Source organism: Pagrus pagrus, assembly GCF_965226575.1.
Source record: "Pagrus pagrus genome assembly, chromosome: 5".
In the NCBI taxonomy this organism is placed as follows: domain Eukaryota; kingdom Metazoa; phylum Chordata; class Actinopteri; order Spariformes; family Sparidae; genus Pagrus; species Pagrus pagrus.
In genome coordinates, this window is record NC_140189.1 from 20,280,748 (window position 1) to 20,766,522 (window position 485,775).

The window sequence follows — 485,775 nt, forward strand, 5'->3', positions numbered from 1 at the left end:
ATCAATGTCAACTGAACTTGAAAGTCAAGTGCAGGTCTCTTCAGGTGCACTCGAAGACAGCTGAAGAGATAAAGCGGAGAAAGGAGGGAAATGGAAAGAAGTGAGCTGGAATCTGATTTATTCATTGTGTCCTTGGAGAAAGAGAGAGAGAAAGAGAGAGACAGGGTGAAAGACTGCAGTACGCCGCAAAGTGAGGGAGCTAGTGAACCAGAAAGCTTTTTCTTCTCGGGCTGTAATCAAAGTATCCGACCTCCTTGTGCCTTTTGAGTTTTCTCTCTCACGCACGCTCCCTTTTCTTCTCGCATGCACGCACACATAACCATCTCCCCCCCCCCTTTAGTGACTAAGAACATGTTAGATCAGATTAAATTTCACAGCCACGGGCCCCCGAAGAGACACCGAGCACGACGGGGCCGGCCTGTAGCCGCTCGGCTCGACACATGCGAGAAGTGTGCGGGGGATGATTAGTTGTCCTGATCCTCTGACTAGATTAACAGTTCCTTTTCTGAATGAAAGGCCTCATCCTAATTGCTTGTTTGCCTCGTGTTTTTTCTCCTATCCTTGCAGGACAAAACATCGGCCCTTTGATAGGTGAGTAAACTAATTCCAGAGAATCGTCTCAGGAGCGCCGTGTACTGCAGTGCAGTGCCATCCTCGCGCACCACCACTCCCCCACGTTGTCTTGTTCCTGTTTGAAAGCAGTCCAGGCATAACAAAGACAAAAAAAAAAAAAAAAAAAAGCACAAAAAGGAGAGGCAGTGAAGCAAAGGAAGAACAAAAAAGCAATATCCTTTCATGCTTTGTCAGAAATGGGTTGTTTGGATCGTACAGTAGCGTTTTATACAGCCCGAGTCTGTTCCACAGGACTGGTGCAGTGAATAATCCTGAATCATACTGTCTGCATCCAGAAATGAAAGAGAGAGCGAGCGAGAGGGAGAGAAAATACTGGTCTTTTGCCATGTTTGTTGGATTTGTATTTGAGCTGTGGCAGGCTGGATCTCTGGAAGCAGGCATTTCATTTTCACCACACAATGCAGACCCAGAGAGCAGTGAGATGACACAGACTGTCTAGGCAATCTATTGTGCTGATTTACTGTATATTGGAGAATTTACACTGTGGGAATAAGCAGGATTTAAATGATTAACCGTCCCTTTGCTCTATTTACTCCGAGCAAATCCTGATGAAAATTTCCTCCCAGAAATATAAAGCTTAAAACTTGCTGGAATTCTTATGCGGCACATCATCCGCGTGTAGTATGTTTTGCAGGCAGTTGGTGGTTAAAATAATACATTATTGATTGTGTCACAAAGCATCTTATAAAGAGAGGGAGAGAGAGAGACAGAGGGAGAGAAAGATCGCATGCCAGATGAAGCCGTCAATGGAGCCCCTCAATCAGAGGGATGCCAGGCAGGAGAGCAAGAGCGAGGCAGATGGAGCTTACTATTGATCCAAAACATGCACACACACTTCCACAGACGAACGGCTCAATATTAGAGAGTTACAGGAAAAACTCCTCTCTGTGTGTATGTGTCTGCAGGGTGCTGGCTGCTCAGGCTGCCGACGCTGGAGTTAAAAGTATGCAGCGTGTTTAACCAGAGTTGAGATGTGCTCCTCTTATCCCCCGCAGGCCACGAATCATCCACAGCGTTTTAATTAAACAGGTTCAAACATTGTTGTGAAATGACACCAACACAGACACTCGACAACCTTTTCTGTACATTTTTATTTACAAAATGTATTAAAATTCTCTGTACAGCGCCTCACTAATGAGGTTCAGCAAATTATGCATGCATCTCTTGCTCTTTTGTACCCACTACTACGCCTGGCAACTTTTGTCTTTTAGTTGTTGTTTTTTTTTTTTTGCAGAAGGTGAGGTGTACAAAAAAAGAAGGTGAAACCGATTTACAAAAGAAAAAACCAGGGCTGGATTTCTAACGTTAACCTAAGGTCAGTTTGTGAGTAGCAGAGCTCGTCAAGCATCACTGATTTCACATGCAATTTCTTAGAAAAAAGAACCAAAAATAAAATAAAAGGGAGGCCAATCTTTCATTGTGGAATATAAATAACTCTCATTTATCTAAATGTACACATCTTTCACAACTCTTTATTTTTCTTCACATTATCAGTTTTTTATATATATATATAAAACTATTGGCCCATAGTTTCAGGTGATTAGATAATTATCGTCCTAAATCCTATGGAATCACAGTCTTTTTGAAAGAAAGGAAATTATTACAGCAATATGGAAATGTGCTAAGCTTCAGGACTCTCCCTGGTATAACCTTGTATAAATCTATTTTTCCGTTTGTATTCATATATTTTCATTTACTAAGTGAAGTCACCAAACACTGTAATGCTCATTAAAGGAAATCAAATGAAAAGCAAACCACAGCTCGTTGTAAAATGTGCAATTGTTAAAGAAAATGGTAAGGTAATCCAAAATACTACAGTTTAAAAGCCATTACTGTTATCCTTTAATTGGATTGCAGTTAATCTACAATTGAATTACCCTTTTTGTTTGGTTTTACTTTCATGTACAGAAGACTCGGGACTTCAGGGAAAGACTGTTTGGAGCGACGAACCTTAGCGAGTCAGCGCTCCTTTTGATATTTTACAAACTGTAAATCACAAACAGATTTTTTTTCTTTTTTCTTTTTAACTCGAGCATGAATACTTTGCTTTACACACTCTTTGTCATACAAAACACACTCTTGGCAGTAGTGGAAGTGCGAATTATGACCTGGTTCTGCGGTGCGTAAAAGCCAAACCAGATCATTATCTCATCTTCATGAGCCCCATCGAACGTTCAGAAGACAGTGGCAGCAGCACCAGAGTTTAGAGTACAAACAACACACTCGTAATTGTTTTTGGGCTAAATGGCATTTCGCTCCAATAAGATCAATCTGTCTTTTAAAACAAGTACAAGGTCACTATAAGTGACTTACAGCAGTATAAAAGCTATTGTCTAATAACCAGTGTCTTACAGTGCACTGAGTAGATCTAATAAAATGATTTGACCACATATAACCAGTGAAAATCTGGCAGCAGAAGGATGAAGAGTAATCTGATCATATTGATTACAAGAAACCAATTAGACATAGAAGATTCGTCCTCTTTCTGGCACTTCAAAATGTGCTTAGGGTTGCAAATGATGGCTTTAGTTCTCTCATTCATTGTAACATGTCAAATTAATTATATATATCTATATAATTATATATATAGAGATATATACATTTTATAATCACTGCACCATTCTTCTGTTTTGTATGAGTTTCAAGCAAAAAGCAATATCATTGTGAATGAGTTGCATTGATTGGACTCAGAGTTCCATAAGGCACTGAGAGGAGGGAACCGCATCGGCTCTTCCCGTGACCAGTCCAGTCCAGTCGTGTCGTCATTGCAGATTATCGTGCCGTGTCCGCCCGAGAGGATTTGGCTTCGGATGCTCAATCCCCGTGATCCCGTCCTTTCATAGATGTTTAGTCACAGTTGTAAGGGACAATGGAAATGTTTCCTAAACCTGTGTCAACATACAGAGCAAAGGCAAACATGGCAAGAGTCTGGGTTTATTTGATTGTCAGGAAAAATTTACATCCGTGCATATGACTCATGTCGGGTGGAAATATGTGAAAGTGACTAAAAAACAGAATCATATTTTTAAACTTGATTGCCCTTTTTAAAGACCCTGAAAACTTTGTTTGAAATATTGTTGTTTTTTTTCCGATTCCACCAAATATTTGTGACTGAACTGAATATAAAGGTCAAATAGTTCATCCTTTAGTATTTTAGTACACAGCCTTTTTCCAACTGAGCCCTACCCACTTCAAACCAGTGGGATGTACCCAGACAAAAAACAAATACAGGAATCCCTCGTGTAAATAATCCCAACAATGCTACTTTGGCAGAAAATACGATGTAGCGTGTTCATGTAGGATTCAATCACTCAATGTGAGAAGTTGATTGAGAAAATGTGTTTTCAGGGCCTTTAAATTGTCTTGCTCCGTTGTACAGCTGCACTTCTGTAAACAGACCTGTCACACTTTGTGTTTAACGAGCAGCAACAGAACACACATGCAATCAATCCAATCAAATACAAAACTAACACATTATTTAACAGCGTACTTATCGGGAAACGCTCCCTTTTGTTTTGGTTCCATGCTGTGGATCTGCTGCACAGAGATATTTTCACACTTATCTTTAGTGGTGTAAAGGGGAAAAGTGAGCTTTCAGTGGCTCTTTCTTACTGTCTGTCTGTCTATCTGTCTGTCTATCTGTCTGTCTGTCTGCAGAACACATGTATAGTCCATATGGAAGATGTTCACAGTGAGTTGTGTGGATCATCCCGAAAGAAGTTATTCTTTTGAAGTCTTAAAGCCACCACTAATCAATATTATTTACTTTATCAACAATGAGTAAATCTATCAATACTGCCTTAAAGGGTAACTCCATTGATTTAACACATTAAAGGTGCAGTATGTAAGAACTGGCCACCTCCTGAATTCAAATTGAAAAGAGTAGGGGGCAGCATATCACCAGAGTAACCACTAACTGCAGCTGCCGTTAGCTTGCTAGCTCAGTTAGCTGAGCTAGCAAGTGGTCCTATTAGCTGATTTGAGTATGCCAGACTGTGAAGTCGGAGCAATGGGGGAGTGTTTGTGTTAATGCCAGTAGCACAGGAGCCCAGGAATGCTAGTGGCTGTGATGCATTGTGGGTAGATAAGCCGACATATCGTGATGTAACATCACTGGAGGCAATTAATCAGATTACATGCAGCGTCCTCTGGAGCCACAAAAGGCTTTTTTCTACTTCTTTCACAAATGCACTAGTACTCTGACCTGTAAACACACTTTAATGTGGAAAATTGTTGGAGTAAACCTTTAAATGTATCTTTCAAATGCTGTGAGCACCACAAATTAACTTCTATGAGAAAATATGCAGGTTTCTTGTTGGTAATTTTGGACCTAATTCGACCCTTTAAAAATCAGTTTACAGTCACAGAATGAAACCCATTTTAACAAAATGCTAAGTGCTTAAACAGAGCAAAATAGCTCTAAACAGCGGTTCAATGATCCTTCACAAAACAAGAGTGTGTGCATCTGGCAGCTTGCTATGTGTTGTACTGTAGCCTTCCTGCAGCCTGAGGCTCTCTCCATGCAGATATACGTTACAGGGAACAAACAACATCTCAGAGTTTTGTATTTGAGTAGACTTGTGTGCTCCGCTGTGTCAAACATGACAACCACAAACTACTTCACGAGCAGCAGCTATATACAGCAACACATACAAATGAATTATTTACTTTCACTGATATGACAGGAAGCTAAATGATTCATTTCACACAGTGCTCGGGGGACTGTTCGGGCAGTGAGGAGAGGCGACGTACCTCTAGATCTTAACGCTCTCGGTTCCGTATACGTTGTAGCCTTCTCTGTATGTGGCAAAGTTCTGGGTGTTGGTCGGGGGAGCCGGCTTAAAATTCTGGGCATTCTTGGCCAATTTCAGCCGTTTGGTTTCTTGCCGTGATTTATAACAGAACTCTATCAGAGCCACCATCATGGCCAGCCCCAGCCCTCCAACCAGAATATAGAAGACACCAGCCACATTGCTTAGGCTGAGAGCACTTGTCTTGTCCTGGGGGAAAGTGAATAACATAGTTAAGAGTTTTGCAGTGGAGCAAGGACAAGCAGAACAAAATACAGCCTGCATCCTTCAAACTGAGCCTCACATTGCCTTAGACTTAAAACTGCTTCAGTAAATCATCATACTCTGTCCTACTCCTGCTAAATGTGACAGAATATGAACTAACTGCTACAAGCAACCAAAAAATTGAAGCTGTAATGAGGTGCTAAGGCTAGAATTTCGACTGAACTGATTTTCCCATGGCTGTCGCAAAGTCGTAAGGAACTTCAGACTGCCATAGTCAAACCATTCTCCGCTTAGGAGAAAGAAGCCAACTCTCAATGCTCTATCTGCTGGTGAATGTAGAGCTCTCCCTTCCCTGTGCTACATGTATGCAAAAATGGCTTCTGCTCTTGACCATGTTAGGAAGCTGGTCAGTATCGCATAGGTCAATAGCTCTGAAAACCCTGTCTTTTTGTTTTGTATCCTCTTAGCGACATGTACGTATAACTCTAGTGGCAACATTGTCATACAGTACAGTCAAATTCATAGTAGATGAATGATAGCTCCATTAAAAAAAAAAACACTAAAGATCAAACCATTTTGCTGCTGCTTACCTACCAAACATATTCCTTAAAAATTTGTTCATTAGAGTTTTACTATTTGCAGTTTTAACCCTATGAGCGTGGAGACATCATAAAGCTATCTAGCAACCCTAACCTGTAATCTGAGGCTTTAAATGTATCTCAGAGGGTTAAATAGTGGGTTTATTACATTCCTCAGCTTCTTGTAATGTGCAAACAGAGCCTCTAACCTCAACTCCGAGCAGCGGCAAGATTTAGAGGACGCCCTACGGCGCTCTCGCTGCTTAGAGGAGTTGTATTTGAGTAACTCATCACAATAAGAGGCTTTGCTTGTTCATCACACCACAGGAGGCCGAAGAATCTAATAGACACATCTCGATGCAAACTAGTAACAACACAAATAAATCAAATTTTCATTAACAGTTTGGTAAATAGAAACAGCAGCATAATGGTCAAAGTATCATGAATGTCAAGAGTGAAAATGAGCAAAAATAGCATTTATCAACAACGGTTAACTGCTGTGATTCAATTGAAGTAATGTGTCTGAAAGGCACTTTAGCAATTTTCCCCCACAGTATTATCATTACAGCTTTCACAAAAAAAGAGAGTTGTATATTTTAAATTGCATCAAAAAGTGTCTCAAAAGAAAAAAGACTCGGGGGAAGCGGTGCCTTGTGTCAAAGCCACGTCTCAACTGTGTTACAGTCTGTGGCGGAAAAACTGAGAAAAAAAAAAGAGAAAAAGAAAAATTATGTGTAGCAAATAAACAAAATGTATACTACAGATGTTAGAGAAGTCTTGTCTTGCATATGAACAGTACGTCAAAATGCAATTTGGAATCAGTACAAAAGACCTGCAGCGACTGACCTTACTTCCAGAGTCCTTGGTTCCACATTCACCCTTATCGTACCACCATTTGTTTTTCAGCTTGTCTAAGATGCCTTGTTCACTGAGTTTCAATACTGCAAGGTTTACAGGAGTTCTTCACGTGGGAAATAACATAAATAACATTATATTATGTTATTTTATGTTATTCAACTTTTAAACTACTACATACTTTACAAAGCGATAAAGCAGGGCTCCTGGCTATGTCAACATCACAGAGAGCAGGCATTCTACCTATTACCTTTATAACCCCTAGTCTAAAGCCAGGACCTGCCCATATCGCTTTGAGTAATCGGCAGACGCTGTTACCACGGCGACGAGCAGGTACTCAAAGTACGATCTGCAAGTCTTTGAGTTTTAACAAGTATCGGGGTGCATCACTTTGGGGGGGCATGTGACGGATCACAGGAGCTTTCTGACCAGCGTTTCACAAGTTCAGTCGAACAGGAGCTCTGTCTTAACAAACAGAAAACTCTAGGTGATAGACTCTACCTCTGCTTAATCCTCTGATGGCTAATACTGCTAATGCTACTGTCAGCGGCATGACAACAATCAATTCTATTACAACAAATTTCATATCCGAGCAACTATGGCCAAAAGTGAAAGCTTAATTAATTATTGCGTGCTCTGTCCCGACGTATCACTAAGAAAACCTTATCTCCCAATTATGCCAGATTACTGTCAGATGAAGTGTGTCCCAACCAAACTGCAAGGAGCTGCACGACTAGGCTCAGCAGTATCAGTGGAATAATTCCACTCATTTTTGCCTGTAGCTGCTTAATCTAATGTGTGACACAGCTGTTTCCTGCCGTCAGCGGTGAAATGAAGGACTATGCTGAAACACAAATTCAAGATACTTGTACTTTACCCGAGTATTTACATTTGAAGCATCTACTACATTTCAAAGGCAAATATTGTACTTTTTACTCCACTTGTCCAACAGCTTTAGTTACTTGCTTTACAGATTACTATTGTTTGTATCCGTCCTGTCCAGTGAAAACCATGTATCTCAAATTTGGAAGTACTTTTTTCTGAATTGAGAAAATGTTCCTTCTTCTTATGCTAAATAGTATTAATATTATGCTAATTTTCAGGTTCATAATTTTATTTTGGGTTACTACTAGAATAGGTTTACATGCATTAATGCCCACAAAACACATCCTGTCCAGTGCTGCAGCTCTGTATTCTGCCTGAAACGCACTGTTTTAGCTCCTGTCTCTTTAAGGACCCCTCCAGCTACACAAACAACAACTGTGCTAAATCAATGCTTACGTGTCAAACTAGCCGCTAGGCACACATTATTTAAATGTGTGACATGGTGATGTAGTGTGATGTCACAAAGTCACAGAATTAAAGGTGAAACTACTGACGAGGCATTCAGGAGTAGTGTTTTCTGTGGGAGTGAGGAGCTTCCTTTGGTGCAGGCTTTGACCTATTTAAACTTTCAAGACTTTTTACATGAACAAGAACATACCGATATAAAACACTGAAGAGAAGGGAAAAAAAACAAAAAGGCAAGATAGGTCTCCTTTAAAAAACCTCTTTGATTAGCTGGAACACGTCATAAAGCTGAAAACAGGCTGTTTTTGTTCTGAAAAATCGACTTTTTAGAGATGTATGGTTCTCACAGGACAGCAATGCAACAAACATGATGATCTCAGATATATATAATATGAAGCATTGCTGTGGATTAAACGAGCCAGCAGTGTGTAAAGTAGTAAAAAAAAAATAGCTCAACTGTAAATATCTACAGCAGTAAAATGCACCATGCACATTAATGCTGTAGTAACATTAAACATCATATTTCACTGCACTATGAGTACTTTTACCTTTGATACTTTGAGTAAATATTGCTACTGATCCTTACTCCACTTAAGTAAGGATTTAAATGCTGGACGTTTGAGTGTTTTCAGTGTGATATTGATGCTTTTCCTTAAAGCTCCTGTAGACAGCAGCGATAGGAGCACCACTGCCTCCTGTTGAAAAGTTCCTGACCTGACTTGCACTTGCATTTGTTTTGCAGACAATGTATTTCTAATACTATTCTTCTTTTTAAAACACAATGATTAGCAGGATGCATAGTGATGAGGTAGTGTATCTATTTGTGGCTGTGTAAGTTTAATATGACGATGGCGAAACAAAGTGAACTTTGTTTTACCACCAGACTACACAGCAGCCTCCTTCTTCAGACTGTGAGACCCCTCAATATATCCTGGATAAGTCAGAATCCATCCCGGTGACAGGCACAGAGAATAACTATAATAACTACACAGAAATAGCAAATCTTCTGGCTGATGGTCTCGTTTCCTTATGTAGGTCATATAGAGGCATCAGCATTAAATTGAGTCTGTTTCACAACCAGTTAAATGTTCCTTGTAGTACATTAAAGCAAACGATCTGAATATCACCAACGCTTTTTAATTGCCATGTACAAGTATATCTATACACTAGGAGTTATATTCTGACATCAACATACTGTATATAAATATAAATGATCATAATCTCCTATTGCACTAAAGTTCTTAAGGAAAGAAAGCAATTGGTCTAAAGATCACATTGTGTAGTCATACTATAACATTTGTGGTTCAGGTCAATCTCTTTGTGTAAAAGAGAAAAATAGTACATCGATAAATGAGTGACCTGACTACTCCCTAGGAACAATGTCCCCAGAGGGGATCCACGTAATGTGTAATGCACTGAGAGAAGATTACACCACTGTATATCCCTCATAGCCAATCTGGAGAAACGGACTGTGAAGACCAGACCATTGTCTTGGCTCGGAGAGACATTGATTAACAATGCAATTACCCTGTAACATGCTCTGTGTCTGAAACTCAATCAAGGCTGCACTGTGTTATGCCTGAGGGCAGGAAAGAGCTGTGTTAACTGTGTGTGCATGCAGCTGTGTGCATGGCTATGTGCATCTCCTGATGTCTGTTGGAACACGGAGCGGTGAGCGGGACAGGGCCAAGCGATGCGCTGTTTGGAGCGCAGCGCTCCAGGCAGCTTTATTCCAGCTAATCGGACCTTGCCACTGAGTCCTGGGCGGCCAAAACAAGCCAGGAAATAGATGTAGAGTACATACCTGTGCATGATAAAAGATCGATGACAGCACAAGAAACAAGATGCTTTGAAATGTCTCCTTGGCATGAGCTCTTTGTAGCACAGCCAGGCCTCCTGAGCTCAGTGACTACAGAACACAGCAATGTTAGCAAAGCAAACACTGAAAGAAAGGTGACTTTTGAACATAAAATCCTTTTGAGAAATGAACCCCAGGCATTTAGTCAGACATTATTTGATCTCTGCCTCATGCAGCCTCTTGTGTTGATGCTATTTTAAAAATGCCAGCAATTTAACTGCTCATTGTGGTCTTGGCCAATCCATGACAAATGACATTAGGAGTGTAATAACACAATCTGCAGTCCCTGGGACCTTGCAGCTTGTCTGTGATCTAGCCAATTACCTGACCCATATCATCACATGTGAGCTGACAGCATCATTTGTCAGTAAATTGACCTGCATTGTGAAGGATATAATATCTACTGCCTTATAGGTAATCTAGTGAAAGTAGCACAATGCTTCATGACACATAATCTGCGTAACATTAAGCTAAGATGTCATGGCTGAGTGGGGTTTCACACTTTGCACCATTAGCTTCCATAATGGATCATTCATCATTTAACCACAGAAGAAGAGGGAGAGATCTGATGGTCAAAAGGGTCACAGCTGGGTTATTAATGAGTTGGGGTGTAGGAACTGCATGTAGTGGGATCAGACCACAGGTAGTTTATCAGATGACTCATTAAAAAGTCTTTTGTTTAATTAGAATTCTCACGTTTGCCTGAAATGCTTAGTCCCCTCAAGACGCCGCTGTTCCCCTTGCTTCCCTGTCGGCCTCAGCTGGGCAGCCATTTTGAGTTTTTAGGCAGAATTTATCCGTTGGCTTTAGAGCTCATGGGTTCTGGGCCAGTGTCACGGATGCGAAGCAGCTGTGCGGCGAAGTACTGCTAAGCCATGTACTTTACAGGATTAGCAAACTTCACCTTCAGGAGGGAAGGCTGGAGGTTTTATGGCCTTTTCAATCGGAAATATTCTATCACTGGCAAACTTAAAGGCTTCCTCTCGAATCACATGCGTGTGACTTCATCGACTGCTTTTACTCAACCTGTCAGAGCTTCCTAGACAAAGTCCTAATATCTGACACTAAGTAAGTGATCTGCCCTACACATGTGTAAGAGTGAAATAAATAAAGCTCAACCTTTCACAAGTGCAGGGCAGCCACATTCACCTCATAAGACTCCCTTTTGTAGAGTTTGTCATACGGAGAGAAAACTGTCTATCTTCACTCTTATCTATCAGCCTCAATAATCACAAATCTCATTTTTCTGTTGGCTAAACAAAGGCTCCTTAGTTTGATCTGAGCTGTTAAAGCGCCTGGTCAGACTAGCAGTTAATTTGGTAATCTGCCGTGGGGCAGCAGCAGGTTGGTTGTGGCGGACAGTTGGTTTGGTTACGGTTGGGTAGTTGCAACAGCCTTGCCGATTACTCTGCACTATGGTACCCGATTGTGGTGACATCGAGGCTGACCTTGGAGTCACCTCCCCCGCTGCCGCACTCTCCCTTGTCGTACCACCATTTGTTTTTCAATTTGTCCAAGAGGCCTTGCTCATTCAGTTTTAAAACTGCCAGGTTAACAGCATTTCTTGAAACGATAAAACATAACTTGTAAGAAAATGCACAGGTCCGTGAGAAATCTAATGCAAAGTAATAATTGTACTAAGCATCATAATGATAGGTGATGGTAGAGACACTACCACTGTCAAAGCAGGGGCTTATGCACATCTGTTAATCAGAATGGTCTAGGAAAGGACAAATTGTTTAAGAATTTAAGGAGAGATAAGAAAGGCTCATATAAGGTAAAGACAGTGTTAAATCTTGGAAAAGGTGGCATGAAGGGTTACGTAGTTTAGAAACTGAAGTGTGCGGGATGGGGACACTTGTCATTGAGAAGAAAAGTAACAACAACAAACATCATGCAATTAACATTCGTCACAAGTGACAGCGCAGCTTTTAAAGGCTAAATTGAAAAACCATTGAACTGTTAAATTAAAAGTGACAACACAACAGTCAGGTAGGACAGCACATACGGGACAGAAGGAGAGATCGAAGGAGAGAGAAAAGCAACAGTAAGAGAGACATAAATATGAAATGATTGTTAGCTTTAGCCTTATCATCTGGATTGGATTCTTCTAGTAAAAATTAGCAGCTCTTATCACACACATATATATATATGTATACTGTACAAATATAAAAACATTGACTATCATTGTTTAACCGTTGTATCATTGAAAGGCATACCACCGTTACCTCTGTGTCCATTAAAAGAAACAAGAAGAGGAAAAGAAGACAATGACAACAGGGGACATCAGGGTAGGTGGAATACTATAACAACATGGAGAATATTGTTATATTATTCCACCCACCTTAATGCTGAGCCTTTGGGCGTCGCCACGCCGTAGCCTTTCGAGTCGAGGTTCCCGCCCACTTTCATGGTGTCGCACGGCTTCCGCTGCTCGATGTACTCGTTCATGGTGGACTCGAGGAGAAAGGCGAACTTGCCCTTTGACTTTCGTACCCGGGCTACGCCATCGGGCGTGGTCTTAACAAACACTGAGGGCTCAGCGGATTTCATGTATGACCACATCTTCTCATACACTGCTATTTTGGACCGCTGTGCAGAGAAGAAAGGGAGAGAAAAAAGTCGTTCAGGAACATACAAAGATCACATGCGTTCAATGGGTTTGGTGGGATTGTTGTGCTTAATGATCACTTCATTTAAACTGGCATCGTGAAGTATTTATAGACATCTCGGAAAGTGGCAGTGTGATATCTTTAAATACTTCCAGAAAATAAAGCTGGTGGACTTTTCGCAAGATCATGAAGTACAAGAATTTACAAAACCCATTTCTCTTCATCAGTACTCTCTCAACATTATGTTGCAGCTTGAGGCTCAAATCCACTGAGTGTAAGTGAGGATCACACATCACCTGTACAGTATAAAAATGTCATGCAAATTGGGTTTTCGCAGAAATACTGGCATTTGCAGGCTTTGTTATGAAGAAATATCTCCAGTAATTAAACTTTTGTAGCAGTGAACTGTGCATCATTTATATGGGAATTCGCAAAAGTTTTTGACAAATCTCTGTTAGTGAATTTTAACCTTGGTTTACAATCTTAATTCTAACTTGTAGGACTTATTACAGTCATTCATTTCAACAACATTGTCCTGAATGTAACATCTCCACTGTGACTCAGAGGTAATGCGCATGTGAAGCAAGAGAACTGAACAAGAAAGCGGGTTACACAGACACAAGGCAACCCATCACAAAGTGACACAGATGAGCATTTTCCCAGCGCCTGGGGTCAGGCTTAGCGAGCCTGTAAAATCTGTGGGAGTTGAGCGCTATCTATAATAAGCATCAATTAAATTATTCAATACCGCTGGATTTATTTTGGCATAGGCGTTTCACACTTTGAACAGATCCCGGTCCAAGCAGTGATGAGCCAGTTCCCGAGTGGCTCTGTGTGTGCTGCAGACTGGATCCCACATTAAAAAAAAAAAGACTTTCTTTTAGTAAAGGCCAGAGAGAGACGAGGGGGTTGGATGGATTTCAAGAACTGGCTCAATCCAAAGATCGACTGTCAACCAGACGGTTTGTGAATGGAATATGGACAAGCTGTTGATATACCAACATCTGCTGGAGACACTTCCCTGCAGCGTTTTTCACCTCACAAAGCCACAAGTCACACAGTGTTGTGAAAACGGAAATGATTGGCCAATTAATTTGTTAGTTGATTGACAGAAAAATAATCAGCAACAATTTTCATAGTTAGATAGTTGTTTTAAGTCATTTATCAAGAGTCTGCAGCCACATTAGAAGCTCTGTGAGGAACAGTGGTAAGTGGAGCTAAATGTTATTATCAGCATGCCGACATGCATGCTAAGACAATGCTAGCATGGTGATGTTTAACAGGTATAATGTACCACTGTCTTAATCCTGGACCCCAAGAGACTGAAAAATGTCCCATTGGACTGGAGAGCCCATTTGTCCGACAGCCCATTAAGTCTATTGTTTCAGTATGGCCGACCATTCTCAAGTCAATACTGACAGAAAATGGGGAGTTTAAAAGTTGTCTATTTCTGCCTTCTTTTCCTAAACCTAGCCAAGTAGTTTTGATGCCTAAACCTTACCAAACTGCAACTGTTTCATGTGTTCACATTGGTCACCATGATGGCAAAGGCAACCTGACTTCGTCCTTTCCTGCATGTTTGAATGCAAAAAGATATTTAGGGAAACAAAAACTCCAGGGTAGTGTATGTTTTTGGGGCAACGGCCCAGTGGGCTTTTGTTTCGGTGATAACGGGCTATCACGAGAACAGACTTTTGGTCCAATGGGACATTTTAGTACTTGTTGCTCTCAGCCTCTCAAATGTTTTCACCGGGATTTTTTGTCCATCATTTTTGTGACTGATGACTGTGTTGGTCCAAAGAAGCAACTTGAAGATGTCTTTCTTCATTTTATAGACTAAATGTACATAAAGCAACATTATGTAACTTTTTTTTAACCTTAAAATAACAGCTTCAAAATCATGTTGGTCTGACAAATTGTTGCAGAAAAAAAATAAAATACCAATTTCTAAGTAATGTTGCTTTAATTGAAAAAAGAATTGCACAAGTTAATCGATATTGTAAATAACTGTGAGTTCTAGGTCCTGTTAAGAGGTCATACAGTCAACTTAGGATACAAGTGAAAGAGTAAAGCTCCTTTAAGAAAAAGTACACTTAGATAACCACTTATGGATACTGAGCTCTGCAGCTTTGCATGTCAAAACATACTGATCAGTATAGTGACTCATCGCAGGAGCCTATCCATCTGTAATGCACTTCTATTAATAAACAAAAGCATTAACCTTGACCTAACCAAAGTACTTTACGTAATCATATACAATTTGTTTGTAGGCATCTGTCACAGAGCATCAGGCCAAGGGTGAGGATGAGATGAGACAGTAACATAACACAGATTACAAAGTCTGCATGATGAATGTTCTCTGCTTAGATGTACAAGCTTTGAAGTTTGGGTAATGGCCATTCTTTTTTAATGCAAAACACAATGAGGGCAGTCAGAGTTGTATGTGATGTTTTTGTTGACAATCTTGTTAAATGTGTTCAATTCGCATGTGTCAGACATCAGGGAAAAGGACACTAGTTTGGAGGACAATTTCCCCGAAGACCCGCGGCTCATCTGCTCTGCAGTGGGAAAGCTCCAGACGCCTCCTCAAATGAAGAGAAAAGAATGGATCTGGGCATTGATTACTGGCGACAGAGTGTGCTGCCTCAGTGCTTTATGAAGTCAATTCATCAATATCAGAGCGGAGACGGAGTGCGACCAAAACCTAAATAGGCCGATTCCACCGCAACTAAAGTCAGCAGTGAGATGCTAAAGGCAGATTCTGATAGAGAGAGAGAGAGAGAGAGAGAAAAAAACACAAGATACAGTGAGAAAGCCCAGCAAGGAAAGAGAGATATTTGATTATTGACTGCTGGCACATAAATATGCATACTCAAGGAAACACAGACACACATGAACAAAGCATTCAATGTCTTTTCCAGTGTCCTTTAAAACATAATTATTTAATTCCGGGCTAGGGTGGTCATTTAAAATTCAATTAGGCAATAATGACTGAAAAGTCCATCCTCAGTGAACAGACAATTTGTTGAGCAGTTACATACTGCCATAAATACAGCTTTGTACATGGACCTCTCCTTCTCACTGTATAATGGCCCGTTAGAACATATCGCTGTTTTCTAAATGAGCTTCCAGACAATTAACAAGGAGTGTCTACATTTCATAGCTATTGTATAAAGTAGAAAGTAACACGAGTTGATGTTGGGTAACTTGCAAACGGCATAATCCTCCTCCTCAGTGTATTCAAATTATACTAAAACAATCATACTGCTGCTGCATTCATAATGAAGTACCTAAATAGTCGATCTCAGCCAGCCCTCCTACCTAAGCGACACAGTTACATCATCTGCGTAGGTGTTCCTCCCGCAAATCTGTCTGAAGCAGTGAGTTTCCTGCTGTCTTTTAAGAGTCATAAAGACAAACTGAGGCCTGTTTTTCCAGCCTGGTGACCTAACATGAGGAAGAAAGAGAACAGGACATGCCTTCAGCAAGACAAGGTCAGAGGGACCCCAGAGGAAAACTGGTGGGAGCTTATTATTCTTCTTCTGGGGAGAAGCCTTGGAATCACCGAATCACATGCACATATGAACGCACAGCCACTCAGGCACACTTATGCATGCACATACAAATGAAGGTTTCCTCAGAGCAGAGGTCGGCAATTTGGTACAAGCTTCAGCCAATTATATCAAGTATTTTTTCAATAGGGGGCCAACAGAGTTTTAAAGGGGGGGTGGGGGGACGCAGGGAGGTTATATTTTCCTTATATTACTGTTTTATATACTGGCATTAGCTGATTTTTGACCACTTGGGGGGGGCAAAAGAAACAAGCTGTAAACAGTCCATGAGCATATTATCAACTTTTAGGTTTATATGTTAGCAAACAGTTGCATATTTACCCAGTAAGGCCCCCATTACACAGGTTTATTAAAAACCCCTTGGACAAACATGTCAGGCGAAACCGTGTAGTGCCTTCACGCCTTGTGCTGACTTCTAGAATAGAATAGAAACGACACGACATGTGGCGCAAGAGAGGACTTCACGTCAGGTGCAGCTAACCAAAGCAGAACAAATGGCATTAGCATTAGAGTTGAGGGAGTTCACGGGACACCTCCAGGACGAAAGGGATTTTTGTATGTGCACAGTAGGCAATGTATGATCGACTACAACGGAGAGTGTGTTCTCATGCTGTTATCATAGTTAGGCTATCTCTGTGTCAGTGCTAGTTACACTGATAGGCTGGCTACTCAGGTCAAGATGAGGAATGCAATCTATAAGTACGTGTTTGACAGTTCCCACTTTATTACAGTATGTGCATCTATCTATCTCATCAGTGTAGGAATGTGTGTGTGAATGGGTGAATGTGACAAGTGTTGAAAAGCTCTTTGAAAAAAGCACTATAGAAATACAAGTCCATTTACCATCCACTTACCATTACCTTAGTGGATACAAGTATCACTCTCTTACAATAAGACACCTACAAGCTACCTTGCAGTTATCTGTTAGCGGTCTAGTTAAACTGCTTATTGGCCAGCATAATTAAAACCCCTTAAAGTCTTCAGTGATGCACTGAAAAAGACAAACGGAAAGCCGACAGGAAGAAAGACGGGAGGGATTTGCTTTTGTGTATTTAAGTAAAATCATTAGTAAATCTAGAAATCGGAGATTGTGCAGTCCCAGAAGTCTCCAACAATGTCATTAAAATGTCCGGGATGGGACAAGTGATTAAAGTCCAAAGTCAAAGAAATTGCCCTCTCCGTTCTAAACAACCACTTAATCTGTATTGATTCTGAGTTATGCAGCATTTCCAGACCTCTGTCCACTGCCCTCCGAACTGCAGCCTGATTTTTATTCTTCCTTTGGCGTCGCAGGCTGCTTTCATTATGGCCTCTCCCACGTACGCTCCACAGCTTGTGTATCTAAATGCCATCTCCAAACACCCACCACTACATTTTCCTTCTACTTTACTTCCCTTCTATTTTGTTCGTGGTCATCACCACTTTCCCCCAACATCCTGTGTGCCAGGACTACCTGTATCTCAAGTATGCAGAAATGAAAGTTGAGGCTCTGGGGGTGCACTTTGTCATTGAAGTGCCACACGCTACATCCTGAATACCAATTGCTCGTCTTTGATGCTTGTTTGCTGGACTCCTCTTGTGCCTGCTGCTGCCGCCTTAAGTTTGACAAGGCCCTCTGAGGACAGCTCTTTCCCTCAGAGGTTACGCCGATCTCGCACTAGTCCATCATCACTTTTGTCAGCATTCTCTTTTATGCAAACAGGCTCTAATCTTTATAGGAGCCTCCCCTTCACTCAGCGCTGTATGAACCACATATTGACAAGAGCTTTGGGAATTGTGTTGCAATGTGCTGCATATTATTGTAGGGCAACCTAAGGATTTCTTCGACTAATGCTCCTCTTCATGCAACCCTGGCCTAATGCAGGTCTGCTCTGCACAAAAAAGCCACTTATTAAACACTGTGTTGGACCATGAAGAAGCTATAGTGTCTCTGCCACAATAGCTGAGACGTGAAATTGATTTTCATGCTCAGTAAAATGCATTGCTGACTGCACTCAAGCTGTTGCAGCCATCTCCACACACCTGCAGATCAGTAAGATGCATGATGTTTGCTGCTGAGGCTTTGAGTGATGCATAATCTTTTGAGAGGAACAGAAGACAATGCTGTGGTCTCATTTCTCTGCACAATTATCATTCTTTCATTGTTACGCTGTTAAATGAGGTGCATGATGGGACAGCAGTGTGGTTGTCTTTGATGGTCTCAACCCGGTCTTTACACGTAATTAAACAGCCACATCAGCCCATTTTATCATCTCAGCCATTATTACCATCCAGCTTCTCCTTCAATGTACATCTCAGGATGTAACCGAGCCAAGCCTTTAGATGGAATAAAACCTCATCAAGAGGATAAACATGGCCTTGCCGGTACAACTCATCATTTTCTAATCATCCAAAACACAAATATTCAACTGACTGCATGAAAAGATCCGTGACAGGAATTAAAATGATGAAACAAATCGCGGCGGTGCGGCGGCACATGACAGCTGCAGCGTAGAGGACGAGCAACACAAAGCTCGGAGCTATCCCGCATTGTCTCAAGGTAAAGCGACAGACAGGCTGGAGACGGAGGAGAAGAGGGTGCCCAAACAAGCAGGGTTGTCTGGGGAAGAGGAGCTGCGATGCCAAGCGCCTGAAGCCATTCAGGCTTCCGCTGGGCACGTCAACGGGCTTCCAGGCCAGCTGTCCTAGTTGGTTGTCAGCAGCAGAATCGAGGCTTTCGAGGGGGATCTACTCTAACACCTCTCTCTTTGAAAAATGCCTCTACAGCTTCTCCGCATTCCCACCAGAAAATAAAGACACACACGGTGATGTGAATACTGTCACTGTCAGGTAATGAGCCGTATTTCCAAACAGGGGTGGAGACGTACCAATACAATTTTTTTTTTCTTCCTGATACTGATTCCAGTACTGAAATTTGCGTATCGGCTGATACTAAGTACTAGTCCGATGACAGTGTGTTTAAAAATATACACATTATTATTATCTTAGCTTTATACTACACAAGTTGCTTGCCATTTATGGCTATTGGCTACTTGTGCAGCGAAAAATCTGGTAAGTTGCTTTCAGGTCTCCAGGACGCTGCTAGGGTCCCGTTACTAATAAATAAATTACGTGGTATTGGATTGTTGCACAAACTAGTGTTCTCGCCAATACCAATTCCAGCATTTTAGGCAGCATCTGAGGCATTCTGGAGACAGATACAACTCTATTCAGGAGCAGCCTCAGAGGAATATCTTATAAGATAATTCAATCAATGAAACACAGGAAGGTTTTGTGATGAATCAGACTCATGCGACTGTTTCTTGTTTTCTGCTTAGAATGGAAGCAGAAAAAAAGGATTTTACAAATTTGACAACAGTCCCGAGTCTGCTCTACTTGTCAGGCAGCCTTGTAACGTACCAGGTGAAATCATCAAAAATTGAAGTCGGGGGGGTGGCAGCGATGATGACATATGTCTTGTTTGAAACGTTGGACTTGATTTAACATTTCCAGCTGGCTGATGCCGTATGGGTCTAATTAAGCTCGAATGTATTTCCTGAAAAACAGACCTGAAATAGAACTTTAACTCTTATTAATCAGTGTGTTTTTTTTCCTTGTCAGCCTTCTGCAGCTTTAATTAAAAGTCCCTTGGAATGGCGGTTCACACATGTCATTTCTTATTTGAAGACTCTGGGATGTAACTAGGACACTCATTATACAGAATAGAGTGAAAAATGTAACTTCACGAGCACCTCCTGGATTCTCCTGCCAGCGGAGAAGTCCTGTGGTGGCTCCTAATCTGTAATTGGCGTTCGTCATGCTTGTGACACAGAGACATAAACTGCATATACACCTGAGGATCATCTCTGATGAGAGGAAAAGTGATGACAGGCTTTGTATTGAGAATCAAGTGCTGCTGTAGTGAATGTCATTTTCCATGTTTCCCAGGATATATTATCTTCCAGAGCCTCTTACAACCAGCTGTACCAGAGTGTTCACAGCCTTAAAACCCTTTAAAATATCAAACTCAACTATCTTGTCTCTCTTTGTTTGAAAAAACATGGATTTGATTTTGCATTTTGTTGTTCTGAGCAATCCAACCCAGGGGTAACACAAATGAATTGCTCTTTCTGCCAACAGGCTGCAGCTGTGAAACATATGAATTGTTTCTCTCCTGCTGATGAGTAATGAGGAGCGTAAGATAAAAGACTGTCAGATTGCCTTTTCGTCATCACAGGCAGAGTGCTGTTTCATTAATTCTTTTTCAACTTATTGCTCTGCGAATGCAAGGGATTGGACCGGAGATGCAGCCTCGCCACAAGCGAAGACGTCTATGAATTTCACAGCAGAAGGGTGAAAAGATATGAATGTGAAGATATGCGCCGCTGTTTAACTCCTGCACGGTGAGCATGTGGCTGCTTTTCAGAGACTAATATACTTTGGCTTCAGATTTTTAGTTAATTTATGACTTAATTGCCTGGCTACTCCCTCGCGCCGACGGACATATTGCTTATTCCATCTGAACCGTTTTTCAGACTGCTCTGTTTGACCTACAGGGCTCTTCTTCATCAGGTCCAATTTGCCAGCCATGGCCAGCTAGCTAATTATATTTCATGAGCTGACCCTTCTGAGTTTGAGCCTGATGTGGGTGCTTTGATTAGCCTCCTGTTTTTATCACCTCTGAGGCTTCCACGTTGTTATCACACTTTCTGCTGACAGCCCCTGTGCCTCAAGGTTGCACACTGCAGTACAGCCGCATAAATTTCACGTTCGTGTCATAAGAGTTCAAGAACTGCTTCTCTGTCAACATGCCTCATTTGGAGCAATCTAGTGAGGGTCAGGAGTGCTGCGCTATAGGTACAAAATGGAAAAGCTGCGAGGAAGAGTTTATCAAGGACATTACACAAAGTAGTTTTTTATGATGCAACAAGCCAGAGTGCAAAATATTTAAGCGAGCTATCGCCGGTTTTAGCTGAGCGCAGACTGATTAGTCAGGTGCTGTGTGCGTGAAACAGTTTCTTGATGCTACTCACCCTAAAAAACTCCTTTGTGGAGCCTGAGTCCAGAGTGCCGTATGCTATCTCTGTCTGCTTGGCCAGATCTTCGGCACTTTCTATAGGAGAGACCATCCTCTCCACTGTCAAGAAGGCAGCCAGGTTGGCTGTGTAGGAGGAGATGATGATGAGGGTGAAGAACCACCACACACCACCGACGATGCGGCCTGACAGAGACCTGCAAGAGGGGAGGTTGGTGACAGGGAAACAGAATGTAATTACACAGTGACATGTGGCGCCGATCAGCCTGCGTAGATCAACCAGTTGTGTTTGTACCTAATTGCATCGTCATCAGAATTTTCGTGTACATCAAATGCTGCTGTGTCGGCGCTCTAAAACAGCACATCTCCAAGGAAACTAGTACAAGTTGTTTAAAATGTACTCCAACCCTAGTCTTTAACTGGCTGTGAAATCAGGGTCAGAGTTCATTTCATAGCCTGAAGAAAGTATTGATGTAACCATTTTGGCGAGCATCTAAACTGACAAACTCAATTACACATATAATAGCAGCAATAAATGTGAAATGAGTTTAGCTTCGAATAATGAACACCTAAAGGAAGAGGACAGGAAATGAGGATGCTCGAGTGAATCTGTGTACTTATCAAGAACACATCTCATCACTTGGATTTTTTTTTTTCTCTATTGTCTCTGCTGTCCACTCCTGGGGCTGGACGATAAAACTGTGTGAAGATTCACAAATAAAACTGTGTGTACGCACAAAGACAGTAATTTGCATAGGCATCGTTTTCGTCAGATTAATAAAGATGCTGACACACCTGCTTCTGTTTTATTAATCTTAAATGAGACGCATTCTGTTTATTTTCAGGTTCATCATTTTATTTGAGGTGCTACTAGAATATGTTTACATGCTTTAATGCTCAAAACACATCAGTTTTATCAAACTGTCCAGTGCTGCAGCTCTGTACTCCCCCTCTGTCTGAAACAGTCTGTTTTAGGCCCCCCTCCCAAATATCCAGTTTGCTCTGATTGGTCAGCTCACACACGTCTGAACCAGCACCGCTCATCGCGTCTCCGGTCAGCTCTGTCGTGTTTTCAGCTTCCAGTTAGCATCGCTTCTTCCGTAAATATAAGCATGAACTATGTAAATGTGGGTCTCCTTTTGTAATCGTGGAAACGGTTGCACGTGCACATGATTTAGATCCACTCCCACAGTTAGCCATAAATGGATGTAGAAATGCCCTTAAGCATCCATTCACACACAGATACTTGTGCCTGCTCCCCTACTCATGACTGAGAAGAACAGAAACCAAGAAGCCTGAAGCAATTTAACCAACTATGTTGCATTAGCGACGTCATTACAGTAAATGCAACAGCTGTGGCTACTTATAGTGCCTGTCCATGTACCTGTAAGCCATCATCGTGGTGACATCTCAATCATTGTTAATAATGTCAGAAGGATGATCAATGGTTAATCCATAGAGTTCATATTATATATATTGACTTCACAAAGTGCGTTGCAATTCAGGATCAATGAAAAGATAATTAACAAGGAAGGAAGTGGCTCAAATGTAATAAAAATATGTTCAAATTACTCACACTAATAATAATTTATAATTAAGTTTATAAATGTGCCTCTGATTGGCTTTTAACTGAACGCTGTGTAGACTGCAGAACAATAACACAATCAGTGAAAAGGTTAAATACCAGTTTATGAGTAGGAAAAGGCACATGCATGGTTTTTGTGCAGAGACATCGCTGTCTGCTGGAGTTGACCCACCTGGGGGAGATGTCACAGCCTTGCTGCATGAAGGCGCCCAGTGAGAACCAGAGAGAGTTGAAGATGCCAAAGTCATTGGGAGGATCGGGCGGCGTCTGGGGGTCTTTGGTCTCGTCCTGTTCCTCGAGGTTCCACTCGTAAGGACTGAACCGACTGACCAGGAACAGGACCACGCTCACCCCAATATAGGCAAACACTATACACATCCAGATCTCATAGGCCAGCGGGTCCAGGAAGGAGAAAACGCCAGGCTTGGACTTTTGCGGCTTCTTTATCATAATGGAGATGCCCAAGCTCATAAAGGGCTTGGAAAAGTCTATCACCTCCTCTCGAACCAGAGTAATGGTGAGAGGTGCAACAGCTATATCTGCTCTCTGGAAACAGGGACATGCACAGCAAGCATTAGTCATGACCTGCATAAAGACACGTGTCATTTTAAATGTATGTGTGAATGACTGCAGCTGGAGAGAGGGAATAAAACAATGTTGTTATCACAAAGTTTACACATGATTATAAGAGATTTGCTTCCGGCCGGGACACTCGAAGCAAGGCTGAAGAAAACACACACATATACACACACAACATTTGCACAGTGTTACGACCTCAGATCTTAGCTATAATACATCTAAGATTAAACCTGTAAAATTCATCAGAGGGTTTTTGCTGAAATGTTGCCACATAGGGAGGGAGAAGGAGGGAAAGCTCGGCAAAACTTTCAGAGAGACAGCTTGGAATAAATCCACCTAGGCAGATGGGTGTCTGAGTCATGTTTGACCAAATGTTTCCTTCATCAGGACCAAAAAAGAGCTGAAACTTTTTAAAATTGTTTCATAAAAGCAAGCAAGCAATTTTACATGACATATTTCTATATGACTGATTTGTTAATATACATTAAAACTGTATATTAAAGGAGACATATTCTGCTCATTTCAGGTTCATCATTTTATTTTGGGTTATTACTAAAATAGGTTTAGATGTTTAAGTGCTCAAAAAACACATCAGTTTTCTCATACTGTCCAGTGCTACAGCACTGTATTCCCCCCCTGTCTGAAACAGTCTTTTTTAGGTCCCCCACCCAAATATCCAGTCTGCTCTGATTGGTCAGATCACACATGCCTGACCCAGGACCACTAACAACAACAGAGCAGCTTTGCTAAATCAATTCTTGTGTGCCAAACTAGCCACGAGGCATTAATTATGCAAATATGTGACATGGTACGACGTCACAAAGTCAAAGAATTAAAGGCGGGACTACTGACGAGGCGTTTCAGGAGCAGTGTTCTCCGTGGGAGAGAGAAGGGGAAAAAAGAAAAAGCACAACAGGCCTCCTTTAAAAGAAAGAAGTTAGTTGTCTGATATCTATCTCCAAGTGTAGCTGTTGTCTATTTATTTTATTTTTTTGATTTAAACCGCAGAACGTACAGTAAAGAGGTTGCCGTGGACAAAAGAAATCAACAAGCCACATGCCATTCAGTAAGCTGGATTTCCCAAACACAGCGTATTCTGGCACTGGCTTTATTTTTTTAATTTTCCAAGCTGTTTCTCTTTATCTCCCTCCTTTGGTCTGCTGCTTCAATCACATTATGTTATCAAAACACATCCATGGAGGTGGTGCTGCCTTTTAAGAAATCACAATGGGTTTCTTTGTAAAAGCAGAAGAAAATAATTAATCACGTTAGACAGTGTTACTGCAGCCAGTGTGCATGTGATTAATTAAATAACTGCTCCTCTTCAAAGGAGCCACTCCGTGAAGGACAATTCTTTGTATTGTGTCTGTGCATTGTCTTTTTATGTCGAAACGGAGAAAACGTTGGATTGGAGCAGCACGAGGCGGACAATGTTTTCTTACAAGGTCAGGCTGGGAGCAACACAAATAGACCCAATAAACCCGACTGTTTTCTTTACCCTGTCAACACGAGATTGTGAAGGGCTATAACCATTTAATCCTCGTGCAGGCAGTAAGCAGCACTCAATCAATGGCAAGGGAAACAAAGCAATAAAGAGCAGCCGCGGGCCTAACCTTTAAAAGACAACTAAAATCAAATTAATTTACTGGTCAAAAGGTCAAAATGTACAAAACTATTAGTCCCAATTATAGGCCTGGAAAGCCGTGACAGCGACGTGATGGGGGAATTTTTTTCACCTTCCATCTGCAGGGAGTAGACTTTTCCCATTTGAAAGATAATTTGGTGGCGATAGCACATCAAACCGAGCAATCTCTCAGGCTGATAGTTGGGAAATTGAACAGATGAGGAAGCCTAACCCTCATGCATTTTGTATTTGGCCCCTGTTCAACTATTGTGGCCTCGGAGAAAGGCGAGAAAGTGGAGAAGAGGGTGGGGGGTGGGTGGGTGGTAATTTTGGATAGCTTGAGGTGCTGCGAGAGCCCGAGAGCTCTGTCAGATGTAAAACACGGCGTGACCCTTCCCTAATGTGAGAGGTTCAACCTTTATGGAGCGCGACACATATGGATCTTGTTGTTTCAAACCGCAAGCCGCCATTTAGCTGTTGATGCTACAGCACATTTTCTCAGCTGTGAATTTACAATGTGGCGTATTCATCATACACATCAAACATGGAACATAATTACACAATCACTTCAAAGGCATACAATCTTTCATTCATCAAAGTGATTACAGTGTGTTTGCCATATGGACTCATTGTTTTCATGTACCTACCTCTGTATCGACTGTAAGAGAGAGAAGGAGACAGAGACAGAGAGCTTTCTACGCTATGCAAGGAGGATTAATTGCAGTGAACAGCACTGAGAAATGATTTCATTTTCTCCGTCTCAAGATGATCACCAACCCCCCCAATGCTTGAGGCATGCGTTTGACAAATTCACTCACAGCTGAGCTTCCTGAGACAGCATTAGACCTTGAACTGGGCAAGAGCTGATGAGTTCACAACGGGTTGGTGATAACCTTAAGACAGAAAAATGAGATCTCCTCTCATGTTGAAGTTCCTTGCAAACTGTCATGTAATCAGCGAAAAAAATTCCGAGGCTCCCAGTACTCACCCCATAGACCAGTTCACCCACCATCCCGTTCCACGTCTTGGTCTCGGGGTCTCGGGCTCCGTACTTCCCATCCATTACTATAGACAGTTTGTACTTAATTCCAACATGTTTGGCAATCTCAGATGCTAAATCGACGCAGTAGCCTTCATATCTTTCATTCCCATCCAGTTGCATATAATTTCTCTTGTACATCACATAAGGAGCTTCCTGTTGGTTCAAACACACGCTGGTTTATTCACTCTCATGCCCTGGCACACAGTTCAAATATACAGAAATATGCATACATGCACTCACACACCCCCGGCACACACAGAAAGATTCAAAACATTATAAGCTGCTATAACCACATCCATGCAGGCATGCATACACAGATGATGCCCCGCGAATGCACAAATATAAACTGATAACTGCAGCCTGATCATGTGGTCACACTGCTTTCATCAAGCTGTGACAGCCAGCAGACACCAAGCCCAATGCACCCAACCCATTTTCAGCCCAAGGGGTGCAACTCTGTGGCATAATAAAGGAAAGGGGAGGGCAAGGGTTTTCATTTCTGTAGGAGAAGACAGGAGGCCAGGATGAGATCTGAATAGGGCTGGGAATCATTGAGAGGCAAGGTGTGGGTCAGCTCAGGTGGGTGGGGATGGGAATGGGGATGGGTTTCATAAGTAAATGCCAGTGACAGGAGAGGGATCAGAGAGTGCCCATAGTATCTCAACATATTCAAGCACATTGCACCAATGCGCGGTTAAAGGCTGTTTCATTCCAAAAAAACCAACAAAAAAACAAAAAACAAACCAAAGAGCTTTTATTTGCTATCCAGAAAAATGCAAAAGAAAAAGAAAAGAAAAAAGAATAGTTCATAAATAAAATAATTACATCGGGAGAGCAGGAGCGTGCTAGTTTCCCTCTCCTTTTCAAAACGCTGGTGCAGCTTTGTCTTTTCTCTTACTGAGCACATCATCATTATCAAACAATAGGACTGCTCAGGAGAGGCATTGTCATTACAGCCACACACAATTAGAGTGCAAGTAGGAGAGCAATGGTTTGTTTGTTCTGTGCTGAACGTATCCCCTCACCTTGGATCCTCTGAGTGTTTCCTTCTAGTTAACACATGTTTACCTCCCGACTGCATTTCTCATCTGGAGATGCTCAATGTTCCCCCTCTGCTATCGAGTGACGTCGGCTTACGCCTTGGAATACAAATGAAATCTAACTGTGCATAAATGGCAGAGATTCTTATCGCGTTTCCCTTTATCGTTTCAAAATGTTTGTTTGCAGAGATTGAGGTACTGCAGCAGGTAATTATAATGCCATTATACAGTCAGTAAATACATTTGCAATGGAAGCTACGCAATAAGCCTGAAAGGTTTAGTTGAGTAAATACAGTTGAAAATAAATAGATTGAAGGTATTTTCTTTGTTTATCATACTTTGGTCTGGGAATATTCCCAGAAAATTCCTGAAAATCACTGACTGGAAGTCATACTTCAACACAGAACACACATAGGAGCAATACAAAATAGATTGGAGAGGCGATAACAAGGAAAAATACCCACACCTACTTATCCCTCCTCCAATACTGTTTATTTTGCTTTGCCCAGCTTGAGAAACCATTGCAGCATCATCCTCTAGTCATTCTTCGGCCAGTCTATCCCAAGTGTCATTGAACATTTACTTGATGAGGACAGACAGGTCTACTTACGTATGCGTTTGTATGCTTTTTTTTTTTTTTTTTTTTAATTGATGGAGTCAACCATTATCATTTATACCATTATTGTGATGTCACTGCTACGACAGGCCACTGAAGTATGGAAAATCAAAATGCTTTGACACCCACACGGATACAGTTGAAACACTCCCCCGCTCTCGGTACCGACTGTTTCAACATGTAGTGAGTGGATGGAAAGCAACACAAAAAAGATGTGGTTCTACCCGCCCAGGACAGAATGTATCACTCGTTGGAATCAACACCATGACCTTGAGTGGCAGAATACGTGAAACATTTAAAACTGCATGGAAAGTGTACCATAATAGTAGTGACCACAATCGTTCGGTTTTCCACTGAGGAGTCGTTGGAGACCTGCGGGTCCATAATATTTACAAATCGCGCGTACTCGTTCCAGTACCCAATCTGCAAAGAGAAAACAGTGGTTAGTGATGCATTCCAGCCCTCTGACCATACGTAAGAAAGCATATAGCAGGGGTACTTCTGAGTATTACTGGTGACTGCCATGATGCAGGGCTCATTAAAACAACACTGCATCTCCCAGAGGCCTGCTGCCGCTGCCCTAAAGTTCGACTGAAACAGCAGCGAATGAGCAGAATACTAAACAGTGGCTTGGCAATCTAAGCATGGGATAAACAGAGAGTTTCTACATTCAACATGCAGTTAGTGTCATGATCAAAGATATAGCCGAATGTGCAGGAGCAGGACTGCATGAGCACACGGCAGACAAATTCAATCCCCCCCCACCTTCAGCTTCCCAGGTTTTATAGTAAATAATTGATATTCGGGCCTGTGAACTGCATACATCTTAAATAATTTAGCATAATATTCCAGTGGCTGCACAGACTCTTGTGCGCAGTCCTGCCGTTGCAGTTACGCCTCACTCTGCTGTACAGATGCTTAAGTCAAACCAAAGTCAAGTGTTTGTTTGCCCGTCTGAAATAATGGCTGCTCTGGCTCGCGATGAAACGTGTTGCATATGTTGCTGCCAATAGTCTAACTGTTGCTGGCGAGGATTCCCCCCCTCCCACCCCCCCGCGTCACATCTGGTCTGCATTTCTTTTTTGGCCTCAGATCTTTAAATGTTTGGGCCAGACAGGTGTACAACAGTGCAGAGTTTTCAAACGCCAAGTGGAGGCGCTAGAAAGCAGCAAACTTTTCAAACGTCTTCAGCTGCTCCGGACTGTTTTTACAGTCGCGGGGTGCAGTTAGCGCATTTGCCAGACTGGAGAAAGCTCTAAATGTTTATTCTCTTGTCCGACAGCGGTGTTTGAGAGGACTGTGGGGAGCTGTGTCGTGGAGCGCTGCTCCGGAGGCAAAGTCCTGATCTCACCCCTGAGCAGCTGGGACAGATATCAGCCCATACATCACTCGTGACAGTCACGGCTAAGAACCTTCATCCTCTAACTGTCAGTGGGGTGACTGGGGCTCCAGGTCCTGACAAACTGCTGCCCAGCTTGTCTCATCTTCCCTCTTTCTTTCACTCCCCCCCCCTCGCCCTGACCTCCTTTCTCCAACTCTCTCTCCCTGCTCTGGTAAGCTGTGCGCGGATGGGTCTAAGGGCTGTGTGATGCTAACTGAAGTGTGGGCTTCAGAGGCCTCGGAGGCAGGCGGCATAATCACACGTCATATCAGACTGAGCCCACACTTATCCAGCTAACGAGAAATTCACAGCTGCCTCTTGGAACTGGGTGAGGTTATGAAATAAAACCAGAGGTCATCATATGGTACTGGTTATAATGTGAGTGTACCGCTGGGAATAACCATTCTGAAGAGGAGCCAGAGGAATCTGTGGATCCCCTTTATAGTAATTGGTGATTTGAATGGTAATTACTGTCAAATCCTATCTGCGCTATCCCATGGCACAGAAAAAGTCTTATATCATTCGTTTGATGAGACACTTTTAGCTATCAGATGGCAGGCTGTGTGTGATTTGTAGGGCTTGTGATGCTTGGCTCTTCAATGCTGCTACCTAACAGAGGCAGAAAGAGGCAATCAGCATTACTCTGCACTGTCCTGTCAGCCCTGCTGGTCCCACATGGCTGCAAAAGCCCCTGAGTGCTTTATGAAGGTAGAGGCTTTGAGTTTGAAAATCTTTTTCTACTTTCAGAGTCCAGGGCAGCGTTTTGGCATGCTAAAACATATGGCCCACATTCACTGGGTTTTGTTCTTTAGCGCAGATGATCGATAAATCATTTAAAATTACACGTTGGCCAAATTCCAAGTTTTTTTTTCCCCCCGACAAGTAATGAACCAAACCTTGATGTGTGCCAGCTGTGTTTTGACAAAGAGCAGGATTTCTGACCAGCTCTGGATTTGACAGTTGATGGATGAGAATTGATGGAGGTCACCTTACTGACTTACCTTCCTCGGCCCACCTGTTTTCATCTCATACACGTCTATGGTGTAGTTGGTCCTACGGCCGTAGTTGTCAAACTGGATGTTCCCAGTCATACCGTGCACTTGGACCTGCCGCGAGTGACAGACAGGCAGAGAGACAGACAGACGGACAGAGACACAAGGGAATGTGTAATAGCCATCACTTTGCATATATAGCTGGTATTAAGGCGCTCGTGTCCATGGAGCTACTGGAGTGCGTGCAGTCTGTTAATCAAATGATGAACTGGATACGCTTTAATAAAAGATGTAGTTTTATGGTAATGAGGGCCTGGATTTGAGTGAGCTCTGTGCAGAGATATCTGGGGGCAGAGGGAGGAGAACAGCTCTGCACTCTCTTCCCTTCTCTCTGTCACTTTCCATCTTTATCACACTCTCACTCACTATCTCTGCTTCTCTTCCTCTAGCCTTTTCTTTGGTTATCAGCTTGCCACTTTCTCTTCCCCTCTCCGCTCTCTCTCCCTCTCTCTGTCGCTTTTTCTCTTCACGCCCCCTACCGTTTTGAGAGCTCTCTCGATGTCGATGCCTTGGCTCCACGGTACAGCGGGATTGGCCAGACAGTCTCCGGCGCTGCCCCGGCGGGAGACGTCCACTCGTTGGCGACGCAAGTACCTGAAGGCCTCTGCTATCACCAGGATGGCATCATGGGTCAGAGCTGAAGTGTACTGTACAAAAACAACCCAAAAACATGAAACAGCAGCACACAGAAGAAGAAGAAGAGAAGTAAAAGATGGAGAAATATGGTTGTGCAGAGGTATCAAAGGGACAAGAAGATATTCAAACTCAGAAATTTAATGTTTACAATATTAATGAGGTAATAATACAAACTCATAACTGAATAAACAAGCTGTTCTCTGAGGAAAATAAGATCCCCAGAACACTGTTTGAAGCTAGAAAGGTGGCAGGGTCCGCCACATATAAACAAAGTAAAACAGAATGAAATTGTGTCCTTTAAGTTCAGTTTGTTTATTCAGTCAAGAAAACAAAGAGAGGTTGTAATTTAGTTTGTTTAGGCATAAAAGATCTTTTACGTCTGATCAAAATCTCTTCCCCAAAACTACATAGTGCACCTTTAATATTTTTAGAAACATCAAATGTTGTTCAGGTTAAAATAACTGCATACCAAGAGTCAAAAATGTTTTCAAAATGAGTTTAAAACCACTTTGTGTTGATGTGTGAGTGTTGCATCTTTCAGTTCATGTTCATGGAAAAATTGCCCCCTGGTCAGGTCAGAGTGTGTGTCGGGCGCAAAGCTTGGCCACTTCACTCATGATAAAAATAGTTTCATTAGACAGATTTAATTAGAAGAGCCAAGACTCGTCTGACGGTCAGGACCTCTTTCAAACTTTTCAGCGCAGAGTTGTGGAGAAAACTGAGCATTTCATGCGTGATTTTATCTCCCACGCACTTCCCCTCCAACTTTGCCCGACCTTTCCGCCACTGGGGGTTGAGCCACTTGTTTGTGGACCACTGCACCATGACAAAATCTAATTAAATGCCATTCAAAATCCATTTCTTTCTTGATCATTGTTTAATTAGATGTAAATTGAAGCTGCGATATAACCTTGCCTTGCACCGCCTATTGATATATTGATTGCTGAGAGGGATGCGGAGCAAAGAGGAGGAAGCGAGGGGTGGGAGGAAGAGGGGATGACAAAGGCAAACAGAGGATGAGAGAAGCAGCAGAAACCGATAGAGAGCACTTCAGAGGGGATGGTAGTTGTATTCTGCATGCACAATGAAAGGCCTTGCAAGCAAAAGTACCTTCAGAGGAGTGTTTCGGGCTTCTGGGAATTCTCTTTCATCTAGTCGCTCCCAGCGCTGCATAAACTGCTGCACAATTGGGTTCTCAGGGTTGACTATCTGAAACCCTGAAATGTTGGCTCCGCCGGCGAAGACTTTGTCCAAGCTCACGTTAGAAAATCCCTGGAGTTGAGACACAGAAGGAGAGGACTCGTGTCACTTCTTTCTGCTTCTTCGAGGTTTTTGTTTTTATATAACCGGGGGTGAGGCACCACAAAACAGCGTGCAAGGTGCATTTTATTACGAGCTCAGCGCTCTGTGAGAAAGCAACATGTGTTCGGCATTACACTGAGGCCAATGTTTCCCTTCACACATTGTGGTGTAACCTGAATTATCTTACAGACAAACAACCTGCCGGGAGATAACTTTAGAGTTTGTGTCAGATCATGTAGAAGGCTAAATATTTTTTACTTGAGCCAGCTGGCCTACTTTCATTCATATTGCTTTGCCATGTAAAAGTAACAAACAGGAAACAACATTTTCTAATGCATTTCAAAAACCTCTGCTGCTCCAGCTGCCTTTAAATTTCCTCCTTTGCCCTCGAGCCATGACATGGAGTTATTTCTTTTTATGGTCAAATTGCTGTTTTTTAAGTGCGGCATTGTGTCGTGGCGTGCAAGGACATGTGTCTGACTGCTGCATAATCACATCTTCTAAAGTCGGAGAAACAGCAGCGGGGGATCAGCGAGTGTGAGCAGGGCCGGCCTCCACTTTAAAACCCTCATGCTAATATCAAGGCTAAATGAATATTTCCCTCCCCGGACTGAAAGGGAGGGATGGCTGTCCTCCAAAGATGGTTAAAAAGGTTAAATGCTGTTTATTTATTGCTTGGGACATTAATTTATATCTAAATATGAATATATTCATCGAGGTAAATATGTCATGTAGTCTGGCTGCCAGATTGTGATTGATGAGGCACGAGCAACAAACATAACAAGCTCTATATATACAGCAGAGGGAAAAAACAAAGTCTGTGTTTTCATACAAAAGCCTATAATCCACTTATTGTGCATGCATTTGTGCTTATGGCTGAGACTCGGTCCCCTCACATGCAGCAGCAAAAAGCAGGTCCCACTGCCTCTCAGGGGACCGGCTCGGTTATTACTCACAAGATTGGCCAGAATGTAGTGGTAACCACGGCTGTTCTTCCCGAGGGTCACAACCTATGGGACAAAAACATCGATACAGTAAACCACCCATGAGATGAGAGCTAAGAGCCAAGCGGCTACAACAATCTCTGTAAATGCAGTAACGTCCTGCGAGTGCGCAGGAAGCCACTGAAGTCGGCAATTGAGCTAGAAGAGAGAGGCAGCAGTTAGAGAGGAAGTGTTCATTAAGGAGGAGCTGATAATGAGAGAGGAGCAGGAACAACGTTGAACATCCTCGAATATCCTGCTCGCTTTGAAGTCATTCGCGGCGCAGGGATACGAGTTCTCGGCAACTGTTGGACAGAAGGTAGAAAAACGGAAAAAAAAAAAAAAACATTTCAAAGGAATTTACAGTGAGACAGTAAGATGTAGATCTCGCTCTGCTTTGAAAATATCACACCTTCAGAGCATAACAGCATGTTTCAACCCACGCAGCCTGTCTGAAAATAGTAAGTGGTGTTCTGAGCCATTCCATCACGGCGCTACAAACCATATGCTGCCTTTTATTCCAGATTTTCTTCTTCCTTTTGTTCTCGGCCCACAGACAAATCCAATATTGAAACTCTAAATTGTCCTGGCTTTTTGTGCGCTTTACTTGCTGGACGGGGTTGTGGACCGGGCCCTCCGAGGTCTGTTATGTATGAGTTTGCAGTCTGCTGTGGATGGACTTCTGAGCGGCTGCCATGCAGAAACCTGTCAACCATGTCTCGGTTTTCATCTGCGTTCTACAAACACCGCAACACAAGTTTACAGCAAAATCAGCATGTTTGCACATGTTCTGGCTCTGGCTCTGTCACAAAAACAAACCGTCAGTTTATCATCTGTTTGTGTGTGTGCGTGTTAGGCCGGGAGACGTCGGATATTTGTTACCGCGGATCGTTTACGACATTCCCGCTGAGTAGGGGAGAGTGATGGAAAGCAAGCTTGTAACTTCACATCTCGGGCTGCAAAAAAATGTTTGAAGGGCGTCTTCAGTTTCACCCACTTCAACTACAATTGCAGCTTTTCAATTTAGCCACGGTGAACTTGAAACTGACCTGGATGCGCTAGTATACAGTAGCACCAAACAATACAACAATCATCCTGGATTAGACTGAGCGCTCCTTCCAAATTACATAAACTACTTGTCTCCTTCTTTTGTGGACATCTGAAGGTTGTCCACTGAGGGGAAGAGAGGATGCTGGTGTTTTTCACAAAGGGAGCACAACCACACAAAGCCTTTCACTCACGCTATCGAGCTGCTTGGATGGGTCAGCGTTCTGTGACAGCTTCCCCATCATTAAGGCTTTAAACTTCCCACACTGCAGGATGTCAGACAGAGAGGGAAAAACCAAGAAAGTGAAATGGAAACAAAGAGGAAATGAGCTGATTATAATGCAGAAATAGCAAGAGTGGGCTTTTATAATCCATCAATCTAATGAGTAAGTGACAGAACGCTCTGTGAAAAGAAAAGCCTGTACCACTGCAGTGATATCGGAGCTCGACGGATCATAGCTTCTCCCACTGTAATTGTTCACAAATCTGACTTCAGACTTTTAGCCTTGCCGCAGTTTTTTTGCACAAACTCTGCAGCCCGGCACTTCTTCACCGTGTGCTAACCTTGACTCTGGCCATAAGCCTCCTCACACCTGACCTGGAGCTGGGCAGAGAAAGGCTTCACCCCCCGCCTGCAGCCCGCAGCTCACAGCCAGCCTGGCAGCGGCTACAAGCAGCAACCTTGGGATGAAGCACAGCAAGACGCTGATGACACACAGATACACAGAACCTCCGGCCAGATCACACCAGCCTCTCTCCTCAACCTCTTTAATTAGGCAGACGGTAAGACCTGACTCCAGTTGAGACGGGCAGATTTCATTGTTGCTGGTGGTGATGCACCGCTGACTGCCCTGTCCGCAAGACCCTCAGATACAGCAGATGGCAATAATTATCTTTTTAAAGCAAAAAATTACTAACTTCCTTGTGAGGGTAAATGAGCAGCAGACCTTTACAGACCATTGAAGGCATAGTTTTGAGAACTACACTTAATTTTCTCTTTTGTTTTTCAATGTCGATGCATCGCACAACTACAAAACTGGTGTCAAGATACAGAAACACCTGGCCTGGTTCTGTTCATAGCTCAAAAATACACCTACCAACACCTAAAGCTCACTAACACCCCTTTCATACAAACAAAAAAACCTATTAACATCTGCCTTTTCTCTTCAGTGGGAAAGGGTACACTTGGTATTTATTCCAGGGTCACATAACATGGGTCTTTATCGGCTCAAGCTTTGATCGGCAGTGGTGGAAACATGAGACCTGGGTGGACATTTTCACTCCCTTTTCCAGTGCGATGAGACACAATTTCAGGATATTCATCTCTGTTCAGGCAGGGCTTGAACATCATTAAAGGTCTAATTTGTTGTAATTCCCAACACGTCATAAACTGAGACTTCGGGGTGGCAGCCGGCCCTACAGACAATCCCAAAGCAGTATTTGAGATGGGAATGAGAGACTGAGGTAAACAATGTGATAAAGTAACCACTGTAGCATTATTACTGGCCTCCCTGCTGCTTTTCTACTGTTCCCCGTTCTCTGGCGCATTTGTGACATCAAACGTGATATGCCAAAAAAAGAGAAAAAACAGAAAGGCAAACTTGCCTACTGGGAAAGGAGTTAATCACCTATTTTAAAAAACCTGCATATACGTGCAAATTTCGATCTAAAATGGTTTAATTAACAGATGGTGTCTCGTTGGTTTAATCTGCACACAAATGGAAACATTAAAATCAAGGCTAATGTTTCCCTCCAGCGGGGTGAAAGATGTCTTCCCTCCAAAGTTGGTTAAAAAGGTTAAATGTTTTTCCTTGAGTGGGACAATGATTTAGACTTAAAGACCTATGTAACAAGTTTAGAAATTTACATCTAATAATCACTTTTTTATTGGCCGTATGTGAGCGAATTGTAAAGAGTGATGAAAAATGAGACCGTCCCCGTCTCTCTCGGTTGTCTTTACAAGCCTGTGGACGATTTGTTTAAGTTGTTTAATGCTGCTGGACTGTGGATTTTTTGGGAATGGGTTGGATTTTTCACAACAGTCCAAAGTTTATGACTTGCCTCGTCTCAGTGCCTCTCTGCTACACCAAAAGAGAGCAACAGTAGCTAATTTAGTTTAGAAATGTAGTCCGCTAACATAACGACAACACAGAAGTTCCTCAGAGCCCCTTTAAATATGAAATTGTTAAGTTAAACGAATGCGATGTTGTCTGACTGACTGTTATTAGTAAGACAAAAGCAAAAACACTGCTAGTCTACATGTAGCTGAAGTCGTGACTTAATTAGCTGAGTTTAGCATCGAGACTGAAAGCAGGGGAAACGATTCAAGCTCAAAAGTATAAAAAAAAATCCATTTACAAATCCTAGAGGAGGAGAGATGCTTTTTCATTTCACTCTGTACAGCGCTAAGCTACAGCTAAGCTAATGTTAGTTGTTAATGTTTCGGTACAGCCCCCCCAGAAGGCTTTCTAATGATATAACACAGAAAAACAACCACATAATTAGAATATAAATAAATAAAAAAATAAAATTATATAATAATAAAAAGAATTTCCATATAACAAATAATAGCAAGAATAATCACAATTATAAACCGATCCATCATCGACACTCAGGAAAGACAATTAGCCTACATTTTATTTGATGGGGGCGGTAAGGGATCTGGATAAAAGACAGGGGGGCGCTGGAGAACCACTGCGTTAGAGTGACATTAATCTTGGCATCTCACTTCATTAACTATGTTTTTCATAATCATCTCCACCTTAAAATGGATTTTTGCCAAGAGCACAGACTTGGCTGATTTTGCATCGTCTTTCAAAACGTATCCAGATGCAGCAGATTTTCATCTCCCTCTATTTTTTGCCTCCGTTCTCCCTGAATTGATTTCTGCTGCTGTTGTGCACCTACATGCAAACACAAGCTACTCACCAATTACTCTGTTTCCCAGTGGCACAGTAGAGAAGAAATGTGTTTAATGTGTAACCACTTCAATAATGCCATTCCTCTTTTTCACACTGTACCCTTTTGCACATTGATCCACTAGTTGGCTCCACCACCTTTTGTTCTACTGCTGAAGAAGAGCCAGCATCCGGCAGACCAGAGTTTTCTTTAAAGCCTGATGGGGACAGACAACCAGGATGACCTTGACTTCACCCTCGTCCAGATTCGCCCTGCCAGACAGAGAGCCCTAAATGTAAAACTACAGCTAGTAGCTACACATTTTCAGCAAACGCCAGACCATTTTCCTCCAAGTTTGACCTTTCCACCGCTGAGTTCGCATCCGCACAGGGAGAAGCAGACTGAAAATGATAGTTTCCCCAGAGTTGGTAAATAACATACCATTCACTGAGGCATATAAAAGAAGAGCAAATAATGATGCAATTATTTTTTAGTCACTCCCTGAAATATAAATACTCAGACCACTGGTGGGTATGCCACTAAAATGACGACTGTGTATAACAGTTCTTTTCATATTCAAGCAACTGGATGAGTATTTTTGCAATAAAATAAAATAAATACCAAATAAGAATCAGTGACCATTACCATCCCTTGACGCCTAAGGTGTTTTGTTTCATCCAAAAAACACTCATACCCCAAAAATAAAATTCATAACGCTATAAAACATCAAATCTGCAAATGGTCAGCAAACCATTTTTGGTCAAGTGTACAGACAACAGTTTCATTGTGTAGTTTGGCTAACTTACAGAAAACTCAACTTTCCCCTTCAGGGGATTAATCTTATCTTCAGATATAGCTTTAAAAAAGTTCAAAGGCCTGCTAATAGCATTGATCCCACCCTTGACTTTTGGGGAGATAACTGGGCACAAGGTCCAGGCTGTAGTGACAGGACGTTTTATTCTGTAGATCGGTCTCTGTTGCAATGGTGCACTCTTGCTCAAACACTGAATAATGTTATAGATCTTACTTGCATTATTAATCAGAGTGTTAACAACGAGCTGCATGACCTGTTACATATAATTTAGAGGCTGCAGGATATCAATGTGATCCACTTCACACAGGATGGGACAGCGGGGTGAATTTGAGCTGAATGCTTTGATATAAAAGGACTTCCCTCTGCTTCAGTCTCCATTTCTGCTTCAGTGCTCTTGGTAGAAGTGCTCTTGGTGGAGCACTCCCTAATTAACAGCCAGTGGTGGCTGTGGCTGAGATGCTTTTCTTGGCAGATGCGATAGATGCCTCTGAAGATAGCGGGGTTGGCTAGTGATGGCCTTCTAGTGTTGGCCTTCCCCCAAATGCAGAACTTCTTCGAAACACCTGAATCACATTGAGATAATTATGTCTATGATTGCTCTGAGAACCGAGAAATGTGAGACTTGATAGTTTGGGCGGAAGGAATCACTGACACTGCAGCTGTGACACCCTCATGTTTGTGTGCCAAAACTTGGCTTCAACACGGTAGGATGTCCTTCTCTGTTTTCACTGAAAATGATCTGGGTAGTTTTGATTGATTGGTAAAGGAAACATGATCCTCTGGTACACAGACTGTATTACAAAAAGACTGTATACTTGATGAAGTTATAACTACACGTGCAAATCGTCTGAGTCACAGCGCACCGGTCTCAGCCTCTCATTCAGTCGTAACGTTCAGCAGGTCACATTCTGTTTAATGATAACGCTTTAATCCCATTTAATTCTATAATCTCAGTTAGTAAATGGCCTTCAACAGCCACGGTGGGTGTTCAAAAGGACTACGGATCCTTGGCTTTACATCGAGCAGGAATGGTTTTGCACATACTGTACCAATTTCATCCCTTGGTTGATAAAATAGCTACATTGTTCCCTTTTCTTCACTGTGTCTATAAAAACATTTAGGACTGAGGACCTTTTTTTACTGCTGACATTTTTCTATAGCTGCTGCCAATTGTTTTTCTTGTCTCTCTCTCCGATGGTCAAATTTCTTTCCCCTTCTCATATTCAATATAACACAAAGATTTCACATTCTCTAACACTTCCAACTGTGGATTCACTCCGACTTCTTCACTGAAGAGCAGAAAGAGGGATATGGAGGATCTCCAACTCTCCATGGGGAGGCAATATGGCCACCCTTCATGCCTCCACAGGCGGCAGAATGTTGTTCTAACAAATCCCCAGATGTACCTCTCGTTTTTTTCTTTTTCTTTCAGTGAATCCTTCTCACTTCTTATTGTGTTTCCCCCTTGCATGAAAATGCAGCTTTGTGGCTGGCAGAGCGCTGACTGTCTGCCTGTCTTTGAACAGCTTGCGTGCCCTGGGCCTGTCCCAGACGCCGTTCATCTTTTTTTTTTGCCTGCCTGCCTGCCTCTCTTTACACTAGTGATGAGCAGGTTGTTGCCTCTGAGCAGACTCCAGCACAGAAATCCCTGGAGGGAAGAGAGCCAGGAAGGAGCATAAAGGCAGATATGGTGCTATATGTGCACTCTCATAGATGGATAAGATTAGGACAGAGCATATGCGGGCCTACAGTCAAACACACATATGTGCATTTATACTCAAGAGACCAGAATACATATACTCACTATGCAAAAAATCATCGTAATGACAAGTGGTGGCAATACGAGATGATTATCTTAGACTCAATCATAGTTCTTGTTTATACTGCCCTTCTTTAATACCACAGATATTTCTCTCAGCATATAATATCATAAACCAAGATGGTTCAATGAAACACATTCGTTGGATGTGATTCAGAGAGCAGAGCTGGCAGAGGCTCTCTGATTTTTGTCGTAAGGGAAGGATTGCCATTGGGTTAATTTATCTGCAGTGCAGTGTATTGATGGAAAAGCCCTATGAGCGATAAATCCTGAGTGGTTGTTACAGCGTAAAATGATAATAGCCCGGGTGTAGCATTCTCCTCAGCATCCCAAAACAAATTTGTTGGGAGAGTCACTCTGCTCTCATACGAGCAAACAGAGCTATGCCTGATGCAGCAGTATGCAAATGGTTTTTCTTAGCGTGTTTCCACATCATGTGAAGTGATAAACGCATCTAATAAAAGTGACAGTGAGCAGAGTGTGCTTACAGCCGAGCAGGAAGTGCATACAGTGTTTTTGTCTGTGTATGATGGGCTGTCCCACATCAAAACTTGGCTGGGGACAATTAGTCAGTTGATTAGTCAATCCACAGATAATAGAAGTCATTTTAAAAACTGAAAAACTAGCTTCAGTATTTTCATTATGCAAAATATTATAATATCATATTATTATCTTAATGCCCCTGAAAAGCTTAAGTTTTTCTCTGTAACATTACATGCATGACTAAATAAGCAACAATCAAAAATTAATTATCTATTTTCAATCAAAATCTTATTCATCTAGGACTGCGTGTAAGCAAACAACACACAATTATCATCTGATTTTGATTCAAATGTTGCTTTACTCTGATTGGTGCACAGAAGCATGTGACCTCACCTTTTCCAGCCAAGTCCCAGCCACTTCAAGACAATGAGAAAAAAACTTCCTAATACAGAAATTTGATGAAATAAAAGTAAACTAACCAAAACTGTTTTAACATTGGCATGAAATTCTGTGATGTAATAATTATGTACGACCCCTCACTCATAATAGACAGCTGATTTAAAAATGCTTTTAGAGCCTTTAAATGTGGGGATTTGCAGTCTCTCTGTGTTTTATACCATTTTAAATGAAATAGGATTGAGTTTTGGACTGTCGGTCAGACAAGGTGACTTATGGCGCCACTTAGGGCCCTCAAAACTTGTGACAGACATTTTGTCAATTTTTCCAAAAAGGTCCATTAGGTAGGATTTAGTGGCATCTAGCAGTGTGGTCATGTGATTGTATTATTTTTATTATTTATACAGTCAGATGAAAGCCATATTTCAATGTTGTAGCTTGTTGCGTTAGAACTACATTTATCTTTTGTTTGTATGTTTTATAGTTTTTGTTTTGAACGAGAATGTGTTGATATGCTAAAGAGATGTAACTATAGTCACAGTCGAATAAATGCTGGATGGTAAAAAGTAAAGTCGACCCCTTTGAAATCACATTCAAAAAATACATGGTCTTTGTAATGATTTCAATTGAGTATATGCCAGAAAGGATTAGCAACTTATCACATCCTTTCTTCTGTTGCACAAGGTGTCCCATCGTTTCTGGAATCAGGGTAATAGACTTGAAATACCTCCAAATTACACTTGAGCGCAGTACTTACGCTACAGCTGGATGCCCCTTTAACCATTTCAGAACCTCATTCAAATACTGAAAACTTCAAACTGCTAGGTGAACTAGCAGAGCAACAGTGGCCCAGCAGAACCAAAACATTCCCAGCGACTGGATCAGAACTGGCGCATATTTAAAGCAGCATGGAGGTTTTCCTTTGTGTGCCACGATTGTGCCAAATTGTAGAAGCTCAACAGATAACTCTACAGTCCATGAACTTCATTGCCTGGTATAAAGACACTCATTCTGTGGTGGGATTACTCCGACTGAAATCATAAAACTAAGCCACTGAGCTGATTCCCATTTCCCCCAGCAATCAGCTCGCTGGATCTATCCAGCCCCATGATCCTCTCTCAACAGCAGCGACCTTGACGGATTGAGGCAACTCGTCGGCATTGCGACACACAGACATTGGCCTCGGCACGCAGGTTCTGCTCAAATTCTCAGTCCTGTCCTCCAGATATGAAACTCTATCTGTCTACAATCATTGGTTAATAGAACTACAACAGCAGGTAGAAGCAGCAGGTTCCCACATAGCTGACAGTGGGTGCCATTTTTGGTGTGATTGCCCTCATGGGAGACGGTTCATCCCTGTTTCAATTTATAATGGTACGGCCCAGTAGGGGGCAGCTGCAGAGTGAAGTCCAGCAGCTTCCCTGAATGCCTGTGACTCATTCATATTGGCAGAGCTGGCCAGATTATTTCAATTAGCTCCAACAAAAAAAAAATCCCACGCTGAGGTTGTCACTGAAACAAGGGGCAAAATTGAGCTGACTGCTGCTTTGAAGGTTAGCTGCTGTAAAAGCTTTATCCCCCCTTTTTCTGCGCTAAAACAAACAGAACAAACAAACATACAGAAAAATGTATGATGCGATAGTTGGAGGTGGAGGAAGAGAGAGAGCTCGCTCCAGAAGAAAAGGAAATATTTCATTAATGGGAACAAAGACAGAAACCGGAGAACATCAAACAGATTACTGTCCCGCATCCTTATTATTATTGTTTGCATGGGGGGAGGGAGCAATTAAAGACGCAACCATTAACATGCCTCACATGTGATTTTTAATGAATATCTAAGCTTTTCTTAAAAGCTCTTGCATATTCTTAGATTTCAGTATAGGCCCTTGATTGTAAAGGGAGGAAATTTGCAGCACAAGAATTAAATTAGACACAGCAAATTAATACTAAAATCCATTCTGCTTTAAACTATGACTCTGTGATCAAATTAGATTCATAAAAAACAAGTGAAACTAACAGTCGTTGAGGGATATTGTGAGGCAGAGAGAAGCCAATATCTAAATGAATGTTAACGAGCAGAATCCAATTCGGGAGCTGATTGCCTTATAAGCAGGCGGCGGCAAGCAGAGGAGTGCAGGGTGGAGCAGGGCAGGCGAACTGAGGAGATGCATGGCATAATAGCCACTCATCTATTCATGGTAATTGTGTTTCCCCTACTACAAGGACTGGTGGACCTTTCATTTCCTCCTCAGGCAGTGGACGTGATAGAGGAACGGAGGGGTTTGGGGGCTGTTAGAAGAGGATTAAAAAGGATGCATCATCAGTGGTCTCTCCAAATGGCTGCTCACGCTCAGACCTCTCAACCTCAGGCTCTCGGGCAGCATCGACACACAATGATTTTCGAACAAGCCGGCCTCAGACTTAGCATCCAAACAACTCCGAACCGAGCTCCTCAAACAGGCAAGATTGCTGCCTGAGCCTAACACTCAACTTAACACACTGTTAACATTTAATGAGGTTACACAAACCCAACTTGTATAGAAAAAAACAAACAACTCAGTTTGGTTCCGAAATTAGTTGTGCGCTACTTGTACTTGTACTTCCCACACAGAAAACAAGCAGCAATTAACTAATAATAATAATAACGATTAGAAACTAAATGGTAACTCCAAATTAAAGGGCTCCTCCAGCAATCTAATATTGCACTCCCATAAAGTTAGGGGACATCTGAAGAATTAAAACTTAAAGCTGCTACAAGGAACTATAGATATTTGTTGATTCTGGCGGCCCCTGTGGACAAAATAATATAGACATATACGTTATCAGTCACCTTAATGACTGATTGGTGTTATCAGCCCTGAAAAAAACAATATTGGTCAATCCCTGCTATTTGTGGCTATGTAGGATTTATAACTAACATGACAATGGTGTGGAGGTGGTGGAGTTTAACTTTGTTTTCGTACCATTGATACACCTAGGTTACCTATAATCCTCGAGTAAGCAGGTTCCTTTTCTCAATAATAGTAGTTTTGTTGAGAAACCTAAAGTAGGCAACATTCCCCAGCAATGGCATGATTTCCTGGGGAATTCCTCCAACAATAACTATTTAAAAATAGCCAATCTTCTCGCTGACCTTCTTTTTTGCTGTGATAATGGTTTGTTTCACATTAGACAGATATATTTATTTATTCAAAAATATTGAATAAAAATATATCCCGTGACTGGATGCACTTGGCTAGTCTTCCTGGAGTCCCGAAAAGCCAATTCATCATATTTACATTTAACATTAAAACATTGTGTTGCAATTTGTTCATTACATGTGTACCTCTAAGCCAACACTGGACTATGGATCAGCTGCTAAGTAATGCATCCTTAAATGGTATTGGAATGAAGATTTGCTATTAGATCGACGTGTAGAGAGAGGGCGGTTCCAATAATCCAATAATAACTGATGGCATGATAAATGACTTGTCTTTTCAGTGCGTTAGATTTTAGACAAGGTAATGTGACCACCACCTGCTGTTCAAGTGAAATGATTGTGATTTGATCGCTGACTATGTAACAATTCAGGTTTAGTGGAAAAATGCTAGTGCTGAAGATTGTGCCTGTGCTTAAGGCGAGCCTACCACATTTCCCATAATGCAACTCAAGAGTATATTTTATGAGATCCTCCTTGCATGGTAAAAGAAAACACATCTTTTATACTCCACGCATCCAGTTATTGTCAACACGTAGTCTCCGAGCCCAACTCAAGGTTACTGTAGTGATGTCATTTAAATCAAAATCCAGAGCCACAGAAGACAAAGTTTGGATCCGACATGACCAATTAATTGACTCCGGCCCTTTAATTCTTCTTCTGTAAATTGAATCTGCTCGGCACCTGTATGACTCAACCAGGAAGCAACAACAGTGCAATACGTACATTGTAGGCGTTTGGTTACATAATCTACAGACGTCACCACATGTACACTGAGTGTGAGGCTCACTTGTTCTAATATGGTGTTGATCCTGTCCACCTCGCAGTCAATCACAAAGCGCTTCTCCTGCCTCCTGTCCATCTCCTCAATGATACGCTTGAACTCGGCCGCGTCTGTTGTGCTGCTAACAGAGCGAGCGGTCACCTGCCAGTTGTTCGCTACTGCTGCCTCCATGATGGCCTGCAGTATGGAGAAACCTGGACAAAGGGAGAGAGAGAGAGAGAGAGAGCGACCCGGAGGATTAGACACAAAAAAGACTGGCACACAGTAACAGTTACACAAGAGCCGAGTGGCTGCTAATTTATTCTAGAGAGGTTTTTGCTTGGATCCAAAGGTTAAAGGCCATCTCATTACAATCTAAAATAGCATTCCGAAGTCTCCAGGCCCACTAAAATATTGTCTAGACTCTAGAGTTTGTGTGCCAGTGTATAAGTGTGTGTGAATTTACATTTGCATATTGAGAAGGCAATATCATAATGAAGTGAAAGCAGCAGAATCGTATCTCCATATTATTAAAAGATCAGCGGGTGATGTTATTGCGCTTGGCATCAATTAAATTATGGCATTTAGCTCAGCCACATGTTAACTTTGACAGTGCGGTGAAACACATCGCGGCCCGTGTCTCCTCGGAGGATTGTGCCAAGTCATTTAAAGATAAAGACAATGAAAGTTTCATCCCGGCCAGTGGTAAAAAGAGATCATTACGCTACCAGAAGAATGGAGAATGAGCCCTTCTAATGATTAATTCACACGTGAAATATTTTCATTTAACAGAGCGCTCAGAAACACTATGGTCAAAGCACATACCACAAAATGAATAATGTAGTCCTATTTCTGGAGGGATTGATTGCACATAGAAATGGCTTAGCTCTTCTCCCATGTACAACGGGTGCGAAATGAACATGAAGGTTATTAATGAAAATCAAGCACACTGCTGGTATTTCATTAAGCCATGGACAATGCAATTGCAAAGTGTATGTACAATAAGCTTCTTTCCCCGTATCTCAATTCATTTTTCATCGTCAACGTGTGGTTAACTGATACAAAAAAGGGAAAGAAAAGAACTTGCTGCGGCAGCACATTCTGGCATATACAGATTTTATATGACGATTAACATCGTGCACTTGATTGGGTATTATGTAAATTGTCTCACATAGTCTGAACAGCAGTGGGCAGAGTAAATGTTTGTCATGTATTTTTTTTTTACTGTAAGACATTTCTCCGTACAACCTTATCTCTATGAACCGGCTGCAGACAGACAACAAAGCCAGCACGGAGACCAAAGAAACACAACAACAGCTATAACAAGATAACCACTTTGTGACTCTCTTCATTTCCCTGCTTTTGCATTCCCCTTCTTTTCTATTCCATCTGAATGGTCAAGCAGCCTTTTTTCTTCACTCGTAAATGCTCCTGAGACTGCTGCGCCGTCTATGTCTGCACTCCAGCAGATGATCTTTTGGCGAGCGACGCAGCGTGTAGCGGAGTCCTACGCACACTGTGTCATCTGTCCAGAGAAGCAACGGCGTACCGCCTGGAGACATCAGACAGCTAGACCTCAAGGTTATCGGGCATCAGGGTTATCAGGTCACATCTCTGAGGAGTCGGGCCTTTGGTTTATGAATGCAAGTTGTAGCACAACACTGAGTACAGATGATAAGTCGAGGGCATGTCGAGGAACACATGTAGGTCTGTTTCTGGGTTGCAAAGGCTAGTTAAAAGTGGCAGCACTTGCGCAGCTGAAGTGAAAAAAAAACATGAAACAATCAGAAATTGAAGGTTAAGTAGTCTGAGGGAATTTTCTACCTGTACAAAAGCCTCAATTTAACTCACTTCTGAAGTATCATCACTTTTAAATGCGCAAAGCAGCAGCAGTCTCTCATGTACTATACCTCCTCACATCTCCCCTACCTAAAGCAAGAAGTTACAGAATGAAGGTTTGAATAGCACGGATGCATTATTCATCTTCCTCGGGCATATGCTCAGAACCTCACCAACCACCAGCCAGCTGGATAGCATGGCAGTCTTCCCGGCAATAAAAGCTTCTCACATTAAGAGATGTCATGCAGATTAACTGGGTCAAAGTGGTCTCGGTTGGTTTTGGAAACTGTTGAAAATGCAGCTGGTAAACGTAAAGATGCCAATGAGCCATTTAACACACGGTAATTACATTGTGTTTACAACATACAGCATATTTCTGTTGTGGGAAAATATAGATTTTTTGATACATATTGATTGTGATTATTTGAAATGGTTTGAGTACTGATTTTGTGCAGTACCGGTACCAGCTGCGCCTTTTGGCTCTCCCTTCTCTCAGAAATCAAGTTGACAAGCACAAATCATTTTTTAAGGCTTGATCCAAAGAGAAAAAAATCTAATGTTTGTTGAAAAAAATTATGATATTTAATGTTTACCACGGTCATTCTGCTGTTTCCTGCTACCATCCAAGAAAAGTCATACCTCGTTCTCATTGCCAGCTGCCTTGACAATAAAATAACACAAAATAATGACTTCATATTAATTGTGGAGCTCCCGTCTGTTGCTATTCTAATTGCCCCAACAAAATCTAACGTACATTGACGCTGCCAAATGGCTAAGATTTAATGACATCAGTTTCTGTAGAATGTATTTCTCTATTTTTTAAAATGCAAATCACTTGAATTTAATTAAATACATCTTCTCATTTCTCATTTTGATATAGTTGGTATATCCCTCTAAATATTTGTCATCTGTAACAAGATATTTTTTTACGTATATGTGCCCATCTCTGATAGTCAGTTAATACATTTTTAATCAGTTAATCAGTAACATCCTTAATTCATATATTTATCTTTCAATAAAAATCTACAATTTTACGTCCTAAATGTTGTCAATTTTGCCTGTGGTTTTGATTTTATATATATATATATATATATATATACATATATATATATATATATATATATATATATATATATATATATACACATATATATATATGGTGCAAGACACAATAGCATGCCTTAGAAGGTTGTAAAAGGAAAAAGAAAATACAAATGCTCAAAGGGAAGTGCTCTAGGGATTTGGGCTTCACATACGTAAGTATCTGTGCATTTCCATTTCCGAGGTCTGAAGTGCAAGAAAAAGACATGAATTGTTCGTACTCTTATGTGAGAGAAGGAAACAATGTCCTGTCAATCAGATTAGAATCACACAGGGCTTTTATTTTGAAATTGCTGATTTGCGCGGCGCTCATCTCCTGCTGTCTCCAGCAAACCCTGAACTCTGTTGGAACAATTGGATTCATTTAAGATTCACAGAAGATTCCATGCCTGCCTAGTTTTACATTTGTATGGAAATTAAGAGAGATGGAATCTGGTGGTGGTAAATAGTTTGTCCAGAAATGGATTACTTTTTTTCTTCAGTCAGCAGAAAAGTTTACGTTTAGTGATTTAGACTTCAAAATCGAAAATGAACAAAATCCTTTGAGCGCGACTTAATGTGACAGCAGCGATAAGACTGACTCCTTTTTCATCTCTACCAGCAGGTAAAAAATAATACATTGTTCTGTGATCCCATGCTTGTCTTCATAGATTTACATCTGCTAGTCACCTTCCCCTCCTGGACCAGAGCACATTCCAGCTTCAGCAAATCAATGGATTCAACCTCCTGAACAGCAGAGGAGAACCTCATAAACGCTCCTGCTCGTGATATTTATTTCAAACATGCAGAAAAGCCATAAATCCCATTCACCTCTCTGCCTTCAGGAGCCCCACAGCTGTGTTGCATCTAAAAACGTAATACAGTCAACTACATAAATTATTGAAGACAACAACAAGATTTCCTTATCACCACCTATAAATCCTCGCTGTACAGATGCAGCAGCAGCGGCGGCGGCTTCTGCTCATCATGCTCCTCACAGCTAATCATCGAGACAGGGAGAGTTTTAACATGCTGTAATGCTCGCTGCCGCCAGCCACATTATGCACCGCACGCATAGAAACATGCATACAGTGTAGAATGGTACAATGTGCATATTTGTACACATTTGGTAAATATATGTCAACTCAAGATACACAGAATTTGGTATTTATGTATGAAAAAAAAGAAAGAAAGAAAGAAAAAAGGGCCAGTGATTGTCTGAATTGTAGCTGACATATATTTTGTTGCTGCATGTATTTTTTATACACACTAAAAAGTGCACCATTTTAACATAATATTTCTTGGTTTTCAGGTTGTTATTTAAATTTTTATGGTAATCATTATTATTCATAGCACACTAGGCTTTCAGCTTGAAGAGTATTCCCCTCTGCGATTCCCTCCACATATCTGAATCATTTAAAGTTAATTTAGGTAATAGGTGGCATACGGTGCTAGCACTTATAGTACATGGTTAAAACAGGCAGGCGGTTAATTGTGTGTAAGTTATAAACGGTGTCTGTACCCGGCTTATAATTGCATGATTGCAGCTGCTTGCGTTGTTTTTCTACATTGGACACAGGGAACAGACGTCGGTTGCATAATGTTTATAGAATAACCCGGAATACATTTCTTTTGTTAGTAAGAGTTGAGTGAAGTAACTTGAGGTTGGAAAGACGGCTCTTACCTAAAACTGGGCTGTCTATGCAGCACTGAAGAAAGGGCTGTGGTATTCCCTTTTGCTTAAAAGGTAGAAAAACCTACAACAACCAGAATGCACTGCGCCGAACCGGACCAATAAACACTCCAGCTGATCGGTGACATACTGCGAGTGGGTGCTCGTTTTGTAACAGGAAACAGTAAGATGGACAGCTAGTAACAAGCTAGCTATTACATCTAATAGTACACAAAAGTATGTTGTTGAAACATTGTAGGTGAAAGATAGACAATGAACAGGATTGTGGTTAATATTTGATCAGCACTGCTGTGTTTGACCTGATTTTTTTCAGCCTGCCCAATTTGCTGGCCGCTTCCCGTTCATGATTTGTCTGTATTGCAGCTTAAAAGTCTGCTAAAATATGTTTCTGAAAGCATTTTAGGGGAGAAACAGGAACTGAATCTTAGTTTTTAGTTTTGGACAGTTTGACCGGAGTTTGGTGAACCGCTGGCTTGATGCGAGAGAGAACGACGACTCTCTGTCTCGAGATCCGACTGTACTCTTTGAGTCCGTGGATGCATGCATACAAAATCCAGAACAATAATCTGTATTTGACACCACAGCCCCAGAGAAAGATGCCATCTGTGGCAAAATGGAAAGACCAAAATTATAGTGATACAAAGCTGGTTGAAATTTGGCAAAGTTCCTGTTTATTTATCAGTCGATTTTTGTCGCCTGTTGTGTCGTGTTGTGTTGTGTTGTACAAAGCAACATCACGGTCACCACCAGCTTCATAGACTAAAAAAAGGTGCATGAGAGCAATATTGCAGTGTATGGTCTGGTGGTGTAATGATGCACACGACGCTTCGATTGGCCAACATTGCCAGGAAGCGGGTCAAAGTTGTTCACTTGAAAATTGCACCAAAACAGAAAACATGTTTGAATTTGTCGTGGCCAGAACATGCTTGGAATACACGGAGGTCAGTTTCTGTTATACCCGTGCAGACTAAGACGTTGTGTATTTTTATTTCCTTTAAAGCCTCGTGACCTATGGTTACCCAGAACGCCTCCTTGACTGAGGGAGGCAGTATTCTGTGGCTGTATTCCAGAGAAGCTATCTAACAGAGCCGAGAGGGGAGCAGCAGTGCCATCGTTTGTGGGGTAACATTGAGGGCAGGGCCGTAGGGGTTTGTTTCTGGCTCTTGATGCGTTTTTTTTTAATAGTGTGCTCGGGCTAAAACAGGGTTTTAAGCGTCTCTGTAATCTAAAACACACACTTGAAACAACTCTGCAGTTTGTGGAGCAGTGTATAAACGGCTGCGATGGTTGAAAACTCAATTATTTCTGCATTTTCCTTTAAGTCTATATCAGAACATTGCAGAGTGTGCTATCAAATCCCGACGGAGCCTAATGACGCCCCGTGTGCTTATAAATCAGAGCTGTTGCGAATGAGACGCTGTGGCAGTGTAGCATGCAGCGGTTGAGTGAGAGCTGCAGTCCTCTTCTTCGTCTGTGAACCGGATCTTAACAGGATGAGTTTTGAAGCGTCACCCGTGGCGGCTCAGCAGTAATTGAATTGAGTTGCATCTAATCTCATTGCCCAGCTCCTTTGGTTCCCTGCCTCTCATTAGGGTACGGTGTAGAGTGTCACAGGCCTCCGTCTCCTCTCTCTCTCTCACAGCCCTCTCTCATATCTCACAGCTGATCCGGGCTAACTGGGCAAATCAGAGGAACCATATTGAAAATTTCTCTAAGCGTACACCTCAGCATTTACCACGACTGACTGTCGGCTTTAGAGCCACAGCTATACCACTCGCTTATATCATTACACAGCGTCATTGTTGGCATTACACTAATCCATGCCAATACAAAATCTAATCTACTAATCTAATTAAATAATGAAATGTGAATAAGTCACTATCAGCTGTACTACAGTATACAATAAATAAAGGGAACTGAGTCTTCCAGCAAACAGCAAGGACTGAGAAATGAACAGCAATAAAACTCATTTCTGAAGGATCAAAATCCGAAGCGCACATGAAAAGGAGGCTGCAGTCGTTGAGCCGATAGTAAATGCGGCTGCTCTCCCCTCTAACTTGCCAATCCTCTGGTAAATGAGGGTCTGTGGTGGGCCGAAACGCCCTGCTGAGCAGTGTCCAGGGTCTCAGAGGGCATCAGGAACAACTGGATTGAAACCACAAAGATAATGGCTTTCACTCATAATTGCGGGGTGGGCTTGATGCTGAGTTTTAGGATCAGACATCTGCAGAGAAATGTGAACTTTAGAGATGTCACAGCGATTTCCTAACAGCTGTAAAACATTTCCTTGAAGGGGTAGTTCACCCAAACTCCCTTGCTTAGTTTTACTACTGTCATGCAGGTAGGGTTTATGGTGAGGTTTATACAAACATTTGAACTCCATTAACCTTCATTGCGCTGGGTTGGCGGCAAAGAAAAATTCAAAACATGAGCAAATAGTATCAAAGCTTCCATCATGGCTAGATACGACTAAAGGCAGGTGTGAAAATATGAATATAAATATGTGGCTGTTCGTTTTTTATGCTCTTGTTCAATTGGCACGGCTCCAGAGGAGCTTTTTACACTGATTGCACTTTTTCATAAAGGTGCAACAGGACATAATTTAGGTGCACCCAATAATACATTTTAATTTAATATCTTTACACATGATGAAAATGGTTATAAACAGGAACAACGGTGCAGATAACTGTTCTGGTTTATTCATTTAAATCACAGTACACTTAACACGAAATTACCATTACCTCAAAAATATATTTTTTTTTAGGCTGCACACTATTTTCCAAATTAGACCTCCATATTTAAAACAGACATCCATTCATTTATATTTTATGTATACGGCCTGAACAGTCACACCCTGGAGCCCTGGTTTGGGGTTAATTCAACCCTTTAACACTGAAGTAAAATACTACCAAACAGTGCATAATCAAAGGTCAGTTACATGTTTTCAAGATTTCATGTCTAATATTTGTTTGTACTGATATTGCAGTATACCAAATGAAGTTAAGATGAGGACTGTAAAAGCCAGTTAAGCACATATTTGTATCCAGTCATGAGATATCACTGATGTTAATAGCACAGCTTTACGTACATTTTGAATAGTTATAGTTAATAGTTTTGTACAGTACTGTATATAGTTGGTATTTTCATTCAACTTGTATATTTTCATTAGTTGTTTTGCACAAGTTTTACAAAAAACATGGTACAAGCTAAGATCCAGAGAAGCCTGCAAGCCGAACGTGACTAAAAGCAAACGTTTTACTGTGTTTTTGGCATGTTTATAGTCTGTAGCATGGAATAGGACATCAGGCTGGTGATGGTCCGGTCTTAGATTTCACATTTTCCCTGGACTTCATTGAGTAAATTCACAAGAGTTATGTACACAAGTGTGTACGCCATTAAACATTCATGTGAAACATATGAATATTTTGTGTTGCAGGAAAGTCACTTTCAGCATAAGGTCGATTGGAATAATCCATCATACATACAGATACAATTTTTGTTTTCATTAATGTTGGTCATGTCCGTGGAATACACACTTTTTCACTCGCCTCATCACTGGATATCCTATCGAGGGCAGTTATTAGCCTCCAGAAGTGGATGTAGAAAGTGCACATGGTGGACAGAATAAGTCAGAACCCTTTATATCCTGCGAGTGGCAAGCAAGGTTTTTAACATCTTGCCACCAACACAAACTAAATTAAACTTGTACTTAATACTGCAAATCCTCGAAGACCAAGTGTCCTTGGAACTGAATGTCACACAACAGAAGGAAGGTCATGCAATAACAGCTGAGAGCTTCCTCCACTCCCCCTGTGCCGTGAGCACACTAGAAGTGGCTACTTAAAATTCTCAAGCTGTCAAAACTCTCACTCTTCATTAACTGCATCTCCATGTACGTACTAATTTATAAATATTCCCAGAGATGCTTTGTCTCTATTGTCTTTTGAGGGAGCCAAAATAAATACTTAGAGTATTTAGGGCCTGGTGAGCGTTTGCCTTTGGGCTAAGTATGCTCCCAGGGCTCTGAGCATCCCTCCAGTGTTTGTGCAGTGGAGATCAAAGTATTGGGCTCAGAGAAAAAATAGGCTTTTCCTCTCATTAGTCATCCAATATAGGCCCATAATATTTATAAATTAGGCTGCAGTTTGCTGCGATTATATGACCTGTGCTCTCGACTTCTCCAGCAAACTACATACGGAAGCAACAAACAGGTGAGCTGCAATCAGTGTCGGATGGTTGATGAGAGACGCTGAGCAGCTGTAAAGAAAATGTAATTGAGATGACTTTCAGGAAAGTGTTTAACTCCTAACAATTAAACCAGGAAGAAACCAAAAAGGCACATTACAGTGCAAAGGCCCAGCAGTCCCCTTTAATTCAATCAAGCCTAATCCAACATCATGAGATACTGGAATCCGCTTGATTCAAATTTTTATTTCAATCTGCATCAAATTGTACTCACTCATAGATACCAGCCACCTCAAACTGTCTGAGTTTTTTCATTGAGATTCATGTGTTATTCCCTGAAAAATACGTTTACCAACCAACTAATGGAAGGTCTGACCAACAGACCAATCAGCCAACAGACTGACCAACCAACTGTAGCTGTAGCGGCTGTAGCTTTTGGGGCGGGTGTCGTTCAGTAGGTACAGCGGGTCGTTCAGTAATCGCAAGGTTGGTGGTTCGAATCCCCCAGCTGCATGTCGAAGTATCCTTGAGCAAGATACTGAATCAAATGAGTAGTTGGCCATCAGTGTATGAATGCGTGTGTGAATGGGTGAATGTGATAAAGTCCATCTACTAACCGACCAACCGACCATCATCCGGACATGGGGGAAAACATAACCTCCATGGCGGTGGCGGAGGTAAATACAGACTCAAAAACAGGCCTATTCAACTTATGCAATTCACAGAGGGGAAAACTCTCATAGCTGATGTGCAATCAGTCAGAGCCACAGTACAGTATGAGCTCCTCCACATTTCCCTGCCCACGGGAGGAGGAAGCTTTTGACGTTTAACTCAATGGCGGAAACGTAGCATTCCCCGTGAAGCGAATGCCAAACTAGCCCAACAGTGTGCAGCCAAGGCTTTGATGTGGTGTTTACAGTAGGCCTATAACCAAAACAGCCTCGCTGCCAAGTGTTGTACTAATCAAAAAGACAGCGCATGTCAAATCAAACAGAAGCAGCATGCTGTCCGTATCTTTAGAAGTGCATACATGCAGGAGGGAGGAGAGGAGCGCTTTGCCACTGTGAAAATCCACCCACAGACTTTTTCGAGCTTCTCCAGCTCGCCCTGTCTGTCTTTGTTCCCTGGTCTCTCTCTCAATCACACTGCATACTGTGACATATCGGCACGTATACGAGTATGGACACACACACAGACGTGTGTGTGTGTGGATTGATCAAGCGCTGCCCAAAACTCTGCAGTCGGCTTTGGCTGATCGGCTGAAGCTGGAGGGAGAGATGACAAAAAGAGAGACTCTCCTCTCATGAAGAAAAAGAAAAAAAAAGCCCAAATATTATTTCGCTCTTGTGTTTACTGTTGAGAATGACATATATATTTTATTTGTTGTTTCTACAAACAAATTGGCCCTGTGACATGGTGTAACATCAAAGCAATCAACCTCTACTCTGGCTGCTTGAAGCAAAGGCCAGGACATTTTGTTATAATGAAAAAAAAAGAAAAAAGCTCCCAGCAGTAATTTCATGGCTGCTGAAGCTACCAGTGGGTAGGTGGTAAAATGGCTTTATTCCAGGTTCAGTTAAAAGAGGACACTGAGAGAGCATAGAGGTTTATTGTGTGCTTATTGTGACAGACGATGGCACTCGTATCACTTTTTTTCGTCAGGAACAGGTGCTTGACTGTAGTTTTTCAAGGGGCTACTGAATTACAGAGGTTGCAGCTGCAGGTTGGACTATCTGTATATTGGGATGTCACTTTGGCAGTGATACCAGTTTATGTGTGCAAAATAAAAAAGAGAGCAGAACCGCCAGTGATGCATAGCTTCATCCATATTTCTTTAATATTATTTTTCTTGTGCATTTTATGGCTTCTCTGATGTGCCCTTTCTTGTCAGCGTGTCCAAGCTGATTTATTCTCCTGATGCATGCATAATTTAGTTGTTATGAAGCCGGCGTGAAGGAGAGGGCCACTAAAGCACAAGAGGCATATGTGTGTGTATAAAGTCTCAGCTGGGTGCAGCTGATGTGCCATTATATTGGCTGTGATGAGACCACAAAGCCAAGGAAAGATGCTGCGGTTGATGTAGACATGGCTGCAGTAGGGAGCTGGCATTCACACTTATTATCTCACATTGTGAGCAGAGTATAAATCAACAATTGTGGGTGACAATATTGCACTTGACAAGACATTATTCGCATGAGATGTGTCAGAATGGCATAAAAAGTACTTGCATAACGAATTAAAAGAGAAAAAGCAGCTGATGGTTTTCAGTGGCACGCTGAAAAACGCTGCTTTGGTTCATCAGCAAACTAATGGTGGTTAAAAGATGAAATGCCAAATACAGAGACACTGTCAGCACACCTTCCAAACTGGTTATGCAGAAGGGAAAAGAGGGATGGCCATTACATGCTTGTCTGCATGTGTTTAATCACTGGAGTATCGGACTATACTGAGTGCATGTGGTAGTGTATCACACCGCTTGATTTGTTATGTTGTTTACAACAGTAAGAGCATTGCCAAACGACTACAATCAAACCAAAGGACAGACCTGATTTGGTTTGCCATCAAAGGCATCCAGGAGAGCGGCGGGAGGCATTAATTATTTGACTCTTTTAGGGAACAAAGGCAACTGTCTCTGGATAGCCAATTAGAGGGATTGCCGAGGAAGAGGGAGCAAGGTTCACTTTTGTTACAGTGTATCTGACTCTGCCTGATTGGCCCCCCAGCCCCACCGCCTCATATCTGTCTTTCTATCTTTCTATCTACAGTAGCTTGGCAGGAACTAGAAGAAATGAGGCTAACTATGTGCGGTCATCCAATCCTCCCATTCACAAGCCTCTTGGCCCTGCTGGCACATCGGTCTGCCAATTGTGCCAGACTGGAGTTATCTTGTCTGCTTGTTTAACAGCTGATCAACAGTGTCTGCGGAGACTTATGAGTGTTTAATACAGAGCCAAGTGGTCTTTGATTGATGCGACCAGAATGCTATCAATCTGATAGATGATGTTTTCTATGTTTTAGCACGCTTTCAAATAACATTAGCAGCAATTATGGAGGTTATTACATGTTTAGAATGTAATGTTAAGAAAAAACCCAAATCTAGTACATGTATAAATAATATATATGACCCACATCCTTCAGGGACTTTTATGTGGCCTTCACTGTTTATTAAAAAAAAAAACCCCGCGGTGTCTGCAAGTATCAACGCTATTTAGCCTAAAAATTACATCTCTGTCTGGATAGAGAAAGGAAGCATATCATTAAGGCCGGTATTAAAAAGGTTCAACCAACAGATTGAAGAGGATTTAACACGCGAAGTAGGGCAATTTGGCCCTTCAATTTGAAAATGAAATAAAATAAAAGCTTGAACATTAAGGTGTGTTATTTTACACACCTGAGAAATAAGAGAGAGACATTTTAAATAGTTCATCTTTGAGAGGATGTGCCCTCCTGGTGTTTCATTTTGTCAGTCATAAAGGTAGCACACGCAAAAATCTTCAGGACAAAGTGGACTAAGCTCAGTTAAACTACTGTAATTTATTCTGGCCACGTCAGCCAACATGCTAACGTTTCTGCCAGTACTGGAAACATGGGCTGTGCTATAAACATTAGCATTAGTTTAACTCCGCCATCTAGACGGGGCCACGGAGAGAAATGTACAGGTTCTCAGCTCTCAACACGAGTTGATTCACGAGTTTCATGAGATTCACCATTTCATCTATTTTCAGTCATTGCAGTATTGTCAAGAAAAGATGTATTCGGGACCTCAGGATGTTAAATACCATGTGACCCTTTAGGCCAATCACATATGAAAGCGTTTGCATGCTGGTTGACATGGACACAGTCAGAAATGTAACATACTTAACATACTGGGTTAGGACTGCATTGAGTGATTCACAGTCGTTGCACATTAGCCTTTCAAAATAATAATAAAGTCCACTGTCTCCAATTATGTGAGCATGTTAAAAAGCTCGGATCAGATCTACTGTTTGAGACATTTGCTTCACTGTTAGTACATGTGACTCACATACTACACAAGCCACGTCACACAGCACGTCAGCAGTGTGTGTGTGTGTGTGTGTGTCCTCTGTCAGTGTCACACTGGTTCCACTCAGTCATTTTTGTCACGTGTAGTCAACATCTTCTGACTAAGCCAACAGCTCTAAATATGCAGTCGGCACTTGAAATGATCCTTTTTCATTTGTATTCATTTGTTGCACTAAAAATGTGTCTGCTTATGTGCACCACGTTGTTTTTAAATGTAACATTTATTTGTAGCTGAAAGGAAAAAGAGCCACAGCCATTCAATATGAAGGAAACCTGACCGCCTCTGCTATAATTGGCTACATTACCTATGTAAAAATAAGCTTCAATAATAAATAGAAAAGTCAAACTCATCGGTAACATAGCCAATTATAGCGGAGGCTACAGGTTGTTCCTTAACAAGAACAGCAGTTACTAAACCAGCACTTTTATGAACACTCTGTAGGTGCTTGGGCTGGGGATTTCCATTAAATTTGCCTTTTGATTTTACTACTTTATGATATGATTTTTTTGCGGTTGAGTTAATTTGGGGAACATTTCAAACATAAAGAACTTGCTTTGACTGCCACAACCATAAATTTGACTGTAAAAAGAATAGAACCACGTTTTTCTTTTGTCTTTATGAAGACAAAACTAGTTTTATCGATTTCTTTGTGTTTAAAAACAACAGAAGTGCGTCATCGCTTCCACAGTGAGGAACCCAAAGTGGTTTATTTGATTTAGGCTTAAATCCAGACTGTTGTCGAGGCAGCAGCTGCCTCTGTGATCTTGAAAGAGAAAGTCACTTTTTTAGAAAGTACATATATTTGTCTTAAGGGCTTATTTAGTGTTGTTCAACTTCTGTCTGTTTAAAGGCACACTATGAGAACTTTCTTTTGAGTTTCCTCTCTCTTCCTGCCATAAATAGCTACATTCTTATTCAAAATTGACATTTAAAGACCTTTAACAATAAATGTGACAAACAATTGACTTAAATAAATACTGTATAAATGCCTGCATACACTTTGGAGACAATATAGTAGGTCAGAATTTGCACACATTTGCATTTTTTAATCTTAAGCTATTCTCTTTGTGCTTACAAATACAGCATCAACCTCTAATGATCAATACTGCACATGTGCCTTATTGTTCCAGATAAGTTGGCTGAATTGACTCAGCTGCAGTTGGGGTCATTGCAAATATTGACAGAGTGAATGAAAGAAATGCCCTGGAGGTATTTTTGGACAGAATGCTAAAAAACAGCATCCACCTGACAGATTTGTGTTCAAAGAACATCTGACTTCCTGGTGCTATAATGAGGCTGTGGTATCGAACACTATTTCAACCGTAGTTTCGACTGTCAGCGGTTAAATGATAAAAGTAAATAGCTCTGTGCTTTCAGTGCAGCAGCTACGTGTTGGATCGTTTTCCTCCCAACTGTATCACATTCAGAATATTGATTGGTGGAGGAAATGATGGAAGGAGACGACAGGAGGCCCACGATTGTTCTTAATATGTCATCTACAGCTTGGTGTGGCGACGGGTATTGTGAGACAGGCTAAAATCCTGTGGCTCACAACACCATCATGGATATAAAGAGATGGAAGCTCCAGGTATTAACACAAAATATCACCGGCATCGCTCTCTGCAGATTGGTATTCACAAAATGTCAATGGAAAATAGAAGTGCTTTTACTCTGTCAGAGGATTCAATCAGTCATATTTATATCTTCATTCACATTGTTTTATTTTTTTTGGCATGCTGCTCAGCTCAAGGTGAACTGGATTTTCCCAAGACTGAAAAGATAAAAAAAAAAAGGCTCAGAGGCGGGGGAGAGATGAAAGTATGAGAGACATTACACTGACCCTCGGCTAAACCCCTCCCCCAATCACCAATCATCCAATCACTGCTTAGCAACCGTAACTAGGCACAGGAGGCTTGTCAAGCTTCAGATTTACGGCGATACTGTGCATTTAAATTGTTTGGATGGCGGTGTCCTTTTATGGCCTTTTGGGACCAAAACGAAAGCAAATGAGTGAGGAACGGATTATCTTCACTGATGTCGAATGCAACCGTTAGTGTTTCTGGCTAACTAGCTTCAAAGCTACAGAAGAAGCCTATATAAGTAGCTCAGCAGCTTAGCAGTAGGGCTAATGTCAGTTTAAACACAGCCCTAATTTGTGGGGTTGTAGGATATATTAAAAAAAAGAAAAGCCCATTCATGTGGAAGTTGGTCATCATATTTTCGCTCAGTACAGTTTTTTAGTGCAGAAATTTCTTTTGTGAGTGTATTTTGTTCAGTTATTATGCTAACACCTGCAGGGCTATCGGACTATCGCCTCTTGGCCCATGTCGTCTACATACATCAGCTGCTGACTTTTTGTATGATTGTGTTTTTTGTATATAGCCATCATATGCAACAACAAGTCAGCTGGAAAAATGTAAAAGTCAGCCAGAGACGGTGCTTGTAACCAACTCATGGAGCTCAAGTTCAGCACAATCAACCTCCTAGTTACAGCCAGTTGAAGCATGCAGAAGTGAATACATCTCTATCATCATTGTAAAGTGCCTACTGTATGTTTGGTGACAAACCACCTGTGGGTTGTTTTATAATGTATCTTTTCACCACTTTGCAGCATTTAAGGGCAGAAAGCTTTCCCTCGCAGTGACAGCTGTGCTACTACAGTCACAGCTAGCTGACACTAGACACTCATGACGAAGGGACATAAGAGAAGCTTAAAGTATATAAGGAAGAGGTATGGTATAGAGGGGTGCGTCACGTGGAAGAGAGAAAAAGAGAGAGAGCGACTCATAAATCAAGTAGAGGTGAGATTGCTGAATCAGGGTTGATTGTGCCTGGGAGAGACAATAAAGCCTGTAATCATCTGTCTCTGCTGCACAGACCCAGCAATTATCTGCCCATACCTGACCGCCAGAACAGAAAGGGCAAGATCCATCTACCTTCACCATATACAGCTCGGGCTTTTTAAGGGGAAATTCATCTGCTGATGCGGACTAAAAAAACAAAAAACAAAAAAAACACAATATTCACTCTCTGAGAGAAGAAGAATGTGGAAAACAGAAGATTTGGCTGAAGGACTGTTGGAGGGATTGTCAAGTCTTTCTCCCGGTCAGCCATATGTGACTTTTGGTGGTGATTCAAAAGAACAAGTGGTTCAAGATCCGTTTGGCTCTTTTATCTCTCTCTCTCTACCCACACGTGTATTAACATACACATTCCCTGTATATATATTACATCAGATAAAAGTAGAGTAGCCACTCATTAAGCTGGTACAACACTGCCTACGGAGGCTCCATTTGCTTCCAGAGCTGTTCCTTCATCATAACGTCTGCTTTCGAAACAGATGTGTGATATTGGCATTAAGGGTACAAATTTCCCTCCATTTCCCTCCAATCCATCCGAGACTGACGCATATAGACCATCGCTCTCTGACTGAAAGCACTGCACTAATGCCTAAAAGCATTTTTTGCCAGCACAATAACAGAGTCAAATGAATAGTGTGGTTGTAATTAATCTTTTTCTATTGACTGAATAAAACCTCTTGGTGGAACTCAGTTAGCTGTGTTTTCCCTCCCTAATAGAGGAGTTTGGAGAATAATTACAAAGTTGCTTCCAGCATTGTGGATGATCAATGCTTTTATCAAACGCAAATCAAAAAGCAAAAAGGCACTCAAGAAAATAATTAATCACAACAGGTGCTTTGTGTCATGAGCCCAGGGTCATTTGTGGGTTGGTTTTATTTGTTCATTCGCTGTTTTTGCAGCAAAATTATAAATCTGCCAGAACCGGCAGCTTACGGGGATGTATTGTGACGCGTGGGTGTTTTTTTTTTTTAAATTTAACTTCAAAAAGACATTTACGTTCAGAGATTGCTTTTCTCACCGTGTCAATTTTCTTTTTCAGACAATGCTAAGACAAGAAAAGCACAGGAGAACTGTAACACAATGGACTGCAAGACAATGATCTGTCATTGACACTCAATTGGATGACCCACAGCTGCATCACAGACTGAATAAAGAATCAAATAGATAAGTGATTTCTAAACAGCGGTACTTGTACCCCGGGGTATACTCATGCGGTTATGAGAGGGTACAAGGAAACATTGTGAATGAGCTCAATTGATTTGGAAAATCAAGTGGAAAATATGATTTGATTAATTTGTTTTTCAGAGGACAATTTAAAAAAACAAAACAAAATAATTATGAATTGGTGTGATTCTGATCTTTCACAAAAAACAAGTAGGATACCACCTACGATTAGCTAACTGCAGAGTGCACAGTTCCCACTAACAAGAGTCAGTTATAACACCTTAACCTACATGTTGAGAGCACATGAAAACGCAAGCAGAGAAGTGGAATTAGTTACTTAAAAGTAATGGATAAATTGTGTAAATGGTCGGATCAAAGTGGTTTGGAAACTGGCCAAATGTTCAGCTAAATTGACACAGTTGACATAATTTGCGAAAAAGAATGGATGAAATGCTACAAACAGTATTTCAAAATCGTTAAACAGCTTAAAGTAATGGAGTTTAAAAAAATTAGCCAAACATACTCTCTAGATTGTAGTAGACTAGTAATAGAAATACTACGCTTACAGTTGCAGTATGAAAGATTTGGTCACCTGTCAAATTCATACTCAACCTAAGCTACTTAGCTTAGTTAGCTGTGCAGCTAGCGGTTCGGACTGGGAGCTCCGGGGCCAGGGGAGTGTTGGTACACTGCTAGCGCGGGATCTTTGGACCAGCACAGGCTGATTAGCAAAAACTGCAAAACTGCTATTTATTCTTCTTTTGCATTCTCTTTATTATCATTTATTTTTTGAGGGGGTTAATTCGTGAATGTTTTCAACTAAACTAAAATTCTTTGGCGCCTTGAACGTACGTAAAAGTGTCGGATAAACAGTTGAGATTGTTGGCTAAATGTGATACATACTTGCTTGAAAGTTTCAGCTTGTGAGACTCAGTGGTAGTTATATTGAGACTATTGGAGAATACTGTAACAATATTCACTTTGATATCCCTTCACTTAAAATCCATGTGTCTAGTAGAGTCAGGGACGGGGTACCTGAGCTCCTCTGACGGGGTTATGGAGGTGTGCTTGTCATAAAAGTTTGGGAACCGCTAAAATAAAAAAAAATAACTCAAAATTACACAGGTGAAAGGAGTTGTCTGTCAATTTTCATTTTGCCTCCTGGCCAGAGGGTAAAAAAAAACATTCACCCTTGAAGACTATTTTCCCCTGTCACTCCTTCTGGTTTAGACAGCAGTCAGTGTCCATATTGCCAGGGGAGCTGCACTACCTGATAAGCGGAGGTAGAGGCTCTCTGACACATCTGTCTGCTTGATGAGCCAAGTGTCAAAGCCCCTCAAAGTGCTGGATGGAGTGCATCAATAAACGACTTTAATCCCCTCCTGGGGCCAATGTCCTCCTACTAATAAGGGATCGTCTTACACCACTGGCAGCGACGAGAGGGGTAAAAGTGGCTTGGCATGGGCCTCGGCATGGGGATGTACAGTACACAGGGAATTGTCTGTACACAGGTAACAGGGTGTAAATCACACACGCCTGCTGTTGCCTTAATTGCTGTGCTGAATTGGTGTTTTGCTTCCTCCTCCTCCTCACTTTCTCTCCCTCTTTTGCCCTCTGTCCCCATTGTCTCTCTTTTAAGTATATGTCTATTTGTCATCACTCTGTCTCTCTCCGACACCTCCTCTGTATTTGTATTTCAGGCTCTTTTCCCCACCTCCACTATGTATCCAACTGTGCCCCAGACAGTCCCACTTGCCAGACAGAAGTGGAAAAGCAGAGGGATAGGGACCGGTAGCTGGGCAGTATTGGTTGTGCTGAAGGACGTGTGGGTCGCTCGCATCCTCAGGGAAGATCCAATGAGTGTTCTAGTCGGAGTGACCCTAATTAACCACATGTTATCTGCAGGCTGTGTGGAGGATTAAGGCCCTCAGCTCTGGACCCTACAGGCCTGGAGACCCAAAGACAGAGTACTCCGTGCTAAAGCACACTTCATACTCATGCCTCAGAGCGAGAAGCAGAGAGGTGGGGGAGTGAGGCTGGACCAGAAATAAAGAGTCATTCAGGAAGCTGCAGAGAAGACCATCTGCTTGAAGCATATCTGGAGTTCAGGACCTTTCAGTAATGAGCAAATAAACATAGCCAATCCATACTGCTATGTGCAGATCGGGAGGAATGTGTCGCCGCCCTTTTGTGGCACCATCACAAAGAGGAAGACATATTGTGCCTTTGTCTGTCACATCCTGAACTCCTGCCCAGGTGCTGTTCGAACAAATTGAAGTTCCTGTAGAAGGAGGTGATCATTATTCTATTGAGAGATAATGAGCTCATTTTCTTGTTTGACATTAGAACATCCAGAAATGAACACTTCGCCTTGTTGACAGGTCGTCATACGCGCAGCGCGCGGCTACATTAAACCAGTGTCTATTGTCAACAAGGCAATGCAATCTGGGAAGTACACAAAAACCCTCATTGATGCAACACAATAAGCAGCCCCCACAGGCAGCCAGAGACTCTGTTTTGTGTAGAAAACATTTTAGCAGCAGCTGTGACATACCTCATTTCAGATGAAAGACGAGCCAATATCAACAACATGATTAAACAGAAGATTAACTGACAGCGAGCAGCCAACTGTTAGAAGAATGCAAAGGTTGTAGCTCATAGGAGATGCCGTTTCTTCAAGTGTAATGTGTTATTACAAGTGTTATGAGCTGCTGGTGAATTTATTTTACATTTACATAACACCAAACTACTGTATTAAATAGTGCAGAATTAACAGTTCAAGCATTTACAGGGCTTTCATAAAGTATTACAGGGTAAATCTATCCTCTGCTAACCCCATTGTGCAGCTGCTATTCTGAGTCGCTGTAACATTTCCTGTGGTTCCACACTGTAATTCAAGCTTAAAGTCCCACAGACTCAAGGCCTGTGCTGTCACCTACCTCGCTCGGTGTCGTAGAGATAGACAAACTTCTGCCACTTGTAGTGAGAGAGCAGGCTGAGGACAGCGCCCCGGAGGGCGGGGCGCATCTGGATGACAAACTGCACCTCGTTATCGGTGGGGTAACTGGGCGTGACGAAGGAGGTGTGCAGGGCGCCGCAGAACGAGGTCAAGGTATTCATGGACTTCTTGTCGTAGAATCCGAAGATGGCGTAGACTCCGCGGGAGAACTGGGAGCAAACTGCAGGGACAGCAGAGGGCAAGAGGACAGGAGAGTTAAGACATTATTCAGCAACAATTAAAAGTTTACGCACATTCAAAACTGAGTGCCTCATCACTTTAGGCAGTAACAGATCGATTGGGTTGTTTGACCGGACGCTAATGACCCGCTAATTAAGGGTTCAAGTGACTGTAAATGACCCCCAAAACATTAACAGTACTGCATATCCTGAAAAAATATTTGTCATAATACAAATCATTAAAAATGTTTTATTAAAATTGATTATACATGCATGCTGCTTTCCTGATCTGTTTTGCTCTATAAAGAAAAAGAAAAAGAAAGTAAAAGAAAGCAAGTAAATTAATCATTATCAATTAATCTGGCAATTAATTCAACCATAATCCTCGTCCCAATGTGACATATTCAAACTGCTGGTTTTGTTTGACAATCAGTCCAAAAACAAATTGGACAAAATAGTCACATTATTATCTTCTTTGATCAGACAGTTCCTGATTTTTAATCAAAATGTTGCCAGGTTAAGATGATCTCATCAAGAATAACAGGTGCTTGTCTTTAGACCCTGAACATTTGAGAACTTTCACATCTTTTGTTAAATGAAGGATTTTATCTAAAAAGATTGTTTCTTTTATTAAAGTATGATATCAGTGGTTTTGTTACTGCATCACAGGTTTTGTATTGGCACCTGTGTCAAAATATTTAAACTCAAACTACAGCTTAAATGATAAGATAACAATTTACTGACAAGCTGACCAACAGAAAAATCATTAGAAACCACTTTGATAACTGCAAAGCAAAAATGTTGAACAAGAATTCTTCTTTATTGGTGGGAATTGCTGTCATTCTTGGAGTGAATCACTTTGAGATTTGGACTGTTGGTCAAAGAAATCGAGCACTATGATGTTTGACGGGCATTTGTCACTATTGTGTGACATCAAGTTCAGTTCACTTGTCATCAGGGGTACCAGTCAGCCAGTATAATGCCTTCTGGGGCTCTGAAAAAGTAACCTTGATGATGTCACCTGTGTTACCAATTGGAGATTTAGAGTTTAAAAGATTAGGGCATTTACCAGCCAGAAAGGGTCTAATGAAGGACAATATCAGGTTTCATTATTGGAAGGATCCAGTGTTTTTAGAGTCTGACAGAGTAAAAGTCAGGATATCTCAGCTTCTGCTGCTTTGAAGTCTGCTGAATCACTGGAACAAATTGAGAAAATAATCAGGTGAGTAATTAATAATGAAAAAGAAAATCTGTTGCGTCCCTAAATGATACCCTATGATCCAGAGCAATACACAATACAATACAAAATCTCATTTGCGCCTGGTATTAACATTCGTTATCTGAATCTGGATAAGAGAAAAGCATTAATACACAAAAAGACAGCATGCACTGAATCAGAGAGTGAACAGATCGGGTAATGGTGGCCTGCATTACAACAGGATGTCATCAAAAATCCTGCAGGTGTACATGCAGGCGGCACAGTGTGCGCGTGTGTTGGCAGCCAAAGGATAGAAACGTCACAGCATCAACCGAAGGTCTGCAGCTCCCATCAGGAGCTCCCACCAGTTATCGCTCTGTTCCCTCATCCACAGTGAGTGAGCGACTCACTGCAGCGTTCACAGCAGCTGTGAGCGCTGCCGCTGCCTGTCGCCGTTTCTGTTGCCTCCTACGAAAGAGCTGAAAAAGACAACTCTCTCTGCCTCGAGTGAAAACTGAACCAGTTTCACTTTCAATGACCTGAAACCCACACGTTTGCTTTGGTGGATGGCACCACGTCAGTCATAGCTGCGTACTTGGTTTCTTTGCAAAGCCTGGATGACGAATGAGACCTAATAAGGGCATGATGTAAACAAAAAGGCCCTAAAGTGTGTTAAAGGAACAGTTCACCCCAAAATCAATGTGTATTTTTCCTCTTACCTGTAGTGCTTTTTATCGATCTAGGTTATTATGGTGTGTGATTTCCAAACCTTGTTGTGAGCAGTTTCATGTAGGAGCTATTTTCTTTCTATCAAACTACACCTTCCAAACTGATTACAGCACAGAGGGAAGATTGCATCTACTCATGGATGAAAGGCTCGAGTTCATAACGGCAGGATGTAATCCTACTTGGCTGATTTGCAACGTTAGCAAACTTAGCTAGCCTCTCTTGCATGAGTAGATGCACGCTTCCTTCTGCTCGGCAGATACATCAACTTAATGACCTAACACCATTGATTGAAAGTGAAAACATCAATCCATGTCATCATCTTTAGGTTAAGCCTTTATTTCTGAAATTGCCATTGCACATCTGTGTCACCTTGTCCATCTTAGCACACTTCCCTCGTAAAGATTCAAACAGTACTAGCGCCAGACAGATGATGGCAAGCAGCAAAAGAAATGAGACGACGGGGACAGTTATTCCACTTTCAGGAATAAATCAACGACGTGGAAATATTCTGGATTTTGGAGGAAAAAAACGAGACAACAGACGAGCGGAGCGTCTCACTCAGCAGTCCACTAACTTGTTGCTCTTGCTCTTGCACCAGTGGATCTTTTTCAACAATGTTAGGCTTAAAAGAGCCTTCATTCAGGCTGAAATGCAAGCAAAATGTTCTGTTGGGAGTTGCTGCTTAACTCAAGCTTATATTGGTGACGAGCAAAAAACATTTGTCTTATTTACAGTTGATATTTGTTGATTAAAACTCTTGTTTTTGTTTATGTAGTGTTATTTTCTTTATGGACAAAAGCAAAAAAGAAAGTGGTGTCAGCCTCTTCTGTAACTGATTGGGTTAAATGTGCATAAAATATTGTCATATAGATCATATTGATCGCAGGTCCCTCAATTGAATCAAATCAAAATCGTATGGTGGCAGACTTTGGGATAATGGCAAATATCGAATGTCCAAAGAATCAACGTGATAACGTATCATTATGTACAACCCAAATGGTTGGCAGGTGTAGTTCAATTGAAAGAAAATAGTTCCTACATGAAACTGCTCCCAACAAGGTGGATTATCTTGAGTAACCAGGTCATGAATGCCATCAAGTTCCATTATATTCAAGAAAAGGCAGGAAAAAACTCAGAAAGTCACTCCAAAACAATATAGACAGATAAATAACATATAAGATTAAGAATATCTATTTTTGATTTTAGGGTGAAATTTCCCTTTAAGGTTTACATAATAGAGATCACATTTATATATATATATATATACTGTATATATATATATATCGTATGTATATATAAATCGTATGGTGGCAGACTATATATATACTATATATATATATATATATATATATATATATATATATATATATATATATATATATATATATATATACATATATATATAAACAAACACTTTCAACAAGCTGCATACAATCTAGAAGCTGTTCAGTGAAATAGCTATCTGAGGCCACCAAAGGTAAAAGAAAATAAACACTACCAAAATCATTTGAATGTTTTTCACTGTTACAAATCTATAACAACCACTTTGGGGGAATGAACATCTCACTCATACAAGCATTTTTTTTTTTTTTTTTTTTATCAGCTGCTGCATCTGATGACATTTCTTGAGAAACGGTTTCTATTTGTTTGTGTATTCATCATGCACTCTAGTGGGACAGCGCAAATTGTCAGGCAGGAGCGACTTCCATTCAGTCAGAAGCCATTAATGTGTAAACTAACATTCAGAGCTACAGATGTGTTTTGCCTTCCTACCCTATCATGAATGGCTGTTCACTTATTCTGATTGACTCTCAAGGGTTCCCGCTGGGTAATCAAGCATTCTTAACATCCGTAAATACTTCGCAGTATTCCCGCACAATGGTTGGATGACAGGAGGGAAGGCTCTATCTAATCTTATGTAATGGCTGTGTTAAATATTTGTTCCTGATTGGCTGACGGGTGTTCATTCAGTTCATATATATACACCAGATGTAGCTTAGTCTCTTGTTAAAATACAGAATTTTCAGCCTCCTCTGAGGTTATTGATGCTGAACCAGAAACAATTCATCACCAACTTGACAGTTCGTATTTTTGCCTTCATCCCAATCAAGCACCAGATGCAATCACGCACACATACGCACAATAAAGCACGCTTTATTTTTTGAGCGACCCTTTCAGGCGCTCAGAGGACAACATGACAGTGCTCACGTACTCGCCTCTTAAGCACAATTGCTGTGTGAATGAGAGATCTAGTCACTGGTGGGATTTGCCTCATCCTTTTTAATTCTATTCCCTCCCTATCTGTCCTGGTACAGACACCTCTCCCAAGGTATAAGCATCCATTCTCAGCAACCCAGGCAAAGCCGCGCACACGCATCCAGACATACGAGCGCGCCCGCGCACACAAACAAACGCACACACAATGCTGCCTCCTGATAAGTGAATCAACAGATGGACAGCAGTATTGTGGGTAAGTGCTGCAGGGTGAGTGGTGCAATCTCCCACACTGAATGGGAGCCAGTAGGAGTTCTAGCCCTCGTCGAGGCCCAGTTTTCTTTGCACTCCCTCTTAATTTGGGCCAGTACTGACACAGAACCTATCCTAGGGGACAAGATCTGGCAGCCTCTTTCTCTCTGCTCAGCTGTCCTCTGCTTATTAGGTTGAGCTTTGAGCAAGCCCGAGCTTCAATAACAGATATGTCCACACACATGCACCCTCATCTTGCTTCCTCCTCTTCCCCCCGTTGTGCTTCTCATGTTGCCCCCCCATCAGGGATACAGTGTCTTTGTGCTGCAACCTTTTCAGGGTCGCCAAAGGTTCGCGTGTTGCAGGGATCCCATGAGCTACGACATGGAGAGCGATCAGAGCTGCAGGTACAGTAGCCTCTCCCCCAGAAGGATGTTCTGATTCAGGGGCACGCAGTAGCCGGCCTCACTGCACCAGATCTGCCAACAACTCTATCCCTCAGACTCAAGTCACAAGAGCTGCTTACTTCACAATAAATCCATCCTCCACCTTCTCCAGAGTCTGCCCTCATGGGCATTTGCGACTGGTATTCACAGCCAATTGCATGCATTGCCATAAATAGACCCGACCACAGTTAATGTAACACTACATACAATTAATGGAAGCAGTGTTATTGATTTTCAGTGCACTGCAGTATAAGCCGTGCTGTGCAGGAACCTCTTGTTTTCTCACTCTTAATCACCATTGGCTCATTTCCATGGTCGGAGGCTAACAAGCCAGCGCCACATGTGGAGGCTTTGTGGCTTCTGAAGGTGTTTCTATATTAAAGCCTGGAGGTGAGAGTAAACCTGAGCGCCAGGAACTTTCAGGTGGAGATAGCAGTGCTGTTGATCGTGACTGTGTCATCCCTTGAGTAAAAACTGACCCTTCCTTTGGCAGGCGATGTGGCTGCAACCATCATTTTTACAAACTGCTGTAAGAAACTAGCAGCAAACAATGTGCTTTTTCACCCAGCGGTGGTGCTGAAAAACAAAGCAGTGCTGGCTCTTATCACCACCAGTACACCAGCAGGGATCACCTGTGAGAAAGGGATTCTTTTTTTAAATCACACATCTTTGTATAACTTTCTAATTAATCTACATTTTTTTGTTAGGAGCCGCACCGATTTGCTCCCTTGCTAATCTGAGCCGCATGTAAATTTCTTCACTATTTAAATTTTAATAAACTGTAATTCTCTTTCAGTCAAGGGTGAATAACAAGACAGCAGAACAAATGAGCAGAGCATATACACTGGCAAGTTTATTAATGGGAAACAGCAAACAAAATGGCAATCAGTGGAAACATATTGACCAAGTCGAACTGAAGAATTTAAAGTGTCTTTGCAGTGAAAGAAGAAAGTCAATTGCACCGGGATTTCAGCTTAATAACTTCAATAAAGACAAATGCTTAGAGTTTAGGCACAAGCGTTTAAACCTTAATTATTTATGATTCTTTGGAGCCAAACTCACAACTTGAGCCGTTTCTGAAAGGTTCCAGAAACTGTTTGGAAAGTACGGGATGACCCTATTGCAGCCCAAAAGAGCCGTGTTCTGTATATGTATGTGTTCCTACACTTCACTCAAGCAGTACTGATCCCCCACCCCCTCCTTCAACGCCTCGCTGTCTCTCCTCTCTATCCTCACCACTATATTTGACCTCTCCTTTTGTTGCCTGTCTTCTGCCTCAGCCATCTGGTCATCCCCCAAAGCATACATCCTCTTCAAGCGTGGCAGTATCTCTCTCCACCTGAGTGCCTCTCTGCTTCCCCTCTCACATTGTTTCCCCCATAATATCATCCCGCTCCATCAGTGGAGCAGAGATTGGTGGTGGACTTGTTTGAGGGAGAAAAAAAAAAAAAAAGTGCATGGTACAGTCAGGAGAGAGAAGCGGTCCGGCCCCCGGACTCATCTCTCTCAGTAATTAAATAAAAATGAAATAAATGTTGTGCTGTAGGTGGAAATAAGATGGCTGAACCTGTCTCCGACTCTGAAGAAATAACAAATCAGTTAATATAATTTGATGATTCTGTGAGTGTCACCTTGAATTTCAATAATGCTAATTTACTCACAAGTCCTCAGCCAACCATGTGCATGCACACTGAGTGATTAGAGGAGCTTGCATGAGGACCGAGTGGTAAACAACACAAAGATAATTTGCTCTCGTCTGCTCCTTCTCTTTCCCTTCTTCTCCAATCTCATTTTCCCTTTTTTTTTTCTTCCTCTGCAGCTAACCGTGCCTCCTCCTCCTCCTCCTCCCCCATCCTGCTGCAGGGAACCATGCATCCCATCTCCAGTTCACTGGTCAAACACACACACTGTGTCGCCCTCATTCCCTTCTATAATCAGGACACTTGGCAGTGCTACGGGGATGTTACATTTCTGATGCATCACTTGAGATGGCTGGCCTGGAATGCTAGTTCAGAGGGATATATGTAGTGTCCTGCAGGCATGCTGGGCTAATTCATAAAAAAAAAAACCTCTTCGTGCACTCAGAGTATTAGGACTTCCATGTTCTTTCGCAGCCCATGAGCCAGAGCTTTGCACAGCCTTGGGAAGGGGGTCGGGAACAGTAAATGTCAGCGATGATTGTATCTCTTTTGCTGTTTTCCGTGTCTTTCTTAAAAACCCACGTTCTTTCTCTTTTTGGCCCCGTTGTTTCTCCTCTCAGCCACATGTCCTCCATTTCCTGCCCGTGTCTCGGTCTCCTTCTCCCTCCGGTCCTTGGAGCTCCGCTTCCCGGTATCCCCCCCACCCACCCACACACACCAGCCTACATCAGTACCAGCCTGCTCTGAAGAAGGGATGCTGTCACTGGGAGATAGCTTGTAAGTGCCCTGGGGGATTGAATCAGCTCTTGTCATATAGAGATGTGAAGTGCTTCAAACAGTTAACTCAAACGGCAGACCCAGATTCAAGAGCGACTCAACCGCAACGGTGCTGTGAAACGTTACGAGGAAGCTGTTACTTGTCCGCTCCATCAACATATAGCACCTATTTACACTTATCTACTGGGGTACATGACACCGATACACACAAAGTGGAAAGACAGCACATAAAAACACACCTTCACTACATACAATAAATGTATCCAAGAGAGCAATGTGTATTTTAATGTTATCAACTAATATCTAAAAAATTTGTTGTTTCATTTTATGATTCCATACAAACTAGGGGTGTAGCGGAAGCTGCAGTACAAGTGTCCACGGCGTTGGCGCTGTCACCGATTCATCACAAATTTATCTCATTATCATTTAACTTTTAACCTCACTCACATTAACGTGTCAGGTTAAAAAACGTTTCCGCTGCTATCGGACTCCCTTCACATCTCTAAGACTCAACTGGCTAGTTTTGTCGGACTGCAAACAGCTCCCTGCATCTGTCGACCGACAGCGCTCAGCATGGTGCGTTCGGGGGCAGCTCCTAAATAACACACATTCTGTCAGATTCCATTCAGATCTAACTTTTCATAGACTTTTTGCTTCGCTAAGGTAAAGCAACAAAATGTTGATTGGCATTTTGTGCGATTTGGTGCCCCCCACAGTTACTGAGTGTAACACCACTGATGTAAATACAAATCCCAGGTCTGTAACAATTTGTCAGGTGTAATTTAGACATTTAGACATGTGTTGAAAACTTACGTATCTTGAAGTAAACTTGTAACCCTGTGATCCTACCTTCTCACTGAAGTTACATAGTGCAGAGACAAGTGATAGGGGGGCGGAGTGGCTGAGACAGAGACACCATTCACCCGATTACAAGACACTGCGTCATCAACATGATTTTGAAGCTGTTCAAATAAAAAGTGAGTGGTGAGTGGAACAGATTTGTACTTTGTTTACAATTAAACTCAAATTACTGATATCATCTACTCCAATAATTTAAAGCAAATTAAAGCAGCTGTTTATAAAAGGTGATAACATCTAAATGTACTGTTTTAATGAGCAGCTCTGTTATAGTCTCCTGTTCACCCTGACAGTTTGGGAATCCGTTGGAAGGTGTGTCCATGTATGTGCCTATTTACACATGTACTTGTGTGTCTGACATGTACTTGAGTGTATGATGGATGATAGGGGATGAGGAGCCTGGCCTGGGGGTGCTCTGTAACCAGGACATGTTAGCCTGGAGCTCACCCACCAAGAGATCAGCATCCCCCATGTACTGACGTACTAAATTTTGATCTTGAGTGAATAAACTCACCTCAAGAAATGTGCTGTTTGTAAACTTCATATCAAAATTCATATACCTTACTGTAAATCTGTTTTGCAGCCGGCCTAGATTTATTACAAGGGAATGGATGTGTATGTTTTATTGTATTTAACAAGCGTCTCCAACTGCAGAGTGGAAACACCCAAAGCATTTCCTTCAATTCCAGATACATTAGTAAAAGTCACATCAAAAAAGGTTACTGGCCAGTAACTTTAATGGCTCAAATTAGTGTGGCTCTATCAAAGAGGGGGCTGAGTGGCTCTACACAAAGCCGAAGCATTCAAAAGTCTCCGCTGCCTTGACAACTATTACAAGAAACAGATTCTTAGTCCAACATGGCATTCGCATGTGTGAGATTTTTGCTCACAGTTTTGATCCAAATGTATGGTCTGAAATAACACAAGCTAGTTTTTCCCAAAATATATCTTAAGGTTTTATTATCAAAACAAGTTTTCTGACACCCCCTGCGGCTCATGTTTTTTGTATAACAGATGAAGCCCACAACATAGCGGGCGAGCAGAAAACTTTAAATATGACAGGCGTCATTTGTGAGAACAAGCAAACTGAAATGTTATTTAGTATATAGCGAAAGCAAGTATTAGCATGGCAAAGTGGTAAGTATGAATATTTACTTTGGTTTCTGTGAAATTTATATATTCTAATGGAAAACATGTTCGCAGAGCGGTGTGGTCACCAGGTCAGTAGTCAAATATCCTCTGAGCAGGAATTAATTGATACTTGCGTGTTTTTTTTTCTTTTTTTCTCTGAGTTCAAAGCAGATTAGTGTATCCAATTGAGAAGGACATTATGGAAATCTGTGTGAAAGCATAAAATTCAGACTCTGGTTAGCATGATTTACAATCTCTTTGAAGCTCCAAGAATTGGACCTAAAAGGCATCCATAGGAAAACCACTTACCCCAGCATCAGAGTGCTCAGATGAAGCGCTCGTATACAACCTACAACAGTCCTAATAAGATGTGACCGTACTTTTGCTCTGTCTGCAAGAAAGACAGAATTAAAACCTGAGAGCTCACATGTGAATGGAGTGATAGGATTCTGTTTGTCAAATCTTTGCACATTTGCCAAAGTAAGCCGAGGGAGGATTACTTATGCACACTACAATTGTCTGCTTTTTGAAAAGACCCAATATTCCAATTAAACAGAATGTTTATGAACAATTTTCAGATGCGGCTGAATCACAGTGATTCATGATTATATGTAATCATTGAAAAGTCTTTTTTTTTTTTTTTTTTAAAAGATGGCCAAATATAGTTAAAAATAAACGTGGCTAAAAGATGGCAGACAAATGACTATGAAGGGTTGATCAAGATAGTTATTATCTACTTATGCTGCATTACTGCATCTACCCAACTGATGTTTTTAACACTGCTTATTAAAGATGCTTTTTCAATTTTCTTCCCTTTCCTTCAGTGTTTTATAAAGCTTCTTTTGCATGTAAAAGATCTTGAAAGTTAAAAGGGCCCAAGTTCACACCAACAGAAGCTCCACTCTGAGCAAAAAAATGCTCCCAAAGCGCCTTGTTAGTAGCCCCGCCTTTAATAACGCGACTTTGCGACATCACACTACGTCACCATGTCACACATTTGCGTACATTTATGCCTAGCGGCTAGTTTGGCACGTAAGAATTAACTCAGCACAGCTGCTCTGTTGTTGTTAGCGGTGCTGGCTCAGGCATGTGTGGGCTGACCAATCAGAGCAGACTGGGTATTCAGGAGGGGGGCCTTAAAGAGACAGGAGCTAAAACAGAGTGTTTCAGACAGAGGGGGAAAACAGAGCGCGAGCACCGGACAGTTTGAGAAAACCGATGTGTGTTTAGAGCATTAAAGCATGTAAACCTATTCTAGTCGTAACCCAAAATAAAATTATTAACCTTAAAATGAGCATATAATAGGTCTATCTATCTAATCTAATGTCTTAATACTAAAATATTCTAAAATAATTATGTTGTTTATACTCTAATAACACTTAACTAACAGTGCTCTTTCAGTTTTACCTTTGTAAATTTATGTATCAAACATGGCCAACATACATTTTTTCTTTATAGGCAAGTCTTTTCCATCTGCAAACATAGTTAAAAATGTACAGGATTAAGCCCCATCCATGGTCTTCATTCAGAACCTTTGTTCCATCATTAATATTGCCTGACACATCAAAGGTTTGCCTGCTGCAAATTACTATGTATATGGTGGCCTAAGGATGAGAAACTGATCGGGGACCAGAGACACTGAGGTCAGATGTGGCCCATGAGCACGTACTTCCCGATCACTGAGTTCATTAACTATTCTCTTTCCTCTCTTGTATTTCTCTGCAGCCCTTCAACCAGCAGCTCCTTTCTCCTCTCCACCTGCCATCTTGATGATATAGTCCTGTACTTGTGAGAGGAGAGAGGCTGGTGAGCAATCCCCAAGGGAGTCAATGACTCTCAACTCCATCTCCTCCTGACAGATATTTTCACCTTCAAGGTCTTACCATCATGCATTTGTTTGAACACAGGACTGAAAGCACCACACGGGTCAAACAGACCTACATGCCATGGACGACCTGCACATGTGCTGATGTCTTCATTATCATGGCGATGCCCTCCATTTGACCAAACTAAAGAATCGTTATGCAGAGCAAAAGAGCATGAGGCTTGAGCAAGTATGCTGTTCAAATGTTCAATACGTCGGCCATTTCAAAAGTGCAGATAACGCTGTTTTGATGGCAGCTAGGAGATTGGACGGTTTGCTGAGTAACTCTGGGGAAAAACTGTTTGATAGGACTCAACCGATACATGCAGAAATCCCACTTCGCATGCCCTCGTCCGCAGCATGTCATTTCCTTGACACATGCAATTAAGTGCTATCTATGCGAGCAGATAACAAACCTAAACCCTTGGCCCTCGCTTCACCTCGAGAGCCGTGCTCCGAGACGCCGGCCCATCACGCTGAACAAATAACAATCCCTTCTTCGACAGGCTCATGCAGTCCACCATTTGCTGCAATGCAGAGGCGAGAGGAGTGCTACAGGACTTGTCTTATCCTTTTCAAAGATGATCACTCCTCTCACCTTCAGGAAGATTTCACCACAGTACGCGGCACGAGGACAGCAGCTAAACACTGACCCTTTGAGCGTGTCTGTGTGCATTTTTAAGGAGGATTCAGCAGAGTATGAAACATGTAAGGCTTATGATATTCTGTAATTGGATTTCCAAGAAAGCTGGTGACAAAGTCCCTCACACACCACTAATCCTCCCAATCAGCACTGCAGGCCTAAAGCTTGCTCTTCTTCGCAGATGAATGTGGTGGAAGGGAAGAGAAAGGAGCACGAAGCGAGGAAGGGCGCAGGGATCGGGGTGTGGTGTGGATGGCGCCACGACTACATAAGGATGGACAGCCGCTGAAGGCGCGACAACGTGTCCTTACACACACAGTCTAATCACCATCTTTGTGCCGCCAGTGAGACGAGTAAGAGAAGGCAGGACACCCGGGACAGCTGCGAAAAGGAACGAGGGAGACAGAGTTCAACGTGTCAGACCACAACAGCAAACATTCAAACTGTTGCTGTCAGAAGCGGTCTGGGCTCCTGCCTTCACAACAAACAGGGAAGATTAGCTTTGCTGAATCAGAGGAAACAGTTCACTTTAGGACTCCGTGACAGATGCCTTTGAGAAAAAAAAAGGATACAAGAGAAAAGTCTCAGCCATATCAAAGAGATTAAAAAAACAGTTTAAGAAGATGCCTGTTCATTATCAGACCTGAGTGCAGGGGAGCTGGGCTCGCCTGGGTAAAGATTTGAGGTGATACAGAGAGCCGCACCCTGACTGACTTGTTTTGAATCCAATTCTAAACAGCAGGTGAAAAACCTGGCAGCTCTCTTGTTCCTGTTCTTATTTGGATGAATGCAAAAAAAAAAAAAAAGCAGCCAAAACCTTCCAGATGTCTGGCAGGCACATATATTTTTCCATCAACGTCAAAACGCTGGTTTGTTTGTCCTGCCCTCCTGTACGCATCAATTCTATCTGATCCTCAGTCTCGCTTCCTAAACTAGCTTCTGTTTGTCATTTTCTCTTTTACTCAGCTCCAAGACAGGACAGCAATGCGTCTTGAAATTTCCATATTCCAGTTAGGGTGCAAACTGTGTGAGTTTAATGCTTCCTGACTGGTGGTTTCTGTCCTTTAGGGAGATTTCTGATCTGCGTGTCTCGTGCATGGCTTACATGCACATGCGAAGCCAAGAGTGCGCCGCACAGGGCCACCAAGAGCGGATGACTATCTGCCAGTCTCACGGGGTCCACTTCCTGCGCATGTAAACTAAGCCAGCGCCCCCGGTGTCGCTAATCAAATTACTTGTCACAATTCATATCCTATGGCGATGAAACAAACGGAGCCGAGCCATTGAGGGATTTGCATTGTGAAGCTTGATTACAAGGTTGAATTTTAAAACAGCACCTCTCCAAGACCAGTCAGTCTCTGCTCTTTGCCTTTCTCTGAAGAATAATGGAAGAAGTGAATGAGGACAGGAGATGGGCGCAGTTGTTTAACCTTGAAGACATCACATAAAGAATTCCCTCTCCTTCTCAGCCTCAATCCAGGCCTGGTTAAGTATGTAGAGTCCAGTGCCACTTTTCATCTTATTAGTGCCCTTGCTGAGACGGCGCTCCATTCCTGAATGATAATGGTGGAGGTAGTATAGAGAGAGAAAGATGGAAAACAGAGGGCGACGACCGTGAGTGAGCTGTAATCCTATATATGCCAGGTCCCCGTCAGACAAACCCTTAAATATGCCTCACTCACCTTACTTTTCTAAAGCAAATTTCCCCACAAAAGCCAATAAAGATTTTCAGCAAGGGGCTTCACTTCAGAGCCATTTCATATCAAGAGATGAGAGCAAGAAGTTTTCTGGCATTAGATGAAAAGATGTGCTCCATTTTATTCTCAGTGGACCTTTCATTGTCTGGATATGTGCCGGGCACTAACGCCAATAACAAGAGGTTCAGTCTAATTTGGTGGCTGTCTGATATCTTGTCTGATATGGTCACTGTGCCGCAGTGTAGTCAAGTCAGAAAATGACCGAGGTTTAGAGATAGCTCATGTCTCACGACAGCGCGATAAAGACACGCTGAAATGGAATCAGTGTGGTAGACCGATCAGCAAAAGCAAAACTAAAAGCTAAATTGGAGCATTTGGCTCTGAATACTGATTTTTCATTTGAAGGTCAGTTCAACAAAGCTCTGATGATATCTCTGCCATACAACAGCTTAAGTATTATTTGCCCATATCAGTTGTTTCTGCCAGCACCTTGATACAATGTAGAATGAAATAGTCTACAGAGCTCACATTAAAGTCTTGAATGGGGGTGGGACATAATATCATTCATCATGATATTTTATCCAAGCATGTAGGCGTCCCAAACAGATTCCCCTGCCATTTTGACTTGAGTCATGACTTCATGACTCCTTGTGGTGTAAACTTGATTTACACAGGCTGAAGCTGTTAGTAAGGCCTAGATGTATCCTTCTATTAAACATTTGAACTCCAGGACTGTTCAGCTTTCTGGCTTGTTGGCCTTTTGCCAGTTTGTGGCTATTTTACATTGGAATGATGACACACATGGACACGCACCATTTAGACTCTTTGCACTTTTTTTAAAGCTACCACAAGGAGTCTCGATTCAATACTAATGCCTCTATATGATCTACATTAGCAAGACCGTCAGCGACAGAGCCTGTGTTTACATTTCTGAGTAGGATGTTAGCCAGTTAAAAAGAGGCAGGAGGAGATTTTTCTTTAGATAATCGTATTTATTGCCATTATATTTTGTGGTTTTGACGTTGGAAACACTACCACTTTTGTCCACAGGGGCCTCCAAAATCAAGTTCTTTGTAGGAGCTTTAACATGGTTTAATTTCACTTGCAGTGAATAATTCCTGATTTGTGCCTTTTTAAGGTACTTTTTCTTCTTCAGTTACACAGACATCATGATATATGGTCGATGATTGTCTTGCAATGTATCAAATATTGCAGAGCCGTTAATCGTGAGTTGCTCTGTGATTAAGAAATAGTCTAAAGAAGAAAATCATGGCTTATCACAACTTAGGTTTTATTTCCAGGCTGTTGGTTCCCTAACCCTATGATATAATTGTACTCACCAAATTACTTGTTCAGATCTCGCAACACAGTAACATTGTTAAGAATCAAAAGAGGCCACAAACCCAAATGTCAGCCACCCATACAGTGAGTGGACAAAAGGTGAGCACACCCTAATATCAGTAATAAACCCTCATTATACAGGAAAACAGTGATTCAAAAGAGTTTTAGTTTCCTTCAACAGCATTCCCGGGTTATAAAGAGTAAAAGGAACATACCATTCACTTCCTCTGTGTTTAAGTGGAGTCAGTAATCTCAATGGATTTCTCCAAAGCTGGACTCACAAATTCACTGCTACATACCACTGATGGTAAGTGAGGGGGCAGACTGACACGTAAGTTTGTGTCACATACATTTTTAATGGTACCTGCATTTTGTGCTAATAGCATTTCTTTCTTGTACTGAAAAAAAATAACAAGGCTGCGACACAACTTCCACAACGGGAAACTCATCATGCAACAAGAGTCTTCATTACACCTAAATATTTCATTCAGTTCCAGGGTGTCCTCAGGCTAAAAAGCTTTACTCTGAGACAAACCCCCTGAAATTGGGAGTGAAACGTTCACTGACTTTTCACAAACTTCGGCCACTTGAGAGCAAATTCCAAACTTAAGCTTCTTTATGCATAAAAGACCCAAAGTCTATCCCCTTACAGCTTAGTGATGGGCATACAGTAGCAGCAGCAGCAGCAGAAACACTACAATGGGCAGGAGGAAAATATATTGCACAAAGTGTTGAGAGAACAGCAGAGGAAACTGATGAGAATTCTCTGTGCCCTTGACATATTTAAAAATGGTATGTTATTCGGTCTTACAGTCCATTTGCACTAGAAAGAGCTAGGTGCCGTTCACACATACTGTAGTTTCCTTTATGATGAGCTAATTTCAAAGTGGACATCAGGCTACTTCTGACCACTGTCCCCTTCACAGCTATTATGGGCCTTATATTGAATGTATGCAGCTCATCTACAGATGCATATAAATCCTCAGACGGCATATTCAACTTGCTTTGGCTCAGTATAGCAGACAGGTATGTGCAGAGATGAAGGAAGAGCCGCTGTGTGCTTACAATCCAGTTCACATCACACGCGCGGGCATACACAATCACAGTGGTTGGTCACTTCATCTCTCCATCTCCAGCACTGTGCCTCTCTCCTGCACTATTCCCTTCTCTCATAAACATAGCTAAGCCACTGAACTCTCCCAAGTCCTTTTTCATCATATTCTCGCACTGTCAGGGCTGCAAAGGGCACCGGCATCTGAGAGAAGCTTCCCATTGAGGCCTTTTGGAATGGATTCACTCCAAACGGCCTTTTCATTCTGCAGCTGCGATGGATTAGCTCTGTCATGGGTCCAGATGAGGTTTGCCTTCCTGATCTGCACGCCACGCCGGGCAAAATAAAGCCACGCCACCGAGATAAAAGAAGAAGGGGAAAAATAAAATTAAGGGACAGGAATGGCGCCGGCGGCGGCCGAACGGTCGATGATAGAACACTTCAATATTTCATCACAGAGTCATGCATGGACACACAAACACGGACAGCGGCCTGGGAGCAACCGCCCACAGGTTTTATGAAGCCATGTGTGAAATGGCAAGAGCCACACAACAGCACTCTCCGAATTAACCATTGGAGGGAGAAACAGAGGAGGGTCACGGTCGAGCGAGCACATCATGTTCACTTAATTCTCACTCATGGGGATAGTGAGCGCTAAGGACAGGAGAGTGGCAGTAAGACGCATGTCAAGTAAGCCAACACCACCTCGTCACAATGAGTTGCTGTTCTCCTTCACACCTGCAAAAACTTCCTCTTAATAATATGTTGGAAGCCACTTCTCTGATGACCCGGCAGCAGATGAGTCGAAGCACTCTGGAGCTTCATAGTGGCCATAGTTTTCATAACATATTATTGATGGCCATTTGATCATCATTCCGCTCTTTGTGGCATTCATGCGGATTCGATTAAACTCGTTCAGTGTGAATCAGTGAACAATCAGAACTTTATTGGCGCTTGTAGCGGTGACAGCACAGATAAAGTGATTTGAGTGGCTCCTCAGGCCCGCCAGAAGATATTTCTGTTTCAGTGTCATCAGCAGTTTATTCCAGCACGTCAACAGATCCCGCTCTGACACTGCTGGGCTCTTCAATCTACAACCACAATCACACTTGCAGTAATTGTCTATAAATCCACCCTGTCTCCAGAGGTATGGCTCTGCATTATGTCTTTCATTACATAAGATGTGGTTAATATTAACCACAGAGGCTATTCGTGGCATGTCTTATTTGCATCTCTGTATCACTGCAAGGAATATGCTAATATCTTTTTTTTTCCCCCCTTGCTCCTCTCCTTCAGCTTGTATGCTAGAGTGCCCGTACACTAGTTTCACAAGGTTATGATGCTTCAGTGGCCCGGCGACTGTGAACTGTCACAAGCAATCAGTTATGATGGAGCCCTTGTTTCTGCACAGACATGCAGCTTTGGCAGGGGCTCTGCTAGCGACTGCCTCTTTTGAAACAGGCCAGAAACGTGCGGATCAATCTGCTCAGTCGGCAGACGGAAGGCTGGAAGCTGGAAGCCCCGTCGCACTGTGATCCAATATTTACTAGTTGGGAGAGTACATCGTGACACTCCCTGTTGATGTTTTGTATTCATCACAACGCCGGCCTGATGTCCTCCTCATTTTTGACTGTCTTTAGCTCAGAAAAAATATTCTCCGTCACCACACACACACACACACACAGAGGGAACCAAAACAACAAACAGGTAATAATGCAGTCCAAGTGTACCGAGAAGATTAGACGGCACATAGGTGCCAATTAATGCTTTTCTTCAGGCTCCTTCAGAAAGAATAAAAGGCCGAAAAGTGTTTTCTTTCAAAGCTGTCTGACCTTGGCCAGGACAATGCAGTCAGCAGCTCCTATTGAGGAGGACTACAGAGTTTCCTCTTTTTCTTTTGGACGCAGTGAAGCCAGGCCAATGCAGCAACTTCCGATGAGGCACGATGCGGATGTGCTATTCCAGCTCAAGTAGGGGATTACTGATTCAGTGATTATGGGTATTGTAGGGGAGTCTAGTGAATGGCCAATAGCTAGCTGAGTGTGACTGCAACGGCTGCAGGAACATAGCTGTAATGGGCTTTGTGGGAGAGATTAAATATATATAAAGAGAGAGAGATAGAAATGAGAAAGACGGGGAGGGGGGGAGCCGAAGTGAAAAATGCTGACTGCAATGTCAGAGATCTTTTCAAGTGACAAGTTTGGAAAATGCTCTTCCTTTCTTCTTCTTTACCCGCTCTGTCCCTGCCTCTTCAAAACTGGCGCATGAGGGTAAATGACATTTGGAAATGAAAAATAATCTCTGCCACAAACGACGTACCCCACTCTCCTTGAGAGGTTTTGCTCATTGAGAAAACAAAATGGAAAGCAGCCATCGCATGGAGCTGAGCTGCTGGCAGACGTATCCCCGAGATGCACCTGAGATGAATAGTTCACAATGGCAGCCTGCCCCCCTGTTCGTTTTACTTAAAATGCACCACATGTACAGCCTGTTTCTTATCATAAACAGTTTTTTTTTTTCTCTGCGACGAATGCTCACCATGCACCGCTAAGAATTTCTGCGTCTTCCTCCTGTGTGGTCCCTCATAGTGTTTATCGCTGCTTTTTCATATGGTCACCCAGCTCCTCTTGTTCATCACAACGCAGCACTGATACCATCTTCAATAACAGAACACAGACTTAGGCTGTCATTGTTGACTTATAGTTCAGAAACCGCCCTAGCATTTGGACAGTGGTGAACAGATGTGCGCAGCGTAGATGGGCTGTCATGTTGCATTATGTCTGCTGACGAAACACGGGGGTTTGATCTACGTCTTGCATTCATTGGCTCGCCGTAAAGCTCCCATATGGGTCAGTGCTGCACAGATTATTCTTTAACTTATTCTTTGTTGGTTGTTTAATGGTAACATCTGTTTTTTTATTGATCAGCTGTGGAGTAAATTGTTTTTATAGTTGTGGCAGTTTATTTGTCAACAAATATCTAAAGTGTTAAGGCTTTATGAGCGGTCCTATATGCCCCGGTCTACTGCAGTATGTATTCTTTAAAGAGCATCAGTTACCATGTTAATACTTGGTCCAGTCATTCTATGTTGGCTACGTTGTCTGTTTGAAATAACCGCAGGCTGTTGGGTGATGATATCTTTAGGGTGCCATGACAGTCCGACCATAATCATATCACCTTAATCCCTCTTCTCACTTGCAATTCATCACATCCCCAGAAAATTGCACAGATAGATAAAGGAAATCAATAAGAAATTCAAAGACTCCAGCATCCCCACAGTAGGTCTGAACACACCACAAAAGATTGATAACTGTCCGTGCTGGAAGAAATCTTTGAAAAGTACTGATGTAAATCTGTCTGAGTGATTTACCGAGCTTCCACATCAAAAGCAAGTCTCTAACCCTATATGCTTTTTATATTCCATAGCTGCTGAAATGGCCAAATGCCCAGTGTTTGTGAAAGATGGATGGAGATTTGAAGCTACCACAGCAGCGAGGAAGGAAAGCTGTTGTTTTATCAAACAACATCTGCCAGCGTCATTGATTCCAAGACAAATAACACTCCGACAGCAACACTTCTCCTCAGGTTGGGCTTAAGAGGATCTTTTGATATTCTGATTAAAAATTCATTGTGTTGAATCTGCCTTAGAGTGTGTTCTATGTTTTCAGTTCTGAATCTCATTACAGCTTCAGCTGTGCGCCTGACTTTAGAATAAATAAATAAAAATACAGCGGAGGGCATCTCATGGCCAGAAAATTAGGTCAAAATAATGTTCCCTGTGGAGGTTTGGCTTCTGGAAAGTTTCCAGCGTTTTATGTGTTTGCAGTATGAGAAAGCTTTAACCTCACGTGACCACAACAAAGTGTACCAGTGACTGCAGCGATGCCAGCAAGACTTAGCAGGGTAAGTTATTAGTATTCCATCAGTGCTAAACTTCAGGGAGACGTGCAGTGTTTTGCTGTAATGTAGCAGAAATGACTGTGGCACAATCAATATTAGTTTTTATGAAAAAATCCTAACGAAATAATGATAATAGCTCTGCCAGACATTTTAAAGCTTAAGTAAAAACATGTGACTCTGCCTCATCTTTTCTAGCTGAACTACGCTGTCAGTCAACCCCTTCTGCTCTCGTCCCCACTCCCCTCTCAGAGGCCCTGCAGTTCCCAGAGCATGTAACCTCATCCAGGGCCGTTACTGTACCACTCATCTGACTGAGCCGCCTCGACAGGCCTCTGAGACCGCCTGGCCTGCTGGCCTGGAAATCGCCCCATTACGTTACAGAACGGTGGCTCATGTTTCTCTCTAAGGCTTTTGCACAGTCACGGTGCTCATCAAATACGCTCGCTGCTCGTTTACTCTTTGCATTTAAAATAAATAATCGGCTGCATGTATTTTAAAAAAACGGCCTTTTCTGAAATTTTGTTAGCTGGTCGCAGAAAGAGACACAGGGCGAGCCAGCGATATTATTCACCGTGACCTTTACTTTAGATAAAAGATGAAGTGTGTCATGGGAGCTTCAGTAGAAAACAGTGAGATAGTCACTGACAAATGTGGAGAGGGGGACAGGACGTGTCCGTCTATGCATGTGTGATTGCATACGCCCACAGTGTCTGTTTGTGTGACTCTGCGCTTATGTGCACACACATGCGTGCATATGCACACGCCATAAACAAACCTCCATCTGTGCCTCCAACACAGCTGGACTGTGATGGCATGTCCCGGCACAACCCCCATCGCCTGGAGAAGTCTCTGTCTCTCACTCGCACACAGTCATACACTCATGCACACACATGCCCTCTATATAAAACATTTCTTAATCAAATCCTTACTCCTCTTTCTGTCTCTTACTGCAGTCTTTGTCTCCTAGCACTCAGTTTTCCACTCTCTTTCCCAGCTTCCCCCTGCCATGTTTCCCTGTGTCACACCTTTCGAGCTGAGTTACAGCCTGCAAGGACAAGAAGTGTGGCACTACTACAATCACCTGAGGAGCTTCTCTCAACCACAGCCTGCTGCGTAAACATGTCCGCCTGTCACTTTGTTTACCGTCCTTTCACACACCACCACGACCAACAACAGCCCCAAAAGCTATACTCAACAATACACGCGAAGATTTGGTAAGGGCCCTTTCGTCTGTGCTTCAGAACATATGCCATTTGCCACATGTGCTCAGTCATAGCATAGGCCGCCGGTGTAAAGAGACTGTTGGTGTTTCTGGGCAACATGTGCAGAGCTAGCACTCTCCGGGTGGGCGTAAAGGTCAGTGAAGAAGATGTTTCTAAGGATGTGTTGTGTCTAGACAAAAATTACACTGGTGCTCTATTTTTGTGAGTTTATGATACTCCTAATCCATAATGTTGATATCTCACATCCATGTAAATACAACCGTCTGCTGGAGTTTTCTTCCTGACTGCTCGATGAAATGCCAAGCAGCTTAAAGGGGATCCACACAGCTTGTGATCCTGATACAATACCCAGGACGACATCTCTCACACATTATGACCATACATCACCCTGCATCATGTGGAATAAAACACAATCAGGATGCAGCACACAAATTAAATTTGTCTGCATGACGAAGCAGCATGAACCTCTCGCATCACATCAGTCTGATATTGCTGCTATTCAGAAGCAGGTTGAAGGTGCAATATGTCAGAAATTTAGTCGAAAACGTTCAAAAAATGAACTAAAATTATCAACAAAATGTGAAGTTTTAACTTTATGATGTCTGTGTATTGTGCTGCAGAGATATATAAAGTTAGCATGCTAACCAGCTAGCCTTGGCCTGCCCCGGCCCAAAGCTCCTGTGCTAACAGTGTAAACACCAACACTCCACTATTGCTCCAAGCTCCCAGCCCGGACCATTAAATACACGGCTAACCAAGCTAACTAGCTAATGGCAGGTGTGGTGATATGCTGACCCCCAATTCTTAAATCTTTGAAACATTTTGATATTTTGCGAATCACAGTTGTTCACATTTTGACAAAGTTTTTTGTATGGATTAATGAAATGAGATACAATAAGTTGATTAGTGAGCCTTGGAGGTGCTGGCAGGCAGATTTTTATTACCTTTCTAGCTGCAAGCAAACTCCCACACGCTGTCTAACTTGCAAAAATAGATTTATTTGCGACATTTCAGGACTAGATCTTCATCAGGCAAACAGTTTGATATAAAGAGAAGCCAACTTTAAAAGGGAGCGGCTGCAAGCCTTCAACCAATCACTATCCCCACATAAAATCTGGATAAATAACATCAACTTCCTAACTGAAAGTAAATGATCTCTATATAATTACATGAGACTAGAGAAGCAAAGTATTGGATGTTGCAACAAGCAAAAAGTTACACCCAATTGTACACATAAATAGATAAATTCATGTTAAGTGGACGCTGAAATTCCCAAAAGCTAAACTGCAATTTATATACAACAAGATAAGTGAAAAAACAGCAACATTAAATAAATATGGAACTTTATAATAAATGCAAAATAGCAAATAACAGTCGAATGTTTCTCTGCCCTATTAAGTAAACAGGTCTCTACAAGCCCCCAAAAAACCTCCCTCATCTGGCGACCAGGCTAGCTGTTCCCCCTTGTTCCCAGTTTTTGTGCTAGGCTAGGCTAAAAGGTTACAGGCTCCAGCTTCATATCTACCTTACAGATACAGGAGTGGTATTCATCCTCTCATCTAATGCTTGGCAAGGAAGCAAACATGCACACTTCTCACAAGCTATTCATTTAACCTCATCTTCTCACGGCACCTTGCAGTCGCTCTGCCCTTCTCTCTTGTCCCTCCTTTCTTTTGCCTTTGGAAATGAAAATTACAATCACAGTGACTTGTTCCATTCTGTCTTTTTTTCTCCTCTCCACAATGCTGGAGCATAACAGTTTCTACAAGCAGCAAAGGGAGACAGCGGCTGAACGGTGCAGCCAAAGAAGCATCTGCTACTGCCAGGGTTTAAGGACCTGGAGGATTCAATAAAAGAGGGGTAGGCACATGTAAAAAGGCTGGCAGAGGGGACACAGACCATTAGCTTAATGACAGAATGAGGAATGAGGAATAGGGAGATGAGATTCAAAAGCCAAGCATTGCAAAATTTGCCTTTAACAGGAATTCAAGGCGAGTAATCTAATAAATAGCGTGGCGAGGAAAAGGGGGGGCTTGATGTTTTTTTTCGCCTCAGGTAAAGTAGGAGAAGGAGAAGGGTAAACAGGAGAGAAAAGGATGGCGGTGTCATTAACTTGGCTAGCCATGACCATCAGGAACATTAATGCTGTCTGCTCTGCCTTCTTTAAACGGCTACCCTTTGCTTTGAACTACCCGTCTTCTCTGTGAGCATACCTGACTCCTAGCTCCGACAGCTTTTATGGACCCTGCACTGGTAATTACACATTTCACAATTTCTGATGTCACTTCAAAGCAACAACAGCCCTGACACCAAAGCACACACCATGCCTCTGCCGGTACAAAGCCAAGCCTAAAGGATTACTGAAGCCACACATTGTTTTGCTGCCGGTCACTAATTCAATTAATAGCATAAGGCTTTAAACGGACTTGAAAGAAATTGCTCTGACACAAGACTACGCCTTCATCATACCTACAGTGAGAATTTCCATATTTTGTTTTCCATGAAAAGCAAAATAAACTCCGAGCGAGTTTAATCAGAAAGACTGTATGCAGGTCCTCTTGTTCCTCTGCCTCTATTATATCATTTAAAAGGATGTACAGCAAATGAGGGGGAGTGATCTACATGATGAGTCAGAGGAGAGGGCTTTGGCAGTATGTGTCCCAGAGTAAAGGCAGAATGCACACTAAAGCAAAAGTAATGTCAGCATTGGGAGTCCGAAACAAAACAAAAAAGGAAAGAAAGAAAAATGCTGTCATTTCAATGACTCTGCAAGGCCCGAGGCAGCCACATCTCATCTTGATCAAAGCAATGAAGCCGGCCTCGAAATAGATTTACTCCCCAAAACTGCATAAACACCACTTTTGTGCAATCTAACTTTGCCCGATCATAAAATAGATGTGTGTGGTATTGCTGACAAAGGTCTGAGTCGCCCACACGGGGCTATTGATGACAAAGGAAATTTGAATGTCCACTAAATAATTGTGACAGCTTGCAGAACAAACAACAGCGCTGACAAATCTAAAACTCCGAACACAGGAGGTCCTCGCTCACCAGAGGCAAAGCCTCAAAGGCCTGAAAGTCAGCAGATAAGTGATATTTAATAACCATCATCTCTATTTTGTCCACCACATCGGTAGAGACAATCTGAGGTGCTTGTGGACTGTTGTGAGCTCAGCATGAGCTGTCTGCGGTTTGCGAGCTCAGCTTGACGAGAGTCTCAGGGCACTACCTTGAAAAAAACGTCTCAGATCATACATTAAACCAGATTCAAAACAGAACTGCGTCTCACAGTGTTCTGTGGTCCGTCTCTGCTCAAGCGTAGTTACAATTAAATGGAGGACTTCGAGTGGGTTAAGTCTAAAACTTCCTCCTGTATGATGTAAACATCCACTACAGAGGAGGAATCTCTAGAAGAGCAGATTATTAATGTGCACATCAAAGCAAGAGCGATGCTCTCTCCAAACATTATAATGATATTTGACAATCGCTCTTGTGTTCTTGCATCACTGAACAATCAATTTCTGTTAGGCATTGGTGGCTTTGCATCATTCAAAGCTAGTAGTTTGCTTGTATGTGAAGTTCGAGGCGGTCCTGACACTGTGCTCTTGATGGAGATGCTGAGACGTGGCAGCAAGAAACGGGGCCATTGCTCCCACAGGAGCCCCTTCCTCTCACTAAAGCTCTGTCTGCCCCTGAATTTAATTAGATTCTGATATCAAGCCTTTTTCTCCTATGCTTCCCTTCCTCTTCAACATGCGTGAAATTGCACGGCACTATCTATTATTTATTCACTCTCATTTGCTTATTGTTTCTTATGGATGCCTTCGTTAGGGCACTTGCAGCTCTGCTGCCTGTGATATGACGCTCTTCTTCATCTCCCTCACCGCTCAGACCCACCTCCTCTGCAGGTCTGAGCCCAACTCATTTGCTGGCGTTGGTTGGGGAGCTATGGATTTTTTCCCCCTTTCACCCAATGACAGCACGGTGAGGTGCTATGAGGGCTGGGTGCTAATGAGCTGACTCTGCAATGCTGGGGGAGATGCTCTGTAGCACAGGGGGGAGTCAGAGGACGGTGAGGCGGGGATGCTCTGGCACAAGGAGAGTCAGAGGGGCCATTATGACTGTGCCACACCGGGGTTATAGGGACTCAACCGTGCCAGTCAGACAGAGACGCTTGTCTCCAAAGTCGGTCATTCAGCCAAACTGAAGTCATCATTTACAATGACAACACAAAATGGCACTCTCGACTCCATTCATTCCACTTCTCCCTTCCACTCTGTTTCAGCTGATTCCAAGAAACTGTAGCCGAATGGGGGGTCGAGAACACAGTGGTTATATGGCGGATCAGCCACTGCACCAGTTGCACCATGGGATGTTTATAACCACGTAACAGGACCCATGGAGAGGCATGGGGGGGGGAAATCAAGTGTTTTATATAACAGATACCAATTCATATGGACAGTCATTCATGTGATGAAACTGTACAATATTTGAACATTTTAACATCCACTGTTTCTGTCCAGTTTGCTCCACTACACAACATGTGGACTCCTCCAGCACAGAGGCCTTGAGTCACAGGCTTTGTGTAACTGGCTGCATATTTTATTCTCAAGGCCAGCACGTACACAGCGTGATGCCGAAGGAACTTATTATCATGTGGAATTCATGTATTTGTATCAAGTCTGGAAAACCGAAGAGACACAAATGCTGCAAATGTGGCGACAGTGCTGTGATTTGCACCCAAAGCTTATGTCTATAAAATATTATTATTTTAAAAATTCATATGTATATATCTTTTTTTTTTTTAAAGTGTATGCATGCTGTGATAAAACCAAAGACAACTACGCAGGATAAATGTGAGGAGAACACCGTGTGACATTAGAGACATCTGTATTCCCACATGCTCCTTTAATTCCCACTGAGACTTTCTGAACCACAGTGAAGTGAGATGAACTTGACTGCCTCCCCTGGATTGAGATGTAGGAGCTCCCCCCAACACACACACACACACACACACACACACATGTACGAGTTTGACATAAATAATTCTGCTCATCCGTCCTGCGTGGACACTGGGAGACGTGTGGAGACATGAGACTGGAAATAGAAGCACACTTACACGCATGGGTGACTGAAAAGCTGTTGGACGACTCGAGGTTGTCGACGTTGTAGTTGAGGTGGAAAGGCTTCTCAGTGGTGTTTTGGTTGGTGTTGTAGAGTTGGACAGCGAACCTGAACGCGCTGTGCTCCTGCACCGTGGATCGCATGAACAGTCCCCCTTGGAAGAGATGGAAACCAAAGATAAGACAGTCTGCGGACCTCTTTTAATCACTCTGCGCGTGCTATTGTGACACAAATAAGAGGCTGATTGCTGTTTGAAAGAACAACTGTGATGCATTTTAAGCAGTGCGCCTGTGTGTAACTCTTCAGATCGAGCTGGGGGGGAGGTGGAGGGGGAGAGAAGGAAACTGACCGTCTCCCGTCCTCCTTATAAAACACTCCACTTATCTTCAGCCGGTGGTTACAATAATAACACTCAGCACTACATGTTGGATACATCTTTGTAGTTTCTAAGCGTGCAGCATCTGTAACATCAAGTTAGTCTGGTCTGTCACTGCGCAGAGCTCCGGCGCTCCGTCCGGATCTCTCCGGTGCAAGAAAAAAAAAAAAAAATTGCAACCTTGCGTTTGATTTCCCCGCACAAACCCGCTCAATCTGCAGTCCGTGCACACGGCAAGAAACAAAAACAAAACAAACACTTACCGATATTAATCTGATTGGGAAATCCTGCGAACGATCTGTCAAAGAGCCACAGTAGGAACAAAACCACGCGTTGTGCCATTTTTTTTTTTTGTTCTTTTTTCCTCCGACCTGTCTGTTCAACTCCTCAAAAGGGTCTGTCTCAGCAGATTCATATGTTCTGGGTGAAAGCCGGGCGCGATGGAAATCCAGTGGAAAGATGATGGTCGCTCACAGTGCGCCAATTAGGTTCATTGAGGTGCAGCCCAGCTGCAGAGCAACTAAGAGAGAGGCTGAGGGGAGAGAGAGGGAGAGCGAGGAGGGAGGGGGTGGGCTGGTGGGGAGGTGGAGGGTGGGGGGGCGAAGGAGCCGATCTGAACTCCGATTGGACCCGAGGCGGCGGGCCAATGTTGGTCGAACTTGATCTGACGTTAAATTAAAAAAATAAAATAAAATAAAAAAATAAAAAGCCTCAGCCTAGATTACGACGGCTTGGAATAAGCGCTGCACTTGTCAATATTTAGCCTTCTGCCGGCCCGATCAATAGAAACACTGCAATCTCAGGTGGCCAATGACTCCGAGCAGCCCGGCCCCATCCAGCTGCTGCACACCCGGCGCGATGAGGAGAGCGCGGGGAGCACGCGGCCATGTTCCCGTGCCAAAGTTTGTGCGCATGTTGAGTGTCCGTGTTTTCATCCGTTCAGCAAATATACCCCACAACACTGACATGTTTTAAGGTTAGAGATGGGCAGAGTAAAAGGTAAAGTTCAAAACACACGCACACACACACACACACACACACACACACAGGAGGGCAGAGGGACACAGAGAGCTGTCTGTGGTCCTGAAAAGTGACTGAACAACGCTCATGATCTCACCACAGAGTATATAAATAAATACACACCCTTCTTTGGAGGTTTTAACCACAACCAGCCGACAGATAACTGTGAGTAAAATCTGCATCTCCTGTTATTTACTTGAAGTTTTACTCTGTCTCTAATGAAACATCTATCATTCCTGTGATTCTGCCTCACAGAGAACAATTAAGGGATTACTGGCCCATTTATCACCCTCAGCAAAGCGCTTTGAAAATTGAGTTTTTAATTGCATTGCAAATGGCTGGGGCTTCGGCTATTGATACTGCAATGCACCGAGTCCTCTTTAACATGGGGACAGACTGGTGTGACCTGTTTTAAAGGGACAGTTTGAAAAAACACACACTCTTCCTCTCACCTGTGGCGCTAATACATGTCCATCTGACTAGACTGTTTTGGTGTGAGCTGCCTTCTCTTCAGTATAGTGGAGCTAGATGACGCTAAAATGTTTGAAAAACTCAGCAGCAGTGTCTCTTTGTGGAAATCATATCCGTGTTTCTCACTATATGATCCACAGACCTTGTTGTGAGCAGTTTCATGTAGGGCCTATTTTCTTGCCGCCGAACTACACCCACCAACCGTATCCCTGCGCAGAAAGAATGACCGAGGCTAGCTAACTGAGCTAGCTTATAAAACTGTGTTTCACTGGGGATGTTCAAAGTGGCTTTAAATAAATGGTCCCAGAGTGTTATCTAGTTCAAATTTTATTATATTCTCTTATGAAAAAAGAAAACAATAACATGTAGTTAGCTACTTAGCTATCCTGCTGCCTGCTGTTTCTTTTATGTTTACTGTCGCTTGCTTGCTGTCCTCTTGTTGTTTTGTTGCTATTTTGCACTAAGTGTTGTGTTTATTTCACTTTCTTGTCGTCCTGTTGGTTTGTGGTGTGTTATGTTTCTAATCATCAATAAATTAATTAATTTATTCATTCAATGTTACGGCCCAGCTGAGGACGCCATTTCTGATCCGGCCTAAATTGATGTTGTCAATTTAAAAGATCATTTTCCAAATCAAGAAAGTCGCAGTTTGTTGCGATTCGCGTAAAATATCATCTATTTTTGTGTGAAACCGCTCAGCGAACTACGTCGTCTCGCGCAACACACGTCACCAACAACGCACCACACTAACTCAGCACAGAAAAGGTACTAAAAATGATGAAAATCACAGTAAATCTGGTTATTTTGACAACTGCAGTTATGTGAAAGGGAAGTTCATCAGTTTTATGAGGAAGCTAATATACAGGACCAGCTGTACAGGTTCTGGTGGCCGTTCAATGAGATGACGTCACTAATGCGACTCTTGGCTGCGTAGTCTTTAGAATTAACAGTCTTATATTTCATTAGTTTCATGACAAACTGTGACTTTATTGATTTGAAAATTTACCTTTTAAATTGACAAACATCATACGTGTGATTCATGACACAATTCAGACGGGACGGGAAAATTATTTGTCTCTCTCCATTCACTGCCATCCAAAGTTTTTCTGAAATAAGGTCCCAGGGGGCAAACCAGAAGGGCCGCGACTTCAGCTCTTTATTAATGTTTACATCCGATGCTGACATCAGCCTCTCGTCCGTGATCTACATGCACATTTCCTTCTGCACTGTAATACACTTGGCACCGCAAACCAAGTGCCATCTAGTTCAATTATGTTTGAGAGAAGGCAGACTACGGCCAATATCTCAAAAACTCTGCAACTCACACCCAGAGAATCGAGAACAGATAGATCGATAGCAGTACAGGTAAGAGGCAGAAAATCTTTATCTTCGGGTGAACTGTCCCTTTAAACTCGTGCGCACTGTGTAACCTGATCTTAAAGTGGCAACAGACAACTTTCAACCTAATAACCTAGTAATAGACGACGTGCCCGATGGCAGACAAAACTGTGTGATGATCTCAAGGTTTAAAGGGAACAAATGTCAACGCAGATGGTTTCATTGTTCTATATCCATTACATTGTGCAAATTAACATTTACCTCATAGTGATACGTTGAAGCAGAAAACTTGTCTATTGCCAGTAAGTTAAAGTTAAGTTAAAAGGCTCTTCTACAACGATGCAGCTCATCAGATATCACTGGCAAATAAACAATACAGAAATAAATGAATACACTGATGTAATATCTGTTGTTTAAAGCGGAAACAGATTTATATTTCACAGCTGAATTACACAAACGTGACTGGGTTCATGTGTCCAAAGGCGTGCCTTAATCATTCCTGTCGATCAAGTAATGCTGCGGTGTGACCCCGTCATCAGAGGGGAAGATTTCCTTTCCAAACGGGGTCAAAGTTGATCGCTATTCCCACAACTCAGCAGCTCTCTTGGGATGAATCTGGGATGACATCACATTGATTCTCTGGTCCCCACAGCCTCCGTGTCAGAGACGCAGGACGTCTGTTACTTGACCTCAAATGTTGAAGTCATAATGACCAATGTCAAACTGTGCTGTACCAGCTGACTTGTCTGGTCGGCCATTTTCCCACAACTGTCCTCACATAACACCTGAATGTGAGATGCTGACACTTATTTCCGTGGAAGTGAGAGGCCACCTGCGATGTTGGTTTGCTAAAATGTGTGAAACAATTAATTGAAAGAATACCAAAGGAGCCATTTAATTGATCATTTACAGTACGTGCTGGTTCTCAGTGTGAACTGAGCTAATCATGCATCTTTTCAAACAAAACCCATAAAGAAGAAACATTACTCGCTACGAGGGGAGCCCGAGCAGTTTAGATAAGGGCTTGATATAATTGATATTAAATGATGATGATTCTGCTGCATTATTTGTAATTAGGACATTTTGGCCACGCTGCGTTATCCTCCAGGCTCAACCTCTGCAGGAATTCAATTTTGTCACGAGTGTTACCAAAAAGAAATCACAGATATGATCTATAGGAAAACAAATAATTATATGATATGCCTTTTTGGATTTGAAAACACTCGCAGGAGCGTTACTCCAGCAGGCGAAATGAAAAGACTGAAAAATAGATGAAAAGATGTTGCCTTTTATCTCATGATGATGATGATTCACAGGCTATAGCTCAGAGCAGTGCGAGCCTCACCAGCAAGAATTATTAATTTGCTCCCTGCCTTCTCCTCCTAACACAACAGGATGAAATCTTCATCCTTGCCTCTTTGAGAATATGTGAGCAAATAAGTTAGAAATTTATAGCATTTATTAAAAAATGACATCCTTAGTCTCCCTGGGAGTCTAAGAGCTGCCGGCATAATTGTCTTTAGGTTTGATTGCTGGATAATTATTCTTTCAGCCTGAAATAACGAGCGTATGTTTTCCTCATGATCACAAAATAATGATTTAACGCAAACTGTCCTCTTGTGATCTTATGAAAACAGCATGTGTTTAATCATCTATGATCAGCAGGTGGACAATGGAGTCTTGCCTGATGTCAGTGATTCCCAAGCTTTCACAGACTTTTGAGGCCAATATAGACAGATTGTTATGTGAAAGTTGAACTAATGATTAATGATATATTGGCCCTTATTTTATTTTTATTTTTTGTGATAAGAATCCTTAATGTATTGTAATCTCAGTGTATATACTAAGCAGGACATTTTACAGCTGAAAATCAAACTGGCAGGTTGTTTTCTCGTGGCAAAATCAAGTAAAGGAACAGTGACGACACTTTAAAATGAAGCAACTTGTGACCTGACATTAAAGAATATTTTTGCTAGAATATGAGTTTGAATGTGAGTTTACAGCACAGACCACGTAACTGCAACATCCTGTCTACACTGTGACTGTCAAATAAAGATAAATGGGAGAAGAAAAGAAAAATAAATACCACAATTCCTTTGTTTGTTTAATTTAAAGGATTTTTAGTAACCTATGTGACCAATATTTCGCAAGGGGAAAAAAAGGAAAAGCTTGGAGAATTATTGTTTTGTATTGTAACCGACATATTTGTTGTTTTTGTCCCAATCCTTGAGTCATATTTCGACCCCATATTTTTATCCTGGGAGCCCATGTTATTTAAAGGCAAAGTATGTCATTTCTGCCTCCAAGGGTCTCTCAATCAAAACAAAACCTGGGGCTCATGGGATTTGTTGTCTTCATTGTTAAATGACCACCATTGACGATGAAAATAAATCTGACGTGACTCAGGCAGAGAAGTTCACAGACGTGGTGAGATGAAGATTTAAAGATTTATTCAAGTTACGTCCAGTCAAGTTCGCCAACTTCCTTCTTCACGTAAGAGCAACAGGCGACCAAAAGTGACGCACCGTTACCTTGAATTACAAAAAGAAAAGGCTCTGCTTCTTACGGAAACTTAGCAAGGCTAAATTGCGGAGCAAGATTCTGGTCAGGAGCGATAACAAGGATCCTGAATGGAAACATCACAAACTGTCATGGCTGAACAGCGGGTGATTAAAACTGCCCAGACAATCATTAGTACCCATCTACCGAGCATCAGCAATAATGTAAGTTCACAACTGGACAAAATATATAACAAAGATCTAGTCATTTTTAGACATTTTAATGCAGAAATGTTACAGATTGTATCTTTAAGCGATCTGTCCTGAATATTGATTTCTAGATTCCCGGGACTCACAACACTGCAGAACGCTTCCCTTCAAACGTTCTGCTTCATTAATTTTAGAAAAAGTACATTTTGAGCCCAAATTAGTCTGTCATTAGGCAGAGAGGTATCAATCAACATACACAGTTTCGTGAGACCAAGAGAATCGATATTATTGACTTAATGTAACATTTGTGAGCACCCGGGTGGTGCAGCGTGAAAATACTCGCCCACCACTGCAGTGTTCAGCTTTAATCCGTAGCTCCAGTGTCTCTAGCTCCATAAACCCCTGTTGGCAGCGTTCCTCGCAGCTGCACTGGTGACTCCTACTGGTTGGTTGGGATGTCTGTGTTGAGTCAAAGCTAAGATCGGCAGGAGATTATTTGAACCTCTGCATGTGCAACACCCTCCTGGTGAAGCACCTCGCTGTCAGGGAGAAAAGAAGCAGCTGGCGAGTCCATGTGTATCGGAGGAAGCACATGGCTGTCTACGCCCACCTGAGGAGAGCAGTGGGTGCCGCCACGGCAGGTTCTGCAGTACATGAGGATTTGGCCTTCACAAATGGGTAAGGAATGCCAAAAAAACAATAAATAAATAAAAAAAAACATCAGCAGATAACACTATTAGAGCCAACTGCTGCTGTAAACGACCAAAAAGTTCCTGTCACATCCATTAAATATTCACTACAAGTGGTCATAAATCGTTGGATGACGATGAAGATTATGTCATGATCACAAGAAAACGCACTGTGTTATGTAGAGATAACCAAATAATCCTTCTGTGATCAAAACATGAACATAATCCATTGGTCCGTCCTGCTCATGTCATATTGTTGTGAGTAAAGAAGAAAACAGGCTCAGTGTGACACATCTGCTACATCTCTCCTTGTGTATGATCAGAGGACTGGCATCCGGTGACTTGCAGGTACAGAGCCAGGTGTTTGGGTAAATTCTTAAATCTGCTGCAAATTACCTTAGGGCTTTAATCTAATGGGCTGTGATGCATCAGGGCCTTACGTTGTAAATCTACAATGATGACTTCAATTTGAAAAGACTAATTTTCTGGTGGAAAAAAAAAAAAGGTGTGTGTATATCAGAGAAAATTGCTTTCCGTGTCAACGATTTTAACACCGAACAGCTTGCAAATTCAATATTTCTCTGACTTATGATGTACAATCACGACTGGTCAAGTCAAATTTAATTTCCTTTGCTCACATATGACTTGACTCACCTTTCAATCTGTTTTTACTACCATTTAGTGCGCTCCCTCGCATCAAAGCTCCCCTGCTGACGAACAGAATTCATAGAAATGGGTTCCTCTGGTGAAAGACACATAATGAGAGGGGGTGAGTAAGTATTGTAGGAAGGATGCAGTTAAACAAGCATTATGCAGCTCAAACTCAATGATTTGGAGAGCTATTCCAAGAGCCCATCAGTCTTGGCCAGATGTTGGAGGCTGATAAGAGACTCTGTTCTCAAGGAGCTCTTCTTTATTCTGTCAGTGCCTCTTCCCCATGAAAGAGACTCCGGCAAGGCAATGGCCTAAGGAGATAGAGAAGCACTTGCTATTGTGGTGGAGTGTCACACAGATGTAAAGAAACAACAAATCTAGTTGAATAAAACATTCTGTGCAAACACTGAACACTGTGGAAATCACATTTGGTTAACAGAGTGTAGAAAAAAAAAAAAGAAAGAAAAAGAAATCTCCAGTGGGATGAAACTATGTCAAGTGGTAGAACATTGTGATGGAAAAGATGTTCGGGATGAAGCGCTGTGAACTCCCCATGAGGAAAATGGAAACGCATCATGTGGCATAAGATAACTGACGTGACATAGTTCAGGGGATGAGGAAAAAAGTGCCTACCCCAATTTCACTATTTGAATGCCGCTGCGTGCCGCGTCACAAACCCATCATGCGCTTTGGCTCCCCAGCAAACGCTCTTTGGCCTGAGTGTGACAGAGGCGGTGTTATCAGCTGCACAGGCTGACACACTTCACTCTCTTGCCTCGGGCTTTGCAGAGTCAGAACCATGCGACCGCAGCAGTCAGCGCAGCGTGGCGGGAAGACATCTTCACCACATGAGGTTTGAGATTCACGGAGAAGGCTGTGTGCTTCCTAAGACACAAATTTGTACTGGACAAACATGTTTATGCACACATGCGTGCACAAGGTAAATCAAAGGGCATTTCTGGTTAATCGTGCTATCAGTGCATGTGTGTGGGCAGTCAGAAGGTTACACGTGGTCTAGTCCTTTAATGATTATTTGATTACAACATTAGTGGGTCAAGGGAAAAGTTATGAGCACTGATGTGATAAATGATTAAAAATTCAAGTCATTTAAAAAAAATATGTTACCGATGTTTGTTTTGCTTCAAAAATGCTAGCTTTATTTTCTAAAAATACTAGTTTTAACAAAGCTGTTAGTTTAAGCTACAGAAAACGTTAGTCTAAGCTTCTAAAATTTCTAGTTTTAGCTAAAAGGCTAGTCTAAGGTATGAAATGCTAGTTTTAGCTTCTGAAAATGCTAGTTTTAGCTTCTAAAAATACTATTTTTAGCTTAAATGCTAGTTTAAGCTATAAAATATACTGATTTCAATTTCTCAAAATACCCGTTTTAGCTGAAATTGGAGTTTAAGGTACAAAAAATGCTAGTTTTAGCTTCTAAAACGCTAGTCTAAGCTGCAAAATATACCTGTTTCAGTTTTATAAAGTACTCCTTTTAGCTCAAAAGCTAGTTTAATCTACAGAAATACTAGTCTTAGCTTCTAAAAATACCAGTTTAAACTGAAACGCTAGATTAAGCTTCAACAGAGAATAGTTTTAGCTTTTAAAATGTGATGATTTTCATTTCTTTACATCATTATAAATTAATATCTTTGGAGTGTGGATAATGATAACAAACACAAATAATTAATTGGTTACTCAATAACAAAAATGTATGTATTGTTTTGCAGCCCTAATGTGATGACTGTGAAGCAAGCAATGCTTGATAAAATTACTCCTGGCTAAAAGGGATAAAAACTAAAGCTCAGATCCTGTATGTGGTTATTAAAGACCCGTCTGATAATCTAAGTGCCATATCCCAAAGAACAAACATACAATAACTATGGCTAAAGGATCACATTAATTCCCACTTGTCTTCTACTGGCTGAGTTTCAGATGCCTTCAATATATCCCAGGCTTGTTTTTTCTGCTTAATATCCTCTGCACAGCATAGAGGTAAAAAAAAAACAAAAAAAAACCACCACACACATACCAACCACATCACGACTTTGACTCAGGTTAGGTTTCAATGACCCAGTCATTTTAGACCTCCAGAAGGGAATGCCAAAGGTTTAATAGCAGAGGCAAGTTATGGTGGCGAGAATAAAGAAATGAAACGCAGCCAAGAAAATGCTAAAAAACAATCCTTCAGCAGCAGCAGCAGCAGCAGCAGCAGTGGTAACAACAACAGCAGCCTGTTATTTTCCCTTCCCCCATGGCCTCTGTTGCCATATCGCAGTAATAGGAGATGGGTGTTGCTCGCTGCCTGCGTGCCTAATTGAGAGGAAAACAAACTGGTTGCTGCAGATAATGGGAAAGGTGAGGCAAAATACCATTAATAGGCAGTGATCCTTTTAAATAATTACCAGTGTCCACTGTGTCATGTTACCGGCACTGGTTCTGTGATTGATTTCCCACCTATTATTATGGGTGTTAAGATAAACCCACTAATGTAAAGGGAAATCAATCTTACATATTATAATGTATGATAGATATTTTCTGTGTGCAAATACCACAGTATAAGGTGATTTAACAACACTTTTACATAAGGTTTTCGTGTAGGCGGAACAGCAAACATGACGAGCAGCACATGTTCGCAAATTGTGGCAAATAATGATCACCACAGGTATATAAGAAAAAGGGAGAGGACATATTTATCTTTATATAAGCCGACATAAAGGTTTCCAGGCACACTGAGCACATAATATTAACCTAATGGTATTCCTTTTGATTTCAGGCACACAGGAATGCATGAAAGCAGCATTCAAGGTCAAACATTTCATAGGAGGAACACACTAAAGCCAACAGCACATGATAAATGGTAAACATTCTGTAGATAGTCTGTGCCATACTTCTTCATAATGCACTCCACCACATCTCTGCAGCTATAATGAAACATTCAGTAGCTGTGAGTATGAATACTGCATGTCATTAATGGATCAAAGAATCAAGAGGTCAGCAGGAGATGTGCGCTTTTTTTGTGTGTGTGTGTTGTCCGTGGTGGTGTGTGGTTCTGTCCATCTGTATGTGTGTTCCAGTGTTTGTCATGAGGGACGCTCCTGCTGTTTGTGAGTCCCTCACAGACTGTAATGCTTCAGTTATCCCATTGTTAGCCCGTTCTACTGTACCTGCAATTAAATTTCCAAAGTCAGAGGAGCTTAACTAATTACTCCCAGCAAATGCCCCCTCTTTCCGATGCAAATAACACCGCAATATGCTCTAATAGTGCAGGAAGCCATAACATGGGCATGGTGGATCTCGCACTGTCAATCAATACCAAATTGGATTTGCAACATAATGTTATGTCAGCTATTTCTGCGCATTCATTTGACAGATAAAACTATAATCAAGCTAATGCAATGCTCTCAACAGAATAGTTTAGCAGCGTTGAGTTGAAATGAAGCCACGTTTTCCTTTTTTGGCCGACTGGGCAGAACCCAACAAGTCTCAACGGCAACATTTCTCATGGATGATACTGACAAGTGCTTGACAAGGCCAAGACCGGGCAGCTTGTCTGCACGCGAATGAGAATGATGCATTCTTCTTTTTTCTTTCCAAACATGAATAAGGCTCGAAACATCACCCTGGAATAGGAAGTTTAATGGAAATGTTCTCAGTTTTGAGGTATATTTGCATATTCTCATGTAGTGTGCTGTCAGTTGCGGCAGCGGGTGGCAGTGGAGTGCGGGGACGCTTCAGTGTGTGTTCAGCTCGGCAGACAACTATTGCTCAAATTATATTAGGAAATCTGCAAGGCCACCGACCACCTATAAACACCACCTGCAGTACACAAGGCCTTCAAAACCGCCACTGCATGCTCGTGTGGCTCTTTAAAATACTGTGGCAGAGCCTGAACCATCGCAGAGAGGTTTCCATCAGTGGTGACTCAGAAAAAATAAAACAGACGGTAACAACCAAAACAGCAAACATAGCCTTACAGCACCCACCCTCTGCATTATTCTCTCTATTGCCGTTGCTCTGAGCAAATGTTTGACGTTATTGTCTTTATTGTTTGCATTAAGATGTTATTTAAAGATAACTCAGTGATGGGTAATATAGGGGATGATAATGGTTCTATTGACAAAACAAACTTGCCACAAAGCGGTTTAAGGAGCTAATAAAAGTCAGCAGCAACATATTGCAGTAGGTTTAAGCAGTGTTGCCATCTCTAGTGTGAATGGCATCAGGGTTGCCTCACTGCATACGTTGCCTGAATTATATATTGAGTCGTGCTGCAGATGCACGGGAGTGCATTATTTACTGATACCAGCAGAGGAAACGCAGATGCTCCTTCGCTGTATGTCAACCACATGTGAGCACCTGACAACTGGAGGTTTTATCCTATAAGCACCTCTAGTCTTCATAACAATTACTCAATACTGCACTCAGTTTAACTGATAACCACAGAGCTGTCAAAGTATGTACTGAATGTAAGCTGTTGTTTGTGGTTTTTATTAAAAAAAATATATATATACTGGCAATATTGAGCTGAAAATAATGTTGAAAACATGACTTTAACACTAAACATTTTTGCCACAGTTTGTGTTTTATTTTTAACATCCCGTTCTTGGGACATTTCTAAGACATGCTTCAACATTTTCAGATCACTTTTCCTGAACACCACATTCCTCTTAGGGTCATTAAATTTTCACATATATTCTCTTTTTCTTCTAAAAGGTAAAGTGCACTGGATGTGACATCCATGTGATCCAATCCACTCTGGCAGAAGTCGTTAAGGCTCGGCCACGTTTGCTCCGCGTGTATGCTATGTCCTTGCAAAACAGCCCTTATTCATTTCCATTTACTTTGACCAGTGGTGGAGCTGCAGCAACACCGCCAATAAAACAGCTCATTTATTTGACATGAAAGCTGATGATTACTAAAGACAGCTAGAGTGGTGACAACAAAGGCAGAGGAAATCCAGAGAAGATAGAGTTGGATTGATCTGCCTCAGAGCGAACAAATGGTCCTGTCACTGAGGGGAATAGTTATACTTTATCCTCTATTGCCCATCTAGTAAAGCCAGATGTTTGTTTAATCTTATGTAGAAATAAAGTACCATATTGAGCACAAACCTAATATGAAAAATGTTTTAGTTCCTCAAAAGTCTGGAGAATTGGTTGTAATAAAAGACAGATCAGTCCAGTTCTGTGGGAGTTCTGCTTTGAAAGGGGTTTCCAAGAACATATCTGGACTATAACAAATTGCTCTGAGCTGTAAGATTCATCACTGTCAGACCTCTTTTTCGCCACACTTCTATAGGTCATCACGAGCCCCCTAAAAGAGGATATTTTCTGAGAATATGGCACACTTATTTTAAAACCTTTTCACCTGACATTTTAAAAGGTTAAACTACCTGAAAAGGGCAAGCTAATTAAATAATTTCCCCTCAAAGAGAAATCACCGTCTCACAATATTAGATCATCATTTAACAACCCTTTAGAAGAAGCAGTAGTGGTGGCATGTCAGAGGAAAGATACAGTTGTAGAGGGAGGAAATACCTAAATATCATGAGCATTTCTTTTTTTTTTTTTTTTTTACTTTAACTATTATTAGAAATCCCATTCCCCGCTGTTTTTTGTACGAGTTAATCATGCGGTGTCACTCAAAGCTTAGTAACCATAACTAGTCACAGCAGGCCTCACAAGCTTGGGATTTCTACACATGTTGGAGCAGCGTGCACGGAGCAGCTGGAACAGCGATACTCTGCGTATGAGGAGGTTGAAGTTGTTTTTTTTTACTTTAACGCCTATATTTTTCTGCTTTTACACAAGCTGCAAACATTAGAATGTAATCATCTTATTACCTACAAGGGATGGCCATTTTAAATTCACCTAATTTCAGTATTCAAGTACTTGCATTCAATTATTATAGAGCACTTCGAGTACTTGCAAGAAATAATCAAACAGGACAAAAGGGTTCTAAAATCCGGGTAGGAGCTAGAGTTAGTTTACCTGTCTGCACAGCACAGATTAGCCTGCAGATTAGCCTGGTCACTTGTACTTTGGCTCAACAGACACAATTACCTCATGGAAGCCTCCTTCCAGTGTTTCAAAGCATAACTTCAGTCACCATTTTTCTGATCCAATCCTGGATGCTACTATGTCAGAGTATAGGCTAACAGTCCTGCTTTTTTGGAAAATATGAACAAAGAAAGTACAAAGTAGTTCTGCAGTCTTAAACAAGACAGATGCTGTTGCGTGTCATTACATGCATCCCCTGGTGGGTGAGGATACTTTTTGCTTTGGCCTCAGTCACTGTATGTATATTTATTCAGACACCTCACCAGTGTTTTACCAGTGGCGAGATAGAAATATAAGCTGAAGACAGCATTATCAACCAACTTGTGAACCTAATGATAGCTTAATTAGCTAGCCAGATACAGCTGATACAATCTGCCAGCAACAGTTATTTCAGTCAACAACATCTATGGCTATCGTCTGGAAATGAGAGACCTGCTTACGTCTAAGCAAGGATCCATTGTTTAGCAAATGAAAAAGAATTCAGAGTGATCAATCTTTCATTTTATGTAGTGTGTGAAAAGTCTGGCAGCAGGCAACAATAATTTGACCTTGGTTTTAACATGATGGTCATTTAAAACACCAGTAACTCAGAGTTAATGGCTCCAAGGAACTGTATATCATCCCTACAGCTCCAGAGGATCTAACTGAAGCGGTAAGGTCTTACATAATAATCACATCACTGATAACACGCCTACACAATGCAGTGAAGTGACAGGATCAAGAGGTGTGTTCAGCTGATTGTTCGGATATTAGACATCAGCTCTTGACTAAATGAAAAACTTCATCTTCTTGCACCCTCCCACACAAACTAGCCCCACTAATCATGGCCTCCGAGCCCCCAGCCACACTGTCCCCTCCGACTGTCGCACATGCAGAATTATAACAGTTCATTGCTGCAGGCATTCATACTGTTGTTCTTCTGGAATTTAATAATATTATTCCTCTTCCGTACGTTTTTCGTCCGGCTTTTCGTCCTACAAATTTTGAGCTACAGAAACCATTCAACTATCAGAATGTTCACCTTTTCAGGACATTATGGCTTCTACTTTTCAGCCTTTCTGCCTTTTCAGCGGTTTCAAATATCCAGCTTTTTCAGCAACAAAAAAAATGTACAATGGAAATAAATGGAAAAAGTTTTTTCAGTTTTCTCCACATTTCTCTCTCAATGACACAGCAATTTCCAGCCGGACCCAGGAATTCCACTGGTTGCGCGTACGTTGCAGAACGGCTTCGCTACAGTTTTGCTCCGTGCTTATTATGAAAATTATCCGGCTGTTACGTTGTTGTTTCCATGTCTGACTTCTTGTCTGCTCTGTGCTGAAAATAATGCGGCGTGCTTCAGCATACGGCAGAAATAGAAGCCTTGCGTATCTGCTACGGAAGGATCCAGTACTGCAACGGAGTAGATACGCAACGCAGCAGAGCCAGTGGAAGTAAACACATAGACTAGAGTGAAACCTATCAGCTTCACTGCCGTGGCGGCTCGGAGATGGACCGAACACGGATCTGGTCCTCCAATCATGTTGTTCCTCTGTTCTGATTGGTGGACTGATCTTTCTAGTGAGTTTAACTGTTAATAAAGTCAAACCTTGATCTGTTTGAGATTACATTTACATTTCAATCGTTTCTTCGTCCGTCTTTTTCTCTTTCCCTCTCCCTTTTATCTCTCTCTCTCTTACACACACACACACACACACACACACACACACACACACACACACTTTGCCTTCCATAAACTTAATTTTGTCTCTCTTCCTCCTCTCCTGGTCGACTTCGTTCTCTTCCTTCGTTCTCCCCCACTCCCCCGTTCACTTCTCAAAATCTGATTTTGACTTTTTAAGCCCATTCAGCCTACGACTTTTCAGCCATTCTGCCTTTTCAGCTTATTAAATATTCAGCGTTTTCTGCAGAATCTTGACCATTCATTCAATTTTCAACTTTGGTTCTGCCACTGCTTCAGCATACGTTCAGCTAGAGAAACAGTTCAGCTGTCAAAATGTTCAGCTTTTTTAGCCTTTCTGCATTTTTTCAGCTACTACTAGTACTTCTACTAACACCACTACTTAACCCCTACTTCTACTCGTACTACTTCTTGTACCACTACTACTACCACTGCTACTTGTACTTCTACTAATACTACTACTTCTTGCACTATTGTTTCTTCTACTACTTATTCTATGACTTTGCTATTTCTTCTACTACTACTCCTCTTACAACTACTTCTGCTACTACTACATGAAGGTTTTTCAGCAGTGTAGTGCAATGCATTATAGTTTTATGCATTTCAGGCAATTTTTTTCCAGTATATTCAGTAGCTTTTTTCTAAATCACTTCAGCTGTCAGCATTCACACTGTACTTAATTTTCTAGTTAGTATATTTTCATGCTGTTTCTCTCTTTTTCAATCAGTAGGACAGCCGGAACCTCTTGCGCCTGTGCAGTTTCTGCTCAGTTTAAGATAATTTGTGATTTTCCAGAACGATGACTCATGTAGCTCTCTGGACATGACGGCAACACAGACCGGCTGTAGATGTGGCTATTTACCAGGATCCTCATGTATGGACATCATCTTGATATTTTCACCAAGACATCATGTCCTAGCCTTTGCATAAAAGAATGCATTAGCGTGATTAGGATCAGTGCAAGGGCGATAATGCTCGGTGCAGTCTATGTGATTTCAGATTTGACACAGCGGGTTATGATATAAGACTGTATCCTATCAGACAGGATGGAATGGACGGACGAGACCGGTGGACTAATGCAGAGTGACACGAGCTCTCTCAGCACCTCCCCTAATGGCCCTTCAGATAGACATGGTGGCGTGAAGGGCACAGGGTTACGGGTTTTTTCAACCACACTTCCATCCAGTCAAACGTGTTCTATTATTGTAGCATTCCCATTCAGATACCACAGATACAACATCCTGCTATTATTTAAAATAAACCCATTCTTCACGCAGCCAAAGGCAAACCTTGTATTTTTATCTTCCTTGTTTGGTGTGTGCGTGTTTAGAACAAGGTTAGGGTTTTGTATCAGAAAGAAACATCTCAGTGTGTTATTTTGAGCGTTTCACTCCCAAAAAAGAAAACACAACAAAACAAAACAGAACTACAGTACATAACTGTAGTAAAAGTGCAAGTAGGTGTTTAGCCAAGTGACAGTATTCATTTGTCACCTTGCAGACTGCTGGTGGTTGAGTATTTGGAGCGCAGGAGTAGAGGTTATGTGTGGTTGCTTTAGTGTGTGTTTTGTGTGTATTTCCAGGGAAAAGTGCTGGTGGCAGAGATGCTACTAACAAAAACACTATTCTGCAGGAACACTCTGTTATGGGAAATAAAGAATAGGCTGCTTTCACCGGTGGCCCTGGCCAGCTGCTTCCACAGTAGATGTGAGGATATGCATGTTGGTTAGGGTTATGATTCATACAATTCAAAATTCACTGAATGACAACACTCATATATGTTTAACACGATATCACTGTATCCACTGTAGGTACTAGACTTATTTGGAATTTGTTGGTTGTTTTTGTTTGTCTAGCTTTATTAGTTGTCATGTTGTATCTACGTCAAGGGGTAAACAGACACCATCACTGAGAGATTTCATCTGCCTCGCTGTACAGTATTAAGACGTTATATAATCTGCTCATGTCGTGGCCCTGAGCACAGTCAAGGCTGTTGTTGCCGCTCGCTTCAGAGTGGGCACCTGCCTGCAGAAAATGTCCTGAAACTGAGACAGTCTTTGCTCAGCTTAGCCTTCTGATGTTGTCCAGAGACACTGGAAAGGCTGCAGGCTGAGCGAATGTTGGCTGAACTCAGCAAAGACATCCATGTTTACGTGCTTTAGTAACTTTTCTGGACAAATAAAGGATTTTCTCCAACTGTGTACTTTTTCTTCACAGCGTTTCATTATGAATCTTATTATGTACAATAAGTTTTCATCTATAAATGGGTTGTTTTTTTTTGGATATTCCTGCTCAGCTGTGAAACACGCCAGCAGATCACTGCTGCAATAGAAGAATACAGACTCCACCGAGTTACGAGGGCACATCATCACATCGCAGACAGGATTATGTAGCACATTTTAATGCAAATTAAATTAATTTAACAAATTATTGAGTGGGAAAACTGTATACAACTGATAACTGCCTCTCATCCAACATTAGGCCTTTTTCACTGCAGACGCTTTGACATGTCACACTAGAAACATCATAGGTGTAAAATAAATAAACTATGGCTGAATTCCATTTAGCTGCTTCAGTTCCAGAGTCCTGGTATTGTGCATGCTGACTCACTGTCACACTGTCATGGTTTACAGGGACGCTTAAACTAAACAGGGCCCTTGTTAATGTTATTTTTAACACTCTTGCTTTTCTATGGACAGTCAAAATGTCTGCTATAAAAACCTCTATTTTGGATCATGGCAAATTCAATAAATCATGATATAAAAACAGACAGCTGTCACTGTATTGAAAAAGTAAATGGCACAACAAAGTAGTAATACATCTTGATTTGCAAATTTTGAAGGTAATAACTGGATCACACGGTTTCACACAAATTAATGTTGACTGTTCTGTGAAATCGTTCATTCATGAATGTATCAAAACCAACCAGAGCCTGCGACCAAAGTGTTATCTGAACCTTTCACTTTCATTTCACAGTTTTTAGTTTTACATCAGTGAGCTGAAAAATGATTTAAGGTAAAAAGATTTAGAGTATGTCAAACCTTCACTGAGCTCCTCAGGGGAAATTAAGGCATTGCAGGAGTACAAGGACAGAAATAAGTACAGACAAATACAAAAAACTAATCATTTGAAGTATATGAAAAAAATACCGTTAATAATAGATATAAAGATTAGAAACTATGCAAGAACAAAACAATTAAACTCAGATTTACAAGGCAAGTAGTATAAATACAGTGGCCATGAACAGTGGCATGGTACTGTGATTAGTGGCCACTTAGTCAGCAAAGTATAATTTATACTAAACATAGAATAATATTTAATTTAGTATAGCAGACATGTATTTGGTTGCAATATTTCCAAAGCAGTCTATCAAGGACAATGGGAGGACAGTACAGTTCTATGGGCCACGCACTTTGTACAAAGTCTATGATGTAACCTTGTGGGTAGGGACTGATAAATATGTGGGTATTTTATGCTCCATGCTTTTGCTTTTCAATCCTGACTAAGCTTTTTTTTTTCTTCCTCTTTGCTATAAATACACAGCTTTCCACGGAAAATGTGTTTATCAAGATGAAATCTGAAGCAGGTAGAGCAGAACAGTACTGGCAATTTCCTCTGAGAAGTCTTAAGAGAGTCTCTGACTGAGATCGACCGCAGTACAGTATTTAAAGACTGAAGCTATATGAAACTTGGCAAAGACAAGTCCAAACTTGGCATGTGACGGTAAAATAACTCTTACTCTAAAATAACAATATAACACTTACATATTACGTTGTATTAGATAAGGCCTATTTTATATTACATCATATTATATTATATTGGTCTTAAATAGTCTAAGTCTTAGAAAAGTGCACATAAAAACCATCAAAAGTCAACATTAAAATTTACATCTACATTTATTTTCTACTACTCAGTCACACAGCTTATAACCATATTTCCCAATGAAAGAAAGAAAGATGAGGACAATTATGTTCTTCACACAAAAAGCTCCTTCAGAGCTGTCCATGTTTGAGGCTGCAGGAAACAGATTACATCGGCTCTAAATCCACTACTGCCAACAAATCCAACCAAGTATTATTAACATAAATATGTTTATATTTGCTGTTCAAATACTGCTGTTGTTTACATAGTTATTGCTTCTACAAAGCTAATAAGTAATACAATTTGCACAAATGGCTGCCTCTAGTTGTTGAGTGTTCTGTCTTAAAAATGAACCTGCATCACAATAAAGGCTTTACTCTCATGTGGTAACCTATCAGGCAGCTACAATAATTCGTAATGGGATTTTCACTGAGCTCTAAAGGCAGAGTCAAAACACCAATGTACTCTAAAATGATTTATTCCTACATGGGCCCCAATAGCAACACCTTTGTCATTCCTCTGAATTAACTTAAACACAAACTGTATGACAAAAGCCACCCACAGCTGAGCTCTGAAAAAGTGTATGATTGTAAATGACCACTATTAAATCAGTAGGTGCAAAGTTAGTTCTCTGTTAAGGGTGGGAAACAAGACAAACACTGTTTTCTTTCAATTAACTCCCTGTGTGTTTTAAATGTCCACAATGCAGCTTTGTCCTTATTTAAAAGAAGACAAATGTTGTCAACCGAAGCTGAGAAATATAATGTAATCCCTGCTGAATACTATAATATGCACACAGGGGGATGGCATGGCAAGAAAAAACACACATTGTGTTTGTATAATAACGGAACAGAAAAGTGTCACAATATAAGCAAAAATGAAATAATGTAGTTTTTTCCACTACAGCCAGGATTATGAGGAAGAAGTATGAAGCACACAGGGCTTAAAATATAGATTGATATAATATTGGAATAGCTTAACATGCTGAAAGCTCAGGCAATTACTCCAAATTAAAGGACAAAATATGTCATTCCAATCTAATGACATAATAAAGTCTGTTGATAAAATCTCTTTTATTATGTGGCAACACTATTGTTAAGTTTTTGTTTTCCCAAAAGACGATTTAGCCTATACGGCCTATTGGGAAATAATGTTTAGTTTAAGATTTATCAACATACTTTATCAAGGTTAGGGTTGTAACAATAACAACTATGTATCTGAGGTTGGAGGGTCTTATGTTTGTTGTCCATCCACCTCCTCCCCTTTGGTCTTTCATCCCCTTTAATAACATCATGTGACTTCCTCCTTTGCTCCTGTCATAACTATTCTGGCCAATAGAGGACTTTGTCACTTGTTTGTTGTTCGTATGTTGTTATTTTGAAGAACAGATTTCCATTTTACTGTCTTGGAGAGAGTTAAATAAGAGGATCAATACCACTCTGTGTTATACTGAATAAAAAGCTACTACAGCTGGTTAGCTTAGCTTAGCATAAAGATTGAACACAAAATTCTTTTTTTTTTTTTTATAATTTTGTTACCTTCGGACAAGGAACATTTTTCCAAAGGTAACAAAATTGGCCAACCAATATAAACAGTTTTCTCTAGTTGGCAAACTATGCAATGGTAACACACATTTATCACGGCCATAAAACAAACCTTGATGTAAGCTTAATGAACACTTTAGTTGTGTAAACTCTCCCAAATTCAGTAAATCATTTATTCATCAAAACGGGTAAAAATGAATTCTCTGGTCACGAAATCCAATCCACGTTGGACCAGCGTGCTCATGTAACAAACAAGCTCATCCAAGCTTCTCTCTGTGAAATCTTACAGAAAAAGATCCATGTCTATGAGTTTACCATAAACCCTTAGATGACTATTGGCGGTGTAGCACACTCACCATCAGGCTCGGCTTCCCCCCACCCCGAGGTCTCTCACAGTTGAAACTGTGTCCAGTGGGGCCTCGCTGTCTTTACGATAGCACAGTTCATTGACATGAGCGTGTCTGAAGCGAACAGATTTCATTCCCTGGGCACTGATCCCTCTTCCCGCAACACTCCTGAGTGTGTTATGCTCTGTTTGGGTTTGTCACCCAAAGCTGCTGTGAACAAGGTGGATGAGTAAAGACAAGGCAATAGCACAGAACCATAGCAGCCTGGAATACTGATTATACACTGGGCTTTGAGTCAAGCATATGTTGAAATTACATTTATGTATTTGCAATAAAGAGTCTCGTCACAAACATAGAGTGAAAAAGGGGTCAGTTTGCTCACAGCGGATCTTTTGTTTCTTCAATGATTTGTAGTGTTCAAAGGACGGGAGGGCAAACCTTTACATTATCATTAGCTAAAAATATGTGTTCAAATTGTCGTCTCTTTCGGTTATTGCAGCTTTGTCCTTCTATGTCTGGATTTTTGCCATTTTGATTTTTTTTTTATTCTGTGATGACTCCTTAAAGCTTCCTTCCTGATTAGGCAGCAGAAGTCATTTGGCATAGTGAGGAAACCGGTGCCTGTTATTGTTGAACTTAACTATTGTGTCTGTTTATCTTGCAGAAACATTTGTTTCTGCAAAGGTTTCTGTCAAAGTTTCTGGTCATGCTGAAGAGAACACTGGTACTCAGTTGAATCAAGGCATTCTTAATATACTGGTGTTGCACTATTCTGCAGAATTATAGACCTTGCAGACTTAAGCCTGCATGAGCAGAGATAAGATAAACTACTGAATGATCAGAGTCTCCTCTGTGGTCTACCGGAGTGGGCCAACAAATAACAAAAGAAGGATTTTGATGTTTGTTGTTACTTTCTTTTTAAAGTTTCAACATTTATGCAGCAGTTGTAATCTAAAGTCCAAATAACCGTTCAGTAACCAAACAATTTCTTTATAATCCATTTGCATGCTGCCTGTCTGCGTTAAAACGCCCTTCAGTGTTTATATACACAGAAACCTAAAAGATAGATTTCCCACGGAGAGTAAAAAGTTCTGTTTAGTTTATGGACCTCGGGAGGATTGTAACACTGCTATAGCACTCTTGATTAAAGTAGAGGGAAAATTTGTCATCCAACAACTCAGCATAAGCTGGTTACATGCAAGACATATGGGACCTTATGGGTGTGTTGTGATTGTTGTTTTACATTAACTGAATTAATGCTGTTATATATAGGACCTCATTAAATTTGCTGTCATGGTTTCTGGGAAACAAAGCCATGAGAGCTTAACTGCATTTCAGTGGAAACATAATTTGAAAATGTCACTGAATGCCAAAAAGAGTAAAGTAACTCTTTGAGGCAAAAGATTTTGTAATATTCTGCAAACATTGGAAATTCGTACTACTATACTACTACTACAATTGTGAAATGTGTAATAGGTACATTTACTCAATGATTGTCCTTAAGTAAAAGTGGAAATACTCAGGTAAGGTACCACCAACCTGAGTATTTCCACTAGTGCTACTTCATACTTCCACTGAGAATTCAAAAGGAAAGTAAGTTTTATGCGACTGCTACACTCACTGTTTACTTTGCAGTCTAAGATTAACATATAAAACAAGATTAACTGTTATTGAGTTAACGACCAAACAATATATAAAGTTCAAAATGTTGCCTACACATTAATCCTTCGGCAATGATAACACATATTAATCTATGTAATATTATAAAACAGACAGGGTCCCATCTGCTTCATAATGAATACTTCTACTTACTCTCTGTAAGTTTTTTGTTTCCGATATCTTCTATTTTTGAAAAAGTATCAGCATTACATTAAACTTCCTCCCTCTGAAACATAAAAACACTGTGCCCTTGCTGAGTAAAACTCCTGGTGTAAAACAGTTTGAAAAACATTTTATATACAGCATGATTTATAGTATTAATTATGCAAATTGAACCCCCACCTTGTGCACTTCTGTGGTTATAGCAATGAACAGAGAATTATTAACTACACAAATCAAACTAGAAAACTTGCATTTATATTATCTTGGGAAAGTCTCTTCATTGCATAATAATATCAAATATAGAGCTCCCTTACTTTGTGTTCTAGTCATGTATACCGAGCCGGCGGAAGCAGTTGTCAGAGTCACTGTGTTTTCGGGGTTGTCTGTCCCATTCTTGTAAATGCAATATCTTATCTTAAAAAGTGCTCTTTACATATTGGAAGGTGTTCTATAATTTAGCCAATTGGATTATCTAAGTGTGACCTATTTGGCTAAATCACTTTTTTATCACGCCTTTTTTGTTTGCTGACCATCTCACACAAACATGGCATCAAGAAAGGTCAGAGATACATTTTGTTACTCTTTTCAGCCAAATGTCTTATTGAATAAAATGATGAAGTGATGACATTTTATATCCAGAAGGTTAAAGGTCAACTTCACTGACACGTCATAATGTTCTGCAAAAATACTCAGACACAGAAGGGGAGATTGTGACCATATTTCACACTTGGTCCAATTGGTGGATTGGTTTAAATATTAAAGCATCAACATCTCAGAATTTGTAGCCTTTTAGCAGCGACATCCATATTTGAAGTATTGTCTAATGTCATGGCTACAACTCTTCTATCAGAATTAGCTTTATTGGCCAAGCATGTGAATACATACAAGGAACTTGACAGTTTTTTGTTTCTATCAATGAACTTATACAGCAGTAGTCCATCACAAGCTCATTGGTTTTGCTGAGCTTCAGGTGATTGTCGTTGCACCATGTGGTAAATCCCTCTATGAGTCCTCTGTACTCCTCTATAAAAATAGTCTGTGAAGTGAAGTCAACATTTTTCTCACTGGAATCACTCACGTCAATATAATGATAACTTCCATTTCGCAAAAATATACCTTTTCATAAATTCGTCATAAAGTCTTCACTACAAGTATTATATGAGTCTGGTTAGATGAATTAAACTGCAACTTGACAGGTTGGTGGAGGCATACAACCGCATGGAGATGAGTCTATTTTCCCTTGTTCTTACAGTGCACATTCACGTTTTTGAATATGGCAGAACACAGCAGAAACTCCTCTCTGTAAGTGAATGTTTTTGACAGGAACACCATCTACAGTACTGTATGTTTTCTGCTTCTGGTAAAATATAGAAGGATAAAGGTTTGCAAGGCATATGTGTTTTTGACTATTAGGCCTGACATGAGCCTTGGATATTCCCTTTCAAATCTAATCACACAAAACTGAGCTTTGACTTTGCTAGAATATACAACCAACCTCTGCCATTAAAACGACTGGATGCTGGAAAAATATGTTTCAGAAAATACCAGACGGCATTTTGATCAGTAATGCGAGCAGCAGCATAAAAACTATGCCGCTTCCTTTGACAAAGCTGTCTTGAACACTTGTGTTTACAACAGGAGTAACAGCAGATTAGGGCGTTTCTATGTCAAAATCCACCCATTAAACAGACAGTCACTTTTTTTATCCCTGTCCTCAGCTTTTAAACCACTCACTGTACCATAGGAATTTAGACTGCGCTGTAAAAAGGATTCGCTCTCTAATTCCTGTTTGATATGTAAAATAGCAACTCTATCAACATAGGAAGCGTAATGTGCGGAGCAAATTTACATTTCCTGGCAGCAAAACATGAAAAAAAAAACAATCACAGTGCTCAGCAGCACACTGTACCTTCCTGCAGGTTATTGCAAGTGTTTCAGTAACAATTTCCTGATATGTTGTGTCCTTTCTGCATTTCATATTTGATGCTTCAAGCCACTGCAACGCTTAAAATAGAGAGCAGATACGTTGAACGGTGATTAAGACAAAGAGAGGCCATCTCTCATTCTGCCAATACTTGTTGTAGCACTAGTGTGACTAACAGCAGGACTGAATGTCTTTTGTCAGTAAATGAGAGTTTAATACGTTGCACCATGGAGATGGGACGTAGAGTGTGTGGCCCCTGCTGTTTCCTTCATCAATGCCTTGGCTTGTCACAGACCACACCACATGAATCCAGCTCTCATCTTCAGTGACAGGAGTCTGAAAGAGCACAAACCTGACTCTTTTATAACGGCCTCCCGAATTGCTCTCTGGTGTTCATTCATCAAGACTGCTCGACTCAAAGTTACCTAAAGGTACAAATCTCCATTAATATTCTCACCGACTGGAAAGGTCATTTGTCTTTTTTCCATTAAAGGAAACTAACTGTCCTCTAAAAATTAATGACTTACAATTATTTCCAGCTGTTTTGGTGTGATGAAAGCGCTGATGGAGAGGGCTGTTTTGATTTAAGAATATCAGGTGAAAATACAGTCTGGATGTGACCAATTTTATAGAAGTCAGGGCGTGGGATAACAGGGTCATAACTACATTGACCCCCTTATTTGTATGGGTTTATTTAAGATCTCAACCCTGTCAGGTAGCCTGTGACGATAAGCCATAGAGACTTAAACTCACTATAAATGTAAAAGTACTTATTTATCACATGATGGCATAATTGCAGTACAAAATTGGTTATAAAGCTCATGTGTCTGTGTTTGTTGATCAACTTTGAGAACAATACATAACGATACTTCGAAAAAATATAAATGGACAAAGTTCTTAACCTTTTATTAAATCATCACAACACTTAAAGCAGAGAGAATGTTGTTACCCGACCTGAGCGTGTCATCTCCTGACAAATATGCCTGGGATCTGCTCTGGTTAGTTTTTCTGCATACGGCATCAGCTTGGGTCAAGTTCAGGTTTGGTTATTTTTAATACAGAAATGATGTCCTCTTCCTCTTTCTGGCTGCAAATGGTGTGCATCAGTGTGTGTCATGAGTGCAAGTAGGACATGCAATGCCCCATAGCAATATCTACTATAATTTAAACTGGTCTTAGTAATGTAGTGAGCGGTGGTGGTGGTACCGTACAAAAAAATGTTTGACCATAGCAACTTCTGTCTGTATGTCCTCTTTGTCTAATAAATTAAATAAGTGAGACTAACACATGATAGCATGACTGTCTCCAGAGTACTTGGAAACTATAATCAAACATATTTGCATAATTCAGACCATCAATAACTTTAACTGACAAAATGTTCACCCATATTTATCAGTAAAAAAACAATGCTTGTGTTCCCCTCAACCCCCTTTTTTGTCGCTCCCACGCAGCTTTAAGCCTGTTTATACTCCACTATCCTCATACAAACAATCAATCTAGAGATGTACAGAGCGTGATAACGTGGACTGTATTTGTTTAAAATGGTAAAATAGCTTTGACACGGGACTGTGACCAGAACAGAACCTTAAGTGAGAGGCAGTGTCATTATCACTCAAGTGAGTTTTACATAGCTTTAAACCCTCTTACAAATGGAGCCATCAGATAAAGTGGAAGACATATCAAATGGGGCTGACATGGTTTCTTTGAAGTAAATGATGAAAGGTCTTAGAAGAGTCACATTTTCTTTGATGGATTATATAATGATAATTATAGATGTCGGAGTTGATCGTGGACACGCACAGTTTATAATCACAGCTTAAACACTTGACGCATTACAATGTTCAAGGATAGCGGGGGGTGTATGGTACTTTGTATCTTGTGTCATAATATAAGTCTTTGATCTTCAGGAAAACTATGCACTAGTTTGCATATATCTATAGAGTAGGAGGAACAATTCAATGAACACTCTTGCAAAATCAGTCAATTACATCAACTCTCTAGAAGTGAATGTGAATTTGAATAAAAATACTGGTGCAGTTCGACACTCATAACATATGAAACCCAGCAGCGATTGGCGTTGTGTATTAAGTTTAATATACAGTAAGATATACAGATCAACCTGCAAGCACAACATATGGTGATATACTTTATGAGATTGCCAGGGCTATTTATAAAATGGAGTGTTTAGCTTCGAATGTAGCAAGCCAATTAGGTGGTATATGTGCATTTACTACCATACCGTGTCCTAACTATAAATGCTCTGTTTTCTAAATGGAATGTATTTTTATATACTATCATGTATCACCATGTGTTTAAGAGGCCAAGTTAGCTGCCTTTATGTTGGATGCAAAGCTCCATGTACTGTACGATCAGTGAAGCGGAGCTCACCTAAAATAAGGACATGCATTACTGTGCCCAGAGAGTGACATCACTTTTGAATTTGAACCAAGTTTGAGCTGGTCCAACTTTGGAAATGTATTCTTGCCATTCCCTTAGGGATGTGGAACACAAAAGGCCCCCATGAAGAAAATTAACATTTTTCACAGTTCGTTGAGCTCATTTAAATGAATCAAAAGATGCAACTGACTCATTTTCATATAGTATGGCAAAGCTGATGCCAAGCACCGCTCGGTATTGGGCCCTACTGTATTTACATTGTTATGAAAATGCAGTATCAAAGGGAGTTTGAGAGGGATTTTGTGGGTTATATGTGTCAGGCTTCTAATTCAGGTCTGGTCTGCTGACTCTCCATATACAGTAGTGCTCTTAAGCTGCAATGATACCTATAATACATTTTACATTTTTCGCATCGTGCATTATCATACTATTTCACTCGAATGTAAATACTACAGTAGTTTGAAGTCACCATATCTATTTAAGGCCTCATTCCTTTGGGTGGAGCATCTCCGCCTTAAATGTACAATGAACATAGTGAGATTTTGCTTACTAATGGCAGGTTTTCCTAGACAACATTTTTATATATAAAACAAATGGATTCACATTGTTTGTGAGATATATACCGTTATTAAGATGTTCAAATTATATCTACTTTTCTTTAAAGGTGCAGTATGTAAAAATTGTCCACCTGTTGAATTTTTACTCAAATAAAAAGGCAGCATATTACCAGAGTAACTGCTTACTGATGCTAACTTATTCTATACACACCATTAGCATAGGAGCTTTAGACCACCAGGAGAAAGAGGTTTTCAAGCCCAGGGCTAGCTGGTTAGCATGCTAACGTAGATGTCTTTGACATAACATCAAAACTGTTGTTTCTTCCCATTCTGTTGATAATTTAAGTACATTTTTGAATGTTTAAACCTCTTACATATTGCACCGTTAAAAAAATTCTATTTAATTTTTTAATTATTGTATTTAAAATACAATTTCACAATTGTATTGTCTTCTTGGCAACAGCTTTATAAGAAATCCACTCTATGTGCAAGATAACACCGCTTGTTTTTGGGTTAGGTACGGATGGGAATAGAGGTTTGAGTTGGTTTTAAATATAATGTGTCATATATCTTTATGACTGAAGCTTATATCGTAAAATAAAAATTGCATGTCATAAAAATTGTAAAACAACCTCCTCCTGAAGCTTATTTGAACTATTTTTTTGTTATTTTGTAATTATCTCCATTAATCTGAAGTTCTATAAAAGCAGTCCAAAAGAAGCAGCTAGTTTAATTCTCTTCAAGGTTTATGTCAGCGTTTGATTTACAGCATATTTGGAGTATTTTGCATAGTCTCGGAATATTGCCACCGAACCAATCCCATGAAAAGTTATTTCCCTTGGAGGACCATTTATTTAGTCAAGGCCGGAGTAGTTTAGCGGGATGGCTTTCATTTCACGGTTCATACTCTCAATGTGATTAATAAGTAAAATGCTGTTGAAGAGAGAGAAAAGCCGTCATTCAATCCTATCTTCCTGGGATGGTAGGAGGACAGAATATCCTGGGGCATTAGGAGCTGTTGTCAATCACTGCACGAAAAATCAGCATATTTGGATCTGGTCTGACAAGTCCTCATCTGGTCTGACTATTTCCACAGCTAGTTAGAGTAAGATAGGTAATACGATACTGTAGATGTAACATCAGTTTAGTCTTGTAAATCAGTGCCGTACTGGATTCTCTGCAGGGTTTCTTTCTCTTTTTTTTCTTTTATTTGAACTTTGGTGGTGAATTAATTTGATGTGTGACATTTGTTAATTGATTTAATAACAAAACACTGGTTCCTCTGGGAACTTAATTAGTTAGGACATGATTTCAGTCACTTTCTCTGTAGCCTTGTGAGCTGTGGGGCTACTAGGTCCCTCCAAAATACTGTATTGTAATCTGCTGAAAACTATAGATACATGTGTGTAATACTGTCTTGAACATGAGCAACACACTATTAATTAATTCTTTCACCGTGGGTTCTCGATTCTGTACCCAACCCTGTGTCCCAATAAAGGTCACTTTATAACTGGATCATGAAGCAATAGTACGGCACATTCTCTCAATTTAATGAATAATTTGTTTACATAAAATGACCACATGAAAGAGCCTATTTCCTATAACATTCTGAATTATATATCTGGCAAATAACGGTCATTGCTCATTGGATTATTTTTACCTTTTACCCCACCTTTGTACAAATGTTAAATTAAGCATTTAACAAAATATAAACTACAAAGTATTAAAAGGTAAATCATTGACTGTGCTTTTGTTGCTCTCATCTGTAGACTCTCTCCTTACTGCTTGCAAAGGTGATGAAAGAGGTTAGTGGTGTTTGAGTCTGATCAATGTTTCCCACAGAATGACAAGGGGGGTTACTCTCAAACTGCTTTAATCTACTCACTTTAGGTCTCTTTTCCCCAAACGTTTCCAACTGCACCCACACCGGCTTGTCTCTCCCTGTATTTGACTGATCTGTTGACTTTCTTGGTCAGAAGTATGTTTTACAAAGTCTGCCAAAAGAAACATGCTTCACGTTTTGTTTTTTTCATCCACGATTCCGTTTTCACAACAGCAGATGAGCCACGTGAAGCATAGCCCGTCGAGGCAATCGAATCAAACGTGGTCCAAATAATACCAACCAGGTGTCCTTGCAAGCCTTACACAACAATAACATACTGTATGTAGTTAGTCTCACCACAATCAGTGGATTTGTCTTGTTTTGTCCTGAATGTCATTAAAGAGTTGACACCGCTGAGTGTTGCTTCGTGTCTTTTCTTACTCACTGCTTGCCACAATATTGCTATAAAGAGTGTTACTGCAGCACAAGGAAAAGACAATGGAGCTATAGAATCGCAAGTCCATTTAAAAAGGAAATGGTAAATATTTTATATCATCAAATGATTTATGTTGCCATATTGCACTGGCACACGGCTGTTTATTAAGCCCTAACCCGAACCACAAAACACCTACATTTCCCTCAAGCACGTACTGTATGTCCACTCATTACATTTTACTTGTTATATTAAATGTTATGTCCTGACATGCACACTCATCAGCTATATACATGGGCACATGCACATAGTGGGGATTACTAATGCACCTGGATGAAAAGCTAAAAGGAAGATTTACCAAATATAAAATAGAGTATGTCTTCATCATCACATACAGTAGACAAGAATTTCCCACTCACATTGCTATAATAAAGAAATAAAAAAATACAGGGTACATTGTCAACTACAGTATATTATACTTGCAGTTGAACATGTTTACTTCAAAAGATACAAAGACAAAAAAACAATTACTGAGAAAAGTGCGTTGATCTATTTCATATTTCATAATGATTCACGTTTGCTGGCTGCTGCTTTGATACCAGCCTGTTTTTTATAGCTGCCTCCCTCAGCACTTTCTCTCTGCCTCTTTAGAGGACATTGTCACCGTAAACAATGTGCAGCACTGAATATGAAGCTCCATTTATGAAACTACATGAGCCGAACTAACAGTCAACAAAGTATGGGCATGTATATTCAAAAAAATAAAAAATCTGCATGCACACAAAGGTTCATGTAAACAGTTAAAACACACTGACCGCATTATTCATTCATTCATTCACTGCTGAGTGCTCTACGATGGCTAGCCAACACTGAACACTGCCAACACAGCCTACACTAAGGATGAGGACGTCATCACTCATTGACTGGGAGCTTGGCAGGCTTTCTGACAATAAAAAAATAAAATAGCAGCAGCTGCAACAACAGCACACCTTAATTTATTCTGATTATTATGATGGATTTTTTATACCTCAGCTAAAATTGGCATAGCTCATGTAGTTTAAATCTTCACCATCACCCCCATTTAACCTCAACACATCCATTTTTAATTATTTAAATGATTTTGTTCTTGCTCAAAAGCCACCTATTTTCATTTTCATAGTTTTAATTATGCAACAGTACAACACATTCCCAAGTATCTCCAAATGCATGTTTGATGCTACTTGAACGACTGTGCTGCCCCTCTGATTATTCTAAGTTTCCTCCATGTTACACCTCTGGCAAAGTAAAGTGTTTATCAGCAGGAAGATACAGAGTTCAGCTGAAAACTCCCTATACTCCCTATAGGAATGTATGCATGATTAATACGGCTTGTGTGTACACAGCACACTCACCATATAGCCAGTGTCTGCCATGACTCATACAGCCCTTGGCAGGTGGGACAATATCCATCTAATTTCTGAGGAGTGTGTTGGTGCCATCCTCTGCTTTGTCGTTTTTAACGCTGTACGATCACCTGTCATTTTGATTAAGTAAGCTCTTGAGTCTTCTCCGGTGTATTAACTTCAATTTCCATTTTCACCATACAAACTCAAACACTGAGGCTAGATGAGGGAGAGGATAAAACCTGTGACTTCTTTTGAAGTCTGGTCTCTAATGACTTCTCTCCTGTTGGATGCTCAGCAATGTTTTAAATATTGTATCAGCATCGCACACTTTATGGCTGAATGACGAATGAATGTTGGTGTAATACTGATGATGCAGTTAGAATATAGTGTATCTGACCTATACGGCAGCATATTTGTGTGTATGTGTGTGTGTGATAGAGAGAGAGAGAGAGAAAGAGAGACTGTAGCCGAGCACGAACGTTGGATTCAGGGACTTTGTGCAAATGTCAGCAGGCCTCCCAGCACCTCCCTAGCAGTCTAACTGGAAATGGCACTGAGACACTGCTGACCATATGGCTCTTGTAATTAATCGCGCCGATTAATTTTTGGCTCGCCCTCAACGTCTGCACAGTCACTTATGTAATACCAGAACCCTATGAGCAAGCACTTCCCCAAGCCTTTCATAATGAATGTTAGAATGTGAGCAGAAGGTCATGTGGCGCAAAGGTTAACACCAAAGCAGAGCGCTTGATTTCATTCAGAAAAACTTAGAGGTAATTTAGATCAGTCTAATTGTTTTATACTTCTTAATTCATAACATTGCACGGAGTAACTTAGAAATGACAAGGAAATATGTTGTCATTAGAAAAGGTCATTTAAAGAAATTCCATTTTAAACTAATTTCATTATTTTCATTTCATAAGAGAAACTACTGAACTGTACAGCGGGATAGTCACACTCACTTATTTCACAATGATGATCACAATGGACATTGTATCACTGCAGGAATAATCTAAGCATTTAAAGGGGAAGTCTGGGGGGAAACAGATGCATATATGAGACAAGCGGTATAACTAGTTCCAGAGGGAGCTGTGTGAGCTGTGAAGTCTGATAAATTGATGCAACTGATGTTACCTGAGTCACTGTCAGTTTGGGCTGAAGCCTACAAGTTGAAAAATGAAAAAATCTCTTGGTGAAGGGTTGGAAAGATATGAGCATAGCGGACTTCTGTAGCCCACTCATCTCTGTCTGAGGCTGGAGGATTGAGGCTACATTAATTGCTACACGTCCAACACACCCTAATCTATGACCTCTCAGACTGTCGGCAGTCAGTTGCATTGTGGGTTATGTAGGTAGGGTTGTCCAGAATACCATCTTTTGGGCTCTGGAGCTGTGTTATCATTCAATAGCTATTATTCAAGCTACATGTATAGCTTCATATATCTGAGAAATCAAGATCACATTGATACAAGAACATGTAAAAATCTTATATTGCCACAGAACAATCCTGCTCACTGCATTGTCACATTGTCCACGATGGCCCAAACTAAAGACATAGTGCTGTCTACACATTATGCAAAATTTCTGATGGAAGACAACACTATATAATCTTGAAATATATCAACCCAGTAATGTTTGCACTTGCCATTTTTCCCTTCCGTTTGACATTTAACAATGCAGACGATCGCAGTGTGTATTTCCTGATTCCCTGGTATCCATCGTACATGAGTCCTAGCGAAAAATAAAGGAGGCATTGCAGCGTAAAGCAGAAATACTTGCTTGCGTGGGTTCACTGTCATTTCACATAGCCTATGATGTGCAACATTTGCAAGTTCACGTGGCCTTGATACAGGCCAAAACACTTCAGAGTACAAGAGTTATCTATTATGTATTGTTTACCGCTCAGTCTAAGTAATGTATCCACGAGAAAGGTGAAGAATAGCCTGCAGGCATTTACCAGATGTTCATTTATAAAACAAAATATATTCACTTTAAATGCCCGGCTCGTTTCAACACACCTTCACTGAATTTTTAAACAACTCACTGGGACTGTGAACAATATCCAACGCCGTCTTGTATTTTTTGTGTAAGATAACCAAGGTGATGTTATCTTTGATTCATATACTGGAGACACTGATGCTTGTCTGTTAATCTCTTTCTGTATCTTCCATCGGGTTCTTTTCTGTTTATGCTGGCCGGTTTTCTGTTTTTAATTGCTTCATTTATTTTCAGCTCTCAGATTTGAGATGACCTATAATTGAGGTGTACAGTTGGTCTACCTTGTACAGCAAAAGCCCTCATTAGTATGCACTGAGCCGTCAAAGAATCTGCGTCACCTTCTGTGTCGTAGGGCACCGCACTAATCGTCCTTGACTAAAGAACTCGGATTATGATGCTGTTTTTTTCCACCCTTTTTTCTCCTCATAGGAATGAAAAGGTCGGCCCTTCAGAATATTAGTCGCACTATCTGCATGTGGGGAGTCAGAGGGCGTCGCTGGGGGGAGCCTGAAGGGCTCATGCTCGTTGGTTTTTGAGTCTCACCCTCCTGCTGCTCTCTCACCTTAACTCTGGGATTGATAAGACTTCTGCTCCTGCAGCTGTGCTTCTCTGGAGCATCGCACAGTGATAACAGACCAGCGAGACGTCAAGCTGTTATCTCCTTGATGCTGACATTCACCTCATATACTTGGTAACATGTGTCCAAAAGGTACAGTGCTCTGACCGAGACAGCCGCAGGGAACCAACGAGGCAAAACAAAGTGGAGGAAGACTGTTCGTATTTTGCCAATAGAACACGGTACGCATTCAGAAATACACTTTATCCTCCTCCTGAAGTGCAGATTTGTGTTTTCGACTGATCCATTTATAGATAAGCACCAATGCTCCTGCTAATACTGCTCCTACTTCTAGCCCAAACTCAAGTTCATCAGGTTATCCTTGGTAGTTTCATGTCATATTTGATTTGTGTTCTCAGTAGGCATGTCAGGATTTCAATTCTACATCAAAAATTGATAGAAAAACAAAAGCAGGATAAAAAATACAACAAAAAAAACAACACAAGGCAGCACAGTCAACTTACCAGTGGCCTAAAGCTGCGCTTCAGGACACTTAACCTGTGTGCATGAAGACGACCAACTGACTGATACCGTAGGTAACTCCCACACTATCAGAGTGTTTCTGTTGAGATCCTTCATTGATTTGTTTTGGAAGAGGGTTTACTTGGGACAGTTTGAGCAACTGACCTTTGTGACAATCTATATTTTATCTTTTGCTGTTGATAGCTAATTCTTCAGACTGCTAGCTGCACAGCTAACTGAGCTAACTAACTAATGTTAGCTACAGTTAGCAGCAGTTAGAGGTTACTCCAGCAATATGCCGCCCCCTTTTTGTTTTGAATTTGATAGGTGGTCATTTATTCTTCCATATTGCACCTTTAACAAATCCAGATGCAATATTCTAACAATGCCATAGCCCTCAGTGCTGGGGGGAGAATATTTAAATTAAAAAAACTAAGTTTGGGGGAATCTTGACAACCCTAGTTCTAATGACACTTGAATTGAATTAATCAGATTTTGTTTAATATTTTATTAAAAAATCCCCCTGACAGATACACAGTCGTGGTAAAGATTCAGCTGGACCTAATTCTACCAACACAATTGCATAGAAACCTTCAGTGTTATTCAGAAATAATCCCCAGTGAGAGAATGAGAGACGACACAATACGCTTTGAAGCCATCGTTCCTTTTTGTTTCAGACATGACACAAGTTGGACAGAACCTGTTGAGAGACAATGTGTTTTGAGACACTTTGTTCTCCAGAATTAAATTAAGTTTTACATTAAAAAGAGGTTTGTACTTCATAAGCGCCGGCAATGAAAGGGAAGGATGTACCTTATCTCTGCCTGTACTCTCGCTCACTTTTATTACGGAGGTAATTTGCATTTTAATTTGGAGCTTGAACCTGTGCTTAATAGAATTAAACTGAGAGACACATTGACATGGTTTCCTGACCCCTCCAAGGCCAGCTAATACAGAAGGGGCCGAATCACTCGAGCTGTAGCGAGGCATGGAGGTTGACCCCAGCTGAGATAAGCCTTAAAGGTAAACATTGGCGCCTTAAATGCCAATTATTACCGTCATTTTCAACAAACTCCCTGCAGAAGCAGTGCATTAACCTGCAAAATGATGTGTTACTGAGAAAATACAAATCAACTAGATGTTTTGATGTAACTCTCCCTGTCAAATATTGCCTCTTTGGTGTACAAAATTGCGAGACCTTGCACAGAAAACAGAACAGTTTGTCTTTTTGTCTTTAATGCACAGCAAGAATGCAGTTTGTTTTGCCATAATAACTCCCAGGTCTGCAGCTGTGAAATTGGAAGTGGGCTTGTCAGACATTTGAATGTTTACAGCAGCTTTGAATTTCCTATTCCAGTCAATATTAGGTTAGGCTATGGGGGAAATAGCTTGAGAGGGGGAAGTGCTATGAAGCATGAACAACCTAGCTGTCTACCTACGAGAAAGAGAACCAGACAGAATGAAGTTTGGCATTTTATAATTAGAGATGAGGTGCTGGAGTAGTGAACAATGCGTTTCAACTGGCACAAGTCAGTGTCTTCTACTGTAAGTACAATCGCAGGAGTGAGATGTAGCATGCGATGCCTGTCTCAAATAATAACAGCATGACTCCTCCAAAGTAGGTGGTTGCTTATTTCATTATGTGATCACTTTCACAGCTTTCAGTACTCAGACCTTACTGAAAGACACTTTATTGTTTCCTCTAAAGACGATTTGTTGGCTTTCATAAGACTTTGTTCCTCCGTCTGTATCAGTGTGTGAGTCATCCAGTCATAGACAGATAAGTCTAAACGCCATGTTCTTTCAAAGGCTGTCAGCCTTGACCTTTAAGGTGCTTTTAATAAAGGTATAATTGACACAGAAAAGACTGTTGCAGCAGGAATACAAAAAAAAGATAGGAAACATAATTTGCCCCAAAGCCAAATTAGTGATATCTGAGTAGATCATTGCCATATATAGCATATACAGCTTTGCCCAGCAATGAAAGCATGTGGTAATGTCCGCCTACACACCTTAAATGTCTCTCATACCCTTGAAACATAACACACTATAGGCCTAAGTGCTCAACCCACAACAAACAGGAATTAACAAATATTGCAGTAATGTAAAAAAATGTGACAAATCTCCTTTCACACACAACAATAGATAACAGAAGAGCACATAAACAGCATTTTCTCTCTTCTCTGTCTTTTACTGTCTACATCTCTGCAGTGTCCATCTCACAGAGTTAAATATACAGGGCGTTTTAACACAAGATTTAGGCTAATCAGTAAAATCAACATGAAAGACAACATGGCAACTTGTTCAGGCACAGCATTCACCATATGCAGGAGAATTTCTCTGACAAAAAAATTCGTATTCTCCAATAAAATCTGCTGCTTAATGAAAACTAAATTACACTCACTTTAACGGGCTCCTGCAAGTGGCATCCTTAGCCTTAAGCAGCACACAGACTGCTGCTTATCTCTAAGCAAACCAACAAAAAACATTTACACACAATCTGTAAGAGGTTTCTTACCTTAGGCTTCCGTTAAACTTGGAAAACGAGGCTCACAAGTGTGCCGTAACATTAGCTAAGCTAGCTTGTTGCACAGGACAGTAGCAGTGCTAACGTAAGCTAGCATCAGAGTCCGGCTGAATCACAGCCCGAGTTTTCCTGCAAATCTGTCCTTTAAGCATCCTCTTTAGCATTTTTTTGTCGTAGTTTCCTAATTTACTTCTTCTTCTCATGAATAAAATGTCAGTTCTGTGGCCTGTCTTCATCACTGAGGGTCTTTCATGACTTGGTTAGCTTCTGGAAGTGCATTTAACGCCTGTGAGAGTGAAACAGCGCCCCCCTGTGGCAGCTGATAACATCTGAAGAAAATAATTTTAGACCCAGTTTTATGTTTTGTCTTTTGACATTGTTTTTGGTGTAAATTAAACATTGTCATTCAAAGAACTTCAGCCTCTCTGCAGTCATCCTCTACTGACTGACTGACACTTTCACTAAGGTGGATAGAGGTATGTGAGGTCACATTTATTGCAGACACCCCTTGCTGAAGCCAATCTCTGCATTATTGATAAATTAAGCAATTATAAGTAATTTCAAGCACACTGTATTGCAGTTGTTTGTACATCACACTCATTGCAATTTTGCTTCTGCAAAATAATCACAATGTGTTTGTTTCCTTTCACAAAGGTAAATTGTTGAATTCTCCCTGACAATTCAAGGACAAAAGTGAGCATTATTGTGAGAAACGTACTGTTTTTACACTATTTTTTGCTTTTACAGATACAGTCTTGACTACTGGCACATTATACAGTGTGTACCATGCGGTCTTATCTTGCCATTTTCCATAGTGTGGCCATGAATTGTCAATGCATGCTTGAAGCCTAAGGCTGTTGCCACTAGAAAAGAATGATTAGTCATAGCAGAGGTGTTGCAGAGCCGCAGAGCTGCTGGCACCACGAGGGAGATCCACAATGTAATGCTTATTAATTCTGAGAGACAAACTGTGCAGTTCATTTGATCTTCTCTTTACCCCATGAAATAAAGCGCTGCGTTTAGTAATACTGTTTGTTTGGCAGTTCATGAAATGTTATGGGGGGGGGGGAGAAAAACGTACCTAGCAATCCTTGTTGCTTCAAGGCAAGTTTGTTAAAGCACAGTAAACTATTCAAGCCGGACCAATATTTAAATTGGATGTGGTATTTATTTTCCTTATTTTCCAAATGAATTGCTCCAGCGCACATACTGATTCATAATCCAATGAGAATGTTTCCCCATCATATACTTAAAGGTTTCATTGAAGCAACACTAAGTTCTGAAAACCCTCATAATCAAGTAATACAAACAGACATGTCCCCCTGTGGAAATGTCACCGCGGTTTTCTCTTGGAGAATATGTTTAGTGATTGTAGTTGATGTGACAAGTATTATCCGAGTAAAAACACAACTCACATTTCACTGATTACAACCATTATCATTATATAGCATGTGGTTTATTAGATTTTTTTTTATTGTACTCAATGTAGCTCATCTTTTACTTTTACACATCTTATGTAATATCTAGCCAGCGTACAGTAGCTTTTGGGGATTTGCACAGTGCAATCTAGGATTGTCAACCACACATACTTTACTAACAAGTCCTGCCCCGAGCTAACATTGTTATTTTTGTATCAGTACACAGAACTGGCCCTCAAAGCAACATCTCATTAAGAATTTCCTTTGAAAACATTTTTCTGTCTGTGCTACAGTCTCATTTCTGCACTGAAACCAGTGACCCAAAAAATCACTCCAGTAAATCACTCAAGAAATTAGGCTACCAAGTAAATTAAAAATAAAACACGTTCATTATTGAATTTCAGATACATGTATCTGATACATCTAATCTAACAATAAATAAATAAATAATCAAATATTGGGGGGTGGGGTGCCGAAGCGGAACCTCTGATTGTGGTGTTGTTCTTCTCAGGTGTGAATTATTGACAGGAAGTTGATTCAGGAAGCTAGCCAACGTAAAAAAACAGACAAAATCAACATTAGTTCGATATTAAAAAATAGTTTAAGTGTTCTTGTGACCAGAAGTCTACATAGGTGGGGACTCTGTATGCTACAGCTCCCGAGGAAACAGGTATTTGTTGGTGAAGCGAGTGTTACATGTTTAGTTCAGAGACAGAGATGCTAACACGTTAGCGGTTAGCATTGGCCAGGTGCAGCTGCCGCCCTCCTCCTCCTCCTCCTCACCTCTCCAGGCTGTTTCTCTCCTGGGACTGCTGACTGACACCAAGCCAAGTCTATCAACAACCAGTCCGTTTACATAAAGGCACAAGGTACTTAGTGGTGAGTGCATACATTGGGATTAAAAAGAGTGTAGTGACATTGCAGCGCCGAGGAAGATGCTGCATATTAATGGCTGGACATCCAAACATTTACTGTTTAAACTTGACACCAAGGAGCCTTAACTTGAGTTAGCTAACTTCTCAGAGGAAAAGGGCAAACTAAGTGCAGCTGAAGCTTGAGGGGAAACGCTTGCAAGTTGAAGGATGATGATACTAACCAACTATCTCAACAATGGTGAGTAAATCTTTATTTGTTACACCTCTGGCTGTATTGTGTTGCTGTTGCACTGTTGAGCTTTCTGTGTCGCTGTCCATGGTGTTGATGTAACGCCACAGTCAGTGGTGCTTTGGCGACGTGAGGCTTCCTTAATGTTGTTTGTAGGTGCTTGATTTCTATGTGTCATCAGTAGGTCTGATGTTATATGACGTCCTTGTTTGGTCTCAGTTCCCTTTGGCTGTCTGTTGGTGTGGTTGCTGCTCTTCCTTCAGTGTCTGCACAGTTGTTGTATGTGGAAGGCCCTTCATCAGATTGACACTCTGCTCATGTGTTGCATGGTGCACTGATACAAGCTTAGGCCATTAACTGATTAGTAGACTACTAGAAAATGTGTTGACAACATTTGTGATATGCTGTCTCATTTATTAAGAAAACCTTCTAAACATTTGCTGCTTGCATTTCTGAGATCATCACTTGATTATTGTTGCCTTGCTTGTCTGATTTGATATGATTTAATCTGATGTTTCGTTGTTGTGTCGTCGCCTTGATGGTGCTTTTTTGACCCTGTCTTGACTAGGTCTCACATGTAGGACATTTTAATCCCAATGTGACTTCCTAGTTACATAAATGTTATATATATATGAATAATTGGCAACACATTAATACATGTTAAATTTTTTATCGGAAAAAACCTTTAGTTGCTCTACTTGACACATGGATGAATTTAGAGCAGAGGAACCCAAACTTTTTTTTTTAATTGGAGGGCAAAAACTGAAAATGAATGGTGGGCAATGAGCGAAAAGCAAACACTTGCAAAATTGTATTTTATGGTATCAATCAATAAGATGCTCCACTCTGCGCCCCATGCCTGGATTATGAAAAATAATTAGTGATCCTCCATTTAGGAGGAGTGTTTTTACCTCACAAAATTAAAATGACATAAATATTATTCGATTTTAAAAATAATTGCAAAAACATCTGTTGGGCCAAATTTAACTTTATGATAGGCCAAGCATGGCCCCTCTTTGGGCAAGCCTGATTTACAGTCTGTGTTTTGGTCTGTAGGGTAAGTAAGACCCACTATTACAATGATGTTTGGTGCCCAGTTGTACCAGTGGGAGGTGACACATATCTGCTCTGTTTACAAACTGATTGTTCAATTAGAAAGGAGGGGAGAGGGTTGTTCCATTGAGACGAAACCAACTCAGTCATTGCACCAGAGAGATCTTAACAGCACGCACTATATTTCAATTTAAATAAGCTCCCACTGCACCAGTATAACAATGCTGTGTAAAAAAAGATGACCAGTGGACTTTGTACAGGAAATGCAGAGAAATAAGCCAGATGATAATTGAAATAAAAATGTTTTCTGTATTTTTATTTTATTTTGCAGTGAAGCACTGTCCGAGAAAACATCATTCAGACAAAATATCTATATTTACTCAGATATTTAATGCATTATAAACCTGTTATCGACATCAAAGCTTACAACATTCTGCTCTTAAAGTAAGCCGTTTTTAAATCACCAAACTCATACGTCTGAGCAAACAGATGGTAGTTTCACACAGTTATTCACTTTGAAGCTGCATCTTCGCAGCGCGCCCCTGTCTCCTATGCTGGGGAGCTCTGGGTAAAACTATCTTCCAACTAGAACACACTGACATGATTTCAAATAGTCCTTCTCTCTTGCTCTCTCTCGGGCTGCTGCTGTCCTCACCGCGAGCAGTTAAGAATGTGAATGTGTCTGTGTGTTTGTTTTGCTGAGGGAGAAAATGCATGCACTCCAGAGTATGATCTGAAGGAAAGTAGACTGAGACGGCCACAGCCCAGATCTATAATTGGGATCTGTTCTTGGATGTGGAGCGTTTCGAACGCCTATCCCTCCAAAACCCCTTTCTCTTCCTAATGGGAAAAAAGCGTGTGGACACATCATCTTAGATTTCGGCTTGTGCTCAGCACCCTCAATAGAAAACAGTGCTGTTCAACAATATTAATGCCGCAATGCAGAATTTCTCCTTGTAATAACACAAAAAGCTCTTATTTTTATGGCTGTGGATGTACATCTTCAATAACATCATAGTCATGTGCACTATTCTGCGTACTCAAGGGTCTGTTACATATTTACAGACAAATTGTCCGAGAGCCGTGGATGGACATCATTAATGCTTTCAATTCCTTGTTTTTGTGCTCTCAAGTCCTGAGTCCTGTGTTCCCATTGATTGGCCCATTATTGGAGACACCAACATGGAGCAGCCTGTGGTGCTAATGGCATGCTCTCTCATTCATACGGACACTGAGCAATGGTAAACCATTACAGCATGCAGCTCCTCAGCATAGCCTGTCACTGCAGCCACAGATTCGGCATCCATCCTCACCAGTAGACCCGTAATTGTAGTCCAGGGAAAATGATCGGGCTTGTTAACATTTTTTGGAGGAATGCCCATGTCAGGTGTAATCCGTTTTGAAAACCAATCGTGATAAATATCTCAAATACGGTCACTGTTACAAATGAGTCTCAGTGGAAGAACAGGTCTGATGGAATGCCCCTTCGTAATGTATATCATTGCAGCGGCTAAAACCAAGGCTGACATTTATCACCTCAGAGAGGATAGAAAGTTTGGTTCTCCAAGGTCCTTCTTACCCCCTAATCTGTTTGGATTTCCGGAGATCCCCTGGCTTTGACTGACTTCACTCAACAAGGCTGCAGAAGTGAGAAGGAAGCAAAAGCAGGGGAGTGAAAGAGGTACAGAGAGTACAAGGAAATAGGAGACAAATTAGTGATATGATAAATGATAAGGCCAGAGGGTTAGAAGGAAAGAGAAAAGATAAGGAAAGAGAGAAGCAGTGATTTAAATGTCTTTTTCTTGATTTGGATGCAGCTGTATTTATCAGTTTTCTGCTTCCCTTGTCTGGAATCAAAAGTTAAGAGCAAAGTTAAATTTCATGGTCCACAGATATGTAGATGTACTCATCACTTTGTTGTTGACAGTTCAAAAGTTCTCCATCACTCAGCGATGTGTTTTGCTTATTCTTAATTTGATATTGACCTTCACTGTGCAGTGTGAAGTAAGTGCAGTTTGAAGCTGGATGGATGTTTTAAAATGTATTTGCTAAAGGGAGTGGGTAGCTCCATACTCACCTTAAATCTGAGTTGAGGTCGTGTATATAAGAGTTAGTGTTGTCAAAAATATCAATTTTCGTAGTCAAAGTAGTGTATTGAGTTTTTTTTGGTTGAAAAACCATATGAGACTTAAAGTCCATCCTGAATATTTTGACAATGCATGAATAATATCATAACATTATGTTAAATATTTATTTTAACATAAAACAAGAAATAATATAAACAGGCATTTCTTACAAGATTTCTGCAGGACTTTTACGTATAAATGATGGTCTATTTCATTCAAAGCCTTGCCAAATGAGTTCATACAATGCTTATTAAGCCTATCCACAGCAAATAGATCTCTCTGCACTTGCAGTATACCAACATTTTTAAATCGGGTGTCTGTGGCGAAAAATGTAGGCATAGGTCATAAGCTCACGTTGACATTGTTTGTGTTATTACTGTCACTTTTAACAGGTGAAAAATAAATATGTCGTACATGTTTTCTGCTGTATGAACTGGTGACACTGTCGCTGAATAATATCTTTGGCACTGCGATGCTTTAATGCTTATTGGCCGGCATATGTGGTGATATATATATCTGTGATAGCCTAAAATTAGCTAATATACTGTATGTGGGGTTGGGGTTATGCAAATTCTTAAGAGCTCGGCTTAAGATATTTTTTACATAATTTTACATACAGTTAATGTCATTATTGATTAATCTGACATTGATTTTCAAAATGTTTACAGAGGCAAAGGCGATGCTTTCATATAGCTTGTTTGACCTTCTAACAGTAGAAAACTCAAAGATAGTAATTGTACTGTCATATTAGACAAAGAAATCAGTAAAATCTCACATCTTCCAAAATTGTAACTGAAACTATGACTCGATTATCAAAATACTGTAGTTGCTGATTAATTTTTGTTTTGATTGATAATTAATTTAATCATTCCAGCTCTAATTTTACCACACTGCATTTGTGGGAGAAGTATATACAAAATAAGTTCAAGAAGACACATTTTCATTTAGTTTATCCCATCAGTGGGAAGTGCAGTAATTTGTTAATATGTGAGTGACACAGACAGAACACAGATCGACCTGCCTCACAGATGAATAGTGTGAGAGAAGCACTTCCTTGTCTGTAAGCCCATTTACTATTATAGTGTATAAACTGAGAGTGGCCATTGACAGCGATGGAAAGGCTGTCAAAGGATAAAGGCACAAGCCCTCTCCCTCAACACTATTTATAGCTGGGCGCTGCAAATATCAATAATTTATGCTGACACGTGTAAACACTGCTGTCACATTAATAATTGTGTTGCTAAAATAGTCACGCAAAGAGCATACGGAGCTAAATGTAGGCGGCAGAAGACGTGGGCCGCTTTTCATACGTGTAAATCTTGTGATGATCGATGTGAGGCTGAGACACATGAGTAGCAGCCTCCAGAACACTTTCAGATTAATAAACATGAAACCGATGACTATGGTGAATTATTTTAATTGCACATGATGAATATTGTGAAAAACAACAGGATGCATGTGTGTCAATGACAAGTTCAAGTAAAAAAAAATGTAGATGCTGCAGAAGATAAACAACCCATCTGCTCTGTAGCTGCTCTCCTGTTTTATAATGGACACATGAAGAAAAGCATAGCAATCAATATTTCCTGCACTAATTGAAGTGCTTTTTATCTTGTTGGACTCAAAGTGTAGTGTGTGTATGTGTGGGGCACTTGTATATTCATCCACCGCATAGCTGTCCACTTCTCTTTGTCTGGCCTGTCCTGCCTTTAAACTCTGTCAGCCTGTAGAAGCGCCTGCCTCTTTGATCAATATTTATGCCAGACTGCAATTTGGAGCCAGGTCACGAGGTTCTTCTGCACTACTTACAGTCAACTGGCTGTGAATGCAACTCATGGATCAGATCACAGATGTATTCTTTAATCCTCAGTTAGTTTAAGGTCTTTTTCTTTGGTTAACCAATATTGAGTTACTGAGCAGTTTCTTATCATTCTTGTCTACCTCTCTTTGATTTCCCCTGAGGTAATTCTAAGTGTTGTGCAGAGATAACTGTGTCAGAAGTTGGTAAATGTTTCTCAGATGACTCACAGACAGTCAGAGACACAATCTGTCGCAGTGTCTCAAAACAAAATTCAAAAATCAATATGGGGAGCCTCTCCAAATGGATATTGCTGTTTGACAGTCTAATTCCCTTTATCATGAGAAAGAGCGGGCCCGAGTCTTAACAATTAATTCAGCGAACAGGGCCTCGGGAGACCTGACATCTCCGCGGTCTAAACAAATGTCTGTCGTGAAGAAAAAATGACGAGTACATAAATGGGGACAGTCTTATTTCGTTTTAATATCATTATCTGCTGATGTGTCCACTCCGAAATGACAAAACAAGTAAGGGCATTAAGATTTAAAACTTCATCAGGCCTCTCTATCCCTGAGTCTCTCTCTGTAAGGGATGCAGCATCGCTGTGAATGTCCACTCTGAATTCAAATAAGTCTACAGTATGCGAGTGGAGTTTCACACAGACGTCTCTGTAGATGTTCTGTCCAACAATCACAACTTTCTCTGCTAAATCTTCAAAACCTTGGAGGCAATTGCATAGCAAATATCAAGTTTGCCAAGCGGGAAATTTCGTCTGAGGCTATGCTGATGTGTGGTAATCTTCCAGACTTTCAAGTGCAATCACTCTCCACTGGAAAGCCCTGCTCTTCATTTGACACGGGGTGTTACACTGGACCAGCGGCTAATTATGTTGGCCCAATGATTAACATTTAAAGGAAGCACTATCTCCTACAGTCAGGGCAATAGTTGCATCACGATAGAGCATAAGGGCTTGCAGAGATGTGGTTTCTCTGTTTGGGATTTGCAACCCTGTGTGTGTGTTTGCATGTATATCTCTTTATTCAAACCCACTTACATGCAAGTAATGTTAAGTTACCTGAAGCAAAGCTAGCCTTGGTCAATCTCCAAGAAAAAGGGTTTATACTTTATCTAAAAAAAACCTTATCTTTACGGGCATAGCATTTTTATTTCTCATATTTTAGCTTTGGAAAACAGATACATAAATACATAAGTGATGTATAATTTCTCAGAGAGCAGCCATGTGACTCAAGAAGAAAAGGTTATTGTGCTTTGCAAAGGTGAGAGGTTTATCAGGAAAGGTTGGACTCGTGGTTCCTTTGTAAACCTTTATTGCAGAATTAAAATGGAGCTTGTTTGCCATCCAGTTAAATTAGACAGGTTATCAATAAGGGGTGGGACTCTCTAAGCACCTCATGATTTGAGTAGATTCTGATTCACAGGGCTACCATGTGATTATAAAACTGCCATCAATGCATCTATATTAGGTAAAAGAATTACAATTTGCGAATATGTTGATAGATATTGCAATTGCATTAGTTGAAATTTTGAATCACAGTTTATTTTGTTTTCAAAGAGAAAAGTAGTAAAAATCCTGATGACGTGTCATGTGTTGGGGTCTGTACCAAACAATCCACTTATCGTACATCTGGAGAGCAAGATTTGTAGGCCAGGACCTAAAATGTCACACATTTTACTTTTATTGAAAAAAAGTAAGCTTCTTGTGATTTGGATAATACTAGGCCATACTGGCAGTTTCCATTATATTTTGATTGACAGTACATCTCTAATTTTGATGCATCAAAATATTTATTTTCTATACATGATCTACTTTTTTCTCACTGTGTGACTTCTTTCAAAACATAGCTTCTTTGTTATGATCCGTGATTCAGATAAACATACATTACTGTTATTATATTTTCTCATGCTCAGCCATTCTCAAAGGAAGTCAAGAAGTAGCCTTGCTTAGAATGTAAACATGACGTACATTTTTATGTTTCACCATCCAATTGGATCAGCTGTAAGAAGCGTACAACCGTGCCTTAGAAAATTGTTAAAGGCAATCCCAATGTAGAGAATTAGCTTTTTTTTCAAGAGACAGTTGCGATGCATTTAAGAATCAATTCCCCCCAATATATGTATAAATTATAATCAGAATGTATTAATGGAAGATACAACAATTGATTGAAAAAAAAAAATAGTTACCAACTATTTTAATAATCAATTACTCATCATTTTTCCAGCCAAAATGTCAAACATTTGCTGGATCCAGCTTCTTAAATGTAATGAAATGCTACTTACTTTTCTTCTTAATAGTCTTTTGGTTTTAAACTGGTGGTTGGTCAAAAGAAGCAATTTAAAGAAGTCACAGGAATATTATGATGATCACTTTTGAAATCTTAATAGGCTAAATTGGCAGATTGATTGCCAATGGAAATTATCATTAGTTGCAGCACTGTACTGTGTGTGCACAATTTTCGCTTTTTAATAATTGTAGCCCGACTGATATATCCCTTGGCTGGTATTAACATTAGCCAGTATTGGCCTATCCCAGATATATTGTATATATTGTAAAAAAATAGGTGTATATTGGCTCATATATCAATATCGGGATTTTTTACTTCCTAATATCGGTATCGCCATCAGCCCCTTAAGTCAGGGGTAGTAGGGCTCTAATAATAATACACTCTGAAGTGTAGGAAACCCTCATACTGGGATTTCCAGTTTATTGTTTACTCATTTTAAAAGGCTGTAATGATGGATGCACACGAGCAGAACACACTGAATCTCTCTTTGTGGATCAGGATGGAGCTAATGAGTGTTGTCAAGATAAAGAACATTGTGACAATAACATAATGACCACAGTTCACAGAATAAATCACTGTATATCTACAATTTGCAACATAGTAATTATTCTGCGCAGTAAAAATATCCTGGTGTTGTGGCAAAGACAGATCAGCATCACGTTTCAGGCAGGCTCATAAGGAGTAATCGGGACTGGACAAGACAGCATACAATTACAAGCACAAATTACAGGTCTCAGCTTAGTTTTATACGTAGCTACTGTGCTGGAGCCATTGTTCCCTGAGGTTGTTTTCCACAGTTATAATGGCCTTCACTGTTTAAAGAAAGGACCTGTAAAATGCTAATTCCCATTATCTTTGTTTCCACAGGCAGCAAGTGATGAATTAAGGTTCCATTGCTGAGCCTTTACCACATATTCCTTTTTTTGATACTAAACGAATAACAAGAATCTCCATTGCAAGTTTGTAAAGTTTGTGTTTTTAATCCGCCAGCAGGTTCACACATGAACAAGGTACATTGAGGTTACGCGGATTGAGCGACAAAGTATCAAAATATTCTATAAAAACTCAGCCCTGCAGAAGCCCCAAAATCAAGAACTGACTGCATTAGTTTGAAGGCAGCTCAGTGATGCATGAAATAATGTCCTGTGGCATGTTGCTAAGACCCATCCCTGATGGGAACAAGCACTGAAATAGCCACTGAGCCCCAGTGTTCAGGCCTCCATCAGCTTGAAGACTGGGCAAGACACATCTCAGTGTTTCTTCATCTCATGCCATCATACAATGTCTCTTTCATGCCAGCCTTTTATGTTTTATTATGTAACGCATCAATACAATGCTTTTCAATTCACAGCAGCTGCACTCAGTCTAAAATTCAGCCCCGTTTCACTTGCTCACTATACTTCTTCTGCTACTCTGAACCCACATGCTGTGTGGTTTTAATTGCTGCTGTTTGAGCAGGTTGGAAGGTTACAGTGAATAATAGATTCTGGGCTGCTAAGTAGACCAGACTGCCATGAGGTGACAGGTGGTTTGTTTGAGGCAGGTGCAAACATTCATATCATACATGGTATAAAAGTGCCCACTCTCAATTGTGAAGCTCTGCCCTTTGATGTGTTGCTATTTATATACTGCTGAAAGTGGTCTGTAGTCTAACAAATGCCCTTACTATGAAATCTGTGCCCACAAGTTTAATATCAAACATGACAAAAAGCTCCGATTGTCACTGTGCTGCCTGTTCAGTGTGTGACAAAGAATGGCGTATGCATTACTGGATGAACCTTCTGCACTTTTATTCACTGGCATATTCTCAGGTTCTTCTTTCTCATCTCTAAGACAGGTTTATGTCACTATAATTGAAAGGAACTTATTCAGGCAGTGACGAGGAATCCTAACCACACACTGAGCTCACATCTAGCACAGCCTTAAAGTCATTTATGACAGTCAGACTAACTGCAAATTAGCAAAGTGCCTTTTGGGAAAACTGTAAGTATCGTGGCTTAATTGAATTCTAGTCTAACATTTCACTGCTACATATTTTGCTACTCTGAAGACATATCCAGTATACAGCTGTACATTAATTGCCAACTATTTTGATAATTGATTAATCATTATCAGTTAGTTGGAAAAAAGGGAAAAAAAGTCAAAATTCTCTGTTTCCAGCTTCTCAAAAGTGTAATCCTGAGTTTCCTGGAGAGGTCACTGGGGTGGTTTGGGTGGTTTTGGTTCTCGGCATAACTACAATAAGTAACTATAACAAAAACTGATGCCCGGGCAAAACTTTCAAGGCTTTACAACACGCTCCCAGGAAGAGTGCCAGGCTTTGAAGCCAATTTTCATTGTGGCTGAACCGTGTAATTACAACTTCAAGTGATGCACCAGGGCCCAAAAAGACTTTTTCCCATAAGCTTACATCATGAAAGAAATGGCTGTAAAACTGTGGATACATTTTTTTGAGCGTCACAACCCTCGCAAACCCTCCGCAAGCATTTGGGAAGTCTCAAAGCGCTGCATGATTAAATCAATCCCTCTTCAAGTTAGCCGCGCTCAAAGCGGGAAGTTAGCCGGCTCAAACAGTGGTAGTCTCTAGTGCGCACGCTCTATGGGCTCCACGACAAGGAACATCCAGTCATTTTTACCTGGGAAGTTTTGCATTTTTTTTTGGCTTCATGTGCCTCTGAGCAGCTTTTTATAGGAAAGAACTGCAGTTTTTCCCAAACAATTTATTTATGGCAGTCCGCCACAATATCAACATTGGCCGCCACATATTGATTTTCTATTTTTGGAGCCACACCTCCCATTCTCACTCACTCAAGACAGCGCACCCGTTAGTGAATAGCATGATGTTATATACTCCGATACAGTGGATGGCGGTGTGGTTTTTAGTCCGACGGTAAAACCAACGAAGAAGAGGAGGAGGACTATTTAACGCAGTTGGCTTGACCATAACTTCCTCTGCAAAGAAGATGGCTGGCCTCAGCCAGTTTTTGTTGTGGCCAAGCCGTGTAATTACATCGTCATGTGATGCACTGGGGACTTTTTCCTAAAAGCTAACTTTGTGAAAGACGCATCTGTAAAATGGTAATAAATGCCTCACAACCCCTGAAATGACTTGTTTACTGTCAAAATTTTATCCTCATTCAAATTAGCTCAGCGCTAAACCGAAAGTAAGCCGACTCGGTCGGTGGAAGTCTAGAGTGCGCATGCTCTATGGCACCCCAGCTGGACAGCCACCGCCACAATTAAAGTCTGATTCTTTTGGGAAACACTGCACTGTATCGTTATCTTAAGTGGGATAAGTAATAATAATAATAATGCTATCCTAGATTTTCATGATTGTCATTTCATTCATGCCGTACCAATAACTCTAAGAGAATTAGCGTCTTGTTACCTGTCACTTGCACATGGCAGTGCAAGTGACTGGATGCGCTGCAAGCCGCATATATAATTTGTGCAAGGTATCATGGAGGCTGAGAATTAGTTGGGTACTTTTGTGTGGTTTCTTTAATCCTCTATTACAGTAAACTAAATGTCTTTGGGTTGTGGGCAAAAGAAGACATTTGAGGACTTTATTTTACTTAAAACAAAATATGCAATCATGATATTTTTACTTTACCGATTATTTGACATTTTATAGACCAAACAACTAATCTATTATTCTAGAAAATGATTGATGGATGAATGGATAATTAATAATTTTTAGCTGTAGCTGTAATAGGAGTAATAGACTACCATCTCTCACACGTTGCATCTAATGTGGATGTTTAAGATAACAAAGGGGCAAATCATAGCTCATTGTGTTTGCTGGAATTCAATGGTTAAGACCAAATAAAGCCAGCAAAAACAAATTCAGTAAAATAACATTCAGCCTGGTGTGTGTGTTTGGTTGTGTTTGTGTTATGAGCGTCTGTGTTCTTTGATAAAAGTTTGACAGGTTAGAGATTAGAATGAAATGGTTTGATTCCCCTCGAGACTATTAAGGTAGAAAGTTCCCAGAAAAGATGGGGTACAGCAGCACCTGCATTTTCTACGGTTTCTATGGAAACTAATTGGGGGGAAAATCTGGGACCTGTCCATTGAGATCCCTTTTGATATCTCTTAGCAAGGAAAAATGAGCCCTAGGCAGCAATTAAGTCATGAGCTGAGCTCAGCCTGGGAGGAACAAGGCTGAGTACACGGTTTGAACTCTTCACCAACAATTGACATGTGAGGGATGAGCGTGTTTAAACAATTTTAAACCCGACTGACAGCATTTCAAAACATCTCTGTCTGCAATTCACTTCGTCACCTCAGGCGTGCCCATGCTAGCTGCCGGATTGGGGGTCAGTGTTTGAATTCATCTCTTCAAGCTAGTGAGACGGTGAGGCACACGAATGAGGGGTCTGCCTGCTTAAAGAGAAAAGGGCTCCTCTACATATTAAACACAGCCCTGAAGAACACTGTGTTAATGTCAGGTGCTCCCTACGGTGCAGCAGCGTCAGGAGCATCTGGCTCGTTTCAGGGAAGAGGGGCAAGATATTTCCTACTGTGCAGTGTGGCACAATGGCACATATTAAAGGGGGGACATCTGCATGTTTACCTCACATATGAGAGAGAATAACACTAGTTCTTAGGCACCAGCATGTAATATATATCCTGATGAGAAGCAGAAAGTGGACAGTAGATAAGCTCTTAGAGCAGGGGTAGCCAACATGGTGCCCGCGAGCTCCTGGTATCCCACAATGAGCATATGAATTGCCCGCAGGCCACCTTAAACCTAGACCGTCTCCTAAAACATGTCGCTCATTAAAGACATAATATTCATCATTAAAGGTAAACTGAGCAAACATGTAGCCCACCATATTACTCCAGTTCACTGAGGTAGCTCACAGTCTCCACAAGGTTGGTGACCCCTGTCTTAGAGAGTAAAGAATTGTTATATTCATGTATTTCACAGGAAATCAAGTTATTGCCATATTTTCATGCTGAATTCTTAGTGTGTTTATTTCAATTCAAGTGTATCGCTGTCAGAGTCGACTGCATTTTTACATTATTTATAAGGTTGAGACAGCATGATGGAAATAATCTTCACTGTGCTGAATTTGTGAAATTGGATGCTAGGGCTGCTGTTGATTAAACTGATGATTATTTTCATGACTAATTGATTGATAAATTAATCAGTATCCATAACATATCAGAAAATAGTGCAAAAATGAATTAACATTCTTTGTTCTGTCTGACAATAGTTCAAACCCCCCAAGGTATACAGTACCCTTCATTTGAGTAAAAATACTACTTTCACACTGTACACATACTCCACTACATGTAAAAGTCCTGCATTCAAAACCTCACTTAAAGATGTCATTTGTAAAATATGGCCAAAATTCAAATAAAGCCCCTAAAACACAGGGGGCAGCATATCACCAGGGTAACTGCTGCTCTTGGCTGGCTCGTAATATGAGACAGGGCGGGTTCGCGCTTGCTTGTGAGCAAGCTAACTTCATCTCTGCGACACAGTATACTGTATAGACATCTCTAACATAATGTCAACACTGTTGTCTCTTCACATTCACATACTGTTGATAATGTAAGTTCATATTTTGAATGTGTCTAAAATTGTGGCCATATCTTACAAATTGTCCCTTAAAGTAAAAGCAAATGTTACCAGCGAAATGGACTTAAAGTATCAAAAGTCCCACTCATTGTGCAGTAAAATGGTCCCAGTCAGTGTTTGATATCTGATGCTCTGGGGTTATAACTGCTGCATTATTGTATATGTTTCATTTTACTGTTGTAGCGGTTAAATGGAGATAATTGTAAATACCTTATATACTGTTTGTCCGTTGTGACAATGCATTTCAAAGCTAATCCAAAGGGGTTTTAAAATAGGAACATTTTCTCAAGCCATTAAGGAACACTTCATCCTTCAGTTTATCACAGACATTCAAAATCAACACATCTGGAGATACATGGTTTTCACTGGATAGGAAGGGGAAGAAGAACTGTAATCTAAAAGTATACAGTAACTAAATGTGTCAGACAAATTTAGTGGAGTGAAAAGGACAAGGATTTGCCTCTGTGATGTAGTGGAGTAGAAGTATAATGCAGCATAAAAGACAAATGTTAAATAACTTGAAAATTTCTTTTGAATTTGTTTGCAATTGTAGTACTTAATGTAAGGTACTACATCCCACCACTGAAAATATATGCTATTCGTATGATAGACTTATGATCGTACAGCTGGAAGCACAAACTATTTAAGACTTGTGCCTGGAAATGACTGAAACAATTAGCCAATTATCAAAATTGCTGAAGAATTTTCTGTTGATCAGCAAATCAAGAAATCAACTATTTGTTTCAGCTCAAATTAGGGGTTTATTGCTGCAGTAAAATGTATCACATCACATCATAACCACATGCTGTAGATTATAATGGGGGATTTTGAAGAGAGGTGGAATTGTTACCAGACACTAGCATGCAATGATGGAGGTCAAAATGGCTTTGCTATATGTATGCAAATCAAGATTTTTCGGCCTTTGTCAGCCCCATTAATAAGTTACGGGTTGGTGTAATAATGACATCCCTGTGAAGGATGCGGACGACCGTCGTCACATAAAAATCTTCTGAAACCTCAAACGGTTGTCTTCAGCTGACAACTCTCCCTGATTAATCAACTGATAAGGACATGGCAAAATGACAGTGACATGATGAAATTGCTCGAGGTTTTTATCAAAAAGGTTTTTGAAAGAATCTTTTTTTTTCTTGATTACAGCCACAGTCAGCAATCCCCAGCTTGGAGACAAAACAAAGCGATTCTTAATTTCCAGCAGTTACAAATGCCAGAACCCAAGGCGCATGGAGGAGGCAGATAAAGTTGTTATTGGCAAATGTCCTTGGTGCAAGCAGAGTGAGCGCTCAGTAATCCGACTGTGTTATTAGTCTCCCAGGACCCTGGGACTCTGCGTTACTATCACAGGCTGGTCCCATGTAGATAACACCAGCTCCATTCACCCTCACATCTACTCATAGCTAAATTGACTGCAATTATCAGGACTAGGGAGCTTATTATTGCCCTCTTTTATTTACACACAGACTCCCACACAAGCCCTAAAAGTTTTAATGGTGGGAGATGTTGGACATTTCCTAACATGTCTTAATTCTCCAATAAATCCTCTGGAAGAACAGCATTGATCTCATCTGCCTTCCCTCTAAGCCTTAATTGACCGTGAAGCAATCAGGTATTGTATAGTTTGCATTTTCAGTTCCTTGTTGACGAGTCAGGAAAGTTACTTGGAAGAACTTGAGGTTAATTCACACGTGTCTCAGGGTTAAACATGTGATAATATTTTATAGTAGATGCACAACAGCAACTTTCCATTTATGATAACATCTGTTGTTTGCCTTATTTTGATTATGCTTGGAATGTCTACAGCATCTGCATCTACTTTTGCGTTTATTCACTGGTTAGAGTTCACTTAACTCTGGCAGCTGCTTTAAAAACAAACAAGTAAGGGCCAGTGGCCTTAGTGTCAGCAGTCATGCGCACAAGACAGGAGTGTAAAAAAACACTCAAGTCTGCTCCTGAAAAAGGCATGCTGCCAAGTGGTGAGGGTAGGGGGGGGTACAGGTGAGACCTTGACCCTCTCTATCAAAGGGATGTCACCTGTGGTCATCTGCCATAGGTGAGGCTTGTAACCTCGCTCTCGCTCCAGATCTGGAAATATGAAGTGGCCTGTCAGTAATCTGAAGTCTAAGAGGGCACCAGGAGACAGGAAGGTTGGAAAAATATTAAAACTTATCATTTCTGACACGCCATGTGTTGAAGCATTTTCAGTCTCATTTGTATTCTGAGTTCCCAGAGGCTTTTCTTTCCATTCATCCAAGCATGGCAGCTGAAAGGCTAAATAAAAATGAGGCTTATCCATATGGGTAAACTGAAATACCATTGGACCTAAAGCAAAGTACTCTGAACATTTTTTTTTTTTTGAAGATATGGTAAACATTAATATCCTCAGGGAAATATTGCATAGTACACTTTGAGAAATAAGTAATATATTGATAAATGCTACTTGATATCCAAAAAATAAAAAGCATCAATAAGGATTATCACTTTCTTGACTCTATTGACTTGCAGTAACTGCAGTTAGACAATCATCTATTATATCCAAGAAAAGCAGACATTTATTATGTATGAGCTTTATCATGAGTTTGTGACAGTTCCAATCTTGCATCAAGTGCATGACAAAGCGCAGAATAATCATTAGTAATGCTGAAACAGCTCCGAAGTGCCATCCTGTTTTATAAGGAGCAGGATGACTGTGGGGTGCACTCGCTCTCAAAGCCGTCCAGCTGAAAAATGGGAACTGAATCATTTCACTCTGAATTCTGTCCAAAAACCAGTCAAAACACTGACATTTTATTTGCATAAAAGGGTTATCTCAGTAATGGGATATTCATCAAAGACATGGCTGAATTGGAATATATTTTAATGAAACAGCAAGCATTCATACATTATTGAAGATAGACCCTCCTGAAAGGGTGTGCCTCAAGTTTGCCGAGGGCTGTGCTGTTCCAGCTGACCTTTTGAAAATTTAATCTCTGATTACTTTGAATGGGAAAAAAATACCGAAAACAGTGTATATGGCTAATCTGAAACTCACAGCTCTACATCTGGTGTATTGAAATGTGAAATAGTATGTTTCTCATTTTACATGTTGTTTTTGTTTTGGCCAAATAGGCAATTTGAATAGACAGATCTTCTACTGACCTTTGGAGAGTGAATGCCTATGCTAGGCCCACTCACTTTAGCATATGCATGAATGTGAGTCTTTGTTTGGGTGGGCTTTGTTTTTTCATCTTACAGAGAAATAGACAAAAGAAATCAACTTTATTGATAGAATTTGGAAAAACATGAGGTATTAATACCTACTGATCTGTTTTAGGGGCTTTCTAATATCCAAACGCTGCATGGAACCAGATAGCACGAAATTGTGTGTTAAAATGAATTATTCAGGCGGGTATCTAAAAACTTGCGATCTTGCTGATACAACATGTGAAAGGACTTGCAGTAACTGATGAAATATTCATGCAATTAAACACTACATGCAGAGTACATGGTTGAGAGGAGGTTAAGCTGCATAAGCATCAGTCACACTTGTCCACAGAAATCCTCTTATAAGAGGTAGAATACATGTCTAAACATGACACATGTACATTGAGTACTTTTAATAAAACTAAATGCTCAGTCACTGCCGTGGGCATACAGGGGCTGTTAATTGCCCAGTATGAGAATAAATTGGACCATTCTGATATCCAAGAGATTCTCCCCATAGGTGTAATTAGATGTGCAGCTGCCAAAGCATCCCCTATAGAGAACCTGCCATGGGTAACGTTTCTTCCCAGTGGAAGCCTGAAGAAAGATAATTGGTGTAATGCTCATGCCCGGTGTTGTGAGATAATTAAAGCTAGGGGCATTGGCTATCACTTCTCACAACTTCCTAGGTGATGTCCACTGGTCTTTAAAGTGAATCCCTCTTCTGTTTTTTAAATTACATTTTACTTTTATGGTATGACTCATTCTTACTGGACGTCTCTTAGGGGTAAATCTTGGTCAAGATAATTTGGTGATTGAAACAAATGTGAAATGAATAATGTAGCTGTTGAATTATTATGGCTGGTGTTAGGTGGAATTATGTATTATAAAAAACTGTATTAGCAGATCTCTCTGCAAATGAAAACACAATCTGTAGGCAGTCTTTGAAGTCCTTGTGTTACTGACCAATCATGTGTGAGCAGGCTTTAGTTGCATTCAGGTAAACAGTTTGTGTGGAGAGCAGCAAAGGTGGAACACATTGGTAATAATGCAATCTCGTAACCCATCTGCTATCATCTGATAACGATTTTACTGAAATGTTGTCCGGACCTAAAACACTGCGTATCAAGTTGCAAATGCGACTATAACATCCAAACAATAGAGGAAGTTTTGGCCCGACTATCCATAATCCCGGAAATCTACTGACTACTACTGTACTTAAATTCAGTTTTGAAGCGATTTACTTGAGTATTTCCTTTTTCTTCCACTCCACTACATTTATTTGGTAACTGTAGAACCAGTTACTTTGTAGATTGAGATTATTCAGTGTTTATAGGCTTTTACTTGTGTTACAATTGACATGTAACCAATTGTTATTGTTGTCAGCAGGACATTGTGTGAGAGGATGCTGCATCAGAGCCAAAGTAGCACATTTTTAAATCGACTTCTTTTATTGGCAACCTGACAAAAAAAAGAAAAAAAAAAAAAGACAATACCTGTCTGAAGTCTGAATAAACTTGAATATCAGGGCTGCAATTCATCATTAAGTTTATTGAAACAACGGTGTTGCCACAACAGATAAATACAAAATTAAACTGCAAATTGACCCAGTATGGCCACACAATTAAAACACAACATTAGCAGAGATACATTTTTATTAGCTAGCCCGACACATAACTGATAGCAAAGTGATCATTAAATGTTATAGTAACTTAAACACAGATTTCTTGCTCCTGGCATCCTACACAAAACACTCAATGTTTAAGCATGTACAAATTATATCACATTTTATAATGAAACAAATATACTGCAGCAATAAGTCACCCTTGAACTGATTGCATAGTTAATTACATAAAAAAAAGTGTTCCTGGGGCTCAGAAATTAATTTTGGTGGATCCCATATCGCATCAACCCCATTTTGATCTTCGCTGAAATCCACTTTGATCATATGTTTTTAGTCGGTGCACTTCAGTTGGATTTCCAACGCCTCTGCCTTTCAAGTGAGCTGTGTTTCTGGGGTTTGATTAAAAACCTGTTAATGCTTTAGTTCCCCCATTGCAAAATTATTCACATTCGTTTTGCAGAAACGACAAATAAATACAAGAGGGCAAATGTCCAGTTTAACCTCCACAGTAAATTTTGAGACCATTCAGGAAAACAAGGTGCTACTAGGCTGTAATTGCGTGAGAGTAATTATAGCTTTTATTTTGAGGTTTTTCACAGAGAATGAAAACGAAACACCATTACCTCGCCATGATTGGACTCTTCTTGTCATCTGTGGGATAATTGTCCACAAGTTCATGATCTCTCCGCTGTGCTGCTGACTGAATTGATTCTGGAAATGAAAATCGCTGCACCTCCCACATCGCACCCTTCTACTGAACCACCTCAGCATTAATTTTGAGTTTGAGCTCTCCCACCCAGAGAGACTTTTGCAGTCACATCTGTTCGTTCATATTAAGTGAAGTTTCTTCCAGATACTTATTGTACAGTGGTGTATATCTTGGTATGATTTGCTCAAACACATATTTCTCTTGCTACATGGATGCTAAGTCTTATCACAGGAGAAGTGGAGATGATAAATTTAAAACACAGAAAGAGGAACTTATATGTATCACAAAGACAAAATGTTTGGTGTGCAAGTAAATCACTTTGCAATTTCTTTGGTAAATTGAACATTTCTATCTGCACTACTCTTTAAATCTTTCTTTGGCAGTAGTGTCAAAACCTAAAATGCCTGTTACCTCCTCTCCTCCCTTTTTTCCCCCATTATTGAGGTGATGCTAAAGGGTCAGGGGGACAGAGAAGGAGGTCTGTGGCTGATATCTGATAGCAGGACTGATGAGGACAGCAGACTGTGTACTGCAGCAATCTGGCCTTCTCTAGACGGGCACCGTGGACATCAGCAATGAGATCTCCATTACTCGGTTAAACTGTGTCTGAGAACGCAACCCCACTATTATGTCAGTGTCAGGGTCTTAATGCTGATTCATATAGCCGCACAAATCCCAGATTAACCTCCAAGCTAGAAGACGTCTTTCAGCAGCAAACTGCACGGGCAACTTTATGTCTAGAAGGAGAGGCAATATGATTTTTGATTTGATAGCAGAGACAGACAGATAAAGGTGGATCCACATACGTGTACCGACACACACACAAATAGAAAAGCACAAGTACAGAATAGTGACCATACAGTATTAAAAAGAATGTGCCCAAGTCCTATTTAAAATATGCTAAGATATAATAGAGGTAACATTTATCAAGTGAATTGAATTCAGCTGTCAAATTATTATTTAATATGTCCACTGCTACAGAGTTTCAAAAGCTAATCCAATGTCAAAGAAAAAGCCAGAAACAAATCGTCGTCCTTCCTCAAAGATAATAGAGGGAAATCTGAGTCACTATTGTTGAAGTCAGCCTTCTGTGCTGCAGTGCACCCCCACCCTGGCCTGGCTTCTTGGGCACTAAGAGCCGCAGTGTTCCTGTAAGAATGAGTATTAAGCCTTAGTGGGGTGGAGGAGGACTGGCTGGCACTGGGGTGAGGGAGTGTTCAGCTGCAAGTCCTTGTGTGCCGCCCAGTGGTATCAGTCTCCTTTTACAAAAATAAACCAATCAAAAGTGGTCAATCACTGTGTAAGGAATTAGCCGGCAAAAAACTAAAACAAAAAAAAAACTCATCTTGTTGGGGCTCTTCTGCCTTGGATTTAATTTTCCTACTTTCATAATTTAAAACAAAAAATGCTTCACAGATCAATATTATAGCTACAAAACATTCCCGCAAAAAAAACATTTGTTTATTGTGATATATTTTATTGAGTTGTTAAGAGTTGGGCCGATTTATACATTTTCAAACTGGTTTGATAAAGGGCCAAAGACTGGACCACCTGGTAATACAAATTTAACCACTAGATGTTGCATGAGACTCAGCCGCTATCAAGAGGATCATAATGAGAGCCCATGAATGAGTGTAGCAGCACCACAGTCCTGTGGAGCTGAGCTAATCAGCTATCCCCGAGATCCTGCTAACTAACCACATGCTGCTAATTCTCTCCCCTTAATGTTACACCTGACAAATGCCGGTTCAGTCGGTTGGCAGAAAATCAAACCGGTTCAAGCGTGTACACCAGACTGGACAGGCAAAACCGGAAACCTATATATATATATATATATATATATATATATATATATAATATATTTATTTATATTTCAAAGTGCTGTCAACATGCCAGGCCAGGCATTTTGGCATTACTCATGAAGTTGCAGAGCTGGTCAGACAGGTAATTTTTTTTAGCTGTATCTTAAATACACGTAGAAGAATTGTGCAGGAAATTGCATTATGTCTTCTGGGAATCATCAGGCTGCGATCGCGCTGAAAGAGTGTGTGTGTTTGGGTGTGTGTGCAAAAAGGTGGGTGGTGAGTGCTATACAATGATCAAAGTAGATGAAAGTTGTTCTCTCGAAAATGGCTAGGAGGGTTTATTTGAATAAATTACAGTTTGGTAAATGAAGGGTTGACTTGGCATCTTCATCACAACAGCCACTTCCTCAACCCAGGGAATGGTATGAGCATCAAACTTTGAAATGTGATTTAGCTTTTGGAATTCATTACAAATCCGTGATATGGACTCTGGGTGGCCCAGTTGCTGAGCAGTTGTGTGTCATCAGCAGCTGCTTCAGCTCCTCAGTCACTGCCCTACTAGCCTCGGGGAGGAGTTATATTGTCACGTTCTTCTCTGGATCGGTCTTGTTTGATGGAGATGAAAAGTGAAGACAAATGGTCTGAGGTGATGTGTTCGGTTGTAGTGTTGTCATGTTCATGAAGTTCCATTTGTCTTTTTGTGCAGACGATTGTTACCCAGCATTTGCAAAGAATTTGTGGATGTGTGTCTGCCCCTGATGAGTTTGATTTTATTTTCAAGAACCTTTTTATTTGAGTCAACTGTGTTAAGAAGATTCCAGGTCTACACATTGATTTCCATGGTGGAGCTAGGGCTGCAATTTCCTTGTTGATTAAACTGTTGATTATTGTCTTGATTGGTCGATTAGTTGTTGAGTCTGTGAAATGTCAGAAGATGGTAAAAAAGTTGGTCAGCGTTTCTCAAAGCACAAGATGATGTCCTCAAGTGTCTTGTCTCAAACACATTCAGTTCACTGTCACAGAGGAATTCTGAAAGAATGAAGCTGTAATCAGAGATTTTTTTTTTTTTAATTACTCAAGTCAATCAGTTATCAAAATAGTTGTGTCTGTTATTTGGAGCTGAAATGATAAGTTGAATAATCAATTTAATTAAAATAAATGAGGATTTCCTGCTATTCTTTGTCGTATATGAAATCTAACTGAATATTTTTGTTTTGGACTGTTTTGGTTAGTTCAAGACATCAACTTAGGGTCTGGAGAATTATGAAAGGCATTTTTCCCTATTTTCTGACATTTTATAGACACAACTATATATTATAATGATAGTAGTAATAATAAATGATAATAATTTAGCTTTTTAACTTTTATTTCAGTATTGCAGAAAGAGAAAGACACAAACCTATTCTTTGTCTTGTTGAGGAGGGAAAGCAAGGCAAGCTTTGTTGGGTACAATGTGACTAACCACATCAACCGAGAAGACCAGAAGCTTATTAGCATGGATTTAAACTAGGGCTGCAGAGTTTATCTAAATATTATCAAAATCACAATATGGCCAAATGCAATACCCAAATCCCAGCTGCAACACATTCAAAACCATTCCCTTTTAGGGGGTAGTCTTGCTCTTGCCTCTCCATTGCACCTTTTATCACTTCCATTTGCACCAAAGCAGGTGAAATTGATTTACAATCACTTGTACTTCCTGAAAATAAAAAATGTCCCTGAAGTTTGACTTGGTCAACTTTAGAATACTTTCAAAACCTGCCTGGCAGATGCATGTAACACATTTGTTAGACCTCAAGGATACGTGTTAACACTGAATGTAAACATAACTCCCCAGGGCCCCTTTAAAGGTTGATTCGAGCTATTTCCAAGACCTTTTTTTCCTGGTGTTTGCCATCACAACAATTATGTAGTGAATTGCATTGACTTAATGTAGCTCTAGTTTGCCAGGTGCAATGCTCTCAAACACACACTGAAAGCTGAGGCAATCTTCAAACGCTGACCGATTAAGTAATTAAAGCATGTTCTTTGAACACCGTGAAACACTTAATTTGTAGTTCTACAGCTTTGAATAACTGTGACTGAACTGTTATCACGTTTAGTGTTGTTCACCCACTTCATTGTCTACTTTGACTACCTGCTTTGTGACATGTTCACATCAAACAAGGAAGAGATTGCTTTGTTTCAACTTAAAAGCGTTCTTTTTCCTGCCACTCACATCAAAAAACACTGTATGTGTATTATAGCTGAGTGAATATAATTGATAACTTTGATTTTTTTCTCTGCCATCATCTCAGCAAGTAACATCAATGTTAAGTTTTAGAAGGGAGCAAGCTGATGTTTAGCATTTAGCATGCAAGAATGTAATTGTTTCCATACGAGGATTTTCCCCCCGTTAGCAGTACATATTCATGAAAAATATGATCAGACATAAACACAGCATACACACTATAGATGGTTTACTTTCCAGTAAACAACATGCAGATGTTTCAGGCAATAGTTCATTTCATAACGGCAGGCTATGAAATATATTAATGTTAATGGTTTGTTATGCTCAGCTGGTGAAGGTACTGTGTATTGGTTTGGCCCTTTCAGTGGAGAGCAGCTCTCCCAGTGACTGAAGCTGTGTTTCCATCTCTCCCAAGATGAAGCAACAGAACACCATTGTTTTTACTGTCCTCTAATAACTATAGACCTTCACCTCCATACAAGAACCAGAAACAACCATAATGTCAGTAACCTGTACTAAGCACAGAGCACTGCAATGTGCAGTGTACTCCCACCTTTCTTTAGCACTATCTGAGTATCGCAGTCCCTTAGAGTTTACTTCATTGATCTTGCATCTATCACTGTGTGTCTGTAAGCTACTTCACCTCCTCCTACTATCATCAGCGAGGTCAGGCCAAATTTAATATTCATCCGTATAAATCCAGGATAATTTTAAACCAAGGCTGGATACACTTTGGGAACACCAACCCTCACTTAGCATGACTTAATTTCTTAGCAGGTAATACTGAGGGATATAATTTCTTTGAAATGAATTTCAGATTTATTATAGCTCTCTCTTCCTCTGATAAGGGTTCAAGAACGTGGTGTAAAATGATTGCGTGTTGGTCTATTACTGATGTCTATCTTCAAAGCTCAGATTGCAGAATCAAAGACAATGAAAGATGGCCTCCCTTGATAGCATGGTACAGTACGTGAGTTGAACTAATCTGCTTTGACAAAAAAGATTGGTAATATTTCATGACATGCATGTTGGCATGCACTTTTTAACTACTTTGCATTTCCAAGACAGATTAATGAGAGCTAAGCCACTGTCGTTTGATTTATTGGATTGACTTTCAGTTTCTACTTGAAGGGACAAACACGTAGCTTTGATGAACAGATGTGCAGCTGCAGAAAGAGATCTTCCCTGCATTGCATGCACTGCATAGGGCCACTAAGAATAGCAGCTATTCTTTTAATAGAAATGAACCCATAAGAAGCGGCTCAGCAAGCACGTTTGGCACAAAGACATGGTATATCAAAGGGCATGTGCTGCAATGTCATGGGGGTCTTAGTCTTGGCATAAGCAAACCAAAATGGAACAAAGACACATCCACACAAAAAAGGAAATTGGCAGTGACTCTAATACAGTGTAGGAAACAGTAAGATGTGCCAAAACAGACTCCTAAGCAAAGCAGGGACAATGGATGAAGTGGGAAGGAGTTGAAACAAAAATTTGATTTTTTGAAAAATGCAGGATTAAAGTCAGTGGTATTGCAGTTTAGATAATGGCATACTGAAAACCCCAGATGTCCTTAATACTTACTCAACCTACATGCTCAAAATTTTTTTTCTCAAAGCAGCACCATCTAATGAAATATTCTATACCCCTTCTGATGCAATAGTTTTCTCACTTTCCTGTATGACTTTCTGTGCAGCTGAGCAGGTCACTTCATGCAAAATATTCCCCCAGCCTGAGTTAATTCGTTTTTTGAACTATTGAATGGCTGTTTTATGTCAGAACGAGCCATCTGTTCCATTAATGTGTGATTGGCAGTAAAATACTGTTTCTGAAGTTTTGAGTTCAAGCCAGGAGGACCCATTAAACTGCGATTGCTGGTTTACTACAATAGAGTTTTGGTACTGCTGAATGGAAACATGAAAAGCAGCAGGATCAGCTTTTTTATTGGCTGTTTGGAGATGAGACTGGCATTTGAATCACAGTCCTGTGGACTGAGTACAACTGTAGCTATAAGTGAGTGTGGTGTGTGCTGTAGGTGCTATACAGTAAGTCTTGGTTTGATCGGTATAGGAGCTGTGGGTGTGAGATTTCATACTTCTATCCTTGCTTCCCTCAACAAAGCCAACTGTGTACGAAGGCTTCTTATACTTGATCAAAGGGTCATGGGATGTTTCTAGAAAAGTCTATGTGATAGTAAATTTGTAGTAAAAGTGTATTTTCTACAATTTTAATGTACCTTGTAAGGTATTATTCACAGTCATTCACTAAAGTGTTTCCTCTTGTTCATTTTTCTTCAGGGACCCTTTAGTATGGGGGCGAAAAAAACGCTGTAATTACTTATTGATGTGGCTACATTTGCTTTTACATTGGTGCCATAACGGGAGAGAGGACAGTGAAAAAGTTAAATGATTTCAGTCAACACATTTGTGTGATTGTAAAGACAACTTAACGTGCAGAATCTACTGACTATAAGATTATTGAGCCAGCAACAGCTAATAATGATACAATTTCCTTCTGTTAAATATCATTTCCAGTGCATATTCTGTTTCTGCACAACATCTCGCACTATGCTGGAAATTAAATGTTTGATATGCTGAAATACAGTAAGGATTACGACGCTGAGGATTAGGCTTAACCAGCTAAGCTTGCCTAATCACTACATGTTAAACAGGATTGGTGAGTGTGCTCAGGTGAGGTGTTTATTAACATTCATTTCAACCTCTAAAAATAAGAAAAACCTACAGCACCTCTGGATGTGTATAAGCTTCAACTGATGCACTGGAGAGATGGTATACTATAGGGTCCAGCAAAGTCCAGCCATTTATCACTTGCCACTTCGCTATTGTGCTGTGTCACCAGCTAGATTGCTGAAAGACTCTGGAATGGATGTGCAGACTTTGGTTGTTAGTTATTAAAAGACAAAGGGTTACAATAAGCACCGAGAAGCCCTTCTTGTTCTCCTGTCTGTGGCCAGTTTGTTTGTTGTGGTGGAAAGAATGATAATATAGAAGAATGGCACGTGGGGCTTCTCCAGGCTGTTTGTTGAGGCTTATCAGATGATTTATACAGGCTGCAAAACCTAGGTTTAAAACTGTGTGGGTCCCAGGAGAGTCACCCTTAGCTGCACTGTTTTACTCGACTGATATCAGATATTATAGAAAGAATGAATATTCTTGCAGAGTATTCATTAATGCTTAAATGACGAATGTTGCGTAAAATATTGGATAGGGTACAGGGCTTCAGAGTATGACTTAACATTTTTATTGTTTGCACCGGTGCGCCTGAAATTTAACAGATTGTTAACAATGGAGGTTATCACAGTTACTTTTTGATTTTGATTTAGATGAAGAAAAGCATGTTTTCACCTTTATTCCTGTTAAATTAAAATGTATCATCATATGTGCTGGTGCATCAAAATGAGAATGTTAGGCGCACCAGTGCAACCAGTGTCAAAAATTAGTCTGGAGCAGTGGGATTATAAAATTACTTTGAGTGTTGAAGCTCTGCTCATGACTGCATGGACTCAAGGATTGATCCTGGATACAGAGAAACACTCATCAAATTCTCATATAAGACACTTGTTTGTTTCATCAAAATTAAGGACAGCTTGTAGTTTTCATTTGCATACAAATGAATATACAAGGCTTTTCTACGTGTTTGTTTTTCTGGAATATTTTGATAGATACGTATTTAACTATTACTATGACCACTATTCCAGTATTTATACTAGCAATAACGATTAAACAGTTACCATAAGATGAAGCCTAAATCGTTAAATAGATGGGAGTGTTGGATGGCGTAGTCCCATAAATGTTAGATACTGTTGATCCATTAGCTTTGCCACAACCCCTTTGGTGATGGAAGGGTGCATAATGTCTTGTGACAGCTATGAAATAAAGTAAACCCAACCCTGCTGTGAGCAAGTATTTATCTATAAAGCCTTACATTTTGATGGCACAAACATTCAAAAATGATGACAAGCGCTCTCTTTTTTCATCTTGAACAAAATATAATTTCATGCTGGATTAACTACATATTGACCAGGAGTAAGGAAGAATAATCTATGGGCACAATTGAAGCCCCCGGGCTTGAAGATCTTCATCAATTCATGATGTGTCAACACATTACTGAAAAAGAAAAGAGAGACGGAGAGAGAAGGGGGAGCAGTGGGGTGTTGAAGGAAAGTGAGTCTGATTTTGACTTGTGACCTGAGGGCTGTCGCATGGTTAATCTAGAGACATTACTTCTGACATTGCATTCTACATTGCCTCACACATCTATGATTAAATTCCACTATTTTACATTTTAATTGCTTTATTACCATGATAATTCAGAGTGTTGAAAAGACTCATAGGTCTACGATACTAAGAAATCCCTGCATAATCTCCATCATGAGAGGACTGACAACTACAACCAGGGCATGAACAGAAACCTGCAATCATTCAGCCAGTTCATCATATCAGCTACTGTTGTTTCTTTTGTTTTTTTGCATCTATGTACAATATATTTCAGACCACAGCTGGAGACTTGAGACTTGGTCTTGCTGGACTTTAAGCCACAAAATTGATCTGATTTGGTAGCCCAGAGCTGTAAATATCCAGAAGTTGCTGTACATGCAGTTTTGCCGTTATGAACAGTGCATGAAAAATTGATATAATAATGGGGATGGGCATGCCAATGTTTCCAAAGCCTAAAAATAAATGGTCGCATGGGAACCAGCTGGCATCAACTCTACATTTAGATTAGAGAAATTAGCCTATCACTATAAAATTGATTACATATAATGAGTAGCTTGATAGTTTTCTTCTCATATATACACAACAGATGTACGTTACTTGCTGCAGCCATGCAGCTAAGTCTGACACACAGATTACTTCTTTTTGTGGTACTTCCTGCTTCTAAGTATTTATTGAGGTTTCTCTCTTAAATGATGGGACTACTATGGAGCACTACGGAGCGTCACGGTGATTCGGTCTATATCTTCTCTTTATTTTTCTTACTGTCAACAAATCCAATGAAAAAGCCCAAAACCAAAAATGGAAACAATTCTGGAGATCAATTCTTCTAACATGTAATGCCTATGTTGCCAAGATCTGATACCAACAAGGCTTACAAATAATAATAAATACAATATTTGCTACTCATGTTGTCTTCCTCTACCAGTGTATTGTATTGAGTTGGAAATGAGCCATGAAGTTAATATGCACACACGCGCCATGGGCCTGGATGGGTTTCATGCTTGTTTATTTTTAAGGGTGTGCAGGACGGACCAGGCGTGGATGTGTTGGGGTGTAAACCCAGGAGCACTGATGAACACACTGCAGTGCTCCAAACCGACAGCAACACACCACAGGGCTTTTTGCACCATTAAACATATTCAAACATTTGCTTTCAGTGTTCTCAGAAAATTACTTGAAACATACAGAAATACATTCAGTCATTCATCACTCGATAAATGATGTTCGATGTATAACTGTTAACCTCAAAGTATGTGGTGATTTGTGCATTTTACGAAAGGAGGAAGACTTGAAGTTATCTTTCTTGACTTTAGACCTGGGCTTGGTCCAAAAGAAAGAACTCTGATATACTGTAGACCAAACATTTAGTGCATTTTTTTCGTCAGTCATATCCTCTAGGTTCCGAGAATGACATCTAATGGGCTTTGACTTCACTATACTGGGATTTTGGCTAGTGTATGGCAGCTGCCGTGCAGGGTGGCATTGTTTGGAGCTGTCTGTCAATGTTGTGTCTAGAGAGCTCTGGCTCCAGGCCCAGAGATGCTCAGCACAACCTGAGCAGTGTTGGTTGGGGCTCCGGGGGATGACTGATTGAGTACAGATTGTATTTATACTCAACCACAGCGTGTACAGGAGCTGATGCTTCAGCAACTTCAGGAGATGGACGAAATTAGATCATTTTTCATTACTGAAGCCAACAACCAGCGCCATGTTTCCATAACAAGATTCAATTTTGATCACAAAGATTTTTTAAGACATGAAAAACAGACAGAATTGGTTCTTTGGAATGTAACATCTGTATTACTACTTCTACTTGAGCAGATTTGAATTATTCATGTTTAAATTTGAGGTCATGCAAGCAGAGAGCACAGTCTGTCGGCTGCAGCTGACTGCAAGATGCTGCCACTCATATTGCATCTCCTACTGTTTTGTTAATTTTAATGAAAAAGACAAAATGACAATAAGGGAAATTAAAAAAGTAAATTCTCCGCTTGATAATTATTAATCTAATTTTCGGGACACCACAGGAGTTGTTTGTTTGTGTGTTTGTGTTTATAGCGCACTATAACTAAACCAAAATGAAATACTTGGCATAGAGAACTTTTTCTACTTCTGCATTTACTTTTTCTTAAAACAGCTTTACTGTCATGAAGTGTTTTTCTGGAGTGCAGCAAGTCAGTTACTCAGGACATATGCTCAATGTCAAGTGTTTTGTTGCTAAGATACAACCTGGTCCTATCATAATGGCAAACAGCAGATGTTAGCGTTTGTCATCACAAACTTAAAGGGAGTAATTTCATAAAAACAAAGGACAGTTTTCTTTAAGATCCTTAATTAATGCAAAAGAAACCACTGGTCTATGCTAAATACTTGTGAGAGCCAATCAGGCTGATTGGAGTGCTGCAGTCTATGCTATGCAGTGATTCAAGCAATGTCTAGTTTATAATTGCTTTCCTATGAAATCTGAAATCATCCCTTCTTTGTTGACATGTGCTGTTCTGCTTCTCTTTATTCCTCTACATCTGTGTTCACACAAACTCATGTTGATAGCTCAAAAGCTGCAGACAGGAAGCACAGTAACGGATCATGACTGGTGATGGCACTGCAAGAAAACAAGAAATATGGGCAATTAGCATACCTTTACCATAGTAGCAAACAATTTCCATGATCACCAGCTGCTGCCTGCTAGCGTGTACACCTGTCTTGCTAAAAGTCCCATGCATGGTGTAAGCCACAGTGGCAGTCCGTGGCTCTGTGCCCTCTGATTGCTCCTAGTTATCCCCGGGTTTCTACTGAGCTGACAGGCAAGACACACAGGCCAGATGGTCTGAGCCCCGAATCAGGGCTTAGAGTTTACAAGGCCACTCCAGAGCTACTTTACAATGATAATATAATGGATGATTTATTAGAAGCTGTCTGTGTTGTATCAAATTAACGTCCAATCAGTCCCAAACACTTGAGCGACACTCCAACACCATCGACATTACATACATCTATATTGATGGTCTAGTAAAACCATAAGGAGCTATTTATTGATAAGCCTATTGTTACAGGCATGGGCGCACCAGTGTGTTATCCGATACATTTTTACGACGATAAGATAAATATAGTAGAATCAAGCTGAGCTATTATTCTGCTAGTCACACTGCTGTTGTTAAACTTCTCTAATGGGTCATAATAGGAAAAGATGGTTGTCTATTCAAATTTATGATCGTATTAAGTAGGGGTCATGACAGAGTTCAAGTTATAAGCAGTTCATTAAAGAGCAGTTAAAGGTTGAGTCCTCTGTCGACTTTACATCACCGTGCCCAGCCAAGACTCATTTCCTCTCCACAAAAACATCCCATTCAGCTGATCCCCATGTGATATACCATCGAAGATGTATTTGTGCAATTACCATGATTTCTCTTAAATATTTTAAACATTTAATGGCTAATGTCCTGTTATTTGCTTTGACAACTCTTCTTTTGCAAAAAATAGAAGGTGCTCAGCAGTTCGGATATTGATGGAGACATAAGTTATTCATTGAATTTCAAGTGGGCATAATTTGGCAAACTTTACCTCACTGTACAAGCTTGAAGACAGAATTTTCCTCTTAGATGTATTAATAATGGAAAAGCCATACAGCAACTTTCTTTCCGGACTCCAGAGACTTGAGACTGCTTTTCCCTGAGAAATGAAGGAAATCGTTGGCATCTACAGGCCCCGGGTCAAACTCATCAACACGTCCTACATTGATGAGGGGGGATCTGAATGCTAATGAAGATGTCCTTGACTCACTAAAATCTAGTTAGGTTATCTGTCCTAAGATCATTAAAGAGCAATCCAACAGCCCACTTGCAAATTCAATGCAGCTTTCTTTGTAAAGCATTTTTGACGCCCTGTTTATTTCTCTTTTTTTAACCTCCTCTGTGACATTTGCACCTATTTTCTTGTTTATTTTCTTGAGTGTAACTCAGATAAAGCCACAAAAATGGCTATGCGATGTTCAGTATCACATAACACATAGTTGAAGCAGCTTCACACCATATTTATATTTAAGATGGATTGTATCTGACCATAGAATTCAGTTTTTAGCCACGTTATTGGAGTATCTCTATGAGTGGCATTGTCAGTCTATCAGCCGGTCAGTGGGTCCACCACTTCAGTGGGGACTGAAATATCTCAACAACTATTAATTGACATGAAATTTTGTACAGATATCCCTGGTCCCCAGAGTATGAATTGTAATAACTTGACTTTTTTTTCTAGTGCCACCATGAGGTTGTAATTTTTGGTTTGTCTGTTTACTACAGCTGACGCAAAAATCATCGGGCTTTGGTCCACGTTCAAAATTGCAGATCCCGATCAGTGAAATAATGCCCATATCGGCCCCGATCCCGATCCCGCAGATCGGCTCGGGACATCCCTAACTCACACATCAGCATTGTCATGGTGAGCCTGTTAGCATGCTGATGTTAGCATTTCGCTCTAAGCCAGTGTGCACAGCGTCACAGAGCCACTAGCATGGCTGTAGATTCTTATACCTTTCAAAACGTCTTTATAGAAATATTTCAGCTCCTTGGCCTCTTGAAAGGTATGTGCTTACAGTATATTTATACAAAGTTATCCGTTCAAACCTGCCATGTACTGCACTCAGGTGCACTCAACTGGCTCTCTCACCATATGATGCCCTTCATCTGGGTTGAGTTTCCTGTGTGTCCGTAAGGAATGCCCATCTCTAGAGAGCCACTCAGTGGATTCTCTATGCAGGAGGCCAGCAGAGCGTGTGATATCTCCCCGAGGTGCTTTGTCAGAGAGCTATTAATAGGTTCAAGGGACATCCTCCATCCCCCTACCCCCAACACTCCCACCAACCCACGCCCCACTTGCAACCGTCCACACATGGGCGCACCTCTCCGTTGGCGTGCCCGGTGAAAAGGCGATGGGCAGTCAGCCATGATGCTGTGTTTAGACGAGAAGAGCTAGCGCGGTGAGAGACTTTGCTCATTCCCTGCAGGCGACAGAGCTTTTATTTCCTCTTCAGAATTTCAAGAGCCTGTTCAACATACAGTGGAGCGATAATACAGTGTAATATATTACAAGAATTATTGGGTCTATAATTGTAACCATGTCAGTGTCATTTAGTGACTTATTTTTTAATTGAACAGTAAGTTGCCTGTACCTCTCACACAAATCATTAAACATTTGTAGATCTAATATCCTCACTCAGACTGATGATACACTACGTACAGTGTCTCTTGAAATATGAATGTCTAATAAAACATCCTCTTCGATCACTTCTGTGTCTCAAATTGGTATGCAGCCCACATCAAGAAAAAAACTGATGACATGTCCCCTTTTCTCCCAACTTGTATAGTTCTCCTCAGGCAGGTAATATAGTGCATCAAGGGCCACTAAGGAAATCAAGGTCTGTCAAAAATGCTGTACACTTTTTGAATTCCCAAAACTTAGACTGTAATGTACAATATAGCTGCATATACATCCCTGCTGGCCAATTCACACTTTATTTCTTTAATTTTGTTTTTGATTTGCCTTAATTTTCTGACAGTGTTGACTGATATATCTGTTCCCCATGTGATTTATGTCTGCTATGTGTTAAAAATACGAAGTCCATACGTTTGACATCTGTTATGTGTTTTTATATGCCACAAGTAGCCAAAGGCAACACTCCATATGTGCGGGTCGTAAACTTTTCAGTCTACTGATGCAACCATGTTATTAAGTGGGTAAGTCATTTCAATTCCAACTATTCACCCACAACAGCAGCTTGGCAGAGGTGGGTAAGCAAATGTTTGTCTTTAATTTTCAATGTCACTTAAAAAAATAGCAAATATAGCAACTGAAATGCCTTTTTCAATAGCATAGAAACCTGTGACTTTGATAAACTAGAAGTTTTTATACAAAATGTATTTGGGAACCCCCCCCCCCCCCGTCTGTGTATACAAAACCCTCTTGTGGTCAGAAAATTATAGCAACATGGTCAGTTTTGGAAAACATGAGAAAGAATTGATCATAGGGGGAATTACTGCAGACATTCGGAGGGACAAAGGCAGAAATGGAGCGAAGAGGGAGGATTAATCACTTTTGCCCTGCAGCCTTTTCTCCAAACCGAGCAGAGTTAACTCCCCCGCCTCTGTCCTCCTGGACAAAGCTAAGATTGGAGCGTTCTGTCTGCATTTCACCTACCAAAACCCACGCAACATCACTAACTTCAGCCTTGAGCATTTAAAGGTCAGACTATGTAAAGGCTTTTAGCATCTCTTCAGTGTCTTTCCATACTTACGTAAAACAAAACCTACCTTCAGCACAAACTATATAATGTGCCAGTAAATATCAGTCACGCCAGCTGGATGTTCCTTCAATAACACAACAAATGTCAGCCTGTGTCATCCTCTTACAAAGTTAATTAACTAGGTTTGCAACGGTATGAGGTTTCCACGCTACAATAACCAACTTAGAAAATATCACAGTTCTCAAAGAAAACGGACTTATTTACGTTTAAAAAAAGGAGTCACAAAATATTTTGTCCTGACAGACATGAAATTTGATATAAAAGTGAAATATTTTTTTGGCAACACTTAAATGATAGAAGTAAGAATGGTAGACAAGCAAATGTACGCTGTTGATAATGGTCTACTTTGATACCACGGTATACCACGGAAAAGGATGCTGCAACCCTAACCGTAACAATTCTGTCCTTCATTACCACCAGGCCTTTAAGTTATTATTGGATTAGGGTCGGGCAATATATTGGATATCATTATATCATGATATGGCATAAGTGTTGTCTTATCCTGGTTTTAAAGGCTGCGTTGCAGTAGATTGATGCAATTTTGCAGACCTTCTTGTTCTAATGCTTGTCCTTATCCACTTGGGCTTCATTATATATTCACGTTACTGATGATTATTGATCGGGTATCTACTTGTGTTAATATTTTGTGAAGGTACCAATAGTCATTGCAATATTAATATCAATGTAGGGCCTACTTTGTACTGTGATATATCATTTTGTCGCCCAGTCTTTACATTTATGAAGTGCTAAAGAAGATTTCAAAATATCAAGGTGTTTAACATATATTAGGATATGGCCTAAAAATATTTTCATATTATTTCATGGCCATACCACCCAGCCCTATATTGGATATAAGACTGATACTCTTTTTTTTTTTTTAAATCTTTTTTTGGCCTTTTTTATGGCCTTATCGTGATTGTACAGCCAAGCATAGACAGGAAACGGGATGAGAGAAAGCGGGGATGACATGCAGCAAATGATAATCCACTGTCGACTGACTCTGTACCAGTCTTGTTATAGTTTGAGAATAAATCTAATTCATCAGAAAATCATTGGCAATGTGATTCAGTATTTTCTACTTTTTCTATTAAATCTTTCTGTAATGTTGCATTGTGTACATCAAAACCAATGTAAAGGATGCAAACAATAAATCACTTCCCTATCAGACAGGGGCAGTGTTTTCCAAACTACAGTCGGTTGAAATTGTCAGGTGGTCCATTAAACTGCAGATGAAGAGGGCCTGCAGGAGCGGAAGGGTTCAGTCATTACTCATTCTTTGCAGTAGTGCTGTATATTACTTTCTTTACTTTAGAAATGCATCAACATATGTTGAGTTACTGTGTGATTTTGTCTTGCCTGGAGGCCCTGGTAAATCTGTGCCAACTCAAGTCCTTGAACTACCTTCGCCTCAATCCAAATTTAATTGAGCACATTTTGGCCACAGTTCACGTGAAATCACGTCGTCTCATATGGTACACACCATTGTTTACGTCAGTGCCAAAAGCAATTACTGCTGCCTTTCAAAGGCAAACTATTTATTCTTAAAGAAATCTCATAAAGCCAAGCCAAGCCAAGCCAGGATATGAAGTTATATTAATATATATTTGCATGAATGATCTACATAAGTGGATATTATCTGAATACTAATAATACATTATGGTAAGCCCAGGGAGCACAATGGAAAATGTCTCCTTGGTGAGGTCAGTCCACATGATGATAAAAACCAACAACTCAATAATTAAGTATATCATTAACACAATAAATCTAGAAATGTAATTAAAATAGTCTATCGGAATACAACCATCAGTTGATCATTGCATAGGCTAAGGTTAGCCTAATTTGTTAGTGAGAATCTGTCAGTAATGACAGTCCTAACCTTGATGTGCTCTTCTTGAAGTCCAATTAAGTCTGTGTGATTGCTCATATTGTTCCTGCATGTAAATCAGTCAGCGCTGTCTCCGCTTCCACTCTTCATACTCTGCTGCTGTGTTGGTAAAGGACAAAGGAATTGCAATCATACTGTATTTTTTCACACTTATAAAACACAATATGTGGATCATTTTAGTGTATTGCAGATTTTGCCTCTACATTTGCCCAGATGTTTGTGTAGTACACAGCTCAGGTCAAGCACTTTCCAAATTATATTATCACATATATTAAGGGGCGGGATACTCCTTAACCTTGTCGCTGTTGACTGTCGTGTTTTGTTTGGGCTTGAATGCTCTCCTGAATGACACGGTTAACAGCCATGTTGCCATAATAAGCCACATCCTTCCTGCACGTTCCCCCTCAGAGTGAGCTGGTGGCCTAGTACCTGTCTGCCCATCAATCTGTGTCCCTGTAGTTACAAATCAATCACACATCTGCAGCACACGCACCCACGGTCTATAGGAGGTACTGCTAAGATTCAAACAAGCGGAGCGAGAAGCATGCCCTGAGTTTAATAATGTCACTACTTTGAAAAATCGAAGCCATCATATTTTTTGTCACACAAAACACGTTACTGTAAATAACCGGTGTCAAAAAATATGATGTTTGATATGATGATAAGATGCTGTCACAGAATCACACCATATCATGTCAAGGAGAGTCAAACGAGCAGTTGAGTATTTTTGTATCGACTCCCATCAAGTTGGGGGACTAGGGATTTTTGTAATGAATATTGAGAATAATTTAATATTTTCGTCCTTCCTTGGTTAACGTTTAGTCCCCCAGTTTATAACACAGAATGGCTGTTTTGATATGTACTCTCCAAGCGCGACCCTGATGATATCATCATCAAGGTACATTTATCAATCTCGCCACAGCCGCAGAAGCCACAGAAGACAATGCACCTCGAGCCTTCTGATGTCTGAAACCCCCCATTATCTCAGTTTAGGATGACATTTTGGATTTTTGTTATTAGAGAATTTTTTCGTTATCTTTAGGAATTTAGCCATTACAGAACCGACATAACTGAAAAGTTTAACTTAAAATGGCATAGACCCTTTCCTAAATTCAAAACAACGAACAAAAATGGCAGCACCTCTGTTCGCCAGGCGCCAGGCCAACAGTTGGCCCACAGCCAATGTCTGGGCACAATGGTGAGCGTCTCTGGCCCCAATTGTTGCGTTGTGTCCCACATCGTTGGCACTAGTTGGCAGCTTTTTAGACGATTAAGTGTGTAGAATCATTAGCAGAGCCCGTTGGTGAGAGAAATTACTCTGAATTACTCTTACTCAAAGCGACATAAGGAATGGGAAAGCCCCTTGAGCCTGTCAATGTAGTATCCGTGATTTCGCCCATTTTGCCCCCATTTTTTTCGAATATGCATCTTCTCCATTTACAGCTTTTTATCAGACATATTATTGATAATAAGTAGATATTTTAGCAAGAGTGGTGTCAAAAACACTTTTATAATTTTAAGTTTGTATATCTGTTGTCTGAATTTGTCTTCTTTCCCTTTTTGAATTACAAATACAGACTGTATGGTGGTATGGTGAAGTATTTCCTCTCACACAGTTGGCCGTCAGCTGTAGTCTTAATGGTGTGTTCAAGTGCAGCTCTTTGGCCAAGGTGACGCAACAGTCAGCCTTTGTCGCCACTATTTCTTTGATGTTGGTTTGGTGGGTCTGGGCCCTATCTTGTTCAGACAAGTTATAAAGATTTTTTTGGCAGTGAGGCCCTGGACATATATGTGTAAAAATGGTGGAGCTGATTTGAAATAGTAGACATCCTGTGCAGACTAATACTTTCAGCTGTAGGCAGATGTCAGGACAACACGTTTAAAAGGACAAAGCTTTGACCATGTAGATTGAAGGACAATCTTGCGTATTCTGCTGTAATCAGTATTCTCCAGCTCAGAGTAACACAATGGACCTTCAGTCTGTGTGTGTGTGTGTGTGTGTGTGTGTGTGTGTGTGTGTGTGTGTGTGTGTGTGACCTAGAGTGAGGATACAGTATAGCTGACAGGCACGCACAGAGCTGTGTCAATCTCAATGACTTTTCTTTGCTATCCAGTGAAAAGGAAGCATCTATCAAGGAGAAAATGAAAGATGAATATGTGTCGTGAAAATGGTGAAATTGTGGGAAAGGGTCTCACGAATAACAGGGTTGACAAAGGGGGCATCCATTTCAGAATAGGCCCTGTTATTTTCATTTACGTCTAAAGAGGACAGATTGGTAGGTGTGTAATGGGGAGGCGCAGGGCGGCTTCATGCACGTTTCCATTCCCATCACTCTGTCATGCTCGTTTCATGGCAGACTGAGGCTCAAACCCATCAGCGCATTATCATTCAAGTATAGCTGCTGTCTGAATCAAGGACATGGGCATTATCATGAGAATGAATTGCCAGCTGACATCAATGAAACACAGATATCTTTCAGCACCAGCACATGACCTTTCTCACTTTTCCTTTTCAAAAAAAGTGTGTCATGAGGTTTTGCGTTTTGTTCTCTGGTTTCAGCATTGGAAAGGGCACCACATGACATGTACTTGCTAGAGTGCACCAAAGTCATTCAGTCACATGTGCAGTAATATATTCTACATTTAGATGGATGCATCTGTGGTAATGTTAAACCTGTATTCCATCATTTTGCTGAAGAGAAGCTGTTTGATGTAAAATGTACATTGGGCAGGCTGGTATTCCAGCTCTGTGGGTGGGAAATGCTCTTCTCCGCTTTCATGCAGTTTCACTCCGTGAGATGGCACCCCTGTGTTATTAGACATGTAAATGTAAATTGCAGGTAGGTGGTTATGCTTTTCTGCCTCTCTCGAAGCTTTACATACTTCAGATTGGGAGCCTAGTGCCACCTAGTGGTCTGAGGACGGGGTAAAAGTCCAACTTGTGCTTATCAGCATGAGTGGTTCAGTTGATTAAAGCTCAGTTGATACATCATTGTCACATTATAAAAGCAGTCCATTTAAAACTGGGCTACGCATTGGTTTAATACAGCATTTCACATCTATATTAGAGTGTAGTAGTATGTACATACTATTTGAAATGACCTGCTGTGTTTGGTTTATCCAACATATAATAAAGAGCACTTTAATGCCTAAATGATATGTCAAACACTAATAATGTTAGGCCTGTCTACCGTAGATTGATATCTAATAACAGCCCTGGCACTGTAGTAATGTGACCATTTCATAATGCAAGACAGAACAGGTTTTATAATAGGGTACAGCGCCATAGAGGCAATAATGTTTGGGGTCAGCGCTTCAGGTCTCTCACCCCTCCTGCCTTTATCTCTGCATCGAAGTGAAATAAATAGCTTGGTGTGGGTTCATGATTCTCCAGATTTGTGATCTCAGGAAACCACTCAGCCATTCAGTGTTCATCAGAGTAATTATGTTTTGTTGTGCCCACAGAAGTGAGTCACAAAAGAACAGCTGCATGTGTTGTTGCAAAATTCAGGCACACAGGCAGACACAAAATAGACATGCATGTGTGCATCTGTGCTGCATCCAAATTATGTCAGGTCGAACACAGTTTAAAACCATTAACAAACAATAAGTGCTAATGGGAGTATGGAGAAATTTATACAAAACTTGTTTGATCCTCATTCATCTCAATTTAGAAATCTGAAGGTTTGGTCCAAGTTAAAATGAGAATAGAGTATAGGGCCCTCTAGAGATGAGGAACTTTTTTCACCAGTTTCCCAGAACCATCCCGAAAAAACTGTTTTAACCAATGGTCACAAGGTGAATATAAACAGTCCCAAAAGTCAAATGTTTCTTTCTCTGTTAATGTCATTTCTGGTATTAGCATTTAACTACTGCTACTACTTTAATCTCTAAACTGTTCTCATCTTAAGCACTTCAGTACTTTTTATTAACTGTAAACTCTCAGTCCTGCTGGGTGTTTAGCTGTTAGCTGCATTAGCTCTATAAGCTCTGTTACCTGTTGGCTGCACTAGTTTGACAGAAAGCTTGTTCACAGTGTAGCGTCGAGGAAAAAATAGGATGCGCCCCCATAGATAATTAGTTTACTGCATCCTTCAGATTTGGATTTTAACGCATCATATTTCTCTTAGGTCGCATACTGAGTAGCCAACCAACGATAGTCTCGAGCCCTTGTAGTACACTGACAAATGCAGTACTATTAAACACTAAGGCGATAATATTCAAGTGTCTATAAACAACAAACACATACGAGCATGCCAACATGTACAAAAACACACACAGGAATCCTTTCACACACTGAGGCAGGCAGTCAAAAGAAAAACAAGAGCAATACAACTTTGCAAAGACATGTCTCATAAATTATACATGACAGGTTATTTCCTTTATATTTTAACTTCTTTGTTTGACACTTCACAAGGTACAGTAGCAATGAGTTGGTTCAGTGGCTGGTAACAAAAATGCTTCTGTTCTCGACTACAAATTGTCTTGGAGTGCAAACCTGTTTGGTGATTACATTTGCCAGTATTGAACATTGTTCAGTAAAGTGCATCTGCTCAATAGCACAAAGATATTTGTCAGCAAAAGCTTATTAAACGGAAGCAGCGAATTAGAAACCAAAAGTGGTGCACATTTGATTTCTTCCTGAGAAATTAAAGGTGCAAAAGCATCACTCAGCAGAAGAGTTTCCACTCTGAGCGAGGGGTGAGGCTTTTTGCTTGTTGCTGAAATGAATATTCTAAATGAGGAATTGATTGGCCATTATGAGAAACTAGCACTCTTAATTTGCTTGTAGAAATGTGTCAGAAAATACATTTGCATATATATTACAAACGTTTCAAGATATAAGTAGCTTGAGCAGAATTCAAACCAGTGTTGCTACAAGATTGAATTACACACTAATTGAATCCATCAGTTATTTGCAAATACATGAAAGATTGAATTGTGTTTCTGAGTGGCCAAAAAGTTTATTAAAGAACCAATTGTTTCTGTTGGAGTGCCTTCAGCCTCCGGAGCTTCCACAGACATCTTTTAGAATTATAGTATTTGTCACAGGACTTATTATTGTAATTTGTATTTTTTATTTATTTATTTATTTATTTTTACAAAGGAGACAACAGATTTATAACATCTTAGATTCTTTAGTTTTGACACAAACCCTCCCTCTTTGATGCCCCCTATCTTTCTTTCCATGTTTCTTATCATACTCGCCACCGCGCACTGTATTGCTCCTCTGATGATGAATGACCACAGCGCTGGAAGCCAGAATGAGTTCTCGCTGAGACCACACGAATGCCACACTTTCAATACCTCTCCAGAAAGATTCATTACAGTAATTAAGGTTCTGTTTTCTCACATTCTTCTACAGAAGTCACTCCTTGCAATCAGTCCAGACCCTCAACAGAAACAAAGGCCGCTGTGGTCCTGTTGGCATTAGAAGTGGGTGGCTAGACTGGTTTTCTATTTTTATCGAGGTGGACATCACCAGCTTGGATAATCAACTACAACAGATTGCGCTGTGAGAAACAAATTGCTTCATTTAAGCATGAAAATGATTGAGCAAAAGGATGACAAACACAGCAGAGTGCATTTATCAGAGCTGTTTACACAAGACACAAATCACGGTTGCTGGATCCACTTGAAAAATTGCTTTGTTATAGTTACAATTTATCACTGACATGTTGTATTTACTGAAAAACAAATCTGTCAGATGGTAGTCAGGATAGATTCAATACGTCAATTATTACCACTGAATAGAATAACTGCGAAGTCTCATTAAAGTGCTGCACAGACTCTAGCATTGAAGTTCAAATATTCCACATATCTAAAATTTAAGGAACTTTGAGAGACCACTGCATCACACCCGTGGCCTTGTCCAGCTGGATGTTGGTTAAATTAACCATGGTAACAAATGAAAGGAAGAACCTGAATAAATTACTGGAGAATCATAACGAGCACAAATGCATCAGTGCAGGGCACGAGAGGTCAATGAATGGTTTGAGTAGTATGAAAAGTATGTGAATCATCTACTATGTCTTCTGCAGTCACCAGATCTTCAGTGAGCAACTATGGGAGATGACTCTCCCATAGGTTTAGTTGCTCATGGGAGGGATTCACTTGTTAGCAGCAACGATTTTTAGAGTATGTTGGGGCCCAATGTTGGGGACCAACCAGCCTTCATCACCAATATGTTAAAAATAAACTGCAAATGTACAATACTCAGTATTTTTTATTTCCAATGTTCACATTAGTAGAATCTTCGCATATAACTAACTTTGAAAGCCAGAGCAATTAAAAGGTAGATTAATAACTCAAAACTTCAACATTGTCAAATTGTAAATAACCCCTATTATAAGAGTAGTGATCATCAACACATTTATGGGATGTTTAAGGGGGTTTATAGTTGAGAAAATGTGCCAGTTAGTTTTCCCAGAGTTCTTTGGGGGCCCAAACATTTACCTGGTTTGCCTCTTTTGTTGTTTGGACAACACTCCCTTCACTGCCACCAAGAAAAACCCAAATGGGCGAAAACCTTTTGGAAAAATGGTCGTCATTCCTCCAGTAGAAGTCCCGACTTGTAGAGTGTGTTGAACCACACATTCACATAGACAACCGACTACAAGGTTAACGTAGTTGTGTTACTGACGACTGGATGGCACACGTTAGCTTGTTGTCCCATTGTCGTCCCTGCTGCCACTGAGGTGCTTACTGAGTCCAGACCCTGTTACATCCCCATACTGGCGCAACACTGCTCTTACCGTTCACATGCATATTGCATCTTATGCAGGATAAGTGAGCCAGCCCTTATGTGTACCCAAACACGTTGTGAAACACAACTATAGCAGCAGCAGCTAACATTTAGAAATTTAATCTGTTCACATAAAATAACGACTGGCTTCCTGTGCAACACAGAAATTCCACAGAGCCCCTTTAAACAATCGGCCAGTATTTTGTCATGTTTTCTTTGTTTTTTTTTTATGAGGACGGGAGGTCTAGAAAAGCTTTCTGTTACTTGAGTTTGAAATCAGAGCTTGAAGAGGAATGGTGTTGCTTTTAAGATACACCTTTTTTTTACTTCTTTGGAATTAAGACATAATATTGGTTAAAAAAAGGAAATAAAAAAAAAGAAAAAAAAAAATCAGTTCCTGAAAGGGGACTTTTCCAGAAAACCAGCTAATGTGGGTTACTGATATGTGTTTACATTCAGTGACAAATGCAGAAGTCGAATGTGATTTGTACTCCCCCACAAAACTCTTGTTTAGGCGGTCAGGGTTGATGGTTTGGTCAACAATGCGTGTGAATTTGATTAGATGTGCTTTCCATCCCATTTCCTACCAAGTGTTAACAATGCATATTTGTAACAATGAGGATGTTGTCTTAAACTTTACCACAAAACTTGAGATGTCTAAACTTAACCAGAAGAGTTAATGGAAAAGAAAACTTTCCACACAATAAGTTGGACCAGTTGTATGCTGTAGGCCATGTGGGAAGGAAATGACAATCAATCCATTCCATCAATTAAATATGAGGACTTGAAACTAAAATATTCAAATATCAGAAACTCAGAACATAAAGTTGCACAGCTCTTAACTGAGACAAACCCTAAAACATTACAAACACAAAGCTGGAAAGTCTATTCCCTTGATGTATTCCCTTGCTTTGAAAGGAGGCTTAACACCATGACAAGCTCAATGTGATCGTTTTCCCATTATAGCTGCATTAAGTGCCATTAAGCACACAGCATTCTGCTCTCACAGTATACAGTAACCATAACAATCGCTGGGGGCCGACTCAAATCAGAGATGATGGTTTAATCAGAGGAGAGTTTATCCTGATGCTCGCTGTTTGTCTTCGACCTGATCTTCATGCCACACAAATTCTCTGTCCACACTTTGTACGCTTGAGAGAAGATTATTAAAATGTCTTAGAGGTCTTGGTTTCATCTACCTGCCTTTGTCCTTGAGCGTTTCCACAGGTTTTAGTGCTAGCCCACACAGGCAGACACCCCGGGGCCTGAATCCATAAGACATGCCAGGCTAAGGCGACTATTGAGACGCTGATGAAAAGAGACTGAAGGTCGAATGAGAACTGTGCCGCAGTGAATCTGCTTCAGTTACCTGATAGTTCAACCAACAGTGAAATCTACAGTTTGCAACAGCACCAATACACATCACTTAGTCTGGTCAAAAAAAGTCTTCTCTCTAATAATTGTTTTTTCTGTTGGTACAAGAGATCATTTATCTAGCTCCAGTGCATAGAAAGAAAACTATTTGGGATCTTAATGTAGATACTTTACCCACAATTCAGTTTTGTGTGTCTCTCAGTCATAAAAATCTGAATTGTATAATGCAGTCCACTCACTTAAAAACATGTTTGATACAGTTCACTTTTTTGTCTTTCCGATATTTCTTGAGAGTTCACTACCCTCTTCTGCTCGAGTGAGATCTCATTCGACATCGTCTGTTTTCAAAACAAAAAACCAGGAAATTGGCAGGGAGATCAAAGAATGAAGTCTGTGATTTGGAAAGCGGTGTGTATGCTTGAGAGATTTTCGAACTGCAAGTCTCTTCATTTCCCTGGGAGCAACATTAAATCCTATTCAGCCAGGCCAGCCATATTTTTGGGTTTTTCATCCAAACAACAATTTGGAAAGAGCCCAGTTGTAACCCTCATCAGGATTTGTTGGTTCAGCGCCAGTCAGTCGTAAGGTGCGAGATGATAGTCTTCTCATCAAAATTAGCTTCATCATTCAAGCCACCCCAGATGGCACTTAATGCATACAGTGCGAGTTTTTTACGTTAGAAATGCAAAGTGTTTGTTTCCGACAGCCTGTTTTGCTCTTTGGGATCTGAGTCTTTTGGGTTGATTTAGGGTAAAAATTAATTACTCAACAGCACTCTGGTTATATTAACCTAATTAATATTAACTGCAACTTTTGAACACAGCAGTATCACTGTATGACAGTAGCCTCCCTGCTAGTGATTAATGAACTTGTGGAAATGATTAGTGATACATGAAACATATCGGGATGATAAATTATATGGGATTTATATTATCGGCTATTGGCTTATCATGAAATTATAGCAAGTGAATAGAGCTGATAATACTACGCCGTACTGCTTTAATTGACTTAATAAGTACTGTGGCGCTATGCACCTTTAAGGGCTGTCCACACCAAGAACGATAACTTTAACTACAAAGAGATTGTTGAGAAATCTTTTCAACTCAAGTACTCAACTCTCCTGACAGAGCGTTGGATTCTCCTAACTCCTGTCATCTTTAAAGAATTGCATAAAAGCATATTCTTCTGGGGTTTTCTTTTTTGTTTTTTCTGTGTAAAGAAGTAACAGATAGTTAATTGTCAACTCAGCTGCAGCATACAGTGTTGTTCAGTGCTACTGTTCACAGAATGTTACCCTTCATTGGTGTGGATGCTCACATCGTTATCAATGTACTACACTACATCTCAGCCTTTTCTAACATCAGGTGTGCATTAGAGGTTATGAACTAGAAAAATTTGAAATTTTCTGTTATCTGCATAGGGCATGAGAATCTGGTAATTATCTTTATCGTATTGACTGAAAAAAATCCATATTGTGCATCCTTAGAAATGAATATCCTGAAGAAAAGTGATTATTAGAGCTTGGTGGATACTGACTGCAAGAGGAACATCTTGAAGAATGTGTTTCCTGCTGCTTTGAAGCTTCTAACAACCTAAACTTCTTTCACAAGCGGCATGTTTTCAGCAGAGAGCGTCATGGGCCTCAGGTAGAAATCTACAGGCCTGACTCAGCACAATTTGTTGCAGAAAATATTTGACACTCCGTGAGACTCTGTATCGCTCAGACCTCAGTTGGCTTAGCTATAAATTGCTTTTTGTGAGACAAGAACCAAGCTCCATTACCCTCGGTGGAAAACCATCTCATGGAAGGCGTTGTCACCTTGAGGCCGATCTCTTCTCACGACTGACTGACAGCGCTCCCTCTCTCTCTCTGTTTGTCTCTATTCTTCAATCTCCTTTTTCTATCACTCCTACCCCTTGCTCTGCAGTCTGTTTAGATCAAACTGCTCCTGCAAGCATCTCTGATTTTCAATCAATTCCAAGAACCGCACCTCTCGCTGTTGTCTGCCTGTCTGTCAGTCTTCAGAGCACCTACCGCTGGAGGGGCAGGAAGCTGAATCCATCAGGGACATAAACTGAGAGCATTCACCATTTACATACAAGTCTGAATAACACTCCAGGACCACTGCCATCCTTCCTCCCCCTCACTACTATTTTAGTACTTACTTTATATCCAACTAGGCTTTAAGGTTGAGAAAAAGCGACTAAAAAGCAAAGCAAGTGATATCAGAGTGTTGGTTTTATAAGAGGAATTCATCATAGTGTGTCTTCAGTGCGTATCCACATGTCATGCATGTGATATGAAGTTTCAGCAGTGTCCAGCTCTCTCTGCCCAGTGATCACATCTCTCCTGCAGCCTGATTAGATGCCATGTGAACAGCACAGTGGCCTTTGATGCATTAGACAGGCTGGTTTCCTGCTGACCAATTACGCCAGATCGCCTGCTGAAATCACTCAGGCAGCAATGCCAACCAAACAAACACACCCTGATGAGATCCAAAAAGCACTAAAACTTTCAAATATGGAGCACTGAGGTCCACAAATTATACAAGTCTTTAATGATAAGCGGACAACAAATCAGATCTGTCAAGTTATCTACGTGCCACTGCAACAACTCGAGGGTTAGCAAGGAGGAAGATAACTTTTTACAGAACAGACACAGGCTATGTTCAGACAGCAGGCAAATCTGTTTTTTTTAGTGAAGATGTGTCCGTTATTTGTTCGTAATCAGATCGGATTTTTGTGTCCAGACATCACCAACCTATCTGCGAGGGTTCACCTTCTCAGTTAGCATGTTACAGTACGACACTAACATTGGCTAACAGGGAAGTAAGTGCAACTGAGGCTGAGAGGAATTACCTATGCACCAATCTACTTTTTTTTCCAGTTCTGATCAGTTTCTAATACCTGTGTTTGGATAGCTGCTGATACGAGAGCTCTTTTATTCTTGAATAAGTTTATCATAAATATTATTGCCATGCTGTGGGTATTATAAGGTTGCACAAGGTTGAAACCGAACTTTGGTTTAGTGGTGAAAAGTCCTGTGTCAGTTGATGTTGACGAACTGTATTTGGGTTCACATCCAGTCAGAAAGCTTGTATGTTTCTCATTCAGGCTTTGTTTATTTGAGGAGTGATCCAGGGTTTGTACTGTAAAAACAAACAGCCAGTGGCGGAGCTGAAACAGGGGATTGTGAGCCGTAGTTTCCCCGCCGGTAAACACACCACCTGGCTGTCTCTTGCATCATGTTACTTTTCAATTGTGAAAACTACTAAACATAGTAGAGAGAACAAAGTCAAAAGCACATTGTTTGAACACATTTCAAACTCCGAGTTTTCAGAGCAGCTCAGACATATGTAATGTAAAAGTCTTGCCCCTTGGCACTCTACCTTTTTCAAATCTGGCCCTTCTAAAAAAGTAGTTGAATAGGCCTGCAGTACACAGTTAATTTTCAGATAACGTTACATTAGACATCACATTTATTTTTCGCTTACCTGGTTGGATAACTGCATGACGCATTACACTTGCCCAAACACAGAGCACATAATGTTGAGACCTGCTACAGCATGAGTACTCTTGGCTATTAGCTCGGCTACCAGCAGCAGAGATCAGACTATGGAATCGGGATTAACACGTGGATTGGTGATACCAGTCCGATATTCAATGAGTAAATCACATCAGTATCGGAACCCGAAACTGATTTTGGAATGCTCCTAACTCTATAGTCAGGGCTGACGTTTGTTTTTCTGGTTTTTAGTCATAAAAATTTAAATTTTGATCTGCTGATGAAAAGTCAGTAGGATTCTTCCTCTGGTGACTATGAATGTCTGTAGTAATCACCATCCATCCAGTAGTTTAATTATCAGTTTGCACCAAAGCAACTGGTCCACATACTGCTAGCATGCCCCTAACATGGCTGTAAAGGACTAATCCAACATCCAGATAATGGAAGTAGTAAAAATAAGAACAAACTGTTACAATTTGCATTATGCATTACCCTCTCCACCTGTGTGTGAGTCTGCCAGAGTATGCGTAGTGAAGGTGAATATACACCTACACAGGAAATCATGAAGTGCCTATGCTATAAAACCAACACTGAAGCACACACTTAAATTGCCCTGTGCTCATGTAATGGAGGCCATTTTTATATGTTGCGCATAGGTAATGTCAGAGTAGTTAGCTACTTAATCAACCAGACTGTGTGTCACATTGATAAAGCCCCAGAGAAGTAAACAAATACCTTTTGCGCTCTCATTAGGACTATTTCCGCACTGGTAGACCCGGGAGGAAGCTGCTGGGTAATGACGTGTTGATCACAAGGTAATAAATTAGAAGCTAGAATTAACAAACCTTGATATTTCATGGACAAAATACTATGACAGAAGCGTGAATTCATATCTGAGTCTCTTGCAAAAGCACCCCTTGTATGGCGTAAAGAATGAGCAAGAAGAATGGTGATAAAACATAAAAACATAAATGCCCTCTGAGATTGTAGAAGCAGTAAATAAAATAACAAATAAAAGGAGATTTGCGGTCAATCATCAAGGCTACATCTGATAACAGCAGAGGAAAGCGCTGTAAAATCAGTGGGAAAGAAGAAGAGGAATTTAAGGTCACGTCAAGTTGGTGCGCAGTAGCTAAAGATTTTCAGTTTTATTAGAGGCTTATAACTAGAGGAAGGGGATTATGTACCCAATCCTTTGTAATTAGGTCCACTGGGTGAAAGTCTTAGAAACAATAAACTTCAGAGGCAGCAAAAGTCAAGGTGATTGGATGTAGAGATAAGACAGAGCAAGAAAACATGTTTACGTCATGGAGGGATGAGTCCTCATTTCACATGTTGCACAAACCATACTTCCGCTCTTGTCACCCAAGAGTATTACAGGCTTATCTTTTATAGTATTTTGTAAAGCAGTGGAAAATCAGTCCTCCCTTCTACCGTTGCAGACACAAGTACCTTGATTACCTGTTTGCCATGAATCAGACATCTTCTTCCCTGTGCGCTGTGTCCCTCTACCTGAACCTTTGCGCCTCCTCAAAAGTCCTGCTCCTGGTTCCTGGCTTCGGCTTGAACATCGTCATCCTGGTTTCCCTGGTGGCCTGTCTGCTCAGCCGGCGAAGCAAGATAAGGAGCAATGTGGCAATGTTCATCCTCGGAAGCACCAGCTGCAACCTCGTCAACCTGAGCCTGTGGCCCATGACCATTTACTGGAAACAGCACGGCCGCTGGCTGCTGGGCTCCCGTCTGTGTGAAGTCATGGTTAGCGCCAAACAGCTGACAAGCTCCGCTTCCTTCCACTATGTCTCCTTTATTACCTTCTCTATTTACCTGACAGTGGTGTGTGGCTGCAGGCACCTGGTAAACAGCAGGGTGTTCCTGGCCCTGCAGCTTCTGTTTCCTCTCCTTCCCGTGGGGCTGAAGGATCTGACCCAGCGGCTCCTGGGCAGCAATGTGGATCACCTGGATCTTGTCAACCTCACTTGCTTCTCCTTCATTAACGATGAATTCATGAGGGTCTTTTTGCTGGTGAAGACTGTTGTGTTTCTGCCGTTGAACCTGTATTTCTACACTCACGTTCTACATACCATCGTCCAGAGTGCTAAGCTGCTGCACAGGAGCCAGAGAGTCAACGTGCAACTGGCCAAAGTGTTCAGCCTCATATCTCTCATTACTTTCACAGCACATATACCTGGTAAGTAAATGTTACTTCACCGGTTTGACTTAGGAATAGGTTCACGTTTTAGTGAAACAACATTCACATGCCCATGTTTATCTTTAATTATTAGTCATTTCTGTCTGTGCTGGCTGTGAATCGATCTTTTTTTAATGCGATTCCAAAGGGATAGGGGAGAAAATCCTCAGCACTTCCCCCGAAATTCAGCCTCAGCTAATGAGAGCCTTCAGCAGAAGTAGTTTAAATTGTAGCTCAGCAAGAAGGCAGCTTCCATGAAAACATTAAAGGGAAATTAGGTACTAAAGTGTGTAACTTAGGGATACTAATTTAACCATCTCAGACTGCTGAAATCTCATATCAGCTTCAGTAAACTTTTGAATGTTTTTTTCTTCCTAATCACATTGAAATCACTTTGAAACCAGATGAACAATGTACTTCATATCAACACAATTCCACGAATTAGCCTTTTGTGTACAAACTACCATGGTAAACTGACAGATCAGTAAATTAAAAAGCTGTTGTAGTCATTTTTGTTACTTGGAAATGCCGTGTTCAAAACATGACTATTGATAAATATAGTTTAGATTTTTGAAAAAATAAATACATACAAAATATATAGATAACTTTATTTTCTGCCTTTTCTTGCTGGCTGTGTAAAGTTAAACAGAACTGAACTTTTGGCCAAAATAAATGTCTTAACTCAGTAAAGCTTCATTTTACAGTGCGCAAAATATCATGGTTAGTAGGTGGTGAGTGGCATATTTGAAATTTCTATGAAATTACCCCCAAATTACCACAATGTTTACCTCAAAATTTTAAGAAAGTTACTCCAACATGATTTAATAACAACATTCTGCTATTTTATAATAAGTGGTTAAAAAATAGGAGGTGATTTCATTTCCACGAAACTTCCAACTGGTTTCTGCTTAACTTCTCCTCAGCAGAGCACTAAATTGGAACGAGTGGTTGCAGTTTAATTTCCAACTACTTTTTGGCCAACTTCATCAGGTCAGGACCACTTATATTTTCACCAAATGTCAATTTAAAAAAAAATGTATTTGTTAACCACCATGAATTTCAATTAACCAACAATTTTAACTTCATAATCAAAAATCAAGTGACTAACTTCCCAGTTTAAAAGTTTTATTCCTTGATTGCCTATTGTTGATTGTTGAATCGGTGAGACTGTAAATGTTTCAAAAAATGTGCTGCAATTTACTGCAGAAGTTGGACAGATAAGAGTTGGAAGTTAAGCTGCAACAACTCACTTCAGTGTTGTGGCCTGCTGAGGGGACGTTAGCTAGAAACTAGTTAAAAGTTAAAATGACATGATCAGCATAAGTTAAGCAAAAACTGGTTTGAATTTTCATGGACATGTATTACAGAAATTCCCAGCTCTTTATTGTATTGCTTTTTGGAAAATAGCAGAATATTATTTTAATAAATGAATTATTATTCAGGTAATTTTCAGTATATTTTTAGGTAATTGTTGTTGTTAATTGGGGTAATTTCAAAGACATTTCAAATATATTTATACCACCTACTTAACATGAAGTGTTACCCATAAATTAGAGAACTTATTTGTGGTTTTATATCACAAATATTAACTGACTGTATCATTTGAAGCCAGTGAAATCATTACTAACCATTCTTATACCATACTTTATGTGATGTAGGTGCTGTGTTTGCACTGATGGAGCACCAGTCTGTGTGTCTGGAGACGGTCAGAGATTTGCTGCTGGACCTGCCTTTACTGTCCAACCCCATAATCCTGCTCTGCATGAATAAAGAGCTGAGGAAGCAGTGTCTGCTACTGCTGCAGCGCAACCCCACCAACCACTATATGGGAAAAAAATCTGTCAGCAAGACAGACGAGCAGCACAATAACCTGACGTCTGGAGAAACTGACGTAATTCAGCTCTAATTGATAAGAATATGATGTAGCTAAGCTTTTCATGATGTGCTTGGACTGTATGTTTGATATGCAACCTCAAAGAACTCAGACTGCAGTGTTTTTCTTTTGTTTCCCATTAATGTGACTTTCATCAATGTCACTCAGGTGGATAAATGTTGAAGTAGAAAAACAAGCAGACAGCAAATAAATACAGTATATCAAAGAGCAAGTAAACACAAGTGTCATTTTTTATGCATGCGTGTGTGTGTGTGTGTGTGTGTGTGTGCGTGCTTGCTGTGGGGTGAATGTAGGTCAGACTGTAAATTCATCTCCTTCAAAGTCTCAGCCAGACCTACATTACTGCTGCATATCTGGGATCAATATGTCTGAATCGAAGTGTTTCACATGCAGCAGGGCAACATTATTATTTATTCATGATTTACATCCATTAGAATTTTGAGTCATACAACTGAAACTCTGCAAATGCTTGACCCACGGTTATGCAGTGACATCTAGTGGTGATCTGCTAGACTGCATTTACTTCAACCTGGAGGTGTTCGATCATAAATAGTAAGTTTAAACAATTCAGAAAATCCACTTTGTTTACTTATATTTTTTTACTCTCACGTCAGTTTTACGTGTGTTTCCGGTATTTGCAAAAGGTTTGAGCCCAATTAACTTAATTTAACTGTGATCAAAAAGACTTTATTATGTTTAGGCCATAAAAATGATCAAATATAGAAATGTCAGCTAAAACTACTGTTAAAGCAACAGTAAATGTGCCTTAAAACATTCATAAAAGAGCCTATATGATGGATAAATGACATCTCTGCTGCTGAGTACTGCCTGCGGTCAGTAGATGGTGCTCTCTGCTCACAGTTGAAACTGCTGCTTCCAGTAAGTCATGAATGACTGAATAATATTCATTAATCTTCATGATAGATTCAGTGAGAGGGATGCAGCACTGGATAATGAATATGCATATTTATGAGCTTCTTCACTCATGACTTAGATAATCCAAGCACATACAAGTTACGCGTTTCCCTGCAGCGTGTTTGCCTTAATTTCCAGGAGGCTTCTCTAGGTCACCCACAGCATGGAGCGCCCACCACTCGACCTCTAACCCCGGTAATTTCCCAGAGGCCCCTGCAGCACGGAGAAGCATATAGAAAAATGGTAATTACCGTTGTCTCAGACTACCCACATATTATGTTAACTAGATGAACCACAATTAACATATTACTGAAATAGTCTTGTGTTTTGCATAGTGGATAGCTGGTGCAGTGCAGCACTGCAGCAATTTTTTTGACACAAGCGATGACAACGAGTGACTGCTTGTGTATCAAATCAATTTCACACAGTTTGAATGTGTGGGAATACAGGAGATGGAGAGGCTCATTGTTCTCACCATGCATTGACGTCCTCACAAAGCTTTGATTTTTCTCTGACCTTAAACGCTGGCAAAATCTACACAACTCATTAGTATGCATTTTCCTTTGCTTCTATTAACATAACATACTTAATTTGTGTGTTAATCACACTTGTTGTTAATACAATATTCAGTAAAACATTATGAAGTGTGTGTACACCATATATGAGATTTGTTTTTACAATACTAATCATAACTGCAAAACTTATTTGTGTAAAGCGACAAACTTGAAAGGAAATACATGTTTCATTGGGGGTCAAATCCTGCTGTTATTCAGCATGTTGTGCCAACAAACATAACATCAAATTAATTCTAATTACTAGGACCATCTTCATGCAATTATAAAAAAATTCTCCCCTGTAAGGCATTATATAAGATCTTTCCTTGAATCAAAGAAACATTTCAGTCTGCAGCAAGTGTCTTCAGTTGCCTAGCAACTCCAGCCCTGTTGCGGACTAATGCTGTCTGGTGTGTGGAGGTAAATCGGGGGGCAATCTGATTTCAAAATAGGTTGCATGTAGGCGGGGGTCAAACTTTGCTGATGCTCCAGGACAGTTTTCCCAATCGGTGGTGGATTCTTGTTGTGCTGCTTATCTTAAAAAAAAAGAGGAATGTAGCTCACTAGGGGAAGTGTGCTGCAATTAAAAGAAGATTAAAGAGACTACAGTCCAAGGACAACCAATCAGATAGCATCTAGTGATGTGAAAGTAACGTTTAGCTGCTGACCACGTAGGCTAAAGTTTACAAGTTCTCCCAAATGGTGGATTAACCATGCTCGCCACCTGAGCTGCAGAGTCCCCAGGCAAGCTGTGGCTCTGTTCAAAGCATGGAAATTTGCTTTGTGGATTGCAGCCATGTCCTTACTCAGTGGTATATATAATTGCAGCGGTGGCTCTTACATTCACATGTGAAATGCAAATGCCTATAGCGATTGTTCTTCTTCTCCCAGGTTTCCTGCTTCTTGTCCGCTACGCTTCGCTAAAACAATTCCACACCGCCTTCAGCAAATCAGCCTCTCTTTTGCACCGCTCCCCCTACTCCTCTGTTCATTAAAGTTTCATGGCAGATTTTTACTTTGATAACATATGCATATGGTATGTGATGCTGCTGGATGCAGGTAGCATCACAAAAGGGTGAAAAAAGTCTGAAAGAAGTCCACATCCTTTATACCCGGGCTTTGTCATATGCTCCCGCAGCTTCCTTCATATCTTTACAGATGTGTCACTGCAAGTTATGAAACATTTTGACAGCAAGAAGGGGCATTTTATTGTGATGTTAAAACTCATCCATCCAACCAATCGCACCGTTATGAAAGAGCCCGCATTCCTTATCCGATATGCTATTTGAATTTCCATAGGTTGTCATGCTTCCTTCCCCATACGGTGGTGACAGGCTGCGTTTCCAATGGGCATGCAATCTGTGATATGTCATCTCAGAGTTTTGATGAAGAGAAAAACATATGAGGAATCCTATATTCAGACAGATGGGAAATGCAATTTCCGCACTCTACAACCATATGTTCAGCGTTTTCCTCATTGATTTCTAATCAAAGACTCAACCCGGGATTTTATGAGTACAGGATCATCTTATGAAACTGGTGGCACCTTCCAGATCAGGAGAGTTCAGGGCATTGTTCTTTCATAGTCACTCACCAGCTTTTGCTTTTCGAACCACACTGACACAAACAAATCAATACAAAAAGAAGAAAAAAAGATGTAAAGATATGTCCAGCAAGAGCTATATAAAGGTGTTTGAGTGAGTTTCACTTGTGCAGTGCTCTAGACTTCCCAGTGGAAGGAGAAGTGGAGCAGTATAGAAATGATTTATAGCACCCCTAATGCTTAACAATTAGATAAAACATTTTGGTGTTTACCAGCATATCTGAGGCGAGGCCTGACAGGGTAAGTAATTTGATGCTGTCGAACTCAATGGGAAAAGTCCCCGGCCTCTATCTCTCTTTCTCTTTCTCTCTTTTCAGTCTCACTTTTTTTTTTTTTTTTATAACCGAAAGCTTTCTGATGCATTTGCGCTACTCTCTTCTTGCCCCGAAAAATCACTTTGTCACATAGCGACGCATCATTTCACATGCTAAATTTTTAAAAAGTGGAACTGGAAATCCTTTCTCAGCATGCAATATCCATTAGGGAGAAAATTATTCATATGATTCCCCTGCATTATTTATCGCTTAATGAAGAGAAATATGTGCTCCACACGCTCTCGCCATTGTTACCCGCCGATACCTTACCTCTCAGGATTTCAGGTTCGTCTTTGCAGGATCCCACTGTGCCCTCACCGGATAATCTGGAGTGAGAAACAACTTTTGATCACACAGTAATGGGATTTAAAGTGCCCTCATTCCTCCATCACCTCTGGAAGATTCACTTCATGGAGGTCCCATAAATCTCCTCTCCAGAGGTTGTTGGGGTCTGCGTTGCTGCTTTTTACTACACGTTTGCTTTATTGTGGGATCTTGGGCAAGGTTTTTTGGTCTTTAGGGCAGACACACATGAATAACTAATACCGCACCAAAACCTACACTCGCCCTCTCTCCTCCAGCTCTCTTGGTGCTGCACCGTCTCTTACTGATGCACTGCAGACCACCGGTTTGAAGAGTTGAGATGCGATATAAAACAAGGGGGGCAGAGTGTAATTTGGAAAGACAGAAAAATATCTTAGAGCACCATCGAATGCATTTATTCTTGAGACAATTGTGGCCGCTGAAAATAACTGCAAAGCATCAAGCAGATATGCCTGTGTCAAATACAAACTGTCATAGGGTATTACAGTCAAGGTTGGCTTGGCTGTGTATTGGGTTACAGAGCTTTTTGTTGTTGTGCCGTGTAGTGGGAGCAGATGGAGGCTTTGCAGGTGGGAGAATCAGGCTTCTGTTCTCAGTAGAAGCAGCGAGAGGAGGAGCTGTATGTCTGCTGCTTATATCCAGCCTCTCCAGGACTCCTAATATCACAGTATCAGGGGTGATAAATGGACCTGCAAAGGCGATACTAACCAAGTTCATGGTTCAATGATTTGGTCACTCAGTTCTTTTTTTCTTCCTCTTGTAGACATTTAAACCGAATAGATAATAATTCTTATAGGGATCCTGATCAAATGTCAGTGTTTGTGCTATTAATGGATGCAAACACAGGGCTTTATATGTTTAGAGTGAATTATAGGAGATGCAATCAAGTTTGACTGCTCCTGCACATATGCTTACATGTTTACAAATTGAGGTAAATACCAGAGACATTGTAAATGTGCAGACGCTGACCTTTTACTGCAAATAAACAACGCTCCTGATGCTGCTGGTCCTCCACACCCCGCAGCTTTTACGGGTCACAAAGAACACTTAAATCTGTATACACATGCAGGAACACTAATGCTTTTGGCAGTAGTGTGTGGTTAAACAAACAAAGGAAAGATGAATAATTTTAACTGGGTTGCAGGATGACTTGAAGTTTGATTTTGTGTCAGAATATCTAATATATTCTTGATATTTTTACTGCTCATGCGAGGTTGTAGATGCTGGCCTTGGCCTCTGTTCGTCCCTTCCTTTTCTCTGTTTCCAGCACCGTGCTGTAGAACCTTACGTTTGTTTACGCATCTGCCCTTGTGATTTTTTCCTCACTTTGATAAATAATTGACATGCTCTTTCTTTTGATATGTGCTTTAATGCTTTTTTTCACCAGCCTTGTAAAAGTCTGCACTCACAGTGCTCCCTTCCTGCTGAGTGTAGAGTGCACCTCAGCACAGTCAATGATTTCATTGTGACAGCCTCTTTAATTTAATATTTGGCATATAGTTCATAAGTCATTTTTTTATATTTACAAAGCAAAGAAAATGGAGATAAACATGAAAAACACATTGTGTGCCTGGTGCAAGCTAATTTACAAAAACAGCAGTGGATACGTGCCTTTACCTTAACTTCTTTGTGTACCTGGTATGCTGCATTATTGTCAGCACAAAGGCGTTTCATGTGCTTGTTTCATAGGATATTGTTAAACTACATACTGCACATCTACAGCTCATAACATTTAGTGTACTGTTGACAGAAGTTATTGCCTGCTCACCGGAGCCTCATTTATTGTATGCTCCAGGCAAGAAACATTTCAAAGTGAGAAATTGTCTTTTGGAAATGTTTTTTTTCTGCTCTGGCAAGCGCTGTGTTTTCAATGGAATTGCTTGACATGCACACAGCATACAATTTCAAAACGTTTCTGAATGCCGCCTTTGAAATGTTTAGATTTTTTTTTTTCATTTTAAAACCACATTTAGGATTCAAAGTCCCGGGAAGAATCCAATCTGTTGTTCAGTTAATATCTCAGTGCTTTTCAGTGGATCTGTCTGCACACACAGGCAGTAGTATATTTGTACATGTTTATTGTGCCGTTAATTGCATTTAAACGCTCAAAGGATAGTAACACCTTGCTTCTCTTTAGCGAGCAGGCCATTTAAATGAGCAATAGTTTTAAAAACACAAAGTACTTGAGAGAGCGAAAGTGTGAAAGATCAATGAAGAGGAAGTAAGCTTTCTTCTCCACCTGTTAGACCTTGCATATGCTCATCTAGTGACAGCACTGACAGGACAAAACCTGCTAATTAGTTCCCTCTGTAAAGCTGTCATTACTACCAATGATAAAGGAGGGGGATGGAGGACCACACAGAGGTTACGATGCTGTAATTTGCCCTCTCATATGAGGGGAGTTGAAAATCTATTTTAAATGATGTAAAACGTATGATTGAGTTTTACAATAATTCCTTGTGCAATGTGAGGAAACCTACATTTAACTCTGTGCAGCGATGAATACCGCCAGTTCAATTCCTGTTATCGTCTGTTTAGCGAGGAATATTATGCATTAACAAAAAAACACATTGTACACTCAAGGAAATCCCCACCAGAAACGAGAACGCCAACTCTCAGCAAAATTCCAGGAAGTGTGATCGGAAAGAAAAAAAGACAGTTTCCACTGGCATCTTTTTCTGCTTATTACAACTCAATGAAGACAATTTGACACAAAAGTGATTATGCACCCAGGCTAGGAAATGTGAAATAGGAGCACCATTGGGACGCAGATTCAGAAACAGGCAGTGAAAAGTGATATTCTGTTGAAATGCAAATTCTTTGAGGGTTTTGTTCCAGAGGCATGCAGGGTGAAATTGGCCTTTAAACACATTGGCATACTAATGTGTTGAGGTGCCTCCACCTTCAGCCCCTTCAGAATAAGCATGGCATTATTCTGTAATTGACTCGTAGTTCACAATGGCAATGCATACATTTGCATCAGATGAAATTAGACATTTCTGTGCTCTGAGGTGTATGTGTTCCCTGCATTCTCCTCCTGTGTCTGCAGGTATGTAGAAGAAAGAGGGATTGACGTACCCTTCATGCAGTGTTAAAGGTGGAACTAAGTTTGCTTTGGGGATGTACTGTAAGTATGGTGGTGCTGCCATCCCTGACGAGGTTCAGCAGGTCTGTTAGTTTTGCTTTTTTTCCCCATGGCTATTTGATTTGATTTACTACACGCCCTGTCCCTCCCCCTTTTCCTTCTGCAGCTTCCGTTGTTTTTCTAGTGAGGTAAAGCGGTTATATATTAAATGGCACAGAAGCAGAACTATTTACACATGTAGATCAGTAAACTTGAGGACAGTTGGTATTTTGGTTTCCATACTTATTGGTTTGTGACCCCTTAAAACAAACTGGGACCAGTTCAGACAGATACATTATATTTCCTTTTCAGGTTCCCAAAAATGCAAACATAATTCAGTAAATTATATAAGAAAAAAAGCAAATATAAGTCAAAAAGTTGAACTATGTGTTACAGAAATGTGTTATTTTTCGGCTTCTATCTTTTGTTATTCATCTTGCAACCACTCAATTATGTATCTCCTGATACCTCCAGATGTGGAGCCACTGTTCCAGTGAACTACCGTTTTAAACCACAAACATTGATCTTATTTGGACCGTCTGCCCGAGGAAATAAGACTCTGTAAATCTTTTCCCAAAACATACTTTTATGTATGTTGTTTAAACATAGCACTATACACACTATACAGGCCGCCCTTCACAGTATTGTAGGCCCAGTTTGATATGCAACAGAAATTCAAACTGAGACCACTAGTCAAAATACTTGACAGGTCTCTGGCCTGAAAATCATCAGGGACCCCTTCGCAAGCAGACCCTTGCTCTCTTCTGTTGATCAGGGGTGGCCAAACCTTTTCCTTTAAGGAGCCACAACTGAAACCTAATGGTGAACACATATGGTATTGTTTTATTGAAATGCAAAATTGCACTAGGCTCCCAAGCTACTTTAATTGACTGGCTTCCTGTGCTCACCATGCTCCAGACAGCACCCATCCCAGCCACAGTCTGTTCACCCTGCTGCGAACTGGCAAAGGATCCATTGCCATACCACCAGACTATGGAGCAGCTTCTTTCCTCAGGCTGTGAGACTCCTAAATTCATCCTCTGCACTCCACTCAATTAAATAGTTTGTTTTTTTGTGCTTTTTTTTTTTCAGTTTTGGCGCATAATGGGGCTAAACACAGTTTTGTTTTACAACCCTGTTATTGTAAATGATAGTAAATTAACCTTTACCTTTATTAGGAAAAATAATAAATCCTCAATGCATTTTTATCTCACCAAAAAATGGCATTAAAAGATTTATAAAAACAAAAATAATGTATTTTTTTCTCCTTGAACAAATTGGACCTTACTGCATGCCAACTTTGGCCGACGGGCCCAAATTTGGGCAGCCCTGCTGTAGATAGAGATTATTTTTGTTGTTGTTGTTGTCATTATAACACAAACAGAACAGCAGTCAATGGGTTTTATCACAGCTTCAGTGCTGACACAGTGAGCTATTTATACCATAACATTTAGCTTGAAAAGGTAGATTTTAATCAATCATACAGTATGGGGTCTGTGTTGTGGCGTGCCGGCTGCAGATGCATATTTGTTTCAGTGAGTCAGCTCTACGATTGGCATTCAGTTGAACTCCCTGCAGGATTTCAGGCAATAAATATGGAAATCTGAGCATGAGAGCCAAGCTCTTGTCTAGCTGCTTTTTGCCTATTGCACAGTTTAGTCAAGTATCACTTCAGCATAAACAGACTGATAGCAAACAGTAAGATTGGAGCTTTCGCAACTGGCAACTATTAACTTCATCATGATCACACCGAGAACATTTTACACATAAAAAATCCACATTTCCAATTTGCACAGTCCTGGTTACCTCCACTGCTTTGTTTTTCCCTAATTATATGTAGCAGATATGGTAATGGGTACAGGAGACGGTGGAATCATCTGTGCACAATAGATTTTGCATGTTAGATTTAGCTTTTTAAAAGACTAGTGTAAGGGAAAGATCAGCAGAGCCCTGAGCGCTTGGCACAAAAATATCCCTAAATCCCTTCTCCCACCCTGGGCAGTGACACATGCTGTGACTAACCCTTTTCCATGATAATGCCTTTAAGATTATTGTACAGAAAAGCGTGTCCTAATAAATATAATGTGGTAGTAAAGCAGGGGAAAGTGTGTCTGATGAAAACATTAGTATTAAGCGCATGCATCAACCGCTTGATTAAAACTCTTTGTTTCCTCGACTATTTGGGTCCCGGGGAGAGTTGCTGATTTTCGAGGCTACCTGGGAAAGTGCTTGATGTTCGGATGCTGTAATCAGCCTCTGCCTGAGACCCAATCACTGCGAGGGGCGAGCGCCTCAAAATATCATAAATGTGCTCTGAAACCACAAAGAGCAGTTCAGCCAAGCTGAAAATGGATGTTTACGGGGAGAAATGATGAAAGGGTATGTACAATTTACAGGGGGATTAACGTGAGTTGACTGTGGACATGAACTGTGAGCAAAAGCATGAAAGTATTACAGCACCATCAAGATTCCCTGAAAGTCTGAGGAGTGAAAAGCTAAATTGTCTGACTTGCAAAGCAGACTCTTTAATGCAGATTTAAAGGGGAAAAAACAACCATCTCTGCATCAGATTTGAATCCCTGAGCCATCAGTGTTTATCTTTCTTTTTGACCTTATGGACTTTAAGTTGCACCGTGACTGTTAATAGATCCTAAACATTTTAATAAGTGTGGAGTTTTGTGTGTCTGTTTGTGCTCTGGGCTGTCTGACAGCCACCGATGTCAATAAACATCAAACTGAATGGGAAAGTAATAAATTACAAGGTCGTCACTATCACATGTTCAGCCTTACAAAGAGGGCAAGATGATTGCGGGTGGAAATCTTATTTTGGTAGTTGTCTATATATACAGCTGGCATAATCCCACAGGGAGATCAGGAAGTAATATGAATAGTATTACATCTGCCTCCGTTTCACTTTCTAATTTTAATATTCGATCTGCAAACCAAAGGTTAAAGGGCCTGAAAGGTGCTGACTCAACTGGTCAAGCTCTGACAGAGATTACAGAGTTGGTCTCCAGGGTGATGTACGATAAACAGGCTGCAAATTACTCAAAATAAAGCAGGCAGTATTTCATAGAGCCCACGTGAGAACTGTGTAATGCTCTGCATGAGACATCTGTTACAGATATCTGATGAAATCACTCAGAACAGATCAGGCGATCCTGATTAATCTTTAACAGGTTTAACTAAAAATACAATTTGTCAACTTCGAAGTATCACAAAAGTCTAATTCTAGTCTGTTTGTTTGTGCCATGCTTGATCCTATGTCAGACATGAGTTCTGATAGTTGCATTTGAGTATTGTAGTACTTAAAAGTATTCGTTGTATTGTTGTTCTTCTTTTCTGTATTAATATGGTGCCTTTGAGTAAATTGAATAGCTGTTCCTGATTTTAAAAAAGAAAAAGCTGATTGGCCAGTTAATATTTGTAAATACCTGTATTGATGCATACAGAAATGTATGTGTGAGATTATACCTGCCCACAAAAAGTATTCACCTGCCTTGGACAATGTGCCTTTTTGGACACGGAACAATAAAGGAGTCTTTTAATGTCAAAGTGAAAACAGAGTTAGCGAGCTTCTGACGCCCACGCTCACTGAACGAACTAGTTGCTGGGTGCTAATCAAAGTCACACAATGTTGCCAAGCAAATTAATTCCTGCAGCCTGACTCTTTCTTTTCATACTTAGCGACATCGTTATCTTTAGTACACGTCTATCAAGTAAATTTACACACAGCAGCAACACGCACACACATACTGGTGAGGAGCAGAATAGGCTTCTGTATAACAACAAAGCTAATGTGAGCTGAGCTCGCACTGCAATATAAAGTACAAAAAAGGAACATGAATAACAAAGTTACCAGCATTCAACTTGTTTAAACTCATCGTTCGAACAGTTCATCTTGACTGTCTCTTAATATCACAGCATTAGTCCATTGTCGCCCCAGCCTGTGGGAGTACAATAGCTAGCCACATTAGCTGCGTAACATGCTAACTCCAATTTCAACAGGCTAACCTACAAAATAAACAGTGAAAAAACATAAAACATGGCAAAATTCACTGACGGCCAGTATGGATCTTGAGCTTATACTGTTATCTCATTGAGAAAGAGCACACACATATTCAAATTAAATTAAAGGTCATATTGATAATATTGTAGACAAATCATTAAAAAAAACAATACATCTACAGATCTTGTCGAAAGGTGCAGAATAAAAGATAACGGGAAGATGGAATACCACATTTAGTTGCTGAATGTTACCAATAACACCTTTAATACTTTCATCCTCACAGGCTGTATCCCCTCGCATGGCTCCAGGTATAATGCCAACCTCGGCCTCTCTCTGCTGCACTTCTTCAGCTATTCTGTCTCGAATAAACATGGCTGAATATCAAAGTTAGCCAAAACACAGTAAAAAGTATCCTCATCCACAACATCCTCTGCACTCATATTTTGGGGTTCTACTTTTGATGTTGGACATGTAGCTAGTTTTCAATACAAGTGAAGACAACACATTTTGTTTTTGAGCAGCAGCACACCCCTGGCAATCCAGAGGCTGAGACTAGAAATCCAGGCTGAAATAGCCTGTAGGTCTTCCTTAACACCTCTGGTGTAGGAAGAAGAACAGACTTTGCGCTTTCTCGGTCAACATAGCACAAAGTGAGGAATTTGTTTATTTAATAGACTACATTTACCATCAGCGCTGATTGGGCATCATCATTAAAAGTGGCAAATTTTCCCATTAGTTGACAGAGAGTCATGGGTCAAAGGATCTGTCTGTGCTCTAACTGCTCGAGGCTTGTCTTGTCTTGTTTTTATCCTTTCTGTCTTAGACTTAGACTTAGACTTAGACAGACTTTATTGTCATTCAGTGGGAATGAACGAAAAAAAAACGAAATTTTGTTTCAGAGGCTCAGCATAGAATTAAAATATGAAAGTATATCAAAAAAATACCACAAAAAGAATAATAAATATCAAAAACAGAAACATACTGAACGTGCAAATTATTGAAAGTGACATTGTTGAGTTAGGTAGTGCAAATATTTTGAGGAAACAAGGTATCCAGAATAAACGACAACTGTCACTATGATATGGGGGAAAAAAGCTGTTACAGAGCCTTGTGGCCGTGGACCAAATGCTGCAGAACCTCTTTCCAGAGGCCAGCACGGAAAACAGTCCATAATGAGGGTGGGAGGAGTCTCTGATTATATTCCCAGCTCGGGACATGCAGCACTTGGGAGCAATGTCCTGAATGGAGGGGAGAGAAGTCCCAATGATCTTCTCTGTTGTCCTCACCACTCTCCTCACATTCCTCCAGTCAGAGGCTTTGCAGCTTCCACACCACATGGACATGCAGCATACATCTTACATCATACATCTGTGATCAGAGAAATCACATGTGCAGATAAGACAAGATGGTGTGACTGCACCCTCCTGGGGACGTATTGGGCGATGGATTCATTTTCCCTCATAAACTACAGGCTACAAATGTGAAAATAAATGAACTCTACATTCAGCACTGAAGAGTGATGATCAGGTCATGATCACTTGTTTGAGCATTCAAAGTGTGTATAAATTGTAAGTGTGTTCCGTCTCTCTTCAGCGCTTTCATCCACACACACAGCCCCTCTTCGTCTTTGGGGATCCCAAATGTATTGCTGTGTTTTAGAGAACGCATTTGTCCAAGTCCTTTGAGAGCACCTGACCACACAACAGCACGAGCCGAGGGCTTTATCTGTGATCACTAGCAATTTGAAGCTGCATTATCCTTCTCATTATGTGACTGCTTATCAAACATATTAATCATTTCACACAAGATATCAATTTTAATGATTTTATTACAAGCTGAAGTAAATTACGAGCTTCTGGGAATAAAGGAGTTTCTCAGAATTGAAACCACAGACACACCAGAGGCTACTGTCCATTTATTTAAACCATTTATTCTATCATTTTTTGTACAATTTACTGTAAAAGTCATTTTCTGAACTGTTGTGCATGGAAATAAATACATATACCAGCCCTATGAAAGCAAGTATGTCACCGCTAACAATTCAAATAAATGTCAGGAATGTGGAGAGACACAAGGCATGAGGCGTCACAAGACCCAGGCACAAGGCAGATCCTGAAAGAATAAACTCTCCTGCTTGATTAGCAGATTAAATTTAGCATAAAGTCCCCGCAGGCCTAAATGCAACACAATAACACAAGTGTAGTCTCAGCAGAGGGGGTGAAATAAAAAATAAAAATAGGAAAGAATGACTAATCACAAGCATAACTTAACACTAGGAGAATATAATCAACAGTCTAAAAAACTGACATTAATGAAATTAGTTAGCCAGATAAATCTGGGTCAGTCTCATTTTATTTTGGTTTAATGTAAGGCTGTAACGCTAACCATCCAGTCAAGTTAAGTCAGGTAGAGCAGAGATCAAAAAATAGGAAAAGCCGGTTCTAGCCAACCTGTTCTCTAGAGAAACTTTCATAATCCCTGCACGACTCTGATATGGATGAAGGCACTGCACTCACATTAAAGTGACAAGAAGCCTAGTGCACTGGGCATTGTAAAATACAGCATTGGAATCACTTTGCTTTCCATGATAATTCATCAGGGATGTAATAAATGTCGGATGAACAGGCCCACTCTTACTATAAAACATGCTGCTAACAAGTTTTTCATATTTTCTCAAAAGTGACTGGTTCACTGAGGAGGCAACTGATGGTTGTGTTATGCCCACTGTGCCTTAATGATAGACAGTTCTCTGCAGGCTGAAGTATTAGCAACAGAGTGTCCCGCCTGTTGGGATAGTTCATGTTTTTGTTGATTAAAAATATCTCAGTCGGGGTTTTGTTTTGTTATTCCTGTGTTTTACCACCAGAGGGTGCACTACAAAGCGAGATCAGCGAGTTAGCGAGGTATGTTGAGCCTAAATCTGGAGTTTTCTGCGTCTCGAAGGTGGTTATCTTTTAACCTGGGTAGATCACTATAGTAAGTGTCCAGACCAGGTTATGTTTATAATTTTGGCTTGAAATTGACTTGAAAGCACCTTTCACTTATCTTTGGAAATAGTGTCACTCTATAATCAATAGTCATGAGAAAATACATTATATAGGCTATACAAGGCGTATCGTTACACGCCACAAAACAAGCCTTACTTTATGTATTGCATTGTGTTTTGTTTTTGTCTGTACGGTAGAAAATCTGAGGAACAATATTGTTTTACTTCACTCACCGTTGTTTTTGCTCTTACCAAATAACTGAATATGTTTGTAGTGTTCCCTGATCTTTTGTCCATGCTGGCTATAAAAGAAGTCTGCTGTAACAAACATGCACATACATTAAAAGTTCACTATATTATTAAACATTAGCATATGACGTTTAATTATATATGAAATGTGGCATAATTCCTTCAACCCTTCCTTTAACCTTACTATGACCTCCTTTTTACACTGCAGGTATATTACAGCTTAAAGTGGACTGAACGGAAAATGTATTGGTTTGTTTTCATCACAGATAATATTCAATCCAATATTCAATTCAATAAAAATCCATTTTGACTGTGATTTCCTTCATTATGTAACAGTGTCAGAACTAAATATAATTCTTGAGTAATATTCAAATATATTGTATCAAGTTTAAGAGCTCAGAACGCGCTGTTGCCATTACGGAAATAAATCATAGGCAGTGAGAGTGCGCTGAGTGGTAAAATAGATATGTTAACAATTTACATAATTAGTCATTTTCTGCAGCATCAGTGTTGCTTTTTGCTGTAATAATGTTTTCATATTCTTATATTATATTTTATTATATTATATTATTGGAGGTAGAGGTAGTTCCCTTTCATTCCATGCTGAAGAAATTAAATGATGCACTAAAAGCCTCTTTTTATGAGAACAGAGCCGATAAGAAAGCCTGGGTTTACAAAGCAAGTTGATAAACATTGTTTTGGTACCAGTTCTCGCTGACTGGGATTTTAGGTTTTGTCAGACTAGCTCACACACACACATGCACACACAAAAAGCCTGGCTCTGTCAAACTTGATTCATAGTAAACCCCCAGATGTCCACTTCAGGTTCCACTTAACCAGACTCTCTTTAAGTTTCTGGCTTCATTAAGCTCAACACTGCGATCCTAACAGTCATCTCTGACTGGATTTTCAGCTTGACGGCTGCTTACATGAAAGAGGAAGATAATAATCACATGCAGCATTAGCAGATTGAATTATTGATCCCTTTGTAAAAAATATTATATCAGCAGCTCAGGAAATTACATGATTAGGTTACAAACAAGAACAACTATAACAGCTAAATGAGCAACATCACTGACAAAGAAGAAAATAATTATTGGAGAGCTACATGCACTGCGGATCAGGTTCATTTGTCGGCTAAATAAAAAGGCTTGACAGCTTCATGTTTTATGCAGACAAAGTGAACTATTATATACCATATGTAGATGCTTCTATTGAGTTAAGTTATCAAGTTAAGACATTCCTGAAAGAAAAATCACTTCCAAGGCTTGTTTTTCTAAAAAGTGACTTATGGAAAATATCATACTGTTATTAGATATCAGATTGTTGGCCAGATATTCTTTTTTTTCTCTTCAGAGGCCAGTGAAAGTGCAAGTTCACCTGAAGATGACAGTATCAGGTGGAATTGATAATCTTTAACACATTCTTGATACTAAATGCTTTCCTTTAGAGTGCAGCTGAAATGATTGTTTATCGACATGCAGTTGCGGTCACTACAATGTCAGGTTTCCTCTTCACTGTTCTGCTGACTCTTTTTGTCCTGCTGGCCTGTCCTCTTTATTTATCTTTGACTTCTTGTATCTTCGGCTTGACATTTTCTCCTTAATCTTGACTGTACAGTATTTGACAGATCGGAGCTTTGTTTGTACCATATATGGGGTTTTTTCCCTCTGGGTTCTGATTTTTCTTCTGCTCTGTATATCCTGTATTCTGTGTTGTCATTTTTAACACACGTCATTTTAATGTTCTTTTCAACATCTGGCAAGAGACGACTGAAAAGGTTTGCCATTTAGGTCTCAGGTAATTCCAACTCATTTACATTTTTATTGTTTGTTAATGGCCTTTGTCCCTAAAAAACAAGCTGAAAAATTCTATTAAATCATCATCCAAATATGGAACCAAACAAAATGATTTTCCTGGCAGTGAATCACTGTTTTGTACACTGTTTGTGAATTATCATGGGATTGAAGTACTTTAAAGTAAGTAGTTTCACATCATTCTACCAAGAGACGAAATAATTTTCAAATATTCAGTATTTCTCCCTGATTGTTTTTGTAGTCAGTTCCACCTCTTTTAAGCGTTTTTCCCTCTCAATGTAGAGAGGCAAAGTCCTGCCCCATGGGACCTTATATCGGAAAAAATATGTTTGTATGTCGTGGCGAGAGCCAAATTGTTTTTTGATCCTATTGGAATCGTGCCATGGATTACACATAAGATATTTGTGAATAGAATTTTGCAAGTCAAGAAAGTCACAGTTTGTTGATAGTTTGAAAAATAGTAAGGTACTAGTGTGAAACCGCTCAGTGAACTAACCAGTATTGCTCAATATACATCACCAACATGGCTTTCACCCTGGCACAGAAAGAGTATTAAAAAGGTGAATATCACAAAACATCTGCCCATGTTGACAGCTGCAGTCATGCAAAAGAAGAGTTCGACAGTTTTATTAGAAAGCTAATATACGGGAACGGCTCTACAAGGTTTTGGTTTTAGTTTTGGTTTGAACGAGATGATGTCACTGTGACTGTCTCAAGTTGCAAAATGATCTAGTAAATTGATAAATATCAATTCAAACAGGATCAAAATATTCATTACTGTACACATTTTTTCCTGAAATAAGGTCCCAGTGTGGTCCACCAGAAGGGAGGGACTTCATTTCTCTATAGATTGATTGAACATAATCAGTGAGCTTATGTTTTCTGATCCTCACATGTGACCGTTTTCTTGATAAGTGGTGTAGATGATGGCAGAAGTGTGCAACGCAGTTTGGGTTTTATGAGCAACACATTTGAACCGAGTAAAAAAATGTATTTAGACACTGTTCAGTGTGTTAAACCTCTTGATATTTTGAAATACTAGTTTTCAGTATTTGTCAGAGAAAGGCTGTGGGACGGTGAATGGAGAGCTGGCATGCCTGCATTCTGACATTGTGTTGCTCACGCTGACTCCTAAGGCGTAAATATTATTCTCCGCCATGCTTTTGAACTAACCCATCCAGTCGCCTCGGGCCCGACATTCATCTGTTTGTGACTGAGTTGACACTCTCCTTGAGAGAAAAACTGTCCTTGCGAGTATGACTGGCCTGTACGCACCTGTAAAACTGCTAAATACACCATGTGTTGCTTCCGTGCCCCTCAACATTAGACGACTGTTAGATACTATTGGAACATTAGCTTGTTACAGGATGTCTGTATGGTGTCTGGTGTCTGGTATGCATGCACTGAGTGTTGAATGTCAGTAAACAATAGAGGCTCTACAGCATCAGCCCCTTTCCTCATGAGTTGTGACACTGTTAACACTGGACACTTGATATTATTAAGCGTTTTCTACCCTGAGTGCCATGGTTTCTGTTCCAAACACTACATTTGATGAGTGGCTGCTGTGTTGTGGCTCTAATTGTTTATAGTGACCCTGCCTCTATTTAGACCTGCACTGGTTAAATATTACCACTTATTGTCCTGGGTATATTTTTATGAACAGTTTGGTAGTTAAACTATGTGGCTAGACCTTAAAACTGTCCCCACAAGCATTCATTGCCATGTCTAAAAAGCTTCATTTTGGCCTGATCTTGAAAGAGAGCACCTTGTAATGATAAGGGGAATTTAAAAGTCAAATTCACAAGCTTACTTGATTCATAGAGGATATGTAAACCAAACAATGTTGACCAAAGTGCAGCACAGCTTCTGTAAACGGATAAATTCAATATACACATAAAGGACAATAGAGGAACGCCACAGAAAGTCAAAGTGCTGATGATGATGCTGTATTGATCTCGATTGGATTTAAAGGCCAAGGGGAAGAAGTGGGTTTTCAACCAGGATTTAAAATGTCAACAGAAGGAAGAGGCCTAGGGATAAATTGTTGTAGCATCGTATGGCTACTGTAGGTCTAAAAGCATGTAGAGTCGTTCAGATCCAAGTCACGCTCAGCACCTGTCACACAGGTAGCCACACTTCCTCACACAACTTATCTGGAAGTGTGGATAAGTGAAAGCCCAATTTTACATTTCCGTAATTATAATTATAGAAACATAACATGCTTGAACTCTCTAATTATCCCTCGCAGGCACATGTATTTGAAGGGAACTTTTTAATCAGTTTGATTCATGTTTTCTCTCACCTTCATAAACAAGTCCGGGCATTTTTTAAAGAGGACTGTTAATGACATCCACCGCCCTTATACTTCTTGCTATTTCTTTATTGGCTCGCAATTATGACCACTGGATCGAGGTTGTAAAATAGCTTCAGGCTGATAGCCCAGAGTTAATTTACTGAGTGAGAAATGCAAGATAACCACTTCCCTGCGAAGAAGTATCCTGCAGTTTATTAGGCTTCTAACTAGCTTATTCAGCTTTTAAGGAACTTTTTTCTTCCATTCATGAATTTTCTTCCTGCTTAATAAAAGTCCTCATCTGTGCTCATAACAGTTTATCTTTGTAAATAGCTTGTCTTTAGCAGATTTTAATCTTCATTAAGAGAGGGGAAATTCCTAGCAAACGTATTAACTGTGAGAATTTAGGAATACCCCTGCTGGAGCAGCTCGTCCTGGCATGAATGATGTCTTTAATAGGAGGGGGAAATGTGCTTTTGTGCAATATAAACAAGCGCAGAGGGGCAGAGCTGCGTTGGGGAGGCACAAACCCTGCGCTCCTTCTCATGTGTGATGCGTGTGCCCTTGGTTACCTTAGTAACTCTCCTCTCCATCTCCAATCGGCGCTCCCGAACAGCCAGCCGGGCACGCGGCGCGCGCTCCCGCGAAAGCTCGTGTTGAGCCGAAGAGTCCAGGCAGAAGCATCCAAACGCACCAGGAGGACTAAGGAGGAGAGCTTCCCTGTGGAGGAGGAGGAAAGAAAAAAAAAAACACCCTACAACACCACGGGCATTAAAATGACAGCGGGGCGAGGATAATGAGAGCCGCTATCGCCTCACAGGAAGGTCATTAACGAAATACAGGATATTTGGAGTACACGCATACCCGACTGCAAGTGAAGACCCCGAAACAGTGAAACATTGTCCCGGCTTTTTTTTTTTTTTTTTTTTTTCTTGTTCTTCTTCCTCTTCCTTTACTCCTAAAAACAACAAGGCATGGGGGGATTTACGTCTCGACAAGGCAGGTGAGTCATTTCATGGTACTTGATGAGCAGCTGAGGGGAGAAATCTTGAGGCTGTCTGCGTGGTGAGTGATCGGGGGGTGGGGGGGATGCGGTGGGCACGTCGGGCCACTTGGACTCAAATTATACGACTTGTGTGTGTGTTTTTTTCCCCCTGTAAAGATAAAGAGCGGTGTTTGTTGAGGCTGCACCGACGCAGCGCTGTAAACCCCACCAAGCACGTCTACTTCCAAAACGCATTTGGGATTTTGCGACTTGAACGGACTACCCCGAGTCCGTCTTTGGATGCTGGATTAACTGTGTGCGTGCGCGTGTGTGCGTGTGTGTGTTGCCCACACTGGCACACATGTTACAACACGCCTGCAAACGTCAGTGCAGAATATAAACGCTTGCGGTAATTGTTCAGGGCACTTGTTACTTGAGCATAAAGACATCTTGTGTGCGTGATGGAGCAGTGACGCGCAAGCTCTCTCTCCCCTCTCCCTCTCCCTCTCTCTCTCTCATTCTGCTCTCCCTGTGACAACATTTTTTTTGTAATAGCCTGCTGACTTGCTTTAGGCAAATGAAATTGGATGCTCTAAAGTTGAACGGAAATTAAACAAAGAATTAGTGAATCACATCGGCCGGGATGACATCAGATCAAAGATTTCATAATGCGAGTGGGAGCTGCCACCAGTTCGCAGCCAGCTATATGCCTCCATCTGTTGAGGTGAGGGGCAGGATAATCTGCCACATGCAAACGTGGGGATCCCCATGTTCCTCTTCTTCTTTTATTGTATTGTGATTTATGTGATTGGACGTTTATGGATGAATAGCTAGCGTGCTCAAAGTGAATGCTTAATTGCTCACTGAGTGTGTAATTAAGGGTATTTCTTTCTGTCATTCGGAGTGACAGAGTGAGTGAACTTAGATCGGGATCCTTGTATTTATAGGTATTATTTCCATGCCCTCTTTCTGATGTAACAGCCTATAAAATACCTCTGTTCATTATCATGATAGCATTGCTCTTATTCCATGACTCTGCTAGATTTCCCCAGTAAACAGCCTCTCTGTACATCTTTTATAATTCCTCTGAAAGCTGTAGAAACCACACAGCAGACATTGCCTGTGGAGGAAGAGAAGCTAAATTTAAACCACTAGTGTGATCCTGCAGGCCTCTACTTCTCTTACCATCTGAGATTCCTGGACACATGGCAGAAGCTCGCAGATAGATAGCCTCGCTGTATTCAACCCGTAGAAAGAATAATTAACTGTGAGTGTTCAAAAAAAAAAAGGAAGTGGGAGTGAAAATGTCAATGCAAGAGTTGTCATGGTGATTGGTTGAATAAGCAGTGTGTCTCGAAAACCCGAGCATTTAGGAAATGACCCAGCCTTTTATTTCTTTTATTTGGTATGCACGCCACACTATTGATGAAAGAAGCTCTTAATGGGTTATAATAACACAGACACATAGGATTCCTACTCTTAGTCGAGCATATTTAAAAACCAGCCGGTGAAATTTGATCAGGACTCGTTGGATTTGATTTGCAGGGATATATTGTGTTCATTTATATTGCATGTGTGTCTTCAATATCATGTGAAGGATTATGCATGCTGCTGCTGCTGCGCCCAGGCTCTTCAGTGTTTGTATTCCAGTCCAGCTAAGTGCTATTTTTCAACTTCCCTGCTGTTTTAATACCCACTCTTCACCCTTTTTCTGAAGCTTTTTCTCGGAGCATCTTGTTTCAGCTCTTGGACAGAAAATTACCAAGAATGCCGCCTGATGAATTCGATCGTTGGCTAGACTTACAGGCCGGAAGTGTTGGGGGCATTGGAAGTGTTCAGCATGTGATCACTGTCAGCCACACATGCGCGCAGCATTTCAGAGTGCAGCATTGAGTCTGTTGTTTACCCTGTGAGTCTCAGGACTGCTCAAGAAAAGCTCCATGAGACTCCCTGTCTGCTGCAAAGGTCAGCGAGGCTTCGTCCTGACCTAAAGTGAATACACCTGAGTATGTCTTGGCCTGACTTAACATGGATGAGCCACTCATTGGTCTCTGGCCCGAGAGGCCTCTTGTTCTTTAGCCTTCAGCTTCTCTTCCAGCACGCTCTCATTATTGCTCCCACATCCAGCAGACGTGTGGACGAAGGTGTGTGAGCGCGTGCGCTCGTCCGTTGTTGCACATATGAGAGGGGCTGTGGAAGGTTATTTGTGTTTTCTAATATTCTTCATTGTGTTTGACGTGTTGTCTTGGAGCAGCAGGAGCAGGAGCTGAATAATTTCCCAAATGGATACCTCTGACCTTCTGAAAAATACGTCCTATCACTACCGATCCTACAGCCGAGGAAAAGTCTGTCATTGTTCCAGCACAACTAAGCAATGTCATGCGCACAAAATGAAAAAAAGGAAGTTGTTGAGAATTTGGATTTAATGCAGATTAGTTTTGCATCACATTACCAAGTAAACAAGTGGATAGCATTGTGGCTGATGGGTCGCGCACAGAAGACACAAAGTCTGACCAGACAGACACATGATCCACACACTTCACAGGGTTTGATTCAGAGAGAGAGAATTCACTCTTTACATTATTCCCACTTAAAATACAAATGATTGAAAGTCCCTCAGGTTTTTAAATGTCCTTCACAATAGTGGCAGTGCAGGGAAAAGGGACGGGGTGAGAAGCAAACTGTGCATCATGATGTGTCAACTGAGCTCTTTCATAATCTGGCTAGCCACAGACCTAGATGTACAGTGACTAATGAAGGAGGATAAACTTGTCTCCTCATATTTGCTCAGGAGGATGCGCTCTCATAATCATTAAATCACACCTTTTGTGACGGAATTACCGAAAAATACGCAAGTAAAACTCAAAACGAGCTGCAATCCACCAGATACACTCGTGTCACATTTGTTTTTAATAATGAATAAGACGTATTTGTTAAATCTGTGAAAAGATGAAAGAGTCTTTGTTTGACTAACAAAACGGTTTTTGGCCTGAGGCACAAAGATACGCCTCAAGACTACTGCACATAACATATTTAACAGAGATTTTACATTGTTCATGGCCCAAAAACATCTCCCTTGACTAACAGGTTTCCCTGCCAAAGACCAATGTCTGCTTAGTAAACAAGATTCTTTTGGACATCGCCATCCTAACTACAAAGCAGATGTCACACAGTATGTCTCCACTCACTGTCTGCCAGAAGTTATCTATTTATTATTTATTTATTAATGAGACAATTTACACTCAATAATACACAGAGCGAGGACGAAGCCCGCTGAGTTAAAACCAGCGACGTGACCAAATGTGCAGCAGCAATGAGAAGGTTTTTTTTCTGTTGTTTTTTTTACCGCTTTCCTTTTTTTTGAAGAAGAAGACTTTTTAAAAATGCATCACATGGAGAGAGACAGCAGGAGGTGGGGGAGAGACTGTCATGATAGCGAGGAGAGGCTCTGGGACGCATCGCTGTACTTTCGACTTACATAAGCTCGGATTGTGATCAAGTTCAGTTCATTTCGTTCGTGTGGAACATGCAAAGGACATGAGTGACCTTTTTAACTCTGACACGCTGGAATCAATTTGCTAAAGCAGCGTGTGCAAGTTTGTTTACGTTGCATTGATTTCACTTTGTGCAGGTGTCACAGTTATTTGCAGACTATGACGATGAATGATGATTTGTTTTTCCACTGGCACAACAAACAACTAACGCTCCGGTTTATGTGTAGATTTCTGCTGCTTCTCCTGCACATTCTCTGCTCTAGAAGTCCACGTTTTTAGCTTGCCAGCTCATTTGAATTTTAAAATGTCTGTCAAAAAATAATAAAGGTAAGTGTGAAATGAACAAAGGAACAGTCACTCTGTCCTCACTTTGTGGCTGACAGGGGTGAAGCCCTGCCCGTTTGTTTTGTTGAAAAGTTCACCTTAATCCGTATGATTCAAATTCCATTTTACTACACTTAATCCACCCTGGAAATATACAGCCAAGTGACAGGGACTCAACACTTTTAAATCCGGCGGATGAACATTTCTGTCCAGGTAAAGTTGATGTAGCAGAGTGTGCCTTTCCCCTGTCAATTCCTCCGGCTTCTTATCCGACTAAGAAATCACTAAGCCCCTTTCTCCCCTCATTTTCTTAACACGGAGCGAGTATTGTGTGGGTCTGGCAGGACACAGAAGCGAGGTTCCGTCTAATTCATGGGGTAAATTAGTGGAGATAAGGCCTGAGTCAGTACCTCCAGCCCACCATAGATCCCCTGGGGCATGCTCTTAAGGAGCTTAGTAAAAGCCTGTCGTATGAAGACATGACATGGAGCTGGCTAAATGGGCTACGTTGGAGTGTCTTCCATCAACCTAATATTCACATACTGTTATGGGTCACTGTCGTTCACGCTTTAATCCCATTCAACTTATTCATTCTCCGTTATTAATTCAGAGTTTAAGGACAATATGGCGCAATGTGCAAGGAAGGTGAAAGAGGGTGTGTTAGTGAGGCTCTAATGCAGCTGCAAACCAAACTGACAAAACACTTAGGCCCACTCATAAGACCATGTTGTGTAAGAGTCTGTGCCACCAAATCAATAATGAATGCTGGTTTACCCGTAGTAAAAGAACAAGGAAGAACTCCTCCAGAGTCTCTGGGTCACATACACTGGGGAAACAATTAGAGGCTTCCTCGCGCTTCGCAGCACCGCAGCTTTTTTTTTTTTTCTCCTCTTTTTTTTCTAGCTGCGTGCGTTTCGCTTAATTTTTCTCCAGGGTCCGGCAGCATGTCTGTACTGCTGTTGAGAAATTACAGACGCCATCCGGCCACAAAGTCTTTTCCAGCCAGAACTACAAAAGGCCACGTCAGGTCCCTGTGATATATGTGGGGCCGCGTGAAGTGGAGAGAGCGGTGACGGATAGGACACAAGTCCTGCGAGTGTGTGTTAACCTCATAATGCTGACAGATTACAGATTTAAATATTTTAAATCTCGCAGAGCACATGCTGCTGGTGATGAAGAGAGTGGAAATGACTGCAGTAATGCGTGAGATTAATTGAGATCCTTCCTCTCTCTCCCACACACACACGAATAATCAAACACGCACACACACAATCTCTCCTCTGCCACTGGTTGGCCATCATATATTCAAAGACCCCTGTGCCACAAGTAGTCTTTCTTTCTTTCTTTCTTTCTTTCTTTCTTTCTTTCTCTCTTTTTCCCTTCCTTCCTCCCTTCCTCCCTTCCTTCCTTCCTTCTTTCTCAAGGCGAGTTGTAAATAATGTAGAAGTGTTTATTTATATCCTTTGAGTCTCTGCCACACTTTTTCACCTTTATATGTCTCGTAGTGCACAGAGAAGGCATTAGGTGCAGATGTGAGTTGGTGTGCAAGGTGCTGGCTGACTGAGGTAGTGCTGCTTATTTTAGCTTTTATTTCTCATATCACTGCTGCGGCTACAGCAGAACCTGGAGACCAAATAAAATATTATGTGTAACATAAATGTATGGGATTGTGAGCGCTCAATCATTTCGGCTTCACAGCAACAGGCCTTTGGTTTGTCTCTGTGTGGACTGTATTGTTTTTTTGCTCTGTAGCCAGAATTTAAGAAATACTTAATAATGAGTCCAGATTCTCCCCCTGAATCCCCAACCTCCCTCTTTAATGTTTTTTGCTGCATTTTCTGTGTTTGTATATATTTCCCATTAATTTTTATTTCTTTAAAAGGAGCTTAAAAACTTACTTTATAATGCCAAGGATATATTTCTGGTGGAGGGATACTAAATCCCTTCATTTTAGCTTACTTTTTTATGTTTTATTGTAGAATGTGAACTAAGGTTTTAATGGGCTGGGAGGGTCATTAAAACCCCTAGTTTTCCCCAAAAATTAGGGCTGTACAATATGGAAATAAAACTGCATTTCTAGATTTTTTACAAATAGTGTGATTGCAACATGATGCACGATTAATGAGAATGCTAATTTTTTAATTACATTTTTTTCTTTCGCTGAAATAAAACCACTGAAATCATGACAATTTTTTGGGCTCTATACCAAACAAACATGTTTTCTTATATGTGGAGAGCAAAATCTCTGCAACAATACAGTACTTCATCATAATGCTGTTTTATCACATATTTTACCTTTATCAAATTAGGATATTGCATTTAGCATGATGCGATTTTAATAATATTTCACTAACTGTGCAGCACTAAGAGGACATGTCCTTGGTGTCGTCAGTGGTTTTCATCTCTGTCTCTCCTGATTTCCTCCCACAGTCCACGTAAATGCAAATCATGTTGGCTGGAGACTCTGAATTGCCCATAGGTATGAAATGCGTACGAGTGTGAGTGAATGCCTGTCTGTTAGCCTTTTGATGGATGTCCACTCTGTTCTCTTGTAGTCTCTGGTCACCTAAGTAGAAAACATGAGTCAAACAGTGCGTGGATCAGTAAATAGTAAGGAACCAAATGTAATCAGCTTATTTTCTTAATGATGTGATTTACAGCGTGGATGTAGCTAAAATGTGCCTAATGACATTGTAAAACCTCTACCTCTCGGATAGTGTCTGCTTTGGGATTGGTTTATTTTGGTGCTTACATGTAGACCTGCTCCCGACTGTAGTCTATTTATATCTCTTGCCAGCTTGGCATTGCTTCCCGATAGCCTTTGAGGACAGAGAAATTCCTCCATCAAACTCAGGGCCCATCTGTGCCCATATTCCTCCCAAAAGGAGCCATCCTCCACAATTAGAGCTTTCTTCCAATGATACCATCATCATGCCATCACTCGGTGTAAGAACAGACTCCAGGAAATTGACTTGATATTAATCTGACAAAATTACCAAGAAAGGAAATTAGAGTGGGGAATTTTGTCTTTCTCTTCTTTTTTCACAATTGATTGTGTTTTAAAGGCGAGATGCACACTTTGCAGCCCTCTTGGAGCTTGAATAATAAAGACATTCAGCTTATTGATTATTTGAACTATTCTGTGACAGCTTTTAAAATCCATGCTAAATAGAGTTGATTTGACCTAATATGTTCACTTTGACTCGCTGCAGCTCATTACATTGATACAGATCCAGATTCACCTGAAAATCTGGGTCATTACAGAAATAGCTGTGTGGCTTACTCTCCCAAGATGGCAGCTGTGATGAATTGGCGGCTGTAGGTCACTATGACAATGGTTTGAGTGAAACAGTGGGATCAGGGGATAAGCTGGAGATTTTGATGAGTTTCTTGTTGTTTTTAAATCTAGAAAAAGTTTTGTTTCGGAGGAGTTTGGTGATGTGGGCGAACACATAAGACTAGATGGATCCTTCAGGCTCTTTTCTGATCCTTTAAGTAGCACAGATTTGAGGGTTTTGCTACAACTGCCCAAATGATGTGCTCCAAAATCCATAATCGCATATTATTTGTAAAATGCTGCGACTATGTGGGATGCAGCCATGATTATTAATATACTGTATTTCCATGCCCTAAAATTAGCCCAGTGGAGTCCAGTGGTGGAGGAAGTATCCAGATCATTTACTTAAATAAAAGTACTAACACCACGCAGTAGAAATACTCTGTTACAAGTAAAAGTGCTGCATTTAAATTGCGACATATTTTTTACATTTTTATGTAGACAAATCATTTAAAAATTATAATACATCTACAGAACTTCTAGAAAGTTGCAGAACAAAAGAATCTCTCTTCCTCAAAAACATTATCATTTCCATGCATTCATTTACAATGTCTGTCTGGTACAAAATTATTATTTTGTTTATCTCTGTGTAGAAAATTCTGAGGGTTCGTTCCAGCTTCTAACAAGGTTTGTGAGTCAACAGTAAAACACTATTGGTATCACATGGTGTCTGTGTTTCGTCATCAAGTGTCTTGGTACAGTAGTTGCCAGTTTGTGGTTTGTGTTAGCTAGCCAGTGTAAGCAATGTAAATGTTAGCTAAGATTAGCAAGGTTCGTATTTGCTACCTGACATAAGCAAACTGGCAACCAATTGAGGGGCCAGATGATTCAAACAACAGCAGTGTTGTAACATGAATTAATAGAGGGGAGGGAGATGGAATGCCACATTTAGTGGCTGAATGTTATCAATAACACCTAAAAAAAAAAATTTTTAAAAAAAAGAAAGTACTGTAGTATAGTACCTCATCTTGTTACTCTGAATTCACCTTTATCAGCTGAACATCGGTATCGACCGATATTCACCTTGTTGACTGCTGTCACTTATTGCAGTGGCCTTTGTTTATCTGATGGGTCACATAAATTTTCTTCTGGCACATTCATGAGCTACTGGCTTCTGACATTCCTGCCGTCAGTTTGTAAGGTTTGTAAGCACTGAAAAAATCTTCTCATTGAGTAGGTAGTTGTTGAGCAGGCTGAATCAGCCTTTGAAGCAGTTATATTTCAAAAACATAGAATTCATTTAAAACGATGTTAGGATAAAGGTTCTTTTATAAGTATATATTCTCAAATTTGTGCTCTTTCAAAGATAGTGGAATGAAGGGCTGAATGACTTTAAATTAGTTCAGTTATTTTTTATACAGAAAATGTCTATGTTTCCCTTGCACACAAAGGGGAATTAATATCAACAAAAAAAATACATTGTTATTGGCATCAACATCGGCTCTTGGCCAAATTCTTATTTTAACAATGGTTTTGGCCAAGAATTTCACAGTCAGTGCATTCCTACTTGTTACTTAAAGGGTAACTTTGCACATTCTACACATTGTTGCGTGTTTACAGGTCTTGAGCAGTACCACTGCAAACCTGAAAAAAGCGGTGTGTTTCAAAACCTGGCATCTACATTACCCACAATCCAATTTAGCCACTGAGTGACATCACTGGAGCCAGTTTATCAGATTACATGCAGCTTCTTCTGGAGCCACAAAAAGGCTTTATACTCCTTTTTCAAATATGCAGTGGTACTCCGAAAGACCAGTAAGCACACTTTCATGTGGAAAATTGATGGAGTTACTCTGTAAGTAAAGTGCCCATGTAAATGTATTTTGTTGAGTTGTGGAACGTGACACATGTATCTTGAGTCTCTGGAGTCACAACAATAGGAAGTTAGATTTGGGACAACAGACTCCAAAGATGTAGTTTCTCTCTCTGTAGGTCCTTTTGGCCTGAGCCCACTGTGAATTTCAGCCGTGGTTGAAGTGCAGGTGTTGAATGACATAATAGTGGTGGGCAGTCCAGTCTTAAAGTAGAAGAGTGGAATGATACTGTTGGATAGAAATAGTTCTGTGAGAGTAGCAGGAATGGAGAGGGGATCAGAGAGGATAACAGCAAGGACAGAAGGAAGAGGTGAGATTGAAAAGAAACAAGAGGAAAATGGTTAGGTTGGAGAAAGGTAAGCCTGGATAAGCCTTTTGACAAGTGAGCTCAGGGCCGGGGAAAGCCAGTCAAACAAAAAATCTGCCAAGTTTGTTTTATTCATGCTGTGGCGAACTACGGCTTTACTATCCTTTTTTTTTTTCCACAGCAACACACAAACAACAAGCAGAATACAAATGCCACTGAATTGTATCCCAGAGTTTTCTGCGCTCCCTCTTTTATGCAAAGATTTTTTGATTGAAGCAGATCTCCCTGCCATGTAGGAAATTACTAAATGATTCAACGTTTTCTGACACCCCAGAATTTACTTGCATTCTCATCTCTTATTCTCTTTAATCACATCCTCTTTCAATCCAAACCTGCTTCACACACATTTCATGCATTTGAAATTCCACAGAAGACCAAACTCCAAAGCAAACAGTGACAATAAGCATTTATTGTTGAGGCTTTTTGGTAGCCCGGATGGCACCAAGTAATACGTTAACTAATGGGATGTCGACTGGCATTATTTGCTATTGCTGCTGAAGAATAACAATTCACCAAACTGGATATTGAATACAGATTTTTTTTAGCCTTTTCTTGATTTGTATCTCCCAAGTCTACATCTAAAACAAATAATTGAAGGTATTGTGTATCTTACAGCGCAAACGGCATCAGAACTGTAAAATATATTTCTGTCAATTTGCTACTCATCATTTTTCCTTGATTGGGTGTTGAAAAAATACCTAAAGGAAAGTCATTAGCCAGCGTACACACACACTTGCACGCTGCACCCACAAGCTCCTCGGGGTTGATTCTAATGATACCCATGTGATTTATCCAGCAAATCCATGAGCAGTGTGTTAAAAAGGAATCCAGAGCTGACCTAATAAGCCATATCTTTGCCTTTGTCTCTCACTGTGCTTTTTGAGAAGAGACACGAATCAAGAAACCTTATCACAAAAGACATTCAGAAATGTGACACATTTCCTCAGGGTTAATATTGCTTTGTGTCTCAGTGGCCCACTTCTCCTTCACGTTGATGCTTAGCTGCACACGAATGACAAACAGCAGCAACACATGCAGAGACATTTATAGTCGACTCCATTAGGAAGGGGTCCCGAGCAGAGGACATGAGAGCAGAACATCCTCCATTGAGAAAATGTTGACTCTTTGCGCTTAATTGTCGGGCACAGTGTGAAAGGACTCGTCAAATTGGGTTAAATGAAGATCCTCAGTTTCCCTTTTAATCTGAGACTCCCGCCCTGCACCCACGCCACAAAAACAAAATGCTGCTAAAGATAAAAAGCGACCAAAACAGTAGCAGCGTGGATATAGTGGTGAATGGCTCATAGAGGATATTTATGTAATCTTGGGGCACCAGGGCTGACTCAACCCCGACTCAGAGCCGCTGTTGCAGAGAGAGGCCCAAGGACAGTGGCAAATTTTCTAAATCCCTGGTAGACACAGAAAGTTAAGACATGCAGTGTTGCAATAAAACAAAGCCCAACCCATTTATCTGAGCATCCCACACAACCCCTGGCCTAGATTTACAGCCCCTGGCATCCATAGCTACCAAATCTTCTGGCAGCCACTGCCGCTGATATTGATAGGAAGAGCGAGAATCCCACCAAGGAACTCTGAGCTGGAGGGGGCGAACTTCCCAAAACATGAGCTGTCCCTTAATGGACAAAAAGTGTATGATATGAAATGTTATGTCCTACGATCAAATTGTAAATTGGGATAAATTGTCTCTCATTGATTTTTTGCTCTTTCTCAGAACTTGTCTTGCAAGTATCTTGTGCTATGTGGCATTAAGAGTTTATGGATTGTTTGACAAAGCCCGGTCTTTGATGAGCATTTGTAGCCTCCGGAGACAGAACACAGTCGCTGTTCCATCAAGAGAAAAATGCCTGTTTGAAAACAAATAAAAACAGGCCCTCTCTCATCATTAGATCTAAAGCACTTAATCCTGCACAGAGGCAGCTCTTCTCTTTCACAGAAAAACCTTTTACTTTGTATCCATCACATATGGATCGCCTCTGTGGAGTATGTCTGCATAACAAGTTGCTGATGTTGATCCTCTGGAGTTAGAGGGCAATCTTCACCATCATGCTCCTCTTAAGGGTTATCCCCAGGGTGTGGATACAGACTATTTTAGTTATTCACAAGATAAAAACGTGATTTATGGATTATGGTGGTGAAAATAGGCACCAATACAAAGGAGCGTTCGTTGTAATAAATCCTTTTGTTCCTGAAAAGTTAAAGCATTGCAGTTTGCTGCTGTCATACAAGCACGCTTTGAATAAGAGCCGGATTCCTGCTGAGTGGAAATTTTGTCTTGATTTATCTCACCTTTTTTTTTTACCGCCAAACTCATAAAACATGAAAAGGACAATACAAATCACCCACGTACACATAAGCACAAACTGCGACACTCAGAGAGAGGCTGGTATTTATACGAGGCAGGCTCTCGCTTCACCACAGGGGTAAATATTGGTAATAGGTGACATGCCATTTTGGCTCTTGTGGTGTTGCTTTTAGTATGTATGAGGAGAGCGGGAAGGCCTTGTAGACACATGATATTTTACAGCATGCATGCAGGCGTTCCCATTGTTGTGTTCGCTTTTCTCAGAAGCTCCGAGGCTCTTCGGCTAAAGAACAACAATGGCCTCGTTGTTCCGTCTCATCTGTGTTCATGCCTGGTAAAAGGAACATAAAACTCTCTTCCCTCTGTGAGCCCCTGCTAGTTGCTCTCGTATCAGTGCAGTTCAGGCACAGAGGAATAGTTTTCAAAGTGTCACCGTTTAGGGCATGGTTTGGATGTCAGCAGCTAAATGAATAAATAATGTGCCCTCAAGTTGCATTTGATGTAGCAGGATCTGATCTGATGCGACTTTTCACTAAAGCTAGCTAGCATCCAGATGTTGGAGGAAAACCCTTTTTTTCCCTCCCTCAGGTTGCTAATGAAACATGGAACAGGGAGGATGTTTACAGCCGCTGCACTGACAAAAACATCAGGAAGGAGGTTGAAGGGAGACAGTCGGTTTATAAGAGCAAAATTGATTTGGAAATGTTGCAGTGGTGTGTGTAAGTCTGGATTCATGATCACAAAGAGCGCACGTACAGTATCTACAGTATGCGATGTCATAGCTCTGAGGCGTCCTTGCTGCAAAGCTTGCACTGAATAGGAAGGAAGATACAGTAGTAGCTCTTAGTGTGTGTTGTGTGCAGTTTTTGAGGAAGTGCAGACACCCGGAGGCCAAATCTGCCTGCAGTGTTTGGACATGGCCTACTTCGAAGCGTGCAGTCATTAACGTGGTCTTCTACTCTGTGTAAAGTACACAAATGGGATTTTAATTCATACCCAGAGTTCCGTATGCAGAGTGTCCTCTCTACTACTTTTCATTCCTCTGCGCGCACCCAGCGCTGCAGTTCACCACAGTGTGTACACATACGATAAAATATCAAGGATTTGAGAAAGTGGTGACATCCCGTATGTGTGGCGCCTTGCCGCATGACCTTGAGTACCCTCGGTAAGCCGCAGTGTCTGAAGATGTGTGTGAGTGTTCGGTATGGCGGTGGCCTACTCTTGTCTCGTGGACTTTGTCGTGCCTGTGTTTGAATAATGTCCTGCAGGAGACACTCTAAGTGCAACGTCTAGGACTCAGGCGTCAGCAGTAATATCAGGGCAACCTCTCCTCTCTCCTCTGTGTGCAATGGCACGAGGGATATTACGGCATTAGAACGCATGAATTATAGCCATATTGTGAGCTCAATGTCAGGGGACGCCGATGTGTTTCTGGTAGCACCGCCATGGCATTAGACATGAAGGAATATGAAATGTGTTTCAAGGATATCCCTTTGCACGCTGTTTTGGAATCATTTTCAATTTTGCTAAATAACACTACGTTGAGTTATAGTGCCGGATCTGTCATAAACTGTTGTGAGCTTTATGCTGCTACTCCTGTTTTATCTGAAGACTGCTGTGCCTTCACAGAGCCAGGTACAACTCACTATTCTGTGTCATAGTAAATGGATCTGTGCGTTTCTCAAAGACGGGGGGGCAGGGAGGGAAAAAAAGAGAAAAGACCAACCGGTGCAATAACATAGGATGCATTACCTAATAGATTTGGCAGAAATACAGAGTTCAGGGCGGTCTGATAAAGCTGGGTTACAGTACTTTAATCAATCACTAAGAACACGAGCCAATTTAGGAAGAAGCCTGACATTCAAGATAGGCTTTCAGACAGGATTAGAAATAGTGAATGGAGAGTCGACATATCTGCCAGGGCGAGCCGAAAGGACTGTTGTCAGGAGACAGTGTTCCCTCCTCCATGTGTGATATTGAGGCATGTCTTTGCCTCACCCCCCGCACAACCAATCCCAACCATCCCCTCCTCCCTCTTTATATTTGGAAAGTCACATTCTGTCTTCGTGGCCTTGCCCCTCAGTTACACTCTCTCAGTGAATGCAGATGAGTATTAGTATCAAGACAGTGTTGCTCGCCTCTCTTGTTTACTCTCTTCCTTCAAGAAAGGGCACTGTCATTTAAAATGTCCCTCGGAGCTCATCATCATCTGGATTCTCCGCCCTGAATAACGATATCTAGAATATCGATGTGAAAACGCAATGAGCAGAGAAAGACGGCTGCTTTCCTAAACAGACAACTGGGAGAACCACTGGAGGAAAAACAGCTGCTTTCTTTTCCCTCCAGGACGTCTTTCAGGCTTTCTCTTTTTTTAACCTAGCTACACCAATCCAGGCTGTGTTTTTTATTCTTCATTCTCTGTTGAAATTCCAGAATAAATCTGAGTCTATCATCAAAATTTGAAATGAAATTTGTTATTTTCAAAGCTTCATCATTCCCTGAAGCTAAGGGAGCTAGGTTAGCCTGAGCAGGATCAATGGGGAAATCAGCCAGGGGCCTTCATGGTTGTGGATAAGGGGATGGTTCAGGTGATGATTGATATCACCTCACTAATCCCTCTACATCTCCTCTAAATCCACCTGGCTGCGGCTCTGAATGAGCCTCTAATGTGATGAATTAAGATGTAAATGAGCAAACCACATTTGCATGTCTGATTGTCATGTTTTTAAATGTAGATTATTTGTTATTGGGCTGAAATGAAAGCAGTAAGGATTATATTTTTATGATATTTTTTTATTTTTTATTCAGGCTTTCCCGATGCTGTAAATGAACCACAATACACTAGAACTGGGTGATATGGCATTAACATATTACAATATTTTTAAGCCATATTATGATACACAGTGCATTTTTCCATATTTTGAAATCTCATTAAAAGCACCTCAAAAGTGCTAGGACTGGGAGACAAAATCAAATATCACAAAAGTTAATATACAAAAGACCAACCACTTAAAGTATTTCAGTCACTTTGAGTCTCATTCCCCACTTGGCAAATACTGACAGAGCTGACCTGACCTACAATCCCAAAGCGTCAGTGTTACTATCTTACCAAAAGGAGCTTTAAATATCAAGACTGCAACAATATTATAGGAATGACTATTGGTACAAAATGTTAACACAATGAGATTTTTGATAAATAGTCATCAGAAATGTGGACAGAATGACTAAAGCCCTATTCACACGGGACTAGTATTACCTGTGGACCTCTAGTCATTTGTGATAACTGCAGCGGATGTCTGTGATCTTAATCTAATGTGATCCACCATGTCCATAATTTGTAAGGTTAAAATCCCACTGCCTATTATCCACTATATTTTGCAAAACACAGAGGTTCTGTGATAATATTAGTCCTGTGCGAATCACAATGTCTTTGATCTGGGATTATATTTCTTTTTTAAACTGCTGTTTTCTGTTTACAGACAACATAACAATTATTTAATTTGATTTCAGCTCATTATACCATTTATATTACTTGATCGAAAGAGCTGCAAATGTGTATTTATGCTTCTAACACATGCACAGAGTAAGCAAAACAACTCTTTAGGTATATTAATAATGTGACATCTGTAGAACAGATGCTTCGCTTCTGAAAGTCGCTCTTACACAGAGCCTTGACACCATATCCCGAAGATAATGTCAGTAAATATGACTAAAATATAGACTTCCCCTATCCCGTGTGAATGTGCCACATGAAACACAAACATGAGGTGGAAATTTCTAAATCACATTAGATCAGAACTGGTAATACTAGTCCCGTGCGACTAGGGCTAATGTAGGTAAAGACAAGTATTAGAATAAGTAGAACAGTCTGGTAGGTTCAGAAAATGACATCACTTGACTTTAATGCAGACTTTAAAAACAGGAAATAGACAACGCGTATGCTGTATCATGATAGAACTGTATCTAAAATCTAAGGTGATATTCATGCAATCTGGGAATTTATTGAGGTAGGCCCTTTATTTTCAATGATGCCGTGCATGAACAGTGACTTAAAGCAAACAAAGTAAACGCAACCCAGATTAAAATACATATACAAACATGTCAACAAAAGGATCAGTTAATACAGTTACAGGCTGATAGTGGATATAAAGTTTTATATGACGATAACGATATATAATGTATATATTGCCCAGCTCTAATAAACACCTCCTTCATCTGCTCTGAAATGTCAAAGATTGTGTGTCACATAGTCCCCTTGAATGTTAAAGCACTATTAATAATTACTTAAACGCCTCTTATTAGTGGCTGATAGGGGCCATGTGGTGCAGCATGTGTTCGTTTGGTCTTTGTTTACACTCAAGATGAAGGTCATCCCCTCATTAGTGCAGAAGCATCTTTTTTGATGTTGTGATATACATAGTAATCAAGTGTGGCTCACATCGCTGTTTACTGTTGACCTTTACTTAAAAGCACATCACTGTCGGGTCGGTTTGAAACTTAATTATGCTCCCATAAAAACTCCAGGCATCATGCTCTGTGGACAGACCACATTTAATCTGTTGTCATTAGGCTACAGTAACCCTGCGATCCCTCTGTAAATAGGGCCCACACCATAATGCTCATGAATCCATTATGACTTTGTGTGTGTGTGTGTGTGTGTGTGTGTGTGTGTGCGTGTGTGTGTGTGTATAAAAAATAGATGCTGTGGGTTTTGCTGTGTCAAGCGCGCTCGTGTACGTCTCGGCTCTCAGCTATGTATTCGGAAATCCTGCTTGTCACACAACAATGCACTTTGGCACCTCTCACTTCTCTGCAACTACCAGGCATTTGCATGTCAATAGCATCATTCTACCACTGTGCTTTTGGCATTTGTGAATACTCTGCAAGGAAGCCAGGCAGCCGAAGTCTGTGAAAGGAAACATCAGAATAATGTGCGGGGCGTCGCTGCGTTCATTAACACGTTATTTTCTCAAAATTCATCTCGGCTTAATTGATCATCAGTCACAATTAAGGACTCTTAGGCGTACGATTCAGGACGGCTTTAAAAGAGCGTGCACGTGCCTCGAGGGAAAAGGTGAAGCTACAGAAGTGCTGTATATGATGCAGCATAGTTACAGAAAAGACTCGCTGTGATACTTTTAGATCAGAACAAATTAATTACTTCCCTTTCTTACATTAAGTCTCGCAGTGTAACACCATATTTTACCAGAACGTGGACTATCCTTGTGTTTGCACATTACTGTAACCGCTGCAAATACTAAGGCACCTAATGCATTATTAGCTCATTAATTTTACAGGCAGCATCTGGGTCATGTCAGTGCTCGGTATATATATATGATTCTGTGGAGCCCTTTCACACTGAATGATAAAGCTGACCTTTCAGTTTTCAGAGAAAGAACTGCAGCCTACGTACCTTAAATTACAACTGTTATTTAGCTTATTAGGCCATGGGCAGATTCATTTTCTCAGCATACTTACAGTACATAATATTGTAAGTGCGCACACACAAGGCTATTACATTTCAGTGAAGCCCCAGCAGCTTTTATTGCAAAAAAAGAAAAGAATTAATTAATTAATGTCACATTCTGCTGGAATAGTTGATCTGCATTTTTAATCTGTGTCTGCAGAAAAACATAATTCAAAATGCAGTGGATGAAAGTAGTGAATTACATGCACTCTGTGCAGGCCTTCGCTGCTTTTTGAAATGGTGCATAGCTAAGTGTTGTCCTCAGGATGATCAGCTCTTCAAAGGCCTGGCTTTGTATGGTGAGGATGAGGATACTTCTGTTTGTGTTTTAGTTCCTCTAATGGGGGATGGTGGGTGGCGAGGATATTACAATCACAAGAATTAATTTTCTCTATCCCTAGAAGGAAATGTCAACCTAATTGTGGACATTACAGCATCGTAAATTACCCACACACTGCCAGTTTTAGATGTATATTGTACGCTGCTCACCACAAAGACAATTTTAAATGATGTCATCAAGAGGACTAGTCTCCTGGCATAGAGGAAGTGTTTTGTACTTTTAAAATAATTGCTCACCATTGTGGGTTACTCTTAGTTGTGTATCTGCATTTGAAAGGGGCTGCGCAAATGGCTATTCAGGCCAAGGACAACTGCATGGCCTCTTTAACCCAGAGCAAAAGAGTCAATACTAGCCAAAGGAGGTGATCCATCTAAGATTTTATAATGCAGTGCCAATGAACTTGGGACTCTGATTGTGAGAAATCCACTCCCTGTTGTAATTAACAGCCAGACCTCAATTAACTCACAGCAAACCCTCAGTTCAACTCTATATGTTTGTGAAGTGTTAATAGCTGCTTTAAGAAAAATGTTTCTCCCGCCCCACCATGGTCAGTTCACCGGTAGCACGGACTTGGATGGCTGTTCAATGCACGACATATTGTTAGATACATTATTTAAAATGATGTACATTAAGCATTCGATGCAGAGTTTAAATAGGAAATAACCCATTTATCCCAAATGATACCCTCATTAATCTCACACTTTAATCAATCATTGTAAATATAAGTGAGTTTTCATCTCAGGCAGTAACTCTGATAACTGGCGGGGAGCAGCATTTAGAGCGAGAAGTGCAGCAGGAGGAATACACAGCAATTCACATCTGAAGTGATTGTCATAAACTTTGATTTGCTTTATATACGTAGTGCCAATGCCAGCGCTCTTCAGGTTCCTTGCACTTGCCTGAATTTTATTAGGGATGCATCCCAGAAGGCTAAAAATCCATCCTCCTTTTTCACTGTACGCCAAAAATTGATGTTAGCGCTGCCATGTTATACGTGCTGTCCTCACAGTGGAGGAGATGAGAGGAGCTGGTGGAAATATTCTCCTTGGTATGCTCGAGTGTATCCTCTCTAGGAATTCAATCATGTTTCACATATGCTCACCAAGTCCAATCAAATGTGTTGCATCTTCACAGATGTAGGATGATTTGAGCAACAACTGGGAAACACAACACTTAGAAAGCCATCTTTTGAATATTTGATTTAGCTGATCACTCACACGCGTGTGATAATACACCTGATGAAAACCGATTCTGAATTTGAAACACACAGAAGCCAGAGAAATACTGTTCCACTTGTCTATTCTTGTCCTCTTTTTTCCCCCACATGCGCATCATGTAAAAGTGGTGTCAAAAATGAAAAGAAATGAAAAGAAGACAGAGAGTCTACAGCCATGCTAGCAGCTCTTTGAAGGCTGTGTGTATAGGCACAGCAGTGCTTTGAGCTAAATGTGAAAGCATGCTAACAATGATAATGCTAACACAAATTTTTCTTAGCTGCCCGATCTCAGTAGCACATATGTGAGTGCGTCTGCCGTCTTGGAGAGAGAGGGGCAATGTACATGTAGCATAGCATTTTTTCTATTTAATTCAAAGGGATTTTGGCTTGAAACACTCATACAAAATTCCTTAAGTATAATTTGTCTAAATATTTGAACCGTACTCAAAAACAGCAATGTGACCACTAACACAACATTAAGACTGATATACATATTAACTATATATACAGTAAATTCTATGCATGTACAGTATTTGTGTCTTAGCATGTCAAGACAAACAGAGGCAGAAAGGCAACAACTCACTGCAGTTCTGTGTGTGGTTTGTCCAAGTGGTGTTGCCAGAAGAAACTGTCAAAGATGGCTGTAAGCTCGCACATGCGATACTCATATTGGGCATCTACTCAGATCAGGTAGTGCCAGGGTTGACTATTTGCAAGTATTTTGAAAAAATACAAAGTGTATTCATCTAATTCATCTAAAATGCATGTAACTAACAGTTAGTCTGAGATGCGCTGTAGATATCAAAGATGCTAACAACGCAACACAGTACACAAAAGTATATATCAAAAGTATATATCTTTATATATCTTTAAATGTTACAGTTACGCAGACTCCACAATGCAAATCAACAGCCAGTGACAGTTGTTTGTGCGACGTCACAGTGATTCGGTCTGTAGGTGTCGGAATATTTTACTGACCGGGTGAGCAGACCAACATTGCCACCAATCGAGCAACACAGCTGGTGATGCAAAAAAATCCCCATGACTGATAGCGTTTATGTGAGTAACACTGTGGCTGATAAACCATATAATGTATCAACATAGATATCCAATGGGAATTGGTCCGTAATGGGCAATGTAAGATATATATAACAAACACAATTGCCCAATTTGAATTAGATTTTCCTTTTTTAAAGTCAATAATTTCCTCATTTCTGAAGACATGACAGAAGTCTTGTGCTCTTTCGTTTGCAGCACTTAAGAGCTGCGTTGGCAGGGTGATAGAAATTGCACACAAAACATGTCATCAGGAGAACAGATTCCACCCTGCAAACGGCATCTGTGGGAGGATGGATAATGAGTATGCCGTGTGTAAAGCCTTAATGTGTTTACATACGGCTAGATTAGAGACGGACCCAATACTTGCCCCTGCGGTTTCTCGAAGAATCCCTGTGGGCTTCTTGAGTGATTAGCTACTTTGAGTTTTTTTCAGTAGGAGTGTCTGCTGGAACTCGACAGTGGATCAATAGGAGTAAGGATGATGAACTGTTGGGGAAATTTCTTTATTTTATCATTTTTTTTAAATGTAACCTCCTCAGTCCTTTTCCATCTAATTGGATCAGTTATCTTTGATTAATATACCTGTACCCCCACATATTGTTTCACACACTGTATTACTGACTAAACCTTATCTGACATGCACACCCAGTCAAGAGACAGAGGCAATATAGATTCAGGAATGGCTCCACTGCCTCCACTTGCAGCTCTAAGACTTCTAGATCAAATCTGTCCCTATCATTTGAGTCACCAAGAACAAACAGTTGTTTCAAGCACTGTCAGCAGTTAACACAATGGCCATTATTTATTTGCAGTGCAGCCACAGAACTCGTCTCAACATGCACTCACCTGGAATCTGTCTTTATTTGGCCTGCCAAGCTCACCTCTCCATGTTTCCTTGGCGGTTTGGCCGGTAATGATACTCGCGGCAGCATTTATCCAGTTGCCGGGAGAAGGGGTGGAGACACGTAGCTTAGCGGGCGGCCACAGCAGCAGCAGCAGCAGCGCCATCATCCCTCACCATCTCCCTCTTGCTTCTTTTAAAATATGTCAGCTTCACCGTGGTGATTAGCAGTCAGAATGTGCTGCGTCTTTGTCCTTGATTTAATGCCAAATCTCCTAAGTAATAATGACTGCACAGGCTGTGTGTCTGAAGAAAAAAAGCAGAAGAAAGAGGAGAGTGGGCCCTCATCCCTCACTGTTACAGAGGCACCGGTTCCCAGCAGGAGCCTCGTGAAGCGGCGGGTTTGGTTTTGACATTTCGTGAATGTTGTTTCTGAAACATGCCAATCTCCTTGATTTAATACGGCATGCTGTTGTTCGTGAAGCCCAGGAGCTTATATAAAGCGCGTGCCTGCGAGGGGAGACTGGCAGCATGTTTGTACATTCATTATTGATTTCACTGCATTGAAATCCATGTTTGCCTATCTGAAAAAAACACATCTAAGCAGACAATTTACAGATATATTTTCCAATTTATTGACACGCGGAGGCCAGAGAGCAGGCCTATCATAACAAGACGAGCGCTTGTCTCAAAATGGAGCCTTCGCACCGATGTAGATTTGTGTCTCTCTGGAGCACAAATGGGAAGGTGAAGACACTAAATTAAGTTTTAGCTGTTGCCTCTCCCGTTGTAATGAGTTCAGCTGAGGTAACCACCAGAGTACACAGGTTTCTGTCTCCTGCTTCCTGTCTTGTTGCCTGTCTCTTATTGTTTCCATAATGGCACATTCAGCCTCAGTTTTAATGTAACAGCACCAGAGCATTTGTAATCAGTGATTACACTCTCTCAGGTTGGGACAGCTCACTTTATTTGAAGTTAGATGTTCCAGAGGACTAATGCAGCTTTGTGAATGCCTTTGTTGCAGACTAGCTACTATAATAACAGAGTGGGGGAGATTCAGAAGCTCCGTCTACTCAGAACTCTTATTGGTTCCTTTTTTATCAGAGTCCATTCAGCCTCTCTCTAAGGGATGTCGGGGCGTAGGAGTACATTTGGCTCTGTGCTCAGACTTTTATTGCAATGCAGAGATCTCTCCGCTGTAGGAGAACAAAGGGTCTTCTACAGTAAGTATACGCGACCGTGGGCTCGGACCAAAATAAAGAGGAATAAAGTCTATGTATTTCCATCTAAATATGGTAGACGTATGGGGACAAATCCCATGTTGTATCGTCAGAATGCTTTTGAATATTGATGAATAGGGATTGGACCAGCAGAATTTAACATGTCCTATCAATCAGGGAGCGGAGAGTTGGGGAGGAGAGTGTTTAACGGCGTGTACTTGGTGGAGTGCCGTCTTGCATTAAGGGCTAATAACCTCCCTTAGACTCAGCACAGCACCTCCTCCTCCTCCTCTACTCCTCCCCCCGCCTCCGTCACCCCAGTTGTATTTATTATGGGCTGCAAGGCCACGGTGATGAGACGATCAATATTTCTGGGATGATGAGAGAGAACTCATGCAATCTCTCTCTCTCCCTCTCTGTTCCTCCCTTGGCAGTGCTTCAGCAGGTAGAGAGATCAAAGCAGAGAGGACCTCTGAGATGCTGTTGGAGGGGGAGACTGATGAAGTCCTCTGTGCTGGTTGTCCTCTAAACACACACACTCCATCACACTGTCCTATGTCCTTGCTATGTCCTGATTAAAAAGTTCGACCTGATGTATTTTATCTCGACTAGAATTAGTGTTATCACACGTATTCTGCTGCTGTGTGTGCAGATCTAAACAGAAAAGGCCTCAGTTAAATGTTCAATTGAAAGTCTTGTATCTTTGGGGAAAGGTGCCTTTTTGAAATCCTCCTCTAGGCAGACAGCTTTCTCTGTTCAGGGGATCAATATGTGGAAGTCTTTACCCACAGAACACACAATAGATCATAAATGTGATCAATTTAGTTTCGAGTTGAGGTGCCTTTTTGAGTTTTTTATGATACTTTAAAACTCAGTTGCCGGTTTATAAGGTACACCTAGTTAAACTAAAGCCCTGCAATAAATCCTACATTTATGAAAGTTATAGACTTGCCAATATGTTTCTTTTCCATTAGTGTGTTCCCTTTAGCTTTTTCTTTAAACCATATCCTCAGTGTTACTGGACAGAGAAACACAGAACTCCTCCGAATGATGAAATAATCCTAAAGTATTATGTGACGACCACCAGTTTTAATTACTTCAGTTTCGCTTCTTTGAAGTCATGTTTTATCTGTAATGTTGCCTGGGTGGACGGATCTAAATACTACAATACCTAAGAGCAATGGCTGCCGTTGCCATTTGAAGAGGCCAGTCTAAGGTGCAAAAATGGCAGCGAATTCAATGTGGTGTGTCATTTTAAAGCAACATCATGTAGAAATTGGTATCTTGTGCTATTTAGGACACCGGCAGTTTTTAGAGTGAAATACCACTGTCGTAAAAAGAAAGTTTTTCCCGGGTTTATCTAACAGTAATATCAGATTTACAGTAATGTCAGATGAGCTAACTAGCTAACCGCAGCTACAGTTGGCGGGGGATTTTTTAGCAAAAGAAAAGCTATCTGTCCATCAGGAAACTCTGTTAATCACAGAAAGTTCAGGCAGATAAAATATGATGCAGTTTCATTGATATAGTTGGTATGCGTGACATAGTGCCATACAGCGTTACACAGTACTCCCAGGAGATCCTACCTTCCTACTCCCTAGTGCGATTGAGAGAGACACCATTTACAAGTCACTGTACCACCATGTTATAAGGTAAAATAGTTACATAACGTTGCTTTAAGCTCGGTGGATTTTTCTTGCCAATATGCACATTGGGAGTCGTGGTTAATATCCACCTTAAAGTTTCTATGTACACAGGCTTTTGATTAAAGAGCCAGACATTTTGTAAAACAGCTGCACGAATTCTGTGTCACAGAACCTTGTCTATACAGTAGGAAAAATTAACAGGCTTTCTACATTTGGGACCAGTTCACTAATGTTCTGTTTCTGTTGAAACTGTTTCAGAGATTCAATTTAATGATCATTTTGCGGTCGTAGTAGTAGTAGTTTGTATTTTGTGATTCTGCTGGAATGCATTGCATTATACTCAAAGGTGTTTCCTATATTTAGTTATGTACTGAAAGTAAGCTTCACAGCGATTTTATTGCTAGAAATGAAGTGGATATATAAATGGTGTCGCTAGAATACTCTGTGTTGCGTAATACAATGCAACAGCACACCAAATTACAGCCTCGAAGATGACCATAATTTCAATTAACACCTTTCTGAAACATTTTCAGCAGTATAACCTTCGTGTAGTTCAGACTTATTGCAGTGCTGTTGCATTAAATGGGATTAGTTTTAGCCAGGTGTAGCTAATAAACGCAACTGAGTGAATTATATTACTGGTTGTGGTATTTGTATGTGTTCTCTTGTTCAGTGTTGTGAATTACAGTATAAAAGTCCATCTATGTCGAAATGTTTCACACTAGCTGAGGCTATAAATGCTATAAATGACGTGTGGCATTGTTAGACGCTGTGTACTTGTCTTGTATCCAACTTAACAGAAATGAAATATTTTTAACAATGTAGTTCATATCATCTTTAAACGCGGGGATGGCAGTAATGTCTGCCGGGAGTTAGCCTGCTGCAGTGGTCTACGGTAAGCAGGGTAGGGACTGTGTGAGTGTGGCTTTTCCAGCATTTCAAAGTCTTTGCCAACCCTTTCCACCCGGAGCAATGCATGCCTTTTAGTCCCCTGATTGGATATGGGTGGCTTTTCATGTATTATCACGTAGCACGTGCTCGGTGTGCACGAGTCTCTGAGCAGAATTGTCCACCACACACATTTTATTTCCACAAGTATCGGTGAAGGTGGGATCATCTGCAGTATGTACAACATGTACTGCATGTATGTGTTTTTGGCTTCCATGTACAGCTTCCACTGGCCAGACTTTCTGCTGATCCAGAGCTACAGAAAGTAGGAATAGCTGCCTCGCAATAACAGCACCTCCAGGAACGTCAGGATTGCTTTCTCTCAGTGGTTAGTGGCCCTCCAACGGCTGCCGATACATTATAAATCATTTACACAGTCATTTTGGAATGCAATATCCTCCTCTAAATGCTGGCTTTTCTTTCCCATTGTTATTAGAGCGAACACTGCAGTAGCCGCACAAGGCTGAGGGGGACCCTAAGCCACAGAAATTGAAAATTGATCAGGCAGTGTGGGAAGGTGTTCTCACTGGCGCCCGTGGTTTACCCTGGGACTGTAGATTAGCATTTACAGCGCTGTCACTGGAGGCCTGTAGCTACATCCTCCTCTGGCCCTTCTTCTGTTCATCCCCAAAAAGTGATCTCTTGTAAGAGCAAACAAAGGAGATAAAATTTAAATTCTAACTCGTCGGTATACCATCGGGAGATGTAGGGAAAAATGCTGCATGACATTAAGCAGGACATGAGATTTTTAGCGGGTTTTTTATGTTCCTGTGCATTACTCTTAATGTTGGGTTTTTAGCACTGCTTCTGTAAATATGGCTATCTTCTTTAAAGGATATGTTCAATTTTTTTTTAAGTCTGTCATATAATAAATGTCGTATGTTAATATGTACATTGAACCAGGTTTTGCTTTCTGCAATAATTCCTCCTGTTCATCCTTGTCTAAGGAGGAAATTCTTTACTAAAAAGACAGCTACTTTGGAGGATTTGACTAATCCTGACTGCAGAAAACTCATCTTAGCTTCAGATAAGTTTTGAAAAAATTTTTTTAAAATCACCACGATAGTGCCCTAAATCAAGTGGGATCATTTCCTCATGAGCTTACATATAATCAGACTTCTTCAAACCAGTGGAGTTGCCCCTGCTGGCCATTAGAAAGAGTGCAGGTTTAAGGCACCTCAGCATTGGCTTCACTTTTCAGACCCACACACAATGTTCGTGCTCCATCACTTGCATTGGGAGCCTGTTAGAATGATCTTCTGAGCAGTATCTGGGCCAGTATGAACTGGAGGAATGATCACAGTGACCAAGTCTGTCTTAAAACAAAAAGACAAACCCAGTGACAGTTTTGGTAACTGTAATCGTCATCTTATCTTTTAATTATTAATGTAAATGGTGGCCATTGAAGTACAGAAAATTACCTGCCACCAGTTGATACCTTTCACATTTCATTTGTCCAGTCTTGACAAGTTTCCCAACAGTTAATTGCAATATCCAAGTCAAAGGCCGGTTCTTGATTATGTGGATTGATGATACCACTAAGAGCTCTGTCATGTTTATGTGAGCTGCTTTATGTCATGACAGAAAAGGCCTCCACAAGTCAATAAAAATGACTGACTAAAAATGGGAGCAAACTGGTGGGCTGTCAGGGAAATATCATTAATTTTCCTGTCTTCTTCTCTTGCAGCACGGGATAGAAGATCTGACGAGCGGAGAGAGAGAGGACGGTGAATAAGGACCTCGGTGCGGAGAGGAAACTGCGTAACCGTGACTGTTTCTCCTCATCTGTAAGCCGGCAGGCTCTAGTATCGCAGCTGATGACTGTCCCTCAGGTGGCTGGACTGCAGGGCTGAGCAGGAAGCCTGTGTGTTTGCTGAGGGGCTGCCCCTGGCTTGTATGTTGGTCACTTGCAGTTGCACTCGCTCACAAGGACCATGTGGTTTTCTCCAAGGAGAAGTCGTCTCCCCTCGCAGAACTGGCACGGTGCCCACAGTAGCACCAATTTCAGCGTGTCCTTGTGGGTATTAAGTTTTTGTTGGTGCTTTGCGGCCGTGAGAGGTCAGAACTACCACCCCACTGTGAACACGCAGTATGGGAAACTCCGAGGGGTGAGGGTGCCCCTGCCGAGTGAGATTCTGGGTCCGGTGGACCAGTATCTGGGGGTTCCGTACGCCGCCTCCCCAGTAGGGGAAAAACGCTTCATGCCCCCGGAGCCTCCTTCCTCCTGGTCGGGGATCAAGAACGCCACTCACTTTGCTCCCGTTTGCCCCCAAAATATTCACAACGCTGTGCCAGAGATCATGATGCCAATATGGTTCACCTTCAACCTGGATATAGTTACCACGTACATACAGGATCAACACGAGGATTGTCTTTATCTAAACATCTATGTTCCGACTGAGGATGGTGAGTGTGTCGAGTAAACAGGGTGAAACCAAACCTCTCCTCCTCTCTTCTGTCTCTGCCTTCCTTCTCGCTCTGTCTTTACTCTTAAGATTTCGTGTCACCTCTGTATTTTTGCGCGGAGCATGACCTGTTGTCTGGCGCATGCTGTGTCCGTGTCCACCATCTCAACCTCCCATCTTGACTTGATCTTTCATTTAGTCTTTTCATCAACTCTCCCCTTCCATGCCACTGTTAGAGGTTCCTCTTTTGATGACTAAATGACTTATTAATATGACCGAATAAAAAAAGAAGCAAAAATCTAATCATACAAGGAGCAGATTGGAAATACTTGGTGCACCTACCTACCCTCACTGTCTTGACTGTTCTGGGGATATTAGCCATTAGTGATTAGTAGCCTGTCTCATAAGTGAATGATCTACTACTGTAGGGTTGGTGAAATATTCTGTCTGGTACACGAGAGGCCTGTGGCATCAGCCTGAACTATGTAAGACCCTTTACTCTCCTTGTTTGATCCAGTTTGTCCTTGCACAAAGCTGAAAGTGGGTTTTGTGCAAAAGGCAAACACAGATTTGGCTCAACCATGACTGAAAGTTTTAGATTTCTAGATGTTGACTCTTTTAAATGTCTCCCATTATTTCACCACTTGAAGGAGACCCACACAGGAAAATGGGCTTGAAATGTTAAGTGCTCTGAGAATCAAATGGGCAACGTCAAATAACACTCTCACTTATCAGATTACAATGGGAAAATGCAAAACTTTCTGGCCTCTCTGCCATCTGTGTGGCTGTAATGGGTCTTAAATAGAAGTGCATGTGAATATGGGCTTCCTGTGTCCCAGGATGCAGCAAATTCATTCCACCATTTTGGAATATTTCTGCAGCAACACCCCAGTTACTTTCTCAACAGGTCCTCTGTTGTTCTTGATGTTGATGATGCCTGGGAGGGTGGGAGGAAGAGGAGGAGGAGGAGGAGGAGGAGGAGGGAAAGAGGGTGACGAGGGGGGTCTGACTCAGTCTGAGTTGTTGCATGTCACATGGCGATCTTTTCCAGATCTCTCTGTTATTTTGTAGTTTTTCCATTCATTTTACAGTCAAAAGAATATCCAAGGAATGTGCCAGGAAACCCAACAAGAAAATGTGTAGAAAAGGAGGTATGTAAAAAAAAAAAAAAAAGAATAAAGGAAAAAGAAAAGCCAACACGGAGTTGAAAGAGTGAAAGAGAGAGGAGAGTGATGGGTGCATCCTTCCAAAGCCGCCAATATCACCACCTATCAACTCCCAAATCAAAGTGCTAATTGGGATGAACGTGGGACTTGTGACTCAGATCAACCTTGACATGAGATGAGTGAGTGTTGCATGTGTGTGTGTGTGTGTGTGTGTGTGTGTGTGTGTGTGTGTGTGTGTGTGTGTGTGTGTGTGTGTGTGTGGTGAGGTGTGGTTTTACTATGAGAGTGTGTGAAGAAGTGAGAATACAAGTCCCTAAATAAATGATGCTTTGTCAAGCAATAGATCGTGATGTCTAAGAATAGCGTGTATTTATTTATTTGTATTTTTACATTATAGTATGGCTTGTTATGTTTAAAGTGTGACATTCTTGAATTTAAATAGAACTGTGGATTAATTCAGAGGCATGACTGCTGCTTTGAAATACTAGAAGATGAAATTTGACTTGGTATGTAATGAACTTTAGTCATGTCGCAGGCTGCTCTGACAGCACTTAAGACACCAGCTTATTGGAAGTATTTGTCAAACGCGACACCTGAAAGCGCCGCAGCCTCAGCCATTGATTAAATTTACACAAAAAAGTGGAGGGCCACCTTTCTCTTAAATTTATTATGCACAATTGTTCAAATAAGGGCTGGTGGGGTATTTCATTGGCACAACAGCTTTCATCTATCCATGTGGCAAATGTTCAAACTCACAGCCACGGAGAGAGACGGTCCAATTTCATTAGCAGCAGCTAAAATCTCACTGCTGGTAACAACAGAGGGCTAATTTCCCGAGCCTGCCTGAAGGCTCAAGGACCTTACAAGTAGCCTCAAGACCGTGATCCAGAGCATATCTCGCTCCACAGTAAAGATTCAGTTTCAGCTGGGAGACCTCTGCTGTTGATTTCCATGGAGGCAGCAGGCAGCGATTGGCCTCACTCAGTGCACTCGTACATTCTGCTTTGGTAAACCAATTTTGTAAGAGACAGACTGGCCCTCCAGGCACTTCTGCTTCTGAATTAGTCCCAGTTGTGGAATATACACAGAAATATCTCTTTAATATTCCCCTTCCACTTGGAATTTTTCAATTATCTTCCCCATGTTTGGTAATGAGAAAATGGTTTATCATAAGTTTCATATGTTGGTTTTGTGACACATTATTGTGCAGAGTGATGCTTGTTCCAGAGTTCCTCTGTTGCTATAAACACAAAGGTTGTTTTTTCAGTCTCGCTGGAAACTCTTTATTTCAATTGCACCTTTTTTTTTTTTTTTTTTAAACTGCTTCTACTAATCTTGGCTTATGTTGAATTAGCAGTGCAAATGAAGCATAATTTATCCCTCTTAGGCAATGTAAAAAGCAACCTCTGAAGCATACTTTGGTTTTGGTTAAATGTTTCCAATACAAAGTTAAAGTCTTGTTTGACTGATTCAGAGCAAATTGGGAAACTGCTTAACAGTTCATCAGTTTCCTCATTAAAGATTTTTAATTAGTGTCTTCTCAATAGTTTGGTCTGTTACATAAAACAGTTAACACCAATAGGGTCATATGTTTTCTATTAAATGTTTGCAAAGCTTTCAAAAGAGACCTGTATAATGCAGTAGAGTCATACACCCTGGGCATATTCAATACTTACAGCACCTCCACTACCAAGTTCACAATCTGTATCTCCTTGAATGTGGTTCCTCCGGGGGAAAGAGTGATTTATTTTCAGAAAAAAACAAAAACAAACGATGGTATTTGACTCTTGATGAAATGGTTGTGTGATTGTTGCCAAGCAACAGTATGCAGTTCTGACAGAAGCAGAGTAAATGACCCTCTTACCTAGCGTGAAGCACCTTTGTTGCAATGGTGATGCCTATCAAGTGAGAAAAATATATGGTCCATGAATCCTGTGAAATGCATCACACGTGATCTTATTAGATTCTTCTGTTTTACTAGACAAGAGGTTAGCGTAATGTGATTTGTTCATTCTGGGGCCCGTAAATATAAATGGAGAACACAACCTGCAATATGAGTGAGCAGAGTGGTGGTAAGAATATAGAACCGTAGGATTAGGTTTCGAGAAATCCTCCCGTATGGATCCCGTTCCATTAGCATCCAACTGGGTGTTGTGCAGCACTTGATTTAGTGATCAAAGATGCCGCCCATCTTCCTCCATTAAACAGGACGAAAGCCCTGAAAAGACGCGCTGGTGCCTGGATAGACGATCAAAGACAGACTCGTTCAAAAAATATCAGAAGGCTCAAGTTTAATTTTCCTTTTTTTTGCCAATATGGTTGGTTGGTGTTAAGAGCTACGGTTGTTGTGCCAGTGGAGCATTGCTCTTTGTTCAGAAGCAACTTGATGTTTACACTGACTGTAATGTCATCTAGAGTATCGCCGTCCTTTCTTTTTCTAGACAAATGCAGCACCGCATGACCAGGATGTCCGAGCAGGGAGTCACTAGGTCATGTGGAGGTGGTCGAATATGCAAGATCAGCACCGTAGCTCGCCGCTCTCTCTGAAGTGGCCTTATAGTGCACACACACACAGGGCTCAGAGCAGTGACAGAGCTGCCGACACTGGAGCTGTGGTTATATCACTCAGTCATTTTCTCTGCTCTGAGTCGGAGTGAATGGAGTGAAGAGAGGGGTAATGATGTGCAGGGACACAGCTAAGCACTATTCAGCCTCATAGTGCTAGATTGGCTGGAGATGGGTCAATTTTGCGAGGACAAACCCTGATGAGGTCAATCTTTATCTTTAAAAGAGGTTTACATTGTTAAGTTGATTGACAAACTTTAAAAGAGATCTGTAAAATCACATGCTTTTGATGAGATCCTGATTGAGGCAGAGTTGTGGTGATAAGGTGTTCTCACTGTGCTGCGTGCAACGTGTTTATACACTATGCACATTACTTTTTTTTCTGCAGGGTTTTACAGCATGTCTCTTTCCCTGCTTGTAACCCGCTTGTAAAACCTGTCCTTGGAGTCCTTCACACTGGTCTCCATCAATAACACAGCTTCCGAGAGACACTCCGAGATCAACCTCCCTGACTCCTAAATTCAGCCCTCATCATGAGTCTATTTGAGATAAGTGCAGCGAAATCTGTTGTACGTTTTGGCTTGATTTGGACCACTCAACTATCATTCTTATGCAGCCCTCACAGGCAGCAGGCTGCCATGTGTTACGCAGCCCGGTGCCAGTACTGAACAGCCCGATCAGTTGCCAAACCTGTAGATTAACTACCCCAGCAGAAACACTGGACATATTTTTCCTCTTACCAGATGACCTCCAGATGCTTGAGCGCTGTGAAAACTGCAAAAGAGCCCCAATCCTGGTTAGACTGCGTCTGGGCCGTGGCAGACAGTAACACACCATGGTAATCCCGTTGGTTGGCCGACTCAACCCTGCCTCAGGGAAGGAGGGGCTACTCCCTGAGTGCTGCCGAGGAAATCTGTACACCAAGCAGACAGCACAAAAACTTTCCAAGAAGACAAGAACAAATATTGGCTTGTGCCATTTGAAAACAGAGCAGATACCCAAGTTTGTTTGATGGAAAATTACTTCTATAATCTCCTATGATCATCTGTCTGGTGCAGATGACGACCCCAGCGAGTGAGGGCTGTAACCAGCCAGCGGCCGATCCAGCCACACTGACTTGAGATGCAAGACGCGGCCTGAGCAGGAAGTTCCTATTCAGAGGCCTCCTGCTGCTGTGCTGTCCAGCTTCAGCAGTCAGTCCAAGGCTCAGTATCGCTGTTCTGTTCTTTGTTTGTCCCAAACTAAAACGGAACAGAAGACAGAGCCTGTGGAGTCCTAAAGCTCTGTTAAAGGGGAAAACACTATTTATTTGCTGCTTCTGGCTTCTCTGTTAGCTTAGACCACAGCTCTTGAGCCCTGATTCCCCCTTAAATCTCCCCTAAGTGGACGTAATCATTCAGCCTGTGTTTTTATGGTTGCACCACAACATTCATGATTTCATTTTATACACATTTTCTAAAAATTAAGGCCAACAAATTTGGCAACTTTGTGATTTTGAATCTGTTGTTGTGATGAAGAGGTGAAAGGTGCCCTGTGGAGTTTACTTTGGTTAAAGACACATTTTGAGTGCATATCTCAGCTGGTAAAACAGTTGCAAAGCTAAGTTGTTGGTTTTTTTTAGTTTTTTTCAAGTCATGCAGTCTTTACATTCATGTTTGCTTGCTTGTACTCGTCTTCTCCTTGTTGTTCACTGCCTTTGTTTGTGCTTTGTCACATTTCTTGGTATGTTACTGCGACTAGGGCTGGGCAATCAGACACATATATCAGCTATTGTGATTTCTTTCGTCTATCGGCAGTTGTTTTCTTGTGGCTATTTTTGACATTTTATTTTGCTAACTTAATGATATGCCTTCTATGAGAGTGGGAGTTGCTGCTAAACAGCAGTCTGTTCAGCAGTGGGCTAACCCAGTAGCACAAAGAGGCCTGTAACAACAGAGAGAGGCAGCAAGGTAAAACATTGTGTAACGATACAACCAGAATATATTCACATCTAACTCTGGTTTTTTTTTTTTTTTTGTTTGTTTCTGTCGAGTTTGGAAAAAATGGGAACAAGGCAATTAAATTTGGTCACTTTGGTGAAAGAGCGAAATTTAAGTTCAGAAGGTGGACAGTTTTTTGTAAAATAAGGTAAGTAGGTGTAAGAATATTTCCTTTCTTGAGATTTGTGAGTTTATTTTGGTTATTTATTGGACTAAAAAAAGAAAAGTCCTATCTGTCAGTTTGCTTGAGGCAGGTGAGCGAATTGAACCAGGTCCCTCTAAAGAATCTGTCCTCTCATCACTGGAGGAAGTGGGGACTTTCCTTCCCCCTGCATGTGCCAAACGCACAAATATATGAACAATGGCCAGTTTTTTAGCTGACGGTGGCCAGTTGGAAAATTTGAATATATCGCCCAACCCTTTCTGCCATCGACTGTCAATCAGTAAAACAACTGAAACCATCTGCAGGGTCTGAATCACGTTGCAATGAGGACCCACTCCTAAAACATTGCTCCGTAGTAGAATCCAAAAATTACAAAATCAGTCTTTGCATTGTGCTTCTAGTTCTCATCATTAAGTGTTTAAGGCTACGTACCTGCATTGTTCCCGCTTTTGGAAATCAGTAATGTAGCTGCACTGTGCAGCACTTAGTGAAATGACAGACAGAAGATTGAGAAGCCTAAAGCCTGGTGAGCCCTGATTATTTTGTGAGATATTTGTGCAGAGTACTCCTTTTCCCCTAATATGAGAAATAAATGGATCATTAAGGATAAAGAGAAGCGGTAAGAAACCCCAGTGTGTTAGCTTACCACCATACTCAGGAGCCTGTGGTCTCTGTTAAACATGTCTCTTTCCATTATCGAGCTGTAGACAGGCAGAAAGACAACTTGGCTGCCTTTTATTTGTTTTTTTATTTTGGGAACAGCTGAAGCGCAGTGTGAGTTTTGGCTGTCCTTTACTGCAGGATTACAGCCTCCTTAACCTTTTAGCTGCATTCTCCATCATTCTCTCTTATGTGTCCCTCCCAAGCTGTTCCTTAACCTCTACACTGGGAGACAGATTGAGAGAGATGGAGATAGACATACAGAGGAAGAGAGAGAGAGACGGGGAGAGCAGGGAGACAGGAGGAGAGACAGATCCAGGCACTCTGAAAGAGAAAAACGGCCACCTGAGGATTAGAGACTGAATATAACTGCTCTAAATTGTCAAGGCTGCAACATTTCACATTTCACTAAGTCCCTTTCCACATTCTGACCTTTCTGATATTTAACTCCGAGGCCCATCTATTGTCAGCGAACCTTTATCCAGCAAAGGAAAGGCAGTTAACATTTAGCCCCTCTACGATGTATTGAGTGAATTCTGGATTCAGTCGAGAAGTCTCCAGAGTCTGAGAGCACTCTCTGTATCTGTATGTGTGTGTGTACATATGTGTGCACACTTGGGCTTATTCATGTAAAACTCTACAGCCGACTACTAGACTGTCTTTTGTTTGCAATTCCATCGTGCTGAAATGTTCATTTTTAACAGCCTTTATATAATAAGTATAAGCCCATCATATGCGGTTTCTCTGAACCTGATTTGATGAATGCGACAGGTTTCTATTTTGCTTGTCAAGGAACATGAATAATAGCTGTTATTCTTGACGCCGCCTGTTTCGAGGTGATGCAAATGTCGGCTCCTGGAGGCCGGCTGTACGCGAAGAAACCCGCCGATTCATTGCAGTTTCATCTTAATTTCACAGCCTCTCGCTGCGGCATCACTTTTAAAGATTCAAGGTCAAATATAGGCTCGCACTGCAGATGTCACATGTTTGCTGTTCCTATTATAGATCCAGCATTTGACACACACACACAGGCTCACAGACAACAGGATTCAAAGTGACAGAGCTTCCCTGTCGACACCTGCCATCCAATCTATGGCTGTCTGAAACACTATCACTCAATAACTGCACTGTTTTACCACAGTGAACGCCGGAATAAGTGTAATCACTAACAAGCCATAAAGAAGGCTGCTGAAGCCGGTGACACCCTTTTGTTTGACTGCTGGCTTTTACTCAGCTAAAACAGTTTTGTAGGTTCCCTTGAAGCCTACATGAGAGAGACGTGACATCTGATGACTTAATGGCAGTCACCTCCCACACAAGGAGGAGGCTCCTGACTGAGAGCGGCTGCTGCTATGAAATGCGTCTAGCTTAAAGGTGCTATACTCGCCAAACTCTAAAACTAGAGCCATTTTTAGACTGACATTAGTGAAGATTTGTTCAACAGTAAAACGCCTTTTCTCACTTGAATATATCCATTGTATTGGCATGACGTGGGACGGCTTCAGAAATAGGTTTTTTACTAAAAAACAGTTCAAAGTTTGCCGCATGATTATCTGTCCAGGTAGCTTACTTTGCAACAAGAACACCATTTTTCTGCTGTTTCTCTGGTGATTGCAGTGATGAAAGATTACCACCATGATAGCAATCGGCGTTCTAAAATCTGGTCTCATAATAATATAAACCGCTGTGCAGTGTTCTGTTGTCTGATAACACTTCAAACTCATGACTGTAATTCTCAAACACTCCAACCTTTTCTGAATTGTATTTTTTTTGTATTTTTAACACGCTCCCATCAACGCAGCTCCTTGTGTGCTGTTATGCTGAGTTGCTTTTGAATTGAATGAATGAAGTATTGAAGTGGACGTGTTACAAAACAAAAAGCATTTCAACCAGCAATATCCACATGAAAGATTTCCATTCCTTTTTTTTTTTTTATTACCATCATGGCCAGGGAAGATGTGCAAACAAAGTTTTTTTAATGCAAAACCACAGAGGCGAGGGAAGTTAAAGCTGTACTGTTCTTTGTGTGCAACTGTACGTTTATTTAGGTTTAAATTTCTATTTCTCTCTATCTGTGCTTATGCTCTGGTTAGGTATAGGCACAATAAACACTTGATTAGGGTGAGGAATACATCATGATTCGGCTTAAAATACATGTTTCGTTGCCAAAACACCGCTGCAGATGGCCCAACTTCCCATCAAAAATATTGTGTTTTTGTCGCCACAGACACAGCTGGAAATTATCCTGAATTCACCTTGAAAATATTCAGTGGTGTCATGCTTACAAATGTTGAAAGGCCGTGGTCCCTCGTCAAAAAATATCCATTAGTTTCACAAGCGGAGACTGTGGTCACCCGTTTGGCAGCCTCGTCGCCTATAGTGAATGGCTAATACAGACTAAAAGCCTGCTCCCACTTTTGCACAACCCTCCACAACAACTTCGATGACTCTCTGTAATTCAACATCAGTCCAATAGCCGCTTATTACCAAACAGGGTCACACAAAAATTATGCATATAAGCTTGAAGTTGTCGTAGTCATGTGATTACGTTTGCATGTCTAAAGATAGCAAATCGTTTAGCAGCCCGCACAGACTGCATTATTCATTACGCACCATTACTACCAACATGATGGACAGACTGAACAAGGTCATTGTGTAAAATGGTGGAATCAACAGATTCAAAAGTCTTCTCCACTTTGAAGAGCTTGAATGTACTCAGCAAATGTCACAACACTCAACCCGCTACATTATTCAATATATTGCATCTATTAGTTAACAGTGGATGAGGTATGCAGACACACATTCATTCAAATAAAAGCTGTTTCACTAGCACCTATGCCAAAGAGGTTTATATTGTTTCTGACTCCTGAGTTCAAACTGTATGTGCATTATAATGTCTTTCTCTGACTCCTTTTAAAAACTCTTAAGCAAATATATAATGTATTAATTAGGTCTACAGGTAGCAAGAGAGGAAATATGGCGTAGCGACTGAAGTGGAAAGAAACAAGAATTTCCCCAGGAAATTGTTCAACCATTTATTATATTTTTTTTTTAACCTTTATTTGACGAGGAAAGTCATTATCAAAAAGCCTTATCTACATTGGCGGCGCTCAGCCTTGGAGGCAAATCACCCAGATCTTGACATATCTATGTCTTGTGATTAATTTAGTCAGTAGATGATGGCCTAAACAACAACCACACTGATTAAATGTCTGGCATTTGTTGTGAGAGATAGCAACTTCACTGTTTTTCCCTAAAAGTTTCATGTTTTATTTTATAGAAATGTATTAATGTATGATGTTAGTGGAGGTGATGTTTGCTTCAGGCAAGTGTCAGGCCCACCTCTGCTGTGGGAAATGCTAGACATCTTCCGGAAATCATAAATGCTTCAGTAAATTCCATGACAGTCGGCCCATTAGATTTTCATATTTATTCATATTCAAAGAGGAAAGATCCAAGGTCACCAATTCATACAGATTTACCTAATCAGGCATGGCTCAGGAGGAGATCTGAACTGAAAGTGGCGCTAGATAAAAGGTCAACGTTTCAACAAAATTGTAATATTCAGTTCCATAATTCTTTAAAATCCTGTCAGAAAATGATGGACTATTGACAAGTTCGATTAATGGATTGAGCACATGACTAACTACCATTGGCATCCTTAGACCCTGCTGGTAGCAGGCTGCATGAAAAAGTCATAATACATGGAAGTCAAACTCTGAATACCACTGTGCAAGTGGTAGGTCAAGATAGGGCTTGTACACTATGTTTGTACGTTTTACACAGGTGCCCTCGAGGGCTAGATATCCATACATAACATGTCATACAAGGACAACAGCACATTACCTACTGTTCAGGGCAGAGAGACGAGCTGAAGTAGCTGCACACATCACTGAGTATACATGAAACACGCAGTCATGTGATTTATTTAAATCTCACCACCTCTGGGGAAGTTGAAGGCACTCCTTCACGTGCTCCTGCTTGTAGTGTAAAATGTTCTTTCAACAGTTTCCACCATGCTGATTTGTGTATTCTTTAACCCGGCAGTAACCACGTTTTTGTTATTATCATTTAATTTGCTCTTTTATGGTCTCTTAAACTGTTCCAGAGAGAACAGAAAGTCATTAAAGTATTGTTTAAACACACTAAACCCTGCTGAAGAAGTCCTTTCCAAAATGCAGTTAAAACCATTCAGAACAACTTGTTGTCAGTGTTCATTTTTACAACAATCCTTTAAGCTAATAGTGTTGTTCCCCAAACTTATAGTATTGGATTCAGAGGATTTTCCAGATGAATCTAAAAAGGTTTTTTCTGAAAGTGCCAGTGGTGTATGACTCTGCTCCAAAATATGCTCTAATGATAGTGGAGTTCTGTTTAAACTGGTGTGTTTTCATTTTTTGGGCGCTTTTTCGTTTGTGCACTATGAAAAATACTGTATGCATTAATTTTTTAACAAGAAAAGCCCTTGACAAAATGTCTAATGTAAATTTTGTGTTTAAATTAACATTGTTATCATACAAATGTGGTCTCACAGACTGCTATTTATTGCATTGCCTCTTTTCCCATCTGTGTGTTGCCAAACATGCTATTTTGAATTTCCCTGTGCCTCTCTATGTCTCTCCCTGCTTCAATAACAGGGGCCCATGCAAAAAAACAGGGCGAGGATTTATCGGATAACGACGGTGATGAAGATGAAGGTATTTTCCATGGTGAACAAAGATGGTGCATGAGTTTTTTGTTTTTTTTTCTGAATATGTCACTGTTTTCTAAACATTTATGGTTTTTGTTTGATTTATTTTTCTTTCTAATTACAAATGCAATCATCAAGCACCCCTGTGACATTACAATGTGTGGAAAAACATTGTCTTCGATAAAATATAAGAGTGTGTGTGTGAGCGAATGGGAGGTCTCCTCTTCCCCAGCATCTGAATTCAGCAGATGAGTGGAGTGTTTGGCTTCAGAGTCAGATGGGATCTAGTAGCTGTCTAGATAACCAAGCCTTGGTTGAGTCATTTTAATATCTCACATAGTGACTGAAGCGACTGTTATTACACAGGCAGAGGCAGTGGTGAGAGCCCCTTCTGAAGGTGTGGCCAGCAGTTGTATTTGTGGCGATAATGGCAGAGGGAAAGTGAAGCAGCAGTGTAATATCAGCCCGTTCACCAGGTCTGCCAGCAGATTTAGATGAGGAGCGGCAGTTCACGAGTGCTGCTGGAGAGGATTAGAGGCGAGAGGTGTAGAAGATGGGAAGTTGCTGCTCAGCAATCGCATTGTTCACTTTCCATATTTATCTTGGGATATTCCTGGCTCAGGGTGGATCTCTGCCGAGATTAGAGTGAGAGACGATGCTTGTGCTGCAACAGAAACGGCTTAAGTCTCTGAATCTAAATCAAACCCTTGATATGGCCCCGCCCTTGTCTTTCTTCTGCCACAGTAAGGCAGGTGATGCAAGCACGATGTTGGGTATCAAGGTTGAGCCCTTGATTTATGCCCTGTTTGTTTGTTTGGGACAGATTGGATTTCTGCGCATTATGTGTGTATTTAATGAACAAGATTGATCTGAATGCCTGCAACGAAGCTGTTGGGGGCCTTAGCACATGTTTACGGCATATGGACCTTCTATTTGGCAGAAGAACTCAGACGTCACAGCAAGTTGTCATATCCGTCTTGAATGTTGGCATTCAGTGCTTTTCTGGGGGTCCTGCATTAACCTGCTGAGGATGCCTGGCCAGGGATCTTTCCAGATGTTTAAGGGTTTGTACTTGTACTCCTTCCTCTTTGCCAGTGGGCTCTCCTTTCAAAAAGAAGCCTCATTCTGGCCTTGATCACAGAACAGGAAGTGTTGCCATGGCACCACTTTGACACACAGGTGTTTCTCATTCAAGCCCACGGCAAGCTGTTGCAACTGAAGCCAAATTGCCTTCAGTTTACGGCTCGACTGTGCCTGCGCGTGTGTGTATGTTTGTCTTCCCCTCAAGCAAGCCCACATGCGTCAGTCAGTGTATGTAGCCCTAAGTCCGTTCAAAATCGCTGACAAGTGCCGATCCCTTTGTCTGGCAAGTCTTTGCATGCGTACACAGTGGCTTGGTCTCCAAGCTGCTGTGCTAGACTAGCCTCACTGAAAATGTGACAAGTCTTTTCTTTACTGAGCGCAACTAATGCTATTTGCGGAGCATCACCGTAGAAGCACAATGCGGTCCCCGCAGTATCTCTGCCACTGCACTGTAACTAATGCATGTGTGACAGAGCGGCCCATCAATCCCTAAATATGATCCAGAAGATTTTCATTGTTCTGGTGGATGTGTCTGTTTTGAAGTGTAATAGCCCCGACATATGACACCAGTGTTCAGAGACACTCAGAGACACTGTTACCTCTGTGATAAAAAGGCTTCAGTCCTCACTGAAGGATGGTTAAAAAGTCCTTGTAAGCTGTCTTACATGCTCCTGCTCTCGCAAGTAGCTGCACTGTTATTGCCAGTAATAGCAATCTCCTTGTCTACAGAAAATGTACTGCATGCATTATCGCTGAAAATCAAACATTTGTATGCAAGTTAAAGGGCAACTAGAATCAGAACACGAGCAGAACTCCCACTGTCTCTTTAGCCGATGCACCTCTTATCCACATATTCTCATTCAGTCCAGAGAGCTGCTGTCTTTCCCGGTCCCTCTGTCTAACCCCCTCCATCTCTCAGTCTGTTCATCCCAACATTACCATGCTGTCTCAGTTGGCAGTCTGTCTGTCGTGGGCTCATTCCCTCCCCCCTCTTCGCCATATTTGAGCCGCCCTCCTGCCTGTTATAACCCTCCAGACACGCTCTTAAATTCTAATTCGAATAAGTTTTATTGGAACAATAAAGGATTTCTCACATTGCCAAAGAAATGTAAGCAACATATGTAATAAAACTGGAATATATAAATGTGTAATATAAAGGCTGCGGAACAGCCAATAAAAAAATTCAACTACGACGAGGAGATAAGCTAAATTAAATATGTAGCGAGGAATATAATGACCATTTTTTACACCATATATCTCTTTCTGTCTGCTTAGCCTTCTGCCTGTGTCCGTCACTTTGTGTGTCTGCCTGTCCGTCTGAGCAATAGTCAACCCCCTGGCACCCCACAGACTGCATTCAAATTCTGCGCAACGCTCCCTCCAGTAACATGAGGGTGCGGGCCAAGTTGTTGTGATTTACATCGGCCCACAATCAGGACTCAATTTTACAGAGGCTGTTACTGCACTGTAAAAACTGAGCTTTCAATCACCTACCTGCTGTTGTTAGATAAAGGTGGGCATGTAAATAGAGGAAGTGAGGCTGTGTAGGAGCTAAATCTCCCAGGTGGAACATGGCAGCGGCGTCGAGGTACTGTGCCCAATGTTGGGCAGAGAGCAGCAGCCGTCCCCACTCCACCCCCAGAGTGTCTCGCACCACTGCCGCCTCGGCCCTCTCCCACTGATGAAAAATACATGTGTGCGTCTGTCATTTGGCACTTTGAGGCTCTAGCTCTAATCAGGAGGAATGCTTCAACCCGGTGCGAGTGTGCACACGCTCAAACACCCACACCCATCAATCAGTGAAGCATGCACACATGCACGCACTCGTACACATACTCAATGCTCGCTTCCAAGCTCTAGAAGCAAAGACGACAACAAACACACACACACACACATACCCCCACCCCTAGAGAAGCTCTCCATCGTTGCTGTGCCAGGGAGCAGAGCTGAGCTCCACCTGCCTGGGTATTACCATTAATTCCATTGCACAGGCCTGACTGGATCCCCATCCGGCAAAGCCCTCAGCTCAGCTCAGGCAGGCTGGAGACTGGTGAATTGACAGTGGGGGCAGTTCACACACCATTCTCTCCATTCTGCCACTATCCTATTCTCTCTGATGTGGCGGGGATGAGGAATCATGCCCCTTGAAGCCCATTTATGCAGAGATATTTGGAATGCTGCAGCTCAGCTTCCTTCCAAGATAAGCATTGCTGCTAATGGCTTATCCGCAAGGGCATCATTTGAGCCATTTCAAAGGATGGAAGAGCCAGGCCGTTCCTGTCATCTCTCTGTATTTTTTTCCTTTGTCCTTTACTCCTGAGTGGCACAAAATAATTGGCAAGTCAAAAACATGTAAAGACGCACTGCTTTTGAAAAATAATTGAAAAAGAGTGGAAATAGGTTTTTCTGTTGTCAACACTTGAGCCAGTTTGTACAGTATAATGTCAGCTTTTGTGGCTCGCGCCGAAGAAAGCAAGGACCAAAGGGTTAGCCTTGGTACACCCCGGAAGCAAACGGCTATCTGTGAGTCTTAGGGATGACAGCACCTCTGTCGCTTCCTCCTCTCGTCTAGATCCAGGGCCGACTGGAGGGGGCTTTGGCTAATAGCCTTGTAGGCTTCTCACCGTGTCATCCCTTTTATTTTACTCAGCCCCACAGTCTCTCTTTATTCTCTGTCCTTATACACTCTGCTCTCCGCCCTGTTGCCAACATCATATTTAACACACAAACACATTGGTCAGCTAGCAAAAAGTCACCTTCACACAAAGGTCATTCCTCCCATTACATTTACTGTAGCGATGTCAAGATTCATAGTCCGAGGCGCACACCCTCACACACACATCTCCTTTTCATATATCCAGCGCCGTTCTCAGCATTCCTTTATATACATAAGACATACCTCACTTACCCCAGCAAATGTCAAGTGTTGTGGAGAGCACGGTGGAGTCTGACACACTCCGGCTATAAGGTGCTCTTTTCCTGCACGTCCCATCACTCCTGATGATGTGCAGCCTCCGTAAGTCCACAGGCTTAAAATAGCAACGGCTATGCAACAGCTATTTTTTTTCTCTCCGTGGTCTTCCTTCCACTGTCGTCTGTGAGTCCAAAATAGAAAATTAGTTACCATGTGTTCCTTCATTTCAGCCCTATTTCCCCTCCGAGGCCGAGTCTCATACAGTGCTGCTTCATTTCATTCAGCATAAAGGGAATATTAAGTGGACATTCACTGACATTCAGAATACTGTCAGCGACTCGTACAACGGCACACGCTGCTATATAATTCGGTGTAATTACACTGGCTGTTTTGCGAGGAGCTCCCCTGTTAAACTACATGCAGTCCCCTAAATGTGAACATGGCCAGTAATGGACTTGTCATGAGTGAAGCGTGAAGCTTGGCCTGACAAGAGCTCTACAGTAGGGTGGATGTCATGTTCTGCCACATCAGGACATTGTCACCCGTCCTCACCCCCCACCACCACCCCCCCCCCCCCCCGTCCTCAGACCTCACTGATAGCCGCTGACAGCCACCATGTTTCACCAAGTGTTGACACAGTGAATGCCACGACACTTATCTCCGCTCGCCTTTGTCCTGTCCCACTCCGGACTGTCAAGGCCACTTCTGGGGGGCGCTTAATGTCAGATATATGACGGACTGTTTTCAATGGACTGAGAGGCAAAGGACAAAACGGTGGAGATGGAGGTACCTGGGGGGGAGGGGTGTTAGATAGAAGAAGAAGGAATGAGTTCTCCCAGCCCTCCTGGTGGGTTTCACTTGCAGCAGCAACACCTTTTAGAGGCTCAACTCAGGCCCGAGGTTTTGCCTCCCACTGACTCTCCAATCAGTGCCTCTGTGATGCACCTATGAAAGGTTGTGCTAAAATCCAAACCCTGTGATGTGTCCGGACGCGTGTCTGCCACTACTTCCATTTAGCCGAAGTGAAGTGAAGTGAACAGAAGAGTTTATTTATTCATTCATTGGCAGTATTTAATTTATTTTCTCTGCTGTGATGCAGTTATTTGCTACTCATATAAGTGCTGGGTATAGTAGATGCTGCATGATCCCACTTGTGCGACTGAGAGAAATATGTGAAAAAATGATGTGTTGTATAAATTATTTTTCTCTTCAGCTCACTCTTCATCGCACATCAGCTTACATCACGCATATATATTTTTTGTTCATCTCCAAAACATGATTTTATTTCTTCTTTCTTTAAAATGTTCAACTCGTTGTGCATGGAGTTGTTATTGCAAATGTCTGTGCATTAATGAACCTATCTCTGTTTCCTCTCTCGCACAGAGCTACTGTGCTAAATTTTGATGCCATGACTATGTGTGTTGATGTGTTGGTGTGTTTGCCTCGGAGAAATAGTGAATCAGCGCGCAGCTTTTTTCGAGGTAGCCACTTAGTCACCTGTTTCGCCCGATTAGGCCGGTAAAGCTCTGATCTGATTGGTTAAGAAGAGCTGCTCACCTCTTAACCTCCACGTCGCGCCGTGCTGCGGCCCTTGCTGGGACGTGTCTGCACAGGATTATTATTTCTCACGTCCAATTGGAATCTGTTGCATTTTTCCTCTGACACAAATCACAGTGTCAGTGAGAACTGTATATCACATCTGTGTGACACCTCCCACGTCAGATCAAGTCAATGAATAGATTAGAACAAGTGGAGCTTCAATGTCTTGTATCGCTCTCCCAAGGGGATTTTAACTGTTGTCATGGATACCCGATGTGAATCAACAAAAGAGGTGACTGATAACACTGACATGACTAATCTCTTTTTCTTATTTCTGCCCCCTGTTCCTTCTTCCTCTTTGCCATTTCTCTTCGTATCTGTGGCCCATTTGTTTGAGTAGCTTGTGTAGGATATCGTTTTGCTGTTATTCTCCCTCTCCCCCTCCTCCCCCCCCTTCTCCCTCTCTGACTGTACCTCTCATGCTTTCTCACCCCATGCATCCCCTCCTCCTCTTGTCTAAGATAAGTGTGTGCATAGAGAAGTGTCAGCTATAAATCACATTTCACTGTGTAGCCTTCTCAGATACCAGCAAGATAAAGAAGGCCATAAATAAGGCCACATCATATACAAGTTATTGCTTTGCTTTTAAACCTAACGGGGCCATGAATAACCAAGGGAATAATGCAGAAAAAAGGAAAACCCTGTGAATCAAGGCCTGAGCTCTGCTATAGGGGTTGCGTAAAAACTGTGTCCCTACAAAATGCATTTAAGTAGTTGTCCTCGGTGTTGAGCATGCTAATGTGATGGGGTGCGTAACGACGAGCGGTGCCTGCAGATGGAAGCAGATTGGGCCGTGCAGGATGTGGTCTGCGATTAGCTGTTCTTGAGGATTTTGAATTTTGGCTCCCTGTCACCATAGCAACCAGAATACAATACCACCCTTTAGAGTCCATTGCTTCCCCTTTTATTTTCCTTTTTTCTTCCTTATTTATGTTTTTATTCTTGTCTTTCCTTTGTTATTTTCCTCTTATTTTCTTCTCTTGTTTTTCTATCCTCCTTCCTTCCGGTCCGTCTTTGTGTCTCACTCTCTCTCTCTCTCCCTCTGTCTTTCTCACTCTCTCTGCCCCCCCACCCCCTCTCATTCTCACCACTCTGAGGGCTTAAGGGGGAAGAGGAAAAAAAAGGAGAGAGGCAGGGAGTTGGACAGAGATGGAGGGAAGGGCGGGAGAGAAACAGGGAGAGACAGGGGAGAGTCTGTGAGTGAAAGCGATACAAAGTGAGGGAGGGGAAGGCGAGAAGCTACACAGCATGCGGGGGGGAGCAGGAGTGAAAATGAGAGAGAGTTTCTTGTCTTGTCTCCCAGCTCTAGCTAGCCAGCCAGTAATTCAGTCTATTCCTCAGACAGAGGCTTCTTTTTTCTTCCCTCTACCTCTGGATGTGCTTTATCTGGCTGGAGTGTTGCTCCAGCTGGGTATCAAGCCCCGATTCGGGAATAGAATAAACAACATTTTACCAAAACTGAGGCGCAAATTTAACAGGCTGCGATGGCAAGCAGGACCGTGCAAATAAATTGTTGCACGGAGATAGGCCTGTCTGAAAAGGAGGCGCATGGTATCCTTGTTTAATTAGCCGATGCGTTTTCCCTATCACTGTCAAACCAGATTAGCCTTCTCCCTGGTTAGGAGATGTGTCAGAGTACCTCTCTCTTTATTCTCCCTAATGGCTTCCTGAGTGTCTATATTGGGAAGTGCATCTGCCTCCTGGAAGGCAACACAAAACCATACACAAACCTAACAGGTTAGGCATATGAGATAAATATCTTACTGTTTATGGTAAAAGACCATCTACTGTAATAATGAGTGGACATTCATTTGTGCGGATATGATAGAATATAGCCTCAGCAGACTCAGTATCCTTACAGCTGGTATCTGAGAGGTGACTGTCAGCTTGTCTGTTTGTGGCCACCATGTGCTGTATCTGACCCTTGATCGGACTGGGTTGGACGACAATGTGAATGTGTTAATGATGGCCGCTCTTGCAGACATACGAGATACTGGGGCCAAGCCTGTGATGGTCTACATCCACGGAGGATCCTACATGGAGGGGACGGGCAACATGATCGATGGGAGCGTCCTGGCCAGCTACGGAAATGTCATCGTTATCACTCTCAACTACCGCGTCGGAGTCCTCGGTAAGCATCTTTTCCTTCCTTTCTCTCTCCCTCTCTCTTTACTTCACCCCCTACTTCAAGGACATTTTTTCTGGGCCATCTTTATAGGGCAGCTAGGTGTAGCCTAATGAGCACCGCTGATTGCCACATACACTCCAAATGAGGAAAAAAAGCAGCACTCTGTAAATACTCAGGCTGGTGCCCCATGCTTCTTGTTGATGTGGTGCTCGTGTATCAGAATCACATTAATTGAGTGTGCTGAATGTGGGTTTGTTGTTGTGACTGGGGTTTAGAATAAATTAAGAAATTATTGTAATGAGGTTGAAAAAAATGATGAGATGGGCGTGATGCTGGAGAGATAGAGCAGAAGAGAAGAGTCTGTCAATGAGAACGAGGGGTTCGCTCTCTCTGTGAGTTGTGGTTGGTTGCAGATTGACTCACACAGCTGAATCCTCTTTCAGACACTTGCGTGTGCGTGTGAGAGAGAGAGGGAACGGAGAGGCAGAGAAAGACAGAGAGAGCTCCATGGAAACAGCTGCAGCAACACAAAATGGAGTTTGTTAGCACACTACCCGAGCTTTGTACCTTTTCCATCCATCTCTCTGACACAGCTGATTTCCCTCCTCGCACATTTTTTTACATTTAGAGTGGTTGTGTACCGGCTACAAACACTTTGAATATAAAATCAAATTTCCATGTTGTTTGCATTTAGTTGAGAAGACTGCCTCAGATTTGAACCATTGGTGGCTGCTGCTATCGGATGTGGCTAGTTTTTGTTCAGGTCAACAAATACCATGCAAACACCAAAGCCAACGATTTATAGATCTGTCGCTCAGTACCTTTAGTATTACTCAGTCTATATCAGTCGGCCCCAAGCATTTTGGGGGTTAATCCTAAAAACAGGGCTACATTCATTTAAGGTTAAAGATAGGTAAGTATTGCATTTCTAGGGGACAGTTTTCAGATGCAAGTTGAAGTGGATATTTTCTAAATTGCTTGAGGCAAGTGCAAAATAATGGTAAAAGCAAAACTGTGGTGCAACACCACCACAGTAGAGTAGAGAAGAGCCCCAAATAACGGTTGGCAATCTGGCCAAAAAAACATGATCTATTTAATTGCAGCCATGATCCACAATCTAATCCACAATCCACATAATTTTTTCTAAATTTTGAAAAGCCAGGCTTTAAATAGCCTGCGACTTTCCCTATTTGCACCATTAAGACAAAATATTGTATTCAAAGCACAGGCTCCTCATCCACCACGTCGCTAGCTGTAACCCACCAGAATACAAGACACGCAGGCAGGCAGAGGTAAAACAAAAAGCAAGCCCTAATGAGCCGATGTCCAAAGTAAGAAATCCAAAATCCAATGTCCAAAATATCAATGTGCAAACAATAAAATGGCAGGCAACAAAAGGCAGGCAAAGGAAAATACAAAATTAATATGAAAACTGAGGAGAAACCAGAAAACCAAAGGGAACAACTCAGGAACACAGGGAACACACAAGGACAAGGAAACAGGCACAGGCACACAGGAGACACAAGAGACACAGGACTGATGCGAGGACGAGAACAGTCGAACCAACAAAGAGTGAGTGAACAACACAGGCTTAAATACAAACTAAACTAACGAGGGGATGAGCTGCGGGTGGAGAGACACTGGGAACAGGACAGTGCTAATGAGGCTGATGTGAAACAGGTTTCGGGGAGTCAGGCGCACAGGAACACAGGAGGGAAACAGAACACTGGGAACACCAGTTAGCAAGAAGTAGAAGGTGACAAGACACAAGAGGATACAACTACAAAATAAAACAGGAAATCAACAAACCAAAAAACCCAAACCATGACAATTATTTACAAAACGTCTCCAAATAAAGAGCCACGCGAAGTAATCCGTCTAACCGGCATAGCCATCTAGTTGGCTTCATCGCTCTATTGGTATGTTAATATAGTGCAGATCTGTCAATGAGGCAATGTAAAGTTTGAAAACACAAGTATGAGGTCATTTAATACCACAATCTCTTCTGTTTGCCAGAAAAATAGATTGTGGGCGCCTTCTCAATAAAATCGCCAGACCGCCCACTCTTAATCATAAATTCAGCAAATTGACTCTGTGCTTTTTTCAAAAGTGACACCGTTTCGCTTCAGTAGACATTTGTTGTGCTAGTAGCTAATATTGCAGCCGGAGGACTGTGAATGCTGCATCGACTCAAACAGCCTGCATCTCATAACTAGATGTGACTTTGTTTTAACTTGTTTTAAAAAGGCAAAAAGTTTGGGGACCACTGAGCTACAGTACATCCAGCTGTGGTTGCACATGCTTGTTAGTGTTATGTTAAGTTTGGACTTGTTGTGGCATTTGTTGACAGCAAGAAAAATATAGAATATCACCAGCCTTACAGAAGCCATCTGCCTCACCTTGCTCTTCTGAGACCTCCACATTTCAAGAGCAGGAGGGCGAGTGAGGAGCAGCGGCGCTTTATCCTCCAGGATATTGAGATGACTGGTGTGGTTGAATCACGCTGGCACAACTACATTCATCCCGAGACTCTCTCTTTGATGGAGATGAGAGCGCTACAGCCTATCGATTTTGTCATCAGGATCGCTCGCCTTGAATGCGCTGTGTTTTTGCCTCTGTCATTTTTGTGGAGTATCATTTTGAGCGTTGTAATCAGCCTTTAGGGTGGTAAGGTAGCCGGAGTACTGGCTGAGCATGTGCCTCCTGCTCCTGCTGCTGGTTTAAAGCTGAGCACGTAAGCTTAATACAGATTCATGATCATATTTCTTTCATGGCACTTCAATTATGAGTCAGATGTTTCCTCTCTCGCTGCCACATTTCGCTAAATGTCATTCTACATGCATGCACACACACCTTTCAACGCCACATACGAGTACTATGAGCATGTGCACGCTGAGACTCGAGCAAGAACAGCCTACACATACAGATGCGGTTTGCCCACATACGCATACGCTCTCTCTTAAAAACACGCACACACGCGCACACACAGAGTGCACAAAGCAGCTCTCTTGGTGAGCTCCCCGGCAGCCATTCTGAGAAATGAGCAGAGAAGAAGTGATGCATGTAGTTGAGCGATAATGTCCATCGCTGTAGCATGGTCTGATAATCTCCCCATGGTACGGCTTTAAACTGTTATTACAGACACACTCATATAAACCAAATAAAACCAAGGCCAGAGAGAAATCAGACCATGATGGGCCAATTAACACTAAGCTTTCTGATGGTTTTCAGTCATAGAGTGCGAATTGCAACGCTCAGTACATGAGAAATCGTAATTACATGTCTCTATTTTAATTTTTGTTTGCATTTTTTTTTTTTTTTCATTGAAAACGGTTGTCGCTATCAGTTTCAGTGTTAATCTAGTCTAGACAGCCTTAAGTGGAGTAGATTAGCTGTTTGTGGTGGACACTATACATGAGCCGCTGCACACACAGTTGAAAGCTGTGTACTTGCAGTGCAACATCAGGTCATCTGACAGCTGGATGAGAGCAAATACTCCGCTTTCGACTCGAGTGCTGTGCAGTAGGCTCCCAATTTATTTGAATAATGAAAAAAAAAAAGAAAAATCAGTAATTTAGATTCTACGCAAGCTGAAGCGGTTTTGTGCAGAAATGCAGAATAAATAAATAAATAAATGAATATTAATGAAAAAATGAAAGCGCTTTTAATTAGGCTGCTTAAAGGGATGAGGGAATAATGGAGGCAGAGAGAATTAGACAAGATAATGAGTTTAAAGTGAAAGCAGACAAGGCAACTCAAACTCCGCTTTCTGACACTAATATAGCTCTCCCACCGTCCCTGTGCAATCTGAATGTGGCATTAATAATGCAGTAAACACCTTTGAAATACACACAACAATCTGAATATTTTACTCATCTCACAGAAATAATAGGCCTAAACTATTAGGCAACAACAACGCTCCCTAACAAATCTGTACTGAAAGCATTCTTAATGCGGAGAATGAAAAAACATTTTCAGCAGCAAATTTCGACAAATTGGACGGCGTTGAACCTTGGTAAATGTCAGTGATGAATGTTTTATTTATCTGTTGCATTAATTTCATTTTGCACACCATTTTTGTAGTAAAACTAATCCCAGCTTTTCAGCAATTCAGTCAAAAGAACAAACGCTATTGAAAGTAGATGCTCATCGTGTTTATGAAATATTGATTTAGTATTTGTTTGGTGTTTTCCAACAGACAGGCCGCAGTGGATACGGTCTATATATTTCCCCTGGTTTCATAACACGTGTGCACGGCAGCTGCACATCCTACACTGCACACACAAACTGAGAATACACTTGCAGAGAAAAGAGAAAGAGAAACATACTGAGGGGGGAGAGAGAGAGAGAGAGAGAGAGGAGAAATACTGTGGAAAGGAGAGGTAACATAGCGCAGAGTTGTACAAATTCTATTCGGGGACTCTGATGTGTCGGGTTGCTGCCACTCCTGCACCAATTAAAGAGGAGTCCACTAAGTTTCTAGTGCTGTTCTATCATCCCCCTGCAGCTCTTAGCCCCACGCTGCTGTAATGGTAATTATTGCTTCAAAGGGTCGACCGCAATTCTCCTGAGGCCCCATTTGGAAAGTTTCATATCTCTTTCACTATTTAGATGAATGAGAATTTATATCAGATATAATCTTTAATTACATATTGACCCACCGCAGTGTGATTATCAGCAGATGAGAGATGAGGGATAGAGTTTTACGCTGTCCTGTTAGGACTCGCTGTCACACTCTGCTCTGGTCAGTGAGCTGAAGAGCAGAGTTTGTTTACCAAAGAGAAACAGTGTTTGGATTTCTGCTCATTGATCTGTATGTGTGTGTGCGTGTGAGAGAGGAAGAGACATTGTGTGTGTGTCTCAAAGTGTGTGACTTATCTGCCCACGTGCATGTGTAGGGCTATGTGTGTGTCTGTGGTCCGTGCACGTGGTGCGCGTGCCTAGTTGCCGCGCCTCTCTAATGATGTGTAATGAGTCCCAGTCAGAGGGGAGTATCTTGTATCACTGCTCTTTACAAATATAATTACTCACTGGCTCTCCAGAGCATGTCAATTTCCCAGTCCATTGGGGGGGGCGACTTAATTACTAGTTTCCAAATGCATTAAAAATTAACAAAGGCCGCTTCTTGTGCCAAAACCCAAGGTGAGACTCTAAAGAGGAGAATGGTCAAGTACAGTCTGTACTTGTGGAGTTTTCACCTCTGGCAGGGTTTATTTGTGACCTTTGATGTCTATCTCTCATATCTCTCTGATCGCAGCCATTTTATGGTGCCGCTCCGGACCGTCTCCTCAGTCCGCCTTCCAAAGAATAGTTTTTAGATCCAATCAAAATAACCTCATCCTACTGTATGGGTGTACCTGAAAGCAGCGCTCTCAGCACAGAAGTGGCAGGTGACGTAGCATTGATTTGTTCTATGGCCAGAGAAACTTTGTGTCTAGTAGATGACTCTGTCCCTCTCCTCAAGTAAAGATGGTGACGGCTGGCAATTCAACCAGGGATTTTGGGAGCGGAGGATATTTGTGAACAATATTAGAGAACAACATTCAAGTTTGTGATTTTTCACTGCTGAGGCACTGCTGAGCTTTCCCACACAGACATTGTACTCTGCTGGATGTCGGTAAAGTAGTAACACAGCTCATCTCGGGTCATCTGGATACTTCCTGTTTGTGGTCCTAAACCATTTGCACTTGTCGTTTTAAGTGTCGTATATCCGGGATAAAGTCCAGATGCGATTTAATACACTTTCATTTACACTTAGCCACAAATAAACGCCTCCCCATTGGCAGGATCACAAATCTGATTGCAATCTGCCTTGGTTTTTCTGGGCCACGTTCAAATCAGGGTCAGCAGTCCTCCAGTGCAAAAGCTGCCAAAAACACCAGAAAAAGAAGAACTTGTGCACTTTAGCAGCTTAGTTAGAAAATGAATAGTTGGCAATAAAAGCTAGCAAGCTAACAACCGCTAACACAAACACTTGGACAGGACTCAACATTAGCACTAGTTACCAGCCAGAATCAGGTAAAATATGCAGGCGGCTGTTAGATTTGCTTCACTATAACAATCTATTTGAGTAAGTGGTAAAATTTTAACACTCACTAGACAGTTGTCCTGCGGACAGAAAAGTTAGTTTTGAACCCTACACATGGATGAATTGTATTCATGAACTACAAACAAGACAAAAGTTGTATTGTCTTCTCAGGCTGTCAAATAAATCAATGTTTATCACCCACACAGATCACTTCATGGTCAAACTGATAAGGATCAGATAAAAACTACAGCTTAGTGCACCTTCTGTATGACCATCAGCTTTGGATGAATTATGTAAACCTTTTGGCAAAAACACAATTTAAAAATACTCTGTTGCAAGTAAACCTTATACTACTCTGCTCCTCCTGCCTCCAGGATTTCACTGTAGTCTTGCAGGGCTTTTATCAAATGATGAGTGTGAAAAGAACTTTTTTTTTTTACTGCGAGTTCATGTGCAGGATATAATCCGTCTGGGTGCGTCTCATTTGTCACATCGGATGTCTGGGATCACAAAAATCACTCTGTGAGTTACTAGGAAATAAAATTCGACATGACAACCACCCGTGTGGCGAGGGTGAATCGACTTAAAATAAAGAGCCTCCCTCAGTAAGTGTTCCCAGTCTCAGTCATTTCGGTTATCATCTGATATATGAGCCTGGCGCCGTGCACAGGAATTCTCAAACAGTAGGTGGAAGAAAAAGCGAAGGCAGAGTGAGTTCTCTTTGTCTTCTTTTATCAGGAGGGGAGCTGAGATGGATATTTACTTGTTTTCATTGCCATTTGGATGAATTTATCCAAATTAAGCAGAGAACAAAAACATTTATTCATCCTATTAATGTCAGGGAGTGAGGGATTGAAGTAATGGTTTTCATGCTCCAGTCTGCAGCAGCTTGTTGATGCTGCTCCCCTACAAATCACTGCCAGGAAATTAACTCTTAAGCCGCTCTTGCCAGACACACTGCAACAAACGTCTGGCTCTGCAAGACAGGACAGAGACAGGGCCTATTGTTTGTCAGTGCTCTGCTTGTCACCATCCCCAAGAAGATGTTTCTTTTCTAGCTTAAAACTCCTGAAAAATATTGATTAAAACTGAAAGGAAATAATACTTTGAGTATCTTGAAATAATGGAGCAGTTTATGTCAAACAGCACTTCCACATTGAGAATCTTCCTCATGTATGATGATTTTAACATGGCTTAAACATTTGAAGGTTCCTCTTCATTACATCAGAAAAATAAGTTCTCAGTTGCAGTCAGTGGGCTTTGATTGGCAGACGGCGCAATCTCCACCACATCCAGAGAGTGTGTCATTTCAAACTGATTGAAAGAATTTAGTCAGTTGTTGAGGGAGGGGAACCAATCAAGAGTAATAGTGTTTCCACACACTCTTGGGAAAGTCCAAAATCTGGGACCTCCAACTGGTTTCCTCACAGCATGGCCCTCATGCAGTATTTTTTAAAACTAGACAGACATGAAACAAAATCCAGAGACTGAAATGTGTGTCCATTGTGTAAATGGAAATGGAACATAATAATCATTATTATGTTTTCAATAGAGTCTAATCACCTGAAACTAAGAGTTGTTTTTGTTACCTTAGAATGAGCCCTTTAAATATATGGAGAAAGCGGGTCCTCCTTCACGGATCCGCCATGTAACTACAGTAGCCCAGAAAAGACAAACCAAACGCTGACTCTAGAGAGGGCTTTTCACATTTTTCATATTTATAGTGGCCACTGTGGAGTAGGATGAGGCGAGGGGTATTCAGTTGGCTGCAATCTGCCACTAAATCCTACACTGGCCCTTTAACAGGCTAATATAGTTAAATTTATAATCCATAACGTTTCATAAAATCACACCCTGTGTTTAATACTATTTATGGTTGGTATTTCTTCAGCAAAAGCCATTCAATGTATTTACATTGCATACTTACTGCATCACATAATAGTTTTCAATGCTAGTGGTGGGGTCCGCCATTCAAATTAGCTAACCTCAGATGAGATTCACAGAAAACTATGCAAGCATGTTATTCAATTTGTTTGTACTGATGTCATCTTCACTGTTTACTGCTGACTGTCCTGCATCTGTATCATACAAAAACAAACCCAGTGTTTCCTGTAACCACCAGCTTACATTCCAGGAATCACAGCTGTGGGATGTATGTGAAGTCAGCACAGGGAATGTAAAGTCTTTGTCACAGAGGTTAGCTCTGGCAGCAATTGTTAAAAAAAAAAATGTAATTAATAATTTTTTTTTAATCAAAAATGCATCTACAAAACATGATGTTGGCTTTTTCTTCCTATTCCTATTCATATTGTCAGGTAACATTATGATGTGCATATTGGATATTTTGTGTTTACTTTCCCAAAAATAATTACCATCTGATCGTTCTGAGCTCACAACTGTAGAGAATGAATTTGTTTTCATTTGGTCTCAGTGGCTACATCTGCTAAAGAAATCACAGTTACTAAATTAGAAAGCGAAATAGGGACACAGCGATGGAGCAGAATTAATGTCTATTAGGTAACTTCCTTTTTTCACCTGTTTAAAGACTTGGGCTGATTTTATGGATATTTTGAAAAACGGTCAGCGCAACCACAATTAATTTCTCCATTTTCATGGCTTCCCATTTTGAAATTCTGCTCATGACAATTCAAATCAGCAAAGCACCAGCTTGTAGGGGAAATAGCTTCAAGACGTTATTGAGAAACTAGTCCTTTAAGTCTAACCACCTGCGATCTTCACAGCAGCATTGTATAAAGCTGTTCTACACCGAGTGAACAACAAATTTCCCCTCACTGCTGTGACTCCAGCTCAGATTGCTGATGCATTTTTAATGAGAGTTTGTCCTTCTTTTTCATCCTACAACAAATGGAAACAGGAACAAAGCTCATTATATTTCATAAGCATGACATTTCAGAAAACTGTGACATTAAGAAATCAATTTCTATGGTACAGTAGCGCTTTTCACTATTCAAAACAAGCTTTGCTGTAGCACTGCCCTGAGATGAAAACATGTTGAGATGATCGCAGTACTTTCACCAAAAACAGTAAATATGCATTAGAAAGACATCAAAGCACTAACCCAACAATTGCTTTCATCTGGTCAAGGGGTCCTCGGCGGCGTCTCATGTAAAAATGGAGCACTTCACCCAAAGACGGCAATATGAAGTGCACAGATGGAACAGCGGTTCACTGAAGGAAAATGTCAGCCTAGTGTCACTGTTTGTGGTTGAGATGCTTTATTGATGGATGTTTGACCTTTACCGTTAGTGATGGAAGATGTGTTTCTTGTGAGGATTTCATTTGCATCCTAAACATTAGTAAACATTATTCCTATTCAGTCTACGGCGCACTTAAATTAGAGGCGTGCGCACAGAGATTTTAGTGGTTCCTCAAAGACAGAAGTCTAATATTTACACAGCAGCTATCTTGCTCGCGCTGGCATGGCATGGCTGAGCAACAAGAGATGGCATTTCCATTTCCACCTCAGCACAGCCTGACCCAATACTGATTCAGGGGTAGAGCTGCAATTTCCAGGTACGCCACTCGCTGCCAAAACTTCTTTTTTTTTCATATTGTCAAGTGGTCCTTAAATTGAGTGTATTTGAGTGTGAGCCTCAAATAAAGTACCCTGTAGGTGATTCATAATGCCATGCATGCACAGTGGCAGGTGTTGCCAATGCAGTGATTAAGCTATTCTTTCACCTTTGGTTTTTGTGGCAGAGCCTATTAACGTGCACAAATAGACGTTTCAGAGTTTTGTGTGAGTCCCCGGCTGGCCTTTGCCTTTGCTTTCAGAGCCAGATGCCCTTTTAATAGCCATACTAGTAAATCCCAAAATATATTCACACCAACGGGGGCTTTTGGGTGACCCGCTATACTAAGTCGTGTTTGGACTGGTTTATGGCCCAGCAACTGCGTAATGACCTTGGTTTCTCAAGGATATAAATTGAAGGTCCCCTCAACCTTTAATGTGTCATTGCATAGTATTTCAGCTATATAATATACTCCACTCTGGAATGTGTATAATGGATGTTTTATGCTACTTTCTAGGTCAGACTACACTACATAAATACTGATCTAATATATGTGAACATATCTGTAAAGTTCCAGCCACTAATAAAGCAGTCAATGGACCAGATTGTAGAATAATGCTAAGTCACTTAAAATACCAAAATAAAGTATATTGAAGGGCACAAAATGCCACATAAAAAACAATGCAGTCTGGGTAATGGGGACTGCAAATTACTGTTTTGTTTCTTCGCTGAGATATTGACACAGAGAGTGAAAAACAATTAAATGAAAACAGTCCATACCGCTGTATGAAGCCTTTGAACAAATATCACTCTTTCAGAGGATGGCACAGGCGAGATATATTGTATACCCGAAGGTGAATATTTGTATTTCTGAGACTTTTTATAACTTAAGTCTATTCCCAACTCGTATTGGGCTACTTGTTTATGGCGCCTGATAGATCTATCTGTGGTGATTCATTGCTTGAATGCTTTGTTTTTCTTTATACTCTGCTCTAGGAGGGAGTGTGGGGTTCCTAATGGCAGCACAGCTTTTCTTCTTAGTGCATTTGTCCTTGAGGGATTTTTAACTTCACAACCAAAAAAAAACACACAGGCGCTTCTTCTTCCTCAGGGTAAAATACGTACAGGTAACAGCCTTATCGAACGGAAGCCAGCATGTACACCTTCCAGATGAGGCCAGTGTGGCACGTTTGATCATTCAGAGAAGGAGGGAAAAAAGCGTGAGAACATAAAACTCCCTTCTTTTCGGTGTTTGTAACACCTTCTCATGAGCATTGTGACAGGTAGGAAGGGGGAGGATTAGAGCGAGAGAGTACAGCAACAGGAAGGACGGAGGTGAAGATTTGTCCATCATCAGGTATGTCCTGACACAGGAATGATGTGTGTGAGGACATATATATTGGCCAGGCAGGTAGAGGTACTTGCTTCTTGCCTTGTAGAGGCATTAATCATAGCAGCGGCCAAGCCTAACCGCCAAGGTCAGCAGTCCTCGTATGTGTGGGAGGCACTCTCCACAGCTGCCACCACGAAGTGCCGCTGCAGAGGGGCTTACAGAGGCGGGAGGCCCGAGTCCGAGGGTAAGAGGAGCAGGATGTTGAATTGACAAGGTGAAAGTAGGAGGAGGGGAAGAACAGGGGTGGGGGGGGTGAGGTTGGATTAGCGACGACCCCGGGGGGTGTGGTTGGTACAGAGTGGCACTTGAGGTATAGTGAAGGAGATTGCTAAGCAAAGGTAGGTGGACATTTTGGAATAATGGATTGAAGTGGGCAGCACAGCTGGAGGGGAGGAGGGTAAAATAACACCGTGTGATGCACTGGTACAGTGGGTGGAACGGCACAATCAGAGAGAGGCAGGTTGGGAGGGACAGCGTGTGAACAGGGACTGGTTGCAATGCTTTTAATCACACCTCTCTAGTAGGAGTTTGGTATTATTAAAATAGGACAGAGGTGAGAATTATGCCCGTTCAGGGAGAATCGTGACTGCTCAGAGCTTTGAGAAAGATAAAGGTGCTGTTAGTTTAGCAGAATACAGAGCCAGATATCCAGTGCGCTGCTTATGCTTAGAGCAAAGTATCCACAGAAGGCTGACAGTAAGCAAATTGGTGGCAGTATATCCATGACAGGTTATATTACACATCAAGCCAGTGCCATCTTTCTCCTGTGAGAGCTAATTTTGTAGGGTCATATGGTTTTGAAGGTGTCGTAACCCCAAGGAGGTCTATCAAAAGAGAGAGAGGGCATTTCCCCTGAACCGCTACGAAAAAAATGCAGTAAATTTCTGCTGCGGCGTGAAACAGAGGCACAGTATATCCTTACAGTCTTTAGTGAACAGAGCCGTGGCTGCAGTCCAACTTAGTCCAACTTCATCTCCCTCACTACTTAGGAGCCTTGATTGGAATAGAATTGATCCAAGTGGGATTTTCCACCATCTCTTTTTGCCCATACAGTCTTTTCAAGCGATGAAGGAGGAGATACTCTGGAGGGAAATGTTGAGAATTAGAACACACTGGAAGGGCTTTGTTGTAGTAAGCCAGCATACAAGGAATTCTGCGGGCGCTACCTTTGCCTGACTGCCTCATGCTTATGTAACTTTGGCAGTCATTTCGGGTGACTCTGTGCCTGTTCGGAGGCATCATTATGTGAGGCTGATTAGTTGTACTTTTTGGGGGGGAAATGTGGATAAGGAGCTCTTGCACGTAAATGACAAAATAGATTATTTGTTGGCACAAAGAAGAGCCACACGGACGTTTTAATGACCTGGCATCAGCATTAGAAGCACAAAGCCACAAAAAACTGCCAAGTGAAAGATGTTAAGTTAAGTTAGAGATGGATTGTGGTTATAGATGATGCATTATGGTTAGAAACACTTCACACATTGTTAAATGATGGGTGGTTAACTGGGTAGGAGACGAGATGTGTTTGTTTTTGGGCTCATCCATCTTGAACTGCAACATTTTGCAAGAGACCTTTGCTTCTGAAAGACAATGTCCACAGAAGTTATTTTGAAAAAATAATAGATTGGTTTTGGGGCAATATGTAAATGTTGAAAACGTAGAAAAAAAATACTAAAATTATCAAGTTATGCACCACCACCGGATGTTGATAATGTGTCATCACTTCACCCAGGTCTTACTTTTAGATCAAAGCCAAGCCGAACCGAGGTGATAAAAACCCATGTCTACTGCAGAGTCAATTGACCCGGGTGTAAATGCCGAGTGTACACATTCCCATTGCACACAAAAAAAGCCAGAGCTTACCGGGTTTCAGTGGGATTTTTGCCCAGTGGAAAAGGGGTATATGTATTATATTGCAAAAGGAGCTACTGAAGTTAAAAATAATAATAATAATACTCCCCTAGTCCCCGAGCTCCCAGTCCAAGCCAATAGCTGCATGGCAAACAGAGCTAACTAGCTAATGGCAGCTACAATTAGCAGCAGTTAGCAGTAACTCTGGTGATATGCTGCCCCCTATTTGTTTGGAGTATGGATTTAGCAGGTGGCCAATTCTTACATATAACATCTTTAAGGTTAGGACTCGCTCCTTTAGAAATCATAATGTGTGAGCTATAATAGAATGGTGGCTGGTTTAGGAAGGAGTTTGCTGGAAGGAGGAAAAAGATGCACAATTAAAAATTACATAATATACCTCCCCAAAAAATAAGAAAAGAAAATGAATATGTAAATTTAGCTTCCACCATATCAGTAGTCATTCGAAAGTCATTTTTTCTTTGTACAAGTCAATTTACATAATGAGAGTTCAGTCAATTTAACATACTGTGTGTTTTCAGTGTAATGTCGCTCAACCGGACTCAAGCACCCAACACACTACACGCATCATTTTTCAAGCTAAACTTCTAATCTAAACTTCAAACAAACTTTGAATTTCCTTTTCTCCGCTCTCACAAACGCAAAGCAAGACGATGTACTGCCAAAATGGACAGGCAAAAAGTAACTGAAGTGGCCACAGAGAATAAAAAAACCCTCCTAATGAGGCAGAACTGACTGGAGCGGAGGGAGCTTGGCATTGGTGTCTCCAGGACGGAGCAACAAGGATCTGGAACAGCAAGGTATATATGGTGAGCTTGGCAGGTGAAGCAGACAGAAAGGAGCCGATCAGTCAAAGCAAACTGTTAACCATCAGTGGAGGAACCCAGTTCAGCACCCTGGACAGCGGTCGGGATATTCAGGGGTTTAACTTGTGGTGGCATAACTTCTGTTTAAATTATGATTACAGAAAGAGACACAGAAAATGTACTTGATGCATTTGAATATTTAAACTTTTAATTGTGAAATTAGTATGCATAAGAGCATTTGTTCCTAAAATTACTCAAAAAAGCTGCCAAAGTGTCCATTTTAGTACTTAGTAGAAAATCCTCGATATTGTCAGCCGCTCACATGTGCACCTGGATCTCATCCTGACCTTCCTCGGCTGCCTCATGACCAGAATCCAAAATTTCTCATCAGCGCATTGCTGAGGATTGATTTGTTTTGAGACTAATGTAAGCAAACAACAACAACAACAATAACAAGAAAGTTCTGTATCAACAGCTGCCTGAAGGGGGGAAAGGAAATTAAAGCTTTAAAAAGCAGCTTAGTGCAGATGGTTGATATCTAACAGTTCATTTGAAAGTAACATATTTACAGAGCAAGTCTGACATGATTTGCCTGTAAATAACTTGAAAATAATGAAGGCTGTCTAATTTAAATGGCATCATAACATGCAAAGGGAATCAAGTTTAATGATGGAAGGTTTTTGCACGCGCGTGGACAGAGCGCGTGCACGTGTGCGAGCGCGTGCAGGGAAAATCAAGACACATCTTCTCAAATCAGTTATTGATATTGCACACGTGTTGCACAGCTCTGCTTTTTTTTGTAGCTTGTGCCACTTAATTTGATTTGTTATGATATGTTTATCAGAGGATTAAATATGTTTGTCAAGATTCTGGCTCTCCAGCAAAAAGAACTGAAAAGGATTTTTAACCACAGATACAACGCTTGTAAACGACAGCATCTCAATAAAAGACCGTGTGATGATGAGAGATTAAATGATATTTCTTGAACCAGGTATTGAATTTTGATTAAAAATAAAAGGCACAAAGCGTTTTAGACTAGTTAAATACAGAATTCGAATTCAATTTAATGGCAGAAAAAAAGCCAGCGATGAAAAAATGATTTTATTCAGATGTAACACTGCTGGACTCGTTTTCTTTTTAAAAGTGTCCATTCTGTACTGATTTTTAAAACCAGTGGTACCAGGGTACCTAATCAACAGCAGGGCTTAATTGAGATTAGTTCATAGAACAGAAAGCAGTTTTGTGCCTCGCAGGCAAAAAGAAGTTTGAGGGATTCTTGTAAATATCATGCGGGACTGATGTGAGCGTCAGGTGCTGCCGAATGCCAGTTGTCTCATGAATAATAGCAGTGAAATGTGTTGATAAATCCTGAATGTCTTGTTGGAGTTGCGTTGCTTCAGGTGTTGGCTGACATTCTCTCTGTGGAGCTGCCAGTCAAACCGACGCCAGGCCTCTGGAGCGCTGTCTCTGTCTCTTTCCGTGATATTTTTCAATAGCACAGTCGCTGCACTCGAATATCCTGCTTCTCCTCTGCAATGTGAGTGTAATACTGAAAACCCACAACCTCACTAGCATATACTGTACCGAGATTCCTCCCCTCATATTCCGAGGTCTCGTCTGTTCCTGTTTTGTTTACACAGATATGAGCCTCGCCGTGTTTCCCCATATCAAACTGTATTAGTTTCTGTCATCACTAACACGACATAGCAGGCTAATAAAAGCATCAGTGAAGTGTGTGGCACATGGCAGCCGCTCAGGGAACGGTCGCCGCAGAGTAACAGCTCTCATCTGGATCGGGGGGATGTGGGTCCCAGTCCCATATATTGGCCAGGAGCCCATGTGAGTTGTGACCCCATGCCAATTGTCCTTTACTCTCACTGGCTGCATGCTGGCAAGTTGACCTTTATCATTAACCCTGCTGCGTGCTTGTCATTTGAAGTCTTTATTATTCACGCTTCCTTTCGGGTATATTGTATAGCGGGGAGCATGGATCAGGGATGCAGAGCTAGTTAGCACATTTACACTCAGCAATTATAGCACGTAGCTGCTGCAGAGAGAAACCTGCAAAGAATTGTTGGTAACACTTTATTAGAGTGTACACATACTGTATTAACCTTTCCCTCGCCGCTCATTAGTATGCATATTAGTAGCATGTTGTCTCTTTATTAGTCATTGTTAAGCACTTACCAGCACTTTATTCTGCATGACCATGTTCTACCACAACTAGGCTGTTAGCTAAGAGTTTTCTCTTAATAACCTCCTTATTACTGTTTTTTGTATTAAGTAACAATTCATAATTCATAATTTGTTGATGACTTACGATGATTTTAATATGCTTTTCTCAGTATGGACCTTATAAGGTGGTTGTACCAGAACAAAAGTCATTCTCCCTTAATAACATGTAATAAATATGGTCTATTCTTATGTAGCAAAACACAAACCAGTGTGAACCCAAGTGTAAACAGTGTCCAGATAACAATAAATTAAGGCTTTCTAACTCAGGATATGATCCCCTAAGTGAAGTGAGGTCTCGCTCATAACTAATTTACTCACAGAACCTGCGTAGGTCAATAAATGTCAGACTTCTCTCCTCTCCACCACCCCACCACCTCTCTGTGGGAATATATTCTGAGTTAGAAAGACTTAATTTAGTTTTATGCGGACATTATTATCACTTGTAGTGTTGTCTCTTGTTACATGAGAATAGACCATATTTATAAAGTAATATTAAGGGAGAACAACTACCTTACCACAGGTACCATCACAGGGCCCCAGACACTGGATGCACCGCTGCAGTTAACTTTTTCTTTCGGTGCACCAGCATATCATTCAGGAGCACCTAATAATACATTTTTAATTTCTTGACACATTAAGTTAATGATTGTAAACAGGAATAAAGGTGCAGATGCATGTTTTTCTTAATTTGAATTACAGCACTTCTACAGCACTAATATGTGTTCAAAGGCAAGTATCTACACACGGTTTGTGTTTGTTAGAAAATGCTTTTAGAAGCCGCATTTTTTCATCAAACCTGCTACATTTCAGGCACATCAATGCGGCAAATGAAATTTGTATTTGCACCCTGCAGTGTTGTGTCAATAAGCAGTAATTAGAAGATAAAAGTTAACAGCCTAGTTGAATATGGTCATGCAGAATAAGGCATTAATAATGCTTTTTTTTACCGATAAAGAGCCAACATGCTACTGACATGCTTGCTTAAAAGCAGCTAGTTAATCATTTAATTTGTACACTTTTATACAAAAGCATGAAAATATAAAAATGGTGCGTTCTCTACCCAGTTACAACCGTCTCTCACACATGCAGCAATACAGCAGCAGAAAAACACGCTTGCTTTACTTTATCTCACAGGCGCACATATCCCTCTTTACCACCATGCACACCCACATGCACTGGCTTCGGCACAAAATCGCACCGTGCTTTGAAAAGAACACAAAAGTGCAAAACAAGATGAACCGTCAACTGCACATTTTCTGTGTTATTGATTAGTCTCATCTCTTCACTATAGTCACAGTTTCTTTCATACAACGGCATTTGTTCCATATTTTTGACTTTGATGTTTAGAGCCCCCGCCAGATGTGAGACGCACGCACACACATGCACACACATGCACACACGCACATTGTGGCTGAGGCACTGTTGATATTCTTTGGACACTCGTCATTATCCGCAGCAGTGCTAATCAGCAGCCGTTCTAATTAAACTCCGTTTGCACTCGAAATGCTTTAAAACATGTTCAAACACTTCTGAACGACAACTGTTTGATAGGACACATTGCTGCTTCCGTCCTGCTCACAGGTGATAAGAGCAGCCTGTGGAAAAAAAGGAGTCGGGCAGGGATGTATTTTAAAGTGCAGATTGTCTGTGTGTAATCAAACCAAGTCAATCCACGTCACACACCGTCCCTGTTTTCAGCCCGATCCCACATCCATTACATCTTTATCACAACTGTTTTCATTATCATCCCGCTCTGCCACTTGCCTTCACTCAGCCTCATTCTGCTGTGTGTCAAGTCAGCAGTCTCCCGCAAAAAGTAATCCGCTGCCTTTACTGATGGGCTGTGATATAGCTCTCATCGTTTCAGCGGCGCGGCGACGGCCGCAGAATGTGGCAAACAGGCAGTTGACACCCACTTCTGCTTTGTCAACTATTGCATTTGGACAGAGCGCTATAAAAATTAATCCTATCAAATCACCTGATTACGTATCCAATTGCAGTTTTTCGGTGCAGCTATCATCAATGCATTTCCATTTGTAAGGGAGGTGGAAAGTCAACTTTGTACTTGGAGCCAAATGATACAGCTTAGCTGTGCATACTGTTTGCATGTGTGCTTGTTTGTAGTCCAGTCAAAGCCCTAACAGCCATGCGCACCATATTACATACAAGTTAGCCAGAGGACAAATTGCAAAATGCTTTCGCCTCGCAGAAATATTCCATCATTAAAAAAAACGAGCAGAGGAATGCTATTCGAATTACAAATGTGAATTTTGCAAATGCGTGTTTTTTTCCCCTCCTTTAGCCTGTCTGAATCAATTGAACAAACCGGCATGATATTTGATGGCCTGTGAGCTCCAATTATTAGAACAATATTATGGCTGGGGTAAGTCAGGGGCACTCCAGTGGAATTCCAATAGTGTTTGGAAGCTATTTGTATTGGTGTTAGTCCTTCAGGGGCTGGAGAAGGGCATGCAGCTCAATAACTCAATTCTTAACAATTAGCCCCTGACATGTCCCCTAGAAAATAGATAGAGAGGACTCTAGTGGATAATATTTTCCAAAGTATAGAGATTATTGTTTCAAAGGCTCAAACAGCGTTGCAAAAGAAGTTGTGGCTCTGTTTCCAAATCATACTTCGCCTGCTGATAAGATCGTAGTTGATAAGCGCTTAATTCTTCGTCTCTCAGCTGTTGAGGTGGCTTTTATTTTTGCCGGCATCAGCAAGGATCTCATCACAAGCACCCGCTTCTCGCTGTACTGTGAAAAAAAACAGACCGCCTGCTCTCTAGGGTCACTAATTATCAACAGCACACTTGCAACATTTGAAATGGCACAGAGCTTATCACTGTCAATTATAAATGTATTATACTGTAATCAGAGGGGCTCTTGGTTCTGGGGATCAGATCTCACTTAACTGGCCGTGTGCTTGCGGATACCTCCCTCCCCTCCTCTGAGCGCACCTCCTCAGCCGAGAGAGTGACCTTGGACCGGGGCCGACCTTGCTGCATCACCGCAGTCTGATGTTATTAGATTGTCCAGGAAGGAGAAAGGTTGAAAAAGCGCACGCAGTCCATCTCGCTTTCGTTTGGTCTTGGGTGCACTTTCAAGGGGATAGGGAGAACAAATAGAGCTGTCTGAGGGGTGTTTGACTTTTTGTGTGCGTGGGTGCGAATGTGTCTTTGCGTGTTTGATGTTGTTTCTGCACGTGTACAGAACCACATAAAACTCGCAGGCAGACACGGAGATGGCATTTAGAGTCGCCTGCTCAGGGGAGAACTCCCATGCCTGAGGGGATCATACTCAGGCGGGCTCTCCTTTGGGTCCTGATGGGCCGTGCGCTGTGGTCTGATTGTAAAGAGGTCATAGCTTTGTGAAGGAAGCCCCAGAGGCCAGCTAGAACAATTAGAAATATGTGTTTCTGGGTCACTGGAGCACAGTTACAAGTCCCGTAATACTATTCTATTTTCCCGGCAATGGCGGGTGAAGAAATGGCTTTACTCTGGCTTGTGTCTGATTCGTGATGTGATATCCCCATGCTGGAAACACCATGCATGCTGCTTTGTTTGAACTGGTATACACTTGCAACAATGTCATAGATTTGCAGGCTTTTACTTTATACTGTACATTCTAATCTTGCTCTCTCAAAGACAGTAGTCCTTAAGTCAACAGCAAGCTGTGCCGCATACACGGCAGTGACAGTACCAATGCATGAGCAGTAACCCAGCTACAAGTAAGCTAAGCCTAATGTAAACATGGCCATCGTTTCACATATGTGCAGAGCAGCACGGACCGATGTAAGTAATATTTCCAGGAAAATAGACCTCAGTGTTCCATAAATATTTGATGAAATCAAAAAATACAAGGCCTGTACAGTACCCGCTGCACAAGAACACATGTGTAATTTAATTCATTGTTTCTGTAACACTGCTGTGAGCTTAATGCTTTCATCGGAAGTAAATTGCCACGGGCAATATACCTCTCTGTGAGGCAGCAGATCTGGTGCTTAATATAGCAGTAAACAAGTTAACAATGCTTGACAGGGATTAAAATGGATACAGCTTTCTGAGTGGCAGAAATTCAATGACACAGATCATATTAACTGTTCAAAGTGTCAGACCATGTAAGTTGAATTCAGATTCTAAGTTGCGTGTCACTGTTGTTCCTGACTCATGCAGGAAGCGTGTAATTCTTTGACTTGAAACATCACCAGAGCTCTGGATTTATAAGGTTTTCTCCCGCCAGCGAGAATGCACGGAGGGTGTTTCACCTTTATATTTTTCTTCATGAAATATGAACTGGGCATGGGCAGGATGAGTCAAGCTGAGCCTGTGATCAGCGGATCCAGCTGTTATGTATGAGCACGAATATGAATTATCATAAGTGTTATAAGGGCGGCATCAAAACAGATTATCTACTGACTCAATAATTTTGCCGGGTTGTATCACCGGGTCTAACTTGATCATCCGCCCCCATCATTTTAGACATGAATTGTGTATCAATTATCTCCCCCCAGCTAGAGCAGGCTGAGTTCTGAGTACAGCCCAGTATGATTTGGTAGCCTCGTTCTGGCATCTAAATGCATGCCCTTCCTGTAACATTTTTCATGCAGGATTATGAAATGCTGACTGTGTGCTGTAATGCCCCGCATTTGCATTTTAATGTAAACCCCTTTACATTTACTAACAATCCCACTCTGTTCAAAATTATAATGGTAATACCAGCAATTGGGTGAGAATAAATTGTTTAGAGGGAAAAAGAAGAACAGGGATAGTCCGGCCTTTTTGAGATAGAAAGCTAACACATTTCTCTGTGCAAACAAGTCAGGGTCCACTGCCATTTGCTGGTGGCACCACTGCTCTAATGCCCACTTCCCCCCATGTTGTAAAGGCTAAATTAGCCTCCTCTGGAGCCAATTTAGCTGAATTAAGGAGCTTAGAAAGGTCATACTTACATTTCATTTGAACTTAATAGACATTGCAATAAAAGTACTTTTCCGTGTTTGCCTACATCACCAGCAGACACTTTTAAAGTTAATAAGACCAAATATTCAGTCATTATTGCTGATCCCTCATCATCCGGAAGCTTTGCAGGTGGCTGGGGCAAAAACCTCAGGTATGCGATATCTTTATGGCATTTTCCCAAATTAGGCCGACAATCCGCTGTGTGTTTGGCCACTGAGCTACCTCGTTAAGTTAAATAATGAATGAATTGCACGGGTAATTATGAAAACTCTCACACTGCTCACAAGCGGGACTAATGCTTCGGCTGGTTTAATTAGAGCGGGAGCCTGCCACTCAAGGCTGCTCCCCACGCCAATCCTGAGGACAGAACGGTGGGTTCTCAGAGCTGGGGGAGAGATAAGGCTCAACACAGGAGCTCAGTGTGGTACAAACCTGCCGCCAGCTCACAGGCTGCTACAGGTAGCGAGGCTGCAGGGTTTTCAGCCACAGGTAGGGTTGTTACTGACAGTGAGCCCCAACACACTCCACTTATTCCAGGCTAGAGACAGGAAGAGCAGTTAACCACCTGTCTCCCAACATGGGAGCTATTGCAACGTAGTTAACCTATCAAAGACAAGAGGAGAGTATTGTCATCAGCATATGTCTTTGATAGTACCGTAGAGAGCATTAATAGACATTACAGAGAATTATCCATAGCGCAGCCAGTTAGTGGACGCTCAAGTGAAGGAATAGATGCAGGGCGGCAGAACGAGGGATGATTCGATCAACACAATTGGCTTTATTTCTGTTCTGCACCTGCTAGCTGTTTGCTGCTGATGCTATCATAGAGCCAGAGGGGGCCACTGGAGCATTGACTGAAACAAGATGTCCCACTAATAAGATTCAGAATCCTTCCTTCCATTAGGACATGTCTGTTTCCCCTCCCATTATCGGCATTGTTGTTGGGTCAGTAATCCACCCTTTGTTACCTCAAGGCAAACCGACTCTGAAGGATACAGAGTTAACAACAAAGTGTGTCAGCTCGGAGATTTAGCGTGCTGAGGGTGGGGGGCGAGATAGGCAGCGGTGCCCGTTCAGGCTGCGGCCAGACTGAGGAGAGGTGACATTGGCCTTGACTAGGCAGAAACACTGCAAAGCAATCTGTATAATGAGTGGTTTCCCCTCTGACTGAGATGGCTTGTCACTCCATTCATACGTCGTGGTTCGATACATCCTTCCCAGCTCTACTCAGCCCTCTCAGGCCTGAGGGGAGAGGGGAAGACAGTGACATAAACACAGAAAGAGAAGGAGTGCTCACCAGGGGGAATGTATACCATAGAATAAATGAAATCAGCCGCCACATTGATTCAGTTTCTCTGATGATAACATTGCAATTACAGAGCAAGCGCGTTAACTAAAACATGAGAATTTACCAGTTGAATCCTTGTATTTTTTTTTTTTTCTAAAATGCTAATACAATTCCCTCTGCACATTTGCCAGAAATTGGTTACACTCATTTATGTCCTCGGTGCATAACAAATGTCTTTGCTCATGTTATTGTTTACACTATGTCTGTTTTGAAAAGTATGAGCATGTGCCCTAGATAAGCCCATAGGCTCATGCAGCATGCAGCCTCCACGGTTCAAGCATATTAACTCATAAACATCTGCTACCAAGTACAGCAAAAGAAACTCAATTAAGGGAAGAGATCTGGTGGGGATAGCATCAAATTAGGTGAATGACAAGCCCAGTAATCTGGAGCACATAGTATTTTTTCATCTAATAACACTCAGAGATGTCCTTGGAAAATGGAGTATGTGGCGATGCTCGGCTGATAGAGAAGAAGGAGAGTGTATAGCTGCCAGGGCAGGAGGGGGGTCATGTGCGAGTACGGTGACAATTTCTTCCGACAATGTCCCGTCTTATTTTTGCTCCGTCAGCACGCTCTTTAAAGCAGGGATGTCGTGTTTAATCAAATTACCTGCGAGAGCTGCTCCTTCTTTTATTCATTTATTGAGGGCGGGGTGAGGGGGAGTCGGGCTGGGTGAAGGAGCACGGATGAGCTCCTTTGGGATGAGTGTGTTTTCTGAAACGTGAACCAGAGGAGGGCTGAGCTAACAGGAGCTGACAGTGGCAACCGCCCCAATGCTCGGCTGTGAGAGGACCAGTCGGCTTTTTCGCTTGAGCCTCGTTAGGGAAACGGTGAGAAGAGTCATCTGAGGCTCAGAGACAAGAGCTGGTGCCGCTGCCGTTCAGAGGAAAATGGATCAGGTCTGACTGTATATGTCAAGAGTTTGAGGCTCGAGAGCTGTTATGTTAAACGATGGCGAGGATAGCGGGCTCTCATCCAATCGTATTTCCCTGCAAACATGGAGGGATGGTGAATTAGTGCTGTCAATCAACCATATATGATTTATTTGTGGTTTAATCTTATAGCTCTAAGGTTAAATCCTGTAATGTAATTGTCCATCAGAGCTGATTTTGTCAATTAAGGTAAAAGGCAGGCAGTTAACAAAATGTGGCAGTGGCTCGTGCAGCAAAATGAACAAGACTGGTAGCTGTTCTGTCTGTGCTTTGGCCGTTGGGCTCTCAGGTGCGCAGTGCATCTGGCCAGCCTATAGGGCGCGTGGAACAAAGCCACGGTGACATTTTATCTGACGGTAGCTCCTGTGGGGCCTGAGCCATGCTGCCGAACTGTCAGGCAGATTTCAGCGCGATGAGGAGGGGGGAAGAAAGCCAAACAAACAGAGCCCTGGCACAGTCTCCCCATCGCCAAGCAGTGCAGACGAGCACAGAGAGACCTCCCTGGGGATCGCAGGAGGCCGAGATGAAACGGAAAGCGAGATGTAACCTTTTTGTTGTTGCTAGAACCCAGTTCTTTAGTGCTGCTAGATTAAAAGGAAGAGCGGCGAAGTGAAATGAAAAGGGAATCACTTCAGCTGTTCGAATACGGAGACTACTGGAAACAGGACTCCAGCATCAATTGAAAAAGGGAAGAAAATAAAGCAAATATTGTCAGCCTTTGTAGGACATGGGTACAAGTGTCTTTTGTAGAGTGCATGGCCTTTGTGTAACATGCGACAATACATGATAGGCACACTCCCTCTATTATAGAAGTGTTATGGTAATCATACACACTATTTCAAAAGCTTTCCATCCATTTTTCATTACCCACTGTTCTCAGGGTGAGAGAACAGGCATGTTTCATCAACAAAGGAATATGTGAAGCCAAGCAAGCCAAGCACCTTCCTCGCAAGGAAGAGGGTAATAAATTCTGCATACGTACAAACCTGGCGGTTTCACTTTCTATGAGACATCCAACTGCTAATATCAAAATATCAAATATGATCAGTGTTGGTGAGCATTGATAACAAACCACATAACCACTGATTCATATTCACCCACTTTGATTGCTCTTCCTAGAGTAAGTGGCACTCCAGTAATATGTCTTCTTTTGATTGTATAATGAATAATAATGTGCTCTTGATCACATTTTACACAAGATCTGCCGCATCTGCGTCAACATCTGTAATTACGGAACTTAAGCGGGCTTTGTTGTTTTTCTCCGGCTTCAGATTTTGACGAACCTTGAAAGTGCCTTTAATGTGCTAAATGTACATGTGGACGGGTCTAATTAATTCTATGGCACAATGAAAACCTCCTCTCACTCCTCTCTATAGGATGGGTATTAACCTCCCGGTGCTTTCATGGGCAGATAAAGAGATACCCACCACTGATGTTAAGCTGGAACTGGAGCTGGAGCCCCCAGGAGGCTCCGATCAAATCCCCAACTTAGCGCTCCACTGTGCACCGCGTAGCCCCAGTTCAGCCTCACATGGCCCAGCCTGCCCTTGCTTACACCAAAGCGATCCTCTTGCACCATCCTCCTGGTGCGAAGAAGAGGAGGAATCGCAGCAGAGAGCGAGACATCAGATGGAGGAGCAGGAGGGAGGAAGGTGTCAGAGAAGTAAGATGGTGATTGAGGGGTACTTTAACATGGAGGGCTAGGAGGAGGAAAGTGTGCAGTGGAGAGAAGTCCTCCAGTGTCAAAGTTCACTGGAGATGGGCAGGAGTTTGAAACGAGGCTTACTCCCTCCGGTTAATGGCATCACACCTTTGAAAACAGGGTTTAACACTTAATTTCCAAGTGACAGATACTTCAAAATCAGCCTTGGCTCAGTTAGTTAGCGGTGTCAGGCTTTTAAGATCACTGCTATAAACAGCTCAAACAGCTAGTGCGGAGGTTAGAACTTTTATAGCTGAACCCTGTTTGTCAGTGCTGCTGCTCACGGTGATAGCTGGTACAGACCTTATACCTTTTTTCCACATCAGAGAGTAAATGCATGCTATTACCATTGGCCCAAGCGAAAGCTCACATTGCCATCGTTCCGGCACTTCATCAAATTGATATTGTGGGAAAACACACGGGCAGTGCCCAGTCTTTAGTTCGTAAACACACCCAGACTCTCTGCCAGTTCCCACTGGCGAGTGTGCTGGCCGTAGACCTAGTCAGTGCGCTTGGCTGATAATATGAATGGTAATGAGTGAGCGGCTGCTGGGATTGAAAGCAAAAGTGCTGTCATAATTGAGTTAGATTAATTAAAGGAGCTCCACTGTATTCTTACAGATCAGTGCATCTTGTTAGAAGCCCGTGCTATGGGTTGGGGCACCGGAGGGGGTGCATCCGTGGCCAAAGTGTATGTGTTTTTGCCTGTGCAACCTGCAGATTGTGAGTTAGGTGGGTTGTTGTGTGAGGAACTAATTGAAATGAGAGGCGATGTGCGAGTCTCAGCCAACATGGCCGGTCCATTTGTCAGGGTGACATCACTGCACTCACACCCCATCCATCTCCGCCCGGCGCCACAGAACCATGCTCCTCCTGGTGATTAATATCCATACCTCCCTCACCGCGCTGCATACACCCCCCCTCGGAGCACTCGCACAGTGCCGCGGCTCCACACATGCACACCCACAAACAAACAAATACTCACACACACTCCGTTGGAAGACCTCCTCTTCACTTATGCACATAGTGGCTGCACACCCACACCCTCTCCCCACACATGGCTGAAGCCCAGGGCCCCGACAAGTCACACACATAAACTTCCTAATCGTTCCAAGCACAAACTGTCCTTGCTCTTTGGTGGGATCAGGTAGCATAAAGATTTTATCGATTCTAGCTCTACTGTCAGATTTTATTGAATCTTGGTACACATTTGTATAATATATGTGACGTCATATTACTCTAGAAGAGAGGAAACACTTTCTTACATAGGTTTATTTAAATTTAGGCTGCCATAAATTGTCGTCTGTCATAACAGATTAGTTGCTTTGTGATTCTGTTTGGTTTAAAGATAAATTCTAAGCAATTGCAAATATTTCATCTGAGTTGCGCTTGCTACTAGCATTAGCTGATTCATTATGATTAAGATGGGGGAATACAAATACTGTATTCTTGTATAATGCAGCTTGAAATACTTTGTCATGTTAGATGGATTTCCTCCAATGAAATCATTGTGCAACAATTTAGAGCTGCAACTTACTGCAAACTCGTATTCACATTGTCAATTAATCTGCCAATTATTTTCATGATTAATTGCCTGAAAAACATGAGAAAACTGTGATACCCCAGCCAACAGGCTCATATTTGAAATTAGTTTAATTTAGTTTTCTATTTAATAAGGTTCAAGGTTCATTTATTTATCTTTTTATTTTATTTTTTCATTATTAACAAACAAAAAGGAAAATTAGACAGCACAGCAGTAGTTTGTATCTTACACAAACAGCCAGTCTGGCAATTTCATAGATCCAGCAAATGAACTTTATTTATCATTTTACAATGCCAGGGTTGCAAAATGAAAATGAGTTTGAGTCCCTTTAAGCTAGATCACAGAAACGGCAAAAACAAAACAAATCATTTCATAGAGTGGAGTGCGGAGGACGAATTGAGGAGTCTCACAGCCTGGGGAATGAAGTTGTCTGGTGGTACGTTAGCGGATACTTCTGTATCTTTTGCCAGATGGCAGCAGGGTGAACAGACTGTGCCTGGAGTGGGTGTTGTCTTTTAGTATCCTTCGGGGTCCGTGCGGACATCTCACTTCAACGATGTCACTGATGCTCTGTAGATGGGTAAATTATGTTCCGGGTGGTTTTAATCACCCGCTGTAGAGCCTTCCTGTCCTGAACCGTGCACTAACTATGCCAGTTTGTGATGTTTGCGGTCAGGAAGCTTCGAAGGAGAAGGAACAAGGCAAACCCTCACAAACTAGAAGCTGCAGCTAGGGAATGTATTTTCTGCTGGTGGACTAATTACTTCATCGAATAATTGTTTCAGCTCTACAGTGCTGACATTTTGCTGTATCATTGCTGTCTTTTGAGTAATTTGAAAGATGATGCTCATGATTTCTGTTTCTTTTCTTTATTTTTTTTGCAACAAATCCCATAAAAAGACCAGAACCAGAACTGTGTTAGTGTTGTCCATCAATACTGTCGACCTTCCTGGCTGTGGAACTAACCCAAAGCCCATTAATTCCTCCTGAAGATGTAAATCTTTTAATACTGGTCACAGATATATGTACTTTCTAGCAAATGTTACACAGGAGTCTTTTTTGGCCACATATTTGGTGCGCTGGCATTAAAGTCAGCAGGAGGGTGTATCAGCGTCAGTGTTTATCACGATGAAGGAACCTGTCATCCAGTGCAACATTGCGACTGATTTATGTTTTTAATAGTTTTTGGACAACAATGGAGCTCCATGGCACAGAGGAATAAGCTTCATCAGGCTTTGGCTCCACAGACAATACTTCAGTAGGACCAATTTATTGCGGGTTTTCATGAGATTTGTTAACAATAAGAAAAATATAGAACATCACCAGACCCATCTTGCCTTTCTGAGCACTCATTGTCTGGTATATTGTACACAAACACTGGCATATGCATTACAGGCAATCTCAATGAAAGTGGAGCAGGTCCAAACTTTGCTTTCAGTATATCACAGCAGAATCAAAAAGCATGTTTCCGTACAAATCCTTGCTTCTTGTAAATCTGGAGCCAGCTCCAAATCAGAACACAACCCCACTGGCAGCCGTGCAACATTTTGTAGCCAAAAATATTATACCCTTTCGGAAGACAAATAAAACATCACTCATATAGTACACACCATACCACGAAACCTCAGGAAAACAGATGTTCATTTAAATTGCTGCCAGTGATTTACAATCAACATTGGCAAGGTTTTTACAAATATAAGAAAACGGGATTTGCAATATTGTAGAATGGGTTTATGTCTGGGCTGATTTCACAAGTTCTCATGAGGAAGGGTCAACCCAATACTAAGCTCATTATGGCCAGCTATCAGAGCAACTCAACCTGAGGAGTTTGGCTTTGAAGATCGTCTAAATGATGACCTTTCTCTCCTGCTCTGCTCCGCTGATGTGCTTTGATAAGCCGGGCTCTGATCTCCTACATGGTATCGCAGCTCATCGCTGCACACTGCCCCGTCCTCCCAGAGCTGGATGGCGGTAAACTTTCTCACCACGCCCTCAAATTACATCACCCCGGCTTGATGTCATGTTTCACATCACGCCTTTGAACTTGTGCAGCCACAGGCCAAAAAATGAGACAAAGCACCCTGCGTACAGTGTTGTTTTGTTTGAACAAAGGGTGGTGAACACGCTGTAAGAATATTCCTGTTAAATATCAGTCTTAAGTAAGGCAAATTGTTCATGAAATATCTTCCCACGATGCATGTTCTTCCAAGTGGAACCAAAGTGCTGCTTAACCTCACAGTTGTGACTCTCCAACACCAGCCTCTTCCTCTCCCTCTGTGGGTGCATGCAGGCCCGCCTCCGCACCAGCTGTGAGATGCAAAGCTCCCCCTTAATGTAAAAGCATTTCGCTGTCTTTGAGAATCCACTGTCTGTGCTAGTCACTGAAAGGAGAGATGTCGAGAGATATGGAGAAAAGAGGAGGTGATAGTGTGTGTGTGTGGGGGAGAAAAAAAAATGGAGGCTTAGATGGAAAACAGAGAAAGACACTGAGAGCAGGGGAAGACAGGAAACATGACAGGGAGATCGAGCAAAGGGAGAGATGGCGAAGGGAATGACGGTGGGAGAGAAGCAAAGCCTAAAGCCGACAGCCGCCATAGCCGATGTGTGATTGATTGAGTGGCGTTCAGATGCCAGGGGTCATACATATGCAAACTGCTCATTTGTAGTTGCTGCCAGGGCTGCTGTTCGCCAGAGCCCTTGAATTGTGTCGCCTGGCCACCGGGACACATCACACAATCAGATTAAGCGGCCCCGGAGTCACATGCAGGACGACCAACAGCTGCCACGTGCACCACCAGCGCTCACTTTTACAGTATCTGTTTGTCATCCCTGTCTGCTACAACAGGCCCTTGTCTGTCTGTAAGAGATCTGGGTTTCAGGGGCTCAGATATGTGTCAGATGAGCTTTTGGTGTTTGTGCAGCACAGATTTTTTCCTCTTGACATTTTGCTGTTTCTTTCTGTCAGTGCTTTGTTGCACACAAACCACATTTTCCATTTGAGTGGCTCAGGCTGTATATAGCAGCAGAGTATGCATGATCTTTAGCATCATGCATCAGACTATCCAGCCACCTTTCAGCAGTCTTGACTAATATTTAGGTTTCTGTTCATCGGTCTGTTCACGTTTTCAGTGTAGCCCTTCAGATGGGCGAGCGTGTTATCATTCAGTTTGAACTCGCTGAGTGTCGAGGGGCCAGGCCCCTGATACATCAAATGACTTTGCTGCCATTCAAGGCAGTCTGATATTTTCTTTAATTATTGATTCATAATGAGCCCAACAGGAACCAGGGGCTCATACATAAATTCTTTTTCCACCATTTTCTGGTTTGATTCGGCTGTCATGTCGTATTCAGTCATATGGAACTAGTCATTTATATGATTGACAATCAAAAGGTATGTTTTTTTCTTTTTTCCACCGGAAACAAGGATGTGGTGTTGGGTAAATGGCCTTCAGTGTTCAGACCGCCATAAAGAGGCTTTCTTGTGCTTGCCTGCCCTCCTCTCTTTCTCTTTCTCCCTCTCTCTTTCTCTCTCTCTGTTTTTTTCTATCATTCTCGCTCTCCTGCTCTCAGATCAGACTGCACTCCAGCCATGATATTGGGCAGCGAGCTGTAAACAGGAGCTGTACACTGATCCAAGTGGCAATCACCTTATCCAAGCCCACGCCCCCCTCCTGCCCCCTTCCCTTCACCCTCTCTTCGTTCCTTTTCTTTTTTTCCTTTCTTTTCCTTTTCCTTTCCTTTCCTTTTATTTTTTTTGGAGTCTTTTCAGCATGCAAAAATCTTTACCCTGAAAAATCTTGTGGGAATGACTCCCTGTGCAGAGGATGGACCGCTGGGTATGTCCCTTGCTCATCGTTAGCCTAACACACAGGCCCTTTATGTGGCTGGTGTGGAGGGTGGCCCCTTCCCTCCTCGGCTTCTCATCCACACCCCCAGAGGCTCCCATTCAGCCCGGGCCTGGCTGGGGGGAAGTTGGAGCTCTTTTGTAGTGAAGGGATTCTTAGGGGAGGCTGTCAAGGCTGCGACTGTGTGGGCCTTTATTTCCCCAGAGAAGAGAAGGGGGGAGAAAAGATAGAGGGAGAGGGCAAGAGGGAGACAGGGAGGGGGGGGGAGTACCAAAGGAGTTTGGACACAGACGGCCTTGTTAACCGGCACCCCCAAAGAGAGAGAGGATGAGAAGGAGAAAGGAACAGGGAAAAGGCAAAGTAGACGCGAGAATGAATCCAGCAGAAAGCCAAAAAAACGTTCCCTCAGTTGCGTCACCGCTGTTATTCCCATCCTCCTTCTCCTCCTCTCTTTTCCTCTACTCCTCCCTATCCGTTCCCTCCATCTGTCCCTGTGTAAGCTCTCTCTTCAGCTCAATAACAAGCTTTTGCCCTCCCCCTCACCCTTTCTCACCCCCTTCTTGCCCTCCGCCATTACTTTACACACATTCCATTATCTGAGAGACCAGGCTAAGAGAGATGTCTGGGGTCGGCGCGATCATTATCATCACCTCTTTCCGCTACAGCGTGAGTTATAGCCCACCGTATAGGAAACAGACATTTAAATCATAATCAATAGAGCAATATCAATGCTGAGAGGCATGGCTAAAGGAAATCACTGCCGCGGCTCAGGAGGGAAGCGGAGACGCTCACTGTGGACTGAGATAGCAGTGCCTGCTTATTGATAAAATACGATCAAGCCGAAGAAATGCATTATGTGGCATCACGCTCGGTGCTGGCTTTTTGGGAAAAATAAACTCACTCTCGCTGACATTCAGGTGATGACGGCTGGTGTGTGAAAATGGGAAAGTGCTGGATTTGACTGGAGATCTCCTGGTCTCTGAACATCAGTGTCTGCAGCTCCTGTTCTGCTTCCGGCACAGTCGCTTGAAGCTGAAACACTGCAGAGAGTGGACGCTGTCATGCTGTATACATTAACTGACCCTCTGGCCATGTTAAGGTGACAAGGTCAGCTAAGTTCCTCGTAGGGGGAGCTGTTGTACATACACACTGTAGTGTTTCGTCCAGCAAGGACGATGCAAGGTGACAGGTGCGATGTGACCTCGCTGCCACCGGACCACAGCCGTCGCTGCCACTCCGGCTGAGATCAGCACCGAGTCTCTGACTCCGCTGCTGCCACAAGGAGAAAATACCAGTTCTTCATGGAGCTGAAGTGCACCACATCACTGTCAAGGAAGAACGGCTATGAGACACGATACAAAAACACATCATGTAATCAGGCAGGACAAATTACAGTTCTAACATGCAGGGAAAGAGCACAGAATCACTGTTATTAACTCATACAGTTCGTTTGTGGTGAATTCTCATGCAAATTTCATGTCTCACCCAGCTGACGTGTGTCAACAGGTTAAATCCAATTTTTGGAGATCATTGTTCCAAGATAATTTGGGATGTTATTTGTTGGCATGTGGTGCTTATATACGCCGTTTTCTCAACAGATCTTATAAAATACATTTTATGTTTGTCATTACATGATTTAAGATGGTTCTGTTAAAGGTGTCTCTGTGGAACAGTCGTTAGTTTATGTTAGCGGACTCCATTTCTAACCATTAGCTACAAAAGTTAGCTACTGTTAGCGTAGCAGGGAACTGAAACGAGGCACTCGAGAACGTGCATAAAGTCACATCCTTTGGACTGTTGCAGAAAATCCGAGTCGGTCACAAAGAAATCTACAGTCTAGCAGCATTAAACAACTTCAACAAATCGTCCACAGGCATGTATAGGCAACTGAGAGAGACGGTCTCGTTTTTTACGGCCAATAAAAAGTGATTAATACAAGCAAATTGCTATAATATACATAGTTATATAGAGCTCCTTTAAAAGAAGTTCAGCCATGTTATTCCTTTTCTCCAGCATCGCTCAACTTCAGGGCATTTTCACTTTTGTCTGAAGTCAACAAAACATTTTCCACTGAAGCGTTTTTGCTCGATGCACAAAACAATGTCTTGTTTTTTAAGAGAAAAACGCATTAGGCCGTCCTTGTATGACTTCGGTGGTCAGCCTGAAGGTATAAGGCTCGGGCTTTGCTTCAGTTAACTGCGAGTGGATTAAATAAAACATCACACGTTTAATCTACAGTTTGTTACAGAACTCACAAGGCAAGATTAATAACATGACAGGGAAAATTAAATTAGCACAAATGAATTTGTGTGCACTTAACATTCAAACTATCAGATCAGCTAGAACTATTTACAGTTCAATTATTATTTTACATCTGTTGAATGAACATGACTTGGGACACTAATTGTGTATACTGTTTGTTAGTTAATTGGTCAGATCATTTAAAAGAGGATTTGCATATTAATTTGAATCCAAGTAGCTATACAAAGATGGATATAATGTGATTAAGGTTTATGATTAAATGCTTCTTGTAAAGCGGCACCTAGTGTGCATTAAAAATCTCAATTGAATGGGGGGTTGAGTGGCGCAGTCAAGCACATAACCAGCCTGACCAAACAGTTCAGAAGCACTGAGCTGCAGCCCAGAATCCCAAGGTCCTGAGTAGGAGTTAGCTGTGAACAGATAGTGCACTGCACATCACAGTTCATGTGCAGCCACGGCCCACGCAGTGCTGATGAGACGGTGATCATCTGCTAGATCTGGAAATCCATGGCCAATTCCTGCGTGAGTAAGGAGGTTCGGAAATGTGGGTAAATCAAACGATAGACGCTGAAAGTCTGGAGGTGATGCATACTGTAGGTGAAGAAGTGGCCGTAAAGCAGAAAATACCTCCGGAGCACAAACAACAGTCTGCTATAAATGTTAAAATAGAAATAGCAACGCATGAAAACAATTACTTTGCTATCTTAATTGTTTTCCAAAGAAAATACTTTCTGTCACCTTTCCAATTAAAACATAACCAGCAGCTATATTAGATGTATTTTTAAATGGTGCCTGCAGCGTGTCTTGTTGTCTAAGATATTGGATACCACCTCTACATTTTAATGACCAGTTTCATTTATAGATGCAGAGGAATCAACACAGCTAAACAAGAAGTCACAAAAGACCAGAGCATCGAGCGGTGCTTTATTCTGCCAGCTGGGGATCCGGCTCTCATGATTTGCATTTTTGTCATTTAGTAATTCCTCATATTACAATGCCAAATGGATAATGTTTACTATATCTCTTCAATTAGGCTAACAGTCGCACAGAATCCCTTTCACATGCCAGCCTGCTGACATTTCGTAACCCAGCCGACATACACTTGGTGAAGTGTGAACCATTTCACAAAATGAGGGGTTATTCTGGGAGAGTCACGTCTCCTCTCTCTCCGTCTCTCTCTCCACGGCACCCGGGAGAGGGTTGTAAAAGCTGTTGTCCTTTAGTTATGACGGAACATGAGGAGGAGCCACAAGAGAGAAAGAAAAGGAAAAGCTCTTGAATCGGAGTCCTCCTCGCTCCTCTCTCTGTCTGTGTCCGTCTCTGTTCCTCTGCCTGTCTCTTTCACTCTCTCTCTGCATGTGCCCTGCTGCTCTGTCATCCTCAGGGATGCGTCTGAAGGAGACCATCTGTTGATCCATTTGTCTCCTGCTTTGCCTCCTGTGCTGCCGCCTCTTTCCTATCGATGATCAGGCCTGGCCTTTCCCCTGCCCACCCTCTTTGTTGCTGCCAACAGACACTCTGGGCGAGGCGGGTGCACTGTTGGGGGTGGGGTAGGAGGTTGTGCCCTCCAGTCTCGGATTCACACAAAGAGAGAGAATAGGGATTGGCAGACATGGATCCTTCTTGTACGCACATACCGTAAACGGCTAATGAGCCCGGAGCAGCTGCTTTCTAATCCGTGTTCATCTAAAGTGAGCAGCGCTGCGCTGACCTGAGTCCAAAAACACACAGATTTGATCTTTTCGTTTTGTTTTTTATATATAAAAACGATTCCCTTTCCCCCCTTAGGACTTAAATACACAGAGCTCATCATTATATGGAGGCATAGACCATGAAATAGATGTTAGAAACAATGCTGAAGGACCATCACTGCGGGCTTGCGAGCATCCACCGCCAACACATTTATTGCTTGTGAAATGTGTGGCGGTGTTGCCACTAAAGAGAGGTGGGGGGGATCGTGCTTTCCACACATGTCTCCTAGCTGTCACCTCACATGCACACTCAGGGGTTTGATGGACACTGAGTCCACCGTGGGGACTTCAGGGATTGCTTGCCTTTGATCTTCTCCCACGCCTCTCGATTACCCATCATTCAGCAGGGCTTAGGCCCCGGAGAGCAGCTGGGAGAGGGTGGTGTGCTAACACGAGCTCCGATGTACCCGAGAGAGACCCACTGTCCAACTCAGACATCATACAGCAGATTACACAGACACGGAGGGAAATGTGCACGGGAAGTGCCTATTTGTGAATGTTTATAGCGACAATCGAAACGTGTCAGAGGAAGGTGGTCACTCTGATAGGGGATGTAATGAGGTCGCCATCCATATGGAGGGTTTTAAAGCGTCAAAATGATTGTCAATCTTATTATCATATCTTTCTCTCTCTCTCTCTCGCTCGCTCTCTCTGCCTGCTGAGTTTTCATAGATTCGTAAGGTTTTCATCAGCACTGCTCGATATATCTGATGATGGGTGTTCACCCGGGGAGACGTGCCATTGATTTCCCATAAGGTGCAGATGACATGTGGTCACACGCGCTCCTATTTTACCAACAGCCGTGTCATCCAATAAGTCATGATTTCACCGCTGCTGTCACCTGGCGTGATGGTTCCTCTGAACAAATCGGGGTGGGGTCAGCCATTGCAGATAACCTTTTATCCTGCGGGCGTAGATGGGAAATAAATAGCCGTGCACTTGCAAGCTGCAGTCCATTTTTATTTTTGGTCAAGTGCGCCCTTAAGTATGTACGATAATGTGATTTATTTCTGAGTTCTGAATTTCTGTGTGTGTTGCAGGCTTCCTCAGCACGGGCGACCAGGCTGCTAAAGGGAACTACGGGCTCCTGGACCAGATCCAGGCTTTAAGGTGGATCAGCGAGAACATCGGCTTCTTCGGAGGAGACTCAAACCGCATCACTGTGTTCGGTTCTGGCATCGGGGCTTCCTGCGTCAGCCTGCTCACCCTCTCCCACCACTCTGAAGGTACAGCACAGCAGGGAGAGAGAGGGAGAGGGAGAGGGAGAGGGAGAGGGAGGGAGAGGGAGGGTGGGTGGTACAGCTGTGGAGCTCATGCCTGCCGGTATGTAGGCTGCGTGATATTAGAAACCGCCGATGCAGCTAGCGAATTATTGAGTAATGTATTCTACTGTACTGTACGGCATGACAAATTCTTTAAGGAGCAGGTGTTTGCATTTCAATGATTACGATGTTCATTCCCATCCGGAAATTGAAACTCCACGGTGGATTTCGAACCCCATGTGGGTCTTGACGTACTCTGCTGCTCCTGTTTTGTTAGCATCTCTCTCCATGTCAGAAATAAACATGTAGGTATAATGCGTCTTTGTAAGGAAGATAAAAAGGGACGTGGAGTACCAGGGGAGAGCTTTTCAGAGGCAGCCACAGTCATGCGAAATGACACACACACACACACACACGCACACACACTGTAAGCAATGTTGTTTATCTGCTGGCTACCTTAGTGCTACTTCATGATGATTTACTGCCCATGTTGGCCATGTCTTTAATACTAAATGCAGCATTCGCGCTTAACCTGGACATGCGATAAACATCCCCCATGCACATGCTTCCCTAATGCATCACTGAATTAAGATGGAGCCTCGCTGCTTCTTGGTAGGTTCTTGCAGGAGGAGAATTGCACCCTGCAGAGTCTGCATCATCCAACTCTTAACCTGGAGTTATCACACTCAGTCACGTATTTGTCCATCCCTTTAAAAGCCGGCTGTTTGTTTTAGCGTTCAATTGATAGCGGTGTTGTGTACATGACAGGCTATCAGGATATTGAGGTATTAACTATGTTTATGTGTTTCTGCATTGTGGCTGTGATATTCCAAACGAGGACTCTTTACATTCAGGCACGCTCACGCCGCCTGCTTGTGAACATATTAACAAGCCACAAACATGTCCTGTTTGACACACATGGTCGGAAATGTAACACAGGGGCTTTTAGCGTACATTAGACGGAAGCGAATTACATTAAAGAAATCACTCTTGCATTAAATAGAGGATTGGTCCGAGGCAAGACTGTGGTCAGGAAGCTAACCCGCCGCTGACACTGACACTGACACTGACACACACACATGCACACACATTCCTGCTTCTCATCACTAGGCAGAGTAAACTCTCCAACATGCAGGAACGTGAAAGAGGTCATTTGAGCTCCTTTTTCTTCGGTCCCCATCGCAGTGGCAGGGATTTGTGATGTGTTTTGCGTTCTCCAATTTGCATTAAAGTGTTACTAATTGCCTTGATTTCCTCCGATGAATGATGACTGCTTTTGGATTGAATTTTTACCGTAAATGCCTTTTTTATTCATACTCCATAATGCCACGCTCCATGTAGCATGTTATTATACTGCCAGTGAAACCATCTCCTCTGCCTCCTAGTAAATTGGATATTACCGGGTCTGTTTTTTCCCCTGAATGGAAATGTATGCCCCACTGATGGGATGAAAAAAAAAAAAAGGAGCCAGTAAAACTTAGGGATCCTAGGAAATTGAAACAGGAAGCCTTCTATCACGCAGGGACTCTTGCTGCGAATGTTACCAATGGCAATCAGATTTCACACAGTCTCTCTCGGAGCACAGATTGTTGTAATTATATAAAGTTTAGGACTGGAGTGGGCTGCAGGATGTGACAGGAAATCCAAGTGAAGAAATGTCTCTTTGCACCTGCTTTCACAACATCCGCTGCGCCCCCTCCTCCTCCTCTCTTAACCGTTGAAGTGAAAACTGGTAGGATGTCCTTGTTGCCAGGACAACGCAATAAACAAGACAGGAATCAAAGGATCTGGATCCAAATAGTGGCAGAAATTGAAGTAAAAATCTATAATCAAATGAATTATACACTGATGCCAGAGCACACCTGGCTTCAGGTGGCCTTCAGTGATGGATTTGTGAGATTATTTCCTGTCCAGATGAGCAGACTGTTGCGTCTCAGGAAGAGCGCCTTTTATTTAGTTTACTACTTCGCTCTCTGAATCAAGTCACCAAACAAGATTGGAGACAAGCGATGGATGATCTGACGTTTTTAGATCCTGATTGGTCTTGAAAGCGTCCACAATATAATTTTATGGTGAATTGTAGAGATTGCAGATTCAACGTAGAACTGCAGAGATGAATAAATTAGTTGTCAACTGTTAAATTAATCTCCAGCTGTTTTGATAATCGATTAATTGGTTTGAGTAATTTTTTAAGAAGAAAAGCCCAAAACTTTCGGACTCTCACATGTGAATATTTTCTGGTTCCTGTACTCCTCCATGACAGTAAACTACACATTTTATACACAGATTAATTTACAATAAAAATAATCACCCTAATTTAATGTCCTCTTACTTCTGTTTCCAAACTTCACACAACTATTGAATTTTCTTTATTGAATTTCTAAACATGCGCGACCTTAGGCTGGGCACACAATACAGGAGTATTCAGACTGATTTAATTTGCGATTCGCCCCTCTCGACAATTGGAGGAGAAATCTGGTCTGGAACTTTGGTCGGTGCGGATGTTCGGCCCAGATTATGTGGTTATGTGAGCGGTGTACAGATCCACTCTTAAACCTCCCATATTTAGAATGTAAATCTGGAAGTGTACAATTGACATTACATCAGTTGTTTCACAGCAGCTAAGGAGAGAGGCATCCTGACGGTGTTGGAGCGCAACGATAAACACTATCTTACTTGAGGCTAACATTAGCTAGCATACTACTGTTGACAGATACTAATACTGACCGTCAAACGCATCTCCCTGACTGATTTTCTCATCCATACTAGTTTCTTCTCTTTTTGTTTATCTACCTGAAAAGTACTCTGAACACTAAGTTGCAGCATCAGTCTCCATTTTATTTACATCTGTAAGGTGATGCATCATTCCCTATGGCACAATAATCTTAATAACATCTTTTAGTGTGAGATGCACCATTAAATTAAAACCTGTAGTGTTAGCATGTAAAAAAAATCTCTAAATTAGATCAGAGAATCAGTGAAGACTCTAATGTTTGTGATGCAGAGGATTTTAACACTCCTGTCATGTGAGCCCGTTCATAGGTGATGTATTTTAAACAATGCTACATGAGTTTTGACTAGAACTAACTGAAATGTAATATTGTATGGGCTAGTTTAAGTCTGGCTAAAGTCAACAGGACATTTCAAAATTGAGAAAAAAGAATGCAATTTACATTGTTGATCATGCTTGCTATTAAATAGATTGTGATATTGCGTGTCGCCAGATTGCCCACCTCTACTCACAGCCAAAAATTGCTGCTCTATCTGCAGAAAAGTAGGTAGCGGTGTCACATTGAATGTGGTCCACCGTGGGGATATGATAACATCGCATAGGATTCACATGTCTGCGTGCACACACAAACATTCTCCTTCACCTGCGGCTCAGATGCAGGATAACGAGGCACAGGTAAAAAAAAAAAAAAAAGGAAAAGTAAATCTGCGATGACACACTGGTTCTGGAGCTCCCTGGTGTGTCTGTGTATTTAATGACAGTATTCCCACTCTTACTGTACACAGTCTGTCATCACTGCCTACAGTGCATAGACTTTCCATCTAACAGAGGCACCTTTCATGCCTGTTGGTGGCAGAGTGACAACTTACTTCAGATGCTCCATGCTCCTCCTGAAGCCTATTTAATAAGCTGGATCCTCCTATATCATCTCAGCCCTCCGGCCTCTCTCTTTGATTGCCTGCTCCCCTGGCCTGGCCTTGGTGTCGTCTCCATGTGGGCGTGCTGAGGGCTCCAGTCACCACAGGGTACATCCATCACAAACACCCCCCCACACCCTCCCTGCGCCTTCTGGCCTGAGTGGAGGCTGGCCTGGACGTCCTCTCGTGAGGGCTGGATTTTTTAGACCCCGGTCCCTGCCCTGCCTCCTCCATCTAATCTCCTCCTCACTGCACCCATCTGTCTCCCTGCCTTAACAGACAGTAAAAGCATGCGAGGGACACACTCTTTCTCTCCATGTGCCAGCGTGTGCGTCTCTCTCTCTCCCTTTCTCCCTCTCTGGGCTTCTGCTCCCTAGTCTGCAGCGTGTGTGGTGCGTTGCTATTAATAAGATGGCTGCTGCCTTGTCTGCTATGTGGCGAGCAATCTAGCTGCACATCTGAGACTTTGGAAGCAGAATGGTCATTAAAAGCGTGCTCTCTCTCGGCAGGAGAGTGTTTTTGACCAGCTTATTAAATGCAGCTCAACAGTTGTGTTCCCACAGAGGGAAATCTCTGTCCCCATCTTCTTTTTCTCCAGCTTCAAACAGAAAACAGCTCAAGAAGTTCAGAAGCAAGGACATTAGCCAGTCCCTTGTATTATCTATCTGGCATCACACAGGCACTAATTGAACATGCAGATTTGGTTTTTCCCCTATCTCCTAATAATCATTATGATATAAAAAGTCAGCTGGCTTCTCTGCACATGAGCAGAATACCAAGTAGCCAGTGACTCAGACATGTGTATTTGTACACATTATCTCCCTGTGCAAGAGAGTCAATATATCTGTTTCTTCGTAAACCAGTGCACGTGTCTACATCAGCTGTCCTCATAGCATGTGGACGCAGGCGCGTCTATGCACCGAGCGCACATGAAGAAAGGGCTGGTTGTAGAGCCACTGAAGGTCGTTTGGTTTCATTTTTTTTTTTTCCTCTCTTCCTGTAAGCAATCAGGATAAAAGCTCCGCTTCTGAGGAAGTGCTCCCCTTTTAATGGAACGTCTTGGACATTAAAGACAGCTAGTGTGGAGGATCCTTCATGCCAATGTCAGCTTTCATTTTTATTAAGACTTCTGGGTTATTGAGGACCATAAATGTGCATGTTAAATGCTTGGGTTTTATTACAGCAGTGCAATGACTACCAAGGCTTTTTAATGCAAGACATCGCCAAGCAAACACTGAAACCCCTTGGACCATGTGTATTAAGAGGGCACCGTGAAAGGTGCTCGGCTTTTTCAACGAAGGGTAACAAGTATTTGAATCCATTTAGTGCGAAGGATAGCATCGAAGGTGATTAAGTGAAGGAGTGCATCATGGGATGTGTAGAAATCGAGGATCAGATAGATTGGAAAAATCAAATGGCGTGGCAGGACATTTTTCTCCAATCAAATCTGAAATATTAACTTTATTAATGGCTGCTCTTCATAGCGAACTACTCGCTGTGGATTTTCTCACTGGAATTTATGATTCATGCAGTCGTGGAGAGGATGTGACTCGGAAGTCATAGGAGTTGATGTATCACTGTACAATTTCCTTCAGTTGATTGGGTGAGAAACTAGAGCCTCTGTTCGAGCGACTGGACTGTGATGTAATGATTACAGTGAGACACAAGCTGCCATGTCCTTTACGGTCAAGTATGTTCAGTCAGTGAATCATGTGAGGGCAAAATGGCTGTCAATGAAAAGCTTCAATGACCTAAACTAAAATGACACCCACATCCTAATGAATGTGACAGCATCCTCATAATACTGTGTTACTCTTATTACTGTATGTTAAACGTCGATGATGAATATAATATGATGGATACATGTATAGAATACAAACTGAGTATTTAGCTTGATGTGATGAATTATGTGATATCCGTCACATAATTCATGCTTCTGTAGTGTGAACAAAACAAATGTGTCATATAGAAATGGTACTGATACAGGTTCAGCTCAGTTGGTAGTGTGTCCTCACTGTAGTGGCCCAGGGTTAGAATCCAACGTGTGGCCCTTTGCTGCATGTCATAAATAAAGACAATAAAAGGCCGGAAAAACAAAGAAGTGATACAGAGGCAAATAAACAAATAAGGAAAAATAAAATTGAATTACGATTTCTAACATAGTAAATCATGGGTTTATGCTGAATATTGCATAATATAGACGTGGGCTGGACCCCAAATAAAATCATATTGATAAGTTTGCAAAATAAAAGCTTAATTAATCTAAAATGTGCTCCACTAAACAAATCGACTGGCTATAATAATGTGTGTTAAAGTGTCAGACACAGCAAGTCTGATGGAGCGGATTCAGGAGGTGAAGACTGAGTCCCCAGTTTCATATATAGTACTGACGCAGTAGATTTAACATGTAGCAGTACAGTAATAGTAATAGTACACTACAGTAATAGTACAGTATTTTAGAACGACCTGCCTGAGGAACTATGGCTGCTGCATCAGTTTTAAATCACTTTTAAAGACTTATTTTTATTGTTAAGTCTTCCTGTAAGGATGTTTGCACTGTTTGCTACTTTATTCTTGACATTGCACATGTACACGACTCTTTTTGAATGTACCTATTGCTTTTTTAGCTTTTTATCTCTGGTGTTTTTATGGTTTTAATCATCCATCGTTGTTGTTGTTGTTGTTGTTAGCTTTATTTCTCTTTTATTACTTTGTATTTTATTATTGTGTTTGTGTGTTGTGGAGCACTTTGTAATGCTGGTTAAGTGCTTTACAAATAATGTATTATTATTATTGTTGTTGTTGTTGATGTCGATGTTGATGTTGTTATTTTATCATATATGACTTATGTATTCATTGTTAGTTTTAAGGCATATTAGTGTGAGCACTATGTTTAATTTTTAAGGCACTATGTGAAGTGTTTACAGTGTGTGTAGAGCTGTCTGGTGTAGTCAATTCGTTGATTAGTCAATTGATAGAAATTTAACTAGCAACTAATTTGATAATCAATAAATCGTTTCACTCATTTTTAAAGCAAAAATTGCAAAAACTGGCTCCACGTAAACAAATGTGCTGGTTTGCTTCTGTGACAGTAAATCTAATATGTTTGTATGTTACTGTTGGTTGGACAAAACAAGTCATTTGAATATGTCAACTTGGACTTTGGTCAGTATTTTTTTAACCTTTGATAGACCAATGATTAATCACTTTATCAAGAATATATTCAACACCTTAATCAATATTTAAAATAATTGTCAGTTTAAGTGCTGAACACATGTCAGACGTTCTTTCTAGACTACATCTGACATAGAGTGGGGAATTATTCTCCATCATTATAATAATTGTATTTGAACCCCTTAATATTTCACAGCTTTGTGAGTGACTCCACATGGCAGGTTAGAGAACAAGGTCCTGTCTGGGCCGTCTGGTGATTTCACTGCACAAATCAGTGCAAATGACTACTGTGCTGTTTCTGGCATGTATTTAACGCGCGGACCTATAGAGAGAGGAGTGACAACAATGTTTATTGGACCTAGAATCAATCTGCCTCTGTCAATCTCGCTGATACAGTGCTGCCGTTGTGGGATTCAAAGGCTGTGTTGCCACGAGCACCTAACCCCTGCTCTGACAATCATTTACCACGTACATGCAGGCTTGTAGTCGTCCTCAGAGGGAACAACACAAACACTATTGTAGTGCGGCTACTGGGAATTATGAGGATCTGCTGAGCCTGGACAACTTGTGTACTCATTCATTTGCTGCATTTTAAGATATCGACATGTTATCTAAGGCTAATGCAAACGCTGCTCCAAATTAACTCATCTTACAGAGTGAAGATGGAGGCCAACAGGCCATATAGATGAAGAGTGTGTGAGTGTTACACTACATCACTGCTCTAACTGTGCTGTTACATCTGGCTATGACCTTTGAAAATAACATGTGTGGGTTTCCTCTCTGAAATGAGACCCATGGGAGGTTCTCTTGTGGAATGGCCTTCAGGCCTGCACACCCCCACTCCATAATGTCCCTGTGCTGAGCTCTCACCGTGCAGATCTGGAGGTGCGATCCGTCCACGCTCAGTGTCGACTGCATTTCTGTGGGCTCAGGCACCCTGTAGGAGCCATCCATCGCCTCAGCATCAAATAAAGGCACCTTGCAAGAGGTGGAATATGAATTGGAGTCACCGGGAAAGATAGCTGCATAACCACATCCCTGGGATGTTATTCATACACGATGCAGCTGCCATTGTTGTGCAAATGCCTTGTGCTTGAGAAAAACCAGGGACAATTGTCGAAGTTGAATAGACCCCATTTCTGAGGTGTCAAAGGCATTCAGCAAGTCGACACTGTAAAGTTACCTGGGTGTTTGGGGCAACAGAATGCCTGCATCTCCAGGTTTGATTTGGCTGTTTGCTGAAGGGTGTCTGTGCATCTCAGGGTGTGAAAAAGGCCTATGCGAGATGAGAGAATGGGGACGCGCCTTGTCAGGTGCCGTATTCTTCCACCTCGATTGACAAGAGCGATAATTAAACCAGGGGGATGCCATCTCTGCGGAGCGAGAATGCTTGTATTTATTTACGCTGACTACTCTGCTTTGTTGTCTGCCATATATCGTGGCCGTCATTGTGTGGAAAAGGCAAACTGCTTTTAACAAGTGGCCTATGCAACATTTTTCAGGCGCTCTTTGAACGACAATGTATTTGACTTTGTATAGCCGAGCGAAATTGCTTTATTTCCGCAAAACAAAGATGGAGGATTATTCTGCAACTAAGAGGTATTGCTTTGTTTGGAACTCACAAGAAATTGGAAATGGCCTAATTCAGGCAGCAAATAGGTTTTTTTCTCTTCACTACTCACCGTTGCAAAGAGAAAATGAAGCCAAAGTTGTGTCGGGCAGGAGAAAAAAGGAGGCTCTGCGGTATAATGCGAGGCGGGAGGGGAGCTATCAGGGTAAAGATGACTCCACCGAGGTCCCATAGCTGGTTTGAGGTAACGCTCTAGAAAATAATATCCAGTTGGGCTGTCCATCAGAGGCAGGCAGCTTTACCTATCCCTAGCCAGAAGAGAGCAGAGGAATGAAGAATTGACAAATGGCCTGAAAACGGTGGAGGCAGTTCATTCAGGTAGTCCAGCCATCAGTCTGTCTCTGCTTGCAGCAGGTAGTTGAGCCTATAAAGCATGGAGTTATAGGTGTTAAAGAGCCGAGCAGCAGGTCAGAGAAAGAAGCAGGGGATAATTGAGTACTTTAGTAAATCCATGCCTCCATCAACCAAGGTAATAGCTCAGAGCATTGCATATACCTGCAGGCCCAGATCCACAACTGTATGAATAGGCTTCGGCAGCTTGAGCGACATGTGGCACACACGGGCTGTCTCAGCAATATTCTCCAAGAAAATACAATGAGACCCATCTGTTGATGCATGGCTGAGATTGCTTTTGGAATCTAATCGCAGCTGATGAACGAGGCGACTACGGAATATGTCATCTGTTGATGACCCGCAATCCCCGGTGAAGATGCCGGCGAGTCATTAGTTCAGGTAGATCCCCTCTATGAATCATTCTTGATAAATCTTTGTCAAGGGCGCATTCATACACCTCCTAATGGACAGTGACAGTGGAGGGGGGATCGGTGGCTGCAGCTCCCGGCTGTGCCCCGCCGTTCTTTGATCCTGTTAGGCTTTAGATCAATTAAACCAATAGCTGCATCATATTGCTCCCAGACTGTCTCGTCTGTTTCCTCTCTTGATTGGTCTAATGACTTGATGGAGGTATCTGTCTGTCTGCTTATCCATTTCCTTGCTGCATTCCCTGCCTCGACTTTGCCGCCTTAATCTCTGAGGCATTTTCTTCAGCCCCCTTTTCCCTGTTCCTCATAGCAGTTTCTTTCTTTTTCCAGTACCCACCCTCCCCCATGTCTCTCTTTCGTCTTCTCACCATGTCTCCCTCTCGCTCTCCCTCAGTCTTTCTCTCTCTGGCACCAGTGTAAAGCATCCATTATAGAGTGATGCATGGGTGTCTGTGTGAGTGGGAGAGTAGGGACTTGGCACTCCTCCTGCCCCACCTGCAGAGGAAGCACTGACAGCTGAGCACTGGGGGCTCATCTCTCCCCCCTCCTCCTCCGCCCATCTCCACATCTCTGCTGACCTCCCTCCTCCTCTCACACCTTCTCCATCTCTCGCTTTCTCCCCTCCATTCCCTGTTGTTCCACACATATTGGCCCAGTTTCTCTCCCACCACTCACTCGTTTCCCGTTTGCTATTTTCACATTTCATTATGTCCATCCGTCTTTGCTTCTGCACTGTCTGTTCTCTCTTTTTGTCTTCTTCGCTGCATTTTTTTTCACTCCCGATTGTGTAAGTGTTCATTCATTAGGCATTCCACACGAGGCAACGCGGCCGGCTAGATGTGCTGTTAAATAGACTGTTGTTTCCGTGTTTGTCGGCCAGATGAACAACCACGGTGTAATTAGCTGAACTTTGCCCTTTGGTGATGACCACGAGCACTCTGTGTTTGCTTGTTGTTGCTGACAGCTCACCTCTGCGGCTAGCTAGGTCACTCCTTCGGTGTCCATACATCTGTTTATCTCTGCTGAGAGAAGAGTGCTCAATGCCTCCGCATGAATAACAGAAGGGTACTGTGGAGCTGCTACGAAGCAGCGGCATGCTTCACAGCACCGTCGCATTCCTCATCAATTTAACCGCTTTGCATAACATGTGATTTATATACATTTTTGCAGCAGGAAGGGAACATTACCAGGTGTGTCAGCCTGTTTTTGAAACTTCTAAATGATTTTGAAATAGGAAATGTATGACTTGTGCCCACTTAATTTTGGTATAGACGCTTCATCTGCGCAGAGAGGGAAAAAACTTGTTTACTGCATGATTATAGGCATCCAGGAATATATCATTCTGTTTACACAGAGCCCGCTTGCTACAGTCTGTGCTCGCAGACAGAATGATTTGGAAGGAAAATTGTTTTTTCAATGTGTGATAAGAAGTGTCGCATAGGAAAAACATCACTCCAATTACTTTGCCGTGGGACTAAACTGGTGCAAGTCTATAACAGTGTGATATAGGAAAAGGAATTTCATGTATACCATCTGGATCCCTATCACTGACATAATGTGCTGTTAAGTGTTTAGCTGTCCTGTGTGTGTGTGTGTGTGTGTGTGTGTGTGTGTGTGTGTGTGAGTGTGAGTGTGTAAGAACAGGGGCACGTGCAGTCACAAGCTGTATCCTGCCTACCAAGACGTTCAATTCTGGGCAGTGCAAATGCATTAGCCTTAGCTGTGAAATTTGCATAGTCTGAGCACAATGAAATCCCCAATGAGAGGAACTTCAGCAAACATGCTGACAAGCAGAAACCTCTACTATAAAGGGCCAACAATGTGCAACCTGACAAAAAGACTAAATCTTTTGCTCTGGGGCCCGCAAGGCTGTAATAGATTTTTAGCTTAGAGAGGTAGCATAAGCTATAGATCCTTTTCAGTGATAAAAGAGAGGGACTCACAAAATCGAACGTAACTGTCAGAGAACAATTTTACCAGTGCGCCTTTTCACAACTTTGAGATAATTTCCTCTCATGGATAGGAATTTCTAAGTCAAGTTACAGTGTTCGTACATGATTAATATCTGGAGAGAGGCTACCTGTAGCTGCAGGCTAAAGAATAAAAATGACAAAAATGCAATTTTGGAACTTCTTCATCTTCATCTTCTTCAATTAAATTAGCATCTGCACGCTACAAATTAAACAAAATCTCAGTTATGACACATTGAATTGTGTGATATTGAATCATTCACACCTTTTGTAAACTGGCTCAGTCAAAGCAAGGGTAAGAAGCTGTCTGACATGTAGAGTCAAATTGAAACAAAAATGAACCTGTGCATCTCTTCTGTTGGAGATTTCTGCGCTGTTTTTCCTCGTTAGATAGAGATCCCACAAATATCTACCTACAAAGAAACGTCCTGACCCACCTGTTACTGCATTAACAATATTACCAGATTAGCCCACAGTGGCTAACCTTAAAGCTAAACTTCAATACTTGGAGCAGCTGCTTACCAAACAAAAACCTCAAAAACCAATCCAAAAGGACACCTCGATGCCCTCATGTGCAGGACCTGAGAATTTCTGATTTTGGCAAATACAGTCTGTAGCAAACTATTGAAAAAAACAAGGTCATGTCCTTGTATTTTTATCCGGGAATATCAAGGTTTTCTGTGACCTGGTGGAAGTACATTTACAGTCAAAAATACTTCTTTTTCAAGCCCAATGAAATAAACAAAGAAAGAAAAAAATCATTATCCACCAGAGTATTATTTCTTGCAGACTGATTATTTCTTGCAGCATGTAAAAATAGCTTTTAAACCTTCATGTTGAGAGATAACACACCAACACTTCAGCTTTTGGGTACATTATTTCCTCAGAGGTTTCCTGGAAAGAATTATGTCATTTTGTGCTAATTATCGGAGAAATATAGACTTATTTTAGGCAGTTGTTTCAGTTCAAATTTAGTTGGTTGTCTTTATAAGCAGCTGTTGATTTCCAGAGTAATTCCCTTTATTTTAGAACACTTTCCACTTTCCAACAAACAAAAGCATACCATACAACTCCAAATACATCTTTAAGATTGTATAATCACTAAGGAAGTCTTCATATGGGTGTCAGGTTTTAATATTTAATACCTTTGGTCAGGCCTCAAGGTGTTTTGGTCCCAGTAGAAAACGATAGGCCGCACATATGCAGCAATCAAGCATCAAGAGGAATTGTTTTGCCTACAAAATTGGTTTTGCCCCCTGGCTTTTATTGTGAAGTAGCTGCAGGAAGTGCTGAGGATGTCTTTGCTGACAAAGCATGGCAATGAAGCGGATCAGAAACCAGCGAGGCTCTCTATCTGTTAGATGAAAAGTAAGAGCACGAATGTAGGAGTAAAACAAAACTCCCAATGCGACTCTTACAGTACGATATCCATGAGCTAACACTCGCAGATTAAAGCAAACACTAAAAGCAAAGTTTTACCTCAAAGCTGTTCGTGATGAGCAGTTTAGTATTCAACACACTGGCAGACGTGGTTGTGTGAAGACTGAGCAGAGAAAGAAATTGCAGAGTACTAGGAACTCTGCCTGGTTTCACACCTAAGCTTTCACACCTGGCTAATTGCTGCAAAATGTAAGTGTAGACTGTCGGATTCTCCCGCTCCAGCTTTGATGCAGGTTCAGAACAGACCCTTATTACGACAGCTAATGCGATTACTCCAAAAAATGTAAAAGAATACATGCAAGATAAATCTTCAGCCGTGTGACCTGGACAGACAGTCAAGCCTCTGACTGACTCAATATTTAACTAAAACAAACGCTGCCAGCCAAACATAATGCTGTATCAAGTTCTTATAAAGTGAAAATACGCCTTGCGCCTGAAACATTTCTCCTTGTTTAAGTGAAGGCTGTTTGGAGAGCACGCATCCTCCGCAGTATTTCACGTGTTGACAAACCCATATGGCATGCCACTAATCTTGATCGATGCACACCACTGTGAACACTACTCACGCTGTAGAGGATAATGAAATGTAGCAATGCAACATTTCACCAAAATCATCACAGCGATCTGTTTATCATCCATTATAAAAGGCATGATGGCCTCTGCCGTTTTCCACCCGGAGAAAACAATGCAAAGGAGTGTTTACTTCCCAAACACAGAGCGGCACAGAATGCTCAAAAAAAATGTCTGCACTCGCCCAATGTGCTATTCTTAGGGTTCCCCTCAGAGCCGCTATCTAATTGCAGCCTTGGTTGTCGTATTGGTGAAGCTATCCTCTGCACAGGCTTCTTTATGAGGCCTGTGAGTGACTGATATCCCCTGCCTGGATGTCTGTGGCTGTTCTCAGGCATGTCCCGGGACTCCTGCTCATCGGTGAGGGCTTCATTAGCCGGAGATGGGAGGTGGCAGCAGAGAGAGAACAGCTGTTTAGCTAACCACTTGCATTGTTAGCCAGCCTTCTCCGTATGCCTAACTGCCTAAATCCGTCCCCTAGCTGCTAATAGAATGCTCATTAGGAGAGAGGAGGGAGACTCGATGGGAAACAGCGCCACTGCGCTTCAACCCCACCAGCCTCCGCTACTCCTCCTCTCCCTCTGGTCTCTATTAAAGAGCTGTATGGAATAATACCTTCCCTCTGTGGAACAACTACCTATCCAGCCCATCTTGACCTCTCACCCTGACCTCCTGGGAAAGACGTGGGGTGTATGGGTATCTGAGTTCTCCTCTGAGACAACCACCAGCCTCTGTGATACCAAAACATGCTCAGCACTTGAAGAGACACTGGAAGAAACAAGATCTGAAAATCCCAGAGGACAGGCAGATGATGTCTTTTGCTTTGAGCCCTGAAAAGAGAAGGGGTTAGTTTGGTTTGTAGATTTTTTTTATTGTTGTTTTTATTTAATTTTTTTTTTTTTTTGCAAATTTCCCCCAAGTGGCATGATGTTAAATAATTCAAACCCTGTAGTTTGTGCTGCCGTAATTTGTCAGGAACCCAAAAGCACACGTCTTGTTCTCTGTGTCAAAACTGATGAAGCTGGCGAGGAGGAGGGAAAGCTGCGACATCAGAGATGGCACTCTGAATATGTGATGGTGTTCATGGGAACAGCTACAGATCAGAGCCAAAAACACATCCCTGGCTGAAAAAGGGGTGGCCGATGTTTGATTAGAATTCAAACAGGGAAACATGTTACCATGGAAGTACTTCATTGAATCAACACAGGCCAGTTGCCGACGTTCCCCTAGCAGAAATGTAGGAAAAGTGCACAGTGACAAGACGACATGGGGGGGAGACAGTGTGTGGTAGAACTGATATGCTCCAAGCTATTTACAGTAAATGACAGATACTAAAGATGCCGCTGTCATGTGGAAACTACTCAGAATGGTGTACACAGAATACGTAATATTCTCACCTGTGAATAATAATAACATATTACCTAATATAAGAAGACCATGATGATGATAAGACAGTGCTTCCTTTTGCCAAACCTGTTTGTTAATAAATAAGAAAGGTAAAAAGCACTCGATAGGCAGATTTGTACTTCAAATCCTTTAAATGGCTGTTAGGGGAACATAATGATTTATACTGTGAGACAAACTGCCATACTGTTATTTGACTGTGGGCAATGTTGCAAATCAATAAGCAGGAATGTTTCTGTCAAACTGAATTTTGATGTAATTTTTGCATTAACATGATGAAGTGCCTTCATTTATCAGATATTTAATTTGCTAGATTTGCCAAAAACAGACATTTCTGCCAGGCTTTGTTTTTGTGAAATGGTTTGTCAGTTTTGACAACGTACTGTGTCACAAAAAATATCAATATGACAGTTTAAATTAGACAAACCGTGATAGTGGATTTTTTTTCCATATTGCTGAATTCTATTTTAAACACATTTTTGACATTTACACCACATTCATGAAAAAACATAATTTTGTTAAACCTACTTGTTTGACAAAACTATCCTAACCGATCCTTTTCCCGGAGCTTTCACATGCAGATGGAAGCTGTGTCTCAATTCGGGGGCTGCATCCATCGAAGGTCTAGGAAGGTGTAGCCTTCACCAGACTGAGCGGTGTTCAATGAGACGGTCTGGTCTATACACCATGTTTTCTTTAGATAATTGTATGTTTATCTATGCCCCATACATACATTTAAAAGTGTATTCAGCTGCTGTTTCGCTCCGTGTGTCCATCATAGTTGAAAAAAATAGTAGAAAATGTGAAGATTTTTTTAAACAGACATCTCGGGGCACATGTTGGATGTTGTGACCTTGCTGGGAAGCACGAACTGGACGAGACCCACCCTGAGTGTGGCTTCTGCCTCACAACAATTACTAATCACGTTAGCCGTTTTCACCTGAAGCCAACATCTGCAGCCACAAATAATAACTTTGCCATCCAACTCTGAGAGAGGTGTGTGTGCAGCAGAGTCAATAAATGCCTTATCTTAAAGCTGCTACATGAAAACAATATTATTGTAGATTACAACAAACGTGTAAGGCACTGCAGATGTATAAATGTCTTCTTTTTGTAACGTATTTGGTTTGAAAAGATGCAGCTTTTATTTTGTAGACTGCAGTAGTCTGATTATTGGAAGGACTTTCTGAATAAAGGAGAATTTAAATGATGAAAAAGTAGCCATGTGCAGTAATATAGATCATTGAGGAGGCCATACACAGAGATGTATCAATAATCGTTTTGCATATGAATCGTCGACAGCTGAATCATAATTGTGTTGAATCACGAGGCCACGAGATTCACACCTCTAGTTCGAACCTTCTCAGCACGGGGACGAAGGCTGCATTTGAAGGAGCTTTTGAATGGCACGGCCTTGTTGCGAGGCTGTGATACATTCAGTCTTCAAATACAGCCTTCGACGGATGTTTCCCCTGAATTGAGACACAGCTGGAGATAACTTGGTTGTCATGGAGATGGATCCGTTGACATGATATTTTCTATGTAGAACTTATCATGTGAAGACCTTGTACTTTGGTTGAAAAGGCTGATAGGTGGACCTTGATTTCTTTTTTTTTCATATTGCTGTTACCAAAGTCAGGCATAACTTTCATCATAGAGAAACAATTTCTTACATGCTTACACATAACCATCAACACTGATGGCAGCCAAGTAATCCAGGCATTTTACTTTCTGACTGCATCTGTTCTTTTCTGCACCAAGAGTCAGTAAGATTTAGGGAGTCTGAATGTGTGACGTGGCATTCACAAAGATTCAAGATGATTTCTCAACTCAAACTAGTGCTGGTTTAAAAGTTGACTGTACATGACGTCATCAAGGGGCCAAATAGGTTTTTTTTTTATTGTTGTTCATTTTTGTATTCAATTTGTTATTGATAGAAAATAAAGGAGATTTCTAAACATTTCCCACTGTGTAATCAAATAGCTTGGTACATTTTCATTAAAACTGGAACAAAATGTGCAAACATCTCTGCTCTAGATCTTAGTAATAAGAAAATCAACAACCTGCACCAGCCCCTTTTCACAGCAGAAATTTTAACTTGTCATTGTCGCAGAAAGCGCAGGTGTTACTCATTACATTAACGACGGATCTGTTATATTTAAGCGTCCCAATAAGTTGTGATGGTGCGCGAGCATGCACAATATGAGGAGTCAGAAGCCGAATCAGCTAAATGGAATCATTAATTTTATTATTTGCACCTGTCTTTTCCCTACTGTCTCATGTCAAAGTGTCTTCTATGTAAATTTGCAAGAAATTACCTTCACAAACGGATACCTAGTGTATAATCACATGACTGCAGAAGAGAAAGAACACAATCATTATAGGTAAAAGGAAAATAAATGTAAGTATTTGTTTTCTTGTGAAAAATGTAATATTCAACCTTTAAACCCCAGAGGGAGTTCATTATATTTGAAGGACAGTACAGATACATATTTGACATGGTGAGGAGCTTATAATAATGGCTGTAATTTGTATTAATATTTGAAATTTGAGGGCCACAGAAAGTAAGTTTGTAATCTGTGCGCCACAGCTTCGACCTGTGTGTCACTTCTTTATGTGCTGATGGGAGCTGACATTGACACATTCTATAGTAATGGCAATAGGCTTACCGATGCCACTCTGAATGTGTGCAGGAAAAGAATGTCTGTGGGTGAGATATGTGTCAAGTGCTGTGACGTTAGTTGCTGTTGAATATGTGTTAGCTTGACATTGAGAAAGTAGAGCGTGCCAGCATGCGGCCTAACTGATAGACGAGCGCACTCGGTCTCGCACACACGCCCGTACGCACACATAACTCATCTCCGCAGACTCGCATCGATACTGCACAAACAACAGCATACACATTCTGAACACACAACGCACCTACGGCTCTGGCTATGGCAGGTCCAGGCCCGTGGGACTGACTGTCGTTAAAGGTTGGCCTGCGTAAATATTCCCCTCCACGCTCAGCTCAGCTCAGCTCAGCTCAGCTCCACACACATGCAAACACACACACGGAGGCATGTGTACATGTAGGTCCACATACTCACCCACTCCAGGGGATTTTATGTGGCTACAGCTGTGTGCCTGCTGGCACTGGCAGGAGGAGACACAACACAGAGAGGAGAATATGGGGGAAGATATGGAAACAGACACATTGCAGTGAAAGGCATGTTACCATGGAAAAGAGGACAAAACATGAGAAAAGGAACCTGTGCACTCTCTCACACGAGCCTGATGTTTTTTCTTTTCTTTTTTCCTTTCTCTCCTCCACTGAATACAGCCGAGTTTGAAAGTAAAAGACTGATAATCTGAAGTGTGACCGCTGAGGCAGAAAGGCAACTATTGAATGCTTTTCTTACCTCAGTGATGCAGTCACACAGCTCCACAAAGTTCACCAGAATGCAGACACGTGTATGCGCACAAGGACCCACACAACATAAGCGAAGAGAATGATGCTAGCTAGCAGCATGCTCTCTCTCTCACACATAGACACAGACATGCTTGTTTGTCTTGCACTACTCGTGAGCACCCTTGTTGACACAATGCATTCCCTAGCCTAAACCTAACCCCTTAATCTAACCTAAATCTTTGTCTAACCTTAGCTAACTAAATCTTGACCTTCAAACAGCCTTTTGTGGACAAGCCACAAAGTCCTCACAACACTGGTTAAAAGCTAGAACTAACCGTAACCTAATTTCAACCTCAACCTCAAAACCAAATCTTAACCCTCAAACAACCTTTTGAAATTGTGGACCAGCCATAATGTCCTCATAAAGCATAAAAGTCCTCACAACACTTGCTAAAAAGCAAAAATGTTACTTCTTAGGACCCTCAATGACACAATACATTCCCTAGGCCCTTAACCCAGCTATCACTACTAAAATACCTGACCCTAACCTGAACCTTATATGAACCCAACCCAACCAAAATATTAACTCTCAGACAGGCCTTTGATATTTTTAAGGTCTGGCCAAAATGTCCTCACAAAGCAGAAATGTCCTCACAAAGCAGACATGTCCTCACACAGGGGTTTGAAGTAGGAATTCTTCCACACAAAGATAGCCATACAAGCACACACATACAGACCCACAAATAAATAGTGAATGAGGCTGCCAGGGCGGGGACGCGCTGCTCCTCGCCACAGCTCAGCTCACAGCTCTCTGCCCTTGTGCCGGGACCTCGGCCTGTCACTCTGCGTTTTACTCCCTGCACCACCACTCCACTGTAAGCAGCCAACACAATTTTGGGTATTGAGGTGCTGAAGAAACTGTCCACCACTACCCATTTGGCCTTTTCAGAGCTTGACAGAAAGGACCGGAGGTAAAAATACACTGCATTCTGCACTTGCCAAAATTGAAAACGGCTGGAGTGCTGCTGTGAGAGGAGAATGTATATAGTCCTTGTTATTAGGCCGACCGGACTGAAATGAGGTTGACACAGCGCCAGACATTGAGATGTTTTCCCGTCATTCCCTTTTTTTTGTTTCACCTGAAATTCAATATCATAAATTAGTGTTCCAAATGGAGTCCGTGCAGTAGATATTAATTACTTGTCCATTACAGTTGGTGACACCATCAATCTGTTATCAGCTGGCTCCACCAATGACTCAAATTAACTGTCACTTCTCAATATCAGCCAAGTCATCTCCATGCTTTATTGCCTTCATTACAATATTCAGTTCTTAAATGGTATCCTCATGAGATCAGACAGTAACCAAGAGGTTGGCGAACGCTGAAGCAGAAGACAGATGCCGTGGCGTGTCGATCTGCACGAAGTTGGTAAATATCAAAGTAAATGTCAGCGTCGGCATCAAACACCGTACAAGGAACAAGAATGTGTCGTGGACTAGAAGAAATAATGGGAGTGCAGCCATATCATGATCTCCTGAGGTTCATGTATATTTGATAGGGCCTGCCAGATGTGGCCTTGGATGTGTATCAGCAAGCAATCTCTCTCACATAGCTCACAGAAATTAGATTTCATCTCAGGCCCCAAATCTAATACACAGGCTTATATTTACTCACAGTTGCAGCGCATCATAAGCCAATATGACCCTATAGAGGGGTGGCAGAGCTGCGCAAAATACAGTTAAATGAAAATGCTTTGAGCAAACTGTTCCGCAAGCTATCCGAAGCTTCTTAGCTGCGGACTAGCACAGAATGTAGCTGTTTCTCCGCCGCGTGGGCTTAAACTGCCCAAAGCCCAATAAACACATGAAATAACATTTGAGATTTTCTCATTGTCTTACGCTCAATAGAAATCAAATTGTTGCTGAATACGTCTGACGTATCTACATCAGCAGGAAAACAGTTCCCTTCAATTCTAGTGATGAATCTTAGGTATATTTCTAACCCATATAAAAATCTGTTTGGCGGTAAGAAATTTAATTCAACCAAATCACACTCTCAAATCATTTCACAGCCTTTGTATTGAGCTGGAGAACAGCGCATACTGGAGATGAAATGGTTTGCATGAGTCACCTAATGCATTGAGATGCCTGTGTCTTCCTCACAATGAATGCAAAGTCACAGTTAGCATGCGGAGGGCCGTTTTCCTATGCAGAGAGCCTTTGCATGCTTTGAATACTCTCCAGGGACAATAGCACCCACTGAGGAATTTTAAGAGTCTTCTTCTTTTCTTTTCTTTCCCCTCCTCTCTTATCCTCCCATGACCTTCCCTTTCTTCCCTCCCCCCCCCTTCCTCCGCCTGTGACACAATGAGAATAGATGTCGGCGCTCACTTCATCCATATGTCTGTCTGTTTGTCTTGCTAAGATGTATTTTCTAGTTTGCGGCGCAGATAAATGTGTAGTCAGCACGCTTTTGTTCAGAGGGGCCAGAGATGACGGATCGCAGTTTGATGAGCACTTTTGGTCAACACATTTTTAATCTCCATTACTAAAGTCAACATCTCAGCACCTCCCCGTATTTCGTAATCAAAATAAAAAACACATTTGAAAGGATTGGTTCAGAGTTTTGCAGCAGATCGATGCTTGATGGTTGAACGCTGAGTTCAGGCCCACAAATAGCTCTTAATTGTTGGGGTTTCCAGCTGACGTGATTTGTGCAAGTAGATTTTCAGGGAACCCCAGTTGCCAATCGACATACAGCAGGACATGTCATAACCCAATTGTCTCAACGTCCACTTACACTAAGTGGCTATGGTGGCTAAAGACTCGCACAGTAATTGACTCAATGGGAGTTTACAGTATGAAACATGAGGCATTGAAGGCAGACACAATGCTCTCCAGGGATGGGCTTTTGTGACTGCTATATCTCCACTGTGTCCTACGGGCCACACACAACCACACATGGTGGATGTGGATGCACGCACACACGCACAATGAATGCACAAACACAGCAACCTTTTCTCTTTGCAGGTAATTCTGCATTCAGGCGCCGGGATCACGTTTCGGAGCGCCATCCCATTCCCTGAGTTTTCGCTCTCAATCTTTAATGTGTGCCCAAGAATGAGGGCGAGGCGAGGGCGACACATATCCATCCTATTTTGGGCCGCTGTTTGCATGGTGTGCCGCCTTGAATTAGACAGAGCTTGTGTGGCTTCTGGCTGCAGGGCTACTGGCACAATGGGCAGAGGAGGGGAACAGTGGTGTCAGACGCTGTGAGAGAGGAACACACAGAGTGACATAGGCACAGCTAGAAGAATATGTTTACGCTGCTGGAGCCAGCGCCCAGCCTGACACACTCATGCCTGGTACAATAGTTAATCGGCTCGGACGCTGCTGCTGCTGCTGGTGTGACCACTGACCCTAAAAGGCATCGGTAACAGGGGGGCTCTTTCTAATAGGAAGAGCACTATAATTACAATGGGGGCGCAGGAATTACAGCGCATCCAGGGGAGTATTTTTTCTAACGTCTCCTCTGGTTCTGCTTCATTAATGGTGGTTTAGATTAAAAGAGTTGTTGATGTTCTTGGTCAGAGAAAAAAGGTAGCTGCCTACTAGGTGCTCCGTGTGTGGTGCCTAATGAGCTTCCTGTGTGTGTGTGTGTGTGTGTGTGCGTGTGTGTGTGTGTGTGTGTGCGTGTGTGTGTGTGTGTGTGTGTGTGTGTGTGTGTGTGTGTGTGTGTGTGTGTGTGTTTGAGTGTGCGTGCACGCCGGTAGCATTTACGTGGGTGGATTGTATGGCATACATATATAACATGTTGCCTGAAGGTATTTTCTGTGCAGCTCGAGTAGGATTTGGACTTCCCTGGAGAAACAATTGATATTTAGAGGATGCACATGTGCAGCTAAGCCTGCATGTTTGTGATGTGTGTGTGTGTGTGTGTGTGTGTGTGTGTGTGTGTGTGTGTGTGTGTGTGTGTGTGTGTGTGTGTGTGTGTGTGTGTGTGTGTGTGTGTGTGTGCATGAACCCCATGCACATTGTTTGCCTTTGTCTGTAAGCTACAATCAGATGTAATCGGGGACGTATCCTTTTCTGAACCAGACTCAAAGGCTTGTAAGCTAGTGATCTGCTATACTGGAAGACTGTGAAAAGGGCCGGGGTAAGCAGTAAGCTTCCACCCACCTCCTGCTTTTAGCCAGCATGTGCGTATCCATCTCAGTTTCACCTTCTGTACCCCTACAGCTCACAGCTAATTTGTTTCTGCAAGACATAGGCACTCAGACAGAGGTCTCTCTCTCCGTCTCTCTCTCTCTCTCTCTTCCTCTCTCTCTGTCTCCCTATCTCCCCCTCTTTCCCTCCTTTCCTTTGCTCGCTGTCACTCTCTTTCCTTCTCTGCTCTGAATCCCTCTGATTCCCCCCAGGGGGGTGTACACCCCTTGCGATAATTTGTCACAAATGCAACTGCGCCCTCTCCGTGGCTTTCCTTGGCCCAAAAATGAGTTTCAGCCATCCCATCTGGCTGTCACAGGCAAGATGTCGCCAAGAATAGAAGCTTCCCATCCTTCCACATTTCATGGCTGAATTGTCATATTTGTGTGTGACTTATGTCTTTGACCCTCCCATGGTAGACATATTTTACATCTGATTTGTACTTATGGAGCTGCGCTTCCTTGAAGTGAGTGCACTCTTTGTCTCTGCCTGTCACTGCTTGCTGCATATATAAAACTGAACCAGGCTTTGGGGCTGCTGTACAATGCAGATGGGGTGTAAAACATGGTGCATATATTTAGAAACAACAGGAGTCAGATGTTTGCACTGTTACTACACAGCAGCCACTTGCACGATCCTCCCATGAAAACCAGTTTCTGCAGGAGCTAAAGGCACTAATCATTTCCACTCAGCATACTGATCTGAAATCTATTTGTGGACGCAGTTGGAGAAGGGAGAGGAAATCAGAAAACATCTTTAACAACTTGTCCCATCTAATGAGATTAGCAGAGCCGCTTACACAGTCATGACATGAAGATACACACAGATAACCCTGTAATAACTCATTATTCTTCCCATTTCCACATCGACGCCTAGTCAAGGCTCGCTGACAGTGCGTGTTGTTGTTGTGCATACACAGCTATCAGGCCAATCTAGGCACTGCAGTAGCAGTGTGGAGTGAGCTCGCTGAATACCGCCCCGAATGCCACAGCACAAAGAGAGCTAGCAATAGAGGGACACGGAGATAGTATTCTCTGCTTTTCAGAGGCTGCAGCATTAGTGACACATGCATGGGTGCAAATGGAAAAATTCAGCGTGCAGGCTCTCTGTTTCTGTCGGCGTGGCATGGAGGCTGCAGGAGAAGAGGAGGACTGAAATCAATTTGGTGTGTGTATGTGCTTGCATGCATGTGTTGTCATGAGAATGCACAGATAATGTCCCAAAAACTACAGAAGCAGCTGAATGGGAAGGAAGTGCAGCAAAGTTTATTTTCTTGCCTTGGTTTCAGATCAAGAATAATAGAAAGTCGCTGAAGGATCCTCTTCTTTATTTGTTGAAACTTTTCTATCCTGATACCAATGTATCTTTTCATTGCTTTTCCCTCAACTTCATCAGTTACCAGATAAAGAAAATAAAGTCTACCTGTGCCCTTTGATTGTTGCATCCATCAAACACACATCCACTCACTCACCAGCGGCAACAGCAAAGTACTTAACAGCTGCCCTGACCTTCGTTTAAGTGTCATCATAGGATGTTTTTTTTTTTTAAGCCAGTATTAAGTGAGTGGGTGCATGTCTATTTACGCTTATGCTTCTGTCTGTGGGCACCATAACTGGATCACATAGGATTTTCACATAAAAAGCAGAGTTATCCTACCGAAGAGCGCCGATCCAATTTAAAATATTGGACAATACAACACAGACGCAGCGAAAAGTTTAGACAATCACAGAGACGTGTTTTAAAATGCAGTTTAATCTTCTTTTCTGCGGATGACAACAAGTGCTTATCTGAAATGTCTCGATGTATTAAGCCCACTCCCGTTTCTATCCTAAAATGAATTTGGTGAATTAGTCGACAATTACCGTTTGACTCAGGTGTGGCGTGCATGCCTGTGATTAGCAGCCAGATTGATGAGTTCAAGGAGGAGCAGTGGCCCCGCTGAGCTGTGCGTGCAGACGGAGGGAGGCCAGCGCGTGATGATGAGGCCTGGAGTGCTCGGTATTGACCAGTGGATGTCACGTCGTGATTAGTAGGAGATATCACACTCGCCGGGCTCAGATGCACATCGATCCTGGAACCTGGGTACAGCCTGTCAATGGGGTCATTTTTATCCTCCTCGCCTCCTCCTTTTCTGCTTCCCGCTATTTCCCATTTCCTGTGCTCTCCTTCACTCACACCTTTCGCTCTTCCTTCCTCTCCCATGCTTTTTTGTCATTTACCCTCTTTTCTGTCTCTCCTCTGTTCTGCTTTCCCACTTCCCCGCCCTCCCCCTTCCCTCCATCCACCCTCATGGATCAAACTCTTTATCTGGCCTAAGCCACAGCCTGCAGGCAAGCAGGCAGTCTCTACAGAGGCTGGAGCAGAAGACCAACAGCTTCAAACAACATTATATAGGGCTGGCATGAAGCATGTCTCACACTGATAGATGAAAACACTGGCCCCTCAGACACTGTCTCTGTATGGACATGATGAAAACAGGAGCAGGCCAGTGCTTCTGTTTTCAAAGCCCGCTGCACTCCACTTGACTATTGCTACAACACCTCCCGGGATGTAAGACAGACTTAAGTTTTGTAGGAATTAGGCAAGCATTCGCTTTTGTGTCCTGATCCATGCAAAACAAAACAGTCGGTTTCTGGGAGGAAGATGCATTTTCTTTGGCAGCTGTCCTGTTGGATCATCTGTTATGAAATCATTCCAGGGTAAATCTGGTTTAGAGGAAACATGTGAAGCCAGGTAACAAGAACAGTTGCAGCCATAAAAAGAGCAAGAAAAACAAATCATGCATGCAATGAATCCTAAGCAGTACGTCCCATTTGGGCCCGTTTTATGTCATGTTTCATTCCTATTGCTTAAGCAAACAAGTACTGCAAATAACAGCCTTGCTTGGGTTAATGCTCATGCTCTCTCACACACACACTTCATGGATGCCTGAACTTACAGTATCTCCCTGTAGCCTGAGGGAATCCAGGAAGTGGATTTTCCTGATTCCTTCAGCATCATTCGTCTAGGAGTTGACGAGTTCGACGCTGGGTGGGAGTTGTAATGGAACAGAAAAAGCACAATGTAGGTATTGTTTCAGGGCTGCCAGACCAATGTGAAATTATCCATGGACTAATGCATGATCAGACCAGAGGCACTTGTGTTTAAGTGGATGCAGCCTGTGGTACTGTAGGCTGTAGCCATGGAGACAGCAGCTTTAACCCTGCGTTATGAAGTGGCCAAGGATGTACAATTAGGCAAAATTTGCAAGTATTCATCTTCCAGCTGGATTTCAATATTTCAGGTGGGATTTAACCACTTTGTCTATCTTCGTCATATCGGAAAAAATAACAACGCGCGTTCCCGGAAGAGATGAGAGTTAAGAAAGAATGCAGGGAAAAAACGGCACAGAGACAGAAAGAAAGGACGAGCCCGAGTGAAATGCAGCAAGAGAGGCAGAGCAACATTTATTGAGTGTGTCCAACTGAGTGCTAGCCTAGTTTGTCTGTAGACGGAAAGAAATGTTTGCAACAGAGGGGGCTCTGCACAGTCCTCGGGTCTTTGGAGATTTGCTTACAGTGAGGAGATGGTGGAGGTAAGATGGCTCAGAGGATTCAGGCTCCGCTGAACGCAGGCTCATGTCTAATAATCAGCGGGGAGGGACTCAGCATGGTCCCTCGGAAAAAGAGACGGGGAGAGTGAGACGGAGAGAGCCAGAAAAACAGAGCGGAGGAAAGATTGAAGGCGAGGGCGAAAAAAAGCAAGTACAAGATCTAGTAGGAGTTAAGGGAAAGGGGGGGGACGAGAGAAAGACACGTCCCTGTGGCCAAGTTATTCCTCTCTTGCGATTGCTTTCATGTGTCTGAGAAGAATTCTGATAAGATTTCGCTGCTTTACATATTTTCACCCCTATTAGCTCTTAAAGTCAAGTTAAGAGAATGAATCACTGACCTATAAAATGAGACTCAGCCAATCCAAACTCTCAAGGTCACCTGACAGACGTCGCACTCACGCAGTTGTTGTCTTTGTTAATTCTTTTTTTCACGTTATAAATGTGGATGACATTGTTGAGGTTGTCGTGGTTTTGCAGGATGCACTTTACGGTCGCATTTATCTCAGGGCCAGGCTGATAAAACTCGCTGCTGATGCTTCAGTGATTTTTGCCAGCTGTTCCAGATTACAAAGTACAGTCATTTATGGCGCTTACTGGCAGCACCGCCAACAGAACATCCTTGTCCATTAACACGGACTGAATGCTCACACATGCCCAAAGTTGCCACGTAATACATCAGCAGTGATCCAAAGCGCGGCCACGTCATGGTACTCTCTGTCCAGTGATGCAGCGTTGTCTTGTTAATATGAGCCTCTCATCCATATTTCTGCTGTCAAAACATGGCCGAAACTTGTGTGTGTTTGAGCCTGTGGGTTTGTGTTAAGTGTGGCTCTCTAACCTATGCAGTGGTCATCACACCCCCAAGGTCAAGCTTTTTTTTTTCCTTTCCTATCAGCTGTGAATTATCTCTACAAGCCACTCCGCCAATCCAGGGCCTGAACCGCATGCCCATTTAACGGGTGTCTAGTGAGGGGGCAGCGCGGTCGAGGTCGGCAAACCGCAGCGCAGAGGCGGCTGAAGAGCGACGCAACAGCATTTTAGCGGGGACCCGATGAGTGATTACCTCACAGCTCCAGTCATAATTCAGCGTGACCTCAATCTGCCAGCAACACTATGGTTTGATGGATCTGCTCACAGTTTGGGTGTCGGGTTCTAGCATGTCAACCAGGGGCAGATAATTTCAGGGCTATCTGTTGCTTTTGCAAAGTAAAACATGCTAGATAGGATTGTGACACGCGTGTTGATGGCGTTGCATCACGCTCTTGGTGATTAATTCGTCGGGATGTTGAGTAATCGTTTGCTACGCACTAGCCGTCAGAGTGGATACTGAAGACAAAACAATGCCACAAATGGTTAACCCCCATCACGATGAAGCCTGTCGTCTGTCGGTCTATTCATCATCTCCGCGTCTTATCAATCAAAGTCAGCACAAATACGCGTGCGTACACACACATGCACTCAGACACACACGTACACCTCCCAGTGTGGATAATTAGTGGATTCCCTCAGTGGGCGATAGAGCCTGTGCTCCTCTCTCCTCTCTCTCTCTGACCTTCCCCAGTGAGCTTCCTACCACAGCGGGGCTCATCACACACAGCTCTAATACATATTTATCGGTCCGGTGACAGCCCATGTGCGCTGGATTTATACGTTTCTCGACAAACAATAGTAAAGCCTCAGTCACTCTTCCTCCCTTTCATCAACCAAAGCGGGAGATAAATCCAATGTTGTCGACCTGGCTCCAGCCTCCTCAGCAGTCGGCCATCTGCGAGTTATACAGACAGACAGGGAGACCAAGCCTAGTTGAATTCAAGCCGCTCTCCTCAATTACGGCAAAAGGATTTGATATACGTATGTCTGTCAAATCTCCTTGGCAATCGGAGGAGCTGCTCTGCTGGCAAACGTTTTACATTCAGCAACTTCTGATCAAAGACGTTCAGAAAGTGGCTGTGGCGTGGCTGGCGGCATTGGGATTCAGGACAGACTCGCTGCACCATGACTGGCTCTGTTTGCACAGCGCAATCTGAGTTGAGATGTGAGGAGAGGCAATACCACTAAAGAGTGAGGGGAGGGGAAGGGAGGAGAGGAGGAGGAGGAGGAGGAAGGGAAAGGAGGGGATGGCAGGATTAAGCCCCAGCCCCCCTCTCTGCCTCCAAGCGGCCATCTTTCATCTTGCGGCTGCCCCTCTAATGCTTTCAAGTGGGTGATACCCTCGACATCTGCTTCCGCTCCCTGGGACACGGCACAGGCCTCCGTCCTGCAGAGACTCACAGCCACAGGACAGCTTGAAGGGCAGCGACAGGGCAGGGCCATGAAGAGCTGATGCTCCCATGCACATAGAATCAGATATGTGATGCAGAAACGTCATTTTTTTTTCCCCCACCGAGGTTAAATCAAAAACACAAATTCAGACATGAATTGAAATCTTTACTGCTAACACACCCCAAATCTTTGTTCAAATACACCAAATGTGGCTTATACCAGTACACACACTTACCACAGAAACATTTCACAGTTCACTCACCCAGACACATTAATTCTACTTACTACTTGCGAACAAATAAATGTAAATAGCTCTGTAAATAAACACTTCATCTTCGCCAAGAAGAAATAAGCCCCCCGCCGCCTCTGATTAAGACTACCAAAGTGATATATCTGGCACTTAAGTCTGCTGTTTACCTCATAAACACTAAGCCACCCACACTGACGCTGAAATATCACAAACTGAGTCTGCGTGCCTGTATATTTTCCCCGCTAGTCTTTGTGGCTTAAATGTGGAATCATCTAATGACATTTTTTCTGTATACGTGCCATTTCAGGAGCGTTTCATTTGCTTTCAGTATCACGAGTTCAGTTGTATTCCTCGACTCTGGCAGTGGAAGCGCCATGAGCAATAAAGCAGCATTGGTCAAGTGGTGGGAGCCTCGCCTCTGATTTTCTCTGAGATTCGTAAAACAGCACTTGTGATTCCCAAAACCATATCAGGGGGACAGATGAGTGGTGCTGTCAAGACGGAGACTGCAAGGCAACGTCAGTGATGTGACGGAAGCCTACCCGAGACAGAGAGGATGTCATGTCACCTTCACTCTACTGTCTGTCAGGAGACATTTTTCAAAGGAGACGCAATTCAATTATATTTGAGGAAATGATGTTTGTTATTTGGGATCTGTTCCTTGTGGTGAAAAGTCATTTTATATTCCCTTCCTCTGCACTGCAACTAAAAATGTAATTTGATTTGCGAAAGCACCCCATGGGACCGTAGATTTGTTCGCCTGGGTTTCTGAACCCCCTCCACCCCCTTTAAAGCTTACCCACACGCAAACGCCAAACTCCTATTTAGATTCACGTAATAGATGGTCTGTTGTCTCTATTTCTGGATACTACAAGCAGGAGACCATGGTGTTCTGGCCCTCTTTTATTGTGTGCCACCATGTTGCATTGTATCGCTGGGTGAATATGCGCAGCTCCATTCCTTCTGCTAATGTAGAGAGTAGGAGTGGAGTTTTATTTATAGCAATCCACCCACCAACTCCTGTGGAATTTAGTGATCTTTCAGGTAAAATAGATGACTTTTAACTGAAGCAGAGGGACTGTGTGTTTAACTGTGAGTGTGTGCGTGTGTAATGACTGCAAAAAAGGAACATCTGTGTCTATAATTGCAGCGTTTGAGGTTCAACCAATTTAAGCTACCTTGAAAAGTACATTAACAGAGGGAGGGCATGTGCATAGAGTTCATATATTCATGGCTCTTTCTGTTTCATACGAGGAAAGGGATTTTTGGATATGTTAAGCTATTTTCTTATATGAACTTTTGAGACAAGGTCCGGAGAATCAGTTCTGGACTCTGAGCCGCCTTGTGCATAAAAGAGGGGCTCCTTCTTCTGCATGGACATTGTTTGGGTATGAAAAGTCTGACAAGGACCAGAAAACTGTATTTTGGTCACATCACACAGCCCAAATGTACAATCTCCAGTTGTGTTTTGATCATTATTGATCTCTGCATGGTCAGGCACCTGCCAACATCAGACATCTACTGTAGTCCTATGTCACCAGTAGGTCTTTAAGGTCCTCTGATCAGGGAGGACAGAGTCACCAACGTTGTACGTGTCTCACTCACTGCGATTTTATCTGAAATGACCCGCTCTGTTCACACATGGGCTCAGTTGGACATTACACAGACTTTGTTCAAGGAAGCTGGCCAGGTAAAGTCTGGATAATGTCAGGTTCAGCTGATTCAGACATTTGCATTCCCATATAAAGCTCCTCCGGGTATTGTCTCGATAAGTTCAGGGTCGCAGTGCGTGTGTTAAAGGGATTGTATAGTCTGGTTTTGCCAGTTTTAGCCATATTGGCATCCTCTGCTTGTGACAAACATACAGAGATGATTAGCGAGAGAAAATATAGAGATGGATAGAAGAAGAGAAGATGACAGACAGGGTGCTGATTCCCTCCTCTGTCTGCGAGCTGTCTGTGAGACCAGGCCATCTGCACAGTCATTATCGCCGCCATGATTCCATTATTGTTCCGTGTGGCAACAAGGACTTGTTCTGTCTGGCCATTGTTATTCTTATCAGCTGACAGTCCCCTTTTGATCATGGCAGCGACAAAATTAAAAACTATCATGTAGTACAACACATAACTGAATTATCCTCTGTATTAGTGACACACTAAATATCATCCCATCTCTTCCTCCTGTGTCCCTGTGCAGGTCTGTTCCATAGAGCCATCATTCAGAGCGGGTCAGCCCTCTCCAGCTGGGCGGTGAACTACCAGCCGGTCAAGTATACACGTCTCTTGGCGGAGAAGGTGGGCTGTAACGTCCTGGACACCTTAGACATGGTGGACTGTCTGAGGAAGAAGAGCTCCAGGGAGCTGGTGGAGCAGGACATACAACCAGCGAGGTACCACGTGGCCTTTGGACCTGTAATCGATGGCGATGTCATCCCGGACGACCCCGAGATCCTGATGGAGCAGGGCGAGTTCCTCAATTACGACATCATGCTGGGGGTCAACCAGGGCGAGGGACTGCGGTTCGTGGAGAACGTGGTGGATTCAGAGGACGGCGTGTCTGGGAATGACTTTGACTTCTCTGTGTCAGACTTTGTGGACAGTCTGTACGGGTACCCGGAGGGCAAGGACACACTGAGGGAGACCATCAAGTTCATGTACACAGACTGGGCAGACAGAGACAATCCAGAGACCAGGCGTAAGACGCTGGTGGCTCTGTTCACCGACCACCAGTGGGTGGAGCCGTCGGTGGTGACAGCTGATCTTCACGCTCGTTACGGCTCACCCACCTACTTCTACGCCTTCTACCACCACTGCCAGAGCCTGATGAAGCCAGCCTGGTCAGATGCCGCCCACGGGGACGAGGTGCCCTATGTATTTGGAATTCCTATGATTGGTCCGACGGATCTTTTCCCCTGTAACTTCTCAAAGAATGATGTCATGCTCAGTGCTGTGGTCATGACCTACTGGACCAACTTTGCCAAGACTGGGTGAGTAAAATGACTGTATCTTGTTTTTCATCAGTTCTCCAAATTAGGGATGAGTATTGTTAGGTTTTTATCAATGGCAGGTTTGATTACTTATTGATATTCCTAATTAATTAATTAGAACTCGGCACACCACTGTTCATTTACGTTTTCTGTTTTATTTTATTTTGCAGCAAGATCATGGTATACTGTTAATTGCCTCGGTCGTGTGGTTGGAGAAGATAAAACAACAAACTTTCTCCTCCACATGTGTGGAGAGCTGGTAGTTGTTACACAAACAGATCAAATGCAAGGAAGCATTTAAAGATCTATGGCATACATTAGGAGGGAAATGCAAGATTTGAACTGTGCAATTCTTTAATGTTTTGTTTGTTAAAATGTGCCCTTTCTGCAGTAAATATGTATCACGGCTTTATGCCAGCTGGTGACCTTTTTAAATTTTTGTCGCCCCTCAAACACCACCACTGCCAGTCAACGTTCATATTTTACCAGCATTTGGCCAGAGGCTGGTACTTATCTTGAGCCCAGCCTGATATCAGTTGTTACCTTGACTTGAGGTCGACTTGTTGCATTATTCTGGGCATTGAAGCACGTTGCTGACTCAAGCTACGAGGAGATGCCCGGCTGCAGTGATGGCGGAGCATCAGAAAGTCAAACAGTGTAAATATAGGGCATTTCATCCCATTGGATTGCTAGTATTGCCCCTGTTGCACACAACAGCTGTTATACACATGAAATTAGCTGTTAAATTTGTGTAAACGCAACCATGAGGTAGACACTCAACGCAAAGGAACACATCATTAATAGCAGTCGGCTACATGCAGGAACGAGGTAATTTAACAGTAGGCAAACTAAAAATGTTAGTGAATGAATGAACGATGTTCAAACAACTGAGAGTACTGAGTGCTGCAGGATCTTAACAGTATTATGACTCGAACCAATCACGAACCGGTCTGAACCAATTAGCAGCAGTTGTCAGTATCCCTCTCTAATCCCAGTATAGATCAGACAAGTATCTGTTTCTTACGTCTAATAATAGAAGGAACATGACATATCCACACATATTACTCGTTTGTCTTTTAAATGCATTTAACAACAGCACTCACCAATTACTAAAAGCAGCAATCACACAATGACAAACTTTTTTATTAATAGAAAGTCACAGAGAGAAATCCTATCTGAGTCCTGTTAAAAGGCCTCAGTGGTACAGAAAAGAAGCTGCAGGATAAAAGGAAGCTCTACAATGAATAGGATGGGACAGAAAAGGCATTTTTCAACAAAGACATTTTTTCAGAGGTGTTTTTTTCCTGAACTTCCTGCGTCCCAGTCTGAAAACCTGAGACATATTGAATCTGAGGAAGATTAAATGTTCCCCCAGAGTGTGTGCTGTGCTTTTTGTGCTTGGCTGAGTGTTTGGGTTGAGTATATGTGCATGGCTGCCTGTCTTTCTGTATACTAGTGTGTGTGTTTGTGTGTGTGTGTGTGTGTGTGTGTGTGTGTGTGTAGCTGGAAATACTATCTATGCTCTATTATTCCGAGGCCCAAAAGACACAGAGACTTATCAGGCAGACATATCAAACTCTTGCCCTCAGCGGTATCGATTCCCTCGGCGTAGACCGAGTCGATCACTCGTGCCCTGGGTGACTCCCGCTCCCCACAATGCTCAGTTTCACCCCCACCCATCTCTAAGCCTGGCCATTTTGTATGACTACTAGTAATCATTTCTAACAACTGAAATTTAATTTGACAATCCCGTTACCAGAGAGGTATTGATCCCATCCTGAACTGGATGGAGTCTGAAATCTTGTTCTGTTTTTTTTTTATCTGTCTCTAAATCATCTGCTGTCCAATCAGGTGGCATTTACATCCAGTCGTCTGGCCGATAGGCTGAGCCCCGGAGCTGCTGGCTCTGCTACAGCCTTGAACTGCTAATGGCAGACGAGTGCAGATGGACTGCTGCTTTGGCTCCTCAAGGAAAGCACTGAGGTCCATCAGTGATGCTCGGACTAAACAGCTGTCTCCTCTGCCTGGCAGCCATCTTGTGTCAACACACACAAAGCTGCAATTTGTAGATACAGATGGATTTTCTTACTTGTCCTTTCAAGAATATTTTTTGACGAGAGGATGTGTTCAATTTTAATGAGAAAAGTTTGGGGCCTCAAGGTAAAAATGCCTGCTGCTTATGTACTGAATCGCTCTTTACTTGGATCTTTCGATGTCATTGAAATTAATTCTGATAGATGACGACAGCCTGCCCATTTTACCTGCGACCGCTCAGATCCAACACACTGCCATGGGCAGTCAGCCTGCCGTAACCGTAACCTGGCCTTCACCCTGGCAAGCGGCAGAAGTCGAGAACAACAAATTGCACTTTACCGCTGACCCTGTGTCAGTTTTGTAGATTTCCGCGTCACTGATTGATTGAGACCAGGAGCAGAGCAGTGAGAGGCTAAGCTGCTCTACAACTCCGATTACGGAAAGGTTTGGACACCGTGTAAAACATAAAAACACAATAATGTGCAAAGTAACTGACAACGGTTTTACAAACGTGCTCTCAAGCCCATGTAGTAATATCCTGTGTAGAGTCATGTGTTTCACAGAGCGGTGAACCTCGCCCCACCCTTGCCTGTGAGCAACTGAGCCTTTCAAGAATCCCCCGTTCATACCCGACCGTGATATTATCACTTGTGGAATATTCCAAACAGGGGTTTTGTAAATATTTCCGCAACTTTCCCAGCGTTTGTCGCTACTGTCCCAACTTGTTTGAAACAAGTTGCTGGCATCAAATTTACATCAATTAAGTTGATGATGTAAAACATAAAATATTTCATCTCACCTGAGTATATGTCAAAAAGGATTAACAGATCGTCACTGTTTTGTTTATGTTCAGCATCCCAACACTTTGTAGATCCGCGCTCGCCACATCACGGGCAGTATCCACCCTATGCTGTGTCGCCTTGGCATAACTCCAGTCTGGAGGATTACATGCAGACCAAAATTAGGCACTCAGATGGTATAAATCCTGGGATTAGATGCTAGGATAATAAAAAATGCTCCAAAGGGTAATTGTACCGCAGCCCAAGTAAAGGATTCTACCATCAACTCCTCTGAGGGGGGGAGGCTTGCGGATGTGAGATATTTCCCACAGATTCTTAAGTTCATCCTCCTCATTTAGACCGCACTAGGGGATATAGATCTCTCCTTCGACACTACCCAACCCAATCTGGCTCAAGAGGACATCCTTTTAATTAAGGCGCAGTTGAATTCCCTTTGCCTTGGTGGGCCGTCCAAGAGCCGTCTTCCCTATATCTGTAAAGCAGCTCTCGCTCCCCTCCCAGATGTTGGTAATGAACTGACCCAGATTGCACTTCATGCCCCCTCTCCAAATCGGCTATAGAAACATGTGGGACACGATGTTGAGACACTTGGGCTGCATGTCAACAGCGTGTATCATAGCAGCGTTCACCCCAAAGCCCTTCCTGTCCCTGGCTCTCATGTGTCATCTTTACAGGGCAAATCCTGGGCCCATGCGCTTTTTTTTTTTTCCTCCATCAGAGTCAGTGAGGCATAAAAGCATACAGAGAGTGCACGCTGTCAAATCTTCTTAGTGTGTGTGTGTGTGTGTGTGTGTGTGTGTGTGTGTTGTGTGTGATTGCGAGTGTGTTTTTACACTATGAGGCTGTTCTTTCCTGAGAGTTTTAGAAGCCGGGGATTTGCTCAGCTCAGGGTTAATTTTTCTGGCTGCAACACTTGTTTTACCGTTGATGAGCAAAATTTTGCCAAAACAACAATTTCTTCTGAACAGTTTGTCCAAAAGTTTTCGCCACATACTTCCGCACCGACCGCAAATGCCAGCACAGCGGCGCGGCTATACGCAAAAATCCTGGCCGAACACTTCAGAGAAGACAGAATGATGAAAAGCCCAGCAAAGATCAATCATTATATATCATTAGGGCTATAAATACGTTGGTCCATCTTCCCGGCTCTTGTTTTGTTTTCCTGCTGGCTGGTGCTCATTTCCGTGTGTGAGCTGTGCCACATGCTGCGCAGGGTCTTGCAAGGTAGTTAAAGAGCAGAGCGCTGTCATGTGTTGAATTTCTTCCCTCATTCTCCTCCGCTGCTCCGCCCCCCCATTATTCTGTCCAAAAAAAAGGACCGTCTACTCATGTTTTACATTCACAACATGAGCTAAAATATGCAGTATTGATTGCTTTATCTTTGGTGACAACAGCTGCGGACCAAACAAATGTAGATAGAAGAACTACAGTGTGCCTATGGTGCGATTTAACAGCCAGCGCTTTGATTTACAACCCGGCCTGTTGATTTTTTTTTTGTCTTCCTCTCGCTTGTCAATCGAACAGCTCCCCTCTGTAGGTTTAACAGCACATATACATCAACTGTTCCTCCCGTCTGACCTCATTCACGCACCGCTTCAGCCTTTTCTTTCTACCCCAGCTGTCTCGTAGTTACATCACTCATCCCTTACCCCCCTCCTTGTCCTTTCTCCGGATTATTCCCTTCAGTTTCCTTCGTTAGGGCCGACTCAACCTGCACCAGGAGTCTGTGGACGCTCTCCATTGTAGGCCCGGACAGCAACCTACCTACTCCATTAAAATAGGCACTCACTTGATAGGAGATTTGTAGCCAATATCCTGATTTGCATTAGAGAAGGTAAGGAAGTGGCGTGGCTTGTTAAGGGGCTTGGATGCAATTGATCGGTGTCCATGCTGTGCGCTGAATGTAATGAGAGGACGACGGCGGGAGAGGAGGAGAAGAAGAGGAAGTATATCTGCATGTGTACATCCATGAGTGAGTGGTTGTCGGATTAAAATGGAGATAGATGCTGAAAACAGGCTGGAGGTGGGAGAAAGCTACTAATCGGTTAAAAAAGAGGGAGAGTGTAGGGAATGTGTTGGGGGAGGTGTTTTGTTTCCTGCCACTCATCTAATCAAACAAATCAATAGCATCCATAATAAGGAGTGGTCCGAGAGCTGTGTCCTCCAACACTTCTGCACGCCCCAAAGTCACAGCGCCTCGCCCTGCATCACTTAGCCCGCTGAACCGAAGGCTGCCATTAGGTATGAACCACGCATCACTCAGCCCTCTGCCCCAGCGTGAGACCACATGAAGGGTAAAAGAGCGCAGCCTGATAATTTGCCCGCTCAGTGCGACCCCCCCGCCTTTGCCCCCCTAAGACAAAGTCGACAAACTGAATTAGATTGAGTGCATTTATGAAAAATTTACACGGAACAAAAGGGAAAGGTGTCGAGAACCATATGTTGGAGTTAAAAGTGACAATTAGCTGCTTACTTTGTGTCACCTGGTACAGGGATAAACAACTGCAGGGGATGAATTTGTTACACAAAAGTAACAACAATAACTGGAGGAAAGAAAAAAAAAAAACAAGGCTTCAACTTTGCATATTTTAGCAGCTTAGCAAAAGGAGCATCAGTGCCACTGAATTAATGCGTGTTCCTTGTTTTATATTGCGCAGCTCTACTCAGCTCTGGATTCAGAGACCTTGAGTGTAGTGAAAATAGATTCTTGTCTTCTGCCTTAGGGCACCTAAACGTGTCTTTTCAGATTTGGTGATGGCTAGGTCTATGATCATTCAAGCGCTTCAAATTACATCAGGATGAAAAGGGGAAGGAGGTACATGGGAAATGAAAAAAAGAAAGAAAATGATATTCATTCTTCCCCCTTATCTACCTTTTACATCAGTGCTCGCAGATAGGGCTTGGAATAGGTAATGTGCTCGAGCCCCGTTCTGTCACATGTGTAGGTAGAGTCGTGTCTGTCATCCAGCGGGCGCAGCATCTTATAGAAGAGCCGTTTAACACTTTGTCTTTCATCAGCCTGGAGAGGCTTATCATCACAGCTACAAAGCATGCACTGCTTTGTGATATGTGACATGTCTTCTGTTCAAGTGACGCACATGTTTGGCTCCATAGGTCATCAGGCCAGAATGCGCCAACACACACTAAGACACACAGGTACACGGGCTGACGGACAGGAGATGAAGCACACACACACACCAACTCCCAGTCAATCACAGATACATACACAAGGGAGCACTTAAACACGCATGGCAGAGCAAGGTTAGCGGGGGTCAGCAGGTCATCACGAGGGGAGGAGGAAGAGGGGGGTTGAGGAGGAGATGAAGGCGATGGTTTATAGTAGCACAGCCATATGAACACATCAGAGGAAATCTGAAAGGCCATTAAAACGCCTGCTTTTATGGGTGTAATAATCCCTCTGCTCTGCCTGGGAGTCCAGCCACAGCTCCAACGACCATCCGGATTAAGTGGGAGGTCTGACAGGAGGCAGGCTATCAGCTAATGCAGGGGAGCTCTGAGAGCCCAACAGGGCCACAAACATCACATTACGCCAGGGCTGTTCATACAAGTCGCAACGTGGCGTTTGCCATAGAGCTGAACACATACGGCGAGCTCGGGAAGTGTTTGGACATCGACACACTGTTCGGCGTTTTATCACCGCGCTGTTATAGTGTTTGAATGTAAAATGATACGATGACCAAGAGGTTCGATTGTCAGCTTTAATTTGAGGCTATTCAGGCAGAATAAATGAACAGGCAAAGAAATACAGCCTTCTTTTTATCACCCCTCCCTCATATGTACTTTGTTTTAGCTTGCCAGAAGTTTTTTAACAGGTTAAGATAATGTTCAGTAACTTTATAATGGGGGTCCAAATCCATGGGGGTCCATATACTTTCTCATATGCCTTATGATAATTAGATGTATGATTTAATGCAGGATGTGACATTTATTGCCTGTTGCTAAAAACAGCAAATGATCAAGTTCCTATGAATCTAAATTAAATTTGGTGTTTTTCTTAATTTCAGAACCATGTATTTGCTCAGCTGCTCTTATTTAAAAAAAAAAAAAAAAAACAGCTTCATGTATCTATAAGGGTATTCAAACCTGGTACTGCCGTCTGTGCTGTGATCCGATTACAAGTGGACAGCTGTAAGCCTGTCAGTTCATACCTGGTATTAACATGTCTCGAGTGACCACCTGTGATCGGCTCTCACTTCCCTGCTTTATATGCAGATATACACCTACATCACTGGAACAAACAGATACGATGTTTTTTACACAAAGAAAGAAATATCTTCATGTAATACATTTGCTGAATTCACAAGTAGGCCCGGATAGTCTGGGGATTTTGTCCACAGACGACAAAGTAATAGCCTTTATTAGTTACTGTTAACTGTATCTGTAAAATTTGACATGTTCACTGCAATAAAATATTGTCTACTTTAATAGTTTATTGTAAATTGTGAAATCGCTTGAAACAGCACGTTCAAACAGTTGTTAGGAGGTAAGACAAGAAAAACAGACAGGCTGGTGATGAGGACATTAAACGTGGCCCAGGACACAAAGAATGCAGTCACTCTTTTCAAACTGGGCATCAGATACAAACATTTACATGTTGTTGCATGACCCTATCGTGCTTTTGAAACGATTACAACCTGAGGGGGTTTTTATTTGTGTTGTATATTCATGGACTGTAGCACGAGAGGAAGATGCACTAAAACCAAAATTATCTTGCACGTACTGAATCACCAATTTGGACTTTCGGGCATGTTTCATCCCCTGGATTGTAATTGTGTCAAATATAGCATTGGTGTTGAGGCTGAGCAAATACTGAAATAACCTTTTATGTAAGAGGTATCCAGGCAATCTGGTTGCATGTTAATTAATAATATGAAGTAACTGTGAATTAATATTTCTTAACTGATGATCTATTGTGTGAGCGTGTGAGCTAATCATCACATGAAGTCATAATAACTTGATTAATTCTGCATGGTGAGAATTCATGATACGTCCTGCTTTAATTTATGCATTAAATCATCATGAGGATGCCTTAGCTAAGCCTTACTTAAGTGTTTGACTTGAAACCCCTTACTAAAAAGTGTTTCCATTGTTTTTAATCTCTGACGATAATTCCTCGCTGTGCAGTGACTTCTAAAAGTCTTAAACCCATTGAGATCAGCAGACTGTTCATATCTGATCATCACGTTTCTCTTTCCAGCCTATTTAATTCTATTTTGTTCTGTCTGTATCTCAGAGTATTCAGCTGTGACGGGTCTCAGCTGACTTCGTAGTCATTACATTGTTCCACATACAAACTAATAAGAGCACGGAGCCAAAACAAAATGTCTCTGTTCACACACTGCAGAGATTAAGGTAGAACAGCTTCAAACTCTGTTTGAACACGTTAATATTTTGTTTCTCAGCTTTGCCACTGTTTTAAACAGAATCATATATTATATGCTTTTCATGTTATTTTATCCTCATATGCATACAAGGAGAAGACAGAATTAGAGATTGAATGTGTTTTTTTCAGGGCCAATTCAGATTACTAGTAGAAAAGGAGACTGATAACTGATATTTATACGGCACATTATTAACACAAAACTGCCTTGCTAGCCTGGTCTTAATAAAGCTCAAGTATCTGCTGAAAAAAACAATTATTCCATGTATGATTTAGCTACTATGCCTGCAACTGATTAAACATATGTATTAAGATAGCTCCTGTAGTAGCGTTGTGCAGCCTGCTCACCAGCACAGCTGATGGAGGATGCGGCAGCGTTTGGTATCATCAAAGCTGAACAGTTTCCGTGTGATCCAAACATTTTCAATAACTCCAGAGTCCAAAAGTTAAAATTTATTGAAGAAAAGATAGATGTAATCATTTCAAAAAATCCACATGTTTTTTATATCCAACAAAATATTCTGATTCAGTCCATTTGTTGGAGGTCAGCCTTTCAAAAGCAACATTTTCACTGCAGTCACTTAACTGTTTGCTCTCTACTTGCTTGCTGCACTCAAGGGAGGCACACACCTGCAATAACAGGGCAGTGCAGCAGTCTAACAGCACCGTGAATTATATTCATTATTAAGAAAGTTGATTAAATACAAAAAAAAGAAGACTAACTCCTTCACCTTGATGAATCACTTATAAAAGTACGTCGGAGAGCTTCTGTTAATGCAGCAAGTTCTAAAATTGTTTTATTGAAGTTCATCATTTTTCTATAAATGTTGCATTTACATTCTGATTTTTGGAAATGGAGGAGTAACAGATCAAGTGCAACTAAGTCTAATTTGTTCAAGTACTGAATTTTGAGGTGTACTTACATTTTCTGCTACTTAGTTCTCTTCTCGACTACATTTCGTATGCAAATACTGTACTTTGTACCCCACTACTTTTATTTGATAACTTTAGTTACTAGTTAATTAGGTTGAAGATTCTGCTTTATAATGCTCTGTTATTATTTGGCCTCGGAGCTGGATCAGGGCATTTTTAATTTATTTATCGTACCTGTAATCCAACAAAAAAGCACACAGACAATCAGAGAAATGCTGAATATCGGAACCAATAATCAGTCTGTCCCTACACAAAATGACATCCATGCGATATCTATAATTTCTTTCAACATAAAAGCGCAAATCATCAGCTTGACTCTGTGTTCATTATCAGGCTGTTGTATTGGATTATATTGTGCAGGTGTTATCGGGTGAGCCGCCTGCAGAAAACTTCAGCAGCGATGACAGCACTACTTTACAATGTTCAGATGGAGAACACAGCAGCAGAGTGCTCAGGAAACATTATAAAGTGGATCTGACTACATTGCATCACACAGCGCCCATGCAGCCCGGTACAAATAGAACAGGCTAACCTAGTAGCCCTCAACACATTGAGCAGCACACACACCGAGCTTAGATCACTCCCTCTGACTCCACAGCTCAGAGCAAGACTTCAAAGCCAGCGCGCAGCCTAAAGTTGAGCAGCAGAGGTAGAAATTGTTCAAAGGAATGTAGCCTGTTTACTATTGACTTTGCAACAATTACCCAAGCATATGTGTGTGTAATTAGATAAGGCAGCCGGTTGTTCTCTAATGCGGCAAATCAAATTAACTAAAGATGCCACATTGATTTCTTTGTGTTCCTTAAATTATTCATCTTCACTTGCACTGAACCAGCCAGCCAGCCACCAAAGAGCTTTTCTAACTGCTCGACACCACTGCGCCCTCGCTCCCTGCTCACGCCGATTGTTTTGTGAGATTTATCCAAGTACCTTTTCAATATTTTTCGCCGTCACGATTTCGACAAATTGACCCTCCTGGAAAGAGCGCGTTTTGCAGTGTTATGGAAATGCCGGGAATTCCCATTAACTGAGATTGCTCGGAGCTCCTTCATTGTTGTCATGTGCGTGTATGTGTGAGGGAAGGAGGGAGGGAGATTTGCCTGCACGCACGAGACTGCTAGGAGTATTCATGAAGCACGCAGGCTGTAGACATCCACGTCTCTGGCTGCTCCATCGACATCCTGTTCTCTGGCATGTTGCGCACGGGGGAGATCAATATGACCTTACCTCCACCACCCACTCCTTTGAAACTTAATTACTGATATTCAGCTACAAAGTCATCATAGTCTGGCTGTCAATATTCATTGGGGATCATTACGGGCCTAATAAAAGAGGTTATTTACGGGCTGCTCTGCTGACACCGGCCCAAGTCCAGGGATTCAGCTCCAGCCATCTCAATTTGCTTCACCTCTCTCTCTCTCTCTCTCTCTCTCTCTCTCTCTCTCTCTCTCTCACCTCTCCCTGAAGCACTGACCTGAAAAAGAAAAATTGACAGCAGAGAAACGAACAGTAGAGAGGATGGAGGGTGAATTCTTCTGGCACGGCTTTTAATTCTCTTGGCTTGTGTTTGGAGGTTTTTTTCAGCCGGTGCCAGGAAAACACTGTAGCCGCCATATCCCTAAATGTGAACTTTGCTTTGCCACTGGCATCACAATCGGACCCCACAAAGGGATATTTGGTGACATTTAGAGAAATGTCGCGCAGCGTTGTCGCCGTCTTGATACAACACAGTTTTGACTCTTCTACACCGACATCAATTACTGCGTTTTCAAGGCCGCAGCGCTGTTCTTCAGGTTCTTTCACAGAAAGTCATTTCATCAGGACCGAGAGCAATAGCGTGAGCCCGCAGAACTCCTATTCCTGACATTGTACGGCAACAAGGAGTGTGACTGTGGGAGATTGCTATATGTTAATTCATTCAATAAATCAATACCTTCACTGTAATTGAAATGGTTGGCCATCCGGTGTTGAGGCAACGTGTTGAAAACTGAAAAGTGGAACAGTGAACTCTGTAGATCAAAAGAGGAACTGCATCCAGAGTATAAATATATATCCCTCTTTCTCTCTGTCTCACACATCCCTTTTGTTTCTCGCTTTCAGTCTCACACACAGACATCCTTATATCCAAGCACTTTCACACACACATGCGTGCGGCGCTGCAGTTTTCTCTTAGTGTCTTGATTAATATGGTCCACTTTGCATCAGTACACTGGATGCCAATGCACACTGTGCTGCCTTCCCAGAGCAATTAGCGGAGGGGCTCCACCAGCGTTGGATTATCAACAACAAGATGCCTCCTGACGCGAGCCCTAAAGCCTGCTGACTTATTCATATGTGTTTACTTTAAAAGCCTCTGCCCTGGTTTTTGTGGGTGGGCTGCATCAGAACTGAATTAAGAACAACATCTGGGGAGATAGGAGATGGGAGGGTGAGACAGACAGGCACATTATGCCCACGGAGAGGTGGCTGAGAGAGGAGGGGGACGGGTCGAGCTGCATGGAGATCTCGCTGTGCAATGAAAAATGTAAGTGGATGAGGAGAATAAATTGACAGGAGAAATCACTTTCAGCCGATGCAGCTACAAAAAAGCAGATACAGACCACACCACATACACCTGGATCAATTATTAACTGCAGTGTGTCGGTTTGTGCTTGTGCTGTTGTGGATAAGATTAATGAATTCTCCTGCAGTATCTGAACCCTTTTCACGCCAAAATATAAGCTGCGACTGCTACTGTTATGTTTTCTTTTTAGTATTTTTGTGCTTCCTATCCCCACATGAATGTCATCGCATGAATAATTAAATGTAGTGTTTGAATCTCTTTTAACACTCTGTCCCTACTCTGTCTGCAGCGATCCCAACAAACCCGTTCCCCAGGACACCAAGTTCATCCACACCAAGGCCAACCGCTTTGAGGAGGTCGCCTGGTCCAAGTACAACCCCCAGGACCAGCTGTACCTGCACATCGGCCTGAAGCCACGTGTGCGCGACCACTACCGCGCCACCAAAGTGGCCTTCTGGAAACACCTAGTGCCCCACCTGTACAACCTCCACGACATGTTCCACTACACCTCCACCACCACCAAAGTGCCCCCGCCAGAGACCACCCAGAACACCTTGTCCACCAAGAGGCCCAACGGGAAAACCAACTGGCCATTCAACACCAAGCGGCCTCCCATGTCCCCGGCGTACAACAGCGAGGACAAAGACTCTTGGAGCGAAGACGAGGAGACGGGGCCACTGGTGGTGGAGAACCCACGGGATTACTCCACAGAGCTCAGCGTCACGATCGCTGTCGGAGCCTCGCTGCTGTTCCTCAATGTGCTGGCTTTCGCAGCCCTCTACTACCGCAAGGACAAACGGCGGCAGGACTCCGGCCACGGGCAACCCAGCCCACAGCGCCAAACCACCTCCAACGACATTGGCCACCACGCGCCCGAGGAGGAGATCATGTCGCTGCAGATGAACCAGACGCACCATGAGTGCGAGGCGGGGAACAGCAACGAGGGGGCCCTGCGCCTGGCCTCGCTGCCCGACTACACGCTCACTCTGCGGCGCTCTCCGGACGACATTCCCCTCATGACCCCCAACACCATCACCATGATCCCCAATTCCCTGGTGGGCATGCCCAACCTGCACCCCTACAACACTTTCACAACCGGCTTCAACTCCACCGGCCTGCCGCACTCCCACTCAACCACCCGCGTATAGCTTTAAGGAGGCCAGGGGCAGCCAGCGCAGGCGGAGGAGGAGGAGGCGGCGGCGGCAGTGGTGGAGGAGGAGGAGCAGGAGGATGAACGAACGGAGGAGAGGATTGTGTTTTATAAATATCACAGGGAGGGGGAGGGCTGAGAGGGGGAGGGGAGGGGAAGGGCATGAGTGGGATTAAAACGTGAAGAGATTTAACTAGACTTTTACTACGAGGAGAGTTGCTGAGAGCTCTCTATGGATGTCAAGTTGTGCAGAGCTGCCAAAATCAAACTGCTTCCCTTCTCCTGGTCGGGGGGAGGGGGTCTTTCTGCAGTGTTCTTTTCTAAAATAATCATTTTAAAAGCCTTTTTAAGCAGACTGAGGAGATATCAACACTTTTTTTCTTGAATTCATAACAAAAACAAAGAGAAGTGCTTTTTATTTCCCATTCCTTCCTCCTGCGGGAGACACATCTCGAACAATGGCCTCTACGTCAATATTCGCGAAATGTTTTTAATTGCTTCTTTGTTTTTGTTTTACGTTTCAATGCCTTACAAAGCTTGTTCTTATTTTGTCATTATTTCCATTCCCTGAGACTATTCCAAGCGGAGTGTGTTACAAGCCGATGAGACTCAAAAGATGAGAGACTGAATCCAGGATGGGAACCTAGAGGATATGCAGATGTAGAGATTTTAAACCCAGTTTGGGCCACTCATCTTTTCTTTCTGTTGCGTACCAACACAACAGCCACACAAATAGTGTTATCATTTTTGGGGGTTTTTTTATCTCGTATAGAAATAATTTGTCTGGGACAGCTCTTGCCGGGAGATGAGAAGGCAGAGATAAATACTATGTTACTGTGATTGTTTTGTTAAGAAAAAAGTGCATCTTTTACAGCCAATTTATCTGTTAAGCTATCTGATATTATCTCCACAAAGTGTGCACGTACACATGCTGCTTAGAGCACCGGTGTGTTTGTGTGCATGTGAAAATGATTTCTCGTTCCTAGCGTGCAAGCGTGGTTTAGAGGCTGAGATGAAGGAAGAGACACATTGTCGGAACTTGCAAAAGCAAGAGTGGTGAGCGAATGAGTGTATGAATGTGAGTGTATGAGTGCGAGTGTGTGTGTGTGCGCGTGTGTGTGTGTGTTAGAGAATATGCGTGTGTGTGTGTGTGTGTGTGTGTGTGTGTGTGTGTGTGTCCGTGCACCTGTTTTTTTGTTTGTAGGTCTTATAATGTGGTTTTCGGGGTGGGGTGGGGGCGGGGGCTGAGTACTTTCTCATGTTGTTGATTTTGGTTCACCACCAGTAGTGTTTCCGCTGCGTCTCTGGGTGTCTGTCTTTGCGAAATAGCACTTTTGTTATTTTCAAAGTTATATATGTCTAATTTTGCTTAAAGATTACAAAATAAATCTATTATTTTACGTGTAAGAGAAAAAAAAATAGCTAAAGATTCAACTGAACTAACTGACATGATTCCATTGACTTTGTAAGAGTTCCTCTTCAAAAGCAGACAGTGGCCTGTTTGCACTGAATAAACCTACATCAGTGCACACTTGTATTTCTTTGAATATATATATAAATATGGGCATACATACATATATGTATAGGGCTTCTATGGAGATATCGCTCCCACTTACAAAGCAATGAAAACACTGTTCAGACTACAAAGCACCAACGCGAATAATTTCTATGTATTGTTGTCGTCATTCGAAAACATCCTAAGCCAAGACCGCTCTAGGTGTCTTTGTAAGAGCTCTATATGTATATTTATGTATAAAATATTTAATATTTATTTATGTATACCAGATGCATACATGCTGATTGTGCCATGTGCCAAATTAAAACTGTAAAAAATGAAGAATATAAAGTTTCACAAAACTTTCTTCCTCTCTTGATCAAAGTTCTTTTCCTCCCTTTTTTATGACTTTTTATTATTTCCATTTTGAATGATTTAAAAAAAAGAAATATTCTTGCAGCAAGTGCAAGTCTCCCCCCAGGACTTCCTCTCTACCTCCCCCTTCCTCTCTCTCTCTCCCCTCCTCCTCCTCCTCCTCCTCCTCCTCCCTCTCTCCGTCTTCTCTCGTTGAAACCTTTGAGAAAAACAGGCTAACAGCTTGGGGGCTATCTGCGTGCATAACTCCAGATTTTACTGTAATTCATGCAAAGTAGTGCTGCAGCAATGGGAGATTGTGAGAAGATTGCCTTGATGTACTCACATTGCATCCTATTATATTATGCTATTTGCGGGGAGAAAACTGGAGTTATTGATTCAGCGACTAAAACTGACAAATTTCATTAAGTATCTTGGCGTAGTACAGATTGTCTCCCGCGTTACAGAAAAGTGTAGTAATCCGACCTGACCACTGATCCCACATCATTGTTGCATTTCTTACTTCATGCACATGGACCTCAACATTTTTATGAAGTATTCCATTACAAGTTTCCCTGGTATTTAATGATTGGAGACGCAGCAGAGCGAGACGCACAGTCTGGTCAGCTCATCACCGATCCTGCCAGAAGCAGAAAGAGAGAAGGGGTTATATGAGGGAAATTGCTTGGAGACTGATCTATGTGAGTCATCTTGTTTTCGCTCATCTTGCCTTATATGGCACCAACCTCCCAATCAGCCACCGTCTTCAACCGAGCCGCAGCCACATGCAGCTGGTTTCTACCTGAAGCCGCCTCACACACACAGAGACATTTAATAATGTCTGTGCTTGCGTTCAGAGCAGACTAAACAGTCAATAGTCAGGCTTGTTTCAGGAGCAATAATATCAGTGGTGCATTGTTTTCTGGCATATTATGAACAAACATGACATGGTAGGGTTGATGGCATTTTTGATAAGAAGATATTTTTTTGCAAAATAGATGTGAGCCGTTCTTGTTGGAATTTCTCCCGAAAATATTTGATTCACCCAAATTACCAAAAAACATATTTTAACTGACCTCTCTTGGCATTTAACCATTCAGAAAGTTCTGATATTTTTCATCAAGGTTTTCAGAAATGTGTCTCTTTCTGCGGTCTCGTCAGTTCAGTGGGAGGAAATAGAATTGAATTTGTGGTGCTCACAGCTGTGAAATGTGACATTTAAAAAAAATACAAAAATGGGACACCTCGTCTCAGTAAAATTATAAAACTCCTCGTCATGTCCTTGTACTGGATAATCCACACGACACAATCAAGAGTTTTTAGGGACTGTTCTCCGGGAGACAGTAGTTCATTGCAAGGTCTCCGTATTTTATATCTGTATTCTGTAAAGCTGCTTTGATCAATATTTTTTTGCTAACAATTGTTGAGATGATAAACCCACAGGCAGTGTTGCAAAACAACCCAAATCAAATAAAAGCAGTGGAGTAAAAAGTACAATATTCGCCTCTAACGTGTAGTAGAGGGGAAGTATAAAGTAGCAGAAATGGAAATACTTAAGTAAAGAACAAACACCTCAAAATCGTACTTGAGTAAATGTAAATGTATGTTACATCCCATCACTGCCCACAGATAGTTGTGCAGTCCCCCTCAGCTCTACATAGCATTTTAGCCATTTTTAGCGCCTTGTTTTGGTTTACGGCCCGCAGCCAGCCTTGCTCCAACTTTTGTTCCGTTTCACTGCTCTCAGAGTTGTTTTAAGATGCAGCAGGTAGTTGTTTACTGCAAAAAGCTCTTATTCACTGAGCAGGCAGTGTCTGACAGACCAAATTAGAGACTAGCTGGTGAAAATATTGAGCAATTAGCATGAAATGAGTGAAAATTGGACTGACTTTCATCAGATAGCCAGAAACACGACTCCAAAATGAATGCTCATGTTGCTCCGTTTCTGCTGGATGTTTAAATAAGCAACCGTTTGCCAGGTTTTCCATATCAACCGAAAAGTGTTTTTTAATACTGTTAGCACCACAAACAATGTTTTGTCCACCATTCCATTCATTAAAGGGTAACCAATTTTACACATTAAAGTGTGTTTACAGGTCTTGGGGAGTACTGCTGCATGTGTGAAAAAAGCTGTTTGAGGCTCCAGAGGAAGCTCCAGTTATGTCACTCAGTGGTTACGGTGCATTGTGGGTAATGTAGACGCCAGGTTTTGAACAAGGGTTTATTACGGACAGTTCAAAAACAAATGATCAAAATTCGTACGGCAGAACCAGAGACGTTGACACTTTTTTCTTCTTCCTTTTCAAAAATTGCCACCTACATTACCCACAATGCAATTTAGCCACTGAGTGACATCACTGGAGACAATTAATCAGATTACACGCAGCTTCCTCTGGAGCAACAAAAGGCTTTGTAGTACTTTTTTCATATATGCAATAGTACTCCCCAAGACCTGTAAACACACTTTAATGTGTAAAGTTAGTGGATTTACCCTTTAAAGGTGCTGATGAGGGCCATGAGATGCTGCTGAAAACTGCTGAAAATTTTAAAGCAAGTGCTCAATGTACACCTGGAAGATTTTTGCATCAAATTATGGGGGTTTTGTTTTTAGTAATTTGGGCAAATTGACCCTTTAAAAGAGGATCTGAATCAAAGTAGACAGCCCCTCGTCTGACCCGTCTGCAGTGGTGGCAGGTCAGTTTCCATTGGCTCCAGCACACACACTTACAGTGGCACTGGGCTAAAATTGAGTAGTGGAGTTGAGAGTGAACTATCAAAGGGAAGAAATGTCATGGGAGGGCAACTTGTTTTTTGCCATGTAATTTTCCCATATGCGGTTAAAGCAGAGCAGATGTCGCTGAGTATTGGCAGGGGTAGACCTGGTGGCCTCGGGGAGACAGTTCGGGATACATGGCCCTGTCAAAAGCTACATAATTAAGAGCCGGACCAAAGGGGAAGACCAGTGGTGTGGTGCGGCTAGAGAGAGAAAACGGGGTCAAACTCCTTCAGCAATCAGGCACCTGAAGGCTCGACGATATCAGCCCAAACTTCCTGTGACAAGACTCTCCACCAGTAGAAAAAATGGGACAGTTACGAGCCAGACACTTTTCCACTGTCGAGATTTGTTTGCACTTCAGTGAGTGTGTTTCGAAAGTGACATCATTCAAGGATTGGCTGGAATACCCCGATGGGGGTTTGTGACTGCCTCGACAGCACTGAAGACAAACCCAGCCTAGAAAATGGATGTGCCAAATTACACAGTGCCACCCGCTGGGAGAGAGCTGCAGGTGTGTGTGCGTGAGTGTGTGTATGTCTGTGTGCGCAGTATGTGTGTGTGTGTGCGGATATTGAAAATTTTATTTCTCCCGCTTTGAACGTGTTGTTACCTATACTTCCTCTCTCCCTCACCCTCATTTCTCTCTTCCTGCATCTCACTCATCTTTTCTTCCTCTTTCATGCACTTTTTTTTTTTTTTTTTTAACCTCCCTCACACAAAATGCAATCAGAGCAGCTCTACCTCCGTCGCACAGAGACATGACTTGCCCATTTTCTCTTTCTTCTACTTTGCAAGTGCCATAATCTGGACTGCTCGCTCATTTCCTCAACATTTAAGGTCTAATTACCTTGATTTACTATGTTTCTCTGCGGACTAAGAAGCTAATTAAGATTACTTATTGGGAAGCGGAGTAGAAACAGTCACTGAACCAAAAACTCCTGTAGTTTAGATTCAGATAGCCTGTTTTTCTCCAAAGGGAAATCATTCTGCATTTTGTCAAAACATCAATAATCTATTTCCATGTGAAAAACGCACTCTTGACAGTTTCCTTCTGTGCCCACAGAGCACAGGCAAATCACTGGCATATGTTTCAGGTTTCCCTCACAGCGAACAATGGAGCTTTTATGGTGGCATCAAACCCATATACTGTATCGCATCTTTCACTAGCAGCTAGGAAGTCGATGGTCTTTGAGCCCAAATACATCATGATAAATCTGTTATTTCAGTGTCATTGTACAGATTACTAAAGATGCCCTGTTACTTCTATGTTTATGTCCATAGAATGTATTTATAATCGCGCAAACTGGAGTAATCAAAATAAAATATCTATTCTTTCTGTATCTTATTGTGCTTCTCATGAATACAGAGCATGACATCCATTTTCGGTCGGCGTGAGGCCAAGAAGTTTGGCGCTGATAATGTTGTTTTGTATATTTTTCATCCTACAAAATGATTATAGAGAGAGCATCGCAATCCAAGAGAGCATCTTTGTAAGTGTTGTACTTGAGTGCTCTGTTCCCCCAACAACAAAAAAAAATCACGCAACTTTTGTGTTGAAGGATGAGGCCGGCATATTTTAGCATATTTTATCTTTTTTTTCATTGTTATCGATAAATCCTGCAAACAAACCACCGCCACCAATGAATTCATTTAACAAGCGCTGCTATGAAGCTACGGCCAGCTGTAGCCTGCGCCTCTGTGCAACTTAATTCGCTGTCATCAAAAAACCATTACAAATACAGAAAAGAGCCAAACAAGAGGCTGACTGGTGCACTGGGTGACATATTCTTTAATTACATCCAACACAGGCAGCTTTTTCCTCATCGCTCGTCAAACAAGCAAAGCAAGTAGCCACATCCCCCGGCATGCTCAGCGGCGTGTGCCCAACACGGAGCTGCCGCCCAGAGAAATGTGCTGCTGCTGAGTTGTTTTGGGGTTTTTTTTCTCAAAATAAACTGGAGTAGCACCCAATGGTATGGCTGTTTTATGTGCTTTTAATGGTTTTTGGATGATAACAGAGTCCTGTGGCACAGAGGCATACGCTGCAAGCTGTGGCTACACAGGCAGCACTTGTTAGGTAGGATATATTCATTGCTGTTTTTTGTCTTTTAATGGGATTTGTTGTTGAAAATAAAAAGATAAAATGCCACCAATCTGATCCTTTAAATGCAGCTTTGGTGCGCAGCAAAGTGTTGCGAGAATGGAACAAGTGTAATGTACTATTCAGCAGTAAAAGGGGGTGGTTTGGTTTTTATGGAGGTCCTGTAAAGAACAGTAGCAGCCTATAGTTCATCCAGTACAAGCGGTCCCACCTGCCCCTCGGCCTAAAGCCGCCTGTCGACTGCATAATGATCTGCCCTCTGTAAGATGGATGGCCTGGAGATACCACTGAGGCTGCTGAGACTAAAGCCTGCATGCTCCCAGTGTGTGTGAGGAAAGTAACAACAGCAGGAAACAAGCACATTTTAAGCCTGAACACAGAATCTATCCTGTTTCCTGTCCAGAACACCTTGTTACCACGAGAAGCAGCCTGACGGCTAATTTTTTTTTTCTCCTAGTTGGTCCAGTTCTGATGGCGGGGATGGGAGAACAAGTTCTGGCAAGATTCACAACTTCTGTGATGTTTCAGTTCTTCTGTAGCTGCTCTCATTATTCACAGCATTATCGCGCAGATTCAGAGCTGTTTTGCAAAGTCGCTCCTCGCCCAGCTGAGGCCAGAGCCGGCGCTATCGCTCAGTTGCATCAGCTGGAGTTCACCATCAGATGGCAGTCCACTAATGCCTTTTCTCAGATGTGGGTTACTGGTGGCAGGGGAAGGTTGCGTCAGTGGACCTTTGGTGTCTGAACTGGCTGGCCCGTGCTGCTCCGGTGCAGACTACAGAGGACTCCCAGAGGACTTCCTGAAAGTAGCTTATCACTTAGATCACATTACAATGACTTTCAGTGGCACCAATTTGATCTTGGGTGCTAATCCAGGCTACCAGGCTTTTCACAGATCTTTCAGATCAAATACAGTGCGAGTTTGACCTTAATATCTGAGCTTACTCCCAAAAAAAAAAAATCTGCACCCTTTTTTTCTGTGAAATACTGGAAACATCCTTTGAAGTTAAGCCTATTTTTACCCCGAGAGGCAGAGACACTCATTTGTCAGTGATGCCTAAATGTTAGTCCTGTGCAGTGAATTCTCTGAGTTTCCTGACAAATTCAATTGATGTTTGCGCAGCAATTTTCCTCCAAATAGACCCGGCTACAGTTAATATTTAATCACAAAGTTTAATGAATGTTTGATCTCATAAAACTTTTACTAAACTCTTATTAAAGATGCAGTAGTTTTGCTGATGGAATTGAATGCCACCAGATCTCAAAATTCGGGTCAACCTGCCTTCAGTGTTTAAACAAATTGTCAAGAAATGTATTTTTACAGACACTGCTGTACAGGTTAAATATTAACACGGCAAAACAAACAAAAAAAACAATGTGCCTTGTGAAGATATAGTGGACTTACTATGTCCTGAGCAGAGAGCGACATTCTGTGTTTCGGTAGCTGGGACGTCCACGTGTGCATGTGAGGCTCTCTCTGGCCAGACCCCAAAGTCCACACTCACAGACTCACAGACTTTGAGTTTTCCTGGTAAATCACAGAGACAGCTAAACAACTGTGCTGTGCATGAGGGCCGAAGACATTTTCAACCGTGTATCATCACTTTCCGTATGTCTGCATTTCTGCAGACTATGCTGAAGGGAATTATAGCATTGAACATTAAACACAGGGTTACCATGGGTTACCAGGGTAACCACCAAAACATTTTAATCTGGATGCTTTCATTAACTATCAGCAAAATTTTTATTCGGAGACCAACATCTGACATTTTCTCCCGGGACCTTAAACCTCTGACTGAAGGTGTTTCTTCTGTTATTTTAAGGCTATATATTTTAAAACGTAAAAATAAAAAACCTACAAAGTAAAGTTAAATGTCACAAAGTTCTGTCCCATTTAATTTCATCCCCTTGCAGACTTGATCACTCAGTTACCAGGTGACATTAGCTTAGTCCGTGAGGGCTCAGGGTTTAAGGCCTTAGGTGGGGACATTGGGATTTGGCCCACATCATCCCTGCATTATTGTAGATCCCATCATTTTCTTGCCAAGACCGGCCGTACTCTGCCTCTGATTGGCTCACCCTGATGTTCTTACCCGAACCCTAACCAGTCTTACTCTGCATGCCTAAACCTCACCAAATTCAACCAACAAAGGTAACCAATCAGAGGTAGAGTGAGACTGCTCTTAGCAAGAAAACCGGGATCCATAATAACGTCCATAATAATGTCCATTTTTTAAAATGGCAGCCTGGTAAGAAACAAAAATGTTTCACACCCATGATAATTCAACAGCCAGACAGTCCACAGGTACCACAGGTACCACAGGAGACTCTCAAACTTGTCTCGGATCTTAAAGATTGAACACATTTTGTTTCTATCTGCTCTAACACACTGGAAACATTTTCCCAGCTGTGAAGATGCACTGAGAGACCTCCCTGTGTGACTGACAACTTACTACACTGCTACATTACAATAAAGAACATTCCTGCCCACTAGGTAGCCCATGGCATTTGCTCAAACTATGTTCACTGTCACTTCCATGCAAGCAATCCACATCGTGTCTACTCCCTTTTCTCACCGGTGTTCAATATATAACTAGTGCTTAAATTGAACATTATTCAAAATACAGAGGTTTTTTTCATAATGCAAGAATGTTATGACTACGTTTGAGCTCTCTGATATATGTTATGTTGTTTGCCTCGGTTCCGGCAGTGACTTCTTGTAAACTGCCTGTCTGAGTTAAAAGAGGAAGGGTGAAGTGGCGTCAAGAAATCCCCAGTCAGCAGTGATGTAATGGCTCATTTGAAGTCCAGGGAAGGCTGGATGAGTCACATTCTTTGGGAATGAGGTCCTCTGAAAATAATCACACTAGTTTCCTGCTCCATACAATGAGGTCTGGGCAGTCGGAGAGCAAAACAGGAAATGACATGGCCATAGGTAGAGGCTGGGATTTACGTCACAGCAACCTCAAAAATCCAAGTAAGCCATGAAATGTTTCCATGGGACTAATGACTTTAAAATGAGTCAGTAGTGATTTCTTTCCCCTCCTGAATGAGTCGAGTATTGCATTGTAGATCTATTTCACTTTGGGATCCACAGAGCGTTATAAGTTATTAATGTCTTCTGACACTGTGAAAGGTTTGTTTACATCAGTGGTTTTTGTCAACACAGCAGCAAAATAGGTCAATATGCCTAATTATGATGAGTTAACAAACACACAAAATGCTGATTTTGCATCATTAAGATAAACTCTTCAGTTGATTTACAAATATCACTAAAATGTAGCACGTCAAAACAACACCAAGAGGCTACAGCCATGCTAGTGAGGCTCAACACTAACATCAGCATGCTAACATGCTCACAATGACAACTAACATGCTGATGTTCAGCAGCTATAATGCATCCCCTGTTTACCGTCTTAGTTTTGCACATTAGCTTGCTAACAATTGCTAATTAGCAGTAAACACAAAGGACAGCTACGTAAGACCATTTCCAAGGTCTTGGAATGATGATGATAATGATAATATATCCAATAGTTGTTGAGACATTTCACTCAACCACAAATATCAACCCCATGGTGTCACCAAATGAGATGTCAGGGGACCACTTAAGGGGTTGATTACTTACAGAGGGCTCCTCTGTGTTTTGCCGGAAGCCAGCCATTAGTTGATGTTAGCACACTCCATTTCTAAATTAACGTTAGCTACTGTTGCTCTCTGAGAGGCGCTGAGATGAGGCACTAGAGAACGTCCATAAAGTCACATCATTTGGACTGTCGCAGAAAATTTGATCCGAGTCCTTCACAAAGAAATCCAGCGGCGTTAAACAACTTGAGGAAATCATCCGCAGGCTCGTATAGGCAACTGATAGATATGGGGAGGGTCTCATTTTTCAATCCGCTCACATATGTCCAATAAAAAAGTGTTTAATACATGAACATCGCTACAAATTGTTACATAGATCAGCTGTCTATTACACATTTTTTAATACATTTTATGTTTGAATATACACATGGGGCTATCTAATTAAATAAGCACTAATTTGCATAAATGAATATAAATCTAAAATTAAATGAACACTTAAATGTGTATTTTGGACATTTTCTTTCCACTAGTATAAAAGCAGCATGTTATGGAAGCAAAATCTGAAGTCTCAAATCTTAAAAAAAGGTGTTTTCACGTGTAGCGTCAGCCCTGAAGTCATTGGAGATATGTTGCGGAAGCCGTGGATGTCTTAACATACATCTCGTGACACTCCACGACCAAGCAACCATCCGACAGATTGGCATTGTCATCTGAGAGAGAAGCTGCCAGCACGGCAGTAAAATGAAGCCATGGACTGCTGTTGAAGATCAGAGCAGTGTTTCAAACTAAGAGGTTTTGCAGTATCTGTGTGGCTCACATGAACGTCTGACATGACACAGCCAGCTGCCTTTATGGTTCAGGTTTTCCGTTCTTCGAGAATAACAAAAGCAGTGATCAGAGTCCTTGATCCAGTCACAGCGACCGACCGGCCTCAGTTATGTAAGACCCAGTTTGAATTGGAAAATTCAGTGTGGTGTGTGTGTGTTGTGTTGGCTGGGTGTGTGTGTGTTGGGCGATTGAGCCAGCCTAATTCCTTGGGAGAGCGTTGTTAGCCTGGACCATTTGGGGGAGCTCTCAGGGGAGAGACGTTGCTCCAGTCTCTCGTCAGGCAGATGACAGAAGACTGCGTGCTCTGCATGCTGCTCTCATCGTGGCCATAATAGCCTCGCTGCACAGGCCATATCTCTGCTTCATTTACTCATTGTCTGATAATAACAAGTGTCTCCTTTCTGCTATACTCAATTACGTCTTCATTAGCTTGCTAACTAGCTTAAAACAAACCAGCATTGTGTGTAGAGATTTTAAGTATATGTGACATTTATTACCAAGATGCCTGAGTCTATAGGTGAGGGGCGAGAGGGTTTCAACACGATATTTATTATGTCTTCATCTCTCAAGCCCATTCACTGTCTCATCATAACATCAATTCATTTTAATTTAGCAGCTAATGAACTCAGTTCATTCGTCATTTACTCTGTCTCTTATCTAAACAAGGCGACTGGCTGACATATTGGCCTCTTGCTTTGCCGCGCTGCCAATCAAACGCCGGTCTCGTAATTAGCTAAACAATGGGGAGGTGTTCCCAGAAGACGAACTGATATATTACATCAGATCCCACTGAAGAGCAATCCAATAAAAATCATACAGCATAATTAGCTGCCGATGACTTTTCGTGCGCGGCGAGATGACAGCGTGGATTAGAGCAGGTGAGTGTGTCGGCCATGTCAAGTACCGGGCCGCGTACACAGATCTGAAACACAAAAGGAGAATTCCAATCAAATGCCTTTCAGTTTCATCTACACCGCCACGTTTCCTGCATTGTTGCGATTCCTCGCCTCCGGTCCCTGAAAACAGGATGTGGCCTTCGTTAGGGAAGTTCCATCTTGTCAGAGCCGACATTGTTTGTTACTATCCTGAACAGCTGTGGCCTCAATCAGTCATCAGCGCCTTTCTCTAAGTGGTACAGACAACACAGGAGGAGCAGGTTACTCTACACCACCCCTGTGTTTCTCCATTGTTTGAACGCTCTCATTTCCCCCTTTGGTCTCTTTCTGCCCTCACTATTTTTCTTTGCTTTACGTTGATGTCAAATTTTAAGCTCATTTGCTCTCACCGCCACACACTTCTGTCCCTCTCTCCCAACACCAGCGCCAGCTCTCGTCCCGGTCAGCAGGGTTAAATAGTTGGCCAGAGTTCAGAGCAGTAAACTTTCTGGACAAAGTGTCTTTTAATGAGACATAAACAGACAAGGAACAATATCTTAAAGGTTCAGCCTTCCTTCCTTTGGCCACTGCCACTGACACGATGTCAAAAAGCAGCTCCAACCGAGCAGTCTATCCATAATAAATCACCAGGCCAGCGGTATAGATGACAGGTCGTGCCAACCAGCTGTCCAGGGTTTTTTAAGGCGAATTCAATGAGAATTCAATAAACTGCTGGGCCCTGACATCTCTGTTTCCAGGAGGGAGAAACCTTCCCTTCACCTCTCATCATTCAGAGTCTCTGAGTGTGATTACAACAAGCTAAATGTGTCAGAGACTGTTAGTTGTTGTTCCTCATTCGGCCTCATCCGGCTCTGCGGCAGACTGAAAATAATTTTGCATACTTCAGCTGGATTACTGCTGATGTCACTCAATGTGAAATCAGAAGTCACGAGTGAAAAATCACACTTTACAACCACAACATCCACCTCAACCTTGTCTGTTTCTCTCGACAACAAGGAGGAGACACCTGTAAGTGGATTAGACTCTGCAGACCTTTACTACGGAGAAATGACAGCAGAATATTAACACAACCGTGATGGAAAAGTCACAGCTAGGACACCACCAAGACGCACTATTACTAACCAGAACAGTTTCCTTCCCTGTGTGCAAAGCTCGTAATTGGTGGGATAAGTTATAGCAGAGTCAAAAGCCCCCGCATGAGAATTACTGCACAAAGTCTAAATAAGCATTGTTTCTCAGAGCACAACTGACGCACTTCCCTTTTAAGCTGTCTTCACATGGCGCCTGAGCTAAATTTGTGGGTTTCCTGATTCGGTGGCAGAAGTGAAACTCAAAGCGTAATCAGAGCAGACGTACGGGAAGCATAGGTACAAACAAAGAAGAATGGGAGAGAGGCTCCTGGGACATGTGGTGTGACAGTAGCAACAGTCAATTTAGGGGATAGTGAAGGTGTAGGCACGGTGAATATAATTTGTTGTCAGTACTGTCAGGAGTTTTTTTTTTTTTTTTTTTAGAAAAATAAAAGGCTTTCAACAGTGCGTCTGTGTCGAACTGGATGTGGCCAGCAGTTTCTTCTTCTATTTATCAACAGAAGAAATGAAATATATTCCGGCATTCAATCAAAATTCAGCTTTATTTATGTGTGCATTCATCTGTACAACAACGTATATTAAAAAACAGATTATCAACAAGAACTGTACACAAGAAAAATTGACACAAATGATTTACACAGCAGATCTGAATGAGTTTGAATTGACATCAGTTAAAAATTAAAGTGCCATTTGTAATTTTGAGCTAAACAGAAATCAGCCGTCTTGAAAAAATAAAGATGGCACTGAGGATTGAGGGCCCTTTCGTATTTATGGGAATTTGAAATCTGCCTCCTGTACTCTCGGCAGCGTCTTCTTCCTCTTCCCGGACAGATGGGAGTCTAGTTCCGAGAATATGTCACACATCTTGGATCTAATGCTGCGGGGATCGTCGTCTTGCCGGCTGGACGCGGCGTCGCCAGGGGTCTGAGGGTGTTCTAGCATTTTGGAATGGAGTGCCCTTTTAATTTCTGATGTTAACCTTTTCCCCCAGCCAGGGGAGCGTTTTGCTCCCTCAGATCTGCTCTGGTGTAGATCTGCTCAGCAGTAGCCGGCCGTGTCGCCCCCGGCCTGTTTCTCCCCCACCGTCTACGTGGTTCGCTTTTTTCTCTCTCGCTTCACATATCTGCAAAAGAGAAAGAGGATGAGAAAGCTGCAGAAGCTCGGAGAACAAGCACACGGGCATATTAACACGCACGCAAACATGCACCGACTAATAAGTGAGCCTCGTAGAGATACAGGGGGAGTTCCGATTAGTTTGTACCATTAATTCTCTCTGCGTCGAGACCACTGATAGCAGAGGATGTATGTTTTGTTCTGTGTGGTTTGTGCACAGGGCCACGCATGTGTTCACGGGCCTCTGAAACACCACTGCTTTAGTGCTGATAGCAGGATCATGGTCCTCATGTATTCAAGTATGCCATTATCACTAAAGGTCGTGTAGATAGACCACCTGAGTCCCCAGACATGGCATTTACACACAAGAGGTGCTCAGAGATAAACTGTGGGAGCAATACGAGGTAGAAACAAAGTGCCTACTAGTACACACTCTGTTGTTCAGTGTGCAACGTGCACTCTGTCAGCGTCTCTGCCAATATTACACACCGCAGCCTGCTGGGCTTGTCAGCTTTAGTCCAAAACGGATAAAGAACAGATTGAATGATATGGGGTAAAATTCTCTTAAATTCGTACCTGCGAGTTCCTGGTCCAACATGTTGATGAAACTCTCGAGTTCACTCGTGTCTCCCAGCTTGGCTGCAGAAAGAGGAGAGAAAAAATTTGAGAAACTGCAGTAGAGAAAAAAAAAAAAAAAAAACAGACAGCAGTGGAACATTTTTGTGGAGAAGTGCAGCTCAGTTCGATGGTATTTCCTTTGGACCAGAAGCTGAAAGCTAATCTAAGTCCCAGAATCACACAGACGGACAAAAAGTACATTTTCAGCTTCTTTAATACAAACTGAGATAAAGCTGGTGACACATTAACAGCTTGATGGCTCAAAACAGGATCTCTATTGTTGATATGTTCAAGGTTAAGTTCATCCAAAAAATTCAGTCATTAACTTCTCAGCTTCATGGTGATGAAACGTTGGCTGTAGTCCACAGAACATTTCTGGAGCTTCACAGAAAAACAGTGTTGCAGTGTTCTCCTAAACAACTGAAGTAGATGTGGACTTAATAAATGTAAAAAAAACAAAAACAAACATAAAATGGCTCCATATAGCTTGTCCGGGTGTAATTCAAGTCTCCAAAAGCCCAGAGATACAAAATTGGTTTGAAAAGACATTATTTAAACCCTTGAGTTTCTGCACTCACTTTAGACTAAGTGCACGCTAAGGCTTTTAGCTTGGCAGCTACAGTGAAGATGTTGGCTTAAGAGGAGTGTAAATAACATCTTTTAAAATCAATTTGGGATCTCAGGGCTTCCAGAGACTTGAATTACACCGAGACGAGCTGCATGGAGCCATTTTATCTGAAGTCCCCATTGACTTCAGTTGTTTAGGAGGGTGCCGCGATGCTGACTTTCCATCGGCATGAGGGTGATTACATGACAGGATTTTCGCTTTTGGGTAAACCTATCCTTTTTAGGTATCCTGTGTAAACACAGACAGAGTGAATGACACCTCCTTGTTTTCATCCATTCAGATGTAACAGCAGTCTGTGTCATTCAAACACACCTGAGCCGGTCTCCCTGCGAAACATAACAGCACAAATAACCCCAGCAGGAGACTTGGAGAGGGGGTGGGGGGGGGGAGCTGAGACATCGCAGTCACAGCGGCAGGAGCTTTGTTGTGTAAAAACAAAAGAGCTCCCAGCCTAATGTAGAGGAGGCTTTTGTGTGGCTGTGATAGTGATCAGAGCAGAAGTGATAGTGATCACTGCAAGAACGAGGGGCTATCTGGATGGAGATCGGCTGATGGGAGTCTCTAGTACCTTTCGGTGCCAACGTTATCCCTGCTGTGTGAAGCTCCTCCTCGCTGGTGTTCAAACTGTTTCCCAAAGAAGCTTCGCTGCCTGGAGGGAGGGAGGTGAGGAGGGAGTGAGTGGAGATAATAAACAGAAAGCCAGCACATGCAAATGATCAACAACAGTTGCACATAATGATAATAACATGCAGTAAAGTGAAGGTAAACACGTGTTCGCCGTTAGTGACTCCTGAGTGCTTTTGAAACGTTAGGGGGCCAAAATACTTTCAATAATGACGACACGTGGGAGCAGAAAAACACACCGTCTTCTTTTATCTCATAACCGTCGACAAACGCACGACGGCTGCTCCAACAACAAAAAAAGACAATTACAGGAGATGGGTTATCCGTAATTGCAGTTCATTGCAGTACGCAGAGACGGTATTGTCATGAGCAAAAGAGCCACTTTACAGAAGTGTACAGGGATGTGTCCTCTTGTACCGCTAATTTCATGCAAATTAAAAGTGTCAAGCTGCAGTTGTTTGGACTGATAAAGGGGCACCCATGGGGACTCCATACCACCTCACCCACCAGCAAATGATGCACTAAATAATGTCTTTTCTTCCCAGCGCTCTGAACAATCAGCAAATATTACCTCACGGTAACACTGCTCTACGGTGACAATCACTCACTGTAATCGGAGTCCTCGACTCCGCTGTCGTCCCCCGGCCCCGTGCGGCTCTTGGCCTCTTGCAGGATGTGCTGGTACACGTGAGGTCTGCTCTGAGAGGGAGCCTTCATCTCCTCCACCACATCCTGGAACTCCTGCAGCAGCTCGCCCAGCTCGAGCTCCAAGTCTGCGGAAAATGTGACAGCAGAGAGAGAAACCACATTACTCCGCTGAAGGAAAATGTTGAGATCCTCTCGGGTTGAGTAAAATAGAAGAAAACAACATTTTAAAGCCCTGATTTAAACAAACAAACATCTCAAAGATCTTTGATACATCTGAATGTAAGAAATGACTTGGGGCATAAATATCTTCTGGGTGAGAATTAAATTTGATAAAAGCTAAAAGCCAAAAAAAAACCCAAAAACTCTGCAGTTTATGTCAGTGGGTTGTATCAGATCATTTGAAAATAAACCCAATAGCCCATGAGGCATATAAAACATCTAACAGCCTGTAAAAAGCACCTGCAAACTGTGATAAACAAATATTACATTTTAAGTCAAACTTCTCTGCTTTAGTCTGCAATGAAGCAACGGGCCATTTCTTGAATAAATGCAGAGGCAGCTTGGGATGAACACGCCTAAATTTAACCATCGCACAGTTATTTCATTAGGCTAATATAAATATGACAGAGCTTTAACAGCAAATAGCTGCAGTAAAAAGCACAAATAAATTGTAACAATGTTATGAAAGAATTCAGCCTTTAAGAAATAATGACACTTTTTTAAAAGGGGGGGATATTAAAAGTATGAAAAAAACAAAAAAACGAGACGTAAAAGTGCTCCATCCCTCAGTGTAGCTTCAATTTGTATTAACGTGATGGGATGTATAAAAGGTATTAAGTAAGATGGTGTTTAAAGAGGTTAAATAAAGGTTACAGCCTCTCTTAAAGCCTTATGTTAGCTGTTAAAGGCCCATCACCGCATCATCCTTTAGTGTCTGGAGTTGTAGTCAGGACTTACCTGTGGAAATGTCTGAGGACATGTTGGAGCAGTGAAATAAAATACCACCAGGTCAGGTCGGCTGCTGTGTGTGTCTGAACGGTTACAAGCTGACAGCAGCTGCAGTTTATTATAAAGGCGCCTCCACACGGCGGAGCAGCCAATCATGTGTCAGAGAAACCTCAGAGGTCTGCTGTAACTGGAAAAAGTGGGCGGAAAGTTAAAAAGGAAAGCCATACGCAAATGAGGCAGACCGAAATAAGCCGTTATGCAACTCAGACCGAGACTTTACACTCTTTTTCCCCCACCCCACAACGAGTTTAAATTAAGACTTTGTGTAGACTGTAGAAGTTACTCGTTGAGTGTGACTATTCAGGAGAGATTTATCCTGTTTTTGGCACAAGCAGCAAAAGGATTTTACTGAGGACCTTAAAGAGTCATTCTGAGTTTGAGTGAAGCTTTACTGAAGAATTAAATTTACTTTCTAAAGGGCTTTGTCACACAGTGCAGGTCTGGTCATCCTAAAACTAATTTAAGAAAAATCTTTTTATATATTAGCCCATTTTATATTTAGATTAACTGAATAGTTGTGATTGATAGTGAGTGTGAATGTGACAACCAAAAAAAAGGTCACTTACGTATAAAAAAGACTGAGGTCTCTCAGTGTGTCCAAACCAAACTTTTAAATATGATAATTCTGCTGTTAGTGGCGCAGTACTCTGCTCTGCCGACAGAGGCCCCTCACGGGCAATTTCTGTTCAGACTCCCACAGAACAGCTGTTCAAGTCCATGAGCCATATTATGCAATTTTCTGTGAAGTAGCTTTGCATGTTCACCAGTGATAGAAGCAGCACTCTGATCCTTCAGTTAGTTATACCGCAGTGTAAATCACATCAACTAAAAGGTGTCACAAGTGCTTGTTATGCAGAATATTATATTATATAATATTGTTGGGATGTTATAGTCATACTTGCCAACCTTGACTCAAAACAAAAGCAGACTGTGGTGGTCCAACCCCTGAAAAAGTGTTCCTGCATCCTGGTGAAATTTAAAGAATGATGATAACAAAATCATAAAATGCAACAGCATTTTGATGTCAAATAATTGGAATTTTACTTTAAAATCTCAGAAAACAACGCAGAATAATTCACCCTCTCGTGTAAACTCCCATAAATATGTGACATGAAGTAATATTCATCACTTTCCATTCATTTATTCATTTTTTGACACTACCCTTCAGAGTCTGCGCATGCCACTGCCCTGTTTGTCACCCTTTTGATGGAGACTGACAGAAAAGTTGATGTGGCAGAATTTACAGCCCCTTTCCTTTAAAAATGTATGTGAGAAACGGGAAATGTTCTCTCCAGGGTCTGAAGTTTGTTTAAATATTCTTCCTCCTCAACAGTTTCTTGTCCGTCTCTCACTCACTGAGGAGGACGAGGCGCAGCAGTACAGCAGACTACACGCTGTCAACAGGGTTGTCAAGTACGGTTATAGTTGACACAGGTGTACTGTAATTTATTTACTTATTATACTGTTTCGCAGTTTAAAAAAAGGTGCAATATGTAAGAATTGGCCACCTGTTGAGTCCATCCTCCAAACTGATGGGAGGGAACAGAGTAACCACTAACTGCCTCTAACTGTAGCTATTTAGCTCAGTCAGTGGTGCAGCTAGTGGTCCAGACTCGGAGCTTGGAGCGCTGGAAAAGTGTTGGGTGTTGTTTACGTTGCTAACGCAGGAGCTTTGGACCACAGGGAGGAGGAGAAAAAAAAAATCTTGCATTTTGCACCTTTAAACTGAAAAATCAGGTTTTACGACATCGTTTCAATCTAAAATCTAAGGTAACTAAAGCTGTCAGATAAATGTAATGCATGTAATGTTCGTCTACAGAAGAAACTACAAGTCTATATGTTCAGATGTGAATACAGCAAGAACAACGTTAATGTTATTTATACACATTTGATCTCCCTGGACTGAAGAAAACAGCCGCAGAGAAAAAAAAAGGTTTCAGAGGCGGTTAAAACATTATGAGGTGGTTAAACAAACAAGTGGCAGGTGTGCTATTAAAAATGGACGTGTAAGCACATTTGGTATTAGCACATTAATCCTGCCCCACGTAGTTTACAGAACAGACATAACGCATGCCTGATTGCTTACTCATTGTATCTTTGGAAACGCACCAATTGCTCCAAATACATGTTGAAATCATTCAGGTAAACCTGTTGTTCCTCTGCCTTCTCCTGTGTCAGTCTGGCACGCAAGGTAAGTGTTTGTAGGAGGGGCATGTAATGAATCATGCCTTCAGCTGTGCAGGTTTAGGTTGCTGCCTCTGTCCCCGGCGTTCACTTGCTGCTGGGGAACTTGGGTAACATGTGTGAGGGCGATGGGCCATGGGACTCCTGATAATATGAGCTGGGCCGGACTACTGCAGGTCAGTGAGTCAAAAGCGATGCGAGGATTTTCCATTCTGTTGGTATCCAATTACTATCCGAGTGCATCGGATTTTTTAGATGATTATGAGAGATGTAAGTGCACTGAATGTGTGATAGAGCACCTGGAGAGGCACTCAAAGAGTTTTTGAGCAATTTGAAAACAGATGCACATTCAAAGAAACTTAAATATTAGAAGAAAAACAGATTTGTGAAAATTCTCAATTATATGCAAATGTGATTTTTTTAAATGTCAAATACATGCTATGTCATTTGCTTGTGTGTGTGTGTGTGTGTGTGTGTGTGTGTGTGTGTGTGTGTGTGTGTGTGTGTGTGTGTGTAATTGGTTGAAGATAAGTGAGGGGCATCACATTACCTTCATTGTGCAGTTGCCTGCTTTTAAAAGAGCTCACTGAGGCATGCAGTTTAAACCTTATCACCACCAGGGGAAAACCTCCATACCCTGTCAGTTTCAAGTGCAACAAAGAGTCTGTCAAGTCATAACCAAAATCAAAAATACAGCTGCTCTAAAAAGGTTTTCACAGTTTGTTTCCTCTCCCGTCAGAGTCTGCTGGTTGTGGTCCATCTCCGGCAGATCATATGCGATTCTGTCGGGTTTTCCATCCCGGAGGAACAGGAGCCTGGTATTCTGGTTGGGTCGCTTAGTAAACACTTTCCACCTCCGTACCAGCTCCTGACCCAGGAGTATATGTGGATGGACAAAAACACTGGCAATTTCTACACCACTGAGCAAAAGATGGATCGCGAGGCCCTCTGCCCCGAGGAGACAAAAGCTGAGGAATGCATTATTCTACACAATGCTGTAGTGGGGCCCTCAGGAGACCTTATACAGTTTCCTGTGATCATAGAAGACATCAATGACAATGCGCCTCATTTCGAAAATAGTGAAATACACCTGAGGGTGTCTGAGGATGTCACTGTGGGGACCAGTTTCTTTTTGGATGACCAGGCTCAGGACAAGGATGTCGGACATAACGGCGAGCTGCATTACCACCTAGAGGACTCTGATGGAGTTTTCAGTTTAAAAGTTGAGGAAGATGGGAATGTCATCACGCTGGTCGTGCAAACAGCTCTGGATAGGGAGATACGAGACCTGTATCAGATGGCAGTGGTAGCCACCGACTGCGGCTCAGACCCTTTAAGTGCCACAGCAGCTTTAATAGTAACAGTGACAGATGTGAATGACAACTGTCCAAGCTTTAGCCCTGACAGCCCCCGCAGTGTCACCATCCCCGGAGACTCCTCGAAGAACACACTGGTTGCTCAGGTCAGGGCCACAGACCCAGATTCAGGCCCGAACGCTGATATCGTTTACTCCCTCAGTCCCAAAGTCTCTGAGCGGGCCAAGAAGCTCTTTAGCCTCGACAGCCTCACTGGGTACATCAGACTAGCACAGGACCTCCAGAGTGACAACTCAGAGGAGCTGCTGTTGAAAGTGTTAGCAAGTGGCCATCACTGCCCCCCAGCAGACACTCAGGTAACCGTATCCGTGCTCCCCAAGGCGAACCAAGAGCTGACGATCAAGATCGGGTTCATAGCGGAGCATCAAAACCAGACTATGGTGTTACCAGAGAACCAGCCCCCCACTGTCTTAGCCGTTTTAGAGCTCATGGTTGGCAGCAGCTTCAAAGGCTCATCTCTTGCCATCGACAGCGAAGGAGTGCCTTTCACTTTGAGCCTGCAGAATGGCAAATATCTGCTTTCCACATCAGAGCCTCTAGACTATGAGACGAGAAGGGAACATCATATTTCTCTGGTAGCGCATCGCAGATCAACTGATGGGAATGTGATTGCTCAATCCAGCCGTTTGATCAGAGTGATGGTGGCAGATGTCAATGATAATGCTCCGCATTTTCTCCACACACACTATCAGCTGGAGGTGGAGGAAAACAATCGGCCGGGGACGATGCTGCTGCAGGTCTCCGCTTCAGATGCAGACAGTGGAAACAACGGCAAGGTGACCTACAGGCTGGACAAACGCACATCTGCCATCTTTAATATTGACCCCACGACAGGTCAACTGTCTGTATCAGCCTCTCTGGATAGGGAACAGCAGAGCATACACAGCCTCCTTGTGTTTGCAAGAGATAGAGGCTCCCCTCCCTTGGAGTCAGCTGCCACAGTATCCATTCGTGTCCTGGACCAGAATGACAATGCACCTGTTTTTCTCACCCCTCACTTCATGTTTTTCATCCCTGAGAATGTACCACCGTTCGCCCAGGTGGGGGTGTTTGGGGTGACGGACCCAGACGAAGGGGAGAACGGGAACACAGAGTTGCATGTTGTAAACAGCAGTGGACCTTTTGTTGTGGATAACACTCAGGGGACACTGCGCACCACCACCGACTTGGACCGCGAGACAGAGGACCGCTATGAACTCTACCTGCTGGCCAGCGATCACGGACAGCCGGCCGCTTTGACTTCCACTGCCAGGATAACTATCTTTGTGCAGGACATCAATGACAACCAGCCGAAAGTGATCCTTCCCAGCAGCAATGCCTCATGTCTGACCATCTCTCCAGAAACCATCACAGGCACCATGATAACAAAGATCTATGCCATCGATGAGGACTCAGGACTGAATTCGGAGATTACGTACACTGTTGTGGCGCCAGAGCAGAACAGGTGCCCCTTCCAGGTGGATTCAAGGTCAGGGAACATCACCGTAGCTCAGCAACTTCTACACAAGGACCTGGGAATGCATCACCTGTTCATTGTGGTCAGAGATGGGGGGAAACCAACCCCGCTTTATACCACTGTCTGGGTGAATCTGTTGGTCAATGAGAGTGTGGAGCCCTGCCATTTGGACAGGGAGCCCACCTGGACAGGGACACCTGATTTGGTTCAAACCCCCTCAAAGGCCCCCATCTGTGAGGTGGAGGACACCAGATCTGCTCAGCCGATACTGTTAGTTGGCGTGGGCATGATGCTGGTATCAACGTTTTTGCTCATGGTGACAGCTGTGTTATACCTGAAACTGAGGAGAAGGAGTGTACAGCAGAGCAAGAGGTGGCACGTTGAGGAGAATGAGATTCCACTCAGGCTCAAAGACAAATATTACTCTGATGACTAACAGAACAAAGCAATGTGTGTAATCCTCACTCGCGCTGTGTCAAGGATGAAATCAGCCTGTGAATTAAAGACATTCTGAATATTTGTCCAAGGCTTCTTGCATTTTAATAACCAAATTTGCTGAATTGTTCTGACACGCTGTGTACTCAAACATTTGTCAACAACAGAACTGCACAATTCTGTGGAAATACGTTGAACCATTTTCTGATAAGAGTTAGCAGAAAAGCATACATCTGATAAGTGAGGTATTTCAACACGCTCAGACTTACTCCTAGTGCCTCAAAACTCTATGTACACATTACGTATACAGTATTATCCACATCAGGATAGAGCATGTCATAGCAAGGCTTTGCAAAAAATACCAGTATTACACTCTATGACCCCTGCAGCGAGAAGGAGGACTGAGGTAATGGCCCGTTAAGTTGATTGGGCCTTTCTCAGATTTCTGACTCTGAGTGATGGCGAGTCTAAAGTATTTAGACACACAAAAGGGGTTTAATGTTCCTCCGGTGGGGAGGTGATGAAAGTCTCTCAAGAAGCAGCTCTGAGATGACCACAGGAGGGCGGAGAGCAGCTGTGGACAGGTGAGAGGCGGCAGAGGGAAGGCACACCACCATCTCAAGTCACCGCCTCACACCTGTTACCCAGTAGCTCTGCTTCTCACCCACGGCGCTGGATTGCACCCAAAAGGGCGGAAAACCCTACTGTACTGCACCCAGTAACCCAACACGCTTATTGTTTTGATGACAGATGTTCGGAGTGAAATCACGCTGTGTTCAAAAGAAATCTTTACAAAAGGCGGTCGCTCTCATGTGTTGCTGATACATTTGTATGCCGGGGAACAATTGAGATATCAAACCAGGTTAAGTGATGCATAAAGTATGAATGAGTCGGGGTAAAATGTGTTTACAAAATCTCAACACACATTTACACAACGACGGCAGGCTGATTGTTTCAGCTTTTAACAGTTTTTAATCTTTACGGCATCATAAACTATTGAGCGATCCTTTCAAGACAGACCTGCGTTAGAGGAGAGAGGGGAAGTCAGAGCCTGTGAAAAACACAGTGTATAACAACCTGGTTAGTGGAGAACAAGGCTTGTATAACATGACTGGTGTTTCTCTGAGGATTTCTGAGCTAGCAGCTCGAAAAATAAATAATCTAATAGGGTTGTACTGTGAGACTTGTTACATTAGCTGAGAGGGGGAAAAGGACTCCATAGGAAAAATGGGAAATTAAAGAAGCATTTTAAAAAAAGGTGCACATGTAGTTTTGGGAAAGACATTTTAATCAGAGGGAAAGATCTTCACAGACTGATTTTGTTGCGCCTAAACAAACTGACCAAACAAACTCTTTGTTTTCATGACTGATTAAACTAAATAAACAAACTGACCTTAAAGGACAACACAATTTCATACTGTTTACTTTGTTCATATTTGGCAGAGCCCGCCACCTTACTAGCTTCAAACAGTGTCCTGGGGACCTTATTTTCCTCTGAGAACAGCTTGTTTATTCAGTTATGGAAAAGATAAATATCTAATTATACTAAATATAAAAACTCTGAATTTGAATTTCTTCTCCAAAACTACATAGTCCCCCTTTCACATAAGGATACAACCTCATGTAAAGATAGTATATCAAGATGCTTCATTCATTTGTTAAAACGTGTACAAATTGATATTAAAAACAGGCCTAAACCAGATGTTTTTGATGTGGAGCATCATGTTGAGATGTGCCTCTAGACGAAGCTGACTTCTCTTCAAAGAAAAAGAAAAAAAAAAAAGAGCAGTGTTTGTTGTTGGATGAAACTCCCCATGTGCCTACTACTGTACACATGCTGTGGCAGGAGAAAGCCTGCCATCTGCTGGGCACAGATGAAGCCAGAAAATCTGGCTCTTTATTTCTGGTATTTGGCCAGAGGGTGGAGATGAATCAGAGGACAGTCTCTCACTCCACCACAGTCAGGTCGCCTGAGATCAGTGATGTTTCCCTGCTGCCTGCTGCTCTGCTCTGCTCCACTCACAGCACATCTCATTTTAATCTGATTTTCTCTCTCTCAGGCTGCACATTTGATAGTGGGTTACAGGGTTGCGTGAGCTGACATGGCCACAGAAACCAGCTGGCCCCGTCCCAAAAACCTTGTGGATTACTTCTGAGATACACATCGGGGGTTTTATGATCACAGATAACATGACAATTCAGTCCAATTAAAATACCACTGATGTTTTTCTTATCAAAGGACCTGGCTGTGGTGATGCTGAGCGATACCTCTCATTGTCCCTCAACCATTCAACATTAAAAGGCACCACTGTGTTATCCACACGTTCATGGTCTGTCAGCTTGCTTTTTAGAAAGGCACATTCCAGGACTGAATGGGCAGTGATACAAAGCCCTTATCACTTTGTCGGCTGGGACATTATAACTTTCATTTTTCATTCTTGTACCTCAAACACTGCCGTCTAAAAGATAGCATCTGACAGGTCCTCAAGCCTGGCGGGCACAACCTGACTGTCCACAGGCTCATGCTGATGGTGTATCACTTCACTGTACATGGACATGCAGCATCTCATTATTCCCACGGACCATCTGCATGATTCATGAGCCGTTTCTCATTTGGTTTTATTTATCAGGCTGGAAATGTTGCCATGGGCTTTTTGAAACAAAGGGGCCTTGGCGATCCAGTCACTGTATATGCCCTAGAGTTTGGATACCCACCTCACAGAAGAGGAAAGTTAGTGTTTTCCATGAACAAACAACTTCCCTTCTCCTGTATTTGCATAAGAGGCTGCAAGATGCTCTCTATATGCAAATACGCGTCAACAATGAACTCAAGGAAATTTCTGCAAGCGTCGAGAACCTTGACCTCCTCATTATTCTCCGCCTTGAAGTTCATTGAAAAGCGACATTGTTTCTTTAAGATTTCGCTCGCAGTCATCAGCGGGTCTGTCCATTGTTGGGGGGAACAGAAAGCGAGTTGAGATTGATATACGGGGGCCGAAGACAAGTGGCGCATATCATCAGCGGACCAGCTGCAGTGCAGGCAGCAGCAGCAGAGCCAACAAGTTCCTGAACGCATCCTTCCAGACATGGGTAAGCAGCTCCAGCCACTTTACCTCCGTTAGCTTCTAGCGGATTGAATACTTCTCCACATCAGATTTGCATTTTATTTGACGTGATTGCGCGCTGATATGAATGGGAGCGACTGTGAGAGGGCATCAGGAGTTATTAAGTTTTTGTCAGTTTAGAGGTCGGCTACTCACCGGCTGATGCTCCACCGATATTATGAGATTTATTTCATGCTTGAGATGGCAGGACTGCTTTCAGAGGAGCCTTGTCGCATCTGCTTTCGGTCGCAATCTTTCTCAATTTTTAAAGAGCCGAACTTGGCCTCAGCTTGGCTTTTTTTTTTCTTCTTTCCACCAGAAGGAGGCCTGTATTTTCATTTGTGTGTAGAGACTGTGAGCAGCGTCGATCCAGAGGGCTCCAGACTGGTGATGTCATTAATTAGTTAATTGGTGCAAGGTGTATCTGAGCTGATTTATGTACATCCTGTTATTCTTCTTGTTGTGTTGACCAGGATTACTTTGCACATAGAAATGTGTGCAATTTACCTAATTGACAACCTTCTTCATCATGACATGATCCTGAAAATGTGTCTCTTATTTGCTAGTTTTCTCACAGTTTATCTTTTTAAACGCAAACTCTGACAGTTTGACACAAACACACACACACACACACACACACACGCAGCCAACATGTAGATGTGTGCAATTAAAGAGCTATCTCTGTGCCCCTCCTGCCATCTGTGTTTACTGTAATGGTACCAGCTACAGTCTGTCTGCCTCCATTGTGCGTGTCCGTGTGGATGCACGCATGCGAGCGTGTAATGGCACACATGCACACAGTTGCATTGTTTGCTCGTAGCTTTTGCTCTCTCCATCCTCTTCCAGCACAGACAGCTCCCAACTATCGCTTTCTTGTTCCCGTGTGTCTCTCCAGAAGGAAGTCTATGTGTGTGTGTGTCTGTGTCTGTGTCAAGCATAGAGGTGCCTCTGGTCTTTGTTTGCTTGACATTGGTGGCCCTTGTACCCCCATGAAGCTGTGGGACAAAGACTGTTGTCTCTGCGGTCACAAAAGCAGCCTCTCTCTCGCCTTCACTTTGTCTCTCCTCTCTGTCCTCCCCCTTTTCTCACACTCCCCATGCTGCCTGCTGAATGGAGTCAGGGTGCGAGCTGGGGTCAGAGCAGACACATCCCCATGCCCTTGGCCCTTGGCACCCATTCAAACGGCACATGACTATTAGGGAGAGCTTTACCGAGGGAACCAAAGTGTTTGCAGCTGCAGCTCGATTAGTAGTGACACAGTAGCGAGAGCAAATTGTCTTTGAAAGGTTGTTTTCAAACGTTAAGATTGAATCCCAGTGTAATCTAGGTATGCAAATGGTTTTAGTTTCATGTGCAGAGATTTTGAGATATCCTTCAGCCTCCACTCTAACTGAAAGCAATGTCATGTGTTGTTCACACCATTTAAAAAAAAAAAAATCCTGTTGTTCTGCATGATGCAGTGATGGCACCAGTACACTTTTTTTTCCTGGGACCTAGTTTTTATCAAAGAAACAGTCACTATTAAACAGTCGACACGTTCTATGAATTATTCAACATCTGGACTGAGAAGCTGAATGTTCTGAATCATTTTCTTGACGAATTTAATGGCGGTTCCACAGTGAATTTATCATCAAAAAATTTGATAATCAATTCTCCAGTGTGAGGATTTGCCTCTGTTATCTGAATCTGACTATTTTGGACAAAACATGTCTTTTGAAGATGTCACCTCGGGCTCTGAGAAGCTGTGGAAGACATGTAATCACCATTTCTGGACATTTTTAGGCCAAAGGAATAAAGGAGTCATCAATAATGAAAGTTTTATTGTATTTGAAATCCTAGTCATGAGTCGCACAAAAAAAATACCCATCGTCTACTTGTGGTGGAGGCTAAGCTCTCACAGGGATATCTCAAAACCAGAGCAAATGCAACCACAACTATCTGCATGGTCATGACCGGAGTTAGAGGAATTCTGGTGTTTTTAAACCTGGGGCCCTTTTGTTTATTTTATTTTTGTGCATAACTCACTTGGTCCAGTGGATTGCCTCAGCTGGCAACGGCAATTTCCAACTCTGGTTTGGTAGAAATAAACCCTTAATCACCCAGGTAGATGTCAAAATATCAGGAGAGGAGTGAGAGAGAGGTCACATATTAAATAAGCAGCGGGGGGAAACAGAGTATAGAGCCAGAATAATTCCAGTGCTGTGAATTAAAGGTTTATTTAGAGGGGGTTGGAAGATGAACCAAGATGCTTTTGGTGGGTTTTATCTTGTATCTTGAGTTTGAAGTGATAAAATGACTGTTATTGTAAAGGGATTTGTTCGTGGCTATAAAATAAGGATCTTAATCAAAACAAAAACATCCATCTCTGTAAGGGTTCTTTTCATAATGTTGTCAGACACTCACGACGGCAGTGACAAAAACAAGCTTTTTAAGAAGACTGTCAAGGCGTGTGTCGTCGTGGCTGCCAGCTGAGGCGATCTACTGGACCGGTTCCAAACTTTTTGTACTTGTTAGTCATTTATACACCAAAATAAGTCATCATAGGACCCATGATTAGAAAGACCAGAACTCCCCTTTAAGTGAGCATATTGTTTTTTTTATGATTTGGGTGAACTGACCTTTTTATAGGTTGTATAGGTCAGTATTAACTAAGTGGAAAGAGTAAGACAAGAAAATCTGCTGTGCACAAATTGTATTTTGGTACTTCCTACCAGTACTTCCTCTGTGCTGTCTGTCATAATGCATCAGCTAATTATGTGCCCTGACTTTCACGCTGCTGACTAACAGGTTGCTATGACTGCTGTATGCGCTGTTTGGGTGGGATACCATACTGCTCCCTGGTTGCCACACTGCTGTGTTTCTCTGGCATCGCCCTCTTCTGCGGTTGTGGACACCAGGCGCTCACGGAGACGGAGAGGCTCATCGAGACGTACTTCGCCCGTAACCTTCAGGACTACATCACCCTCGCCTACATGTGAGTGAACATTTCCATTATTTGAGTGACATCCTTCTAACCTAGCCATGGGATTTCTCGGGCTGTAGTCTCTATTCAGCAGATTTGGGTTCTTTGTAACCATGAATTTTGACTGTTTTCTTTCTCCTTTCCCTCCTTCTCCTCAGCATTCAATATTTCCAGTATGTCATCTACGGTTTGGCCTCCTTTTTCTTCCTCTACTGCATCGTGCTCTTGGCTGAGGGCTTCTACACCACAAGCGCTGCCAAGCAAACCTTTGGAGAGTTCAGGAGCACCATGTGTGGCCGCTGCCTCAGCTCCTCGGTGAGAGGGCCCAGAGTGGGACAAGTAAAGGGGATTGGAGAGATTGGATGGGATTAATACACATATCACTCCCTGGTGGGTGCTGAGCCGAAAATCTTAAAGCTGCTAAAAACCTTTGGGGACATGCAAAGATAAGCATACAGTTTGTGTTTGAGTGGTTGGAAGACGAGGAGGAAAACAGAGAGAGATAATAAGCTAATCAGAAAAAAAAAAGTAAATGTGGTCACTAAGTGAGTCACTGCTCATAAAAACGCTCTCTTGGATTACTTCTGTGTATCAGTTTATTATTATGATGCACCCTAATGCTCATTCTGCTCCCCCCTTGTATAGTTTATCGTGGTGACGTATGTGCTAGCTGTGCTGTGGCTGATGGTGTTCGCCTTCTCGGCCCTGCCGGTCTACTTCTTCTACAACATGGATGCCACCTGCCACACCATTGATGTTCTGACTGAGACGCCAGCGAGTATCAACCAGCTGTGTGTTGATGCGAGGCAATATGGTAAAAAGACATCTGATAATGTCAACCTGAGACTGGCTTATCACACAAATTGTATTCAGTTAAGAGATAAGTTTGGTAATTCTATGTTTTTGAAAAAGACCAAAACCATGAATGAATTGTTCCTACCTGCAGCCTGTATCACCAGTGGTACTACTACTACTCCTCTGTGCCATGAATCCATGTCGTTGCCTTGAACCCCTTGTTTACATATCTATCACAGTCTGAAGCCCAAATTCTAAGTGAAAAGAAAACATTGTAATATGTAACACAGTTAATAGGCTATTTGTCTGTGCTCTCTCTGTGATTGAGTCAATGTGACATGTTTTGTAGGTCAGAATAGCCAGACAAGCATGCTGGCTTGCATACTGCAACATGCTACAGGATGCAGTATGAGATCCTGGTATTTTTGGCATACTGCATTTGACATATGTATTGGGACACATTAAATCTTCTTCTGGCAGTATAGCAGTTTAGGTTTTGGAAGTGGCCAAAGAGTCTACAGCACTCCCAGCAGCTCTTTGAAGCTGTATTTAGGCACAGATGCTAAATGCTAAAGACAGCAATGCTAAAATGTTCACCACACCAATGCCAACATGCAGAAAGATGTTTAGATGCTATAATGTTTACCATTTTTAACGTCTTACATTGGTGTGTTAGCATGTTAGCTTTTGCTAATAGTTAGCATTGCACATAAAGTAGAGCTGATGGGAACAGCATAAGTCTTGCAGGCATTTAAGAAAACTTGAACCATAACATTGGTCACACATATTGACCCGATGATGGCATGAGATGAATGTGAAGGGATCACCAAAGTTATTAAAATGAATCTCTAGGGGAACATGAATGTTTGTAACGAATAGCATAGCAATCCAGACAACATTACCATCCCGAGAGCCGGAGACCGTTGCTAACCAAACATAATTGTCACACAATGAGCCACACTGTTGCACTGGATGACACGTTCCTTCATTAACATGAACACGGCACTTCTTCAGACTGTCTTGATGACATAAATACTAAGTGGGTTTCAAAAGCTCTTCTTATCCTTTGATTGTCTCTGCAATTAGAGATAGAACTGATTGGAGAACTCTGATGTTTAACAGGGCTCCTGCCGTGGAACGCAGTACCAGGGAAAGCTTGTGGTATAACTCTGTCCACTGTGTGCAAGACCAGAGAGGTAAGAACAGGAAATTATTCAAGCTCTGCATTCATGTTCTACAATTTACCTGACATGAAATGAAGACAACATGTCATCACCATTAATGCCAATCTCCTCCTATCAGTACCAGATGACCTATGACCTCTACATTGCTGCCTTCGCCGGTGCAGGCATCACTCTCTTGGCTCTGGTGAGTGATTATGCTTCAGCCGGGGCCAATTTGGCTGCGCTCCCACAGTGGGGTACAACAATAGTGTTATGGCTCATGTGACTTAGTGACGCTCAAAGTGTAGGCAGCGAGGCATCTCAGGCCTCCATGACTGATGACTTTTGTACTATTGCTCTCTGTTCCTCTTTCTCAGCTGACACAAACATCATAATAATGCTGTAATGTCTGGTGGTTTTGCAGCCAGGCAAATGGTGCACCCATTATACTCGCATGCTCCATTACAGAAGCTGTTATACAGATTGTATCTGCTCTCAAATTAGAAGTTAACATATTTTCTGATACGCAGTGTTTCAGTGTTGTGGATTTTTCTTCTTTTCACTTTTGTTCTGACACGTCCTGTCTCTGCTTGTACCTCCATAGCTCACCTATACTGTGTCAACCACCTATAACTTTGCGGTTCTGAGGTATCTGGGGAGAAAGGGCATAAGTGCACGGTGTTAGGCTCGCCAGCTTCCTGTCCGCTCTATCATTACTTCACCACCAACCTGGGGATCTAAAGGGATGGCAACAGCTCTCTTTCCATATCAACTGCACAGAACCACCTGTGTTCACGGACTCTTAAAAATGTCTTTATATTTTTACTTTTCTCGTTGAGAAGATTGTAATTGTTTTGTTTTTCCTTTTCTTCTTGTTTTTATGTGTGTGAGGTTTATCTGCTGTTTTTACATGCAGCAAGTCATCTTTCAATATTTCACGTCACCAAAACATTTTGTAAGTTAATGCTCTTGCTGAGGTTAGTGTCTAAAATTCATCTCTGCTTCCAGTTGCACTCAGAACACAAATAACACACCACTAAAAATTAACATATGTAAGAAATAAACCCCAAATTGCAACACATGTGCAGCTAAAATGCAGCTGTTACGGAGTATAGGGATTATAGGTTACCATAGTTACCATCCCTCACATCTGGTTGCCATGGTGGCAGACAAGCACGCATTTGCAGTCTCACGCTGACCTCAGGACTTTTCTCACGGGCTGGAGAAAAGCCTCAACAATGGAGTCATGCCCGTTTTTAAAAGCTAGCCAATAAGGAGCCAGTGGTGGGGGCCACCTGCGCTACGAGTGTCTGCCAAGGGTTAGATTACATGTCAAGGGAGGGGGTCCTACAGACAAAGAGAGGGTTAGACCTCTCTTGAGCCTCAATGCAGCTCTTCTGGGACAGCAACCACACACACAACAGCATCCTCATGCTGCTGCATGACCCCCAGCTCCCTCTGAATAATGGAGACGATGGATTCAGTGACGAGACTGAAGGAATTTTAGATGATTTTGAATAGTTTCTTTCTGACAAAGGGACATACTTGTTTAGTTCTGATCTAGAAAGGTCTGAAATTGTTTCTCTCATAATTTTGAAATGGGAAAAGCACTAGGTGCTAACTTATTGAGTGACCTCGACCTAAAACACGTTGTTGAGGTATGAGTCCCCCCTGCTGTTAATGCATGACTAAGGTACTTTTTAGAGATAGGACAGCTTTGTTTTGTCTCTAATTCTTTAGGAATTTTGTTGTAGTTATTGTATAACACACCTTTTTACTTACTGTAGCTGAATTTACTACTACTCTTACACTTACTTCTGGGTAATACTAACAAAACCTTTGCGACATAATTAGATTATTCTATTTGGTTGAAGCTTTAACCAGCTGTGAGTGGTGGATTTGTCCAGCTGAAGCTGGCTGTTTGATGATTATTTTTTTTGTGTTGGAAAAATTTGATAATAAAAAGAATATTCTTTGAAGTATTTGTGCAGTGCGCCTCTGAAAATATTTGCCTGTTGTCTGTGAAAGTGTGGTGTGGTGTCAGAGTGTTTAACCGGCGCTCCATCCTTGGCTTCCTGCCACATCCAGGGGGGCCAAGGTATTTTGTAAGGTGTTTTGTATTCTCTCCTCTTGTGTCCACAGGTGCACTGTTCCCTTCACTTGGCTGTGAACCAGGTGTATCTGAGGAAGCTGAGACACAGGGCGAAACAAGAGAGTAGAGGCCACAACCTGTTTGGGAGGCTGCAGAGAGACAGAGGAGGGATACTGTGCTCTCCGTACCCTGCAAACCCATCTGACATCTCCTGACAGTGCCTGTAGCTTTAAAGGATCAGTACTTATTATGAGCTGGTCATAAAAATTATACTATTTTGTAGTGTTCCAGTTTATTGGTACAACTTGGCAGTACCTGTTAAACTAATTCCCTTCATTATTTGATGTTTTCATAAAAAAACAGGTTATTTTGTGTTACATCTCAAGTTGTAAAATGGTAAAAATGCACTTGGGAACTGTTCAATATTTGGGCTTATTTCCCATGTTTTTCTGCATTTGACCAATGTCTATAGAACCTATACTTTCTCTGTATTCCCTGAAGTCAGAGACTTTATAATATGTAGTTTGATAGGCAGACACGATGAGAACTTTGTATTTGTTTCTGCCTGGGTGTAATTTCACAGTATGCGGTGCATGCTTGATATCCTTTTTAATGAAGGGGAAATAAACAGCGTTCACTGTCTCTCGGGTTTCCACACATACTTGGTCATTCAAAGACATTCAAGGTCTTGTGTGATGAAATTCGAACAAGGTGTGTTTTCGGGTAAAAATTGAAGACCTGTCTCACTCGCGCTCTTGCTGAGAAATAGTAATGCTTCATTCTAACCCTGAAACCCCCACCCCCATGCTGAAAATGGCTGCAGCAAGGTGGAGAGCTGAAGTATACTGATTAATTTGAGTGACCTATTTTGGTTTTAAAAATAGTTTTTGTTTTCAAACTTTAAAGTCAGTTCTAAAGCCCCACACTTTCATGTATTTTCAAGGCATAAGCACAAAAACCATAGACAAGATAGAGCCTCCATTTGGTATGTTGCATGTTTTATTTGTAGCCAAGCACTGGAGCGTATATACCACTTTGCCAGCATGCTGGCACACTCAGTCTTATCCTCCGTAGTGCAAAAAGAGGAATAAGGGAAGTTGTCCATTAGATCAACGCATAATTTAGATGAACAGTCTGACTTACACACAGCTTTAATCACACTCATGGGTCGAGCACTGAGGGTGAAACAGACGTTCAGTGTCATTTAGTACATTATTATAAAATGAATGCCCTTTGCAATTTACATAAGCCATTAATATGGACAGCCCAAAGAAATTTGTTCCTACATTCATAAATATTACAGCAACATAAAAAAACATACTGACATTAGACTGCAGTGACATGAGACGGCATCATGAGAACAACATACTGCACTGTAGGGTTATGCTACCAGCTTATAAGTACCCACTGATTTCCAGGTAAAACACTGCGGTAGGCTACATTATCTGAACAGGTTAAAAACTGAACTGGTACCTTCAAGAGACAAAATATTCTGTTTAATGCAGAAAATATTAACACTGACACACGATAAGCTAACAGCCCTCATTATTGCTTTGACTTAATGTAGGCTACTGGCTTGTTTTAGTTAAAATGCCCCACTCAGTTCACAGTTAATAATGCTTCTCTCTTATGCTGCGAGTACCAACACTCAACACACCTTCTATAAACTTTTATTATATGAACAAGCTATTTCTTATAAGCCTACATTAAACCAAAGATCCATGTAATAAGTAAATGTAACTGTACCTGATTGGATCCGGTTTACTTTCACAGTTTACCATTAGTCTGCACGCACACTGAAATATGATGCAATTTTTGACTCGAAAGGCAAATAATGTAATCACAGGCTGGCTGAGAGAACAAGACAAGACAATCAACATAACAGAAGAAAGGGATGAGAACACAGACGTTGTGCATTGTGGAGATGAAAACATTGATCTTATTTACGCAACAGTTATGTTTGTTTGAGAAGACATAAGAATATAAAATAATATTCCAGCAGCAATCAGAATACTGGTGAGATTGAATTTAGAGCATGTTGAACTCAGTTTGAAGCATTGAATGTCAGGCATATTATTTACTCCAACATTGCAGGCAAACAGCAATGCCCTCTGGATGAGAGCAGCAAAACCAAAAGGACTAATACGGATGTAAGTAAGTCTCTATCAACACTGAAATAAAAGTAAAGTACCATCCAGCTGCAAACAAGTAAACATCATTAAGTTATCAGCTGTATTCAGCAGTTTCACTCAATACTATATGAATGGGGTGCTGCACAATGCACACATAACGGTTCTGAATAGCTTTATCCTTCTGCTCAGACTATTTCATACTCAGTTGAGACCTAGACTGACCAGACTGACAGCACAAGGAGTATGAAATGTATCAGTAAAGCACAGGAGACCTCCACAAGAGGCAAAGCTGAAGGACTGGAATGTTAAGGCCTGCCACCCATTCAACAAGGCAGACACAGGATTAAAAACACGCCATGATTATGAAATTAATGTTAATTCTTATCATCGTAAACCTCCACTATAACATCAGGAAAACACACCTTAATCAGCCCTTGCTCAAACACAGAAGCCTAATGTAAATATCACCCAATGTCTTTTAAAAAAATAACACATCAGAGGATGGACATGTGCTTCACAGAAAAATAAACAGCAGTGTATCAACAGTAGCAAAAGCAGCATTATCTTTGAACTTTGAAAGAACACTGAACTTCACTTAGTAAACAGGCCCATGTACATAAATCAGGGGAAATAAAAATGATCCGATAATGCCTGACTCGTACACCTGACACCTCCGGCTACATAGCAGTGCAGTGGTAAAAGAAATAATAGTCGAATGAATAAGAGCACCACAATAGCTCGTACCCCAATGTTTACAGTCAGAGCTGCAAAATTGAAGCTCACTATTCCCTTACAAGACAAACAAGGTCGTCTTCCTTTTGAGAGCAGCAATCATTTCACTTCCTCGTACCGCATTATTATAGTATTGGTCATCAAAACAATGTTGTGAGTTCCCAAGAACAAGATCTACCTGGATTAGGAACCCTATCACTCACATCGTCTTTTTCCAGGAAATACATGAGCTCTGCACTTGTGCTGAAAGATCTGATAACAAGAACAATGTGATGCTGTTCTCAAATTCCCTCTAAAACCTGTGATAAATCAGCCTGTGGACAGACTGTAAAGCACTTGCAAGACCAACTGTATGTTGCTGTGCCAAAGGTTGAGTGTGCTCTTGAAGAGAAGATTGGTATATGTTCTCTCGTCCTCTGTATTAGCTAAAACTTGAATTATTTCAATTAAAATAAATTCTGTGAAAGCACTAGTTGATACAACTCCTGCATAGGCAGACAAAGCTGAAGCTAGGTAACAATGTTTTTGTGCAACACCACTGAAAGCAGACAGAGTAGAAAGGATGAGTGTGCCTGTTACAGTGTGCCTGTACCTTGAGCAATAATTCAACAATCTAGATACCAGCTGAATCCTTGACACGGCCCTCCTCAGAGCAGCTGTATCTTATCCACATTATCTTTAGGGGGATACTGAACTCAGTACCTTGTACCTACAGTATGTGTACCATAAATAATATCTGACCGGCTCTCATAACTGCCACAGGCAAGTTTTGGGCAGAGAAATTAAGACAAGGTGGATTCACACCTGATCAATCAGCAGCAAGACCCACGTGAGGTTTTGCGGTTGCCATGGAGATCGATAGTACTACTCAGTAGTGCATGGTCAATCTGGTCCTCAGCAGCCAGAACCTCCCTGACAGCTGCCTCGAACGCAGCCGTGACATTAGTGTCATCCTTAGCGCTGGTCTCAAAGTAAGGGCAGCAGCCGTTCTCCTCACACCAGGCCCGTGCTTCGCCCTCCCCCACCTCCCTCTGCTCCATGTCAACCTTGTTTCCTAGTACCACAAAAGGGAACCGCTCAGGGTCTTTAACGTCCGAGTAGAACATGAACTCCTTCTTCCAGCAGCCGAGGTTCTGGAAGCTCTGCAGGTCGTTCACAGCAAACGTGAGCAGGCAGCAGTCGGCCCCTCGGTAGAAGGGCGTGCGCAGGGACTTGAAGCGCTCCTGGCCCGCTGTGTCCCAGATCTGAAGAGTAACCAGGCGCCCGTCCACCTCCAGGTCCCGGTTGAGGAACTCCACGCCGATGGTGTGAAAGGACTGGGAGTCGAAGCGGTCCGTGACATAGCGGTTCATTAGGGAGGACTTGCCGACACCACCGTCCCCCAGCAGGATCACCTTCAGCAGTAGGCTCTTCCCGCTCATCATGTTCCCTCCCACCCAGCAGGGCCTCCTCACTGGGTTTCAGCCCTCCACACCAGGTGGCAGGCCAGGGTCTATTTAACCTAGAAAGAGGAAGAAACACAGAAATAGAAACTTAAAACGCACTCAAGTGGAAACGCAAATCACTATTGGGCAATAGGAAATGAAATATACTGACTCTCTGAAAACTCTCAGCTCCAAAACCAATCTGTGGGCTTGGCTTTGCTGATCATTCAGTGTAGATAAGGGGGAAAACAACGCTGCTCTGGCAACCTCAACCTCAAATTAACCTTTCTGACAACACATGAAAGCCATGTGTAATGGTTGACTAGTTTCAGGGACACGGGGGGGACTGAGGTGGAGGGCCCAGATGTTTGCCAAAGGTCTCTGGCTGAAGCGCTGGGCTTATCGTTTACTACATGACACAGTAAAACAGACTCATTACAATCTACATCTGCCATAGCGTGGGACATGAACGATATCTTTATTTTTTTTAAAAAGAAAAGAAAGACAGCCCTTATTTCATGACCTCTATAGCAGGTGAAGTAGGAGTCCTGCGCCACAACAACAGGGGCGAGTCAGGTCGATGAGCTGACTCTGGAAACAACCACTGCACCTGCGCAGACAACAAACATGCACCAGCTTGTTGTCAACTGTAGCTGGAGGCTACAACTCTCAACACACTGCTGTCGATGCTCCCTGCGAAACTGTTTATGACGCGCTTCAGAGCAGAAGTTGACTAGGAAACGAAACAGGTAACAGACTTCTTTAAAATAACCAAAACACCATGAATGCAGCGGACAACATGACTGCTGTACTGTGTAGCGGCTTAGCAAACGTCCCAGACAACTAGCAAGCTAAACTAGCCGGCTAGTGTGAGGCTCTGTTGACATTCCCATCCCGGTCAGGCTAACCATTAGCATCGGTGCATAAGCGGCTAAAAACAGTTTTTAAAGCATCGTAAGCAACACGAGAACAGATGCTGCAGTCAGGTAATATAGTTGTTTGAATGTATCGTATATAAAATAGGCATGTAATGTGACTCACCCTGCTCCTGATAGTTTATAATGCGTGGTCTGCCCCGCTCCCCTACATCTGACTGAGATTGAGTGTCGTGACGTGCGCGTCCCCAACCAGGACTGGCACTTGCAGCGGCCGGTAGATTCCAGGTCCTAACGCCCGCAAAGTTAATGACTGTGCATAAATAATGACAACAACAAGAAGAAAACTATGCGAATTAACTGAAGTACATTTCAGGTGAAACTACTTCACTCGAGTATTTTGCTCCATTATACTTTCACTACGCTTTTTAAGTCGATTACTTTTATGTGAAAGCTGTAGTTACTTGGAGTTTAAAGTATTAAATTATTATTATTATTATTATTATTATTATTATTATTATTATTATTGTTAAAAATGTGCATGCAAAACACATCTTGAATTTATAAAATATCATGCATTGTTATAAATTTCCTAACAGTATGAACAATACTGTGTAAAGCATCCTTGGGTCTTGTGAAAGGCACCATATAAATCCAAGCTCTTATTATTATTATTATTAGTAGTAGTAGTAGTAGTAGTAGTAGTAGTAGTAGTGTTGTTGTTGTTGTCACCTTCTAGATTAAAATTGTGCATGCAAAATAACATTGAATTTATAAAATATAAAATATGACGGAAAGACTGGGTTACTCTTTATTATAACTTTATTGGAGGCTTCTTACATTTACAGCCTCCTAGTAGTATATATTATTATTATTATTATTATTATTATTATTATTATTATTATTATTGTTAAAAATGTGCATGCAAAACACATCTTGAATTTATAAAATATCATGCATTGTTATAAATTTCCTAACAGTATGAACAATACTGTGTAAAGCATCCTTGGGTCTTGTGAAAGGCACCATATAAATCCAAGCTCTTATTATTATTAGTAGTAGTAGTAGTAGTAGTAGTAGGAGTAGTAGTAGTAGTAGTGTTGTTGTTGTCACCTTCTAGATTAAAATTGTGCATGCAAAATAACATTGAATTTATAAAATATAAAATATGACGGAAAGACTGGGTTACTCTTTATTATAACTTTATTGGAGGCTTCTTACATTTACAGCCTCCTAGTAGTATATATTATTATTATTATTATTATTATTATTATTATTATTATTATTATTGTTAAAAATGTGCATGCAAAACACATCTTGAATTTATAAAATATCATGCATTGTTATAAATTTCCTAACAGTATGAACAATACTGTGTAAAGCATCCTTGGGTCTTGTGAAAGGCACCATATAAATCCAAGCTCTTATTATTATTATTATTATTATTAGTAGTAGTAGTAGTAGTAGTAGTAGTAGTAGTAGTAGTGTTGTTGTTGTCACCTTCTAGATTAAAATTGTGCATGCAAAATAACATTGAATTTATAAAATATAAAATATGACGGAAAGACTGGGTTACTCTTTATTATAACTTTATTGGAGGCTTCTTACATTTACAGCCTCCTAGTAGTATATATACACGGGACTGTTTTGTAGTGTAGACTAAATTTCTAAGACGTTTGACTCACTTTAGACCTGCACTATATTGCATGCTTTTTGTAATATTTTACGACAAAATGAATTTAGAGGTGGATTTTTTAATCGAATTGAACACTGAACAAGCATGTGTACAATTTACAGTCCTGAACTGTAGGAGGCGATGTGCAGCTCGGGTTAGTTTGCGACCCAACGAAGAAGAAAAGGAGCACCGTAGAAGAAGAACCCAGCTGTTTTTATTCCCTCTGCTCTGTCGGCTGTTACCACACAGCATCCCGTCATCAAAACCAGCTGCTGAGATTAGCTGTGTATTTTTTTATTTGAAGGATCAAGAAAATCGCTCCTTCATGTGTTCGCTGCTGTGACAGGAAGGTAAGAAACTCTGTAGATGTTTTAGATATTAGTGAACGCTCAGAAACCATTGACACGTATGACTGAAATGCTGGTCAGTTGCTGTCAGTGTGTTCAACAAAGTTAGTAACAAGGAGAAGTAACTGCATCTATTTTTTTCGGGTTTTTGAGCACCTAAACGCGACATGGCTTAATTTGCGGGACAGAGGAATCACACCTAACTCACATTAAACAGATAAGAAAGTCGTTTGTCCTTTTAAAATTGTGATTCACTTGTATTTACTTGATGTGGATGCCTGTTTTTATTTTTTCAACCTTGCAGATGGCTGGTAGGCACAGGCTATTGCCCTGTGTATGTCTGGGGCTGTTTGGCGTCCTGGGCTGGGTCTGGGTCTCCTTTGCCTCCTTTCCAGACGATCAACTTGCCCTGGAGGCCTTGGATGCAGTGGACCGAGGAGCCTTTCAGCCACAGAGTGCTCTGTCAGAGATGGAGTTTGCCTCCATCAGCTCATACAGAGGACCTGGCAACAGTGACTACCGCAGCAACAAGGAGCTGCCCATTATCCTCTGGTGGAGCGGAGGACTGTTCCCACATTTTCCCGGTGACACTGAACGCATAGACTGTGGCACATCCTCCTGCCTGGTCACAAGCAACCGCAAGGTACGGGAGATATTTAACCTTGGCTCAGGCTGAGGGGAGACGCATGCATGACATTAATAATAATTATCATCTGAGGTTGTTCAGCCAGTAATCTTGAGTTTGATCTTGAAAGGTCCAGCTGTACAAACGGACAGCATCCATCATCTTTTATGGAACGGACTTCAGGGCGTATGAGGCGCCGCTCCCTCGTCTCCATCACCAGACGTGGGCACTGTTCCATGAAGAGTCACCCATGAATAACTACTTCCTCTCCCATGGACCAGGGATCAGGCTGTTCAACTACACCGCCACGTTTCGCAGGGAGTCGGACTATCCTCTGACCCTGCAGTGGCTGCCCTCTCTGGACTACCTGCTGACGCCTGTGGTCGTGTCCCTGGAGGAGAAGAACCGGCTGAGGAGGGAGGGCCTGGCTCCCGTGCTCTACATGCAGTCCCACTGTGATGTACCATCAGACAGAAACAGATATGTCCAGGAGCTCATGAAGTACATTCAGGTATACTGCAGAGATGTTCACTTTTTACAAAGACACACGCTTGATGAGTGTTAACTCCTAAGCAGGAATGATTTAATTTGTATTCCTGTACAACTCCAAAACAGTTGGGACCTTGTGGTTCTTATTTTAGGCGTTTGACTGGGCGTCAAATTCGTAATACGTTTATATTTACAACTATTACCGCCTCGTAGTTAGTCAGTCAAGTTGTGGTTGACATCCATCCGTCCACACCCATGTAATAAAGCCTAAATAGCAAAGACTTTTTAACTTAATAAAAGGTAAATGTAGTCCTATATCGAAATCAGACTCTTTATCAGTCTTCTGAACTTCTCTTATAAAGAGCTTGTCACATGGTACAATGACAATCCCCTGAAGCTTAATATCAGCAAAACGTTTGTCCCACATTTGAAGAAATTCCCTCCAGGCATTCCTGAGAAATGGCATTCGTGAGAATGGGACATATGTCAGGCTATGGTGACCTTTGACCACCAAATTTTAATGAGTTCATCCTTGAGTCTAAGTGTGCCACATTTGAAGAGATTCCCTCCAGACGTTCATGAGATATTGAGTTCATAAGAATGTGACAGATGGACATACAGACAAGCGGAAAACATAATGCCTCTGGCCACAGTTATCAACGGCGCGGAGGCTTAAAGCACAATTAAGTTTATCAGTGTGATATAGATCGAAAAGGATATGTAAATCATTGCATTCTGTTTTTATTAATATTTTTACCCAGCATCCCAACTTTTTTGGACTCGGGTTTGTATGTAAAAGAAACAGAATCTGTGTTTTGCAGATATTTGTAGACGCACCATAACCAGGTCTAAGGTACTTGTTATCCTTCTTTTCCTTTTTAAAAAAGGAAAAGTACTCAGTTGTGATTTGTGGGCTTATTTCTTTCAGTATCATCCTCCATTTATTTTCAAATAGAACATTCTCTTTAATCGTGTTGTTTTGACTCTACTCCTGTCCGGCTCAAATGTCAGGACACATTTCTGCTTGGTGTTGAGCACAGCTTTCAGTCGTCTCCTGCAATATAACCTTTCTTCACAATAAATATCCATTGGCTCACATGCACTAAAAATCTCTGGCCTAGGGTCTTTCTCATTTCTGCACAGGTTAGTAAGTCAAAATCATTCATCTTCACACAAGCAACCTCTGTAAATGTTTTGTAAATACAGCCCTGAGTGTGATGCCTGTCAATTCCCATCTGGGGAATGAAATGCTGGAGTTCACTTAGAAATGTCGGATCAGGGTTTTATGAAAAATGTGGACCATTAAAAGTGCGCCGCTGTCACATTAATAATCTGCTCCCAAATGTTTCCTAAGTATGCCTCCATCTTTCTCCTTTCTCACACATTATTTTTCCCTCTGTAGGTTGACTCTTACGGGAAATGCCTGAACAACAAACCTCTGCCTGAACATCTGCAGGACACGGCCACGGCAACCGGCGAAGATCACGCCTTTATGAATTTTGTTGCACGCTACAAGTTTCACCTTGCGCTTGAGAACGGCGTGTGTATGGATTACATGACGGAGAAGCTGTGGCGGCCTCTCCACCAGGGCTGTGTGCCCGTCTATCGAGGCTCCTCTGTGGTAGCGGACTGGATGCCCAACGACCACTCTGCCATCGTCATCGATAACTTCCCCTCGCCAAAAGCTCTCGCTGAATTCCTCAAACGTCTCGATGAGAACGATGATGAATACTCGAAATATTTAGAGTTCAAGAACCCCAGACGGATTACCAACCCTCGTTTGCTGGAGGCTCTAGAGACCCGCGAGTGGGGGGTTAATGACATGAGTAAACCCAACTACCTGAATGGATTTGAATGTTACGTGTGTGACCAGGAGAACGCTCGGCTGGCAGCAGAACGAGCGTATAGGAAATCCCCGAAGAAGAACCGACCACCTCAGCCTAAAATGGCTAACAACTCTCACATGGGGTGCCCCCTGCCCAGCCCGGGGTATGGCAATGTCAAAGACCTACCTGCAGATGATGGGTGAGTTGGTCTTAAGTTATTCACTGTGCCAGGTGTGAAATTCCACTTCCACTTTTTTGTATTTTAATGTGAATAACAATGTCCCACGGGGAGGAGAAATCTGCCTATTTTAATGGTCTAATTAAAACATCCTCTGTGATGAGCCTAATCTGTTTGTATATCTGTCCGCAGATGGTTGCAAATATGGCCTCAGGATTACTGGCAGAGCCTGGACCAAGCAGAGGGGCTGGAGTCTCTGATAAGACATAACGAGTCAGACCCTTCGCTGCTATGGAAGCACATCCAAAACATCGCTGTGAGCAGAGCCAGAGGAAAACACTGACACAGGCCTTGAAACAAACAGAGAATGGAGCACGTCCAGGACTATAGGGGTGTCCTGTATTATAAATCCCCTCTGTTTAAATGGGGGGTTAGAAGCAGAAATGACTCATATTTTTGCACCTGAGCCAAAATCTCTTTACCTTTTTTATGAGTAGTTAGATTACACTAAATTGTGTTCAGCCTACATGATACTTTTGTCCTTTATCCCAAGTTCAGTAATGGGAAAATAATGCTTTAAAGTGCTATATGCTAATATTTTCAAGTGGTTTTATCACTATAACTGAGGTGCCCTTACTCCGCCTTGCATTGTTAACATTAACTGCACGCGGTGCAGTTGTTCCACAGAGGCACATTCTCATGGGAGGCAGATTTTCATTGGACTGGGGCAGAGCCAAAGACTTGTCCTCTGTGTACCGAGGGACCTCTGCCTAACTGCGTGTGAAGACCATCAAGGCAGCGGCAAATGAACTGCATTAGCTTCTTTACAGATACTCAGCGGGTAGCTGATGGTTATTAGCTACAGTCACATTTACGTACACAGGTTTTTTTCTAAGTGACTATGCAAGGAAAATATTATTTCACCAAGGAGTGGCAAATGTAAAGTGAAGCACAACTCCCCTGTGGGAGATCAGCACTGCATTTGCAAAGTAGTTCTCAGGAAGAGCTCATCTAATGTGGCAGATACTTTATAATATTGCCCCAACCCTTTGCTGTTACATGATATTATGTGCAATAATGTTTCTGTCATGCTTTCGAGAACATGTAAATATATTTGCCTTTGTATCACACGTTAACACCAGTATTATATAAATCGTTTTATTTTCTTAACAAAGCATAATACATGTGAACACACTATTTTGTATCAAGAAGAGTAAAAGAACATTTTGTAATAAAGGCTTTTTCTTGCATAACTACTGTTGCTATATATAATATTGTACCCCACTCGCCAGTATTAGTCTGTTCAGGTACTGTACAGACATATCCTTCATAGTTTACAGAGGCAGATACAGCTTTCACCCCCAGGAGGAAAGAAACAACTCAAGCTTGCATAACATGTTTGAGAAATTAAAAATGCAACCTAATGTAAGAATCAAGTAAACATGATATTGTTCAATGTAACAGGGCTCTTTGATCACCCGAAAGCACATCATTCCTGAGTTCAAACTGAACACAGTCCAAACTCTATGAAAAGGCCAGTTCTCACTTTATATGCAAATGAACATGAAGGGAAGAGGACGAGGATAAGAGGCCACTGAAGAGCTTCAATAATCACTCGAAGGCTTTGGAGTAGCAGCTCTCGCAGTTGACTTCCCCACCGTGTAGGAACATGCTGTCCAGAAGGTCTCCCATTGGCTTACTGCACACGCCACACTGAAAACATTGTGAGAATGTAATTAAGAGAAAACGCAGTGAAGAGCTGTATTTTTATACTTGAAATGGTCTCATACTAATTCATTGCTCCACAATGCACAGAAAACAAAACTGTTGTAGCTTTGAAAACACAATTACGTGGTTAAACCTTTGATTCATGGACTGGAAATATGCATTAGCATAATTTGAATTTAAAGACGGATCTAAAAAAAAACAAACGAACCTATAATTAAAGGGTAACTCCACCAGTTTTCCACATTATAGTGTATTTACAGGTCTTGGGGAGTACTATTGCATATGTGAAAAAGTAGTATAAAGCCTTTTCTGTCTCTGGAGGAAGCTGCATGTAATCTGATAAATTGCCTCCAGTGATGTCACTCAGTGGCTAAGTTGAATTGTGGGTATTGTAGGTACTGGTGTGCATCGCACTCCTGTAACACTGTATGACTCTATGGACTGTTTAAAAACAAATGATCAAAATCAATGCAGCAGAACCAGAGATACTGCCTTTTTAATTCCACACGTTATTCTTCCTTTTCAAAACCTGGTGCCTATATTACCCACAATGCAATTTAGCCACCGAGTGACATCACTGGAGGCAATTTATCAAATTACATGCAGGTTTCTCTGGAGCCACAAAAGGCTTGGTAACGTGAAATATTAGTGGAGTTATTATGAATAATAAATACCTAATTTGACATTTTGAGGACTACATTTACCAGCTGTTGGCTAGAGGTAGATACCACTCTCATGTCTCATTCAAATATGAACCTAAAGCCAGCAGCTGGTTAGCTTAGCTTAACTAACAGCTAGCCTGGCTCTCTCCAAAGATGTCTAGTAGCATCTCTGAAGCTCACATGTCCTATCTCCTTTGTTTAATATGTATCAAAACACAAAGTGTGAACATGCTATGTTGTGGTTTTAGGCGGATTCTTTAGCTATTACAGAGCCAGGCTGGCACCTTCCCTTTGTTTCCAGTCTTTATGCTGAGTCAAGCTATGACAAGGTGATGGCCATATTTACTACACACACAAGCGAGTGTTATCAATCTTCTCATCTAAGTCTTGGCACAAAAAAACAAAACAAACATATTTACCAAAATGTCAAACAAGATTTTAAAGGGGAACAAAAGCTAATTTTCTCCAGGTCAGTCCCTTCAAGGACATGTGGATATATCCAACAATTTATAGTCCAATAAGTGCCAAATTGAACCCTCAGCAGAACTGTGTCGAGCAAACAGATGAATTACCTTGAAGCAGTCAGGGTGGCAGTTGATATTGAGGTGCTCGATGGAGATCTTGGCATCGTTGCCCACCGGCTTTCGGCAGTATGTACAAGTGGATGACAGTGAGTCACTGGGGAGACACATTGGGAAATGTAAGTTTTGCCACAGACTGGAGCAGCGCTCATGCATCTGCTGCTCTGTCTAGTAAAATAACCCGTGACCCTTCCTGTCCTGTGCGAGGGAACTTAATAAGTGTAAATAATCCTTTGATGTCCCCGCTTAGCCTCCTAATGAGCAGGCTTGGTGGAATTTCTGCCCTGCTGCTTACACATATCCAGTTTCGTCAGAACTGGAGATAACAAGGCAGGAGGAGAAAGGGCTCGAGCTTATAGCTCGTTTTAAACAGGTTTAGGGAATTGTGTTGTTACTGGGGAGCAAGTGGAGGGGCTGCTGTACGAGTCGCAGACAGAGGTCGACGTCAGATAATCTGGCCCACTTCAGTATAGAAACAAAAGAAAATACTGATAAAAATTTGAAAAGCCTGAAAGCCGGCTTCATGGCAGCTAAAATGAAAGCACTGAAAGAAATTAATATAAACACACCCGATAAATTCAACAAATATAGGCGGCGTTTCACCAGAGTAACTACTCTGCTAACTCTTTTTCTGTTTAATTATCCATGACTGCAGCTACTGTTAGCTTGTTGGCTCAGTTAGCCGTGCAGCGAGCCGGACGACCAGGGGAGTGTTGGCATTTACAACGCTATTTTCAGTCCACCACTGGTAAATTGTGTATGAACTGTGGAAATTTTAGTTTATAATAACAATAATTATAACAATAATAACAATAATAATACTTTTATTTGTAAGGACTTTTTCAAACACACAGCTACAAAGTGCTTCACATACAGGATAAATTGTAGCACTTTGTAAATGTGTGTTTTCAAAAGTTTTAGAAGAGCTGAATAAGTTAATAAGATCTGAGACCTTAAAGGGTTTGAAGCGTTAGTCAAAGTGTACGCATTGAAAGTAGCTGACACGTCAGCAAAAGAAACACAAAGACAGTTAAAATATTGTCAGATGACGTGTGTACCTGGTGAAAGCAGTTGACTTGTAATTTCAAGAGCGAGAGATGAAAGCAGCTAAAGTGTCAGCGGAGAAAGAACTCAGATTTTTTTGATACAGGTTTAGTGAATTGTGTTATTACCTGGAGTAAGTGGAGGGGCTGCCGTAAGAGTAACTGTCGGAGCTCGATGTCAAATAATCTGGCCTTGAATTGACATACTCCTTCACATACACAAACCCCCTTGAGCAGAGGCAGATGAAAAGAGGAAGTTAATACACATGGTTAAATGTTAGCTGTCACTTTACTTTAAATGTTTGTAAAATCACTCACTTCTTGGCCTCAGGTTCTGGCGTCTCAACACGACGGTCCTCTTCTGTCACGGTCCTGGAATAGGTGTCATAACTGGAGACGGAGTTCAGCTGCGTTAGTCTCATCTTTCACTCACAGACAACAGCAGCGGGCCTCGGTTATACAGAAGGACTATACATCTGTCAAATGTAACTCAGGAGATAATCATTTTCTGCCACCGCTTGTTAATGGCATGCTGTTTAACGGGCTGTGATTTGACAAAAGGACATTTCTAATACACATCATTAATCTGACATCTGGAGACTGATAATTAGAGGGAAGGAAACGAGGGCAAATTGAAAGACAGTGGGAGAGCGGATCTTGTCATCTTATTCTGTAACAGAGTTTAGTCTTTCTGTATCATACAGGAGTTGCAGGTAACTTTCGATTCAGACTGCGCGCAGTATTGAGCAGATAAAGCTTCGTTCCAGCAGGTTTTGGCATAAATCTCTCGCCCTCCAGCTAAGACATCTGTGTTACAAACACAGAGAAAAGCAGGTATGGTGGGTTGAAGTGTAAAACAAGCCCAGGAAACCTAAATATTAAACAGTGTGTGTTTGATTTGAAATGTATTTCATTTAAGGAGACCAACTATGCTTTTTCTTTTTCCCCCTTTCCTTCAGTGTGTTACATAAGTTCTAATGCACGTAAAAGATCTTGAAAGATAAAAAGATCAAAGTCAGCACCAACAGAAGCTCCTCTCTCCCACAGAAAACACTGCTCCTGAAACGCCTCGTCAGTAGTCCCGCCTTTAATTAATAATTAAAATCTGTGAATTTGTGACATCAGCTGCTCTGTTGTTGTTAGCAGTGCTGGCTCAGGCGTGTGTGAGCTGACCAATCAGAGCAGACTGGGTATTCAGGGTGGGGGGGCCTTAAAGAGACAGGAGCTAAAACAGAGTGTTTCAGACAGAGGGGGAATACAGTGCTGCAGCACTGGACAGTATGAGAAAACTCTCTGCACTAAAGCATGTAAACCTAATGTAGTAGTAACCCAAAATAAAATTAGGAACCTGAAAATGAGCAGAGTGTGTCTCCTTTAAATTAAACAATTTTTCTTCTCATAGAAAAACAGGTACGTTTAATTTCTGTGCAGTGGTTCAATGTTCTCACAGTCACATAAGAGAAAAAGCTCCAGTTTTAAAGAGAGTGTCTTCACAATATCAGAAAATCAACAGACCAAACAGTAGAAAATACCACTCTGGAGAAAGTATTCTTGCATTATGCTGTGTGACGTTAACAAGATCATAAACTTACCGATCCATAGCAGGCTCTGGCTCACTGTGACTCTCCCTGGAAAGTAAAGAAAGCCGTGTTAGACTTTTACTGTGGGCTACAGCAGTCAATAACCTGGATGGTTTCCAGTGAACAAGAATTCTGCAGTTTTTATAAGTGTATGAAGCTGATCTTTCTGACTCACAGCCCTGGGGGGTGGGTGGAGGTGTAGGGGTTTATTGACCAGGTGTGGTCTACTTTCTATTGTGCGTCATTCTGAGCCCTCCTCCCATGCGTTGTAAGTGTAAACATCACCTACATACCTCCCTCACACTCTCAATTTCTTCTAATCTCCCCAGTTTTTGATCAAGAGATGTAGGTTTAAAGAATTTGAAATGTTTTTCCCAACCTGAATGTGGTGACCGTCTGTGTCTGTGTATCCTCGGGGCTGCAAAACAGAGGACGTTCCTGCATTATAATAAGTCTTGCAGCACAGGTGAAGAAGTGAAGAAGTGACAGCATTAAAGTAAAAAGAACAAGTTTAGGGGAGGTTGATTATTCTCAGCCACGACGAAGCTTCAACTTGTATTTGGCTTGCTTTCAATTAAATGGTTGACAGGCGCTGAATTTTAAGGTGCTATAATCACATCCTGCTAGAATTGTGAAAAATAAAGTGGTTTAATATGCATTTAATGAGCCCAGACACAGTCGAGGTACCTCTCCTCCTCCTCCTGCTGCTGCTCCTCCTCCTCCTCCTCCTCCTCTTCCTCTCCTGTGATAGTATAGACAGTGGGTGATGTCCACCTGTCCCATGGGGAGTCATTCTCCTTGGACCTTGAGCACAAACAAAAGACATGTCATTGTTGCATGAAAGGATGACAAATTCACACTGTGTAAAAAAAAAAAAAAACAGGCTGGACAGGGATCTGCAGCTGTGTGGAAAGGTTGTAACAAATACATATCTGACCTATTTTTATCAGCACCAGTGCACAATGTTTCTGGCTCAACGAGTAGATGCTGCAAAAGCCTAGTTCCTTCACCGTAGTGAAAGGGAAGGAGGTTATGGGAATAAAAGGAGCAGATACGCAGAGCTTTAAATAAAGAGATGACTTACTTTCTCTCAAACATGATCACCATCTTTTGATCTTCAGCCTGGCCTTCTGGCTCAGCGTCTTGGCTGAAAGGGGACATACATTGAAAGGCTTTTAGCACGTAATGGACATGGCTGGGCACGTGTAGATGAATGAAACACAGTTGTGGATGTGTGGAAGCATGAGAGTGAATCAAAGTGTGTCATCACCTCTCTTCTGCGTTACTCTGCTCCGGTGTGCTTGTTTCCCATGTGCGTGCCCATGACCGGTGAGTGCTGAGACTGGATGGCCAGAGCGGGGAGAAATGGTGGAGAAGTTATGACAGATCAGGCATATCAGACAACGTGAGCACTTTCCATCTCTCACTCATAGGTACATAACACAATTATGCACTAGAGACGCCGTTTAATACCTTGTGGTGTCAGTGTCGATAGGGATGATGTCGTCTGCAAGGGATTCCAACGTCTTACTGCTCATACTGTCAAACAAATGGGACAAAACATCAAAAAAACATTAGAATTTAAGAAAAGCGGGGTGGCCTGCGGGTTTAAAGCACTGACTATGAACCACAATGTCTCCAGTTTGAGTCCATGTTGTACCAATCAGCTCTCTTTTCCCTCATTTCCTGTAATCGATCTAATAACTGCATAAAACACCCCCCAAAAAAACTACAGGTGCACATAGGGAACATGGCACAGTTACACTTAAAGGTGCACTATATAACTTTTTCAGCCCGTCCTCATCAGAAAAACAACCGCAGAGGTCGACTGTGAAAGCAGCTGATTTTGCTCTAATGTTAACAAATACAAATGTAAACATGTGCATCTAAAGCTGTTGTTAGTTCTTGCAAAATGCTATTCCACATATCAAGAGCAAAAAAATGTACAAACCAACAGATGGTTTGTACATCGATTCGCTGATCGATGAAAATTCAATTCAAGCAACTGTCAAGCAAAAATATATATTTTGTTTCCAGCCTCTCAAATACAAGTATTTTCAGCTTTTCTCCATTTTATATCATCAGGACTTAAATATATTTTGGGTTTATTGACTTCAAAAACAGTTTGAAGACGTTTTCCGACATTCAATAGACTAAACGATCAAAACATAATTAATAAATGTTCATAGTGAAAATAATTGCTAGATGCGGCCCAACTTTACTAAATAGTTAACTTGATCCGAGAGAATTAATTGGATGAAGGCAACTTACTCAGTTTTTGGATCTTTGTTCTCCGTGGAAGGAAGTGATGCACTGAAGAGAGAAAAAAAGAAATTTGTTCAATATTATTGCATCATTAACAAGATGCAGTCACAGAGCTCAGTGTGTCTGCTATAATAGCTGCTGAATATGAAGAATGCAATAACCAGTGATGGAATGTAAATAAGTACATTTACTGAAGTACTTCCCTTAAGTATTGGATCCGATATACGACCAGGTAGATAGTCAGTCGACCCATAGCATACAGTATATACATACATGAAAATATATGCATAATTTTACCTTTACTTGTGCTTTTGAAGTACATTTAATATCCGATACTTTAAGTAGTATGAGTGTGAATATTGCATACTTTTTACAACACTGGCAATAACTGACAAAGTGAGGCAGTTGTAGTAGCTATGATCATATGCAGTAACATGACAGTATCTGTGCTACCAACAGAAGTAATGATATAGGAAAAAGGGGCATTTGCATTATCATTCCCGTACCTGTTGATGGAAATATCAGAGAGGGGCTGGAGCAGGTCAGAGGAGCTGCAATAGAGAAAAGTGGCTCATAATCAGAAGCTGCTGCATTATGCATGCCGAGATGCTATCTGGCTGGCTGGAAAACAGTCACAGCTCCAAACCAATATGATTACCTGTTAGGGGATGTGGTCCCTATCGGATATGGATCAAACGGATCAGCCGAGCTGAAAAACAATTTCACACTGATTTCACTCTCAATTGTCAGCACGGCCCATCTTGTGTCAGAGGAATTCTGATCACATTGACTCATAATGGAAAGATTTAATGCAGTTTGAATGGTAAACAGAAACACAGAGGAACCCGGGGCCAAACTCAATCTAAATCAGAATCTGGATGTCTTTGACAAATGGAAACACTATTCTGCTGCCGAGTGGGAAAAATCAGTGTGTTTCAGGTTTTCTTCACCTAAAATGAACCCTCAAATGAAGTCTGTACAAATTACTTATACTAAACAGATCATTACAAGATAAAAGTTTTTCTTTTTCCTGCGACAGATATGTTTATGAAATGTGTGTAAGTAAAGTGGGTAAAAGTGTGTTATGTGTCTTGTACAGTTGTTTCGTAAATGACACAGAGAATTAGCAAAATCAAGCAAACCAAGATATCTCTCCAACAACAAAATCTTTTCAAAACAATTATTGTTGTCAATCACACTTAACCAAATTGGTTTATTTAACTGTAATGAGAATCTATTCACTAAGCACCAGTGGAGTAAACACAGTCACATACATATTTCATACACTTTAACACAGACATCTGAAAAGCGATGTAAATAAAATACCTTGACTCAGTGACTGTGGTTGTTACACGTGAGCTGTAGGGATCTGCACTGTCCTCCTCGCTGCATGGCGGCGAGGAAGAAAAGCGAGGAGGGTGGTACGGATGAATGGCATGATGGGAAGAGGAAAGAGGGCAAGCAAAGGTTAGCGTGGTTCTTCTCATACACTATTTACGACGCCGGTCCTTTAGAAAAGCTTGAAACCCACTGAACAATTTAACGAGCATGAAAACCATCTGAATATAGTACAGAACAGACTTTCTTCCGGGTGTGTGTGCGTACCTTTTGTCAGTAATGATCACAGTTTTGGTGGGTAGAGTGACTGTCTCTGTGGGGCTGGTGGGCAGAGAGACACAGCATAGTTGCAGGCAGACTTAGTATAAATCATTACAAGGCATATCTGAATAGAATGCATTTCTGAGCAGGAACAGCTCTGCATAGATAGATAATTGTTTAAGAGCAGCCTGTCATCTCCCTCTACCTTTGTGTTTCTTTGGCTGTCTCATCTGTCTGTTCCTCCTCCTCCCGCTGCATGCTGAGGCTGGCGGAGACAAAACAAAGCGGCAATACTAATCAGCACAGAACATTCTCTTCTATTTCCAGTCGTGCCGCAGATAAGACATGGCTTTCTGTTTCAAAGTATTACTCAGTCGCTTCAGGAATCTGTGACTTTGTTTCTATCTAACACGGAGCAGGGGGTTAAAATAGAACGCTGGAAGTGGAGGGGGCCCTGATTTATGGATCAAACTGGAGGCGGGTGGGATTTATTAAAAATCTCACACCTCGGGGATGCGGAGATGCTCGGCCCCCTTCATCTGGAGTGATAAGAATTAATGCCAGACAAGGAGGCAGGGATTGTGGGGGCAGAGGCCATCGCACGTCTGTCTCCGTCTCACCTGCGTGCCTCGGTGTTGATTGGAATGACATCATTAGCCAGGAAGTCCAGGGTGCTGCTGGTCTTTGCTGGGTTCGACTCGCTGCAGACACAAAAATCAAACACAGAGCAGAGTTTGAAAACTGCATATCCAACTCTGGCGAGGTAAGATAAGGTAATATGCCTTCCGCTCGCTACTGACAAGGGAGGTATTGATTTTCTACTGATGAAAGGATAATTCGACACATAACTCTGTATTTAGGGCTTGGGTGGGAAAGAGCTCTTCCTATACCTGTCTAGTCCGCTAAGCAGATCCTGGCTCCAGCGTCCCGGGCTGGGAGGGGGGATGGGCTCTACAGGCGCCTCTGGACTGCGGAGGCGGAAGGAAGAGAGGAAGAGGAAGTGGAGAAGGTGATGAACAAAGGGGGATTTAGGATTCGGAGGAGATTTCAGAACAAGAACAGGCCAAATGAGGTAGAGGAGTCAGAGGATCATTAGAGGTCCAACAGTGCCACCTTGTGGGAGATACTTAGAGAATTTCTAATGTGGGGATTGCTTAATTTCACAGGCTGTAAGAATTTTTTTAACAAACCCATTAGTGAGAACCAGGAGATCGTCTGTCATTGGTATGCAGTTGCTGAGCTCCGGAGCTGGCTCCTGTTCAGGCTCCTGTTCAGCACTGCAGAGAGTAAAAACATATCAGCGCACCTGCTTTGGCACAAACACACTCATGTCTACATTACATTTACAAGTACCACATTTTAATCAAGTCTAATTTGGGACAACCTCTTGCGTGAGGAAGTTTTAGACACCTGAAATTGAGATGTGGGTTATTTTGTGATTACTTTGAAGTGAACACAGTGGCAGTCAGCCATTATCTGTTCTCCTGCCAACCCTGCTATGACATGAACAAGAAAGTTGTTGGTTTTATACCCGCTCTCTGTGGTGCGACCGTCCGCTGAGCCTCCCTCTTCCGCTGCCAGTGCTGGCTCATCATCCTTAAAGCTGGGGGAGGAAATATACTCTTATTATCAGTTGCTGAGGCTGGAGGCACTAACATGATTATTTTTTTTTTTTCCATATTGGTTTCTGCTGCTTTCATCTTTTGTCTTTTTCCAGTACCTGGTTGAACTTGGGCCGAAAGAAATGAGAGTGTCAGACAAGGCGGTGAGCGTGTCAACACTGGAGCTGTGAAAATAGAAGGAGAACAAACATGTGGCATTCCTGAGCAGCTTTCAATTACACGTGTGAAAAGAATGAGCGCGAACACCCCATCGAAATACACACACATAGAAACCCCACCTCAAAGCACATTAAAGCTTTGATATTCATTTACTCTACTCCAAACATACTTGGGATGACATTCATTTGATGTTTGGGGCTCGTTATCACAATGTTACACTGATACTAATGCATGCAGTGGTGGAAGTATTCAGATCCTTTACTTAAGTAAAAGTAACAATACCTGAGTATAGACTTACTCCATTACAAGTAAAAGTCTCTGAAGTTTTGCTCAAGAAAAATACAGAAATACAGAAATAATCAATAACTTGATCAATAACAATGCACAAGATAACAATACAATTTTAAGTTGATCTTTTGATGTAATATCTTCAAGTTATGAGTAACTAAAATATCACATAGTGGCGAAAAACACCCACTATTTCGCCTGAAATGTAGTGGAGTGGAAGTCCGAGTATCCCAAACCTGCACTTAAAAAACAGTGTTTGATTTACTTAGTTACTCATACTTTGGTTCGAGGAAATCCTACCTTGGCTTTGGTTCTGGTTCTGGCTCTGGCTCTGGTTCAGTTTTCACTAAGATCTCTGTTACAGCAGATACTGGGGTAAAAGACAGTGGAGCAGGTTGCTCGACAGCAGGGGACTGTGGGGTAACAGACAGTGGAGCAGGTTGCTTGGTGGCAGGGGACAGTGGGGTAACAGACAGTGGAGCAGGTTGCTCAACGGCAGGGGACAGTGGGGTAACAGACAGTGGAGCAGGTTGCTCGGCGGCAGGGGACAGTGGGGTAACAGACAGTGGAGCAGGTTGCTTGGTGGCAGGGGACAGTGGGGTAACAGACAGTGGAGCAGGTTGCTCGACAGCAGGGGACTGTGGGGTAACAGACAGTGGAGCAGGTTGCTTGGTGGCAGGGGACAGTGGGGTAAGAGACACTGGAGCAGGTTGCTCAACGGCAGGGGACAGTGGGGTAACAGACAGTGGAGCAGGTTGCTCGGCGGCAGGGGACAGTGGGGTAACAGACAGTGGAGCAGGTTGCTCGACGGCAGGGGACAGTGGGGTAATAGACAGTGGAGCAGGTTGCTCGACGGCAGGGGACAGTGGGGTAACAGACAGTGGAGCAGGTTGCTCGACGGCAGGGGACAGTGGGGTAATAGACAGTGGAGCAGGTTGCTCGACGGCAGGGGACAGTGGGGTGACAGGCAGTGGAGCTGGTTGCTTGACAGCAGGGGACAGTGGGGTAACAGACAGTGGAGCAGGTTGCTCAACAGCAGGGGACAGTGGGGTAACAGACAGTGGAGCAGGTTGCTTGGTGGCAGGGGACAGTGGGGTAAGAGACACTGGAGCAGGTTGCTTGGTGGCAGGGGACAGGGGGGTAAGAGACACTGGAGCAGGTTGCTTGGTGGCAGGGGACAGGGGGGTAAGAGACACTGGAGCAGGTTGCTTGACGGCAGGGGACAGTGGGGTAACAGGCAGTGGAGCAGGTTGCTTGGTGGCAGGGGACAGTGGGGTAACAGGCAGTGGAGCAGGTTGCTCAGCGGCAGGAGACTGTGGGGTAAGAGACACTGGAGCAGGTGATTCTGGGACAACTGAAGCCGGAGCAGGGGATGCTGGAGTAGGTGACATCGGGGTTGGTAATGCTGGGGCAAGGTCAACAAGAGGTTTGTCAACTTGCCCAGAAACGTCTGAATCCTCGGGTTCTGGCTTTGTACTGACTGCTTGAATACACTCAGTGATGAGTTCAGGAAGAGGAGTGGCCACCTTGGTGCACCCTGGTTTCATGTTTTCAAACGGGTCTTTTTCTGTAACAGGCGCTGGAGGGGGGTCTTCTTTCACAGGTTCTGGGGCAACCTCCTCCTTCTTCTTCTCCTCCACCTTTGGCGCTACTGGCTCTTTGACCGCAACATCAACAGCTGTCTTAACGCTGGCGTCGTTTCTGTAAACCACAAAGATAACGAATGAAACGGACTGAACGGGAGTCACTTGTTGAGAAGAAATAGAAACATGGCACAAGACTCACTTTTTCCGTGGTTTGGCCTGAGGTGTGGAGGAAACCGATGTAGCGGGGACAGCGGGCAAAGTGCTGGCAGGTTGTGAAGCTGCAGCACTCTCGTCATCGTCAGCAATCTGCACCCTGAGTGTTTATTGATAGACACACATGTACACATGAATGAAACAGACAGAGTAATGTTTGATGACATACTTGGACTCAGGTTTTCTTACAGAGATATTAGAGGGAGGATTTACCTTTTAGCCACAAATGCTAGGTCGCTGTTGACCAACGGGGTGTCTGTTGATTCCTCTTTAGGCCTGAGGTGTTTCAAAACACAGCTTTGGTAAGTTTTTCTCATGTCTTTCATGATTTAAGAAGTCCAGAAATGACATGGATGTTCATATTAGCTTCAAGAGGGATACACAAGACACACTTACTCAAATTTCTTAGCAGCAGAAAGCACATAAGACCGTTGCCTGACTGAAGATTTCTTCAGAACGTTGCTGGCAGCCTCCTTCCTGTGAAAATGAATCATCATGTTGCTAATGTGATCTCTTTTCAGGGCACGTGACTTCAGACTGGATGGTGTGTCTTTGAGAGTCTTACCGTTTCTCCTGCTCCTCATTGCTAAGCTGATCCTCCTTGTTCTCTGCAGTGGGCCTCACGGTGTGGGGGGCTCTGAGGAACAGAAGCGCAAACATACGGCACGTAAAAATACATTCTCGCTCGGCTGCCAGCAGTTAACTGGGACTTGTGCGTGCTTACATTTTCTTGTAGACCTCAGAAGGTTTTTTGTTGAACTGGTTCACTCCACTGTAAAAGGAAGAAACAGAGATTGCATCATTGTGGGAACTGAAGAGGAATTTCTAGTCACACTATTAACTCTGTTTATTCATCGAGGCTCTTACCTAAATCCATTGTAATTTGAAGTTGAAGCAGGCTTGTCTAGTTTGGTGAAAATGCCTCTGAAAGAAAAACAAAAAAATAAATATTCCTTTTGTTTTTCGAATGTAACCATAGAGCGCAATGTTTCAGTGCTCAGACATCTTCTGCTTTCAATTTTGCTCCTACCTGATCAGGAATCCTGATGTCGGTGCTCTAAATTCAGAAGAGAAACTTGTTATCAGCACAATCATATTACAGAGGGCTCTGTAAATAACCTTGCGACATTAGAAACCTGTGCTTACCTTTCAGTGTCAGGCTTGGGGGATGGTGGAGTGGGTTCTGTCGGTGATGCCACTGGACTGGTCGGGGCCCCGTTCAGGCGGCTGTTCCTTACTTCTGCTATCCTGCATGGTTGCACAGAAACTTGTTTTATTTTTTCTATTCAAGTGAGTAATTGCTGCATAATGTGGACAGGAGCTTATTTAAACATGTGGGTTACCATGGCTTCTCCTCCGTGGTTTCATCTGTAGGTTCACTGCGCCGCTGCAACCAGCTGCCGTCTCCCCTCAGCTTGGTCCGCACTTTGGTGGTTTGGAACACAGCTGCTTTTTCCCCCTCTGAGACACAAACACATGCATGTCACACACCCACACACCATCTGATGTATTATACACACTGTAGGCTGCATCAAAATGACATCTTAATCAGCGTCTGCTTGATGGCACGCATGATATTCAGCCCCTTTTGGGCCGACACACAGCACACAATCAACCACTTATATTCTGCATTAAATCAGGGCCGTGACAGAAGATCAGAATTGAAAGAGTCATCAGCCTGACGCAGAGACACACCCTCTGTACTTATTAGGAGGAAACACGTCATCTCACATTCTGGTCAGGTCACTCACCTTTTGACATGCTTATTCTAGAGGCTTCTCTCTCTTCTTCCTTCTGCTTTCTTTACAGGTCACCTGAAAATATGTTGGAACCACATCAGGGATGGTGTCAAGACATTGTGCAATATGTAAGAATTTATTATGACACAGTCAGTTTCAAGATGGTCGTTCCCACGCTATGTTCCCTCACAATAAGGAACATGTGCTCTGAGGAATTCCTCAGTGTCATCCTTTCGACATGCAGAAGATCCTGTCCTACCACTTTCCCAAAAAAAATGCTCCCGTTGCTCAAATATGAATGGACACATACGCGCATACACATTTATGATCCTTTGTGTTTGAATACTAAACATACTCATACAGAATTCAGCAAATATGGCTCCCAGTTACACATATCCAAATCAGTTGACCCCTTAGTTATTTACAGTCAAAAACCAACTTCAGAGGCAAACCCACTTCCACAGGGAACTGAACAAAAGGAAAATACTGTTGAAACACCAACGACTGTTCTCTTATCTGAAAGTAGGCGCAGACTACAGCTTATGCAAAAACTGCCAAATTCAAGAATGCAAATACAATTCCCTGAACTCCTGGGGCTGTGAATCCGCTTCTCCTACAGCACATCGCCACAATAACTCTTAAGGATATTGCCCTCAATACTGGTGACAGAACTAATACGCCGAGGGCTCAGAGAGCATATTTATCCTTGGTTTAACACATCAGTCCACGCAAGATAAATGACTGATGAGGAGTGATAGCGTCTAGGGCGAGGAAGGAGCAGGATAGACGACTCTGGCCATAAGCAATCATGACAGGGAAACACCCAGACAAATAGGAGTGCAAACACTGACAGTTTCCAACACTTTTAACAGTTTATGTAGCCTGATTGATCACTTTTACATTCCCTGATTACTAAAGCTCTAAACACAATCCCCACAGATCATGTCATAAATGAATAACACACCTGTCAGCCAGCGTACATACCTGCTTTTACTTTATATCCACCACCAACAGCCACCCAGCTCAGTCGAGAGTCAGTGAGAGAGTGTCCTTCTGAGTGTGAGCAAAAGGGAAGTCTTTCTCTGTCTGACAGGTGTCTCAGCACCTGCACTAAAGAAACAGGTACGGGCGTGAGCTGTAACAAGCCCTGCAAGTCATGGAAGGTAAATGTGGGGTGGGGCCATACATGTTTTTTTTAATCCATCCGTGCGTGCCTGCGTAATAGAGGTTGCTAAGAACATATTTTTGTTTACTACAGTACGTCTTTGTTTTGTTCATGGGAGTCAAGCAAGCAGGTACCTGCCGCACAGGTGGCTGACAATCAAATTAGAGAGCAAGCGAGATAAAGAGAAGGAAGAGGGCGACGACAAGGTGCACAACAGCACGGCATACATAAATGAAGCGACTCGCAGCGACATCTCCTGTGGGAACGCTGCTCTCATGCTCACTGGGTAGGAAAACCCAGGAAGCACAGACATCATTAAAATGAGATCAAGAGCACACACGACTGATCTGAGCTAGAAGTGGTCTACACATCAGTAGAAAGAATAGAAAAGACAATCAAATATACTGAATACTAATTTTATGTATGAACTATAAAGTTTGAGTATAAATCAAACTTCTATAGCCCAAATTCTAGGTCAAAAGACAGATGAAAACCGTTATAAACAAAGTGTTTGCTCAATGTGAGTGACTGTCTTTATGTTTGTATGAATGAAAGACAAGAAAAATGAAAAGTCCATGCTCCAGCAATTGTCCCAACAATTTCTCCAACAAATTGCAACAAAAAGCACCGTCTGAGCGACCGGCCACAGTGTGCTCTCTTTGAAAACATAACATGGAGATCAGCCGACTACTGTTTCTATACAAAAAGCAATCTCACACATGCTGTGCGTACATTTGCGAAGGCTTTTCAAATCAGAAAAGGGTGTGAATAGATTTCGCAACATGTCAGGGAGAGAAGTGGGGGTGGAGGAGGAAATTAGCAAGTCTGAAAGCCAAAGTTTCACCCTGGTGAGCACATTGGCAAGTGTAAACGCTCGAGTCTATTATATACCTAGATCCCTCTCCCTCTTTCTCCCTCCCCCCCCCCCCCCCCCAACGAGAAACCAGTCGGACGGCCTTGCCCGGTGGCACTGACTCTAGCAGTGAATCATTAGGGTGCTGCTGGCGCAGAATTAAAACGAGAATGCAAAGTATTTGTCACCACACCAAGACATGTAATGACAAAAATGCTTCACCCAGGGAGCACAAAATCTTTGTATCAGCTAATCATTTATTTTATCTACCATGAATACTGAAAAATGAGGCACTGTAGCATCAAAAACTTCAGCAGTTTTACAACTTTTAAGAACTTTGTCATCATCAAAATGACAAATAAAAAGATTGTAGCCAATGATGCATTTCCCTTGCCCATCCCATTATTGTATTCGATGACGGCCCTTGAATAGTATTCTAGAAGATTACCTAACTCAGAGAAACACATTAGCAGACATACTCCAGTATCAGTGAAGGTAAACCCGAGTCCCAAAAAATTGGGGACACTGTGTTAAAAATAAATGAAACAGGATGTGATCATTTACTCTTTTTTTTTTTTTGGGACATATACTCACTTTTGTAAATACATTTCCGAACAAGTTGGGACAGGAGCAACAACAGACTGGGAAAGTTGAGGAATGCTCAAATACCGGTCGGTAAAACATTTCACAGGTAAACAGGTTCATTGGTAACAGAGATAGTATCATGATTGGGTATAAAAGGGACATTCTTCAAAGGCTCAGTGGTTCAAAAGCAAGGATGGGACAAGGTTCACCACTTTGTGAAACACATGATTGTATATATGTATATACACAGTACATGGGGCTTGTGTGGTGCCCTTGAGCAAAGTCCTTAACCCCAACCGAGCTGCTCAGTAGCCAGCCTCAAAGAAAGTGTGAAAGAAAAACAACAAACATGGGCTCTGGAACTGTTGTCCAACCTGTTTTTATTTATGTTTTACACATCGTCGAGGTTGAGCAAAGTGCGTTTTGAACAAGTGAGAAATGTGTATAAATTATCTATATACATTATATGGTCAAAAGTATGTTAACACCAAACGTTAGTCCCATATGTGACTGTTAAGCATTTCAAAGAAAGGGAAAACTTTGTTAACCCGTCTCAAAACAACACTTGCATGTCCATCTGTACAATGAAATAGTTATTGACAGCTTTAATCATTCCTCCTGTACAAACTGGTCATGAAGAGATCCTATCCTAATGCAATACCAATGAAGGAGACAGTCCTTGTTCTGGGTAAAATGTATTCTTATTAAGTTCAGCCTAGCATATATAAGACCTCAGCAGCAAGATTTAGTCATATTCAGAGGGTAACTTCCAAAGTTTCAGTGTTGTAAGTGCTAAATTCCATTGATTTTTCCCCCCACATCCTGTGTCCTTGCTTGGCTATGACGGAGGGATAGTTTCACAAAGAGAAAACACAGTAAGTTTGGAAGATACCCACTGATCTGTCGATCTCAGACTGCTAAAGCCTCATATTAGCTTCAGCTAAACTTCTAAATGCATTTCCATACCCAACAAATACTGTGGACTTGTCCCCCATTTCTTAAATTGGAGTCACATCAGGACCGTTCATGGTCAGTGTGGACAGGAGGGAACAAATACAGCAGCAAGCAACAGTTTCAGTGAACATATGGCGTGTATAGTATTAGGACAGACTTGTGCACTGATTTTAAATGAAAGGTTCTGCCTCACAGTCACCATTTTTCTTCATTGTTAAGATGATGGATAGGGATGAGGTCAGTTCTTTGTGCAGGCCAGAAAGAAGCCCAGAAAACCATGTTTTATGCAAATGGTGTGGAGCACAGAGGTATTGTTCTGTTGAAACAAAACAGGGCTGATCCCAAACTGTTGGCACAAGTCAAAGGCACACTATTGTCTAAAGTATCACCATATGCTCTAGCACCAAGATTTCCCTTAATTCAAACTAAGATGCTTACTTCAACCTAAATAAAAATGCCCATGCTATACACAACTCTGTCCACATACTTTTGACCATATAATGTGAAGCCAGCCCTCTTTTCAAACATCATTTCCATGCAAGTAGCTTCAGGAGAATCGTCTGTTAGTGGAATGTATTAAGGCATTTTGACACAAGCAGAAGCATCTCAATGTGTGTACAGGGAAACAAGAATATTTGTAAACTGTAAACAGTGTAATCAGTATATCTGCCATGCTTTCAAAATGTACTAAGTGCTTTGAAACTTTCATAATATCAGACTGCAGTGTGTTGACTGAAACCAAGACCCTCTGCTGCCATCTGCTGGTGATAATGGTACATAAAAAGGCACAAATGTGGGGGTTTGATAAACTGTGTCTTGTCCATTCAGTAAGACCTGATCACCTTATGGCCACAGGCTCACACGTATCCACCGCCACTCCTACATCAAGCTCCTTGTCTGAGATGAGGGTAGCTCTGCACTGTGCGCTCTATCCCCTCCTTCAGACTGACCACCGGTTTGTAGCCCAGGTCCTCCTTGGCGCGGTCGCAGCTGTAGTAGTGGTGGGTTCCAGCCAGGGCCACTCTCATTGGTGTAAAGGTGGGTTTAAAGGAAACTAGAGGGCGCAGGATGAGAGCCAGCAGCCAGAAGAGCAGGGCCAGTCCATACACGAGAGCGTAGGGCAGGTGATAGCGGGGTGCAGCGTACCCCAGACCCACCAACACCTCAGACATGAAGTCCCAGAATTTAATTGGCTCATCATTGGTGATGTGGTATGGCTGAAAGTGAAGCAGATAATACAAGACTGAAGATGAAGAATGTGTGTAACCAGCGACATGATTTCATTGACAGAATCCTTTAAAGGAGACATGGTCTGCCCATTTTCATTGGTTATTAGAATAGGTTTACGTGCTTTAATGCTCAAAAAACACATCAGTTTCCTCATACTGTCCAGTGCTGCAGCTCTGTATCGCCCCTCTGTCTGAAACGCTCTGTTTTAGCTCCTGTCTCTTTAAGCCCCCCCCCCCCCTCCTGAATACCCAGCCTCCTCTGATTGGTTAGCTCACACACGCCTGAGCCAGCACCTAACAATTACAGAGCAGCTTTGCTATATAAATTCTTACGTGCTAAACTAGTCGCTTGGCATAAATTATGCAAATGTGTGACATGGTGATGTAGTGTGATGTCACAAAGTAACAGAATTAAAGGCGGGACTACTGACGAGGCCTTTAAGGAGCAGCGTTTTCTGTGGCCGACTTTGACCTTTTTAACTTTCAAGACCTTTCACATGCACAAGAACCCATTTAAACACTGAAGGAAGTGGGAAAAAAACAAAGAGGCAAAATAGGTCTTCTTTAAAACAGCAATACGATGAGGTCAGCATTGCATCTTGATTTTATTCTCACTCACTTTGCCACATGTGGGGGAGTCTGGCCTCAGGCGTTCAGCAGCCAGGATGTGGCCATGAACTACATTCTCCACAAAGGTGAAATCCACCAGGTTGGTCCCATCACTGATGAGAAGAAAGACAGAGAACTTCATAAAAAAAATGTTTTAGTACTAAGAATCGAAAAAACACGAACTAATTTAATAACTCACCACACCACTACAGCAGTCTGTGGGCTGATACATTCTTGAATTGTTAACTGTTTTTACAATGATTATGCTGAGACAAGAGCCATCTGGTTCTATATTAAATCCCTTCGACTCACCCAATGATGAACTTCATCTTGCCCCTGCGAGCCGTGTCCACCAGGATTGGAACCAGCTGTGGGTCCCGAGGACCAAAGATGCCATGAGGCCGGATGGCAACTGTGAGGAAACCCTTCTCCTTGTCACAAGCCTCGAGGACCAACTGCAACACAGCAGAGGCAGGAGAAAACATTCAACTCTGCATACTGCAAAACAGAGAATGCTGCAAGGCTGTGTCCTCTCTCTAAAGTGTGTCTGATTGTGAAGGGCATGAGGCAGATGATGCTGAAGAAAATGAGGCTAGTTGTATAAAATAAAATATGATACTGATCACATCATGACAAAGAAGGAAATTCCAAAAACTGATGATACTACCAACTAAAATCACTTAGTTTCAAAAACACCACAAAGCAATGAACCAAACAATCTTGAAATCACTAAACTCAAACAGAAAATAACTCTCTCACCTTTTCCTGCTCAATCTTGGTTTCTGTGTAATAGTCGATGGGCTTCTTGGCGTATGGCAGATCCTCTCTCCCGTTCTTAATGTCTGTCCCTTCAAACACCACACTGGCACTGCTTGTCAGGACCATTTTCTGGAAAAATGCAACACATAAACCACTAAAATGGCGTCTTGCATCTTTGAACACAAAATTTTAGGCAAAAACTAAAGGAAAAGCGCACTCTCTCATCCCCTGGCTGCCTCACCTGTACTCCAGCCTCGATGCACGCCTGAATAACTGTGCGTGTGCCCTGAATGTTGACCCTCTCAAACAGCCCGCGGTCATCGCTGGCAGGGGCTGGGGAGGCGCAGTGAAAGACCAGGGACACGTCCTTCAGAGCTGGCAGCAGAGCCTGAGGCAGAGTGTGACACACACTTCACAGCTATTGACAACTGCATCTGAAGAGTCACTGGTCCAAGTCTTCTGGGGCAAGTCCCAAGTGTTCATTGCAGAGCCCGGCCAATACATAGGGCAATATTGAGTGCTGCAGGCACGAGTCCTAAAACCCGGAAATAAGTTTGCATTTTTGCACTTCTGGTTCCCTTGTCTCAAAGTCAGTGGAGGCTTTTGGATGGGTTTTCAGTTAAATACCTCAAATAAGGTCTCTGGTTGACAAAAGCTTAAGAGATTTTCACATTTTGTTCGACAATAGTAAGGACTTCAAGTTTTTAGCTGTACACTATTCTAACTCTATTACTACTTGTAGATCTACAGATTCATACTAAAGTGCGTACAGGACTGGGTACACAGAAAAATGGATTTGCCACAGAGCTTATTTTCTGCAATAATCTAAAATCCAATTGAAAAATCCCATAGGCTTTTAGTTGAGGGAACCAGGGCTACGCTAACTTCTGGGTTAGCCTACAAAACTGCATCACCCCTGCAGCACTATGAGCTTATCACAGGTATACTGGTATCGGCAAAATAGGTTGTCCAATATGTGCTGATGTAATAACTTTTTTATTTTTTTATTTTAACTGAACATGATGCAGAAAAAAGATGCTTGGAATTAATTCTAATGAATAAACTCCTATTGAAATGTACTGTTTCAGTGCACTGATGTTATTTTGGACAAGAGAGTTCATTGTTGAGCTGTAAAACATCCTGCCTCTGTTACATACATATACAAGTGTTATAGCCATATAGCCACGTTTGAGGCATATATCTTGGCTAATATGTTGATATTTTAATTTTTTTTACTGCCCAATATCGGCCCCAAAAATCCACTATCGGTCAAACCCCAGTTCACTGACAAACTGCAAGACAACTGCAAGCATTTTAATCCTCCAACACCTGAACAATGGCATTGTATTTGAACCATATCTTAATAATTAATAACAATTAAACATTCATGGCCTACACGTCAGGTCATTTATTTATATTGTTACCAAGTCAAGGGTTTACTTTTTAGTTGTGTGTTTAGTTAACAATTTAGGGAGTCAAATCTGTCAAGGGTCAGTCATTACTACCTATTTTTATGTTTCATTTCTGTGATGTAAGTCTGTCTGATGGTCTCACCTGTGTGTCGCACAGGTCTCCCTGGTGGAAGGTGACACCGGGCAGCTCGTAGCTCTGACGGATGTCAAACACAGACACGGAGTAACCTCGGTCCAACAACTTCTCCACCAAGTGTCTGCCCAGGAAACCAGACCCCCCGATGACTGCACACCGCTTATTGCTCTGTTTGACACGCAGAAATCGATTATTGATACAGTTCGAGCTATTGAACGACAGCAGCATCATGACAGACTGAAGCACCACGAAGATGTTTTTTACTCACCGGTCGCACCCGCGTGGCCATGATGACTGAGCAGTGACCAGCAGGTGAGAGAGACTGTCAGGACTTCAAGCAGGTAACAGAGGTTCAAATGTGACCACGTGTCGCTAACTCTGACAGCGAGACAACTTTTAACAGAACAAGCACGCGACTCTTTGCTATTTACCTGCAGTCGGCGCGTGCAACTGAACCGCGCACGAGACGTGAACCATCTGAATCAGCTGAGTGAGAGGTGCGCTGTGATTGGTCGAGCCAAAGCTCGGCACAAAGGCGACGCTCGACAATAGCCAATGGTGGCGAGTATACGTCAAAGAACGCCACCGTGTAAACCAATCAGGGAACACAAAGTGATTCCTTCCGCCTCCCAGCTCAAAGACCACGCCCCCTGACTTGCGTCAGACCAATCCAGAGAGCCAGTGTATCACCATGAATATTAATGTTTTTCTCCTCCTCTGGTGTTTTTCTGTTAAAGTATTAAACTTTTCAGCTTTTTCCATTTAAGTAACATATTTCACTTAATTCTTATATGATTTTATTTTTCATATTTTACTGTCAATGTCCTGTTTATGCTTCTAGACTTTTTTTTTTTATCTTTCTTCGTATTTTTGTAGTCTAACTATTATGCTTATTGTTATTCACCACAACACAAAGGCATATGCCTCCAATGTGAAAACCTACTTGGCAACTAACTTGATTTTGATTCAAATCCTTTAATATTGAGGAAAAAAACATAAAGGAAATGTAATACCTGTTGATATCTGACTAGTCCAAATGAAACTACTGCATGAAGAAACGGGTTATAGGAGGAAAAAAGATTATGTAGTGAGACAATGATGATAGGAAAAAAGGAAGAAAAAGCTGTAGAAAAAAGGACCAAACTTGTTGGAGCTTATCTGAGAAGATTATTGAGCCATACAGTTGTGTGGACCCATACAATAATAACAGGCAATAATAGGCTATATGAGGCTAAAAGAACACAAACTTTTATATAAGTATTATCTTTTCCTTTTATTTTTATCATTTAAATTTCTAAGATTATCCTGAACTATTCCCTATGATCTTATTATTATCTATATTGTTATCACCTTCATTTTCTATTAGAGGAAGCTCTGTGACACTAGAGGGTGTATTGAGGCAGTTTCACACAGAGTATACCATTTACATTATACAATATGTAATAGGATATATTTTGCTTATAAATAAATGGAGGGGGGGTCTTTTTCTGATCGTGTCTTGCACCCCGTGATCCTCAGCAACCAATCAGCTGTTTGCCCGACTGATGCGTTTGATTTTTACTCCCATCCGTCCCCGCCTGAATCCTGCTCTAGTTCCTCAGTAGCCATTAACCGACAGGGTGGTCTGCGGGCACACAGGGTGAACAAATCAAACGTCGGGCTCCATGACAGCAGCTGCTGAGCAGCAAAACCTTTGCATGCTGTGAGCTAGAAAACGTTCATTTTCTGCGCGTTTTAGCGGCTGTTTCTGAGAAATAAACAGTCGGCTTTGAGGAATAGGAGACTACCTTATATCCAGTGTAATTAAAAGGTTCATGCGGAGCATCTGATGTGAAGTAACAACCGTTCATCATCTCCTCCTCCTTCCTAAATGATAGGGAGGCTTCATAGCCCAGAGGAAAACATTGACTGGTAGATCTGCAGTTCCTTTTGTCAATTAAATAAACAGAAACCGATGGTGAGTGTTTCTTTATAATCTTACATCTATTTTAATCTGATGCATTTGAGCCACATATGATGAACATTATTTCTTATTCTTGTAAAAAGCTGTTTGTTTTGGGGGTTTTTTCCCCTCCAGAAGCCTCTCTGATTCTGATTCTGATGTCATAATAATTTGCTCTTATTTTTGTGACTGCCACCATTAAGTTCTTCTTTTTTTTTTCCTGTGCCCCACCAGGCAACCAGTGCCAAGAGACCATCCCTGCAGGGTCCTGTACCACCTCCTCGCAAGAAGACCACCCCCAAACCAGAGCTGACCGAGGAGCAGAAGCAGGAGATCAGGGAGGCCTTCGAGCTGTTTGACACCGATGGATCCGGATACATCGATGTCAAGGAGCTGAAGGTAAAAAAAAAAAAGAGCTAGAACACTGATCACAATCACGTGTCCTGGGGTGGTGGCGGTTTTTCTCTGTGTGCCTCACTCTCCACCTGTCTCACACGGTGCCAGGTTGCGATGAGAGCTCTGGGGTTTGAACCGAAGAAGGAGGAGATCAAGAAGATGATCGTTGAAGTGGATAAGGACGGCACAGGGAAAATATCCTTCGCTGACTTCCTGGCGGTCATGACACAGAAAATGGTGGTTATCTATGTCGTGAAAAATACTACACATGCATTCCCATTGTTCACAAATTCAGTGTGTCTTTCATTTCTCTTTAGTTTTAAAGTTGTCTGATTTTGTCCTACAGATTGCACATTTTAATTTTCTCATACTGCACCTTTAAATGTTTGTCTAGTTTACCTGACTCATTGATCGTTTATCTGACTGAGGTTTGTGCATGTTAGTCTCTGAAGTTATCAGTCACAGTGTGCTGTGTATTGATAAATTCATGGCGCTGTCCAAGGTGCTGAAGTAGCAGACAGATTTATAATCTGTCAGATTTGTCTTCGATCTAATATTCTCTAAACTATACAATATAAATACAACCTGTATACTCACGATTAGGGATCGACCAATCTAGTTGCTTTACTGATTCAGGTTGTTCAGTGTTGATTGGCTATTACATGTGACGTGAAACCAATCAGATAGTGGTGTGGGCGCGACTTTGAGTGACACCACAGAGCGGTGATTACAGAGAAAGTATGCCAGCAATCGGACGCAAAAAACACAGATTCTGATAATATGAAAGATGTTGAATATTTGCCCCGATAATCGGCTGAAACGATGAACGGTCGATCCCTATTCACTATATAGAGTAGTGGCACCTTCATGATCTAAGTGACAAGTTCAACATGTAGTTGCAACAGAGTCAGAGAATCATAGAGACACACTTCTGCCTGATGTAGTCCTATAATATTTCTGTGTATCTGTGCTGCTGAATGTGCACCCCTAGAACCCACTGGGTTAACCTAACCATCCTAATAGGCCATCCCCCCTGTTATAAATGAACAAATCACCAACTGACGACAACTACATACCTCCTGCAGAATGGCACTTTGTGTTAAAACCACTCCCCGTCTCCTCTGATTTTAGGCTGAGAAGGACTCCAAAGAGGAGATCCTGAAAGCCTTCCGCCTGTTCGATGATGACGAGACGGGCAAGATCTCATTCAGGAATCTAAAGAGAGTAGCCAAAGAGCTGGGAGAGAACCTCACAGATGAAGAGCTGCAGGTAAAACGCATAACTGTGCAATATAATTAGTTTCCTATCTCCCTTTCTAATTCAGATATATGAATGTGATAATGTTCACATCCCTCCATTCTTCTTTTAATTTCCTCCTTGTATCGCGCGTGTGTGAAGGAGATGATCGATGAAGCAGACAGGGATGGAGACGGGGAGGTGAACCAGCAGGAGTTCCTGCGCATTATGAAGAAAACCTGCCTGTACTGAAGGAAGTGCATGAAATCGGGTCGGTGACGTCGAGGGGGAACAGTGGTGGTTTTACATGTGATGCTGCTCATATATGTCACTTCTATCTCAAAACGTCTCCTTATTTTTGTGTCGTGCCATACATTTTAACTTAAAATGAGGTTTCTACTGTCATATTGTACACTGAGTGGAAATGGTGTGAGGCCTGAGCACCGAGTCCGGTCAAATGCCAAATTATCCTTGTTTGATTTACATGATAATCTACATTACGTTTGCCAAAAGCAGAAAGAGAAAACTCTCCTTCTTGTCTGGAATGCTGCATACCTTTATGAAGAATACACTTATAATATTAATGGGTTTTATGTCGTCAAATAATTCTCAGTGCCTACAGTGACAAACACATTCCAATGCTTTTATTGATGATACAGTTTCATCCATTTGTAAACTGTTTGGTTTATGCTGGTAGCTCCAGTGTTTCACGTCTTTGCTGGTTCTCCAGAGAAATGTGAGTGCTGTCTCAACTCAGTGCTGTGGATTTGTGCCTGTGCCTCTCCCAAGAGGTGACCATCACAATCAGGGAAGCTGCCCGACCTCTCTGACCTGCACACCTTCCCGCTATCTTAAAAATACGGTTGATGGTTTATGTATTTTTCTTGTAGCACGGAGTATTTATCCCTCTGTATTCTTGAATGTTTTGTATATTACACAGTGACTTTAATCAGTAGATATACAGCATAAAAGTAAGTGTTTCAGCTGCAAATTAAACATATTGAAGCATTTTCTCGTCTCTTTTATTCGTCATTCATCTGTGTGTCCGGAAGTTATCGGTGTTTGAACAGCTTGACTCTGTTTTTCACTCACATCATAAATGCTTGATTTGATTCTGCTGCTGCTCATAAAAGGCGCGCTGTTTGTCTTTGAAATGCAAATGGTTGACGGGAAGATCTTGCAACCTTACCACGGCATATTGACTCAGCTATGCAACATTTCAAACAATCAAGTATATTCAAAGCATGATGCAATAAATGTGGGAAACAGGAAGATATTGCTCCTGTCATTCAGCCGTGTGTAGTTTTATGAATAGCAGCTCCACAGATGTTTGTAAGCCTTTATGACAAACTCTGGTTGTTGACATTGTTCCTGTGTGCAGCCTGCCGTATCCTTTGCTGCAGCTCCCGTGAGCGGTAGCCATAGACCAGAGGGATGAGTGACACCCCCAGGTTGTAGGTGATGGTGGTCGCTATATCAAGAGCGTCGCTGTGCAGGTAGCCGGGGATCAGGTAGCTGTTCGTGACCACAGGAACAGAAAAGAGAATGGCCTGAGCAACCTGGAGGCTCAGGGTCACACAAGCCCTCTTGGTGCAGAGCAGTCCCGCATGGATGTCCCAGCAGAGCAGGCAAAAGCATCCCAGGATGGTCAGAAAACAGAGAGGCAACACCACAGCTGTGCCCACCGTGCAGTAAAGCACCAGGGCCGACGTCCCCGACAGGCAGGGTGACATGATGAGAGGTCGACAGCGGGGGAGGGTAAAGTTGACCTGGATGGTGTTGAGGCTGATACACAAAGCCACACCTGAGAGCACGACTGCCAACGTCCATATGGCTGCAACAGTTCTCTTCCTCTGACGACCCATGAGGGATTCATAGCGCAGGGGCCACTTGACAGCGATAAAGCGGTCCACGGCCAGAGCAGTGCTCAGAAAGAGGTCCACCTGTGCAAAAAAGAGAAGATGATGATGTAGATGCACATGTCAGTTTTGGCTTTTAGCTGCCATGTCAAGGTTAGAGAAGGGCAGTTTTCATAATAGGCCAGTCTGATCAGGAAGAGAGTAGATCAGAGCCATTTTTAAAGAGTTCACCAGGTAAAATTAGTCTCTTCTGTTCCTTACTGTACTGCCCACAGTAAGGTCCAGTGTGTAGGATGTAGTGGCATCTAGCGTTGAGCATTAAAGCATGTCGGAGAACCTACAGTGAAACTTCCAACTATCCTAACTATCCTTTAATCTTTCTCCTGAGTAATTCTCATGTGTCACCGTGCAACCTTATGTTGGAGATTTTTTTCTATTTCATCTTAAAAACAATCCATCTTTACAAAGAAAGGGTTACAGATCGCTGCAAATGTTCGTCCTGTCCATGCTGGTTTTTTGAAGAAATTCCTTTCTGATGCAGTTTCAATGTAAGAGATTCACAGTCCCCAATAATATCTCAGTGTGGCCAGAAAAGATATATAGTCAGTGTTTTACAAACCAGTGAGCAGGCCTGGATAACAACGCAGAAGATCAGACACTGGATCACAGGTATACCTTCTCTGGATCTCAAGAGAACTGCTGTGACTGTCCAGAGAAGCTGCTGAAATGGTAAAGATAAAGATTGTTTAGCTCAAAAGTCAAAGAGCACATTATCATCATCACCATCATCTCAGTTATTAAGAATACTTGGAGTACCTGGAAGTTGTCACACAAGAGGAGGTGTGTGAGGAGCAGGAAGCGAGTGTGTCTGAGGAGTGACGGGGAGCGTGTGATGACCAGGAGTAGAGGAACACTGAGTACGGTGTTCAAGATGCAGCTCACACACATGCTGACCATCTTCACCTGGTGGAAGACGGTGGAGTTGATCTGTGTCTGGGACTCGAGTGTTGTCGCATTGCAGTTGAAGTCCATGACATGAAGCTCCTTCTGATCTGCCTGCCAGATAGTTTTGTTTCCTAGTATGAAAAAATGCAAGCCATCATCACCAGGGTGGCTTAAAACCAACGTTTTACCTCATCTCAAATGGAGGAAAAGATGTAACAGACTCACCGTCACGTGTTTTAAAGATCCTCTCCTGTTTTGAGCGTTTCAACGTGACACAGTACAGCAGACACATGTTCAGAAGTCATTTTCATCCTGATGTCTGGTTGCGACTGAATCCCCCTGTTAAGTGCCAGCACGACAGCTTGTCCATTTACTCAGCTTCACCATGTCAACGTGCCAGACCTCTGGCCTCAAAACCTCATCCCTGTGAACGGTGATGTGTCAACAGCCAGTGTTTGTTATCAGGATTACATTTGTGTATTTATACAAAAGTCAGGGACAATAATAATACATCTGTAAAGAACTGTGTTCTACCTGTCAATATTTGCCTGATAGCAGAGGCGCAGTCATGGAAAACATAACGCCACCCGCTCTCACCCACACACGCATTTCCATATTTCTGTGAAATATTTAGAGATGCTTCAAACCTGGACTAAAAAATAATGTTTATTAGAAGGCAGCCTTCCATTACTGCCATAAATCTCTAACTTGGATTCATCAATATAAGACTTTTTTTTCCCAGTCATCCACTGTGAAATCAAGTAGTTTTTTGCCCACCTCAAGCTTTTGGCCTTGTTCCACCTCATGAGAGGCGGTTTAGAAGACCACTAGATGAAAACCTTCTTTTGACAGGGATTTTGCTGATGCAAAACTAGATGCTTTTCTATCTTTCAGGGAATTAAGCTTGATGTATTGATCTTCTTGTGGTGGGGTCACGTTTTGGATAAAACTGATCCAGCTTCTGAGAAGCATTTAAATGTATTCAAGCCATTATTTACTTAACATGTTCTGGCTACCAGATCTGGACCTGTGGCCCGTAATTCATTGCTGTATGTGGGCCGAGTGTAAGTGGCTGTGTGGCCCATTAGTGGACCGGACCAACAACTTTGCCAGGTGGGAAGCTTTGTCAAATTGCTGGAGATAACATGTCAGCAGGTTTAACACAAACGTGGAGGTCATGCCAAGTTAAAAGTTATAAAAAAATAAAAATAGTATCACATTTGAAACAAATACAAAATAGAAGTATCTCGACTGGTTGTCTCAAGACTAACCTCCAAAATCTTTAGCTCTACCTCTGCGATCATAAATACACATTTACTTAACTAAATTTAAACGCTGTAGATACGAGGCAAAATCATTCTGGAACAGTTTTCTTGTGAAAACTTTAAACTATTCACAAGACACATAAAAACATCAAGTGTCCATTTAAAGTACAGTCACATATTGAAACTTTATTTAATCATAACAGGAAAGTCAAACCAAACAAATAAAAACACTGTATTGATCCGAATGAAATTTCCCTTAGCAATTCCTTAAAAAAACTCATCTCCATCATGAATTAAATAACAGGAAAACACATTCACACACAGAGAGAAAACAGTAAACACAGAGACTCAGGCTCAGTTTTTCCAGTTACAGCACATCTAGTCTATAATCACATACTGACAGATATTGAAATGACGACATTAAAAACTGAAAAATAGATTTGATATTAATAATCACAGCTGCTCATTTATGTAAGACTAGTCCACTGAGGTATTTCAGAGATATTTCCTGTAGTTGTGCAGCTCAGTCCGTGGCTGTAAGCACAGAAAATACAAAGATCTCAGCTCTGACTGAGTTTAGTCTTGGAGGCAAAGTCGGCACTCAGTTTACGCATTACATCCGCATGGCTTTGTCCCGCTAGCTCCTGTCGAACAGTCCTAAAATTCTCTTTGACAAAGCTGGCAAAGGGTGTGGGAGCACGTGGCTTGGACGGCGTCAGCAAGACCAGTTGTCCTGTGCAGAGGGCGCACACGAACCTCTGCGTGTCCAGTGACTTGGAATGTCGTCCGATCCTGTGAAGAATCACGGTAAAGATTAACACAGCAGTCTGTACATACAAAATAACTAACAAAGAATAATATGAGGTTTTAAAAACATCTGAAATCAGTCAGACGTACGTATTCTGACAGCGGGTGCACTTGTACTGGAATTTGTACTTGATGTCATAACTGTGGCAGCGGGTGACCATGGGCAGCTCAGGATGCGCCAATGTGGACTTGCGAGCATACAGCTTCCAGAAGTTCCCGTGGCCGTCCCTCACACCATTAATCAGCCAGGTTGCAGCGTGACACATCTCATGAATAAGTGTGTCTCTGAGACGATCTTGGGGAGGGGGACAACAATGAGAAAGCGATGAAGAGAAAATGTTTACCATGCATAACAGATGACAGTGCATATCTACACACAGATAGTTTATTATTTAGTCTATCTGGCTTAAAAAGAGCTCTACCTGCAGAATCACAGACTTTCTCTGACAGTTCTATGCGAGCATAGCGGCTGCCTCCGCCTCGCTCCTGTCCCGTGATACAGTAACCGGCTGTTTTCCGCATCTTCTTATTCCAAGTCACTGACATGTCGACGGGGAGCTAGAATCCATGACAGACAAGGAAAAAGAAAACGTACAATATGTGAATAAAGCATTTAAACAATGTAAAATACAGATGAGTGACAAAATGAACTTGTCCCTATTAAGAGTATGAAAATTATGCTTTTGCCTTTGCAGTCACTAGATCTTAACCCAGTTGAACACTGTGCAGCTTTTGGACCAACATGTTAGACATTGTCCTCCACCACCATTATCAAAACACCAGATAAGGAAACTTTTGCAAGAATGGTGTTTTTCACTCCAGCAGAGACTTGTAGAATTGATGTAAAGGCAAACTAAAGCTATTCTGGCAGCACCATCTGGTTGGTTTTTCCTTTAGTTTGTCACCCATCTGTGTATTTAAACCTTCAGAATCTGATGATGATTCTAAAAACTTCAAATGAAGCAATAGAAAAACTATTTTTCCTCACCTTACTGTCAAACACACTGGTATTATACAGCTGGTAGAGTTTACTGGTGAGTTCTTCCTTCTTCTGCTTAAAATTGAGGCTGGGGCTAGGGTTTGATAAGGACTGCAAGAAGCACCCTGGGGTCTTACACAACGCAACCCTAAAAAGGAAGAGAACAGGGTTAACTGAAGCCAAAAGAATATGAGAGACAAACTCAGTGAGAGCCAAAACACTTCTAAGACCTCCTTTACAATAAAACATTAAAACTTTGAAAAAAGTTTGTCCAACATTCAAATTTGTACATAAAAACTGGTCAACAGATGTACCTGCTGGTGGGGCCGTGTCTGGGCTCTGTCTGACTGACTTTGGGCTTCGAGATGGTGGATTTTCCAGGTGTCTTCACATGCAGAGGTGTTTCTCTTAACGATTTAGAGGCTGGGGTTCCCTTTACAGGAGGAACCGACACAGGAGGCTCCTTATTGCATTCTAGATTTCAGAACAAACAGGAAAACTATAGTTATCATCCTCACAACTAGAAAGAAACCAAGAGGTAGAATGAGACAATCCAAATCAAACAGTTACCTGTATTCTTAGGTGAGAATGAGGTGCTAGTGAACTTGTTTTTCCTTTTCAGTCGCTCCAGTAAAGATGTGAACTCCTCCTCAGAACTGGCCGAGTCATCAAGCTTAGTAGGTGCTGAGAGAGTGCGTTTGGGAGAGGCCAATGATGTTTTGTGGAGAGGAAGCGGAAAAGGAGAGAAGACGGGCAGTGATGGCGAATCCTCCTCTTTATCAGACAGCACAGCATTTATCTTGTTAGCCTTCGGCGGGGGCTTTGAGTGACGAGTCCTCCAAGTGCTCTTATCCACAATATTGTCATCATCATCGCTGTCACTAACAAAGACTGGAGAGTCACACAGAGACAGTGGTCTCATCAATGGACGCTGGGCTGCTGGAGTATTGCTCTTTGTAGGCACTGCAAAACAGTGGACACAAAACATCACCGTTTCACACAGCCAGACATGTGATATTTTCTTTTAAATATAAAAGAACATCAGCACTGATAAGGTCCTTCAAAGTTACCTTTAAATAATGGTTTTCTCTCAAAGTCATCATCTGATGAGAAGTCATCCACTATGAAGTTTTTGAGGCTTTACGGGAAAAAAAACAAAAAAAAAAAGGGAAACAGATAATCAAAACAAACCTTTCCAGACAGTGACAATGGATTTGGAGGGGAAAATGTCATAAACTCACCTATCTTCACTCCCACTCTCTGATATTTTCTTAGGCTTGCCGTTAGGGGTTTTTACTCGTTGCAAAACTTCAATGTGCAAAACGAGTATATGCGAGAGAAAAATGTAACAGACAATATAATTATGTTAATTATCAGACTGTTGACATTTGATTTATTGTCAGTGGTTACATATATAGAAAACCGTACCCTGCAGAACAACCACTTACATGTCTCGAAGCTGCCGTCATCGTCCGAGCTCACCACAAGAACAGTTGAACTAAAAAAGAACAAAACATGGTTTAGAAGTTCCACAACCATGACCAAAACTTTGATGAGACAAACAAGAGGCACAGATGAAACTAGAAACAACACAGAGATGTTTCTTTACAAAAACATTTTCAGTGCACTTCATTTTCATACCTGGCTTTCTTCGCTGCACTACATGGTTTCTGTGATGTAGGTTTAGCTTTTGGTGTAGCCCTTCCAATGAGAACTGGGGAATAAAAAATAACATTCATGCATTTGCAAGCTGTGTCACACAATTTAAATGTACAAGATTCCCCTAATTTAACTCACATTGGTCAAAGTCATCATCACTAGACTCGATTAAAGACTTGTTCCTGTAATCGTTGCCCTTGAAGAAATGGTTCTCCTTCTCTGGATCATCTTCACTGTCAGAGAGGACAAGCTGGGCAGGTGATTGATGACCACTGGTGGCAGCATGACGAGTCTTGCCAATCGTGCTTAGTAGCTAGAAATGATGAAGACGGATAGATTTCCATTATAATTTATGTAAACATCCCCAGCATTTAAATAGGGCCCCAACTAAAGATCACTTTCATGATTCCCTGATTAATATTTTCTTCAAAGATATGCCAAAAAAGCTTCTTTTTTATATAAATCCACTAACTTTTCCTACGATTACTTGTTTTATTGAACCAAAATCCAAATATATTCAGGTTGCTATGATATATAGCAACAAAAAGCATCAAATCATTACATACAAGAGGCTGGAAAGCTTGGCATTGTTGCTTGAAAAATATAATGACTAAAATAACTAATCCATTCTCAAAACAGTTACAGATTAATTAGCTGCCATTTGATTAGCAGGTTAATAAAATGCGCTACAGACCTTTTTTTCTGCTTCGTCCAGTCCTCCTTTGTCGGCCCATCCCATCTTTTGAGAAACTCTTTCAAATAATCTGCAGGTGTCATTATTCATAGTTCCCTCTTCTCTGTGAAAACGGTACACAAAGCAGGACACAGACATTTAACATTTAAAGTACGGCGCTAACGTCAAACTTAAGGTTTATAAGATAATATAATGCCCCTAAAACCAAATTAAGGATAGCTACCCTAATCCCTGGTTAAATAAATGTAACCAGTTGATTATTGTATTCAGTTAATGTAAAAACTGTATTAACAAGACGTTAGCGTTAGCTTTACCGTTAGCGTCAACTTGTTAGCTAACTAAAGCTAATTGTTAGGACTCAAGCTAACTTTTTGAAAGTATTTCAGCGTTGTCTGTTTGTATATACGACATGAAATGTTCTTAGGACATAAATTAAAACACAATTCACTTGAGACATGATTACCAAACTCGCTTTTGTTGTAGATAAGAGACAGATGTGAAAACGGAGATGGTGGATTCAAATCCTGCGCTCCATGACACCGGAAGTCGTCATAAAACATTTGACCAACCGGAACGTGCTTCAAATGACATGTGACATTCTAACCACGCCCACCACCGTAGGACGGATATAAATAAATACATTTTAATGGAGTATTGTCCCGTTCAATTATGAGGCATGTACACTTCATTATTTCCATTTAATACTGCATTGCTACTTTAAAACGTCTACTGTTAAACATCGTATGGATTTAGAATATTTGACGTGTTTTTGTTAATGTTAGTTCAACACGTTGAGGCAAAACAATCCAACAAAAACACAATAAGGAGCTTTTCCAATAATCAGCTTCTGAAGTATTAAAGTTGAGTAGACTTTGCCGACTGCATGCCAGATTGAATGCAGGGCGTTTACCTGTAATTTCTGCAGTAGACCACATGTACCTGTAAATGTGATGAAACATTTCAATGCCATTGCTCCATTCAACTACAATTAACCAAAAAAAATCTAATCAAAATCTACTGGTGTTAGCACCAGCTTGTAATTTATTATATTGCTTCAACTGTGAAACACCAATACTAGATAATAAAACAAGGAAACAAAGATTGTTGGCTTTATATTTTTATTGTTTCTACTAACAACTGCATTAAGTGAGTGTGAAGACAGTACAGAGTTTTGCCATCTCTTTATTTTTTTATTATATTTTGAGCCTGTGGCATCATTGACAGCATACAGTTAACGGACAATACAAAAAGAAAAACTTCTTAGAAAATACTTACCTAGGCCGTTCCGGGTTTGAGTGATTAAAAAACAAGATCAATTTGTGAACAGCTCTGACATCTAAACTTAAATTTAGGCCCCTTCCAATTAATCGAAGCTCCTTTGTCCAATCATCTTTACAAGCATAGTGTGACATCAAACAGGACAACAGCTACTGAACGTATTCCTTGTCGACAACATAATTAAGAAAAGTTGGAATTGAGGTGAGGGGGAGAAGTCTTTATCTAGACCATACTCCTCAAAACTTGCACATCTATTCATTGCAGTAATTTAATAACAGCTTAGGACAAACTCAAGAGCAGTTGCAACCTATGTTTTACAAATGCATGTTAAAGCTGATGAAACTTAAGTCAGAGTTACAACGTTCATGGTGCAACATTGTCCTTTTTAAAACACACAACACTCTTAATCCATTTATAAATAGATCAACAAGCAATGACGGCTGGGCATTCCCTCCACCAGCTGCAATTAGTCCTGTATGCACACCGACATGTTGAGAAAAAAAAATAATTCCACGGATCCAAGTACTGATGGGGTAAGCAGGGCATTCACAATCCTCTCATGCTCACCAAATATACTGTGTTTTAGGACGCGAGTCACAGAAGAGTTGCCTGAAAGTCTCAGGCTCAATCTGGCTCAGGGATTGCAAATGTGTGACGACAAATGTGAAGGAGGATAAATGTGCATCTGTAGGCTCCTTTACAAATAAAGAGTCCTATTCATAGTACTTGAGAGAGATGAGACAATCATTCAGGGGAAAGCTGAAATGGAAAGTGACCATTCCAAGCTAGGGTGATGACAATGGTTAAAAAAAACAAAAAAAGATGGTGGGGAGGGCTAGACATGTTTGGGAGAAGAAATCGGCACGCTTCCAGTTCAGGCATTCTCACTGGTCTCCACTGTCTGAACCAGGTGTTCTGGCTTGTTGCCCTTGCTATGGTGCTCCCACATCTGCAGATAGAGCCTCTCCAGGTCAATTGTGTATTGCTTGGTGTTGAAAAGAGGGCTGCAGATTCGTTGCCTCCAAACACGTGCTCGGACCATCTTCAGGCTGAATGACAGAAAATGGTAAGACTCAACAGTTTTAACAACAATGTTGTCCAAAAAGAAGTTAGATGAAATCGTACTTACTATTCCATGTCAGATCCCAGTTTGACTGCTATGTCCTCATAGTCCTGACGACTGTGGGCTATTAGCTCAGGGCAGCCCAGACAGTTGAGTTGTGAGGCGGCCACACGGGAAGCAAGGGTCTCACCTTTTGAGAGGTTTCAAAATTAACAAGCAGCCTTCACTTGAAATCGATTCTACAGTCATTACAGTCATTTTATCCTTATTAATCAGAAAGTTTGTAAAATGTCTTTAGTTTCTGAGTATTTAAGTTAGAACAACTAACACTTTGTTCTTCTAGTAATAACCAAGTCTGTCCCGTAATACCAAAGTGTGCTAACCTGGCATGGTGACCATGGGTGTTCCAGCCCAGAGAACATCCATGCCTGTGGTGTGACCATTGCATAGGGGAGTATCCAAGCACACATCAGCCAGCTGGCCCCTTCTCACATGCTCCTCTTTGGGGGCCACAGGTGAGAAGATGATGCGAGAGCCAGGCAGACCCATGTTCTGGGCGTACTGCTGGATGTTGGGCTCGCCGACAGCCGGGAAACGAAGAAGCCACAGGACACTGTTGGACACACGCTTCAAGATCTGCAGGAAGAGGGGAGTTTTAGAATAAGATTTTTTATTTTTTTTTTACACTAAATAAGGAATTAAGCATTTATAAAAAATTAAGTGGAGAGTTGAAGGAACAGTTCAAGCATTTGCTATAACCATCTTACATTGGCCCACATCTGAAGAGTAGGGGGATCAATCTTGTAGAGCTGGTTGAAGTTGCAGTAGACAATGGAGTCCTCTGGCAGACCATACTGGGAGCGGGTCGTCACAACGATTGTGCGTGGCACCTCCTCCCCAGTGGCAGCTTTGTTATTGATCTAAAATGTTTGAGGACAAACAGTGTTGCTTAGGGATGGAGTGGCCTCAATGCTTTTGTCTCGACAGTTATGAAGTGTGACAGCTTATGGTCCTGAACCTCCTGGTGATAATATGCTGTTTGGAAAGCCAAGTCAGCGTAATTCTTTTTTACAGCTTATCCTTAGTGCCACCATCTCGATCACCAACAGTTCTGTGCTTTTCCCTTACTTTCATAAAGACACAGCACCTGCAAGGACACAGTCTCAGAAAATACAACCTCAACTGCAAAAATGATCTGGAAAAGCAGCAAGCTAAAATAAATTGCTGATCTTGCCTCGTTTCAGCATTTGTAGATGTTTTGTACCCATGCTATATCCCTCAATATCTGCATTTACATCGACAACTGTGTCCCTGTTAGACATACCTGTGTGGTGGCCAAGCCATTGCTGACAGTGAAGCCGTTGATTGTGACCTGGATTTGGCCTTGGTTGATCATGTTGATGATTGCTTCTGCTGCTGTGTTCATGGGGATTACGGGCATGGACAGAGCTCCATTTGTGTCCCCGACAGCTTCCTGGTTGTTGTCACACTTCATCTAGTCACAGAGAACAGTTTCATATTAATATATTTTAAGGAATTTACCATAGCATATCATACCTGAATCAGCAAATATTGACCAAGTGTTTCTTATTAACATAACCAAGGATAGAAATGACAAACTGATATATAGTTCTGCTCTATCATTGTGGCACAAAGTAAACAAGACAGCATGGACAATTTGTTAAACCCTGCCACCTAGAGGACCTAAAATTAACTACAGTGCCCAAACTCCCACTCAACACACAAAAAACGACCTGCTTTGTCAAAGTTCATGAAATTCTCACCTTGATCACTTTCACATCGGGCAGACTGTCCAAGAAGGCCTTCAAATCAATACCATTAAGAACGATGCGGTTGTCAAAGATGTGTCCATTAGACTTGAAATCAATCACTGCCTTTTTCTGTGGGTCAAAAACAATACAAATGTTAATTTGATAAAAACAAGAGATTCATCTCATAGAAATCAAGGTCAGAAATGTGAGGATGGACAGACCTTGAGGTGAGGGAACATGTTGGCATGGTCTCCAATGAAGAAAGTATGGGGCATGTAGGCCAGTTTCTCAGAATACTGCTCAGCCACTTCTACAGGTGACGTCTCCTTGTCAGAGATGATGTAGTCCATGAAAGGTGCACCACTGGTTCCAGGGTAACCCAGCCACATAGACTGTTGAATGGATAAATACAGTTATTTGTGCATTCCTCAATACCAACATTTTCTTGTTTTAAATATTCCCATGAACAGATTCATATTATTGTGAAGGTGTAGTGATGTAGTTGCTGAGGTGCCATTTATACCCAGGATATAACATTGTTTCAATCAGAAATCAAATATAGCGCTCACCTGAACGGGGGCAGGGCGGAGGGCAAACAGCTCGTTTCTGGCCCCCTTGGTGTATCCGTTCATGTTGACCAGAATGTGGATTCCATCCTGGTGAATGCGATCAGCTGCCTTGCCATTGCAAGGAATCTGGACAAGCGGTACCAAATTTCAGTAAAAATGGTTTGCTATGACATCACAAACTTTTGTTGAAATGAACAGTCAGTTACAAGTTCCCATCCTTAAGGTTAATAGAAATAAATATACAAATACTGGTGCTGACAGTTACCTGTGAGAGGTCGGTGAAATGATGAGCCTCTGCTACCACTTTCACACGGAAGTTGGTACTGTCATCAGGGCTGAGCGCATAGCAGAACACCTTGGAAAATGATTTTTTTAAAAAGGTTAACATAATACTTCATATAAACATACACAATTTTTCAACTATTCAAGTCAACCTCTTGTATCATATCACACATTGTAATAAGCACAATAAACACACTTTGTTTGTAATTTCTTGTAATCAACTACCTCAAATTTCTCAGGGTTGTGCATTCCAGGGATGGACTGCATCAGGTGGGAAGTAGGGTGGTTGCCAAAGTCAGAGCTGACGTAACCGACACGCAGACGTCCACCGCTGGCCTTCAGATCCTTTGGATGCTCATAAGCAGGTTTGTGCAGTGCATTTATCTGTGGAAAACACAATGTATAAGAATACAAATACAGCAGGAGAGCAAATTCTAGTTTGAGTTATACAAGCTGTGGCAATGGTGGACTTATAAATAATGTAAAACAACCACAGATTTATCTAAAAGCATGACAACCTAATACCCTCCTCCATGCAAGCACCCATTCACCACCAGCTTTCACCTTATTTTCTACAAGGAGTTAAATATATCCAGTTTCTCTCCCATCCCTTACCTTCCCCATATCCCTGCAGCCAGCCACTGCCATCACCAGCCACCTTCCTTCCCCTCCCCAAAAATGAATAAAAAGTTTACTTGCTTTGATCATTGCGTGTACCTTGTCCAGGCAAAGGTTTCCGTGGCGTTCAGCAATCGCCTTGCGGAAGCCGTGGGAGAGTGGATACAGCATGCTGTGGTGTGGGTGCACTGAAGGCAAGCGGTTCTTATCCAGCTGGTCAGCCACAATGCTCACAAGCTTCTTCATCCGCTCATCATAATCTGTCCAGTCACACACAATCTGGAAGAATGACCGGAACAGAAGTAGTTAGAAAATGAACTTCTAATTCACCACGAGCAAAAAATAATAACCTTTACAAGCACTCTTAAATATCTGCCAAAGATATGAGCATGTAAGAACCTGCAGGCAATGTGCCAAGTTGCAGTAAGCATCAGGGAAGTCCGGCTTGAGTTTCAAGGCTGTGCGGTAAGATGCAATGGCCTCTGGGATGTTTCCAGAATCCTAATGGTCAAGAGAAACATTGACATAACAAAATGTATTAAGCGGCAAAAACAGGAAAACAACTGAAACAGCAAAATATTCTGTTGCACATTAACAGGTGGTAATGTCCAAACAGTGTCTGGATGTGACTATACAAAGTAATAAAAACACATCCTTTAGAAGATATTATTTAGCAATAAACCCTTCCCAACCAGACGTCCATAGCCAGTTGCCTAGGAATTAAAGGAATAGTAGCACAGGAATAAAGTGCAATCCTACATAGACAATTTTAACCACCACAAACACGGTTAGTGACCAATTTCCAACACATATATGTTACTTTGGCAGTCTGCCCAGTATATTAACAGCCGCCCAAGTATATTTGGCGACCCATTTTAGCATTGCCTACATTAAATTTTTTTTTTATCTGTCAGAGAGAACGACCCCATCTGCAATGGATTAACAAGTGGACAAAATGCCCTTGCTTGTCCGTGTACTGTCAATCACACATGCTTTGCAGAGAGAGAAAAGAGGCTCTCTGATATCACATCCCTCCTGTAAATGTAGTGATTGAGATGCAATCTCTCCCTCTGAATGAAGGCCTACTAATGTTATTGTTGTGGAATCATGGGTGAAAAAAAATCTTGAATATGAGGTGCCTTTTCTGGGCTACTTTATATAACCTTCTATTGACTAAGAAATCAGATAACGGTGCTGGGAGAGAGAAAGCACAGAGAAATAAAGAGGAGAGAGAAACAGAGAGGCGAGGAAGGCCAGTGTGCATGCATTAAGGTGGACATTTAAAGCAACACTATGTAATGCAGCCAAACTCTTAGAGCCATTCTGAAGAAGTTGATTTTTGACTAATTTTCAGATCGTCAAACATAGACAGCATCCATCACCGCCCACCACCGCCACAAGTACTTAGACATTCTGTGGGAAACACTGCTGTTTATAGATATATACAAATATAATAGTATATTAAATGTTAGTGAGAGAAAACTATTAGGATTTCATTGCTGTTTGAGCTGTTGGGTCATTACAGTTGGGTCACCTGTTTAGTGGAGCATGCAGCGCTCAAAGCAACCTGCAAGGCAGGTAAAGTGACAATTCAGAACACGATCAGTCATCATACCTGCTAAAAATAAAAAAAAGGGGGGGGGGGGAATAATACCCCAATTTAAATTAAGAATAATTCCTACCTTGTGGATTGAGGCCAAATTGCTGTGAGCATCAGCAAAGGCAGGGTTGATCTGGATGGCACGGGTGTAGCATTGCAGCGCTCCCTGTACATCTTGCATTTCCTTTAGTGTATTGCCCATGTTTGAATAGGCGTCAGCAAATGTGGGGCTGATTCTAAAAATCAAACAAGGAAAAATGTTTTCACACCTGTTTAACAACATTACTAAACTATGTTATGTCTCGTAGAAAAATTCTAGTGCAAGTTGATTTATGACCATTTACTTTAGAGAAGACTCAATATGAAAAAAACAAACCAGCTTAAACTGGGGATTTACGAGGTGCACTGAAGGTTTTGCTCCGACGTTGCAGAACACTGCCACTTTAATACAAACTAAGTCAGCAGGGACCTGTAGCATAGATTTACAAACCTGATGGCCTCCTTGTAGTGCATGAGGGCTTCCTGGAGTTTCCCCTGCTGTTGCAGGACACTGGCTAGGTTAGAGTGAGCTGCTGCAAACTCTGGGAACACCTGATGGAAAAAAAAGAGGGTTATCAAGAAGAACAAAATGCCTCACATTTACAGCAATCATGATGGTCTTGTTAAACAGACCTATTCATATCAGAAAACATTAACTTCTAACCCACCTCCAGTGCTTTCCTGTAGAGCTGAACTGCCTCCTCGATGTTGCCCTGCTCACGCTTGATATTGGCCAAGTTGTTAAGGGAGTCAGCATGGGTTGGACACAAACGCAAGGCTGTGTTGTAGCACTCCTCTGCCTCAGACACCTGGGAAAGACACTTTAAATTTAATTAACAAACATTTTGAATTGGATTTTGGTCTTGAAGATTGTGTAAAAATTATATTCATAAAGTACAGCCTTACATTGCCTTTCTCCTTCAGGGCATTTGCCAGATTGCAGTAGGCATCGGGGAAGTGGGGCTGCAATTCAATAGCACGACGGTAGGTGTCGATAGCCAGGTCAATGAGGCCTTGCTCATAGTAGACACAGGCCAGGTTTCCATGGACAACTGCATGGTTTGGGCTAAGACTCAGGGCTCTTAGGTATCCAGCCACAGCTCTGCAAAAGTAAAATAAGGATGTTAGGTTGAGAAAACAAGTTATGCTCAGGATCAATCTTTTGCTGAACTTTGACGTTGTAGTTCCCATCTTTTTAAATAAGTTCTCACAACCTATGAACAGCATAACTGCAAAACTGTGCGCACATTTTACACAACTCAGTAACTGGTGAAGTACTGTACACTGTTACAAATGTCTTGCTTAAAATAAAGCCATTGTTTCAGCAGTTGAGTCACAGCTTGCCCATGATGGCAGGTCTGTAGGTGCAGCAGTTCTGCCCTGCCTCAACAATGGCATGTGAAAACAAGGCAATAGAGATGAACAGAGACATGGTGCTAATGGAATTGGCAAAGTTCTTAACGCATTTGAAATTCAATGCAGGGTGTGGTAGGGTGGTGCTTTTAGAGACAAAAGATCAGGTATGAAAGTATAAAGGGGGTATCATGCTGTTTAATATGTCATAACTCAGACTCACCTGTCAAAGATGCGAGCTTCCTTCAAAACATTTCCTAAGTTGATGTATGCATCAAGGAAATTTGGGTCCAAGGTCACTGCCTAAAAATTTAAACCAAGTTTATAAACATGACAACACAAGAATATACCAAGACAGAAAGTAGATGGATTGGAGAGTGTAAAAAATAAAATAGGTAACTCACCTTTTCAAAATGGTGTATGGCCAGCCATATCTCTCCCTGGGCATTGAACACACAGCCCAGGTTGCTCCAAGCCACTGCAAAGTTGGGCTGAGTCTCAATAGCTTTCAGGTAACAAGCCTTCAGTGGGTTTACAATGAAAAACCACAGGAAAGGAGGAGAAGAGGTAGAATGGGAGAGGTATAGTGTGTAGAGGGGAGGGCAGGGGGTTGTAAAATAAAAACAAATAGAAGATTGAGAATAAAAGTAAGAAAAAACAAAAAGGGCAGAGAAAGCAAAATTAGTGACTATTCTCCGTCATGGCAAAAAGTGAGTCTACAGCATGGGCTCGTGTGCGCACAAGTCTGCCGCGCTAAGCTGCATTGCTTTTTCCTACGCTGCGCGGATCCAACCAACTCCCACACGAAGGCCCTCATCCTTCAGTTATGACCACGTTCTTAAAAAATGTAGTGGTCCCCACATAAGGTTCAGTCTACTGCCCTCGAATAATCACCACACTAATTAGTTTCAACCCAAAGTAGTAAGTATTGATTTTGTTTGTTTTTTTCAAAATTACAATTATCTAATGAATTCTGTAAATTTTATGTGGGCATGATATCTCACAACCTAGGATGCTGGACAATTCGGGCAAGCGATGGTCCCTGTAATGCATGCGCAACACACGCAGGCGCGCGGTGTGTGTGTCTGTTGCCACCACCACCACAATGCACCGTATTATGCTGCTTGCGTGACCTTGCTCCTGGCAAAGGTCATTGCTTCGCTGCTGCGCCTGCCGAATGGCCAGATGAGACAGCTGCAGACCAACAACCCCTGGCAGAATACCTGCAACACCGGACTGGCACACACTCAGCACCCATGAAATATCTCAGATTAAAGGGGGCATTTTGGGGGACTGAGAGATCAACCATTGTCTACACTGGGATGTTAAGACATGGGGCATTTTGGAATAAATGGGCAATAAACAGCCATTTGTCCTTTACTGTACATGTCAAATGGAGTGTTTTTCAGAAGCCAATTGTGTCTGAGATTTTGGGGCATTTGGGAGCGAGGCTGGTTAGGAGTGGGGAGAGGTCCGCAACCAACAGGCCATAGGGAGTGAGGGGGTGGGGGTCGCATGCTTGCGCTTGTCGCCTTTGTGGCTGCTTAGAGGGTATCGCTGCGCAGCCCTTGCGCTACTGTAGACTCACAGCGCATTATCTGCATCATCAGAACGCTGCAACTCCAAATAAAGAAGGAAAAACAAAACAAAATAGGAAAAATAAACAACATGTAAGAGTTAGAGGGATCTTACTTGATTTTCACGATTATTGCTTCCAAATCCAAGTTTCTTTTTACTTAATACAGAATTGGGTAATTAGTATAGCATATTTTAAGAAATGCTTACTGTAATTTGTTAAGTTACTTTTTTCGTTTGGTCTTCAAAGGAAGCCACAAGACAGAGGAGCTCAAGCATGAAGTGAGGTGGTTTTTCTTTTGTTGGCAGTTACAAACCCGTTACCATATTTTTGGACTTTGTCAGAGTGGTGGCCGCAGCTGGCTGGAAGAAGAGGAGAGGACTGAGGCTGCCCTAGTGTTCCTTTCCGCCAGGCACCTACGCAGGAATAGTGTCACCCACCTGAAACCTTCTCAATAACAATATCAGTTGTGGAAAAACCAAAAGAGACAAAATCAGAAAACAAGATCGTTAGTAGAAGTTTTCAAACAATACATTCCTTTTTAAATATGGAAATAAAACTGGATTCTTCCAAATCACAACAAACATAAAAAACAGACTATTCTTAGTTGTCTCATTCATGCAATGAATATTTCATTTCAAAGAAAACAAAAGAAATGCTTTGTGGGTAACTGGGAGGGAAGAAAGGCTTTGATATGTTCAGATTATTAACGAAATATTGTCTGATTTTGTCCATCAATTCAGTTTTCATATCAAACTACAGGAGGGCAGTTACTGGCTTGATCTTGCCAAAATGAACTGATCCCATTTCTTTGGGAATATTACATGTTTGAAGGAAAAGGGAAGAAATATTAATCATTGCTTTTCTTTTATTCTTTTAGCATTTCCATGAAATATTTTTAAGACTTTGATTTCTTTATCCTGGCCTGCTTTCTTGAATCCTGGCCAATGGGGTAGGGAGAAAAATCTGTTGTGTAATTATTTGTATCTAGAAGCCTCCACAGCTCTGAAATAAAGAAGTCATCGCTTTTGCTGCGCTTTGCTTCTGTCTTTCTATCCCAGCATCTGACGCAGGTGGTGGAGTGCAGATTGTGAGCTGTCTGCTTGACGCCACTTGGACCACATTAAGGCACTTGAGAATAAGCTTGTTTAAACCCACAGTTAACAATGCTACCCACTGGAAGTGTATATCAGAATAGATAACCAGTTACAACGGTTAGTATAAACCACAGTTAAAAAAACAAACTACTGCATGTGTGCATGAAAACCACCGTCAGTGTGCTTGGGCACTGACTGGACATAACTAAACGGTCAGGAAGACAGCTCTGAGCGCGCACACTCCACCAATCCTTAGCAAGCGCGCGGGGGGTGGAGCGACAGAGCTGGGGAGCTTATAACTCCCTGATGCTCCTCCCCACTCCTTTACCCCCCTCAAGCACGAAATAAGATGGCCTGTAACCAGTGGGACAACTCCACATCTCCAGATTTGACCCAACCCAGGGACCTCCCCCTCCTCTTATATAGGCACAAGTCTTAAAATGGCAAATGGAAGTGCAATACCCCGACACTGGCAGCAACTGTGCTGACAGCATACTCAGACCAAGAGCTTGTCATTGGCACTTGATTGACATTACTGGAGCATAGTGGTTAGGTTAGAAACCATCTTATCTTTTGCATTGCAAAGGTAAACTAGCTTCTCATCAGTTCATGTATTCTTCAAAGACCGAGCCAGCATTTTCCCTCCAAGAATCAACAATATGAAAATGCATGAGCCAAGGTCCAGAAATGACTAAACAGATTCAACTTTACGATTTTAAAACTCCAGCCTTTCTTCCTGAAAGGGGAGGGGCTGACCTCTGGTAAAAGGTCAGGGTAAAGCAAAGGACACTGGGACTAAGAGTGACACAGGGTGGGGACAAATGTAATAAGTGTACTAAACTGAAAAAACAAATACATGAAGCTGTCTAAAAAGTAATCAACAGAAAATGTGTGTACTATGACTTAAAAAAAAGAAATACAGAAATGTCCATTACTTCCAAAAGGTTTTATAGTAAGTAAAAGTGAGAAGCTCACTGAAAATTACAAAAAAGCTACTGTTTCCTGCCCTTCACTTGGCCAAGGGGGTTGAAGGGAAAGGACTCGAATTGGCTTAAAAATGTCAGGGGGGAAAAAGGGACATCTATGGCCTTTGTTGTGGGACACTAAAAACAAAAATGTATGGACAAGATAATGAAAAAAAGATTTTAAAAAAATCTACAATGACAATACGAACAACACACCTATACAAATGCCAAGCCCCTGTAACATACCTTAGCCTCTTCCAAACGCCCGAGGGCTTTAAGCAAGTTGCCCAAGTCACTCCGCACACAATAAAGATCCTGAGAAAAAACAACCAGAAAAAACCCATACTTTTCAATTTTCCTTCCAAAATAAAATGCAGTTCAAAGAGTTGATTGTAGTATACATTGCCTTATAAGCAGATAGAATTTGCTATCAATTTAAAGAGTCGCATGACACCCCCCGAAGACCTCATCTTTGCCGACTCCACTGTTTTAATTTTTCACTGTGCTGCAGTAAGTACAGGTGTGCTCAAGGACTCTGCGACATCATTGTTGGTTATGGTTACAAATGCAACACTGCACACTTCTGACTACACCAAACCTCCTCTGGTGTGGTGAGAAGTAAAACAGGTTTGCTGTCTTTCAGCCTGGTGTCAAGTTACTCCTTAAAGAATTCAATAGAAGTCATCATGTCACTCACAGGGTTATACTGTAATGCAGACACGTAAGCCTGCACTGCTCCCTCCATGTCCCCTGCGGCCACCAGAGCTGCTGCCAAGTTGATGTATCCGTCAATAAAATCTGGCTTCAGTCTCAGCGCGTGGCGATAATGCTCTATGGCCTCCTGCAGTTGCCCACGCTCCTTGTACACGTTTCCCAGGTTAGAGTAGGCTTCTGCCAACATCGGGTTCTGTTTGATGGCCAATGTGCTGAAGTGAGCAGACCTGTAGGGCCAGAATGGGAACAGAATGGTCTTAATCCTGAGAGGAGCGGCTGAGAGTGCAGGCTCAATGCATTGTGTAGAGACAGCAGAGAGGTGCAAGCGGTGAAAAGGAAAAACTTGTTTAAGGGGACATGAGTAAATATTTAAACAGCACATCAAGTTGAATACATGGCACACCGTACAACAACCATTTTACCAACTTCCAAACTTACAGAAGCCATCATTTAAGTGTCCACTATGTCGAGTAATTACCCTACCTGCAGTGTACTCCAAATTAAACTGTTTGCAAAGTGGTGCATCGAGGATCAGGAATAAACACTACATTTGGCTTTTTCTTCGTCACAGAGTTCAATGCTTTAATTAGTGACTTTTTTACTCAATGAACAATGAAAAATCACTCAGTCAGTATTTAGACAAGTTGTTTACTTTCGAGTACACTGCTCGCATTGGGCATGTGAAAGGAATAATAAAAAAAAAAGCGTGAACAAAATCAAACATTTAAACCTGTGACTCGCAAGACCCGAAACCTTCACCATGGCACCTGCAAAGCAAGGGTATGGCTACCACCGAAACAGTGTTAGAATCATGAATGGACAGAGTGAGATTAATCTCAGAACAGGATTTCCAGAAGACAGCTCAGTTGTCGCACCCCAGGCCAGCTGTGTGCACTGAAAGTCACGGAAGACCCATTATTCTCTGCCACTTCCACGCCACCTGCTCAGTGTGCGTCGAATCAGCCATCACCCACACCTCACCTGTCAAGTCTTCGGCACTGGAAGTGGATGGAGGACAGGAGCAGCAGCACGCCTGTGTTATCAGGCTCCTGTCTCCACAGCTGCATGCAGTGGCGCTCGGCTGCCTCAAAGTCTCCTGACTGATACTCCCGATGCGCCAGCTCAGCCAACCCTTGGAAGGAAAGCATACGTTTTGTCGGTTCTGGAGCACCAACACGGCCCAAGGAGGGGGGGAAACAACATGTTAGAGGTGATGGAAGAACTTAAAAGCAGACAAATGAAAACAAAAAATAAATTAATTGATGAAGCCTAATGCTATCAATTCTTTTCAACTAAGCTAATCACTGTTTCTTTTTATATATGATTAAATGTAAGATTGTTTTGGAACTGCAGAAGACCAGCAGTTCCCTTGAAGACAAGAGACAGCATACTCCCACATAATTACACTTTATTTGTAAATGTTTTAGTGCGAGAATGATGTAAAACAAGAGCACTTTGAGGAAACACCTTCGCTGTTTAAGTTAAATAATTTTTTTTTAAAAACAGACAAACAGATTTTGTGACGTTCTGTTTCGCATAAAAATAAGGGTTTCCACCTACAAAATAGCTAAATGTATGACAAAATTGGAGGTGGGGGACATGAGATGGAAAAACAAACAGGGAGGGGGATCATACACTGGCAGAAATTCAGACACTGTTCTCAGTTTTCATTGGCATACAGTTGTTAAACAGCAGTTATCTGGGATCATATTTTGCAGGGGATTTTATCATTAGCGCAAACTATCACTAGTTGTATTGTTGATATTTATCACTCTTTTACATTTTACTCATATTTTATCTAAATGAAATGAAAAGAAAAAAGGCTCAATTTTAGACGACCTGCAAAGTCAACTGAGGTCAATTATTCAGGGTGGGGGAAATTGTTTATTGGCATATCAGTTAACATGCAGTGGATCCACACCCACCTGCAGCTTGATACCATAATGCCAGCGCACACAGTAAGATTGCAGTAGATCAGGTTCATCCATCCATAAACACTACGTCATGAAGTGTGTATGTAACAAGGATGGATAGTTTCAATTACATAATCCACCCACTCACATTGAAAGCTTTAACAGGCATACAAAATGCCATAAATAACCACAATCAGATATCAGCCCCACTGATCACCTTTCTGATAAACTCCAAAGCTTTATCAGTAGACAGAAACGCAATCTTTAACCTTGGGCATCATCGCCGAGCAGTGATGTCTGCACGGCCAGTTTTTACAGCAGGACGCTGCAGGGGCCTCGTTATGCCAGTAGCCATTACGAGTGGCATCTTCCAACATTTATCACCGCCAAACGTGCCGACGTCTTTAGCCGCGGAAGCCACATTTCCCTGGCTAACCACAGCATCTCGGGCTACTCCTTAGCTAGCTTAGCTAGCTGTGGTGTAAAACCGTTTTAACTAAGTATTTATCAAAAAAACATTGCCCGCCTGAATATAATTAACAATACAAATAATACAATGTTTGTATACATATAGGTATCTGTCAAATTGACACCCGTATTACTGTTTCAAGACTAGTTCGTTGCAAACGAATAGCTACAAATTATGCTAACTTAGCTAAAGCTAGCTGGGTACTTTACATTTAGCCAGGACCGGGAAAAAAATGACGAGAGGCATCAACTAGGCCTATCTTGCCAATGCAATCGTTGGCAAGTAATGTGCCGCGAAATTGTTGCATTGATGAAAGCCTAATACACATAATTCACTAGATTAATGACCATTAGCTAGCTGTCAGCCACCGGCTAGTCGGACCGCATTAGACATGACCACACGAGATGGGGTCGTCCTCACAGCTCGCTACCATCTTACGATAGCTAAATAAAAGCAACCAACCTGTGCTGTCAGCCACGTTTCCCACTGAGGTCGCCATCTTCTCAGTCTTCGCGTCTTGCACGGTGGTCGTCAATGTGTCTCCTGGTATTTCACAGTTTCAGAGAAAAATGTGCGACGATCAGTCGTCTTTCTCGGCAGCGGCCAGCAATCACGTTGCCAGGCGGGCTAAGTAGCTAACCTAATCTTTGATTTTGCGCACCTCCTACAGCGCTAAGTCAACACCTTCCCGTGGCTAGTATATAACTACCTGGATACTAATAAATCATCTAACCTCCCTACAGTGCCTAACTTTCTACTGACATAGAGTACGCTGTTGTTTCAAGGCTCAGCCTGGTTTTCTCTTCACAACAAAGCGGCTATGGAACATAAAATGGCGAAATGGGTGGAACTAATTTTTTGAGACAAACTAGATCCGCGTCTCTCCACTGCGAGGAAACGCGTGTGTGGAAATGAAAAAAAACGCGTCGTATTAGTAAAACAATCACCCCATCGGACGAGAGCGTGAATTATAGATCGCTAACGACGCGTTTTGGGTTTCAACACGCAAAATAAACCGATTATGACTGATGCTGCGCGGAGGAACACATTGGTGCAGTGAGACGGAGTGCAAATCAGTAGGATGTTCTAGAAAGAAGCAGCAGCGTGGTCGTCACTGCTGAAATCATGACTTCCTTGTGGATCTGAATATGACTTCTATAAATGTCTGATATGCAAAAGACTGCTGCCTGGTGTGACTCATGTCACATGGATTATACAGGTTAATTATAGCATACACTGTTGTATTGGTTAAAAGTACTCTGAATGCAGGCTTTTAGACACATTTCATAGCTGTATACATACAGATTATTCCATATTTTACCATTCATTTTGACAAGAACGGTCCCAAACGAATGCAGCACAAGTAGGATTTATTACAAAAAGTATTCACCGACTGAGGTCTGACACTTCTCTTCAATTCATTCATTTTAACACATGTCAGTCCCATCGAGGGATATAAATGTGCAATTCTGCCCAGATCATAACATATTTGACCACGCATTTTGACAAGAACGATCCCAAAACGAATGCAGATAGGTAGCTTTGTGTGGTGGAAGTTGAGTTAATAACTCCTCTCTGGGAATCAGAAACAGCCCAAGTAATGCAACATCCTAAAGTAAATGAGGCAAAAGGGATAAATTCAATAAATAGCTCATAACTCCATAGATATTGCATGGGTGCTATTCCACTTTCCAGGGATGTTCAGTACTCTTAATGAAATTCTTTCCAAATTTGATTGTAGGACAGGAAGACTTCCTGGCACTGAACTGGGTCCAGTTTGAGCCTGAAGCAGAATCCTTCCTTTGCTTAACAATTTTGTCGACCTGTTTTTGAAATGAGTGTATGGCATCAGTAGCTCGGCCCAAATGTACAGACAGGACAGTCAGATAGATCTGCTGTGTGTGAGCTTCTGTGCGGATGGCGTGCAAGATTCATAACCACCAACAGAGGGCGACCTTTGTAAACCTATTTAAAAGAAAGACTTCTGAAGGCCTGCAAAGTGGCTTTGAACATGATTTTCCCCTTAGATGTAGTTATTTCTGCAGGTCCCACATGTATGATATTCATCTTGTTAATAAGATCCCTTGGGCTGTGTCATACTGCGGTGTTTGGAGTCAACTATTAAATAGTTGTTGCACACTTCACACTGAAAGAGCCCCTTCTTCAGTTTGTTAATGAAACCTATAAGCCATACAGCCAACATTACAGTTTTATTACTAACAGTCATTATTCACTGACTGACGTTTGACACGTCTCTTCAGTTCATTTTAACACATCACTTTTAATGTGTCCCATGAAGTGATAGTCATTAACGTGCCATTCTGCCCTGAAGATATTGAAAAGGGGGCTACTGCTTGCTGCACCCCAGTTTTTCCCATGGTCCCTCTATGGGAAAGTCGTTGACATCATTGCCCAAGTTGGCTTTTCTCTGTGTGCTCAAAGCATGCATAGGGTGCAGGGTTTGTGTACTCTTCCTCACGTTCCTCTCCTTTGCTCTCGCTCTTCACACTGCTTAGCGGTCACTTGCGCACAGAATGATGTCATGGGCCCTGGGTGTCTATGGCGATTGCATCTGACATGCTTTATCTTTGTGCAAGCTACAGTCACTAGGAAGGCAGTGAGGGCAAACGCATCTTCTGCCTAAAGGGTCGGTGACAGCTCTCCACAACAGACCCTGCTTTCACATGAGCTATTTTTGGAATCACGTGAGATCAAGAGGTTCATTCACTCACAGGTCAATTTAGACCCGTTCGCTATTAAAATCTCAGCATAGCCTGGAGATATTGGGAGTTTTTGTTGTGCTGTTTAATTGCCAGGTCAGAATATTCTGCTAGTGGCCTAAATTATTTCAGCCCATTTATTTTAGGATAAGATCCAATGCAAGATGACCCACATTTTTTCTTGTTTGGTAATGCCTTCCGAGATACTTGAAAAGGGTTGTTTTGGGACAGAGAGGGAGTTATTTGTTCATTAGTTGGTTATTTTTTTTTTTTGCTCCATTCAGTGACTCATAACGGAAAGCTGTTTATGTCCTGCAGTGCATGAGCTCAGACAAAAATATGGTACTGTAATGAGTGAACTTTCTCTTGCTCACACACATCTGGAACAGCCATCATGGAAAAGTATCTCAATTTATGGTTCCAGGCTAACTGATCAATAAGTCCTCTTGATTTTTGTAGCTGTGTTATTGGTGTTTTCCAGAGGTCCCATTATTCAGAATCAATGCTCCAACTTTGCCGGGACGCTAAAACACAAGTATTTCATGTTCTGGCTAAAATTAGACACAGCCATCTGTTTAGGATGCCAAGGAGTGGAAATTCATGAAGAAGATAGATTTCTCTTTATGCTGCTGACATGGCAAGACCAAACTGATGATGATGATAATTAATAATAATTGCACTGAGAGCTGCAAGATAGAAGAGCTGCAACCAGTCCTGCTGCTGCTAGGCCTGCCTTGATGATTAACACTTGCGTGAAGGGAGAGTCAGTAGATTGACTATGTGCTTCCAGAGCACCGTGATGGGAATAACTCATAAATGGCCAAACTTGCAAGCTTGCTAATAAATGCTCACAGAGAAGAAGGTTCATATTAACTAAATGGGAGAAAAGTAGACAACCATCATGTCTGCATGAGTGCACCTCTTTATTGCTTTGCCAGATGGCCTGCAGCAGCACACATATCTGTCACTATAAGCTTCCTCTCTGCAAGAAGGACAGAAAAGAGGCACAGAACAAAAGCATTTCCTCAAGAGCATCCTTGCTGTTGTAGCACAAGCCGGCATACCTGCTGTGACTGTTGACACACTAACACAGTCAGACAAAGTTGAGTCGCTTTTAAACGTGTTGAAGCTTTAAAGTCATTGTTATTTAGGATGTTTACACTCTGTAAAACACTTGAGCAGACGGAGATATTGGACTTCTAGCTGCCAGCCGGCTTAATCATCAGTTACTGGCAGCTTGATTCATGCTCCTGGTCTTTATTTAAGACATTTGTCAGGTGGCGACTGATGTTTTATAGCCACACATTTTGTGGTTGGACGTTGTGTCTGAACAACACAACTATGTAGAAAAATGCACCGCTGTAAACTGTTTGTTTCTGTTTGAAGTTGCGTTTAATGCTCATTTCTGCAGGGTTACTCAGCACAGGTGGAAAAACACAGATGTATACCGAGGTTTCTAAATACTTTAACCCTGTCTGTGTCTGTGTGCGTCGCAGTGTCAGAGAGCAGGAGCAGGACAGGTCAGGGCTGGTGTTCGCAGCGAAGGTGTCAGGGCCTGCCTGGTGCCTCCTTTAAATCTCTGCATTCATCACCTGTCGTCCCTCTGACCCCCTGACCCCTCTCACTTCACCCTGCCTGCTCTTTTTTCTCCTGCGTCCTCCTTCCTCCTCTCTCTACGAGGAGGAGAGTGACAATGCGGAGGACCTGTGACACCTCTCATGACAGCAGCTGTCAGTCTCTCCTATCAATTACACCGGCTGACTGACACCCCCTCCAACCCTGATCCTAGCTTTTATTCAGCCTCCAGTCACGATAGCGTTCACCTCTGGCCCAAAGCAGACCCTCGTTTTTCTCTCCTAGACTTCCACCCACTGCTCAGAGCATTGTCATAACTTTTTCTCTAGCAATGTTTTGAGGATGTCACTGGATATGTTGCACACTGCGGTGCAATTTAACGGTGAATATGTGACTTCTCCCAGGATTTAGACTAAATCTCCCATGTAAAGAGTCTCCTCGCATGGAAAACTCCACTGATCCCGGCTTTGCCAGATCTCATTTAGATCCACCCGAGGGGGGCATCAAGTGCCGTGCAATCCTAGAGACGGGATGTCTGGGGTGGGGAAGGATTAGACGAGACTCCCCCTGGCTGGCTATCTGAGAGGCTCTCCTGTTTGCCTGTGATGTTGTTGTATTTTAGCACTCTGAGTGCAGCTTTAGATCAGACAGTTTGAGACCAGAAGAACCACAAGCATCTCTTTACTTTGACTGTTTTACACAGTTTTTAAAAAAAAAATCTTTTTCATCCCGCAGCTCTCCCGCAGAGTTGTTTTAAATGAATTTATGAGTTTGAAGTTTACTTTCACAAGTAACAACATGTCTTATCTTCAGTTGGTTTTATAGCGTCATTAACTCATTCTTTTAGATATTCATCATTTATTTTATACCCTTTTGATTTTTTATTGCCTCTCCTCGTTCAAAATGAAAGTTAACTTGGCACCGACCAGGCGTCTCTGCTGAACAACACAGGGAACATGTGCTCACTGCTCCTCTGTGACGCTCCTCTTTTCCACTGTCAACAGAGCGCTTGTTGTGACCTATCCCTTTGTTTGTTTAAGATCAAACGAGGTGGAGACTTACACTCTTAAAATGAAGAACACAAGTAAGCTGTCAGAGACCAACCTTATATTTACTTACTGTATGCGCAATATTATTAACACTGTGATTTCAGTAGACGTACAAGTGTGAAGATTGATGTTGCTCTGTGGGCCTGAAGTACTCACACACCAAATAAAACAACCATCTGTTCCACATGAAGGTCCTCTCTCTTTAGATTAATGAGGCTACCCATTCACCTGTTAGTTTCTGCCTCTTTTGGTTTCTCTCTCAGTTCCTCTGCATCATTCAAACGGCTCTCCTCACCAGCGACAGTTACAGCATAATTGACCTGCAGCCAGCCTTGAGCAAATAGGACCCGTGTTGTGTCCCATTCTCACGCAGAAGTCATCCACTTTGTGAAACCTTTTATCCAGAAAAATGGATCATCCATCACTAACCCCTACTCCCCTCTCCGAGGCCCTCTCCTCCCACTCGGTTGCGTAATAGGCAGTACCTTGTGAGCCAGTCATGGTGGGGGGAACACTTTGTCCGGAAAGAAGGTCACCGCCAGAGAGTAGAAATCAGCCTCTCGCTAGGCTCAGGGCACAATACACCACTGTTGTTCACCCTAAAACCAAAAGGTCCCCACTAGCCGACTTAGTATAAGCAGCTCAAGAGGAAGCTCATGTGTTTGAACTGTACTTATCGCACCTGTTCATATCACAGGTTGACAGCTCATACGTCACGACCAACTCACTATGGTCAGCCTCTGTGTGTGAGAACTTTTCCCTCTCTGTCTTATTGATGCCCTTCCAAGTTATGTAACAGCACACTGTGCCACAATAAAGGATTAGACCAACTTTGAGGAGATAAGCTTCATAAAATAATAATAAGCAGGAGCAGCACAGAGTTGGTTTCCTGAACTCTGAGCAGTTTCTGTTTAATATACTGTGTAATCTCTTTTACCATCATGAGTTGCTGCACCTAACCATAACTCATAGGTTAAGCAGTTTAGTCTGGTGTCTTCTTCTCATTCGGATTAGTTTATTTGCCCATCCTCCCACGTTGTGATTCACTGTTTCCTCTCAAACAGTAATTGTACAATTATTTGTTCACGCAGTTTAATTCCGATCTCAGCCTGCCTGTGTTTCTTCCCACCCTGGTCTTTTCCTCTTTAGGTATCCTGTTTATATGACACACACAGTTGCAGAAATATTGCGGAAACTGGGACTCATTTCAAGATACAATACACACTTGATATGAAGGAAAGGTTCTGACAGCATTTCGTAAATATTGTCACTGGAACCTAACTTTGCTTTTTTTTTCATTCGCCAGCTTGGATCATAAAGAGATTGAGTTTTACAGTTACTTATAGAAAATGCATGATGTGCTACTTTATGCATGTACATGTGCAGTCACGTCTGTGTTTATACAGTGTGCGTCTGTATCTGTGTGTACACAGCATAGGTCGGAAACGGGTTGGACTGCAGCGGCTGTGGAAGGAACAGGGAAGGAGTCCGGAGGAAAAGGCGTGACTGTTGCCTGTCGACCACCACATCCACTGCCCTTACCACAGGGCGCAATAAAACATACTCCAGACAATTTCACACTCACACACACGCATAAACAGGGAGACCATAACGACAAAGTGCAAAGCTGACTACTATTGGAGGTGTTCTGACCTCCTCTTGTAAAATGTCATGTCACAGCAAAAATAACGAGAGGAATTTCAGAGTGAATCCACAAGTGATGACTGTGGTTTCACTTCAGCCACTTAAACTAAGGAAGTGAAGGGGAAAATTGGAGTAAAACTACTAATCTGTGTGGGGCTGGGCCACAGAAACACGCTCACATCGGTCGTCTCAAATTTGTTATGATAACACCCTGTTCTGATTTAAGATTAAACTGGTATGGCAGAGTCATAAGTCACACGCCCTGAAGCTGAACCTGTTAACCAAATTAAATAACACATTATGTAATCAACCAAAAATCCTGCAATAACATTTAGTAGTGACTAAATCTGGACTAATTATACATTATGTAACAAATCAAAACCTGGTAAGAACATTTAATAGTGTGGGATGGCATTTAGACACAGCTGCTAAGGTCAAAGGTCAACAAGTGAGCAGAGGGTAGTGAAATTTGCTGTATAAAAAACTACTGTACATGCAAGGCAAGCTTTTGTCCAGATAAAAAGTCACAATATAAATGAATAATTTCTCTGTTTATCTGCAAGCTGTTCAGATTCAAAGGATTACATCCTCCCCTTTTCCTGTGTTATCTCTTGCAAAACAATTACAGGAATCACGGGGACTTTTGTCTTGCTGAGTGTCTGAATGAAAAGTGAAAACAATGAAGGTATAAAACTGGGTCGAAGGTCAGGCACTCTTTGTATTTTGTGTACATGATTTATGTGAAGCATGCATAACTTCTGTGTTGAGAAATGTTCATCTACATGCTACAGGTCTTGCACTAAAATCTTACCTCTCTTATTAGCAGCTCTGTAATGATCTTTAACCCTCTCTCAACAGATCTGGATCCCTCCCAAGAGTCAGGCCCCAGGAGAAGGGACCGACCAGGGGGAAACACAGAGGTGAAAGGTCAGGGGTTGCTGATGCAGAAAGGGAGTGGATGGGGTGATGACCTTCGACATTGAAGCCACAGAGTTGTAGACTCCAAGTCTTTAACCCCCAATCATGCTGAAATAACTCACTCTATGTTTACATCTCTAGTTTATTACGCTTTGATATACAAGTTGCGGAAGTTGTGTAGGGGCCTAGTTTGTACAATGTTCTGTCCACTGCACTGCACCATAGCATAAACAATGAAGGCTATCGCCAAACCAAACATTTATATTTGATTTGGCATGTACGGCACAAAAGAGACACTTAATAACCTTAAAGGTCCGCTGTGTAGGATTCAGTGGCATCTAGCGATAAGGCTACAGATTGCACAAAATGCAAAAAAAGCAAAAACACTCCCTCTAGAGTCAGTGTTTGGTTTGTCCTTTCTGGGCTACTGTAGCAAAATGGCGGCCTACGTGGAGGCGGACCCTATCTGTCTGTAGATAATGGGCTATTCTCAGGTAACAAAAACACAATGATTTTTATTTTCGGGGCGTATACACCAATGAAAACATTGTAAACATTATATTCCATGTTGTCCAAAATATCCCCCTAAATCCTACATACTGGACCTTTAACTATGGCTCTTTTGTCCTGTTTGAGTAACCCAGTAAGCTAGCTTAGCATGCACAAAACCAGAGCCCTGGCTCTAATTTTAGTGTGGATCAAACCATTCCCTTGCAGAGAAAAACTAACAAGGCAATAAAAGACGAAGTGATTTAGTGATAAGGAAATGGCCGCTCTCAGGCTGTAACAAAACAACATGCTCTGTTTTCTTATGTCGAGACAGACACGTTAAATTAGCCTATTAGGCTACTACATTACCAAAGAAAAGAAGGAAAGGCTGTATCTAATTAAATCAAGACAAATAATTTATGGTATCAAGAGAACATGCTAAATACTGTTTTTTTAGCAAACAGCAGCAGGCTGGCTGGCTTAAGATAGCAAGATAGCTATAGTTGACTAGCTAGCTATCAAGAATCCTGTTCCTACCCCGCGGCAGCTATTTTTTCTATTGTTTTTGTATTTTCTCACAGCTAACAAGCATTTAACAGGCTTAACAGGCAGTCACGATACGTTGAGGACAAACTGGTGGGTTTGCACTGAATGAGAGTTGTAATGGTTGCTAACATTTGGGTAATGTAGGCTAGCTCACTGACAACTGTGAGCCAGTCAGCATGTAGCCTGGTAATCTTCATTAGCCTGTGCCTGAGCTTGGTTCAGTCCGCTATTTACCTATTTGAAATGAAAATACGAGACGTGGGAGTTCAGAGGCTAATTTAATGGACCTGCCCTCATATTGTTGTTGGACCAGCGTGCTGTTGGGTGAGGCTTTGAAGGCCCAGAGGCTGGGGAGAGCTGAGCAGATCCAAGAGGGGAAGTGCATGTACATTAAGAAATGGATATTGGCTCAGATTGAAGCACTGACTGAACCGCAAGTGAGCATGTTTGTCCCAGATAAGAGTCATTATTTTTCTACTGAAAATAAGAGAAAAACACAACCATATGAAAGATTTGAAAGGATGTTGGCCGCTCCGGCAAGTCGAAAATGAGAACATAATATATCAACAGCAGCATGGGAAGCACAGATAACAAATGTTGACCCAAATGTTAAGTCACTTTGAAGTGTGGCAATTTTCAGGCCAAAACAAAATCAAGAAACACTTAGCTGAGGGACAATGGAGACCGTGGCAGCCCTGCTGTCATGTTTGCTGCAGTCTGGTTGAGTGACCTTCTTTCTCTGGCGGTACAGACGGACGGTGTGGAGAGACCATGGAAACAGGAACTATTTACTAATTCATACAGAGTGAGATGTAAGAAATACAGAGGCAGAGTAAGAAAGACTGAAAAAGACTGAGCAGTTTTCGAACAGCCATAAATTAGAGCATTAAGGATTTTCTTCCAACATACATCACTGTTTTATCTGTTGTGTTTTCATTTCATGACTCTCATTAATTAATCTCTGGCAGCTGTTTAATTTTAATTCTAGTTTTACTAGGTGTAAAGCAATATTATTATTAGTTGTGCTGTTGCTGTTTTTGTTATGCCACTGTTATTATTACTGTTAAATAGAGGGACAAAAAAATTAGGCAGTGACATAACCAGCAATTCAGACATCCTGGCTTATGTACAGTGGGTGCAGGCCTGTTTTTTGGCATGACGTTGGTTGGGAGCAAATCCCCTTTGTGTGACACACAATGCTGAAACCAACTAGCTCATAATTAGCATTGCTTGGCAAAGACCTGCCCAGTGCACCTGGGGAAATGGGAGTGGACGAGGGACTACTGGATGAATGGTTATATGGAAGTCATGTTACTGTGCAGGACACTGTGTCTTGTCTGATAATTCCCTGACCACAATATACGCCTTTACAAACTGATGATAAACATATTCAACAGCTTGTCCCATCACAAATAGTCATGTTCATCTATAATCTTCTCCAACTGAGCAAGAACAGAGCATAACAATGCTCTGCACAGTAGACTTTATCATTGCTGTTAGCTGTAATAAGTACCCTTAGGTTATCTGCTATTTTTATGGGAGCACCATGTTATTATGCCCCCGTGGAGCACAAATTGTGGCCCTCCCCTGTTTTTACATCCATATCAAGCACCTGGTGGGAAATAGGCTGAGAATTAACCTTGAGACTCAAACATGTCATTACAGTTTCTCGTATATGCTTCTCCTCTATACCTCTTACTTTGATCAGTAAAAATCCAACATGGCATAACATACAGGGGGGGAGGCTGTATCTGCCCTCTATGTTTCTCCATATGTCAGATCTGTGATGACTGAGTGGGAATACAAAGGATCCATTTCAACATGTTAAACCAGCTTTGGAGTTTAGGCCTCACCAAACAGCACTTCAAAGGAATTTCCACGTCAGTCAGGGTTCAAAGGGCCTTCATATGAAAGACCCGCTCTGTGCCCAGATCTGTACCCCTCAACCCTCCAGCTCTGATGTACCACATAGTGGCACCCTTCTCTACTGTGATTCCCACATTGTCACTGTGTCCTATGGAAGTAATCAGGCATGCTCTGTTTATGCTTGATCACAGCACCAGCGAGGGCTGGGCATTACGACTGTCGTGTCTCATATGCAACTTCTCTGCGGGTCACTGGAGATGACTGAGATCAGCCTGAGATACACAGAATTCACTGTGGGGTCTCCTGTGCAACAAGAACCAAAACAATGATGACGCCAAGCCAAAGCTGAGAGGGATGTCCTACAAGGACAGCGCTGCTGCGAGGGTATGTAATGTGTAGTGTCTGATCAATGCTATCTACAGACAGGCATTGGTGTGCAGAAAACAAGCTCCAGTCGAATGCATTCAATGCATGAACAAACAAGACGTTTTCAGCCTTGAAAACCAAGACAACAAACAAATGTGTGAATAAAGCATTCTGTGTCTTGGACTCAGGCCAATGAGGACATAGATTTGAGCCAAAGCTTTTTGTCTTTTAAGACATTGCCTCCCTCTCTCCTCCTCCTCCACACCTCTTGCTCAGGTCACAGTTGGAAGACTATTAAGAATGCACTGTAGTACCTCCCCCAGCACGCTGAAAGAGGGAGGCGTTAAACAACAGCCCTGCCATTATCATTCACATAAGTGTGTGTTTGTGTGTGTGTGTGTGTATCAGGGGTGATTGTTGTGTCTGTTGAGCTGTACATATTCTTGTGTGCAGCCCTCGGGTCAGTCAAAGATGAGTTATTTCCTTGGCATATTTGGGTTATGGTATAATTAATGGTTCCTCTCTGTTGAATTTCATTGGTCTGAATACACAAACACTTCCTGTTAACTCTTAACGCTCTTTGGGAACAACAGGCAGGTGTGACCAGTAACAACAGGATGACAGGGTTCAACACCTCTGCTCCCCACTGACTTCCTCTCACACCCCAACTCCACATTCAACCACACCCAGAGCAACACGCCATCCAATTCCCAGCCAATGTACAGTATATGTGCATGAAAATGTGTATGCTGTGTGTTTTTATGTCTGTGGGCTGGATGTGGGCTTGCACTCTGGTTTTAACCCCTAAATACCTTCACTGGGTTAATCCATTTAACTGTAGAAGCGCTCATCTATTCAGACAATGGTAGTTAACCCTAAACAGTTGCTGATAACCTCTGAGCCTCACCTGTGACCTCTGATTTTAACCTCAGGGCTCTTCAAACAAGACATTGGCCTCTAGGGATTCAACACATATATCTTAATGGGTTTCTTTTTTCTTTCTCTTGTTTGTTTTCTCCTTTTTTGGGTCTCTCTCTCTCTCCTCTTCTACCACGTTCGACTGTCTCTCTCTGGTTTGCGTTTAGGGCCGGCCCCAGATAATCCTGAGAGTCTGTTTCCTTTAAAGCCCATCCCGAGTTTTCACAACACAGAGCCGGAGACCGCTGTGTTGTACACGTGAGGAGCAAACAGTAATGCATAGATCTGTTTATCTAACCTCTGGCCTGGGCGATACTTCCCCTGTGGACACAGCAGTGCTTTACAGCTGATACTAAACTCTGATTCATTGTCATATGACTATGTCATTTTTTCTCCCCTATTTCTTACCAGATAATACGTCAGTTATTGATGAAACAGATTCCAACTGTTTACTCATTTAATTCTCTGTTGTTCACATTAACATCACTCAGGATGGTGACAGGCGATATTTTTTTTCTGGTCAAAAAATGACCAGACAAGACGTTAGGGAAGGGTTATGTTAGAAAACAATGGTTTGTAGCAGTTCCAAAGTGAAAAACGAGCTGTCATGGGGGCGTTGGGGACATGATATTGATTTGAGTATGAGGATAACGGCGCATATTTTCATACAGTTTTTTCTGGAAGACATTTGGAAGTTGTTCACATGAAAACTGATAGAAATGTTGATGTTGAAACTATGACTCCTTCCTCCTCCGTCTGTGGCACTCAGCCCAAACCCATTTCACCCATTTAAAAATGTGATGTTTAATAGTAATTTCCTGTACTTGTCGTCATACCTAATTCCAGATGATAGTCAAGGAGGAAAAAAAAAGAAAAAATATTTCTGATTCACTAAAGTATGTTTGCTTTTCTCCTCTTTTTATCTATCTTAATCTTTCTTGCTAAATTCTTTCAAAGCACAGGCAACAAAAAGGACGGGAAACACCTCCTCACATAAGCTTTGATTTTATGTGTGTGTGTGTGTGTGTGTGTGTGTGTGTGTGTGTGTGTGTGTGTGTTTTTGGTGTACACATATACAAATACTGCAGATTAAATGATATGAATGAGCAACAAAAGATGTGAAGGAGGGGTGCAAAAAACCCTTAGAAGGGCTTCATCTGGGCGCAAAGACTACATTAGTCCATTAAAAAAGAGACAAGTAATAAAATCATTAGAAGGAAGCGAAAGAAAGAGAAAGAGATTTACAAGGATAATCCATAAGAATAACATTGCCTTTAACATATTTCTTAAGTTGTCCTGGTGCTAAATTACTGGACCTCTGTAAATTAAACCAGACTGTAATCGAGATGTTTGACAGATAGGAGGCCTGAGTTTCTAGTTTATGTGGGGTGGAATAATTATGAAACTGGTGCTGGTAGGAATACTGTTCATGATCGAATGGAGGGAGGATCCTGCTCAAAGAGCTGTACACAAATAAATGTGTGATTGCCTCAAAATAAAATGCCGTGCAAGCTCTCTCGTCACATTTAAAACACGTACATCCACATTAAACGAATGAACAATAAATAAATGAATCAATAAAATTGTCATGCCAGAATGTGATTATCATTTATTTTTATGGAATGAAGGACAAAAGGGCTAAAATGGGGTGTGATTTGTTCTAAGCGAGAGTTGTGTGTGTTTTGGTGTGTACCCTGCTAAGGCCTTTGATTTCACATTATGAGAATCTGAACCACTTTCACATGTTGTGAAGCAATGAAAGTACAGTGAGTGCACAAACAGGTCAATGTAAACTTAGAGTCATGTTATTAGTGTTAGTGGATAATGGGTAGTAGGTTAAATAGGGTGTGGATATGTTTATATTTGAGTGAGCTATACAAATACTCAGTGAAGATACAGTACATTTCCAAATATGAACTGTATGGCATAGTGAATTTCCATGTGCATTGTGTTTTTCCACCCATCATTCACTGATTTAGTCCCTCTCTCAGCCTCTTGGTAAGTCCTTTAGATCCCCTTCAGCAGGTTGAGTGGTTAATGAAGGCCTAAAGAGAGTGATAGGAGGTAATAGTGGGTAATAATACTAATTGGTGGTGATTGCAGTGCTTCTAAAGTGGTATATCTCTGTGAGTAAACAGAGGCCTGGTTCTTTTCAATGACCTCAGCCGGAGTGCTCTCTCTGTCTCACAGCACAGCCTAGCAACAGCCCGTCCTTCCATTTTACTGGGTTTTGACCAAATAACTCAGCTGGCCATCGCAACTCCACATTGGTCACTCATCCTTTTGTTCCCTCTCTTTTCTCCCTCTGCCAAACATGCCAGATCTCCTTGTGTCAGGCCGAGAGGAAGGAAGGGAGAGAGGGTTTGCACGTGATTTCCAGAGAGTAGAATGAACTCCATGCTGGCTTCCCATTTATCTGACCCACATTAAGTCATTTCTCCCTTATTCTGCCCCCCTCCGTTAATGGCATTGAGATCATCTGGTCATACGTGACCATATCTGCTGTTGCCACCAACAATGTCGCTTTTAAGACGACTGAGGACTCTTGTGTAAACGAAACACCTCTCACATTCATGCTTTGGGTTGGCGTCAGACGTGGGCCATTAATTAACTCAAAGCATTGGTATTTGATAATCTGGGAGAGTTAGCCCGGTGATGTTTTTGCGACCCATTCAGGGTGTACCCCACCACTCACCTAAAATAAGTCAATCAATCAATCAAACAAAACTTTATTTATATAGCACTTTTCATACACTTCGCTGTGCAGCACAAAGTGCTTTACACATAAAAGACAAAACAATTTTAAAGAAAGCCCCTCCCTCCCACCCTCCATAATACACACACACACACACACACACACACACACACACACACAAACACGCACACACACACACACACACACACACACACACACACACACACAAACACACACGCACCTGTGGGTTTACAGATGGATGGATGGATGTAAGGAATTACACTGAACAATCTACTATCTAAGAAAGTTGAATTGTGTTGCTTTAAAGGAATAGTTTGACTCTTTTCAGAGTTATGTGAAAAGACTGTTACCATACTCATGTGTTTATGCTGAATATGTAGCTTTGGCCAGCAACTGGTTAGCTTAGCTTAGCATAAAAACTAGATGTGGCTGTGTTCCAGGACCAGGACCAGGACAAGCTCACAATAACTAATCATATGTAGAAGAGCGCAATGGGATTGGTTCAACACTCGGTAGATCTGTTTTTCTCTGATCTGTTTCCTGTGATGAATGCGAGACATTGAAGAATGACGGATATGTGAACAAAATCTGGGTTTGGGTTAAAATAACTGGGTTTCACACAGGACACAGATGAAGAGCATCATTCTTGCATGTTCTTGGGTACTGTGTCCCCGGTACCTGAAAGAAACAGCTAGCCTAGCTCTGCCCCCCAGCCCCTTTAGCACACACAAAATAAGAAGTTATATCTTTTTTGTTTAATATTTACAGAACCCGTTTTGTAAATTGATGGTCTTACTGGAATTGTGTTCCAGTCAATTTCATGGTCTGTTTCCTGTCTTTACACAGCTGATTGCTGTAATTTCATGTTAAGTGGGAACCGATCCTCTCAACTAACTCTTGGCTAGAAAGCGAATCAGCCTATGTGTCAAACAATATCTTCAAGCTATCCCACAACATGCTACTCATTAATTCCTGCCTCCACTATGACGTGTGTCCCAAATGTCCAGCCGCTCACACAACTGAAGCTTCACCCCCACAACACAAGAAACTGGGCCTTGGGCTGATGGGTTCTCGGGGCCCAAGGGTGCCTTGTTTTACCAACAGCTCCAGTACTGCAGCAAAAGGCAGGCCACATTGTTATGCAACAGTTTAGTGAGGATGAATGGGTTTCAGCACAGGCCAAGCGAATGCCAGTGGAAATGCTGGGAAGAGAGTAGCAGCTAGGTTAATCCCAGAGGGAGTCCCCTTGGGGCCTGGCCCTCATAACTCCTCTGTGTTTTCCTTTCAGCCTTAAATGTGTTGGCCGAATGTCTATCGGAGCCAAGGTGGGGGAGCAGAGAGGAGGAGGATGGGTTCTGTGAGTCCAGCAGCAGAGCAGGCAGGTTAATCCCCACAGCCCCAACACAAGGGCCAGCCAAAACTCCGGGGGTCCCCCCTCATTTTCTTACTTTGCTAACCTCTCAACTGCTAATCTTCTCTTAACTTCCTCTCTCCTCTCCTCCTCTCCCTGCCAGCATGGCTGCCCTCAGGCTCCGAGCCAGCAGTCCCACTGTCTCTCTGTGGGTGACATCACTGGTTGGCACAGAGAAGCAGGGGGAGAATAATTAGGTTTAGATGGTTGAAGTAACTGTGTGTGTGTGTGTGTGTACGTGCATGGTGAGTGTGTTTGTTTGGTGATGTAGAACGGAATTTGCAAAGCTTTACTCAACATGAGGCACGTAGACGTTACAATCAATACACACATGGAAATGATTCTTGCGAATGCTAAAATGTTTTATGCGACGCAGTTCAAATAAATAACGCAGCAGTTGACTGAGCCCTCTCACACACCAGAATCTTGTGACAAAATGTGTCATAGCCAGAGAGGCATGAAATGAAGACTGTGTGATAATGTTTGGAGTTAACTGTGATGGTGAGGAGGAAGAGCAGGAGGCCCTGCTTTAATAACTCACTATAGACTCCATACATGACCACCCCAGCAAAGCCCGTCCCTTCACTGCCCTTCGTGCTATATACACAGCCTACTTAGGGAGAAGCCTTTGTCTGTACGATGCGCTTTGTCAACCTCTATTTAGTGGCTTCTTTACAACAGACCTGGCCCTTTGAATATTAACTGTGTGATCACTCTTGCCACACAAGCAGACGCTCAGGACCCCCTATCTTCGCAGCCCAGCTCCCCTGCGCTCTGCTCCAGGGCTTTGTGCCCAACCACAGCTTGCTATACAGACTCTTGTGGTCTCTCATCAGCTGGTCAGGGAGAAATGTAGTTTCCATTGCCTCACTGACATCATTTATACAGCGTTTGATTCTTTTCGCATATGAGGAGACTCTAAACCAGGGATCAAATATGAGAACGGTTTTAGATTTCAGCGAGAAAAGGAAACAAAAAGATGCCAGAAAAGAAGAGGAAGAAAGGGGCTGATTTGTCTGTGTCGCTGTACGTCACCGTGTCATTGTGAGCCTCTAGTGGAGTGCGACTGTAGTCCTGACTGGTGTAATGACCGTAGCAGCTGGGGCAGGAAGGCGACTAAGGGTGGGAGAGTCTGGGTTAGAGTTTTTGCAGACCAATAATCCCCTTTATTGAGTCTCAGGAAATCCTAATTGGAGTCGGAAGTGGCTCTAGTGGCCAGATGTGCGAAGACAAACAGAGTCGACCTAACCCCCCAAGGACAACTGTCCACAGGCACCTCAGCCTCCCTTCCACCCTGCTGTGTTTAATTTAAAGACACACACACTCTCTCTCACACACACAATGGGCCAGGACAACTGACCACAAGCATCCTCTCCATTCAACCTGGGGAATTTAACTTTATCACAGCACAACAGTTACACACATGTGTGCGCACATTCAGCGCTACAATTGTTGTGACAGGAGACAGCTTGGTAAACACAGCGAAGCATCAGCTGTGCACTCAGTCTACAGTCTGCAAAAACAAAGAGGTTTAGGGCTCAGTTATGCCTCTCATCTGCTCTCTCAGTCAATAATAAAGCCAGAGCTGAAGCCAATATTGCTACAAAAGCACATAGTGGAAATTATTTAACAATCAATGTAAAGAGAAGAGAAATCATGAGGAAAAAACTTCTGACAAACTGATGAAAACCCCAAAAAGCGAAAGCTTCCATAGATAGCTCTTTACAGCATGTTTTCCTCTCTGACTCACCGCTCTCTCATCTTTCCATCTCCATGATGTTTGTATCATGGTCTCATGACCTGTCTGTGAACCCCTAAAGTAACATTGTGCAGCAGCAATATGTGGAAGCTTCTCTTTGCTTCTTTTACTATCATTTATAACATGTGTGGGAGTGGATATACTCTAAGTTCTCATGTATGAGTCAGTGTGAGTATATATGTGTGTGAGAGCATTTGGGGGAAAAGAGGCTAAGAGGCCGAGAGTGTGTCTGTGTTGTCTGTCTCTTGCTGTCTCTCCTTATCAAGTCTGCGGTCTGACCAAAGCCAGAGATCCTTGTCAGTCCGTTGTGGATAACTGCACGTGATCTGAGTGCAGCTGGAGGAACCAGGAGAGATCTGAGGAAGCTGGGTTTGATTAGGAATACCTCCCCAGACCTACTGTCCCAGTCTGGGATCAGACCCAGGTGTGTGCACGCATACACACACTGCAGTATGTCTATGCATGTGTTTAATATCCCCACGGAGCCGCAGTCACACTGACCTATTTACTCCACCATGGACATGGCCAAGACCCAGGAGGCAGGACAGACTCACCAGGGGCAGAATAACACTAAGGCCCCATACGGTTATATCAATAGTTTCACATGGAACAGTTTTACAGCCACTTTTACACGCCATATAAATGGAGCATCTGGGCAAAAAATCTATCGTATTGATTTCTTTACATCCGGATTCATTTCTGCTGTGTGAAAAGCCAATTACAGCAGAGGTCACTGTGTAAAATCCGATCTCCGTAGCAAAAGTGCTGTGTAAAACAAATGCCATTTTTTTTTTGTGTGTGTGTGTGTGTGTGTGTGAACACCTATGATTATGTGTGTTTAAGTTAGGGGAGGAGGGAGCTAATAGCCTTCACCTTTATGTAACCCCTGTGGGACATCAAAGAGAGATTAAGAAGGAGAGATGGCGAAGGGCTAACACTTGCTGCATGGCTGCAACCACCTCGCCGCACTGAGGGCGGAGCTTCTGAGGACTTGTTTCTGTTGGTGTCACGTGTTAAACCTTGTTTCTCCACTGAGAGGAATCAAAGAAATGATCCATCAGTTGTGAGAGGTTTTCTTGAATGCTGGATAAAGAAAAACTGCTTTTTCGCATCATGTCTATGCAGCAAAAGTTAAAGGAACAGTTCAACCAAAAAAGAAAATTCAGTTACTATCTTCTCACCCCCATGCCAATGGAAAGTTGGTTGAAGTTTTGTAGTCTACAAAACATTTCTGGAGCTTCACAGCAAAACAGCAACATTCTCCTAAACAACTGAAGTAGATGGGGACTTGTTTTAAAACGTTAAAAAGCAAGTGTAAATTAGCTTAAAATGGCTCCATACAGCTTGTCCGGTGTAATAAAAAGTTTCTGGAAGTCCCAACTGATTTGAAAAGACTTTATTTTCACCCTTGATGTGCGGGGAAGCACCCACTTCATATGGGGTGCATACTAACGCTTTTAGCTTAGCAGCTACAGTGCAGATTTCATCTTAATGTCTTTTTTTTAATCTTTTTTTTTAAAGATGCAATATGTAGTGGCCAGCTGCTTTAGTTATACTCAAAACAAATAGGGGGCAGCATATCGACAGAGTAACAGCTAACTGCTGCTAACTGTAGCTGCTGTTAGCAAGTTAGCTTGGTTAGCCATGCATCTGGTGGTCCGGACTGGGAGCTCAGAGCAATAAAGGAGCGTTGGAGTTTACACTGTAAGTGCAGGGGCTTTGGACCACGCCAGAGCTCGCTGGTTAGCATGCTAACTTCAGTACTTATCTCTGCAACACAATACATTGACATCATAATAATGTCTTACATATAGCACCTTCAATGTTTTAAAACAAGTCCCCATCCCCTTCAGTGGTTTAGGAGAATGCTGCAACACTGTTTTGCTGTGAAGCTCCAGAAATGTTTTGTGGACGACAAAACATCACCTGAAGTTCCATCGGCACGAGGGTGAGTAGAAAACGACTGAATTAACACTTTTGGGTGAACTTATCCTTTAACTTAAATGCATGGATTTCCTCTCACACTCGCTACGGGCTCACACACAAATCTTACACATGAACAGCCTCATGCACATTCATTCACTGAAGAATGGGCCGAGTGAAGCACAGACTCTGAAGCTCACTGTTATGCAAAGGGGGGGACCGGCTGGGAGTGGGCCTGTAAACACATCACAGACTGTTTTGTCTCGTTGCAGTTTAACTCAAGTTGCCAAGTTAACTCCTTCCTTTTCATTAATCACTGTCGCAATGTCCGTGTTGCATGAATGCTGGCATGATAATGCGGAATTGTGCGGGGTTGTTTAGAGCCTTTATGGACTATAAAGCTGCCGTCTCTCAACAGTGGCATTTCCTTGTATTCTGAGGAGTGCACTGTACTCTAAGAAGTGAGTGACTGAATAGAAAGTGAAGTTTCCTGAGAGAGGTTTATTCTGGCACGGGTGCACTATAACATGCCCTGCTGCACAAGCACAACAATAGCCAGATCTTTGGGGTCGTAACCCCCTAATTACCACAGGGCCCAGAGGTGATGACGACTGCCTGTCAGCGTGGCCTGTGAAAGGGGCTACCTGAGCCGGACTCTGAGATCACCAGGTGACATGGGCCAGGGGCGCAGCAGCACCTCGGATGAAAGGTCGGTGTTATGGGTCTACATCCCAGCACCTGGGTCATTTCAGTGCCCGAGAGGGACTTCTGGTCTCTTGGCTTTCACATGCGCCCCCGTTCTGGGTTCAGGGAGGAGATGCGGACATCATTTCCCGTGTCTGATAGCCATCTGCTCCCTCTCTCAGGTTCTCAGTATCATACTCCTCTTGGCCTGATCAAGGCCTTCTGCACCAATTACAGATCACAGTCCTGCCCACTGCGATGATTAGCCTGAAACAGAGATTTATCAGGTTGTCAGTGGAGCTCCTGACAGAGAGCTTTCATGCACAATCTTATCTGGACTTGGCAAACATTCTTGTAAGCAGGGTATCAAGGCTATTAAAGCTTTTCCTCTAAAGGATTAAAGAAGCAAGAATTTGTGATTTTGTTGAGGATCTTAACACTTTCGTTCAATCTGTTTCAACACTGTAAACACACCAGAAATCCAGTCCCATCACAACATCTTCAAAGTGGACTCGAGTGGATCTAATATGGAGTGTACTCCCACCTGACAGCCCTAAATCCGCCCCATGGGAAAACGGGGAGGATACGACAAGGCATATCAGCGCACGGGTGCGCGCCTGCGCGCTCCCGCTGAGCTGTGTGGAAGTTTCCCTGCAAGTTGAGAAAGACAGGAGGAGTGAGTGGAGCGGCGGGAGTCAGCGGGATAAACGAGATACAGCAGACAACAGACTGGGATGGAAGCGAATATTTATTCAAGTTTCGTGTCTGACTGAGCCGCTGGCGCTTGTTGGTGTTTGCGCGGTCACCTCAGAGGAGAAGTCGTCACCGGCAGGTAAGTGAAATAAGTTGAGCGTGTTGTCCTGAGAGGCAGGAGAGTGACGCGACCAGTGTTTTGTCAGCTTTCAATTGAGGGATATATTTTTCAGCGTTAATTAACGCTCAGATGTACAGGAATAAACCACGAGAACAGGTTTTCTACAACCAAACGTCAACATGAAAACAAAAAAAAGTTCCCCAAATCTGCTGAAAATGTTGATTTTGCGTTTTTTTTAAAAAAGGTTTTATTTGCCTGAAACAAAACATTCCTCTTCACTTTTCATCCTTCCGCTGAGCTCTTGAGCACCAGCGTCTGATTGAAAATGATTTTTCGCCTGTGGAGATCGTCTCCAGTCAGTGAAGATACACATCTCATTAAGTGATGGAGGAGGGTGAGATCACCCTTCGCAGCGCGCCCGTGCGGCGCTCGCTGGAACGGCTTTGGCGATCAAGCGCGTCCCGCAACATTTTCCCAAGAACGATTGTGAATCATCTTCAGGGCGAAGAGGGCAGGACCAAAGGACGCGTCTCTGGCCAAACTCAAAGCCGTGTCGTGATTAAAGACTTTTCCCTCGAACCAGACACCTGAAACCTCTGACTCACTTTTAATTGCGTTACTAATCCCGCTCCAAAACTTGCTGCTGCAAGTGTGCGCGCCCAGCCTTGCACATGACAGCCTCCCATAACGAGGGGAAGAATATTCAAAGTCGTGATTTCTGAAGGCGCAGACCCCTCTATTTCTCCCCTCTGTGGTTAAAACGGTGCATTTCGCCCTCCATGTGGTGTCTCCGTGTATTCTAATTAGAAGGGAGCGAGGGTGGTGGAGGTGTGTGTGCATGCAGTGAGGTGAAACTGAACAGGACGGGACAAGCTGTTCAAACAGCCTGCAGAGGGGGAAGAGCTCATCCTGCTGCTCAGCCAGTACTTTCCCTAAAATGCCTTGAACTTCCAAAGAAAGTTGAACCAGGGGTTACGCTTCCAGCTCCTTGTTGGCTGTTTGTTACGCCAGTCAATTCACTGGAGTCATGCTAATGAAAGGAGAAGTAAGGCCAGGTGTCAGGTGAGGTCATCGGCTTCGGTTAAAGCTGCTTGACTGGCTCCGTGTTGCGAAACTTCAGGATCAGCACTGGTTTCCTGTCTTTTTCGGTGCTCAATAATGTCTGAGATAAGATTTTTTTTTGCTTGTCTTCTTCCCTAGACTGGAGTTATTGATGGACCTTTGACCTGGAGCTCACTGGAAACTGGAAACTGGAAAAGACGTCACTGACGGACTCACTATCACCCCTCCCCTCTGAACCCAGCAGCCTCTATGCTCATCAACCTGACTCTGGCCGTCAAGGAGTCTCGTGCCTTTCATGGAACACAGCCTGCCCCTGACGCTGTGGAAGTGACAGCCATGGATCCTCGTCCGGTGCTGGCAGCCCCTCCGCCGCCTCCCCTAGCACCTCCGCCACCTCCGCCTCCTCCTCCGCCACCACCTCCACCTGCATCGTTCTCCTCCTCCTCTTCCTCCTCGCCGTTCAGCCGTGCGGATGTGGCACGTCGGAGCCGGCTGAGGAAGCTGAACTGGGAGCGTATCCCCAAAGAGAAGGTGGAGGGGAGGAAGAGCGTGTGGAGCGGGGCGGCCCAGGGCGAGGACGAGTTCCCCATCGACCTCCATTCTCTGGATGAGCTGTTTGGTCAGAAGGACAGCAAGCCTCAGGACAGAACCAGCACACTGAGACGCAGGTCTGCTCTGCTGCGCTGCAGGTCCCCCCAGGACAGCTCAGAAGAGGTCAGTTCATGAGGATGGCAGGGATATCTGTTCAGCCATGTATAAAGAAAGTGAGGTTTCTTGCACTTTACTTCCTCTTAATTGTCCTTTGCCTCTTTACAGATCTCCCTGTTGGACTCCAAACGCAGTATGAACATTGGAATATTTCTACGCCAGTTCAAGATGTAAGCTTCTTTGTTCCTACCTTAATCCAAAGATATCCAGTTCACTGTCACAGAAAATATTCATGTTTGAGAAGCGATGATGGTCGCAGGTCTAGATCAAATGTGAGGATTTGCTCCTTTTTCTGTCGGTCGGACGAAACGAGACATCGAAAGACGTGACGGTGGGCTTTCAGAAATTGACATTTCACGGACTAAACTTTGAATGAAGTCAGGCTTTTTAGGCTTTTTTGTCGACACTTCCTGGAGGTCACCATCAGTCAGAGCTGAAGGTAGCTTTGAGAGCAGGAAACAGAAGTGTGTACAATTGTGCCCAGGGGAACAGTACTTCACTTCAGTTGAGCGGTGGAGTGTGTGGCTGTATATCAGAGGTGGCTGGGTGTCTGTGTGGGTGTCAGAAAGCGTAAAGAGAGGATGTCTGGTGTCGGGGAGGGGACACAAGTATATTGCAGGGAACAGGTGCAGGGGAGGGTGCACCCTGAGGAGGGTGGTGGGCTAGTGGCCGGGTTCAGCTGTAGGAGTCAGAGTTGACACCTGCTGATACTCTTAAAGAGTGTCTAATGTTAAAGCTGCCCCCTGCAGAGAGAGACCCCACTGGTGGCTTGTCATATTCATCCATCCCCTAAAGCCTGTTTAGCATGCACTTCTTGAAATGAATAGGGCTGTTTAATGATCAATGAAGCACACTTACATGCAATTTAAAGTAAGAAACACAGAAAACACAAGTGAAATCAAAATAATTAAAGGGGCTCTATGTAAAAATGTGTAACCATTTACATGTATTAGTTACTTTTTACTGTCCATATGTGAGCAGATTGTACCGTGACATGAACAACGAGACCTTCCCAGTCTCTCTCGGTTGTCTATACAAGCCTGTGGATGTTTTGTGTTGTTAAAATCTGCTGGACTGTGAATTTGGACTCTGCTCAGATTTTCCGCGACAGTCCACAAGATGTAACTTGAGGCACGTTCTCGAGTGCCTCGTCTCAGTGCCTCTCTCCGCTCCACTAAGAGTGCAATTGTAGCTTGCAAATAAGTTTATCTGATTTCACGAGGTTTCCCCTATCAGTATATTAATGTCTTCTTTTTGTTATTTGTACATCTCCGTCGAGCTCTTAGACACAGTTCACATAGAAAAGAACAATCAGTTCTCAGAAGGAGTTGGCTCAAGCAACCGCAGAGGGCCACTCAGGTTTATACCTTGATCACCACTTTACTTGGATCCCCTTTCTACGTACATTGTCTAAAAACATGCAAATGTTGCATATTGACAATTTTACAAATAATGATCCGAGGATGTGGCAAAGAAGTGCTGGGTTGCTTTATTGTCACGCCTCCAAGTGTGCATGTAAAGTTCACGAAGGCTCAATTGTGCATCGCTCAACTAAGGAGCGGTTCTTTCCAAAACCAGATCTGTCTTGACTTGTAGGGAAAAGCCATTATGTAAAAGCAGACTCTTGAGTACACAAACATTTGTCTTGTTGGGAGCTTATTTGCCCTCTGCTCTAAACACACAGACTGTTGAAGTGTGGGCGTAGTTTAAACAAAATATGGTTTTGTATAGCCAGACATCAGCGTCTGAGGCTTCGTCAGTATCTTTTTTGTTATGTGATAGTTCTATTTATAGGCTATTTCCCTTAAAATTGTTTACACCAGAACTAGTTGGGTCAAATAACACAATAAGAGGATTAAACCATGTTTCCATTTTGAAATAACCTATTCTCAGTCTACCTTAGATGTCGACCGTGAACTGTGTGTAAAAGAATGAAGCGTACATGTGAGTGTTGGGGGATACAAGCCACACACAGTAGCGTGCACATGATGGAGTATGAGCATATGTGATGGGCTGTAAGACGAGGGGGAGGGGAGAGGCTAATGGAAAACTGCTGGAATAGAGGACAGATGTGTCACTCAGAGGAAGTAAGTCAGAGGTCAAACAGCCAGTCAGTTCAGTTTCTGCTCTTTCACCTTGATATCACCGAGGCCTTTCTTTCCCCGGCATGTCTGCTTTGTATTTGCCCAGTGGATATGCCACTTTGTGTCGCCAGCGTGGCGTCAATCAACCCGCTCTCCCCGACACTCTGACTGATAAGAGGGGCGATGAAGGCTAAACACAGCGCTGATACCACTCATAATGTTGAAAATCCCTCCGCATGTTAACAATGATGTCATAACAAAAATGTGTTATTTTTCCGCAGGCCTGCTAAGGAGATAGTTGAGGATATCAGGCAGGGTGTTGGGGACCGTTACGGAGCAGAGAAGCTCACAGAGCTCTGCAAACTGCTGCCTGACAACGAGGAGGTAAAGTGCCTTTTTCTTGGCCTACAAAAACAACAGTGACAACCCCCCTCCCTTCTCCTCTCCCTCCTCTCCTCTCCTCCCCTCATCATCTGGCTCTGGTTAGGATGATCAAAAGTTTGCCATTACACCATGTCTTATGATGTGGTCTGTTTCCGGAGAGGGGCCACGCTGAAAGATATTGGAATTGACTGTTAACGGCATTTTGGTTTTCCAGACTTTATTTTTTTTCTTTTCAATCGAAGCTGCCTTCCAGATTTCACTCAGCATCTGTTCTCTCTCAGGAGTCTCGCCTGAGGAGGTTCGGCGGGGAGCGGAGCTGGCTTGGAGAGCCTGATCTTTTCATGCTGCTGTTGGTGGAAGTCCCCAGGTACGTCCTCAGATCTAGATCAGATAAAATTCCCTACTCCCTTCTGCTCCTTTTCCTGTTTATTTGTGCGAGACTTGTCCTGACTGATTTGTCCTAAACTGATAATTGATCACAAGCGCCTTTTTGTCCCCGTCGTCACTCGACCCTTTTCCTTTTCCTCTTCCATCAGTTTTCGGCTTCGTCTGGATGCCATGATCCTGCAACAAGAGTTTGACCCAGCTGTGACCTCTCTGTGTGTGGCAGCCAGATGTCTGAGGGAGGCAGCCAGAGGTAACGTTCACAGCAGGGAGTTGTGTACTCCGCCACTATAAAGATCTGTCTTGACCCTTTGAAATGCTCCCACTTAGAATTTGCTTAGAGTGGTAAAAATTTGGATCCAGAATGCAAATGCGATGGTAGGCATTCAGAGTAATGCTAATCAAGTTTAGCTCGCCAGTCAGCCTGAGTGTCAGTTCTTCAAAACAAAAGCGCTGACTCATTTTAAGGCCTTGATGTCGGCCGCATACTCATTAATACTCATTTATTCTTTAACCTTCAGGCAAAATATTAAATCTCTGTCTTTGTCTCTACCAGAGCTGCTGAGCTGCCCTGAGTTACACTCCATCCTCCGTTTGGTGCTGAAAGCAGGGAACTATATGAATGCAGTGAGTGCTTCTTTATTTTCCTTTTTCGTTTCTTTTCTTCAGTCTGACAAAGCAGAATCGGTCCTTTTATCTGTGGATAATATACCAGTTGCAACAGAGGCAGGGCGTTTGTTCAGGGACGTCACTCTGACTGCGCACCTGGGTTTTGTATCGTTGTTTGTTGAAGGCTGTCACATGTTGTGTACGTGTGTTATGTGTTATTCTGACCTTGTATGTGGCTCCTCAGGGTGGATATGCAGGGAATGCCGCTGGTTTCCGGATTTCATCGCTGCTGAAACTGGCCGACACCAAAGCCAACAAGCCGGGCATGAATCTGCTGCATTTTGTTGCCATGGTAAGATCCGAAATTTAGGAGTAGTAAGAGAACATCGTGTGATATCCAACAGATGCTGAAGTAAACAACAGGAGTTTGTACAACAGAAGGGAGTTGAAGAATAAGGTCTTTTATTGAGAGGTTAAGGAAAAACAGCTGTTTTATGTGGCAGCCACATCCTTTTTTAAGATTTGAAGATTGAAAAGTTGTTCTTTACGAAGAGAAATTACTTTGACATGAACAGTAAAATGTAAAAAGGTGCACGAAACAACAAAATGTTCCTTTGCAAAACCAGGTAAACAGCATTCTCACAATGAATGAATCAAAAGTTTGCTTGATTTTCCCCATGAGTGCACGATAAAGAAACGAAAATGCGCAAATGAACCCTTCCCTCATTTCTGACCACCAAGTGTTTTGAGAACAGTAGCCTCTCATAACCCTCAAGCCAGACCGCTCCACAGAGCATATGATTTTGTCAACATTCACAAATGACGTGTTGCTTCGTTTGAAACAATAGCTGGATAATCATTTGTGTTTGTCTCCGCAGGAAGCTGTGAAAAAGGACCAGAGTTTACTGTCATTTCCCGGCCAACTAGGCCATGTTGGCTCCGCCTCGAGGTCAGTCTCTTCCCAAAGCTCAGATCCCATCAGATCCTACAGTGACTGTGTCTGAGGGAGTATACAAGCCCTGCTTAATAACATCAATACTCCCCAACAGGCTGCTCAAATAAACGTAATGTAAATCTATTGCGTTCTCGGTTCGGAGCAAGGCGCCCAGCTGTTAGCAATAGCTTGCTGCCTGAGTGAAAGTGGGTCATGACAACATTGATACTCCAAGCCAATATTTAAGCTCTGCTGGAGACTTTTGGTGAAGATTTTCTCAGCAAGGTGCCAAAGAATGAGCAGCCTAATTCTGCTTTTGAAAGTAAAGAATATCACACATGCACTGCAGTCTTTTGTTGGTGTGTGTAAATTGACAGCACACACATCAGAGTCCAATTAAGAAAACAATTCCTGGACATTTGGGATCATTTGCATTCGTTTATTACCTTTGATTTGGTTTGAGATATGTTACACATCTATTTCTGTGCATTTCTTATTCTAATTGTGCATTTTCTGTCCTCTTCCTCTCTGCAGGTTGTCTGAGGAGTCGGTGCTAGAGGACTTGTCCAAGTTAAAAAGCAGAGTGGTGGCCCTCAAGGCAAACATCCAGACGGAGGCAGAGATTCAGCAGCATACACAACCTTTCCTAGAGGTATAAAACATAGTCTGTAATATATTAAAGCTTTATCTAATAGTTTACCTCGGAAGCCAAGAACGGCCGTGGTGCAATTATTTTTTTAATGGCGCTGAGTTCAGTCAATTATTTCGTTAGCTTGAGAAAACAAGCTTTGTTATCTCGAGATGACGAATAATTACTTTATGTTTATCAGAGAGCAGCAGAGCAGTACGCATTTTCATTTAAGCACACATGACATCCCGCTAAAGAAGCTACATCATAAATTTGTTGATAAAAGCCCAGGGTTACAGTCAACAGGTGGGACGTGCTTGTAGATCTCATGGATAACCGAATGGCATAATCTTTACCTATGCCTTTATCATGGGCTTTATTTAGCAGCTGCTGGTTGAAGCCGAGAGATGTGAGTTGGTCAACCTCTCGTCTTTGACTACTATAAAACTCGAGATGTGTATTGCCCTGCAGAGAACATGTTTTTTGTTAAATCTGTAAACTGTTCCTGTGTGTAGGTGGCCGAGGAGCGTCTGAAGGAGGCAGAGGATGAGGTGGAGGGCATGAGGATGTCTAGTCAGGCTCTAGTGGAGTTCTTCTGTGAAGATGACAGCACTTTCAAACTAGAGGAGGCTTGCAAGGTCTTCAATTCGTTTTGCCATCGCTTCCAAAAAGCTGTCCAGGTAAGATTTAGAAATTGATTGAAATGTCTGTCAATTAAACATTGTCCTAAAAAAAAAGAGTCACAAATAAACGACTCCTTCCTTTCTGTAGGAGAATGCAGAGCGTGAGCTGAAGGAACAGAAACGTCTGGAGCGTCAACGTGAGATTGGGGAAAAGCGTCGCTCTCTGGCCGTGTGTACAGGGTTGGATTTGGGCCTCAGTCTTGCAAAAGAGCCTCAAAGTCAGGAGAACCAAGATGAGCTGGAGAAACTCCTGGAGAAGAACTTGACCCACACTTGGAGTCGGCGTAGCCTGAGAAGCTCCGAGTCCCGCAGGCTCTCCCATCACCTCTACAACAATACCAATCTTCATAACTCGTCCCCGCTCAAAGACTTCCCTGAGCTGGGCAGCAGCCCGACATCGACCAGTTATCACTCTAACAGCTCCTCTGACCATGAGACCACCGCTGTGCTCTGTAGCTCCCCGGAGACTGACGGCACGTGTTCCCCCACAGACCAAGAACCTGTTCTGGTTAGAAGGAGCAGGTTTCAGCACAGCAAAACAACCATCCGGAGCATGGACGCAAGTCAGGATTCGCCCGCTGCTACTTTTAGCCATTCTCAGCATGGACAGAGCTTCATGGCCAAGCAACACGGGCCTGAGAGCATTTCTTATTTGCTGCAAGGCCAACCGAAGGCAACAGGACTTAAAAAAGAAGCTGAGGCTTCGCATGAACACGTTGTTTCGATGACCACTGAATCTCCCTCTAGTTCCTGTACAAACTCTGCTGCTACACCCACTGGAACACCCGCCGTTTGTGTTAAAAGCCAGACCTCCACTCAAAGACATCGGTTTGGCCTGCCAGTGACAGACAATGCTCGCCCTATTCAGAGTAAATCTAATAGCTCCTGTTTTGATGAGTCCGTACCTCACTCTCTTCATACAAGTGGAATACTTTGTCACAGTGACACCAAGGCTGGGCCGTTAAGTTACCAGAGATGTGAGAGCCGACCACAATCACCTGTAAAAGCTCCGGAGAGGGTCCAGTCACAGCCACAGGTGAGAGAGACGCCCACCACAACAACAAGTGCCGTGGTGCCTGATGCAGGTTTAACAAAGCAGACAGAGGAGGCGTCAAGGCCTGCTAAGGAGAACTGGATACCATCCAGTCTACCGGAGTTCAGCAAATCACAGCCAGAAGAGTACTCTGACATGCCAAGTCCTGAGAGGGAGACAGCAAGGCCATACTCCCGCGTGGGCGAAACACTGGAGTGCCACACTCTGGTGAAAGGCCTCCGATCCTATGACGCCTTGTCACCCCCATCCTCCCCACTCCCACGACCCGCACCGAGCCTCTGCTCCAAGTGGAGGAAAGAGAGGGAGGGCGACCTACGAGAGGGGACGACGCCAAGGTCTCCTACATCAAAGGAGGAGGCTCGAACCATGAAGATCCCTGTGCGTAGTGGAATAGGGGCCAAAAGGGGACTTGTGTCACGTGCAGGAACTTCCAACAGCACAGGCATTCCCAGGGTGCGCTCCAAAACTGAGCCTTCGAATGGAGCCCCGACCCCTGCTAACCCGCCCACTCCCAGCCGGCTGTCTGCCCCTCGCAGCATATCCAAGCGGCCCGCCGTTGTTCAGTCAGAGGTGAAGCGCAGTAACAGCACACGGGAGAGGACTGTCAGTGAGACACAGACTCCAGGAAAACCCACTTTGACCCGCAGGACCTCGGACAGATCCTTGCCAGAGAAGGCCTCGGGCAGCGCCCAGCCAGCCTTCGTCAGAGGAACTCCTCTCCGTGTGTCAAAGCGACTCGCTCCCAACTCTGAGACTCAGGCGCCCGCTCAGCCTCGCACTGCCCACAGCCCCTCCTCCGCCACGGCCAAGACCATTCGCACGGCCGTCATATCTGCTGCCCGGAGTAAAACTGCCAAGACGACAAGCACAAGCACCTCTCCCGCTAGCTCTAAAATCCCCACAGCTTCACGGATACCTGGTCCCAAAATGCCTCGAGCTGCTGCAGCGCAGCCACTGTGGAAGTGATGGAAGTGAATAATTGCTCGAACTGCACAGTTTTTTTTTTTTTTTTACGCTTTTCATGCCTTTATGGATTTCAGTCTAATATATAAAAGTGTGGGAGTTCATGAAAAGTGTGAGCCATCAGTCAGATTTCTGGTCTAAATCCAACTTTTATAAAAAAAATTTGGTAGTTCTGAGTGTTTAGGTTCTACATATGTGAGAGAGAGCTGCACTGGGAGCATCGGGGACATCTCGTAGATCCTCCAAATCCTACCTCTTTTTACACTTGTTTGTGTCCTTTGCAGGCAATAGGACGCCATAAAAAGACCCACGTTACAGCTACTTTTCATATGTAGAACAGCTTAATTCACGTCAGTACAACACAGCCCGGTGACATTACTCTGTGCCTAGTCCGTACAAGTGTGCTTTGAAAGAATTGTAATTTGGGACACTGTTTCAATCTGTCTAGCATTTTTATTTTTTTTTTATTTTAGGAAGTTGTCCAAATGTTTTGAATGCTGTGACCCTTCCGCTAAGTGATCCTTGTGTTCTCACACTTGGCTGTCTTACAGAACCGAACTTGGTACAATATGAACTGTTCATCCTCTCGTTGAGAGGCCTCATCGTTCTGATGCACTTTACAAACTGAAGAAGAGGCCGCGATGAGATGATTACTGTAACGTTTGTCATTTTTATTTGATGTCAAAAGATTCTATAATTTTATTGAATAGCATTGGTTGTTATTCACTGTATTATTTGGATTTATAAAAAAAGAGAAGATGAATAAAGATGGTGATCTGGATATTAGTAGTGTTTGTACCTGTCTGTGTTGATGTATACTCACTTCTGTTCTCCGGTTTTGTATTCAGGCGAGCACTTACTCGCTTTGACAGCTTTCACCTCCAAGGTCCCCGCTCGTCTCATCAACTGCTGCTCTTGCATCTTGCTGTCCTCTGTCTTCTTGTCACCCTCATTTTTCTCCCTCCCTCTCGTCTGAACTCCCTCCTGCTGCATCTCTTGACACAGTCACCCCCAATCTCTGTCAGTGGCTGTTGTCATGGAACTGCTACAGACGTCCCGGGGAATCTCCTGGCAGAATAGTAGGGGTGCAAGGGTTGGGGTGGAGGGTGACTGTGGGTGTAGGGTCCCAGTGGGAATTCTCTCTTTATAGGCCGCAGTGACGCCAGAACCTCTTGGGAAAGGCAATAAACCGGTGCCTCTTTGTGCTCTTGAGTGTCCGGTTGTCGGTCAGCGCTGGCCTCTTAACCTGCCTCAGTGTATAGAGGTGACATCATCAACGGGTCTCCAGGGGTGCAGGACAGAGCAGCCTTAAGTGAGCCCTCTTTTAGCTCCCTTCGTGTATTCTGCATTGATCTGAAAGCATTGGCTTAGTGAGAATAATGACTTGTCTGAAGGTGAATAAGTGATATATGAGCTTTAATACCAGCGCTGACCAAAGAAGGGATGAGGGGAGGCAGGAGACGGGGTTGTTTTATGGCCTGTTTGTATGTATGCATACACAGTGACACACTGTGGCATTTGATAGTGAGACCGTAGCAAGTTCAAGAGAAATGGTGAAGTCAGAGCAGAGAGTGTGTGGGCGTCCATGCATTCAGACTCTGAAATGAAACTGAATTGCTAACAGACTGGAAAAATCCAGGAGCAGCCGCCTCCACACTGGCAGTGAGATTGACTGGAATGTAAATGGAGGGCTTAGGGACAGCATTTTGAACAGTTGTCATGTTTTAGATACAGGCTATACAGTCCATTGTTTTTGCAAGGTGTAATGTATTTTATTGTTGCCAAAGGGTCACATTCACAGTAAATGAAGGTGTGTATTACTGAAAAATAACCTGCCAAAATCCAGTCATGAATATGTCGAATGACCTGGATGAGAGGCAAAGATTTATGGGTGACTCGGGACATTTTTTCCGCACGGTACGTTTGGGTTGTTAATGGACATGCATTTATATAATGCTTTTCCAGTCTACTGACCGCTAAAAGTGCTTTGCAATACTTGTCACATTCACCCATACACTGATTGCAGAGGCTGCCATGCAAGGTGGCAATCTGCTCAACAGTGCCTTGCCCAAGGATACTACGACTTGCAGCCGGGGGCATCTGGGGATCGAACCAACGACTTTCTGAACAAAGGATGACCTGCTCTACCCCCTGAGCCACATCCACCCTATTTACTCAAGTTAACTTTACTTAAATATGCACTATGTAGTTGGGCAAGAATTCAGAAGTGAAAGATCTTCATTCACAAACTAAATAAACAAACTCTCTTTGTGTTCATGGCTGAATAAACTGAATAAACAAACTGATTTTAAAGGACAACACAGGTTCATACTGTTTGACTTTGTTCATATTTGGCGGACCCTGCCACCTTCATATCTTCAAACAGTGTTCTAGGGACCTTATTTTCCTCTGAGAACAGCTTGATTAATAAATATTTCTGAGTTTGTATTATTACCTCATTGACATTGTAAATATTAAGACTGAGTTTGAATTTCTTCTCCAAAACTACATGGTGCCCCTTTATGTATAGTTTTGAGGTAGATTTACTTTACTAACTTTGGTTTACATTTTGATTTTCTTTCTGAACGATTATGAATTATGTTGGACTTTGACTTGTAAATGGAGTGCTTCCACCTTCAAGTATTTTCAATACGAAGGCTCTCAACACTTCTTTCACATGAACAGGAGAACAATAGTTCTGCAAACACTCTTTCCTGTCGACACAGACAGCCAAATCTGCGAGTTTACATCGATTTTTGTCTGCTTGTTTTGGCTTCTGCACAGATTGTTTTCAGTAAGTGTCACATGAGCGTTTGGAAAATCACAGGAGAGCGAGAACAGCTCAACACCGCCCTCTAGTGTCGCACAGACGACTGCCACACAATAAAACTACAACTCCCAGGCTGCATTGCTTCCGTGTGTCGATTTTTACGTAATGGACAGCTCCCCGGATGCGGCTGTGATTGACTATACCAGGCAAAAAGAGATCGGAAGACAAGTGGCGGTAAGTCACAAAATCCTTCAAATTTAATTGTTAAAGCAAATCACGACTTCTGAGGAGTATATAAGAACAGGATATAATTTTTAGACTAACTTGTAGTCTATTATCGGGCCAGCAGCAGACCTTTTTGAGAAGTGGCTTGAAAATAAACTTTCAACTTGTTTGCTAACTAGCTAGCTTGCTAGCCACCGAATGCGCTAGTTCCTTAGCTTGATGCTAGCCAGTGGGGGAACGCCTAGTATCATAAGTGAACAGTGCGAAGTAATAAACAGCGTCTCGCTTTCGAGTATCTCGTTGTTCTTCGTTCACGGACAAGTTCAGTAAACTTCCCAGATGTTGTTGATTAGCTAGCGGACGGCTGAGATTGTAAGCTAGCTAACCTATGTAACGTTAATTATGTCGATGTGCTAACGTCGGCGGTGGTTAGCTCGTCTGCTAATTGGGTGAAAAGCTGCATTACTGTGAGAAAAAACTGCTGTTGGAAAGTCACTGGCCTTAATTTTAGCCTTTGTCATTTAAACCTTTCTAATTATCCCTCTTGTCACGGGTGACGATACTCTTAGATAAGCCTCTCGGAGCATGTAGCATTGTAATTAAAGTTACTCAGGTGCCCTTCTCTCTGTTGTCAGGTGCTGCAGCCCCAGTGGTCGTAGGCAGGATGCAGACCATTAAGTGTGTGGTTGTGGGTGACGGGGCAGTAGGAAAAACCTGCCTACTCATCTCTTATACCACCAATGCCTTCCCTGAAGAGTACATTCCCACAGTGTTTGACAACTACAGCGCTCAGATGAGTGTAGATGGCCGCACTGTCAGCCTCAACTTGTGGGACACAGCCGGCCAGGAGGAGTACGACCGCCTGCGCACCCTCTCCTATCCCCAGACCAACGTTTTCATCATCTGCTTTTCCATCGGCAGCCCCTCCTCCCATGCCAATGTCAGGCACAAGTGGCACCCTGAGGTGTCTCACCACTGCCCAAACGTGCCCATCCTGCTGGTGGGCACCAAGAGGGACCTGAGGGGTGATGCAGAAACAGTGAAGAAGTTGAAGGAGCAGGGCCTGGCCCCTACCACCCAGCAGCAGGGCAACGCCCTGGCCAAGCAGATCGGGGCTGTTAAATACATGGAGTGTTCAGCTCTGCTGCAGGATGGTGTCAGGGAGGTGTTTGCAGAAGCTGTGAGGGCGGTGTTGTATCCAGTAACGAAAAAGAACCCCAAGAAGTGCGTGCTGTTGTAATAGATTGTTCCCAGATTTGGACTGTGGAGAGGGATGATGGAGATCCACAGATGCAAAGGAAGGCTGAGGAACGAAGGTCGTCATCTGGCTGCCTCCACACCACCTCCAGCATTTTAGACTTTGTTTCCAGCTCCTCCGTTAGTCCTCTCTTCCTTATTCATCTCCTGGAGGATTTCACTCCGTTGCCATCATCACCAAAGTGACTATGCCAAAATTGAGGCAACTGACCGCATCTCCTCTATTTTTCTTACATTTTAACTTTTGATATTTACACTTTTTTCCAATTTTACACCTGTTCTAGATTTATAGCTTCTCTGCTTTGCCTTATAAAAATGCTGATCATGGTTGTCACAAGCCATATTAACATCCAAACCAACCAACCAAGCTACCCTGTTTGACTGGAGAGAAGAGATCTGCCTTCGTTCAGGTGGAGAAATAATGACTACCTCATACTCTCACCTAGGTTGCATCTCACGAGTCTCAAGCAGAGTTGTCATCAAGATGCTTTGACTTTCCTATTTAGATGTAATGAACAGCCAAGTAGAGGGTGAACAAGTTTTAATTTCAAGCAGCTTGAGTCCAGACGAGGTGTGATGACTCCCGGACAAATGCCAGTACCCCATAACCAATATGCACAGATTAAAGGTTCAACTCTCGAGCTGCAGTTCCCCTTGTGCTCAGTCTGGCGTGTTAGAGCTGTCTGGCGGGCTGCCCCTTCCAGCCTCTCGCGCTGCTCTCCCACTGCCACGCATGGAAGAGCCAGTAGGCCTTTGAAGATAAGCCGGGCCCATTAAAAGCAGCCGGCCATTTGCCCTCTTCAGTAATAGAGGAGCAGGTGTCATAAGGCCACTGCCAAATTAACCCACACGGGTACAGGATCCCTCGAGCTGACATATCAGGAAGTCGTGTTGGGGGACAGCTCTCCTGTCTACGTCTTAACTCTTGAGGCTCACACAGTGCCATTAAAACATGCCTAAGAATTGCTTTTTGACGGGGTGGGGTCAAAGAGACTGTATTTTGTCTAATAGTGTTGAATTTACTCTGTAAATGATTTTTTCTTCCTCAAATGTTTTTAACCTACGAGTGCGGTTATGGCCAAAGTTGAATATATTTTTTGTAATAGCTTATGTTTAGTGTGTAATAGTTAATACTCAGATTTGATAAAGCAGAACACCATGATGCACCCCTCATCAATTACATTGTTGCCTTACGTCTAAGGTCAGCAGACTATGACCACTGCATAATTGATTCAGTATAGCAGCATATAATCCCAGAATATGTTTAAACTGACTTGTGCTTGGCTATATACACTTATTTTCCTATATTTTTTGGTTAGTGGAATATCATTTCATCTTGGAAGAAGCACCATGCCATAGCTGCCTAGTTAATATTTCAAGTAACGACTGTTTATCTACAACACGGACGGAGCCTTTTATTTGGTCAGGTGCCTTATCTAAACCAAAGACCATAGCAGGGCTCCTTTGTCAAACTCAAAGGTTCTCATTATAACGATGCAAGCGCCGCGAGACCTTTTCTAAATGCAGGTCCGACCGACTCTGGGTTTCATTTCATTTTTCAGTAGCTTTCTGCCTTAGTTTCCTGCTAGCAAACACACTCTTTCTCACAACCCTCTTTGTAAGACCCAGGTGCTAAAACTGACATCTTGCGCTGCAAGTGTGTGCGCGTTTGTGAAACGGAGCACATGAAACGGAGTGCTCGCCATGGCCCACAGCTCTTAACAGATTGTGGTTGACATCCCTGCATTGTGCAGGTTGCAGTGAGGGCAAGGCACGAGCACGACTCGCACATACGGTTAGCAAGAGCTGCGCTGGTGTAATGTGCCTTGCCACATCTGAAGATATTTTTTTTAATACATTTTATAAAATATTTTTTTAGTCATGACTGGTTGCTAATTTGTGCTTACAGCTGCCAGTAATACCAGCAACCCTTTTACTCTAGTTATTTTTCATTTACTCACTTGTGGGTTTATTACAAGTCAACCTAGGTTGTGGCCTGTGTAAAGTCTAGAATAACCGAAGCGCAACACGAGCAGGAGGTTTTGTGTAACAACAGTTTGAGATCTGCCAAAGGATGTGTGAAAATTTCCCGGAAAGGTGTGCGGAGGGTTGAATGTAAGTGCATAATACGTCAAACTGTCAACTGTGGTGAGTTTGTTTTGTTTTGTTTTTTTTGCCGTGTCCTGATTTCACTCAGATAATGCTGTTGAAGTGGAACATACACCTGTGGGCTCTCTGACTGTGTCCCGGAGCTGTATGCTACCGTGTGCGTGGTACTACGCCTTTACACTGGGAACTTGATTTGTAGAAATCTGTTTGTAATTGTTTTATATATAACAAAAGCATATTTGTATAAATGAACTAACAGTGAGATGATTTTTAAATTATGCCAAATAAAATGGTGGTTAAAACCAGACACTGATGATGATGGATGTTTTTTTCCTTTGCTGCTCTGTGACTTGATAAACTAACTCAAATATTCCACATAATCAGCACATTACTAACAATGGAAGAATAAAGTTATACTGATGTGTTCAGCAGAGCTGAGTCACACATCTATACACAGCTACATGTATTTTCAGCTCAGGAAACCACATTATGCTCCTGTAACGCACGTAATGTAACTTCGTTCATCGTCTGTCACATTCATGCTATTTCAATTACCATGTCCGAACACTAGATGGACACAGCTCTCTAGCTCAGCTCCGTGCTATCCACAATGACTGCCATTCCTCAAAGCCTGTGTTTTTTTATTCTGTACATTTGGAGTTAATGGTCTATACCCATCCGGTTCTCAGGGCCATCATTCAACTTAGCAGACACCCACAAGTTCAATCAGTCGCAGGGGCTTAAAAACTCAACGTGCTGCTTACGCTGAAAAATTCCCCTGACCTTTATGGGTGGAGGCTCTGACAAATGACAGATGTGTTGAACTCCACCAAAGGCTCATTACAACATCACCGCAGCAACGTTCAGAGCCCATTTCCTCTGCGGTCTGCCTGCCTAAATGTTTTTACAACCAAGACAATGCAGAATGTATGTTTACAGCCTGTAAAAGTTGTGTTGCGGCATGCTTTTAAGGGCATGACATGTTGTTTTAGTGACCTCTGCCCTGTCATTCAGGAAAACAGTGTTTGGAGTGCTGCTGACTGCAGTACACTTTAACTAAGGCCGGTGGACTAATGAGACAGGGGTAGGCTGAGGTGATCCGTTTTTAGGTACGAGGACTGCAAGAGGAGTGATATACATATTTCAGTTCTCTCTTTCTCACATCCTTTTACTTTATAGTGTTTAAATAAGACCTGGGCTCCATATTTTTGTGTACGTGGGTAGTTGCAGTGTGAGCTTGAGTTGATTGTTGATAATTTGGCACAAATCTGGATTCACCAGTTCTTTCAACACTGGAGTTAATCACAGTGAAGTGGATCAAAAACGAGACTTTTTATGTTGACCCCCCAAACATGAACTCATTTTCAGCCACGAATGACTCCTGAAAAATGTTAACATAATTAAATGCTTTCATTTAATTTGTTTATGTGGCTCAGGACCACGATCACGCCGTATGACTCACAAACAGAACATGCAACAATAACAAAACAACACAGCGTGGTCACAATACAACAGATAAACAAAGGAAGGACATTCTGCTAAAAAGCACCTAATTTACAAATAAAATGTCGGCTCATGTGATTGTTATAACACAATACATTTAAACACAGATGCAGGGTTTACATGATACTTTCTCTATAATTCATTATACTTACATTCAGACACGATGTGATAACACTGACCCAAAGGTTGCAAGTTCTCTGTTCTCTATCCAGCCCTGCACATGATCCAGTGACCTGAGGAGTTCTGGTGTTGCTCACTTTATATTACAGATAGCCTGCTGGTACTTCTCATACTACAGATACTTCACCAGTTTAAGGGCGCGCTTTAAGTTCTTGTCTTACATGAAGTCATACTTCTGAGCCCACTTTGCCCCTTGTGCATGATCTGATCACTCAGCCTCCGTTAGTGTCAGCCAGTAGTTTTGGATACTTTCAAGGGACAAAAAACAAAAACTCATCAAAAGCATACATCATTTGAATACCAAAATATGTTAAGTGTAATTTAGCTTGCAGCCTGGATTCAAACAAGACATTGACTGTATATCCACATAAATGTATCAATCATAGGTAATTTAAGTTGTAATTCTCAGGACTCAGGCAGAAGAAAGGAGATCTAATACAGCCGACAAGGTTTATCAGCTGAACTCGGTTCAATAATGCTGCATCTTGATTATTACATTATGGAGAACCTCACTAATCGAGCACAAACATCACTAATGACGTTTGCTCATAATAAATAATTGTTTGACAGTAATTGAAGTGTGGAAACATTATGCTACACGATAACAAAATTAACACTGCAGGAACATACATAAAATCAGACTTATGTCCTTGAGTCTGTCGCCCTCGTGCATTCTGGGAGGCGTGCCTACAAGCCAACCTCACACAGGTGCTGATTTGAACTATTATTCAACTCATTATTTCAAAGTAAGACCGAATGAAGATAACAAACCAGACATGGCACAAAACTCCACATTTGCGTTTATCTGTCTGCGTCAGACACCGAAACCGAACGTTAGTTGAGTTTACTGTATGTGATGTAAATGCAGCTGTATGTCATGCTGCATAGTCACACAGTGCAGCCTGAGTTTGAGCGTAGCAGGAGGTGAGATTTTCACCAGCAGATATCCTTTCCAGTGAGTCATCAGCGTGGAGCGAGTGGGAGTGCTGGCCTCCGCTGGGACCTTGATCTCGGCTCTGTCTATCACTGCTCAATCTCCCTTGTTCCTTTCCTCCCTCTCACTGTCCGTTTGATGATGTGCCGGGTGAAGCCAAAAGGCCGGCCAGCTCCCGGCACAATTCAGTCAAGGAACTGGGGAGATTCCTCTTCTTCTCCTTGTCTAAAGATGAAAAAGCAAAAGGCCTTGATCTAATAGGCTGCCCGCAGCTAGACCGAGACTGAGAAAGCTGCAGTTCTGCATTCAAATCAAACTGTTCCAGCGGTAGGAGAGGAGAAATGAGATTGCAAAGGAACACAGGGGGGAGTGAAGGCCGTTGGCTGTGTTCGCAACAAAATAGGATTCCTCAGAGCGAAGGAGAAAGAGTGTGGTGCCGAGACATTAATGGAAAGACAGGAAATGGGCACGTATAGTGATCGAGTACAGGGGACAAGTTGTTTCAAATGTAAATTAAAGGAAAGAGGAAGGGTGAGAGGAGGTAAGATCAATGGATAAAGAAAGACGGAGAAAGGGGACCCGAACCTTTACGACTTCAAGAGATCACACATTGGCTGAGTGGCTGGTTTAAAGGAATAGTTTGACTTTTTTTGGGAACATGCTAGCCAGTGTATCTGGTGGTGAGCAAGCCAATTTCTCAGGATGTCGAACAATTTCTTTAAATGAGCAGTTTATTTTAACGTTTGCATTAAATATATTAAATATTGCCCACAGCTGCGGGGACGGAGCGGAACCAAACAAAGACCTGTAGGCGCTGAACTATTATGAGAGTAGAAAGAGCGGCACGAACAGAGCAGCTGAACAGAGAGAGGAAAAACCGAGACACCCAGGTCTACTCAAGTATTAATTATGTTGGTTTGCAGCTCGGAGGTGGGAAACTGCTGCCTGTGAATCACTGAAGTAACACCGCCGGGAACAGAGAGTCCTCAAGTGCCCTCCTCACATTCAGACTCCTCTTCTGATTGCTTCTGAGGAAACAAACGCAGAGTGAAACCGGGCTGATTAGATGTTCTGTGTTATGTGGCCGCCCATTGTCGACGCGCAATCCCACTAAATCCACGAGGCTGTTCACACGCTGTCATTCGCTGATGTCTGTATCACCACAGTGGGGGGGGGGGGAGGCCAGATGGCACGCGGTGCCAGAGCAACTCAACTCTGACACTTTTGTGGTGCACGCTCACTCCGCCGCGGGGTTGGAGTGATGAAGTGAGAAAAGGGGAGAGAAAAAAAAAAAAGAGGAGAGATCTTCGCGGGACAAGCTGTGGTTAAGTGTAAGTGAAGGCAATCGATGAGCTGAGCTTTGTGCTTCATCCTTAAGATTGGATGGGACATGTGATGGACCACACACTGAGAGCCTTTCACCCTCCCCAATTAGAAGTTACAACTTTGGTTTTCTGCTCTGTCTGAGCTGTCATACCCCCAAAATGAAAAGACAGCATGAAAACAAACACTAAGTCTAAACAAGCCACGTTTCCACACCCCTCTCGTCCGCTCCCTGCCTTAATTTTGCTGTCTTTGCGTGCATCAGTGTCAGCTATCGGCCGTGATCTGTCAGCCGGAGAGCGGAACCTTTTCACAGACTTGTCAGTCGAGGCGGCGAGTGAAAGGTCGCTCAGCAATTTAGGCCGCCTGGCACCGGACCGACCCAAGCGCTGCCAAATCTGAATACAAGTGCAAACCTCAGCTCGAGGGACGGATAGAGCAATCAGACACCTTCCCTGTCCGGAGTCTTAGTCCTTCATTGCTACAAACGTGTATTTCTGCCACGAAGAGGGAGAGAGTCGGTGTTTCCGGGACTTTTTGTGTCAAGACAGAACATCCTGTGCTGCCTTGGTTACTGCTCTCCTGCAGCGATACGCCTGCTTTGATCTCTCCCGTCTCGTCTTTGAGGAGCAGATTTTGCCGTTCTGCTCACTCCGGGGTAGACTCTGTGGTTTAACCAGGTGGAAAATGCTTTCTAGAGGAGAAGGGCGCTATTTTTCTTCCAACCTGGCCCCGTTTTTTTAATTTCTTTTTGGTCAAAGGCAACCTCTTTTCACTACGGATCTCTGCTCTTTGAATTGCCCATCTTTCATTGGTTCAATTTCACTTGTCGGGGTCTGTTGTCACAGAGGATGACACTGTTCGAGAACTTCCAGGTGCTGTAAGCTGCAAAGGAAAGAGTCCCAACAGTCCAAGCGTTAATCCAATTGTCTTTAGTCCCATGTGGGGAAAAGGGGATTGGGTTCTCTGTGTGCGTGTGTGTGTGTGTGTGTGTCTGAGATGTTTATGGATTACTGAGAGGTCAGCCTCTGCTGTTGAGCCTCTTCTGGTCAGGGAGGACGTCATTGGAGAAGGGAGTGTTGTACTTGGCTCTCAATACATAAACCTCACAGCCTGCTCACAGTGCAGTGAGGAATCTGCATTTCAACAACAACAAGACAACGTGAAAAATGATCTGCTGATTTAAGAAAGCTGTTTTCCCTCGTTGAGGAACTATCTGATGGTCTCATTGTGTTGAGAAACAGCAGTGAATGCTGTGACTTTCATTAAGTGTATTTTTCAGCTTGAATAAGGTAGCCAGTGAGAGCTAATTCAGATAAAAGAAAAATACAACTTTCCCAGGGGCAGCAGCTTCTCTCAGAGTAAGCACTGAGAATTTTTTTTTTCCCACATTTTTTATCTCCCTGCTCTTATCTCTTTGTTTCGGTCTCCAATGGATGCATTTACTGCTGGCTCTGTTCATTGCGTTTGTCTCTTGTCCTGATTTTAACTTGGAAACCCAAAGGATCCAGTCATGGGCGGATGGATATTTTTATCCTCCTTGGTAGGAATGAGATGCACATTTCGAGATGTTTGGGGGATGTGAACTATAGAAGAGCCAGAAATGAGTCAGAGTACAGCCGACAGAAGTATAAGACAATGACAACTATCTGTGGATAAAGATCATGGGGTTTGATTGAAAGCTTCTGAACAGCTAATGAAAATTTGGGGCGAGACCGTTTCTCAACTGTTGTTTCCAAGATTTTGAACTTTGAAGCCTAACTTTGAGTCGGACAATAAGTCCCTTGTGTGCTCAGAAAGATACAGAAATGAACAGTTACATAACAATGAGGTAAAACCGTTATGTGCCCAAGTGCCCTCTTGGATGCCTCTATTGTAGATAAAACAGGATAAAGAGCCCTCTAGGGTAACCTTCCAGTGGACAAAAAGGGGTGAAGTGCCCCTTCTGCATACTGGTGCCCCTTAAACATCCTGAGTCTGGCAATGCCCCCAACAATATTAATATTTACTTATTAGGCCTAATCACTGAAGGATCTTTGCAAAAAAAGAGACTATATTTACAGCATTCAGTGGAAAAAGTTCACATGCAGTGTCATTTTAATTCAGCATTCAAAGACCTGACAAACCTTCAAAGCCTGATTTACCTTAAAAAAGAAAACAATGTATAGACTCGTACAAAAAAAGTCCCTCTCACTCATCACTTGTGACCCACTAGAAGTGTGTGGCGATGTCCGTCACTGCAGAGACCGTGCCCTCTGCTTATATTTTCTTCTTATTTTTTCTTCTTTTCAGTGTTTGTGATGTTTCTGGGTGTCAGCCATTGGGCAGTGGCGTGTAGCTCCCAGCCAATAACAGCGTGAGGTCAGGACATCGTTTTTTGTCTCTCTCTTCCGCTCTCCGTCTGTCATAAAGAGCTGCAGCTCTGTGTGTCTGTTTGACCCCGGGGTGGGGTGAGCTACACACACACAGACATGCGGGGCACAGAGGCAAACAGCAGACGAGATAAAGAGCTCACGTCAGCTACAAAATCTGGTGGGTTGTACAGTGTGGGCGTGTTTGTTTGTCCTTCAGAACGTAACTGCCATGAGGCTATCTGGAAATAAGGTTTCAGTCTCATCATTCACTCTTCAGCTGTTGCTCTCTCTCCGTCAGGAGGGGCCAACTTTGAATGAATCACTTGCCAACAGCCTGCAACAAATCCTGCAAATTACGCCTTTAATGCAGATTTTCACTTGGACATAACCAGACACACTTTAAAACATGAAAATTATGAAAAAGGCGTACAGTATGAGAGCCTCACGTAAAAAGGTATGAGGACACCCAAGCTCTACTCTCATATGTGATTGTCAAACATGTCAACAAACAAACAAACTGGCTGCAGGGATTTACTCCCATTCAGCCTTAAGAGCATTAGTGAGATTGACCCCCTTGTGTTGCCAGTCCAGGTCAACCCAAAGGTGATGCATGGGGTTGAGGTCAGCGCTCGGTGCAAGCTAGTCAATTACTACTACAAGACACTCCTAAAACCATTTCTTTATGGGCTTTTGAACAGGGGAATGTAAGAATATATGGGCTCACCATTAATCTGGACATAAATCCTGAGATTTCATGCTTCCTGGACATGTTTCTGAACGTACTGTGCTACATGGATATTGCACGCACACATCAGGAGCCGGATTCTGAAGAAAAAACCCTCAAAAACATGCACGCACCACTTGGTAAAATACACATCTGTTGAAACATCAACCCCAAAGTGCGTCAACAGGAAACATCATGGGACCCAACTTTTCCTGTGTTCTTGTCTTTGCACAAAATTGGACGAGACGAGCATCAGCGCGTGTGCGTGTCGTGCTTTTTTCTGCGTTGTTGTCTGCGAGTGAAGCTGTGTGTAGACGCTGCAAGTCGGAGAGCTCTAATAGATGGTTTGCTTTTATAACATATGACAGACTGAGACTGACAGCTTTTTCTGTGACCATGGAAACGGGAAATTAGCCCGTTTCACCACTGTGAAGCACTCAGAAGAGGGGTTTGAGCAACACGGCTACGGTAATCTGCAGGCTGACACTCGCATCCTGAAGAGCGTAACTGAGGAGAGGGGAGGAGAGGAGAGGTGGCAGATAGATGGAGAAAAACACGACGATGAGAGGTAACACTTCACATGTTGACATCCCAGTTTGCATATCATACTTTCCCCCGAAACAAGTCGTATCTTTACAACCCTCGGCGCAAATCACAGCTCCATCCCTGAGTGAGCTCTTCCTCCTCTCCACTGAAGTCCATCTGAGGTCTGGTTGGCTCGAGGAGAGAGATGTCTCCTCCAGATGTGGTATCTGCAGCTTAATAACGTGCGGCCAGCCTCCCTTGATGGCTTGGAAACAAGCTGTGTGCAGTAATTGAAGCCGGCTCCCTCTGGGGCTCTGCACTAATCGCTAATAAAGTCTACCTCCTCCGCACCACTGCCACCAGCGCCCGGCAGAGTGTGTTTGACCCCTGCCTGCCAACTCTGTGTGGTGCCATAATGAAGGTCAGGATGACTGTATACACTCAATCACACACACACATGCACAATTATACAGTACAGACAGCAAAAAGCCTCGCTAAGACCCATGAAGATAAACAGAGCCACAGAACATACTGTACACTGTAATTACAGTACAGAATGATGCATTAAACAGTTGAGTGTGCTAAGACTCAGACATGCTGTTTGTGCACGCGTCACTGCACACAGATCTTCGTGCACACATAAGGTCAGCCACACATTTCCCCTGACAGCGCTCCTGCGACGCCCTCCAGGGTTATACTTTTTCCCACAGTTTTAATTTCACAGCCGAGGAGACAACTCTGTCTGCTTGGCACAAAGCACGTTGGTAAATGAACAAGAATTGTACTGAATAAAACATCGAGTGAGGATCCCTTATGCCCACAGTGCTGAGCTGAATGTGAGCTTCAGAAGTAGAAAGAGGATAAAGAAAGGAATCTATTATGTCTGGTTAAATGGGTTTCATAGCCTTTAAGTCATGGGCACTTTGACCTCTGCTCTTGTGTACTTTAAAATGTATTGTCAGTGTATATATACATGTAGAATATTTCAAACTTTGGAAAAATAATATTTCATATATATTCTATTGATTTTTATTGTGTTTGTGGTCAATTTCACGACAGTAGAGAGAAAACAGGAAGTGAGTCCACAGCCGACTTGAAGCGAGGATGTTTCCATGAGACTGTCGGCCTCGAGGCCACAAGAAACAGCCTGGTTCCAATGAACTTAAACAATATACCGCCACACAAACAGCACATTAAAAATACATAATACAGCAACAACTGTAATTGTCCTCTACGCCCACCGTCATAGTCTGTCAACACACCGTCTCGTCACAGAACAAAGGCGAGCTCTCTGAGGCCACGCTACAGCAAAGTGGGTGCTGACTTGCTGATTTTATCTAATGCTTGAGTCTGCATGTGCACAGTTAGTGTTAATACACAGATGTTTAGCATGTATCATTTTTACCTTCAAAATATTAACAATTTATAGCAATGTAAATGCATTAAACACCTTTTTATTGGCCGTATGTGAGCGGATTGTGGCGTGACATGAAAAATGAGACCTTCCTCGTCTCTGTCAGTTGCTTATGCAAGCAGAGATTTTTTTTAAGTTGTTTAATGCTGCTCGACTGTGGATTACTGCAGGAATCAGGTCGGATTTTCCACAACAGGTCTGAACCACAGGGTTGTAATCAAGACACAAGACTTGGACTCGGGTCTGACTTGGGGTGCAAAAACGAGGACTTGAAACTTGAAACTCAACTTGTTTGAAATTTGGTGGAATTTTCCCTTTTGCAGCTCTGCCAAATGATCATGAATAATTGATAACGTAAACCAGGATGCGTGCAAAGACACCGTAACCTAAGGCACACTTTCAGTTGCAGCTTCTAGCACCAAAGCAGAGTGTGGTTAAAACATGTTACCAATCTTCAACATTAAGATTTAGAGCTGAAACTCTATCATATAGTTCCCAGTGCTCCCCTTGAAGGAGCACTGACACTTAAAAGTAAGGTTTTCAAGGATGAACAATCTAGAGACCAAACTTTCAAAAACAAGCTGTCATTCCCATTTAAATAGCCTGTATGCTTTGATAAAGTGTATTGTCCATCTTCCCTCCACAAAGAGTAATATTTGGTCGGGCATCTTTGATCCAGTTGTGCCACATGCACTCTGAACAATGAGGAGGAACCTATCATGGAGCTTAAAGTGTGATGGGGGGAGATGTAGTTCCAGATGACTGTAATTATATGCTCGCCGTTGCTTCTCTCCAATACCAAAATAGATTTATGATTCACCAGCCCACGCAGCGTCTACACATGCACAGACACGCACTCACTCAACGTGCAGCCACACAAACAAACATGCACACACCTCCAGAGTAATCAACTCTGATGGAACACAATTAATATCCAATTCCACAGGCTTTTGTTTTCGGCCGTGGATTTAAAAAGAAATGAGGAGCTCCCCCGGGGGAATTGACTCATGAAAACCAATATTTAGTGTGGTGACATTGTCTGCTCGAGGTCAGGGATAAAGGGCTCAAGCACCCCAGTCTGAACAGTCTCTGCGGTGGAACAGCATTGAATGGATGCAGGGTAAAATGTTGAGTACAAGATATAGCACGAAATACCCTCAGTGCTTTTTATTAGGTTGTGAGAGGGGTTTAGTATGCCGGAGGCCTCAGGTGTTCGGAGACACAGAAGATTCCAATCTTAAGCTTCCCGTCTGGCTCTCGATGACACACCAACGTATAGCCAGCCCATTCATTCCCCCCGCTAGTTTTCAATCAATAGCAGAAGCAGCAGGGGAGGGAGAGGTAGGCTGGCGTCTCTATGTTTCCCCTTTAAATCAGACTTACTATGCAGGGAAGGAAGACAACCCCTTCATCCTTTATCTTGCTGGAAAGACAAGCCCAAGGAATGCCTCAAGGCAAACTGTGCTCTGCACTCTCCTGCCTGGCTGCCTCAGCGATAAACTGTGTCTTTGTAGCCTGCGGTAGAGTTATTTGTGTGTCAGCGTATGTGGCCACAGTGGTTAGACATCAAGTTGGACTGGTTTGAGGGTGAAGGACAGCGAGATAGTTAAAGTTCCTTGTGGTTGTTGTAGCCTCCCGAGTCCTGCTAAACTGGGGAGGGTTGACCTCGAGGAGACTCTGCTAGTTTGACAGTTGTTGAGGCGTAACTACATTTTTCTCCAATAAGAGCACCGTCAGGCTTCCTGAGGACAAGGACTCAGTAATTTGCATTAAAGATGAAAACCTTTTACTCTGCTACTCATTGTGGTTTAGCATGGCTAGCAGCATAACTCTCTGGCTCACAACATCTGTAAATTGGTTGGTTGGTCCAGACTTAAATATCTAAACAGCATTTGGATGTATTAGCACAACATTTTGCACACACAATCATCATTTCGAGTGATCAGAATTATAATTATTATTATTGTCCAATACTTTCACATCCATCGACCTTAGCTGTAGCCTACTTTGTGTTTAGTGTTAACTTGCACATGTGAGCATGCTAACACGCTAAACTAAAATGATGAGCATAGTCTGTTAGACCTGCTTAACATGAGCATGGTTAGCATGGTGACATTAGCATTTAGCCCTAAGCAATGCTGCGTTAGTGCTGCAATCCATTGCACGTCGGAAGTCGCTATTTCCGAGTTGGTATTCCCTGCTTCCTTTCGTCCCAGTGCATCAGCTCAGGAAAACATTGCATTGAGCAGCAATTTTTACAAACTCAGAGCTGCTAGCATGGCTGGAGACTGTTCAGCTTGTTCAACCATATCAAGTATGATCATGTGTGTATATGCAGATATTTTAATGATGCATATTCTGGAGAAAAGACACTAATAGTATAATATGTCAACAGAATTGTTGCAACACCGACTTTTACTCGTTGTAGCGTGCAGGCATTACACTTTGGGTGTCATGTTTTGGTGTTTCAACACCCCAAAGGGAGACATTACAGAAAAAAGCATTACTAGTTTGTTACAGAAAATCAACATAGATATTATGTTCCACCATCCATTCAACAAAAATTACTTCAATTTGAAAGCCAAGCTTTTAGCTCCCCCTCAATATATCTGTCTGCCTTAACACCCACTTTTTAGGTTATCCTCCACCTCCTTCCTCTCTCTTTGGCCAGAGAGATGGATGGCCACAGATCAGGATGGAGGCGGCTGCCTCGGACAGCCTGATGGGGAGCGTGAGGGAGCCATCACTCTTGTAATGAGGTGTTGGGACAGAAACTAGGGGGAGTGGGTAGTTAGGAGAAGGAGGGGTGTAGGGGCTGAGGGGATCAACCCATGAGAGGTCAGGCTGGAGGTCAGGACTGAGAGGTGTGATGGGAGGGGGAAGAGCATAAACACTGTGGTATTAGCAGGAGACAGAAATAGATGCTACAGGGGGCTTGGTAACAGATCGAGGTCAGGTTATGTGTGTGTGTTTAACACAGGGAGGAGGGGGCAACAGTTGAGGCAAGGACCCCTCCCGGGCAAGCAGTTATGGGTGAAAGCGGTCGGTGTTATTGTGTGGATATGTCACAGTCTTCGGGACCTGCTGAGATGGGAAGGGTAATGAGAGCGGTTCCAGTGTGGTGATGTTTGTTTAGGGGGCAACAGGAAGTATCTAATTAATGCCATCCCAGAGGCCCTGCTGAGGCCTGACCTTCTGTTCAAAAGCCTGGAGCTGCCTCCACCGACTCACCCTGCCCTGGCTGCCACCAGTGAGGCTTGAATTATTGATAAGACTGAGAGGAGAAGCAGGAGAAAACTGGGGGGACGGATCAGGATTTCTCCATTGCCCGAGCATGTGTGTGTTGCATGTGTGAAAGCAAACGATCTCACGGGAAGTTGAACGATCTATAAAGGGAGGGTTAGATGAGACTAACCCCAAGGGCGGGCGTCTAGAGGGGGAGGAGTATCCTAAATAACGTGCATTCTTGAGAGATCAGGTTTAAAGGTGATGGAGGATGGAGGTGGAGGAGAGCAACAGGAGAATGATGAGTGAGGCCAAAGGATGGGAGCAGGAAATGATAGGAAGAGACAACAGACATACACGAAACAGACAAGTGAAGGAGAGAAAAAGATTTATGTCCAAACATTAGGGAATGTGTTCGAGTGAAATGCAGCACAGCAAGCCCCAGCACGGCGGACTGTGTAGGCTGTGCTGCGACTCCTAAATCAGGCTGATGCTTTTCCCAAATGCTCCGCTGTTATTTTGCCACAGCTGGGGCTCGCTCACAGGGAACAGATGGAGGTAATAAAGCCCGGAGCTGGGTGGACTCTGCAATCCCACTGGGCTGTCTGCGCGCAGGCACACTCCATCCCTGCCCTGACACACATAAAGCCCGCTGAGGATTGAGTAGGGCACCGATGGCCGGCAGCGCAAGGTGGCCAGCGAGGCAGGGATTCAATCTGGGGGGAGAACAGGCAGTGTTTAAGGCTTAAGGTTTAAGAATGATTCACGAATGGACTCCAGAGGTAATACAAGGCCTCGGTCTTAAATATCAACTGTGAAGCGACAGAGAACAGGGGCTGGAAACAGGGCTCACAGCGGGTTTTAAGTTGCAAACATATTAGAAAATCGATACACAGCATGATGAATCTGGCTTTTTAAAGGAATAGTTTGACACTTTGGGAAATAAACTTTCTTGTTGAGAATGAGATCGGATCGGTAAATAGCTTGCAAGACAGAATATGCGCAGCTTAGATTAGTTTAGCAATAAATCCACCTAGCAGCACCTCCGAAACTCACCGAGGGACTCCTCGGTGAGCTCCAGGGACTGTTTCTTGACCTCCTGGCAACCTAACGATGGCGTCAAGACTCCTGGAAGTCACTTGATTTGGCCAAGAAATACAGTGGCTCTCATTAAACCACAACTTTTTTTTGTACTTCTGTTTTTGTGCAACAAAAAGAGATATGCTGTGTTAATTAGGGAGGTTTAGCAGTGCTAGCAGGCTGATTTAGTTACCTTTAAACAGAGCCAGACTAGCTCTTTTACCATGTTATAAACTAATTAATCTCAAACTAACAACATCTGCCTACCAGCACCTCTAAAGCTCGCTAATTAACACAATGTATTTTATCTAAATTTATGTGGGGTTATGATCCTGACTATTTCTTAGCAGTGATTCAGGAAACTTACTGGTCACGGCCAAGACACAGTCTGGCACATAACCCTCCTTAAAACAGAAAATTGTCGTTTTTATGCCCAAGTCTTTGTATTGGACAAAAATGAAATAGCATGTTAATCAATTAATTTTAAAAGGTACAATATGTAAGAATTGGCCACCTGTCAAATTCATACTCCAAATAAAAGCTGGCGTATCACAAGAGTAATCACTAACTGCTGCTAATTGTAGCCGCTGTTAGCTCATTTAGCAATGCAGCTAGCGATATAGACTGTGAGCTGAGAGCACCAGGGGGAGTCTTGGTGTTAACTGGTTAGCATGCTAACTTCAGTAGATATCTCTGCCACTCAATGGAGTCCGCTAACATACACTAACGACCGGCTCCCAGCACAACACAGAGGTTACACAGAGCCCCTTTAAATGTGTTGGATGGTAAATTGTGTTGCCTGTGAAGGAGCCATGCTAGCTGTTTCCCTCTGTTCCCAGTCTCTATGCTAAGCTAAGCTAAGCTAACGTGCTGCTCGTCTGCAGCTTTAAACTGGAATTGACGGACTAAAATGAGAGTGGTATCGCTCTTCTCATCTAATTTACCAAGAATGGAAATTAGTTAATTTAACAAAAGCCTCAAGCGCAATTTTACACATAAAATCCATCATCTGGTCTCGAGAAGTCAGGTGCACCAGTGATTTGACAGCAATAAACAACACTGCCGTTGCCTGAGTTACCTTGAAATCGCACAGATTGCATGAAATCTCTCCAGACTGGGAACCTGAACACTTTTGCATAAATCAGAAAGACTAATTAGCCTTTGGTGATTAGCTCCTGCTCTTGCTTTTATTCCCCTCTCTTTTAATCCCAACCCACCCCGACACCTACGCTCTTTCTCAGCTCAAGTCATTAACGGCGAGCCTCCCGTGGGAACTGAAGCTACCTGCGTCGAACAAAAACAAATACTAGCTTGTTTCATGCATCAGCCGCCGGAGCCCCTGGGAGAGGCTGTGTATGAAGTCAGGAGACGGCTGCTCCCGCTAATGTATTTTTAATCACTTGTGTACACTTTTTATTCTCCTGTCCAGACAGGAGACAGATGCTGTCAGTCCATGTGTCACCTTCCTATTATCTAACATTATTAAAAAAGTATTTTTGGAAATGTTTTAGTCGGGAAATAAGCTGTGCCAACTGTTTTTTCTGGCTTTGCTTCGTCCTGTATAAACATTTTATGCAGAAACAGAGAAATGGAGGAAATGTATCCGCCAAAGTGCTGTTATATGTTTCTACAGCCCTAAAAAAAAACACCAGCGGAGTCATCGAGCGTGGCGCCGGGAGAGAAAAAGGGAAGGACAGTTGTCAGCTGTTCATCCACATGCATCTCCTGAATAAAGAAACGTTAACTTGGCACGAAGGGAGAAACTCAGCCACCTCAGTGAGATCAGGAGCAATCAGATCCCATTAGTATTACACGCCACTAACTCCCTGCGCACACACACACAGACAAACAAATCACAGTGTCCGTGTCTTTCTGCTAATTCAATAAACAGAACACTTGTGTTTACATCCAGAAGCTTTTACTCAGTCCAAGGCGATTCGTTTCTATCCCAGGGAACCTCTCGCCCTATTTTGTTTGGCAAGCCAAAAGCAATATCAGTATATATCTTCACATCCCTGAATATGTAAACACACACAAACACGAGGCTCTGACATCCTGTTTTCGTCTCACCTTCTCTCCCTCTCCGGGGCTTACAAGCGCTAATGTTCTCTGATCTGTGATTCAAGGTTCAACCCGCAGCTAAAAGAAAGGAAGAGACAGTGAGCGGAGAGGTGCGCATAGAGGAAATAGTGTGATGACAGAGATAACAAAGACGTAGGGGCGGGCTTGAGATTTTGCAGAAGCAGCAGCAGAAGCCAGATGTGACAGTCTGTATTTTGTCTTCTCTGACAGAGTGAGAGTGATGGCTGCTTTGATCCGGCACAGGATCTGACATACCCTCAGTTCATATCCGAGCACTCAACACATCCCCACTGGCAAACACACAAGCGTTCGCGAGCAAAGATGAAACTGCAGAGGGCTTGAAAACAAAAGTCCCCACAAAAGCCACCTGTCATGGGCTGGATGGGATGTGATGTGATTACAAATTGTTCCATTAACTCTCATCAAACGGCGAGACTTATCCGCTCAATGCAAAGCTGCATGTAGGAAAGTAGCTTCCGTCCATCTGCATGGGAAATTTACTGCAGCGTGTTCACGTCGCACGGTGTTTTGCTAACACCCCACCTGCAGCAGAGTAAATGTTATCATTGCGCTAAATGGGCTGGCGTGCATGTTCGTATGGAGGAGAGCTCCTGAGCGGAAATCCACAGTTAAACAGAGAAAAGGCCCTCAGAGTCTCTGTAAACAGAGGATGGCTGCTTCACTCTCCGGTTAGATCTGCAGGCTGCTTTCACCTTCTGTTTGTCTCCTGGTCGACAGGCAGTATAAACTGTTCCAGCCGGTAAGTAAAACAAGAATTAGTCCACTTTTTACAGCGAGGTGACTCTACATGGCAGACTCTCTCATCCTCAATCTGTGATATGGACATAAGAGGGACTGAGCAGGCTCTGAGGGACACTCTACTGTGTGTCCCTTCATGATAATAAGCATGTCCATGCATACGTGTTAGTATTCAGCGAGTGGCTTCCAGACCTATAAGAGGAATATTTAAAAAGGGTCTCGTAGCTTCATGAATATTTGAGTCAGGCTACTTCATTTAAATCTTCTGCTACCTTTTTTACTGCATTTCAAAAGGAAATATTGTATTTTTTACTCCATTAAATTTACTTGACTACCATAAAGTGCAGGCTCTTTACAGACTCTCTCTGCAGACTCTACTCTGCAGACTCTACTCTGCAGATTTTTTTTTTAGCAATCATTGTGGTGCAATGGTTGGCAATGTCGGCCTGTCTGTCCTCAACTTTGACTGAAATACCTCAACAACTATTGGATGAAGTGCCGTGAAATTTGGTTCATATATTCAACACCAGATGATGAAATCTTTTGTTGACTTGTCATTTCCAATCAGAGTTTCCTAATCAGGTTTTAGAGAAATCGCTCCACCACTTTTCAAGCGATTGCCACGAGAATTGGTATACGTAGTTCCACTGAATAAAAATGTATCCAATATAGTTCACCCAGTATTATATCTGTGCTGTATTGACCCCATATTGGCCCAATTTGAACGCAGTGTTTTCTAGCGTGTACATCGCCATTAAAGTCGACTGTGGGTTGATGTTGCTGCACCATTAATCTGATTGATCTCAGATCTTCCAGGAACTGAAGGTGCATCCTGCTCATGTCGATGCTTTTAATCATAACGACATCGTTTTCATTTTAACGGCAGCCGAGAGACTCCTTTTATGTCTAAACAAAAGAGTTGAAGGTGTTTTGACACTAAAAGCCCAGCAGTTATAACAAACCAGTTTATTTCTCTTGGACTGAGATATGGAGACATACAACCTGTGGGCATCTTAAGTGCCTCTTATCAGCCTCATAAAGAATCAAATTGGGCTGCTGATGCACGCGTCGCTGATCCGTCACCCTTGGGGCTTGAACCATAGAAAGTGTTGCAGTCGTGAGCCGCGGATGCAGTCTGTGCAGTGTTTATCCACCAATCTGTTTGGATTACTGAATAGCACAGAGGATGTTGTTCAGATATGGTCCCCTGTTGTTCAGAACAGTGCTCAGAATAAGATATACGCGCCTTTGTGCTCAGCCCGTGTCTGCCACACGGAGGAGGACAGGAATACAGATGTAATCCACCCACACAAGAAGCAGCGAGGAGACAGTTTCATCGTGGAGCCATCGCAGGCTGAGGGCAAGTAAGTTGTCGAATGGGAAGAAAATGTGGGAGAAGGGGTGTGGGATGAGATTCGTGGCACCTGGCAGCAAATGCTCGAAATGCAGCTGAAATCAAAACTTGGCATCTGACTCAGATTTCGAGAAATAAAACAAAAATAAAATGTACAATCTTTTTGAGTTTTTCTTCAGTTAAACTTATAAAAAAATATTTAAAAAATATAATGTATAAAAGCATTTGTAGATCCGATAAACATTTTATAATTGTGTCTACATGGTAACATAAATAAAAGTTGCTTATAATTGGGCTGAAGCCATGAAATGACAAGAAATTATAGAAAAAGTATAAAAACGGTGATTATTTTGGTTGATGCAAATGAAGACTCCAGGCAGGCAAATGGTGGAACAAAAGGCAAGCTATAATGAAAAGCTGATCAAAAAACAGGCAGGCAGCAAAAACTACAAAAGGCGGGCAAAAGGCAAAACCAGGACCCAAAGAAATACAAAACATTCAAAAACTAAACCAACAAACCAAACACAGCGTGGGGAACTCAGGCAGGAATGCAGATGAAAACATGAGGAACAAAACACACCGGGAGAAAAACATGACCGGAGAGCAGACGAGAAACGCAGGACAGACGTGAGGACAGAAACAGACAAACTGACAAAGAGGGAGGTAAAGACGTAAGTACACAGGAAGGGAAGACTAATGAGGGACAGGTGAAACTGAGAGGGCAATTGAAAAAAGGTGGTGGAAAAAAACACAAAGGAGGGAAGTGGAAGTAAAATATGACACATGAGGATAAAGTTCCCAAAATAAGCCAGAAAACAACTAAACCAAAAAACCCAAACCATGACATGCGTCATGATATAAACAGACATTTGTGGATTTCTTTCCACAGATTACAGCTGCTTCTCAAACTACAGGGTCAAGCCGAGCTAAGTCAGCTGTATTTATGTATCTTAACATCACAAATCACAATTTCCCTTAATGATCTTTACAATCTGTGCAGCATACAACAGCCTTGATACAAAGGAGGTAAAACTTCTCCCGAAAAACCCTTTACACAAGGAAGAAACTGGGAGAAGTAAGTGGTGGAGTAAGGGTCGAGAGGGAGGGATGAAGGGATGAGGGCACAGGAAACCAGGGTTGTGATGACTTCTTTCAGTCAGATTTTCCTCTGTTGGTGCCCCCATGGTTCCTATATTTGGCTGGTGGAGAGAGAAGGGAGAAAGAAAAGAAAAGGGTTTTTTGGGGGGGAGGGATGTGAAAGCTGAGTCAGAGGAGAAGGAATGGATCAGGTAAGCTTAAGTACTTTTTGTGTGGAAGTGAGACGTGTTTGAGTCTCTGTGCCCGAGCCCGCTTATAAAACTTAATGTATCAAATGTATCATATAAGGAATCATAAAGGTCTGAAGCTCATTAACGTTATTAGATTTGTGTACTTTCTCATCTGAATAAATGGTTGTTTTTGTTTGTTTCCCCCTCACAGTGACCCTTGTGCAGCACCACCACTGCTTCACGAACCACCCAGTTCAGACTGTTGTCAAATGTTGTGACACCAGAAGAGGAAGTGTCACGTTCCCACCCTCCTGTCCTGTTCCCAGAGCGCACAGCTCCCGGCGTCCCCCCTCGTTCATTCCCCAGAATATATCCAGCCTGTCACATGTAGAAGCACACAGATCTTTTCCTGTTTTGACTTCTCCTGTCTCCGCTCTTTCCTGTTGAGCACTGCTCAGCGCCGTGTGTTTGTCTGAAACGTCTGGATGTGAGATTTTAGATTTGCGGGAGTTGTGCAGGTGTCGCCTGGAGATTGAAACAGGTGGGATTGGTATTGATTTTCTCCATGAGCTGGTGCATGTGCATGAAAGATTTAGGGAGAACGGGAAAAAAGGGGGAAAGGCCAGATGTGTTCATTGCAGCTCATTGGAGCAGAAGCTCTCGTCCTGGAGTTAATCACTTTCTCTGAGGCTGCTTCTGTAACCTCCAACCCCGTCCAAGCACTCAGAGACCTTTTTTAATTCTCTGCATCTCACAAGACTTTTGTCTTCTTGATTTTCAGACCCGTTTTCCTCTGCAGCAGTTAAATGCAGACACTATTTAAACTGCTTTTCGCCGTTTTTCTCGTCTTATTAAACCCACGTTTATGACTCTCATGGAAGTGTGAGTCGAGCCGCTTCATCAAGATGCTTTATCACTGATTTCAGCTTGTGTTGGTGCTTCTTTGGATTCGCTGGCGTTGGATAGAAAACATTTAAATACCTCCAATCTTGCTGCTAATGTATTAAATCCGGGATAAAACCCTCTTGATGGAACGTTTCCCTTCAAAAGACCAATAGGCATCATGGTCTTTCAGCAGCCTATGCAGCATACAGAGAGCTAGTTAGAAGCCACTGTGGTAGCAAAAGCAGCATGAATGTGTGTGTTTGTGTGTGTGTGTGTGTGTGTGTGTGTGTGTGTGTACAGTTTGTGTGAATTGATTCAGCATTGCTGGCAGTGCAGTGTGGTTCTGTGATGAATCACTGTAATTTGCGCAGCCTGCAGTGGAGGCGATGCCACAGACTATTAAAGAAAGCAGCCCTGCATTGATTACCATAGCAGGTAATTGCTCGGTGAAGATAAAATCAGTGCTAATCCTGGGCTGTTGTCAGGTTTTGAAACAAGGAAAAACTTTTGATCTTCCCAGCGGGTATGTAAAAGCCTGGCCATGCCAAAGGAGATAAGCTGAAGTGGCCCAAATCAATTCCTGCAGTGGGTTAATTGCTTTTCTGTGCATGTCTAGCACATTTTTAAGAGTCAGGGAGGATTGTTTTTATGTTGATTCACAGCACGGGGAAGATTTTCATTTGACCAAACCTCTCTGACAGGATGGGGTTTGGAAATCTAATTATCTGCGCTCATCCCAAAATTGAACTCAAACCGCAGGAGAAGCGTGTTATTGAAATGACTGACATGACTCAATGGGCCTTTTGAAATTTTGAATGACGCAAGATAAGGATCAATAGATCAAGGTCGCGTTCGCTGAGATAATAAAGGTTGAGGATGCGTGTATGCTGTGTCCTCTGTAAAAAAAAACTCAGGAATTGTGTGGCGTGAAAAAGCCTGAGACACGCTCGGCTCACTGCAGCGCTGACACGTTCACTGTTGCAGCGCTGCTAACCAGAATGTAATTGAGGCATTTTTTGAGATTATAGTTTGTCAACAATGGAAGGACAAAATTACACATTAAAAAATGAGAAGTTGTGAGAGAAAGAGGTTTTCTTAAAACCAAGTGTAAATTAAATATGGAGGAGCTGAGACAGGGAAATAATATTGGTCGCTGGTGTTATGGATCAGGGAACAACTCAATATCTCGTCTCTGATGAATCTGCATAAGAAATACTGAATGTGAAATTGTATTTTGAACACATGACTGACTGACAGAAATGACTCGATCAGGGATGCAAATGGCCTTTGCATCCCTGATCCTAGGCCTGTGAATTGTGTATGGATCCTTTCACCTCTGAATGCTGATGGAATTACTTAAGAACGATTTGAGGTACTTTTCTTGAGTATTTCTATTTTACTGCTACTTTGTAATGTACTTCCACAGTACTCCATGACATTTTTGAGGCACATATTGTACTTTCTACTCCACTACATTTATTTTAAAGGAGGGTTTGTTTTCACATGTCTGGTTGGCAGCCCGATTAAACAAAAACTACTGAACTGATTTCCACAAGAAAATGACTTTTGATATTTAAGTAGATTTTATATCAGATACTTTAAGACTTTTACTCAATTACTATTCAGCTGGGTGACTTTTCCTTTTACCAAAGTCATATTTTGTTGTCTTTACTTTTAGTCAAGTTTGGCGTTTGTGTACTTTTCACAACACTGCCTCCACGTTTCCAGTGAGTATACTGCCCACACTCGGCAGCTTTATTGTTTCACCTCAGGTTTTCTGTGTCTGACACAACTTTATGTGGGACTTTGTTCCATGTGAGCATTAAAGAAACTAAAATACTGGAAGGCTTAAGATTGGATTTTTACACTAGCATACAGGGCCACAATACTTGATATTGTATTTCATTGGTGTAAATTCCCAAACACATTTGCAGTTAAACAAATAACCAAAAAACAAATGATACACATTGAGCCCAGGAGTGTTTAGGGTCCCTCAGTGTCTGGGGCCCGAGGCAGATGTGTACAAAAGATGCTTGAAACCTAGATTTCGCTAGTCCGCTTATCTGGTATAAGCCTTCAAATGTGGATTGTCCTTGTGTTTATTATCTGGAGTAAACTCAGGATTTGTGTGTTTAAATGCAGGCTAAAAAAGCTAAAAAGCTAAATCTCCAGTGCATTCAGGGGTTTACAACAATACAAGAGCTCTAAATGCAGCTCTGAGAGTATGTGGGGGGTAACAGGCAGGAATTAACATTTTGCTCTTTCAGCCCTCCATTAATCCATTAATTCTGCCTTCCATTAATTGGTTGCATTCGACTGTGAGTGTTTTCAGTGCGACAGACTCTTGATTAAATCTCAATAAGTCCAGCGTGTTCTGTTGGTGCTGTTTTTTAATTGAATTATGTCTGTACATTGTAATAGCGGCGGCTGCAGGGGAGAGCGCTCTCTCCGCTCACCTTGATGTGCTGGAGACAGAGACACAGCCACGGGCCATAATAGAGACTTCACAAAACTCTGGGAGAAGAATACAGCAGCGTGATGATCACTTCAAAGTCGTCAGAGGGCCTATACATAATGGATGACACAAGAGGAGTCCGCTCTGAAGTGCATTGTTCATCTCTCCCAATTAATTTAGAGGTAATAATTCCTTAGGCACCTCAATAAGATGAGAGGCCGCTGCCGCTGTCGGAATTTGAAAAGACATTCACAAGCAAAACGGTGATCACACGCCAGTCACTCTGTCAGTCGTAATTCTCTACTGCGCTGTAACCATGCATTACATTGCATTAGACTAGATTACATTTATTTAGCTGGTGCTTTTATCCAAATTGACTAACGACAGGTGCATTTAGCCATGTGGACACAACCAAAGAGTTGCAAAAATCATGCAAGTACATCAATTTAATCAATTGTGCTGAACCAAAGAGATTTTTCTATATGGGTCATGGTGCAGTCAGAACAGATGTTCAGGATAGTCAACAGTCACCAGCAATGGACAGAGTGGAGTGTATGGCTTGACCATGTCCTGGATGTAGGATGTAGCCTGACCACATAAATATTTTGCAGACCTCTCAGAGGAAAAAACGGGAGGAATTCCAGCGATTTAGCAGTCCACTTACAATGAGTTGAGGGACAGATGTTGAGATATCCTGACTTTTAGCCCCTGGTGGGTCAAGTCTCATAAACACAGCGGGACACACTTCCCAGAATGCAACTTAATAGCATCTTTCATTAATCCCTGTCTGTCTGGTTAATGCTCACGTCTCTCAAACTCCACGCTCAAGGTTCATAACACAACATTCAAGTCAAGTCTCACTGTATTATATATATATTATTATATTTTATGTTTATTTTCACGAAGTTTTATTTATTTGGCTGAAAACGACTGCCAAAGTTGTGCCAGAAAATCAAAACAATGAGCTGAAAGATGCTAAAACTCCCCTCGAGCAACTGCAGAGTCTGGTGAATGTGCTGCTATGAGTGACCTTCTTTCACCTACAAGAAGCAATTTCATATGTTGTTGATATAAAAATATAAATTACAGCCACTATAGAGCTTCAACAAAGCATGCAGGGAAGTCTATTTTTATGAGTGGCAGTTTTTGTTTTGCCGCGACATGTTGTGAGGTGTGAGCTCTCGGTGAAGTGTAGTGAGTGAGCAGCATCGCTGATGCAGACAGCCCATTTGGATGCAAAGAGAAAGGAAGCCGCCAACGTTCCTGGTTCATTTGTGAACAGCGGGGGACTCGAGTGGGCTCCATTGTTGCCGCAGTGTGTTTGTTTGTTGCTCGGGAGTTTGTGTGGGCCTCACGAGAGACTCGCAGACGACACACACATACACACACACACACATACGCAGTGCACAGGGACTGACGATGATGTACAGCCTCGGTGTGTTGCGGAGCATCCTCAGCACTACACGCTGCCAGGAGAGCGCAGTGACTCAAGCTGACACAGCGGGAGAGCGGGTCCAAAGAAACTACGATCAGCTCCCAGTGCACCACAACTCCTCCTCTGCCAGAAACAGTGCCGCTCTGCAGCTTTTGGAGCCCAGTTTCCAAAGACTCCCGGGCCCCGCTGCTAATGTAATGTTGTTTAATGTTGTCTCTCTGCTACCCTGAATGTTGAACATTTGCAATTCTGAGGTTTTTATTTTATATCATCTGTCTTTCCCCTATGAGGCTGATAATCTCTTCTATTTTCCATGTGGTGATAAATAAGTCAAAGAGCACATTTGCTACTGCAGACCTTGATAGCATAATAATTATTCAATTAATAACAATAACAAAAGAGACTCAAAATTGCGAATCACCGCCTCAGGGTGTAGGGGTGAAAAAACAAAACAAAGAGCTGAGGTAATGACAGCAACAACAGCCTCTGTGGTGCAAGTCACAGACTTTCAAAGTGTCTGACATTTTGATGGGAACTCTTTTCATATATTTTTAATAATGTCAGTGTAGCACACTGGGGATTTTCTTTAGACAATAAGATCAGTATCAACTGTGACTACTGCAGCTAAAGGCAATGTTTTCCAATCCCTCGCTTTTATACTTGTTTGTCTCAAAAATATGTGGGACGAACTGTCCAAGGCCACATCAAACATGCATGAATTCTGCTTCTGGTTTGACTTAATGTTCGCTTTAAAACAATAACAATTGAGCCGTATTTGCATATTTTAATACATCTCTCTTGGATTCTTTATGATGATGAAATGCTGCACATCATAGGAAGGAGTAGCTAATGAAGAAGAGAATGATTGTGGATCCGGCTCCAGTACATTTACAGGTGACAGTGCAGAACTGCCGGATCTCATTGGTGAAGATCAGAAGGACACATCATCTGAAGTCCGCTTGAAAATGAAAACTCCTAGTTTTAACAAAAAAATGTAGCTTCCAGAAACTCATTACAGTTTCCTTTTCAAACTCCCTCCTTTTTCTTTCTGGTGTAATGTATTTTACAGGAGTAGCCTTCTTTAAATGTACAATGCAGGCGATTTAAAGAGCGTGAGGAGAATCAACTCATGCACCCGTGAAACAGGATTGTTTGTGTTATGCTGCTGAATGGCAGATAAGACGGCAGCTAACGAGGGACTTGCAGGTGAGGTTTAACGGTCTTAAAAATGTCATTAAAGGTGAAGTCATGTCAAATAGGATTAAGGGCTAATTGGTGTTTAAAAGGCAGCTTTCTCTCTGGATGTCAAGAATGTTTTCCCCTGCTAGTACTCTGAGCTTTGGAGGTGTTTTAAGCACAATTAACGACTTAAAGGTGGTCGAACTTAAGTGTCATGGAAGTGGTTTAACTGTCAACATTACATTTTCTATGAGGACCATTGTGCGTCTTTTTCTAGACATCTGCAAATGTCTTTGCGTATCATCCACATCATTACCATCGGCAGAGTTCCTGCTGTTTACAACAACATCAGTGAGGCATGTTTCTGTCTCCTACCGTCACACATACTGTATATTTTTAATACTGTTTCATAATTCAGATAGAGAAAAACAACATCAAGAAGCGCTCCAGTGGCAGGATGCCTTGTCTCATTTGTGCGCACACAGTGCAGCCGTATCTCCACAGCTCATCGTTCCCACCACGATTCCACTGAATTACCATCCTGTAGTTCAAGAAACGCAGACACAGGACCAGTCGGAGGGTGCTGATGCTGTAGATTAAACCCATGTCAGGCGGCATCCACTGCGTGTCGACGGCAGACGGCCTGCAGGGTAACATGTCAGCAGGGCACTCATTGCAATGCATAAAAATGCATCTATGGGCAAAAGGCACAGGGTGGAACACAGCGCGGTGATTTGCAGCGAGGAAAGCATTAATGAGCAGCGAGGCATCAGACTGTTGTCGGAATGACGTGGCTGAATGTTAATCAATTCAAATGATGTGCCGTGAGGGCTGTTAGATCTCTGCTGGGGGGTTATACCATTATTACAAGTTCTTATAAATGCATTACCCTCCTGCAGGAGGCGTAGCCTATTTGAGATTTGTTTCTATATTTGGGATGTAATAATTTTCATGCAGAGCAAGAGAGGCTGTTCCCATCACGCAGCAGTCTATGCAAAACAGCAACAAGGCAATGTGCCTCCCATTCAGACAGGCCATGTCATATTTTCCACGGAGAAAAGTAGCGAGCCAAGCACTTGGCTCACAAATCGCACTATCAGGCCATCTGCCGCGCCATCCCACAAATTCACTCTTTTATGTGATACTTGGTAATCGAGTCATCTAATGTTTCCATTTACTTCATGCCACTGCTCATCTCCACATGCCTGCTCCCTCGTCATTACACAGCACTATACCATGATGCGGCTGTGTACCCTCTTACATACCATTAATCATGCTCAGAGGTTGACAAGGATCACGGGGATGGCAAGAGCATGAGCAATGAGCTCTGAAAACCTCTCCACACACACTTACTACATCGAGGCACATTCGTGTAAAAGATTTGAAAGCGAGTAAAGTGACCCTACTGAAACACTGGAAGTGTGTGTGTGTGTGTGCGTGTGTGTGTGTGGTAGAGGGACTCTGAAAGCTTTCATTCGTAGTCTATGGAAACCCATGATTTTAAATCAGCCAGGCAGACAGAGAGAGAAAGGAATAGGAGTGCACTGTGTGCCGAGAGAAAAGGGTGCAGAATTAGGAGATTAAAGTAGCTGCAGGATTAGGCCCCAGGTTTTAATGATGGAAGTGGAAAAGCTGTGAACACAGTCTGACACATTCTCTCTGGCCCTCCTCTCCTCTTCACTGCCTCTCTGCAGAGCATGTGTCTCCTGCTGATTGCGTGGACGACCTCCGGGCAGAGTCAGCGCCGCTCTCCATTAAACAGCATATATTTGTTTAAAGAACATTTATGTGCAAGCACATGTTTCCTCTGGTAAGCAGATAATATGTGGACTGGATTGCAGGTTTTTCATGTGCGAGTTACATTTACATAGCTCTTGCCCACATACACACACTCAGACATCTTGCGTTTGCATTCAAACACTGTAAATAACAGGATTATGGTAATAGTTTGGTTAAGGCACTTCTGTGATTACAATAATCAGACATCCAGAGTTTAGATAGTCATGTTAATGTCCGGGAGGATGTGTAGTCACTCGCTGGAAAGCAAGAAAATTGATTTTATTATTATTTTTGTGAATTTAAAGAGCACCTTAAGATGATTTCTGTTGGTTGTTAGCTTTAAATGTAAAGCTGTTTTGCTGTCAGTCACCTAGCCAAGCAATGCTATTTTTAATTTTACAAAGGTATGCATTCCCTTTGAGGAATCGGTTCTAGTAAAATGTGCCTGTAAATGCACTTTTTGATCATTTGAATAAGTTGTGTGGCAAAATACCGATATCGATGATAACCATGACATTAAAATATGAAATATTGATCTTGTGTTAATAATACACAATGATAATATCGTGAGAAAAAAAGAAAATCTAGCACCGACGTTGAGGCATGTGGACCCTTTGTTTATCTGGTTGCCTTTTCAATACTCTCCACCTCCATACGATCACATTCTAGTGTAATTTATTTGCCAAAAAAAAGGCAAAAGAGATTAACCTGACTGATTTTCGAATTTAAGATATGTTGAGACCGTCGTCATCATGAATTCATTTGGCCACGATAGTCAAGTCGTGAAAATCTGATATCCTGACAGCCCGAATTCGAATGATAACCTGTTGATCACCTGTTGAATTCATACTCCAAAACAAATGGGGGGCAGCGCATCACCAGATACAACAGTAGCTGTCTTTAACTAGTTAGCTCAGTTAGCCGTGCAGCTAGCTTGGAGCACTGGGGGAGTGTTGGTGTTGTTTTTACCGCAAACACAGCAGATATCTCCACAACACAATACACAGACGTCATTTCCTCACCTTTAAACAAAGCAGTTTATTAGGGCCACACTTACTGTATCATGAGAAAAACTGCAGGATGCTAAATCTCAACACCAGTATGACCCTGCAAGTGTGTTCGACAGCTCGACTGCCAGCTCTGCTCTGCCCATTTCAGGCTCAATAATTAGGCCTCAGTTCTCTTATCTCCCCTAAAGCCACGTTTCATTAGCGCGCACGTACCGCTTGCGCACAAAGTTTATCTTCAAGTGTGAAACTCTTCCTGACTGCTGAAATACTAAAATATCCCAAGACCCTCGCTGCGGCACTATATTTTACAAGGATCACTTTCGGCTGAGCTTTAATTGTCAGGAGGGCCGACTGTACTGAAGATAACTGATGCCCCGAAGAAATGAGATGCTAATGTATTGCTGGCCATTGGAAGGAAATCTGCAAGGTGCTCTTTCATGCAAATGCAAGGCGCCCTGTGTGTCAGCAGAAAAGGAAAAAAACAGATAGAGTCGAAGAGGGAAGATGGAAGACAGTGTCCGGGATGTTTGTGGCAAGTTTTCCCTGACATCCTGTTCTTGCTGAAGGCTGCTGTGGTCAATGAATGAAAACAAGGGAGAGACAGTTCTCCTTTTTTTTTTTTTTCTACCACATGGTTTAATCAGATACTATTTCAGTGAGGGACGCTTTAAATACAGACGCTCAAAATCACAAGGGTTGGGCTTAATATAGTTTGATCCTCCGTGCCCCGGGTGCCACTGAAAACTTCAGGAAGTGACTTTAAAGACAGACCTCTTGGTTATCTCTCCCTCTGTCCAGTGATAATAACCACAGCCACGCTTCGTAGTTTTGATCTCTCTCGCTTAAAATATTCTGTCAAAGAATGATTTTCTGTCAGTCCCGCTCCCACCAGACTGCTTTACCTCTTCATTTCAAAGGATAAGCATTCCCTTTGTTGAAGGGCTGAGCCTATCAACTTCAGAGATCGAATCCTCATAGTGCATCCATAATAAGTCCAAAGGCCAGCTTCAGAGGGTTGCACCGGGAAAAAAAAGACAAAGGGTGAAAGAGAATTGAGAAGCAAACAGATTCCTACGGAGAGGCCTGTATGCAAATCAAGGACGTTGGATTTGGATAGGGATGTCTGTTTTGTCTAACAGGACTCCAACACAGCAGACTGCGCAGCTTCTGCCACAGTAAACAGGAATTTAAAATCGCGATGACTTGTTGTCTCAATCCTCTGCATGCATCCTGACTCAGGCGTGCTCTGATGACACTCCTCCGAGCCCGGGAGCCCGGCCAGCATGCTGTCGCTGTCCAAGCCAACGCTGAAAGATGAGAAATACGAGAAAAGGAGCTGATGAGGCAATACTCCCTAATGAGCTGCAAAGTAAAATCTTTTCTATGGATTTCTCAGCAATCAGCAGCCGGTTGGAGACAGCCTGAGTGTTGATGTCGGCGTGAAATGTTTCGGCAAAGACTGACTGGATGTTATAAATTGTCGACAGCGTGTAGCTTGCGAGAGGAATAGCCTGCTGTTCCGAGGCTCTTTAGGACTGTGACAAACCCTAATCTGCTGTTAATCCTCCACTCAGAGCAAGAGGATATCTCCGTTGCTCCTCAGCGGTTACCAGTGCGCCCGATAACACTATTCTATTTGTCTGATGTTTAATGAGATAAAACTCGCCTCTCAGCCAACACTTGAGGATTAATGTCTTAACCCAATAATAACCCAGGACAGCTGAACTGCATGAGGCTGGAGGCGCGCGGCAGATAGAAAACTCCGCCGTAAGACAACATCATTAAGACGTTTAAACAGAGACGCTGTGGACGGCCACCAGGCTCATTACGATCAGAGACGGAGCAGCATGTTAGACTTCAGGTCAAATGACACAGACTGAGAAAATAACCTGATCAAAACAGACACGATTGAAGCAACAAAACATCTTCAAGGCTGCATTCAATAAGTCAGCACTCTATCTCTGGATGCGGTCGAGGGTCTGTGTAATGTTTGTTGCTCTTCATATGAAGCCGCACATGAAAAAATTGCAGGAAATGAGATGGTCTCCTCTCGAGGAAATAGGATTCTGGTAGAAACCACCATTTCATTGGTTGGAAACCTGTGTAGACTACTGAAACTACTGAAACTAACTGGACTAGTGATTAGAAGACCAGCTCTTTGAAGTGCAAACCTTTTTTTGGTTATTCTTTAAAAATCTAGCCTGCTTATGCTGGTTTCTACACTCTTACCAACCCCAGCTTTAACTTTGATTTGTTTGCAAATCTAAAATCACTAATTTAAACTACTTTCTAGACGAGAATAGGATGAGAAGTTTGACAGAAGTGTCAAGTCTATCCATTTAATAGCCTGTGGCGCTAGAGTCAGGAGACGATTAGCTTAGCCCAGCAAAAGGAATAGAAGTAGTGGAGATGACTAGCCTGT

General features: G+C 42.2%; 15 protein-coding genes across 29 annotated transcripts; 7 read left to right on the forward strand and 8 right to left on the reverse strand.

The window, feature by feature from the left end:
• Nucleotides 1–1,705: 1,705 nt before the first annotated feature.
• Nucleotides 1,706–91,718, reverse strand: LOC311257930 (glutamate receptor 3-like). 2 transcript variants are annotated; one of them, XM_084353902.1, is made up of 16 exons: nt 91,455–91,718; nt 90,811–90,969; nt 64,490–64,729; nt 44,711–44,898; nt 33,241–33,294; nt 32,093–32,254; nt 30,826–30,993; nt 30,296–30,400; nt 28,232–28,336; nt 26,204–26,410; nt 23,185–23,558; nt 21,426–21,624; nt 12,574–12,821; nt 7,073–7,187; nt 5,386–5,633; nt 1,706–3,521 (listed from the first exon to the last, which is right to left on the reverse strand). In XM_084353902.1, exons 1-15 carry the CDS (start codon nt 91,531–91,533, stop codon nt 5,388–5,390), a joined length of 2,649 nt encoding a protein of 882 aa, XP_084210028.1. In that variant the 5' UTR covers nt 91,534–91,718; the 3' UTR covers nt 1,706–3,521; nt 5,386–5,387. The 2 variants fall into 2 exon arrangements, with proteins under 2 accessions (XP_084210028.1, XP_084210027.1); XM_084353901.1 differs by lacking the exon at nt 7,073–7,187 and adding an exon at nt 11,678–11,792.
• A 37,749-nt stretch (nt 91,719–129,467) lies between these two features.
• On the forward strand, nt 129,468–331,110 carry nlgn3a (neuroligin 3a). 4 transcript variants are annotated; one of them, XM_084353362.1, is made up of 9 exons: nt 129,468–130,032; nt 221,993–222,075; nt 225,840–226,558; nt 227,649–227,708; nt 237,728–237,787; nt 245,358–245,507; nt 280,759–280,944; nt 311,475–312,264; nt 324,285–331,110. In XM_084353362.1, exons 3-9 carry the CDS (start codon nt 226,087–226,089, stop codon nt 325,141–325,143), a joined length of 2,577 nt encoding a protein of 858 aa, XP_084209488.1. In that variant the 5' UTR covers nt 129,468–130,032; nt 221,993–222,075; nt 225,840–226,086; the 3' UTR covers nt 325,144–331,110. The 4 variants fall into 4 exon arrangements, with proteins under 4 accessions (XP_084209488.1, XP_084209486.1, XP_084209489.1 ...); XM_084353360.1 differs by lacking the exons at nt 129,468–130,032; nt 221,993–222,075 and adding an exon at nt 199,404–199,774; XM_084353361.1 differs by lacking the exons at nt 129,468–130,032; nt 221,993–222,075 and adding an exon at nt 200,377–200,480.
• A 7,680-nt stretch (nt 331,111–338,790) lies between these two features.
• On the reverse strand, nt 338,791–351,840 carry LOC311257958 (regulator of cell cycle RGCC). The gene is made up of 6 exons (XM_084353952.1): nt 351,618–351,840; nt 342,856–343,033; nt 341,859–342,023; nt 341,195–341,275; nt 339,957–340,019; nt 338,791–339,390 (listed from the first exon to the last, which is right to left on the reverse strand). The coding sequence occupies exons 2-6, from the start codon at nt 342,875–342,877 to the stop codon at nt 339,383–339,385; spliced, it is 339 nt and encodes a 112-aa protein (XP_084210078.1). The 5' UTR covers nt 342,878–343,033; nt 351,618–351,840; the 3' UTR covers nt 338,791–339,382.
• On the forward strand, nt 345,072–348,397 carry pcdh20l (protocadherin 20-like). Its single transcript, XM_084352422.1, has 2 exons — nt 345,072–345,266; nt 345,830–348,397. Exons 1-2 carry the CDS (start codon nt 345,219–345,221, stop codon nt 348,356–348,358), a joined length of 2,577 nt encoding a protein of 858 aa, XP_084208548.1. The 5' UTR covers nt 345,072–345,218; the 3' UTR covers nt 348,359–348,397.
• plp1a (proteolipid protein 1a) lies at nt 351,083–359,115 on the forward strand. 2 transcript variants are annotated; one of them, XM_084353950.1, is made up of 7 exons: nt 351,083–351,447; nt 354,249–354,435; nt 354,582–354,738; nt 355,069–355,237; nt 356,341–356,414; nt 356,521–356,586; nt 358,524–359,115. In XM_084353950.1, exons 1-7 carry the CDS (start codon nt 351,444–351,446, stop codon nt 358,686–358,688), a joined length of 822 nt encoding a protein of 273 aa, XP_084210076.1. In that variant the 5' UTR covers nt 351,083–351,443; the 3' UTR covers nt 358,689–359,115. The 2 variants fall into 2 exon arrangements, with proteins under 2 accessions (XP_084210076.1, XP_084210077.1); XM_084353951.1 differs by lacking the exon at nt 358,524–359,115 and adding an exon at nt 356,986–358,363 and having other exon boundaries at nt 351,089–351,447.
• A 335-nt stretch (nt 359,116–359,450) lies between these two features.
• Nucleotides 359,451–363,884, reverse strand: rab9b (RAB9B, member RAS oncogene family). 2 transcript variants are annotated; one of them, XM_084352260.1, is made up of 2 exons: nt 363,803–363,884; nt 359,451–362,838 (listed from the first exon to the last, which is right to left on the reverse strand). In XM_084352260.1, the coding sequence occupies exon 2, from the start codon at nt 362,759–362,761 to the stop codon at nt 362,150–362,152; it is 612 nt and encodes a 203-aa protein (XP_084208386.1). In that variant the 5' UTR covers nt 362,762–362,838; nt 363,803–363,884; the 3' UTR covers nt 359,451–362,149. The 2 variants fall into 2 exon arrangements, with proteins under 2 accessions (XP_084208386.1, XP_084208387.1); XM_084352261.1 differs by lacking the exon at nt 363,803–363,884 and adding an exon at nt 362,934–363,137.
• On the forward strand, nt 363,342–370,029 carry pofut4 (protein O-fucosyltransferase 4). The gene is made up of 6 exons (XM_084352259.1): nt 363,342–363,510; nt 365,434–365,661; nt 365,963–366,301; nt 366,414–366,794; nt 368,175–368,797; nt 368,969–370,029. Exons 3-6 carry the CDS (start codon nt 365,963–365,965, stop codon nt 369,117–369,119), a joined length of 1,494 nt encoding a protein of 497 aa, XP_084208385.1. The 5' UTR covers nt 363,342–363,510; nt 365,434–365,661; the 3' UTR covers nt 369,120–370,029.
• Nucleotides 370,030–370,170: 141 nt separating this feature from the next.
• On the reverse strand, nt 370,171–384,916 carry znf185 (zinc finger protein 185 with LIM domain). The gene is made up of 33 exons (XM_084352337.1): nt 384,826–384,916; nt 383,854–383,916; nt 383,446–383,563; nt 383,249–383,350; nt 383,133–383,159; nt 382,970–383,026; nt 382,827–382,874; nt 382,668–382,739; nt 382,499–382,579; nt 382,316–382,378; nt 382,089–382,202; nt 380,604–382,004; nt 379,955–380,020; nt 379,766–379,837; nt 379,425–379,511; nt 379,125–379,202; nt 378,855–378,935; nt 378,440–378,499; nt 378,241–378,294; nt 377,962–378,021; nt 377,294–377,344; nt 377,142–377,186; nt 376,642–376,683; nt 375,844–375,909; nt 375,641–375,712; nt 375,455–375,517; nt 375,058–375,174; nt 374,750–374,788; nt 374,383–374,418; nt 373,109–373,180; nt 372,920–373,018; nt 371,739–371,844; nt 370,171–370,489 (listed from the first exon to the last, which is right to left on the reverse strand). The coding sequence occupies exons 2-33, from the start codon at nt 383,861–383,863 to the stop codon at nt 370,388–370,390; spliced, it is 3,561 nt and encodes a 1,186-aa protein (XP_084208463.1). The 5' UTR covers nt 383,864–383,916; nt 384,826–384,916; the 3' UTR covers nt 370,171–370,387.
• A 1,891-nt stretch (nt 384,917–386,807) lies between these two features.
• nsdhl (NAD(P) dependent 3-beta-hydroxysteroid dehydrogenase NSDHL) lies at nt 386,808–392,032 on the reverse strand. The gene is made up of 7 exons (XM_084352318.1): nt 391,812–392,032; nt 391,550–391,711; nt 390,237–390,383; nt 389,996–390,124; nt 389,549–389,691; nt 389,247–389,349; nt 386,808–388,615 (listed from the first exon to the last, which is right to left on the reverse strand). The coding sequence occupies exons 1-7, from the start codon at nt 391,830–391,832 to the stop codon at nt 388,283–388,285; spliced, it is 1,038 nt and encodes a 345-aa protein (XP_084208444.1). The 5' UTR covers nt 391,833–392,032; the 3' UTR covers nt 386,808–388,282.
• Nucleotides 392,033–393,174: 1,142 nt separating this feature from the next.
• cetn2 (centrin, EF-hand protein, 2) lies at nt 393,175–396,126 on the forward strand. The gene is made up of 5 exons (XM_084352797.1): nt 393,175–393,500; nt 393,720–393,884; nt 393,990–394,118; nt 395,013–395,150; nt 395,280–396,126. Exons 1-5 carry the CDS (start codon nt 393,498–393,500, stop codon nt 395,367–395,369), a joined length of 525 nt encoding a protein of 174 aa, XP_084208923.1. The 5' UTR covers nt 393,175–393,497; the 3' UTR covers nt 395,370–396,126.
• Nucleotides 396,127–396,457: 331 nt separating this feature from the next.
• LOC311256926 (olfactory receptor 10G4-like) lies at nt 396,458–398,008 on the reverse strand (the record flags this gene model as incomplete). The annotated part of the gene is made up of 3 exons (XM_084352338.1): nt 396,458–397,060; nt 397,596–397,697; nt 397,793–398,008. 3 exons carry the CDS (start codon nt 398,006–398,008, stop codon nt 396,458–396,460), a joined length of 921 nt encoding a protein of 306 aa, XP_084208464.1.
• Nucleotides 398,009–399,352: 1,344 nt separating this feature from the next.
• Nucleotides 399,353–403,886, reverse strand: gcna (germ cell nuclear acidic peptidase). Of its 3 annotated transcripts, none has more exons than XM_084353336.1 (13): nt 403,798–403,886; nt 403,326–403,428; nt 402,770–402,944; nt 402,614–402,686; nt 402,421–402,470; nt 402,214–402,280; nt 402,043–402,110; nt 401,543–401,935; nt 401,287–401,446; nt 400,982–401,120; nt 400,416–400,551; nt 400,084–400,288; nt 399,353–399,978 (listed from the first exon to the last, which is right to left on the reverse strand). In XM_084353336.1, the coding sequence occupies exons 2-13, from the start codon at nt 403,413–403,415 to the stop codon at nt 399,747–399,749; spliced, it is 1,788 nt and encodes a 595-aa protein (XP_084209462.1). In that variant the 5' UTR covers nt 403,416–403,428; nt 403,798–403,886; the 3' UTR covers nt 399,353–399,746. The 3 variants fall into 3 exon arrangements, with proteins under 3 accessions (XP_084209462.1, XP_084209463.1, XP_084209461.1); XM_084353337.1 differs by having other exon boundaries at nt 401,543–401,863; nt 403,789–403,868; XM_084353335.1 differs by having other exon boundaries at nt 403,789–403,868.
• Nucleotides 403,887–404,489: 603 nt separating this feature from the next.
• LOC311257629 (UDP-N-acetylglucosamine--peptide N-acetylglucosaminyltransferase 110 kDa subunit) lies at nt 404,490–419,512 on the reverse strand. 7 transcript variants are annotated; one of them, XM_084353353.1, is made up of 22 exons: nt 419,096–419,512; nt 417,233–417,413; nt 416,235–416,478; nt 415,784–415,852; nt 412,304–412,420; nt 412,123–412,202; nt 411,453–411,648; nt 411,215–411,367; nt 410,998–411,098; nt 410,590–410,743; nt 409,307–409,408; nt 408,989–409,186; nt 408,515–408,673; nt 408,273–408,362; nt 408,008–408,133; nt 407,660–407,830; nt 407,451–407,567; nt 406,991–407,161; nt 406,434–406,586; nt 406,050–406,302; nt 405,733–405,856; nt 404,490–405,652 (listed from the first exon to the last, which is right to left on the reverse strand). In XM_084353353.1, the coding sequence occupies exons 1-22, from the start codon at nt 419,130–419,132 to the stop codon at nt 405,478–405,480; spliced, it is 3,171 nt and encodes a 1,056-aa protein (XP_084209479.1). In that variant the 5' UTR covers nt 419,133–419,512; the 3' UTR covers nt 404,490–405,477. The 7 variants fall into 7 exon arrangements, with proteins under 7 accessions (XP_084209479.1, XP_084209480.1, XP_084209481.1 ...); XM_084353354.1 differs by having other exon boundaries at nt 411,215–411,355; nt 419,096–419,511; XM_084353355.1 differs by having other exon boundaries at nt 409,007–409,186; nt 419,096–419,511.
• A 20,364-nt stretch (nt 419,513–439,876) lies between these two features.
• On the forward strand, nt 439,877–450,305 carry fhdc2 (FH2 domain containing 2). Its single transcript, XM_084352998.1, has 12 exons — nt 439,877–440,049; nt 441,232–441,807; nt 441,910–441,971; nt 444,167–444,269; nt 444,551–444,636; nt 444,806–444,906; nt 445,210–445,280; nt 445,507–445,614; nt 446,141–446,211; nt 446,731–446,848; nt 447,340–447,504; nt 447,596–450,305. Exons 2-12 carry the CDS (start codon nt 441,343–441,345, stop codon nt 449,525–449,527), a joined length of 3,282 nt encoding a protein of 1,093 aa, XP_084209124.1. The 5' UTR covers nt 439,877–440,049; nt 441,232–441,342; the 3' UTR covers nt 449,528–450,305.
• A 2,134-nt stretch (nt 450,306–452,439) lies between these two features.
• On the forward strand, nt 452,440–456,192 carry rhogd (ras homolog gene family, member Gd). Its single transcript, XM_084352561.1, has 2 exons — nt 452,440–452,528; nt 453,155–456,192. Exon 2 carries the CDS (start codon nt 453,184–453,186, stop codon nt 453,757–453,759), a length of 576 nt encoding a protein of 191 aa, XP_084208687.1. The 5' UTR covers nt 452,440–452,528; nt 453,155–453,183; the 3' UTR covers nt 453,760–456,192.
• The last annotated feature ends 29,583 nt before the right edge of the window (nt 456,193–485,775 follow it).

Excerpts from the sequence above, each read along its gene's own strand:
- LOC311257930 (XM_084353902.1), bottom strand. The coding sequence starts at position 91,533 with ATGGCACAACGCGTGGTTTTGTTCCTACTGTGGCTCTTTGACAGATCG. Across the intron at positions 33,295-44,710 it reads TCAACACCATATTAGAACAA|GTTGTGACCCTCGGGAAGAA; the intron begins GTGAGCCTCACA and ends TTTGTCCCATAG. Across the intron at positions 30,994-32,092 it reads CCCGAAACACTCCTCTGAAG|TACACTTCAGCTCTGACCCA; the intron begins GTACTTTTGCTT and ends GTTTTTGTACAG.
- nlgn3a (XM_084353362.1), top strand. The coding sequence starts at position 226,087 with ATGTGGTTTTCTCCAAGGAGAAGTCGTCTCCCCTCGCAGAACTGGCAC. Across the intron at positions 226,559-227,648 it reads CTATGTTCCGACTGAGGATG|TCAAAAGAATATCCAAGGAA; the intron begins GTGAGTGTGTCG and ends TTCATTTTACAG. Across the intron at positions 312,265-324,284 it reads ACCAACTTTGCCAAGACTGG|CGATCCCAACAAACCCGTTC; the intron begins GTGAGTAAAATG and ends CTCTGTCTGCAG.
- LOC311257958 (XM_084353952.1), bottom strand. The coding sequence starts at position 342,877 with ATGTCCTCAGACATTTCCACAG. Across the intron at positions 342,024-342,855 it reads GTCCTCAGACATTTCCACAG|ACTTGGAGCTCGAGCTGGGC; the intron begins GTAAGTCCTGAC and ends CATTTTCCGCAG. Across the intron at positions 341,276-341,858 it reads AGTCGAGGACTCCGATTACA|GCAGCGAAGCTTCTTTGGGA; the intron begins GTGAGTGATTGT and ends CCCTCCCTCCAG.
- pcdh20l (XM_084352422.1), top strand. The coding sequence starts at position 345,219 with ATGGGCCATGGGACTCCTGATAATATGAGCTGGGCCGGACTACTGCAG. Across the intron at positions 345,267-345,829 it reads GCTGGGCCGGACTACTGCAG|AGTCTGCTGGTTGTGGTCCA; the intron begins GTCAGTGAGTCA and ends CTCTCCCGTCAG.
- plp1a (XM_084353950.1), top strand. Across the intron at positions 354,436-354,581 it reads TACATCACCCTCGCCTACAT|CATTCAATATTTCCAGTATG; the intron begins GTGAGTGAACAT and ends CCTTCTCCTCAG. Across the intron at positions 356,415-356,520 it reads CTGTGTGCAAGACCAGAGAG|TACCAGATGACCTATGACCT; the intron begins GTAAGAACAGGA and ends TCCTCCTATCAG.
- rab9b (XM_084352260.1), bottom strand. The coding sequence starts at position 362,761 with ATGATGAGCGGGAAGAGCCTACTGCTGAAGGTGATCCTGCTGGGGGAC.
- pofut4 (XM_084352259.1), top strand. The coding sequence starts at position 365,963 with ATGGCTGGTAGGCACAGGCTATTGCCCTGTGTATGTCTGGGGCTGTTT. Across the intron at positions 366,302-366,413 it reads TGGTCACAAGCAACCGCAAG|GTCCAGCTGTACAAACGGAC; the intron begins GTACGGGAGATA and ends TGATCTTGAAAG. Across the intron at positions 366,795-368,174 it reads AGCTCATGAAGTACATTCAG|GTTGACTCTTACGGGAAATG; the intron begins GTATACTGCAGA and ends TTCCCTCTGTAG.
- znf185 (XM_084352337.1), bottom strand. Across the intron at positions 377,345-377,961 it reads ACCACAGTCACTGAGTCAAG|CTCGGCTGATCCGTTTGATC; the intron begins GTATTTTATTTA and ends ATTGTTTTTCAG. Across the intron at positions 376,684-377,141 it reads TCTGATATTTCCATCAACAG|TGCATCACTTCCTTCCACGG; the intron begins GTACGGGAATGA and ends TTCTCTCTTCAG.
- nsdhl (XM_084352318.1), bottom strand. The coding sequence starts at position 391,832 with ATGGCCACGCGGGTGCGACCG. Across the intron at positions 390,384-391,549 it reads GAGACCTGTGCGACACACAG|GCTCTGCTGCCAGCTCTGAA; the intron begins GTGAGACCATCA and ends ACTCTGCCTCAG. Across the intron at positions 390,125-390,236 it reads GCATCGAGGCTGGAGTACAG|AAAATGGTCCTGACAAGCAG; the intron begins GTGAGGCAGCCA and ends GCATTTTTCCAG.
- cetn2 (XM_084352797.1), top strand. Across the intron at positions 394,119-395,012 it reads CGGTCATGACACAGAAAATG|GCTGAGAAGGACTCCAAAGA; the intron begins GTGGTTATCTAT and ends CTCTGATTTTAG. Across the intron at positions 395,151-395,279 it reads TCACAGATGAAGAGCTGCAG|GAGATGATCGATGAAGCAGA; the intron begins GTAAAACGCATA and ends GCGTGTGTGAAG.
- gcna (XM_084353336.1), bottom strand. The coding sequence starts at position 403,415 with ATGAATAATGACACCTGCAGATTATTTGAAAGAGTTTCTCAAAAGATG. Across the intron at positions 402,471-402,613 it reads AGTGCAGCGAAGAAAGCCAG|TTCAACTGTTCTTGTGGTGA; the intron begins GTATGAAAATGA and ends GTTCTTTTTTAG. Across the intron at positions 402,111-402,213 it reads GAGAGTGGGAGTGAAGATAG|CCTCAAAAACTTCATAGTGG; the intron begins GTGAGTTTATGA and ends TTTCCCGTAAAG.
- LOC311257629 (XM_084353353.1), bottom strand. The coding sequence starts at position 419,132 with ATGGCGACCTCAGTGGGAAACGTGGCTGACAGCACAG. Across the intron at positions 412,421-415,783 it reads GGCGTTTGGAAGAGGCTAAG|GCTTGTTACCTGAAAGCTAT; the intron begins GTATGTTACAGG and ends AACCCACTGAAG. Across the intron at positions 408,363-408,514 it reads ACAACCCTGAGAAATTTGAG|GTGTTCTGCTATGCGCTCAG; the intron begins GTAGTTGATTAC and ends TCATTTTCCAAG.
- fhdc2 (XM_084352998.1), top strand. The coding sequence starts at position 441,343 with ATGCTCATCAACCTGACTCTGGCCGTCAAGGAGTCTCGTGCCTTTCAT. Across the intron at positions 444,270-444,550 it reads TGCTGCCTGACAACGAGGAG|GAGTCTCGCCTGAGGAGGTT; the intron begins GTAAAGTGCCTT and ends GTTCTCTCTCAG. Across the intron at positions 445,615-446,140 it reads TGCTGCATTTTGTTGCCATG|GAAGCTGTGAAAAAGGACCA; the intron begins GTAAGATCCGAA and ends TTGTCTCCGCAG.
- rhogd (XM_084352561.1), top strand. The coding sequence starts at position 453,184 with ATGCAGACCATTAAGTGTGTGGTTGTGGGTGACGGGGCAGTAGGAAAA.